The sequence below is a fragment of the Sminthopsis crassicaudata genome, chromosome 1, assembly GCF_048593235.1.
Source record: "Sminthopsis crassicaudata isolate SCR6 chromosome 1, ASM4859323v1, whole genome shotgun sequence".
Classification (NCBI taxonomy): domain Eukaryota; kingdom Metazoa; phylum Chordata; class Mammalia; order Dasyuromorphia; family Dasyuridae; genus Sminthopsis; species Sminthopsis crassicaudata.
The window spans coordinates 621,130,716-621,707,431 of record NC_133617.1 but is presented as its reverse complement, the minus strand read 5'-3'; the positions used below and the strand labels follow the sequence as shown (position 1 = coordinate 621,707,431).

The 576,716-nt window shown below is 35.3% G+C and overlaps 2 protein-coding genes, 2 long non-coding RNA genes and 1 pseudogene across 9 annotated transcripts; 2 read left to right on the top strand and 3 right to left on the bottom strand.

Annotated features, from left to right (window-relative positions):
- Positions 1-204,906: 204,906 nt before the first annotated feature.
- LOC141551228 (uncharacterized) lies at positions 204,907-265,447 on the bottom strand. The gene is made up of 4 exons (XR_012484805.1): positions 265,160-265,447; positions 225,831-226,072; positions 215,918-215,991; positions 204,907-208,222 (listed from the first exon to the last, which is right to left on the bottom strand). It is a non-coding gene; the product is annotated as an uncharacterized LOC141551228 (long non-coding RNA).
- A 69,387-nt stretch (positions 265,448-334,834) lies between these two features.
- On the bottom strand, positions 334,835-375,491 carry LOC141551227 (uncharacterized). 2 transcript variants are annotated; one of them, XR_012484803.1, is made up of 3 exons: positions 375,074-375,252; positions 361,709-361,774; positions 334,835-337,699 (listed from the first exon to the last, which is right to left on the bottom strand). It is a non-coding gene; the product is annotated as an uncharacterized LOC141551227 (long non-coding RNA). The 2 variants fall into 2 exon arrangements; XR_012484804.1 differs by lacking the exon at positions 361,709-361,774 and having other exon boundaries at positions 375,074-375,491.
- Positions 375,077-443,016, top strand: OSMR (oncostatin M receptor). The gene is made up of 18 exons (XM_074282622.1): positions 375,077-375,241; positions 390,618-390,705; positions 396,869-397,041; positions 406,846-407,017; positions 408,857-409,132; positions 412,660-412,792; positions 413,782-413,933; positions 416,794-416,936; positions 417,408-417,549; positions 421,202-421,278; positions 424,799-425,021; positions 430,516-430,701; positions 432,373-432,477; positions 433,856-434,035; positions 435,751-435,918; positions 440,894-440,975; positions 441,256-441,328; positions 442,170-443,016. Exons 2-18 carry the CDS (start codon positions 390,633-390,635, stop codon positions 442,719-442,721), a joined length of 2,910 nt encoding a protein of 969 aa, XP_074138723.1. The 5' UTR covers positions 375,077-375,241; positions 390,618-390,632; the 3' UTR covers positions 442,722-443,016.
- On the top strand, positions 409,706-410,173 carry LOC141551226 (small ubiquitin-related modifier 2 pseudogene; annotated as a pseudogene).
- A 2,786-nt stretch (positions 443,017-445,802) lies between the features above and the next one.
- Positions 445,803-575,389, bottom strand: RICTOR (RPTOR independent companion of MTOR complex 2). Of its 5 annotated transcripts, none has more exons than XM_074282616.1 (39): positions 575,349-575,389; positions 574,451-574,498; positions 523,627-523,724; positions 513,249-513,313; positions 512,747-512,878; positions 511,770-511,833; positions 503,522-503,648; positions 500,085-500,254; positions 497,904-497,971; positions 496,157-496,224; positions 494,579-494,661; positions 492,707-492,794; positions 489,342-489,432; positions 489,166-489,232; positions 487,945-488,025; positions 485,805-485,905; positions 484,657-484,822; positions 484,266-484,367; positions 484,059-484,105; positions 480,512-480,647; positions 475,361-475,560; positions 474,987-475,113; positions 474,059-474,223; positions 473,816-473,892; positions 473,109-473,187; positions 471,552-471,661; positions 471,240-471,321; positions 470,070-470,162; positions 469,592-469,698; positions 466,700-466,929; positions 464,259-465,270; positions 463,896-463,967; positions 456,010-456,187; positions 454,957-455,041; positions 454,391-454,624; positions 452,782-452,934; positions 451,849-451,972; positions 451,194-451,332; positions 445,803-450,403 (listed from the first exon to the last, which is right to left on the bottom strand). In XM_074282616.1, exons 3-39 carry the CDS (start codon positions 523,660-523,662, stop codon positions 450,329-450,331), a joined length of 5,034 nt encoding a protein of 1,677 aa, XP_074138717.1. In that variant the 5' UTR covers positions 523,663-523,724; positions 574,451-574,498; positions 575,349-575,389; the 3' UTR covers positions 445,803-450,328. The 5 variants fall into 5 exon arrangements, with proteins under 5 accessions (XP_074138717.1, XP_074138718.1, XP_074138720.1 ...); XM_074282617.1 differs by having other exon boundaries at positions 454,960-455,041; positions 575,349-575,388; XM_074282619.1 differs by lacking the exon at positions 575,349-575,389 and adding an exon at positions 574,679-574,763.
- Positions 575,390-576,716: the final 1,327 nt, after the last annotated feature.

The following is a 576,716-nucleotide window of genomic DNA, read 5'->3' as shown; positions in this document are numbered from 1 at the left end:
TGCAATTGAGAATTGTGATAAACTAGAATTGTTCTAGGATTGTGACAAGTGCAATTGAGAATTGTGATAAGCTAGAATTGTTCTAGAATTGTGAAAAGTGCAATAGAGAATTGTGATAAGCTAGAATTGTTCTAGGAGTGTAAAAAGTGCAACAGAAAATTGTAAGAAACTAGAATTGGTCTAGAACTGTGATAAATGTAACTAGAATTGTGACAACATACCTACTGATATTTGTTAACTAGAATTGTGATGTTTTACCTTGTTGACTTCCCACCTCAGTGTTGACATCCTACCTCATTGGCATCCAATCTCTTTGGCCTATTATCTCGAGTATGACTTTGATGAATGGGTTGAACATTTGGGCCACTGTTGAGCCTGGTTCTCATTGTCATACTTCTGTTTACTGATCTGCTGTTTTGTACCTCTTTGGGCATAACACTCTGTCATCTCATGGACCAAGTGAACTATAGCTGGTGCTAAAAGTTTAGCTTGGTGAGATGTGCGGTTCCCGCAAAACAAGAGAAAGGGAATTGTAAGGGCCCTTTAAATGGGCGGACACAGTGCATCGGGATTGAGGCCCAGAAATTTCTGTGGATATTAGGACTGCCCTTGGGCGGGATCCTGGCCATATTGAGATAGCTTCGTAATGGGTGACTCTCTCGCTGATTGGCTGTGTGTGTGACCTCACAGGCCCTATATAAGCCCACTGCAGGCAGCAACTGGCCTCTTTAACCTCCTGCTGTTCACCCTGGCTCCCCAGCTGGGTGGCCAAGCCAAGATGGGTAGCCGAAAGAGGTAAGGGTTTTGGTAGTGAACACATGGGTCTTCTGACCAGGTGTTCACTCGGGAACCAACAAGTCAGGGCATCAGCTAGGGCATTATGTGAGTAGGTATAATAAAGGCTTTTAAGATTACACGTGGTTGTTCTTGAGTGCGCTACCGGTTACTAAGCTATAGATTCAAGAGATTGTGGCCAGAGACCTTAGAAGGCCTCAGAGGAGGCGAGCCGGGTAGAGCTCACACTGCAAAGGACAGTGGTCAAAGGTGCTCTGGTGGGTCTAGGACAGACTAGTAATTGTAACTGCCAGGAGAGCACGTTACACACTTTAAACAAACTGATATATGAGATTGGATTTTTTAGTTAAAAATGATTTTTATCAGCATAGACAATTAAATAGAAAATTCTTTTAGAAATCATATGGAGATAGTCAGTGACAAAGTCAGAGTCTGAACCTGAAGTGGGGACAGGGCTTAAGGGTGCAGTAGGGCTTGTTAAGAAATCAGATAGCTGGATGGGTTGTAAAACATTGCCTGAACAGTATGATCTAAGGCCAGATATAGTGGGTTGCTATTGCTGCTGCTGCTATTACTAATGCTGCTGCTGCCACTGCTATTTCTATTACCACTGCAATTACTATTACTACTATCACTACTACTGCTAGTACTATTATTGCTACTCACCACCACCAACAATAATATGTGAAATTAATGCAGTTATTTAAGGTTTATAAAGTGATTTCCAAATATCTTGATTTGTCCTCACAACAACTCTGTGATATAGGTGCTATTATTATTCTCATTTATAGATGAGGAAATTTAGGCAGACAGAGATTAAGTAATTTGCCCAGGATTCTACAGCTATTAAGTATCTAAGGTTTGACTTCCAGTCTTTCTGATTCCAGGTCCAAATCTCTATCCACTGTATCACCTACATATTATGGTTATTGTTCATTTTTCATCTTCAAAAAGGACAAATGATATCACAAGGGTGACATCTTGACTTGCACATAAATTGGATATAAGTGAGGTAGAACTGATCAAAGTCATCAGCCTTACTGTCTCTTCCAGAGTCATCCCTCATATCCAGTGGCAGGACAAAGATCAAGATGACTAGTGATGGCCCAAGGTAAAGTGGATGACCTTGGCCTTTCTAAATTAAGGTCTTTCCAAGGTCTTAATTTGTCTGAACCCGTGACAGTGACTAAGGACTAAGTAAGAGTTGAGACAAAATATAACTCAATTTACCATCACAAAAATATCAATCTGGGAGGGGAGGACCCTCAGAAATTCTGTCCAAAAATATAAAGAGGTAAAATTGGAAAGATTTGGCACCTGTTGGACTATAGGAAAGTGGGGTCAGGTCGTACATCAAAGATGGCTTAAGGATTTGAGTCTAGGGATGCGGAAGAGGTTGATGAAGTCATTAATAGAAATAGGGAATTTGTAAGAAGGTACAAACTTGGAAGAATCAGTCTCCTCATCAGCTCCAAGGTCTCTCCCAGCTTTTACTTTCAAATACTTTGATCTAGAATAAAGTATCTCTAGTACTGAAAATTTCTTTTTTTAATAGTTTTTTTTTTAATAGCTTTTTATTTACAAGATATATGCATGGGTAATTTTTATCACTGACAATTGCAAAACCTTTTGTTCCAATTTTTTTCCTCCTTCCCCCCATCCCTCCCCCAGATGGCAGATAGACCAATACATGTTAAATGTTAAAATAGTACCAAAAATTTCTCAAGAAATCCCTGTTCAAACCACAGGGAATTCCTGCATTCTACAGAACACAGTTTGGAATATACTGATGCTCTAAAAAGTCTTGAAGGAGAGGTTTAGTTTATTAAAATCTATCTGCAACCACAGTGGATCTCTGGCTCCAAAATGAATGAGTTCAGCAGACTTGGGTTCAAACCCTGCCATGATATAAATTGGTCTAGTGATACTGGTTGTCTCTGAGCTCTGTGGTGTCCCAGGTCATTCTCTAAGAACACAGGGTTGGCACATGCTTATCTGAGGGAAGTTCTCTCTGCCAATTAAATCACAAGACCTGGCTAGGAGAAAAATAAATAAATCATTGAAATGTGGCAGACAAAAAAGACTGCTTCTGAAATGGTCTTAAGGTGTGAGTGAAGAAAAAGAATATAATTGCACAGGGGATGACAATAAAGAAGGGACCAGTCTGAGAAAAAAAAAAAAATGGTAAGTTTTATTTAGTTAAGTCTTCCCAAAGTATTTCCATATTCAGCGTTTCATTTTCCTCCTCACAAGAACTTTTTAAGGGAAGGAAAGCAAACATTCTTGTTGTGCCCAACTTTGTAAAACACATGTGCCTAGATCATACAACTTAGAAATGATGCATCCAAGACTCTGATCTCCTGACATTGAGCCTAACCACCTACTGCCACGTTGCCTCTGGACATACAACAATCAAGGGGAAAGTTTGGGATGATCTAGCAAAGCTGTACATACAGATGCCATCTCTCCTCTGAGATCAGATGGCATAGCAGGCAGCAGGAATTTACTAAATGCTTACAATGTGCCAGGCACTTCTCTGAGCACAAAGATATAAATATAAGCAAAAGATTCTCCTTGCCCTTAAGGAGCCTGGGGAAGACAACACATAAATGGAAGAGACAAAGACACACACATAGAGTGAGAGAAACAGAGACACAGAGAAAGAGAAAGAGAGATAGATGGAGAGAAAAGGGAGAGAACAAAGAAAGGAGAAAGAGGGAGAGAGACAAAGAAAGGAGAAAGAGAAACAGAAAGAAAAGCAGAGAAGTGGAAGTGAAGGAGACACAGAAAGAGACAGAAACACAGAGAGAAATAGAGAGAGAGAGAGAGAGAGAGAGAGAGAGAGAGAGAAAATATGGTAACCTGGGGCATGATGAAATTCAGAAGCAGAAGCATAGTTGGGAAGGTAATAAAAGATGGCTGACCTTAGTCTCCACCCAAAATGAAGGCCTTGGAAAAAACTCAGCAGTGCAAGAGGCATTTAAAATTGGGGGGGGGGAGGGGAGTAACAATACACCCATTAAAAGAAGTTTTGGGTTCATAAAATAGTTGAATTATACTAGTCAAGGCCAGGCAGGAGCGGAAATGACCATAGAAAAATCATGGCTGTAAAGGTAAGAACAGGAAACACTCTCAGTTGAGTGGGATGATAAAAAGATTTGAAAGAGATTCTGTAGAAAGGGTGAGAAGAGAGAATATAGTAAATAGGGTATCATGAGAACTAAGGTCAGACAAGATATTCAGAAGAGTGAAGCTGCAGTAAATGATCTTTGGTTTTAGTTTAGTTGGAGAAGATTGGATTCAGATTCTGCCTCTAACACATTTTGGTATATGACCCTGCAGAGAAGAGACTAATGCAAATTCCCAGCAGTTTCCTTATCCAGGAGTTCCCCATGTCAGTGGATCAATATCAGGTCAGATCTCAATCCTTATTTGGAAGTCGGCACAGATTCCATTCAATTCAATAAACATTTACTAAGTTTATGATAAGCACTGTACTAGGCCATGGGGGATACAGAGACAAAAATGAAACATTCTTTGCTCTTTGTTCACAGAAAAGTAAATACTAAATATTTCAAACTGAATACAAAGTTACTTTGGAGGATGGGAGTCAGCAACTACAGGAATAAATAAAGGTCTCCTGTATGAGATGGTATTTAAACTAAACTTTGAAGAAAACTCAGAATTCTATGAAGTCTAGGGCAGGAAGAAGTGTATTGCAGGCATAAGGAATTGCTTGTGCAAAGCCAGGGAGATGGGAAATGGAATGAGACTAAATATAATTTCTATAGAGTAAAATATACAGAAGTTGAATTGGAAAATATTTTGAGATCCGTCTATAATGAAATTCAGGCCAAGAAACTTTGGAGCTTATTCCAAGTGTTTAGAGATTTAAAAAAGAGAGATAAATGGCACAGTAACTGGTAACTGGTAGTTCAACTGGCTTTTTGTTGGTATCTTAAAAAATCTTTTGATCACGGCATGAATAAAAGAAACTATTGTTGGGGGGCAGGGAACCAATGAAGTAATTAGAAATTAGTGTACTAAAGTATAACAGAAGGTGCTATCAATTGTAATTGGAGGAAAGAAATGAAATTCCAGTTGTAATACCATCGCTGTCTATCAATTAATAAGATATCTGGAATTGTGTTAAGATTATGGGGGTGCAGGGAGATAAGGGGGAAGGAGCTGCCCTAGAGTTTACATTTTGAATTGGGGAGCTGTATATACAGGTATATGGAGTGCACACAAGATAATTTCAGCGGGAGGAGTAGGGCTGTGTAGAGTTCCAACAACCATAAGAATTAGAAGAATAAAAAAGTCTCTTTTTGGAGGTATTTTAACAGAGCCTTGAAGAAAGCTGGGGATTCCAAGATACAGGGGTAAAAAGAAAGAGCTTCCCTTCTAGTCTTGAAAAATTTGGCAACAGTAAAAAAGGCATCAAATGTGCCACCATGATTTAATTCTTTATATAAAATTAAAGCACATTCATCTCATTACCTCTCTCCTAGATTATTGCAAAACCTTTCTAATTAATACCCAAATCTCTTATTACTCCAGTCTGACTTCTAAATATTGCTACCAGAGTTCATTTTCCTGAAGCATAAATCTGACTATGTGACTCTCTACTTAATCTACTCATTGGCTTTCTATTGCTTCCAGGATAAAAAAGAAACTCTTGTATTTAGGTTTTAAAGCCTTTCACAATCTGATCCCCAACTCATCTTTCTAAATCATTGGATGTAATGACCGCGTAAGTACCCTGGATATCTTAGAGTCAGCGGGAGTCAGGATAAGCAAAAGTTTTTATTCTTGGTCTTTTGGGGGGTCTAGACAGGGGATTAGATATAGGAATCTCCACAACTCCTTTCTCTCTCCACAGCCAAAGAAGGATCCCGCTAGTCTTATCTTATTCCACCCTCAGATCTCTCTCACACTTCTCTGTCCCACCCACAGATCCAGCCAGCACAGAATATGTTAATAGAGTATTATCCAAATGGTAATTAGCCTCAAGTGCTTGGCTATTCAGATGCATCTCCGTTTCAGCCCTTTACAACTGGAACTCACTCTCCCTCCTGTACTCTAATCTCCAATCCAGCTAGCCTTTTCTCCCTGCTCTACTCCATCTGCATCCTCAAGGCTTTGCAATAACCATCCCACATGCTGGTAGTTTGTGATCTCTTCCTCTCTGTTTGATAGTGCCTTTCTCTCTGTTGCTGCCTCCCTCAGTGCTCTGTCTCTTCTGTCTCTCAGTACATTAGTCTTTCTCTGCCTCTGTCTCTCTTCCTTCCTCCTCCCTTTCTCTTTTATCTTTTTCTTTCTATCTTTCTGTCACACATGACATTGTTGGTTCTTTCATTAGAGTAAAGGCTCTTTGCAAGGAATGCATCATTCATTGTACTTATATTCCTAGCACCCAGCACAGTGCCTGTCCCATTGGATTGTTGTTTAATTAACAATGATGAAGGAACATTTTAATGAAGGTGGCACAGGTCAGTATCCTAGCCCAAAAAAGGCATATCAATTGACACAATGGAATAGACTTTTCCTAAAGTCCTTTATTTTGAATTTTTTCTGATTTTCCCTGTTATTTTTTTCACAATACTTAGTTGCTTCTTTAATGAATATCCCAGATCACACACAAAGGCCTCCCAGAGAAGAACTGGGTCTTAATTAAAAAACATGTCTGAGAAATGAATATTCCAACAATGAATGGAATGCACCAGCTGTGCACAACTTGAAACTCCTGGGAAAACAAAGATATGTCCTGTATTGCATGGCTCAAGGAACTAGTAATGGGAACCTTTCACTTCCAGGTCAGTGATTTAAATCCCATGCAAATCAGGAGTTAGAGACCGATGTGAAAAGGTCTCAGACCCAAACTTTCAATAAGAAAATGGTTCTGAGTGGGATCTGGAGGCAGTTAGATTACTCAATGATTAGAACACTGGATCTGAAATCAGGAAGTCAGTCAGAAAGACTTGAGTTCAAATTCAGTCTCAAGCACTTATTAAATGTGTGACTCCAAACAAATAACTTAACTTTGGTTTGCTTTAAACCACTAGAGAAAGAAATGGCAAGCTACTCCAATATTCTTGCCAAGAAAACTACAAGGATAATATGGTCCATGGGATCGGGAAGAATTGGACACAAATGAACAACAATAAAATCTGAGTAGAATTACATGCTCATACTAGCAGATGGCTTAAGGAATGAATAGAGGAGGAATTTGACTCTGTAGCCTACTCTTGGGGGTAACTGACAATTGGACAGGACCATGGCACAATAGAAACATTTCTTTTGTTTGAATGGCAGCTCCTCAAAATTAGGAATTGTTTCATTCATTGTATTTGTATTGTTGGTGTCTAGCACAATGTCTGGTATACAGTAGTTGCTTAATACATGCTTATTGATTTATTTATTAATTGTTGCTTCAGTGTGTGATTGTTTAGTCATTTTCAGTTTCAACAAACTCTTTGTGACCCCATTTGGGGTCTTCTTGGGACTGGAGTGCTTTGCCATTTCCTTCTCCAGCTCACTTGGCAGATGAGGCAGGGTTAAGTGACTTGCCCAGTGTCACACAGCTTGTATGAGTCTGAGGCCAGATTTGGTTTAGGTCTTTTGGACTTCAGGACCAACAATCTATGTACCATGGTGCTACCCAGATGCTGACCATGTTACTTTTCTACCACATATTCATCCTTGCATCTTATTGTCTATCAAGTAAAATTCAGACTCTCTTACTTAGTTTCTAAGACCCTCTCCAATCTAGGTTTTCAACCCTATTTCTTCCTACTCCATTCCACAAAGTCAAACTGGACCTTTTTTGTGTTTGTATGTTCAGCATTATAGAACAGTAGCTTATACACAGTAGATGCTTAATAAATGTTTACTAAATTTGTATTTCATTAACTGCTTTCTGTCCCATAAAAATCAAATTTTTTTTTTTTTTTTTTTTTTGGTATGCCTGGTATAATCTCCTTACTCTTTTTTTCATCTGGTGAATTTGCCATTCAAACTTTAAAGCCCAATTTAAAATATCACCTTTTTTAATGAAACCTTCTCTGATCATCTTTCCCCTTAGACTTAGCTGATATTTATCTGTAATATGTATTGCACTTCTCAGTGTTGGAGTATTTTATATACCAGAATTGTACATTCCTAGAGGGCAGAAACACGTTTGTCTAAATTTTACATACCCCTTAATACTTACGAAATTGATCTGTAAGTAATGATTATTTAATAAATGTGTGTTGAATGAATGAATGGACCACATTCCTCCAAGTAAGTGAACATAAAAACTAGATTTGCAAAATTCTTCCTTTTAAACCACATAATTGTCAGTCTTTTATGTCTTGTTATATATGCTTCACAGAATTAAGTCATGTTCTTTTTTTATTTCAAAAGATACTTTTAAAATAAAAATTCCCAGCAAATAGAGAAATGTTGCTAGTTATCTATAATCTTATATATTGTATGTTCTCCAAATGTTTCTTTCACATCACACGCAAAAGGCAGGATTTTGCTTCTGCGTAGTAATAATCTGGTACAGAAAGAGTCTACTTTGTGATACTTTATGTTGCAGAGAGAAATGCCTTCCCCTTCCCTTTTGTTACAAAATCCCAGTTTAAATTTTAAAAACTAAAAAGAAAAATTACAATGAAACAAAAAAACCCCATTCAAATATTCAGGAGCTGGACAAATGTTATTTTGGGGAGGCTATCTGGAACAGGATGTAACCATCATCAGCCAGAGGAAATTCAGTTGAGAGAAATTTTTGATAAATATTTTGTGTGCTGTATAGATCAAAGGAAACCATTTATTGAAGGAAGGGATGGAAGTATTTGATGAGGTTCTTTAGCAGAATCCCCAGTAAACAGGATAAGCCCTATCAATGAAGGCTTCAGTGTAAGTCAGGCCAGCAGGCCAGGGGAACAATGGAGAAACAAGAAGAGGGGGTGGTGAGGAAAGAGTATAGGGTTTGACAAGATTTTCTGCCAAGAGAATGGCCGGTAAACAAGATTACTTGTAATGAGATTATCAACCTAGGAACTTAAGGTTCAGGCTGGAGATTTAAATGTTGCATAAGGAAAAGACACAGGAACATTTTGTAGAGTGAGAGAATTACTTAGCAAAGGCATTTGAGACACAGCTACTCTAATATCTTTTTCAACCCCTTATTTTGTGTCCTCCCTCCGCAACCCTGAAAAAAATTGAAAATTTGTTTAATTTCTTTTGGAAGTAAAAATTCATTCCTCATGGAACCTGGCTCTTTAAACCTAATTCAAAATGTAATTTTAGCTAACTGCCTTCAAGTGTCACCTGCTTCATCCATATAACAGTAATAAATAAAGCAGGATTTTCTGAAATTCTATTCATAAGAACATGTCATCTAATCGAAGGAAATTGAGGCCCAGGGAGACAAAATTGTACTAAAATCTAAGTGTCTACTGTGTGCCAAGCATTGTACTAATATTAGTGGTTAAAAAAGACAAAAACAAAACTTTGGGCTAAATGACTGGTCTAAGGTCACATCTAGTCCAAGGACATTTTCAAGGATAGGATTTCAGCTGAAGTCCTAGGACTCCAGATATGGTGCTTCTCCCAACCCCTAAATTTTAAAAAAAATCTATTTAATGATCCCTATTTTTAATATATATGCTGTTCTACCTTGCCAATGACAAATTTAATGTCTTAATGGGTTATATTATAATGGAAGGATAAAACCCTTATTATAAATAAGGGTTGTACAAAAAGGTAATTTGATGATACAGATCACCTAGGAGGAGCTAAGTGGTATAGTGGGTAGAACACTGTGTCTAAAACAGAAAGACTCATTTTTTCCTGAGTTTTTATCTAGTCTTAGCCATTTACTAGCAGTGTGGTCCTGTGTGCCACAGTTTCCTCATCTGTAAAATGATCTGGAGAAGGAAATGGAAAAATCACTTTAATGTTTTTGCCAACTCCCCCAAACCCCCCAAAACAAACAAACAAACAAAAAAAACCCAAATGGGATCATGAAAAGTTGGCCATGACTGAAATAACAATCAACATCAGTACATAAGACAAGTTTTCAATGAAGTGACTTCTGAGTTGAGCCTTACAGAAAGATAAAGTTTCTGAAAGGTAAGGGAAAAGAGTAAATTCTAGTCATCCTCCCTCCCTAATTCATTCTGGACTCTGCTCGAGGTTCCCAAAAGCTTTGCCTTTAGGTTGCTAGTAACCAGGTCATTTTTTTTTTTTTTTAATCATATCTCAAGCTATTGCTTGATTGTTCCCTATGTTTTCCAGCTCCTCTCTATATGGTATCTTACCCTTTAAAAATGTAAGCTCTTTGAAGAAAGAAAGAAGGAAACAAGAAACAAATGAGATAGTATTTGAGATGAATATTTTTCCCTCACAATAATCCTGGGAAGGACCTGCTCTTTTTTTTATTCCATTTTACAATTGAGCAAACTGGGGCAGACAGAGGATATGTCCAGGGTCACACAGCTTGTGTCTAAGCCAGTATCTGAAGAAAGATCTTTTTGATTCCAAGGTCTAACACTTTTGTCCATTGCTCGAAAGAGAACAGCTAGGTGTTTCTTATGTGTATATGTAACTTCAATGCTTAGCGCAGTACCTAATATGCAGGAAGGCTAGATATTGTTCCATCCATCCATCCATCCATTCATCTATCTATCTATCTATCTATCTGTACACTGAGGTGCCATCTCAAGTTTGCCTGGTATATACAGTGGATAAAGGAAAGTGGTATGGAAAGAGACCAAAAAGGTAAACTGGGATCAGATTGTGGACTGTCTTAAATGCCAGCACATGAGGAGTTGGTAGAACCTTAAGGCAGCTACAACAAGGCCTTTCCCCCAGGGCAAGAATCTGCTTCCCAGTGTGGGAATTGTCTTCTGGTTGCTAACACAAGATCTTTACTGTCCTAAGGAATAAGGATCCTGATGGACAGTGTGGAGCTGGGAGCAAGATGATGAAAGGGAGGGCAGGGCAAGTTTGACTGTCTCTTATAGTATTTTATGTATCTTCCAGAGAGGGTGTTGGGATAACTTCAGGATTTGGGGAGGAAGTTGCCTTTCTTTTTGTGTGTGTCCCTAGAAGTTATCACAGTCTTCACAGACAGTAGTTAGTTGAATGACAACTGATTATCTTGGACATTGGAAGGTTTAAGAGAGCTTTCTTGAGTCATATCCAAGGATAGAGGCTCAGCTTCAAGAGAAATATCACAGTTCAGAAGATGAGGGGCCTTCCCTCATTACTTGAATTATGCTTGGGCATTTATTTAAGTGTGAAAAAAGAGAAAGCAAAGAGCTTTATATACGGTACTTGAACTCTGGCATGGCCAAATACTGGGATAAGAGGTCATTCTCAGTAGCAAAAACTGTCCTATCGGGCTCCACCTTGCAACATCTCATGTTGTCAGGAAGAGGAAGCAGCTGGATTATGATGAGAAGTGCCCCTATCTTCTCCAACTCTTCACTGAAACAAAGGGGGATACCCATCATGTGAGAGTGGTGACAGAAGACTAGGGCAGAGTAACTTAGAACATCCACTCTGGCTAGAGTGGAAGACCCACTGATCACACTTAACAGGGCTGCTTCTTCTTGAAATATTGCTCTCACTAATTTTTTCAAACTTTTTTCCATGCCTGTAGAACCAGCTTGAAAGTGTCATGGACTCCCATGTGGGGAATGAAAAAGAGTACTTTTGGTCACTTGTACCTTTCCTGGGACAGGAGCTAGGCTGAAGGAGAACAAAATGCTTCCCTAGGCCTAAACCTCTTGGCAGGGTTTTTGTTAAGGGAGGGGGGGGTAGAAGAAGGGAGAATATTTTGAGTGGGTAAAACAGAGTGAGGAACTAGCCCTTTTGGTCCTGTTAAAGGACTATTCTTTTCTGAAGATGTCTCTCCTTTCTCCATCCTAGGGACTTTTCTTTAGTGGGAACAAGATACTCAAATTTGCTAGAGTTTGGAGGTGAAAAGGTGAGCTTGGGACTAGTACATGACAAGAAATACCAAGGCTCCTCCCTGATTAGCTATTGGTCTTGAGTCATGAGATTGGGAATGTTTTCTCTAAAAAGGCCCTCTTCTTCCCTCCTCTGAATTATCCTTCAAAGGAGGCCAAATTTCAGTAACCTGGCTTACAAAAAGCTAAACTGGGATTCTGGATTAATGTTACCTACACGTTAATTAATGTTAAGTCAGTGACCAACTTTGACTTCAAAAGACTAGTGGTGAATCATGCTTCTCTCTTAACAGAGATATACATTATCAGTCATAGTTAACTGGTTGGTTTATTTGGACTAATTATTTTCCTTTATTATAATGAAAGCTTCTACAGATGTGGGAGTGCTTTAGAAAGTGACAGCAATGCTTTTTAATAGTATCAATAAAATATTTTTAAAAGAAGTTCTTTTTAAAAATTATTATTTTTTGTTTTTATGTGACCTAAATTCCCTTTGTATTTCCATGCTTGTTTCTTTCCAGAAAGCCATGCCTTCTAACAAACAACAACAAATGTAGATAATTAAAAAGAGAAAAATATCAGCAAAAATAAACTGACATTTAAAAAAAAATCTGATGCCATATAAAATGTTTCATACCTGTGGACCTGTCTCTCTATAAAGAAGCCAGATGATTTGCTCCTCATAACTCTTCTTTGGGGCTAAGTTTGGTTGTGATCATTTTGCAAAAATGAAGTATGTTAAAATCAAGTGCCAGTGTCTGTTTTCTTTTCTGTACAAAGAAGAGGCCAGACAAGATCACTTTGAGCTCTTATAGTCTATGTCTGTGGGAATCTGGTTTCATTTGAACTATTCCATCTCAGATTCAATTTCACTATGAACTTAATGAGCTTTCTTATAATAGTCATTTTCATTTCTGGTTCCTCAGTTTTCTGAAAAATCAAAAAGTTTAATTAGATGATCCCTAAAGTCTCTTCCTGGTTCTACCCTGATACTTTGAAGATAGATTGAAGATGAAAACAGCAAATGATTGTTGAGGCAATCTCCCAGAAGAGATAGAAGGGAAAGGTATCAAGCACAGGCTTTGTTCCTTCACCTGCATAAAAACATTTGAGAGTGCTGTGTTGCAGAGAATAGCACTGCTGTATTGTAGAGAATAGCACAAGAAAGATTTAGGTGAAAGTGAATTTAGGGGAAGGCTAAAGAGAAGACTGATAGCAGAGGTGACAGAGCCACAATAAAATAAAACCACATCCTGTGGGAGCTGGCTAATGAGAGAAGAAAAGAGACTATTAACCCCTGATCTGTCACAGAACTGTTATAAAGACTGGGATGGTAAGCCTTGCAATATGTTTAATAGGGAAATAGCAGTAACTTCAGAAAAAAAACGGGTTCCATTTTGGGAATATTGGTAACCTGGGGCAAAGTCTTATTTTCCTATATGCTCATTCCTTTGGGATCAAGGGTGAAAGTAGAGGAGTTAACCTTGGCAAGGGGAAAAGCCAAGAGAGATCAGAGCAAAACAGAACTTGGTTAATCACATACAGAGGTATGGATTAGGAGAGATTAGGGAGAGTATGATAGATCACTATTTTCTCTAAAGTAGGAGGCAAATTTTTTAAGTCTTATATTCAGATGACAGAGTAAGAGGAATGGAATAGGTATTGCAGGAAACTTCATAGTCAATCAGGGCAATAAAATTATTGAAATGCTCTAGTAAGGGACAAATGGAGATTAATTAGAAAGAATTTGATTTGACTGCAATGAGCACAGTAATAGCATAGAAAGTTATAGTGGGGATGACTTTAGTTAAACATTGGCAGGGCTTAAAAGTCAGTGTGCTGTGAGAGAGAAAAAAAGAGTGGGAAATAGTGCATGGTTAAACAGGTTCACTGTGGGGAAGTTAAAATGGTGAGGTGAGTCCAAATAATAAAGAAACAAAGAACTTAAAAGGTTACGGCATTTGACCAGGGTCACAGTACGTGACAGAGTAAGGATTTCAATCCAGGCCCTTTGTCCCTAAATCTAGTGCTCTTTCCATTGTGCCATACTTATATTCTCCATTGCCCTTTATGCAATTTTTGGAACTTTTTCAATGCTTTGAAACTAGACAGCAATTATTGCTCATTTGAAGCTATATCCAAAGGTCTATCAAACTGTGTATACTTTTTGATCCAGCAGTCTCATTACTAGGTCTGTATCCCTAAGAGATCATAAGAAAAGGAAAAGGACCCACATGTGCTAAAATGTTTGTGGCAGTCCTTTTTGTTGTGGCAAAGAACTGGAAATTGAATGGCTGTCCATGAATTGGGGAATGACTGAATAAGTTTATGAATGTTATGGAATATAAGAAATGATGAGCAGCTGATTTCAGAAAAGCCTGGTAAGACTTCCATGAACTGATGCTGAGTGAAGTGAGCAGAACCAAGAGATCATTGTTTAGAGTAACAACAACATTATGTGATGATCAATTATAAAAGACTTGGCTCTTTTCAATAATGAAGTGATTCAAGGCAATTCTGCATCCAGAGAGAGAACTATGGCGACTGAGTAGAAATCAAAGCATAGTATTTTCACCTTTTTCTTGTTGTTTGCTTGCTTGTTTTTTGTTTTTTTTCTTTCTTGTGATTTTTTTTTCCTATTTGATCTGATTTTCTTTTTTTTCTTTTCTTTTCTTTTTTTTTTTTTTTTTTTTTGGCACAACATGATGAACATGGAAATATATTTAGAAATGCATATGTTAACCTAAATTGGATTGCTAGCTTTTTGGGGAAGAAGGGAGGAAGGAGAGAGGGAGAAAAATTTGGAACACAAGGTTTTGCAAAGGTAAATACTGAAAACTATCTTTGTATATATTTGGGAAAAAACCCTATCTTTCCAGCTTCATTACTATGCCTATATATTACTTCCCTTTACACTACACTCTAGTGTACACTACAATCTAGTAAAATTAGTCTTCCTATTCTTCCTCACATAAGATATTCTATCTCCAGTCTCTATGCCCTTGTGTGACCCCCTTTCATGCCTGAAATGAATATTTTCACCTCTACCGCTTAAAATCTCAATTTTTTTTCAAAATGCAGCTCTTTCTTCAATTTCTTCTACATGAGACCTTTTCCATCACCCTAAGTGCTAGTGTACCCCTATCCAAATATCTACCTTGTATTTATGTTTTATGTACTAAGATATGTATCTGTTATCTTCCTATAGAATGTAAGCACCTTGAAGGTAGGAGTTGTTTCATTTTTGTCTCTGTATCCCTAGAGCCTCTGACATATAGTTGCTTAATAAATTTGTATTGACTGATCACATGGAAAATGCTAATGTTAAAAAGATGGACTTTTAAGCCATTCCCAAGTACATAAGTAGTCAAAGAAAATTTAAAAAAAATTCTCAGAACTCCACAATATTTTTTTTATTAATTTTATAATTATAACATATTTTGACAGAAAATATGCATAGGTAATTTTTTACAACATTATCCCTTGTACTCCTTTCTGTTCCGAGTTTTTCCCCTCCTTCCCTCCACCCCCTCCCCTAGATGGTGGGCATTCCCATACATATTAAATATCTTATAGTATATCCTAGGTACAATATATATGTGCAGAATTGAATTTTGTTGTTGTTGTTGCAAAGGAAGAATTGGATTCAGAAGGTAAAAATAACCTGGGGAGAAAAACAAAAAATGCTAACATTTTACACTCATTTCCCAGTGTTCCTTCTCTGGGTGTAGCTGATTCTGTCCATCATTGATCAATTGGAATTGGATTAGCTCTTCTATATGTTGAAGATATCCACTTTTATCAGAATACATCATCATACAGTATCATTGTTGAAGTGTATAATGATCTTTTAGTTCTGCTCATTTCACTCAGCATCAGTTGATGTAAGTCTCTCCAAGCCTCTCTGTATTCATCCTGTTGGTCATTTCTTACAGAACAATAATATTCCATAACATTCATATACCATAATTTACCCAACCATTCTCCAGTTGGTGGGCATCTGTTCATTTTCCAGTTTCTAGCCACTACAAAAAGAGCTACCACAAACATTTTGGCACATTCAGGTCCCTTTCCCTTCTCTAGTATTTCCTTGGGATATAAGCCCAGTAGTAGTATGGCTGGATCAAAGGGTATGCACAGTTTGATAACTTTTTGGGCATAGTTCCAAATTGCTCTCCAGAATGGTTGGATTCTTTCACAACTCCACCAACAATGCATCAGTGTCCCAGTTTTCCCACATCCCCTCCAACATTCATCATTATTTGTTCCTGTCATCTTAGCCAATCTGACAGGTGTGTAATGGTATCTCAGAGTTGTCTTAATTTGTATTTCTCTGATCAATAGTGATTTGGAACACTTTCATATGAGTGGAAATAGTTTCAATTTTATCATCTGAAAATTGTCTGTTCATATCCTTTGACCATTTTTCAATTGGAGAATGGCTTGATTTCTTTTAAATTAGAGTCAATTTTCTGTATATTTTGGAGATGAGGCCTTTATCAGAATGTTTAACTGTAAAAATGTTTTCCCAATTTGTTACTTCCCTTCTAAAAGCTTCTTAATTTGATGTAATCAAAATTTTCTATTTTGTGATCAATAATGATCTCTAGTTCTCCTTTGGTCACAAATTCCTTCCTCCTCCACAAGTCTGAGAGGTAAACTATCCTATGTTCCTCTAATTTATTTATGATCTCATTCTTTATATCTAAATCATGGACCCATTTTGATCTTATCTTAGTATGTGGTGTTAAGTGTGAGTCCATGCCTAGTCACGATATTAACAACCTCATGAAAGAATACTCCAAATCATAAATAAGAAAAATGCAAATAAAAACAACCTTGATGTTTTAATCACATTACCAGAATTTTGGCAATGACAAAAAGATAGGAAATAGTCAAAATTTTGAGGGATTTTAGAAAGACAAGAACAATAATGAATTTTGGGGTCCTGAACTAGTCTAGCCATTCTGGAAAACAATTTGGAATTTTGTTAAGAAAGTCACTAAAGAAAAATAAAGTCACAAAGAAATCAACTGTTAAGAATATATCCCATGGAATTCAATGAAAAAAAGAAAGTTGTATTATTTCAATTGTACACTATTTCAAAGTCCGATTCTTTTTGTACAGCAAAATAACTGTTTGGACATGTATACATATATTGTATTTAATTTATACTTTCCATGTTTAACATGTATTGGCCAATCTGGTGGGGGGAGAGGAGAGGAAAAATTAGAACAAAAGGTTTGGCAATTGTCAATGTTATAAAATTACCCATGCATATATCTGGTAAATAAAAACTATTAAAATAATAAAAAAAAAAGAAAGTTGCCATTTACAGCAAAATAATTATGATGACATTTCTGATAGGAGCAAGATACTAGAAATTTAGCCATTGCTAAATAAATTACAATACACTATGATATGAAATAGAATATTGCTGTGTTTTCAGAAATAAAGAATATGATGAATATAGAGAGGAATGGAAAGACTTGTATGAATTGATGCAGAATGAAGTAAGCAGAATCAGGAAAACTACATGTATAATGACAGAACTCATTTTCCTTATTCCAAATGCTTTGCCCTTTAAAGTTTTTCTATTACTGTTAAGTGCACCTTTAGTTCTATTGCTAAATTAAGTCTTAAATGAGGAGATATATAACAATTCTACCTTTAATCCCCTTAAATAATAGGCCTGAATATATTGATTTTTATCATTCTATAGAGTACTCTCTTACCCCCTCTTCCCCTTTGACATTAGAAGTAAATAGGGTAGAATTATACAGTGGCACTTAACCTGTAAACCATGAACTTTTCCTTTAATAAATCAGTTGTTTTAAAACCATTCTTTTCTTTTTATATTTTGAGTTCCAGATTCTCTCCTTCTCTTCCCACACCCCTTACAATTTCTGAGAAGGCAAACAATATCAATTATATGTGTCAAATCATGCAAAACATTTCCATATTATCCATATCATACAACAAAGCAAAAAAAAAAAAAAAAAAAAAAAAAAAGAAAGAAAGAAAGAAAGAAACTGTACTTGTTTACACTTAGAGTTCATTAGTTCTCTCTCTGGAGATAGATAACATTTTTTCATCATGAGTCCTTTGAAATTATCTTGGAGCACTGTGTAAGGATAGCCAAGTCTTTCACAATATATTATTATTACACAATAGTGTATTGCTGTTACTGTGAGCAATGGTTTTCTAGTTCTTCTCACTTCACTTTGCATCAGTCAATAGAGATCTTGTCATGTTTTTCTGAAACCATCACTTTGCCATTTCTTATAGCAAATAGTAATCCATCACAATAACATGCCACAAGTTGTTCAGTTGTTCCCCAATCAATAATCATTCCCTCAGTTTCCAATTCTTTGTCAACACAAAAAGAGTTGCTACAAATATCTTTGTATATATGTCTTTTTCTTCTGATCTCTTTGAGATACAAACTTACTAGTGACTTTGCTGGAACATTATGGTATACATAGTTTTATACCCCTTTGGACAAAGTTCCAGGTTGTTTGTAGTGATTGTAATAGTTGACTACTCCACCAACAATTCATTAATATACTTATTTTGGGGCAGCTAGGTGGCACACTGGATAGAGCACCAAGAGGGCCCGAATTCAAATGTGGTCTTAGACACTTAACACTTCCTAAATGTGTGACCCTGTGACACTTAACCCCAGCCTCAGGGGGGGAAAAAATTATATATATATATATATATATATATATATATATATATATATATATTTATTTATTTATTTTCCATTATCCCTTCAGCATTTGTCATTTCAAATAGGTGTATCTTAGAGTTGTTTTAATTTGCTTTTGTCTAATCAATAGTTGTAACGTGCTGTTGTCTCCAGAAGCTGCCGATCGCTTTCTTGGAGGAGATCTTGCCGTGTCAACTCAAATCTCTGGGACAGATTCTTCTTCCTGTAGAGAACCGTTGTCTCCAGACAGTTTCCGTTAACTGTCATCCAGAGAAGTGACTTCCCTTCCTGCAGAGAGCCGCGTCAAGCCTGGTCTAAAGCAGAGACTCTGACTTTATTCCTCCCGAGCTGCCCTCTTTATCCTCCCAGAGAATGGGTGTGGGATAATGCAAGGGCTTCTGGGAAGAACCACTTGCTCCTCCCAAGCACGCAAGCTCTTCCCCAGGAATTCACAAGTCAAACTACCAGGAAAGGCCAGAACTAGAAAATTTTCAAGTACCGACTTAGCAGTTCGTAAGAACCTAATATCTCATTATCTCATTAGCACTTAGTAAGAACCTAACAAATAGTAATTTAGAGCATTTTCCCATATGACTAGAGATGGCTTTAATTTCTTTTTCTGAAAACTTTTATTCATATCTTTTGACCACTTATCAATTTGGGAATATATCTTATTTTATAAATTTAATACATAGTTCCTTACATATTTGAGAAAGAAGGATTTTATCAGAAAAAGTTTTTTGCTATAAACTTTTTTGATATTACTTTACTATCTGTGGTACATTTTAGCAAATGTAGTTTCTCTGATTATGTCTTTTAATAGGCTTATTTTTGCTTCTGTTTTGTCTGAGATCATGATTGCTATCCTTGCCTTTAAAAAATATTCAGCTAAAGCATAATAGATTCTGTACAAGCCCTTCATTTTTACTCTATTTTTCTATTTCAATTGTATTTCATATATACAAAATATTGTTCGATTCTGGTTTCTAGTCCATTCTATCTGATTTTGCTTTATTGGTTAGTTCATCCCATCCCACAGTTATGCTTACTGTGTATTTCTGTCCATCTTATTTATTTCTCTTTATCCTTTCCTGTCTCTGTCTCTGCCTCTCTGTCATTCTCTCTCTCTCTCTAGTCACTCCTTAAAAGGCTGTTTTACTTTTGACCACTGATTCCCTTAATCAACCCTCCTTTTTATTACAGGTCCTCTACCCATATTTTTTGTTCTTCATGTTTCTCTATTGAGTAAAAGATTTTTATGCCCAATTGAATTTGTCAAGATATTCATCCCTCTTTGAACCAATTCTGATGACAATGAAGTTCAAGCATTGCCTGCCCTTGCTATTTTCCCCTTCACTAAAAAAATTCTTCCTTGCCAGCTTCTTTTTTGTGAGAAAAATTTCCCCATTATACCTCTCATTTCCCTTTCCCCCCAGTCCATTCCTCTTTCTCACTCCTACATTTTGTTTTTGGAAATCATTTCGAGATAATTGAGTTATACTCATACCCTCTCTTTAAGTATATTCCTTCTTACTAAGCTAATAAAGTTCTAAGGAGTTTCATATATCATATTCCCACATAGGAATATGAATGGTTTAATGTTATTGAGCCTTTTATGATTACTTTTTTGTTTACCTTTTCATGATTCTCTTGAGATAATTGATTTGTGATTCTCTTAAGAGAAACTACTATTTGAATATCAAATTTTCTATTCAGCTCTGATTTTTTTTATCAGGAATATTTGGAAGTCATCTGTTTCATTAAATATTCATTTTTCTCCCTGAAGGATTATACTCAGTATTGCTAGATAAGTTATTCTTGGTTGCAATCCTAGCTTCTTTGCCTTCATAGATATTATATTCTAAGTTCCCTTCTTTTTTTAATGTGGAAATTGTCAAATCTTATGTGATTTTGACTGTGGCTCTATGATATTTGAATTATTCCTTTCTGGCCATTTGCAATATTTTTCCTGGACCTAGGAGCTATGGAATTTGGCTATAATATTCCTGGGAGTTTTCATTTTGGGGTGGATTTTTTTCAATTTTTATTTTACCCTCTGTTTTTAAGACATCAAAACTAATTTTTCCCCTGAGGCAATTGGGATTAAATGACTTGCCCAGGGTAGACAACTAGGAAGCATGAAGTATCTGAGGCCAGATTTGACCTCAGGTCTCCTGACTTCAGGGATTGTGCTCTATCCACTACACCATTTAACTGCCCCTAGCCCAGTAATTCTTAATCATCTCTATTAGATCTGTTTTCCAGGTCAGTTATTTTTCCAATGAGATATTTGACATTTTCTTCCATTTTTCATTCTTCTTGCTTCGTTTTGTGTTTGTTGAAGTCTCTGAGAGTCATTAGCTTCCAATAGCCTAATTTTAATTTTTAAGGAATGATTTTCTTCAGTGAACTTTTGAATTTTTTTTTCCCATTGGCCAATTGTGTTTTTGAATCAGTGAGCTTTTGTGTCTCTTTTACCAAGCTGTTAGTTTTCTTTTCATAATTTTCTTGCATCTCTCTCAATTCTTTTCCTAATTTTTTTTTCCTCTACCATTTTTATCTCTTTAAGTCTTCCAGGAATTCTTGTCTACCTCAAATTGAAGAGCATTTTTCTTTGAGGTTTTGCTTGCAGTTATTTTCACATTGTATTCTTCTGTTTATGTCTTTCTTTCCTGCCATTATAGTTACTTTTTTTTTTTTTTTTGTATTAAAGTATTAAAGTGATAAAAGAGCCACCTGCCAGTGGGTGCTGGAGGTCTAATTCAGACCTGTAGAATGGATCTCTTCATGTGAGAGGAGGATGATGATACAAGGAGACTGAGAGGCAGTCTCTCCTCTTCCCTCTTGCCTCCAATTTATTTCATTCCTAATCCAACAAGGAACATTTTCGAAGGCTGCTTTGCAACTCTTTCAAGTGTTATGATCTAAAGCTCTTGGAGAATTGACCTACCCCTTGCCTTAAGCATGGTCCTTAACATTAAAGTTCTTTGTTTCTATTGTTATTTGTTCATTTTCTCAACCTATTTCTTCATTTTGAACTTATGCTAAAGTTGAGCTCTAATCGGGAGGGAGATACTATGTCAAGCTTCAGGATCTTTCATGCTGCTGATTTCAGAACTACTTTTGGAGATCTCCAAGTTTTCAATTCTTCCAAAATTGTGTAATCCTAGGAGAGGTATGGTCACTGCTCTCCTGGTCTGTGCTCTGGTCTCAGTAAGGGCCCCCACTCCCCTGCAACTGCAAATATTAGTAGCTTTGTTGACTCTAGAATTATAAACAAGTCACTTGCTGTCTTGTGATCACAAGTGCTATACTCCTTTTGGCCCTGAAACTGTGATCAGGGCTCTTGCTCCCTTGTGATCGATCAATCATATATTCTCCTTTCTATCCTGGAACTGTGACTCAGAACTATTTATTGGCAATAGAGTTGCTAACCAGGATTAGCCTGGAGTTCACTGCTACCTCTTTCTGGCCAATTATCCAACTCCCTACCTTCTCTGTTCTGAGAGCCCCCAAAGCTGCTGCTATTTATTGCTGTTGCTACTCTCAAGACTATTTCCAAGGTCTTTGTCCTTATGCCCACCCTGGTATTACAAACCTCTTCTATGTACCTCCTAAATTGTCTTAGTGTGGATAAATGTTTCTCTCTGACTTCTTTGTTAGTTTTGCCACTTTAAAATTTTATTTGAGGCATTATATTAAAATTGTTTGGAGGGGAATGCTGGGAGAGTTTGGCTAGGTCAAGACCTATACCTTGCCATTTTGGTTTTGCAAAGGGGTTGGATCATTGTATTTCAATATAATTACTTTCTTTTGTAATTCTATTTTATGCATTTAAAAAATATGATTCTGAGAAGGTCTCCATAGACTTCCCTGGGCAACTAAACGGGTCTATGACTGTGAAAACTTTAAGAACTCCTGGCAAAATGGTCAGGGAGGGCACCAAACTAAAAGTCAGGAAGACTAATTTTATTATTGCATATTTTTGTTTATTCTCTACATATCATATACCAGACTCTTATCAGAGATATTTGGTGCAGATATTTTCCCAATTAATAGCTAAACTTCTTTTATCCTTTTTTCCCCCTGAGACAATTGGGGTTAAGTGACTTGCCCAGGGTCATATAGCTAGGAAATGTTAAGTGTCTGAGACCAGATTTGAACTCAGGTCCTCCTGACTTCAGAGTTGATGCTCTACCCACTGGGCAACATAGCTGCCTCTAACTTCTTTGATTTTGTTTGGGTAAATATTTCTAAAATCATGTAACCATTTATTTTATGTTTTGTGATCATTTCCATCCCATGTTTGTTTAAGAATTTCCTTCTAGCTACACTTGTGAAAAGTTCTTTCTCTTTTAATTCCTTTAATGTTATGAATGTCTATATCCAGGTTACATATCTATTTTGAGTGTCCATATTTGGATTACATATCTATTATTGGCTTATGGTATAAAATGTTGGTCTAAAACTAATTCTACACAACTGTTTTCCTTTTTTATTCTAAGAGTTCTTGTCAAATAGGAACTTAATTGAGCCATTAGTTAATAGTTATTAATAAGTGATTAAGGCTCTCAAATTAACTAGGTTATTAACTTTGTGTCTAATTCTTCCTTATATAGTTTGTTTTACTGATTGAGTTTTCTGATTTTTAACTTATATGAGGTAAGTTTTGGTATTTAATCCTTTATCATATAATGTGAGGTTTGAAAAGAACAATTAACCCTTCCCAGTCTACCCCTCCCCCCATTATTTTCCTTGAGATTCTAAACTTTTTTTCTTCCAATTGCATTTTTTCCCAGTTTCTTTTTTTCTAACTCTATAAAGAACTCCTTGATAACGTTGCTGTTTAGGATTTTTTTTTTTAACTATAAGTGTCATCTTTTTTTTTGAGAATGTAAGTGAATTAACTTTGATTGATAGAGAAGGTATGCATACATGCCTGCATCAATAACCACTGGCTGGCCTGTCTCAAAGATATGAGACACCCTGATATAAGATATACTACAGAAAAGGCCAAGATGGAATGTCCACCTGCTCACTGCACTCACTATAATTAAAAGCAAGAGGTCTTAAACTTTTTATGTGTCATTGCTCCCTTTGGCAGTCTGGTGAAACTTATGGAGTCCATCTCAGAATAATAATTTTATATGCATAAAGTAAAATGTGAAAGTTGAATTATATTGAAATATAATTATAAATTTTTTAAAAAAGTAAATAGTTTAAGAATCTGCTTTAGAGTTCATAGACAGGATCAATCAGGTATGAATTAAAATTTAAAATACAGGAAATGAATAGACTCAGGCAAAACAGATATCATTTTGCCTCATAGCCTCTTAAGTGCTCAGGAGAGCAAAGGGGTGAAAGTTTCTGGAAAAGCTTCTCATAATACAGCTAAAGCTAATAGAGTAAGTCCCCATCTCTTTGAGAACAGGGCTGAAGTCAGCCTTGTGGTGAGTCAAATTCTTCCTCCTCTTTGCTCCCTCAACAAAGACTTAAATGTCTCAGTGCATAGACCTTGTAGTGAAGATAAGAGACGATATCTGGCTTGCTTGCTAATCACTTTCCTAGAATACTAAAAGTTGAGGAAAACTGATAGATAGAGCTGTATGCATGCCCAGGGAAGTTATTTTGCTGCAATCTTTCCATCATCTGACAAAAATTATCTTCTAAGATAGGGTTGGGGAACACAAGCCTTATAATGCCCTTGAAATCATTTGGTCTGGTCCTCTCAAAATAACTGCAGGTGATGATGAGCTGAAAGCTTGGTCCAACAATGTTCCACTGCTTGAGCTCTATAAGTTGATAATTTTGTATGGCCTGCTAATGATGTTATAAATATTCAAATGGCCCTTGTCAGAAAAAAAAAAAAAAGGTTCCCCACCTTCTTTCTCTATCCCTCGAAGGAAAACTCACACCAAAAAGATCCCAGATCCTTGAAAAGTCAAAGAAGCTGTTCCATTGTAAGGCCATCTTGAAGATAAGTTGACCTGATGGCCTGAAATAGTTAAAGTACCTCCCTAAACAACTGATTTACAGTCAAGGAGTGACTTAGCACTGGAAGAAATACAATTCTCCATCTAATTTATAAGCACAAGGGTTTTATAAACCTCAAAAAACACTTGATGAGCACTCATAGTCACACCCACCTCTTTTGAATGGAAGTGTATCAAGTGGACAAAAGCTTTAAAAATTACAAACAAAATAATGGTAGGAACACTTTAATCTGTGCAGCATTTTCCTCCTCAAGAACTCACTACATTATCCAGACATTGAGCCCCAGGCTACCATTAGGATAATAGAATCATAGAATTTTAGAGTTGTAGAACATCAATAAAAATCTCTGTCATTTTACTTTTGAGGAAACTGCTTTCCCATGGGACCTAAAACATTTTACTTTCTGACTTTTATTATCTTTACCACTTTGAGAGGTGTGAAAACACTTCAGTTGTTTTAGTTTGCATTTTTCTTATTATTAGTGATTTGTAGCAATCTTTCATAAGGTTGCTAATAGTTTACTTCTTCTCTTGAATCTGTTCATATAATTTGACTGCACATCTATTGAGGAATAACTTTCCATCATGTGTCAATTCCATATATACTTATATATCAGACTCAAAAATATCTGACAATTTTTTCTAGTCGATTGTTTATTTTAGTTACATTGGTTTTTTTTTTAACACTAAAACTTCTAAATTTCATGCAACTGAAATTGTCTATTTTTTCCTATTATCTTTTATTTGTTTAACACACTGTTGATAGAGCTATAAATTCATCCAACCATTTTGGAAAACCATTTGGAACCATTTGAAAAAGGTCACTAAATTGTTCAAACCTTTTTACCTAGCAATCCCTACTCCTATATCTAATGCCAAGAGGTCAATGGCATAAAGAAAACATCTATATATAACAATTATTCATAGGAGTATTTTTTGTGTGTGTGTGTGTGTTTGTGGACATGACTATCAGTGCTCAACAAGTAGGGAAGAGCTGAATAAATTGTGGTATATGACTGTAATGAAAACTTTCTGGACTGAAAGAATAATAAACATGAAGAATTCAGAGAAGTGTGAAAGAGTTGTAAGGACTGACACAGAATGTAATACACAGAATCAAGAAAACATATAAAACCATGAGCATAATCAGGGAAAGAAAAGTAACACTTAAAGACAATAAAATTAGAACTGGGACAGCTAGGTGGTGCAATGGATAGAATACCAGCCTTGAAGTCAAGAGGATTGGAGTTCAAATCTGAACTCAAACACTTAACACTTCCTAGCTGTGTGACCCTGGGCAAGTCATTTAACCCCAATTGCCTCAGCAAAAAAAAAGAAAGAAATTAGAACTGAAATCAATGACCTGACCAATTCTGACTCTAGAAGAATAATAATGAAGCATTCCTTTCCATTTTGTGTTTAAAAGATAGGTTCAAAATGATGTATAAATTATCAGTTGTTGTCATTGTGTCTGTTTTGTTTAATCTAAGGTAGCAAATTGGTATAGTTGATAGAACTTTGGGTCTGAAATCAGAACACAAGTACAAATCTGGCCTCAGACATTTACTAACAGTTTAACTTTAGACAAGTCACAATTTTTGTATACCTCAGTTTCCTCAACTGAAAAACAGGGATTGCAATAGCTCTTACTTTTCAGAGTTGTGAGAATCAAATGAAATAATATTTATAAAACACTTAGCATAGTATCTTTTGCATAGTAGCTGCTTAATAAATGTTTGTTTAGTTGTACATCTTTGTCACCAGAGAAGATTCTTCTAGAGTGGAGTGGGGGAGAGGGAATGAATGGATATTGGAAAATAACAGCACTGTGAAGAAAAGTGCCAATAAAACACTTTATAGAAAGAAACTTCATTAAAAATGCATATATTCTTTCTTTTATTTGATATTTCATATTTCCATAATGCTTAAAATTTGATTCCTCAAAGGTTAGGGTTAATTACAGCTTTTAAAATTCTCATTAATGAAATACAATTGTTCTATAATAAATACAGAATTTAGGGATTCAGAGAAATTTGGGAAGATAAATGAAATAATGCATATCAAAATAATCAGCATCAGGAGAAAAGTAATATTAATGTCTAGCATTTATATAATAAAGTTTTTCAAAGCCCTTTAACATGTTATTTCATTTTATCTTTAAAAAAACTCAGTGAAATAGATGCCATTATTATCCTCATTTTACAGATGATGAAATTGAACTGCAGAAAGGTAAAGTGATCTGCCCAGATTTATTTGCTCAGCATCTGAGATCACATTTGAACTCAGGTCTTCCTGACTCCAGATCTATCTTTCTATATACTACGTCACCATGACTACAATAAGGTAAAATTTTACCTTATTTTTTATAACGAATTTCAAGCTCTGCCCCAGAGAACTGATGATAAAACTTGCATTCTTCTTTTAGAAGAGAGAAAGGAACTAAAGTGTGGAATGTTTTAGCTACCTATGTCTTTTGTTTTGCTTCTATGTTTTTTTCCCCTTAACTGTATTGGGCTCAGGGTACACAATTGTAAGGGAAAATGTAACATGTGAAAACAAAATGTATCAGCATATGAATGAATGAAAAGGCATTTATTAGGCACTTATGTGCCAGAACCAATGCTCATAAGAAGCTCACACTAATGTGAGAGAAAGACAACACATATAAGAGAACTCAGTTGCAGGGAACATACAAAGCCCTCAAAATCTTAAGGGTTCATCAGAACTGTGGATAGAAAGGCCTAGAGATCCCTGGAGTACAATGGTGGATAAGATAGTTGTACTCTGGGGGATCTAAAGTGTAGAATGGTCAGTCATATTTTAAGTCTCCATAGGCTTTCTGCCTTCTGGCAGAAAAGATGTTAAGAAGTTCTTTTTGTAGTGGCAAGGAATTGGAAATTGATTGGATACCCATCAGTTGGGAAATGGCTGAATAAATTATGGCATATGAATGCAATGCTATATTATTGTTCTATAAGAAATGATAATCGGGCTTATTTCAGAAAACCCTGGAACGACTTACATGAAGTGATGCTGAGTGAAGTAAGCAGAACCAGGAGACCATTGTACACAGCAACAGAAAGATTATGTGATGATTAACTGTGAGGGACTTGGCTCTTATCAGCAATGTGGTGATTCAAGGCAATTCCAACAAACCTGGGATGGAAAATGCCATCCACATCCACATAGAGAACTGTGAAGATTGAATGTGGTTCAAAGCATATTTTCATTTCTCTTTTTTGTTTGCTTTTTCTTTCCTATCATTTTTCTCTTTTGGTTTGATTTTGCTTGCACAACATGACAAATATGGAAATATGTTTAAAAGGATGGTACATGTTTAACATATATCAAATAGCTTATTGCCTTGGGGAGGGAGGAGGTATAGGAGAAAGAAAAATTTGGAACACAAAATCTATTTTTTAAAATAGTTTTTATTTACCAGATATATGCATGGGTAATTTTACAACATTGACAATTGCCAAACCTTTTGTTTTAATTTTTCCCCTCCTTCCCCCCCTCCCCAGATGGCAGGTTGACCAATACATGTTAAATATGTTAAAGTATAAATTAAATACAATATATGTATACATGTCCAAACAGTTGTTTTGCTGTACAAAAAGAATAGGACTTTGAAATAGTGTACAATTAGCCTGTGAAGGAAATAAAAAATGCAGGCAGACAAAAATAGAGGGATTGGGAATTCTATGTAGTGGTTCATAGTCATCTCCTAGAGTTCTTTCACTGGGTGTAGCTGGTTCAGTTCATTACTGCTTTGTTGGAACTGATTTTGTTCCTCTCATTGTTGAAGAGAGCCATGCCCATCAGAATTGATCATCACATAGTATTGTTGAAGTATACAATGATCTCCTGGTCCTGCTCATTTCACTCAGCATCAGTTCATGTAAGTCTCTCCAGATCTTTCTGAAATCATCCTATTGGTCATTTCTTACAGAACAATAATATTCCATTATATTAATATACCACAAGTTATTCAGCCATTTTCCAATTGATGGGCATCCACTCAGTTTCCAGTTTCTGGCTACAAAGAGGGCTGCCACAAACATTCTTGCACATACAGGTCCCTTTCCTTTCTTTAAGATCTCTTTGGGATATAAGCCTAGTAGTAATACTGCTGGATCAAAGAGTATACACAGTTGGATAACTTTTTGAGCATTGTATAACACAAAATCTTACAAAAATTAATATTGGAAACTATTTTCATGTATTTGGAAAAATATCATATCATTTAAGAAAAAAAAAAAGCAAACAGCAAAACTCCAAAAAGATAAGATACTATTTTTGTGTATTTGGAAAAATAAAATACCATTTAAGAAAAAAAAAAAAGCAAATAGGCAAAAAACCAATAAGATAAGATGCTAAGTTTTAGTGGTCCTCCATCTCATTTGAGACATTGTAATTGATGACTCCCAACCCATCCAAATTGCATGAAAAATCCTGTTGCTCTTTGTAGCATCTTGGGCAGCTGAGTTCTGAAGAGAGGCAAAGGGAAGGAAGAGAACCTGATTTGCATGATCTTTTATGGGATGGGTTCTCTAATTCTATTTACATTTCCCCAAGAAGTAGAGCACATTATATCTCCACTTTATAGATGAGAAAACAGAGACTCAAAAACAGTGACTCAGCAGCTAAACAAAGAGAGAACTACTCCAGTCAGCACCTGGATCCCAGCCTAAGATTCTGCCAGCTAGACAATGCTGTCTGTGTCAAGATCCCAATATGAAAGACATGTTCTTCATGCTTATCTCTAAGCTTAAAAAAAAAAAAAAAAAGTTTTGCATTTTTTTTTCTGTTTGCTTTTTTAACCTTCAGTTTCAAAAGCCTTTAAAAAAAAAAAAAGAAAAGAAAAGAAAAAGAAAAAATGTAAATGAAAACCGAGCTGTTCTAAAAAGCAGTCTGGTCGCAACCTGATATTTATACTGGAAAGTAACCAGCTCAACTTTGCTGTGTGGTTCTGTAAACAAATTTTAGCCATTTTCCTAATGACAACTAGTTCATTCCCTTTCAGTACTTGAAGCTGACTAATTATTAGTACGTTTCCTAGTCTAATGCAAGGAAGCTAGTAACATAGAGTGGCTACATAAGTCAGCAAAGGGGCAAGAATGTCTCTTTTATGCAGTTTTTTGAAGTCACTGAACATAGACCATGGACTTAAAGTTGGATAAGACATAAATGTCTCATAGAACCCTTTCATCCTTATATACTTGAGAAACATATGTTTTACAATTGAAGTTATGTTCCAGAAATATTTCCTTAGGTTAATATTAAGTAATTGCATGCATCACATAGCCCAAAGTTTTTAATGAGATTTTTTTTTTCCCTAGTAGTCTTTGAGCTCAAAAAAAATCTCTTCCTAGTTTCACAGGTCTAGAGCCAGAAAGAATCTCAGGGCCTATCTAGTTCAAACTCTTCATTTTGGATGGGGACACTGAGATCTTAGGGAGGTCACACAGGTGGTAAATCACCTGGGGTTATTAACTCAGGTCCCATGACTAAGTTCCGGGCTCTTTATACTGTGAAGAGCTCTCTCCTTTCCAAACCAAAGACTTTAAACAGAAGTCTATTTGACAAAATGCTGAAAAACTGTATTCTGTACACCTGAACAGTGAATTATTTGCAACAACTTTGGAAAACATTCCTGTGTATTTTTTGTTTGTTTGTTTTGTTTTGTTTTTTTACCCAATGGATCCACTCTACTTATATAAAACACATTATGTAACCCTTCTCCTCCTGGCTGGCCAGGTTGTAAGTGCTGCCACAGGGACTGGTGGAGGGGGGTGGGGAGGGCACCTGTGTCTGCCAAGCAGACTTTTTTGCCCAGAGGTCACTGAAACTGTGACATTTGAATTTGATTTTGAGAATTCTGGGAGAGATAGAATTGTTATTACTGGTCAGCTTTGGGGTGGAAGGAGGTAAAGCGTGTTAAAAGAAATCTGTCCTGTTCTGGGCACCTCCTGTTGAACCCCTCCCTCCCACCCCCAAGACTGTGCTGGCTAGTTGCCCATGCAGACATTGAAAAGCTGCCATTGAAGGGATGGCTCGAGACTACCAGGAGCTAACTACGCAGGCTGGAGAGACAAAACACACACTGCTGGAAGCTTTCCCCTCCCTTCTCCCTTCCAGGTGAAAGAGGAATCCTCTTAACAGTCCCCCATTCCCTGTCAATTTTTTAATTACCTCTTTCTGTCTTTTTCTCCCAACTCAGGAGGAAAAGATTTAAGAGAAAGAAGCTTCTTCCTTTTCCAGTTGCAGTGCTCAGGCAGCCTAGATGCAGACCAATTGTCCCCCCACCCCCAATTGCTCACTGTCTTTTTTACTGCTACTAATGATGGTTGTGGTCCCTTTAAGACTAGTCCTTTCAGGTTGATTTATTCCTTTCTGATTCCCAATCCTTCCTAGCTGATCAATTCAAGAAGATTCACAAATCCTGGTCAAAAGCACCCCTTTGCAAAGATTGCAACCATTCCCATTAAGATCAGGGTGAAACAAGGTTGTCCACTATCACCATTACTATTCAATATTGTATTAGAAATGCTAGCTTTGGCAATAACAGTGCAGAAAGAGATTAAAGGAATTAGAGTAGGTAATGAGGAAACTAAATTATCACTCTTTGCTGATGATATGATGGTATGCGTAGAGAACCCCAAAGATTCAACTAAAAAATTATTAGAAATAATCCACACCTTTAGCAAAGTTGCAGGATACAAAATAAGTCCACATAAATCATCAGCATTCTTATATGTCACTAACAAAATCCAACAGTTAGAGCTACAGAGAGAAATTCCATTTAAAGTAACTACTGATAGTATAAAATAATTTAAGAATCTATCTGCCAAGGGAAAATCAGAAACTATATGAGCAAAACTACAAAACACTTTCCACATAAATTAAGCCTGATCTAACCAATTGGAAAAATATTAAATGCTCTTGGATAGGGTGAGCAAATATAATAAAGATGATAATACTACCTGAACTAATCTATTTATTTAGTGCTATGCCAATCAGACTCCCAAAATACTATTTTAATGACCTAGAAAAAATAACAACAAAGTTCATATGGAAAAACAAAAGGTCAAGAATTTCAAGGGAATTAATGAAAAAAAAAATCAAATGAAGGTGGCCTAACTATACCAGATCTAAAATTATATTATAAAGCAGTGCTTACCAAAACCATTTGGTATTGGCTAAGAAATAGACTAGTTGATCAGTGGAATAGGTTAGGTCCAAAGGACAAAATTATCAATAACTCTAATAACCTAGTGTTTGATAAACCCAAGGACCCCAGCCTTTGGGATAAGAACTCAATGTTTGACAAAAATTGCTGGGAAAATTGGAAATTAATATGGCAGAAACTAGGCATTGACCCACACTTAACACCGTACACCAAGGTCAGGTCAAAATGGGTTCATGACCTAGGAATAAAGAATGAGATTATAAATAAATTAGAGGAACATAGGATAGTTTACCTCTCAGACCTGTGGAAGAGGAATGAATTTATGTCCAAAGAAAAATTAGAGATCATTATTGATCACAAAATAGAAAACTTTGATTATATCCAATTGAAAAGTTTTTGTACAAACAAAACTAATGCAGATAAGATTAGAAGGGAAACAATAAACTGGGAAAACATTTTTACAGTCAAAGGTTCAGATAAAGGCCTCATTTCCAAAATATATAGAGAATTGACTCTAATATATGAGAAATCAAGCCAATCTCTAATTGATAAATGGTCAAAGGATATGAACAGACAATTCTCACATAAAGAAATTGAAACTATTTCTAGTCATATGAAAAGATGCTCCAAATCATGATTAATCAGAGAAATGCAAATTAAGACAACTCTGACCTATCAGATTGGCTAGAATGACAGGGAAAGATAATGTGGAATGTTGGAGGGGATGTGGGAAAACAGGGACACTGATACATTGTTGGTGGAACTGTGACTACATCCAGCCATTCTGGAGAGCAATTAGGAACTATGCTCAAAAAGTTATCAAACTGTGCATATCCTTTGACCCAGCAGTGTTGCTACTGGGTTTGTATCCCAAAGAGATCTTAAAGAAGGGAAAGGGACCTGTATGTGCAAGAATGTTTGTGGCAGCCCTCTTTGTGGTGGCCAGAAACTGGAAACTACTTGAATGCCCATCAGTTGGAGATTGGCTGAATAAATTGTGGTATATGAATATTATGGAATATTATTGTTCTGTAAGAAATGACCAACAGGATGATTTCAGAAAGGCCTGGAGAGACTTACATGAACTGATGCTGAGTGAAATGAGCAAGACCAGGAAATCGTTGTATATTTCAACAACAATACTATATGATGATCAATTCCGATGGATGAGGCCCTCTCCAACAATGTGATGAACCAAATCAGTTCCTATAGAACAGTAATGAACTGAACCAGCTACACCCAGCGAAAGAATTCTGGGAGATGACTATGAACCACTACATAGAATTTCCATTCCCTCTAATTTTGTCCACCTGCATTTTGGATTTCCTTCACAGGCTAAATGTACACTATTTCAAAGTCCAATTCTTTTTGTTCAGCAAAACAACTGTTTGGTCATATATACACATATTGTATTTAATTTATACTCTAACATATTTAACATGTATTGGTCGACCTGCCATCTGGGGGAGGGGGAGTGGAAAGGAGGGGAAAAATTAGAACAAAAGCTTTGGCAGTTGTCAATGTTGTAAAATTACCCATGCAAATAGCTGGTAAATAAAAACTATTAATAAAAAAAAAAAAGCACCCCTTTGAATTCCAATAGGAGATATCAAGACTCTCACCACCCCCATGGGATCTGAGCCAACTTGGGCTGTCCCAGTCCCCATTCTAATGATCTGCTCAGGTTTCCAACTCTCTGCCCACTGATTCTCGTGCCCTCTTCTCTTTACCTAACACCTTTTACTAACTAGACTTTAACCTTACTTCCAAACTCCATAATAAACCTCTTTTATTAGGTTTTCGGGCCTGTAAATTCCTTTACAGAGGACTCTGTGCCACCAGTAGACCTCATTTAATTCTGTATCCTTGCGCTGAAGCCAAAGGGTTGCAGGGGAGCTCCATTTGATTCCCTATACCCCGAACCTGCCACTAGACCTCAATTAACCCTAATTTTATTTACTTATCCCAATTCTAGATCTCATCACTACCAATGATTCCTTTTGAACTAAATTAAAATGTGGTAGCTAAAAATTCCTAACTACCTTGAATTAATGACTAGGGCTTAGAGAAAACTTTCCTTCAATGAGACAGGAAAAACTATTCCTTTTCATGGAGAACTGAAAGGAGATGTAAGGAGAAAGGCCCCTAATATTATACCAGGACTGAGAATAAAATTATACCATGCCCATCCTCTAGACAATGGATTCTTAACTTAGTGCTCACCAGACAGGATTCACAATGTCTGTAAACTTGGGTAGAGGGGAAAATTACATCTTAATTTTCATTAACCTTTAGTTTTCTTTATAGCTCAATTTATTTTATATACTTAAAATATGTAATTATGAGAAGGGATTTGTAGGATTCCCCAGAGTGCCAAAGAAGGTAATGGATACAAAAAAGGTTAGGAGCCTTTGTCCTATATCCATACATATAAGAAGTCCTCAGTAGATGGTAATCATATTAAAAAAAAAAAAAGCCTACCTTAAATGAGGGGTGAGGGGTGAGAATATTGGCATTAGAGCTATTGGGGATGTAAATGCCTTTCAGTGTAGTTTATTGTTATTAGTCAGTGGCTCAGAATTCTCTGAGAACCAAATTTCTTTCTAAACATGTGTAGGCATTTTATAGCTGAGGGTTCCTTTGCACATGGGCCCTAGCTTTTCTACTAGTATTCTTTTAAGTTTTAGCAAGTACTGTTCCTTTTGTCTGAAGAAGTGCCTTTTTGGCCTTAGTTCACAATAAATTATGGAAGTGATAAGAGTGAAACCAGGCAGCCCAATAGGTAAAATCACCAACAAAACTTTACATCCTCTGGAGAAGAACTCCTTTCTTATACAGACTTAAAAGAGTTACAGTCTCTGGAGAACTCCTTTGTTATACAAACTTCTCCATATCCTCTGGAAGCAGAAAAGCCTTTCAGATACAAATCCTGTTCTATTATTCTGTTTTTGCATAAAATAAAGTTTTCAGATTATGTTTCTTTATTATTTCTCTCTGGAAGCTGATATTGCCTGCCAAGACATCTTGGTGTTTATTTCTAATCAATAAAGCCTTTTCTTGTCACAGCTTTGAGTAGGTGAATTCTTTCACCGAAGACCAGAAAGAACCTATAGACCCCATCTCTGCCATACCCTCATCAGAAGGACATGATAATTCATAGAATTATATAAGTAATTATATCTGGTAACTATGTTCTGCTTTGGGGCAGAAAAATATAAATATAATCTCTATTTTCAAAAATTGAAGAGAATCATGGAATTCAACAAGGATTTATTAATTATATCTACTACCCATGCCCTAGAAATACAAAGACAAAAGCAAGAAGTTTATGTTCAACCAAAAGGAGGAAATATCAAATATGTAGAAAATTACTTATAAAATATATACAAAGTTATTTCTAGGAATCTGGTTGAAGCCATAGCACAGCAAACTGTCAAACCCTTCATGGTGATAAAGGCTAATGTGAAGTAGTCTACTGTGAAATTGATGTGAATTTTAATCCTTAAAGAAGAGTTGGAGATCATCTCAGATCAATCATTATTCAAAGTATAAAAGTAATGCCATTGTTTAAAAATTATAGAAACCATATAGTTTTGGAATTCGAAGGGAAGATAAAATTTATAACCAGAAGGGATTATTTAAGTATATTTTAATCCAACACTTATTGTTCATCTGAACAATCTCTTCATGACACCATTTGGGTTTTTCTTGGTAAAGGTACTGGATTAGTTTTCTCTTTGTTTCTTCAGCTCATTTCACAGTTGAGGAACTGAGGTAGATAAGGTTAAGTGACTTGCCCAGGATCACACAGTAAATGTCTGAGACTGGATTTGAATTCAGGAAAATGAGTCTTCCTGATTTAATGCTTGTCAATCTATCCACTTTGCCATACCAGTCCAGCAGTCTTACTTAAGAGAGAAAAATTGACTGCATAAGACCATAGGACTAATCAATAATGCCCTGAAATAAGAACTCAATCATCAGAGTCCTGATTCAGTGCCCTTTCCAGAGTCCTGATTCAGTGCCCTTTCCACAACTTCTCACTGTCTTCCTTAAGATTCTTTTGCCTCCCAAGCATTACCAATTTCTAGAATAAATCATTAGAAGGAAGAGAGAGAAAATCAAAAACCAAATATTTCCCTTCTATCTAAACGTTCTGGTTATGCTATTTACTTATAGGCAAGAAAATTGGCATCTTCCTCCAGAAAAAGAGAAAATATTCTCAAAGTAAACATTTTTAGGCAGCTGTGGCTCCTGAAAACAATACATATATTATCATAAATTATAAACATTGCATCAGATTCTACCTAGCTGTGCCTAGAACTTTCCTCTATTTTCATACTGTGGTACTTTCACAAATAGATTAATCTCCAATAAACCTTAGAATAACTTTGTATTTATCAAAAGAATCAAATCTCACTTGAATTCTCAAAGATTTGGAGGGAGCACAAATGAATGGCATATAAAAAGCTATAGATTGCTCATAGTTCCAAGTTTGGGAGTTCTGGAGCAGAGATTAGTTGAGAAAAGGCCAGATTAAAAGAATGAGAGGAGACAGTTTCAGCAAGAGCTGGAATTCAGGCCCCTAACTGCCTCAAGATATGTACAAACAAGTATAAATAGGAAGTAATAAAAGAAAAAAGGCATTCAAATTAAAGAGGCTGTTTTCCAAGGCTAATTCTTTGTTATTTTGAATTTCAAAGTCAGGAGACTTGAAAGAGAGAGAGACACAGAGAGAGACAGAGATGGAGAAACAAAGACAGAGATAGAGACAGAGAGAGAGAGAGAGAGAGAGAGAGAGAGAGAGAGAGAGAGAGAGAGAGAGAGAGAGAGAGAGAGAGAGAGAGAGAGAGAGAGACATAGAGAGAGAAGATTAAAAAAAAAAAAACAACAACAACAAGGAAAAATAGAGCAGGACAATCAATTACTTATACTTAATTTATCCCCTCACTATTTCAGGAGTCAGATCTTGTCTCTGATGTCTATACTACCTGTGTGATCATGAGGCACTTACTCAAATTCTTTGGGTTTCAGTTTCTCCATCTCTACAAATAGAAGACTGGACTAGTTGACTTCTGACTACCCTCCCTGACTCTAGATTTATGATACTACCAAAGCCCTGGGATGGAGTCAAATTTCCCTTTAGTTTTTTCTTTTTTCTTTTTTTTTTTTTTTCCTTTAACAAGATGGGGCTGAACTAAATGACTTCTAAGGTTGTTCTACTTCTGAAACCTAAAATCCACAGCTTTGGTGGGGGGATAACTCTGCTTTTTTTGTTGTTTTTGTTCAGGCAAAATAGAAAGAAGTATGTTTCATGAGAAGAGATTATTGGGAATCTATGAATAGATTTCAGGGGATCTGTGAATTTGGATGTATAACAAATTTATATCTATTTCCATTGTTTAACTGAAATTTAGCATTTTCTTCACTTATTAAAAAATAATCTATTATTATGAATAAATCCGTAGACTTCATCAAGCTATCAAAGGGGATGATGACACCAAAACATTTAAGAATCCCTCTCTTAGGTCATGACTACAAGAACTGTGGTGTCATCATCTGGTGATATTGCAAATTCAATTCTTTAAAAAAAATTTTTTTTATTTTTTGACTAGCAATTCCTCTTCCCCCACAACACAGAGAACTGTCTGTTCTCTCCCAGAATGGCCAGACCCATAACCCTGATTAAAATGCCTGAATAGATGACAGGTTAATGTGACCCTACAATTCTGTCAAGGGGGCTGCAGGAGATATAAGGAGAAGAATAGGAGAAGCAGCCAGAAACTACTGCTCAAAGACTAATCAAGAGAAATTTGTTGTATCTACCAGCAACTTATATTCCTGAGCCCATCTAACAACAGTGAATTAAAAGTTGCAGATTCCATTGGTGCTAGTGCTCAGGTCTGGGGCAAGGTTACCTGAAAGTCACAAAGGATGCATGACTAGGAATAGGAAATCAGGATCACCATTGTCCTTTAACATTCCCTTGAACCATCCAGCCTTGTGCTAGTGAACAGAGTTTGGAATTCTATTAAAAAGAAACCCTTTCTGAAGCTTCTAGAATTTCATTATTTGCATGCAGCCACCCTGGTTGGCGCAAGGTTAAGAGGCAGCCAGTTGTTATTGCTTTGTTTGTCATTCATTTATATTAAAAGTGAAATGTCAAGTTCACACAGGGTAAAGAAAGGAGTCTTTATAAACACGCAAATAAATACAATTTGGCAATAGCCAAAACTACCCAAGTTAAAAAAAAAAAAAACCTTCCTAGTCCTAGTCCAAACTTGGCGATTCTTTCCTCTATTTGCACCTCTAACTGGATAATACTATTGTTGATTTAAAGTTGATTTAAAAAGACATGCAGTTGAACCTCCTCATTTTATAGATACAGAAGCTAAAGGTCATAATGATAAGTGACTTACCCAGGATCATACAGGCAGTAAAAATGGTGGAGCTGAGGTTATAACCTTGGTCCTCTAAATTTAAATCCAGAGTTTTGTCTACTGCACTACACTGTGGAAATTTGTAACAGCTCCAACAAAACAAAATTAAAGTTATGTTTTCAAGGGCAAGAAGAAAAGTAGAAACTCCTCACTGAATTGACTTAATTGGCTTAATGTAGAGTCACACTGTAAAATGTAGCCTTTTCCCCCTTGCCCCTCATTCCATCTGCATTTGAATTTTCTGGTGTTTTAGTTCATTCATACTGAAATTAAACCAGCCAAAACACCAAATAGATCTCCATCTTGTTTTTTATGCTGTGTAGGTACAACTAAAAAGAACTTTAATAATCCTTTCATTTCAAAAGCTAATGTCTTTGTTTATCTGAGTAGACATATTTCAGAAAGGGGGAAAATTCCTAGCAACTCCTACCCCTCATGAAGCTTTCTTGAGGAGGTCAACTACAATGGTCACACACCCAAATCCCAGAAGATGACAGATGTAAAACAGTCTTTCTAAAGTGCATTTGGGTTGCTTTTGTCTGAAGGGTGGGAGGCGGGAAGTGAAAACCTGGCATAACTGACGATCTCTAAGGAGGCGTAGACCCACATCAAGACAAAAAAACTGGAGCTCAGCCTGGTACAGTCGTGTCCCAACACAGTGAGTCTTGAAACTGGCACAACAGGTTTGGTGCTCACTTTGATCTGCTGGCATAAAACTCAGGATTTCCATTGTGATAGAATCTCATGGGAATCCTAAATTGTGGCCATGTATTTGACATGGGAATTCACTTTTTGCTGACATGGGAGGGAATGGAATTGGGCATCTTGTATTTCAACCACTGGACCTTGCATAAAGCTAGCATTGGAGCCTGCAAAGTACATAAATAGTAATATTTATACAGTGTTTATGTGCCAAACCTTTCACTAAGCTCTTTACAATTATCTCATTTGATCCTCATGACAACCTTGGCAAGTAGGTGCTCAATCTCCCTTTTACAAATGAGGAAACTAAGACTAACAGAGGTTATGTGACTTGCTTAGGAACACCTAGGCTAGATATTAACTCCACTCTTACTGACTCTAGACCCAGTTCTATTTCCTCTTAATAAATGTTTATTGCATTGAATTGACTTAAGATAGACGGTATAGGTAACAATGTAAAGGTGAGGGAAAATCCACAAAGGTGAAAAGGAGGAATTCTCCAGTAACATAGAAGATAGCACAATGGAAAGAATAATCCAAAAAAAGTTGTTTACAAGAGATATTCTTGAAATATGTTCATTTTTGACAACATGCAAGATCCATACCGAGTATTTTAAAAATATTAGAAAGCATAGGAATAAATGGATTTTTCTTTAATATGATAAATGTTGTCTAAAACCAAGAACTATCATTAAGTGTAATAGGAATAAACTAGAGGCCTTTCCAGTAAGATCAAGGGGTAAAGTATAATGTCCATTATTACCATTACTATTTGATATAATACTAGGAATACTACCAGTAACAAAAAGGAATTGAGGGAATAAAAATAGGCAAAGAAGAAATAAAATTCTTGGGTTTTTTGCAAATGATATGATAGTTTACAAAAAGAACTATAAGTGAGTTAACTAAAAATTGAAACAATAACTTTAGGAAATTTGTAGGGCATAAAATAAATCTACATAAATGACTGGTATTTCTCTATGTTACCAATACAATCTAGCAGGAAAAGATAGACATATTATTTTAAATAAATATTGAATATAAAAAATAACTAGGGATATCCTGCTAAGCTACATACCAGAATTAGATCAATAAAACTATAAAACACTCTGACTGGAGATAAAGAAAACCTTTTAAAATTAGAGAAATGTTAGTTATTTTTGAGTAGACTAAGCCAATATTAGGAAAATGACAATAGTACCTAAATTAATTTACTCACTCAGTGAAACGCCAAACTATCAAAGAAATACTTGATAGGAATTGGAAAAATACAACATTTTTCTGTAGGGACAAAAGGTAAAAAATCTCAAGAGAAAAAATGAAAAAGAGTGAGAAGGAAGAGGGCCTAGCAATACCAGATTTCAAAGTATAGTATAAAGCAATAGTTATCAAAATCATTTGTTACTTGTTTAAAAAAATTAAGAGTGGATCACTGAACCACATTAGGATGCAAAAAGAGAGAACTAAATACAGTGGCCCAATATTTGAAAAACCCAGAGATCACAGATATAGGAGTAAAAATATTCTACTAAAACTTCCAGAAAAGCCTGTAGAATCTAAATGCAAATCAACATTTTATACCACATACTATCAGATCCAAATGGACACATGATTTAGATATAAAAGGAAATATTAGAAATAAATTAGAGAAACATGGGAGTATATATCTTTCAGATTTATAGATAGAGAAAACCTAGCATGACTAAAATATGGGTTGCAAAAGATCATAGAAAATAGAGAATTCTGATTACATAAAATGTAAAGCATTTTGCACAAAGAAAGCCAACATAGCTAAATTTAGAAAGGAAACAGATAACTAAGGGGTAAAAAATCTTTGTACTAAGTTTCTCTGATAAGGATCTCTCCAAGATACATAAAGAACTGATTAAAATTTATTAGGGTTATTCTGCAACTGATAAATTGTCAAAAGATATGGGCAGGCAGTTCTAAGAAAGAAATATAAGTTGTAGCTACATTTTAAAAAACGCTCCAAATCATTAACAAGTATAGAAATACAGATTAAAATAACTCTGAGATTCTACCTTGTACCCATCAGCTTGGCTAAAATGACAAAAAAAAATGACAAATATTGGCAGGATTATGGAAGATTACACATAATAATGTACTACTATAGAACTGTGAATTGCAAGTCATTCTCCATTTGATAAATGGTCAAAGGATATGAACAAGCACTTTTCAGATGAAGAAATTAAAACCATTTCCAATCATATAAAATGGTGCTCTAAATCATTATTGCTCAGAGAAATGCAAATTAAAACAACTCTGATATACTACTGCACACCTCTCAGATTGACTAAGATGACAGGAAAAGATAATGACGAATGTTGGAGGGGATGTGGGAAAAAACTGGGACACTGATACATTGTTGGTGCAGTTGTGAACTGATTCAACCATTCTGGAGAGCAGTTTGGAACTATGCCCAAAGTTCTATCAAACTGTGCACACCCTTTGATCCAACTGTATTTCTACTGGGCTTATACCCCAAAGAGATCTTAAAGGAGGGAAAAGGACCCATATGTGCAAAAATGTTTGTGGCAGCCCTCTTTGTAGTGGCAAGAAACTGGAAACTGAATGGATATCCATCAGTTGGAGATTGGCTAAACAAGTTATGGTACATGAATGTTATGGAATATTATTGTTCTGTAAGAAAGACCAGCAGGATGATTTCAGAGAGGCCTGGAGAGATTTACATGAACTGATGCTAAGTGAAGTGAGCAGAAACAGGAGATCATTGTACATGGCAACAACAAGATTATGTAAGGATCAATTCTAATGGACATGGCTCTCATCAATAATAAGGTGATTTAGATGAGTTCCAATGGTCTTGTTATAAAAAAAAAGCCATCTGCATCCAGAGAGAAGGTAGTGGGAACTGAATGTGAATCACAGCATAAGATTTTCATTCTTTTGGTTATTGTTTGCTTGCATTTTGTTTTTTTCCCCTTTTTGAACTGATTTTTCTTATGCAGCATGATATTTGTGGAAATATATATATAGGAATTGCACATAGTTAACATATATTAGATCATTTGCCAACTGGAGGAGGAGGTGGGGGGAAAGAAGGGAAAAAAATTCAAACGCAGTTTTTGTAGGGATGAATGTTGAAAATTATCCATGTATATATTTTGAAAATAAAAAGTTTTAATTGACAAAAAACTGTGAATTAGTGTATCCATTCTGAAAAACTACTTGGAAGTATGATAAAAAAGTTACTAAACTATACATATTCTTTGGTCTAGCAATACAATATATAGATCTATACTTCAAAGAGATCAAAGAAAAGCACAAAAAAGTGAGATCTTAAGACAGTAGGATGAGACATATTTTTTGACATGACCAATATGGGAGTTTGTTTTGCTTGACTAAGTATATATATATATATTTTTTTCCCTGAGGCTGGGGTTAAGTGACTTGTCCAGGGTCACATAGCTAGGAAGTGTTAAGTGTCTGAGTTCAAATTAGAACTTGGGTCCTCCTGAATTCAAGGCTGGTGCTCTAGCCTTTTTTCTCAGTATGTGGAGTGGAAGTAGGAAGGAAAGAAAATAATATCTGTTAATTGAAAAAAAAATTAAATGTAATCTTAAAGAATCACATAAAGTTACAATAAGATGCTGAAGGAAAAAAAAAATCTGTATTCTAGTTGAACAACAAGTCATTCCTCACAACAGACTATACCTATAAAAGAGGGCAAGATTGAGGGAGCTGATTTTATTTTCTTTTTTTCCCATATTAGTCATGCTAATTTGCACCAGACATAGTTATCCAATAGAAAACATTGTACTCAGTAGGGTTCTGAGATAGTATAAGTAGCTCACAGGAATGGGACCCTTGACAGCATAGAAGAGAGCTAGTTATGGATTCAAGAAATAATTAGACATAATTGGCACAAAGTTATTGTTCCAAGGGCTCCTATTTGTAATTATTGTTTCTATTATGCTGTCTTAGCTAATGCCTTTATTTTGACCTAATTTGTGTATATAGGATGCCTATTAAGTTTTCTTGACTCTAGGCCCAATTCTTTATCCATTGTACCAACAGCTACCTCTAATATCACTGAAAAAAAAAAGCCTAATAGAAAATCTACTACAATAGTCTAAGTAGGTAGCTATAATATAAAAACAAAAGAAATGATGAGATATTTAACCAAATTAGAATTGATGGGACTTCTAAAGTAATTGAATATAAGGTCAAAAATAACATGAAGATGTTACTGAAAGACAATAAAGATAATAGGAAGAACTAATTGAGTGAGAAAAACAGCCAATTTATTCGGAGCTAGAAGTGATGATAAAGTATTCAGGAAGAATTGCTTATAGAATTTGTAAGTTGAATGGGAGTCAGCTGCCATCTATCTTATATACTAGAAAAGGCATAGGACAAAAGCTCAGAAAAGCTATGAAGGCTATAGATCACAGAGACATCTTTATTAGATGTAGTCATTGAAATGATGGGAGTGAATTAAATTGTCAAGAAATAGGGTATAGAAAGAAAAGAAAAGGTTTGAAAGAGGACATTGGATAAAGCTCACCTGAAAGGTTGGAGATATAATGAGCCAGTAATGGAGTGAGAGGAAAGATAGAAGTGGAGAATCAAAAAGGCATGGTCTCTAAATTAAAAATATCTTCACAGTAGTTCTCTCAACACCTGGTCTCTTGCGTTCATCCCCTTGTCTTCATTCTCTGAACTTTCACTTTATTTAATTCCCTTATCACCCTTTCTTGGATTTCTGTAATAACTTATTAATCATCCTCCTTGCTTCTATTCTTTGTCCTTACCAATGTCTCTTCCATAAAACTGCCAAAATAAGCACATATCACAGATCTCACAGTCACTCCATTTTCAATAATCTTCAGTGTTTCTCAGTATCTCCAAAATAGAATCAAAGAATCTCTTAATTAGAAAAGAAATTCAAGGTCATCTAATGCAACCCATGGCAATACTTTATTATCTCCATGATAAAATATAATCTCCTCATCTCAAAGTTAAAGGTCTTTTTATAATCTGACTCCAGTTTGTCTTTCTACGTATATTTCATTTTGTTCCTTGACTGGCAATGCTACTTCCAGACAAGCTAAACTATTATTAACTGCTTCCTAAACTTAATATTCCACCTGTCGACTTTGTATATTTGTTGTCATTTCCCTTGCCTGGATTACTCTTGATTAACATTTCTACTATGAATATTTTTTCCTTAAGGCTTAGTTTGGAAATTATCTCCTCCAAGAAGCCTCCCTATTCCCCAGCTACCAATAGTCTCTCCCCATCAAATGACCTTAAAGTTTACTAATTGTCTGAATATGTGATATATTCTTGGTAAAGCCTAAGCTTCTTGAAGGCAAGAACTGCTTCATTTTTGTCTTAGTTTTCCCTCAGCACCACAGTATTTTCATGCATCAAGCTTGAAAATTTATTGATTCAAATTGTATCTGTAAAATTTGTTAGACTAAATGATCTCCAAGATACCCTCACCTCCATCCCACTCCACACCCATCTCTAAATCTATGATATTATCTATGACAAGTCCACATCCCAGGAAGAGACATGTAAATAAAGAATGATTCATGAACTCCATCCACATATGAAATTTTACATGCACATATAGATTCTATGGAACTGTCAAACTAATGGCTATGAACTTAGTTCAGATCAATACCAATATTAGGAAATGTGGTTAGAATTTTCCAGATGTCAGAAACACGACATGAGTGGTGTGAGATGTGCATAACAAGCACCTACTATTAGCTTCTTCTGATATTGGAAAATTATACACGTTCAACACATGACATGAAATTTCATTGCATGCCCATAGAGACCCTCAGCTCAGTGCAGAAATTAGCAAGTCGTATCATCACAGTGTTCAAGAATTAGTTGAAATAGACATTAAAAATGATAGAATCATAAATCTGGAACTGAAAAGGCTCAAAGAAGTCATCCAGTTTAATTTTATAGATTAGGAAACTAAGATGCAGAAATGTTGAATGACTTATTTGCCCAAGGTCAAGGAAGTAGTAAGTGTAAGAAAAGACAAGATTCAAATGAAAGTCTTGTGACTCCACATACAAGACTAATTCTCTCTTTCTCCCTTTCTCCTCTCCCTTTCTCCCTTTCTCCTTCTCTCCCTCTCTCTTTCCTTACCTACTCCCCCTCTCTTTCTCTGAGTTTCTGTCTCTTTCTCTCAGTCTTTCTCAGTCTCTCATTCTCTCTCTCCCTCTCTCATTCTCTCTCTCTCTCTCTCTCTCTCTCTCTCTCTCTCTCTCTCTCTCTCTCTCTCTCTCTCTCTCTCTCTCTCTCTCTCTGTCTCTCTCTCTGTGTCTCTCTCTCTCTCTCTCTGTCTCTCTCTCTCTTTCTCTCTCTCTCTCTCTCTCAGTCTCTCTCTTTCTCTCTCAGTCTCTCTCTCTCTCTCTCACTTTCTGTTTCTCTCTCTCTCTCTCTTTTTTAATTTGTCTCAGTCTCTGTTTTCGTCTGTCTGTCTCTCCCCTTTCTTCCTTCCCTTCCTCCCTCTCTGTTCCCCCCCCTTTTTTTTTTTTTTACAAAGGAGGAAAACAAAAAGAGATTAAATAAATGATCTAATGTCACATCTGGCTAGGGGCAAAGCAGTTCTCTACTCTTTCAATTATTCCATATATATATACATATTTCAATTATTCCTTCATATATAAAATGAGAAGGATGAAATAAATGACTTTTAAGTTCCCTTTGAGATAGGACATTTTAGAACCTTATAATCCTTAATTTTCTTTGGCTACAAATAAAACCTTGGGATTCTTGCTAGGGAGATGAGAATTCTACCCCTGAACAACTAGTATTGTCTATTCTTTTCCTTCTTTGCAATGGGAGAAAGTGACGAGAGTAGTAATGAATGTTCAATGTCCATGTATATGTATATGTATGGAAAGGAAGCCTAACTTGTTCAGGAAAGTTTATCAACAATCATGGTTGGAGCTACCCTGCGGCAATATTCCTCTGAACCTCAGGCTCCAGTAGACGGGAGTGAAAAGGAACAGTTAGGAAGAGTGAGAAGGAATACTTTCTTGAGCACACATAGCTGTACACACTGTTTTCCCTAGCATATACCCTGTAACACCAGAAAGCATCTTGTAGTTTACCTTTACCATATCTTTGCCATCATCAGTTGCCATCTACTGGCTTAAAAGATCCATAGATACCCAGTAATCTATAGACTTCAACCTTCACTTCCTAGTCAAGATTACAATCTATCTTCATGAGTTTCAGATAATTTTCTTGCATTTCGGATACTATTTTCATCTGCTAGGGTTCTGTTTACATGTAGTTAAATAATCAGACTGGTTTGCCATGCCACTGGACAAAACCAGTTCATCTGGTTTTCTGTTGGGCATCTCCTGACTGACATAAATCAGCACACAAGCAGTATGGTGTTAGATTATCTTCTTTAATGAGGTGGCTTTATAAATGACATTGGCTGATTTGATTATGCCTAACTCTTTACAGTTTCCTTTGTTCTATTTTTTAAGGCATTTTTGTTAATTTGAGTGTTAAAGTGATTTGTGCTAGCAGCAATCCTTTATTGTTAAATGTTGCTGGATAACTTCCTCTCGGGGTCAAGGTGCAACAAGAGATACCTTGGCCATAATTTGCTTTCTTTTACATTTCCTGTTGCAGCTCTTCTCCTATCAAAGGTGTCGTTTTTACTACTTTAACTTTTAATCATATTTAATTATAGCCACTTCTTGGGCTGGCCTATTTAGTGCATGCTCCAAAAGCATGTTAAATAAAGCATGATTTTCCTGGAAAGGCTGTTCCTCATTAACCAGGATAGAGAGGAAATGTTCCTGCCAAAGTTCTGAGAGCCACTGTATCAAAAGAAAGGATAGGCAGTTTTCACCATACTTGTGTAACCCTGAGAGTTCATTAAGAACCTCAGGCTTCCCAGGAGGTAGGAACTCCAATGCAGCCTAACCTCTATGATAATACATATGATGAAACAATCCTTTGAAATTTGCAAAGCACTTTCTTCATAGCAAGCCTGTGATGTAGGTAATGAAAATATAGTTTTTGTTAAATTGTCTTGATTTGTTGCATCAATTTCACTGTCTTTTATAATGAAGACATTGGCTTATATGTTGCAGGGATAAGAAAGAGTTCTACTCTTTTCCAGCCTAATTTATACTAAGATGAACAAGGGAGACAAGGATTATTATCCCCATTTTGCAGATGAGTTAAGTAAGAACAAGATATGCAACTTGCCCAAAGTGAGCACTCTAGTAAGTGCCAGGGATGATATTTGAATTAAGATTTCTCTTGATTCCAATGCCAATACACTTTCTACTAGCGTTTAGTGGATTTGATGGGTACATGTCAATAGCATCAAATAGGATTTTCCTTTCTAGTAGAAAAAAAGTCATGATAAATACTTAAAAGAATTAGAATATACTGCTAGAACCAAGAGATTGGGGTGCTATATCCTCTCTCTCAAGGGACCCTCTGCTCTGGATCCAGCCTCCCAGAGAAAACTTTATTTAAAGCTTATGTTTGCCTCCTGGTGATCTATCCAAAGTGGAGAGTAAAAAATACTCAAAGTTATTATTTTGTTGTTTGTCCTTTATTCTTGAAGAGGACCAAGGACATCACTTAGGGTGATGTCTTGACTTGATATGAATTGGATTTGAATGAAGTAGAATTGCGCAAAGTCATCATGCTTACTCCTCCAGAGTTATCTAATTCCAGTGACAAAAGTCTAAATGACTAAAAATGGCCCGGGACATTGCCTCAGAAAAACTGAGGCATAAAGACCTTAATTTAGAAAATGTTATGAATTAGGTAAGAGACAGTTATTTGTTTACTGCACAAAAATTAAATACCACAAAAGACTAATAAATCAGTACCGACAGTTTTAAAATAGAATACAGTAATTTATAACAACTGTTACACTCTTCTGACTTTGACAAACATAAAAACAGTTTGTGGAACTTCTAAATAGATACTTTATATTATACCTAGCCTCTGCACTGTCCAAATGATTCCCCCTTAGATTCATGTCTTCCAGCTTCTATGACTGACTGTCTTAACTGATATGTGTTATTTGTTTGACAATTCTCTCAGGATGGAGGGAAAGGCAACAGTCTTCTTTCCCTATCCCTCTGGGGATAAACTCGAATAGACCTGATATGATCTACAACTTAGGAGAGCAAAGAGCAATGAAAGACAGGTCTCTCTCTTTTGAAGATTCATTTAGCCAATGGTTCTCCCTTCTTAGTGGTGGATAAGATGGCTGCTTCACAATCCCTAAAGGGTCCAAGTTCTTTAGTACTGTCTGAAAGCTATTCAGACAGCTCTGTGTTTTCCTTATTTCCATTACTTTCATGTATTTAAAATTTTTTTTGTGAGGTTTACATTAGAATATTGTGAAATGTTATCCCCTAAAGACTGACTTCCGCTACTCATAAAGATAAGTATGAAATACTTAGCAGAACATTCACATTGCAGTGCCAGTAATATTAACTCTTTAAGCATCTCTAGCTAACCTCAGAATCACAGAAAATTAAGAGCTGGAAAAATCTGAATGAGGAGCTAGCTAATCTAATTCATTCATATTACAGATGAAGAAACTGAGTTCTGAGAGGCTAATTGAGCTGCCAATGTCATACAATAGATCAGGGCCAAATCAAAAACTAGAATCTGGGTTTTCCAATTCCTAAGAGCCAGTGTTCTTATCAGTAAACAATTCAATATGTATGCTTATCACAGATATTTCCTCCTCTACAAAGAAAGACCTTTTTAAACTACAAGGAAAAGTCATATTTAATGCTATTTAATGAACTTCTATTTCCACTAACTCACTGTGTAAAGAGTATTAGCATTAGAGCCAGGAGAGCCCGGAGTTTGAGTGACATTTGCCAGCTATGTACTTTGTTCAATTTTTTTCACCTCTCTTGATTAGGTAAGTTTCTTTACCTATAAAGGGAAATAATTGTTTAATTTAGCCATCTGGACATTCTATAGGTACAAGGAAACTCAAAGTCAATGTTATTTTATTCCCATATTTCATGAATCAGTTACTCCATTAAAAAGGGCAGAGTACAAGTGAAGTGACAAACTAAGTCAAGCTAATTAAAATACAGCTGACTTCTCTAGTGTGGAAGCCCACATCAGGGTCTTCAGTTTGGTTAATGAGTTTTGTGGAAGTTCCCACAAGCAAAAATACTGTTTGCTTCCAGGAATAGCACCCTGTGCCATGCTTTCTTGCAGCTAATCCTAAATTAAGAAGCATTAAATTAAACCCAGAAATCCATTTTTCTTTAACTAAGAAAGTAAACCAAGATCACGATGATTTTCTAGGGTTCTTTTAAAAGGCAGAAGATACAATTTTTATCCCTCTGATAGAGAAGCAGCCCTCAGCTGGCTCCTGAAGGGCTTCTGGAATTTGGCTACAGAAGTCACTATATTTATTATAAGGAGATTAATTAGAAAGAAAGTCTACAGACATATTCTTTCTCAAGGTCTGAACCTTTTCTCTGGAAGCAATATTCAAAGATGGATACTCATTAAGAAATGCACTAATTCATCTATTCTTCAAATTTTTTCTGCCTTTACTCCACCATCTTGGTTCCACTTCTCTCTTTAAATATTTCCTAAATACCCATTATACACAAGGCTTATATATTACTAGCAACATATTAATAGATAACTAAATTAAAGATGTATGCAAAATAAATGCATAGTGATAGGGTGGGAGATTAATAGCTGGGGAAATCAGGAAAGTCCTCTTGAAGGAGATGGCAACTAATCTCCCTTGTGAAGGGAACTAGAAGTTTTAAGAGATGGATGTGAGAAGGGAAATATGGAGGACAGTCTATGCAAGATGGAAAAGAAAGGAAGGAAGGAAGGAAGAAAGGAAAGAAGGAAGGAAAGAGGACTCGTTAAGTTCCTACTATATGATATTCACTATGCTAAATACTTTACAAATATTATCTAATTTAATCCTCTGAACAACTATACAAGGTAATACTATTATTATCCTCATTTTGTAATAGAAGAAGGTGACTTAAGTTAAATGACTTGCCCAGAGTCACACAGCTAGTACATGCTGAAAGCTAAATTTGAACTCAGGCCTTCCTGAATCCAGATCTAGGATTTTATCCACAGCACTACCTAACTAACTCTGTGGAAGGAGACGAAAATGCAGTATTATATATGGGAAAGAGTAAATAGGGTAGATTGACTAGATGAGGGCTTCTTAAACTTTTTCCACTCATGACCTTTTTTCACCTGAGAAATTTTTATATGATCCCAGGTATAGAGGTATATAAGTAGATATGCAAATCAAATATTTACTAATAACAAAATCATAATTTAGTGACCCCCACATTCAGTTATGTGACTCCATATGGGGTCACAAGCCATAGTTTAAGAAGCTTCAAGGTAGATCAGTGGTTTATTAAAATATGGTCATAAAACCTCTGGGGAAGGAGTCAAAGCATGAGACCTTTTCAGGGGTATGCAAAATCATAACTATTTTTCATAATAATACTGACATTATTTGCCTATTGAAACTCTTCCCTTTTTCAACTATCTATTTGTGTGAGGCTTGATTTTTTTTCATATACTTTAACCAAAACAACATAGCACAACAGATGGAATGCAGAAGCAGATATGAGAATCTAGCAATATTATATTGTCAGACAGTAAAGAGATTTGCAAAAAATTATTTTGCATTTTTCTGATCAATATAATTGTTTTTTCATAAAATATGTTACTTTATAGTTAGTGGATTACTTGAGTGAATTAATAAATATTTTTTATCAGTTTTAATTTTTAAAATAACCCACTTAAACAAAAGCTTTTTGGGATTCTTAGTAAATTTTAAGAATGTAAAAGGGTTCTCAGACCAAAAAGTTTGAAAAACATTGGGCTAGTGCATAGATTACACAATTTGTGAGTAAAAAAAAAAGAAAAGTTGGAACTAGACTGTGAAGTGCTTTCAATGTCAAATGGAGGTGCATACATTTGATCCTAAAGATATCAAGGCATCATAGAAGCTTCCTAACTAGAGGAGTGATGTAATCAGATGTTCACTTTAAGAATATCAATTTAGTAGCAAATATTGGCAAGATGGAAGACTGATGGTAAGGAGATCAGTGGGGAGGATAGTACAACAGTCCAGGGAAGAGATATTAGGCTGGAGTAAGGTAGCTATGGTATGACTAGAAAGAAGAGAATACATTGAAAAATATTAAGGCAATATATAAAAAAAAGAAAAGACTAAGTAATTGACAAATGTGGAGAGTAAGAAGAGGATTGAGTGAAAGTGAAAAGTCAAGGATAACCCTAAGATTTTGATCATGGGTTTTAGAATAAATTCTATGACTGGAATAATGGTGGTGCTTTTTAATGGAAATTGAGAAGTTAGGAGGGGGAGTACTTTGAAGGATATACTCATTGTAGAGATGAGAAACCTAAGGCTCAGAGATGTTAAAAGTGATTTGCCCAAAGTCATTGTTGTTTAGTTGTTTTGGTCTTATCCAAATAGTTAGGGTCCTATTTTGGGGTTCTCTTGGCAAAGATACTGGAGTGGTTTGGCATTTCTTTCTCCAGCTCATTTTAAAGATGAGGAACTGGCTTGCCCAGGATCACATAGCTAGTAAGTGTCTGAGGCTAGGTTTGAATTCAAAAATGTCTTCCTGATTCCAAGTCTAGTGTCCTAAGCACTGCAGTACCTGTCTGCCCAAGGTCATTCAGCAAAAAAGTTTCAGAACTGGAACTTGAAAACATACTTTTTGATTTCAAATATACTTTGTTTTCCTTGACATCATACTAAAGAAGTGACATAAATGTTGACAGCAAGAAGAAACTAAGGTAGGTCAAAAGATATGGGCCAATCCTCCCTGATGATTATCAGCACCTGAATAATCAAGAATTAATTATGCTTGAAGTAACAGTGCTGTTGATATCTCTATAGAGGAAAACAGATTAGGGACTGACTTGCTGTCCCTTCCCACACTGAGGATGCAGCTGCAGGCCCTCACTTTGGCTTTTATCACAGCTTAAACAAATATTTATGCAACATGTACTAAAACTAGCTCATTTGCTGCTTTCATGAATGTCATGTAACCTCTAAGAACAATGTGACTATTCTTCTTTAAGTCCTTCCGCTTGGCAAGTTAATAATGCTCATCACCTGGTGTGTGGAGAGAGAATACAGTCCAACCATTAGAAGTTATATAGTAGAATGGTTGATGATGACGGAGAAGTCAAGAAATGCAAAGAATGCATCTCTAGGAGAATCATGATCCAGGATATGACGGAAATCATTGATATGCTATCTAGTGCTAAAGCAGATTTGTTTCCAACAGAACAAGGTGGGAAATGTTTTAAACTTATCAATCAACAAATATTTATTACTCTAAAGCTAGAATGTTTATCTCCTTGGTGTCATGGGTGCCTGGCAGAGGTCTTGAACCTTTTTGGAGATTTTTTTGTAAATTCATAAAATACTTAATATTAAAATAAAAGAGATCAATTATATTGAAATACAGTTATCAAAATATTGGGTTCAGATTATAGAATCTGATTGCTGTTGTTGTTTGTTCTTCCTTCTCAGAGATGACCATGACATCAGGGAGACTGATGTCAAAGGAACTGGATTGAAGTAAGGGAAAGCTGTGCAAAGTCACAAGTCTTATTTTCCCGGTCCAATGGCCAAATATAGATCAGGATGATGAGAGATGGCACTTGATACAGAGGGAAACCTTGACCTTTCTAAAGTAAGATTTTTACTTACTTTACTTACTTACCAATTGGTGATTAAGGCTGCGTAAAAAATGAGGTAGAGAACGACCTCTTTTACCTTGTCAAATGTTTGTGTGTATGTATATACACATCTACACATGTGTGTATATATGTGTATGTATATGTACAATCAAATATAACCACTGTATGTATGTACATATACATGTATACATATATAAAACATACATATATACATAAATCTGGAAGGGAAAGACTTGCTAGGTTTCTGGCCATAATATAAACATCTGGTATTTACATTTATTTTGGGCCAATCAAAGACCAACCAATGGCCAAATGGGGTTTGACCTGGGACCTATTGTTGGTGAAGCATCAAGAGTCAGAGTAATTTGGTTTAAAACATGGTCCTTAAGAAAGAAATCTAGCCCACAAAGATATATTGGCAGGTTTCAGTAATAAAAATTTACATTCTTTTGGGCAGAGTACTGGCAAGTAAGGGCATGACACATACTATGTGGGCAGAAAGAAGGGAAGGGAAAGAAAAAAGCAAAGCAAAGCAAAGCAAAATGAGGCAAAGAGGAAGAAGGAAGCAAAGAACTAATAGGCAGATGACAACAGAAGATGACTGCTACCATTGCTATTACCTCAATCTCCATCCAAAGGATTCCAGTAGTTGCCCAGGGTCACACAGTTAGGAAGTGTTCAATGTCTGAGGCTAGATTTGAACTCAGGTCCTCCTGACTTCAGGGCTGGCTCTCTATCCACTACACCACCTAGCTAACTAACCCTCTGGTAGTTTTCACCTCCTCAAACACAGCCAGGCAAAAAAAAAAAAAAAAAAAAAAAAAAAAAAAAAAACAAACAAAAAACCCAAGGTCTAATCATTGGACCTTTTAAGTGCATGCTCTTTCCTGACGCAGAAGCCTTTCCTCATCTTCTGATAAGCAGACCAAAAATAATAACTGAATGCCTGCATGAAAATAAGTATGCTGCCCATGTTAAAAAAGACTCTTTTTGTCCTCTTACAGACAGAAGGAAATATGAAAGGGGAAGGCAATAGTAGCTATGAATTCTGAGAAAGACTTCTTGCATAATATGGGATTTAAACTGAGTTTTGGAGGAACTAAGAGTCAGAGAGAATAGAGCATCGTAAGAGTGAGGGACAGACAATGCAAAGTCATGAAAATGAAATGGAGTGTTATGTTGGAGGAACTGCAAGTTAGTCTATGTTGCTAAAACATAGATATTACTAGAAAGGTGGGAAGGAGTCAAATAATGAGAAACTTTGAATGTCAAACAAAGGAAATTATATTTTATTTGATCCTGGAGGTTATAGAGAGTCATTAGAATTTATTGAGTGGAATAGATGGGAGGGATATGGTCAGACCTGTAGTTTTAAATACACACACACACACACACACACACACACACATATATGTGGTGTGAAGAAAGAAATAAGATCTGGCAACAAACTGGATAAATGTAGTGAATAAAAGTGAGGAAGGAAAGATAAAACTGAAGTTTTGAGGTTGAGTTACTGAAAAAGTTACTCAGAAAAAATCCTACCCTGAGACATTTCCTAGCAAACTGTCTGACTATATCACTTAAAGCCTGTTTGCATTTTCTTCTGTAAAATATGAATTGTTAATATTAATGTATACCTCCCAAGAATGAAAAAATTGCTAAGTGCTTTGAAAACCTTAAAGTGACATATAAATACTACATTGTCTACCAATACTCACAAACCTATCTGCAGTGTTTTATAAACCTAATACCAATTTTTTTTAATAAACCTGCTAATATCAACTGAGAGGCATCTTTCTGCCATCACTAAATTTGTCTCTCAGCTGTTTCATTTGCATCTGATCTTATCATTGGCATTGATACTGGAGTGTTTTTTCATTTCCTTCTCTAGTCCATTTTTACAGATGAGGAGACTGAGGCAAATAGAGTTAAGTGACTTTCTAAGGTCACATAGCTAGGAAGTGTCTGAGACAAGATTTGAATTAAGGAAGATGAATCACTAAATTGGTTCACAAAGTTCTTTACTTCTGTTTGACCACACCTGTTTCTCTTATCCCTTATAGGCCCTACAGAGTCCCAAATTCCTGATAATCCACACCTGAAAGAATGATGGCTTAATCCCATAGTCATATAAAAAATGCACCTGCAACATATGCCAAACTCAATATTAGAACACTGTATAATCCTTGATTAAATGTTCAGGAACAGTAACTCATAAGGGAACCCATCTATTCATTCTTATAGTGAATGCCATTCAGTGAATGGGCACTCTACTAGATTTAATAAGTGGAAACATCCAGTCTTGTCTGGTATGCCTGTGGGAGTTAGGTAAGGATAGCTCTTTGAGAATAAGCACAATTTCAAGTTATGGCTTCACAAAACAAAGGTGAAGCATCTTTCTCATTTCTTGGGAGAGAGGTGGTGGGTGGACTGCAGCTCTGGAAGGAAGAATATGTTTGATATGGATAGACATGGACATGGACAATATTTTAGTTTGTTTTAGTTAACTTCATTGATTAAAGAGAGAATTTTATTATAGAACATGTCTTTGGGAAGTAGCAAGAAAAGGAAAAAAAAATCATTAAAGCATTTTAAAAGGAAAAAAAAGAAAAGTCATGATTCTGTAAGCAAGGGATCCACACATTATCTGCCTTTCAGAGCCCAGAGTTCTCAAGAGACTAAAACACACTAGTTCATGTTACCTCAGTACAACATTCTATTTGTTTCTACATGCATGTCTTATCTCTCTAACAAGATAACAAGACTATCAGAATAGAATGAAGATATTTTCTTTAATTTCTTTATTTTTCTCCATTTTTGTCTGTTTTCTTTTACAATATAACATAGGCAAATGTACTTTTCATGACTACACATGTATAAATGATGTCAAATTTCTTTTTTCAATAAGAGGGAAAGGGAAGAAGAGAGATAATTTGAAACTCAAAATTTGACTAAAATGTTAAAATTGGTTTTATATGCAATTTGGAAAAATAAGATATCAAATTAAAATTTGAAAAAGACTAACAAAATCAGGAAACACACACACACACACACACATATATATATACATATATGTTCTAATTTTAATCCTTCTTTTCTTTTCTTCTTTTAATCCTTCTTCATGGTTTAGTGTTAAATAAATACTGGATATGCAATAAATAACTGTTTGAAGGTATAAATGTCCTTTGCATTGAATTTATTTTCACATGTTGCCAGAGTCCACGTTGACAAAGGAATTTCCTGAATGTTTTGTGCCAGCATTTAAAAATAAGTTGTGAGTGGCCTGGATTCTGACACTTCCTCCAGGGAGAATGCCTCAGGTAGAGTCAGGAAAAGAGTATATTCCCAAAGAGCCAAATTCCATTGCTGAACTCCTAGTAGATCTCATTAACCAACTCTCAAAGGATTCCCTTTTAATTCCCATGGTTGACTTTTTTCTTGTTTGCAGGAATGTGTGGTTTTAAAATAAATCAGGAACCTATTTATACATATAGGACCAAACTGGGAACATAGCAGACCACCCCAAGATGAAAGTATTTGGAAAGTCTATCATGTGTCAAACCAGATTATCCCAGGGTTTTATTTAATCTCTGTAATTTGTTGGACTTTTTTCTGTCTCTTGGGGATAGCCACATACCTTTTAGGCAATGAAGCAAGAAAAGGAGAACGAACCTTGATTAGGTTTGAATGAGCAGGGCTTTGTGCCTGAATATTGGCATTCAATAGGCATGCTTCTTCTTTTTGGTAGTCTCCTTGTCCTATGCTTCAGAGAAGTATTCTCCATCTTATTCTTCTCTTCACCTTATTTTATCTCCAAGCCACTTCTCCCCTGGGGTTCACTCTCTTGCCTGCTATTTTTACCTCCTCCTAGGGGTAGGATCAGGATAAATCATCCTGTTTCAGTGGTATAACTGTACTCTTTAGGTGTTGCATCCTCTGTAATGATGTGACTGTACCCAAATGTAGCAGACCACTCTGGGGATCAAAGTGGATGATAGGTGGTAAAAATGGATAAGGCACCAGACTTGGCATCAGAAAGATCTGATTTCAAATTGTGCCTTAGATATTTAGTAAATGTCAGCCTCAATTTCCTTATGTGTAAAATTGAAATAAACAATAATACCTATCTCATTTGATTATTGTGAAGACCAAATGAAAGAATGTATTCAAAGTGCTTTGTAAAAACCAAAAGTAATAATAAATATTAGCTATTGTGCCCTGTATATTCTCCTGCTCATAGGGAAAAGTCTGGCATCTCCACCAGAAGACAATATCTTAATATCACTTTATATATGGTACTAATCTCAGTGTCCAGCTCAGAATTCCTAATTATGGCCTCAAAAGAAATCTCTTTCTACCCTCTTCTTGGGATGTATTCCTGCCTTTGTCAAAACAGTCTATGGCTACCATCATAATCATAAAACCATAGTCTTAGAGATGGAAAAGTCTTTTGAAGTCATCTGGTTAACCTTCTCCCCTTTATTAGGTTAAGATACATTTAGGTGAAGTTATCCTGGGACAGTGGTCCTAAAATACCTGCACCTCTATGACCACTAGTTCTTCTTCTCTAACCCCCATAGCCAACTAGCAGCTGAAGAGATGTTCAAGCCAGCTTGCTTAGAACAATAAAGTTTTCTGAGGAAGATAAACAAGGGTGGGGTGGGGGAGAGTTATGTACCAGGTGACTCAAATTATTACTACTATCTATTTTCCCTAAGACTCAGGTAAAAATAGGCCAAGACTCTTATATCAAGAGTCTTGGGAATGACATCCTTTCTCTACCACTATTCCAGACATTGACTCTTCTCCCAGTCTGACTCCCACAATCATTATGAAGAAAAATGAAGGGACCCAATATCCTTGCTATAACACAAAACCAGCCACTCAATGATAACCTGCCAACAATAGGTATACCCAAGAGCCTAGAAATAACCCTCCCACTCAGCCTGGAGAGCATTACCTTGCTTCTAGCTTAGACCTTGAAGCTATCATCTAGGGGAACAAATTTTGTGGAGATGAGCTATTGAAGAACAAAAAAAAAGAAAGTTCTTGTTATCAAAGTCCTTGGAACTAAAAAAAATTGGTTTTGTAAGCCTTAAAGTACCATATAAAGAATAGCAATGATGCTAATGATAATGGTAATGCTGTTGCTGCTGCTACTATTAATGGTGTTTTTTTTTTTTTTTAACACAAACAACATTAAGGAAGATGCATTACTTTGCTACTGTACCCTAATCACTACTATCCCTTTTCATCTGACTTGCAGCTGAAATCTCTCATATGTTTCCCTCCTACCCCTATATAATGTGAACTTCTTAAAAGAAAAAAATTGTCTCACTTTTTTATTTGTATTCCTAGTGCTTATAAAATGCTTTGCAAACAGTGATTAACAAATCATTTTTTATTCATTTACAAGAATGAGTCGAAGTTAGGTGACTTGTTGAAGTTGACACAGATCACAAGGCATTTTGGTTCATATATCCTGCCATCCTTTGGCAGTCCAGTGAAATCTATGGACCCTTTTACAGGATGATATTCATAACTGAAGGAAATGCTAAATTTCAATTAGAAATTAGTGAAAGCAAAATGTAATTTTTTCTGATCCAGTTTGATAGACCTTCTGAAAATTATGTACAACATATTGGATATCCAAGGCTAAGAATCCTCCATTAGATTATCCTATGTCTGTTTCCTTTGTCTCCAGAGTTCATTCCCAGTTCTCTAGACTTTCTTTATCATGAGAAAATACTTCATCCTAGAAGTTTACTCAATTTCTGAACTTCACACACTGGAAGTATCCTCTATATCTTTCTGGTTGCTTCCTCTCTTTATTTTTAAAGAGAAGCTCAGGCCAGTCATGTCTTCACTCTTCTTTAGGATGCACTCCTGATTCTAGACTTTTTCCACTGTGCCCCTGCACAGAATATCTTCATCCACCACCTACTTCCCAAATCCCTACATTTCAGTTCCTTTTTATGTGTTATAATTCCATTAAACCAAATGAGATAACATCTGTAAAAAGTGGTAAGTATAGGCACTATATAAATACATTTTGCCTTCAACTTCCCTTGTTATTAGAATGTAAATTTCATGAGATCAGGCATTATCTTTTTTTTTTTAATTTTTTATTTTATTTTATAATTATAACATTTTTTTGACAGTACATATGCATGGGTAATTTTTTACAACATTATCCCTTGCACTTACTTCTATTCAGATTTTTTCCCTTCCTCCCCCAACCCCCTCCCCCAGATGGCAAGCAGTCTTATATATGTTAAATATATTACAGTATAATTTAGATACAATATATGTGTTTAGAACCGAATTTTTTGTTGCACAGGAAGATTTGGATTCAGAAGGTAAAAATAACAGTTTACATTCATTTCCCAGTGTTCCTTTTCTGGATGTAGCTGGTTCTGTCCATCATTAATCAATTGGAATTGGATTAGTTCTTCTCTATGTTGAAGAAATCCACTTCCATCAGCATATATCCTCGTACAGTATCATTGTTGAAGTGTATAATGATCTTCTGGTTCTGCTCGTTTCACTCAGCATCAGTTGATGTAAGTCTCTCCAAGCCTCTCTGTATTTCTCCTGTTGGTCATTTCTTATAGAACAATAATATTCCATAACATTCATATACCATAGTTTACCCAACCATTCTCCAATTGATGGACATCCATTCATCTTCCAGCTTCTAGCCACTATGAAAAGGGCTGCCACAAACATTTTGGCACATACAGGACCCTTTCCCTTCTCTAGTAGTTCCTTGGGGTATAAGCCCAGTAGTAGTATGGCTGGGTCAAAGGGTATGCACATTTTGATAACTTTTTGGGCATAATTCCAGATTGCTCTCCAGAATGGTTGGATTCTTTCACAACTCCACCAACAATGCATCAGTGTCCCAGTTTTCCCACAGCCCCTCCAACATTCATCATTATTTGTTCCTGTCATCTTAGCCAATCTGACAGGTGTGTAATGATACCTCAGAGTTGTCTTAATTTGCATTTCTCTGATCAATAGTGATTTGGAACACTCTTTCATTTGAGTGGAAATAGTTTTAATTTCATCATCTGAAAATTGTCTGTTCATATCCTTTGACCATTTATCAATTGGAGAATAGCTTGATTTCTTATAAATTAAAGTCAATTCTCTGTATATTTTGGAGATGAGGCCTTTATCAGAACCTTTAACTGTAAAAATTTTTTCCTAATTTGTTACTTCCCTTCTAATCTTGTTTGCATTAGTTTTGTTTGTGCAGAAACTTTTTAATTTGGTGTAATCAAAATGTTCTATTTTGTGATCAATAATGGTCTCTAGTTCTCCCTTGGACACAAACTCCTTCCTCCTCCACAAGTCTGAGAGGTAAACCATCCCATGTTCCTCCAATTTATTTATGATTTCGTTCTTTATGCCTAAATCTTGGACCCATTTTGATCTAATCTTAGTATGTGGTGTTAAATGTGGGTCCATGCCTAGTTTCTGCCATACTAATTTCCAGTTTTCCCAGCAGTTTTTGTCAAATAATGAATTCTTATCCCAAAATTTGGGATCTTTGGGTTTGTCAAAGATTAGATTGCTATTTTTATTCACTATCTTGTCCTGTGAACCTAACCTATGCCACTGATCAACTAGTCTATTTCTTAGCCAATACCAAATGGTTTTGGTGACTGTTGCTTTATAATATAGCTTTAAATCAGGTACACTTAGACCACCTTCCTCTGACTTTTTTTTCATTAGTTCCCTTGCAATTCTCGACCTTTTATTCTTCCATATGAATTTTGTTGTTATTTTTTCTAGGTCATTAAAATAGTTTCTTGGGAGTCTGATTGGTATAGCACTAAATAAATAGATTAGTTTGGGGAGTATTGTCATCTTTATTATATTCGCTCGGCCTATCCAAGAACATTGAATGTCTTTCCAATTATTTAAATCTGACTTTATTTTTGTGGCAAGTGTTTTGTAATTTTGCTCATATAATTCCTGACTCTCCTTTGGTAGATATATTCCCAAATATTTGATACTATCGACTGTTATTTTGAATGGAATTTCTCTTTGTATCTCTTGCTGTTGGATTGTGTTGGTAATGTATAAAAATCCTGAGGATTTATGTGGATTTATTTTGTATCCTGCAACTTTGCTAAAATTCTGAATTATTTCTAATAGCTTTTTAGCAGAGTCTTTGGGGTTCTCTAAGTATACCATCATGTCATCTGCGAAAAGTGACAATTTGATTTCTTCATTTCCTACTCTAATTCCTTGGATCTCTTTCTCGGCTCTTATTGCCAAGGCTAGAGTTTCTAGTACTATATTGAATAGTAATGGTGATAGTGGGCAACCTTGTTTCACTCCTGATCTTACAGGGAAAGGTTCTAGTTTATCACCATTACATATGATGTTTACTGAAGGTTTTAAATATATGCTCCTTATTATTTTAAGGAATAGTCCATTTATTCCTATACTCTCAAGCATTTTTAGTAGGAATGGATGTTGGATTTTATCAAATGCCTTTTCTGCATCTATTGAGATGATCATATGGTTTTTATTAATTTGATTATTAATATGGTCAATTATACTAATAGTTTTCCTAATATTAAACCAGCCCTGCATTCCTGGTATAAATCCCACTTGGTCATAGTGTATTATCCTGGGGATGATTTTCTGAAGTCTATTTGCTAATATCTTATTTAAGATTTTAGCATCAATATTCATTAAGGAAATTGGTCTATAGTTTTCTTTCTCAGTTTTCGATCTACCTGGTTTAGGTATCAGTACCATGTCTGTGTCATAGAAGGAATTTGGTAGGACTCCTTCAATCCCTATTTTTTCAAATAGTTTACATAGCATTGGAGTTAGTTGTTCTTTAAATGTTTGGTAGAATTCACCTGTAAATCCATCTGGTCCTGGGGACTTTTTCTTAGGAAGTTGGTTAATAGCTTGGTCTATTTCTTTTTCTGAGATGGGACTATTTAGACTACTTACTTCTTCCTCTGTTAATCTGGGCAAGCTATATTTTTGAAGGTATTCTTCCATTTCATTTAAGTTATCGAATTTATCGGCATAAAGTTGAGCAAAGTAGCTCCTAACTATTGTTCTAATTTCCTCTTCATTAGTGGTGAGTTCACCCTTTTCATTTTCAAGACTATCAATTTGCTTTTTCTCTTTCCTTTTTTTAATCAGGTTTACTAAGGGTTTGTCTATTTTGTTGGTTTTTTCATAAAACCAACTCTTAGTTTTATTAATTAATTCGATAGTTTTTTTACTTTCAATTTTATTAATCTCACCTTTTATTTTTTGAATTTCAAGTTTTGTGTTTGTCTGGGGGTTTTTAATTTGTTCCTTTTCTAGCAATTTTAGTTGTAAACCCAATTCGTTGGCCCTCTCTTTCTCTATTTTATGCAGGTAGGCCTGTAGAGATATAAAACTTCCCCTAATTACTGCTTTGGCTGTATCCCACACATTTTGGTATGATGTCTCATTATTGTCATTTTCTTGGGTGAAGTTATTAATTATGTCTATGATTTGCTGTTTTACCCAATCATTCTTTAGTATAAGATTATTTAGTTTCCAATTATTTTTTGGTCTATTTTCCCCTGGCTTTTTATTAAATGTTATTTTGATTGCATTATGGTCTGAAAAGGATGCATTTACTATTTCTGCCTTACTGCATTTGATTTTGAGGTTTTTATGCCCTAGTATATGATCAATTTTTGTATAGGTTCCATGAACTGCTGAGAAGAAAGTATATTCCTTTCTGTCTCCATTTAGCTTTCGCCAAAGATCTATCATATCAAACTTTTCTAGTATTCTATTTACCTCTTTGACTTCTTTCTTATTTATTTTGTGGTTTGATTTATCTAATTCTGATAGTGCAAGGTTGAGATCTCCCACTATTATAGTTTTGCTATCTATTTCCTCTTGCAGCTCTCTTAATTTCTCTTTTAAGAATTTAGATGCTGCACCACTTGGTGCATACATGTTTAATATTGATACTGCTTCACTATTGATGCTTCCCTTTAGCAGGATATAATGCCCTTCCTTATCTCTTTTAATTAGATCAATTTTTGTTTTTGCTTGATCTGAGATGAGGATGGCTACTCCTGCTTTTTTGGTTTTGCCTGAAGCATAATAGATTCTGCTCCACCCTTTTACTTTTAGTTTGAATGTCTCATCCTGTTTCAGGTGTGTTTCCTGTAAACAACATATAGTAGGATTCTGACTTTTAATCCAGTCTGCTAACTGCTTCCTCTTTATGAGGCAGTTTGCCCCATTCACATTTATGGTTAGAAGGACTAATTCTATATTGCTTGCCATCCTATTAACCCCTGCTTATGCTTTTCCCCTTTCCTTCCCTTTTACCCTCCTATCCAGTATTAAACTGGTAAACACCACTTGCTTTTCACAGCCCTCCCTTTTTAGGATCCCTCCCCCACCTTAAAGATCCTCCCCTTATTTTACCCCTTTTCCTCGAAATTACTGTATTCCCTTCCCCTTAGCTTACTCCTTCCCTTTCACTTTTCAATGAAGTGGAAGAAGTTTCACCATAAATCGAATATGTCTATTGATACACGCTATGTTCATCTCCCCCCTTTCTTTCTCTCAGATATAATAGGTTACCTTTGCCTCTTCATGAGATGTAGTACCACCACTTTATACTTTTTTATGATATAATCTCCTTTCCACCTCTAGTTTCTAAGACAAATTGTACATATGTTCTTTACATATTTTTTTGACAGAAGTATAGTTCTCAAGATTTCTTTTTACCTTTTTTAGAAGTCTCTTGAGTTCTGTATTTGAAGATCAAACCTCTTATATAGGTCTGGTTTTTTCATCAAAAATAGATGGAATTCATTTATTTCGTTAAATGTCCATCTTCTTCCCTGGAAAACGATGCTCATTCTTGCTGGGTAAGTTATTCTTGGCTGCATACCAAGTTCCTTAGCCTTTCGGAATATCATGTTCCAGGCCCTGCGTTCTTTTAATGTGGATGCTGCTAGATCCTGTGTTATCCTTATTGTGGATCCTCCATATCTGAATTGTTTTTTTCTAGCAGCTTCCAATATCTTTTCCTTTGTCTGATGGTTCTTGAACTTGGCCACTATATTTCTTGGCGTTTTGATTTTAGGGTCCCTTTCAGTAGGTGATCGATGAATTTTCTCAATGTCTATTTTACCCTCTGTTTCCAAAACGTCTGGGCAGTTCTCTTTGATAATTTCCTCGAAAATGGTGTCCAAGCTCTTTTTTTCCTCCCATTTTTCAGGGAGTCCGATTATTCTCAAATTGTCTCTCCTGGATCTGTTTTCCAGGTCTGTTGTCTTTCTGGTAAGGTACTTGACAGTCTTTTCAATTGTTTCATTTCTCTGGTTTTGCTTGACTCCCTCTTGGTTTCTCCTTGAGTCATTCATTTCTACTTGTTCCAGTCTAATTTTCAATGATGTATTTTCTTCACTCACTTTTTTTATATCTCTTTGTAATTGTCCAATTGAGTTTTTATCTTCTATGGAATTTTTTTCCATTTTATCCATTTTATTTTTTAGAGAGCTGATTTCTTTTTCCAGCTCTCTAATCCTGTTTTTCTTGGAGTTGTTTACCTTTTCCAGCTCACTAATCTTGTTTCTCAATGATTTGATTTCTTTATCCATTCTGTCTTTGAATGCATGGGATGACTTCTCCAGGCTCTCTTGCCAAGCTTCCCTTTCCTTTTCCCATTTCTCTTCCAGCTCTCTTGTGAGAGCCTCTTTGATTTCCTCTATGAGGTTCTTTTGTATTGAGGAGCAGCTTATATCCCTCCCAGGGGATACATCTGGGGACATTCTGTTCCTAGTCTCCTCAGCATTTGAAGTCTGCTCCCTCTCCACACAGAAGCTGTAAATGGTTAGAGCCCTTTTGAATTTTTTGTTCATTTTGTCAGAGTAGGAATCAAAGAAAACAAACTGACAAGAGAAACAATTGGTCTGTTTTGCGGGGGATAGGGCTGGATGTTATTAATGGGCTTCCTCTACAGACTGGGGGTAGGGCAGCAGAGAGCCACTAACAGAACAGCAATGACTGTACTGAGTCTGAGCTCTGAGGCTCTGAGAACGCACCGAGTCAGTCCAGGTGGGGGTTGGGGGTGGCCGGGCTCTGAGAGACGCTGGCTTTCTGGGGTTTTAATCTTCACCTCCGGTGTTTACACCCTCTCTGCTGCTCCTGGCTTGCTGCCAAGACGGAGCATCCACACTGGGGCAAAAGCCCTTTCGCAGAAACTGCCGAGATCACACCCCTCCCCCTCAGGTCTGAGCTGTGTGAGCTGCCTGTCTTGCTCTGGCTGGCTGCCCTCAGTCTGCGCCCAGTCTGATTGACCCTCCCCCGAACAAACACAGACCTTTTCTGGCGACTTTCAAGGATGTCTTCTCTTGGTGATAATTTGTGGATTTCTTTCTGGGTCAAGCATTAAGTCAGAGGCTTGTCATGAAGTAAGTTCTGAGAGAAAACGAGGAGCTCAAGCAGCTGTCTGCCTCCACGCCGCCATCTTGGCCGGAAGTCCAGGCATTATCTTTTGTTGTTGTTGTGTCTGCATTCCTAGAGCTTAATACGGTGCCTAGTAAACTTAAAAAATACTTAATAAATGTTGAGATCTTTTGAAGTTCTTGATTTTAAAAAAATATTGATATCTCTTGCTTTTTATATGACCTTTACTTTCAAATATATCCCTTTCCATTTTCTTATCTATGATAGAGTTCTAGTGACAGCCAGAGAGTTGTGGAAATCTCCTTTTGGTCAGAGGTAGAGGTACAGAGGTGAAAGAATTCAAGAACCCAAAGAATTTGAGGTGGCAAAAATGGAATTTTATTGTTGGATGAGAAATCAACTTTGCTAAGAGATTGACTTCATAGTGGCAAAGTCCTAGTAGGGAAATGGAGTCTGGCACTGAGAAGAGAATGTTTTCTCAGCGAGCAGGGTCCTGCCAGGCAGCTCTACCAAGGGTCAATGCATAATCCTGCTTTGGACATTCTACAAAGAAGTGAATTTAAAATTGCACTTTGATAGGGAATCTTGAGGTTCTGGTTTCAGGTTGAAAAGAAAGCCAAACTCCCCAGGCTTAGATCTCCAATTGAATGGGAAATCACTTTTGAAGGCTTCTGGAATTTAGAATTTCCTGAAAAATAGGGTGATTTGCCTTAGAAAAGGCCAGCCAAGAGGATATGCTCTTTAGACTCTCTGGAGTCTGGGGAGATATGCTTCCCAAGAGGGTCTGAGACTTGAATCTCCCTTCTTTACAGACCAAAGGGTACATAATTTTAGAGTGTTGATTTTACAGATTAAAGGGAATATGATTTCTCACCTCTTACATCTAGAGAGCCCTATTTTATAACTAAGAATAAAAAAAGGGAAAAACATTCAGCAAAATTAGCCAAATCATCAGTTAAGACTGACATTATATGCAATGTGCAAATACATAGTCCCCTGCCTTTGCAAAAAAGGATCAGAGGTACATTTCAATCTTCTTTCCTTTGGGGACAAGTTTGATAATTATAATTGTACAATATATTCAGGAGATTGCTCTGTGTATGGGTGTGCATGTGTGTGTATATGCCTGTATCTGTATCTGTATCCATGCTATTCTAAGCATTTGCTGACACTGTCCCTGATTCCTGGAATGTCCTCCCATGTCTCCTGATGAAATCCATCCTCCTCTTGAAAATCCATTTAAAATATCTCTTCTATGAAACATTCCTTGATTCTCTCGTCAGTAACAACCTTTCCTCCTGATCTAACATAGCACTTTCTGTGTAGTTCTCTGAGTTCTTGGTTATTAGTTATTTGTGTATATCATCTCTCCTACTGGGATTGCAAACTTCATGAGGGCAGGAACTTCTATCATTTGTAAATTTTGAACCTCCTCCATTGACTAGCAATGACTGCTTCCTTTGGATTAAGTTCTCAAATACTTGTTGAATTGAATCTCTAAAATAAATAAATAAAGCAATCAAATCTTGCCATTTGCTCTATTCCTGCATCTTCATAGATAGAGGGCATATGTTATTTGCTCAACACTCTAAACCTCAGCTAGTGAAGATCCCATCTCAATGCCAACTTAAAGAAAAAAAATCTGACATCTTAGAAACTATGATGGTATCAAAGTATTGAGGCCTGCTGCTTATCTATAATTTAGGCTTCTAGATTTTCAAAGAAATGTTGATATAGGGGAAATAAAACAAATTGTCTTTGGATTAAAACCAAAGTTTTAGATCTGTCAAAAGTACATGACTATTTCCAGAATTTCTTAAAATTAAAGTCAGTAATTTTTGAATTCTTATTCACATATATACATACATGTATACAGATATGCATGCATGTATGCACACATACACATGCACACATTAGAGAGTCCTTCTCCATAGATTCAGGAGTCTGACTCTTCCCTCTAACCAAAGGCACATCCTCTGAGGCTTCACAAAAGGAAAAGGACCTTTTCTCTCCTTTAAAGGACCTTGCATGGTCTTGGAGGAAGAAAGAGAGCAGTTCCCAAGTCAATGGTCAGGACCTGAGGTTGCCTCTATGGAAATTCAGAGATGAGCACAAGTATCTTCTGTTACTTTGGGGGAATTGCTGAGTTTCCTCCTGTAGCTTTCTCAAAGCCTTCTTGTTTCAATGTAACTAGGGTGGTTACTATGTATCCATCATGCCACTGAGACCTGGAATCAGCTCACAGCTCTGAGGCTAAGTATGGCGCTCCCCTCTGGGACTTCAGGGGCCAGGAGGAGAGGAAAAAGGCAGGGAACAAGCCAGTGGCTCTCTCACTCTGCTCTGAGAATCAGAGCTCATTTTGTGGTACTCTCCTAAACTCTCCAGCTGTAGGAATTATAACTCATTACTGAGGTCAGAAGGTCAATTTTAGCAAGTTATGCAACTCCAGTTCCCTATTTCAACTGAATTATTTCCTTCAAACTCTAGTTTCCATAGCTGGAGGATTAAAAAAAAAGATATGTAGAACTAGCTACCATCTAAGACCTTTTCTGCCAGTTCAACATCCTCTTACCCAATGACTTACATGCACTCTAAGCTTATCTCTTTCTAGGATACCAGAATCATAGTTATTATAGAAAAATAAGATGGAAGCAGAAAGATAAGGTCTCTCCTCCCTATCTCTTCCCCTCTTCCCTTTTCTGTTTAATTTCTGCTTTAAAAAACCAGATGGGATAAGACAAGGAACAAAGATATCTGAGGGAAGAAATTGAACATGAGAATCAGGGTCATATGTTATATGTTTCTTCATTATTTTTTATTCACTTAAAGAGAATCAGAAGGAGTACAGGAGGCCCTAAGGGCATGAAAATTAAATGTGGCAGCTGAAATTGGCATTTGCAGCAACACACCCCAAGTAAGCTGGCATCCCTTGATGCATAACACTGAAAAGGAACTGAAGCTGCTCCAACTAAATTGTAAAGAAAACATGGGGGGGGTGAGGTAGGGTGGGGGGTTCTGGGTAAAAGAAAACAAACAATTTCTTTTTTCCTCTTAGCCAAACTTGCATTTTAGCTCTCCAACCAAACAGAAAAGAAGAGGTTGTTTGTCTGTTTGTTTAAACAAACATTTAATGTCAATCTTCAAGACTTTCTGTTTCTACTTTCTGTGTATCTCTATTTCTTTGTGTATCTCTATCTTACCTCCTCCCTTTTCTCTATCCTTTGTCCCCGTCTTTATCTCTCCATGTCTGTTCTTTTGTCTCTGCTGCTGACTCTGCTTTTATCTCTTTCTTCTCTCTGTCTCTGTCTCTGTCTGTCCATCTCAATCTCTCTCGCTGTTATTTTCTGTCTCTGTCTCTTTTCCTCCCTTCTACCTTTTCTTCCTTTGAGTCTATCTCTCTGACTCTTAGACTATGTGAAATTTTGTTTGTGATTTTGTACAAGAGCAGCAGAAATCTTGTTTATAACTATGTTAAAGCATAATGGAGTTAGTGCTATGGTGCAAATTAGGCTTAAATGTTTATTGCAGTAAGGATTCCTTTCTTCCCTCTCCCTCCAGGGTGGTCATGCTACACAAAAAAGAATATTGTGGAAGGAAAGGGTGTTTTGTTTTGTTTTTATCCACACAGTCTTAATGGGTCTAGTCTTAGGATGTGGTGCGTGAAGATTTTAGACTAGAGATGAGGTAGAAAATAGTAAGACAGTGATGAGAAAAAGAGGGTGCCTGGGATAGACCTAACATACTTTAGGAGAGAGTTAAAGTAGTTCTGAATCATTCTTAGTGGAAAGAGATGGCCCAAATCTGCTGGGACTACTTTGTCCACTTTGGTATAGGCTAAATCCGAACCAAGTTGTATGAGTAAGAAGCATAGAGTGTTGAGGGAATAGTTCTTTTTTTACTGCCTTCTTTTCCATGTTTGTTTTATGATACTAGATTTGCATGAAGTCTATAATATTCAACAAAACTCCTTTACTTAAAAAAAAAAAAAACATCAAGGTGTCTCTGCCCAACTGGTTCCTGCTTTCCTGCCAGCCCAGACCTGTTATTTCCTGATGTTATTTTTGTGCCAAGTCTTAATTGTTTGCCGCCTCTCTCTTCCAACAGCTTGATATTTTTCACCCTTCCTCTTTGGGTTATATATGGTAACTCTGGAAGATCCATTCATCCTTAGGGTCCTAGAAAGCCACCCCAGATTTTAGGCCCATATTTTTTCCATACCATAGATCACAATCCCCCAACAATGTTTTTACTTTGACTGATCAGCCAGAGGAAGAACTTACTTCAAAGAAAGGGGATTTAATGAAATAATAGCATAATAATAAAAGTAACAATAGAATTCTTATATGTATCAGAAACTCACTCTCATGTATAAATACATAAAACCTCAGTTATAAGTGAGGTATGTACACTGAGGAATTAGTTTGACTGGGGTACACAAGGAAGGACAATTCATACCACTGATGATGGATAGGGATGATATCTTCTAGTGATTTTATAATATTTTTCATTCTTCTGAGTCTATTTTCTTCTGGACATCACTCTCCATAGTTCCCTGATGGATGTATCTTCTCTGATGTAGCTAGTTCTTCAGTTATCTTCAAGGTTACCAAATACTCTATCAACCATCTATTAGGAATGCTGTGGTTAGTAAGGCTGTCCCTAGCAAGGAGGAACTCCAGCACATCTCTCTAATAAGCAGTTCACCCTAATAAGCTCTTTCATCCCTTTCTTAAATCTTGATCATAATCTTCAGTGAAATTTTTGCCTTCAGGGCCACTTACCACCTATTTCATTTTGATGAGACCACACTGTGCTTCATAAACTTCCCTCAGAGAAGAATGAGATACAACCTTTTAAGCCATGTGACTAGGAGCCTTTTTCAATCAACCAAGCTATACCACAAAGTAGCAGATGTGCAAGCTAAAATTATGTCTACTGTTCCAATATCTCCATTTTCTCTCAGGTCTATTCTCATTTAAATTGTGATCCAAAATTAATTTTAGTTCTCATTCTTATTCTATTTTCTTCACTGGAGGTATTCCCCAAGTATTACAAAGGTTTTACTTCCTCAAAAGGAAAAGGAACTGAGGGAAACAATAATGAAGAAACTACTTTTAATTTTCCTCAATAATGCTTCTCCATTCTATCAAAAGAAGTGGGTCAAGTAAAGGAGAAATCCTATCTCTAGTCAGCCAGTACTCTTGATCCCTCTCTGCAACCACTCACAAATCCAGATACTCTACATTCTTGCTGACATTTTCCTCTTATCAATCCATTTCTCTATAAAACTTACTTTCCCCAGACCTCTAAGTTCTGATATTTTATTAGGAAGAGACAAACTAATTCAAAATAAGACTTTTTAAAAACCTCATTATTATATTCTATGAATCCATTTCTGATTTTATATCCATTTTAGTAACTACCTTACATACTCTCTAAAAGGTTTGGCTACATACATAGCCATCTTCTCCTGTAAATAAAGCTAACTCTGCCCACTTTTAATTACTTGCTATTTTCTTGAAATCCTAAATCATTAAAAAAAAGTTTATCTTTATTTCTTTGAAGCTTCTGAAAGCCTTATGTACTTCATTCATTTTGAAAGTAGTCCAAAATTTCCCTCACATTCTCATAAAGAGTAAAACAGGCTAGAATTTATGTTTGTTTGTAGTGATATCTTTCATGGAAGTGATAATTTAGGAACACTCAGGATCATTCAATAAAAGTCCTGAAAAGAAACTTTGTTCATTGAAATAACACTTTGTAAGATTCCACTTTCTGTAATATACAATGATATGGGATGATAGGAGATAGAGAAATATATAAGATATGATTATTGCTTTCACAGAGTTAACAATCCTGTGGGAAATACAGAGGTCAGTTGGTCCAATTCCTTGTCTTCAAACACAGAATATTCTTTCCTCTTTTCTCATAACTAATTTCAAACACTCAGTACTATAATTGTGACCACTAATTTTGTTACATCTAAATTCAAGTTCTCTAGACCTAATATGACTGAACTAGAACAGAGCTGACCCATTCATTTAGGGCTTCTTAACAACTGGGTGGAATGATCACATAATTACTGTGACCACAGAGTACAGGATCAATGAAGAAGATAGTTGAAACAAGCAAAGTTTCTGTACCATGAAGTGGCTTTCTGCTAACTACAGACATGACTTAGCCTAGACAACCATTTCTATGTAGGAGAAAGAAGTGATGGGTTATAAGTGAAAATAACACAGTCCTGGAAACTGAGACACCTAAATTCTAACTGTGTGTGTATTACTAACTAGTGGCATAATACACATAATGAACCTTTCTAACTCTCTTTTTTTTTTCATCTCTAAAATTGGAGCTAGTATAGAGCAGTGGGCCTAGAGTAAGGCATATCTGGATTCAAATTTTGCCAGAGATACTTATTAGCTGTGAGAACTTGGGCAAATCACTTTATCTTAATCCACTGGAGAAAAAAATTGGCAAACCATTCCAGTATTTTTGCCAAGAAAACATCAAGGACAATAGGGTTCATAAGATCACAAAGAGGCAGACACAACCAAAAGACTGAACAACAACAAAAATAAGAGGAATGATGATGAGAAACAACATGATGTAGTCAACAGAAAGCCAGCTTCAAAGGAAGGAAGATCCAGGTCTTCTGCAGATACATATTGGTTGTATGACCTTCAGGAAATCACTTAATCTTTAAGCATATAACTCTCTAAGACTTAAAATTGTTAGAATTCTTACAAGGTGCTAAGTCACTGGAATGAATAGAGACAATAATTATCTAATTTAGCATGGTACCTAACAGTTCTCTAATTCAGTAATATACTTACTAGAATTCCACGAGATTCACACCTTTAAGAGAGCATACTTTTAAGGAGCTCCCACAAGTGCAGGAAGAACCCAGAAGCCCACTCCCTTGGAGGCAGAGTTCATTCCAGCTTCCACCTTTGTGCTGGCTGGAGACATTGGGAGGACTTCCGGAGATTCAGAGTCAGGATTCAGTCAAGGAGATTCACAAAGTGGGCAGAACAAAAGAAGACAGAGAAGTGGTGGCAGACTTATCTGTGGAGAACACTGAAACCAAGATCTGCAAGGCCTCCAGAAAAATAGCCGAACCCCAAGTGAAGGAGATAAAATTTGGAAAGAGACAGTAAAGGATTTGGACTCCTGGCTGCATTTGGGATTATTGAACTGAACTGAAACTAAGGCTGCCTCCAGAAGCTCCCCAAGAAACCTGTTCAAGAGAACGATTATATTTTAGAGAAGAGAATATTACATACAATTACAAATTTTTTTCCAATCTTTGAATTGTTGCATGAGGAGAAAGAGTTTCCTCCCCTATGATCCCAATACCAATATGAGGTTATCAATAAAATGTCTGTACAAAGATACCCTTACTACTACCTCTATCTACCAGAGAAACAGTGAGACATAATAGATAGAAGGCATGCCTTTGGTCAAAAGGACTTGGATACAAGCCTAGCCCTTAATATATACTATCAAGATGATCATGGACAAATCAAATCACTTAAACTTTAGTGTGGCCCCAGGCAGCTCTCTAAAATTGGAAATCCACTTGCAATGGATTTCTCAGTCTGTACATTGGAAGTTGTTGGAGTAGCTACAGTGATGGCATCATTGGGATTAAACCAAAACAATAGCAACAATGAAGTCCATTTATTTCACAGAACCACAGAAAAGTGCTTTGTAAATCTTTAAATGCTATATAAATGTGAATTATTATTAGGTTTATTTTCAGAGAAAGCCTGGGATAGTAGAGAGCCACCCTTGGAACCAGGAGTCTAAGGTTCAAATCCTTGCTACAACTAACATATGCTGGTTATAGAACGCTGAGTAAGATACTTCATCTCTCAATGTTCTAAGCCAAAGTGTCAAACATGCAGCAAGGAATGGAGTGCAAAGCTCCTGAGCCCAAACTAGATTAAAATATAATTAGGAAATCTTCCTAAAAGTAATAAAAATATAGTAAAACATATATAATGTTAATGCCTGTTTTTAATAAGTGAACATGCCTCTGTTATTGTTCAGTCACATTTGACTGTAACCCCATTTGGAATTTTCTTGACACAGATACTGGAATGTTTTTTCCATTTACTTCTTCAGATCATTTTACAGAAAGAGGAAACTGAGGCAAACAGGGTAAAATGGTTTGCCCAGGTCACATAGCTAGTAAATGTCTGATGCTGAATTTAAACTCTGAAAGATGGGTCTTCCTGACTCCAGGCCCAGCATTCTATCCAATGGGCCACCTAGCTGTCCCTGTAGGGATTCTTATGTTCAGTTTAATTTCCCCCATTTCTGTTTGGGCTTGATTCCACTGCTTTAGACAATTCTAAGATTATAAATTGCAGAAAGTAAAGGAATGTTTCTTCATCAGGAATTACCCATACCAATGAAATCCTAATCCCCAGTTCCTATCCTCTATTTTGAGTATAATTCTAGATTTTAATGATTCTTTTGTAAGAAGACAATTGGGATTAGCCAAAGAGGGTTTTCTTTTTTGAGCATTTCCAGCATACCGTGCCTGATGCCAACCCATGTTGGGCAGGGAGATCTTAGTGAGTTTACTTCCCAGCATGTGGGTTCTTCCCTCACCTTCAGATTATTCATAGACCTCCATGACTGCTTCTTGTTTCCTTATTGTATAAAGATGAAAATTATTTTTTATTAGCTATGGAACTGAAAATGTGTGTTCATACAATAGTCTCTTGTAGAGAAATTTGAACTTATTCACTTTTGCTAGTCATGAGGTATAGGTGACTTGGTTCAGAGGGCTAGGGGCATGAATGTTTCTTACACCAGGCAATGAGTGCATGACAAGGTTCTATCTGCATGTGTTTTCTTTCCTTTGGTTCAGGTTCTTGTGAGATACTGAAGCCATCAGAGTTCTGTTGAGAGAAGTCCTGGACACATTGGTTTGGCCACAATTTTACCTAGAAAGGAGCTAGCCACTTTGAAGGGGAATTGAAACCATTCAGCCTAGCACTGAATCTATTTATCATGTAAGACACTGTGTAGTGTAGGCAAAAAAAATAACTTGTCCATTAGCTATCTCACAAACAGAAATTAACTCAGAGGGGTCAATATTTAGAATTCTTCATTTTAAATTGAGTCCACTGTTCTCAGTGAAAGTTTAAAGGGGAAATCTTCCTCTGTTTGTACCTACTTTTCCAGTTTTGGGTAGAGTTAGTTATACTTTGGTTCCTGCTATATGGTTGGAAGGTAGGTAGTGCAGTGGATACAGTACTAGATTTTTGAATCCCTGAGTTCAAATCCATTCTTATGTATTTACTAGCTGTGAGCTTTGGACATTTCACTTAACCTCTGTTTAGCTCAGTTTCCTAAGCTATAAAATGGAAATAATAATAATAATAGCACCTAGCTTCCAGGATTGTTGTAAGGATTAAATGAGGTTTCAATTGTAAAGCACTAGATACATTGTCGGTACTATAAAAATGCTAGTCATTATTACTATTTCTTCAGTAAATATCCTTCTATAAAAGTTAAATGATATTCATTCTCAGCTAGAATCTGTCAACAAGCAAATGATATTGAAACAATAATTATGGGTGATGTTTTGGAGAGGAAAGCAGACCCATTTGAAAAGAGCTTGATCCAATAGCATTAGAAAAACTATTCATAGAATTCTAGGGCCATAGTCTTACTCTGGGAACTTGACCTCTCCCCATTACTAGTGTCAGTAGCTCTTAAATGGAGATGGTATGGCAAGGACTAGAGGGTGGGAGGAAATCAGGGCATCTAAAACTCTGCCATTCAAGCGTTTTGTGGAGGAGGACTGCATATAAAGATATAGAAATAAATCTTTCCCTTCTACTATCAACTCCAAAGGGAGAAAATGTTATCACTTAACTTCTATTCTCTCTCTTTCATAAAATAGTCACATTACTTTTATTCTTGACAATGTCAGTAGTATATAGAGCATTATTGGTATGATTATTGTAAAAGGATGCCTATTAGTGCCCACTGAAGGAAGGAAAGAAGGAAAATGAAATTAGTATAAAAGAAATCACAAGAAAAAGGACAAAAAAAACCCTAATATAATCACTGATGCACAGAATACCAACATAAACTAACAAAAACATAGAAGCCATATGAAAATATCTTGCATCCATTTGTTGCTCAAACTACCTGATTCAAAGTGAAACACACATGCCTATATCACTAAGTCCAAATAGAGTTATTGATCTAGTATTGAAATGGACCTAAGTGATCCTCTAGCCCAAATCCCTCATTTCAATTATAAGGAAATTGAGGCACTGAAAAGTGAAATGATAGCCCAAAGCAGAGCTGGGATTTGAACCTAGAACATTTTTTTTTCTATTATACTATCTTGACATAATACTAATCCAGAACCAAATTAGTCAATAGGAATGGAGGAACTAAATCTGTCTTCCTATCTTGTAGACTAGAAGAGAGAAGGGAAGAGGAAGAGAGGGGCTGGCCCACAACACCCTAGTGGTCCAAAGGAGGCAGTGACAACTAAAAATAGAAGCCAAAGCTTTGACTCCAAGGCGCCTGTTCTAACCACTAGACCACACCACATCCCCTTGACTGAGGGCTGCCCTTTTACCCAAGACTGTAATTCATTTCCATGACTACCAGAATGACTGAAGCAAACACATTCCTTTTAATAATGGCTATATTTATTTTGATGATAGAAAATCAATACCTCTGGTTTGCAGAGAAGTATAAGCTTGCTCCAGAAGCAGTAGACATATGCCCAACAGAGTTTGGCAAGAGTATGAACATGTGATTAGATTTTGATTTACACTCTAAACAGGGAACTTTAACTCTGCTACCAATTATCTACATGACCTTGGATCCTAGCGCAAGACCACTGAACCTTAGTTTCTTCATCTATAAAATAAGAAAATTGAATAAGATGTTCTCTAAGCTTCTTCCTAGTTCTTTCTTTTGCCTGTACCAACAGAAGGAATTAGCCATTCCACAGCTGCCAAAGCTGAATGTCACATAAGTGGGAGGTTTTGCTTCCTACCTATGTGCCTGAGAAAACAAATGACTAATCTCTCAGTGTCTGACTTTGAGCTCAGATGACCTCGACAGAAACACAGCATCTTACACCAGCTTTGAAAATAGACTTGAGTGTGACCCAGACAAATCATCTTACCTTTCTGAGCCTCAATTTTACTTCCTGATTATAAAGTAGGAATGATACTCTTTATGCTATATAACAGGACTGTTAGGAGCTAAATGTATATACATGTAACCTATTAACATAATAGAAAATTTAGTTCAATTGGAATTTTAAAAGGAGCAATTTTGAACAAATTCCTAAAATAATCTGGGACAATTTAGATGGGTTACTACAATTTTGTTTGTTTGTGGGAGGAAAGAAAAACTTTGGTTTTTTTCCTCATGCATTCTTGGAAAACATTGTTGCCATAGCCATGTTACCATAAATAGGTTAATTTCTGACCGATCATCCTTCTGAGATTCTCTCAAGACATTTCCCATGAATAAAATCTCTGCCAACTTGCCACTCTAACTGACGCCCCCCCAAAATGAGATGGTTGGAAGTGGCTTGAAGCTGAAACCAAGGAAGGGAAGCCAGGAAGATGAAGAAGAAATGAACAAAATCAAAACCAGAAACTGATTCTTAGAATTGTGATTTATGGGTATTCTTTCTTGGTAATATTTTTGAAAACAGTTGTCCCTTTGAAAACAGTTCTATTCTGTTGTCTACCACAATTGTTAACCAAATTGCTTAATGAAAACTTGTCCTAGGGAAGCATAGTGGAAAGAGAATAGGATTCAGGGTATGAAGACCAGGATTCAGGTGGTAATTCCAACACTTTTAAGCTATAGGCTCACAGATATAAGGCTGGAAGGGACCTTAGAGGTTATCTCTTTCAATCCTATCATTCATCAGAGACTTTTATAGCATGTTGTGAGACTCATTTTCCTCATATGTAAGATATTAATAATGATATTTTTACCTCTATCACAAGGTTTTTATGCTTTGTAGGCTGAAGGACAGATGAATGGATGTATAATTAGATTAGATAGATAGATTGATGGATGGGTAGAAGATAGCAAGAGAGAAGAGACAGATAGACAAGACAGGTTTAGATAGATAAATAAACATAGACAGACAGATAGATAGGTAGATGGATATATAAACATAGAACAGAACAGAGAAATCAGGCATAGACAAGACAAATAGATTTAGATAAATAGATAAACATAGACAGACTAGCAGACAAATAGATAGATAGATAAACAAAGATAGACAGACAGAACATAATAGATTCTAACACTTTCCATCCATAGGCTCACAGATGTAGGCCTAGAAGGGACCTTAGAGGTTATCACTTTCAATCTCATCATTTATAAGAGACTTATAACATGTTGTGAGATTCATTTTCCTCATCTGTAAGATGTGAATGATGATATTTTTACCTCTATCACAAGGTTTTAGAGTGTTGTAGGGTGCAGGACATAGATGGATGGATTAATAATTAGATTAGAAAGATGGATAGGTAGGAAATAGTGAGAGAGAAGAGACAGAAAGACAAGAAAAATAGATTTAGATAGATAAATAAACATAGACAGACAAACAGGTAGATGGATATATAAATAGATAGAACAGAATAGAAAAATCAGACATAGACAAGACAGATTTAGATAAATAGATATACAGATAGATAGGTAAACATAGTTAGCAGACACACAGAACAGAATACTTTCCAGCCATAGGCTCCCAGATGTAGGACTGGAAGGAGCCATAAAATTATCACTTTCAATCCCATCATTCATCAGAAACTTATAGAGTGTTGGTGTGATTCACTTTCCTGATCTGTAAGATGTGAATAATGATATTTTTTACTTCTATCACAAGGTTTTTGGGCTTTGTAAGTGGATAGATGGATGGATGGATAATTAGATTAGATAGATATATGGATGAGTAAAGATAGCAAGAGAGAAGAGATAGACAGATAGACAGTAATGTCCAGACTAGCTCTCTAAGAACCTCAAGATCAGGCTGAGCCCTTGGTCTTAGTGGAGGAGTGAAGGAGGCAGGAGATTCACAAGGATAGATGAAGTCCCAAATCTTCTCTGTGCCTATGGCTGAGAGACTCATTCCCAATCTTCCTAGCCTTTAAATACTTAGATATGATTATATTACTACAGCACAATGAGCATGCACCATTACATCACCATATCACATTAAGTATATATTAAAAGAATCATTATCTCACACTGAGTAAGTGCTTAACTATAAGCACCTGCTGTCCTCCATTCAAGTATACCTTTTCAGAGTTCTGGCCCTATACAAGACAAATAGATTCAGATAGATAAGTAAATATGGAGGGACAGACAGATAGGTAGATGGATATGTAAACATAAACAGAACAGAGAAATCAGGCATAGACAAGACAAATAGATTTAGATAAATAGATAAATATAGACAGACCAATAGACAGATAGATAAACATAGATAGACAGAACAGAGAGATCAAACAGATAGACAAGACAAGTAGATTTACATAGAAATATAAGCATAATAGACAGACAGAACATTTATTAAGTACTCACCATCTGCCCTGGCATTCCACTTTTACAAGAAGCTTTTGCCTATCCTCCTTAATGTTAGTGTCTTCCTTCTGATATTATTTCAATTTTATCCTGTACAGATTTTGTTTATACATAGTTGTTTATATGTTAATTCTCCTTTTCATATCCCCACCCACCCACCCAATTAGATTGTGAGCTCCTTGAAAGCAGGGACTGTTTTTGCTTTTCACAGCTAAGTATTAGGTATTTAATAGTAGATATTTAATAAATACTTGTTGACATATTTTTTAAAATTGGTTTTGATTTTAATTATCAGATACTCTATTAAATTCCACCCTCAAGGGGAAAAGAAGATAGTTCCTATTTTCGAGAAAATTATTTCCTAACAGAGAAAAACAAATATAAAGTTAAGGATATCCATGAAGGAGCAAGTTCCACTGGATAGGTAGACCAGTTAAAAGAGTGATTTGTGCCAGGAGTAGGATGAACAGCATAGTTGGGCCCTTAAAAAATGGTGAGTCAGATTAGAGACTCCCAATCAATGAGCTGGCCTCAGGGTGGAATCATATAGAAATGAGCAAGGTAACCTAAGAAACCTTAAAACATAGTGGAAATATGAATTGCTACAAGTTATCACTTGATTGTGTACTAAAGATAAAACAATTTTATGGACATCCAGGGACAGATTATTAAGATTCTTGAAAAGCTAGAAGATACAGAATGCATGAAAAAAATTACTGACATTACTGTGCAGATGGTGAGGACTACTACATGCTTCTGGTTGTGAATTACATGGCTCTGGGGCTGTCAAACTCAGGAATATTGAAGGGCTTTTAAAATGAGATCCAATGTCACTTAAAAGAATTGGACTTAATGTGTTCCAATTTTCAATTTCACAAGTTTTGATTCATATGAGAAAAACTAAGTAGATCATAAATTCCAGCTTTTAGACTATGGAGTACTTACAGCTGAATAGATAGTCCAAAGAACTGGTTCATCAGTATCTATTCAGTTCAATTGCTATCTTTTGACAGGAAGATACACACATACTTTCCTATGATATGGATATATCTAAATGGGAATATGTGATACAAATCTGTCTGTTATATAGTTATCCAGATATATAAGAGACAGAGATAGATGAATAAATGGATAGATAGATAAATGTAATATTCATCTTTAAAATATAATGTTCTCTGGGAGCAGATTTCTTGGGGGGCTTCTGGGATCAGCCTTAGTTTCAGTTCAGTGTAATAATCACCTCAAATGCAGCCAGAAGTTAAAAATCCAAATCCTTTATTTTCTCTTTCAAAGTCTTGAATCTTTTCCTGGGGCCTAGTTAGCGTTAATAGAAGCCTATCTCTCTCCTTGGTTCTGAGAGCTCTTGCGGCTAATCTTTTGTCTCTGCCAGCTTCAGCCTGTCTTCCCAATATCTTCAGCCGGCACAAAGGTGGAAGTTGGAAGAAATCTGGCTCTGCCTCTGAGAGAGTGAGCTTGTGGGCTTCTGTGGGCTGGTGGGAGCTCCTCCTTATATATGCTCTCTTAAAGGTGTGAACTCTAATAAGTGCTAAGTACATAATCATTGTCTCTATCAATTCCAGTGACTTAGTACTTTGTTTCAAGTTCTGGCCCATAACATCTCCCGCTTTTTTTTGATTTAGAACATAAGGTGGTCATGACCTCCCTGACTTCTCAAGAAGGTGAGAACCCTCAAAAAGAAGAGGATCACACCTTCAAAAAAGGGAGTGAAAACACCATAAAAAGAGGAGGTGATCACACGCTCCCTCACATCTCAGGAAGGGAGATGAAAACATCAAAGGAAATGGGAAATCAAATCAGATTAGCGGATTTCTGAAGGGGCTCACTTGAAACAGTATGGGAAACAGTTATGTTACTAGTAATATAACACAGGTTAGAAGTGATGTAACAAATAACATGAATCAACACAAGAAATTATACATGTCCATAAGTCCTAGAAATAGTACAAAAGGAATCCATTGTCCATTAGTTCATGTGCCAGGAATCCAATAATTCCTACAAGTTTTGAAGTCCTGCAATAGTCTCATCTTGTATTAGGGAATCCAATGATTCCTGATGGCTTTCAAATCCTACAACAGTCTTTATCAACAATTTTTCATCTCAAGGAATTCAATGATTTCTGCTGGTTTTCAAGGCCTGTAGGACTTATCTTGTGTTAAGGAATCCAATGATTGCTGCAGATTTTTTTCCTTAGATCTTCTCCTTTGTTTCTAGATTTTTCTCTTTTTATAACTCTGTCTGATGGACAAGGAGAATACGGCTTGTTGACATCCATATGATTCCTTCTCCATCTGCAGAAATATAAGCAAACCCTTTCTCCCAAACAGTTAACCTATCTGATCCCTTCTATTTACCACTTTCTAAATCTGTCTTCATCATCTGGAGTTGTTTGCACTGGACACTGCCCTGTTGGTTTAAAAATCCTGTATTCTCCCCAGTTGTAATCCCTTCCTGCTATCTGCTTTTTGGATGACTGATCATATAATTCCTTTCTGCCATGTGATTACTGGGGCCCTAGAGTCGGGCCTTGCCTCTCATTTCCCTGTCAATCTACATTCTGAGGCCCAGTGCAAGCCCTTGTAACATTTTGGACATAGGGTTTTAGGTCTTCTCTCACCCTGTCTTTTCACTCTATCTCCATATTTACATTGGGCACTCAAATGTCCTATCTTTCCACACTGAAAACATCTACGAGTTTCTCTAGAAGTCTCTTGCCAAGAGGGACCCTGTCTTTTTATGTTCATCATAATCTGGGTATAATAAGCATTTGTGCCCACTGTGGCACAGCGTCTCATGATCTCCTCTAAAGGAGCATCTTTGTGTAGTCCCAATATGATTCTTTTGCAAATCTCATTGGCATTTTCCTTAGCTACATTTTCTCCAATGCAGCTGTTTGCAAACATCCCACAACATCTGCAAAGGGTTCATTGGGACTTTGCTCTGTTTTTTTTGAAGACTTTACTTTCATCTTTTTCTGGGAGAGAACCCCAAGCTTTTGTTGCAGTAGCAGTGATCTGTTCATAAACTGTTGTGGGGTAATTAATCTGTTCTGAATTCTGTCCATACTGATCTTCACCTGCTAGTTGGTCAAAAGTGATTTGTACATTAACTCATGTTTGCCTATTGCATCTGGCTTGAATCCTACATAATTCATGATATTCTGAAAGCCACAACAAGTTTTGTCCAGGTTCTAAACATGTCTTTGCTATAGATTTCCAATCACTGGGGATTAGGATTTCATAAGACAAATTATCTAGTAACATCTTAACATAAGATGATATAGGCCCATAAAAAGTGCAACCTTTTTTCAAATCCTTAATTTTTTCCAAATCAAAAGGAGTGTATCTTCTCCTTTTTTGACCTGAAGAGTCAAACTCTTCAATCATAGGGTATGCATTTATAAAATCAGATACATCCTGAACTTCATTTTTTGCCTTGACCAGTGCTTTTTGTAATCTTGTCATAGGCTGCTTAATAGGTGATTCTGTTTGTATCATTGCCTATCCTCCTCCTCCTTCTCCCTCCACCCATGAAGGGTTAATTGAGGGGGATACTCCATTCTTATCTGATTCTTCCATCATTTTCACCTAGTTTAGTTGGCACCTCCCCCTCCTGCTCTTTCTTCTTTTTCCTTATTCTATAACATATCATTTCCTAAAGCCACTTGTAATAAATTATATGTACTGTGTGTCTTTGAAAATTGAGTCAGGATCATTTTTATTGTAGCACTGACAAAGTTACTCTCCTGTTAATTTCCATTCCTCTAGATCCAATTCTTTTTCCATAGAAAACCAAGGAGATGTATATACTGTACAGTTTCTAAAAGTTCAGTGATTTGCTCCCAAATTATAATCAATCCTTGGCTTTTCATAATCCTGACAATGCTCTCTAAACATTTTCCTTGAAGAGGAACAGAAGGCTTTTTCTAAATATCTGGCCCAAACTTAACAAAGTTTCCTTGTTGTACTCACCCTAATTTCTGGGTTAGAGAGACTTTTCCACTGAAATCAGGATCAGAGAATTTCCCACTGAAATTAGGATCATGTCAGGCCCATGTTTGGGTGCCAAAATTCTTCTCTAAAATAGCCTAGTTAGCTTTAATAGAGGCCTAGCTCTCTCCTTGTCTTGAGAGCTCTTGCCGCTAGTCCTTTGCCTCCACCAGCTTCAGCCTCTTGTCCTTCCAATATCTCCAGCCAGCACAAAGGTAGAAGTTGGAATGAATCTGACTCTGCCTCTGAGAGAGTGGGCTTGTGGACTTCTGTGGACTTATGAGAGCTCCTCCTTATACATGCTCTCTTAAAGGTGTGAAGTCTAATAAGTACTAAATATATAATCATTGTCTCTATCAATTCCAGTGACTTAGCACCTTGTTTCAAGTTCTGGCCCATAACAGATAAATAGATAAAGATAGATAGAAAGATAGATGATAGAGTCAAACAGATTTCTTGGGGAGATATTATACATGGACAATGAGTTAGGCTTAGAACTGAATAGGAAGAAAAAAATCAAGTTGGATCATACTTGGGAAACCATGAAAAACTTTCAATGAGCTCAAGCTTTTCCCTTAAAACAAGTCCCATTATTTTAGTCACAATGTTCTTTTGATAATGCTATATGATTGTAAATAATGCAATGCCACAATCTCTGGGAATCTGAATTGTTGGTGACTCACAGGAACAGGCATATAGTGGGAGTCAATAAGCTGTAGTATATTACTATGCACACAAAGATCAGTATAAAAGTTTTCATGAATGATGAAAAAGGGTGTGGGATGATCACAGAATGAGAATGAGAAGACAATTATATAAAAGAGAGGTAAGCTACATGGATTTCAATCTTTCTATTGAAAGTAGTATTAATGTTAATCCATGGCCAATTCTTCAGTGTGTCAATTAATGCTAATGAACATGCACAGATAGCCTATGCTCATAGCAAGGAAAAATGGGCTTTGTATTTCTATAATCTTCACTATAGTATTTCTATAGTGAGAGCACCAAAAGGACAGAGCAAGAGGTACTTTCAGAATAGAAATGGGGAATATTCTATGCCACTATTCTTCATCAATTCCTTCTTTGGGGACACACTGTTATTTATTTATTTATTCATTTGCTTGTTCCCCAATTTATTTATTTATTTATTGTAAAGGGCTAGAACTGAGCAATGCACTTGGATAATGAAGCACGTGAGACTAATTGCCAATTGGACGGTTCCCTATTAACTTGTTTATGGTTGACCCTCCCCAGCTGTTCTGTGCTGACTTGATTGGTGAGACAAAGAGAGGGAAGTGACTTGTGTGGGAGGAGTAAGAGAAACTTGGGTGGTGGAACTCACACTCACTTGCACTCGTGACCTGGCGTTGGAGGCGACGGTAAAGATCTAGAATAAAGACATTTAGTGATCCTGACTCCTGCTGATTTCTGGAAAGATAGAGTTCCAGCAATTTATTTACCTATCTATCTATCCATTTATTTATTTATTTATTTACTTATATTAATTTTATATTTATAACATTTTTTGACAGTACATATGCATAGGTAATTTTTTACATTATCCCTTGTACTCCTTTCTGTTCCGAATTTTTCCCCTCCTTCCCTCCACCCCCTCCCCTAGATGGCAGGCATTCTCATACATTTTAAATATCTTATAGTATATCCTAGGTACAATATATATGTGCAGAACCGAATTTTGTTGTTGTTGTTGTTGCAAAGGAAAAATTGTATTCGGAAGGTAAAAATAATCTGGGGAGAAAAACAAAAAATGCTAACAGTTTACACTCATTTCCCAGTGTTCCTTCTGTGGGTGTAGCTGATTCTGTCCATCCTTGATCAATTGGAATTGGATTAGCTCTTCTCTATGTTGAAGATATCCACTTCCATCAGAATACATCCTCATACAGTATCATTGTTGAAGTGTATAATGATCTTTTAGTTCTGCTCATTTCACTCAGCATCAGTTGATGTAAGTCTCTCCAAGCCTCTCTGTATTCATCCTGTTGGTTATTTCTTACAGAACAATAATATTCCATAACATTCATATACCATAATTTACCCAACTATTCTCCAATTGATAGACATCCATTCATTTTCCAGTTTCTAGCCACTACAAAAAGGGCTACCACAAACATTTTGGCACATACAGGTCCCTTTCCCTTCTTTAGTATTTCCTTGGGATATAAGCCCAATAACAGCAATGCTGGGTCAAAGGGTATGCACAGTTTGATAACTTTTTGGGAATAGTTTCAAATTGCTCTCCAGAATGGTTGGATTCTTTCACAACTCCACCAACAATGAATCAGTGTCCCAGTTTTTCCACATCCCCTCCAACATTCATCATTATTTGTTCCTGTCATCTTAGCCAATCTGACAGGTGTGTAGTGGTATCTCAGAGTTGTCTTAATCTGCATTTCTCTGATCAGTAGTGATTTGGAACACTCTTTCATATGAGTGGAAATAGTTTCAATTTTATCATCTGAAAATTGTCTGTTCATATCCTTTGACCATTTATCAATTGGAGAATGGCTTGATTTCTTATAAATTAAAGTCAATTCTCTGTATATTTTAGAGATGAGGCCTTTATCAGAACCTTTAACTGTAAAAATGTTTCCCAATTTGTTACTTCCTTTCTAATCTTGTTTGCATTAGTTTTGTTTGAAAAAAGCTTCTTAATTTGATGTAATCAAAATTTTCTATTTTGTGATCAATAATGATCTTTAGTTCTCCTTTGGTCACAAATTCCTTCCTCCTCCACAAGTCTGAGAGGTAAACTATCCTATGTTCCTCTAATTTATTTATGATCTCGTTCTTTATGCCTAAATCATAGACCCATTTTGATCTTATTTTAGTATTGGTGTTAAGTGTGGGTCCATGCCTAGTTTCTGCCGTACTAATTTCCAGTTTTCCCAGCAGTTTTTGTCAAATAATGAATTCTTATCCCAAAATTTGGGATCTTTGGGTTTGTCAAACACTAGATTGCTATTTTTATTCACTATCTGTGAACCTAACCTATGCCACTGATCAACTAGTCTATATCCTAGCCAATACCAAATGGTTTTGGTGACTGCTGCTTTATAATATAGTTCTAGATCAGGTACAGGTAAGCCATCTTCATTTGATTTTTTTTTAATTACTTCCATTGAAATTCTCGATCTTTTGTTCTTCCATATGAATTTTGTTGTTATTTTTTGTAGGTCATTAAAATAGTTTCTTGGGAGTCTGATTGGTATAGCACTAAATAAATAGATTAGTTTAGGGAGTGTTGTCATCTTGATTATATTTGCTTGCCCCATCCAAGAGCACTTAATGTCTTTCCAATTATTTAAATCTGACTTTATTTTTGTGGCAAATGTTTTGTAATTTTACTCATATAGCTCCTGACTTTCCTTTGGTAGATATATTCCCAAATATTTTATACTATCGACAGTTGTTTTGAATAGAATTTCTCTTTGTATCTCTTGCTGTTGGATTGTGTTGGTAATGTATAAAAATGCTGAGGGTTTATGTAGATTTATTTTGTATCCTGCAACTTTGCTAAAGTTCTGAATTATTTCTAATAGCTTTTTAGCAGTCTTTGGGGTTGTCTAAGTATACCATCATGTCATCTGCAAAGAGTGATAGCTTGATTTCCTCCTTACCTACTCTAATTCCTTGAATCTCTTTCTCGGCTCTTATTGCCGAAGTTAGTGTTTCTAGTACAATATTGAATAGTAATGGTGATAGTGGGCAACCTTGTTTCACTCCTGATCTTATTGGGAAAGGTTCCAGTTTATTGCCATTACATATTATGTTTACTGATGGTTTTAAATATATGCTCCTTATTATTTTATGGAATAGCCCATTTATTCCTATACCCTCAAGTGTTTTCAGTAGGAATGGATGTTGGATTTTATCAAATGCTTTTTCTGCATTTCTTGAGATGATCATATGATTTTTGTTAATTTGGTTATTGATATAGTTGATTATGCTAATAGTTTTCCTAATATTGAACTAGCCCTGCATTCCTGGTATAAATCCCACTTGGTCATAGTTTATTATCCTGGGGATGATGTTCTGTAGTCTTTTTGCTAATATTTTATTTAAGATTTTAGCATTAATATTCATTAGGGAGATTGCTCTATAATTTTCTTTCTCTGTTTTCAGCTTACCTGGTTTAGGTATCAATACCATGTCTGTGTCATAAAAGGAATTTGTTAGGACTCCTTCAATCTCTATTTTTTCAAATAGTTATATAGCATTGGAGTTAGTTGTTCTTTAAATGTTTGGTAGAATTCACATGTAAATCCATCTGGTCCTGGGGATTTTTTTCTTAGGGAATTGGTTAATAGCTTGTTCTATTTCTTTTTCTGAAATGGGACTATTTAGACTATTTACTTCTTCCTCTGTTAATCTGGGCAAGCTATATTTTTGAAGGCATTCTTCCATTTCATTTAAGTTATTGAATTTATCGGCATAAAGTTGGGCAAAGTAGTTCCTAATTATTGTTCTAATTTCCTCTTCTTTAGTGGTGAGTTCTCCCTTTTCATTTTTAAGACTATCAATTTGTTTTTCCTCTTTCCTTTTTTAAATCAGATTTACTAAGGGTTTGTCTATTTTGTTGGTTTTTTCATAGAACCAACTCTTAGTTTTATTAATTAATTCAATAGTTTTTTTTTTACTTTCAATTTTATTAATCTCACCTTTTATTTTTAGAATTTCAAGTTTCATGTTTGTCTGGGGGTTTTTAATTTGTTCCTTTTCTAGCATTTTTAGTTGTAAGCCCAGTTCATTGACCTTCTCTTTCTCTATTTTATGCAAGTAGGCCTCTAGAGATATAAAACTTCCCCTTATTACTGCTTTGGCTGTATCCCACACATTTTGGTATGGTGTCTCATTATTGTCATTTTCTTGGGGGAAGTTATTAATTATGTCTATAATTTGCTGTTTCACCCAATCATTCTTTAGTATGAGATTATTTAGTTTCCAATTATTTTTTGGTCTATTTTCCCCTAGCTTTTTATTGAATGTAATTTTAATTGCATTGTGGTCTGAAAAGGATGCATTTACTATTTCTGCCTTACTGCATTTGATTTTAAGGTTTTTATGTCCTAGTATATGATCAATTTTTGTATAGGTTCCATGAACTGCTGAGAAGAAAGTGTATTCCTTTCTGTCTCCATTAACTTTCACCAAAGATCTATCATACCAAACTTTTCTAGTATTCTATTTACATCATTGACTTATTTCTTATTTATTTTGTGGTTTGATTTATCTAATTCTGAGAGTGCAAGGTTGAGATCTCCCACTATTATAGTTTTGCTGTCTATTTCTTCTTGCAGCTCTCTTAATTTCTCTTTTAAGAATTTAGATGCTGCACCACTTGGTGTGTATATGTTTGTTTAATATTGATAGTGCTTCATTATCTATGCTACCATTTAGCAAGATATAATACCCTTCCTTATCTCTTTTAATTAGATCAATTTTTGTTTTTGCTTGATCTGAGATGAGGATGGCTACCCCTGCTTTTTTGGTTTCACCTGAAGCATAGTAGATTCTGCTCCACCCTTTTACTTTTATTCTGAATCTATCACCCTGTTTCAGGTGTGCTTCCTGTAAACAACATATAGTAGGATTCTGACTTTTAATCCAGTCTGCTAACTGCTTCCTCTTTATGGGGGAGTTTACCCCATAGACATTTATGGTTAGAATAACTAATTCTATATTGCTTGCCATCCTGTTAACCCCTGCTTATGCTTTTCTCCTTTCCTTCCCTCTTACCCCCCCTCCCCAGTATTAAACTTGTGAGCACCACTTGCTTTTCACAGCCCTCCCTTTTTAGTATCCCTCCCTCACCTTAAAATTCCTCCCCCTATTTTACCCTTTTTCCTCACAATTTCTGTATTCCCTTCCCCTTAGCTTAATCTTTCCCACCCACTTTTCAATGAAGTAGAAGAAGTTTCACCATAAATCGAATATGTCAATTGATACACACTATGTTCATTTCCCTCCTTTCTTTCTCTCAGATATAATAGGTTACCTTTGCCTCTTCATGACCCTTTTTTATGATATAATTTCCTTTCTACCTCTGGTTTCTAGGACAAATTATACATGTGTTCTTTACATATCTTTATGGCAGAAATATAGTTCTCAAGATTTCTTTTTACCTTTTTAGAAATCTCTTGAGTTCTGTATTTGAAGATCAAACATTTTGTGTAGATCTGGTTTTTTCATCGAGAATAGATGGAATTCTTTTATTTCATTTCATGTCCATTTTCTTCCCTGGAAAAGGATGCTCATTTTTGCTGGGTAAGTTATTCTTGGCTGCATACCAAGTTCCTTAGCCTTTTGGAATATCATATTCCAGGCCCTTCGTTCCTTTAATGTGGACACTGGTAGATCCTAGGTTATCCTTATTGTGGTTCCTCCATATCTGAATTGCTTTTTTCTAGCAGCTTCCAATATTTCTTCCTTCGTCTGATGGTTCTTGAACTTGGCCACTATATTTCTTGGCGTTTTGATTTTAGGGTCCCTTTCAGTAGGTGATCGATGAATTTTTTCAATGTCTATTTTACCCTCTGTTTCTAAAACGTCTGGGCAGTTCTCTTTGATAATTTCCTGGAAAATAGTGTCGAGGCTCTTTTTTTCCTCACATTTTTCAGGGAGTCTGATTATTCTCAAATTGTCTCTCCTGGATCTGTTTTCCAGGTCTGTTGTCTTTCCAATAAGGTACTTAACATTCTTTTCAATTGTTTTGTTTTTCTGGTTTTGCTTGACTACTTCTTGGTTTCTCCTTGAGTCATTCATTTCTACTTGTTCGAGTCTAATTTTCAATGATGTATTTTCTTCACTTACTTTTTTAATATCTTTTTGTAATTGTCCAATTGAGTTTTTTTCTTCTATGGAATTTTTTTCCATTTCATCAATTTTATTTTTTAGAGAGCTGTTTTTCTTTTTCCAACTCACTAATTTTATTTCTCAATGATTTGTTTTCTTTATCCACTCTGTCTTTAAATGCCTGGGATGACTTCTCCAGACTCTCTTGCCAAGCTTCCCTTTCCTTTTCCCATTTCTCTTCTAGCTCTCTTGTGAGAGCCTTTTTGATTTCCTCTATGAGAGTCTTGTATGTTGAGGATTAGATCATATCCCCCTTAGGGGATTCCTCGGGAGACAGTCTGCTTTTAGTCTCCTCAGAGTTTGAAGTCTGCTCTCTGTCCATACAGAAGCTGTCAATGGTTAGAGTACTTTTAAATTTTTTGTTCATTTTGTCAGAGCTGAATCAAAGAAAACAAATTGACAAAAGAAACAATTGGTCTGTTTCTGGGCAGGGGGATGGGGCTGAATGGTGTTACCAGGCTTCCTCTACAGACTACGGGAGATAGCAGTGAGGCACTAGCAGGACAGCGATGGTTGTGCTTTGTCTGCCCTCTGAGTTTCTAAGAATGCACTGTCACTCCATGTGGGGTGGGGGTAGCCAGTCCCAAGAGACACTAGCTTTCCGGGGGTTTTATTCTTTACCTCTGGTGTTTATACCTCTGCTGCTCCTGGCTTGATGCCAATATGGAGTATCTGCTCTGGGATAAAAGTCTTTTCACAGAAACAGAAGAAATTGCACCACTCCCTGCCTCACTCTTGCTGCCTGCCCTTAGTCTGTGCCCAGTCTGTTTGACCCCTCCCCCGAGCAAACACAGACCTTTTCTGGTGAATTTTAAGGATGTCTTCTGTTGGTGATTATTTGTGGGTTTCTTTTCTGGTCAAGCATTAATTCCAAGGCTTGTCATGAAGTAAGTGCTGAGAGAAAATGTGGAGCTCAAGCAGCTGTGTGCCTCCTCATCACCATCTTTGGGGACACATTGTACAAACAAAATGTATGCATGTCTTAGATGTCAATCTGGACTATAAACATAATTTTAAGGGAACTTAGAAATCATCTAGTCCATCCCCATTTTATGGAGAAGGAAATTGAATTGACACTAACCCTATTTGGGTTAGTGTCTTGCCCAGAACCACTCAATTATTAGGTAGAGACCTCAAATTCAGTCTTCTAATTTCAAGCTCAATACTTTTCTAATTGTGAAATCTAGTCTCTTTCTTACTGACATCAGTCATAATTTCTTATCCCAGAAATTATAGAATCTCTAAGGAAGAGAAGGTACCTCAGCCATCCATTCTTTTGGTCTAATCCATGCTAGAATGTCTTTTTTTTATTACATACCACCCAAATGATCATCTAGTTCAGGGTTTCTTATATATTTTTTTCACTTGTGACCCTTTCTTGCCCAAGAAATTCTTAAGTGCCCTACATAGGTATATAAAATAGGTATGTAAATAAAACATTTAATGATTAAAATCAAACAGTTTATGAAACTTTGATCTAGTCTTTGCTTACAGATCTCTAATAAAGAGCCATTCACAATTACCTCAAGCAGTTTGTTATACTTTCAAATAACTCTAATTATTACAACAAACAATTAAATCTATAACCAAATTTATTTTCTTCCCATGTATTCCACTATTTCACCGATTTTGTTCCCTTCATTTTTTGAAAACTATAATAACATTTTCCCTTTTCCCAGTCCTATAATAAATACTTCCTCCATTCTCAAGTCTATAGTTGCCAAGAAATTACACATACCACTTCTTTTTAGCACCCTGAACTGCCATTTGTCTGAGTGAAGTAACTTGAATTCATGAAAAACTGTTTTTTTTTCTACCTTCCTACTTACTGAAGAGTTTCAACTATTAGTAATTTTTATTCTATTCTTTCCAATCCAAACATCCTTCTTCTTGGAAAGCAAGAAAATGGAAGCAAGAGTTAAATCCAGATATTTCAGTCTTCAAGCCCCTCACTCTCTCCATTATTTCATGCTGAGATAGAGAACAATTAGTCACCATCTTCTGCAGTAAATTTTCATGTACCTGAAGATAGTTATTAAGGTTACCTTTTTACCCTGGGCTAAATAACCATTGGAGTTTCTTATCTTTTCTTTCTTTTTTGGTTTTGTTCATTAATATTCTGCTTTTTGCTCAGAAAGAAATGGCTGACATAAGTACCTTGTTCAACCTTTGTCATTATTAGGCCACACCTATAAAACCCCAAGCACAAAGAGAACAAGACTATTTGATATTCAATATTTTTTTGCAGATGACAATGTCTACCTGTATCCATGGACATTTATTTGAAGAATTTTAAACACAGCAGGCACACCTGTTAACCCTCTACCTTTCAGCCATCTCCCTGACAGCCAATTGAATATTCTTAGACAAATAAATCTTTCAGTAAATAACAACCATGAGGCCCTCATGCTTATCTTGTCTAAACAATGAACATAAATGACTTTTCTAATTTTCTGATTGTTGAAGATCCTTTCACAGGTGTTTCTGTGCACAGAAAAGCATTATCAGGCACTTACATGCCACAAACAATGCTGGGAATGTTGGAAAGGTTATTCTGGCCCAGGAGTCATACTGGACAAGAACAATATGTGTAATGAATATGTCAGTCCTGGACTAATCAAGCACACTCAGTAAGTTTTCCCAGTGAAATCCAGACTTCCTTTGTATGCAATGAATGTAACACTGGATTATATGTCATTCCAAACAGCTTCTTCCAGCCATTCTTATGTTAGTTTTGAGGTCTACTTGGTCCAGTAGAAAGAGAAGGAGTCAGAAGACTTAGTTTAAATCTTGCCTTAGATGTATAAGTTCTTTGGACAATTAAGCAACTAACTTTACTTTGTGAGCCTCAGTTTCCTCATCTGCAAAGTAAGAGGATTACAATCTGTGGTTTCAGAGGTTCCTTCCATCTCTAGCTCTTTGTCCTCATGATCTAACTGGTGAGACCATGGAAAGAACTCTGAATTTGGATTTTGAGGAAATGGATTCAAATCCCAGCTCTGCTACTTATTATGTGAATTATCTTAGATAAATTACTCATCTCTCTGAGCCTCAGTTTCCACAGTTGTATAATTAAAATATTGGACTAGATGACCTCCAAGGTTCATGCTAATTCCAAGTCTGTGATCATATGATCCTCTCTAACTAGTAATAATTACTCTTTCCAATTTGATATTATTATTATTGATTAACTGACATTTGAATAGCACTTTCTACACATTACTTAATTTTACCATCATCTTAATGATGTTTGTGAGGTAAGTACTAAAATTGAGAGGGCAGAGAAGCTATGTGATTTGCTAAATGGTCCTATATACGTACATACATATATGCATACATATATATATATATACATACATACATACTCTTAAACAATGGAGTTTAGCTCTTTTAGGTTCAAAACTGGGTCTCTTGTCTTCAATGCCTCATTTAATAAGGAATAAGAAGGTGATACTTAGAAAAGATGCATTTAGGTCTCTTTAGGTTGAAATCTTCCTGTTCTAGACAGAAGAAAAAAGGTTGCTGATCTTTCGCTAAGGATGCAGGTATACTTTTTGAGATAGATGTATTCCTGAAAAATGATGTTTTAGAATACTAGATGCATTAGAATTGAAAGGATTCTAATGATTAGAATTGAAAGGAGACTTAGAAACCACCTAGTCCAGCAACCTCATTTTGCAGAGAGGGAAATTGAGGTACACAGGTAAAATGGTTGGCAGATGAACACATCAATATGAAATCATAGGGATAGGACTCAATCTAATGCCTTCCAACTTCATCAGTCTTTGCCCCACTACATCATTTTAATATTTCTCCAAGGAACCTGGAGATTTTATATATAGCCCTTTTTTTTGGCCTTGCTTTTGACCCTCCCTCTCTGTCCCCTTTCCTTCTCTCCCTTCCTTCTTTTCCCAAGGATACAGACTTTCTGGTCCTTATTTTATTTCCCTCCCACTCTTATGGATGTGAATGGCCATATTATCTGGAAGGACTATGATTTATTATAATCCACATAATAAGGCACCAGCAGATATTCTACATTCTATATCTGCTGTTGTATTCCTTGTTTCTCTCAGACAGATCCCTGAAATTCAGTGGTTGTAATTTACCTTTTGCTTGATCAATCATGCAAACCAGAGATACTTTTTAGTTCTTTCATCTACGAGCAACTTGTTGGCAATGGCAGTAATAGCCCCTAGGGCTTGTCAGAAATAGAAATACTGGAAATAATCATGACTTACCGTTGCTGCCCTGAAGTCTTTGAGCTGGGCCAAGAAGGAACTTCATTTGAAAAGAGTATCACCTTTAGGAATCCCAAAATTCCATTCTCCATTCTTTTGTTTCATTTAAAGGGAGACCATCCAAACTATATATTTATTCTCTTAGAATCTTTACTAAAAGATGTGATGGAGGATTAGAGTACTTCAGTGGTAAGTGCACATTGGCCCATGGCTGAAGTATAATCATATCCTTTTTTTTTTTGACCTTTTTTCTAAAAAAGATTATGGATTAAGATTAATTGGATGAATTAGTGTGATCATTCTTATTTTTGAGGACTGTAATGGATTAAGAAAATCAATAACTATTTATTAAGTAGCAATTATTTGAACCTAGGCCCTCTGAGCTAGCACTGGGGTAGATATTGTGAGGGATGGAAAAAAAGCATGACATGGAACCTGTTCCTTGGGAATTTATTATCTAATTATAGAAACATGAAACAATAAGAATTATTCAAGCATGTAATTAAATGTCCAATGATGTGGCATAGACTCAAAGTGCTTTTAGTTACTAGGAAAAGGGTAAGATCTGTGAGTGCAAAAATAGATAGGAAAAACTATCTAAAGGAGAAAGAACTATAAGACAGTGTAGGATAATAAAAAAACACTGGATTTGGAATCAGAGGGCCTATTATTAACTAGCTGTGTGATCACTGGCAAGTCACTTAATCTTTCTGGGTTCAATTTTCTCATCTGTAAAATAAGAGTGTTAGCTTAGATAACATCTAAAGTCTCTTCCAACTTTATGATCCCATGATTTGAAGGCTGGCTAGGGTTTGCCTAAGTAGAGATTTGAGAAGAGGGAATCCTAGGGAGGGAGAGGACATGAGAAGCGTCTTTGATTCTGATATCCCCTTGAAGTCTTTGAGACTTGCTTTCATTTAATACTAAATTTAGGAAAGGAGATCCTCAGGGAGAAAGTGGAGCTTAATATAACATTCTCAAAAATGATTTTTTAAGTCTTTTTTTTTTTTAAATGTATGTAATGGCAAAGTCACATTCAGCTGGAACTTTGAAATGAGGTAGTAGTTTGTACACTGTGAGTTCTATAAAATCAAGCTTCAAACTCCCTCCCCCATTAAAAAAAATTCAGCATAGAATTTTATGATAAAGATACTAATAAATTGAAATTGGCTGGTCCTCCACTGAGAACAAAGAGGGGCCTTCACACCGAGAGGGCTGGGTCACCCACTCCAGCCCTTCCCCACCTTCCATCCTCCTGCAAGTCAGCTGTCTAGCTTCCTCTCTTTCAACTCTGCACAATTTCTGCCATTGAGTTACAGGAAATTTCTTTCTGAAAAGCCATTTGTCGACATATCCTAATGTAATGCACTTGAACATTTCCCTCTGTGGATCGATAAGGGCAGCACTCACTGCAGGCATATCAAAGGCAGGGCCCGGCTCTTGTTCACACTGCTATTATTTAACTAGCAGAGGCCGGGCAGCCTCAACACAAAGCCGGGGGCTGAGCTGGGTTCCTGCTTTTGTCTGCCCCTGCGCTTTGCGCCTTGCTCCACCCATGGTCTCTACGCCATCCCAAGAGATTCAGAGCCCTTTAGCATTGTTGCTGTCTAGTTCTACAAGATTGCAACTGAGATCAATGGAATCACATTGAAATTAGTGTGTTGGCAATTAGCAAAGAATAAGTTATTCTAGGAGGATATAAAATCCACGTGGGACCCTGGTTCCCTAGCCACACCTATGCCCTACAGCCCATTTGATTCTGCCAGGAGAGGGCAGGTTATTCCTAACGGATTTCCACAGTGATGATCAGAATTCTTATTTTTAAAGAAAGAAGAAAAGATTTTACAATAAGACAACGTTATGTGACCCACTGAGCCGCCAAGGGGGTGGGGGCTAATGTCTCTTTCCACTTCTATAGCAACCTGAATTGCAAGCAGATGGCAAAGTTCATTTTCTCAATTCCAATAAACATTAGCCAAAGTTTGTTCCAGTTTCCATTTCTGAGTCTCTACTCAGTGGACAAAAGCCACAGCCTTCCCTCTGGAGATCAGCATTCTTGGGCAGTCTCACCAAGCAGGAGGTCGAGGTTAGGTAGAGGTCTGAGGGCAGGGGGTATTAGCTAGCTGGGGAACAAAATGGTAGATGAAGCCCTGATCCTGATGCCATATTAAAGTTATTGGGACAGATTGTAACAATGGTGAATTCATTAAAAATGCTGCAGGAAAACAAATCTAAAACATTAAAAATATATATTCTTGATGTATTTTCTTGAAAATGTATGATGCTAAAGTAAAATACAGGAGGAGCTTGATTGTATTGGAGGTATGAGCAAGGAGTGGAGGGCCAGGGGAGGGGAGGGCAGGGAGAGATATAGCAGGTTTGATCAAGGACAAAGTCATGGCTCAGGTCCACACAGCACTGCCATAAGTGCTTAGAGTTCACCTTCAGAGGGTACTTAATAAATGCTAAAGGCCCATAAATCTCTAAAAGCAACAACATCCTCTGTAGTACAGCTTAGAGGAAATTGTTCTCATCTATAACCTTTTGATTCTTTAGGAAAAGTTGAAGAAAGATGTGCATTCCAATCTCCAGAAAAACAGGGTCATCCAGATGTCCTGTAACTGAAGGGAGCATTCACAATAGCCTTTTGGTGGTGGAATTTTGATATAGCCCTGAAGTCTTAATTGTTATCACTATGTTTTGCTGACATACATAATCATAGGGCTGGAAGAGGTCATTTAGCCCAACTCTTTGCCTTTTAGACTGGAGGTCAGGAATTTTACTGAAAACTGTGGGCTTACTCCATGGGGAATGGAAGAGGGGAGTGGAATAGTAACAGCTGTCCCCAGCAAAAGGAACTCAGAGGCAGAGGCACAATCAGGGACATTCCAGGTATTAAAAGGTAATGAACATAGATGGTTTAAAGAACATGAGGGAAAGCAGAATCACAACCTCATGAGATTGTGAAATATAGAAGCTGAAAAAGGACCCCTGTGGCTCTCAAATCCAACCTCCTCATTTTACATGCACGAGCCTACATAGATGATTTTCAGGCAAATTAACTGACTTACCCAAGACAGTAAGAATTAGATGTGAGATTTAAGGATTAGAGATCAGGTTTTTGCTTCTCCCTCCTTACCACTAAATACAAATTCCTTGCGTCTTTAAGTGTCTTCTATTAATATGTCAATCAAAATTAATAAGCCGGACACCCTAAGACTCAATGGTGGTGGATAGAAGAGATAATATCTATAACCATAATGACAAAAGTTGGACAATTAATCTGTGGACAGGAAAGCAGTAGCTGCTATGAGTAGATCAGGTTTCCAAGGCCACTGTTTCTACCATGGCCTTCAAAATGCACATAGAACTATGTTGTTAGGAGAGCTCACATAGCTCTCCTAACAACTCTCCTATGTAGTACAGCAGCATAACTCTAGAGATCTGGTCATTGGGGTATTCCTTCTTTATCTTTGTTTCAAGAGTCTTGAGAATTGGGCTGAACTATATACAGATTGTGGAGGTAATCAGGCACAACATATGTTAAAGACAGCAATGAGTTCTGATGACAAGGGTAGTTACAAAGTTGCTCTTAATCATCATAGTCCTCCTATTCTCTAGGGAATGATTATGTTGGAAATTCTGGGACCCTGACACTGACATTAGTATAGCTAAGAATGTTCAGGTTAGCTCCCTGATCTGAAGAGACCAGTCCCATTCTGTGGACATGTGATACTGAAATAACAACAATTTCTTATTGGTAATTTGAAGATAATCAGTGAGTCAGGAGAAATCTGAGGTAGAACCTATGGTCCTCATGCCCGATATTTATATTATTTCAAGGAACAATACTCAACAAGTACCCAGGGGACTTTTTCTACAAGGAAACTAGATAATTCCTTTTGAGGAGACCCTAGATATGAATCTTACCTAAATTTCTTTGTAGTTACTTAAGACTAGGGGCAATGAGCCAAAAAGATATCACAATGACAATAGTTAGCTTATATGTAGTACTTTAATGTTTGCAAAGTATTTTATAAATTAATATCTTATTTGATCTTTACCACAACCCTCAGAGGTAGGAACTGTAATTATCTTCATTTTATGGATGAGGAAACTGAGGCAAGCAGCAGTTAAGTAATTTGCCCAGGGGAGGGGAGGGCAGGGAGAGATATAGCAGGTCTGATCAAGGACAAAGTCATGGCTCAGGTCCAGACATGGAAATGCCTGCAACCAGATTTTGAACTCAGATCTTATTGGCTCCATGTCCAATATTCTATACATTGCATCATCTAGCTGACAAGAAAAGTCTGATCTCTCCCCCTTCTCCTTTTAGGGGGCAAACCTCCCCCCCATAATGAACTTGATCATTGTGAATCCAAACCCAGAGCTCCTTATGGGAGATATCTTAGAATCATAGATTTAAGGAGGGAAGGGAACTTCGAGTCTGAATTGTCTAACACTTTGTACAGATGAGTCACCAAAAATGGAAGAAAATTTCTCTATGCCACAAAGATAAGTGAGCAACAGACAAATTTGAATCTGGGCTCTCAGACTCAAAATATCCTTGCACGAGAAGAAAAAATAAAAGTTAAATAAATACTTGTAAAAATATGTTGTTAAAAATGTTTTGTATTGTTTTGTTGTTATTGTTAAAGCATGCTTACTGTCAAACTAACTGTAGTCAGGTCAGAATTATAGAGACCTAAAACTCCTACTGAACAGGGTCATTGTTTTCAATGAGGTGGAACCAAATATCTGGCAGTGTATATATATATATATATATGTGCAGCAACCAACTAGAGGGAGAAGACTTAGTAATGCCAGAGGAGGGAATCCTGGTGGCACATGTAGCAAAGACTTCTCAGTTGATTAAATTGGAGAGAGTGTTCACTAGGGACCAAAGAATGAAAAAGACCAGCAAGGAAAATCCCTAATTGACTCTCAGACCTCAGGAGTTTATATTCCCTGAACCTTATCAGGGAAGCGGAGTATGTGAATTTGGAGAAAGATTAACCTTAAATGAGATGTTACAGCTGAAGGGAAGCCTCTGGGAGAAGAGTTGATTGGCAAGAAATCATTCTAGTGCCTTAATAGTCGCTAAGTTTGAGGTGGTCACCATGACCACCAAAAGGGTAGTGTTTTAACCACAATGGCTCAGGCAGCAAAATTTCTCCACTAATTGGGACTCGGGTCAATGGCCCTTTCCTGAACTCAGCTGACCAGGATAAAGCTTCACATCTTCCCAAATAACAGCTGGAGCTATGCAATCAAATTATCCTGGAAGAGGGTTTGGCTGATATGCTATGAAAAATGAAATCATATTCCAATAGAAGGAATCTTCTTGAAGGCAGTGTCTTTTTACCTTTGTCTTTGTATTTCTCAAATCTAGCCCCATGCCTGAGCATAATGGTACATAATAGATGAATAACTAAATGAATGCTTAATGAATGAATAGATGGATAAATATATCTAAATATAAATATATGTCATCTACTATGTTCCAGGAACTTTTCTAAGTGTTTTGTAAATATTATCTCATTCGATTCTCACAACCGTGGCAGATGAGTGCTATTATTTTCCTCATTTTACAGATAAGGAAACAGGCAAATAGATTTGGTGACTAGATCATCCACCTTGGAAGCATATTGAGGCCTGATTTGAATTCAGGTCTTCCTGACTTAGGATCTAATGCTGTAGCCACTTAATAAATACTTGTCAAATTAAACTAACTTGCAGCAGACAATATCAGTTACAGTGTTTTATAAAGGTGAGATGAAGTCCTTCAGTTGGACAAAGCTTTTAAGATTCAAGTCTCTGCCCTTCAGAAAGAAGTCATTCAAAGAAAGGAAGATGTGGAAATCGGCAATTTTTTCATCCAACAGAAGCCTAATAGCCCAAAGAGGAAAGAGGGAGCCCTTGAGGCCATCATTAAATCTAATCATTTTTTCAAAAGAAATTTCAGAAGGAAGGACCATGAGTAGAAAATGTTGAGCATGGGTGCTTTGAGACATGTGGTATTTGCCTTTAGTTATACAGGACAGCCATTGTTGCCTCTGGGGAAGAAGGTTGGAAAGATCTTGGCAACCACAAGGCACATCAATGAACAGAGGAAGGATGTCTGTGCCCTTGCTGGTGTGAGCCAATTCCACCCCAGGTACATTTTAAGGAAGCTGAATCACACACCATCTCCCTCTGAAGGGACTTAGGGAAGGCAAATCTTAGAGAAGGGACACTGTTGCCACAATTAGGGGACAATTTCAATTGATCTTTAGAGCAAGAGAAGGTAATAGCTATGGCCAATGGTCCCAATGAGGCTTATTGTCCTTTTCCTCTTTGAATCCAGTGGCAGCCAGCTCATAAAAGCAGCAACAGTGCAAACGTCTGAGCCAGCGTTCATACTGCAGATCTGACTATTGTGTGTAGAAAAAGAACCAGGTGTTCTAGAGGTGTGATGATTTCACTTATGTGTTTCTCCTTGTCTTCAGCATTGTGTGTGCCTTCTCTGGAAAGTCACATGCAATGGACTGTATTTCAAGTTCACAAGGTTAGTATTAAACATATTTTGGACAACTTTCCCTGAACCTTTCCCTACTGTTTAAAGATGTGATTTCCAAACTTTTTTGATTGGGATCCTCTCAGTTAAAAAAAAAAAAAAAAAAAAAAAAAAAAAGCACAAATTCTGCACATATGACTTTACTTATTTATAATAAATTACAAGCACATTCTCCTACATTGACAATTATGTTTACTATTAAAGATACAGTCAAAATATTTAAAGAATGAGATAATGATAAAATAATATCCTATAGTCAATAGGGAGACACTAGCATTTAATGATTAGGTGAGAAGAATGGTCAGGAGAAGGACTAGAAACAGGAAGTAAAAATTGGAAGGCTATTGCAATACTCTGAGTAAGGGCCTGGATTAGAGTAGTGGCTACATAAATAGAGAGAAGTGAACTAAGAATATAATAACAAGATTTAGCAACTGATTACATATGGGGAGTGAAAGACAGTGAAGAGATGAGAGGGCAATTAAAATCTATCCCACTTCAGCTCATCCTATGCATCTCACTCTTTGCAACATTACTGGCCACTGCCATAGAGTAAAGAGCCTGGCACTGTAGGAACTGGGGTCAAGGGACCATTGGGTTTGGTGTAGAGCTCAGAGTGGAGAATTTTTGTCTGCATACCTGCTGCTGTTATCTCCATGTCTGGGGCAGCTATGTAGAAGGCTATTAGTGAAGGCTAAGTGGACAATTTTGAAGGGAATAGCTCAGATGTGTTGGGGGCTACTCCATGATTACCTCCTGGGAGGATGTAAGATACAATCCATTTTCCCACCCTCCATTTGTTTGATCACACACTTGTTGGTGTCAAACCACAGCCTCCTACTTTAGAGAGCAGGGCAGGTCTGTATCAGATGTTGTGGAATCTGACAGTCAGATTATAGGACCATGATAAGGGGCAGCTGGGCAGTATCAGAGAACACGAGCCCTAGACCTAGAATCAGAAAGACCTGAGTTATTATTATTAGCATTAAAAGGAAGTGGTTGTTGAATAGCTGATTTATTCAGAATTGCTGTCCAATGTAGGACGTAGGACTATAAATTAGTGCTGGAAGGGACTTTAAGAGATCATTCCATCATAGGACCATAGATTAATATATTTATTTATTTGGTGAGACAATCAAGATTACATGACTTGTCATGGTCCATATAACTAGTAAATATATATATATATATATATATATATATATATATATATATATATATATGCCTGGATTTGAACTCAGATCCTCCTGACTCCAGAGCCTGTACTCTGTTCACATGCCAGCCACTTGCCCCAATCATAGATTTAAAGGTGGCTTTTGAGGCTGTCTAGAAAAACCCTAATAAGTGGGTGTCAGTTAGAGAAACTGACACCCAGTAAGATGAAATGAGTTATGTTGTTTCTGTTGTGTCCAAGTCTTTATGACTCCATTTGGGGGTTTCTTGGCAAAGATATTTGAGTAGTTTGTATTTCCTTCTTCAGCTCGTTTTATACATGAAGAAATGGAGGCAAATGGGGTGAAATGACTTATCTAAAGTCATACAGCTAGAAATTGTCTGAGGCCACATTTGTACTCAGGTCTTCCTGATTTCAGGCCTGGCACTTTACTACACTACCTAACTGCTCTTAAGTGATTTATACAAGGTGATAAAATAATAATATACAAACAAATAAATAAAAATAAATATCCATAACAAATCAATAATTAAAATTAAATTATGAATCTCCACTGTCTGGACTCAAATGCAGATCCTCTGACTCTGAATCCAGCATTGGTTCCACTTTGCCACTCTGCTTCTCTTGAGAGCTATCTTCAAGCACCTAAAGGCATTGTAGTTTTCCAGCTGGGAGGGACCTTAAAGACTATAGTTCAATGGATCTTAAATCTGATGGAATTTAGACTGGCAATTGTAGATCTATGCATAAATCTCTCGAAGATCCTCTCTAGACATCATGATATCTCACAACAAAGAATAATATGGTGTTGTGAGCAAAAAAATGTTTGAGAACTTCTGATTTAGTCTAACCACTGCATTTTATAGGTGAGGTCCCTGAGACCCACAGAGACATTAAGTGACTTCTTCAGTATCATGCAGCAAAATAATGACATAACCAAAACTGGAATCCAATTCTCCAGAATTGCCCTTTTCTTGTTAGATTATATCAAGATTATATCGCATTATAGGTGGTCTCACCAACACTTGATGGTCCATACTTTTGTGCTAAAGGGCCCCCATGTGAGGATTGCTCGCATTCTTCACCTTTACCTTCTGGCTTCTCCAGCTTCCTTCAAGATTCAATTCAAATGGTGGTTCTTATCTTCCTCTTAAACCCCTTCCCCTTGAAATATCTTACTTTAGGGATTATCTTTTATTTTTATTTTTAAAAGATTTTTATTTTCAAAACATATGCATGGATAGTTTTCAATATTCACTCTTGCAAAACCTTGTATTCCAAATTTTTTCTCCCTCCTTTCCCTCCCCACTTCTTCCCTTAGAAGGTAAGTAATCCAATATATGTTAAATGTGCAATTCTTCTATAATGTTTCCACAATTATCATGCTATACAAGAAAAATCAGATCAAAAAGGAAAAAAAAAGAAATAAAACAATAAACAACCAAACAACAACAAAAAAGTGAAAATACTATGTTGTGATCCACACTCAGGCTCTTCAGTCCTGTCTTTGGATGCAGATAATTCTTTCCATCACCAATCCACTGGAACTGACCTGGATTACCTCATTATTGAAAAGAGTCATATCAGAATTGATCATCGTATAATATTGCTGTTGCCGTGTACAATGATCTTTTGGCTCTACTCACTTCACTTAGCAGCAATTTATGCAAGTCTGTCTCCAGGCTTTTCTGAAATCATCCTTTAGAAATGAGACCTTTATCAGAACCCTTGACTATAAATTTCCCCCAGTTTACTGCTTTCCTTCTAATCTTGTCTGTATTGGTTTTATTTGTACAAAAACTTTTAAATTAATGTAATCAAAATTATTCATTTTGCATTCCATAATGTACTCTAGTTCTTCTTTTGCCACAAATTCCTTCCTTCTCCATAGATCTTAGAGGTAAAGTATGGGATTATCTTTCATTTATACTGCCTATAATCTTTTTTCTTATTATAGTTTTTATTTACAAGATATATACGTGGGTCATTTTTTAGCATTGACAATTATAAAACCTTTTATTCTAATTTTACCCTTCCTTCCTCCCACCCCTCCCCAGAGGCAGGTAGACCAATACATGTTAAATATGTTAAAGTACATGTTAAATACAATATATGTATACATGTCCATACAGTTATTTTGCTGCACAAGAAGAATCGGACTTTGAAATAGTGTACAATTAGCCTGTGAAAGAAATCAGAAATGCAGGTGGACAAAAAAGAGGAATTGGGAATTATATGTAGCGATTCACACTCATCTCCCAGAGTTCTTTTGCTGGGTGTAGCTGGTTCAATTCATTACTGTTCTATTGGAACTGATTTGTTTCATCTCAGTGTTGAAGAGGGCCACGGCCATCAGAAATGATCATTATATAGTATTGTTGTTGAAGTATACAATGATCTCCTGGCCCTGCTCATTTCACTCAGCATCAGTTCAGGAAAATCCCTCCAGGCTTTTCTGAAATCATGCTGCTGGCCATTTGTTACAGAATAATAATATTCCATAACATTCATATACCACAATTTATTCATTCATTCTCCAATTGATGGGAATCCACTCAGTTTCCAGTTTCTGACCACTACAAAGAAAGCTGCCACAAACATTCTTGCACATATAGGTCCCTTTCCCTTCTTTAAAATCTCTTTGGATATAAGCCCAGTAGTAACACTACTGGATCAAAGGATATGCACAGTTTGAGAACTTTTTGCGCATAGTTCCAAATCACTCTCCAGAATGGCTGGATGTATTCACCAATAATGTATCAGTGTCCCTGTTTTCCCACATCCCCTCCAACATTCCGCATTTTCTTTCCCTGTCATTCTAGCCAATCTGACAGGTATGTAGTGGTATCTCAGAGTTGTCTTAATTTACTGCATATAATCTTAAAAGGCCTGTTATCATACCTGTTGCCTCCTCCACAGGGAATGAGAAATCCTTAATGGCAAAGACTACATGTTTTCCTTTCTTTGTATCTCAGTCTTTACTCAATACAATGTCTATCACATTGTTGTTGCTGTTCATCTTTCATTCTTGAAGAGAACCAATGATATCATAGGATGATGTTTAACTTGCCAATGAATTGGATTTAAATAGGGAAGAGTTGCATAGTCATCAGCTTCATTCTATCTTCCATAGCCACTGAACTTCCATAGTTCAGTGATGTAACAAAAGTCAAGACAATGGAAGTGGTTTGGATACAGTGAATGATCTTGGTTACTTTGCTATCTCACCAAGTTCTATGTACTCCAGAGAATTTACTTTAGCCACTTTCAAGGCTCTTGGAACAAATTGTTTCTATCTATCCATTCCACCAGGGAAAGTCTTCACATTCTTGCAGATATTCTCCCAATTCATTGACTGGTTTGAGGCCTGTCAATCATCCTCAACTTTGTTCAGCCTGTCTACTGAGATAATTTACCAGGATATGGTCACTGTACATGCTACACTTTCCTGGAGCCACAGGTGAGAGTTGGGTGCCAGAGTCATTATCAATGGTAGAAGAGTAGCCCTGAAAAGCTTAGCAAGCCCTCAACTAGAGGTTCTAATCCATAAGAGATCAATAAATGCTTGTTGACTGACAAAGAGCTCTTTGTATTGTGCCATAGTAACCTGACAATGAATAGCTTGTTCAGGAGAGAAGACAGAGCACTGACAGTTTTGTCCAGAGTCAACCCAGTTGATACATATACCTATTTTCAAACTTTCCACACCATACTATTAAAGATCAACTTTACAACTTGAGACAAGTATGCCATTGGTGACCAGTCTCTAGAGCAGAAGGACCATACTCAGATCAGAATAGATCTTCAGAAGTTTTTGTGAATCTCTCTCAACCTTTCTGGAAATTTATCCTTCTTTGTATTTCCTTATTGGCCAGCAGACCTTGCTCTGTACTATACAGTTTGCAAGAGCAATAACTCCAAAATCAGAAGACTTATACAAATCCTTCCTGGATACTTATGCAATCTTGCTTTGGTATTTTCAACTTTGTTAGTCTTGGTTTCCTCATTTGCAAAATATATGTATTGGAGCAAAAGAATCTCTTAAGTTTCTCTTCCCATTCCAAACCCTACATGTGTTCTCCATAATTGTGTTTTTTGGAGAGCCACCTTAGTAGTTTACATTTAGTTTTATACATGCATCATCTTAATTGGTTCTCAGAATAGCCTTGGAATGTAGGTGCTGTTATTATCCCAGCACCAGATTCACTGTCAAGTAAAGATATAATTTTGTGATGCCATTGGTTCTTTGAAAATGAAGGGGAAAGAAGGAAAGAAAGAAAGAAAGAAAGAAAGAAAGAAAGAAAGAAAGAAAGAAAGAAAGAAAGAAAGAAAGAAAGAAAGAAAGAAAGAAAGAAAGAAAGAAAGAAAGAAGGAAGGAAGGAAGGAAGGAAGGAAGGAAGGAAGGAAGGAAGGAAGGAAGGAAGGAAGGAAGGAAGGAAAGAAAGAAAGAAAGAAAGAAAGAAAGAAAGAAAGAAAGAAAGAAAGAAAGAAAGAAAGAAAGAAAGAAAGAAAGGAAGGAAGGAAGGAAGGAAGGAAGGAAGGAAGGAAGGAAGGAAGGAAGGAAGGAAGGAAGGAAGGAAGGAAGGAAGGAAAATGAAAAGAATGGAAAGGAAAGAAATAAAGAAAAAGAAAGGAAAGAAGGAAGAGAAGGGAAGGGAGGAAAGAGAGGGAGGGAGGTAGGAAGGAAGAAAATGAAGAATGAACAACAACAATTCAGCACTTAGAAGACTTAAAAGTATAGAGATCCCCAAGCATTACAATATCAGAATCAGTAAAAAGGGAGAAAGGAATATTACAAATTATTAGGACCCAGAGTGAGTGATTGGAAAGCTTTGATTCTGGGACTAGGTTTGGTGGTAACTGATGAGTGACCTTGGAAAAAATAACCTACCCTTGCCACCTCAGTTTCAGTGAAACTGGAAAAAATGTCCAGCTTCCCAGGTGTGTTTTGAGGATTAATTATTGTTTATGTGGCCTTGTGAGAGAGAGAGTTATAAAAGGCCCCACAATTCTCATATTAATCTGTGGGCTGTTACAGATTACCATCCAGCCAGATCTGTTGATGAGGAAACATCAGCATTTCTGTGCCTCCCATGACAAAAGAGCTTGGTCCTCTCTCTTGTACACCCTACCCCATCCTCCCATTGAGCCTGCTTTTGTTTCCTATCCCCTCCAGTTCCTGACTGTATTCATCCAGCTGAAAATTTATCTCCTCTTTTTTGGGGGGCTCCTTATTTCTTGTGGTCTCCAACAAGGCACCACAGACAGAAATCAGGCAGCATAAGAATTTTACCATTCACATTGAAAGGAGAAAGGGGGACTTTTCTCCATGCCCACAAATTACAGACAAGCAACAGCAGAAAATCTGAAGAAACCAAACACACCACCTCCAAAATTACCCTCCAGGGTTGGGGATGTGTGGAACAGGAGTTAAGCAAAATAGACTCTTCTTTTTCCTTCTCTCAGCTTGTGTGTGTGTGTGTGTGTGTGTGTGTGTGTGTGTGTGCATGTGTGTGTGTGTTTTATTTATGAAACTAAACACAGAAATTCCAGGCATCTCCCCTAAACAAAAGAACCACTAATGTTTGCTTCTGGTCAATACATAAAACTTGGTGAAGGCCAGGAATTGGTCATATTTACAATGAAACCTCCAATAAATCAGAGCCCAGATGTAGCAAGACTTAAAAAATCTATCTTAATACATGGCCTATCACATTAATTACAACCCAAGTTACTATAACTAGAAAAAATGTTGAAGAGATTTCTTTTCCTATACACGAGGAGAAACTTCCTCTGAAGAGGATAAAAGAGAATAAAGATGAAATGTTCATGCCATGTAATATTCCCATTGACCTCCTGTTCTAAAGTTTGGCTGAAGTGACCTGACCTCCCAAGAATCTCTGCTTTGAATTATCTTGCCTTGACATTGTTATCAGCCATAAACAGACCTTGTTCTCCTTGAAAGTGCCTCCAATTGTTTCACTGGCTCCGGCTCCCTAAATCAACACTGTGGAGAGAAAAAAAAACAAACCACTTTAGGACTCCATTATAAATGTTCTTCTACCTGCCAAAAATGGAAAACTATAAATAGGGGGCCCTGAAGAATGGTTGTTCAAAAATATTTAACATTGAGAAAACAAGCGGAAAAGAGTGGATATTTTGCAAAGGCAGGGGGTCAATTTTCCTGTGAAATTTCTCTGGCTATAAAGGAAGCAAGGAAAACACACCTCCATGATGAGAATATCACTCCTTCATCTCTAAGAAAGACTTTATGTTGCTTTTAGGGAGCAAGTTTTAAATTTTGATATAGTACTTCTAAGGGTAGAGTGCCTGTTGCTTTAATTTTTCCTCATATTGTCCTAGTGAGAAAGTTCAATGTTAGTAACTCTTTTGTGAACTTGAGGAAATAGCCCCTAAGACATAGCAGGCCTGCCAAGACCTTACACATTGGATCAGAGCCAGAAATAGAATGTATATTTACATGCATATTATCAATTGAGTTAATATTTGTAAAACAAAAATCTTAGTCTTTTACTTATATTTATACAGTGCGTGGTACATAGTTGGTTCTTAATAAAAATTTAAATTCCTTCCTCCTTTCTTTCATTTCTTCTTTCTTTTGTCTTTTCATTCTTTCTTTTTTTCTTCTTTTCTTTCTTTCATCTATTCTTGACTTCTTTCTTTTTTCCTTCCTTCCTCACTCCCTTCCTCCTTCTCTTCTTTCATTCCCTCCTTCCTTCTTTTCCCTTCCTTCCTTTTTTCCCTCCTTCCTTCTTTTTCCCTCCTCTGTTCCTTCTTCTTTCCTTCCCTCCTTTCCTTCCTTCCTCCCTCCTTTCTTTCCTCCTTCCCTTCCTCCCTCCCTCCCTTCCTTCCTCCCTCCCTTCCTTCCTCCCTTCCTTTCTTCCTCCCTTCCTTCCTCCCTCCCTCCCTTCCTTCCTTCCTTCCATATATATATATGTATACATACATACACACAATACCTATACACCTACGAATAGGAGCATATTTTATGAGGTGGTGAGGGAGCTAAATCTGTAATTTCACTAGTATAGGAAATTTGTACTATGGAATACTTCCTACATGAAGGGTGAATTGCAACTCATCTACAGTTTATAATCTGAGACTGTCTAAAGCACTGAGAGATAAAATGATTTGCCAATGGTTACTTAACTAAAATGTGTCAGAGGCATGTCAGTAACTCAAATCTTTCTGACTCTGAGGTCCATCTTCTATCTACCATTCCTGTCCTGTAGATTCCCTAATGTTCACTTAATTTTCTTAAGGCTTTCTTCATCACTAATGCCACTTTACCTGCCTCATTCTTCAGGATTCAATTCTGTTACATGAGTTCACAGATTCCATTTTTCTTATCATGTTGTGTCTGTAATTTCTAAATTTATTATCTCCTAGATTGAATGGAACTGGAAATTCTCCTAGGAAGTGCACAGCAAAATTATTATCATAGATAAATATAGTTCCTCAAGATATGTAAAATGTTTTCACAGCATTGTAAAACTCTTGTTTTTAAAAGGCCCTTTCTGTAGAAATCTGAAATCAAGGTGCCATAAATTGTTCCATGCTAGAACAGCCTTTCCACAGTTCTCAGTTGGAACACTAAGTTCTTAGTGGCCTGAGTAACCCTATCTGAAATTGGTTGTTTGGTTCATATCTTGGGTGGGTTGGTTTACTATCCCTTGGTTATAACATTTCTTCTTGGTTTCTAGTTCCTGGATGACTTCAGAGTCATGTGTCCAGGAGCCAAGTAGACCATGGGCTAGAACTTAATGTGACTCTTGATACTTTCAGATTCAGAACCTTCCCTTTCAAGCTGCCTTACTTCTAAACAACCAAATGAGCTTTTGGGGACCATCAAGAGTGGGGAAAGTCTGATGGCTGTTAATGAAAATGAATGTTATCACTTTTCTGAACACTTTAAAATATAGGGGGCCACTCGAAATTGGTCCCATATAATTTATTTAAATTAAATATTCTTTTCATTTTATAGATCTGATTATTGACACCACATTTCAATGTGTGGGGGAAAAACATTTTAAATAATTGATATATTTCATTTACTCTGTACTTCAATGGATCTGTGATGTCAACAAAGAAATTCCTTTTAACAAAAGTGATTCAGTCCATATATCCTGCCCTTCCTGGACCCCTCTTGCCCATGTTTGCCCAATAAATTCACTCACACATATAATGGACTACAGGTTCTTCTCCTGATTTTCTTTTGTTATCACAGTGGAGCACATGGTATTGTCCTCATTCTCACCACATGGCCCCCGCACCTTCCATCCCCATTATACATTTTCTATAACTTTCTTTATTCTACAGCTTTTTAAAAAATATATATTTCTTCCATTCTTTGCTTATTGTGTACTGCAGCCTGATCCCATTCACTGTCTGCCTTTCTCTTGCCCTCTAAATGATACTCTTTCTAATTCTTCAGAGAATAGTGTTTCATGATTCAAAATCATATAACAACTGCAGAATATTGATATTACAAAGGCGAGTCTTTGTTCAAAAGAGAAGTTTGGAGTCATTCAGAGAGCTTTTTAATTTTCTCAGAAAGGAAAGTTTTCTGTAGAGAGTTGAAGATATATATCTGAAACCAAGAAAATAGATCAAGCTAAGAGAGTGAGTGAGTTTGCCAGGGAAAAGAGAACAGAAAGGGAAAGGAAAAAGGCCAAGGAGGGGTCCTTTGAGAAAAACTATAATGAAGGCTCAGAAATAGATTGAAGAGTTAGGGAAGAATAAAGAAGAAGAATCACTGGTAAGATAGAAGGAGAACCAGGAGAGCATGGTGCTTTGGAAATTTAAGGAGGAGAGAGTATTACTTTGCTATTCATAATATCCTATATTTACACCTTATCTAAGTGTTAACATTCTCTTTTCTCTCTTTTTGGTTGTAATCTCAATTCTATCCCCTCCCATATCTTAGGCCAGAAATACTTTATTTCTCTCTTTTTGCTGGCTCTTTTCCATGTGTCTACAAATATGCCCAAGTCTTCCAAATACTAAAAAAAACAAAAAAAAAACAAAAAAAACAAAAAAAAAAAAAACAAAAAACAACTTCTTGACCTTTCTATCCTATTCAGCTACAGTACTTTCTCTTTCTACTTCCTACACTTCTCCATTAGGTAATGAACTCTTTGAGAGCAGGGACAATTTTTTTGCCTTTCCTGGTATTCCTAGCACTATGCCTGTATATAATAGGTGTTTAATTAATGTTTATTGATGACTTAAATTCTTATAAAAATATTTTCTGTAGGTCACCTCTCAACTCTTTTCTCAACACTCTCCAAATCTGTCTCCTATCTTTTCTGAAAGGCCATCAAGAACCTCTCAATTGCAAAATTCAATGGTCTTTTTGTAGTTCTTACTGAGTTTCACACCATTGACTACTCTTTTTTTCTAGATACTTTCTGCTCACTTACTTGCTTAGTTCTCCTCCTACTTATTGAGCTACTCCTTCCCTGGCTCTTCCTAATTCCCGAAAGTAGAATTTTTTCCCCCAAGCATTTATCCTTATCTCTCTTCCTCTCTCTGAACTTTGATTTCTTCAAATATAAACTAAGGGGTTTCATGAATTTTAACTAAATCTGGATTCTCATCCCAATTGAGTGTGTTCTCCAAAATCACCCTGGTTTTCCACTATATTGAATTAAATTATCAAAGAAAAAATTCCCATTTTTGTTTCTCTTCTTTTCCCACATGCCACAGCTCCTCAATAGGTAATAAAGAAAGGAAAGGACATATCTAAAAACACTTTACTGTAGAAACAATGTGCCATAGTAGAAAGACACTTTAGAATTCGAGAAGACCTAAGTTAAAATCCCACTTTAAACATTTAACCTCTTAGTAACCTAGGCTGCACTTTAAGAATACAAGTTTCAAAGAAGTATTTACTGCTTTGGTAGGAAAAGTTTATTTATTTGAGTTCCCCATATTAAAAAAAAATCAGAGTTTTAGATCCCTTCCCCTTAAATGTAGCAGAAATGAGTTAAAAACTTCTTTTTAAAGAGGTCAATGATGAGAAAAAAATTTTTTTACTTTAGTTTCCTGGCTATTCTATAGTAGGAATTTGCTGTAGAGAAGCAAATCTTGAGTACATTTGATTATAAATAATTTGGCTTATTGCTTTAAGGATGAATGAGTTTATTGTTCTTTAGAACTCTTTTCACTTCTAAAATACATGATCTTGGCTTTTCTATAGGATACTCTCATGTAAGAACCAAATGTTGTCTGGTTAACAAAGTTAAGGTTCTTTGGAGAAGCATCATGGACAATGGAAAGAGTCCACTGGCTTTAGAGACAGAGAACCTTGCCTCTTAATTCCAGTGTCTTCACTCTGTTAATTATCTCCTATTTATCTTGTATATAACTTGTTTTATGTATGTCTATGTGCATGTTGTCTTTTCCATTAGAGTGTAAACTTCTTGAGGACAGGGATTGTCTTTTGCTTATTGTATCCTAGTCAGTGCTTACTACAGTGTCTGATACATAGCAGGGATTTAATAGATATTTATTAATTGATTGATTGATCTTAGCATTGTCACATACTACCTGTGTGACCTAAGGCAATTTAACTTCTCTCTGCTTCAGTTTACTCATTGTAAAATGGTGAAGGAACTTTAAATCTCTGATCCCATCTAGAGAATATAGGAAATAATAAATTCCAATAGCCTCTGAATCAAGAAGATCTGAGATCAGCTCCTGACTTTCCAATATATTGATGAGATGACCTTGGCAAATCACACTATCTCAGTTCCTCCCCTCATCCCTACCCTCCCACCTCCAAATGAGGCAACGCTCAAATATTTAAAATTTATATAACATCATCTTGTTTGGGGTTACTTCCAATGATGTGGATTGCAATCTATCTACCAGTACAAGGGGCTTCTTAGTTGTCTACCCAGCATCCTTCATACTCTCAATATGACCAGTCCATCCTTTCTTTTTGTCACATAATTTCTTGATGATATCCTTTACTCCTGTTCTTCTTTGGAGTTCCTCATTGTTTACATGCTACAGTTCCTTTTACCTATTACCTCTCTCTCCATTACTTTCCATGAGATAATTATGTTTGGTTCTTCAGAGTTTCAGTTTCATCACCTTCTAATAAAACTGGTAAAATGTACAAGTACTAAAAAGATGGGTCTTTGATTTTATGGGAGATTTGAGGTTTAAAAAAAAGTAAAATAAAATAGTTTTGCAATTTCCTAGTCAGAAATGGCATCCACTCTCCTCCCTTTTGAACTCTAATCCTAGATAACTGTCCATTTATATAGTCTGTCCTTCAATATCCCAAGGAGATAGGTGTTACTTCTCTTAAGAACTTGATTCTGAGGGGAAAAGTACAGTTTGTCCAAAATCACACTGCTGGATAAATTCTTTAGAGTGTCCATCCAAATGCATGTTGAAATCTGAACAAAAAGCATTCTTCATTCTCTTGCTTTTTCTTGAGTTTAGATTATGTCTCCAAGCCCTTGCTAGAAGTTTAACACATGGTCCTTGCCCTCAGTAACTAATCAATCTAATTCAGTTTTGTTCAACAAATTAAGTAATTAAAAAATTACCAAGGACAAGCTCTTTGGGTCTAAAAATTACCAATAAGTTGCTATCTGCATGGGAGAAGTTTTCCCATAGGGGATTTCCTACATTGATGAAATCAGGGGTCTGTAACAAAGAAACAACAAAAGCCCTAAAATTAAATTAAAAATTTTCTTTATATTAAGTCTTTAGCTCTAGGATAGGAGTGGAAAGATCAGTAACTATGGAGACAGAAAGAAAAGAAATAAGGATTACTGGCTCTCTTGTGCAAGAGGTCATAGAGACACAGACATACTTCTTATTGCACATAATGCATATTATCCCATACACTAAAATTAGTTTTTTAACTGAACGCCTTTGGACTCCAGATAAAGTGACATTTAGGAAATCCCATGTTCAGTAAACCTGGGAATGAGCTTGGCTGCCTAACATGCAACAAAGTTCATTAGCTCTTGGGAGCTGAGGCTCCAGATAAGGATACCCTGGCAGGCAAGCTCCATCCTTTTTGGCTCATGCAGAAGGGGGCCTGGGGAAGTTCACTGCAATGATGCATTACTGAACCCTGCCCTCAATTTATCTGGAATAGGTTCACGCAGGTCACTGGTCAGCCCAAAAAGCAAAGCTGAGGCTGGGAGAGAGAGAAGGGTTCTCTCCCACAGCCCCTGCTCAAGGACACTCTGTTGCATGTCCAAGGATGAATTACCCAAAAGGCTAAGGAGGCAGTAATCCCAGTGCCCCCAAGACTGATGCATCCCAGGGAGCCTCTCCTTGTTACAAATTACATTCTAAATAATGAAGTCCCTTAAAAGGGCCCCTCAAAGTAATGTTGCCCCAGAGTAGCGCCTGTTCTCAATCAACCTCTGAGAAATATCCACAGACTAAAATTCTTAAAGCTGAGGACATAGAAAAAGAATTATCTTGATGTTGGAAGCAAATCTTCTGTGGCCATAAGTTAATATTCTGAATAGATAATGGTATCTTCTCTTAAAAACTTAATTCTGAAGGAAGAAAGTTTGTTTTGTTCAATTATGACATGATATCTGCATACACATCAAAAGGGAGGCTCTCTTTTGCTTGAGGGTCTCATGGCATATTCCCAGATAAAACCATTTAATAAAGATTAAAATTATAGCAGAAGTATAACCATTTTAATCACCAGCTGGGATATAACAGCCCCAAGTAGGCTGGGAATGGGATGTGAGGGGAAGAGAAGTAGTGGGCCAGGAAATCAGTCAATTAACAAGTACTTAACTGAATTTATACTTTGTCTTCAACATTTTCCTAGAAGTATAACACATGCTCCTGCCTTTGAGGACTATACAATTAAATTCACTTTTATTCAACAAATGTTTGAGGAATTATGGGGCAAAACACTGTGTTGGTTTCTGCAGACTATATAGAGAATGAATTAGTCAATAGACCTCTGCTTCTTAAAATGATGATGATAATAGTAGATAACATTTATACACATGTTTATTGTTTTATGTTATTATTTATGTTATTATTGTTATTATGTTTATGTATCAGACATTGTGCTAAGCATTTTATGTTATTATCTCATTTGATTCTCACAGCAATTTTGCAAGGTAGATAGTATTATTATTATCCCCATTTTACAAATGAGGACACTGAGATAAAGGGTTAGTGACTAGCCTCAGAGTCACACAACTAGTAAGTGTCTGAGGACAGATTTGAATTCAGCTCTTGCTTTCAGGCCCAATGCCTTATCCACAGTACCACTGAAAATCCCTAATCTCCTTAAATACTCAGTGCAAACATCATTTTCTATGTAAGGTGATACCTAATTCCTTAAATTAGGACTTTTCACTTTCAAATCACTTTGTAGCAATTTCCTATATAGCAATCATAGCTAGATTTCTCTTAATAGATTTTGAAAGTACCTCAATGCTGGTTGACTCAGGAGACTACCTGGAACATTAATATAGTTTCCTGATGTCCTAAATTCAAAATAAACATCTCTTTTCTCAGACTTCTCACTGTCTGACTAACATACCCAAATACAGAGATCATGATAATTTGCTGTCTATGGGCAGCTAGGTGATGCATGGGGTAGAATGCTATGAGTAGAATCAGAAAGATAATTTCTTGAGTTCAAATGTGGACCCAGATACTTATTAGCTGACACTAAAATCATTTAATCTTGTTTTCCTTATTTTCCTCATCTGTACAAAGAGCTGGAGAAATAAATAGTAAATCATTCCAGTTCTTTGCCAAGAAAACTTCACCTAAGGCTCTTGACCTTGAATATTACCTTCTTTTTTAAAAATTACTTTTTTATGTTTTAAATATTTGCATTTTCCCCAGTTACATGTAAAACAAAGGCTCATGTAAAGTTATACAAAACATTTCCATAAAAGTCATGTTACAAAGGAAAACATAGATCTCCCCCACTCAAAAATAAAAATTCTCAAGAAAAAAGGGAAAGTGATACTTTATAAAATATAAGATACTTCATATACGTGAGCTGTAATCTAATTATTTGACTCTTTAAGTGTACCTGGAATTAGGATAGGCAGGAGAGAGAGAGATAAGAGAGGAGAGCCACATGAGTTAAGGGCACAGAGGAAGGAATATTCAAGGCCAAGAGCTTTAGGTGGAACCTAATGTAGCACAACATTTTGGAATTAGCATCTTACTGAAGAGGTGTGGTTCAGTTTCTTACCAGATCCAGGAATTTCTTCAACATAGAGTGATCCTCCTCATCTACCTGAATGTTTCTAGTAACAGACCACTCTTTACCTCCATTCCTGGACTGCTCTACTGTTAGCAAACAGTAGAAACTCCTTAGAAACTCCCCACCCCCACCCCAAACACACATACGCATACTGAATTTAGAAGTGGACATGGCTGAGGATGGGCAGCCATGGACGACTTATAACCTCTCTCATTGGGGGAAGTGACCACATGAATGAGAACAAAGAGCCATATAAACATTGAAAAATGTCTCTGAAATTCAATGAGTTTGGAAAAATCCCTTAATTTTTTCATCTGCAATTTTTTTCACTTTTTTGTATACTATTGCTTAGATGCACTGAGTGCTTTTTAACTTAGTTTTGCTATAAAAGAAGGAGTCTGAGTAGAAGGTCTAAGACCCTATTTCTTATTTCTGACATTTTATGAGTCTGACTCATCTTTCTGAACTCAGAATTCCTCTAGTACAAACATTTGAGCATAACTTAACTATGGAGCCTTGGACAAGCCTCTTAATATCTCTAAATATCAGTTTCCCTATCATAAAATGGGGAATCTTAATACTTGTAATATTCTATTTAATTTACAGAGCTGCAACAGAGAAAATAAACTTTAATGCACCATATGATTGAGGATTGTTGTTATTGTCACCATCTTGAATATCTTCCCTAATACCACTTTATTTTTGTAGAATATTTCCTTCAATTACATGTTAAAAACAACTTTAAAATACTTTTTAAAAAAAGTTTTGAGCTCCAAATTCTTTCCTCCCATCCTCCTCTTCCCTTTGTCTAAGGGACAGTAAGCTACAGCCCCACTGCCTTTCTTTTATCCTATTCTTAGAGCAGATTACTGTCCTACACTTTCTGACTTCCTGCAGTTACCATAGAATTGTGTGATGGGGCATTTATATTTCAATAGTTCTCAGGTTTTGCACCTCCTGGTACTTTGGCTCTCTTGCCAAGTATGTACCTGGTTGAGGGTACAATCTTATCCGGTTCAGATTAGGTCTTTTCTCAGCACTACTGTTCCAGGATTCTCATTTCTCTTGGCAATAGCCCAGCTAAGATAAGGCCCAGCTCCATAACATCTTAATTTGGTAGGTGCTGTGCTCACTGCCTAAACCTTAACAGTGGAAGATATTGTGTGTTTTACACTAGCTATGGATTGTAGTCTCCTACCTGAGCTCACATGGATTTCCACAGAGCATCCTTATCCCATGCTGCCTGAAAGTTAAAAAGAATATTTTCCTAAGAGATGACTAGAAGAACTGCCCTTTTGATCTTCTTCTGAGATCATGTGGATGTCATCCTTAGGCTGCCAAGGTTGGGTCTGGAGAGGAATCAATTCTCTACCCCTGGCAGCTCAATGTTTATAAGAATTCCTTTGGCCACAACCAGCCTCAGAAGTTCATATGGACACCTTGAGTTATATAATAACAGCAACAACAAATCCCTTTACCTTTGAAGAATGCTTTGCAAATCACAAATTATACCCACAAATATTATCTAAGTTTGTATGGTTTCAGGGACACTAGGAAGACCAGTATAGTTCAATGGAAAGAATATAGTACTTAGAGTCAAAGACCTTGGTATAAATTCCAAAAATGTCATTTATTCTGTGTGACATTGGGCAATTCCCTTAACCTCCCTGGGCCTTAGCTTTCCCTTTTGCAAAATGAGAAGAGTGCACCAAAATCCCTCTAACATCTCCTCTAGCTCTATGATCCTTTCTTTCCCATTTTCTGGTTGCCTCACCCCTGTCACAAATAATCTTAAACATTCACTGTTGCCTGAAATGCTACTCATAAGACTCAAGATTTGATCTTTGTTGATATATTAAAATACTTTCAATGATAAGAAACACTACTTTAGTGGGAAAGATAACACTGAGATGATATACTAAGCTTCTGTGAAAGATAGCATTTAGAAAATTCAGAGAAGATGGTTGAATAGGCAGAAAACTTTCAGCTTTCTAAATTTTCCCACAGAAAAAGAGAGAAGGTTGCCTCAGAGTAAATGGAGAACAGCAGAAATAAAAAAAAAAAAGTCATATTAAAGCAGTTGTTATCCTAAGAAGACCAAGTAAAGACCTGATCTTCAGGGGCAGAGGTTCAGTTTGAGTGAAAAGCCTCCAGACCAATTTTGCTATAACAACAAACAACAAACTTTGTTGGGGAGCTAAAGTTGGAAGGCTGCCTCACTCTTAGAAGCTTTCATCTCATGGACAGTGGGGAGGTCTGATGTTGGAGTAGGAGAAGATTAATGGACCTTCCACTGTTGAGGGTTGCCAAGCAGAGCTATGTTGACCAGTCCCTTCCCAGGGTGGGCTGCTGCTGTCTAAGAGAAGGAGCTACCAGGCACCTGGTAAGTGCAATAGCAGAAGGGTGGCAGGGGACTCTGCTGGTTATGGGTACCATCAGGAAAGCAGAATCAGTTCCAGGTTTCAGTGCCAGGGAAGAGAAGGATTGCTTTAGTTTGCAGCCACCAGAGGGACTTCAGGGAGTGAGATCGTAGGCAGGAAAACATGAAGGGATGGGAGGTATGATGGGGAGGACTCTAGCCCTAGTTTAGAAGTGGAGAGGAGAACCCAAGGTTGAGTCCTGGGACTGAGCACAGAAAATAACAGTAACAGGGATCTAAGGCTTGGGGCATAATTCCCCATACCTCAGAGACTTGACCAAACTAATAGCTGCTGAAAAAAAATAAAAATAAATAAAAATGAGAAACAAAGGAGAAAAACCCCAAAGATAGATAGTTACTATGGGGATAGAAAAGATCAGGGTTCATATTCAGAGGAAAATAGAGCCATTTCTTTTTCAATGAGAAATGTCAAATAGTACCAAGATCAAAAAGAGCTCTTAGAAGAACTAAAAAAAGGACTTTAAAAATTAAATAAGAGAGATCAAGGGAAAAAAAAAAGGAAAAAAGAGCAATGCAAGAAAATCAAGAACATTTTGAAAAGAAAGTCAACCAACTTCAAAAAGAGAACCAAGAACTTAAGGAAGAAAATAATTCCTTGAAAACTCAAATTGGGCAGAAGGAAACTAATGATATTTATAAGACACAAAGAAATAATAAAACAAAATCAAAAGAATGAAAAATAAAAGACAATATGAAACATTTTATCAGAAAACAACTGATCAGGAGAACAGATAAAGGAGAAATAATATGACAATAGTTGATTATGATTATAAATTATGAATTATTGTGATTAAAAATTAATTATGATTATGATTAAATTATTATTATTATGATAAAAATAATCTTGATACAATATAATGAGAAATTATCAAGGAAAATTGCTCTGAAGTTCTAGTACAAGAAGGCAAAGCAAAAATAGAAAAAATCCACTGATCACCACCTAAAAGAGCACCCAGAAGGAAAACTTACCAGTTTAAGGAAAAAATATTAGAAACAACAAGAAATAAATTTTAAATATTGTGGAGCTACAATAAAGATTACACAAGATGTAGTAACTATTACATTTAAGGGCCATAAGTTTTAAAATATTTTTTCAGTAGAACAAAAGATCTGGGGTTACAACCAAAAGTAACTTACCCAGAAAAGATAAGTATAATCCTGAATGAAGAAAAACAATACTTAACAAAATGAAAGATTTTCAGGTTTTTGTAACAAAAATAGCAAAACTTGAGGGAAAATTTGACAAATAAATCCAGGAGAAATATAAATGTTAAAAACTAATTGTAAGGGACTCAATAAGGTCAAATCCTTTGCATATATGATCAGTTCTTTTAGGACTGTCATTTTTATTTGGGTGTTTTGAAAGAAAGTCTTGGGCTAAAGGACTATATAACTCTGTATACACTTTGATCCAGCAGTGTCACTATTGGGTCCATATCCCAAAAAGATAATTATAAAAAAGGTGAAAGGATCCACACATACAAAAATGTTTGTAGCAGCTCTTTCTGTAGTGGCAAAGAATTGGACATTGAGTGGATGTACACTCATTGGCTGAATAAATTATAGTATATGAATGTAATTGAATATTATTATTCTTTAGGAAATAAAGAACAGGCAGATTTCAGAAAAGCCTGGAAAAACATACATGAACCAATGCTGAATGAAGTAAACAAAAGCAGGGGAACGTTGCACACAGTAATAAGCTTTTTGTAATGATCAACTGTGACAGATTTCGTTCTCAGCAATACAATGTTGTTGCTTTTAAGGAATGTTATAAAAATGAGAGATACTCACAAACAAAATAAAGAGCAGGAGTAGAATTTATTACGAAATATTGCATTTAAATTATCACAGGCATTTATACCTTAGTATGAAAGAATTCACCAGAGCCATGCCAAGAATCAGGAATTAATAGTAGAGAAAATGAAAGAAATATTGAAAATATGAATGGACACTTAGGTGAAAGGCAAGGTATTCTCAGGGAGGTATAAAGAAATATAAAATAAGGACTAGTCTGGTTTATCTAGTACCATTGAATGTCCTATGAACAGGTTTAGTTTTAGGATTCAGAGATGAAAGGGACCTGAAAGATGTAAGGTTTCCTTTTATCTGTTATAAATATCTGTAGATGAATATATAGTCTCATTCATTCAAAAGAAGCTCCTTGAGAGCATCTATTATATTTTTTCTTTATATTTACAGCATTCAATTAAACTCTTGACTTCTATTAGATACTTAGAAATATTTGTTGATGTTGGAGATAATCTAAAACCCTCATTTTACAGGTGAGGAAACTGAGGTCCACAGAGGTTAAATTGCCCATCCTAGAGTACTCAGAGAACAAAAAAGCAGAGATGAGATTCAGATACCTTGCTTCTAAATCAGTGTTTTTCCCTATTGCACTACTATCTCTCCTGTCATTCATTGTGGGATATTCAAGTCTGAATATATTTATCCTGGAGAAGAGAAGACCTGGCAAGGGAGGGATAACATAATTGTTATTATTCAGTAATTTTCAGGCATTTCCAATTCTTTGTGACTCCATTTAGCATTATCTTGGCTAAGACTTGGGAGTGGTTTGCCATTTTCTTTTCCAGCTCATTTTATGGATGAGAAAATGAGACAAACAGGGTTGGTTACATTTGATTACAAATGGCTTCTTCTTCTTCTTCTTCTTCTTCTTCTTCTTCTTCTTCTTCTTCTTCTTCTTCTTCTTCTTCTTCTTCTTCTTCTTCTTCTTCTTCTTCTTCTTCTTCTTCTTCTTCTTCTTCTTCTTCTTCTTCTTCTTCTTCTTCTTCTTCTTTCTTCCTTCCCTCCTTCTTCTTTCTTCTTTTTCCTTTACTATTTTTCCTTCTTCTTCCTTCCTTCTTTTTCTTCCTTCTTCCTTTCTTTTTCTTCTTTTTCTCCACTTCTTCCTCCTCCTTTTTTTCTCTTCCTCCTCTTTCTTCTCCTCTTCCTCCTGCTCTTCCTCTTCCTCTCTCTATTTCTTCTTCTTTTATCACTCTTAATCTATTCAGCTAGATGGTGCAGTGGATAGAGCACCAGGAAGAACTGGATTTAAATATGACCTCAAACACTTACTAGCTATTTAACATCAGATTTTATTTGTTCTGTGACATTAAGCAAGACAATCCTCTTTGCCTCAATTTCCTCATCTATAAAATGAGATGCTAAAAAGAAATTGCAAACCACTCCAGTATTTTTACTAAGAAAACCCCAAATAGGGTCACAAAGAGTTGAACAAGACTGAAACAACTGAATAACATCAACAATTACTCCATGACACCACAACTTCTTCCCCTCCTAATAAAAAAATACAAAATTTAAGCCATAACTCATAATAAATAAAGCACAATCAAGAAAAAAAATCATGCATTAGCTAAGTCTGAAAATGTATGTTTTATACTATACCTCTAATCCTTCATCATTGTTAGTGTTTCATTATTAGTTTTAGGGATTTCTGATTGGTCATTGTATTGATCAAAATTCTTAAGTCTTTCAGTTATTTTCATTTATAATATGGTGATTATATAAATAATTCCCCTCGTTCTGCTTACTTCATTCTTCATCAGTTTACATAAATCTTCCCAGATTTCTCTCAATTAGTTCCCTTTGTCACTTCTTATAGAGAAATAATATCTCATAATTTGTTTTATTCTGTATTGTATACTTTTTTTGTTTCCATATTCTTTATTTCTTTTAACATCAACAAAATTGATGTTATAAATATTTTTGGATATGTGAATATTTTCCCTGCATCATGAACCTCTTTAATAACATGTATCTAGTAGTGCTAACACTGGATCAAAAGGTAGAGACACTTTAGTAACTTTTTATAGATAATTCAAAGTTTCTTTCCAGAAAAGGTAGTCTAATATATAGTATCACCAATATTTTTTTAATATTCTAATCCATCTGCAGTCTCTTCAACAACTGTCACTTCCCCATTTTTTATCATCTTTGTAAATCTGAGTGTGAAACAGAATTACACAATTGTTTTGATATTAATTTTTTTTGCTATTAGTGATTTGGAGCCTTTTTTCAAATTGTTGATATTTTGCTTTCTGTGTATTGAAAACCCTATTGTTTGATACAAAACTTATTTTACAAAGAAAAAAATGGCATTATGAGTCTTGGAAGTCTTGGAAAAAATCAAAAAGGATTTTAAAAATCAAATAAAAGACGTAGAAGAAAAATTGGGAAAAGAAATGACAGTTAAGCCAGAGAATTGTGAAAAAAAAGAGTCAACAGCTTGGAAAAGGAAGCACAAAAATTGACTGAAGAAAACAACTCCTTCAAAAATAGAATTGTCTAAAAGGGAAAAAAATCTACGGAATAAAATAACTCTTTTTAAAAGTAAAATTGGCCAAATGGAAAAAGAAGAAATGAAGCTAATTGAAAAAAAATTCTTTAAAAATTAGAATTCGATAAGTGATAACTCTATGAGATGTCAAGAATCAGTCAAATAAAATCAAAAGAATGAAAAATAGAATTAAATGTAAAATGCCTCATTGGAAAAAAAAACTGACTTAGAAAATAGACTCAGAAAAATTAATTTAAGAATTATTGGACTACCTGAAAGCCATGATCAAAAAAAAAAAAAAAAAACCTGGACAGCATCTTTCAAGAAATTGTCAAGGAAAACATCTCATATTCTATAACTGGAGAATAAAATAATCATTGAAAGAATCCACCAATCACCTCCTCAGAGAGTTCCCAAAATGAAAACTTCAAGCAGCCAGAAAGAAATAATTTAAATATCAAGAATTCCCAGTCAGAATTACAAAGGACTTAGCAGCTTCTACATTAAAAAATCAGAAGACTTGGAATATGATATTCCAGAAAGCAAAAGAGTCTGGACTATAATAAAAAATCACCTACCTGAAAAAAATTGAACATAATCTTTTAGGAGAAAAGATGGATATTCAATGAAATAGGAGACTCTAAAACTGTTTTGATGAAAAGATCAGAACTGAATAGAAAATTTGATATTCAAATACTATACTCGAGAAAATCATAAAAATGTAAACAGGAAAGAAAAAACCATGGTATTCAATAATGTTAAGCCATTTATATTCCTACATAGAAAATTGGTACTTGAATCTCTTGAGAACTGAATCTCTATTAGGACAGTGAGAAGGAATATACATAGAGGGTGTGTATATAAGTTGACTTTAAAGTAATAGTTTTTTAAAAATTAAGGGGCAAAGAAAGCATTGTACTAAGAGGAAAAAGAAATAAGGTGGGATAAATTATAACACCTGAAGAGGTATTAAAGAACTATTCCAATAAAGAGAAAGAAAGGAGGGGGTGATCATTGTTTGAACCTTGTCTTTGGTTAAAAGAGGGAATAACATACACACTCAGCTGAATAGAGAAATCTATCTTTTCTTATAAGGAAACAGAAGAGGAAAGGGGTCTAAAAGAAGGGAAGGCAGACTGGAGGGATTATGGTCAGAAACAAAATCTGTGAAAGAGTACAGGATGAAAGGAGAGAGAAAAATATAAAAAAGGGAAAAAGAGGATGGAGGGAAATACACAATAAACATGACTGTGAATTGGATAGGCCAAACTAATAAAATAAAAAATGACAATTCTATCTAGATTAATTTCCTTATTCAGTGCCATACCAATCATCCTATCTAAAATGTTTTATAAAGTTAGAAAAAAGTAATAACAAAACTTATCTGGAAGGACAAAAGGTCAAGAATATCAAGGAAATTAATGAAAAAAAAATGCAAAGTAAGGTGGCCTTGCTGTACCAGACTTAAAACTATGTTATAAAGAAATAGCTATCAAACTTATTTGATACTGGATAAGAAATAAAGTGGTGGATCAATGGAATAGATTGGGTACACATAGTAGTAAATGACTATAGTAACAACCTACTGTTTGATAAACTCAAAGACTCTAGCATATGGAGAAAACTGAAAAATGCTTTGGCAGAAACTAGGCATAGACCAATACCTCACAACCTGTACTCAGATAGGGTTGAAATGGGTACATGATTTAGACAAAGAGTGATACCCTAAGCAAATTAGGAGAGCAAAGAATAATTTACAAGGAAGATCTATGGAGAAGGGAAGAATTTATGACCAAAGGATAGAGAACATTGTGAAATGCAAAATTGATTGTTCTAATTATATTAAATTAAAAAGGTTTTACACAAACCAAAACCAATGCAACTAAGATTAGAAGGAAAAAAGAAATTTGGGAAACAATTTTTATAGCTTGTGTTCCTGATAAAGATCTCATTTCTAATATAGAGAAATGAGTCATATTTAAGAATACAAGTCATTCCCCAACTGATAAATTGTCAAAAGCTATGAATAGACAGTTTTCAGATGAAAAAAATTAAAGCTATCTATAGTCATATGAAAAAATGTTCTAAATCACTATTGATAAAAGAAATGCAAATTATAATAATTCTAAGGTGCCTACTTAATACCTATGAGATTGGCTATTATAACAGAAAAAGAAAATGAGAATTGTTGGGGAAAATGTGGGAAAATTGGAACACTGATGCATTGTTGATGGAGTTGTGAATTGATCTAACCATTCTGGAGAGCAATTTGGGACTGTGCCCCAAAAGTTATAAAATTGTGCATATCCTTTTATTCAGTAATACTATTACTAGGTCTCTCAAAGAGATACTGAAAAAGAGAAAAGGACCCACATGTACCAAAATATTTATAATAGCTCTTTTTGTGATGGCAAAATATTGGAAATAAAGGACATCACCATCATTTGGGCAATAGCTAAAAAGTTGTGGTACATGAATGTAATGGAATATTATTTTTCTATGAGAAATGATGAGGTTCAGAAAAACCTGGAAAAACTTACAAGGACAGATGCTAAGTGAAGTGAACCAAACCAGGAGGACATTGTATACAGTAACAGCAACATTGTACGATGATCTTCTTTGATAAACTTAGCTTTTCTCAGCAATACAGCAAAGACAATTCAATAGACTATGATGGAAAATGCTGTCCACATCCAGAGAAAGAACTATCAAAGCATACTATTTTCACTTTTTTTTTCTTTCTCATAGTTATTTCCTTTTGGTCTGATTTTTCTTTTACAACATAATTAATGTGGAAGTATGTTTAATATGATCGTACATGTATAACCTATATTAGATTGCTTGCTATCTTGGGGAGGAGAGAAAGAAGGGAGGAAAAATTTGGAACTCAAAATATTACAAAAATGAATGCTGCAAAAGATATTTACATGTAAATGGGAAAAATGCTACTAAGAAAAAATAATGTTTATACTCCCTAGTAAAGTAAAAATCCCTAGTAATCACCCTTTCTGAAAGGTCACTTGCTATGAGCTCATAAATATAAAAATTGCAAGGATTTGTACAAGTTCATGACATTCTGGACTTCAAAAACAAAAATCTTGGATTTTCCTAGAAAGATTCCCTGGCCTTCACTAGCTCAGGCATAGACAGGGTCCTCTTAAAAGAGACTTCCCAGGTCCTGTTCAATGTCCTTATTTTCCTCCAATTGAACTTATCCCCATTTTCTTCTTGTTAATAATGGTTGTTTCCAGACTTGCTGTATAATCTAATGCATATGGTCCTTTCTCTAGGGACACGTCATTGCCCTTTACATACTTTTTCCACATTGTTTGCCAAAAAAAAGCTAAGCAGTACTCTGCTCTCAGTTGATCACTCAGTCTTCTTGCCTGGGTTCAGTCTGGAAGTTCTCCACATACATAGAATGCATATGACTCATTATGTTATTTAGAAGAACTTGATAACAAAATTGGAAATTTGGGTTATAAAGGGCTGAAACTCTTAAAAAGTGTACTTGAATCAGACAGCCGAGTACTTAAGGCTAATTACCTGTTGGACAATAACTCTAATAGCATGTGTTTGGAATTTCTCTTCTCACAGTTGATGCTAGCTCAATGCTTGGGGTTAAGAGAATTGTAGGTAAGGATTAGGGGGTGGAATGGGAGAGGTGAGAGAACTTCACTTGGCCTCAGGAGGATGAGGAGAAAAGTGTGGAGATTTGTGGAGATTCTGGACTCTAGAATCAAGGAAGGATCCTTGGCAAAACTCCTGGCAGTTTTGTCCATCTTCTTTATGTCTCCCCCTAAAGATTAAAGACTTTTGCTTATCCTGACTCTGGCTGATTCTGAGGCCTCCAGGAAGCTAGCCTGGACTTTACATTGGGCTCTAGAGCATCCTGTATCTACCACTTAATATCCTAGTGACCTTGGACAAGCCAATTGTTCTCTCTGAGTCTCAGTTTTCTCTCTTGTAAAATGGGATTAGATAAATGGATGGATAGATAATTTATTAAGCATTATATGTCAGATACAGTATAATATGCCAAACATGCAGGTAGAATGAAGCAAAATAGTCCCTAAATCCTCAAAGAGCTTATATTCTAAAGGGAGAAGACAACAAGTAAAGGGGATCTGGTAAAGGACAGAAGAAGGGTGATTTGATAGTGTTTGTCACAAAATGGCATGGAGGTTATCTTTGGGACAAAATAAAGCTCACAAATCAGAATTTATGTTCCAGAAACATATTCCAAGGTTCTTTCAGGGGGAAATGGAAATAAAAGTCCAAGAATAGACAACCTGTTTTTTTTTTTTTTTGTTTGTTTGTTTGTTTGTTTGTTTCGTTTTAAATAATAAGATGACATTTGTTTCAAAGAAAAGATTGGGGTAATTAAAAGAATTTCTACAAAAAATCCAACTCTCCCTCCATCTACTGTCCTATTTTCAGCCCAACTCATTGTCCACTCACAATGACTTTTGGACAAAGTTCTTTACCTCCCTGGTCTCAGTTTCCTTATCTTTTAAATAAGGGTATTGGACTAGAGGATCTCTGAGGTACTTTACAGCACTAAATCTATCAGACTGTCATATTATGTAATGATGGTCCTAGGAATATAAAATAAAAAACAGATCAGTTTCTGTTCTCAGAGAGCATACACTAAAATAAGTATGAAAATACTTAGTATAGGGTATATGATATACACAATTGAATATGATAATATTTCACCGAATTCCACAAATATTTACATGTCTTCTCTGTGCTTTATATATGAATACTCCATCTAAAGGCTGAACTGAAGCACAGTCTATAGCGAGGGAGAACAGTGGCCATATTGAGGAACAATGTCTCTGAATATTTCTATCTATTCTATTTGAGTATTTCTAAGACTGCTGGTAAGAGAGAATTTTTCTTGATCTTGTGTCCTTAGTTAATGAAGCCTTTCCACAAGTTGAAAGACATGAAGTTATGGGGTTTAGTTTTTATAATAAAAAATTTTAAACAGGATTTGTGTGTCTCCTTCAAAGCTAGGCACTTTAGAAAGTTATGCATTTATATTAGTGATGCTTCCAGGGCTTGGAATCTGCTTGGGGCTCTGCTTAGGAGTGGCCCTTCTAGCCAATTTATAAGTAATAACAGGATAGCTTCATTTTACCCTATTATCTAAGTGTCTTTTTGAACGAGAGCAGTATTACCCATTATCAACTGCCCACCTTTTGGTTCCCAGTAAATTATGGCTGTTTCCATAAATAAAATTCCAACAAGGATAGTTAATATTATGCATCTAGTTCAAGCTAATAGCATGATGCCTGGCATAACTTGAGTGTGCTTAAAATGTTTAATCTATCTAGAATCCATAATTTGTTTTAAGAATATTTTGAAAATTATATTTCAATAAACTTGATTTCTTTTATGTAATTGCTATAGCTAGCATTCATATCATGCTTTAAAGCTTAGAAAGCACTTTACAAATATTACAATATTTGATTTTCAACAATCTGGGGAGATAGATGCTGTTAAAATACTCATTTTATAAATGAGGAAACTGAAGCATATAAAGATTAAGTAACTAGTCCATAGCTAGTAAATATCCAAGGCTGGATTTGAACTTAGGTCTAATACTCTATCCATTTTTTTCCATCCAGATGGTAGTCCTATGTCTTTTATTTTGTACATTTAAATATGTTCTAAGTAGTCCACAGACTTAACTAAACTGCCAAACAATCTAATTATAGAGAAAAAAGGCTTAAGAACCTCTGATTTTGTCCACCCTCCTCATTTTACAAATGAAGGAAATGGAACTCAGGAAGATTATATAACATCTCAAAAAATAGATATTTGTCACAAACTAGATTGAGAAGGCAGTTCCTATAAAAGAAGTCATCAAAATGTTCTCAAAAACAACAGACAGATAAGAATAGAAGTTATGGAATGGGAAAAGTAAGTAAATACATATCATTGAGAGAAGTCTAATAGTTAAGATATATAGAGAAGTGACATAAACATATAAAACCAAGAACCATTGTTCAGTTGATAAATGGTCAAAGGATATGAGCAATTTTTTTCCTCACAACCTCCTCACCCTCTACCTTAGAACTTGATAACATTTGTATAGGTGGAAGAGTATGATGAAAAAAAATTGGAAGATATTTGGGGAAAAAATAACTAGGAGGACAATGGGATGCTGGAAAGAGATTATTTTCCACAATGTTTTGGGCTCATTTGATTTCTTTTTCAATTACATACCTGATTGCTCTTTTAGGCTTGGAAGTCATATTTGGTTATCCATATTTTCACCCCTTTCAAATAGGCAAGAGAGACAAAATCAGGAACAGTCAATATGTCAATAAGTCAGCAAGCATCTATTAAGAGCTGACCTTGTGCCAGGACCTAAGAGAAGGAAGGCACACTGATGCACTGCTGGTACAGCTATAAATTGGTTCAACTGTTTTGGATTTCAAATTGGAATAATTCAAGAAAGGTATCTAAATTCATCATAGTTTTTGATCTGGCAACTCCTCTCCTAAGCAGCTTATACTCCAAAAGACCTTAAAGAGAAAAGCAAAAGTAAATTAAATATATACACCTGTATTATATGTATATACACACATATGCTATTATTGTGTCATTTCAGTTGTGCCAATTCTTTATGACACCATTTGGATTTGTTTCGTTTTTTGCAAAGATACTGGAATGGTTTGCCATTTTCTTCTCTAGTTCATTTTATGGATATGGAAACTAAGGCAAACAGGGTTAAGTGGCTTGCCTAGGGGTCACCAGCTAGTAAATGTCTGAGACCATATTTGAATTTAGAAGGATGAGACTTTCTGGCTCCAAGCCTGTGCTCCATCCATTGTGCCATTTAGCTGCCCAGATGTGTGTACATGTATGTATATGTACACACATGTACACACATGCATATACATGTGTCAAAATATTCATGGCAACTTTCTTTCTGTGATGTCCAAAAGTTGGAAACAAAGTAAATACACATTAATTGAGAAACATCTTAAAAGAGTCGATGGAATATGAATATAATAGATTATTATTGTACATTAAGAAATGAAAAATAAGAATTCAGAGAACATGATAAAAATTTATGTAAACTGATAGAGTAAAATAAGCAATACTATGAAGAAAGAATTATATGCAATGACTATAATAATGTATACATAGATATCACTAAAAATCATTATGAGAAATTGGGGGGGAGGAAATAGTCTGCAAGAATCTATCATATATATTTTTTAAATACATTTTTCTTGGCACAAAAACAAAGGACTGTTCATCAGATGTAGGCCACTGTATTGAATTCATTTTTTGCTTAACTTTTTCCATTTACCATTTAGATTGTTTAAATTTTAAGTTTAAAATGTATGATTTTAATCGGGGTCAATTTGTATGTAGAGGAAGAATATTTCTGCAAATTATTAATTTTTTAAAAAGGCATTGAAAAAACTGAAAAAAGAAAAAAAAAGAGTCACCTTATTATCTGAGAGCTAAGTTCCAGAATGGTGAATTGACTAAAATGATGCAGCTGATTAGAAGCAAAAATAGATTCTATTATGTTTTTTTTTAATCAATTATATTTCTTCATAAGAATATCATACAATATTTAATTTCAAATATTAAAGTTTTTTATTTCTAAAATATATGCATGGATAATTTTTCAATATTGACCTTTGCAAAATCCTGCATTCCAAATCCCACCCTCTTCCCTGTATCCCTTCCCATAGATGGCAAATAATCCAATATACATTGAACATGTTAAAATATATGTTAAATCCATCATATATGTATATGCATATGTACATATTTATACAATTAGCATGTTATGCAATAAAAATCAAATCAAAAAGGAAAAAATGAGAAAGAAAATAAAATGAAAACAAACAACAACAAAAAAGAGTGAAAATACTATATTGTGATCCACACTCAGTTCCCACGGTCCTCTCTCTGGATGCAGATGGCTCTCTTCATCACAAGTTCATTGAAATTGGCCTTAATCATCTCATCGTTGAACTTCTCAGAACTGGTCTTTGTAAAATCTTGCTGTTGTGATGTATAATGATCTCTGGGTTCTGCTCATTTCACTCATCATCAGTTCATGTAAGTCTCTCCAAGCCTCTCTGAAATCATCCTGCTGATCACTTCTTATAGAAAATTAATATTCCATAACATTCATTTACATAACTTATTCAGCCATTCTCCAACTGATGGGCATTCGCTCAGTTTTCAATTCCTTGTCACTACATAAAGGGCTGCCACAAACATTCTTGTACATATAGGTCCCTTTCCCTCCTTTAAGATAGTTTTGTGATTTAAGCCAGTAGGAATACTGATGGATCAAAGGGTATGTGTAGTTTGAAAGCCCTTTGGGCATAGTTCCAAATTGCTCCCCAGAATGGCTGGATCTATTCACAGTTCCACCAACAATGTATCAGTGTCCAAATTTTTGCACATCCCCTCCAACATTTGCTGCTATCTTTTCCTATTATCTTAGTCATCTGAGAGGTATACAGTGGTACCTCAGAGGGATATCAAATATCTTGAATTTCCTAACAGGAAAGCAAGTTCAGCACACACTTTCACATTATTACTAGTCTTAGAAAAAATGTGTAAAGAGTAGCACTATTCATTAACTTGATACTTTTCTCCCACATTATATATTAGAGGAATAGTGATTTTATCTCTATATACACTTTCAAGAAAGACCAAGTATATTAATAAGACAATGTGACTAGACTACTTGGGATTTTATAGAAAAAAAGGTGCTACAGTAATGCCAAATAATATTTGTTATTAAACAGTAATCAAAATATAGTCAAGTATAAAATGTAATAGTAGAGCCATGAATTTTCTTTTGTTAAAGGACTGAAGGCTAAAACTCAAAAGATTTATGTCAGCTGCAAGCCTGTTTAATACATTTCCTTACTGACATTTTGGCTCAACCTTGTGGAGTTTTCTCAATAGATGATACTTTTTAAGCAGAAATTGTCTTTTGGTTTGTTTTTTTTTGCTGGACAGCTACCCTATTTGGAATTCATTTACTTGATCAGATTGTGCCAGATTCTCCCAGCACATATGCTATTCCCTAGTTGGAAATTAGGTTCTTTCAAAAGCTGTATTAACTCCTTAAGACCACCAGGGTACCATTCAGTTCATGGAGGCAGTCATTTCCTTGGGATGGAGGATTTGGATCACTAAGTGCTAAAATATAGCCAGCAAACAAGTTTATAGGAAAAGTCCATTAATTGAGGACCCAATACAGCCAAAGAATCCTGAGAAATGTGTGGCTTTGGGGATTTAGAAGGAACAAAACAATCTTAGCAAATTTGCTAATGTTTTTTGGATTGAATTTTTAAAAATAGAGAATGACAGAAAACAAATTAGACTCCCCATGTTGGGGTTTCAAAATCCATTTGATGTAGCATTACAATTTCTTGGCTGATTAATTCAAGCTAGGTCACATATTTGAAGGCAAGATACTGATGTGGTTCTTATCCATAAAACTCACACCTTTCCTCCAGAGGTTTGTGGGAGCTTCCTAAAGAGGCTTGGATAAGTGCTTTTTTTCTGTGTTTAAGATCAGACCACTTTAACCAAGATGCTGAAAAGTAAATTGAATGCCCCTGATGAAATTCTGATAATAACAACAGTTTGAAATTCCATCACAGAACAACTAAGTACTTAGATTTGAATTCACTTTAGGTGTTCCAAGTTTTTTTTCAAATTGCATAAGGACAAATGAAATCATTGAGTCCAGTTGTCATTAAAAGTCCATGATTTTCGTATTTATTCTTATCCACTAACTCCAATCACCACCAAATACACTTCCAAATAGAAGCTCCCCCTTAAAACAAATATGTATATTTGAGCAAAAGAAATCAGTATGTTAGCCTTATCAGAGAATGCATGGATCAGTCTGTATTTCTAGGCTATTGACCCTTTGGCATGAGTTCGCTATCCTAATGTTCTCTTCTTTAAATTATAATTGTTCTCTTTGGAGCAGGTTTGTTGGGGAGCTTCTGGAGGCAGCCTTAGTTTCAGTTCAATTTAATCACCTCAAATGCAGCCAGGAGTTAAAAGTCCAGATTCTTTATTGTGTCCTTCAAAGTCTTGAGTCTTTGGGCCGGATTACCTTTCTTAGAGGCCTATCTCTCCTTGGTTCCGAGAGCTCTCTCTGAATGTCTCCGGATCTAAAGGTTTATCTTTCAGCCTCCAGCCTGCTTCATCCTCTCATCCTCTCAATGTCTCCAGCCATCACAAAGGTGGAAGTTGGAATGAATCTTGATTCCTCTTCCCAGAGAGTATAGTTGTGGGTTTCTGACCTCTAACTTGTGAAGTCCAAGAGTGGGCTTGTCCTCTTTTTATATATGCTCTCTTAAAGGTGTGATGTCTAATATGTGAACTCCTTTAAAGGTGTGAACTAAATACATAAGGATTATAGCACCTTGTTTCAAGTTCTGGCCCATAACACCTTATCAGTCAGCTAAAGTCACAAATGATCACTACTTTGATCAGAGATCTAAAATTGGTGCTGAACTTCCAATAAACTGTACATAAAAGTAGTGTATAATTTCTTCTTAGTGTAATGAAATTGTGCTGATTGACAATTGTTAAGCTCACAATAAAAAGAACATTTTTAAAGTCCATGCTTCAGACCTGAGTCTAAGAAAATATACATAAAGGAAACCTATAGTAAAATTAAAACAGAGCTGATCATCTTTTTTCCCCACAGAGGTAAGAACTATAAAATAACCCCTTTCAAGGGTATGATTGCCATTTGAAAGCTATTGCTATCTCATTGTGATAACTTCCTATTTTAAATAGTTATTCTTGCTAATTAGATATAAAGTTCTCTCTCTGTCTGCTGTGTCTGTCATGTCTGTTTGTCTGTCTCTATCTCTGTCTCTGTCTCTCTATCTCTCTCCCTGCTGAAGCTCTCTTGTAAATATTGGCAATAGTTTTTTAATTTACCATACTGCAGTGGAGAACCAGTTGCCTTGTCCTAAAGATGGCTCTAAGATAAGAGCGTGCTTTGTTATAGTAGCACTCTTGTGGAGAATTTGCCTAGGAGCCTGTAGCTACGTCTTCTGTCAGCAAGCTAGGTAGAAAAGTGGATAGAGTTCTGGGTCTGGAGTCAAGAAAACCCATCTTCATGATACTTGGCTATGTGACACTGGAAAAGTCACTTAACTCTTTTTGCCTCAGTTTTCTCATCTGTAAAATAGCCGAACAAGGAAATGGCAAACTGCTTCAGTATTTCTGCCAAGAAAACCTCAAATGGAGTCACAGAGAATCAGACAAGATTGAAATAACTAAATCTAGGATCTTTTCCCATAGCAACATATTTATAATAAGTGAATCATAATAATAATATAAATATTGAGGGACAAGCAGAGAATGTTCATTACAGGATAGAGAGGACACATACAAATACATGATGGAACATACACACATGCTTCTTGACAGCTGCCCATAATCTGCAGTGACTTAAAGGACAATAGGTGTCAGGCAGGCTAGAAATGTTCATGCTGTGAAAGTGTTAACAAACTGTGATGAATCTACTGCAATCTATGATGGCAGGAGAAAGAACTGAATCCTCATAGTCTCGATCCAAGTGATTTAATTATGTCTATGCTATATGATACAGCAAGAAAGTCTCTGTGCACAATCATTGCAGTTAAACAATGTGATATCAATATGTCATGTATTAAATTTTGTCAAAATCAGAGGGTTTAACAGCTGTCAATTTAAGAAATTACTAAATGATCTTGATGCTGCGTAGGTGATCTTGTTTGTCACTGTGAAGTATGGTGGTTAAGGCATGGGAACATGCTCATGAGGTTGTATGAACTATGGCATGAAGTCAAGGAGTTCATGGAGATGAAGGGAAAAACCTGTCTGGGAACTCAATGATAGCAAATGGCTGTGTGGTCTAGCATATGGTGGTTGTTGCCAAGTTCCTCTCAGAGCTGAACATCAAGCAAACTGCAGATCCCAACCAGCTTCTCAGCTCCCTACTTTTTCTTTTCTTTTTTTTTAAATAGTGTTTTATTTTTCCAAATACATGCAAAGATAATTTTCAATATTCACTTCTGTAAAACAAAATTTTCTCCCTCTCTTCCCTTTCTCCCTTCCCAAGGATAACAGGCAATCCTATAAAGGTTAACCATGTGCAATTCTTCTAAACATATTTCCATATTACTCATGCTGCATACAAAAAAATCAGATCAAATGGGAAAAAATAAGAGGAAAAAAACAAAGAAGTGAAAATACTATGCTTTGATCCACATTCAGTCTCCATAGTTTTCTCTGGATGTGGATGGCACTTTTCATCATATCTATTGAAATTGCCTTACTCACTTCATTGTTGAGAAGAGCCAAGTCCGGCACAGTTTATCATCACATGATGCTGTTGTTATTGTGTACAGTATTCTGCTGGTTGTGCTCAATTCACTCAGCATCAGTTCATATAAGTCTTTCCAGGCTTTTCTGAAAGCAACCTGCTCATTGTTTCTTACAGAACAATAATATTTCATTACATTCATATGCCATGACTTATTCAGCTACTCTCTAACTGACAGGCGTTCCCTCAATTTCTAATTCCTTGGCACTACAAAAAAAGTTATCTCTTACTTTTAAATGGGAAATCATTTAATGCTAAGTTAAGGCTGTGAAAAGTTCAACTCAAAAGGAATAATATGGTGCATTTCTCACTCTGAAAAAAACCTTCTATAGCACTTGAATATGCTGATAAATATGCAAAATTAATTAAGGCATTTAATAAAAAATTCAGGGACATGAAAAAAAAATGCAACCATTCTATGTGGAACCATCTGATGTGCCAGATAACCTACAGCATGAAATCATTCAACTGCAAAATGATGATGAGTTGATGAATTTCTCACTTTGAGGATACATGCATAGAAATATGCACCTGTGTCTGGAACTATTCATAGCTGCAAGCAGTTCTTTTCAAAACTTACCATCACAAAATGAACTATGCTCTGAGCTGACTAATGCAAAATTAGAGTAGCAGGTGGGAGTAGCAACATCATAAACTCAGCTTATATCAAATGGCTTAACCAAGAGAAGCATTTCTAGCCATTGCACAAAAGATGAATTAATTAAATGTTTGGCCAAATATAGCAGGCTAATTTTTAAGTTGATAATTTTGTATGACCCATAAATTATAATGGAAATATCCAAATGGTCCTTAGTAGAATAAAGTCCCCCACTCCTATGTGTTAGAGGATCATTTTGCAGAATTATACTAATTTTTCTAACAGTTACAAATGTAGGCAGATAAAAAGCTAGGCAAAAACTGTTTCCTCTGCTATTATAGGTCAGGGAATGCGAGCAATAATGATAAAAGAAGAGAAAGAAATTAAAGGTATGAAGATGGGCAAAGAGGGGGCACAGAATTATGTGATTTGTCTCTTTTCAACAATGAAGTGATTCAAGACAATTTCAATTTGCTGATGACATGATGGTTTATTTAGAAAATCCTAGGAAATCAGATAATAAGAAAAATTGATTGTTTAAAAGAAAAACTGTTCCATCACATAATGTGCATGTGCATGTGTGTCCGTATGTGTGTATCTAGATGTTCATATTCAATCCAACTTGAAGGTGTAAGCCTGACCTAATGACCTAACCCACCCCATTCCCCCCCCCCCCCCAAGTTACTTCTCTGGGTTAGGAAAAATAGGACTTTGACTCAGTGGAAATGAGTAGAATTGGCCTAGTCCCTGAGGTTTCAGAGGAGATTGGAAGTCCCAAGGCAGCATTAGAAATTTACCAGACAAGTGATATGTTTCTGAGAAATACTGTTCTAATCCAGGACTTTGATACTAATTCATTCTCATTGGGAAAACCAATCTGAATGAATGAAAAGTCTGAAATAAAAGTTTTATTCTATGAATGAAACATCCACCCATACACACCCTTTTCTCTTCCTCCTCATCTTCCTTTTTTCACTATTGGTTTTATATCCTTTTTCTACAAAGTTATTCATTTCCCTATCTTAAAACAAACAAGGAAATAAAAGCCCTCTTCCATTTTATTCATATTATTCTCTCAAGCTATTTTCCTCTTGGTTTTTTACCTTCAGACTTTAAGAGAGAGTAGTCTACACTCAGCTGCCTCCACTTCCATACGACTCATTCATTCCTTAATTTCCTGCCATCAGATTTATCTCTCTACCACTCTGTTAAGAATTGCTCTCTCCAAGGTTCTCAACCAACCTCCTAATTGCCTAATCTAATAGACTCTTTTCAGTCCTAATCTTCCTTGACCTCTCTACAGCATTTGGCTCAGTTACTATTTTCCTGGCTCCTCCTGATTCTTTCTTCTTCTATCTCTCATCATTATCACATCTTCCTCCTGGCTCTCAATGTCGTCCAAAGATCTGCCTCCAAAACACTTCTCTTTTCTCTATATCTTCCACCTTGGTAGTTTCATGTCTCACTTCCATGCAAATGGAACTGCCAATACTTCACACTCAACATTTCTGAAAATAACCTTCATCTTTCTACTGAAACCTGTCCTTCTTCTCCACTTCCCCTTTCTGTTAAAGACACTATCATTTCCTCTGTCACCTAAACTTATCACCTGAGAGTTATTTTTATTTCCCCTTTCCTTACCTCTCATTCCCACATATTCAATATTTTCATATTCTAATCTCTGATCAAAGTGAACTATAAGCTATTTTTCTGATTCTATCCTGTCATTTTCTACTTAAGTAGATAAATATAAAATAAACATTTATTAAGCACTTACCACATGCCAGGCACTATGCTAAAGGTTTGGAATACAAAAAATAAAAAGAAAGATCATTCCTGCCTTCAAAGAGCTTTCAGTCTAATGGGGGAAAGACAATACACAACAGGAGGCAAGTTGGGGAAGGAGAAAATCAGAGCTTCTTATTCCATGGAATTGAAGCCAGGCATAATAGTAGGTGCAAAGTGAATTGAGCTTGAAGTCCAGTTTCTGTTCTCTATGCAGGAAGGCATTGGGAGGAGTTTGGTGGTCCTCCCTCCAATCAGAGGATTGAGAAGTCTAAGGGAAGTGGTATTAAGACTTCAGTTAGTATCCTGGTGATGAGATTGGAAGTGATGAGTTTATCCTCAGAGGGGCATCTTTTTTCATGGAGTTGAAAGCAGCTAGAGCAGAAAATGCAAAGTGGAGTAATATAATGGCCAGACAGTATTTACTGTATCAGGCACTCTGTTAAGTGCTAAAGATGCAAATATGAGCAAACAAGATAGTCTTTATCCTCAAGAAACTTATATTTAATGGGAGAAGACAACACATAATGGAGAAAAGGAAGAAGGGAAATCTAGCTAGAGAAGAAAATAAACCACTTAAATATCTATCAAGAAAACCCCAAAATAGAATAAAAAGATTTGGACATAACTGAAAAATGATTTAAATATCACCCTTCCATTTTAACTCAGACAGCAGGTATTATATTGTTTTTTATTATTTGTGAAGAGAATGTTGTGTAATGGATTAGATTTGATTATTGGTTCTGCTACTTACTAAAATGAGAGCTTAGGCAAGTCACTTTAACATTTCTAAGTTTTAGTTTCCTTAATTGTGACTTAGAGAGAATTTATAATGAAACTAATTAACTGTGTAAAAATTTGCAAATATTAAACTGCTATATGACTGTGATCTTCTATGGTTATTGAACTGCATAGGGACTTGCAAATAAATAATATGGCTTTAATAAATATCATTTAAATTAAATTGAAACTTCATCCATGGTCTTTTTTTCTTCATTAAGGTGCAATATGTCATATAGAAAGAATTTTCTGAGCAAAGGCAAAGAAGTTCAAAAAAGTTGTAAAGCAACACTCCAATCAAAATTGAGATTATCTTGTAGGAATGAAGCTACTAAAGCAAATGAATATGGTAAATTCCATTAATATAGCAATTTTCAGTATAGGTGTGATGTGATCAGAGTTAGAATGGCTCAATAAGGAAAAAGATGGGGATATTTTACTAACAGGATAATTGATCAGTGCTAAAGGAACTAAACTATTATTAGTATAGTGAAACCAAACTGTATTGAGGAGTTTAATTCCTTAAAATCTTGCTCTTTTCATATCTGTATATCTAGCTATTTTAGTAGGTGGCTTTAAAACTTTATTTTATCAAAGCACAATTGAACAAAACACTAACTAGTCTTGATTTTAATTCATCATATGGATTTAACTTTTTGATATGATAGGCACCACCTTCCTAGTTGAGCCAGTTTATCCTTACTATAAATCAAGTACCTGAGAGAAAATATAATATCTCTACTCAGTATTGGCCTTTCAAACCCAAACCTATCATGACAGCAGACATGACAATCTCACACACAAAAACTGGAAATTATAGCAGTGCGTTGTCACAAAAGCTCAACATCTCAGAGTCTGTAGATTGGATAAATTGTAACCAGAGCTAGAATGGCTCAAAATGAAAAAGGATAGGAATGCATCTTATTAACAAAGTGATGAATCAGTTTTGAAAGAACTTCTATTTTTCAAATTGTTCTAATGTTTCTTGTTGTCCTCTGGAATAATTTTTTGCTTGTTCCGTTCTAATATTCAAGAAGTTTACTACTTGGGTAAGACTTTTCACCTTCTGCTCAAAGTTATTTATTTTTCTCTCATTTTTTCTCTTCCAGACATCATTTCATTTTTTACTTCTTATTTTATTTCTTGTAGGTCTTCTTATAGTCTTTGTGACCAAATTCCCCACCCCACCTCTTTTTTCTTCAGGGGCTTTGATTATTATGGAGTTATTCTTTTCTTTTGGATTTACATCTTTAGTATTTTTGACCCATATTATTTCTTTATTGTGTCTGGTATTTTCTTCTAACTCTTGCTTCAGTTCCTGGCTTAGTATTTCATGTCAGAGACAAGTTCCTTTGCCATCTCCATTATAGAGTCCCTGTTTAGTACTGTTTTCCTTTGGGATTGTTGAGATATCTAGATGTGGTGGTGTTACCTCTCAGCCTGCTTTTTTCACAAACGAGCAAGATGCTGGTATCATGTGCTGAGTTGTTATTTTTTAATTTTAAACTTTTTAAATTTAAAATTTTCTTTTTATTATGAATTTGACAATAACTAACACTAATATATAGCTTCATGGAGATAGCTTTATGATGCTAGCTCATTTTCTCTAAGGAATTACCATCTTCTACTCCTAATGAATTTCAATTTCTATGCAGTTCTAATCCCTACTCTTAGAAGTGGTCAGAATTTTTTGTGATATACCCTTCAGTTTAGGGTTATGAGACATTTCAGCTCTTTTATGAGTTAGATTTATAGCCACACCTAGCCAATCAGCTAACCAATAAGTCAGCAATAGCTGTTGGATTGAAGCTATCCTTTAAACTCCTTTGCTTCTGCTTCAGAGACAACATTGCAAGAATGAAAACAACATTCCTTTCTATTCAAATGATATATCTATCAGTCAGCAGTGAACATAGCCTTGGAGTTTTAAATTTTAAAAGTTTTGGGGGTTCAGGAAGATAGGGGAGATTGTTCCTGGAAGTCTTGTTACATTCAAGTTTTTTCCTCTAACTGTATATTTTTTTTTAAATTTCAGTTGTACATGTACACTTATTTTTAATGCATTTCCATATGAGTCATGTTGGAAGAGAAAAATCAGAACAAAAGGGGAAAGCCATAAGAAAAAAAAAAAAAAAACAGAAGAAAAAAAAAAATGGCAATAGTATGCTTCAATCTACATTCAATCTCCATAGATTTCTCTCTAGATGTGGATGACATTTTCCAATGTAAAGTTTCTTGGGATTGCCTTGGATCACTGAACTGCTAAGAAGAGTTAAGTATATCATAGTTGACCATCACACAATCTTGCTGTTGCTGGGTATGCTGTTTTCCTGATTTTGCTTGTTCACTCAGCAACAATTCATGTAAATTTTTACAAGCTTTTCTAAAATTATTTCTTAAAGAACAATAATATTCCATTGCTTTCATATACCATAGCTTATTCAGCCATTCCTCAAATGATGGGCATCCACTCATTTTCCAATTCTTTGCCACCACAAAAAGAGCTGCTACAAATATTTTTGCATATGTGGATCTTTCCCCAATTTTATGATTTCTTTGGGATACAGACTCAATAGTGGCACTAAGGGCTCAAAGGGTACATACAGTTTTATAACACTTTGGACATAGTTTGAAATTGTTCTACAAAATGGTTGAATCATTTCACAACTTCACCAAAAAAGCATTGGTGTCCCTGTTTTCCCATATCCTTTCTAATATTTATCATTATCTTTTCCTGTCATCTTAGTTAATCTGATAGGTGTGAGGTGGAACCTCAGAATTGTTTTAATTTGCATTCTCTATCAATAGTGATTTAGAGCATTTTTTCATGTGACTTCTATAATTGTATTTTTTAAATGCTTCACCAACATTGAAATGATTCAGCTTGGAGTCCTATCCACCATCATTCAGTGGTTCATTTTGTATCTTCCTGATCCATGTAGGCCTTTAAGATGTAGTGCTTTTTTTTCCTGAAAGTTTGGGAGTTCATATTGAGAATCTATTCTAGGTAAGGCATGTATTTTGAAAAGTAAAAAACAATTAATATTTTTAAAAAGAAAGTGAAAGGCATATACATACAGCATTTCCCTGAGCAATAGGGAAAGAGTCAAATACAAAACATTATAGGAATAAACAATTTATCTCAGATACCTGCTACTATCAATTCCTTCTGCTACCTTTATATGATTTATATTTTTTATTTTATTTTTCATTGAGTCACATCACTGGAATTAGGAATAATATTTTCCATATTATTTACAAAGATTAATGATTGATTATCTTCATGAGATATCTCTGAATAAAGATCATTGAATTCTTACATATATTATTGCACATTGCATATTTTGCACATTATTAAGGATTTTAAAGCAAAGGAAAAGATTATAAATAATATTATTAATAAAAAAGCAATCAAGATTCAGTAATTTTTTTACCCAAATACCTGCTTTATGATCTCTAAAATCTTCACAAAAACTGGACTATGAAGTCAACATGAATTTTTCTTCTCCCACAACACATATTAAATGATAAATCAATACTGTAAAAGAAAGGTTAAACTAATTCCCAGATCTAAAATACTATTATCAAATAAAATATCACTAACCAAAAAAAAAATGGTCTTTTGAAATTTAAAATGCAGGAGATCTATGACCCATCAAGTACAGTGGAAGAACATTGTGACCAAACTGAAGCCAGAAGGATTTTTAATAATTAAGTTCACCGATTGCTACTTGATATATTTCTTTTTGAACTTTTTGTGAAATTCTGACCAGATTGTACTGTTTACAAGTTCCTTTTCTTTCATCCACTCATCTATATTTCTTAAAGACAATGTCATTATCCCACCTTCTCTTTGCTTCAAAGATGACCTGAGGCTGAGATGGGCCAATGAGATTAAGGAGAGGATTTTACTTAGAATATTTTAGAATTAGAATATTTTTCATTGAAGATTCTAAGGATTTTTTTGGTCTTGATCCTGTTTCTTCCAAGTTGCTGTTCAACTTTCAATCTTTCAATTTCAACTTTCAATCTAAAAAAATTTTACAGATCTGCCCATAGAATTATGGTACCATCATCATCTTCTAACTCAAAACCCTCATCAATTCCATGATCTGTATACAGGTTTGCTTAAGGAATTATCTAACTGAGGTTTCTTAGACACAGCCAATAATGTTGTGGGCTCTTCAGTTGGATGATCTTTTTCTTCTGTTGAAGCAACTCTTTCTTTTTCATCCAGTTCTCTCCTGAAATTACAGTTGTTAATTTCCTTGGAGTAATTTGTCAATGTGAGAAGGTAGATTTCTGCATGATTATTGCTTAGAAAACTGACTCAACTGACTCAAATAATCTTCCACTTTTCTTCTTCCACCTTTTGCAGATAACAAATGTAGTCTTTGATATTTTTGCAATGTAAATATATAGCTTAAAAAAGCACTATGCCCTTTCAGATACCCTGGATGTTAGTTGCCTTAGCTCCCTACATTTTCCCTTGATAATATCCAACAAATTCCATTGGTTTTTTTTTTTTTAATCTAGCTAACATTAACAAACCATCCCATCTTTCATCTCAATCCTTTGGACATCAATGACTACCAACCAGTCAGGCTGGCCTTTGGATTTTATTTTCTCTCCTCTCATCTTCGGCCTAAGTTCCACCTTTTTCCAATAAGGATGACCCTTGACTACTCCCCCATCCCCATTTCCTTAATTCCTGGCAAGTGTAGATCCTGTCTTAGGCAACACTTAATATTGTGTAAGTCTCCAAGCAGATGGCTTACAGCTGTTGTTATGGCTGGCTGCCATATTCCCATGATCCCAACAGGGGGCTCCAGAGGCCATGTAGCTACAATGGTCATTGTCCCAAATTTCCTAACCACTAATCACCCTGTGGGGAGCACCAGAGTTCACTGGAGGATACATATTTCCGACTGAGGCAGTGCATGGAAGAAGTGGAACTTTGGCCTCTGATAGCACTTGGGGTCTCCAGAAATGTGTTGGGCCTAAGACCCCCTCCCCCACTGCATTTCATCTCTAAGAATTCTTCATAGATCAAAGTAGACTTTGTGGTGTCTATGTAGGACTATAGGCTGCCTCCTGGGCCTCCTTAGTTCACAGAAAATAGCTCTCCAAGAGACCACATGCTTTGGAGAACTTCCTGCTAACCTGGGTAATTAGTTACTTCAATGAAACAACAACAAAAAAAAAAAATGGTAGCATCTCTTCGATAGTGACTTAAATGCCAAGCACTGAAATATGTGAGTAGGGAAACACTGCAGTATGCTTAGTCTAAATACAATCTGCTTTCTTCTCTTTCCAGGAGTCCTATGAAGCATTCAGTGGGTCAGAGAGCCCAAATTAGCCATTGTGTGGGACTAAGGGAAGGTCACCTTCCTGATCTCTCTTTTACATAACACAACCAGAACTTCCTGAGATGATACCATGGAAAGAACACTGACTTTGGAGTCACTAATTCCATGTGTGACTTCAGGCAAGTTAAAAATCTTCTTAGTGTCTTTCTTTATTCATAAAATAAGAAGACTGGACTCAATAGCCTCTAAGGTCCTTTCTAGCTCTACAATCCTCAGAATGAGGACTTTGGGAGCAGGGTTAACATGGTGGAGGATGAGAAATTTCCTGCACATTGAGTAATATATCTGTCTCTAGGAGCTTTCATCCCAACCGAGTGGACCTGGCCAGATCTGGAAGCTGTATAGGAGTTCCAAGGAAAGAAATGGAAGAGTTTCCATTCTGCCCAAACCCATCAGCTAGTTAGAAGCAAGGATCTTTGGTTCTCCCTCTACCACAGAGAAGGGATGTCTGCTCTGTATGATTACACCAGGAAGGCAGTATAAGGGGACTGTTTGACATGTGTCAATCACAGGAATAAGAAGGAAAGAAGGTATTTTCAAAAATTTAAAGGGTATCATACAGAAGCCAGATTAGACTTGTTCTTCTTGGCCTCAGAGGGCATTACTAAGAGAACTGAATGAAGATTGCAGTGAATCAGAAAGAAAGTTATTTTAGGGTTGAGCGACTTTGTTCATGGTCATACAGCTAATAAATGATGTCACACTGGAACTCTTGATACCAGGACCAACATTCCACTATACCCCAAGATTTGATACAAGGAAAATTTCCTTTTAATTAAGGATTAGAGTGAAGTGTGTCATTTTAGGGCATAGTGAGTTATTCTTAATTAGAGATCTTCAGATAAAGTCTAGACATCATCTGACCTGTCAGTTATAGAAAGGATTCTTATATAAGTTTGGATTGGTCTTTGATGTACTAGCCAATTCTGAGATTCTTTAACAGTGGTGCTAAACTCAATTATTAGAGACCATTAAACTTTATATAAGGATTCTTGTGAGTTTCATATTGCTTTGGAAAAACAAATATTAATATTACCAATTCTATTGTATTTTTATTTACTTTGTTAATTATTTTCCAATTGCATTTAGTCTAGCTGGATAGCAGTTATGGTCCACAGGAGCTGCATGTTCCTACTCTATAATACTTGAGAAGAAGCTATCAGACATAGCTACCCATTCTTAACCTCTGCAACAGATGTTGTTGGAAATGGGCAAAAAGGGGTTATGGGTCAATTTGCCTTCCATCACCAAAGGAGTAAGCATGTGGCCTGTTCTCTAGAACTATCCTCTTCACTCCACATCCCAAGGATGTAACATTGATCTTTGCTATAATAGAATTATCTCAATTCTAGACCCTTGTCTTCAAGTCCTCACCAACACCAGCTAAGAAAGATGAATAGAAGAAATATTTTTGTAGGAGTTTTTTTTCAATTCTCAAGGGATCACTTTTGTGTCTAGTGGACTGTCTATGGGGCTGAACAGAGAGAACATTTTATGATGTCAATTGATAGAGATCTGGTTTTTGGATTATACTTTCTCTCCTTCCATCATCAGCCTAATTTTATCCCAGCCCTGATAGGGGATTACCCTTCATTTTTCCCTATTGCTCTTCCCTCTTCCCTAAAGATTTCTCTAATTACTGGCATGTGCTTGTACTGCCTTAGGCAGTACATGATTAATAGTCCTAAATTTTAAAACACAAACACAACAAAAACCTCCACTCTGTCTTCGATTAAGAAATGAAGAAGAGAGGAGATGGCTCTGTCTTTAATAAATGCTTGGTGATTTTAATAGTAGATGAGGAATGCTATGATGGAGTAGAAAGAGGGAAAAGGAGAAATTATAAGGTAAGTTTACAAGAGAGACAATCTGTTATAAGTGAAGAAACATTGAATTTTTAATTTAAATTAAATGGATTCATGCCTCAGATCTACCACTTATTGATAAAGAATTTGGGGCATATAATTTACCTCCTCTAAATCTCAGTTTCTTTAAAAAGGAAAGGACTGAGCTAAAAGATCTTTAAGGTCAATCAGCATGAATTTATCAAGCACTTACTATGTGCCATGGACTATGATAGGCTCTGGGAATGCAAAGACAAAACTAAAACTGATCCTTCCCTCAAAGAATTTACATTTTATTGGAAATAGCTAGACATTTCATTCTGGTTCTGTCTATGATCTCTTTAGTACAATTAAACAATTTTTAAAAAATATTTCTACATTTCAGATACTTTCCCTGTCCTCAAGGACTCTACAATTTAATACAGAATCCCAACAGCTGGTTCTTGACTTTCAGCAACAAGATGATAATTACATTCCCAAGTAAATTTCTAATTTAGGCAATGCCAAAACAGTAGCTGGACAATGAACTAGAGGATAACTCCTGTATGTTGGCCATTTAAATATTATGCCTCAGTTTCCCTGGTGACAGCCTCCCCTTCCTGGCCATTAGAACTGAGATAATTAGGGCTGTGAAGCTCTCTGACATTCCAGCGTCATAAAACTCCAGATGGTTTATCTCAGATATTTAGATGGGATTCTCTATCTTTCTGGCTCAGACTTACTGTCTCTTAGCTTCTTCACTCCCAATTTATCAGAACATATGATCCTTTCTTCTTCACTCCCAACCTGTCAGAATTAAAAAAAGTTATGGTCCTTTCCTGGAACTTCCACCCAACCAGTACTCTGCCCCTTTGACTTTGTTTCCCTGATCGCTGGAGCCCTATAAAGTCTCTGAAATTACTCACTTGTGGTTGGATGCTTTGAGACAAGAGTCCCATCCCATTGGATGGCTATGCTATGGCTAGTATGTCCACCGATCCAAACTCTCCACTATTAAAATATTAAAACCCTCTAATCTCTGTCTTTCCTCAGTTTCTCCATCATTACACAAAAACAGTGGTAACAGCACTGAATTTGAGGTCAGAGAGCCCAAGATCAAGTGCTAGCTTTATCATTTTTGTGACTCCCAAACTAAACTTTTCACCTTTCTGGATTTCAGTCTCATCATTTTAAATTGAAAGCTACTCAAGGGCAGGGATTGAGTTTTGCCTCTTTTTGTATTTCTAATACTTAAATTCTTGGCACATAGTAGGTACTTACCAAGTGTTTTTTTAAACTGAATTGATAAAATAAGGAAACTGAACTAAATTACCTCTAAAATCTGTTCTAACTCAAAATCCAGTGCCCTTTTGAACTGAAATTAATTTGTTAAGAGTTCATTTTAGTTCAGCCTGAAAGCATTATTAGCACTGTCATTTATAGATAGGAAGTGCAAGGGAAGTGGGATGCTTAATGCTCTGTTTTGTATACTAAGAAAGCAAAACCTCTAGCCCTGGACTCCTTTTCAAATAGAGGCTAATTATTGTGAACTTCAATGAACACATGGAAATCAAGAAAGGATCACAGGTCACCTCAATTTCAACTGTACATGATTCTCTTCAGCGTTTGAACAACAATGTAATAGAGCAGAAGGAGCATTGGATTTAATAATAACAGCAGTTATTATGATTTACAAATATCTCATTTGTTCTTCATAACAATCATATAAAGCAAAAATTGCCATCTTTTTTTTTTTTACAGATAAGGAAAATAAAACTGAGAGCAGTGAAGTAATATGCACAGAATCACCATCTAGTAATGTCTGAAGCAAGATACTTCATGGATTAATTAATTCATGGATTCCTGAGTCTAGATGAAGCACTCTATCCACTGTGCCACCCACCTACCTTTTCAAGCTCAGGCTCTTGTTATGCTGCTTACTAATTCTGTGTCCTTGATCCAACTGACTTAGCCTCTCTGAACTAAAATAGATTAAAGTGAAAGGGCTTCACTAAAGTCACTCTAAAGTCCTTTCCAATTTTAAAATGTTATGAAATGACTATGATTGTGTGCAGATTTGAATATCATAATGATATCATAAATGCTACATATATATACACATATATACATTTGAAATGATGCTTAGACTGTTTATGACATAAAGCAGCATAGTATTGTCTTTTATTCAGAAAAAAATCACCATCTTATATTCAAGACCTGAAAAAAAAGTTAATCCTCACATTCATCATACATCTGAATGGCACCATTGTACTCAGATGGTTAGGAATGAATAAAATGAGGAAATAGTATTACACAGGTGGTGATCTACTTCAGAGGAATCAAACGTGGTCCACAGCACTCCTGAACCAGATTAAAACGTAATTGGGAAATATTTAACAAAATTTTAAAATACAATATATTATAGAAAATACATTTTAAAGCTAAATCAATAGGTAGCCCATAGAGATCAGTCTCTGAGTCTCAAACTAATGATCTGTTTCATAGTACCTATGCTATTTTTAAGAATACAATGTGTACTTGATAAGTGTTATTTGTGAAATGAAGGAATGACTTAAACTATCCCATCACACCAGCACAAAATCTGTCAATCAAATATACCCATTATCTATATCTTTATCTTTTCTTTTTCTTTCTTTTTTCTTCCTTTTCTTCCTTCCTTCCTTCCTTTCTTCCTTTCTTTTTTTCTTTCTATTCATTCTGGGAAAGATAGACTTTGAAGCACAAAGAGGTAATTACAAAGGTTAAGGGGCATTTGTCCCTAAAATCTAAATGTAGCTTTTGGCTCACGATCCCTAATACTTTTGGCTCAAGAAATCTGGACTTGATCCTGAGGGCTGACTCAGAAAGGTCATTTTCTTTCTTTGGTTTATTATGGTCCCACCTGCAGTTTATTCCAGGGCAATTTCTAGATATAACTTCCTCACCCCTCAGATAAAATACAAACTCTTCAGCTCTGCATTTCATATGTTCATAATTAGACTCCCATGTATCTTTTTGGTTTAAATCTATGTGATTTTCCTCCAACTCTATTCTATGAGAAAACTAGATCACTAGATGTTTCCCAAAGTCAATGTTCTATCATTCATTATTGGTTGTTAGACTGCTAGGTAATATACTCAGAGCAGGAAGTTTTTGAATTTAAATATGGCCTTAGATAACTTACAAAATGTATGGTAAGCTTAAGCAAGTCACTTAACTTCTGTCTGCATCAGTTTCTACAACTATAAAATGGGAATAAAAACAGCACTTATCTCCCAGGAGTTGTTGTGAGGATCAAGTGAGGTGTGGTGCAGACCATCCTGTTCTTCATATTCTGAAGGCTGGGTAAGTTACTTTTCATCATTCTGCATGGGTTTTTTGGTACCCTTAAGAGGATTGGGGATTGGGGAGTCCAATGTCTAGGCATTCTGCCATAGGCTGCAGCCTCTGTTGATGGAGTTCCTTCAAATGTAAAGGGTTGTCCTAAATACTCCTTTTTCATTTAGCATGGTATCCATGCTATAGGTATATGGATGAATGCTCAGGAAGACAGGACACACAGGAAAGAATGCCTGAAGAGAGAACTTGTTTCATCCCAATAGTTTTAAAGACACTAGCAGCCAAATATAGGAGACTGCCTCTATCTATATGGTAGGGAATAAGGTAACTTCCATATTAGATGATCTTGATGTTCTCCTTAAGAGTGCCTCTGAGTTAGGTAGACTGGGTATGTCCAAACAAGCCAAATTTACAGAAACAATGTCTGTAAAATGCTTAGGCCACAGTGCCTGGTGCATAATAAGTATATAATAAATGCTTATTTCTTTCTTTCCTCTCCATTCCCCTATCTTCAGGGTCAGATAATGGGCTCTCTCCTCATCTCAGAGAGACTTTTTTTTTCAGGATGCTTAGCTATCTTCAAGACTCAGCCATAGTCTTCTATGAAGCTCTCCCTGATTACCCCAACATTTAAGATTCTTTCTGTCTTCAATTTTTGTGAGGACTATAATTTTTCCCTTACTTTTCATTTCTTGCTTTGTATCACACTTGTTTGTATATAGATTGTATTTCATACCTCTGTAAAAATTTACTCTCCTTCAGACAAGTTCATTTTTTATTTATAATACAATACCAAGCACATAGTATGTGTTTAATAAATATTGTTTGAATTCATTGAATAAGAGAATCAGCAAAATGGCATTCTGGGCAGAACTTGTGGTCCAGGAATGTGCAAACATCTGGTATGTTAAGCATCCTAAACTGGATTTCGGAAGGATTATAGTATCTGATCTCCATTTAGATTGGAGTCAAAAGACCTACAACATGGTCTTGTCTATACCCAAAAACATATGCTTGCCTTTGGATAGACTACTTTGTTTTTCTGAAAAGATGAAAATTTTATCAGTTTCCTAATTTAGAAAGTGAGTAGGTTGGTGTGGATTACCACTGTGGTTCTTCTAGTTCTGTATCTTTCTTTCTATAATTGTTATATAAGCAGCAAAGAAATACAGTGGACAGAGTACTGGGTCAAGAATAAGGAAGAACAGAATTCAGATCTAGCCTCAGACATTTAACTAGTTCAGTCAAGTCACTTAACTTCTATCTGTTAGAACACGGGGATTCCTCATTCAGTCTTTTTTGAGGATCAAATGAGATATTTGTAGAGTATGCAGCACCTTATCTAGTACCTGTTAGGTGCTATATAAATGTTTATTCCCTTCCTTTCTTTGTTGCTATAAGAAACATATCTAAGATCCTTAATGGCATTACCATTTTTTGATTTAGTTTTTTGACATCTACTTAGTAATCAATTATATAGGGGACCCTTTGTTCTAAAAAACCCCAGGCTATAATTGCCACATTCAAATGCACTGTCCTATCCTTCTGGAGCACATTGCTGAAAAGAATGATAAATCTAGATTAGGGTTAAAATTGTGTGGCTATAGGAGAACTCCCACTGCATCAGGAAATAAATGGTAGTGTTGGAACAGCCTCCATTCCTGGCTTCTGCTGAGTGTCTGATCTTGTCTGTGGTTTCTTTGGTGTCTATGGCCTGTCACAGAAGTCATGAATCATTTAGGAGATCCCCAGCCTTGAATTTCTTAACATAGTATTGTGACTGTAGCACAAAACAGGATATGTGGTCATCTTTAAGGTATCATTTCAGTTTTTCATCTTCCATTTCAATGAGGCAAGTTCAGGGATGTTTCTTTCACATCTAATTGCACATTGTCTGTTTTCTACTCTCATCCTAAACCAATTCTACTCAAATATTTTGAGAATAAAGTCTGTTCTACATCCAATAAATGTATTGTTACCTCAGAAGCTTGCAAAAGAATTAAGTACCATATTCTACAAATGGAACAGGGATACAACTCCTTTCCCCTTTCAAATGTTTAAAATGTAGGACTAAATCAATGAAACATTAGAGAAGGCAGGAAATTGTATATGGTATATATTTCTCTAAATTTCTAATTTTTCTTCTATCCTTGAGAAGACTTCCCAGTCAAGAATTTAAAAGGGGAGGAGAGAGTTGAACACAGAGCATCTATTGCTGGCCACCAAGAAGGTTCAGACATGATATTCAGATTAATTTTGAGTGTGGCCCACACCTCTACAATATAGGACCAGCTTTCCTGTGAAGAACTGGTGTTTTGGAAGAAAACAGATAGTAACATCTCCGTAATGGTAATTTGTGAAAATCATTTTGGAAGAAATGAAGTATTACTTCCCACTTCCCAATGGTTTACTTTGTGACAATGTCAGACTCTGATTTAGACCCCAGAAGTACAACAGTCAGTGCTCTCCTCTACCCCTCCCCATCCTTCCATGGCTTTCAAATACTGATGCATTTGGAATTTCTCCCAGACCTCCAGGGAGCAATGAGGGTGGTCAGGATTGGTGGGAATCAAATGAACTAAATTCTCCATGAAGTATTTTTTTCTTTCCAAAATCAAAGTATTTATATGTGTTCTTTCTTTAAAAAACAAGTTTTATTGATGTGTTTTGTTTTTACATTGAAAACATTTACAGATTACTCCTGAAAGAGTTTTCTTAAAACAAAGTAAAGCAAAATTAATAACACAATGACTTCATCTGAAAATGCATGCAACATTTCACATTTGTAGGATAATCACTCTCTCTCACACATACATACACCTTTCTGATAAATATGTTGTTTTTTATTAACAGGAATCTATTTTATTTCCTTCTCAATCCTAACCTCATTGAAGAAAAAAATAAATGAAAAATCTCAAAATTTTGTAGCATCAATGCATAGTTAAGGAAAATAAATTCCCTCCACTGCTGTATACAAAATGTATCTCATTGTATACCCTAAATTCTTTAAATGTACTGAGTGCTTCATTATCAGATTTATGGAATCACAACAGTCATTATATTAGTCACGGATCTTATAGCTTTTAAAGTTATTTTATATTATATAAAATGTTATTCTGGTTCTGCTCATTTTACTCTTCATTATTTTATAAAAATCCTCACAATTGTTCATTTTTATTATGCTACAGTGTAAATCTTTCTTCTAGTTCTGCTTACTTCACTCTGCATCAGTTCATTTAAATTTCCCACGTCTTTTTTGAAATTATCAGTTTCTTCATTTCTAAGAGCAAAATGGTACTTCATTACATTCATATATCACAGTTTATTCAACCATTTCTCAGTTATTAGACATTCTCTTATTTTTTAGTTTTTGTTACTACAAAAGAAGGTGGTATTAGTATTTTAAAACATAAAGGACTTTCCTCTCTTTTTTCATTCTTTGAAATATAGGACTAGTAGTGATCTTTCTGAGTCAAAGTCATTCTTCCTTAACTTTTTTGTACATAATTCCAAATTGCTTAATTGTTTTCTTTTCCCCAAAATATTTCATTTTTTCAAATTACATGTAAGATTTTTAACATTTGGATTTTTTTTCAATTTTGAGCTCCAAATTCTCTCCATTCCTTTCTCATTGAGAAGGCAATCAATTTGAAACAGGTTATAAATGTGCAATCATAAATGCTGGAGAGGATGTGGGAAAACTGGGACATTAATACATTGTTGGTGGAATTGCGAACTGATCCAACCATTCTGGAGAGCAGTTTGGAACTATGCTCAAAAAGTTATCAAACTGTGCATACCCTTTGATCCAGCAGTGTTTCCACTGGGCTTATATACTGCTATGGGAGCTGTGGAGTGATATGAGAGCCACCTGCTAGTGGCTGCTGGGGATCTAATTCTGACCAGCAGAATAGATCCCTTCATGTGAGAAGATGATAAAGATATAAGGAGACTGAGAGGCAGTGGGAATTCTCTGACTTCTCTCCTCTTCCCAATTGCCTCCAATTTAGTCCATTCCCAATTCACAAGCAACATCTACGTTAGTAAAGCCTGCTCTGTAATTCCTTCAAGTGTGTTATAATTCACATAATTTCTGCAGAACTGGCCCACTCCTTCATTATAGTACTTAATAATATTCCAAGGAAATTGTAAAGGAGGGAAAGGGACTCACATGTGCAAAAATGTTTTTGGCAGTTCTTTTTGTAGTGGCAAGAAACTGGAAACTGAGTGGATGCCTATCAGTTGGAGAAAGGCTGAACAAGTTATGATATATGAATGTTATGGAATAGTATTGTTCTAGAAGAAAGGATCAGCAGGATGATTTCAGAAAGGCCTGGGGAGACTTACAAGAACTGATGCTAAGTGAAATGAGCAAAACCAGGAGATCATTGTACATGGCAATAGCAAGATTATATGATGATCAGTTCAGATAGATATGGCTTTTCTCAACAATGAGATGATTCAGGTCAGATCCAATGATCCTATGATGATGAGAGCCATCTACACCCAGAGAGAGGACTGTGGGAACTGAATGAGGATCACAACATAGCAATTTCACTTCTTTTGTTGTAATTTGCTTGAATTTTATTTTCTTTTTTGATCTGATTTTTCTTGTGCAGCAAGATAATTGTATAACTATGTATGCCTATATTGGATTTACATACAAAAAATAAATGTGCAATCATGCAATATGTATTTCCATGTTATTCATTTTGTGAAAGAAAACATATACCAAAAAACAAAGCAAAACAAGAATAATGAAGAAAATTTAAAACAAAGTGTTCTTCAATCTGAACTCAAACTCTATTAGTCCTTTCTCTGGATTTGGGTAGCATTTTTCATCATGAGTCATTCACAGTTGATAATCATACAATATTGTTTCACTACGTACAATTTTCTTCTAGTTCAGTTAGCTTTACTTTGTATCAGTCATGTAAGTTTTTCCAGGTTTTTCTGAAAACATCCTTATTACTTCTTTTAGCTCAATGTTATTCTACCATATGATATATTACAAGTTGGTCAGATAATCCCCAATCAATGGATATATCATCAATTTCCAATATTTGCCATCACAAAAAAGCTTCTTTTTAAAATTAATTAAAGCATTTTCTTTGTAAAACATATGCATGGGAATTTTTCAACATTGACTCTTGCAAAACTTTCTGTTCTAAATTTTCCCCTCCTTCCCCCCACCCCTCCCCTAGATGGTAGATAGTCTAACATATGTCAAAAATGTTAAAATATATGTTAAATCCAATATATGTATACACATTTATATAGTTATCTTTCTGCACAAGAAAAATCAGATCAAAAAGGGAAAAAATCTGAGAAAGAAGACAAAATGCAAGCAAACAACAGAAAGAGTGAAAATGCTATGTTATGGTCCACACTCAGTTCCCACAGTCCTCTCTCTGGGTAAAAATGGCTCTCTTCATCACTAAACAATTGGAACTGGTTTGAATCATCTCATTGTTGAAAAGACCCACGTCCATAAGAATTGATCATCATATAGTTTTGTTGTTGCCATGTATAATGATATCCTGGTTCTATTCATTTCACTTAGCATTAGTTCATGTAAGTCTCTCCAGGCCTCTCTGAAATCATCCTGTTTGTCATTTCTTACAGAACAATACTATTCCATAACATTAATATACGATAATTTATTCAGTCATTCTCCAATTGTTGGGCATCCATTCAGTTTCCAGTTTCTTGCCAGGGCTGCCACAAATAGCTTTGCATATATGGGTCCCTTTCCTTCCTTTAAGATCTCTTTGGGATATAAGTCCAGTAAAAATACTGCTGGGTCAAGGGATATGCACAGTTTGATAACTTTTTGAGCATAGTTCCAAATTGCTCTCCACAGTTCCACCAACAATGTATCAGCATCCCAGTTTTCCCACATCCTTTCCAAAATTCATCATTATCTTTTCCTGTCATCTTAGCCAATGTGAGAGGTATGTAATGGCATCTCCCAGTAGTCTTAATTTGCATTTCTTTGATCAATAATGATTTGGAGCACCTTTTCATATGACTAGAAATAGTTTCAATTTCTTCATCTGAAAATTGTATATTCATACTCTTTGACCATTTATCAATCGACAAAAATAGCTTCTATAAATATTTTTGTAAGAATAAGTTCTTTTCCTTAAAAAAAAACTCTTTGGGACACAGACTGAGTAAGAGTATTGCTGGATTAAAGGGTATGCACAGTTTTGTAGCCCTTTGGGTATATTTCTAAACTGTTCTCCAGAATTATTGCATTAGTTCACAATTCTACCAAGAGGGCATTAGGATCCTAGTTTTCCTACATTGTTAACAACTTTTATCATTTTCCCTTTCAGTCATGTTAGCCAATCTGATAGTTGTATGATGGTACCTCACAATAGTTTTAATGTGCATTTCTTTAATCTCTAATGATTTACAGCATTTTAAAAATATGACTATAGATAGCTTTAATTTCTTTGTTTGGAAATTGCATTTTCATGTTCTTGAGCCATTTATCAGTTGCACAATGACTTGTATTCTTATAAATTTAACTCAATTCTCTATATATTTGAGAAATGATGCCTTTATCAGGGAAACATACTGTAAAAATTTCCTCCCAGTTTTTTGCTTTCCTTCCAATTTTGGCTGTGCTGATTTTATTTGCATGAAAACTTCTTAAATTTAGTGTAATAAAAATTTATTTATTTTATATCCTGTAATGACCTCTATCTCTTCTTGGTAATAAATTCTTCTTTTCTCCATAGATGTGACAGGTAAACTATTCCATGCTCTTCTAATTTATTTATGTGTTTTGACTTTATTTTTTAATATGATGTGAGCTGTTTCTACAAAATTGGTTTCCAGTTTTTTTTAGTAGTTTTTAATCAAATAGTAGATTCTTTTCCCCAAAGTGACGAGGGTGAAAGGACCCCAAAACTCTGAAACTCCTTGAAGGACAAATTCTCTTGAATCCTGCCACTGCTGGGGACTCTGCCTGAGAACAAACAGCTTCATTCTGTGGTGTGGATGGGGAAAGTTAAGCTCAGAGCTGGAGATACTAACCCTATTCAATGGAAAATCTTATATTCGATTCCAACTCCACTTACCAATTTCATTGGAAGGGAGAGCAGGCTTTGGAATGTAGCCAAAGACTTCCTTATAAAAACAGCAATTAAAAACTCATTTCTTTGCAGAGGACCTGATATGCCATGCTAGGCTATGCCATGCTATGCCAAGGAAACCTCTGCCTGCTGGGATAATATTCTCTTCCAGCACTACCCTCACTTTACCTCCCTCATCTATTTCCCTAATAAGACTTTATGCCTCTCTGTCAGGATTTCTCTACTAGAAAGTGTACTTCCCAATGCCTATAATAAACCTTTTTTTTTTTTTTTTTTTTATCAATCTAGCTTTTCAGGTTTGTAAATTCTTTTACAGAGAATCTCTGCACTGCCAGAAGGGGGTTAACCAAACTCCCTAACCTTGCATCAAATCCCAAGACTGTATAGGGGAGCCAAAGCTCTCCATTTGGTTCCCTGAACTCTGAACCTGCCACTAGACATTATCATTTAATTCACTGACCACCAGAAACTCTAATTTCATTTTGGTTCCCTAAATCTAGACCTCATCTTTTGGTTCCCTGACAAAAGGGAACCCCAAAACCTAAACCTCATCAAAAGCTTGTACCTTTGGTTTTATCAAACACTAGATTCACTGTGGTCATTTATTACTTTGTATTAGGTACCTAATCTTCTCTCTTGATTCATCACTCTATTCTTTCACCTAGTACCAAATCATTTGGATAGTTATTGCTTTGCAATAGTTTGGAATCTGGTATTGATGTAAATTGTGTCCCCTTTAATCTTTGAGAGGGGCCCTAAAGCTGTGTCCCCTTTAATCTGTGAGAAAATGGTGATTTGGGGTCTCAAGCTCTCTTCTGGAGGGGCACAGCCTTCTGTCCATAAGGACAACTTCCAATTAAGTGATCTCATTTAATTAGAAATCTCAAACCATGGCATAGTTGACATGGAGTGGCTCAAACTCCCAGTTAAGTGATCTCATTCATTTGGAAATCTCATAGTCAATAGTCCTCTATTGAGTAGCTCAAACTGCTCCCCAGCCCCCAGGCCAAGGTATATCCTATTTAGTAACCAAGGGTTGGTCAGACTTATCTTTGCAGAAGTCCTAACAGGATTTTTGCCCACTGCTGAGGATATTTCCTTCTCAGTGTAACCCATCTTTGCTATAATCTTTACTCCACAAGAAGTCTGTCATCCTAGCAAGCTGGCTACTTAGTGTGAATAAATCCCATTCTCTGCCACAAACCTCATGCCTGTATTCATTGGGGTTTGTGAATTCTTTTGCAAAGCCTGCCACTAGCCAAGAGGATTGTTGTTAGGGGATTTCTTTCTCTCTATTCTCACACCTCATCATTTGCATCTCATCAGTATGGTTAGTCCTTAACATTTTAAAATTGATTCACTCAATATTCTTGGCTTTTTGTTCTTTTTCTAACTCTATAGATTTTTTTTTTTTGATTGTTTGATTGGCATGGCCCTGAATAAATAAATTAATTTAGGTAGAATTTTCATTTTATTATATCAGTTTGCCTATTCTTATACAATTAATATTTTCCCACTTGTTCATATATGACTTTATTTGTGTGAAATTGTTTTATAATTGTGTTCATATAGTTTTGGGGTTTATTTTGGTGGGTAGATTTCTAAATATTTTATGTTGTCTATAGTTATTTTAAATGGAATTTCTCTTTCTATCTCTTGATGCTGCTCTTTTTTAGACATGATATAGACATGATGATGATTTATGTGGGTTATCTTAAACCCTATTATTTTGATAAAGTTGATAATTATTTCCACTCTATTTTTAATAGATTCTCTAAGTATATCATCATATAATCTGCAAAGAATAATAGTTTTGTTTCATCATTGCCTCTTCTAATTCTTTCAATTTATTTTTCTTCTCTTATTGCTATAGTTCATATTTCTAATACAATATTAAATAATAGTGGTAATAATAAGCATTTTAGCTTCACCTCTGATTTTATTGGGAAAAGTTCTAGTTTATCTCCCTGGTGGATAATGCTTGCAAATAGTTTTTGACAGATAATGTTTATCATTTTAAGGAAAGTTCCAATTATTATTATGCTTTCTAATGTTTTTAACATGAATGCATGTTGTATTTTGTCAAAAGATTTTTTTGCTTCTATTGACATAATCATAAAATTCTGTGGCTTTTTTATTAATATTATATTGATATTGATACTCAAATAATGAGTAAGTACTGCATGCTTGCTACAAATCCTAGCTGGTCAAAGTAAATGATCCTGATGATATATTGCTGTAAATTCCTTGCTAGTGTTTTATTTTATTTAAATTTTTTACATCAATATTCATTAGGGAAATTGGTCTATAGTTTTTTTTTTCTGTGTTTTTACTGTTCCTGGTTTACATATTATCATTATATTTATATCATAAAAGGAATTTGAAAAACTCCTTTTTGTGTCTTTTTTTGAATAGTTTATATAATATTAAAATTAATTCTTCTTTAAATGTTTGGTATAATTTACTTGTGAATCCATCTGGTCCTGGAAATTTTTTTTAGGAAACTCATTGATGGCTTATTTATTTTCTTTTTCTAACATCAGGTTCCTTAAGTATTCCATTTTCTATTAATTTGGACAATTTATATTTTTATTAGTATTCATCCATTTCACTTAGATTATTAAATTTATTGGCATATAATTGAGCAAAATATTTCCTAATAATTGCTTTAATTTGTTCTTCTTGGTATGAGTTCATCCTTTTCATCTTTAATACTGGTAATCTGGTTCTCTTTTTTCCTTTTCTAAGTCAAATTAGCCAATGGTTTATCTATTTTATTAATTATTTCATAAAACAAGATCTTAGATTTTACTATTTATTCATTCAATGATTTTCTTACTTCCTATTTTATCAATTTCTCCTTTGATTTTCAGGATTTCCAATTTGGTGTTTAATTGGGGAGTTTAAATTTGTTTTATCCTCTATTTTTAAAATTTTCTGCCCAATTTATTAATCTGATCTTTGTTTCATTAATATATGCATTCATCGACATAAATTTTCTCCTAAGGACTGCTTTGGCAACAGCCCACAAAAATTTGATATGTTGCTTTTATTATTCTCATTTTCTTTAATGAAATTGCTGGTCTTTCTCTGATTTATTCTTTGATCCACTCATTCTTTACGATTAGATTATTTAGTTTCAAGTTAATTTTTAATCTCTCTTCATCCCTTTACTAAATATAATTTTTATTCCAGTATGAGCTGGAAAGGATGCATTTAATATTTCTGTTTTTTTCCAGAATTTAGTTGTGAAGTTTTAATGCCTTAGTGCATAATCAAGTCTTGTGTAAGTGCCATGTACAACGAGAAAAGAGCATATTTCTTGCTATTCTCATTTAATTTTTTCAGAGGTCTTTCATATTTAACTTTCCTAAAATTCTTTTCATCTCTTTAGCTTCATTATTGTTTATTTTTTGGTTAAATTTATCTAATTCTGAGAGCAAAAAGTTGAGTCTTTCCCACCCAGACTATAGTTTTATTGCCTATTTCATTCTGTAAATCATTTAATTTTTCCTTTAAGAATTTGGATTTTATATTATTTGGAACATATATGTTTCATATTGATATTATGTCATTGTGTCTTATGCCTGTTAGCAAAATGTCATTTCTCTGTTTTCTTTTTTAATTATATTTATTTTTGCTTTATCTGAAATCATGATTACCACCCCTGCTTTAAAAAAAAAATTTAGCTGAAGAATAATAGATTATTTTTCAGTCTCTTATTTTTATTCTGTTTTCTCTTTGCTTCAAATATGTTTCTTGTAAACAAAATTTTATAGGATTCTAGTTTTTAATAAACTCAGCTAAATTATGGATGAGTTCATGTCACTCACCTTCACAGTTATTGTTTCCCTTCATCCTATTTCCCCCCTGTTTATCCTTCTCTCTATCTCTCCTTTCACCTTGTACATCCTCAAAGGAGTTTTGCTTCTGAATACTGCCTTTCACAATCCATCATCCCTCCTGTCAACCCCATCTTTTCTTATTCTATAAAAGTAAAATTAACTTTTATACCCAAATGAGTGTGGATATTATTTCCTCTGAACCAATTACAATGATATTAAGGTTCAAGCATTTCCTGCCACCACTCCTTATCTTCGCTTCCATTGTAAAAGTTTTTTGTGCCTTTTTTTTGTGTGAGGTAATTTACCCCATTCTACCTCCCCCATCTTCTTTTTCCTTCCTAAATTATATTTTTTGAGAATATCTCATAGTCAACTCATACTCATGTTACTGTCAATGTAAACTCCTTCTAACTGCCCTAATAATGATAACGTTTCTTAGGAATTACTATTTTCACTTTTCTATATAGGAATATAATCTGTTTAACCATATGAAGCCTCTTATGATTTTTTTTTCACGTTTACTTTTTTATGCTTCTCTGGAATCTTGTATTTTGAAAGTCAGATTTTCTCTTCACCTTTGGTCTTTGTTTTAATATGGAAATGTTTCACATGAATGCACATGTATAACTGATAATAGATTGCTGACCATCTCTGGTGAGCAGTGGAAGGGCAGAGCAGTGAGAGAAGAAGGGATGGAATTGAAAAATCACATTTTTTTTAATGTTAAAAATTAACTTAACATGTAATTGGGGGAAATAAAATACTTTTTAAAAAGAATACTTGAAAGTCCTGAATTTCATTAAACATCCATTTTCCCCTCTGAAGAATTATGCTATATTTTTCTGAGTATATCATTTTTAGTTATAATTCTAGTTCTTTTGCCTTCCAGAATATCATATTCTAAGCTCTCCAGTCCTTTGATTGTTATCCTGGCTGTGACTTTTTGCTATTTGAATTGTTTCTTTCTGGCTACTTATGATATTTTCACTTTATCCTGGGAGCTCTGGAATTGGACTATAATATTCCTGTGAGTTTTCATTTGGAGATCTCTTTCGGGAATGATTTATGGATTCTTTTCATTTCTATTTTACCCTCTGGTTCTAGGATATCAGAAAAGTTTTCCTTTATAATATCTTAAAATACAATATCTAGCTCTTTTGTAAAAAAAAAAATTCTTAAATTATCTATCTTCAATTTATTTTCCAGTTCAGTTGGGGTTTTTAATGAAATATTTAACATTCTTCTACTTTTCTCATTCTTTTGGCTTTGTTTTATTATTTCTTGAAATCACATGGAGTCATTATCTTCCAATTGTACAATTTTACTAAGGAGGGTGTGTTACTACTTTCCTGGACTGTGCTCTGGTTTATAAGAAACCACACACACTTTTTTCTGCCCTGGAATTGAGACCAGAGTCCCCGCTTCTGCTGGTGTTTTTCTTTATCCTGAGACTGAAACCCAGAACCATATATGGGCAATGCAACAGAATCCTGCTCCCAGTGCTAGCAAAAAGTCTTCTGTAATCTCCTTACTATCAGTTATCTAATCTTAGGGTTTGTAGGCTGAGAGCTCTGGAAATCACTGTTGCTGATTAAGTTAGCCTCTAGTGCTTCCTGTTAGCTTTCTGGGCACAGCCTAGGTTGGTGTGGTATGTACTGGACTATACTCCACACTTATCACACTTTCCTGCTGAACTTTCAAGTTGTCTTAGGCTGGAAAATTTGCTTCCCTCATGCTTTTGTTGGTTCTGCTACTTCAAAATTCATTTTGAGGTGGAGGATAATTGGGGAGAGCTCAGGAGAAATTGAGAGTTCCACCCCCAATGGTTTAATTTCCATTAAACCTAAACATTGTTTTTTGATTTTGATTATTTCCCTCTGAATCAGTTCATATGAGTCTTCTCTTGCTTTTCGAAATTCTTCATATTCATTGTTTTTTTTTTTTAATAACAGTAATATTCCATTGTAAGTTTGTGCCATGATTTGTTGGTTCCTACTGTGTTTCTAATGCTTTGCTACTATAAGAGGTTCAACTATGAAAGTTTTTGCATAAATGGGATCTTTTCTTTTGCTCTTGACTCCCTCAGGACATATGCCTAACAACAGAATCTCTATGTCAAAAGGAACGAACATTTTAGCTACTTTTTAGAATAATTCTAAAATGTTTTTCAAATAGGTTAGAACAATTCACAGTTCCTTCAATAATGTGTGCACATGTCTATTTTCCTGTAGTCTCTCCAATACTTACTATTTCGACTTTTTTAGTCAGTTTTGCCAATTTGATAAATACAATATGAAACTCAGAGTTGGTTTTATCTGCACTTCTCTATGATTGCTGATTTTAGCAATCTTACATATGTCTATTAATAGTTTTCAATTCTTATGAGAATTGTTTCTTCATCTCTTTGACTATTTGTTCATTGGAGAATGATCATTGGTCAAATATTTGCATTATTTTCCAGTGTATCTCGGAAAACAGGTGTTTATAATACTATAGATACTTGATCAAATATTTTCCTAATTAAGTTTCCCTTCTCATTCTAGATGCACTGAGGTTTTGTGCAAAAATTTTCAATTTCATCTATTTGAAATGGCATATTTCATCTTTTGTGACCTTCCTTATCTCTTATGTGGCTAAAAATCTGCTTCAGCCATTATTGTAAAAGATACCTCCCTCTATTTTCCTCTTTTTTTTTTTTCTCATAATTCAACCTGTTATATTTAAGCTGTTTAAGTATTTGGAATTTTTTATGGTACAGAATGTAAGATAATAGCCTAAATCTACTTTGTCAAACTATTTTCTTGTTTTATCAACAATTCCTGCCAAATAGGACAATCCATTCCAAATTGTGTTCTCAGTTTATCAAACCTAAATTGTTGAATGTATTCTTATTCTTTTTTTAAATTAATTTTTTCAATTAACAAACACTTGCCTTCTTTTCTTTCCACTTTCTTCCCCTTTCCCCAGGGGAAAAAGTGAAATAAAACTCATGCAAAAAAATATGCACAAACAGAATACATTCTCATGGTAGTCAAATCCAAAACTGTGGGTTTCATTCCACATATTTAAATCCATTTTCTCTCTATTAAGAGGTGGGCAATATTTTAAATACTTGGTTCTCTGCAATCTTGGTTCATCAATATGTTTATAAGAGTTTAAAATTGTTTTCATATTGTACAGTATAACTTGTTCTTCTGATTCTTTCTATTCTCTTAAATCTATCTCAGTTCAAAGTAAGGGTCAAGTAATGCCCATTCCCCCTACTGTTTCCTCATTTAATAGACTTCAAATTGTGTCACCCATTATATATATACTATATATGTATATTATATATATATGTCCTTCTTTTCTTGTGAAGGATAGTCTCTTCTCCCTTTCTGTTTAAAAAAGTTATCAGAAAGTTTTTAAAATTACTTCTGGGGGCAGCTAGGTGGCACAGTGGATAGAGCACCAGTCCTAAAGTCAGGAGGACCTGAGTTCAAATTTGACCTCAAACACTTAACACTTCCTGGCTGTGTGACCCTGGGCAAGTCACTTAACCCCCAATTGCCTCATCAAAACAAACAAACAAATAAATAAATAATAAACTAATAAATGATTTTTTAAAAAATCACTTCTAAGACCTTTTTTTATTTGACTCTTTGACACCTGTTAACTTCAGTGTTTTTGTGAGATACTTATATCAACTCTTTCTTTCCATTAGAATGTACACATTACATCGTTATAAAATCCTTTCTTATTCTTGAGTTGAATTTACATTTGCTTGGTTCTATTTACTCTTGTGTTTATATTTCAAAGTTTCTACTAAGTTCAAGCCTTTTCATCAGGAATGCTTGGAAGTCCTCTATTTCATTAAAAATTAATCTTCCTCACCCCTACAGAATTACATTCAATTTTACTGGGAAAATTATTTTTGGCTATACACTTATATATTTCTTGCCTTTTGGTGCTCATATTCTGTATTATCTTGTTCTTTATACTTATAACTGCTAAATCTTGTATAATCCTCACTATGGTTTCTTGATACTTAAACTTTTTCATTCTGGAATCTTGCACTTTTTCTTCTTTGATTTGAAAGCCCAGTATTTTGGCTATGATATTCCTAGAAGTTTTCATTTGTGAGTTTCTTTTAGGAGGTAATAGATTCTTTAATTTTCACTTTTCCCTCAGGATATAAGAGGTTTTTTTTTTTTTTTTTTTTTTTTAATGCTTTCTCAGAGTACTTACTTATCCAGGATCATTTTTTTCTGGTCATGGCTTTTGTGTGATTCTTGAATTATTCTTAAAGTGATTCTAAAATAATTTCTCCTTGATCTGTTTTCTAGGTTAGTTTTTTAATACAGGATAATTTTACATTTTCATGTTTTTTAAAAATCTTTTTATTTTATTTTAATATCACTTATTGTCTTATGGAATCTTGATCCAGTCTAATTTTGAGGGATTCTGTTACCTGGGTGGGTAACTTGGGTTTTCTGACATTTATATTGTCATTAATTCTTTTTCCAAGTCCCTCTATTTTTTTCTCAAATTCTTACTTCTATTATCCTCATTTCATTTATAATACAATTTTAATTGTATTTTTATATTTATTTTTTAAAATTCAAGAATTTTAAATTCTTGCATCATTTCTTTTAAAAATTTTAACTAATTATTTGATGTTTCCCTTGTAGGAATTTTGGAGTTTTTCTCTTATTCTTGATTTTTGTTTTATTAGATAAATAGTCTTATGGCCTTATTAGAGCTCTTTGTCATTTTATTTAATTATTCTTCTAGCATTTTGTTGTGCGCAACTCAACTGGCCTAACTAGGAGCTCTAATTACTGACTCTGAGTTTCTGAACCTTCTAAGAGAAAGTTTCTATTTGGGTGAAAGACGGTATGCTAAATCATCTCTGGGCACTCATGCACTGGAATTCTAGATACTGCATCTATGCTGAGCTCATGTTCTAGGACCAAAGCCCAAACTAAGGATGAGTACAAGATCAGCTCCAGGTATCTCTATGCTGCTGTCCTATCTCAGAGTTCTAATAAGTCTGTGATCCCAATCTACCCTTGTTATACAGCCCCTTCTCTGGTCACTTGCCCATAGAGTGAATTTGTGATCTTGGGCTGGAAAGATGATGCTTGTGGTTTCTTCTTCAATTTCCCATTCACAGTTCTGTCATATTTTCTTGCATAATTGTTGAAGTAGTTGTGGCACAGGACATTGGGGGTAAAGTGAGAACTGAAATGTATCTCTTTCTCTTATCCTGCCATTGGCTGGTTCCTCTAATTCTCATGTTACTTTTTTTTGTTTTTATTTTTTTAACCAATTCTTAATAGTTTTGATAATTATTATTTTACAATACATTTTGAGGTCTGGAAGTGCTATTACTGCCCCTTTATTCCTACATTTTTCTGATTGTCTTAGAGATTCCAGACCTGTTATTCCTCCATGTTAATTTGGTAATTACTTTGTCTAGTTCTATAAAATATTTTGCTAGTTTGATTGATATGGCACTAACCCTGCAAAGTAATTTAGATAGTGCTATGGTTTTTGTTTATATTAGCATGGGACAAACATGAGCAATAAACATAATTCTTAATTTCTTAAAATAGTGTTGCATAATTATATTTATGTCTTGGCCAGATCTTTGTTATTGATTTTCAAATATTTTATGAATTTTAAAAATTATTTTGAATATTTCATTTCTTGGATTTTGGTATGATTACATAGAAATACTGATATTTTATGTATTTATTTTGTACACTACTATTTTACTGAGGTGATTGTCTTGATTAGTTTTTTGCTGATTATCTGGATGTCAAAGGAGGGGGTGGTGTCTTTGTATTGTTAGGGAAATCTTTTTGTTTCTCCATTGAAAATAATACAAACTTTTGATTTAAGGTATTTTTAAGAATATGAAAAAATGTCTTTTTTATGCCCTTGTTTTTCTGTTGTTGTTTTGGCATAAATGAATTTTGTACTTTGTCAAATGCTTTGCATTTATTAATTGAATAATGTGCCTTGGGACATTTTGGTTTTGTTTTTAATAAGATTAATTATATAAACTCTTTTCCTATTATTTAACCAAATGTATATCTTTGATATAAATCTAACTTGGCCATAATGAGTGATTTTCTGGATACTATTTGTATTTTATAGCAATATAACTATATGATCTTTTTGTTAGGATTTTATTTACAATCTTTTTTTTTTCTTTTTCTTTCTTTTCTTTTTTTTTCTTTTTTTTTTTTTTTTCTGAAGCAATTGAGGTTAAATGATTTGCCCAGGGTCACACAGCGGGGAAATGTTAAGTGTTTGAGTCCACATTTGAACTCAGGTCCTCCTGACTTCAGGGCTGGTGCTCTATCTACTGCACCACCTAGCCACCCCTATTAAAAAATTTCCTACCAATTTCTAGTTCTCTTTTTTTACTTTTTTAAAATCTGATTTAGATGTTGGGTCATTTTGATTTTATAATTTTGTTGACATATTTTCTTTCTCAACTTGAAAGTATTGGGGCAGTTTGATGGTATAGTGGATGGAGCACCAGCCTAGGAATCGGGAAGATGAATTCAAATCCAGCCTCAGTCATTTCACAGTTACTAGCTGTGTGACCCTGGGCAAGTTACTTAACCCTAATTGTCTAACCAAAAAAAGAGGGAGAGAATAATTTGTTTAACATATTTAAGTTCTATAATGCTATTCATAAGGTTTTTAACTTGTGCCAAGTCTATTTTCTTATTTTGTAGATTCAGATTTCCTCTATATCTGCTACAGAATAGATTTTTCTGAGCTTTTGGAATTGCTTAGGTTTTCAAAAATAAGTATACCATCTTACAGATCACATAATTACACTTGCAGTTGTAGAAGTCACTCATCCAATATTTATTGAGTGGTGACTATATACATAATGGTGCACAGCATTGTCCAAAAGATCTAGTAAAATATCTCTATAACTGATTTTACAAATTAAAGCTGAAGATAAGACAGGATATCTACCTTTATCTCTGTTTCTAAGCTTCTTTATATCTTTGTGATTGTATTTATCTGTATCTAACTTATATCTTTGTTTGCATATATACATATATGTTTATATCTCTATTTCTATGTTTATGCCTATGTCTACATCTATGATTATATCTAACTCATCTAATATCTATATCTATTACCTATATCATAGGATAGAGCCTATAACATAAGAGAGTTCATGGGTAATATAAATAAATCTATATCTATATTCCTATATATATATGTATATGTAGTCCATGTCTGTGTCTTCATATTAATATTACTCTATGTCTATATATCTATTTTTATCTCTAAATTTCTACCTGTGTCTATATCTCTGTATGTCTGTATCTTTATCCTTCTCTTGCTATCTCTGTCTCTATCTCTATCCATCTACTTATTTATACATATGAAATTAGACATAGGATCATAAGTTTAGAACTGGAAGGGACATTTGAGATAACAGTACAAACATCCCTGCTATTTTACAGATGAGAAAATTGAGATCCAATAATTCTAAGTCATTTCTCTAACATAAAAAGGCTATAAATAGAGGCTGCACTTGAATCCAGGTCTCATGATTTCAGATACAGTTCTCCTTCCACTGTACCCTGCTGTAAGATTTGTAATAAAATCCTCCTCTAATGCCTTAGTCAGAGCAATGTCTTAAAGGCATAATAGAATAAATAGAATTCTGGCAGCTACCACCAAGATAAAATGCCTTGAAGTATGAGCTCATGGACAGGAGCTGCTTATGGTCATGGATACCTAAGTTAGGGGGATTCTTTTTCAGAAAGTTGGACACAATGTGACAATTTTTGTTCATAGAAACTCATGAACATTTTCTACTAAGTTATAGAGAAGTTCCATCTAAGTCAGAGAGAATATCCATATCATTGAAATTACAGATATTTTGAATTACTTATTGACAATGATATTACTAGCCTGGTCAACATAAAATAAAATAATTTTTCCCTTTGTCATTGTTCCAAGGTGTTAATGCCTAAGAAATACTCTTCTCTAAACAGGCACATTCCCTTTATAAACATCATAAAAGCTTATAACATTACAGGACTCATGGGCAGTGTAGCCAGGTGATTAGAATGTTAAAACCACAGGCCAGGGCTCTTGGGATGGGTGGAGTAAAGCAAGATCAAGTTGCAGCAAATAGTTTGATGGTCAGTGCTTTTGTATCAAATACAGTACTTCATACAAACTGTCTGGTCTCAGCTTTGTAGCAGGGAACAAAAATGGTGCCAGCATAATTTTAGTTAGATCTAAATTATAGACCTGAATTTTCTGCTTTGCATACAGCTCTGAAAATAAGAATCTAAAATATGTGCTTTCTGATTTCTGGTCAGAAATGGGGGTAACTACTTTTATAAAAAAAAAAAGGGGTCAATGTTGTAGCCATAAGAAAGGCTAATCTGGGCAGTCAAATCTGATGGAAATTTTCTGCAACTCATTCTCGATAGATCTTTCATACTTCACTGTGTTGCTCAAGGTAGAGATTTCTCCCTCACAGAGTCAAAAAATTCAGATACAAATTCAAAGATGAGCCACTATATTGAGATATCTCTCTGCATACAAATTCTGTATAATAGTTGAATCTATGTCATGATTATGTTGTTGCTGTTCAGTTGTGCCCAATTCTTCATGATCATATCATATAATATTATCCATAGAGTTTTCTTGGCAAAGACACTGGAATGGTTTGTCATTTCCTTCTCCAAATCATTTTATAGATAAAGAAACTGAGGCAAATGGGGTTACATAGTTAGTGTCTAGGCTAGATTTCCTGACTGTAGGCCCAGGATTTTATCCACTGAGCTAGCTAGCTGTCTCCTTGCCACAAGTTTATTCTTGACTCAATTATGTCATCCTGGTTCAAGTTTAAAACAAAAAAAAACCTGTTTCCTCTGAGTATTGCTCCCAAGAATCATTTCTTTCTTATTCTACATGCCCTTTCTCTAAATCCTAATCCTTGATTTCTTGGGACCATTGAGGCCCAGATACTAGTTCTCCTTTCTAGTCTAGTCCATGCCTCTTCCCTCTATCTTCTCCTCTCCTCAGCACTCTGCTTCTAGAATAAGGTTTAGCTATTTTCTTCTGCTCATCTTTCATCTCTTGAGTAATAAATATTTTCTTTTAAATTTTTTTCTAGTAAATTTATTTATTTTTGATAAATATTACTTTGTGAATCATGTTGAGAGAGAAAAAAAATCAGAGCAAAAGGGAAAAACCATGGGAGAGGGAAAAAAAGAAAAAAGAAGTGAACTTAGCATGTGTTGATTTATTTTCAGTTTACTTGGCTCTTTTTCTGGATGCAGTTGATATTTTCTGTCCAAAGTCTATTGGTATTGTTTTGAATCATTGAACTACCCAGAAGAATTAGATCTTTCATAGCTGATCATCACACATTCTTGCTGTTACACAATGTATTCCTGGTCTACTTGTTTCATTTAATATCAGTTCATGTAAATCTTTCCAGGCTTTTCTATAATCAGCTTGTTCATCATTTTTGGAACAATAATATTCCATTATCTTCATGTACCACAATTTGTTCAGCTATTGAGAAGCACTTTTTTGATTAAAATTCAGGTCTGTTCTTTCTGGCTTCTTCGGGCTGAGCCCTCTGCCATTTTTTAAAACCAACTTATGTGACATCACTTGGCTTCTACTCTAGGAATCCTGCTTTCTCTCATCTCTCAAAGGGCCAGCTCTTGATCTTTGGTATTGCATTAGCACATACCAGATATGCTATTACCAGCTCTCTAGTTTTTTTTGTTTTGTTTTGTTTTTTTCACAAGCTCTTTCAAGGACTTGATTTCCCCCCCCCCCAACACACACACCCTTGGACTTCTTTTTTGATTTAATTCAATTTAAATCATCAAAAATGCTTGTGATTATTTATACTTATTATAAAATGCTTACTACATACTGAAGCGGATTGTGGTTCCTTTAAGAAACTAGTCCTTTCAGATCGATTTATTCCTTTCTGATTCTAGCTGATACATTATCAATTCAAGAATATAGGACCTTTGATTCACAAATCCTGGTCAAAAGCATCGTTTTGAATTCTAATAAGAGATCTGGGCTTGTCCCAGCCCCCACTGGTTCTGAGCCAACTGGGCTCTCACAACCCCCATTGGATCTGAGCCAATTTGGTACTTCACCCTTTAGCCCCTTTAGCTAAATCTCTCATTAAAAAGAGCCAAGCTGGAGTCCTCTCTTTTCAGAGGATTGAAACATGCCAGAATTGTGTACTGGCACCAAGGACTCTCTGCCCACTGGAGTACTGTTTCCGGTGCCCTCTTCTATTTACTTAACACCTTTTACTAACTAGATTTTAGCCTTACTTCCAAACCCCATAATAAACCTCTTCTATCAATCTAGGTTTTTGGGTCTGTAAATTCCTGAGGAGCTCATATGCTAGAGGAGATACAACATGCAAAAAATTCCAATGGGGAGACAACATGCAAAACACTATGTAAATGTAAAATGAATATATTATAGATGAAAAGGGAAGGCAGTGAGTAGGGAAGAAAGGAGAAAGAGAGATTGGGAAAAGTCTCCTGCATGTTTTTAACCACTTTTAATTCTTCTTTGAGGATATTATTAGATCACCTGAAAGTATCCATTTTCAAAGAATCAGAATTCTTATTTGCATGCTAAGGATCCCTCATTTAATTCCTAGTGCCTTTCTAAAACAACCTTTACAATATTGAAGATTCCACATTGACACTTTAACAAACCTTTTGGCTTCCTATATTAGCCCCATAATCATTTTGTAGGTTGAAATTTGTTTCAATTTCTCCTCTCAGTCACAGCTCAGTGCAGAAGATGAGGTGGAGTAATGTCCTAAACTGATCCTACAAGGTACCTCTGATTATTCTCCCCCCCACAGCTCCCTCTCCCCCCCATTTCAGGGAACTAGATTCACTCTGCAATGGATAGACATAGAGCCATGCTTTGAAGACCATGGGAAAAAACCAATCAACATATGAGTCATCAGGGAAAAAAATTCCACACTTTTCTCCAAGGTTTCTAACCTACAAATCTTACCCTTTCTTATTTAACTTGGACTGGAAACATGATAGGCCCCAAGAAATGATTTTAGGGAAAAGGGGGAGGTAGCTGAGGTTGGAGATATATCATCCATATTCAGGGTCACTTCTCCTTTATCTCCTATGAACAAGATGTGTGTTTGTATGCATGTATGTATAGTAATAGAGACATAATTTCCAGAATGAGGAGATATTAATCCCTCTTTGCTTTGTCCTGTTCACATGTAGAAGACTGTATTTACTTTGTATATAGCATTTTGGGAAGAACATTGACAGACCAGAAGAAATCCAAAGGAGGGCAACTAAAAGATATGAAAACATAAGAGATTATGAACCATTAAGTGTTTACTATGTGACAATCACTGTGCTGTATATGGTATATTGAATGAAAGGCAAAAGCAACATCTGCTCTTGAGGAACTCGAATTCTAACTGTAAAGGAACAAAAGAAACAGAAATTTAAGCCGGAAAAGAAAAAAAACTTAGTGGTGACATGGTAGCTGTCTTCAAATATTTGAAGATGTGTATTATAAAGAAAAATTAGGTTTGTTTTGCTTGGTCCTAGTGAGCAAAGCTAGGAATTATGGGTGAAATATATGGAAAAGATTTAGGGTCAATGTTAAAAAAAAATATACTGAATACTGAAGCCTGTCAATTAGAGCCACACACAAATGGAATGTGCTGCCTTGGAAGCAAAGAATTTATAGAATCATGGACTTAAAGCTGGGAAGACATTAAAGATTAGCAGGTTTCAATACCCATTTTATAGATGAAATCTGGAGAGTTTAAGGGTCATGCTAAAAGTCATATAGCCAGTAAGCAGTAGAGTTCTAATTAATCTAGGTACTCAGTGATTCCCAATTCTGGGTTCTTTTCATAACACAAAACTGCTTGGGAATTTCAAATACTTTGTTAGCTATTTACTTGCTACTTTATGCTAGAGACAATATTTCTTTTCAAGTGCTTTTTAATGATAGGATTTCAAAGACCTTTCTGAAATTCTGGCTTATGTAATACTTAGAGCATATTTTCATATGTATGCATGTGTGAGTATATGTAGATAGATAGATAGCTAGATAGAGATAGATATTCAAATGTATGCTCTTTTATAGAATAGATACCTTTCTGAAAAGTGATACAATAAAACAGCTTTGTGAAAATCAAATCATTTTCCCATTGATACATTACAAATTAAAAAATACAATAACTTTATTTCTGTTTTCTATCTAGTAACCTATCATACTTAGAATTTCAGTTTCTTTACATACAACTGTCCTTAAGTACAGGTGTCAATAAAAAAAAAAAAAAAAAAAAAAAAAACAACTTAAATGTTGTGGGATTGCCACAATTCAGAATTTTTTGCTAGTACATTTCTTCCTTTCCCTTCACCCACTCCATTTATTCTTTTTATAAGTTTGTATTTTCACATACACTATTGGATTTTTAGGTTTCTAGGCTCCTCTAAGTGCAGTATGGTTTTAAGAAATGATCTTCAATGAATAACCATTTCCTGAATCTAGTTCTATCAATGAGAAGGAAACTACTTGCTCATATTTTGGAAATGCATTAAACACTTTCAGGACTTTAAAATGTCATTCAGTCTATAACCAATAACTTTTTAGGTAAAAGGGAAGACTTGTAAAACTCTGATCCTATTCCCTTTTTGACCTAGAAAGAGAAAGCCCAGAAGCTATGGGAGTTCTTTTTCCACCCCATTTGAAGAATACAGTTTTCATTCTTCTGACCAGGGAAATTGCTTGGGGAAATTTTTTTTTCCACTAAGAGAATGGAGGAGTAATAGACATCTCTACCAGTCATGACTAGGAGAAGAAAAAAGGTACCTCAGAGACCAGGAGCAGTGGATAGGTGACAAAGAGTACACGGGAGATACCAGTAGGAACACCAAAGCTGCCTGCACCAAAGCTTCGTGCCCCCCATCCCTCTTTACCTCATTACCCTTACAGAGAAAGTGAGCCCTGAGATGTGGGTCACTGAAACCAAAAAAGATTATATATACTCTTCCCTGTTTTTTATCTATCCATTGGCACAATCATTGAGATGCTTCTTGACAGCAGTAGTTTTTCACAATTTTGTGAGAGTAACCATCAAAAGTCTAGAAGAACTTTTGCCCTGTGACAATTCTCCGCTTGTAGCCAGATGACAAATACTTCTGTCTTCTCAGGGTTGATACTTCACGCCAAGAGTGTAAGCATGTGAAACAGATACTTCAATACCAGCACTTATTGAGTGACAGCTTCAGATCAATGATTTCTAGCCAAATTAGTCAGAAGTTTTCTATCAAGCTTTTCTATCATCTTTCCAAACATGATGTAACCATCTATTTACTTGAAAACTCCTAGGAAATTCCAATTTTTCATAAGGGGCTGAAAAGTATCTGAAGCTACAAAAATACTTGGCACATATACCCAAAACGAAAGAGCTCCAAGGGACAGATGAAGGTTCTTTGTCTTATCATCCTCTGCTAGGGGAATCTGATAGTATATATAGCTCAGGTGAAACCCAAGTACCCCTGGCCACTCAATAGACATTGAAGAGATTCTGGAATTCATGTATCTTTCTTAGTTCTTATATTCAAGGTCACTCTCACACATCCTAATTTATACCAGTCTTCTTCCAAACTGCCTATAGGTGAATCATAAGGATTGTGGGACTATGATGACTCTCTCTGTGTGTGTCTCTATCTCTCTCTATCTCTGTCTCTGTCTCTCTCTTTCTTTGTCTCTGTCTTTCCCTCTTCATCCCCTCTCTCCCAGTGAAGATGTCAGCTCAGGTTCTCTGACTCCAAATCAGAAGTTTTCCTCTAAGAATGAGGTTGGAAGCTCTCATACCTCCTATGGGGGAAACAGCTGAGGAAAGAAATGGTTTCTATCCTTTCTTCTTACTTTCCCTCCTTCCTCCCTTCCTTTTCTTCTTTCCTTTCTTCCATCCTTTTCTTCCTCTCTTCCTTTTTCCTTTTTGTTCTTCCTTCCTCTCTTTCCTCCTTCATTACTTTTTTTCTTTCATTTTTCTTTCTTTCTTTTCTCCTTTTTCCTCTCTTCCTTCTTCCACCTTTCCTTCTCTCCTTTCTCCATTCCTGCCTTTCTTTTCCCCTTCTTTCCTTTCTGTTTTTATTTCCTTTTTTCTTTCTTTCACTTTCCTTTCCTTTCTTTTTTCCTTTTTTCTCTTCTCCTGTGTTTCTTTACTTCCTTCCTTTTTTCCTTTCATCTTTTCTTCTTTCCCCTTCCTAGTCTTCTTTCCTTCTGTCCTTCCTTTCCTTTTTCCTTCCTCCCTTTTTTCTTCCCTTCTTTCCATCTTTCCTTCCTTCCTTCCCACTTTCCTTCTTCCCTTTCTCCCTCCTTCCTTCTTTCCTTCCTTTCCAATTTTCTGTCTTTTTTTTCCTGCAAAGAAAATGGAGAAATTTTTTTTTTTCTGAGTTCCTGGCTATGCAAAGTGGAAGGACAAATGAAGAGCAGTATCAAAGATGGGGAGAAATAAGCAACTGTCAGGAAATAATGGCTGAAGTGATTTTCAAGCAAAGAGAAGAAATTTCTTTGTACCAAAGTTTGCCTTGTCTCACTTTAACTTCAGAGAAAGGCATAAGTCCATGTTTTCCTTTATTGAAGCTTTAAAGCATTCCTTTCCCAAGCTGTACTTGTGGAAGGTAGAAGTGATGAGATTAGGGTTCCTGATGGTCAGGGAATTAAATGATGAGGCAGGTTTGGGGTTCAGGGAACCAAATGAAGAGGTTTGGCTCTCCTAAATGCCCTTAGGATTCGGCATAAGGTAGGGAGTTGTGGGAACCCTCTTCTGGCGGCACAGAGGTCCTTCATAAAGGAATTTACTAACCCAAAAAGCTAGACTGGTAAAAAGAAGTTTATTATTGGCATTGGGAAGTCAGCCTTTGCTATGTATGAATAGAAAGACTGAATTCCTTGGTGTCAAGGTCCCAGCAGAGAAGTAAAGTTTTTAGTGGAGAAATCTTGACAGAGAGGTATAAAGTATTGTTAGGGAAATAGGTGAGGGAGTTAAGAGAGGGAATATCATTTCAGTGGGCAGAGGTTGCTGCTATGCCAGAGATGGCATATTAGGTCCTCTGCAAGGACTGAGCCCCAAGTTGCCATTTTTATAAGGAAATCTGAGACAGAAGTTTCAATGAAATTCCCTCAATACTATCACTGCCCCCAGGCCTAGATGAGACCACTTACTGGGAGTGTTTTGAGCCAACAATACTAGTCAATAGAAATCTAGATGTCCAGCTAATGAGATTACTTCAACTAGTCTCACCAAGATAAACCATGGTTCCTTGGGGCAGGTCTCACAAAGGCAGAGTTCAAGGAGAATTTCTCCTTGAAGGAATTTTCAGAGAGTTTTGGGTCCCCCCTTCAGTTTCAGGTTCCCCTTGTCAGAAGGACAAGGGAAAATGGTACTCATTTATAAAAATGATCTTATATAGAATGTCCCAAAAGTATAGCTTTCTAACTACTTAAAAGTGAATTAAACTTTAGGGACAACCTGTATTGTTTCCATTATCTTACTGTTTATTTCTGTCTTAAATAAATGTTTAATTGCTTCAATTCTGTTCCTTATTTGGGTCTGCTCACATGGTGAACTGGCCAAAATTAACTACAAAAGTTTTTGGCTTTTCAACCAAGATAGGTAAATTACTATCAAAACTCTCAAGAATTTGAAGTTTTGATTCCAAGAATCCAGAAGCAACAGGGACCATGGGTTATATGTAGTTTACCTCTTTCAGTAGCCCAGGAATCTCTAAGAGTTGATTTTCTTCCACAAATGCAGGGATAAAACAGACACCTGCTACATCAAAACAATCCATCTATTTTAACTACTTATAAATAATATCTCTACAATTTCTCAATCATCCAACTACAATTCAACTTGAAGAGAGAAACTTGCCTTTATTAAATAATTAAGAATCATAAAAACAATTACATCTATCTCATGTAAAGACAACAGAAATAGTCCCACTGGGTTGACTAGGACTAATGGGAAAATATTGAAAGCAGTTTAAAACACATGCATGCAAATTATGCTTGAGATAAGAATGCCAAGTCAGCATCACTGATTTCCTCAGATCTTTTCAGGGGGCTGGTGGCAGGAAATTTGAAAAAACAAAATTTACCATAATCTCCCCACAGGATCAAACAAAAACCACAGTGGGCTCCCATTTACCACTACTCCCTGTGATCACATCCTTACATATTTTAGTTAGGCTGTGAAATCAGTGAGTGAAAAGGAACTTCTTAGAAGCAAAAGTGAGAAAAGATCGAATTACCTTTCCTTTCTCCTCCTCTTCCTCTTCCCCCCTCCCCTCCTTGGCTCCCCATGTCCCCTTCTCCTGCCTCCTGCAGAAAGGGAACTGGGAGGAAGGGAGTGTTGGGAAGAAGGTGGAGATCAAAAACTTATAACCTTTTGTGTTAATTAACATTTTGGCTCCTCTTTACTGCCTAAGAGCCAGAGACAAAAAAGATAAATAAATTGGTAATGTAAATTCAAGGAGGATAGCTTCCAGGAGTCTGCCTGCTGTTGCATACCCTACCCCCACTCTTACTTGAATCCTCCAGCCAATAATTACAACCAAATATCACCTCAGAGGACAAGGGCTTGGCTCTGAGACATAATTCTCTTGAACAACATTAAGTCCAAACAAGAACAATTCAGTTCCTAGCAGATTATATTCCACCTGCAAGAATGTGAAAGCTCAAGAGTTGTTTTTATTTTTTTTTAGCACAGAACAAAACCTTTAGGGAAAGATTTCATGAACAGTCATGTCTCACACCTTTGCACATTTATAGATTATAGATCTAGAACTGCGATAGCCCTTAGAGGTTAGTCTAACCCCTTCCTTTTACAGATGTGGAAAATGACACCCAAAGAGCGGAAATTCCTTATTCAAGGTCATATATATATATATATATATATATATATATATATATATATATACACATATATAGTACAGGGTAGAGAAACAAACCTTCTTTATAGTACACTTTTGGTGCCCTCACACCTCTGTGTTTTCTGTCCAAAGCCTATCTAATCTTGAGGGTCCAATTCAAGCTCCATCTTGTCATTTTTGGGCCTTAGTTTAGGCTTCAGTTCATATTTCTATTGCAAGGAATACACTTAGCCTGAGTTTGGAATATATGTGATATATTTAAGGGACAGGACAGAGATCAGTGCAGGTAAAAAAAGGTTTGAAGGTATAAATCATGGGTCATAGGATTGGAAAGACAGGAAGGGACTGGACTGTGCACAGTGTTGAAATTCAATTAACATTTGCTAACAATTTTTAAAACTTTCTTGCCTCCATACCTTCATTCACATTTCCCCCTAATGTCTTCTTCCACATCTGTGGATCACTCTAACCCTATTCCTGCCTATCTTCCAAGGTCCAGCTTCAATCCTACTTCATCCATAAGGCTTTGCCAGTAACTCCAGACTACTTTCTTTGTGGCTTATGTCACTGATTGTACCATTTATTATCTTTTTTTTCCTCAATTAAAAAAATTTTGTCAAGTTAACAATCATAAGCAAAAACATTTTAATGCACAAAGAATCAGAAAGTAACCTATATAAAATCTCTCTTTGAACCTCTCTTATGTGCTATTTTTTTTCTCTGAGGCAATTAAGGTTAAGTGACTTGCCCAGGATCATACAACTAGGAAATATTAGTGTCTGAGGTCAGATTTGAACTCAGGTCCTCCTGACTGTTATCTAGCTGCCTCTGTGTTATTTGTTTTTTAAAGACAAGCACATACAATGTATGTACATACACACACACACACATACATATATATTATACATGAAATTTAGCAAGGTGGTAGTAATAAAACTGCTACATATACTCCTCTGCATTTTTTGGTTCTTTCTGCACATTTAAAAAGTTTTCTCTTGATTTATGTATTTGTGTATCTATCATTACCCATAACCTCCTATCCCATACAATCTAGGAGAAGCTTTCCCATGTAATAAATACATAAAGTTCAGGCTATCTCAAGCCATTGTCCATGTCTAAGAATGCATCTCATTTTGCATCTCACTTTCCCTCTCTCAGGAAGCTGTATTTCACTATTAGTCTTTTGAAATTCTAATTGTTCATTGTTTTGATTCAAGTTTTAAAGTCTTCTAAGTTGCTTTCCTTCACATTATTGCTAGTGTTATTTGTAAATAGTCCTGGCTCTGTACATTTTACTCTTCATCAGTTTGTACAAGTCTTACTGTGATGTACTTTTAAAAAAATCCACTGTATTTTAAGGTAATATTTCATTACATTCACATACTAGTATCACCTCTCTCATCAGATTACAGAATTACTGGGCTGAGAAAGACTGTCACTAGGATCCCTTTTAAAGTAAGATATTCTATCCTTCTATCAACCCATTAGAACACTCTAGAAAGCTCTAAACTGTGCAAGAAACACTTAAAAACCCATTGGCCAGGAAATTTTTTTTCCATCAGGAAGAGTCTATGTCTAATTTCACTTTAGCTCCTGCCCCATCATGATCTTGGCTTCTCCAAACTTAACCTAGTCTATCATTTACATATATCTGTTCCATCTTCCGCTCAGCTTTAGTTCCTATCTGTTATGGTCCTTGAAGCTGAACACTTATCTCTGGTGGTGGAATGGGCTTCTGATCACACTCATCACTCTCACCTCTCTTTTAGACTTTTTAAAGTTAAATTTTGCTTTTATTTAACAAAATGCATTTTCTCTTCTTCCCATCTTTCCCCTCCAAATGAGAATAAAACAAAATTCTTGTAATAAATATGTATAGTCAAAATAAATTCTATCACTGATGTTTGAATATACATTTATGCACATATACATATACATATACACATATATGGACAGAGAAAGAGATAGAAGTAGAGATGGAAATAGCATGCTGAACCTTAAGTCAATAACCTTTCCTGCAGGAAGCAGTAGCATGCTTCATCACTGATCTTCTGAAATGGCAATTGGCCAGAGCTTTTAAGTCTTTCAAAGTTTTCTTTACAATCTTGTTTTTGCATAAATTGTTCTCCTGGTTCTGCTCACTTTACTCTCTATCAGTCCCTATAAATCTTTTCAGATGTCTCTGAAGTCCTCTGAATACTGGGCCATCTAGCTGCTATGATTCTGTTGCTCTATAATATATAATTTTCAGTAATATTTCAGTCATGTCCACCTCTTCATGACCCCATTTGGGCTTTTCTTGGCAAAGACATTGGAGTAGTTTGCCATTTCCTTTTCCAGTTCATTTGGCAGATGAAGAAACTGAGGCAGAATTAAGTGACTTGCTCAGTGATACACAGCTAGTAAATGTCTGAGGTCAGATTTGAACTCATGAAGAAGAATCTTTCTGAATCTAAACTATGCACTTTATCTACTGCACCACATAGCTGATATTGGACATGTCCAAAAAGTTCAAATTCCCTTGGAGACCACCTGATAGGTGACTATGAGTTCATAATTTTTAAATTTTATCGTTTACTAATAATTTGTATTTAAATTATTTTTCCTTGCTTATCCAAAGCAAAAAGTGAACATTTTTGACATTCTTATTAAATTTATTTTTAATTTTCCACATTAACTTTTATAAGATTTTTGTTTCCATTTTTTTTCTTCCTCCCTTCCTCCCTCCCCAAAAAGACAAGCAATCTGTTATAGATTATATATGTATAATTATATTAATCATATTTCCATATTAGTCATATCATGAAAGAAGAATCAGAACAAAAGGGAAAATCCATGAGAGAAGAAAAAAAGTGAAAATAGTGAGCGTTGGTCTTCATTCAGACTTCATAGTACTTTCTCTGGACATGGGTAGCATTTTCCATCATGAGTCTTTTGGAGTTGTCTTAGGTCATTGTATTTCAGGGAAGAACTAAGTCTATCAAAGTTGATCATCACATGATGTTGCTGTTATTTTGTTAAAAAAAAAAAAAACATTTTTAATAGTGTTTGGAAGTTATCCACTCAGATGTTTCTAGTTAATTAGGCATTTTGTTTAAAAAAAATTACACTTCCCAACATCTCAAGGAATCTCAAATTTAAAAAAAAAAATTAAATAAGGATATTTTTTCAATTTCTTTTTTGATGGATCAGAGACTCCACTAGGGTGATAATTCCTCCCCACAATACAGATTGCCAGCTCCAAAATGTTTTCTCATTTGGAATAATTTCCCCCCCTTTTTTTTTTCATTAATTGCCCAGAGAAGATCCACATTCTGGAAGTCTTCATCTAGTTCTTTTTAGATATTTCATGGAAACCAGGGTGGTGCCATTTGGGCAATTCATCTACTGGGTCTTACTCTCCCTCTATTACTGACCTACCTCTGTTTCTAGCTCTATATTTTCTTGATAATATCTCTTAATTTCTAAGACATATCATTGTGGCAGTTCATTAGAGCCTACCTGAACCTATCATACAGTTTTCATTACTTTTGAGTAACCTGCAATTTTTATTCTTTTGAGATGGAACCAACTCTAAACTCATACCTCCTTGGTATCCCCTACCACTGGGGCATTTCCCTCTTTCTGAATGTAAAGGGGGGAGAGACAACAGTGGAGGATTCTTCCTAGATCCTCCGTTTTGGAGGGGGCTTAGGACTACATCTGACTGCAGGATCTCAACATGCTCCAGTACCTGCTACTACCCCCTTACCCCAGCTTCTTTTTCTGTGAAAAAAGAATGAGTATTCCTGAATAAAGAATGTAAGTTTAACTTTTGAAATTTGGAAAAGAAATATATTAAATAAGCTAAAATTAAATAAGTTAAGTAATTATAAATTGCATAGTTGAAAGAGATCTTATGAAGAAAGTACTGATTCTAAAGATCAAAAACTTAGGTTCAGAATTGCTATCATGCTTGCTACTAATATGTCTAGTTAAGTCATGTACTTTCCCAACCTCTATTTCTTTATCTGTAAAATGAGGGGGCTGGACTCAATGACCTTTGAGTCCCTTCTACTTATAAATTTATGAACATATGCTCTCTAGTCATATCAAGGGAAACTTCACATTTTGTAAAAGGTTATTGAATATAGTCATGTTTTCCTTTGGAAAAAAAAACAACAAACAAACAACATTCACATTGTGTTGTCCCTGTTATATCCTTCTTTTGTGATTTTTCATTAACTAGGAGAAATCAATTGATCAGGAGTGTCTTAACCAACTCCAAAATGTACACATGTATATTTCTGGTCATTTCCCTTCTTTACTCAAAATCCTCCGGGCTTTCCTGTTGCATACTAAAGTTCAAATTCTTCTCCCTGGCATTCAGGGCCTTTTCCGATCAGAACTATCCTGAATTTCCATATTACTTGTATTATTGTCCACCATGCATATCAACCAAACTGGACTCAGTCTTTGGTCTTTTTCAACATATCCTGAAATTTCCTGCCTCTATGACTTTTTTTAATGATACCTATCTATACCTTTTCTTTATTTTGTCTGGTAAATTGTGAATTACTGTGTAAAACAGTTACCTGTGTATGCCTAAATGGTCTATTAGACTGAAAGTTGCATTTATTTTCCAAGGAAATACATTTTTAAACTTTAAAGTGAAATATGCACTTCAGCTACTATTTTCTAAAAAAAAAAAAAAAAGAATTTTTTTAGGGTATAAACTAATAAACTCTCTTCTTTACTGTTCCCCTCCCTCCTCACATCAAGTGACTTTATCCCAGATACAACAATTTCTAGTAATAGCTCTCATATCTTACTTCTTTCCTGACTTTGTTCCTGGCTCTTTGGAAAGCCACAAGAGCAAAATTTTGACCCAAGAGATGTCTCTAGGGTATACTTTAACAAGATCAGCAACAGTGGGCATCTGAGCAGCCTTTTAAGAATCATACATTTTTACCTTCTGATGTGAGGAAGAGACTAGGAATGATACACTAAAACTTGTCTGCTTCACCTAGTCCTGGCCTGCTTACTGAGGCAGGCAGGAACTTACTCTGATGAAAATACACACACACACACCCATATACACATACACACACTAATGCACAAAAATGTTTGCCAAGTTAATTTCATTCACCATCTGTACATGGAATATGTGTATATTTATAAATAACACAGAATCCAATAGACCTGAAGGATGAATAGCTTTTATTGAGTTACCACAAGAGTTACCACATCCAAATACTAGTCTTGAGCAAAACAAGACTAGCTTACCAAGGTCAGAGCTGGATATATGTTGTTCTAGAAGATCCACAATGAAGGAGAACGCATCCTGCTAGAACATATCTTGCAATTAAAATCCAGTCAACAAGCCTACCAAAAGTAACAAATAATGAATTCATGACAATCCAATTGTGACCAACATTATCAGTTCATATGTTCCCACCACTTTGTTTGATGAAGTAAAATAAAAACTTTATGAAGACCTGGCCTTCATCATCAATATGCAAGAGAAGACAAACTTATAAATCTTATAAATTAAATTATAAGTTTAATGCAAGAATAACAAAGACTACCAAGAAATGACAAGGAGTCATTGGGAGGAATGGAGTTGGAAACAGCAACAACAGTAGTCACTTACCTGAAGACTTATAATGTCATGATCCTCCCTATCACCAACAATCTTTCGTTTACCTAAATTCAATAAAACTTCATGGATACACACTCATAGCAAACAAACATTGTTATTTAATAGACTATGTTGTTATAAGGAAAAAAGACAGGATAAGAAAGTAATAAAGACAATGTGTGGGGCAGAGTGCTGGACTGACTATAAACTTAACTTCTCCAAACTAAATTTTTTTTTCACCAGAAGTGGTGGCCCCAGGGAAAGATGACTATCAGAAGACTTAACAACAAGAAGTTAGTTTCTAACTTGGAAGGAAAGCTGAGCCAACACACAATTGGCAACAATGAAGCAGAAAAGGAGTGGACAGCTTTCAGAGATTTGGTATATTGGGGCCAAAACACTTGCAAGCATCAAAATTGGTTTAATGAAAATGATAGGGAAATTTAGACTATACTAGAAACAAGAACACACAAGCTTTAGCAGCAAGGTAATCTATCCATCTCTAAAACAGCACTTAATTCTATCAAAAGTAAAGTACAAGTGAAACTTAAGAGAAATGCAGGATTTTTGGTTCAGTAAGAAGTCAGATGAAATTCAGTTTTATACTGATAGTAACAATCCAAAGTACTTTTACATTGCTCTGAAGGCTATTTGTGGGCCAATAGAGTGAAGCAGAGCTTTGTGCTTGCTCCCATGATTTTTTGCATGATGTTATCAGCAATATTGTGAAGCTTTCAATGAGGATATCTTGCTGGAACTAGCTCAGTGTTTGGGAGGCTCCAAAGGAAAGTGTGGGAAAGAAGAAGTCCTGGGCTGCCTATCACACTGAAGGTCTGCAAAGCTGGTGTAAGGCTATGAATCCTACACTGTCTCCCATTGTCATGCCAGGAAACTGAATCACCTCCACTAGAATTGTCTTAGGAAGAATTTGAAGATCACCTAACAAGATAAGGTACTTGACACTGAAGTCGTTTCTTGAGCTAAACTGCCAAACATTAAATTCTACTACAGAGAGCACAACTCCAATGGGCTGGCCACACTATTTGAATGCCAAACATATGCTAGCCTAAAAGACTATTTCATGGAGAACCCCACATGGTGTGCCTGTAACAAAGAAAGTGCTATGTTGCAATAGCTCAAAAGAAATGTGAGATGTATAAATTTAGAAACATCTCTACTTCATAATGTTCACATGGGCCATTTGTGTTTGACCAGTGATATAGCCTTCTGAGCACACATTGGTCTGATCTGGACATTGGACTTGGACTTCAGCATAGTGATGTCATTTTGATCCTCTTACAGAAGAAAGAATAGTAAAAACCAACCAACCATATCTAGTGACATTTATACCTCAAAAATCAGTCAGTACTATGAAGTAAGGTTTGATATCTATTTTTGTTGAATTTTGGACTTCAGAAAGTGATGGAGAAAATGTAAATAATGCAGATTAAACTACAAGCATGTTATGTGTATAATTATTTCCCCAGAAAGAAATATTTAACATTTACCAGCACGTAGATGCCTTTAACTCTTTTCCATTTCATGAGTTCTTATCCAAGACTACCATTTCAGGAAGTATCTATGCCTTCCATATTTACTCTTTCTTAGTTCCCTTCCTGCCTCTCCATTCTTCCACCTTAGACTTCAGTACATAAGTATCCTTCCTTCTTTTCACCTTAGCCTTCCAGCTTCCTTTTGGATGATGTCTTTCCTGGTTAGAAAAAAAGCTGTGGAAGAACATGCATGCCTTTTTTTTTGCTTGTATTTGCATCATAATTAGATTAGTAAACACTTTAAAAAGTGCTCTCTTGGTCTGTTTCTCTGTCTCTTTATTTGTCTCCTTCTAACACCTTAAGTCCCATAAATTATATAGAAAGGTAGCAAAAGAAACATGCAAGTGTTAATTACATACAGTATGTGATTTTTTCTTTTCTATAAGTATATAAGTCTGGTGTACCATTCCTTAGTCTATAGGTTTTTTTTTTTAATTCATCATTCTGTCAAAAAGGGATGGGTACTAGAATTTAAAAAAAATGAGAGGAAAACTTGTATTTAAACCTCTCCATTTGCTCCTTGATTTTTTATTCTTCTTGACTATCTTTCTTTTTTAATCACACATATTAAGATCCCCTTTTTCAATTCATGTGCCTAGTTAATCAAGGAAACACTCAGAATGTAGTCACACATCTGTCACTTTTCCACTTATGTTTCAGAAGTGGAAATTGAAACCTGGAGTGGGTTAAGTGGTTTGCCCAGAACCATTTAGAGAAAGGGCTCCCCATTAAAACTAGCTCTCTCATCTCCCATCCTTTCAGTGGTATTGTCTTTCTCCTGCAAAGCTTCTCCTGATGCAAGTCAGTGAGAATCAGGATGCCTTTACATTGTTCTCTTCACCAGTATTGCTGTGAAATGACGTACTGGGCTGTCTCTGTCATGCTTCCATTTGCCGTAAATTTCCTTAAAAAAAAAAAAAAAAAAAAACACAGCCACTTACAATCATGTTCAATGGCCCCTGCATTAAAAATGAGAAAAATATGGAAACGTGCATTAAAATATTCTGAAATAAATGGCTTTTTTATTACATAAAAGCTCTCATGTGTCTCAAAGGTACTGAGAATAGAATAATTTATGGTAAATGAGATTATTATTGCTGGGAAAAGGTCTATTTTAATGCCAGTTTTCTCAGGGATAAACCAAACCCGAACAGTCCACTGGGGGTGTTCACAAATGTGGAAGACAAATCCTTAAAAGCTTTAAGGGGATGATAAGTGGGAAAGATGTGCTGAGGCAGCACTGCTCTGATGTAACGTGTAGGGAGGCATTCTGTTTATTCTTATCTCCAGAGGGTTAGCTGTAGTATCCAGAAAGAAATTAAAATGACTAGTCTGCAACCAAGATGAAGAAAGAGTTCCGAGGAACTGAATTTCAGAGCAGGGAACTAAGATACCCTGCACTCAGTGTCCCGAGACAGCTACATTGGCCAGTGTCCGGCGTCAGAATCATACTAGACCAAACACACATCGGTTGTTGTAGAGACAGAGTTCCCACCAAAATAAAGGGAAGCAGGCTGCAGGGGTTGAGTTCAGGGAAAGCTCTTCAGCATCTGGACCCCTCCAGCCTTCTTATACCTTACTCCCTCTCCACAAGCATGTAGGGTATATCCACAGACCATACTCTTATTGTTTTCTCACATGTGACACTTCATTTCCCATTCCAATTTTGCCTTTGTATTTAGTCATTATCTTCATGCCAGGAAGATTCACTTACCTCTTTTTTTTATCTTGGTTTTCTTTAAGGAAGGAAGGAAACAAAAATATCTTAAGACCTACTATTTGACAGACTTCAATGAATAATGTTTGGATGATTGTTTAGACTTAAGAAAATAATGGGCAAAAATAATAATGTAGATTATTAATACTATATGCTTCTATCTTGTTTTGTTAATTGTGTAGACTTAAAGGGATGGGGCAGTTGGGTGGCTCAGTGGATTGGAATCAAGAAGACTCATTTACCTGAATTCAAATCTGGTTTCAGACACTTACAAATTTGGTGACCCTGGGCAAGTCACTTAATGCTGTTTGCCTCAGTTTCCTCATCTGTAAAATATGTTGGAGAAGGAAATGGCAAATGGTGCCAGTATGTTTGCTAAGAAAACTCCAAATGGACTCACAAAGAGTCAGACGTGACTGAATTGACTGAAAAACAAAATGTGTGCCAGATATTGTACTAAACAAATATTATCTCATTTGATCCTCACAATAACCCTGAAAAGGGTTATTAAAGATTGATTGAGCTGCCCAAGGTCCCACAACTAGTAAGTGTCTGGGATCAAATTTGAATTCAACTCAAATGCTATGGTCTGTAGGAGGCTTTTCCCATTCTCCTACACACACACACACACACACACACACACACACGCTTATGCGCTTATACTTATGTGTATACATATATGTATATATTATGCATATATTTATACATGTACTTATATATGTATATGTTATGTATGCATGTGTATATTATACAGATATACTTATATGTATACTTATAAATGTATATAGATTATGCATGCATTATATACATATTTAGATATATACTAATACTTATGTATGTGTATATTATATATGTATGTGTATATGTTATACATATATTTATATATGTATACTTATATATGTATATATTATGCATATATGTGTTATACATATATATTTATATGTGTGCTTATGTTGTATATATTATATACGAATGTGTATACATTATATATTTATATGTGCACTTATATGTCTATATAAATTATGTATGCATGTATACATTGTTTATACATGTAATATTATGCATATATATGTATATGTGTATATGCACACATGTATATTTATGCACATGTTGTCTTCCTCACTACTAAGTAAACTTCTGGAGGGCAGGAATTATCTTTTGCCTTTCTTTGTATCTCCAGTGCTTAATACAGAGTCTGGGATATAGTAACACTTAATACTTATTATGAAACATGGCTGGGGAAGAAAGCATTTAGCATTTACATGTGCCAAACATAGATGATCAATTTGCAAAGGATCAGAGCACAATTAAATCTCCTTCACTTTAATACTCTACTGAGCCTTATTTGATCTTCCTTGAATTACTCAGGAGACACTTTAATCTCTTTCAGAGCCTCTGAATCATCATTATGACCCTTAACTATCAGTGTGTTTCTTGTATCTGTGTGAAAATACTTGTGAATGGTGACTTCTGAGGAGGAGACTGCTGAAAAAATCAACTGCCCTAATCATAGTGAATAATCTTAGAATAAGAATCCACCTGCTAGCTCAGGATAGACAATAACAGTAATATTTGGAGGACATGTGGTTATGTGTGAGACATGTCTATCTATACGAGTTACTTAAATGTGTCTCCCAAAAACCTCTGGCACAAGCCTGACTCCTTTTGCAGGGACACAGAATTGTCTTATATTACAATTAGAAGTTATGTCTCCTGAAAATAAAGAAGTAGAAACAACAAGATTACGGGATAACCAACTCAGATGGATGTGGATCTTTTCAGCAATGAGGTGATTCAGGCCAATCTAATAAACTTGTGATGGAGAGAGCCATTTGAACCCAGAAAGAGGACTGTGAGGACTGAATGAGGATCCAACATAGTATTTTCATCTTTGTTTTTGTTGTCTGCTTGTTTTTTGTTTTCTTTCTCATTTTTTCCCTTTTGATCTGATGTTTCTTGTTCAGCATGATAAATGTTTAGAAAAATTGCACATGTTTAACATATATTGGATTACTTGTTATCTAAGGGAGGGAGGAGAGGTAGAATGAGGGGAAAAAATTTGGAACACAAGGTTTTTTGCAAGAGTGAAAGTTGAAATTATCTTTGCGTGTATTTTATTTGATTATTTAAGCTTTTTATTTACAAAACATATGCATGGATAATTTTTCAACATTGACCCTTACAAAGCGTTCTGTTCCAAATTATCCCCTCCTTCCCCCCACTCCCACTCCTAGATGGCAGGTAGTCCAATACATGTTAATTAAATATGTTAAAATATAGGTTAAATCCACTATGTATATAAATATTTATCTTTGCATGTATCTTAAAAAAACAAAAAGCTATTAGTATTAAAAAAAAAAAAAGTAGAGCAGAGACACAGAATTGCTTCAACATTCTAGTTAGGAGTTATGTCTCCTGAAAATGAAGAAGCAGAGTCAATCCTAATTACATATTAATAGTTCATACTTTATAATAACCATTTGCTTTTAGAGTTTATAAAACACCTCCCTCAACTCAGTACTGTGAGATAGAGTGCACAAGTCTGAAGATTATCATTTCACAGATGAAGAAAGGGTGAGCCAGAGAGGTTAAATAGTTTTCCAAAAGTCATATGATCAAGAAATAGAAAACCTGAGAATTCAGAGGCAGCTGTATGGTACAGTGGATAGAATGCTGGATCTGTACTCAGGAGGACCTAACTTCAAATTTGATCTCAACTTAATATCTCTGTGACCCTGGGCAAGCAAGGCATTTAGCTAATCTGCCTCCATTTCCTCATCTATAAAATGGGGATGATAATAACACCCACTTCCCAGGGTCTGGGTAAGGATTAAACAAAATTAAAGGATGATTAAATTTGCTAAATAAAAGAGGATTTGTTAAGTGCTTAGCACTATGGCTAGCACATAGCATGTGCTTCATAAATTTTTATTTCCTTGCTTTGAGTTCTTTCAGTCATGTGTGACTTTTGTGTGACTTTTCATTACCCTATTTGGGATTTTCTTGATAAAGATACTAAAGTGATTTTCTATTTCCAGCTTATTTTACAGATGAGGAAATTGAGGTAAACAGAATTAAGTAATTTACCTAGGGTCACACAGCTAATAAGTGTCTGAGGCTAGATTTGAACTCGTGAAAATGACTTCTTGGTTCCAAGTCAAGTAGTCTATCCACTGTTCCAATAGCTGCCCTTAGTTAAACTGACTTGAAATTATATTGCTGACATAACCTCTAACTAGAGAGAATAGATTCAATTTGCTGCATTTACAGATGATTTTTATTACATGATACAATTCACTAACAGAATTTTTCTACCATTAAATTAATTCCTTCCCTTTTCCCATCCCCTTTGTCCTCCTTTCCTGCTCTACCCTTGAAATCTGATCTTTGATCAAGATGTTAGTCAGAGGTAGGTCATTATCACTACAAAGAAAAGCAAGTAAAGCTATTTTTACATTAAAGATAAAAAACATTGAGGAGAAAAGAGAAGGAAGGATTAATGAGCTGGAGTATTAACATTTTCTCTATCACTTTCTTAATTCTAGACAATTTCTGAGTTCCAGTGTCTTCATGAATAAGGCTAATAATACTTATAATTAAGATTGTTGTAAAGAAAGTGCCTTGCAATCCTTAAAACATTATGGACGTGTGTTTATAAGATCTAGGACTAGAAGAGGCTTAGAAAACACATAGTTCAAATGAGGAACCAGCAACCTGATGACCAATATAGTGTATTGCAGAAAGAATAGGGATTTGGAGTCAGAAAGTGGGATTCAAAGTCTTTCTCTACAACTTACTCCCTGTAAGTAATGACAAGCAGGGGGAAAAAAGGGCAAATATGTTAAATTTTCTGAGCCACAGTATTATCACCTATAAAATGAGGACATTGGACTAGTTAACTTTAAAATTTTTAATATATTTATTTTGTTACTTTTGAAAGTTCCAAACTGTCTCTGTCCTCTCCCCCCATACACTAGAAAAGGACATCATTAGGCATAGATATGTGTGTATATGTATATGTACATATGTAGGCATGTATATACACACATATATGCAAGTGTGTAGCTATATGTACACATACACATATAGCTACATATGTGTGTAGCTATGTTTATGTGTGTATATAAATCTGTAAAACCATACTATGCTACTCTATTGATTCTCTCTCTGGAGATGGATAGTATTTTCCTTCATAGGCCCTTTGTAGTTGATTTCAGTATTTATAATACTCAAAATAACTTAGTCATTCACAGTATTCTTCAAATAATGCTGTTACTTTAGTCAACATTCTCTTGATTCTCTTCATTTCACTCTTCATTATTTCATGCAAGTCTTTCTGTGCTTTTTTGAAATCAACCTGCTCATCATTTCTTTTTAAAATAGTATTTTATTTTCCCAAATACATGCAAAGATACTTTTCAACATTCAGCTTCATAAAACCTTATGTTTTATGTTCAAAACCAATCTATTGTCCATTGCTTCATATATCAGGGAAGCCAATGATCCCTGCAAGTTTTTGAAGTCCTGCAACAGTTTTATCATGTCTCAGAGAATCCAAATATTTCTGAGGGTTTTCAAATCCAACAATTTTTGTTGTCCATGCATCAATTGCCATAACTGCCATGCTCTTTCAGTAGTGGGCACAATCAGCAATGGAACTACCTGATGTTTCTTGGGTCTTCTTCTTCATTTCAAGGATCTGCTCCATCTCTCTCTGATGGACAAGGTGAATACTCATTGGCACCCATATGATTCCTTCTCCATCTGTACAGATACAAGCAAATCCTCTCCCCCAAGCAGTTAACCTGTCTGGTCCCTTCCTCTACTTTCTGTATCTCTCCACATCACCTAGTGATTATCTGAAGATAGTGGAGTTGCTTGCACTGGACACTGCCCTTCTGGTGGGTTAAAAAACCTGTCTACTGGAGCCAGTGCATCTTTGTCAAAAATCAAAAAGTTAATTGTATAAAGAGCTAAATTTAGAAGTTCTCTAGGATTACCTGTGGCTCCCCCTTTCTTTTGTTTTTGGAGGAGCGTCTTAATGTTTCTGTTTCTCCTTTCTACTATTGCCTGTCCTTGAGAATTAAAGGGTATGCCAGTGGTGTGTAAAATCTTATACTGTGCACAAAAGTGTGCTAAATGTTTAAAAGTATATGCAGGTCCATTATTTATTTTTATTGCTTGTGGCACACCCATACTTGCAAATGCTTGTATAAGGAATTCAGTGACCACTCAGGCTGTCTTTTTTGCTGCTGGTATTGCAAAAGTGAATCTTAAAAAGGTATCTACCACAACATGGATAAAAGACAGACAACCAAAAGATTTATAATGGATCACATCCATTTGCCAAATTTCATTGGGTCTCAAACCATGAGGATTCTTTCCTGGAGGGAGTGTAGGAATGTGGAAAGGAAGGCAAGCTGAACAGGCTTTTACTATGCTCCTAGCTTCCTCTCTTGTTATTCCAAATTGTAAACATAAAGCTCGAACAGCCTGATTATATTTAGAATGAGATTCTTGGACTTCCTGAAATAATGGAGTATTGGCCAATATGGTTAGAAGGCTATCTGCCTTTGAATTACCATCAAAAATAGGACCTGGAATTCCACTATGAGAGTGGACATGCAAGATATAAATCTTACTTGGATGCTTTCTCACTTGCTCTTGAAGTTCCTTAAAGAGCTGATATATATTGGAAGCTACAAATTTTATTTGGGCTGTGGCAATTCTTTGTACCACATTTGGGCATAGTTTTAAATTGCTCTTCAGAATGGTTGGATCATTTCACATGTCCAACAATATTCTATTTGTGTCCCAGTTTCCCCACATCCCTTCCATCATTTATCATTATCTTTTCCTATCATCCTCTGCTCATTTTTCTTATAGTATAATATTCTATCACAATTATATATAATATTCAACCATTGCCCAATTGATGGGTATCCTCTCAATTTCTAGTTCTTTGTCCCCACAAAGAGAACTACTATAAATATTTTAGAATATATAGGTTCTTTTTCTTTGTCTCTAATTCTTTTGGGAAACAGATCTAGTAGTGCTATTGCTGGATCAAAGGGTATAGGCAGTTTTATAACTTAGGGCATAGCTCCAGATTACTCTCCAAGTATGTAACCTTTAAGATTCCTTCCAGTTTAAATCCTATTGCTGACAGGGGTGTACTGAAACAGCTCAAAACATGTTGTGAAAAATAAGTGTTAAATTTTTAGTATAAGCATTTACACCTCAGAAATTATTAACTACAAACCAGAGATTGACATATTTTTATTATTTTTTTATTATATATTTTTATAATATTATCCCTTGTATTCATTTTTCCAAATTATCCCCCCTCCCTCTACTCCCTCCCCCTGATAACAGGCAATCCCATACATTTTACATGTGTTACAATATAACCTAGATACAATACATGTGTGTAAATACCATTTTCTTGTTGCACAATAAGCATTAGATTCTGAAGGTACATGTAACCTGGGCAGACAGACATTAGTGCTAACAATTTACATTCACTTCCCAGTGTTTCTTCTCTGGGTGTAGTTATTTCTGTCCATCATTGATCAACTGGAAGTGAGTTGGATATTCTTTATGTTGAAGATTTCCACTTCCTTCAGAATACATCCTCATACAGTATTGTTGTTGAAGTGTATAGTGATCTTCTGGTTCTGCTCATTTCACTCAGCATCAGTTGATGTAAGTCTCTCCAAGCCTCTCTGTATTCCTCCTGCTGCTCATTTCTTACAGAGCAATAATATTCCATAACCTTCATATACCACAGTTTACCAACCATTCTCCAACTGATGGACATCCATGCATCTTCCAGTTTCTAGCCACTACAAAAAGGGCTGCCACAAACATTTTGGCACATATATGTCTCTTTCTGCTCTTTAGTATTTCTTTGGGATATAAGCCCAGTAGTAGTACTGCTGGGTCAAAGGGTATGCACAGTTTGATAACTTTTTGGGCATAGTTCCAAATTGCTCTCCAGAATGGTTGGATTCTTTCACAATTCCACCAACAATGATCAGTGTCCCAGTTTTCCCACATCCCCTCCAACATTCATCATTATTTGTTCCTGTCATCTTAGCCAATCTGACAGGTGTGTAGTGGTATCTCAGAGTTGTCTTAATTTGCATTTCTCTGATCAGTAGTGATTTGGAACACTCTTTCATATGAGTAGAAATAGTTTTAATTTCATCATCTGAGAATTGTCTGTTCATATCCTTTGACCATTTATCAATTGGAGAATGGTTTGGTTTCTTATAAATTAGGGTCAGTTCTCGATATATTTTGGAAATGAGACCTTTGTCAGAACCTTTACTTTTAAAAATATTTTCCCAATTTGTTACTTCCCTTCTAATCTTATTTGCATTAGTATTGTTTGTACAGAAACTTTTTAGTTTGATGTAATCAAAATCTTCTATTTTGTGATCAATAATGATCTCTAGTTCTCCTCTGGTCATACATTCCTTCCTCCTCCACAGGTCTGAGAGGTAGACTATTCTCTGTTCCTCTAATCTATTTATGATCTCATTCTTTATGCCTAAATCATGGACCTATTTTGATCTTATCTTGGTATATGGTGTTAAGTGTGGATCCATATCTAATTTCTGCCATATTAATTTCCAGTTTTCCCAACAGTTTTTTCCAAATAATGAATTTTTATCCCTAATGTTGGTATCTTTGGGTTTGGAGATTGACATATTTTTGTTGATAATTTAAATTTAATAAAGCAATGGAGAAAATTTTAATGATGCAGATTATTATCATTATTTTTAAAATGTGAGAACTTGGACCTAGGATGATGATTTTAGAAAACAAAATCATACTTGTAGTCCTTCAGCAGAAGAAAAAAGACAAAAAAAAAAACCATCTATGAGCAACAAAAATGATGAAAAATGGAAAATTTTCAGACACTGCTCTTTCTTCCACCTTCGACCCTATACCTCTAGCAGTAGCAGTCTTGCCCCTCCCCATCCCAGAGAGTGATTTCTATCTGTCTCTTCTCCTCCTCCTCAGTCTATACACACATTCACTCACCCAAGTGAAGGGATTGATTCATTATGCCTGGATGACTGTGTTTTGTGGCATTTTCCTTGGTGCAATAAGTTTTTGTTTCAGCTCTGACCCAAGATCATACACCTAATGAACGGCAAAGCTGGAACTCAAACCGAGGTCTTCCAACCCCAATTCTGATTCTTTTTCTTTTCTAGGAGAACTTCCTTAAAAATTTACAATGAATCCAAGTTGTCTCTTGTTGTTATTCAGTCATGCCTGAGTATTTGTGACCCCATTTGGGTTTTGTTGGCAAAAATAATGGAATGGTTTGCCATTTCCTTCTCCTGCTCATTTCACAGATGAGGAAACTGAGGCAAACAGAACTAAGTGACTTACCCAGGGTCACACAGCTACTATGCATCTGAGGCCAGATTTGAACTCAGGAAGATGATTCTTCCTGACTCTAGGCCTGGTACTTTATCTACTGCATTATCTAAATACCACCAATTGTCTCATACATCAATATAAAAATCTCATAATGGATTTATAGGATTTTTTCCCCTTTAGGTGGTGGATCAGCAATGGCTTACATCAAGGAGAAACTGAGTTTTGAGATGGGTGGGTTCACATAAATGGCACTTGTGGTAGATTGTTCTATTTAATGGAAAACAGTATTCATGAAAAATTTCATCATTTTAATAATATTTAGTATGTGGAAAGCTTAATGGCATTAACAACTCTCTAAGCTCCAAACTTACTTTCTCTCCCACCTGTTCAGTGGCTGTTACTCTGAGCCTCCTACAGTTTCAGCTCAGTGTCTGTGTGGCCCTGTCTCTCTAAGTGGGGGCCTTCCCCTGGAAAAGATTCTGCCCCTTTCCACAGATGGGAATGCAGCAAGCACCCTGGCTGTGATTCAGTCAAACCATAGTCTCCAGATTGGAAAATGAAGGCAAACCAGAAAAACAATTTTTTCACATTCTTTTGTGTATCTCTTTCCCTCCCCCTCACACCCTCTTGGGAGTCCCTTCTTCAGTGACCTCGGCAAAAACCTCAAATGCACTGGAAAACATAACAATTTAGCCCATAATGAGAGTTTAGAATTAAAGAAGAAAATTCCTGTGAGAGAATCATCACCATCCTCCCACACCTAAGATTAACAAACCTTTGCTCTAAAATAGAGCACTGTCTTCTATTTCAAATTACAGAATTATCAAGACAAAAAACATAAGAAATTGAAAGAGAGAGACCAATAAAAAAGAAAAATCCTACTCATTTCCTGCCAATAGGCAGGGAGCTCTTTCAGTCACTTAACAGTAATTTTATTTTTGCTTTATTATATTTTCTCTGAAAACCTTCACCTAACTAGGCACAGCAGAGATAGAAAAAATTGAGAACTTGTTTTTCTTTTATTAATTAACTAATACAGAACACATACCTTCTTCCAAGTCCCCAGTGGCTTTGTATTTTTGCTAAGGAAAATGCCTCTAAGTCTCTGAGTTATGGTGGAGGAATTTAATGGAGGAATTCCACTTTGGATATGTTCAGTTCAGTAAGTGATACGTGGTGGTTTTTTTTTTTCTTTTTCTTTTCAGAACCATAATTAGTGATTTTGGCTCCTAGAAGAGCAGCACAAAAAATTCCCTCAACCCAACTTCAATTTATAATGGAAAAGTTGATAGAAGAAAAAACAAAGGCATGTTCAGTTGAAAAAGAGAGGGAATTTGTTACTTCAGTGGCTCTATGTACATGTACAAAGATGCACATGTAAATGTACAAATGGGTATATCGTGTTGCTTCCTATTGAAGTATTCTCTCTAAGTAAGTTCTGTGCTCAGTTGTTTGTAATTACCAAAATAATGTTCAGTATTTTCACCCTCTGAATGTAGGTGCTCTGAGGCAAAGTCCAAGATAACCATCTTAGTAATTTAGTGCCTAAGAGGGCCTTGATAAGACCTGTGCTCCATCTGCAAGAATCAAAGGAAACAATGTGCATTCTCTCTCTTTGTCTCTCTGTCTCTCTCTCCTTCTGTCTTTGTCTGTGTCTTTGTCTCTCTGTCTCCCCCTCTGTTCCTCCTTCCCTCCCTCCCTCCCTCCCTCATACACACACACACACACACACACAAAATTTGATCCTGAGAATCTTATATCTTATCCTAGAGACAATAAGCTTATTAAATAGAGAAAGAATCAAGGTCAAATCTCTACATTAAGAGTATCCATTTGGTAGCTATGTGGAGAATATATATAAAAAAGAGGAATCTGGAGGCTACAGTCCAGGCAAGATGTGATAAAGACCTGAATTAGAGGGGTATATATATGAGCAGAGAAAAGAAAGAGGATATAACAATTTGTGACAAAAGAACTCTATGATCAGAGTTTAGAGTTGGGAGGAATTTTAATGATGATCATCTAATAATTCTTGTCCTATATCCTTGTTTTATAGATGAGGAAACTAAGGCCTAACTTTAATCTTAATTTAAGGGTTAAAAGGCTCAAGATCACATAAGTACCCCATAGAAAAGCTGGGAACAAAGCAAATCTCCAAAGTCAATGCCTGCATTTCTGCATCATTCCCTTCTCTTAGAACTGCAAGCACTTACCAGTATATATAAAAGTAACTCTTTCTATGGGATAATTATAATGATAGGGTTCTGGGCAACCACTCCCTATGGAAAGAAGGCATCTGGGACATGTGTCATCAAAGCAATGGATGGATAAAATTGTAACTTGAGCAGGGAAAGACTTAATCAGTCATTAAACTCAGAATGTGTCAGTCGTCCCAGTTCTGCAAATGAAGAACACAGCTCCAAGGGATGATGGCTTCTTTCAGTGAGGGAGACTTTGAGGTTGTTAATTTACATGGCTTCCAAGGATGCTAATCCTAGAATAGCAGGGGAGAGAACTAAGCTTTACCATGATGGTAAAATCCCTGTTAGCAACAGTGTAGTAACTATAGAAATAGTGCTGACTTATATTTCTGTGATGATTTAAGGTTTGTAAAGGTCTTACTCACAAGAGCCCAGAGAAGTTTGAAAAATTAGCAAAACAAAGATTGGAATGAGCAACTTTCTTAAATTCAAAGACATAGTGAGACTCAGATCAAGAGTCTGAATCTAGGTCTTCTGCCTTTCTGCTATGGTCCAGCACTCTTTGTACTTTGCTACATAATACTAATGGCTAACATTTATATAGCCCTTACCATGTGCCAGGCTCAGTGCTAAGGATTTAACAGATATCTCATTTAGTCCTCACAATAACCCTGGGAAGTAGATGCTATTATTATCTCTTTCACAGATGAGGCAGACAGAAATTAAAGTGACTTGCCTAGCTCACACAGCTAGTAAATATATGAATCTAGATTGGAACTCAGGTTTTATCCTGATTTTAGATCTGATGCTCTATCCACTGCACCACCCAGCTGTTACTGAAAATGATCAAGGAACTTTCCTTCATATATACCTGCTACACAGAGCTGTTTCTCACAAATGAAATGTTGCTGAGAGAGGAAGCAGCAGAAATGGGGGATATTGGCCAAGGGGAAAACTCCCCAATTGTATCTAATTTATGCTCAAATCTCCCTCAGTGTGATTTGAAAACATGAGGGGGTCAATAAGAAGCTGGGTTGTGAAATGAGTTGAACCATGTGAATTCAAACTCTCTCTCTCTCTCTCTCTCTCTCTCTCTCTCTCTCTCTGTATCTCCCTGTCTCTCTCTCTCTCTCTCTCTCTCTCTCTCTCTCTCTCTCTCTCTGTATCTCCCTGTCTCTCTCTCTCTCTCTCTCTCTCTCTCTCTCTCTCTCTCTCTCTCTCTCTCTCCCTGTCTCTCTCTCTCTCTCTCTCTCTCTCTCTCTCTCTCTCTCTCTCTCTCTCTCTCTGTATCTCCCTGTCTCTCTCTCTCTCTCTCTCTCTCTCTCCTCTCTCTCTCTCTCTCTCTCTCTCTCTGTCTCTCGCTCTCTGTCTCTGTATCTCTCTGTCTCTGTTTCTCTCTGTTTCTCCCTCCCTCCCTCCCTCTCTCTCTCTCTCTCTCTCTCTCTCTCTCTCTCTCTCTCTCTCTCTCTCTCGCTCTCGCTCTCTCTCGCTCTCTGTCTCTGTATCTCTCTCTGTTTCTCTCTGTTTCTCTCCGTTCTCTCTCTCTCTCTCTCTCTCTCTCTCTCTCTCTCTCTCTCTCTCTCTCTCTGTCTCTCTCTCTGTCTCTCTGTCTCTGTCTCTGTCTCTCTCTGTCTCTGTTTCTCTCTGTTTCTCCCTCCCTCCCTCCCTCTCTCTCTCTCTCTCTCTCTCTCTCTCTCTCTCTCTCTCTCTCTCTCTCTCTCTCTCTCTCTCTCTCTCTCTCTCCCCCTCTCTTCTTCCCTCCCTTTCTCTCTTTCTCTAATGTTTTATTTCAGTGGTCCCTATCTCCACTTTCTGACTCCTAGCTCTCCTTGTCCCACTCTCCCTCCTCTTGCAGTGCAGAAACCTTTTAAGTGTAGCCTCTTCTCTTGTCAGACTTTGCCATCACCCTTGTCCAGGTCATCATCACCTCATGTCTGATTATTACAATAGCCTTTGAATTAATCTCCCTGTTCCAAGTCTTTCCCCACTCCAATCCTTCCTTTACTCAATTCTGTTCCTAAAGTACAGATCTAACTCTGTCATCCCCTTATTCAATAAACTCTAGTGACTATCAGCTCCAAAAATCAAATATAAAATCCTCTTTTTGGCAGTCAAAACCTTTAATAACATGCTTCCTTTCTATATTTCCAGTTTTCTTTAATCTTACTTCTCTACCATATAGACTCTGTGACATTGGCCTCCTTGATGTTCCTTATATACAATATTCCATCTTTAGATACCCAGGCACTTTAACTAGCTGTTCCTCATGCCTACGATTCTCTTCCTTTCATTTCTGTCTCCTGCTTTCCTTGTCTAAAATCCCACCTTTTACAAGAAACTATTCCCAATCTCTTCATTTAACCATTCTGGAGAGTAATGTGGAACTATGCTCAAAGGATGAACAAATTGTTCATATCCTTTGATCCAGCTGTGTCTCAACCGGGTCTGTAAACTAAGGAAATCATAAATCAGAGGAAAGGGCCCATATGTGCTAAAATATTAGTGGCAGCTCTTTTAGGAATGGCAAGAAACTGGAAATTGAGTGGATTCCCATCAGTTGAAGAATAGATGAACAAGATATACTATATGAATATTATGAAATATTGTGGTTCCAAAATTATTTACAGGATGATTTCAGAAAGATCTGGAGCAGGGGTTCTCAAACTACGGCCCATGGGCCAGATGTGGCCAACTGAGGACGTTTATGTGCCCACCAGTTATGGCAAATGGGCTGAGGGGCAGAGACAGAGTGTGAGTTTTTGTTTTTACTATAGTCTGGCCCTCCAACAGTCTGAGGGACAGTGAACTGGACCCCTATTTAAAAAGTTTGAGGACCACTGGTCTGGAGAGACTTGCACAAACTGATGTTAAATAGAACCAAGAGAACATTGTACATAGAAATAACAAGATTATGTGATGACCAACTGTGATGGACTTGGCTATTTTCAACTGTGAGGTGATTCAGGTCAGTGCCAAAGGTCCAGTGATGGAGAGTGCCATCTGCACCCTGAGACAGAACTGTGGGGACTGAACATGGATCACTACATAGTATTTTTCACTTTTTAATGTTGTTTGCTTCCATTTTGTTTTTTCTCATTTTTTTCCTTTTTGATCTGATTTGACTTGTGCAGCATGATAATTGTGGAAATGTGTAGAAGAATTGCACTTTTAACATATATTGGATTACTTGCTCTCTAGGGGAGAGGATGGGGGAAAGGAATCTAGTAATCCCAACAGGTAGTTATCAACTTGTGTTCCAAATTTATACTCCCTTCTCTGCATAATCCACTGGATTGTGGTCCCCCAATTTACTTCTAAAACAGTAATGACCATTTTTATAATCTTATAATTTTCTTTGGGATTTTAACTTCCCCCTTTCAATTTATTTGTAACTATCAGCAGCCAATGCCCTTAGAAAACCTTAAAAGGAATTATGCATTTATTTTAGGGACTTTTAGAACAACAGACTAGCACAGAAGTTAAAAACTATTTCTTCCTACTAGAGGTCTAAGTAAGTGGGATGCAAGATTAAAGGAAGAAGGGTAGAAAAGTTCTCAAAGGGAGCTGGTCAGTTGATAATTCAGCTAGGGATTTGCAGGTGGAAGGAAATGGACAGGCAGATCTGGCCAGGATCAAGAAGTATCTCTAGGGATTCACTACTGGAAAGATACCAGCCCAGCTGGAGGAAATAATACTCTAGGATGGACAGAAACTAGTTTGCTCATTTATTTTCTTAATTTTGCCAGACAATCAATGAGACAGTCCAGTGGCTGGGTTGGGTGGATTAAGGGCCAGTCTAGAAATTAGAATGACCTCAGTTCAAGACCTACTTGTGAAAGCTACTAACTGTGTGACCTTGGGCAAGACATTTAACTTCTGAATACCCTCTGGGACAATATAAATTTTAAGTGAGCTGCCTATCTGCATTGATAAATTCACATCAGGACTGACAATAATGTTAGCAATTATCATTAACATGCATAATTTGCAAAATATTTTAATGATTTCATGTCAATTCCATTCACATTGTATCTTTTTATACAATTTTCAGGAATGATCTTTATTTCAAAAATCTTTGAACATTCTGTTAATATATTTAAGTGGAAATATTATTTCTAGAGTTTTTAAGTTAAATATAATAATAATAATAATAATGTAAATATAATAAATATAATAATAATAATAAAGTCTTAATTGTCAAAAATCTCACTGCTTCGTGTTTGTCTGTTCTTTTATTCCTTTTTTTTGTAGATCCTAGATATCTTACTCTAGTACAACATTCTATTTCTAAAAATTTTATACTAATCTATCAGTAAGAGATATGTTTTAAACTCTTAAATACCAAAAGAGGTCAAACAGAAGCCAGTACATGTACATTTAAGATGTATTTGAGACCTGAAGTTTGATCCCAGATATTTTTGTATCAAGAATCAGAATGAGGTTTTATGGAAAAGATACTGAATATCATCCATGATATCTTTGACTCTCTCTGATTTCTAATACCACACTGTAAAGCAGAGGGAGAAACAGATAGGCAGTGAGCTCTGACATATCAAGAGACTGAACAAATTGTATTTTTTCAACCTTAACTTCAAATGAATGTACTTCTCAAGCCTAGTAGTTTAATTCTAATGATGAAAAATTCACTGTGTTGATTTGGTCTGTTTGTACCCCTGCATTTGGGAAACTGAAGATTTTCACCTTTACTATCCCCTGTCCACAAAAGAACTGACAATGTAATTATCACTTCATATCATTATATTCTAAGAGTATAATCAGATAATCTTAAACATCTTTTATCCTATAACATTCTTTATAATTAAGGATTTGCTATATATTGCATTTTCATTGGTAATTTTATTACAAAAAACAAGATTAATTTTGTATAATAATTTAATGTCTGTAGTCATAACCATTAATGGAACTTTTTTATTTTTTAATATATTTTTAAATTTTATGATTTTCAGCTAAATTCTAAGCTTTTTTTAATTGTCCAAAGCAAACCAAGTTCTGTGTAATTCTTAAGGGAAAGGCATTTTTAAAGGAACAGTGGAACATAAGAGAAAAGTTTCTTAATAGTATCTTTCATTCTGAAATCATGCATAGTATTTCATTAATAATAAATATATTTACTTTAAAAATACATGAATTTGAATATCAAAGGATGAAACACTGGAAAACAAAACTTTCTGCAATGTCCCAAAGCTGATGGGCTCTAGGGTATATCAGGACTCATTCCTCAGCTCATTCAGCAACTTCATGTAACAACTTTTGTTGTACTTCATAAAGTAGGAAAATTGTAGTCACCTCCAGGAAGGCACAACCAGTCAATGTGACCACAGAACCTGGAGGCAGCTGTGTATTTTCTCTGTTTAAGCTGACCAGAACAGGACAGGGTACACAGGAAATACTGAAGATGCATTGAGGGTTTGCCCAGGTGTTGAGCTAACCTTGCTACACGAAGCCCAAAAGACTTGGTAGTGTTTGACTTTTGGCCTCTTCAGATTATGGTGGTCTCTTTTTCTTCTGTTATAGGTTCATTAATGGTTGATATCCCTGGAACTATTTAGAAATAATTCTGAGCCAGCATGACTGGTATATAAAGGTTCATTGTCTTCCTGAGCATGTTTCTGAAACATGACAGGTTACTTTCCAAGAGCTGTCAAGCCTAATCATGACTAACAGTTTCTATAATACTATGTATTATTAAATCCAGTTAAAGAAATTTAACATCATGTGTTTTTTTAAACTACTTATGCTGATCAAAGATGAGGATTTCAGTTGAGAGGAAGATTTGGGAAGCAAAGTGCTAGTTAAGGAAATAGAATATGAGAATTAAATTTGGAATTAGGAGCTATGGCTTAAAATATATATAAGGAACTTCCTGGGAGATCTGCTATTCCATGATCCTATAAATTCCTGTTAAGTAGGGAAATTGCCTATCTCAGAAAGGGTTTGTATTCATAAAACATTCACAAATGTTCCAGAAGAAGGGATTTTTCCTTTATTTTTTAATAATATTCTAGTGATAATGATATTTATAAAACTTATACTTGCTTTGAAAATAAACAATAACAATAAATGACAATCCCTTATGATAATATTTCTAAAACACTTAATAATTTTCTAATATTAATGATGTTTGTAAAACTTAAATTTGGCTACATCTCTATTTTTAAATGTTAATCTAGTTGATCTTTAAGGAAATTGAGCAATAAACTAAATGAATTACCAAGATCTACCATCCCAACAATAATATTATCCAAAATATATTATTTCCCTTCCAATAACCTGAATAGACATGGATATAGATAGACAAAAAGATAGATGTTAGATAGATAGATGGATAGATAGATAGATGGATAGATAGATAGATAGATAGATAGATAGATAGATAGATAGATAGATAGATGGATAGATAGATAGATGGATAGATAGATGGATGGATAGATAGATAGATAGATAGATAGATAGATAGATAGATAGATAGATAGATGGATAGATAGATAGATAGATGGATAGATAGATAGATAGATGATATATAGATAGATGGGTGGATGAATGGATGAAAGAGAAGAGGCAGCTAAGTCTAGAGCTAGGCCTAGAAGGAAAAAGACTTGAGTCCAGATATGACCTCAGATATTTAAAGATAGTTAAGTAACCTGTATGTATCAGAAGCAGAACATGAAGGCAAGTCTTCCTGGTTCTAAGTGTGCTCTACCTACTATGCCATAAATATCTATGTTAGTAATGGCATTGACTGAGTCTCATTTAAATATCTGTGTTTAATTTTAAATAACTCCTCCCCCCAATCACGCTTGTTTAACAGAAAGTTTGTACTGATTTCTGGGATGCTGATTTTGGTAGCTCCTTATATCTCAAATGAATATGCATATAAATCAACAAGAATTTCACGAATGCTACTCCCTATGGGGCCAAGTATCAGAGAGAGGGGAAGGGGACAAATATTTATAAGGCACCTACCATGGGCCAGGTACTGTTAACCACTTCACAAATTTTATCTCCTTTGATCCTTCCAAAATCCTTTGAGATAGGTACTATTATTATTCTTTTATGGTTGGAGAACAATTCCCTGACTTGGTGGTTCTCCTGGTAAAGTGGATAGACCTTTAAGATATACATTTCTTCAAATTGCCCCATTTAATATCTCTAATATATGATGCCCTTATTAATAAGTGCCAATGATTGTGTGTGGAATTTTATGCAAATAATTTTGTATTTCTGAGTTTCAATTTTCTCACACAAAAAGGTGGCAGTTTTTCAAAAAGATACTAGGGAATATTTGAAAGTAGGGAGAAAAATGGCTGCCAGGACAAGGGCATCCCATGAGCCACATCCATGCAGCAAGTGTATTCTTCCCACTTCTTCTATGCCAGATTTAAGAGTGATATACATGAACTCTGAGGCTCTGGGAAACCTTTACTCTTTTGCTGTCAGGAAGGTTCCAGCTAGGAGCTGCTAGAAGGAGTCAAGGATTTCCAAGACCCCTCCCCCCAAAAGAAAGGAAGGCTTGAGCCAAAATATGAAGTGCTTGAAGAAGATACATTTGATATCTTCTATGTCTAGCTGCTGCATTGAGGGGAATCCACAAAGCTTTCTGAAATGTCCTCTAGTTTCCTGGTAGAGACATGCAAGGAAGGAGGAGGGAGGGGTATGTTTCAAGTCAGTGGTTTGTTTTTTTTTTACTTTGGAAGTATTTTCCATCAATATTCTTCTGGTATTTACTTTGCACATGTTCCTTAAAACTGAGAAGAGCAGAACCTGTTAGCCTTAGTGAAAAATAAGCCATCCTTGGCAAAATCCTGGAACATATTATTAAGGAATGACTAGTGAACCACAAAAAAAAAAAAAAAAAAAAAAAAGTTAGCCAAGAACAGAGTATGCCAGACTACCCTTGATTTTCTTTTTCTTTCTTTCTTTCTTTCTTTCTTTCTTTCTTTCTTTCTTTCTTTCTTTCTTTCTTTCTTTCTTTCTTTCTTTCTTTCTTTCTTTCTTTCTTTCTTTCTTTCTTTCTTTCTTTCTTTCTTTCTTTCTTTCTTTCTTTCTTTCTTTCTTTCTTTCTTTCTTTCTTTCTTTCTTTCTTTCTTTCTTTCTTTCTTTCTTTCTTTTCCTTCCTTCCTTCCTTCTTCCTCCTTCTTTCTTCATTCCACTGAATGCATGGTCAAACTGGAGTCATCCAATCAAGACTTTGTCTTGCCACTGGACTTGGATGATTGTCTAAGAGTCAGTGACTTTGTGCAACTCTATCTCTATCTTAAATCCAATTAATTCACAAGTCAAGACATAACCCCATGATGTCATTGTTCCTCTTCAGAAATAAAGGACAAACAATAAGATTAAGTATCTGAGACTATAAATTGTAAAGAAGGTTGTAACCTGCACTGTTAAAGGGAATTTTCTCATCTGAGAATTCACTATATCAATGTCTTTGCCCTACACACTGCTATTTATTTATTTCTTACAAAATATATAGTGGGAACTATGTCTTTAGATTCCTAGTTTAATATCTTTATGCTCTTTTGCCATGACTCTCTAAACATTGCAATGAATACATTGGTAGCAGGGATCATAGCTGTTTAACTTACTGGAATGATGCTTTGGGTGTTCATTTACCTGATTTCTCTTTAATTTCTATTGCTAATTTTGCTTTTACATCACATTAATTTCCAAACATGCCTCTCTCTACTTCCCTATTTTTGTAACAAAGATTAAAAAAGAAAAAACAAAACAAAACAAAGTCAATGAGCAAAATCTATCAATGCATGTGTACTTTATAAGGTTCCTATATAGTACAGTTTCATAGTTTAGTTAAATATTGAGCATAATACTTCTTGACCTATTCTTCAGATCCCAGTTTTGGGGGGAACAATATACAAAAAAATCTCAATGCAGGCAGAGGGATTCTTTAATAAAATTAGAATAAATTAGAAACAAATAAATTAGAAAAAAAATAATTTCCCTCATTCTTTTTAAATTAAATTTTATTGACATTTTTGTTTTCACATCATCTACATTTCCCAATATGTCTCTTCCTTCTCTCCCTTCCAAAGAGTAAACCCTTATAACAAAAGATAAGAATAGAAAAACAGTTCAACAAAATTAACCAAAAAACTCTGACATTATATTCAATATTCCATAGTCACAGTCTCGAACTTCTTTGAAGAAATGCACCCTTTTTTCACACTTGAAATACCACTTATGATCTCCAAACATACATACATACATACATACACACACACATGCAAGCATATTATGTTTCTTTTTATGTAACTGTTCAATCCCAGAGTAACAAAACAGGAGATATGATTAATGTATGGCTGCCATAACAAAATACTGTATTGTTGAAGGAGTTGCATACTATTACTTTACCAATGACTGTTGCTCTTCTCTGTACTCCGTATAAATAATCCTGACCCTGGACTGTGGTTACCATCACCTTCTGATATTTATCTAATCCTGAGATTTGGTTACCCTGTACTATGAATTCTGGCTTTAATAGAATCTTGTTTACTTTTCTGGATTAGGAGTCCCAAGAAAAGTTCTCTCTCTGGGAGACTATTAAACACCTCTAATAACTGAGAAATATCATCCCCATATTCCTAATTGAATATGGATCTGAAAGTAGGAGTTTTAAAAATGCCTCAGGCAGGTCGTCTATTTAAAATACTCATTTTACAGTTTAGGAAACTGAGGCCAAGAGAAATTACGGTACTTTCCAAGGTTACAAAAGTAGTAAATGTTCTCTAACTCCAAATTCAGCATGTTTCCTACCTGTACTACAAAGCTTCTCAGAAATAATTCCAGTTTGTTTATCACTTTACAATTTGCAAACTGCTTTCCTCACCCTGTGAGTTAAGTAGTAATTGTTATATCCAGTTTACAGATGAAGAAGCTGAAGACTCTTAGGGATAAGATAACTTTCTCAAGATTGATTGAATAGTAGATGAGCTGGGATTTGAATACTTGTTTTCTGAATCTTAAATCCAATGTATTTTTCTATTATACTTGCTCACCTCTCTCTAAATTTGGCCTAATGCAACCCTGCCCCCAACTTGTCATAACTTCAGTTAAATTGTGACTCATGGTATTACCAATAGCTATGTAAGCCTTTAGAGTGCTCCATTTCTCCTCCATAATCCAGTGATGATGTAACTGGACTGTCCCACGGGACAGTACAAGGACTCATTTGTTATCTACAAATTGCTTAGAAATTCATGCTTGCTACCCATCTCTTGGAAGAGAAGTGACAGACTAGAGATGTACAGAATGAGATAGACATTTTCAAACATGACCAGTGTGTCAATTTGTTTGACTACACACACACACACACACACACACACACACACACACACACACACACACACACACAGAGCTCATTTTATAGATGAAAAAACTGAAGCAGACAGGGTGAAGTGACTCCCCCAGGATCACACAACTATTAAATATCTGAGGCCAGACTTGAACGTAGGAACCTGAGTTGTCCTGACTCTATCCATTCTTTTTAAAATTTTATCCCAGCATTCTATACATTCTTTTTAAGACAAGCTTAAATTTAGTATAAAATAACAAACCAAGCTAAACATAACCTCAATTCACAATGTCTTTTTTTGTTGTTGTTCTTTGAATACTGGTACATGGATAGCATGCTGGCCTAGACTCAGAAAGATTCATCTTCATGAGTTCAAATCCAGCCTCAGACACTTACTAGTTGTGTGATCCCATTTGCCTCAGTTCCTTGTCAGTAAAATGAGCTGGAAAAAGGAAATAACCAGTCACTCCAATCTTAATCCTTTTTGCCTCAGTTTCCTCATCTGTAAAACAAGCTGGAGAAGGAAATGGCAAACTAATTCAGTATCTTTACCAAAACAATAAACAACAACAAAAGCCCAAATGGCATCACAAAGAGTCAGATAAAAATAACCAAAATGATTGAACAACAACAAAAACACTGAAATGTTCGTATTTGTTGATGTGTATTATATTGATGAGAAAAAAAATCAATGATGGTGATAAAGATCAATACCAAACATAATCATTATCATCATCCAACCGACTCACTCCACTTCTGGGGAACAAAATACTTTCAAATGCAAAAATTCTGTTCCTCTATGTTAAAGTATATCTAATCTAATAAGCATCTCTGACAAAAAAATAAGTCTTTTCAGCATATGAACTTATTGTCCCCCTTAGAGAGATTAGCAAAGGACTCATCTTTGAAGCTCCAGTGCCATGGAGATGTGCTACAAAATGAAACAATGAATCCTTGGAGAACCTTCTTCGGATCTAACTTTAGTCTTTTGCAGATCCCTTTTCCCTAAAGACTCTGGGCAGCTAGGGATGGGGAACCAAGGTGATTCTGTTTGTTTGTTTCCATGGGAAGGGCTGATTATATACATCTCTGTATGCTTCTTATTTTGGAGAATTTTAAAGCCATATACTGGAAAAGTGCCTCCATTATGTCTTCCCATCTTGAGAAACCTGGATACTCAGTTTCTGGAAGAGTTGTGATGATAAGTAATAGATGTGCCTGGAAAAAAATCCAGAGAGACATTCTGTAATTGGTTCTGCTAGCTATAAAGTTAGAAAAAGGCTTTTATATTGGCTCCATGGTTGGAACTGGGAGTGCCTTCAGAATTCACCAGGAAGATAGACTTTGGCCATTTTTGTTGCTTTGAGCCTTCTCCTTTCTAAGGTTAACATTTGATTTGATTAAACATTCCTCTGCTTCTGAATTTATTCTTTTTCATCTTAGAAGAAGTGATTGGAGATTGCGACCTTGTGAGCTCTGAAAGATTAGGAGAGAGAACTTCCAGATGTCCTGGTCCCAGGGTCTAGGCTTTGGAACCTGCTCAGCATCGATGTCTTGAGGAGTGAGGAATGACCTTTGGGACGCACCCCAGTGGTAAATGAGATGAAAACTCATCCATTAGTTATGTCATATCTGGACACAAATGAGCGGATGAGAACAATTTGTTCCAATGGCCATAAAGGCGGTTGAAGCAGGTGTTGTGGAGAGCTTAGAGTTCAGTCACACATTGAAGATACCAAAGTCATCCACTATATCCTGGGTCATTGCCAGTCATCCTGGCTTTTGATTTGCCACTGAACTTCAATGACTCTGGAAAAAAAGCTGATGACTTTGTGCAGTTCTTCCTCACTTAAATCCAGTTCATACAGGAGTCCAGACATTATTCTGTGACGTCACTGGTCCTCTTCAAAAACAAAAGACAAATAACAAGATATTTGGACTTGAACTTGGTGGAATTAATTCTATGTAGGAATTGAACTAAGGATAAGTCCAGTCCCTCCAGAGATCAAGGTGGGAAAAGGAAAGAGTTCTCTAACAGTTTATTATTATTATTACTATAATCAAATTAAATATCCCTTTGTAAAAGCTAAGTAATATTAAGTTGTTAAATGGAATTATAATCTACTCATTGGTGACTAATAGGGAAATGTGAGATCAAGTCTATGACACCCTCTAAAGAGATACCACCAAACCCCGCCTCCCCGAGGGTACCCCCTACAAACCTATGGAGGAGATGCAGTGCATGCATTGCTCTGCTCTATCTCTGAGATACTGGGCCCAGAGTACAGTATACTTTATGCAGGGAAGTACCACCCAAAATGCTGTGATTTTGATCTTTACCCTTTGCAATACTTTTCCTTTCAACTCCATTCTTTAGGGTTTTGTAATATGTCAATGTTGTCTTTTACCCTCCCTCTTCTCCTCAACAGCAGAGGGTCTAAATCTGGACAACTAGAATAAGCATATCCTTCCTATGTTAATTACAGAGAGGGAGAATTTTAATACTATGCATTGTTGTTCCAGGCGGTTTGAAGGGTACAGAAACTGCAGGATGGCCCAGGGTCAAGTTAAACAAATAAGTGGTCAGTATGTTCTAATTAATAGCATCTTTGGCCTGCATCAGCCCCACTATGCACCTGAATTTACAACCCTTCAATATTCAGCAGCCTCAAATTATAAATGGGCTATATTCCAAAAGCTAATTTGTTGAGTTAGTTGATTTAGGTCCCCACCATAAGTGCATCTGATCTTATCTAAGCTTGTAAGTCAATTGTTTAGCACCTGGAAAACATTTTCCCATAGAAACAACATTGAAGGTAATTAGAAATGATGGTTAGGATCCAGGGCTAGGCCACATAATGGAGCCAAACACTAGTCATTTGCAATGAATAATATTTGCAACTATTTTTGCAGATCAGTAACTAAAACAAAAAAGACAATAATATTAAACAAGAAAGAGGTTTTAAAAACTTTATCTGGGATCTTAATTCTTCATTTAAAAAGAGGTTTAATCAAAGGTCAAGGAGACTTTTATGGAGATTTTAAAGGCTACCCTGAATACTTTCAAGTTTTAAAAAGTAAGCATTAGCATTAGCTCGTTATTCTCACTTAATTTTGCTTCAAAACATGTAGGATTTTTCTTTTCCTAATTCAAATGGATTATCCTAATGCTTATCAATCTGATTAGAGATATATTTTGGTTCATAGTAGAGGACATTTCTTTATTATAAGGAAATGATTCAAGGGAGCAAGAAAAGGGGGAGATGATTGCTTTCATGGAGAATAGAAAAGAGAGAAAAATGTAAGTGTTGTAGAAAAAAATAAAAGCTATCATTAAAAACTTATTTTAGAAAGAAAAAGAACAACTTTATGACTTATTGGCCGCAGTTTTCTTAACTATAAAATGAGAATATTAGTTTAAGATTCCTATAAATTTTATGTCCTTTGATGGGAGATGTCTACCCAAAGCATGTGAAGATCTACCCCACTAGAATGAGTAGATTGGAACAATTTGTTCCAAAGGCCTTGAAAATAGGGTTAAAATAGGGACTGTGAAGCTCTTAGAGTTTGGTCAAACATCAAAGACACCAAACACATCTACTGCGTCCTTGGGCCATTGCCAATTATCTTGACTTTTGTCTTGCCACTGGACTTCAATGATTCTGGAAGGGAGAGTAAGTCTAATGGCTTTGTGCAACTCTGCTTTACTTAAATCCAATTCACACACAAGTCAAGACATTCCATGATGTCACTGGTCCTCTCTAAAAATGAAATACAAAACCCAACAAAACAACTTTTCTGATCCTATGTCTTCCTGATAGGAAAGGAAGGAGATGGTAGAGAAGAGACTGTAGATTTAACAGCTCCCTGTGTCAACCATTAGGTGGACTATGTCCCCTCAATGCATTGACATATTTTTTCCCTGAGGCTAGGCTTAAGTGACTTGCCCAGGGTCACACAGCTAGGAACTGTTAAGTGTCTGAGACCAGATTTGAACTCAGGTCCTCCTGAATTCAAGGCTGATGCTCTATCCATTGCGCCACCTAGCTGCCCCCTGCATTGACATTTGAGAGATCAGGAATGTGCAACCGTGTGATGGGAAAGAAAGGGAACAAAGTTCCTCACTGAACAAGTGCTCCTAAAAAGGAATACAAGCCTTTCAATGTAAACCCTACAGTCAAATAATTGAATGGTTGCATTTGTTAGGCATTTATAGTGTACTCTGTAATACCTTGGGTACAATAGTAGAATACAAAAGAATAAAAATATATCATTATTTCTATTGAGGATATTGCACTATAGTGGGGGAAGCAAGGTTCATGTGGGTTTACCAACTGAGGGAGTATAATTGACAGAGGACAAAACTTGAAATGGAAGATTTGAATTCATGTCCTAAAATTAAATCCCATTCACTTGTATATTATAGCATCACCTCCCTGATACAACAAACAACAACATACTGACTGTGTAACCTTGGATAAGCTCAGGATGGTTAGAACTCTATGAAGCTCCTCCATTATCTTATATACTTAGTTGTCCAGTTGTGTGCAACTAGATATTGGAGTGGCTTGCTATTTCCTTCTCCAGCTCATTTTATGGATGAGGAAACTGAGGCAAACAGAGCCCAGGGTCACACTGATAGTAAATGTCTGAGACCATATTTAAACTCATGAAGATCAGTCTTCCTGACTGTGGGCTCACCATTCTATCTACTGCACCATCTAGTTGCCCCTATTTCCTATGTAAGACAGGGCTAATAATAATTGTCCTACTCTATCTGCCAAGGGAAAATCAGGAACTATATGGGCAAAACTACAAAAAACTTTCCACAGAAATAAAGTCAGATCTAAACAATTGGAAAAATATAATAAAGATGCCAATACTACCTAAACTAATCTATTTATTTAGCGCTAATCAGACTCCTAAATCAGACTCCCAAAAAACTATTTTAATGACCTAGAAAAAATAACAACAAAGTTCATATGGAAAAACAAAAGGTCAGGAATCTCAAGGGAATTAATGGGAAAAAAAAATCAAATGAAGGTGGCTTAGCTGTACCCAGATCTAAAATTATATTATAAAGCAGCAGTTACCAAAACCATTTGGTATTGGTAAAAAATAGACTAGTTGATCAGTGGAATAGATAAGGTTCAAAGGACAAAATAGTCAATAACTTTAGTAATCTAAGGTTTGACAAACCCAAAGACCCCAGCTTTTGGGATAAAATCTCACTGTTTGACAAAAACTGCTGGGAAAATTGGAAATTAAATATGGCAGAAACTAGGCATTGACCCACATTTAACAACATACACCAAGATAAAATCAAAATGGGTTCATGACCTAGGCATAAAGAATGAGATTATAGCCATATGAAAAAATGCTCCAAATCATTATTAATCAGAGAAATGCAAATTAAGACAACTCTGAAATACCACTATACACCTGTCAGATTGGCTAAAATGACAGGGAAAGATAATGCGGAATGTTGGAGGGGATGTAGGAAAACTGGGACACTGATACATTGTTGGTGGGATTGTGAATACATCTAACCATTCTGGAGAGCAATTTGGAACTATGTTCAAAAAGTTATCAAACTGTGAATACCCTTTGATCCAGCAGTGTTACTACTGAGCTTATGTCCCAAAGAGATTTTAAAGAAGGGAAAGGGACCTGTATGTGCAAGAATGTTTGTGGCAGCCCTCTTTGTAGTGGCCAGAAACTGGAAACTAAGTGGATGCCCATTAATTGGAGATTGGCTGAACAAATTGTGGTATATGAATGTTATGGAATATTATTATTCTGTAAGGAATGACCAGCAGGATGATTTCAGAAAGGCCAGGAGAGACTTATGTGAACTGATGCCTACATGAAGTGAGCAGAAGCAGATCATTGTACACAGAAACAACAATACTATATGATGATCAATTCTGATGGACGAGGCCCTCTTCAACAATGAGATGAACCAAATCAGTTCCAATAGAGCAGTAATGAACTGAACCAGCTACACCCAGCGAAAGAACTTTGGGAGATAACTATGAACCACTACATAGGATTCCTAATCCCTCTATTTTTGTCTGCCTGCATTTTTGATTTCCTTCACAGGCTAAATGTATACTATTTCAAAGTCTGATTCTTCTTGTGCAGCAAAATAACTGTATGGACATATATACATATATTGTATTTAACATATACTTTAACATATTTAACATGTGTTGATCTGCCTGCCTTCTGGGGGAGGGGGTGGGGAGAAGGAGGGGAAAAGTTGGAACAAAAGGTTTTGCAATGGTCAATGCTGAAAAATTACCCATGCATATGTCTTGTAAATAAAAAGCTATAATAAAAAAAATAATAATTGTCCTACCCACTTCAAATGATTATTGTGAAGAGCAAATGATATAATATATATGAGAGTGCTTTGAGACTATCAAACATTATACAAATGTAAATTATTAAGAACACCATAACCATCATCATTATTCATACCAGTGATATGACAAAGTGCTAAACTGTGCCTTTCTGAATTAGGGTGCAATTGAGAGCAGAGAAAGATCATTTTTATGGAAGAATAATGAGAGATCCTAGTGTTTCAAGGGACCTCAAGAGATCATCTAACTCAACTTCCTTCCTTTTGGAGAGAAAAAGTATTTAAAAAATGACTTTTGAGGAAGATATTGAGGGAATGGTGTGATCTAAATTAATGAAAAAGAGAAGAAAGAAGGCTCTTTAGATGAGAGGGAAACATGAGCAAAAGTGTATGCAGATACAAATGTTTATAATCGTTTGGACAATTGCCAACTTTGAGCAGAGGGTGTTCACAGGGAAGCAGTCACATCATTAAATTTGAATAGGTTGGGGGAATTGAGAAAGTCTTAAATAATGGGCTGAAGCATTTAGATTTAATCCAATAAACAATTGTTTCCACTTTTCAAAGAAGACCAATAAACCAGACAAACAAACAAATAAACCAGAAAGCTCTTATAATTTTTTTTGAGGCCCTTGGGGTTAAGTCACTTGCCCAGGGTCACACAGTTAGTAAGGCCAGATTTGAATTCAGTAGTGGCTTTGGTAAGCGATTACATAAGAAAAGAAGTCAAAGATGATATCAGGTTTTAATGATGGTGATATCATCAAAAACAACCGGAGAAATTGGAGAAATGAGTCTGTTTTAGATTTTGAGTTTTAACTGAAAATAGGATATTTCAGTAGAGATAAACTTATAACTTGGACCTTGCTTCAACAATTCCCTTCCTCTCATTCTTAACTCTCAGAATCCTACTTATCCATTCTTTCAAGACCTATGAATTGCTTAGGACAAAATAATATATCAACATACAACAATTTTTACAATTTTTTATGTCATCAAAAAACTTTTAATGTGCTATGTCCTCCTTTGCTGCAATCACTTGTTTTTCAAGATTTGACAAAGAGCTCACAAAATTTTGACCCAATTTTTTATCATCAAACTACATTTTTATTCCATTATTTATTAAGCATATCTTTGAAGTACAATCAATTTGTCCAAATATAGCTTAGATTACAGCTCAAATGGGATTTAATCCAAAAGAATTCTCAGGCTACTAAAATATATTTATCACCATATCTTAGAAAACATTTATCAACTTTTTATTACATATAACATGGAACAAGATTATATTGCCATATTCCATTCGCATTTGCCAATTTCTGTAATTCTAGAATGATTCCACTTGCTTCTGAGTGCATCAATATATATATTAGAATCTATCATTGCCTCAAAACTTTTAGGCCCACTGGAAAATATCAAAAAATTTTGGAGATACATGTTTTGCAGTCTGAGGAGGTTGGATAAATCTTACAGGTTCACTTAGACTTCAATGGTGGTTTTAGAGATTTTTAAATAAAAAAGTGAGTTATGTCAGGAAAAATTACCTTTTCCAATATTTACTATTCTACTCTTTGCATTGTCTTGTGCATAACAAACTTTTTTCCCTTTCATGACAACTGTTAGCAGCTATTTTTTCTTATTCTTTTTATCCCAAGGAATAAATAATATCCTTCCAATAACTAGGTGCCTTTTAATGACTGGTTCCTTTCTGAGAATTTGGCATCAATAAAGTCAGTTCTTGTTAATATTTTGTTTTTGGTTTTGCACATTAGTAAAACTGATTCTATTGTGATCTTAAATGATCCTTAAAATGCTTAACTTCCCCACAGCTGCTAAAATATTTCTAATATTCATTGAAATGCTTTCCCTTTTAAGAACTACTGTAACTTGTACCCATTTCATTGGAATGGAATAAATGTTTAGAAAATAAAAGTTAAAACCACAACAAAAGGACTAAATTCAATCCTTAAATAACAGAGAATTACCTAAATGTGGAGAAACCAGCTCAATCCAGCTTCATCTGGCCAAGCTCAGATGTTCTGGGTCACCTTGGTATAAGGTTCTTTACCTTTTTTGTGTCATCAATCCCTTTGGCAGCCAAATGGAGCTTATGAATGCTATCTAAGAATAATGCTTAAATGCGTAAAACAAAATCATAGCACTTCTCCAGCTCATTTTACAAATGGGAAATTGAGGCAAATAGATTTAAGTGATTCACTAGGAAGGGTCTGAAGTCAGACTCCGCGTCTGACACTTTATCTACTACAACATCTAGGTGCTAGTACACTAACTCCTTCATGAAGCTTTTCTTGATTATCCAAGTTGAAAACAACCTGTCCCTCTACATATTTCTCATAGCATTTAGTATAAACCATTCCCTTTTCTTTATCCATTTAGTGTCAAATTTATTTAGATTATAAATACCCTGAGGAAAAGAGCTATCACTTTTTAAAAAATATTTTGCATCCATAGTGTTTGAATACAGCAGGTACAAGTGTGTACCTTCCAGTGCATATACCTATATTCATAGGATTGAATGGAACAGGATCAGTTCTTATGATCTAGTCCCTACCTCCTTTCCGTGCCTTTCATTGTCTACCAAGAATATTAATTACAGCAAATTTCCAAATATTTATTAAATGAATTAATGAAGGATTTGAAGGCATTTCAGAGGGGAAATGAGTTGTGACTGGAGATTGATGGAACCATCCCTTTCCCAAAGACCCTCTCAGACAGTTATATTGTCCCTAAGTCCAGATGCTTTCTCGATGCTTTATACCTTATCCCATATCAATCATTGTATATCAAGATTTTGGGAGACCAAAAGTTTTGGGAAATCCCCACTTTCATTCCTCAGGAAAGTTTGGAAATAAAGCCCCACATGTTTTCTGGTGGCCAGGAAATTATTGCCCCTCACTCCCAAAGAATGAATCTAAAACACTTGGGAAGGACTGGTTCATTTAGAGGGATTTACACATCCACAGCTGTTGGCCTGTCTTGAATTTGGGGGAATGTTGCTGGGGATTAGTAAGGGATATATTGAGATCAACGCCCACTCCCTCATCTTGAAGCAAGGCTCAGATTTGGCTCTCTCTCTTCCTTGTGTGAGAAAGCTTGGGCTAAGTTCTATGCTACTGGCTTGGTTTCCCATGAAAAGATGAAATGTTTTCTCGAATTTCCATTAACATTCAGTTTTATTTTCCTCTTCCCCTCTCGCCACAAAACACTTCTTACCTTTTTCTGTGTTTTGCTGGATAGAAGAACTTTTCCATAGGGAAGAAATTGAGGAAATAAACTTGCAAGATGCCCTGGCACAGAGGTAAACACAGTAAACATTTGTTTGAGTGACTGTACAGCAGAAATTAGTTTATAAAGCTTTAGAGAGTTTCCCATGATTTAGAGCGGAAAAATCTTAGGTCACTAGACCTAGTCCATTTCTTTAATTTTACAACTGAGGAAACCAAAATTTAGGACAAAAACTAGTGACCTCTCATGGACCTTTTTATTTTAAGATTCTGAGAGATAATAAACGAGTCTTGTGGTACCTTGCACTATGTACACTCTAAGACTTTCTAATAACTATTGCTTGATGCGATACAATTTATTGACACAAATAATTCAATCTAAGCACCAAAATCTAGATGATGTTCAATGAATATCTTTTCTAATGAACTGATATGCAAATGTAGCCATTTAACTCCATATACAATTAAGGAATATGATCTGATGGCTATAAATTGCATTGAATTATAATCTAGATGAAATCTTTTCCTTTAATATACATACTCTATATTATGGCCAAAGGAACCTGACAGCATTTGCCCACTCAGGACAACTCTCCCACATTCTCCCTCTGGTTTTGGGAATGCCCTCTGAATCACATCTATCTCAGAGAATTTCTTACTTCCTTCAAAGCCCAGCTCAGGTACTGCTTCCTATGTGGAATCTTCTGATTCTCTCCCTCCATAAATTATCTTGCATAGCCTTTATGCTTATTTGCTTCTGCCCAAGTTGAATCAGTCCAGTAGAATGTAAACTCTTTGAGGGCAGAATTTATTTGTTCCCTGAGTTGATTGAATTGAATTTATCTGTTGGTATCAATCCCTATGAGTATGCCAGTGGAAGGACACTAGGGAGCATAAATTGGGATATTTTGCCTCTAGAAGAGATATTGTATATTTGAAAATCTTATTAAGAAACCAGCTGTCAGGAGGAATACAGAGAGGCTTGGAGAGACTTACATCAACTGATGCTGAGTGAAATGAATAGAACCAGAAGATCTCTGTACACTTCAATGCTGTATGAAGATGTATTCTGATGGAAGTGGAAATCTTCAACATAAAGAAGATCCAACTCACTTCCAGTTGATCAATGATGGACAGAAACAACTACACCCAGAGAAGGAACACTGGGAAGTGAATGTAAATTGTTAGCACTACTGTCTATCTACCCAGGTTACTTATACCTTCGGAAGCTAATAATTAATGTGCATCAAGAAAATGGTATTTACACACACATATATTGTATCTAGGTTTTATTGTAACACACGTAAAATGTATGGGATTACCTGCCATGGGGGGAGGGAGTGGAAGGAGGGGGGGATAATTTAGAAAAATGAATACAAGGGATAATATTATTTTAAAAAATATTCATGCATATATACTGTGAAAAAAAATTCTAAATAAATAAATTAATTAAAAAAAAAAAAAAGAAGAAGAAGAAATCAGCTGTAACTACCCTCAGGCTGGTAAATGTTTTTTTCTTCCTCCCAAGTCATTTCAGAGCTCACAACATAGAGCCTAAGGGATCCCTGAGCAGTAGTACCAGCTGTCCCAGTCCCTTTTGCTTTGGCAATAATCACCCTTGTTTCCCAATGCCCCCTCCTCATTTCCCTTTCCATGGAAATACCATAGAGACAATTGTTTATAGTCATTTTTCTTCTTTCCTCTACTCAGAACTTCCTCCAGCTTCTCTTTGGCTTAGATTTCAACCATCCCATTGGTGAAACACTGACATCGCCCCTTTCCTCATACATCAGCCATGTGAAACCCATGCCAGGAGGATGGCAAGGGACAGAAGAGCAGAGAACTTTTCCATTGAGACAGCTGCTAAGGCAACCCATCCGACTTTCCCTTCCCCAAACTGGGCCCAAATCTCTCTGGAGAACTCCAGTGCCCTGAATTATTCATCAGCTCTACTAAGAGTCTGCTCTTTGACAGCAGTGGATTTAAAAGTTCTTAAAATTCAGAAGTAAAGTTTCTGCTGTTCTCTGGAGAGCTATAGCCAGAAGTTATCAAATTGCATTTTGCATAAAACAGAAAAGTGGCTTACTCTACTTCCCCTTCAGGGCCAGAGTTGCCGAATTCTCTCCTTAATCCAAGGGCTGGACTGAGTGCACTGGCCTTCCCAGATGCTCCCAGATGCTGTGGATGCAGCTGTGTTTTTTGGTATTCAGATCTACATTTAGGGAGACTTGCAAACTAGTTGGGACATAGCTAGCAATTTCTTATGGTTGGAGTGAGGAAAATGGGATGTGTTATTCATGAACTTTACTGGAAAACAGGTTCCCAAGTGACTGTAATTCTGTCCTTCAGAATTTCTCTGACCCCTCTCATCTTTAAGAACAGGGAAGAGAGATAGCTTTGATAGGGTATAGCTTCTAGGAGAAATACAGCCCTAATCCTGAGGTCCCCTGACCTTAAAGTGCTATTGTTCTTATAATCTGTCAATGATTCTAAAGTCTTCTAGCTATAATATAGTCCTAGCAATTTTGCAGGCTTTCAGATACTGTTGGTCTGTGATAACAGGGTTTCTGAGACAAATGGTAAGGTGCATAGGAGATCACTTCTTAGTTCTACCTCTGGGCCATAAAATCAACATATCAGTGACATGAAGAACCAGATCTCTGTCTTTTCCTATAAAATTGTCTTCTTCCTGGTTCTTTGCTAAATCCTTTCTGAACTTGACCTGCTTCAATTGGTGTTACAATTACAACAAATTTTGCCCCTTGACTTGGAGATTGGTTCAAGCCCACAAATTCTTTTGAGACAACTTCACAACACAGTCTGCAATCCCAACTTTTCAGGGTCCCTTCTGAACCTCAATAGTTTTATCAGTGATAAAAGATGTGGGTCCAGTGGCCAAAAGATGAGTAGAAATCAAGACTTTTCCAGCTCGCCAACCATGAGTTTGCAAACCGCGTTCAGAAAAGGCAAAATCGAAATCACCTGCAGAGTATACTGAGACAACAGCCTGCTCATTTGGGATAGACCCACTTAGCATAGAGGTTCCTGACCTAGACAATTAATTTCAGAGGCTGAGCTGGGCTTGAGGATAGACTAACAAATTCTTTTACCATTTACCCCAAACTAGGTAGTTTTTTTTCCACTTTTTCTTTCTTGGCAACCTTATTGTTTTTTAATTTTAATTTAATTTTCAGTTTCAGATTTTCTCTCTCATTCCCATGCATTAAGAAGGCAAGAAATACAAAACCTATTACAAATATGAAGTCATGCAAAATAAATTCCCCATTAGGCATATTCTGAAGAGGAAACAAAGAGAAAATATATACTCTGATCTGTACTCTGAGTCTGGAGGTAGTTAGAATTTTTTATAATGAGTCCTTTAGGATTATCATGAGCCATTTGTATTGATCAATGATCATTTGTACTGATCAGTTTTCCACAATTAATTGTTTACAATAAAGCTGTCACTGTGTAGATAAATCTCTTAGTTCTGCTTATTTCATTTTGCATCAGTTCAAGTCTTTCCACTTCTTTCTAAAACCATTCTCTCCACCACTTCTTACAGTACCACAGCATTCTATCACATTCATATATCATAATTTGTTCAGCTATTCTTCAATAGAAGGCATCTTCTCAATTTTTTCTACCTCAAAAAAAGAGATACTATAAATATTTTGTACATATTGGTCCTTTTCCTTTTTATTTCATCTTTTAGGGTACCGATCTAGTTGCTGTTTTGATGGGTCAAAGGGTATGGGCAGTTTAATGGCTTTTGGGCCATAGTTCCAAAGCACTTTCCAGAATGAATAATTCTAAATCTTGAGTGATCCTGGCTGTAACTCCATAGTATTTAGTTTTTAAGTATTAAATATTTAATAGTATTTAAATTATTTTTTGTCTACTTTTAGTATCTTTTCCTTGAACTGGGACTTCTGGATTTTGACTATAATATTACTGGAAGTTTTCTTTATGATATTTATTTCAGGAGATGAACAGTGGATTTATTTTTTGATTTCTACTTTTTTTCTATTCTAAGATAACTGGATGATTTATAATTTTTTTTGAAATATACTATCTAGAGGCTTCTTTATTTATGAATTTCAGGTAGTCCAATGATTCTTAAATTATCTCTTTCTAATCTGTTTTCCAGGTCAGTTTTCTTTTTCCTCTGAGATGTTTTACATTTTCTTCTATTTTTTTCAGAGTTTTTAAACATTTTGTTTTATTATTTCCTGATGTTACATAGAATTATTACTTTTCACTTGGCCAATTCTACTTTAAATTTTTTTTATTTTATTCTGGACTTTATAACATAGTAGAATGGGGGGGATAATTGCACATGAAACTGCAAATCTATTGGATAAAACTAGGGGAAAAGTGGGGCTCTAATTCACTGTTGATGGAACAATTGAACTGATCCAACCATTTTGGATAATAATCTAGAATTATGCCCAAAGAGTTATCTGCCTTTGATTTAGCAATAACACCATTAGGTCCATTTCCAAAGATTAGGGGACAAAATAAAAGAATGTATATGTCCTAAAATATTTATACCAGTTCTCGTTGTCATGGTGAAGAACTGGAAATTCAGGGGATGCCTGTCTATTGGGGAATGGCAAAACAAATCATGGTATATGAATATTATTGAAATGATGAGTTTAATGATCTTATAAAAACATAGTCTTGCACAAAATAATTAAGAGTAAAAGGAACAAACCCAAGAGAACATTCTATGTAGTAATAGCAATATTGTTTTAAGAATAACTTGGACCAATTAAATCATTTTGACTATTTTAAGTAACCAAAATAACTTAAAAAGAGCTATGAAAGAAGATGCTGCCTGCATCCAATTCTGCTTTTTAAGAGTTATTTTCTTCAGTATTTTTTTAATCCTTTTTACCATTTTATCAATTCTGGGTTTTAAAGAGTTATTGTCTTTAATATTTTTATACTTCTTTTTACCAAACTGTTAATTCCCTTTTTACACTTTTCTTTATACCTCTCATTTTGTTTCCAAATTTATTCTCTTCTTCTCTCATTTGATTTTTAAAATATTTTTATTATTTTCATTATCTCTTTCTAGTAACCAATTTATGTTTTTATTCAAAGCTTTGCTTATAGATGTTTTCAAGTCAATATCTTCTTTTACCTATTTTGAACTCTCTTGTCAACATTTTGATTTTTTGTTTATTTGCTCATTTTCTAACTTATTTCCTAATTTAGGACTTTATGTTATCCAATATATGTTGAGTCCTATTCATCTCTGAGAAGGATGACTGATTTGTATTTTATATATTTTATGTCTTTCTGTATTTCTGTATTTTATGTCTTTCTCCTGTTTTCACAATTCTTTCTGAAGCCCTCTAAGTTTTCAATGCTTCCAAAGTGGTGTGATCTTGGAGAGGTCTATTCACTTCCCTCTTGGTTTGGTCTTTAAATTTTTCACCTAGTTTGGTTCTATTGACGTGTGTGTGTGTGTGTGTGTGTGTGGTCAAATTTCCATAGACTGCTGCTGTACTCAGTTACAGTTAACTTGCTGGGAATTTTTACAGGTTCAGAGTGACCGAATTACTGGCTCCTCTGGTTTTGGTCTCCTCTCCTGATCTATTCCACTAGAGCTTTATCTGTAGGGCTAATGGCTAGAAATGAGTTTCCAATATGTTCTTGGGCTCAGAGCCAAACAATTATATTTCTTCTTGCTTCTCACATGGTTAGGACAGAGACTTCAAGACCTCAATCAAGGCTTTCCTTTCTGCCCTGGAACTGTAAACCAGAACTGCATTATAGTTAACAAAGCTACTAGAAGGTACCCATTCCTGCACTCAGTGGTAGTCCTGAGGTCTCCAGGATCTCTTTCTGCTCAGGTTTCCAGTTCCCTTATTATTCCTGGATGCCCTGAGCTGCTACCTGCCACTACCACTGATGCCAGTTGCTTTCTGCCTACCACTTATATGTTGTTGCTGTCTTGCCACATAATTCAGATGTCTCTGGAGAAGCAAGTAAAGCTGATTACTGTTCACAGTTCTGTCTCACTGAAATCCAATTCACTTGCAAGTAAAGACATCAGCCTCTTGATATCTTTGAGAACAAAGGGAAAACAACAATAATACTATGTTCCTGACCATCCCCAAAGCCCTGTCTACATAACTCTTTTTCTGTCTCCCTAAGCTGTCCTGGGCTAGAAGAATGCCTTATTGTTAACTTTTCATGATTTTCTCATTCACACTTTGGCTTGGTGCATTTTCTGTGGAATTGTGGAGGGGATGTTTTGGGAAAGCCTGATGAAAATTCTAGCTCTCATTCCACCATCTTGATTCTGTCTCCACAACCCTATTCTTAATATTTCATTCCTTGAAGTCAAGGACTATTTCTTGACTCTTTTTGTATTCTCAGAATTTAGCACAGTGCCTGGTACATAATGGACACTTAATAAATATTTATTCATTATTGACTATTTATTGACTAAGCAAATACTTGCTTAATATCTATTATGAACCACACACTGCTTTGTGTTAAGAATAGAGACCAAAGACTGAGACAATCTTTTCCCTAAAGGATTGTCTGAATGATATCCTTTTCTCTTATGAATAAAACCTAGAAAAAATACAGAGGTGGTCTGGCAGCAAGATGAGAATGAAAAAAAAAGGTAAGAATGTTAAACTGAGCATCAAGATACTGTGGTAACAACAAACGAATGGGGAAAGAGATTCTGAAATAGGGCATGGGAGATCTCTGAGCCATATCTAAGGAAGAGGGTAAGGAAAGGAAAGAAATAAGCATTTAGTAAGTACCTACTATGGAACAGGTATTGTGGTAGGCAATTTACTATTTGAATTTGAATTTGAATTTTATTTCACTGAATCTTTGAGCTGCCTTGAATTGTATTATCATCCCCATCTTATAGATGAGAAGAAGACAAAGGTTCAGTGACTTGCCCAGCTTCACATAGCTATTGGGTTCCTGGGACCACATTTGAATTCAGGTTTTCCTGACTCCAGCCCAGTGCTTTCATCTGCTGTGTCACCTAGCTTCTTTCTTCGAAGGAGGAAAGAAATTCTCCCACTCTCCAAGTCATCAATCTTCTCGAACCCAAGTTCAGGAATCTTTAATAGGTCTCTAGCAGCCATTTCAGGCAATTTGAAGAATATGTCTGAAGGAATAACACCTTGAAGATAGTATCTGTAGTACATTTGACTGCACAACTCAAAATACTAGATTTGCATTCAGGAGACTTAGATTCATATTATATGTATAGTAATCACTATGTGTCTCTAAACAAATTATATAATTACATATAATATATATATTATATATAATTCTGATTATATGATTCTGGGGTAAATAAGACTTCAGGTCTTTGATAGCTAGGTGGGCTATAGAGAGGGTCTTTAACAGGAGAGAGCCTGAATTACTATATGAAAGTGGAAGACCCCTAAAACAAGCAGGGAGAGAGATAGTGACAGGATTATTTTGTCCATGAAGCCCCTTTTATTATCCATTAGTGGGCCTATGTTCCTGTGGGCCCTAGTTTAAATTCTTGTTAAAAATTATCATGACCCTACAGTTACTATATTCAATCAGCAGGCCAAACTACAGATGTCAATTCCTAAGGTTATTTCTCTCCTATAAAAAACACTCCTTAAGCTGCTTACTAAGTATCACAATTGCAGGTTTCTTTCATCAATTTACTTCTTTCAAATTGATTAAAAACTCAAGACATTGATTCTATAGGATATTCTTATCTTATAATAACATTAGAGCAATCATTTCATTAATCACTTTGATTGGTATGGGGTGATTAATTAAAACAAGAAGTCTACCATCCTTCCTTGTAAAATGGATGGTAATCATAAAACAATTTCTCTCACAGGTACTGAGAAAAACACAGGATTTAAGGTACCATAAAAGTGTGAGATATTATGATGGAAGAGGACTGAGAAAATTACTCCTTATCTCCTTACCCTTCACCCCCACAAATATCAACAGAAGGCCTAGATTGTCAGATGAGCTGGTAAAGTAGGAAGCTCTCAAAATGTGGATTTGAAATAGAATGGATCTATGGCAGAAGGGATCTGTGAGTAGGTCCTATTGATGTGATCTATGATGTGGGGTTTGGCACCAAAAGTTGAGGTTCAGTCATGTGAAAAATTCACAATGGCCATTCTCTTTGGCAAAAGGTAAATTTATTTAGACAAAATGAAGGGATACAATAGACACTGGGAATGGTAAATATGAAATAGAGTAGGAGTACATATGAAAGACAATTACCCATGGGGAGTACCCCATGAAATTGGGGAATGCCCTTACCTGCTAGGCTAAATCCTGAAAACACCCTAAAAAAGTTAGTTGTAAGAAGGAGAAATGTCATTGGGAAGCATAGTGGAGTTGTTGAAGTTGGGAAGGGGGACCCCAAGAATTTGGGAAGGGGTCCTAAACTGATGTCACAAGATATCTCAAAAGAATTTGCAGGCTTGAACCCATTTCCTTGTCAAGAGACAAAGTTTATTTGTAATTGTAATGCTATTACAAGCAGGCTAAGTTCCAAAAGAATTTAGCAAGGGATCTGAAAGGAGATAGATATTTTTAATACAAAATTGGATCAGAGCTTCATGTAACTTTTTTGCTAATTTTATTTAGTACAAATGGGATGGCATCCAAGGCAGGAATGGTGACATTTGGATATATGGTCTTTGCAAATAATGCATCAGATCATATATGTGGGCTGCCTTGGGGATGCTGAGAGCACACCCAACAATTTTGAATGTCCTCACTGCCCACGGAGTTCCCTAGTCTAGCTAAAGACTAAGGGGTTATCTCCCCACTGGCAGGGCCCACAGAATGATACCAGGAAAGCTGGAGAGAAACTATAAATCCTAAACAGGCTTATTTCTCAGGGCTAATGATCTTGCTTACCCTGATGGTTTCCAGAAAACTGGCAAGCTTACAAATTAAAGGGAGTTGACAGAAACCCCAGGAAAGGGGCTGAGTTTGCTGTTGCCCACCCCAAATATTCTTAGTGTTTTAATGGACTTTGAAGGGGGAAAATTGTTGCACACCTCATTCTTGGAGAGGAACTGAAAAGGCTTAACATGATGACAATAATTCCAATTAACTTAGTTAACAATTTAGAATTTTCCTAAGTGATGGCCAATAAATAAGTTTCCCTTTTGTTTTAGAGAGAAAACAAGACATTTCTTAAAATTGAGATAGAATAGATTTTAAATTGACTAAAATTTAGTTAATGGAATTCCCTAGAAATGTCCTAGACAAACTAAATTGCAATTTGGTTATTTTCAAATTCAGTCAAATTATTTCTCTTTTGTAAGCCAGGGAAAGGGTTAAAGTACCAGTACTGACAGGGCCCTCAGAAGTTCTGACTTTAAATAACTCAAAAGCAGGCTTTAGCCAGACTTAGCAAACTGCTTTTCTGTTTTCCTAAAGTTCCTAAACTCTTCTGTTAACACTATCAGTGCAAATAGATTATTATTTACATATCCTTTTAAAGGGCTTTTATTGGAGCTCCTTTAAAATTGCTTTTACTATCTCAAACAAATCTCCAAAATACTTTCTTTATACATACATAGAAACCATTCATCTATTGGTCCCATCTAAATAAAAATTCCATAAATTTATCAAATATAAAGCAATTGTATCCAATAACGCAGCAGTTAACATTCATATAGCACATTTTATGCTAAGCATTTTTGTAATCATGTGATCTTTACAACAACTATCATTTCTCTTTACAAATCAGAAAACTAGGCAGAGATAAAATAATTTGCCATAAAATATATAGCTAACATATATATATATATATATATATATATATATATATATATATATATGTATATATATATATGTATATATATATACACAATTGAGATAGAGAATGGAATGCTTACCAAATGCAGAGACTGATTGGCTTTTTCACCCCACATTGCCATCCTGGGTGTTGCCAGGGATACCTGAATTCTTCCCAGGCTGTTCCTGGACAGAACCTGCTGAAAGCTGGGGTGCCAGGATATCCCTTTGATGGTAGTTTCAGGTCTCAGGAAATGCTACCATGGAGCCTCACCCCCACACCCCAAAGCTGGGTTGAGGAGGTGTTTCCGCAAGATTGTGTGAGGTCCCCATGGCTTTGCTTCTACAGGTGAGGCAGAATTTTGAGTTTTAATCTGATCTGAGATGAGAAGGGTTAGCAAAGGGACTTGGGCTGTGTTGATCTTGTTAGAAATCCCCACAATTGAGATACCCTCAGGACCATTGGTCCCTTAATACCTTCTGGGAGTGTTTTCCCAAAGGAGCAGAAGGAAAACTCTGGGCAAGTTAGTCAAAGAAGGATTAGTAAAAAGTTACTATTGACCGGGTTTGTTTTTTACCTTTTTCTTTTCTTCCAGAATGGGATAAATTCCTGGAATTATTCCCAATGTTTCAGGAATTTTTCTTGAAATGTTAAAATGAATAATTGCCAAACTTCTTAATCATTGCTTTCAAAATTTTAAGAATCTGCTAAGATGTTATTTTAATTTTAATTAGCTAATTTTTTTGTGTAACTCCCAGCTTGACCAAAGTTGAAGTCCACAGACTAGAAAAAGAAAGTTTTTCTAGTATTCTAACTACAACGTAGAGCTTTTGTTTTGTTTTGTTTGTTTGTTTTTCTTGCTTGGTTGAATTTTAAATCTTTCTAGTAACAAAATCTAGCTCACAGGACAAACATGACACAGACATTCTGCATACAGACACAGCCACAGACAAAATGACATGAAAGAGAACTGTCCCATCTTTGCCAAAAGCCATAAAATTTTGTCAAAAGCATTCCTATAACACTTCTGTCTTCTCTGGAGTCCCAGAGATTAACTTTGCTGAAAATTGCAAGAATTTTTCAGTCTGGGTATCTCCACTCAAGGATAACTTGCTGATCGTGGAGCTTATGATGATCTAGACAAGCCTTCTCCCAGTGACTTGGGGTGTCCTAGCTATAGGATTGTGGGAGAAAAAAAATAAGGGGTTTACCTTGACAAGGAGGGAATCATGCTGGGGGAGCCCAGACTCTCCCCATACTGGATCACCAAATATTGAGGTTGGGAAAGGGGGACCCTAAGAATTTGGAGTCTCAGACAAGTATCACCAGGTATCTCAAAAGAATTTTCAAACTTGAACCCATTTCTTTGTCAAGAGGCAAAGTTTATTTGTAATTGTAATGCTATTACAAGTGGGTTAAGTTCCAAAAGAAATTAGCATGAGATCTGAGAGAAGGAGATAGATTTATACAAAATTGGATAAGAGTTTCATGTTACTTTTTTGCTAATTTTATGACTTTCCGTAGGTTTGAGAGGTGGTCTCAGGAACTTGGTCATTACTGACCAACAGATTAAATTGACAGTAATGTTTGTAGGACTGTGCTAAGGCCAGAAAACTGAAATCATTGACAGACATTATTAGAATGAGGTCAGAGAACTTCAGGATCACTAATATATCTTCCCTAAAATCTAAGGGAAGAAATATTTTAACATTTCACAATTATTGACAGACAGCAATCATTGACAGACAAGAGGGAAAGGAAAGGGGGAACCCCATTTCTCAGTACATAGATAATCCCATGAGGCCCAGTGTCCCCTGTAAAATGAATTTACAGGCCCGAAAACCTAGATTGATAAATAAAAGGTTTATTGTAGAAATTTGGAAGTAAAGCTCAGTTAGAAAGATGCCAGGGCCAGAGGTGGCCGCTGGGCGGGCAGGGACCCTTACATGGCTGGAAGGATACCATGGGTTGGCTGGGAGGGCTCCTGCCAAGAGGGTGTTCTGGCTCACCTCTTTTATACCCAAAAGATGATGGGCGGTACCCCTAAATTCTCAGCGGGCTTTTCAGTTAGCTCAGATCAGGTGAAGGCTGTTAGAAGCTGAGCTGATAGAGGGGCTGGGCCCGGATATTCAAAGGGTGCCTTTGACCAGGATTTGTGAATCAAGGTCAGTCATGGGTTGGGCAATTAGAAAGGAATCTTCAAGGGACCCCAACTCTCATCACTCTTAGGTCAAAAGAGCTTCAGAGTCACTGCTGTCTCCCCTTGGAGCCATGGCATGGCCCACAAGTAGATATTACAGGGAAAATTTAACCTCAGGGACATGACTGGGATTTCTGACAAAGTATGACAAGGTGAGACTGCTGGAGACCTCTATAGAGAGTGGGTCTCAGGAGTCTGACATAACTGGAATTTCAGAGTGGATCACTTCCTCAAAGGGTGGGACCATGGAGCTAAATTGATCTCTATCAGTGCCTTCTGCCTGCTTATCCCAAAGATCAATTCCTCTACTAACCACACCTCACACTGAAGACCCCATGGTCTTCTCTGTTCCTTTATGGGTCTAGGGGCAGGTTGTTGCTCTGGGTATTCATACCCACAAGACCAAGGATGGAGTTGGTTGGGCACACACATAGCAGGTGCTCAACACATACTGTTTAATAGAATGGCTCCTGAATCTACCCTGCCTGCCCTACCACTAGAACAGAAAATCAAGAAAGAATTCCTATGACTAATGTCAGCTCCATTCTCAGAGCCAAGTTTTAAGTTGTGTTGGGCCATTTTAAAGGAACAGGAAGTCATGGAAATTAAATACTGATCTTTGTAAAACCATACTTGAATTATTCAGTGGTTGATTACCTAATGCTTCAATGATCCAGGCTCTTCTAGGGTTTTCACCTCCCTTCAGTGGGCCACTTCCAATTTGGGGGTCTGGTCATTGTTGGTCCGGAGCCTCTCTGGAGAACTCATTCTGGGGGCTGGGCTCAGAAGTGCATTAAAGGTGTGAAAAGGAGAGGGGTGTGCTGATGAACTCCTAAAGTGCTGGAGGAAGCTAGAGCCAGTGAACTGAGTCTAGTGCATTTAAGAGTGAGTAGCCCGAGGCCTTTCCCCTCAGCTGCATGGAGCTAATGCCAATGTTGGGGGAGGCATTTCCCTCCAGCAGAGTCTGACTCAAAAGACAGCCAGCAATCCTGCTTCCTCCAACTCAGAAAAGAAACCCAAAAGACTCAGCTGTGTTCCAGAGGTCCCATGCTGAGACTCAGTATTGTCCAGGAATTAAATTTATGATATCCATGTGATGAATGAGCCTTTAGCACGCCTTTACTATTCCCTAGATTACAGAAACACAGAATTTTGGAGTTGGGAAAGAACTCATTGGCCACTCAGTTCAATCCACACCATAAAAAGGAATATGTACTATAGCATATCCCACAAGTGGTCAATCAGATTGCTAGGTGGCCTCCAATGACAGGGCATCCAGGACCCCTTGAGGCACCCAATTTCACTTTGAGGCAGTTCTGACTGTTGGGTTTTGGTTTTCCTGACATTAAATCTAAATTTGTAGGTTTTGCTCCTGAGCCGATAAACCAGAGAAGATAGATGGATTAGTCAGCTCTTGATCCTTATTCTCTCCTACAGTGTTAAGTTAATAAACCAACCCATGAAGGGGAACAAAGAAAATGACATCTTCTATCCTTAAAGTAAGGGGAAAAGATGGCCTGGGAATCTTGTGTATCTTGTGTTGTGTTTCTTTGTCAATATTTCCTTGCTCTGGTTGACTGTCCATTCTCTAAACTCTCATCTGATACTTCCAAAATTCTTGGATCGGTATGAGATGACCACAAAAACAATCAGAGACTCTCAGAGTAAGAAAAAGTAAAAAAGGGATTTACTATGATCTTGTGAGAAAGGGCATCTCCTATGTGACAAGGTGTTCGTCAAAAAGGAGTGCAAAGTAAAAACTGTAAAAACAAGATTAAATACTCTGAAACAGAAGCCCCCACCCCAGACTGGCCTTTTCTCTCATTGTTTGGAGAAGTACAGCCTTTTATTCTTTCTAATCCCAGAAATCTAACTCAGAAACAAAAAAATACAAGTCAACAATAATAAACTTTTAATTTAGATTTCCCTAGAAACTGCTATACAAGTAGATGTCCTTGGATAAGAGAATTCAAAACCATTGTCACCCTTAATAAAATTACTTAAATGATGGTGAGAAACAGGAGGGGAAAGACACCTGCAACTTTCAGCTGTAGTTCTATTTGTTATTATAAATTCTCAAGTCACAATTCAAGTATAGTTTCAGGCTATATTCCCACCAGAGGTCTTCAATCATTTCATTCCACACAGATCCAAAGAATAGCTGACATTTCTAGAGCACTTTACATATACTATCTCATCAAAATTTTAGAAAACAAATGTTAAAAAATTTTACATATGATTGAATAAAACAAAATATTGCATATGCTGGCTCATATGATCCTCAGCAGATCTATTATCATTATGCTTATGTTACCTGTTTATGCTCATTCCTAGAGAAGGAAACCGGGAAACATGAAATGGTTTCCTCAGAATCACAGTGTCTGAGTCAATTGGAACTTTAATTTTTCTGACTAGAAGCCCAGCCCTCTATCCACGTTGTCCCCCAAGTGCTTCATGTAACTGAAACAACTGCTTCAGATTTTATTCCCTGAATGGGCAGACCAAGGAGGCTATTTTACCCTCCAAACAGAAACTGTCATCATTTTTTGTCTCATGAGGATGCCTCTAGTCCCCTTCTAGGCAGAAGTATAGGAAAGTCACAGTGAACAGACTGTCTATATATTCTTCTCCAACCTCCCCTTGGTGCATCTAGGCAGGCCCTAAATCATCTCCTTGGGCTGCTTTCTTGCTGCCAGCTCAGCCCTAAGAGTAAACCAGCTCACACACAGACGGGCCTTGTTGGGACCAGCCACGCCATATAAATTTTCTGGTGGAGCAGCGGGTAGCTGACCCTGGCTGGGACGGGGCTTTTTCTTAAGCCCACAGCACCTCCATGCCTCAAGGGGAAGCTGGCTTTTCTGAAACTCGGCTTTCTGAGTGTGTGCTGCCATGAGAAAAGACAAAAGGAGGAGAGGAGAGGGACGGAAGAAGAGGGCACATGTGCCCTGATGGGTAAGAATGAGATCATGGAAACGGATGATGTTGGGCCGTGAGTCACTCACCACCCAAAGAATGATTTAGAGGTTGGTAGATAATGGGGGCTTGATGAGACAATGATGGTAATATAAATATAACTATAATTTAATATATGATTTACATAATTATATATAAATATATTTATAATAAAACATATATAAATATAAATATAATTTATATAAATATAAGCATCTTCGATTAATTTCCAAGTAACCTGAGACAATGAACAATGTCATAATCTATAAGGTGTACATAATTCTTAATGTGCCTTTTAACATGCCATCTTTTACTTTAAATTACAGCCTTATCCAGATTTTCACATCTAAGGAAGGCTAATTAGCCATTCCATCACTGAGTCCTGCCCCTGACTCTTATTTCTTTTGTAGGTAGGACTTCTCACCAGATTGCAACGGCTGACAGTTCAGATGTCCAGCCTCAGAATCTGAGGGCATCTTAGGATGGGAGGCTGGAGGAATCCAGCCCTGATGCTTTAAAGTCCCAACTGGGTTAGGTATGCCAAGAGTAGCAAAAGGAGAACCAAGAACAAACTCGCTGGCATGGAAGCACTCGTTACCACAAGGGTCCTAAGCATGATTCCTGAAAAGACAAATTAACCTCTGAGTCCTTCTACTTACCCTCAGATGCTACTATTTCAACTTAGGGCTCCTTTCTCCTGCTCTGCAAAGAGCCCCCCCAACTGTTTCTCCTCCTTCCCCACCCAGTCCCAATTTATCTGGGATAGTAGAGCATAGGCAACTCAAACAGTTAGCCCCAACAGTAGATGGCCTGTCCAGGGAACAGTGACATGACAAACCAGTGCTTTTCAAAGTGTAGTCCAGAGAATCTTGGGAGTCTCTAAAGCTCTTTCACAGGGTCTACAAATTCAAACTTAATTTTTATTTAATATGATAAATATTTATAAATATAACCCATAAGCAAAAACTCTTGGACAGATCCTCCATGATTTTTAATAGTATAAAGATACTAAGAATAAAAGTTTGAGAATCACTGATCTAAACTGTGGAGAGAGAGGGAGAGGAGAAAGGGTTGTGTGAAAATGGGATTGGAAGACCTGCATCTGGGAATCTAAAGGCAGAAGGAGGGAAGGATGTAGCCCAATGCATACTCAGGCAAAAGAGAAAAGGGAAGGAGCTTGGGGAAAAGCCAATATTGGGGCTCCACTTAGAACAAGGAGAGCTAGGAATAAAAGTCTTTCAAAGTCTGTTTACCTGCAGCATGCTGTTGCTGTTATCATGTGAATTGTCCTGCTTTTCTGGACTAAACACATTTGTTACAAGGATGTGCTTAGGCTGAGGCGGGGGGGAACAGGTTGGTGGGTAGTAATAGATATATGCAAATAAATAAAATGCATTAATAATATCAATAAAATATTAAATACACAAAAAAACAAGATATAGAAAGGGATACAAATAGATTCGTTTTCTTACCACTTTGCTAAATCATATTGTATATGTATATTTATTTATAAATATGTATACAGAAATATACATATATGCATATAAATACATAAATACACACATACATATGTATGTATAAGATTTAGCAAAATAAGAAAATTGCTTTCTTTACATATATATATATATATACTTGCACACCTATACATACATACATATGCATATAAACATATATACATATATATGTCTGCTAGAAACTAAACAAAAATAATTCAAAATTTTTCTATAATCCTTTTTTTAATTCTAATGAAATATGTCTATGAATGGTTAACTTCACCAATAAAGAAAGTTTGAAAAGAAAAAAAAGAGTTAGAAAGAAGGAAGTGGGGCTGAAGTGGAAGCCCAATCCTCAGTCTCCTGACAAGTCTAGAATGGAAATGGAGTAGCTACCATGGCCCCTAAGATGTCTTTTAAAAGAACAGGGAACCATCTGGAAAACGATTCCTTGGACATAAACCCATTGATTCAGACTTGTAGCCTTTTCTAACACCTCTCAAACGACCAAATCTGCTTTGTTTACTAGACTTTGGGGTAGCCAGAGGGGAATTTCAGGGCAAGTGAGGATGGCCTCTCTGCTTGTCCCTGTCCCAATGTCTCCTTAGCTGTTTTATTAATTTCTCAAATGCTATTTGGAGAAAAACATCTCCTTCTGCAATTAGAGATAAAGTATTTAAAATGCAAATAGCTGGCAGAGGTGAATAGGGACTCTGTTCCTGTGCCAATCAGCAAAGGTAGACAATATTCACCTTCCCACTTCGGGAGAGGAGGGGGAGGAGGAGGAGAAGGCCTGTGGCTAGAAAACAGGCTGGTTCTGAAACAGAGGGGTTACCACCAAGGAGAGGTGGGGAAAGCTGGTAGGATTACCGAAAAGGAAGGCTGAGGACCCAAAATAAACTTCTACAACTTCATAATTTTTCCTGGGGCCTAAGCTGTTTACTTTCTACTCTTTTCACACTGTAACTTTGCAGGAACCCTGCCAAGCCTGATTAGCCAAGACCTTTTTTGAGGTCACATTTTACTTTGCTCCTAAGGCATTATATCCCACCACCATATACCCTAATCTCTCCTGTCCCTGCATTTCATATAATGTAGTAGCCATTATATTTAATTATTCCATTAGTCATTTATCTAAGTAATGTTAAATGTCAGTGCAGAAAACTCCATTTGCAAATTATAAATCTATCCTTGAATTAGTGCTAAAAATCAAAAGCCTTTAACTGTTTTCTGCTTGCTCTAATGATAAATGATCAGCAATTCATTTTTCTACAAGATCTGTTATTCCATTGGTATTAGGAATTCCAAATAGTATGTAATGATAATCATGATGATAAATTTTTTTTACTTAGAACTTTAAGGTTTACAAAACATTTTGCATAGGTCATCTCACATAATATTAACAACAATTCTTGAAGTAAGAACTACTTTTATACATTTTACATTTTACAGATGAGGAAACTGAGCAGGAGGAAGATAGTAAATTGCCCAGGGTGTCACAGTGACAAACTTTGGAGGAGGATTTGGTCCCAGATCAGCTTCTCTCCAGATCTATCCAACTTTTTATCAAGAACTGTTCTGAAACTCAAAGTCTTAGATAGTTACCTGGGGGAACTGAAGGTGACACCATAACCACCACTAATATTTGTAGAATGCCTACTATGTGCCAGGCACTATGCTAAGTGCTTTATAAATATGATCTCATTTGATCCTTACTACAACCCTGGATGGTATTCCCACTTTACAATTGAAGAAACTGAGGCAAATAGGAGGTAAGTGAATTGACTAAGATCACATAATCAATGTATGTCAGCTGTGGGACTTGAAGTCAGGTCTTCCTGATTCTGAGGTTAGACGTTCGGACATTGCACCATACAGCCTTTCAAATTTCATGCATCAAATTTCAACCTAGATATCTAGACATATGTATGTGTCCATATGTATATATTTATATGTACATATGTATGCATATGTGTATAAATATATCCACCCTTAATGTAGCATTCTAGAGGGGGGAGGGAAAAAAGGGGGGAAAAAGAATCAAGTAAAAAGTATACAGTAGAGAATAAAAGAAAGCCTAAAAGGAAGCAAAGATAGACAGCTCTGAACACAACGTATAGTATTTATTATATGGGCTTTCTTAAAATGGAAATTTATTGTCTCATATTTAGAATCTTTTCAAGTTCTGCTGTGCACATAATTTTTTTTTTATTTTGAAGTTTTAAAAATTTCAAGCAAGTACTTACTGGACTAGTGTGTGGTACGGTGGAAGAACATGTACTGGCTAGAAATTAATAAACAAAACTCTAGTGCTTGTTTCTCTATTAACATATTGTATGACCTCAGGCAAATCATTTAATTCCTTTCTGACTTAGTTTCCTCACAAATAAAATGGAAAGATTGGACTCTTATTTCCTCCCTAAAGTTATTTCCAGATCTAAATTCTTTGGGATTCTATTGTCCAAAATGCATCTTTATGACTTTTAAACACAGTCGCTCAAACTACACTAACACAGTTTTACTGTGGAAAAAAATCCTAAAAAACCAACATTAATGAAGAGATAAGAATCCTCTGCATTTCATGTATTATTTATGTGTAAATGGCACCTCTCCTACTACTTGAAAAGTTAATTTCCTTAAGTAGTTTAAATGTCTCTCCTGAAATTTTATTTGTTATCATTAATTGCCCATACAAAGGCATTTTTCTTTTAGTATACAGGAAAGCTTTAGCCTGTTCTTTGTTCAAATCATCACAAATTCCTAATTCATAGAGTCTGGATCGATAACATTTCATTTCACTGGGTTTTTATTACATCATAAAAAGAAATGCTGTTTCATTTATGATTCAGAATGGCCATTAGTCACTAAGTTCCCATCAGTGACCTCCAGGGTGCATGGGTGTGAACCAATCCTATAACCTATGCAAATGAGCATCTTCTAATTGCTTCTGCATCAATTACTCATTTCCCAGAAAAGCAGTGATTTTTCTTATTTCCATGGGCACCCGTGTATTTACCTCCCATATCCTTAGATTCCCCATACTCTTGTACCTAGAGAACATATAGGTTTTGCTGTTAAGCACAGACAAAATAATTAATAATAATAATAGTTTCTTGGGAAAAGGGATAAATTTTGAGTCAGTCATTGCTGTTCAGTTCTGTATGATCCTATTTGGGGTTTTCTTGGTTAAGATACTAGACTGGCTTGTCATTTCCTTCCCAAGCTTATTTTACAGATGAGGAAACTAAGGCAGAGAGGGTGAAGTGATTCACCCAGGATCATACAATTAGTGTCTGATCTAACTCCAGGCCCAGTACTCTGTCCAATGTACCTGCCAAATCAGATCTAGATTTGATTCTTTGTGGCAGCTTACATAATATTTATTTTGGACAATTAACTTCACTTTCTGAGTCTCAGCTTGTTCATCTAAAATAGGAGGAGAGGAGATTGCTAAAGTCCTTTCACTTTCTATTTATTTGTTTTTATTGCTCTAAAGACTTTTTAAAGGAACTATCCTATGCCAGGACTGGAATCAGAAAGACTCATCCTTCTGAGTTCAAATCTGACCTCAGACACTTATTAGCTGTGTGACCCTAGAAAAAGCATTTAACCCTGTTTGCCTGAATTTCCTCATCTATAAAACGAGTTGTAAAAGGAAATGGAAAGCCACTCTTGTATCTTTGCCAAGAAAACTACAAAGAGTCAGCCATGACTGAAAATGTTTGAACAACACATATAATACTTAGAAATTGCCAGTTTTTTAGGTCCATTATTCCATTCGAGACTCACAAAAGCCCTGAGAGTTATATACAGTGGTTATTATTAGCTTCATTTTATAAATGAAGAAAATTGAGGCTTAAACTTGCCCAGAACCACATAGCAAATAAATATCAAAAGATTTGAACTCATGTCCTTGCTGACTCAAAACCAGCATTCTATCCATTGCACCACAAATGAAACTGCACTGCAGTCAGCCGATTCAAGGCACCATTATGCCTTTGTTTCTCACGTGCTGCCAATGTTAAGCAAGAATACAGTCCCCACCTATATCCTGGTTTAGAGGAAAGGGCATTAGATCAAGAGTGTCCAGCTCTCAGTCAGGTAGTGTGACTCAGAAGCTGCCTGGCCTTGGGCAAATGCCTTAAACTCTATGGCCTGCGTGTCCTTCAGCTATAAAATGAGGGGGTTGGACTCAGTGACCTCCAAGACCCTGTTTAATTTTGACAATCTTCAGTTCTAACTTTCAAAAGACAAAAAAAATCAGAATAAACTCAACATTGGCAGCCAGAGGAATACTCTGGGACTTTCCACAACTAGAACTTTGGCTGCTGCCCAAAGGATATTAAAAGATCTTTGAGAACACAAGGATCCCAGGCTCATGGCCTTTGTCACCTTCCCACCCTCCATGGGAGAAATGTCTCCATTCCCCTGAAGTTCTATTTTTAAAAGGAACTCGAAGTTATTAGGACCATTTGGGGCTCCGAATTATTAAGGAATCCTCCCTAATGAAATTTTTGCTTATTTTGGGTGCCAGCCCCATGAATTCATTGGAATAGGAAGCTCCAGGTGAGACACTCCCTCTGCTGATGAAAAGCCTGCAGTTCTGCTCCTTACTTCTACTGGTAAGGAATTAACTCACAGAACCCCGAGCATGAGAGTCTGGACCAGGCATCTCAGTAGCAGACCTTGACCCCCACGTCTCAGCGGTTCCAATTCTCAACACCCTAAGGCACTGTTTCACTCTCTACTCTCATAGGACCATAAATTCAAAGCCTAAAGGATCATTGGATACAAACCTCACATTTTAGAGATGAGAACTAAGAGAAGCTAAGTAATTTGCCTAGCAACATACAGCTAGTAAGTATCTGAAGCAGGATTTGAATTTGAGTCTTCCGATTCAAAACTCATTCTTTCTTCATTACTCCAACTTCTTGTTCATCATTTCAGTCATATTCCATTCTTTGTGACCCTATTTGGAGTCGTCTTTGCAAAGACACTAGACTGGTTTGCCATTTTCTTCTCCAGCCCATTTTATAGATGAGGAACCTAAGGCAAACAAGGTTAAGTGATTTGCTCAGGGTATCTGAAGTCTGAGGGTAATTCAGGAAGATGAGTCTTCTAGACTTCAGATTCAGAGCTCTATCCACTTCTCTGCCTAGCTACCCCTAAATCATCATCATCATCATCCTCAGTGGCAGCAGTAATGAGAAAATCTATTATAACAAAAGTTATCAGAGTATTGAAAACTGAATGAGGAAATATGAATCATGAGGGAACAAGATGGAGTACATTTAATCCATCCCTGGTGCTACTGGACTACAGATAATTTCTTTGAACCTATGGAGAATTCTTTTATCCCCATTTTACAGATGAAGAAAATGTGACAAAAAGGGGCAAGGTCACACTCCTAATCAGTGCCAGTGACCATAACCTTCTGCTCTTCCAGAGAAGAGGCCGGGTTATGGCATGGGACATCTCTATGGGCACCAAATGTCCCCGTTGCCTTCCCTGTAAGCTGTGCATCTATCTGTTTCTGAATCCCCAGCCCAGAAAACCGAATTCCAGGCTCTGGCACTCTATCCATTGTACTATCTGCCTCTACATATAGCATAGATCAGCACAGTGATAGAGTGCTGAGCCTAAAATCATCTTCCTGAGTTGAAATCTGCTCTTAGAAGCTTACTAGCTATATGACCCTGGGCAAGACACTTCATCCTGGGTGCCTCAGTTTCCCTAACTGTAAAATGCCCTGGAAACAGATATAGCAAAACACTCCAGTATCTTTACCCAGAAAACCTCAAATGGGATCACAAAGAGTCAGATGCAACTGAACAACAAATGCTAATACTCTTAGTACAAACCTTTTTCCAGTCATTTTCTCAGTTCATGAAACAGCAAATATTCAGAGCTTCAATTGCAAGAAACAAGATTCAAGTCAGATAGGAAAACAAGCTTCTGTTTGTAGGGCAGTGGGCTCTGTGTTTCTAAGATGGAAACTTTTTTATGTAGGTTTTAAGAAATTAAGAGATCTCCATGTGGCTCGGATTGTTTAGGAGTACAGTTACTTAGCTGGAAGTATAGAGATTGGAAAGGGAAAGGATATTGAAGGAAGCATCTAAACCAGTAAACCAATAGGCAAATGCATATCAAACACTTAGAAGCTCAGGGCTGGGCTCAAAGATACTAAAGTCAATAACCTCTCTGTAGTCCAAGTTTGTGGTCTTATTAGGAGCAAAAAATCACTTAAGGCATTTTTGAGAAAAGCTTTAAAAGGCAGTAACTGCCTACAAAGACCAGTACCTGTGGGCATTAAAACAAAATAATGATGCTTTTGAATTCTTAATTTTTGGTTTTATATTCATCTACGTAGCTATTCATCACAACTTCTAGGTAAGAGGGGGATTGTTGTTTTTGTTCATTAGTATATGACTCTTTGTGACCTCATTTGGGGTTTTCTTGGCAGATATATTGAAGTGGTTTGCCATTTATTTTTCCAGTTCATTTTATAGATGAGGAACTGAGGCAACCAAGTTTAAGTAACTTGCCTGGGTCACACAGCTAGTAAATGTCTGAGGTTGGATTTGAACTTCCTGGTCTGGCATTCTAACCACTATACCACCTAATTGCCTTCCGTGGGAAAAGGGAGAGATTTTCATATCTAGTTGCTTTCTTGCTGATTAAAAAGAAAAACATAATCTAGACATTGTTGTCCCTGTCAACAGTGTCAAGGCAGAACATCATAAAATTTTAGGATTGATGTGAACATTTCTACAAGTCAGGCTGAATGTTTTGGAGAATGTATTGGCTTTGGAGTCAAAAGGACTTGGGTTGAAACCCCAGATCAACCATTTACTACCTGTGACATTAGGTCCCTTAAATTTTCTGAACCTTATTCCCTCATAACCTTATTCCCTCATCAGTAAAATAAGTGGATTAGACTAACGGCCTCTAAGATCCGTTCCAGTCCTAAATCTTTACTTGCAGGTGTCATGGCTACATGCCCCTAAAACTTTGCACAAAGTTATGTTATTCATGGAACCATATATAATGATCTTTTCCATGGCTATTTGTAAAAATAGGATGCTTGCCCAGATCTCTGGGATGATTTAAAAGCAGTTTCTCTAGCAAAAAGAACTATTGAACTTGAAGGCCCTTTCTAGATCAAGATTTATGAGCCTACGACCCCACATGTCTTCTCACAATCTCTTCTCACAATCTTTTGCAAAATATGATGCCCACATAATTTCCCAATACACTTCTCTAGTTAAACCCAGAGCTTGCTCAAAAATTTCTAGGGGGTCTGGTCTCCACTGCCTCCACAGCTGGGCATTCTAAGTTTTCCAAAATCCGGATACATCATGTCCATTCTAGTGTCATCTCCAGGCACTCTAGACTCCACCCAAATTAGAAAACTCACTTTACCTCAATCCCTTCCTATTCTCTTCATCTTCATCACGCTGTCCCTTGACTTTTTTTTATCCCTGACTATTAGGCACTTAGGTACCCAAGTGAATAAAGTACTAGGTCTGAAGTTGGGAAGACTAATTTTTCTCAGGTTAAATCTAGCCTCAGCCCTGAGTTATCTGTGTGTCTCTAAGCAAGTCTCTTAACTCTATTTGTCTCAGTTTCCCCATCTGTAAAAGGAACTGCAATAGGAAATAGCAAAACACTTCAGTATTTTTGCCAAGAAAATCCTAAATAGGGTCACAAAGAGTTGAATGGGACAGGACAACAACATTGAAATTTCTCCCTTTCTGCCAGCCAGCACAGGTATCATTTCCCCATATACATATACATACAACCAGCACAAGTAAACACACACACACACACACACACACACACACACACACACACCCCTTTATCTTGCCCTGATCTATTCTTACCTAATGAAGGAAGAACCTTTCCCTTTGGAAATCCTTACACCACCTTGACTTCTCATTTGCACTTATCTTATTCCAATTTGTATTATTACATGCATGTTCATATCATATTCCCTTTATTAGCTTAAACTCCTTGAGGGCAGAAGGGTTATCTTATTACACCTTTGGAATTTCTGGCACCAGGTATTGCACACAGTAGGCCCTTAACCAATGATTGCTAAATTGCATTGAATTAGGGATGTGATCTCTGCCTAGATAACATCTCAGAATCAGAGCTGATAGTAATCTCAGAAGCTATTAAGGTCAACTTCCTTTTATAAATGAAGAAATTGAGGACAAAATAGTGAATTGACTCCCCAAAGTCACAAAAACAGCAAGTGGCAGAGCAGAAATTGGAAAAAAAAAAGTTTTAATTCCAGAGCTCTTTCTGTCCATTCCAAGCTTGCTCCTTCCCTAAGTTTTCAAATTGTATGTAAATTATCTTTTCTCTTAGTAAATAAGAGGTGTTATTCCTATTTTTAAAAAATAGGGGACAGGAATTCAATTCTTGGAACTCTTTAATTCTACCACAGTGTGAGTCATTTACTAATAAATAAATTAAAATGATAGTGCAGGGATGTTAGCTCCCAGGATGCATTACCTTCCATAAGATGATTAATACAGTTCTGGGCACAGAGGCAGCACTAAGTAAATATAAAAATAGAAATTAAATCCCATAATTATGAAAAAAAACTTTCTAGGGCAGTTAGGTAGTACAGTGGATAGAACACTGGCCCTAGAAGAGTCAGGAAGATCTGAGTTCAAATTTAGACCCAGGTACTTACTATCTGTGACCCTGGACAAGTCACCTAACCCTGATTGCCTCAGAAAAAGAAAACAAAGAAAAAGACTCTCTATTTCTCTTCACAAATATACTAGTATACATACATATATATATATATATACATATATACATATATATGCATACATATATATATGCATATATATGTATATATATATATTTTTTTTTTCAATTCCTGGTTCTCCCTTCAGAGTCAAAATGCCAGCAACAGACTTTTTGCTTTTTTTGTATTTTTTCCTCCTCAAAAAAAGCCTGCATGAGTCACTGTGACTATAAAACTATACTGCTGAACTCTGATAATGACATGATTTTTAATGGGAACAATGTCATCCGTTCCCAGACCTATATTTCTCATTCAGTCACAGATTGGCCATCCAAGGCCAGTGCTTGCAGCAAGTACCAAACCCAACCTCAGACTAACATCATGCCCAAGAGACTTTAATAAGTCTGACTCCCTTTCTGCCCTTGGCAAAGTTCAGCCAAGGTGATCTCCAGGACACACAACAGACAAAACTCCTCCCTCTTCTCCTCCTCTTGGACTTTCTGCTCAAATTGCTTTCTTCTGAGTTGAGAAGGCTCTGCATTTTTCTTGGAAGCTGTGCAATTTTTCCTGGCAGCCCTTGGTGTTAACTTCCATGTGCTTGGTTTATTGGCCACACCTTTTTCCAGTGTTACCTGCCTTGGTTTGCACATGAGCGTGGGTCCATACTAAAATAGGAGTTCATGGGGTCCTGTTGCTAAAGTGAGGCTCCTGCTTCCCTTTGACCATAGGGAAACAGACTGAGGAGGAAGAGAAAGTGGGCTCAATAAGAAAGACTGTGTGTTTAGTAGAAAGACTATTTTATGTAATCTTCCCCTAAATTTACAATTATCTCTTCTACATCCTGATTTTCCCATCACAGTTTTGATATATCTGTGATCAGTATAAGAAATTAAGTGGGAACTTTTTACTACTTTTGTAGAAACAATAAGTGAAGGCTAGCAGATAATACAAAAAAAGTTTAGAAATTTAAAAAATATATATATAGTATAATATTAAATAGCTATGACCAAATACTTAACCCAAATTTTACAATAATTTGGGTTACAATAAATTTACCAAAGAGAAAAAATTCAGACTTCTCTGGTATGATGAGAGGACCAAAATTTTTATGTGGATTTTCTAGATCACAGGGGCAACATGCTTCTAACCCCTGAGATGTGGAAAGGAATTATTAATTGTACCTTTAGAATAGGGCCTCTTACTCTGGAGTATGTAAACTTGTTTTCTTTTTAAAAATATTTTAATAATTATTTCAATATATAATATATATTTCATAATTCTACACATTTTTGATGCATTAAATTTTTTTTCTGAAAAGGGATTCATGTATATCAACCAAAGGAGATTGGATCACAAAAAAGATTAAGAACCTCTGTTTCAGGTAATCATAATTTACATTTTTACCTTTCAATAATGTCAATGATACTTTACACATCAATGGTGCTTTATCCTTTGAAAAGCGTTTTTCATATACATCTATACATCATATACAACATGAGCTAAAATCAGGAGGTGAGTAATCCTTGCATCATTTCCCCCACTTTGGAAATAAGGAAACTGAGGCACTAATAATTTACCCAGGATTACATAATTTATGTTGGAAGCAGAACTAGAATCAAAATCTCCTGATCCCTGCTCAGGCTTTTATCTATACAACTTTCTTTATTCTTATACAAATGCAAGAATACTATGTAATATTGCCTTTGGATTTGACCTTTAGAAAATATTTTATAAAGGATGAGCTTGCTCAGAAAACAATTTGCATACTGTTAGTGAGAGTAAGGAGAGCAAAGGCTTCTGTGGAATCTCTAATAAATTGTCTAAATTTCTCCCTTACTCAGTTTCCTTCTCTGTAAAATGTAGTTAGGATTTCTATCTGACACAACTGCAAATGAAAACTTTAAGATCCAATGCTATAACTCTGCTTGTGGTAATCAGGGAGAAACCTATCCAGTGATTCCACTAGTTCAATTTAGGGTCCTCCTTTACTGGACCAGACCATGAGAAATTGGCTTTTGGGTAAAATGCACATCAAAGTAGAAGTTGGTTTGGCCAAAGATATATAATCCACAGCCCACTATAGTCACTCTGGGCCAGGGAATGGGGGAAACTGACAAAGCATCAGGAAAAGTAGTGGTTCATCTTTCTTTTTGTGCTCTGAAGTCAAGCATCCCTGAAGCCACATCTATGTGACAGCTAGCCAATGCTCTGGAGACTTTCCTAATTAAAGCGGAAACCATCTTTCCCATATAGAATTTGACTTTGAAGTTGCTTTCCTCTATGTTCTATTGCCATGTATATAAACAGTCTAAAATTTAGAAATGCCATAGCCAATTTGTAGAGAACACTGGGATCCTAGCAGACATCCCCTGGAATTCTTGTATAAAGTGAGTGGACAAAGAGCTTCATTATCACCCAAGAAGACCCTGAAAAGTAGGCACTTTAACAGTCAAGAATGTTGCTCAGCTACATACACACACACACACACACACACACACACACACACACACACACACATACACACACACACACACACTGCTTTCTCAGATACCTGAAAATGAGGCTTTCTCAAACTCTCAACTTGATTTGCACCTATTCCTGTTCTTGTCCCTATTCTTACCCATATGCTCATGGGTTAGAGATTGGATTCCCAACAGTATTTGTTTCAGCTAATTAACTATTAGGATCGTCCCCAAGGTGATTTCAAGGTCCAGGATGGCTCATTCTGTATATCCTCCTCTTCATCCCTCCCTGAATTTTTATTCAAGTGAAATCTTCAGAGATTACTGAGAGGTAGTATGGTATTGTGAAAAGAGTCTTGGATATGTGATTAGAGTACATGGGTTCAATTCTTGACAATGGTGGTTCACAGCCAAATAAATCTACAACAGTTTAAAGAGAGTACACTAAGAACAAAGTGAGAGGTAAGAGATAGCATGCAGTACAAACCTTGAAGGAAGCTTGAAAATTTTAATGGGCAGAGATAAAAAGGTTGTATATTAAAATCACAAAGCACTGATTGTGGTGCAGCTAAATGGGTGCAGTGGATAGAGCCCTGGACCTAGATTCAGAAAAATCTGAGTTCAAATGTTCCCTCAGATACTTACTATTTGTATAATCCTGAGCAAGTCACTTAAATTCTGTCTCAATTTCCTCAACTGTAAAATGGGATTTATAGTACCATCTATTTCCCAGGGTTGTGGGAAGCTCTTTAAGCATTTCACACATGGCAGGTTCATTAATATTTTCCTTCCTTCCTTCTTTCCTCCCTTGTTTTCTTCCTCCCTTCTTCCTTCCTTTCTTTTTCTTTCTTTCTTTCCTTCTTGCTTTCCTCCCTTTCTTCCTTCTTTCTTTCTGTCTTTTCTTCCTTCTTTACTTTATCCTTCCTCTCTTTCTTCCTTACTTCCTTTGCAAAAACACAGAGAAAGAATGCTTCGTGTAAAGAACATTAAAAAGGAAAATTTGGCAGAAATATAGAGTAGGTGAAATAAATAATATGAAATAAATCTTGAGGTGATACAAAATAGATACTTGAAGGCAGAAGGGTATTTGTGGAAGAAAGGATAGTCAACCAATCAGTCAGCTCCTAGTATATAAACTATATACAAAGTGTGGTGATAAAATACTGATGATGATTTCCATGAATCACACCAAATAACCAAGTTTCTAGTCATACCCATGCATTCGTCTTGGGTTCTTTTTTAACACCTCCTTTGTCTCTGAGGATCTCACCAATCATTCCAATTGCAATAATATAGAGCTCCAAAGCCCAGAGCTCCAAGTGATTCCCCAATTTGAGCCATCCTTTGAAGATATCTGTGCACAAATTTACACAGATAAAGGTTATAGCCTGGGTTAGTGGAAGTAGTAGCAAGAAGAATTTTTGCAGAAATAAAAAATATCTACTAATTTTTTTTCTGAGAAAAATGACTACAGGTCATTTACATATCCTCTTATATATGTTTGAGGATAAATTATTTGGTTTTGCTCACCTGTTTCTTTTTCTTGTTCTTTTAACAAATCAAGATTCATGGAGGAGGGAGAAGAGAAAGAGGAGTTATTGGAAATGACTGATATGTACAAATCAAAGACATCAATAAAACTTTTAGAATTTAAATATGAGATTGACCTTCAAGGTGAATTCTAGAAGTCAAGCTACTCTAGTGAGCCCATCATCAGTAACACTGTGTTCATGAAGACACTGGAGCAAGAAATATGGGATGATGGCAGCAGTATGAGAAAGAGACAGGCAAAGCTCCAATTTCCTACTATAGAATTGAGCTAATGTGGGTATTAATAAGCTTTCTTTCTTAGGGTTGGTGTTTGAGAGAGTGCACATGCACAAATCAGGAGTTTCAATTCTTTATGAATTCATTTTAAAAATTGCCTTTGGGATAAAAAAACAACCCTCCATCTGGTCTGTGTTAGGTATCTAAATCCCAACACTGCCAAGCTTTGGGTGTTTAAATGCTTATAAAGCCTTTTGTAAAAATGGCTCCAGTCTACCTTCCAAGTCTTACTATACATTACTCCTCTTCGCTTCTTACACATGATGCTCCATTTAAGGACTCTAAGTTTTGTTTATGCAAAGTTGTTCCCCATATTTCTTCCTTTCTTCCTCTTAGAATTACTAATTTCTTTCAAAAAACAGGTCAAGCTCCTAATTACTAGAGTTGAAGGAGACTTTGTTGAATTGAATTTGACTCTTGCAAATAGAATCATAAGATTTCAAAAGTGGGAATGATCTGACTTTGAAATCAAAAGATTTGGGTAGACATTTGTATTTTGGAACATAATTGTCCACTATATAGAATGTAAATCCATCTCTATCTAATTTTTACTCATTGCTTCCACTTCTGCACTTCAAGCTCTCCTTCCTCTCTGTTAAGTAACATCTAACTTCTTTAAAGTCTCGTCCAACTCCAAATACCAAAATATTATGTGGAAGAATCATTGTTATCACCATTTTTTTGCTTGAGGAAATCAAAACTTTTTTTCTGTTCCTTTTAGAAACATATATCTACAGATGTAAAGAACCTCAGGGACCATCCAGTCTAGTTGCCTCATTTTAAAGATGAGCAAACTGAGGCCTGTGGAGACCAAGTATCTTGCCAAGAATTTATAGGTAGTAAGTAGTTGCTGTTGAGTAGCTTTTCAGCTTCATGACCCATTTGGACAAATGATCGTTTTCAGGCATGTTTGACTCTTCATAATTCTTTTCTTGGCAAGAATACTAGAGTGGTATGCCATTCTTTTCTACAGCCCATTTTATAGGTGTGGAAACTGAGGCAAACAGAGTTAAGTGGCCTGTTCAATGTCACACACTTGGAATACTTCTGAAGCCAGTTTGGAACTCAGGAAGATGAATCTTCTAGGCCAGGTACTCTATACATTATAGTACCACCTAGTAAACATCAGATGTGGGATTTGAACTGGGTTTTTTTTTACATTAAAGTTAGTCCTCTTTCCTCTGTACTTCAGATGTGTATGATTTAGTGCTGAAAGGATCATGAGATCATAGATCAGGAATTGGAAGAGACCTTAGAAGCCATCCAACACCCTCCTTTTATAAATGAGAAATGGAAAGGCTCACAAAATTAAAAAATAATCATTTAGGTCCTGTGAGGGATCATCTAGATATCACAACTTACTAATCAATCAATTAGCAAGTATTTATTAAGCACCTAATAAATGCCAAACAATGTGCTAGACACTCAGGTTACAGGTTGAAAGAACAAAACAATCCTTACTCATAGTCTATATCCTAATGGAAGAGATAACTCAGGAATATAGACAACATAAATATAAAGTGAAAAACAAATATATACAAGCAGTTAAATACAAGGTAGTTTGGGAGAGAAGGCCCTAATAGTTGGGAGAATCAGAAAGACCTTCAGGAAGTGCTTTGTGAAAGTCTGAGAGTCTGAGGTTCTATCTCAAACCTCAGACTGAAACAGTTATGAAACAAAAGTGACAAATGTTGGCTGGGCTGTGGGAAATGGACTTAGTGATGTGTTCTTAATGGAATTGTGAACTGGTTCAACCATTCTGGAAATCTACTTGTAACTACATCCCACCCATTCCCAAAAGTTATCATAATGTGCATATGCTTTGCCCCAGTGCTACCACTAGTACAGCTATATCCCCCCCCCCCGCAAAATTATAGAAGTTCATTTCTTAGTGGCAAAAAAACTGGAAATTAAAGGGGTGCTCATTAACTAGGAAATGATTAGGCAAATTTTGGTATGTGAATGTAATGGAATTCTATTACACTTTGTTATTTGTCCTTTGTTCTCAAGAAAGACCAACAATATTATGAGGCTGATGTCTTGACTTGTGAGTAAATTGGATCTAAGTAAGGCAGATCTATGCAGAGAAATCAGCCTCACTCCTCCAGTGTTCTTAAGACATTATGAAAGAGATGGTTTGGGAAAATTTATAAGACTACAAGTCTTAATAACTGTCAAAAACTCTGAGAGTCTTAAGAATTCTGATCAATACAATGATCAGTGATGATTCCTAAGGAACCGTGATGAAAAATGACACTCACCTCTTGAGAAAGAAATGATAGAATCAGAATGAAAAGACACATTATTTATTTTGGAAAATATGGGAATTTGTTTTATTTTGCTAAATATATTTGTTATAAAGGTTTTATTTTTTTCTAATCCTTATGTTTTAGTTTATTGGGAAGCTAATTAGTCACATAGCAAAACATTGAAGAAAGGGACCCAGAACAGGAGAATTTTGATCAGGAGATGCAAAAGCTCAAAGATTCTGAAAAGAGGGGATGGGGAATCATAAAGAGAAAAACAGGTTTAGGTAGGGAATCATGAGGGAAGCTTTGGACAAATGAAATGTTGGATGTCAAGGACAGAATTTGGATAAATCTTCATAATGCAGATGAAGATCAAAAGAGGACATAGAAAGGACTTAGAAACAATCTTTATCCATTAACTAGTAGGGCCAGCCCTTTCTATGAATATCATAGCCCCAGGATCTATTGCCATCAATGCTATGAGTTTTCTAAATTAGCTGCCTTAGTTTGAGGAACTGTTGTCTAGTTGACCCCATCATTTATCAGATTGCCCATTTGCCAGCTCCCAGGCTGTCACCACAGTTATTGGGGGGGTGTGCAGAGAAACTGAGCTGGGAACTCCTGCAGTCCTGACTTAAATGCCCATTTTTGTTCCTTAATAGCTATGTACCTTTGGGCAAAAAAAAAAAAAAAAAAAAAAATGAACTTTCGACTTCAGTTTCCTTATTTGTAAAATAAAAAGATCTCCTCTCTTCCAGCCCTAAAACCCTTCCATTCCAGCACCTTAGAATAGACTGTAATGGAAATTGACAGGGTCTGCACCAGGCAGCATTGGTCTCTCCCTCTGCCCGGAATCCCAGGCTCTAACCAGAAACAGAATGCTGACAAATGAAAAAAAGATGTATTTGCTGGCAGCCAGTCTATGCAGCACAAAGACAAGCCAAGCCTGCGCTCCCACAGGAAGTTTTGAACCCACTTTCTAATTCTCAGTTTAGCTATCATCAACTCTGCCCCGATCCAATTTTGTGTTTTTACTTTTCTAAGTTTAAATCTGGCTTCTTCTTTCATGTTCTTTGAGTCTGTCCTGAAACTCTCACTGTTTGCTTTGACTTTCATATTTCCCTTGGGGTTCCCAAGCTTTAATTGCTTTTTTGGGGGAAGAACTCTTTTCAAAGCTGTCAAGCTTTGACTAGCAGCCTGTATATGATTAGTCTTATCAATTTTACTTTAAATATTTATTACTCTCACTGGAGATCTGAACATACAGATAGTTGGCAGCCATAGGAGACACACCTTAGGGGAAACCCAGGACTCCTGGTTATTTCTTAGGAGGGGAACTGCAGATGAAGATCAAAGGAGAGGAGGTGTGTCATTACAGGGAGGGGAGAGAAGAATGCAGGATCAGAAAGATGGAGGGTGGGGAGAGAGAGAGAGGGAGGGAAGAGGGAATAAGAGTAGAAGGGAAGAACAAGGGAAGGAGAAACACAGAGAGAGGCAGAGACAGAGGCACAAAGACAGTGATAATGAGAGGCAAAGGGACAGAGTCAGAGAGACAAAGAGAGAGAAAGAGACAGAGGCACACAGAGAGCTTGACAGTGAGAGACAGACACTGTCAGAGAGATGGAGACAGAGACAGACAGAAAAAGAGACAGACATACAGAGAGACACAGAGACAGAGACAGAGAAACAGAAAGGCAAAGATAGAGACAAAAAATAGGAAGAGACAGAGAGAAAGACAAGAGACAGAAACACAGAGAAATATATGAGTCGGGAGACAAAGAAGGAGGAGGAAAAGAGGAGGAAAGGGAGAGGGCAGAGCATATGCATGGCAGTAAGGAAACAAGAGAACAAGAGTAGCAGCTACTCCTATTCCCGGTTTTGTGGCTGCTGTCTATGTAGTTAAGTGGATTTTTCATGACTCCAATTAACTGGTTTGCCTGTCTAAAATAATGAAAACTGAATTGCAGGCATACATCTACTTTCTTTTCTGCTATATAATAGCACATTCTGCACACACTAGCCAGTCAATGTGTTTGATAACATCCAGCTGTTCAATTACCTAAGCATCTAAGGGAATACATAGGAACAACAATGAAGTCCATGGTGCTACCCAAATTGGTTGCAGTTTCCTTCTCTGGTAAAGGAAAGCTGGAATAGGTGCTCTGAAACATCCCTTGCAGCTTAAACCTCTGATTCTATAATCCTTTCCCTCTTGGAGGATTACAAGCATGTTCATCAATTAAATACATCCATTTATATGTAATTTACTTTATGAAATTATCAGAATCAAAGCATTCAAATGATGCACTCCTCACAAGCCATGCCCATGACTCTTGCCTGAAACAACTAAACTAAAAATGGTTCCATTGGGGGAGGGAGGTTGTCAGAATGATGGGTTGTGATACCAAGGTTAGCTTGTCAGGAATCAATCTAATTCTGTTGCTATCATTCTGGCCGCCTTAAAGAAAGATTGGATTACACAAAGATACGGGCAACTTTCTGGCAATTGGCCTGCCTAGGGTCAGACTAATGAACCATATAGCTCTGGCCTCATTTAACCCTAGGACAGGATATGAATTTAAATTTCCTGCATTCAAATATTTTTTTCTTTGCAAGCTGTTATGCATCAAGTACCATATCTCGAATCATCCTTATTAACTCTAAATATTTAAAAATTACCATCTTCCTGCATAGAAGTTAGCTAGAAGATTTAAATAGTTTATGATGATATACACTTTTATTCCCTTGAGCTCAAATATTAAATATTGTGCAGGCTTTTTTTTCCCTCAAAAGACATTTCCTCAATGTCTTCTTAGGTTTAGCAACTGATCATTCCTTATCAATAACAATTAGAACCACTCTGTTTCTAAGGATTCAAGATGAAAGTACTTTTATCAGCCCCCTTTAGGGGAGGCAAGGACTCATTTGCTTGGGTGGTATGCTGATATATAACATTTTAATGATAAGAAGTGGAAAAACAGACCATTTGAGGACCTGTCCCTATTTCTGGAATGCAATCCCCACCAGAGTACCCTTCCAGACTTTCTATCTTTAATTACCCCAGTTAATATTTATTATTATTAATGATAAAAGCTAGTATTTATTTATGTAGCACTTCACATCTTGCACCTTGCAAATATTTCATTTCATCCTTGTAAAAATCCCAGGAGCTAAGTGCTTTTGCAGGTGAAAAAACTGAGCCAGTAAGTCACACAGTTCCACAGTTAAGAAGTGTCTAAGGAAATATGTGAGCTCAGGTCTTGTGGATCCCACATTCAGCACTCTCTTTGCTATACCACCAAGTTGTTTTAGAGTTTGACAAGCTAGTTTTTTGGAGGTAAGACTGATCAGGTATGTAGGCATTGGATTATCCTGGGGGAAGCTCAGAGCTGATGAAGAGTATATACTTTATGTGAGAATGAGTGACATCATTGAATAAAATTGCATCATACTGAAGAGTGACACTGTTAGCAAATGACTGAGTCCTAAAGATTCTGACTTGATATTCCCTTAGTAATTTCAGGTTTCTTCAAGGTTCCCTGACCACTGGTCTATGGTTGATATATGGAGCAAAAGTATAATTTTTACTTTTACTAGAGAGGTGGAGAAAAAGGTTTAACAGTAGAAGATGAATTGGGTTCCTTCTTCCAAGATGAACTTGCCAGGCAGACTGTGAAGATAGATGTCTTTCATGATCATTTGACTAAGTGTCCTCACCTAAATTTACTAATCCTATTGCTAAACCCAGATGAGCATTAAGAGCCTGGTCAAGATAAAACTTTCCAGCTGGGTTCAGTAGATTTTGTTGGAATCAGGGAACTAGGATTATAGATCAGAAGATTATAGATTTACAGATGGAAGAAATCTTAGAGACTATCAAACTGAGCTCTATTATTTTTAAGATTAGGAAATTAAAGTCCAGAAAGGATAATTAAGTTAACATTCCTATGGACAGTAAATGGCAGAATTGAATTTTGAACTGCAGTCAAATCCAATGTACTTAGGCTATTTAAAGTTGAGATTAGGGAGATGGTGGCTACTGATGGCTTCTCAAATGGAACATCCAAAGTATTGAACTTTCACAATATCTAAGACTCAAAGGACCATGAAGAAAAATCAGTCATAAACTTCTGAGGTAGAATGGTGGAAATTCCCAAGCATGGATTGCCTGCTCTTCTTTTTCATAATCTCCTAAAATCAAGGGTGTTTGACAGCTTCTTGGAGAGTTGAAAAGCAGCAGCTTGAGGATATAGTACTGAGCTTTATGATCCAGCCTTGACTCCAATCCACCAGAACTGAGATGACAGTAAATCCCTATGACAAAGCACTCACTATGCCAAAGATCCAGGGAGATTGAGGGTCAGGGTGAATCACAGAGATTTACTCCACTAAAGTATGTAAAGAGCTCTGTAAATCTGGAAGCATATAAGTGTCAGCTATTATTATTGGCATTTCTGGCATCATTCTCCAAATCAACATCATCTTCATCCTCATTATTAACAGAGAGTAAGAGAGACTCAAATTCAAGTTGTAACAGCCACATATTAGTTATATTCCTTTGCCCAAGTTACTTAACTTTTCAGTGCTCCAGGCAACTCTCTGAGACTATAACATGTGCATAAATCAATTAATGCATAATGCTGACCCTGTGACAGATATTGGATTAGATGCTAGGCAAGAATGACAGTCTCTTCCCTCAAGAAGCTTCTATTCTATAGGGGAAGACAACAAATACACATTAAAATATATTAATATGTGCCTTTCATTGACACTGGGGAAAATAGGGAGAATTTATACCAATCAATTATAAGTATGGATCCTTTCTCCCTTCTCCACTCCAATATTATTACAACAAAAAACTTCCTTACCACAGCATGAAAAGTCTAGGTTGTGCTCTTTATGTTCCCCTCTAATCACCTCCTCACCCCACATTTCCCCACCTCATGCCAAAATTATCCCAATGATTTCTGCTATACCTGGGCTCTCAGCATTTTACTTATTTTCCAAAATGAAAATTTTATAGGTTGATTTTCCCCAGCTTCAGTCCCCAGCTAGAGGAGGAAGGAAGTAAAAAAAAGCTCTAAGCCAATACTGTGAATATTGATTAAATGTTCTAAAGCCAAGGAGGAAGCAAAAGACTCTTGGTGACTAAAACTTTCAGCTGTCCAAACAGTAAATCTACCCTGCCATTTTTCACTATATCTCCCCCACAACTATCAGGGACCAAAGTTTAGGCATCTTAACTATGTCATTAATTTTAGTTATGTTCTTAACACAGAATGACTACTGTCTAAAGGGACATGGGTGACAGACAGTGTTTAGGCAAGTCCAATTAAGCTTCCTCTGTTTGGAGAACCTTAGGAAGATAAATAAATCATCCACGTTTTCATAATGGAAACCATTATTTAGCAAAGGAGCTATCTTTCTCAGGAAGGCAGCAATGATTCATGTCAAGAGGAAGGGTATGGGAAGATGCTCATATTGTACCTGAGGGAGCACTACTATTGTATGGAAATGGGGGTCTTGTGCCAATGGTGGTGGGCACACTACCTAGCATGCTTGTTCTTGACCTTCATTCAAGATCATTTAGTTGAAGCTGTAAATAGAAAAGTTTTCCTTTTTCATTTTAAAAGTATTTTTTTTTTTTTTTTGTACAGCCTGTACTGTTAAAGACTAAAAAGAAAAAGATTTTCTAGAGTACTAGCCTGGCATCAGGTAGACTTGAGTTAAAATCCACCCTCAGACACTCAATGATTCTGTGACCCTGAGCAAGTTAACTTATTCTTGGTTTGCCTCAGTTTACTTAATTGTAAAATAGTAATAAAAGTGGAACCTACCTCGGAGGATTGTTGTGAGGATCAAATGAGATAATAATTGTAAAGTACTTAGCACAGCACTTGATACACTTAATAAATCTTTCCTTCCTTTTTCCCTCTTTCCTTCTTTCCTTCATTCTTCCCTCCCTTCTTTGCTTCTCTCCCTCTTTTCTTCCTTCTTTTATCTCCTCCTTCCTTCCTAAATTCCTTCTTTCCTCCTTTCATGTCTTCCTTCTTTTCTTCCTTACTTTCTTTTCTTTCTACTTGCTTTTCTTCTTCCCTCTTTCCTTCCTCCTTTGTGTTATACCTTCCCTCTTTTCTTTCCTTTTTCATTCCCTCCTTCCTTCCCTGCTTCTCTCCTTTCTTTCTCTTTTTCTCCTTCATTTCTTTCCTTTTCTCTCTCTTTCCTTTCTTCTTTTCCTTCTTCTCTCCCTCCTTTTCCTCTTCCTTCCCTCTTTTCCTAAATTATTTCCTTCTTTCATATCTTCTTTCCTTCTTTTCTCTTTCCCTTCTTTCCATCATTCCCACCTCTCCCTATTTGCTTCTCTTCTTTCCGCTTTCCTTTCTTTTTTGCTTCCCTCCTGCTCTCCTCTCCATTTCCCCTCCTTTCCTCCTTCTCTACCCTCTTTCATTCCTCCCTTTCTCCTTCCTTCCTTCTTTCCCTACTAAGGGTGGTATAGGTAGAGTTGTGACCAGTGTCTCAGGAGTTTGTCATTCTAGAACCAGCACCTTTCTTCCCTTCTCGAATGACTTCAGAGAAAGCATTCTGTTTCTTTCCAGGTTTTGCCTTCTTATCAGGAGGACCTACTTATAATAAATACAACATGGTGAAGAAAACAAAACAAAACAAACAAACAAAAAACCAAGAGAGGGAAGATACAAATCACTGACCCATTTTCTCACTTTGGCAACAAAAGGACATGGAGACACAGGGAAGAGGGACACACTGTAGATAGAGACTGTAGCTCTATAAGACAAAGTGGGGGGTTAAAAAAAAAGCATGCTGAGTTTGAATCCTTACTCTGCTCCTTACTATCTCTTTGACTTAGGAAAGGTCATTCCATATCTCCAGGTCTCAGCTTCTCCATCAAATAAAGGGGTTAGGTTGGATGGCCTCTGAACTTCCTTTCCACTTCTAGCTCATATCCAGTTGTTGGGAAACAAATCCTTTCATTCATTTTGATGCAGTTTCAACTATAAAAACAGGTTAATAATAGTACTTAATTCCCAGGATTGCTTTGATAACAAAATGGTTTTTAAAAATTGTAAAGCACTACAATAATGCCTTGCACATATCAAGTATTTAAGGAATGCTTATTTCATTTGAAGTGAGAAAAGTTGAAAGGAGAAGAATGAATGGAAAAATGGGAAAATATGAGGTTGGGAAAGATGGAGGTGGGGGAGGTAAGGGAAGAAGAGGGAGGGAGGAAAGGGAGAGGGAAAGGATTGCTCATCTGTTCCCTTGAAGAGCTCACCACAAACAAAAAGGCATCCAGGATCTCCAGCTCTGAATTGTTCCTCTTCACAGTAGGATTTGGGGTGATACATAAATGATGTTTTATACCCCCAGTTCTCATTCACCTCCCATTTACTACTTTCTGAGACTACGTTTCATTTATTTTGTATCTTTGTACCTAATTGTTTGCATGCCAGCTTCTCTAATAGAATATGAGCTCTAATAAAGCAGGGACCATATTTTGGCCTTTGATTATATCTCCAATATTTAGCACATTACCTGGTACATAATAAACTTGTTGATTGACAATACAATCCTCTCTACTGCAAATGGTACATCCCTCTATCCTCCTGGAACGAATAGTCCTCAACCTGAAATATTCCTGGATGCTGAGATTTCCCTTCCCAAGTCTGTCACCTTGAATGGAGAAAACAAAGATCCACTGGAGAGTATCGGAGGTTAGTGAAGTTCTCTGTGGTTTGTGCAAAGTATTTGAGTTTCCAGGTTCATTTCAGGAGAAGCATCTTCTATACTGTCCTTAGTTTCAGGCCAGTACAGTTTCCAAGCTGTATCCTTTTGCCAGGCCTTGAGTTTGATTAGCCACTGATGCTTCCTGTTTCCCCAAAGACAAATTGAATACACAGACTCTGTTATTAGGAACTGCCCTTCAACTGTCACACAGGGAGATTATATAATATATATTAACTCCTTTAATCTTTCTCCTTCTATTGCTTAATCATCTTTATTGCTTTTCTTTGGATAGCCTCCAGTTTATCTTCGGATGTAACAAAAGCAGAATGTCCTGTTCCCAGAGCATCTTCTCAGAAATATAAAGAAAGGATGATCATTTAGGTGTTGCTTGAAGTGGCCAGTTAGCTCACTTAGATCCCAATGCTAATAAAAAGCCAAGGTTGGGTGTTTCATTCCAACACTGATCAGCTGTCAGCACCTTGGGCAGTGACATCCAGCAAGTATATTGTCAGATTGGGTTCATACCCCACTCTCTTAGAACTTCTGATAACATAACTATGGCTCTGCCCTTCCACCATTAAAACAAAGGTAGTTACAACTATTTAAATGGAAATATCTGTATAATAAGTTGTTTTCCCCTGCCTTTAAGCAAAGATTACTAGACCATTTTTGCTGGAAGCAGCAACCAGACTCCTGTCTTCATGGGAATTAGTCTTATTTTTTTCCCTAACAGCAGTGGAAACCATAACTAGACTTGGTTAATTCAAGAAACTAAAGGCTCGGGCATTACTTTTTGGTCTTATGAAGAGAAAACAGCTGCAAGGAATTCTTGGTGCTCTCTAACCTTGTCAGATTCTATGGAGAGTACCAGAATATTTATGAAGATATATTTATGAACAACTAGAAGAGCTAGTTGTTAAATATCCAGTGTAAGCCTGTATACCTCAGAAATCTGCAAATGCTACAAATCAGGGCTTTATTTATTGTTTTGTTGTTTGTCTTAATTTAATAAAGTGATGGGAAAAGCATTAATAATGCAAATTAAACTTAAAATTATGAATTTTATTTTCAGATAGTCAGTTGTTAAACATTTACTAGGACACTACTGAGTAAAAGATATTGGAGTTTCTAGATTCTTGGCTAGTAATCTATGATGGGCAACTCAGTCAAGGGAGATTTGCTCACTGGAATTTACTTGTGGTATCCTTACTGTGTATCTCTGTGGATTATCTTTCTGCTACAGCTAAACACATCTTTTTGTGTATGATCTTTGTCAAATTACTTTGTCTCTCTGCATTTCAATTTACTCGTCTGTAAAAGAAAAGGTTTAAATATGTAATCTCTAAAGTTGTTAATGTTGAATGACCTACAAGTGTCTCATTGCATTCTAACACTGAAGATAATCAGGAGACTGGTTTAAATCAAGTCCATCCCAGAATACATTGCCCAAGGATTCCTCTATTAGATACCATTTGGATCAGAAGACTTCTGAGGTCCCATCCAACTCAGAGATTCTGTGATTCTATAAAGGCAGGAGACTGGAAAAACGGAGAGCTTGAGAACAAAATTTTGCCACACTTTCCCCCACACTAACCAGACAACTTGGATATATGGTCAATAGAGCAGAAAGGAAGAATAGCTCAGTAGGTTATCAAAACTAGAAGAAAATATTTCTTAAGACCATTTGACAACTTTTCCCTGTTTCCATACTTAACATGTAAACTTTTGATTTTCATTCAGTTTCTTAAGTGGATTTCCCTAAGGAGAAGAGAATGGACAGGTTAGCCAGAGTGAATATCTGGTCCATTTGGCAATTATAGTTCTCACTGAAAATTAATAAATTGGAATCATGGTTATTATATCCATTTTCTATGAGTGTATTTTAGAGTGAATCAAACCTCCCGAGCCTCATCACCCCTAAGTGAAATGATAAAATTAAGTTTTGGCAACTCCAGAGTGGATAGAACTACAAAGACTATCTTAATCCAATCAGATCAGAGACATAATCAATTAATCAAAATAAGCTTTTATTATGGGCCTACTATATGTCTGGAACTGTTCTAAGTGCTGAACATACAAAGACAATATTGATATAGGTCTCACTCTCAAGGAGCTTACATTACACTTAGGTAGCAAATTGGCACAGTAGATAGAGTGCTGGGGCCTGCAGTCAGGAAGACCTGAGTGCAAATCCTGCCTTTGGCACTGGCTAGTTGTATGACCTTGGCCAAGTCACTTAACCTTGTTGGTCTCAGTTTCCTCAACTGTAAAATGGGTGTAATAATAATATCTACCTGCCAGGGATATTGTGAGTATTCAGTGTCTGGCATTTAGTAAGTCTTTAATAAATGCTTGTTTTCTTCTTTTTTCCAATCAAAATGTAGTACTCTAGAAGACCCAAGTCAGAACTGAAGTAACCTTTCACTGACCAGAAAAGTCTGACCTTCTCTTTACCACACTTCTCATCTTTAATGACTAGAATTTATTTGTGATAACTCCAGGATAATTTCTACAAGGAAGCCACGTGGTGTAGAAGAGAGCACTGGTTTAGGTATGAACACTTTGTTCATATTCTGCCTGTCTGTCATTACATGACAGCTATCAGACCAGCTAAATGGTACATTAGGGAACTAGGTTTAGAATTAGGCAGACTCATCCTTATGAAGTCAAATCAAACCTTAGACATCTACTAGCTGTGTAACTCTGGGCAAAGCACTTAGCTCTGTTTACCTCAGTTTCTTTGAGCTAAATAAAGAAATGGCCAATCACTCCAATGTTTTTGCCAAGGACATGACCCAAAGGGGGTCCTGAAGAGTCATATATGACTGAAACAACTCAAGAACATGGGAACATGGAGAAATCACTCACTGAATCTCAATTTCCTCATTTCTGCACTAGAGATTATAATAATATTGCTGGTACTTCTCTCACAGGTTGTAATGAGAGTTAAATATGAAAGGCATGATATTATGTAAATGTCACTGATTCATTGATAAATGAATGAAAAAGCATTGATAGTAGACCCTACATGCCAGGTTCGGTGTTTAGTATTGGGGACACAAATCTCTATAAAGATGACACATATAGAAATGTGGATAAATGATTTTGTGATGAAGAGAGCCATCTACAATCAGAGAGAGAACTATGGGAACTGAGCATTTTCACTCTTTTTGTTGTTGTATGCTTCCATTTTATTTTATCTTTTTTTTCCCCTTTTTGATCTGATCTTTTATGCAACAAAATAACTATAAATATATAGGCATATATTGGATTTAACATATATTTTTACCATGTTTAACATATATTGGATTACTTGCCATCTAGGAGAGGGGATGGAGTGAAGGGGATGGGAAATTGGAACACAAGGTGTTGTAAGAGTCAATGTTGGAAAAATTATCCATGCGTATGTTTTGAAAATAAAAAGCTTTAATAATAAAAAAAAGAAATGTGGGTAGCCAAGAAAATGTATCACAGAATTACAGGTGAGTGGAGTCACATGGCAATTCTGAACCAAAGCACATAGTGATTATAGATCAACTATTTTTTATGCTCATGAACTATTATAATTGTAAGAAACTTTAGAGGTCACATAATTAAACCCTTTCTTTTACAGATGAGTACATTGAAATGTAGAGAGGTGAAGTAATTTGAAAAAGATCATACACCTTGTGTGGCAGAATGAGCATTCAAACTCAAGGCTTCTTAATACCAGGTTCTGTTTCCATTAAGTTCATTCCAATAAACAAGAGTTTAATGGTACTGAAGAATATGCATTCTACATTTGCAGAAATAGAAAACTGAACTTTTGTCTCCATATGAAACCTTGTTTTGAAAATCTTGTTATATCCTAATAATTACAAATTGAACTACACTAGTGAGAGACATTGTGAGAGATGTGCTGGAACATTAAAAAATAAACAATTCTAAAAGAATTAAGGACACTGATCAACTTAATTATCAATAGTAATTCTAGAGGATTGTCCACCTCCTGGCAGGCAGATGATGAATAGGCAAAATAGGCACACACACACACATACACACACACACACACACACACACACACACACACACACACACATACACACACACAAAGCATTTTTGGAAATGGCCAATGTGGAATTTGTTTTGCTTAACTGTGGCCCTTCCTTCTTTCATTTCATTTCTTTTCCCTTCCATCCTTCATTCCTCCCTCACTTCTTTCCCTTCTTCTCTGCTTCTTTCCTTCCCTCCCTTCCTTTTCCTCTCTTACTCCCTTTCTTCATTCTTTCCTTCTTTCCTCCCTTCTTCCCTATTTTCTTCTCTCTCTTCTTAGCTCATTTCCTTTATTCTATCCTTCCCTGCTTCCTTCCTTTCCTCACTCCATTTTTTCCTTCTCATTTCCTTCTTCCTTTCTCTCTCCTTTCTTCTTTCCTTCTTCTTTCCTTCTTTTTTCTAATCCTTTCTCCCTTTTCTTCCTCCTTACTTCTCTTCCTTCCTTCCTAGTAAGTGCTTTTTAGTTGTTTTAGTCACATCCAACTCTTTGTAAGTTCATTTGGGGTTTTCTTGGCAAAGAAACGAGTGGTTTTCAATTTCCTTTTCTAACTTATTTTACAGATGAAGAAACTGAGGCAAAGAGGGTTAAATGATTTGCCCAGATACACACAGTTAGTAAATTTCTGAGGTCATATTTGAATTCAAGAAAAAGAATCTTCCTTACTCCAGGCCCAGTACTCTGTCCACCAGGCCATCCAGCTATCAGTTCCCAGTAAGTAGAGTGCAGCAAAATTAAGAAAGCAGAGGAGGATTCTGAGAGGATGGTGGAATAGGTTGGTAAATTTCAAGGTCTCCAGAGTTCCCCAACAAATAGAACAAACTTGTGTCTCAGGGTGAACATAGACTGGTGAAAAAATCAAGAAAACTTGAGGCAGAACAGGGATGCTCCAAGTACAACCCAAGAAGATGTGAAGAAAGACCCAGGGCTGGGACTAACCCCTGTGAAGTACAAACATCTCAGCAGAAACACCAACTGGAGAGCTCTAGAGTGAGCTGGATGTAGCTGAAGGCTCAGCAGGAATCACAGAAACTTTCACCTTCTAGATTGTTTGTGGAGTTGGGTTCTGAGTCTGGGAAGATTGAAAGAACCTCAACTGATCAGGAACACCAGACCCAGCTGTGCTACAGGGATGCGACCCTGAGTGAGAAGGAGCTAGAGCTCCCAGGAGAGCAGAAACAGTGGGGCAGGGACATTGCTGCCTGTCAACGCTTGCAGGAGGGGGGAGCTCTTGGTTTGGGGTTCTAGATCAGAGGGAAGAGCTCAAGTGAAGCTAGAAGCTTCATCCATTGCCCAATCCCACAATTAGAAGTGCGATTACACTTACACTTACACTAAACCTCTTGTTTAAAAAAAAAAATGAACTGACAAAGAAGAAAGAATCCCAAACTTACTATGCAGACAGAGATTCATCTTCAGAGGAGGATACTGAAGTAAAAAAAAAAAAAAAAAGCTTCTACTCCGAAGAGTACTATAAAATGGCTCCCTGTCTGGAGAGAATTTATAGAAGAATTCAAAAAAGAATTTAAAAATCAAATGAGAGATATTGAGGAAAAAATAAAAAATAAAAACAATCCAGGAAAATAACTCTATGAAAAGTAAAATTGGGCAAGGGGAAAGCAGTGAAACTATAAGAGACCAAGAAATAATATAACAGATTATAAAGAATAAAAAGCAACAAAATGTAATAAATACTTGATAAATCTTTAAAATTAATTTTTAAAATAAAAACAAGTATTTGTTCAAGAAAAAAGGCTTTAAAGTACATAAAAGGAGACCTGAAATCTAATCCTGCTTGTAATCCCAACTAGCTCTGTGTGCTTGAAAAAATAAATCACTGACATTCTAGATTTTGATTTCCTTCTCTAAAAGATGAAGAATAAACTTCTAACATCTCTTCCAACTTCAATACACCACTGGCAATTTCTTATTGGTCAAAAGTTTGTGGCCTTTCATTTACAAATTAGCATAATTATTTCTCAATTTTAAAAAAAAATTGTTACATGTCAAAACTAAAATTAGAATTTCTTTTCTTCAGCTTCTTCCCAATCACCCAGTTCACACAGAGTAAGAAATAAAGTCAGAGCTCAGATTTTCATGTGAATGGGTGTTTTAAGACAAAGATAGAAGAAATTCCCAGAGTGTGGTCTCAGCAGTCACCTAGTCTACTCTGCCTCTTCTTCACTTGAAAACTGCCAAACAACAATTACAGCAATCACAGTTACCTGAAGTAAGATTATACTAAAAAAAGAAAAATGAGGTGGAGGAGGAGAAGGAAAAGGAGGAGGAAAAAGAGAAGTAAGAGGAGGAGAAAAAGGAAGAAGAGAAGCCAGTCCCTTTCATGACATAGTGTAGAAAGCTATTCCCTAAAAATCACTTTAAAATAGCTTAATCTGAACAGCTGATTGGTTGAAGAATGACCATCCATGTTCTCCAGAAAATCCTTCATATCTTTTGACTACTGACTGAGCTATACTCAATCAAAACTATAATCACTGCTGTGATTTGCACAATTCTAATGCCTCTTTCACTGAAACAATCTCTGTGCCAGAGATAATGGGGAAAGATGAAAGAAAAAAATCCTCATATGATAGAGAAGTTTTCATCAGTTTCTTCTTCATTCAAAATTCTGAACAGCTACTTGCAATGAGCAAAATTGTCTGGATTCTCCATTTGCTGTTTCACAATATATCTGGACTACTAATCCACTTAGTTACCACTAATAAAACACAAAACTAAATCCTGCTCTCCTGGCTGCTTATTCAATTTAATTTCTGCTATATCACTTTGTAAGCAAGTCCTACCTTATAGAAGTAATGGCTTTCCATCCCTCCCTACCTCACCCCCAACCCCTGCTCCAGAAGCCCTTCAAAATTGTTTTACCTCTAGTAACTAGGTGAATCACAAATTAATCATGAAACACATATGAAGGAAGACACTATCTACATTCAGAGAAAGAGCTGAAAGAAATATGTATTGAATAAGTTATATGTGTGTGAAATTGATGTGGTGCAGCCCTTAGAAAGGAGATAACCATAACCCTAAGGTCACCTGGGCTTGGGAATGATATATTTAGAAATGATATATTTCTTCCCCAAGGCTATCTTGCTTCAGTTTACTCTTTATGACTAAGATGTCCAGCCCACAAATATTGCTGACTGTCAGATAACACCCTGTTGATCAGAGATAACTGGGTTTTTGAAACTAATAAGCCACAATAATGAAGTACTTAAAATTAAGGCAGGTGCAAAACAAAATTGGGTGATGTCCACTTAACCAAGTGAAGTTTTAGTTTTAAAAACACCTCTCCAGAAGGCTCCCCACCCACAACTCTGCCAAGAGAAATATGGGCACTACACCTGTGCACAAAGTAAGAACAGACCACTTCTCAACTCCACTTCTGAGACATAAAAGTAACATATTAGTGACATGAAGCACCTGGTTTCTCTAACTTTTCCCTATAAATTTACCTTCTTGCTCCTGGTGTTTTGCTAACTTCTTTGCTAACATGCTTTAATTGGCATTACAATTATAATAAACTTTATCTCGACTTGGAGATGGGTCTGACCCTACAAATTCTTTTAAAACACTTTGTGGCACCCAACATTCTGGATGTCTTCCTTGAACCCCAATACAATTGTCTTTTTTTTTCTATTTTACTATGTTATGAAAATACATGTTTTATGTTTAGAATCAAATAAATTTAAAAAAAATAAAAAAATTTAGCCTAAAATTTTTTAATTCCCTGAAATCTGCCTTCAATCACATCAATTGTAATCAAACCACTATGCTTATATCATCCTGGGTAGACTTCCTGGAAAAATCTTTCCTTTTACAATCTATGGTGATGTGAAGGTTTGTTTATAAAGATGAGAAAGTTAGGGACCTTGTGATACAATGAGTTAAGCGCTAGCAATCAAAATAAATTGAAAACAAGGGAGGAGGAAGGAAGGAAGGGTCAGACTCCAGGATAGCACTTGTAAAGGGGTGGTTGGCATTGGGAAAGAGAAAGGTGATTCTTTGATAGGATTTTGAGCAAAGAAAGAAAGAAGAGGGGAAAATGCAGACAATTTTTTTTTTTTTGTAAAATGAGATCAGAGGTTATTGTCCTCAGTTCTATAAACTCATTAGGTTTCTTTCAAAAAAACCACTACATTTTGATAAAATTGGTTTCCATTGTAATACTACATATCTTATTTTAAGCATTTAGAAACATGACTCTGAGAAGCAGGTCAAAGCTTCACCAGATGGCTGGAGGCATCCATGATATAAAAAAAGGTCAAGAATGTCTGTACTAGGTGATCCTGAAAGTTTCTTCCTACTCTAAATCCTACAGTGATTACATCTTTACAGACCATTCAAAAACCTTGACAACTTTATAAAAGGATTCTGTAGACAGGCCCTCAAAAGTGTTATAAATGTTTATTAGTTATTTGTCCTTCCTTCTAGAAGATGACCTTGATGTCAGGGAGGTAATGTCATAACTTGCAAGTGAATTAGAATTAAGTAACCCAGGACTATGGAAAGTCTCCAATCTCACTCTCTTCTCCAGAGCCATCTGGATCCAGTGGCAAGATATAGAACAAGATGACTGGAGATGTCCCTGGATGAAATGGGAGATCTTGGCCTTTTAAAGCTAAGGTCTTCAACAAGTCTCAGTTTGACTAAGGCAACACCCATTCACTGATTAAGGGTAAGGGGAAAAATGAGGCAAAGAGTGGGTTTTTTTTTTTTAACCTAATCAACCCTTTCCCCCAAAAAGAAAAAACAACAAAAAACAAACAAAAAATCAAAAACCAGTCTGGGAGGAGAAGACCTTCAAGGTTTCTGGTCAAAACAGAAACAAACAATTGCTATATATACTTACTTTAAGCCATCAGAACCAAAAAAAAAAAAAAAAAAAGATCAGATGAGATTTGGGCTAGGATCTACTGTTGGCCAATCAAGGAAAGCCAGAGTGATTTAAGTTTGTCATGTCCCTTAAAAAAGGAATCTAGGCCATAAACCTCAAAATATCTTGCAAGATTCCAGATATCAAAGATCAAAATTTATATTACTTTGGGCAGAGAATTAATTATCTTCCTGATGTCACTGTCTTCTTTGAGAATGAAGGACATGATGTGTGAGTTGTAAGAGCTGCTCCATTATGGACTAAACTGGCTAGTTCTAGTTGGGCAGCACAGCCCCCTTCCTCCTTCCTTCCCTTTCTTCTATTCTTCCTTCCTACTTCTCTCACCTCTCTACCTCCTTCCCTTTTTGCTTCCTCCTGTTAATCATCCCTTCCTCCTTCCCTTCTTTATTTTTCTTCCCTCCCTTCCTCCCTTCCTCCCTTCCTCCCTTCCTCCCTTTCTCTCCTTCCTTCCTTCCTTCCTTCCTTCCTTCCTTCCTTCCTTCCTTCCTTCCTTCCTTCCTTCCTTCCTTCCTTCCTTCCTTCCTTCCTTCCTTCCTTCCTTCCTTCCTTCCTTCTCTCATCTCCCTCTTTCCATATAGGGTATCATATGATAATATAGTCCCAACACAAATGCTGACAAAGAGATCTTGGGCCAAACCAAGATCCCTGGTTAAAAAGGAAACAAGGCCCCTTGTCAGCTCTCCAATCCAGGAGGCCTACCCAACAATGCAGGACAGAAACATTCATCCAGAATTCCAATAAAGAAGATTCTTCCTTCATTTAGAAATTCTAGCCAACTGTTGTTTTTCAAGGCTCACCTTTGTAAAAGGTCATCAGAACTTGTTGGGTTGCCCATCAGACTCTTCTTCCCTTTGCACCTTTTAGCCTACAGAAAAGCAGCACAGCTATCTGACACATGGTCTTCAGTCCAATCCTATATTTTATCAAATTTTTCAGCTGGCTTGACAAGAACCCCCAGAGATTATGTGCTTTACCCCAGGTTACAGAATGAGTCAGTTGCTCAGCTATGTTGTAAAAAGTTGGATTTATTCTGGTTTCCAGGACTTCTCTCTAACCATCAGACCACATGGTTTCTTTTCTGCTATAAGATAGGTCTGTCTGCAGAGAAATGGGATTAAGTCATTAAAGAGTGGTTTCTGAAGTCTGCAGAAGCAAACGGCAACAATGGCCATTTCTACATTACATTTTGAGAATGCTATTTGTTTTGGCAGCCCAGCCCTTTATTACACATTCCTGCCACTTAATTGTCCTTGCAAAGATAAACATGAAACCTTCCTTAGTAAGGCTGGAAGCTGCAGAAGCAGCCAACTTCTTTCTCAGTGTGGGAGTAAACTCTATACATTTAGCAGCAGGCTAAAAGACGTCCCCTTCTTTGCTGGCTCATTTTTTCCTGCACTTCTGCACCCATCCCTGTGAAATTCTTAAAGGAAAAAGAATTCCAGAACTATTGTAAGTCTTTGACTCTCTCTTCCCATTTCCTCTGACATTCAAGAAGATTTGGTTCATGGAAGCTAAAGGACCAATATTTTTTCTTCTTCACAAGTAACACCAAAAGTTTTCTTTTTCCTATTACCATTGCAGTGCTAAATAGAGTCATGGGTCTATAGATTTGGAACTGGAGATCAACCAGTCCAGGCCTCTTAACCCTTTTCTGTGTGTATCATAGATTGGTAGTCTAATAATGGCTTAGGAATTAGGAATTAGGAGTGCTTAGTGTTTAGTTGGCAGAGTAGCTAGTGTTGGGTCTGCAGTCTGTAATACTCATCTTTATAAGTTCAAATGCAGCCTCAAACACTTACCAGCTGTGTGATCCTGGGCAAGTCACTTAAACCTGTTTGCCTCAGTTTCCCCATCTGTAAAATTAGATGAGAGAAGGAAATGGCAAGCCACTGAAGTATTATTGCAAAACAAAACAAAACAAAACAAAACAAAACAAAAAACAACCCAAATGGGGTCATGAAGAGTCAGACCTAAATAACAACAAAGGCAAAGAATTACAAAGAAAACCAATAATAGTGAAAATAGAGAGGTAATTGTTTTTATGGACTCCTGAAATCTATCCATGGACTCCTCCTTTTTGCTCCCTAGATGAACATCTTGTTCAACACTCATTTTTCTCATGAGGGAGCCAAGGGCTATGAAGGTAAAGTCATTTGTCTAAGATAGCAGAATCCAGGATTCAAGCCCAGATAACTAGACTTCCAAGTTAAAGTTCTTCCTATTTGACTCAATTTTATCAGTTGATAACACTAACAAACACTAATTATAATGATCTGGAAAGTTATATCATCTTGTGGTCTTCACCTTCCTTACTATAGAACGAGGGTATAATAAAGGCCCCAAGCAAATTATCACGACCAGAAATGTATGCTCACAGAATGATTGAATCTTTGATGCTGGGAAAAACTTCAGTGGCTATTTAGACCAATTACCATCCTCCACAATATACCCAGCTAATGTCATCTAGCTTCTGCATGGAGATAGACCCCCATTCTCTGAAGCTTTTCCATTCTACTTTTGTTAAGAAATGATCCCCTGAATGGAGCCAATCAGCCCTTCCTAGTTCTTTCCTCTGGGGCCAAGCAGAAACAAGCAAATCCCTATTTCACTTGGTAGAATATCAAATAATTGAAGACAGCTAATATACCATGTCTACTCCTCTTACCTCAGTCTTCTCTTACTCATTCAGTGCAATTTAGCTCAATTCAATCGATTTATTAAATGTTACTATGTGTAAAGCACTGAGCTAGGTGCCAAGAGTGATATGGAGATAAATAAACCAAAGCACCTGATCTGCAGGAGCTTTCAGTGTTTACTGACAATATATAAGAAGCTTTCAGGGAATAGGAGGGACATAAGAATGCCTGATTAGTTTATAACCTGTTTTGTTCTTTTCAAGCTTTCATTGTTTTCATTTCCTTGGATCTTCCCAAGAATCCTATGAGCAGAATCAGTAATAATGTAGAGAAATTGAGTCACAATAAGGTTTATTAGCTCTTCTGAAGACAGCCTTTACTATTTATTAAGTGCCCTTTCCACCATACTCCACTTCATCTAGAAAGCAAAAACCTATATGAAGAAAACAGACAGGATGTAGTGAGTTTTGTGGAATGAGAAGAGCCAAAAGCAACCCAGTTTTGTTACTATCACATGCTGGTCTATAAGCCTAATGAAAAGATAGGGAGCTATTTTTCAGTCATTACCAGTAAGATGAAAGTTATTCCCCAAATGCAAAGTTAATTCAAGGATTATTATTGCTGTTTAAAAAGGAACCCTGATAAATTCAGCAGACTGTTTTACTAAAAGAAACCGACAAGAGCTTAAACATATTAGAAATCCATTTTTCCATGATTCAGATCTAGATTCATGTACCATTATGTTTACCTTCTCCTTACATAGGAGAGGATCATAGGATTTAGAGCTAGTTGGAATTTTGGAGATTAATTATTAACAAGTATTTTTAAACCCTCTACTATAAGTGTTCAGTGCATGGGACACAAAGGAAAAATGAAATAATCCTAATCCTACATCCAGAAAACATGCACTCCATTATGGGGGGAGGAGATAAAATGCTCATATAAGTAGAGCAAAATTTATATAAACCATGAATGAAATCTGCCTGTAGAAAAAAGAAACTAGGGGAGAGAGATAGATCTTGACTACCAATCTTGCTCCTCAGTTCTTTTTTTGAAAAAGAAGTTATGGGAAAAGGGGATTCAAGACTTGGGCAAACAGCAGAGGGATATCAAAGAGCTGGAAAATATACCAGAAAAAAGGAAATAATCTGGGAGAGAAGCTATCAGAAAATCAGGACATCCTGCACAGTCCCATAGGCATGGAGTGATAATACCTAAAACCCTTTGCTCTGGGGGCACTGAGCTGGTCTTAAAAACAGATCAATGTAAGGACTTCTTCCTAACAAAGCAATTTTTCCTCTTCACATTTGGCTGGATGTGTTAGATTGACTATTATTTATCTGTTGCTTCAATTTAGAATTTACTTGATATAAAACCCTATTGTCTGACAAAAATGCTAAGGTATGTGTGTGTTTTTATTTAAGACTTACAAATAGAGAGAGGATAAGAAGAGAGAATTCATTATTTTGGTGCAGAGGTTGTTAATCTGAGATCTATAAACTTCTTTAAAATATATACATACACACATATGTGTGTATATAATATATGCATAAAATATGTGGGTATACACACACATATATTATATATACATATATACATATATACATATATACATATATATATATATATATATATATACAGAGAGAGAGAGAATATTCCATTTCAATTAACTGGGTTTTTTTGTAATCCTTTGTATTTTAAGTTATTTTATTTTAAAAACATGATTCTGAGAAGTGGTCTCTAGGCTTCAAATTACTGTTAAAGGTCTATTACATATACACATCTGCACATGCACATGCATACACATACACATACTAAGAATTTCTCTCCTAGGGAGATAAAACTTTGATGATTTGGGGTGATCTGGGGGCTTATAGCTATATGGACAGTGAGAGAGTGATTTTATACTAAACATGGTATATGAATTTAATAATTAAATCCTCCTAGAAATAAATTATAAGTTGACAAAAGTGGAAAGCTTCAAGGTTAGGAAACATAGGGTAAGCTTCATTTCACTTGCAGAACACTAGCTACCATTTTTGATGGGGAGGACATACCTCTGAGAGAGGAGAGAGCTTTTAAAAAAGGAAAGCCATATCTCCGCCCCCACCCCCAAGTCATTTGAATTCAACCTGACTTATTAACTAGCACCACCTGCTTTCTACAAAGGGTATTTTTCAAAAGAGAGGGTTGTGAGAAGATCTATCTGCTGTGGGGATTAAGAAAGGCTGATACTGTGTAAGGAAGAATGTTTGAGCTGGTCTTTGAACAAAGTTAGGGATTCTAAGAGATGAAAGTGAGAAAGGATTATATTCTAGACATGTGGAGACAGTTTGTGCAAAGACAAAGAAACCAGAGATAGAATCACATGTACCAGGGATGGCAAGTAGGTCAGGTTGGCTCCACCAAGGGGAGTAATGAGTGTAATAAGATTTTTATGAACATCCAAATCATGTAAATGGAGGAATCCATATGGGAGATGTTGGGTACCCACTTCTGAATAGTAAGGATTAGAGCCAAAATTCTGACCCAGTTCTTCCAATTAGAAACTCAATGGCATTTAAAGTATAATATTAGCTGATTAACCTATACAGTATAGCAATTGTGTTCATCCTATTTCAAGGCTTTTTTTTTTTTTTTTTTTGAGAAATTGGGATAATGTTTGTAAAGTAGTTTGCAAACCTTCAAGCAAAATATAAATATAAATATTATTGTTTAGGTTTGACTTAAATTTGAAAAAGACTATGATTTTTAAGGCAATTAGATGGCTTATTAGATAGAGTATTGGGCTTGGAATTAAGAAGACCTGAATTCAAATGTGGCCTCAGATACTCACTAGCTGTGTGATCCCAGGAAATCACTTAACCTCATTTTGCCTTAATCCACTCCAATATCTTTGTCAAGAAAATTCCATGTGGAGCCTTGAAGTTGGACATGAGAAAATGTCAGATATTATTAAACAGCAACAATATTTCCAAATGTATTCAAAAGAAAGGAGAATGTATTTAAAGAGCAAATGACACAAGCCTTTTTTTTTTAATGGGAAACAATGTTACTTGTTATTCAATTAATTAGAATAACCAGGGACCATAGACATAATATGTTTTAGCATCTACTATAATATTTAATCTATTCAAATATCCCTGAAATAGAACAAATATTATATTTAATTTGCATCTGCCTATTGAATGTCCTGATTTTTAATAATTTTTTTCCTGATGATGATAATGTCTTTTTGTTGATTAAATTTTAAAAATAATCCTCATAATCTCCCTCTCCATGGCATTGGACTCCTTTTCTGTGAAATGAAAATATTGAACTAGACCTCTAAGGGTCCTTATACTTCTAAATCTATGTTGCTATCATTAATATTTCTGTCTTATAAATGGAAACTGGAAGCCCCAGAAAGTTAAGTGACTTATTCAAACCAATGGAAAAGTCAATATTGAATCCCAAGCCTCTGGACTTAAAATTCCATTTCCTTTTCAAAACAGTGAATGGCTCTTCCACCTTGGTTTTGCTTATTGACCTTCAGAAGCAAGTACAGTGTGGGAGTTATGCTAGAACTTACAATCTGCCGGTGACTGACTATGACAGTCAAGTACAAGATAGAGTTGATAGAATTTCTTCCTATCTATGTATCTCTGTTTTACAGCAAGATAATTTTTTTTAAATCAAAGAGACATATCCAAAGTTATGGAGAAGTGGATTTAAGTTTGACCAAATGGTTTTAGCCTGTATTTCATAGGCCTAATGTTCAATTTCAAATGCCTTTGGGTTCAAATTCACTCACTAAAGAAGACAAAGAAAGCTGTCAAGCAAAACTTATAACTGACTGATAGAGCTATGTGCCACTTAGTGCATCCTGATATTATTATTTTGTCTTTCTACCTTGGCTGTAACATAAGCAAGGAAGTAAGTTCTCCACCCAGGCTTATAATAATAAATAAAATTAGTCCAAAACAAGGAACAGAATTCTTTTTCCTTTGGAGCTTCCCGTGGAAAGACTCAGTGAAACAATATAAGCCTGAGAGGTAGGTTGGGATGAGTCCGGAAGTTTTTCAACATACCATCTCATTGAATTACTGGGTTTTCAAGGGGGTTTTTGAAAGGGAAAAAAATGGAAGAGCCCTATAAATGGTGACTGGCAAGCCAAAGAGGGGGTGGAATCCAAGGACAAAGTGTCCCATTTCTTCCAAGGATTCTTTGTTCCACAGGATTTTAGTCCTGGAATATTCAGCTCATAAAATCAATGAGGGGGGAAAACCCTAGCTACTTGTCCAGATCTGCTTTTATTTTAATGACCTATGCTTTTAGACATTAATCTTTTTCCAACTTTCCGCTTGCTGATTAATTTTCTGTTGACTCTCAAGTAACTGAAGATGTTTTGGAACAAGCAGGAATAACTGTGATGCAAGTGGATCTGAATAACAGAATAGGTTCAGTTAGGAATAGGTTACAGTGGCTATAGCTACAGTGATTCTCACCTAAATTGGGACCTGGTTCTCTCCAGAATGAATTCTTTTGTGAACAGATTTGACATAAAGTGACTCTTCTCATTTTATTCAATAGAACATAAGCTCCTTGAGGCCTGGAAATGATTTTTTGGGGGATATTTTTATTCCCAGTACCTAACATAGAGCCTGGCATATAGATGATGTTTAATAAATGCTTGTTGATTGATTCATGCTCCCTGAGTCCTCTTGAAAAACTATGCAAACAAAGAAGTCACCTAGGTCCAGCCCTAGACACAAGAGTAATTGTCTTCAATTCACAAGTTTCCCTTTCTTTAACCTTTCTTCATATGTTCTTTCTTCTTCTTTCCTCTCTCTCTTGTTCCCTTTGTCACCAACACCATCCCCCATCAACTTTACATGTCTAGTTTTGGTCTCATCATGACTTTTCCCAAAACTTATTCTACCTTCCAGGAATGTTGTGAGTATTCAAACACTCAGTCACTAAACCTTATTTACCCCAGTTTCCTCAACTGCAAAATGAGCTGGAGAAGGAAATGGCAAACCATTCCAATATCTTTGCCAGGAAAATCCCACAAAAGGTTGAACACAACTGAAAGAACTGAACAACAAATATATGGTTGATTCATAGTACTGTAAATTGTCTGGTCTTAGATGAATTTTGGAGGTCTTCTGGGAATGACATACTAGAAAGGGCACACTGTTTTGTATGCCTAATTTAAGACATCAAAATACCAAAGTTCTCCAAATTCTAACTTCCAAAGAACCAAGTCTTTCTGTATGCCTACCCAAGCAGTTCCTAGGATAATGTGAACACTCTATAAATATTTCACTAAGAAATTTAGAAACAAAGTAACAATGATCTTGAACTGTAGCTATGGCTCCTTATCTGTCCATGCAGCCCTTGAAGCAAGGCTAACTTTAGAATATGTGTGGGAGTCCAGAAACATCTGTTAGGAAGTTTCTGGGATTAGCATTCTTCTAATTTTGTGTGCATGGATGATCTGCTTCTTTACCTGGATTTCTTAAGTCTTTTCTCTAGTGAATGTATCATGGGGTTCTTGCTCTTGAAGTAGGATCTCAATTTTCTGCTAGTCAATCTAACATTGCATCCTTAGAGGGGACAATGAGCTAGATGCACTACCTACTTCTTCCCTGCTGGGAGATATCTATCAATCAAGGAAAAGTCATTGATTGACTTTTCAATAAGTATATAAACCACCTTATTTCTAGATGCTTGCGGGGATTTAAAAAAAAAAGTATCATACAATGTTCATAGACACTTTATACTTTAAATATAATCACCTGAATGTTTTGTTGTTGTTCAGTCATTTTTCAATTACATTCACCTCTTCAAGACTCCATTTAGGGTTTTCCTGGTAAAGGAAAACTTTGCCATTTCCTTCTTTAGCTCATTTTACAGATGAGAAAATGAGACAAATAGACTTAAGTGACTTGTCCAGGGCTTCATGGCTAGTAAGTGTCTGAGGCCAGGTTTGAGCTAATGGAGATGTCTACCTGATTCCAGGATCAGCATTCTATGCTCTGTGCCACTATAGACAAATACTAAAGTGCTAAACTGTGGAGAACTCACTAGGAAGTCCTCAGTTAACTCTACATATACTCTAACCTATCCTTCCTACATTCCCTTCCAACACATTCTTAGAATTATGTTATGGAACAGCCTGTTTATTTTGATGTCATTCATCCATTTGTTCAATTCAATTCAACAAATATTGATTAAGCCCTAGGAATAGAAGTGCCCAGTCATCATCCAAAGGTGCAGTCCCTCAGTCATCATCCAGAGAGGCAATCTCTATAAAGATGAGGTTTGGCAAGTGTTTTTGAAATCCTGCAGAACCTGTCATCTCTGCAGTCACAGTGACCAAAAACACAGAAAAGCAAGTTCTCTATACCAAACCTTGGTCCCATCGAATGGTTCAACACCAGAAATATCAGTTTTATCAGTAAAAATGACATCAAAGAAGATGCATTATCATCTGCTTTAAAAATGCATCTTATGGATTATGATACTTTTCTTCTGACTTGGCAACATAAACTTCCTAAAATGTGTGGTCTCCCCTTTTAGAATGGAACTCCTTGATAGGATGGACTGTCTAATATTTTGCTTGTATCTCCAGTGCTTTGCACACAGTAAGAGCTTAATAAATGCTTTTTTTATTTATCCTACTGCATACAAAGCCCTAGCATAAGTATTAAGAATAATGCAAGATTTAAATTACCTTTCTCCAGTTTGTAGGCCTATGACATACACTGAGAAAAAGAATAATTGACATCCATATAGTACTTTAAAGTTTGCAAAGGATATTAGACATGGGAGCCTTGTTCTTAGAATACATTCACTGGGCTCTGCCTGCTATAATCCCCTTTATGGACTTCAGAACATATCCAGGTATTCTATGACTGTTTTCTGCCTATATGCTATAAGGTTGAGAAAAGGGATTTTTCCCTTAAGCTTCTGATAGTGAATTAAGAATGCTTACAAAAGGCATTAACACCATTATTTATTCTTTTTTGCTACCTAGTTTTCAAGGAGGAAGAGGAATATGTTCTAAGTCTCTGAGAAGGGAGAGAATCCTCTAGCTCTGTCTTCCTCTTCAGGGCACCAACATATAATCATAAGCATGGCACTGATTTTTTTTTCTGTAACTGTTTCTGTCCTTTCATAAAGTCAAAGTACTTTTTCTTTGTATGGTGCATAAAAGGTATGGTAGTGAAAATCTATGCCTGAGGCCAGCACTGATATATGAAAAGGATTCTAGGGGACCCAGCCCAGCAATGGATCAACCTGGCAACTGAAATACCCCCACTGGGTCTTAAAAGCAAGGATCTTGTTCTATTCATCAGCTGTCCTTCATTTGGAAGTGAATTTGGTGGAACAGTGTTTTGTTTTTTTTTTTTTTACTAACTGCTTTAAGTTTGGACCCACTTTTCCCAGAGACCATGATAGAATAAGGGACAATTTGTTCCTAGGTAATGGGGAAAATGTTTATACTTCTGTTCTTCCTATATCTTCTTTTTTTTAATAGTATTTTATTTTTCCAAATACATGTAAAGATAGTTTTCAACATTTGCCTTTTAAAACTTTGTGTTTCCTTTCTTATCTCCTTCCTGTTCAAGACAACACTTGTGTATCTTTTCAATAAAACCCCTTTGTAGAAGCTAATTGTTGCTATTTTGCTAAATGAATCTGGATGCTAATTATTGAAATGAGATAATAAATATAGCTGGAGATTGATAGTGAGAGAAAATGTGTTATAAACTCAAACTGAAATAGTTGTTGGGAGATCATTAAAGCAGCACCTCAGGGGTATCCTTAGAATGTTGAGGGTGAAATGTAGCTAGCTTTTCTTTGGAGAACTTGGTTCAATGAATGGAAGTTTTGACAAGGATGCCGCAAAGATTATAAAGAACACACATACATTCTTAATTACAGAGTATAAACAAAAACAAGCAAAGAAACAAAAAAAAAAAATTGAAATTGAAATTTTTTTAAAAAATCATACCTTTGAGTGATAAGGAAAAATTCTTATGTCCAAAGTCTTTGGAATTGTCAAAAGGTTCCTCATCAGAAATGGATGTGATTTTGTCCATGGAAATGACACAAAAGAAGAAATGTTGCCATCTGTTTTACCACTGTCCCCTCAGGACCATGGGACTTTTCTATCTGAAACCTCCTATATGTTTTGTCTTCCCCTTTAGAATGTGAGTTTTTTGAGATTTTCAGCTGGTATCTCTAAGGCTTATCATAGAGCTTCAAATATATAAAGCACTTAATAAATGCTTTACTCATTTGTTCAAGGACCTTAACTTCTCTGGGATTCTGTTTCTTCATCTATAGGAGTTGTTTTCTGAGATCTCTTCCTGCCTCATACTTATTATCCTATTATCTCATGTGGTCTTCATATCAACTCTGTGAGGTAAGTGCAATTGGGGTCATTCTCCCAATTTTAAGGATGAGGAAACTGAGGGTGAGAGGAGTGAAGTGAAAGAGGGAAGGCCCTATTGTGAGAGGCCTGAAGAGGTAAAGGTCTGGAGGCATCAGAAGCAATTTCCTCATGGAAATGAGATTTTCCCATTGAGGAGATCTTAAAGATTTTAGAGAAGGGCCCAGAAGAGTCATCCTTTATAATCTATATTGCCACCACACCTAGAAGCAGATACTTCCCTTCTTTCACCCACTCACCCCTGTCTCTTTTCAACTTCTTTTATGATTTGCCTTCCATTAGAATATAAGCTCATTGAGGGCAGGAACTATCTTACATTTTGCTTGTATTTGTAATCCTAGTGCTTAGCACAGTGCCATGCACAGAGCAAGCCTTTAATAAATATTTATTGAGGATCTTTGAGTTGGGCTGAGAAAGGGTACCACTAGCCATAGTGAAGAGGATGGGAAAGGGGGAGTATTTGACCAAAGCATAGAATATGTAGAGGGAAATATTTTGAGATAAGGCTGGAAATATGCAGAGGTCTGGGCTGAGTGCTATGTGCTGACTGTGTCTTGTCTTTCCTGTTAGACAGCCAGCAACTTGAGGTCAAGGATAGTGGCTTCTCTGTAGTGGCTAATTCTGAGCGCCAAGTCCAAAGCTATGTTCCCTGTGCTCACTCAGTAAATATAGCAAAATCCTGTTTTTATGGAATCAAACAAAAACAAATCATTCCAAATACACACACACACACACACACACACACACACACACACACACACACACACAGATTTTCTTCGCCAAAGACAAAATTTGCTTATTTTCTGTAAGAATTTTGTTTTTAAAATTTTTCTATAGAAGATAAGATATAAATAATGAGGCATGGTGAATCCCTTTTTGTCTACTGGAATATATTCTAAATCCCATAAATTAGCAAAAAAGGAGTAGAAACATTGATCTAAAAGGGACCTAGCAGACTATGCAATGTAACATTTCATTTTACAAGTAAAGACACTGTTTCCCAAAGATGGGAATGACTTACCTGACCAAAGGCAGATGCAGGATTAGAACCTTAGTATTTGTTTGTTTTGAGGGAAGGGTAATAGAGATTAAATGCCTTGTCCAGGATCATACAGCTAGTGTCTGAGGTTGAATTTGAACTCAGGTTCTTCTGACTCTGGGACCAGCATTTTAGACACTGTGCCATCTTGCTGCCCCTAAAGTATCATTATCTTAGCTCAAGTGACTTTTCATCTCTTTTGCGTCTCTGACACATAAAAACCCAACTGAAGACTTTTAGGTTCATTGCAACCTGTTACTTTCATAAAACAACAGCAATCTCCAGACACTCATATTCCTGTAACAATGTCTGCCCTGGCCCCCACTGCCTAAATGACCAGGGTATTGCCTTTTGGCCATTCCCTAGGGTTCTCCATGCCCCTTGAGGGATGGTTTGGGCTGTCCAAGCTCTCTGTCAATAACCTCAGCCCCCATCAATGGTGCTCTCCCAAATGAAAGTCAGTCTCTTGTACCTGTAGTCTGTTTAACTACCAATAATCAGATTAGCTTTTGCAAAAAACTATTTACTTCAAAGATTTAAAAATGATATACAACAACACATGAGAGAGACATAATCTTCCTCCCAATATTATTTCATACTTAAAGAGAGGAGAAGAATAAATGAATATTGATGATGATGACAGTTGGAACTTACATAGCTTTTACTATATGCTTGCCCCTTTGCAATTAGTATCATGTTTGATCCTCTCAACAACCTTGGGAGACAGGTTATATTATTATTCCCATTTTACAAGTGAAGAAACTGAGGCAGGCTTTTATTAAATTACTTGCTCATGATCATAGAGATCATAACTGATGTTCTTGGATCAGTATAGTTACTATACAGCATAATCCCATATTCCAAGTATAAGCCCCACTTGGACTCATGTCCCAGGCACTATGACTTCTCAGACCTTCCTGTGGGGTTTGACTGTATGCAGCATTCTGTGTGGAATCCCACTTCAAAATCATCATGGCTTGAGCCTGGTCTTGGAAGGACTGCCACATGTGTGTAGTAATAATGGAGAAGTGCAAACAATACAGAAAAGAAACAAATACCAAGCCAATTTCTCTGAATCCTATAGGAAATTAAAAGAGGGCAAAGAAGGCATCCATTTGGCCAGGTTTGGTTCATGGCACCTGTACAATGGGTGAGCTGTGTGGGATCATTACCCTCAACACAATCGAAAAAGAACACAGGCAAAAAAATAAAAAAATAAAAAATATATCTAGAGAGAGAGAGTTCCCATTTGGCAGTTTAAAAGAGACCACCTGTTCTGGTTGTTTTAGGTTGTTTTAGGTTGTTGTTCAGTTGTTTTAATTAGGTTCAATTCTTTGTGACCACATTTGCATTTTCTTAGCAAAGATACTAGTTTGTCATTTCATTCTCACACATTTTATAGATGAGGAAACTCAGGAAAAAAGGGTAAAGTGATTTGTTAAGAAATGTCTGAGATCAGATTTGACTCAAGACTTTTTGACTCCAAGCCTGGTTCTCTATCCACTGAACCATCTAGATGCCCTTTTCTGCTCAGTTCTGGTTGTATAATTAATAAAAGGAAGCTTCTCTCACCTATATAGTAGGAGAATGCAGGGAAATAGGAGTACCTTCATATCAGACAATATGGGTGTAGTCCAAGACCCCTTTTATATACAGATGGGATTTCATGATACTTGTTGGATGCCCGAATGACTATACTTAACCTCAAATAATATATAGAACTCTTCTCAGAGAAACATAGAAACCCAAAATTGGCAGAGCCTTCAGAACTCAATCCAGACCTAAGCAAGAATTCCTACAAAACATCCTTGAGAAGTAAGTAATCATTCAACTTCCACTTGAAGACCTGCAGTAATAGAGAATTTACTAATCCCCAAGAGAACTTTCACGCTTCCATTTATCCAGGAAGATGATAGCCAAATATCCATTCAGACACAAAGTCAGATTTTCCTATATCATTCTAGATACTCTAGAATGGTTAAAGATGCCCCTGAAAATAATTGTGATTACTCCTGCCCAAATCCTAAATCTTTAGGTATGTGGATACTACAAAAATCCTGAATTTATGCACAGGGACAATGCTGTTTCTTATCTTATCCTGGTGTATAAATCTTATTACCTCTCCTATCTCAGGATGTTCAAAAAAACTAACAAATGCAACTTAGTCATTAATGCTTTTTTGCCAATTGTGATCAATTCAATTGTATTTAAAAGTTGAATGATAACAGGATAATTGAAAGTCTTAAAATATCAGAAAGAATGCTGAAACAAGTTAAAGGATCTGAGTTCAAATCCCAATTTTTCTCATCACTGTTTTACATAGAAAATCAGTCTGCCTCTCTGTGATTGTTTTTGTGATTATTTTAATAATATTATTAAACTAAAAGAGTTCTAAGTTCCCTTCCATCTCAAAATGTATAATGTTTTCAAAAGCAATGTAAAACTCACTAGTGAATATTGCTATCAAGTAATTATAAATAAATAATTTTTTAAATTTATTTTATATAAAAAAAATATAATATAAATAAAATCTATGCAAGGAAACTACAAAAATTTGTCCTCAAAATAATTCACTCTGTTCAAATTAGTGTGAATACCATGGATGCAAGAATGGTTCAGTAATAGAAAAATTATTTGTATAAAGAAACATATAAACAATGAAGATAACAAAAAACCCACATGCTTATTTCAATAGATGAGGAGGAAAACCCTTTGACAAAACAGAGGAGTTATTTATGTTAACAATTTTAAAAAGTATCATAGGCCCTTCTTGATTTAAAATATTTTTTCATCACATTAAAAAAGGGCCTATGATACATTGTTCACAATGGAAAAACATTGTAAAATTTCCCAGTATAAACATGGTGACTAGAGGGACTAGTGGATTGGAGTTTTTTCCAATAGACATAATAGAACTCAATTAATAAGCTTATTGGGAAAATTAAATGAGATACTATTATAAAATGCTATATAAATGTTAGGGGCAGCAAGATGGCACAATGGAGAGAGCATCAGCATCAGGAAGAACTCAGTTCAGATTTGCTCTCATTTATACTTGGTAACAGTGTGACTTTGGGCAAGTCATTTAACCCTCATTGCCTTGCAAAAACAAAAAGAAAATGCTATATAAATGTTAGCTGCTGTTGTTGTTATAATATAAATGTTGAACTCTGAGTAATAGAAAAATCAATGAAGGTCCTTGAGAAGAGGTCATGAAACATATCTGGGCTACAGGTGGATCAGCTAGAGTACAGGTAGGACAGAAACTATTCTCTATATATTATTAGGTCTATGTATCTCAACATTATTGCTTTATTATTCTTTGTGACAAAAGAAATCTCCATCTGGAGAGAGAAAGGAAATGACAGTGACTTGAGAGTATGGATTATTTCATTTTTGTGTCCTCAGTCTTTGGCTATAGCAGATGTTTTAAAAATGCTTGCTAGTTGGTTGATATGAAGAAAACAGAAAAGCAATTTGGTCGTATCTTTTAACTAGTGGCAAACTGTAATGGCAAATTCAGAATAATGTCAAAGAAATTTTTTAGTGCTACTACAGTAATCTCCACTCTTCCCCAGATTCCCGATCTTTGCTCCATACCTCCACCCCTCCCTGTACTATCACATCCTCTCCATTCCCCATCTGAGCCAATCAGAATCTCGTCAAACCTCAAAGTGAACCTGGAGGTCTGGTTTCCTGCTCCCTGGGGGGTATCAACTTCAAGCTGTTGGCTCACAGATTGTTGGTGCATTTCTTGACCAATCACTTTATTGTTTCAGGCTATCATGTTATTATTTGTTCTCCACCCTTTCTTCCTGTCTCCTTTTTTTTTTTCCTCTTTCCTGTAAATGGGAACCCTATCTTAGGAACATTAATTAGCTGTCCTGTTGTTTTATCAGAATTCTAGGGATAAGAATGAATCATAGGGAGACAATTTAAGCACAGTGTTTACTATATTTGACAGGGCAGATAGAGCCCCTTTGTCTGACTGTTGCTCTGTCTGTCCCGGAGTGTGGATTTGCTTCCATCTGAAAAAATAAACAACTTGTTCTATTTGTTCCTAAGACTTTAGTAAAGCAATGAAACTCACTGAGGGTGTGTGTGTGTGTGTGTGTGTGTGTGTGTGTGTGTGTGTGTGTGCATTTAAGAGGGAAGTGGAGAATCTGAACTTGGACATCATTGTGGGGATAATTCCTAGTGTGGAAATTCCTTCCATAGATGCAAATTAGTAGTTGGTCAGTATATGATGACCTTAGAGTTGTTTGGGAAATCTGGTCATCTATACTTGTGTCAAATAAGAGGAGAAATGTATAGAAAGCTGTTATCTTTAAATTAATTTTCAAGAATGAGTGAGTCTAGTACTAGTTTTAGGACAGAGGACCAAGAACTTGTCTTAGAGGTTATGTTCTCTCTGGATTTTGTGCTATGTATTTGTGAAGTTTAAAAGTCAGAGGGAGGAGATTGAGCAGGATTTCATCTGCACCAAGGTGGTATAGTACATAAAAAAGCTGGACCTGAAGTTAGGAAGACCAGAGTTCAAAACCAAGATGAAACACTTCCTAACTATGCGACCCTAAGCAAGTCACTTAATCTCAGCCTTAACAATAATAATAACATCTATCAAACAGACTTGTTGCAATGAATATTTGTAAAATACTTATCACAGTGCCTGGCACTCAGTAGGCATGTAATAAATGCTTATTCCCTTCCCCAAATCCAGGTAATAATGAATTATGCTAGATTCAGTCTCTCCCTATATAAATCAGCCATGCAAATTTCAAACCAGAGTCAGAAATGAATTCAAGCCTAAATAAATCAACCTCTTGATAGGTCATAATTTAATTAAAAATTGAAAATATGACTCATGGCACTTAAGTTTACTAATGTTTACTGCCAAAAGATGCATCATCTCAATGACAGTGGTAAATTCCTCTAAGGGCATCTGCAAGATTGGAATAGGTATAGAAATTAACATGTACATTTAAAGGGTTTCCCGTAATTGTTAAGATTAATGCCTTCAGGACAGTGATGGGGAAGCAATCTCTAAACACATCAGCAGAAAAACAGGCAGACAAAATCTTTGGTCAAATGAAAGGGTGACATTTCCTTTATTCTCTTGTTCTGATTCATTTAATTGGTTAAAATATCTTTTTTTTTTGCTCTCTCTCCCTTCATTCTTTAGCTTTTCAGCTTTCATTCCTACAAGCCATTTGTTTATCTTCATGCATTTTTAGGGAAATCTATTCTAGCTTTCCATGTCTATGAGATCTTCACCTAACATATATCAGTTATTTGCTTAACCCATTAGGCTCTTTCCTCTGTCACCTACCTGCATGACTTTTGTTGCACCTTAAAATGGCTGAAGTAATGCACCTCTATTAAATTATTATTAATTAATAAAACAACAACAAAATTAATGATAGTAATTATGGCCATCATTTCTATAAGATTTTAAAGTTTGCACAGTATTTCACAAAACTATCTCATTTGATTAATAAAATAACCCTAGACTTTCACCTCTCCCAACAAATTGACAAAGAGGATAAAAAATAACAATATTCAACAGAAATCCTGGCATACAAATACACTGTTGGTAGAACTGCAAATTGGTCAAACTATCTTCAAAGTCAATTAGAAATTACACTAAAAAAGTGATTAAAGTATCCATAATCAGAGATCCCCCTTGCAAGGTTATATCTCAAAGAGGTCAAAAAGAAAAAGAAAACTCCCTTAATTATACCAAATCTTCATAACAAAACTTTTGGTAGAAATGAAGTATAGGGGAATAGTAAGTATCCATCAATTGGGAAAAAATTAAACAATTTATAGAATATGAATGTAATGCAATATTAGTGTATTCAAAACTTGACACATAGTACTGCTTAATAAATGCTTATTTTTTAATAACAACAAATATTGAAAATTCAGAATAACATGATAAACTTTCATGAGCATCTGTTGGATGGTGTGGTAAGCAGAACCAGGAAAACAAAATACATGATGATTACAATAATGTCAATGGAATGGAAAGATTTTTTTAAAAAGATGTAACTGAATATTGTGTAATTATATCATTGATTAAGTAAATAAAATGTAATTAAATCATCAACAAACTTAGCCTTGGTGAAAAATGGTGGGGGAGAGGAGTGAAATTAAACCTTGCTTACCTCTTTGTAGAGGTAAAGGAACATGGTGAAGAAATGGCCTAGCACATATAGTTGACATTTTTGTTTGGTTTTGCTATGTTTTTCTATTCCCTTTTTAATCTTTTAATAATAGATACTTTATTGGAGAGATAAGGGACAGAATATTAAAAAATTGAAATGATGTGAACACAAAAGATATGAATCAATGACTGGATGAACAAAACCTCACTTATTCATCTCATTTGAGCTTTATAACCTTGTAGCTCTAGAGCTCAAAACTTTGTCTTCACACATAACAAACTCTATCTTGGGGACTGACCCCAAAATTTACTCACTCTTTTGTCTAAATTGTCTCCAACCAGAGCTTTCTCCAGAAAATCTCAGTTTAAATAACAAGGTCTCTGGCTCTTTGAGTGAACATACAAGCACTCACAGTAACAAATGCCTTTACCAGGTACAGAGCAGCCTATTCTTCCTCTTACAGATAATATAAAAAAGGGAAGGACTAATAGGAGACTATAAAAGCCAACTAGGCAGCACCATAGTACACAGAACACTGGGCCTGGAGAAGAAAAGACCTGAGTTCAAATCCAGACTCAGACATTTATTAGATGTGTGACTCTGGAAAGAGCCCTTAACCCTGTTTGTCTTAATTCATTGGAGAAGAAAATGGCAAATCATTGCAGTAAATTTTCCATGAAAACCTTCTGGATGGCATGGTTACAAAGAGATATGACTGAACAATGATAATAACAACATAAAAGAAAGAAGAAAACAATAAGAGACATACAAGAGCTTATAAGCAATCAATAAAATTCTCTTCCCTTTTCAGTGGGTCCAGGGGCAAACTGGTAAATATTTGACAACCAGATAAGGAAGTAAAGAGGATATATCCCTCAACAAACTTCAGACTAAATTTGTTATTATTAACATTTTCCTAAGTCTAAAACAAAATTCTTAATTTTTTTCTATCCGTGACCCTTTTTTACCTGAGAAACTTTTACATAACCCCAGGTATATAGATGTGTAAATAGGTATACAAATTGAACATTTTCTGATAATAAATCATAAAAAATTATTTTAAAATAAATTATTATTAATTTAATTTATTTATTTTAAATTATAATTATAATTGTAAAGTATTATTAATTTAAATAAAATTATTAATTTTAATAAATTATTTTTAAATAAATAAAGCAATTATTTGGTATAAATATAATTTTATCATTTATTAAAGATGAAATAAGATAGATGTGTCTGTTTTTTTCAGAGTTGATCAAAATTTTGATATTTCACAACTACCACATTCAATCAGGGTCTTAACCCACAGTTTAAAAAGTTTTGTTCTAGGCAATCAACAAAAAAATAAATCAAGATCTGATTTTCAGGGTTTGCTAATTTCCAAGGTATAAATTCTCACACTGAAAATATAACATTTGACTCTCCTAAGTCATCATACTTCTGAACAGATATCAATTTTCCATAAGCACCGGTGAATGATTTGGGTTCCCTTTGTTAGTAACCTGAACCAAAGTTGTCAGTGAATCCTTCTTTCCCACAAAGATATATGTAGTTACCCTTAACCTCATAGCATCACTTTGTGGTTTGAATTCTCTTCAGAAGAAAAACATACTTAGGGGTTGTTAACACCCTAAGATTGGGTGAGTTCCTTTCTCTTGGATTCACCTGGAAGGGAAACACATTTGGCTGCAAATCAGGCAACTTATTCCCTTTCTACTGAATTTGCACTGTCCAACTGACAATGATATACAGCAAAATATAGGATGCAAGTCCCTTGCTCCTTCAAATTATGATTTTTGATTGCTTGCTGCTGCTTTGTCCAGTGCCTGGAACCATGTGAATAGTCCTCTTCCCATTCCTTGAAGCATATTTCTCAGGAAATTTTTATTTTCTGATTAGAAGACCAGATTCTCAAATGCTAAAACTTGAAGATTACATATAGAGCTCCCACTAAGCCTAGTGATGCCCAGGAAATTTCTCTCTCTAGCTGGAAGACTGGAGGGTGGGATCTGCCTGTAAAACCCATCTCCACCTTGTTCCCACTCTTGCAGCCAGGAGGAAGGTGCAAGCTTGACATTATCCAGCTACTTTCCTTTCAGTGTAAATACATAGCTACTTTTGCCATGAATCTTTTCAAAGTCACCATTATTGCTTCTTGTGTTTGATGGAGAATGGAGTGTGAGAGAAGTACCCCTACCCTGATCATGTTTTCAAGCTTTCTTCAGAAGAAAGGTCTAAGGGAAAAGGGGCTGCCCAGTATGTTTACCCCCATCTACAAGCTGATACAAAAGAGTTATTCCTCCATAAGAGTTTGTCTTCCCAAGAATCTAATCAATCCTTCTTGATACAACACCTACCATTGAAATTCATCATCCAAGAGGTACCTACCTAATAGAAAAACCAAACCAATAAATTCATTTTAGGGTCAATGCCAATCATAGATTTAACTAGATACCTTCAGTTTTGTCAACCAAATGACAATATTCTTTAATTGGAGCCTTGATCACAACTTGATACCAACTATCATATAAGCTGATCAAGAAGATCAAAAGGATCAAGAACTCTCCCTGCCCTGCCTTGCCCTGAGGCTTAAGTCAACAAAGATGAAATTATGTGTCTCTCTTTAATAGTAATAGCTGGCATTCAACAGATAAGGAAACTGAATGTTAAAGGTCCTCATTATTATGAATGATTCCTATGAAGTTGCTGCAAGTATTTGAATTACACTACTTGAAGTTATAGTTATATATATATATATATAAAATGGTCATATATATATAAATTTGTATACAGTAACACTTCAGGATATTCATTATTTGTATTAATGGGAACTTACCTTTGGTCCAATATACCATACTCTGGCAGCTTAGAACCCAAGGTCCCTGACTGCTTAAGAATCTCAATAACAACAAAATAATTACTTATATTTAAGGAGAATTTAAGATTTGCATTATCTCATTTGATCCTCACAGTAACATTAAGAGTGATACTAAACATTTGTTAAGCACCTACCTTTGTACCAAGCAAGCTGGGGAAATGATGAGAAGGACAATCTTTGCCCACAAAAAAACTTACCTTCAAACAGAGGAAGGACATGAATTATAAATCCCTTTAAAGTTCACGTAACTATAACAGAGCAGGGGAAAATCTTGATATTTGGGATGGATCTGGTCCATGCATCTGGTCCATGGTTTCAAATAATAGGATTGATGGGAAAATTGTAGGCACTGCTGAGATTCACCCTAGAAAAAAGCATCAACGAGGTAAATAAGTTTTGTCTCTGGTCCTCTCCTCTTCCTGTCTTCCCCTCCTCCTCTTGTTCAACAGTCCCTTCTCTGATAGTGCCTTCTTGCCTTTTATTTTCTTGTTCCCTGAGCTCATTCCATATTCTGGCCTTGTTTTTCCCTGTACTTCTTTCTCATCAATAGGTTTCTGTTCAATGTATCTCCATCTCTCAAGTAAGATTCCCATGGAAAAAACACTGAAGTTTACAAGACCTGATTTTAAATCCTAGTTCTGACACTCACTGAATGAGCAAGTCCCTTGCCCTCTGTGGGCATCTCTGTAAAATAAAGTTGGAATAAATTAATTCCAAGGTCCCTTTCCATTCTTATAATCCTTGAATCCAATTTGGATAAAAGCCACTAATACCCAATAGAACAAATAGAAATCTCAGTTGGCGATATAAACTGTTTTTAATCAGGATAGCCTTTGTGGTTTCAATATATAACAAGTTGGTGTGACTTCTCTTAATATGTCCATTGCTGAAATTTAAGGATGCTGACAGAGAATTGTCTTAGCAGCTTATTCTAAACTCTTCTTTTGGTTGGTAGAGCTGGAGAGTATCCCAAGAAAACAGTGCCAAGGAAGTATTTATAAGCCTCTGGAAGACAAGGGCAGGACCAGGTTTCTCATAGGAAGTACAAGGGCTAAAATTTCTTTTTGGCCCCACCCTTACTCAGGGGAACCTCCAATGTGAGCTGTTACAAGGGGAATTATTATACACTTAGACTAGCCAACCTCTCCCTCCCTCTTTAGGATGAGCCTGGGTGTGCCTCTGTCCTAAAATAAGGTGGAAAGAACATGGGTCTTAAAAATTCTAAAATGATAGTATTCAGTGCTGGAAAATCTTGGAAATTACACATCTTACTCCATCATTTTATAGAACCGGGATTCAAATATAATGGTTCTTTCTCTATATCCAGTGCTTTCTACTTCATCAAACTGTCTAATTTGGAGTTCTATCAGAGCCTCAGTTTTCTCATCTTTAAAATGGGAATATTCTACCTATTCCCACAAGTTTATCACAGTGGAAATTACTTTGCAAGGTTTAAAATGCTATAGGAATGTGTCTTATTATGTCTTCTTTGGAATGCAAATTTGGCTACTTATTCTGGAAACTAATAGGGCTAGGAGTGCTGAAGGGACATACCCAAACCAGGCTTATGTTGAAAGGAGAGCCTCCTCAAGCTATAATCATAAGGAAACCTGGCACTTGTGATTACATGCCTGTAACCCACCAAGAATTTCCCCTCTAGGATAAAACAGCCAAAGAGAGCAACCTTTACCTTCAGTGCCAGCTCTGAACTATCTCTGAAGGAATCATGGTACCCAATCCCTTTAAGGAAGAAGTGCAGGAAATTCAGCTTCCAAAATGAAACAAGCCGGACCTTTTGCCCACAGATCTCAGCTACCATCGCTAGCTCCAGTCAGATCCTGCAAATTTCTGGGACAGACCTGCCAAAGTCAAGGGTGTAGTCCCTTGAAATTGCTGCTGTTGATGCCTTGGAGCCTTGAATCCAGTGGAGATGAAGTCTGAGCGCTCTGGAAGAAGCTATGGGAGTCAGCTAATGTATGAGCCTACAGCACCATCTAGCACAACTAGGTGGGATTTCCGTCCATAGTTTTGGATTTCTTAATTGTAACAGAGAAGGGGTTTCCAGTTCATTCACAAAGTTCTGAGAAAGGGAATCTGGCTCAAAATCTTTGTTGTTCATGACTAGAAATAGCTATTCGAGTGAAGGGGCGTTTCAAGTCTACTTCTAATGGAAGAATTTGGCCTCAGGGTCAGTTCTAGCAGAAGCTTTGGGTGTAAGAGCTTAGCTCTCTAAGCTTGAAGTTTTGCCTTTTGTCTGTGACTTACTCATTTTGCAGACTTATATGGGAAGAGCTAACTTTTAACTAGGGATTTAGATAATGAAATATTCAAAAGGGTGAATGACATCCCCTCCTTACCCTGTAACACTCTATACTCCTTCTGAAGGAGGCTCCTTCCTGCTTCATCCCTCTCTTCTACTTTCTCACTCCCCCTTCTTTCTTGTTCATTTACATTGGCTGCTTCTTGTCCTTACCTCCCTGAGATGCCACTGGAAAGCTTTCAATTATTATTTTTTTTTTTAAGCATCAGAAGCTCCCCAATGGCAAAGATACTAAGCCAAAGTATTAGAGGCTGCCAGGCTGCCCAAAAGTAGAGTAAGGAAGATCTGAGTTTAAATCCTACCTCAGATAATTTAAGATTTTTTTACTTCTTGGGAAAATCACTTAACCCTTCTCAGTCTCATTGTCCTTATCTTTAAAACAGAGGAGGTAATAATAATACCTGCCTCATAAGAGTTGCTAGGAACAAATGAGATCACTCAATACAAAGCAATTTGTAAACTTTTAGGTGTTTACAAAATCTACAAAGTCAAAGAAGGTCATTATGATTCTCATTAGAGCCATTTTTATGCACAAAATAGCTTACAGTAAATGTTACTTAATGGGCTCCAGCTACTTTGATGGAAACTTCTATATGGCAAGGAATTGGGGGGAGGGGAGGGAGAAGAAAGGATGTAGCATGAGGAAGACATGAGGTGGTATGTGGCTACTGGCCACTCTATCTTGAAAGAGGCAACCAGGAGAGGAGCCACAATATGATGCTTAGTTTTAAATAATTATTTTTGGTAACCATATGCTGAACACAGTAGTTTCTTCCCCCCCCCCCTCTTTTTTTTTAAATTAAAGCTTTTTATTTTCTTTTGCTTTTAAATTTTTTTTTATTTATTTATATTTTCTGAGGCAATTGGGGTTAAGTGACTTGCCCAGGGTCACACAGCTAGGAAGTATTAAGTGTCTGAGATCTGATTTGAATTCAGATCTTCCTGACTTCAGGGCTGGTACTCTATCCACTGTGTTACCTAGCTACCCCAAAGCTTTTTTATTTTCAAAATATAAAAATGTATAATTTTCAACATACACCCTTACAAACTTTGTGTTCTAATTTTTTCCCTCCCTTCCCCTCTTCTTCTCCCCTAGATGGCAAGTGATCCAATATATGTTAAACATGTGCAATTCTTCTATATATATTTCCACAAATATCAAAAGTCAGATCAAAAAGGGGAAAAAATGAGAAAGAAAACAAAATATAAGCAAACAACAATGAAATGAATGAAAATACTATGTTGTGGTCCACATTCAGTTCCCACAAATCTCTCTTTGGGTGCAGATGGCTCTCTTCATCACAAGACCATTGGAACTGGCCTGAATCATCTCACTGTTGAGGAGAGCTGTGTGTGTCCATCAGAATTGATCTTTGTATAATCTTGCTTTTATTATGTATAATGATCTTCTGGTAGTTTCAACCTGCTAAGAGCTAAGTGTTCTGGAATCTCAGTGGCCTGAGACAAAGCCCTGACTAACCTGCCTTCACTCCCTATGTAGGCAGGAAAGGTCTACCCTAGAGGTTAGATGTAGCAAGCTCACAAGGAACTGAAGACAGAAAGCATACCTCCGAGTGTACTCAGAAACTATGCTCCCAGCCATCTTCCCACTTGGGAGCTACAGGATCCCCTTTTACAAGTAATCATATCAGCCTTAGCAGTGACCCAGAGTTCCCTACAAGAAGAAGGAAGGTCTATTTTCAGACATCAGGAAGTGAAAATAGCCTTCACGTTGAAGTGAGGGTGAGAATGGAGGTGATGGGGCATCTATTTCCACAAGAATTTCATAAATACCTCCCAGGAAAGAAGCAATTAAAGATAAAAGCAAGGTTGCATGCCTCCATCTGCACAAACAAAGCTTCTTGGAAAATGTACAAATGCATGTCCATATTTGAATTTTCCTACTTGTTCATTTAATAGATTAATACATCCCTAAATAATTAATATTGATCAAAAAAGTTCTGAGTAAATGTTGTCCCAATTATTGCACCTCAAAGATGTTTTAGAGCTTGAGTTTAGGACTATTAAGAATTAAGTCAGTTATTTAGACCAGAAACAATGGCACTTTGGCTCCTTTACTTTGCCATGAAAACTTTCAAGAACTCAAGGCTACTTTGTATAGGGAATAAGTCTCTGGACTCTGAGAGACATGCAGATAAATGCCAAACTTCAGGAGAGCAGACCCTGATCTTTCTGTAAAGAGGTCCAACAAATTTACAGAAACAGACATGGAATACATCAAACTCTCTTTTCTCTTCCTTCCTCTTTGTAACCACATTGCTCAAAGATCCTGAAGAATAGATGTGGGAGAGGAAATGACTTATCAGACACCTGTAACATTTGTCCCAGAATACCCCTTGGGAAATGAAGAAAGCTGGTAAAATAGCATTGACACATGTCAAAGATGAACTTGGCCTATAAAAAGAAAGGAAGCTGGAAAGTCAATTTTGGTGCTTCTTTTCTCCCCACCCCTCTCAACACAACTATCATAAATTAATCTGATATAGATCTCCCATCTCAAGTCACCCTAACCCCTCTCCCTGACTTGATCAGCTCTAAAATATATCCTTCAACAAATAGAATTTAGAAACCTAAATTTTGTGCATAAGCTCTCTTTTTCCTTTGTATTGTAGACACAAATTGATTTGCCATAAAAATCACTAATTTATGGCTTCTTAAATTTTTTCCACTCACAATCCTTTTTCGCCCAAGAAATTTTTATCCAACCTTGGGTATACTGGTATATAAAATAGGTATCCAAATCAAATATTTACTGATAATAAATCATAATTTCATAACCTCACATTTGGTTATGTGATCCTAAAATTAGATTTAGAGGAGTATTTGCTCCTGAATATAGGAAGCAAAATGAATGAGAAAACATCAATTATCTTTCATTTTACAGAGAATCTTAAGAGACTTAAGATAGTGTACTACATAGCGAAAGAGAGAGAAAAAGAGAATGCTCATAGGATGAAAACCAAGCTAGAAAAAAATTAGCACTTATTAGTCTCTATCTCTGGGTTTACTCTTTAAAAAAAATTTAAATGTTAAAGGAAACCAGTACTTATTAAACTTCTTATGTGACAGGTACTGTACTAAGACTTTTTACAAATATTATCTGAGTTTATTCTCACAACAGACTAGAGTCAGAGGGCTTATAATTATAATATTCTGATTCTACAGTTGAGGAAACTGAGGCAGTGAAAAGTTAAATGACTTGCCAAAGATTATGCAAAGTTTCTGTGGCTGGATTTGAACTCCAAGTCCAGCTTCTTCTATCTTCTATGCCATCTTTGTATATATTTTGTGTTTTTGTTTTCCTCCTATCCTAAGTTCTAAATTATCTCTGCTAATCTACCACCAACTTATCTGCTGAATTGTCCAGATTTATTACCATGAAGAAGCACTTCAAGCATTATCATGGACCCTCTAGCATCCTTTTCACATCCTACTTTCCACCCTCCTTTACAATCCTAATATTTAAAGTATATCAAAAGAGAAAATGTTTAGATTTATTTAGCTCTTCTTCCACAAAGGTCTTATGTGATGCCTCATTGTGATACATAGGATCCCGAGATCTCAACCACTATATACATATGTGTGTGTGTGTATTATATGTATACTTTTGTTACCATGTTACCTGGTTCTGCTCATTTTGACCCTTCCTATTAGAAATAGTGAGGTGCAGTGACAGAGTTCTGGATATGGAGTCAGAAAAACCTGAGTTCAAATTCAGCTTCAGATACGGACCAGTTCCATGACTTTAGGCAAATCCCTTAACCTCTGTTTTAGTTTGCTCATCTGTAAAATGGGGATTATAATAATATCTACCTCCAGGGTTGTTATGAGGATCAAATGTTATGAGGATCATTTGTGAAGTGCTTAGCGTAGTATGTGACACACAGTGGGTGTTTAATAACTGCATTTTCTGCCTTCCAAATTGGAACTTTTGAGCCTATGGCAATACTTATGTTCCTGGAATTCTAATAATAGCCTTGTTAAATCTAAAGAGCATGAAAAGACTCTGGTCCAGTCCTGTTTCTGACGCTCATTACTTGTGTGACATTGGATAAATCATTTCATTTCCCTAATCCTCAGTTTCTCCCTATGTAAAGTGATGGATTGGTCTTGACAGACTTGGGTGTGTTTTCTAACTCTACATCAATAATCTCTGGATACCAGGTGATATATTCTTTCAGCCCAGAAATTCACAAAGTACAACTGTTCAAGTTTGGAAGAGGTTGTGATTTGCCTGGGAAGAAAGCACAAAGCACAAGTATTTGAATATTGAAGAAAGTATTAAATTATTGTTGAGCATAATTAAAGTACTTTATGTGTATTGCTCTATGAACACACACCTCAGCAACCATTGTCTCTATTGGCCCTCATCTCAAATTTTGTGTGTGATTCATTTTTGTGATTTCATTTATATAGTGACTCTCAGGTAGAAAACCAATGCAGACCTGCAGTTTACAACCTCAGAGTATCCCAGAGTCACTTGGCCTGGAGGTGTGTGAATGTGGGACTGTCATTCAGGTGTTTCTACTCTACAGCCAGCTCTCTATCTCATTACCACAGTGTCAATCTGGTAATTACTTATTTCTGGGATATTAATAATCATTTATATTCCAATTCCATTATTTTAAAAGATCCCTGATTTATCTTCTGCTATGGGTAAAATTTTCTGCTCCAAACAATTTTCCCCCTAAATCAAACTTCAGAAGGCAAGGTACATGAATCAACATTTCAGGACAATTAAATTGGGGAGAAAAGGGATAGAAACCCAGAGACATAGAAAGACCACTCTGCCTTGGGGGATGGCGTTGAGTTTGTCCAGGATATGATATCATCCAATAGCTTCTGATTTTAACAAATTATTCTCTCTAATCCAATGCCAAGCTCTTTGTTTCTACCCTGCTGAATAAATATAAATACTATTAGGACCCTCTGAATTTCAGGACCCTGAAGCAAAGCCCTGGGCACTCTGCCTAGCTACAACTTTGTTCATCAGTTTTTGCCAAGGCTGTTTGCAGGTGGATATCTCTTAGGTAAAAGGGAGGGAATGAGTTGTTTCCTTAAAGTATTGGATAGTGGTTATAAGGCACCAGCCAAAAGCCACTCTTTCTCAATAAGGCATTTCCTTTAATAAAGAATGAACAACATTTTGACTTACTCAAAAGTTTCATGGCTAATGAGTTTATGAAAATTCACTGGGGGTAGAGGATTTCAAGTTCAATCTGTGGTAAGTCTGGAGTAAGCAGGTGGTCTTTCTACAATAATTGCCTTCAAGAGCCTTAAGAAATGACTCAGAATTATCCATTGCTTTTTTGTTGCAGAAATATAACAACCACCATATTCTGCCAGACCAAATATGAACTCTTGTCCAAACCTCAGATTTTCCTAGCTGAAACTCCATGCCAAAGCCTCTTTCTTTGCTCTTGTAGGACAGCTGCTAAAGCTAATAATAAAAGGGATCTTTTAAAAATCTATATTAGGGCAATAGGAGGAAAAAAGTGATAGGATCCCAGCTTGGAAGGAATGGGATCATGGTAATAGTCGATGGAAAGAAGGAGCTCTTCAAATTCTATTTTGCTCCTGTTTTCTCTACAAAGGAGGATGAAATAAGGATTAGGAAGAATAAAATAGAAAAAATATTTAAGAGGTCATTTAAATGCCAAGACAAGTGAGAAGACAGCAAGAAAGCAATTGGTTGCTCTTAGGGAATTCAAAATGTCTATCCCAGACTTAATACATCCCACTTTTTTGGAATAATCTTTTAAAAGTATAACCTTTTAAAAATCACAGAGGGTGAGAGAAAGCTATCATAAGACAAAGAAACACCGATGTTCCCATTTTGAAAAAAAGGGAAAGAAGAGATTCTTCAAACTGAAAATAAATGATTTGACTTCAATTCATTTTATAATGCTAGCTAGCATATATTAATAAATGAATGGTTTTTGAACACTTAGAAAAATAAACTGTAATCACTATAAGCCATTTCTAGTACTGGAATAGATCTTAAAAATCATCTGGCCCAACTTCGTCATTCATTTCAATAAGTGATTACCTATTACATTCAAGTTTCTATACTAGGGATTACTCCAGAGATTCTTATTGCCTTTTTTGTATGGACCCTCTTGGCATTCTGGTGAAGCTCATAGACAGCTTCTCAGAATCATATTTTAAATGCCTAAAATAAAATACACAAGACTACAAAAGAAAATCAAAGTAAAGATGTAAATATAATTTTTTGCCATGCAAATTCACAGAACCCCTGAAATTTATCCATGGGTCTCAGCTTAAGAACTTCTTCATTGAGAGATATAAAAATGAAAAATAAAATAGTACCTACTTTCAGAGAATTATGAGGGAAAAATGCAAGACATGCACAAATATGCATCATCTCACATAAAATGTTGCAGAGAAAAAGCAAAGAACCAACAAGGTCCTTTAAGGAAAGTGGAAGAACAAGAGGATATTTTCAGCCAGATGATGAAGAAGGGCTTCTTTTAGGAGGTGGCATCTGAGCTAAACCTTGAGAAAGCGATAGACTTTAATACTCAAAAATCAGGAGGGCATTGCAGGGATAGTGAATGGCCTATACAACAGCAAGCAGACAAGAAGCAGCAGGATAACTGGGGAATGAAACTAATTTTTTTTCAAAAATTAAGCCCAGTTTAGCTTCACTGAAGAATGAGCAAATTAAGATTTTAAAAAGGCATTTTGGAGGCAAATTTCAGAAGAACCTATATGTCAGGCTAAGAAGGCTACATTCTATTCTAGAACCAATGGGGACTCACAGGATAGCAATGGGGTAAATTTCATAGGCATACAACAATAAGATCAGAACAATAGTTTTGTAGACCTTCATTTTGGTAGTAGGTCTAATACCTCTTCTCTCCTACATTTTCCTTCAAAGCCCCCTAAATACTGAGCTGCTCTAATAATACTTGCGGCAACCTCATTATCAGTTTGTACATCCCTGGAAGGTATACTGCCAAGGAAAATGAACTTATCCACACTATTCAAAACTTCTCCATTTGCCATGACCAGTGCTTCCATATATGAATGATGTAGTTCTGTCTGATGGAGCATCTGTGTTTTCTATGTATTAATTATTAGGCCAAAATTAACACAAGAGAAGAGAATCGATCCATACTTTGTTGCATCTCAGCTTCAGAGAACTGAATCCCTTGCGTTTGAATTGCTTTAGGAAGATTCTGAAGCTCACCTGGCAGGATAAGAGACCAGCCACTGAAGTCCTTTTTGAAACTAAACTGTTAAGCATTCACTATTCTACTGCAGAGAGCACAACTCTGTTGGCCACATTGTTCAAATGCCAAACATTCACTTGCCCTAAAAGACTATTTTGTGGAGAACTCACACATGTCAAGTGCTCACAACAAGGTGAGAAAAAGCAATAAAAGAGCTTTCTCAAGATCTTTCTTAAGAGATTTAGAATTAATTGTATGAATTAATTCTACAGAAACTGAAGAACAGGAAACTGAAACAGGACTGCCCACCATGGCATGCACTCATCAGAGAAGGTGCTGTGCTCTATGAGCAAAGCAGAATTAAATTAGTCCAGGAGAAATAAAAGATGCATAAAGTTAGAGAATCCATCCCATATATTCATATGGACTACGAGTGACCAATCTGTGACAGAGCATTCTGAGGTCGTATTGGTCTGATCAGCCACAACTCGACTCTAACACACTGATATAATTTTTAGTCTTCTTTATGAACGAAGGACAACTACCACCACAGAGTCAAATGTGTGCATTAGTAAGATTATTTTAGTACCTGGACAAAATGTAGAGGGAAAAAAACCACAAGATTGTAATTGGTAGAATAGTGATGCCATTCACAGAAATACAGAAGTTTAGAGGAAGAAGAAGGTTTAGGGAAGGTGAGTTACATTTTGAATATCAGGTGTTGCTGGGACATGTAAATGTTTTGTATAATAAGTGGCTGAGATTGGATATCTAGAATTGGGAGTCATCTGCAGAGAAGCTATAGTTGAATCTATACTAATATATAAGATCCCTAAGAGGGAGTATGGAAAGAAAAAAAAAAGTTAACTGAAGACAGACCTTTGAAAATATTGATGATGGAAGCAGAAGAGTGACTGGGAATTCTGAAGTACACTCTGAATCTGCTGACTTACTGGTTTTAGCTCTATGGAATAAGATGTATGATTCTGGGTACTCCCTCATTCTCCCTTCCCACTTTTCTACTTCCTTTTGGGTGTTGTCTTCCCCCTCCCCACGGGATCATAAGCTACTTCAAGACAGAAACTGTCTTTCTTTTTAGTAATTGTATTCCCAGCACTTAACACAGTGCTTGACACAGAGTGAACACTAAATAAATGTTTTATTGAATTGCACTAGATATAAATAGTAAATGGAAGAACTGGGATTCAAACTCAGTTCTTTGTATTCCAAATGCAACATTAATTCTACTCTGCCAAGGTGCTTTTCCTGTCTACAAAAAAAATATTTTTTTTCTTCCAGCTCCTGCCAAAAACATTGCCCAATTTGTTAGCACAACCTCTGACTCATCCTTTCTTCTCAATGTATTCTTGAAATAAATGTAATCACATCTAGCCATACATTTTATGCTTCTTTATTTTCTTTCTCTTATTTAGTTGCTAACTCCTTAAGCACTAGGATCTTGTCAGTCCTTCATTATTTACTCCCAAGCAATGAAAAACTGTTACATATATTGGAATAACTAAATACATTATCGATGGGTTGTTCTTATCTTTGGACAAAAAAATAACTGTGAAGAACCTATTCTGAATTACATCAGTGCTCTTAATGTTATTGCCAAACATAACATTGGTATAACTGAATTTTGTGCTATTAACTAGTAGAACACAGGTCCCAACTTTTGAACCTTATAAGTGAATTTGATCCATTATTGCCAAGTCAATTCCCTATCAGAAGCCTAAGCTACAAAAGTACTAACAGACTGATTTTTAGGACATAACTAATAAATGTCTTTTTCTGAAGGTTGGGTGTCAGTAAGAACTTACCAGAAGCTCTTTGGAACATGATGAGTAATGCCAGTGAGAGAGAATCATTTTCTGTAGAAGACATGAGATAAACATTACATCAGTAGATGAAGACTTTTGAAAGCTTAGCTAAAGAATTGAAACTTTCAGTTGATGGGGAGAAGAGAAAAACATGGAAAGAGTGCTGCAGTTAAATAGGAATAACTTCAAGAGAGAAGATCATTGATTTAGAACTGTAGTCTCTAAGTAGGGTTTCTGAAACCCTGAAAGATCATAGTATGACCTTGGGGGAAACTGACAGGATCTACTGATTAGGAGTGTAGAAAGATGGATCATATTCCACTCCTCTTCCCTCTAAAACCACTCCAGGAATTGTCTAACATAGTCATCTATTACTGTCCAACATTAGGTCCATGCACAATTTCTTATTCAAATTCTCAAACCCCGCCCTCAAATTCTGCCCCTGAGTCAGCCCTTCAGGACAGTTATAACCTGACCTTGGTCCTTAGAGAGTAAGCTCTACATTCTGAGACAATGGCCATTGATTGTGTAAGACCTTCTTCTTCTTCTTCTCCTTCTTCTTCTTCTTCTTCTTCTTCTTCTTCTTCTTCTTCTTCTTCTTCTTCTTCTTCTTCTTCTTCTTCTTCTTCTTCTTCTTCTTCTTCTTCTTCTTCTTCTTCTTCTTCTTCTTCTTCTCCTTCTTCTCCTTCTTCTCCTTCTTCTCCTTCTTCTCCTTCTCCTTCTCCTTCTCCTTCTCCTCCTCCTTCTCCTTCTCCTCCTCCTCCTCCTCCTCCTCCTCCTCCTCCTCCTCTTCTTCCTCCTCCTCCTCCTCCTCCTCTTCTTCCTCCTCCTCCTCCTCCTCCTCCTCCTCCTCCTCCTCCTCCTCCTCCTCCTCCTCCTCCTCCTCCTCCTCCTCCTCCTCCTCCTCCTCCTCCTCTTCCTCCTCCTCCTCCTCCTCCTCCTCCTCCTCCTCCTTCTTCTTCTTCTTCTTCTTCTTCTTCTTCTTCTTCTTCTTCTTCTTCTTCTTCTTCTTCTTCTTCTTCTTCTTCTTCTTCTTCTTCTTCTTCTTCTTCTTCTTCTTCTTCTTCTTCTTCTTCTTCTCTTCTTTTTTGCTGAGGCAATGGGGTTAAGTGACTTGCCCAGGGTCACACAGCCAGGAAATGTTAAGTGTCTGAGATCATATTTGAATCGAGGTCCTCCTGACTTCAGGGTTGGTACTCTATCCACTGCACCACTTAGTTGCCCTCTGCTCCTTTTTTTTTAAATTTATTTTTCCAATTTAATTTTTAAAAATTGACTTCTAAATTCTCTTCCCCTTTCATCCTTCCAACCTTTTTTCTTTTTCTATCTTTCTTCTTCTTCCTTCTTTCTTCTTCTTTCTCCTTCCTTTTTCTTCTTTCTTTTTCATCTTCTTTTTTCTTCTCCTCATTTCTTCTTTCTTCACAGAGTAAGGTGCTCAGGATGAGCAGGTATGGATGGGTTTCAATTTACATTGAAAATTCCACTATATTATCTTTCCTTTAATCCCAACCCTTTCTTCAACTTACTTTGTACCATTCTCCGAGTTGTCTAAGTTCAAAACTTCTCTATTACATCCTTGATATCACTTATACTCATCTTACATGGTTGCAATTGCCAAATGTTATCACTTCTATATCTATAACGTCCCCTAAATAAATCTCCTTCTTTCCGCTTATCCAGGTTCTTATTATCTCTCCCCAGGACTGTTGCAATTGTTTCCTATTTAGCCTCCCCACCTCAAGTCATTTCAATTATAGTTCCATATACCTGCCAAAAGGATTTCTCTAAACTTCAGGTGTGGCCATGACATTCCCCTATGCAAAAAACTTTGATGGTTCCCCATTACTTCTGGGATCACTTAAATTTATTTGGCATTAAAGTCCTTCACATCCAGGCCCCAAGCTAACTTTCTAGACCTATTGTATATCACTCCCTTTCTGCATTCTACAATCTGTCCACACTGACTTTCCTACTGCTTCTCACACTCATATACCAAACTAAAACAAAACAAAGCAAAACCTAACTAAAATGCACAAACAAAAATGTGAAACTTAAGGCATTATACCATCCATTAAGCAGAAGAATGTAAAGGAAGACAAATTGATATACAATGAAAACTTTTTGCTAGTTTGAAATTAGAGGCAATTCCCTTTTGTTATTGTTTTTACATTGTGTGTAGTGAATAAATGTACTCAGAAAAATGTGACTCCTTCTACCTCTCAGACCTGTGGAGGAGGAAGGAATTTATGACCAGAGGAGAACTAGAGATCATTATTGATCACAAAATAGAAGATTTTGATTACATCAAACTAAAAAGTTTCTGTACAAACAATACTAATGCAAACAAGATTAGAAGGGAAGTAACAAACTGGGAAAATATTTTTTCTGATAAAGGTCTCATTTCCAAAATATATAGAGAATTTATCCTAATTTATAAGAAATCAAACCATTCTCCAATTGATAAATGGTCAAAGGATATGAATAGACAATTCTCAGATAATGCAATTGAAACTATATCCACTCATATGAAAGAGTGTTCCAAATCACTACTGATCAGAGAAATGCAAATTAAGACAACTCTGAGATATCACTACACACTGTCAGATTGGCTAAGATGACAGGAACAAATAATGATGAATGTTGGAGGGGATGTGGGAAAACTGGGACACTAATACATTGTTGGTGGAGTTGTGAAAGAATCCAGCCATTCTGGAGAGCAATCTGGAACTATGCCCAAAAAGTTATCAAAATGTGCATACCCTTTGACCCAGCATTGCTGCTATTGGGCTTATATCCCAAAGAAATACTAAAGAGGGGAAAGAGACCTGTATGTGCCAAAATGTTTGTGGCAGCTCTTTTCATAGTGGCTAGAAACTGGAAGATGAATGGATGTCCATCAATTGGAGAATGGTTGGGTAAATTATGATATATGAAGGTTATGGAATATTATTTTTCTGTAAGAAATGACCAGCAGGAGGAATACAGAGAGGTTTGGAGAGACTTAAATCAACTGTTGCTGAGTGAAATGAGCAGAACCAGAAGATCACTGTACACTTCAACAACAATACTGTATGAAGATGTATTCTGATGGAAGTGTATATCTTCAACATAAAGAAGATCCAACTCACTTCCAGCTGATCAATGATGGACAGAAACAACTATACCCAGAGAAGGAACACTGGGAAGTGAATGTAAACTGTTAGCCCTACTGTCTGTCTACCCAGGTTACTTATACCTTTGGAATCCAATACTTAACGTGCAACAAGAAAATTGGATTACACACATATATTGTATCTAGGTTATACTGTAACTCATGTAAAATGTATAGGATTGCCTGTCATCGGGGGGAGGGAGGGGAAAATTTGGAAAAATGAATACAAGAGATAATGTTATAAAAATTACTCATGCATATATGTCAAAAATTTATAATTATAAAATTAATTAAAAAAATGTGACTCCTGATGACGTACCGTTCATGAGACAACTAGCTGATACAGTTGTTGTGGAGCCACTTTAGTACTCTATATACATTTCACCTAGTGGTGAATATGGTGCCTGGCCTGAAGTCAGGAACTCAACTCTATGAGTTCAAATCTGGCCTCAGACACTTACTAGCAGTGTGATGCTGGGCAAGTCATTTAGCCTCAATACCTCATCTGTAAAATGAGCTGGAGAAGGAAATGATAAACCATTCCTATGTCTTTGCCAAAAATAAATACACATACACACACACACACACACACACACACACACACACACATACACACACACACACACACTCCCCAATGGGGTCACAGAGAGTTGGATATGATTGAAAAATAATCACAAAGGTGATACAGTGGATAGAATATTGGACCTGATCTGAATTCAAATTCAGTAGCAAACACTTATTAGCTATGAGAATGTGGACAAGTCACATAAGCTTTATCTGTCTCAGTTTCCTTGTCTGTAAAATAGGAATAACTACAGCACCTACCTAATAGCACCAATTTCTAGGGCTGTTGTAACAACAACAAAAAAATAAGATGATATTTGTTCATTATTATTATGTTCATTGACCATTATAACTAATCATTTAATAGTTGTGTATCTTCCAATAAATTTTTTTTTAGTTCACTTGTTTGGCTACCATATTGATCAAATTAATTGAATAACTTATTACTAACAAATAATTGTTATTTACAAGTCTTCCCTAATTCCCAGGAGATAGATACATTGGTATTTTTCTAAACTAATAAAATATAATTGCCCACAATGCTCTCAAAAGAAAAAAAAAGTTTAAAATCACTAGTTAAAATATTTTTGAATGTTAAACATTGCTTTTTTCTTTAATCGTATCTAATTTTATATTTATCTTATCTTAGGCATATGTTATTATCTTTATTTTATGGATGAGGGAACGGAGGCAGATAAAGGTTACATGATTTGTCCAACTATTGACAGGTGTCCCATGGCTATTGAATGTGTGAGGCTGAATTTGAACTCAGGTCTTCCTGGCTCCCAGTCCTATATTCTATTGTGTCTCCTAGTTCCCTCATAAAAGCCTGTCAGCAGGGCTTAGATTTCTTTGTGTATAGGCATTCACCATGAACAATTTTAATTTCTATTTGATGTCTGCTTTAAATGTATATGATATGTTTGAATAACAATACATTAATATGATGTATATTAAACAAATATCCATTTTTGTTTGTTGAATTTTTTTCATAATTGCTCAATAATTATTAACTAGTAAAGGTGAATGATCAAAATTTCTAAAGCTTGGTGGGATATTAGAGATCACTAGGTTCAATGTTCTCATTTTTCAGATATGGAAACAGACCTAGAAAGAAAAATGAGATTGCCCAAGGTTAAAGAGGGAACAAGAGATACTGCAGAAGTGGAAGCAACAGAATTTTGTTCCAGATTTTAGGAGGGGAAGGTAGAAGAGGAAGACCCAGAATCTGTACCATTCTTATAAAGAAGTGGGTTCCCAGCTCCCTAACATTTTTTGTAGAGTCAAGATTTGTACTGAATATATCTGACTCCAAATCGAGCATTTTGTCCAGGAATAGCATTTTGAATGCTCTAAAATTGATAAGATTTTATCTTTAGAAGAATTGCACATGTTTAACCTATATTGAATTACTTGCTATCTAGAGGAGAAGAGAAGGGTAGAGGAAAGGGGAAACACAAGGTTTTGCAAGGGTGAATGTTGAAAACTATCTTTGTATGTATTTTGAAAAATAAAAAGCTATTATAAAATTATGATAAAATGGTTAATATTTTGAAGTAGAAGGGGGAGTATTTTCTTTAGAGATATCAGAATGAGTAAGGTCAGTGACAGGAGTGTGAAACGTATGTTTAAGACACAAAAAACAATCTAGTCTGACTGAAGTGTTAGGCAAATGTCATAGTATTAAGAAAAGAGACTACAATGTAGCTTGAGGGTGTTTATAGAAGCATTTTAAAAGCCAGAGGAGTCAAATTTGACTGAAATAGGAAAATTTTCTATCTGAAAATAGATTCACAAAGCCCCTGAAGCTTGGAACAAAGCACCCAAATCTTAGAAGCAGATCCCTACTTTAACAGAGTTAAAAAATCAAGAAATAGGCTCAGTAAATGAGCAAATAACAGGAAAAAATTCTGAACATAGGAAGGCATTATGGCGACAAGGAAGATCAAAACACACACTTAGTAGATAACAAAGTCATATCTCCTCTAAATAGATATTTAGATATCACATCTAAAATCTTCAAAAAATATGGATTGGTCTCAGGCCATGGGCAAGGGTATGGACCTTGCTGAGAGGGAGCACAGAGGCTACCTCAATCTTTGGTGCACAATAATTTTTAACCCTTGTTGCAGAAACGCCCTTGTTAAGCAAGGAGCAGTGATGTGTGTCATGGGAATGGGCAGTCTGAGGATCACAATGTAGTTGCTCATGAGCAGGGATGCCTTAACAGGGCTTCTCTCCTGTGAATTTGTTGCTAGATTGTTGAATCAGCTCTCTCCTCCCATTGGCAGATACCATGCATACGCAAAGCCCACGAGCTGCTTCTCAGAATGGTGACTAGGGATTGCCTATTGTTTATGCGCTGATCACACCTGCAAAAATGTATCCCAACAAGGCTGTACTACACATAATAAACTGGAGCTCTTTTCACACTCTATGAGTGTCCCTCCTCATTCATCAGGCCTCTGAAATCAAAGAGTTCATATGCTTTGAGCTTTTAAAGACCACTGCAAAAGCTATGGAAGGGTTCAAAAGGATTTTGAAAACCAAGGATGAGAAATAGAGGAAAAATGGAAAAAGAAATGAGAATGATGATAGAAAATCATGAACAATGTCAACAGCTTGGTAAAAGAGACACCAAAAAAAAAAAAAATAGAAGAAAACAATACCTTAAAAAACAGACTAGGATAAAAGTAAAGTAAGTACAAAAAGCCAGTGAGGAGAAGAATGCCTTGAAAACCAAACAGGATTGATCCAATGGAAAAAAGAGGAAAAATTCATTGAAGAAAAAAGCTCCTTTTAAAATAGAATTGGCCAAATGAAACAGGAAGTCCAAAAGCTCATTGAAGAAAATAATTCCTTAAAAATAAAAAAAAAAATGAACAAATGGAAGCTAATAACTTTATGAAAAATCAAGGAAAAATAAAACAAAACCAAAAGAATGAAAAAAAGAGAAGATAATGTAAAATATCTAATTAGAAAAACAACTGACCTAGAAAATAGTTTCAGGAGAGATTATGTCAAAATTATATGTCTAGACGTTATCTTTTAAAAAATAATCAAGGAAAACTACTCTGATAATCTAGAACTAGAGGGTAAAAAAGAAACTGAAAGAATACACTGTTCACCTGCTAAAAAAGATCCCAAGATGAAAACTCCTAAAAATATTATAGTCAAATTCCAGAACTCCCAGGTCAAGGAGAAAATATTGCTAACAGCCACAAAGAAGCAATTCAAAAATCCTGGAGCTACAATCAAGATAACACCAAACTTAGCAACTTCTATATTAAAGAATCAGAAGGCACAGAATATGATATTCTGTAGAGCAAAGGAGGCTAGGATTTCAATCAAGAATCACCTACCCAGCAAAACTGAGTATAATCCTTCAGGGGGAAAAATTGATATTCAATAAAATAGAAGACTTTCAAGCATTTCAAGATCTTTTTTTTTTAGAAAAAATTAGAACTGAATAAAAATTTTGACTTTCAAATATAAGACTCAAGAGAAGCATGAAATGGTAGATAGGAAAGGGAAATCATAAGGGGCTTAATAAAATTGAACCCCTTAAATTCCAACATGGGAAGGTGATACTTGTAACTCATAAGAACTTCTCATTATTGAGGTAGTTAAAAAGAACATATATATATATATATACACACACACACACAGAGGGTCTATATATAGAGAGGTGAGTTGAATACGAAAGGATGATATATAAAAATAAAATTAAGGGATGAAAGAGGAATGCATTTGGAGAAAGGGAAAGGGTGAGGTTGAATGGGAGTAAATTATCTGACATAAGAGACTAGAAAAAGCTTTTACAATAGAGGGGAAGATAAGAGAAATGGAAAGGAGGGAGTAAACCTTACTCTCATCAGAATTGGCTCAAAGAGGAAACAACAAACATACTCAATTGGGTAAAAAAATTCCTCCCTTACAGAAAAGTAGGAAGAGAAAGGAATAAGAGAAGGTCTGGGGTGATAAACTACCTATGCCCATTAACCCAGCAATATCACTACTAAGTGATAATTATTTTTTAAAAAGGAAAAGAACCTAAATGTTCATAGCAGCTCCTTTTGTGGTGTCAAATAATTGAAAATTGCAGGGATGTTCATTAATTGGGAAATGGCTAAACAAGTTGTGCTATATGATTGTGATGGAATGCTACAGTGCTATAAGAAATGATAAATTCAATGATTTTAGAAAAACATAGAAGGACTTGCATAAAATAACATAGAATGAATAAGCAGAACCAAGAGAACATTGTAGGTAGTAAAAACAATATTGTTTTAAGAATGATTTTGAGCAATTAAGTTATTTTGAATATTATAAATATCCAAATTAATATAAAGGATATTTGAAGAGTGGACACATACAGAAAGACGTTATCTGCTTTCATAGAAAGAACTGATAAATAGAAGGGTGTAAAGAGGAAAAAAAAAGAAATTTACATGATAATTTTGTTGTATGTTTGAAATGAATAACAAGTTGTATATAGTAGATTTGCAATTTCACATACAATCATCTTTTTTATTTCACTGTTATGAAAATGCTTGTTTTATTCCATAAATTTAAAATAAAAATTTTTTTTTTACTAATAATGTTAAAGGTTATATATTTAGCATGTTTCTCACTTTAGAAATTCTGATAAACCACAATTTTTTTTTCTAGGTCAGAACATCAGTTTTCTTGTGTTTCTCCTAATTTGTGGTTTCATTTTATCACTATAAATGTTAAATAACAATAGGGCTCTGTTCCTTCAATAATTAAGCCAAAGCCTTTAAGCTGAGCCGGGAAAGGAAAGGTCACAAACATTCAAAGCTTGCCTTGAATTGGCTTCCAATTTCACTCCCTACTTGGAGTGTGATACTAGGGGAATCATCCTTTGTGTTTCTTGTAATATATGAGGCAATGTATGAGGGGCTACAGGTGATTTTGCTTTCTCTCCTGGTGGTTCTGAGAGGTTTGAGAGTTAGAATTGGGTAATAGATGTGCCGAAGATGTTGTGTGTGAGTGTGGAAAGGGGGATTTAAAGGGAAGCTTTTTGGAACACTCCTACTCCTGACAGAAACTCATCCTCCTTCACACTTTGAGTTTCACATATCCAAAGTGAAATTTGGGGCTCACCTCTTTGTGCCAGAGTTTCTGCTTCAAATATTGACATTTGAGCTTGGTTTCTTCAAGTGGTACCTAAATTCAGAGATTCAGAGATTTATGTGTTGCCACTTTGGCTGTCCTCACCACCCAATATTCCCTAGTCACTGCTTCCCTGCAAATCTTAGAACCCACATGGAATTTTATGACTTTGTTGATTTTTAATACTCTTTTAGAAGGAAGTATAGACAAGTGGCTCTGTAGGGAGACAGAGAAAGTGGTCTCTACTAAGAGAAAAGGCAAAGTAGAGCAGTGTAGAATGAACTCCTTCCCCAGCTATGAGCCTCATTTTTTCAACAACTCTTTCTAGATTAGAACTGAATAATTTCAGGATTAAAATCACAGAATTTTAGACAGAGTTGGGATCTTAGAGATCATCTAGTCCTTTTGTTCTTAACCTTAACATATAATGGCTATATTCTCCTCAGGGTTGTTCTTTGTCCTTCATTCTCAAATAAGACTGATGACTTCTGGAGAGTGATATCTTACTTTGCAAGTGAATTGCATTTAAATATGGCAGAAGTGTATAAAGTTGTCAATCTCTCTCTCTCCTCCAGATTCATTGGAATATTTTTTATTTAAAAATTTTTTTCCACAGTATATATGCATGAGTAATTTTTTAATAATATTATCCCTTGTATTCATTTTTCCAAATTATCCCCCCCTCCCTCCACTCCCTCTCTCCGATGACAGGCAATCCCATACATTTTACATGTGTTTCAATATAACCTAGATACAATATATGTGTGTAAATACCATTTTCTTGATGCACATTAAGTATTAGATTCCGAAGGTATAAGTAACCTGGGTAGATAGACAGTAGTGCTAACAATTTACATTCACTTCCCAGTATTCCTTCTCTGGGTGTAATTATTTCTGTCCATCATTGATCAACTGGAAGTGAGTTGGATCTTCTTTATGTTGAAGATATCCACTTCCATCAGAATACCTCTTCATACAGCATTGAAGTGTACAGCGATCTTCTGGTTCTGCTCATTTCACTCAGCATCAGTTGATGTAAGTCTCTCCAGGCCTCTCTGTATTCCTCCTGCTGGTCATTTCTTACAGAGCAATAATATTCCATAACCTTCATATATCATAATTTACCCAACCATCCTCCAATTCTTGGACATCCATTCATCTTCCAGTTTCTAGCCACTACAAAAAGGGCTGCCACAAACATTTTGGCACATACAGGTCCCTTTCCACTCTTTAGTATTTCTTTGGGATACAATCCCAATAACAGCAATGCTGGGTCAAAGGATATGCACAGTTTGATAACTTTTTGGGCATAGTTCCAAATTGCTCTCCAGAATGGCTGGATTCTTTCACAACTCCACCAACAATGCATCAGTGTCCCAGTTTTCCCACATCCCCTCCAACATTCATCATTATTTGTTCCTGTCATCTTAGCCAATCTGACAGGTGTGTAGTGGTATCTCAGAGTTGTCTGTCTTAATTTGCATTTCTCTGATCAGTAGTGATTTGGAACACTTTTTCATATGAGTGGATATAGTTTCAATTTCTTCATCTGAGAATTGTCTGTTCATATCCTTTGACCATTTATCAATTGGAGAATGGTTTGATGTCTTATAAATTAGGGTCAGTTCTCTATATATTTTGGAAATGAGACCTTTGTCAGAACCTTTAACTTTAAAAATATTTTCCCAATTTGTTACTTCCCTTCTAATCTTGTTTACATTAGTATTGTTTGTACAGAAACTTTTTAGTTTGATGTAATCAAAATCTTCTATTTTGTGATCAATAATGATCTCTAGTTCTCCTCTGGTCATAAATTCCTTCCTCCTCCACAGGTCTGAGAGGTAGACTATTCTTTGTTCCTCTAATCTATTTATGATCTCGTTCTTTATGCCTAAATCGTGGACCCATTTTGATCTTTTCTTGGTATATGGTGTTAAGTGTGGATCCATATCTAATTTCTGCCATATAATTTCCAGTTTTCCCCAACAGTTTTTTCCAAATAATGAATTTTTATCCCTAATGTTGGTATCTTTGGGTTTGTCAAAGATTAGATTGCTATAGATGTACCGTTTTTTGTCCTTTGTATCTAATCTGTTCCACTGATCTACTGGTCTATTTCTTAGCCAATACCAAATGGTTTTGGTGACTGTTGCTATATAATATAGCTTTAGATCAGGTACACTTAGACCACCTTCCTCTGACTTTTTTTTCCATTAGTTCCCATGCAATTCTCAACCTTTTGTTCTTCCATATGAATTTTGTTGTTATTTTTTCTAGGTCATTAAAATAGTTTCTTGGGAGTCTGATTGGTATAGCACTAAATAAATAGATTAGTTTGGGGAGTATTGTCATCTTTATTATATTCTCTCAGCCTATCCAAGAGCACTGAATATCTTTCCTCATTGGAATTATTTTTACAAGTCAAAATGAATGGTGATGGTTCCTGATGTAGTGGGAAATCTTGGTCTTTCTAAACTAAGGTCTTTCCCAGGTCTCAATTTGTCTGAGGCAACACTTATTCAGTAATTAAAGACTAGGTAAGAAGTGAGGCAAAAGACAAAAGGCAAAAGAAGAGGCAAAAAAAATTACCTTCAGAAAAGAAAAAATCTGGGAGGGGAGACTGTCAGAGTTTTTGGTGAGGACAAAAACAAAGTAGGAAGAATGACATAACCAAAGAAGAGTTAAAATCATAAAATATGAAAACTGCAAGGGATGTTAGAAGTCATTTACTCCAGAAGAGGAAAAGGAGGTTAAACAGTAGAGAGATGACGTTGTGGATGGGGTGCTAGTCTTGAAGTCAAGATAACCTGTGAAAAATATTAGTTGTGCAACTCTGAGTCATGGACTCTGTTGTCAAGAATCTGTTAAGTCTACAGAGTCCTTCTTGGAATAACACTTTTAAATGCCCAAAGTATAATACATAGGATTTATGCTGGCCAAGTATATTTCAACTCACTTATCAAAAAAAAAATTAAGTTCATTGACCCCAGGTTAAAAACTCTTAAATTTTATCATTCAATAGTCTATAAAAGGCTTCCATTTTATAATGGAAACAACAGTGTTCCAAAATTGAAAAAAAAATTTTCAGGTAGCAAGTGGCAGATCAACTCAAACCTCAGGTAATTTTGTAAGGGCTAAAATTAATAAGGTTGGCTAAACTTTTTAAAAATTAATTTTATAATTATAACATTTTTTACATTATCCCTTGTACTCCCTTCTGTTCCGAATGTTCCCCTACTTCCCTCCACCCCTTCCCCTAGATGGCAGGGATTCCCATACATATTAAATATGTTATAGTATGCCTACGTACAATATATATGTGCAGAACCGAATTTTGTTGTTGTTGCTGCAAAGGAAAAATTGGATTCGGAAGGTAAAAATAATCTGGGAAGAGAAACAAAACAAAACAATGCTCTCAGTTTACACTCATTTCCCAGTGTTCCTTTTCTGGGTGTAGCTGATTCTGTCCATCATTGATCAATTGGAATTGGATTAGCTCTTCTTTATGTTGAAGATATCCACTTCCATCAGAATACATTCTCATACAGTGGTGTTGTTGAAGTGTATAATGATTTCCTGGTTCTTCTCATTTCACTCACCATCAGTTGATGTAAGTCTCTCCAAGCCTCTCTGTATTCCTCCTGCTGGTCATTTCTTACAGAGGAATAATATTCCATAACATTCATATACCATAATTTACCCAACCATTCTCCAATTGATGGACATCCATTCATCTTCCAGTTTCTAGCCACTACAAAAAGGGCTACCACAAATATTTTGGCACATACAGGTCCCTTTCCCCTCTTTAATATTTCCTTGGGACATAAGCCCAGTAGTAGCACTGCTGGATCAAAGGGTATGCACAGTTTGATAACTTTTTGGGCATAGTTCCAAATTGCTCTCCAGAATGGCTGGATTCTTTCACAACTCCACCAACAATGCATCAGTGTCCCAGTTTTCCCACATCCCCTCCAACATTAATCATTATTTGTTCCTGTCATCTTAGCCAATCTGACAGGTGTGTAGTGGTATCTCAGAGTTGTCTTAATTTGCATTTCTCTGATCAATAGTGATTTGGAACACTCTTTCATATGAGTAGAAATAGTTTTAATTTCATCATCTAAGAATTGTCTGTTTATATCCTTTGACCATTTATCAATTGGAGAATGGCTTGATTTCTTATAAATTAAAGTCAATTCTCTGTATATTTTGGAGATGAGGCCTGGTTGGCTAAACTTAAGTTAATAAGGCTAAAGTTAATAAGCTGATCCCTGGGAGTGAGGATGTGACTGCCACAGTGGGATTTCATTTTTTACTTGACATGGTGCTAACAGTGAGGTCTGATCAGGGCCTAGTTTTCCTTTGATTTCCCTGTCCCAGAAAATGTGCAGGAGTTAAGAAGTGCTGTGAGGGGCAAGAAAGATCATGAATGTAAAGTATTTGCAAACCTTTAAGGATTATCCAAATGTCAGTTATCATCCTCATCATCCATCAGTTATTCTGTTTGATTTAGACTCTGTGGAACTTCAGGTCTCCCTCAAGATAAGCTGATCCCTTGAAATCTCATCACCATGCATATTGGCTCAGTTTTTGGTACTCAACACTCCTCAGAACCCTCAGTTGCCTTTTTCTTCTGATTGTAGGGCTGGAGGGTAAAGGAACAAAACCTTCCTTTATAGAAGGCTCCAATTTTTTCAGATAACTATTTTTCAGAAGTACCTCTGCTTGATTTTGATTGTGGGAAATATCAAGTCCCTATATCAAATACCTCTTGGTGGATCTTCTTTATCTGCTTCCTTTAAAATTTTTTAAAATTTCAACTTTTAATTTTTTAAATTTATGAAATAAAACAAGCATTTCCATGACATAATATAATAAAAATGATGATCACACATAAAACTGCAAATCTATTATATACAACTTGTTATCCTTTTTTTTTTCTTTTTTCTGAGGCTGGGGTTAAGTGACTTGCCCAAGGTCACACAGCTAGGAAGTGTTAAGTGTTTGAGACCAGATTTGAACTCGGGTCCTCCTGAATTCAGGGCTGGTGCTCTATCCACTACACCACCTAGCTGCCCCTTGTTATCCCTTTTAAATATATAATAAAGTTTTGTGTAAATTCCTCCCCCCTTTTTTCTTCCCTCCCCCAAAATGTTCAGTTTTGTATATTGTCTTCTCCCATTAGATTGTAATCTTGAGGACAGGGACTGTCTTTATATCCTTAATCTCTTAGCACCACTCTGACACATAGTAAGCACTTAATAAATATTTATTGGATTCTTATTCTTATTATTTCTATTATTATCTGCCCTCTGGTAACAACTTCATTCCTAGAACTCTCCATGGCACTCCTAGTGAGCTCTAGCAGTGTTTGCAGAGCAATAGAGGGGTGTGCTGGTCAATGTCTTACAACTGGGATCTTTCCCTCCACCTCAAAACAAAAAACAAAACTATGACACACTTTTAAATTTAATCTGCATCATTAACACATTCTTAAGTCTAGACAACCAGACAAACTGAGCCCTGATTTATAGTGATTACTGACTTCTAAGGTGTAAATGTTCACATTAAAAATTTAACAATCATCTCTTACACACACTGGTTAAAGTTGGCTCCAGCACAGTCTTTGGGGAGAGTCTCCTCTGACTCTGCAGGGATGTTTCAGAAAACCTCAGAGAGCCCACTTCATTTTATACTGAATAAAAGCCCTCTGTACAACATCCATCCTTGAATGCTCATACAGCCTTTGCTTAAAAACTTCTAGCAGGAAACTGGGGATTTCTCAAGAAAACCAAGTAACTTTGGAATAGTTCTAATCAATGGTGTGCTATATAGCTACCTCATACCAGTGTATGAGAACCAATTCATGAATTTTTTAGTGTGAACACTTAAAATCTCAGAAATCAGCAAATGCTACAAAACAGGGCTTAATTTATTTTTGTTGGTTGTCTAGACTAAAAAAGGTGATGAAAGAAAATAGTTGCAAGTATATAATGAATACATTTTTAGTACATACTGTTAACAATTACTAGCACATTCTGACTCTGATTGTTAGCAAAATTTACCTATTGCCAAGCCTAAATCTACCTTCCTGCAATTTCTACCCATTTCCCCTACTGCAAGAATAAAATGTACAGCCTTGTAAGGCACTACTTACTTAGCTATTCCTATTCATTATAATTACTAGCGTTTTGTTTAGAAGGCTGTGTGAAGCAGAAAAAAAGAACATTAAATTTAGAGCCAGAAGACCCATATTTAAATAGTACTTCTGCTATTTAACACCTGAATGACCTTGGATAAGATACTTACCACTTTGAGCCTCAGTTTCCTCACCTATAAAATGGGAGAGATGGACTAGATGGCCTCTGAGAGGTTCCTACTGGCTATAAACCTATGATTCAGAACTATGGTTTTTTAAAGGATACATTAAATAAAGAACCAGGTGAGCAGTTGAGAAAATTTCACAAAATTTCTTGGCAATGTATTAAATTGCAATATTTTAGTGGCAGATATAATTTTAAAAATAAATCGTAGTGGGTAACACCCTGCCTGACACTTTGAAGGACTGATGTGGGGATTCAAAGCATTAAGGGCTGGGAATGTGTATACCAATGATTGCATTGCCATTACCCACTATGATTTATTTCTGCAATTATGTCACCAAGAAAATTTGCTCCAGAAGAGCCCAGTGCTTCCACTCGCAAACCACCAGCTAGATCAGAGTGTTGAAACAAAAATCAGAATTCAGGGTTCCCTGCACAGAAATGAGGGAATTGCCACATCTCTCCTCAAGGTGGCACAGTCTGAGCAAACAGAACTTCACAAAGCCCTGGTTTTGCCTACAATCTTTCTATTCCCCATCTTTACCTCGTGTTATCAGGAGCATGCATTTCCGGGGACCTTTCCTTTTCGGTCCAGACAGGTCTGACTAGACTAGGTCCTCACTTATAGGATGCAATAATAACGGTAATAATTAACACTTATTTACATAATGCTTTATGGTTTGCAAAGTAGTTGATATCTATGACCTCATTTAATTCTCAATATCAGTCTGTGATCTAGGTGCTATTATTATCCTTGCTGTACAAATGAGTAACTAAGGCTGTCATCCTTTATTCCTTGCTATTGCTCACCTCACATAATCTAACTCTGTCACCAAATCTTGTTAATTCTACTTTCACAATATCTTACATATACATTTCCACCCAGGCAGCTACAACTGGAGAGCAGGTCTTCCTGGCTTCTCACAAGGATTATTGCAATAGCCTTCTGATTGGTGACCTTACCACAAATCCATGCAACTCTATTTTCCCCTAAGCTAAGGTTTAGCTCTGACTATTTCTCTTTCTCAGTCTCTAGCTGTCTCTATCTGTATCTCTGTGTGTCCCTATCTCTCTGTCTCTCTATCTCTGTCTCTGTCTCTGTTTCTTTTTCTCTCTGTCTCTCTCTGTCTCTCTGTCTCTCTGTCTCTCTGTCTCTCTGTCTCTCTCTCTCTCTCTCTCTCTCACACACACACACACACACACACACACACACACACACTGGTTCCTCATTACCTTCCCACAAATAGAAAACCCCCATTTGACATGTAAGATCCTTCCTAGCCTGTCCTCTTCCTATTTTTCCAGTATCATTGGTGTCCTTCTTTGCTATCTACAATGCACTGGCTTCCTCCATGTTCCTATCCTTCTCCCTTGGTTGTTTCCATGCATACCTCCCCTTGGCCTTCTTCAAGGCTCAGCCCAAAGAGTACTTTCTGTGAGAGGTCTTCCTCCTGATATTCCAAACCCTTTTCAACCTAGACTACCTTTTCAATCTTCTTTCACCTTATTCCCCCACCTCATATACTCTGCAATCCAGTCACCGGCCTCATTGTTGTGCTTCACGTGAGACCCTCCAAATCCAGATGCTATATTTTCATTGACTGTCTATCTTATCTCTGCCTCCTGGCTTCTTCCTTCAAGTCCTGGCTCAAATTCCACTTTCTAAAAGAAGCCTTTTTTAATCTTCCTTTCATTATCTCCAATTTATCCAATTTATACTAGGAGTTTAATAAATGCTTACTGACTAATTAGTACCTTCCCTCTGATACTACTTTCCATTCTCACTTGTATATCCCTTGTATGTCCATAGCCACTTGTCTATTGTCTGCCCCATTATAATATGAACTTCTTGATGACAGGTACTATATTTTGCCTTTCTTTGTATTTCCAATGCCTGGCATATAGTAAATGCTTAATAAACATTTGTTGACTGATTGAGTAGAGGTAGGATTTAAACTCAGATATATGTGAATTATAAGTCCTGTGTTTTTTCATTATACTTTACTGCTTCCCCAATTTATATCATGGTATAATTAATCAAGTTGGCTGATTGCTCAAAAAGGAAGCAACTAATATCTGGAGAAATGGGACACAGAATAGGTCAGCTTTGTCAGGGAAGAGACAGTAGAAATTAATTGAAATTATTTTAGTTCAACAAATATTTATCAGATATCTATAATATTCAAGACATTATGCTACTATGTTGTATTGTGCATTTGTATGCATGTGTGTGTGTGTGTGTGTGTGTGTATTTGAGGGAAAGAGGAAGAGGTCTGGAGTCCTAAAAAATTTAAATATTAACTTTGAAAGACTTAAGATCTCTGATTTATGAAGTAGCCAACCATATCCAGAGACTTGAAGATGTAATATACTTCCCAAGTCTTGATGGCTATAATGGACTAGAAGTAAAGGCAAATATTTTTTAGACATAGCCAATGTGTGAATCTGTTTTGCTTGGTTTTGCTTAATGATCAAGGGAAGAATGGTAGTGATGCTATTTTTTAGTTAAGAAAAGGAATGGAAGGAAGGAGGGGTGATCATAGTAGATTATAAGATAACAAAATAAAGAATAAAAATATGAACAAATCAAAGCATTCAGAGCAGAAAGAAATTCAAGGGGAAACACAAGAAAAAAAGGATGAAAACAAAACATGTTACATATATTAGGACCATAGGATTTAAAGTTGAAAGGATCATAAAAACCATTAAGCCCAACACTTCCCCCCTCCCCAGCCCACCATCTCCATAGATGTTAAAACTGAAACTAAGAGAAGTTATATGCTTTGCCCAGACCTACATACAACCTAGTATATGATTGAGACAACATTTGAACTTAGGCCTTTGTGACTCTGAATTTTAAACTTTCTCCATTATAACATAAATTATATACTTGTGGAGGAAAAAAAAAGTTGCACTTAATGGATATTTTTGTTTTCTAATACAAACCCTTTTTTTTTTCTTTTTGCTCCTATTTGATCATGGGGTAATGTTCAGATTTGGAAGGATTTGTCAAGTTCAGAATAACAAAAAAATTTTGAATAATTTTTTTAAAATTTAGGTATTGACAACAAAGTAACTGAAAAAAATATATTGATTGTGCAAAAAGGAGAGGAAATTGGTATAGGGCCTACACATACAAAGTTTGAGAGAAAATAGTTCCTATCTCAAAAAGTTTCTCTTCTTTTACTGAAAAAAGGGAAAGGCATAGCCTTGAGGCAACAGCCAGGTAGCCAGGTAGGCACTGGGTTGTTAAGGATTTGGGAGTACCCAAAGAATTTAAAAGACATTCAGTCAAAAAGTATTTATGAAGTACTTAGTATTAGACATTGCTAAGTGATGAAAGCAAGAGGAGATGGGAAACTGTAAAGACACTCTTAATCTCTTCCCAATTTTATCTAGGTTCAGTTTGTGACCAAAAGTTTTGGGAGAAAACAGAAAAGAACAGTTCTTTAAAAAAAAAAAATTCACATGACAGGAAAAATATAGACATTGCTAAGTGATGAAAGCAAGAGGAGATGGGAAACTGTAAAGACACTCTTAATCTCTTCCCAATTTTATCTAGGTTCAGTTTGTGACCAAAAGTTTTGGGAGAAAACAGAAAAGAACAGTTCTTTAAAAAAAAAAAATTCACATGACAGGAAAAATATAGACATTGCTAAGTGATGAAAGCAAGAGGAGATGGGAAACTGTAAAGACACTCTTAATCTCTTCCCAATTTTATCTAGGTTCAGTTTGTGACCAAAAGTTTTGGGAGAAAACAGGAAAGAACAGTTCTTTAAAAAAAAAATTTCATATGATAGGAAAAATATAAACAGCAAAGACTGATTTCCACAACTATCAGTTACCAGTGATAAATAGTCAGCCATTTTTTACTGACAACTGTTAATCATATTTCCAGAAAATGAGCTTGCTTTTTTTCAAGCCACCACATGCGAGTTGCTGATGAAGTAGTTGTTGGTGTTGGAAAAGGCAGCTTTGTATGTGTGTCTTTGTATTTTAGGGTGGGGAACTCAGTATTCTTTACAAGTTCTAGCCATAACTAATGAAGTAAGTAGTAAAGTCTACTCATTGTACAAGTAAAAGGGAAAGTTGGTTGGAGAGGAATATTTTAAGGCTCAAAGGAAAACCAGTCATTGAATTGGAATCTTGAACAAGTTCAGAACTTGAGAACTTGAAGAAAGAAAAGCTCATTCAGAAGTTGAAGGGTGGGGGTAGAAATTACTGTAACATGCTGGAAGCTTTTGAGAACATGAGGTTCTTGACTTTGAACTGATTAAAACAGTATTAGAAAAACCTGATTTTTGTGAAGCAGACTTACATAAGTGATAGTGGAACTTCTGAAGTCCCAAAAATGGTTTGTATATTCAAGTCCTATTTTTTAAGGTGTTAGTTTCTTAGAGTTGTTTCAGGCAATTTTCTCAGACTACAAAACATAAATGAATTAGCAGTCAGGTAGTAGAGGAAGTTTCATACTGGGAGTTCTTGCCAAAGCAATCATGTGTCAGAACCAATTGATCTTTACAAAGTACTTTACAATTTATAAAGGGCTTCCTATGTATTTTGTAATTTGATCCTAATGCCAATTGTTTGAGATAGGTAGAGAAAGTGTAGTCTCCATTTTGCAGATAAGGAATCTGATCCTTAGGTCAATCATGCCAAACTTCATGTAGGAATTCAAGCAAGTTTCTGAATCTTTCTTTTTTCTTATCTATTGCTGACTTTCATAAGAAAACAAATATGAAAACACCATTCAGAAATTATAGAAGTGGATAAACTGACAGTTGAGCAGATCTGAGAACACCTTTGAACTACATTTATTTAAAATTACTATGAACAAACAATGTCACCTAGAGGGAATTGTTGCAAGGGTGCAACATCTTAGAAGAGGGTTAGTACATTTTTAAGTTTTCTTATCAAATTAGTCAGTCCTTAAAGTAAATGATTCAGGATTTTCATTGGAAAGTCAAATACTAAAGCTGAAGTTTAAATACTTTGATTACATTATGAGAAGATGGGACTCATTAAAAAAAGTCACTGATATTGGGAAAGATTTAAAGCGAAAGAAAAAGGGGATGCCAAACTGAAGCACACAAAGTTTTCTTGATAATTGCAAAGACCAATTTACAACACATACTAAGTTATCTGAGTTTTCTCTTTAACAGTTGGAGAGGAGATGGAAGTTTTGCTTGATTTAAATTAGGAGATAAGAATTGAGACAATTTCAAGGGCTTTTTTTTGGAGGGGGGGGATAGATTAAATGAAATGATCTTTATGCTATGAATTGGCCTTTCTTTACCAGCTGTTAGATGACTTCCCTTGAAGGGGTGAAGAAAACAAGATTAAGAGTGCCCTTTCCTGGCATTTGTTAAAGGTCCAATATTTTAAGGTACTTGAAGTACATCATAGTTTTAAAGGTCATTTGGTCCCATCTCATTTTACATATGGAGAACTTGAGGCTCAAAGTAGTAAAGTGATTTGTCCTGTGCCACACAGAGAACCTAAATTCTCTAACTCCTAACTCAGGACTGTAATGCCTCAGTCTCTGCCTCAGTTTCCCTGAATTGTTCTGCCTCAGTCTTCCTGGTAGCAAATTCCCCTTCCTGGTCATTAGAACTGAGCTAATTAAGGGCTAGGAGCTCTGGCCATTAGTATTCCAAAGAGTCATAAAACTCCAGATGGCTTATTTCAAATACGTAGAAACTTTGAGAGGAGTCCCATCCACCCAGCTGGGGGTTGGCCATGGATCCTGTTTGGCTGCCAGTCTAGACTCTCCACTATTAAAATATTAAAAACCTCTAATCTCTATCTTGTCTCAGTTTCTCTGGCACTACAAGACTTTTTCCAATGTATCACAGCTGATTCTTTCCTTTTGCCCACTGACAGCTGTTCCATTCTATGTTCCATTCAGCATAATTTGTTGAAGAGGAATCTCACTTCTTAGATCTGCTTCACAGATATTCCAGGTAATTTGGGAGGAGAACAGTATCTGTCAGCTTTTCTTCATGAATCAGAGGCTATAATAATCTGATAACTATGAGGGAAGTAAAGTGATTCTGTTAAGGATCATATGAAAAGAAAAAAATAGTTTACTAGGAAATTATTTAATTAAGGTTATATCTGTGTGACCTTTGCCAAATGGGTTTTAGGTGGAGAAGGAACCAGCATGTGCCCAATAAGTTCAGAAGCAATAAGGCAGGGAAGCTTCTGGCTGTGGGCATTTAAAAGAGGGTGAAGTTCTTGATTTTGGATCATGATTACACTAACAACAAATGAGCAGGCAAAGGAGAAAGAACTCAACATAGGAAGTTATTATGGGAATAGGGAAGACCAAGGTATTTTTAAAAAGCTCCTCCTACTCCAAAAGCTATCTGTCCAAAAATAATTTAGATAAAGAACTCCAAAAAGACTTTTAAAATCAAATGAGAGAGATTGAAGTAAAACAGAAGGAAGAAGGAGGAGGAACAGGAGGAGGAAAAGAAGAAAAATGCAAAAAGAAAGTCAACCAACTAGAAAAAGAGATCCAAAGTATAGAGTTTTATAAAAGAAAATGACTCTGAAAATTAGAATTGGTCATGGAAAGCCAGTGAGGTTTTAAGAGATCAATAAATAATAAAACAAAATATAAAGAATGAAAAGATAGAAGAGAATGGGAGACATCTTATAAGAAAAATGACCAATCTAGAGAACAAATCAAGAAGAAAAATAATAAGAATAATTGGTCTACCTGAAAGCTATGACCAAAAAAAGAACCTATATACAATAATACAAGAAATATCAAAAATATTGACCTAATGTGATAGAACAAGAGGAGAAATTTAAAAAGCAACAACCTTTTGAAGCAGATAATACAAGTGTTATTAGTTCTTTACTGATTTTACAACTAAATTGTCAAAAATCACCACAAGAAGCGCCAGAAACAGGATTTGAACCCCAGGATTTGTACTCACTCCTGCACTCTTTTCAGAGTCTAGTAAAGCTATGTACTAAGAAGGAAGCATGGAGAATAAAATAAGGCAGAAGGTGCGTGGCTGCTCTTCAGGAGTTCATAGTCTAATTATGAGGAAAATGTTTGTGCACGGGTTTAATAATCCAAATAGCTGATCAGGGGAAATCACAGGTCAGGGTGAAAAGAAAAGGCTGGGGGTGGGGAGAAGTGTAGATTTGTACCTTGACTTGGTAGGATAAAAAGAAGCAGCATTTTATAGGTTAGGGGAATGGTGTTTTGTAGAGTGATGGGAAGTGCCCTGGTTTTAAAGTCAGCAAGTTTGGGATCCAGTCTCAGTTGAAACATTTATTCCCTATGTGATCTTAAAGAAGTCAATGCATTTTTCTGAACCTCAGTTTCCATACTTGTAAAATCAATAAGAAATTAATAATACGTGTACTATCTGCCTCCTAAGATTGTTATGTTATAAACTTTAAAATTATATAAAAACATGAGTTATCTTTCAAGGCGAACAAAAGCATGATAATGGAAATGATAACATATTTTCTGGAGTGAGGGGAAGGAGAGAAGACTGGTGGATTTATTTTGGGGAAATATAGCAATGAGACTGGAAAGGTAGCTTGGGGCTGGACTATGGAGGATTTTCCTTGATACCAACTTTGCCCACTTAACCAAGCCAACCAGTGAGATGTCCTTCAACCTTCTCTCATTTACAGAAAATAATTCCATTGTTTTATATTTTCTTAACTTTTATTTTACTGATATTGCTTATTTCACAGGTAGCAGACTTTCCTTGAAATGCTGTTCTTTCTCTAGGCACTCCCACCAAAGAATATACTTTTCAATGAGGCTGCTCCTACTTCAAGACTCCCACCCCAGACTTGGATGGGTCATCCCTTCAGCTTTATTCTATTTCCCTGCTGCTTCCCAGTTTTCATGCTGCTGACCACAATCCAACTTTTGATAGCAGGAAGTTGCTTTTATTCCTGTCAATGCAATAATAATGCCAAATCCCACGGGAAATGAATGAAACAGAGAATGAGTAGAAAGATTAATGTTCTGGGTCAGGCCTGATTTAGGCCTGATCATTCAGACTGGGTACTAAAACAAAATGACATACTAGTATATTTTCTAATGTTTAATGATGTTTACTTAACAATATTCCAGAAAATGTATTTATCAAGAATGCAACATTGGTTCAAGGTGGACATAGTTCTTCTTAAGAGGTGTCTAGTTAGGAGGGTATGTTGATTTTCACACTAGTGAGGAGTTCAAGCCCAAGGGGTTCAGACTACTAATAAGGAAGGATTTTTATATTTAAGTAACTGGTCTTAGTTGCCTGAATGTATGAAGTCTTGGGGATGGATTGATCCTTTTTTAAGGAAAACCCAGCCTAATGTACAAGGCAGGGAGCTTGCTAGATAATCCCTTTCCACAAGCACTTAGTTGAAATGGTGGGGGAAAAAAATAAAGTACGGAGAAAGAAAGGAAAGTGAATGGGTTTGGAACCAAAGATTGGTCAAGAAGATTGAAAACCACCCTTTAGAGAGTATTGTATTCTTTGCCTTTAAAAGATGTGTTCTTCCACTAAAGAATTGTTTCCTTTGTCTCTTTTCATCTGTCATGTGTAGGAGAACCAGATGAGCTCTATCAGCCTGTGACTCTAAAAAAAGAGGAGAAATGAAGGGAGAAAAATTGGTTATGAATTGTAATGGAGAAGAATCATGGACAAGTAAAGGAAACATGATTCTAATAGGCATTAGTTCTCAACCCTTTAATTGTTAGCATGTCACAACTGGTTCCATTTGTCTTCTCTCTCCCTCTCATTGCAAATCAGATGATCTATTGTAGTAAATTTAGCTTTAGGTAGTTCTAAAAAAAATTTTTTTTAGCCTTTACATGTATTAATTTCTATTTTATATCCCACTATCATACTGAAAAACAATATTTCTGGTCTCCTTTGACTTCCAGGTGTTCTCCTGTACTCTTGGTGCTCTGCAGAATTCTCCTATCTTTTATCATTATAGGTTTTTCCCTCCTTGTTGTTGTTTCTATAGAACATCTTCCTATTTTGATCAAATGACTTGCCTAATTGGTTAAAGTAATTCTGATGGCCTTTTGAAAATCATAAAGGAGATGCTTTACATTTACAGAATGGAAATTTGGAAGTATGCCTAACAGTAAATGCCTCTCAGATCTAGTAAATCGAAAAATGGAACGATCTCTTACATTAAGAACAATTTTTTTTTATATTTTATACTCAAGAAAGAGCATTAAAACAGTATAAACTTCCTGTATTATAAAGTGACAATGACAGTGAATTGTACAATAACTATCTTAAGGAAAACACATTTCTCTTCTTAATATATAAAAAGGTTCTAAGTGGCTTGGTAAGGAGGAGTCTTTTATTATATAATGACATTTTGGATACATTAGTATTTGTCCTACAGCAAAAATCGCTCTCCAGATTTTGAAATTCTTTGGATTTTAGCACTGAGCTCATTGATGCTACTTACAGAATTTTGTACTTCAATTCTAAATATCTTTATTATTAATAATATTTATATGATATAATATTTATAATTTGCTTTAAGATTTGAAAACCGCTTTATATGCAATCTTTTTTGATTATCACAATAACTCCATAAGGTAGCTATTAATTATTCCCCTATTATAGATGAGAAAAATAAAGCTAAGAAAAATGACCAGCCCAAGACTATCCAGTATTCACAAATGCAAAGCTCTATCCATTGTGCCTTTCAGTTAGACAACAAACATTTAAGGGCCAAAGATGAGCCAGGTATCTTGCTAAGTACTGAAGATACAAAAAAGAAGCAAAAGGCTTTTGTAAAGCAGTTTAAAATATAAAAAAATTCCTAGCTAGGAAAAGATGTAAGAGTTTGACTTCATAAAGAATAAGTTATAAGTTATGCCAAACTAATTTCATTTCCTTTTTTGACCTTTTGATCTTTTTTGAGTCATTACATGGTAGATGATAGGAATGGCATGCACAGTTTCTCTAAATTTTACAAATGCTATTGACAAAGTCTCTCATGATATTATTGTACAGGCAATAGAGAGATCAAGGTGAAACCTTAATAATCCATCCCATGTAGGGATTCTGCTCTTTTCTTGCCACAGTCCCTCTAACATTGGCTTTTTCTGCCTGTCATTTCATATTATTTTAAACAAAGCTTGAATGACTTTAAACAAAGCTTGAATGACTGTTTTTGCTATTAATACTCCTTTACTGTGTTATTTGGTTAATATCTGTGATCCTGCAGAGAAATAAAATCACATCTTCTCACTGATTTCATCTTTTCCTCAGGCAAGAGACATGACAGTATAATGGAAAGAGCATTAATTTTGATAATTAGGATTTGGATTTAAGACATAATTCTGCTGCTAATTATCTGAGTGAATTTGGACAAATCACTTAACCTTTCTAGACCCTAGTATCTAAATCTAGAAAATGAAAGGGTTGGGCTAAATAACTTTAATGTCCTCAAAAGTTTTAATATTCCCTTCGCAGAGCTATCTGTTCAATTAAGTTCTCAAGGAAAATGCAGATTGAATCCTCAAAAAAAAAAAAAAAACCTACTACCCCAGTTCAAAAGTATTTTCTGAATCTATAGCTTATGAGTCCCAACCAATGAGATTCTTTAATAGTCAAGACAGTAGATACAATGAGCTCAAAGCAAAGTCATTTATTAAGATGGCAAAGTAATAATGATAGCTACAAAAATCCCTCTTTTCCATTCTTTTCCTTTTCTTAAAACTAGAATATTTTCTTTGATAGCTACAAGGAAAGAGTAGATACAAACTAAGAATAGTGTTAAGTGAAGTAAAGAAATAGGCATACAAGTGGCTTGGGCAATTCATACCTAGTACTATTGGATTTTGATGTCTATTATCTTCTTGAGGCATCCTCATACTGCTTTTCCCTGCCCTTGTTACAGCATCTTTTCTGAGATGGTCAATTATGTAGCCTCTATGAGTCTGATCCTTCAGGTCAGACCACTTTTCTCTTGAATCATAATTGGCTTTTTTTCCCTCTAGTTCCAAAAATCTTCCTGATCCTTGAAACAGCTCCCCACCCCCAAGTCTCTGTATCTGTCTCTTTCTGCTCCCTTAAATATATATATATCTCCTACTAGGATAATAGTTGTCCTGCTGAATGCCATGGTCAATGTGTGTGTGTGTGTGTGTGTGTGTGTGTGTGTGTGTGTGTGTGTGTGTGTGTGTAGAAATCCTCTCTCCCTAGCTGACTTCTGATAAAGGTTTAGGGTCATACTATTATACAAAAGCTGTTTCCTGCCTCAACTTTGCACTGATTTCCTGGATTGACAGGCTTAACCTTTTGAAGGCTACCAGTACTATGGTCAGGTCTATCTTCCCATTGTTTTCCAATTCTGTCATGAAAATATTCTCACACTTCACAAAAGGATTATGGGACATGGTTTTATCTTTGCACTTTAATTTTAACCTATTAACCACTTATCTGTTACTGTGCCTCTCTATTTTATAGTTTCATCATTGGTTGAGGGTGGGGAAGAGAGAACAGGGCAAAAATCAGTTGATTAGCGACCACTCCTAAAAACTTTATTTTTTAAAATACACCTTTTTGAATTTTAAAAGTGAATATTCTATGTAGTTGGAAAAATTCTGATTCTACAGTCAGGCAACTTGGTGACAAAATCTAACCAAAAGCTAAGTGATTATGGGCAAGTCATTTGTTCTCGTTTTATAAGCTACAAAATAGACATAAGGATAATTGTACCATCCGCATAGCAGGTTTGTTGAGAGGAAAATGAATGGTAAACCTTGAGAGTTATATAAATGTGAATTATTATTATTAGTTTTTTCCTCAAGCCTTTCCTACTTGAATTTCCAACTCTAATAATTCACACCACTCTTTTCTACACAAAATATATTTGTACTATTGTAAATTTAGCATATATTTTATTTGTTATATGGGTTTGTTTTGAATGGCTTTTTGCAATTGGATCTTAGGTTCTTCTTAAAATTAAGGTCCACATTTAAAAAAAAACACTGATAAACCTTTATTTTTTTTTGTTTTATCTTGACAGCTATGGCAATTGCATTAGTTGATGCAATTTTTTTTTGGCAATTTTACTATAATTAATTGTCCTATTTGGGCAATTATAGTTTATAAGCATTTTAAGCATATATATTGTAATATAAGCATATTTATGTTATAATAAATTTAAGCATGTATTATGATTTTACTTTGAAATAAAAATTTCATTCTACTATCTATTTTCTTTGTCCTGGGTAATTAAAAAATTGATATTCTTAAATGGAATTTTTAATATTTTAGTGTTAAAAATAAAAAATATTCGAACACACAAACAAGAACAAAAATGATTATTCATAAGTTTTTTAAAATGTATAAACTTACTTTACTAAAATTTTTAAAAATGTTGTTCCATGTAATATTATATTCTCTTTTGAACTTCCCTTCCTTTTCCATATATTTCTCCAGCTTTTGTTGTTAATATGGATGGATGGATGGATGGATATTGTTTTATTGATTCTACTTCCTTCACTCCATATCACTCCATATATGTTTCTATATATTTTTTCTCTTCTGACTATTGGTTATATTTTTATGACTCAATGATATTCTATTGCACAATTGTGTCACAATTTATTCAGCAGTTCCCAAATTACTTGAATTCATGAGCTTTTCCAAGTTTTTTTTTCTATTATAATGTTTCTAGGAATAGCTTTATACATTTCTTTAATCAGTAACATCCCTTGGGAGCAATGGGTCAAAAAGTATGAAGAGTTTTATATAGTTCTTATTAAATAATGCCACATTGTTTTCCAAAAAGATTTCAGCAATTCACAGTTTTGCCAACAAAGCATTAATGTTCCTGTTTTTCTGTTGCCTTTAGTTACAAATCATTTTATGGTATACAGGCCCAGCAACTGTCATGAATTAACTTTTAAAATTTTCTACATTGAAAGCTAGAAATTATATGCCATAATCTATCATTTTGGGTACCTACCACAATGATCCAAGTAAAAGGAAACAAGAACCTGTAATAGGTGGTTGATAATAGATTGTTACAATAAGAAATATTTACAAATTATCCCATGCCAACTCTTCTTAACTTCATAGAACTGCATTGAAAATTAGGATGAAATGTGTTGTCTGTCACAAAGAGGTGTGATATTTGTCACCAGGCAGCTGAGTGTGATTGTTCAGTCATTTCAGTTGTATATAATTCTTCATGACCCTATTTTGGCACTTTTTGGCAGAGACACAGAGTGTCTTGGCAGAGTGATTTGCCATTTCCTTCTCCAACTCATTTTACAGAGGAGAAAACTGAGGCATGTAGGGTTAAATGATTCATCTGGATCACACAGCTAGTTTGTGAATAATATTAGATTTGAACTCATGAAGAAGAGTCTTCCTGATTCCAAGACCAGTAATCAATATATTATACCTCCTAGTTTCAGGGAGTATATTACAAAAAAGATCTGTACTCAGAAGATCTGGATTCAAGTTTAACATCTGCTATAACTGAATACATTCTCTTGAGCAAATGGTTTCTCTTTGAGCCTTGGTTTCCTCACGTATGAAACAAAAGGTTGGCATAATTTAGCATTAAGTAATTTTAAGATAAACAGTTATGGGACAGCTAAGAGAGAATATTTTATGACTTTAAGATTCTCAGAATAGAATCAGCACAATCAGCAGACCAGCACAAACCTTGGAAATGTTTGCCATAAACAAATGTGAAAGGCTAAGTATGCAGTTAGGGGAAAAATTGAATTTTTTCCCCATAACCTTTCTCTCCTTCCCAATACTCAATTGCATGAAAGAATAAAAGAGTTTTGCGATTGAGAAAATGGAGCTGACTTCTGAGGTCCTTCAGGTTCACATTTATGCTCCTAATTCCAAATTTCAAGTGTTCTTGGAAGTTTGCTGAAACAGCAACCTCTAAATCAAGTGTGTTCTTAAAGTTTTTTTGTCATGGACCTTTTGGGCAGTCTTTTGAAGCTTAATGACCTCTTCTCAGAATTATGCTTTGAAGTGCATAAACTAAAATACATAGAACTACAAAGAAAATCATTTATATTGAAATTGAGAAAAGATTGCAAAAGAAACAATTAAAATGTTCCCATCCAAATTCGTGGATCCTTTGAAATCTAGCCATATTTCTGAACTCTAAGTTAGACTTCTTACTCTAAATGAATAGCATCTGAGAAGAATTTAGCATTTGGTTGTCTTAGGCAATTTGATGCACACTGCATAAGATGGAATCTATTTTATAAAATTTGAAGTTGATTCAGTATTTTCTCAGAAGGAAACAAGATTTTTTTTAACAGTGGGTTGATATGATAAAGGATAAAAGACCCCCTAGAAATATATTGTAATGGCCCAGGTGAGTGCTGAGGGCTGTACTATAGGGAAGTCATTGGGAACCAAAAAAGAGATGTTGTAAAGAAAGAAATGACATGATTTGGATAATTGATTAGATTTCAGAAGTGAGGAAGAAGGAAAACTCAAAGATAGACATAAACTTGGAAGGCCATAAACATGGAAGAAATAGTGAAAAGATTATGCCACAGACAGAAAGAATAAAGACAGTAAGATGAACAAGTTTAGAATGAAAGAAAATAAGCTCTCTTTTTTGTATATGTTTAACTTTGAGGTGCAGAAGGCTATTTTATGTACAGTACAGATATCTTGTAGAGTTTGAGATGGAAGAATCATGGAATCTCAGAGCTAGTAGGGACCTCTGTATTCTGTTAGCTCAAACCTATAATTGCACTGGATTCCTTAGGGCAAATGTTGATCAAGCTTTTTCCTTGAAAATCTCCAGGGACCAGGAATCTACTGCCTCCTAATGTTAATCTAGCTTCACTGACAAAGAGATCTTAATTATTTTTTCTTTACATTGGACTATAATCTTCTACTTTGTATCTTTAAGCTACTATTCCCAGATTATCAATGATTTCCTCATTTGTAATTCTGATGATCTTCTTGGTCCTCATTCTTCCTGACCACCCTCTTCTCCTGGATATTCACCCTTCTCTAAGCTTTTACAACATTATCCTCTTCTGGTCCTCCTCCTATTTTCTGATCACTCTCTGTCTTCTTTGCTGGATCATCATCCATAACATGCTCTTTAATTATGGGTGTCTCCCAAGATTCTGCCCTAGGTTCTCATCTTCTTTCTCATTAACTTCAATAGATTCAATTTATCAGTTCTATTCTGATGATTCCTGGATTTGTACACATAATTTCAGTCTCTCTACTGAACTTTAATACTGTACCACTAATTACTCATTAGATATTTCATACTGGACTTTCAGACTGGAAAAGTCTAGAGACTTTTCAAACTCAACATATCCCAAACTGAATTTATTATCTTTGCCCCTCAAGCCAATTCCTCTTTCTGTTAAAGGGATCAGTACTCCATCAGTCTTTTGGGTTCCTGATGTTTGTGTCAGGGGTGTGCTGAAGCTAGCTTAAACCTTGTTAAATTCTCAGTATATGCATTTATACCTCAGAAACTGGAAAACACTGTAAATAAGGGCTTGATTTATTGTTTTGCTAATTGCTTCAACTTTTAAAAGTTATGGGGAAATGTTGATAATAAAGATTGAACTTGTTTATGTCATGTGTACATTTTTTTTTCAATAAGCTCATTGTTAACCATTTACCAGAAAAGTCTTGGGAAAGAAAGAGGGGAGGAAAAAAGGAAAGGGGGGAAGAGAAGAGAACAGGACAGGACAGGACAGGAGAGTAATTCTAGTATTACAGAAGGCATGATAGCCAAAGTATAAAGGGCTAAGGAAAGAATAGATAATAAGGAAGTGATATTTTTATAAAAAGAAGATTAACAGAGAAGATTAAAAAGAAAAAAAGAGACCCCCATGTGCAAAAATGTTTGCAGCAGCTCTTTTTGTAGTAACAAAGAATTGGAAAATGAGTAGATGTTCATCAATTGGGGAATGGCTGAATAAGCTGTGGCATATGAAGGTAATGGAATATTATTTTTCTATAAAAATTATGCACAAATTGATTTTGGAAAGGTCTGGGAAGATTTACATGAAATGATGCTGAATGAAACAGGAATAATTATGCACAATAACAGCAAGAATGTGCGATGATCAACTATGAGAGACTTGGTTCTTCTCATTAGTTCAGTGATCCAAAGCAATCCCAATAGACTTTGGACAGAAAATGTCAACTACATTAAGAAAAAGTATGGAAAATAAATGTAAATCAACACATGCTATATTCATTTCTTTTTGTTTATTTGTTTGTTTTCTCTCCCATGGTTTTCCATTTGGTTTTGATTTTTCTCTCCCAACATGATTCATAAAGCAATATGTGTTAAAAATTAATTTATTAATTTTTTAAAAAGTGGATTAGAGATACCTGTGCATGATTGATTTTAAGCAGAAATAAACAAAGAAGAGACCATAAATGCTTGGAAGAACAGAGATGGCTGCTGGACCAAGATTCTAGAAAAGATTAAGAGTGCCAATAGAGGCGTTACCTTTAGTGTGGAGGAGGAATGTCTTTTCTGGAATAAGAGGGAAGAAGGGAAAAGGGGGTTATGATGCTAAAAATCTGTGATGATTAGAGGAGAGGTTCTGAGAGAGCTGAGAAATTGGCCTCAGTTTACTTAATAGTTTAGGAGGCTAGATCATTACATAAGTCTGTGGATTAAGACCTAAATTGAAAGGAAGATGACAGGAGAAAAAAATCTTGAATAGATGCAGTCATAAGTGAAATAGAACGGCATAATAGATAGCATGGTGGATTTAAAGGAAAGAAGATGTGACTTCTGAATCTGACTCAGACATCTTATCTGTATGATCTTGAGCAAGTAATTTAAACTTTCTCAGCTTCAATTTCCTCATCTATCAAATATGAAGAACAATAATACCTTCATTGTAAGATTGTGAAGATCAATTTAGATAAAATATTTAAAGTGCTAATTCAACCATTAAAACAAGGCTGGGAATGGAAATAAGTGAAATCAGAGTGGTAGAGATGCCTTGGGACAACAGAAGTGAATCAGAGAATGGAAGAGGTAAAAGGAGAGAGTGTTATGATGGGAAATTTTATTTTTTATATATTTTATTAAAGCTTTTTATTTACATGGGTAATTTATATGTATGGGTAACTTTTCAACATTGCAAAACTTTTTGTTTCAAATTATCCCCTCTTTCCCCTGCCCCCTCCTTTAGGTGGCAGGTAGTCCAATACATGTTAAATATGTTAAATCCAATATATGTATGCATATTTATCTACATACAGTTATCTTGCTGCACAAGAAAAATCCAGTCAAGAAGGAAAAAAACTGAGAAAGAAAACAAAATGCAAGCAATCAACAATAGAGAGAGTGAGAATGCTATGTTGTGGTCCACACTCAGTTCCCACAATCCTCTCTCTGGGTGTAGCTAATTCTCTTCATTACTGAATAACTGGAACTGGTTTGAATAATTTCATTGTTGAAGAGATCCATGTCATGATGGGAAAATTTCATTTCCAAGTTCTAAAACTTAGAAGTGGAGCAATTGTGTGGAACCAAGATAGCATGTGACAAAAGTTGTGTTTGGGGGAAGGATGTGAGAGAGAAGCCATGGGAGTTGATGTATATGAGAAATTAAGAAGTCAGATTTATGTTAACATGAATATTGAAACTTCTGAGTCTAGAAGGACAAAGATGGAGAGAAGAGGAAGATTACTTAATCAGCTACTAAAGTCACTGAGAAAATTGAGTAATTGGGCTAGAGGTCAATAGATAAAGAGAATAAATACGAGAAGTCATGACTGGTAATAGTAGTGCCTTGTTATAGACAGATCCTATCAAAGTCTTCCTGTTCCCTGGCCCACTCCATATATTCACTTGCCAGTCATATAATTAACAATGATCTGTAACTCCATGCATATAATAAATAGGCGCTCTTTGTCCTTCAGATCACTTCTTTCTGCTGACCTTAAAGTATAAAAATTACTCTAGACATTGTAGGAAGATGCTTTCCCCCTTCTACCATTCTGACTGGGCCATTAGCCATCAATTCATAATATCCTAGGCAAGCCTGTGTCTATGATGGGACCACTTTGCATTTGTGTGGGGAGGGTTTCTTTGTTACACAAATTTATGAGATCTCTAAAGGCAGCTATCATTTTCCCATTCTTGGACATCTGTTCAGCAGGATATTGAACTCATCACTGGCCAGAGGGAGATGGGGGGGTGAAGGGTGGGAATTATAATATAGCTATCATTATCTGAGAAGTTGTAGTGAAAACAGCAAGAGGAATACTGGGAGAAGCAAAGAGTCACTCACAGAGAAGGTGAATTTGGGGAAGAAGGATCCACTTGGGGGTTGAGAAGGTTATACTTAGTAGAGATGAAATGTAAAATGAGTGATGAGTATTCTTGTGGCAAGGTAGCCCCTGGAAAGAGTGAAATCATTCTGTGATAATTTATTATTTATCATTCTTTTTCATCTGTTCTCCAGATCAGTTGTTTTCTTATGAAATGCTACATATTCTCTTCTAGTTTTTCATTCTTTATATTTTGTTTATTGTTTCTTGGCTCCTTATAATTTTACTGGCTTCCCCTTGCCCAATTCTAATTTTCAAGGAGTCATTTTCTTCTTTAAGATTCTGGGTCTCCTTTTCCAATTGGTTGGTTTTCCTTTTATAACCCTCTTGTTTTTCTTGGATTGTTCTTGGATTTTGATGTTGTTGTTTTAAATTTTTACTCAATATTTCTCCTTTGGTTTTTAAAGTCTTTTTTAAATTCTTCTATGAATTCTTTTGGGGCAGATGAACATTTGCCATTACTCTTTGGGGTAGGAGAGATTGGTTCTTGGTTATTATTTTTTCCTCCATGATACTCCTCTGAAAAGGAACGATGATTTTTTCTATTCCCATAGTAACTTTTTTTGTGGTGGGATTCTTTCTCCTTTGCCTGCTCATCAAAAAAAAAAAAAATGTAGCAACTTATTATTGTAATCACCTCTAGTCCTCACATGCCTCTAGACTTAGCTCTCCCCTCTGGTCTAGAACCAAACCAAGAACTTTTTCTTATAAGTGCCCACAGCCAGCAGCATTCCCATCTCACTGCTTCTACACTCATGTAAGCTAGTTTATTCTCACCCAGGACCAAGTCTTGGCAACACAACTGGTCTGGTGTCCCTAATCAGTAAAGGTTCCTTCAGTCTTTCCCCATCCAAACTCCAGATGCTCCACCCTCTCCAGGAGGTGAAAATTTCTGTGGCTAGACCTGAGCTAACCCCATGGCTTGCTGCTTGCTATTTTTGCAGTCCTGGGATTTTTCTTTAGATCTCTGATTGTCCATGGAGGATCACTGGCTCAACTCTTGCTTATTTTTACCACTTTACATTTGCCCTGAGGTGCTATTTTGTCTTATTTGTGGGAGAAATTTGGAGATCCTGGAACTTTCTGACCTACTCCAGTATCTTCCCAGAATCCTTCTCTATTTCAGAATTCTAGAGTAAATTACTTAATAGTTTATTATATTTGACTCACTTCTAGGATTTCCCCTCAAAAAAGGAGTACTCCATGCACAATTTAGAGGCAATACAGGACAGTTATTAATTACTCCACATTCACAAAAAAAAGTGTTTAAAACAAAAAAGAAGCCTCATAGGCATTCATCAACAAAAGAATAATATAATTATACATAATTGCCCTTATTTCTCCTTTAGGGGGTTTAAACAAAATATTGAAAACATAAGGCTACTAGTATGTCTATTAAATAAGTATTTCACTGTGAAAACAATTCTCTCAAGGTTCATGTCTTCTGACAAACATGAATAGAAGTTGGTCTCATTCCCTATAGATGGTCAACTCTTCTGAGAAATGCTGTAGTAATCATTATCTCCCATGATGTAGCCAACACTGACTGAAGCATCTGAAAGATTCCAAGATAGTCACTCCTGACAACTCCAGATGTCAGAGTCACTGTTCAGGCCCCTACACTAGGCTCACATGATTTGTAAGAAAGGATCAGGGCAAATCCTTTCAGCTAAAGGACCAAGCTCTAAGGACTCAGTGTGTGACAACATGTGGCACCAGAAAGTGTCAAATTTCAAATGCAACACAGCATGTATGATACTGGAAGGGGGTTCAGTTCCAGCCATTAACCATGGGGTGTTCTCTATTCACAATCAGTATGGGAAGGGAAGCATTCTCTGATTATACCTGTTGTACTGGTAAAACTCAAGAGTAAAAAAATTCTGTATTCAAAAAAAGTGATCCAAGCAATGAAATTGAACATTGGATTTGCCGCTAAATTAATCCAATATGGGGCTTCTTAATCTAAGGTTGATTGATAAATTTCATGGAGTCTATGAACTAGAAACAGGAAAGACTAAACTAAGTTTAACATTTCCACTAATGACTTAAGAGCATTATTCTGGGAAGGCATCCAGAGGTTTCACTAACTTGCCAAAGAGGGTCCATGAGTCAAAAAAAATTTAAGAACTCCTATCTAATGCAATGCTTTCTACAATGTCAACAAGTCCCTCTTCTTATCTCTCTTTAATTACCTAAACTTCTTTCTCTTTAGAAGTCATCCTTGCTTTTGGTTTTGAAAATCTTTTTAAATTTTTTTCCTTATAATCATATCTGTAGCCTCTGTGACCAACCAAACTGTGATATGTACATATCTGTATTTTATCTGGGAAAGTTTTGTTCTGCATGTTCTACTCTGATAATCTTGCTTAACCCTATAGCTATCTCTAGTTCTTTTTGTAGGGATCTTCTTTTTATTCTGAAGCCTTTTGCTGGCTCAGAGTGAGGGAAAAGGAGGAGGAAGAAAAAATCAGCCATTTTTCACTCTGAAGCCAAGTAGACTCAACTGGTTGTTTACAAGTTTCATCCCTCCTGCCATAGTATCAGAAACTGGATCTGAAATGAGGTCTTCTAGGAATCTTTCTTCCCCCACAGAACTTTTCCAGGACTGGAGGATTGTAGATATGAAACACTGTATAAAGCAACAAACTTTTTTCACATATTAGTTTATTTTGCTGAACCTTTTTTTTTTTTTCTTTATTACATGAGATGGTTCCTGACGTGAAGACAGAGATACAAATTGGGAAATATGGGTAATAGTAAAACAAAAGATATCAATCAAAATTTATGTAAAACAAGTAATGCAGTCTTCTAGTTCTAGTGACCACCTACCTACTCTAAATGTGCATGAGCTCTAGCATTCTACCTCTTTTATCTCAATTCAACATTTTAAAAAATACCTACTATATGCTAAGCACTTGACTAGCCATATGAAAAACAAGCAAAATGGGTTACTCCTCAATAAGCTGTTAATCTAATGGGAGGTGGCAAGATGTTTACCAGAAAATAATATAAACACCTTTAATGCAAGGAGAATATAAGAGCCACAAAATATATATAAAGATTTATAAAGAAGGAAATTTCATCTTAGAATTTAGGGGATCAGAGAAGACTGCATGTCAAAAGTAGATTTGAACTGATCCTTGAAGAACTGAAGTCATGAATAGAAATAAAGGAGTCATAATGGGAGCTGATTTCAAGAAAGAATTGTAAAGTCTGGTGATGACCTTGAGTTTGAGGTATGGACAAAATTCCAGGTGATGCTGAACAATGGGGAGATGGAAATGTGGGAATGGATTTTAAGGGTGTGGTCAAGGCTGGAGGAGATGTAAATTTAGAAATCTATTACATAAAAGGGAAAATTGAAGCTACATAACTAAAGGGAGGTTATATATGGAGATATAGGAGAACATAACCAAAGATAACTCTTGAGAGAATCCCCACTGTTAAGTATAAAAGATGGAAAAGGAACCAGAAAATGAGACAGAAGAAGAGGAATCTAAAAAATAGGAGAACGAGACAGTGTATTTCTAGAGAAATTGAAGAAAGAGAATTTAAATAACAGGTAATACTCAATAATATCAAAAGCTACAGAGAAGTTGAGGAAGTAAAAGTAGAGAAAAAGTGATTAAGTTTAGTGATAGGTACAATCTTAGTTATTCTGAATAAAGGGATAAAGGGGGAGGGTAGTTGTCTCATTCTTTCTCACTTTCTTTGATATCTCTAAAATGGAAGTCTTATTTTCCTACAATTTTTTTTCTGACTTTCCAAAATAGTCGGAATGGGTAGCATAGTACATTGGTAACAGTGTTAGATTTGGAGGTAATGAACCTTGATTTAAATCTTGGTTTTTGTCACTGGAGATGACCTTAGGCAAAATACATTACTTCTCTGGATCTCAATATCCTCATCTGCAAAAGGAATTGGTTGCACTAGGTAATTTTTTAAGGTTCCCTACCAGCTTGAAATTTATGATCCCATGACTTTTCTCTTCTCTAAACTTCTACACTATTTGTTTTTCTAATTTAGCACTTGTACAGGATGTTCCAAATCAAGTTTTAAGCTTGAATTAATATTAATTTAAGCAGTACTAAATTTTGATAGCTTAAAAAATAAACTAAAAATTTTTGGGAATTTCCAACATATTGCTTTTTATTATTGGGTATCTTTTCAAAAGTATGTATAACAGCTTTTTAACCAGAAACTCTACCCTTACTTTTCCTTCTCCCCAAATCATTTATACATTCTCCAAAATAGTTTTCCTAATGTCCATCATGTAGAACTTTCAGTTATTCCTTATTGCCTATAATCAGAGCTGTGATAGAGCCAGCTTGAATCAGCTTGAGGCCAGAGTGACCAATTTTAAAATTTTCAGTGTGAACATTTATTCCATCACCCTTTCACCCCATCCTCCCCCAAAACCACAAAACACTATAAAACAGGGCTGGATTTATTGTTTATTGAGAAACTGATGGAGAAAATGTTAATAATATAAACCAATCTTAAAGTGTGCTATGTGTACATTTTTTTTCTTAACAGCTGGATATTAAACATTTACTGGCATCCCTCTGGTTGTAAGATAAAACACAAATTTCCTAATCTGCTATTCAAGATCCTCTACAATTGTGAGGTCCTGTAAAATCTGGCCTCAACTCATTTCCCCAAATTTAAGCCTCTCTAATTCCCTTTACAACTTTATATTCCATTCAAAATGAACTGTTAGTTAATCCCTGATCCCAGTTTGACCTAAAATGGTATCATTTAGGATCATTTTTATGCAGTAGCACAAGTCATATCCTATATCTTGAAAAGACATCCTTTTCATCAATACTTTAAAAATGTTTTCTTCTTTTAAGGACCAGAACAGATGCCATTTCTTCTATAAATCTTGTATGACATCTCAACTAAAGTGTTATCTCCATTCTTAAATTTTCTCCAAGTACTTTGTGCAGATCACTCCAGATGGTAAAAGATAATAAAGAGTATTAACATATAAAAGAGTAAAAAGCAGTGAAAGGAAACACTATTTTTTATAAGCTTGGCAAGAGACCAAACTAAGCAAAATAATTCCAAGAGTTTTTAGGATGAAACAAGAAGGACTACGGATGAAAAATTGGAAAGATATATAAGACTTTTTATTAAAAACTTTTTTCACCATTCTTGATGGTGAAGCTATCACATTATGACTATAGTATTACAGTCCTACATATGCTGGTACAGGAAATATAAATGACATTGAAAGAAGCAAAGAAAACAAAATTTGAACTCACCAAATGCACACAAAGGAGATCTGTGAAGACACAACTGTGAGGGCATTGAAGGATCAATTTTAAGGCATATACAGAACAATAAGGTGTCTATCTTTGACTCAACAATCTTACTCTTGGTCATGTACCCCAAGGAAGGCAAAGATAAAAAGAAATGCCCCAAATGTACTAAGATAATCATAATTAGGAGCAAAGTATTGGAAACAAAGCAAATGTGCATCAATTAAATAGTAGTTGAATTGTTGTTCATCCTTTATTTTCAAAGAGAATCGATAACATCAGAAGGGTGATATCTTGACTTGCAAGAGAATTGGGTTAAGTGAAACAGGGATGTACAAGGTCATCGGCCTCATTCTTTCTTCTAGAGTCATCTGCAGAAGCTGAGCAAATTATAATAACAGAAAGTTGTTGCTACTGTTGTTCAGTTTTATCTGACTCTGAGACTTCATTTGGGGTTTTCTTGGCAAAGAAACTGGAATAGTTTGCCATTTTTTTCTGCAGCTCATTTTACAGATGAGAAAATTGAGGGGAAAAGGGTTCAGTGACTTGCCCAGGGTCATGCAGCTACTAAGTATCTGATGCCAAATTTGAATTCATAGAGATAAATCTTCCTGATAAAGGAGATGAGGAATTCAGAGAAACACAGAAAAATCTGTATGAATTGATAGTTAAGAAAATTGAAAACAGAAAACAGTATGCACAATGGCTACAAAAATATTACAGCTCCAAAATGCTACTGGACTCAATTAAAAGGCAAATAACCAATTTTAAGTCCAAAGAACAGATGATAAAACATATTTCTCTCCTTTCAAGGTGTTGAGTAGGAGTAAACGAGTGAAAAAGGAGAGAGGAAGTCAGACAGAAGGGGACCATGAGTTGTTGGGTCTAATGTCAAGATAGATTTGTTGGTTTCATTAACTGTTTTTCTTGGTTACAGGATTACAAGACAAAGTTAACCAGATAATGACTGGCGTTAAAAAACACAAAAGAATAAATTAGACAAACAAAATCTTCCTCTTTGATGTTTCTTCATATTTTCTCTTTGTGTAAGTGAATGTGTGTGTTTTGTGCTTTAGAGTATGAATAAACACTTGTCCCTGGCTCTGTTTCCCACTGTTTGCTTTATTCCTTTTTTTTGCTTTAAGATTATGGAAATTACCTGTACTTACTATTTAAGGGACTAATATATAATAATATTCAGTAATGGAAACAATAAATGATATTCTAACATGACTGGAAGATACAGGATGCAATTAAGAATGTGGAAAACAAAAACAGAAATGTGATTGATTTTGGGACGTCTAAATTTCAATGGAGATGAAATGTATTTAAGTATAACTAGGATTTAAAAAAAGGATAATGTTCTCTAAAATAAAAGTTAGACCCCAGCATTTGACCCAAAGCTAAAAGATTAAATCCTGATATTTCTAGTCCTGATTTGATTACTTTCTTTTATCTTATGTTATTATAACTATAGATAACCAACCTAGTACACACTTATAATCTTTGCTACAGGAGAAGCTGAAGCTGGTGCGTTTGAGCTTGGGAGTTTTGAGATATGGTAGGAGAATTAAAATTGATCAGGTGTCTACACTGGCACCAATACACTAGTAAGACCCTGGAAGCAGCAGGGACTTTTAAAAGAGAGGTGAACTGGCCTTTGTTGGAAATAGAGAAACTTTCATGCTGATCATCTTCATAATAGTAATAATAATAACTGACATTTATATGCTGCTCACCATAAGCCAGGAACTGTAATTATTGTAATTATTATCTTCTCTGAAATAGGCATTATTATTATTACAACCATTTTATAGTTGAAGAAACTGAGGCAGACACAGGTGAAATAACTTGTCCAGGAACACACAGTAAGTGTTTGAGACCAGTGTTTAACTCAGATCTTCTTAATTCCAGGCTTGGAGCTCAATCCACTGGACTACCATGTTTGACTTTGGGCCTATCCCCATCAAAGTAGAAGATAGTTCTTCATGATCTTAGTTGGGCTTCTGAAAAATTCTCTTCCATATGATGATCATGGATTCACCTACAGGACAAAGGTGACAAAATTGGATTATGGTCCAAATCTATAATTCATTCTTCTGAACTGGTGGCCAGCATACTATAGGTACAATGAACAGGAACATTCACTTTGGGACTTTTGTCCAGAAATTTACATAGGAGAACATTTTAATATCTTGTACCTTTGAGACTGACCAGTTAGACAATTGCCCAAGGTAAATATAGATCCTCACATGTTCCATCAAGGCTTCTCCTATTGAGACAAAATAGCTCTGATTCCTTCAATTGATCTTTTCATGGCATGTTCTTAAATCCCTGCTCCATCCTAATCATGTCTCTCACTCTGGTTGCTATACTTCTATAGAGCAAGTCTAAGATGGTTCTTCTGGGTTACTTGGGTAACCACTTTACACTGAGAATTCACAGTGCAGCTCACTAAAATCTCATAAAGACTTTCTAGTTCATGTGTTTAGGCTATTTAATCTTGTGTTTTGCGATTTTTACATTGCACTTCTTTTACTGACAAATACCTTGTCAGAGGGGAGATACCCTTTCTCCAGAGATCATAATAACCCCCTTTTTACTTTTTCTTACTCTGAGAGATTCTGATTATTTTTGTAGTCGATACTGTCCCATACAATATCATTAGTTCCATCTTGTTCTACCTTGTTTAGGACATTGCAGGAGTCCTGTGCTAAACTGTGATCACCACACTGGACACACTAGAATGTATGTAAAACAGGAAGGTAAGGAGGATGTAAGAGGGGGCAGGGGAAATGTATGTGTGTGAAGGGGTTGTTAATTGGGTTGCTGCATTGCTCATTTATATTATGTGTGTCCACATGGATCTGTCCAGAGGTGGCTTATAGGAAGGAAAGAATAAACATCTTATTCTTCACCTCCCTCTATTCTTCACTGATAGTGAGTTTTATTTCTGCAAGGAGAGGAAGCAGGAATTTGGGACTAGAGGCTAGTAACTCTACTTCCTCAGAGAGGGAATACTTAAATAAAATCATATTTTATCTGCTTTCTTAAATATCATTAGTCTAGGAGAAATAATTTTCAGGCTAAAGCTATTCTCTAATTGCTATATTCAAGCTTTACCAAGCATTATATCCCAGGTTATACTTCCTACAAGAACCATGAGCACATCTATCAAATAACAAATAAACATTTATCTAAACAGATAACAAATAGAAATCAGAGAAAGTATACATATGAGACCATATAGCAAAAAACACAGAGTGAAAGCTTTCATTTTTTGGAGCAAGATAACTCATCTTAACCAACAAAAGTGTCTCAGATTTCATCCAAGGGAAATTCCCTGGAGTCTCTAATGTAGCGGACTAAAGATAGGAACATGATAGAGATTGCCAACTTTCCTACGTGTTGACCTTTGCCCAATATTTTGCTCTTCATGCACCTTAAGAGAGGTTGGAATCACATGTTTTTTTCAATGCTGGAAGTCATAAGAGCAAATATCTGGTCTCTCTTAGCTCTCACCAATTCTGTCTGTTCCTCATGCAGGTTTAGAGTGTTGGCTGAATAATCAATTTCCACCAAAGAAAAGAGTGTTCCGTAAAAATTGGAGTGCTGAGCTTGAGCTCATCTTCAAATTCTACATTATGTTCCCCACCCACCATCACTTTTCAGTTTCTTTTTGTGTGTTGTCTTTCCCATTAGTTTTAAAGTTCTTAAGGACAGAGATTGTTTTTATTTGTATTCCCAGCTCTTAAGAGTGCCTGCCACATAGCAGTAATTTAATAAATGTTTAGTGACTATTGACTTCAATATGTCCAATGTAGGAAGGAGTCTTATAAGTTTGATAGGTCTGGAGATACTGAGTTATTCAGAGCTGACTGACAGCACTAGAGTCGGTTTCTGTACTAGAGGGGATGATCACCAACATGAAGAATAGCTCAATCCTTGGACTTAGAATTGTTTGGACAGTGCAGAGCTGAGGTGAAATGTAAACTGCCTATTTTAAGTCTAAACTTCCTAGGAGAGTATAACAGCCCTTGTATAATTCTATTTGTTTTAAGTTTTTTATTTTGTTTTGCCAACACATACTTGTGAATCTCTTCTATTAATCATTTTGATTGTATGGATGAAAAAATAGCTGTCTAATTCTTTTCACTCTCCAGTTTGGGGAGACCTTAGACATGAGTCAAATCTAAATTTAAAGTAATTTTCCCTAGGATGCTCATGTGGGGGCAAAAAGAACTAACGAGTAGGAGAAAGGAACTAAATGTTCTCTTAGCAGCCTTGTTCCTTTAGGAAAGAACCTAGTTTGTATGTAAGGCTCCAGAACCCTTTTTTTGAAAACAGATTAAATGCCCCAGCCCTTTCTATTTTTTATGTTTGTCATTTTTATTTCAGTTTTTCAGATCTTCCTTCCTTCCTTTCTTTTTTTCTTTCCCTTCTTTTTCTCCTTTCTACTTACTCTTTCTTTCTTTCTTTCTTCCTTCCTTCCTTCCTTTTTTTCTTTCTTTCTTTCTTTCTTTCTTCCTTCCTTCCTTCCTTTTTCTTTCTTTCTTTCTTTCTTTCTTTCTTTCTTTCTTTCTTTCTTTCTTTCTTTCTTTCTTTCTTTCTTTCTTTCTTTCTTTCTTTCTTTCTTCCTTCCTTCCTTCCTTCCTTCCTTCCTTCCTTCCTTCCTTCCTTCCTTCCTTCCTTCTTTCTTTCTTTCTTTCTTTCTTTCTTTCTTTCTTTCTTTCTTTCTTTCTTTCTTTCTTTCTTTCTTTCTTTCTTTCTTTCTTTCTTTCTTTCTTTCTTTCTTTCTTTCTTTCTTTCTTTCTTTCTTTCTATCTTTTCTCCTCCTCCTCCTCCTCCTCCTCCTCCTCCTCCTCCTCCTCCTCCTCCTCCTCCTCCTCCTCCTCCTCCTCCTCCTCCTTCTTCTTCTTCTTCTTCTTCTTCTTCTTCTTCTTCTTCTTCTTCTTCTTCTTCTTCTTCTTCTTCTTCTTCTTCTTCTTCTTCTTCTTCTATAAGCACTCTGGCTTCACTCAGGACAGCTTTATGTCATATTATGAGAAAGATTGTGACTGAAAAAGTCCCTGACTTAAGAAGAGGACACTGTCTCTGTCACAACAGCTATGCAACCAATATAGAAAAACAAAACACAGCTATGGTTTTAACCAGCTGGCAGGAGTCTGTATCCCTTCAGACATGTATCCTTTTATCTTCCCCTATTGATTTCCATAAAATTTCATTGCTCTTTGCTGTTTACATATTCATATTCAATATAATATCAGTGATGCTAATGCTAGGGACTCTCTGATTTTTCTTCCAGATGAACCTTTGATCTGAATATCAATAAAATCTGGAGACAAGTATCTATGCATCATTGATGCAGCAGTACCTAATCAATAGATTTTGAGTTTACCCACTGGCATTCCCAGATGTAACCAACAAAGTTGGATCAGAATCAGTTTTCTAGCTCAATCACTCTCTGGCCTGCATAAGATAGATTTTCTGTAGGGAGACTTATGGGTACAAATAATCAACTGACTGGTAGAGTTGTGGTTCTATCTATAAATGGCAGAATTAGGTTGGTGTTTTGTGCATTTGTTTCATTGTCTATCATTTATAATAACTATGCTGTCTTGGCTGTCCTTCCTATTTATATCTGGTCTGGTCTGACATAATTCTCAAGTGATCAGAAAGGACTCCTATCACTAATGATATAAATCTGACAAAAACTTAGATTCTGATCAATGAATCTCATGGGATCCCTCAAGTTTTGGTAATTCTTTTAAAATTCCAATAATTCTAGTTTATGGAAATTGTTAAATTTACATCTATTATAGGATCTAGTTAGTCTAAACCTGTGAGAGACAACCCTTTGGATTATTTTCTGGCTAATTGAAAGAAAATTCCTTTCAAATTAGCCAGATTAGCCAAGCCAATTAGCCAAGAATCTAGTCTGTCTAAAAACCAGTTTCAGTATCTTTGAAAAATATCTACATGGAGTTAACTTCTAAAACTAAACATCTTTAATTCTAGGAATGCTTTATTGGTTTTGAGCCCTCTTGTATGTTTATGTTGTCTGTTGGGACCAATAACCTTATCAAATCATTTACTAATATTTTGACAGATTTGGACAGATCCAGGGGGGAAAAATGCTCTGTTTGCCAAAATTCTGCCTGAAAATGGTCTTTATTATGTAAATTACAGGAACATGTCCATATGACAGTAAGGATAAAAAGAAATCATTTCCTCATGAGATCCCTCCCATCTATTAACTATTTTCTACCTTCTGTTGTTCTGGAGGCTACTGCTTTTTCCTGGCTTTGCTTCCTCCCTTTTTTGCAACTTACCACCCTCAACATTCCAATTTGTTTCTTCTCCTATTTTCTTGCTCAATCTTCCAGCAATAACCAACCATTTCTTCCCACATAATCATCCCCCAAACCAAACTATATATCTACTAATTCCTAGTCCCTTACAAGTTTTAGGGTAAGAATTTTACTGGATATACTGATATTGCTCATCTTCATGAAATCCTGGGTATCTCTGGCAGGTAGAAAGGTAATGCCATATTTGTAACATATAGCCTTTTTTGCCCTAACTTTATAAACTGGCAGAATAAACTCCTAAACTTTGACACGACACAGAAATCAATCATTGTTACTTCTGCATAATCTTTAACACTCCTAACCCCATTATTTCTGCTGCTATTCAACTATTATAAAGCCTAAGGTTTATGACAATGCTGAATGATTAAGAAACAATTCTGAAAGAGTTCAGATTGGTCCTGATCATCAGATTATGCAATCCCTCAATGGGACACAGAGTTGGTTGGATTATTGGATATTAGTAGTGATAATGTATTCAACAATTCAAAAGGTATTATAAAGCAAATATGAAAGAACTTAAGAAATGTGGTGAGAAGATGAATTGCAATAAGATTTTTTAAAAGTTAGCAGGAGATCATGGGAAACTTTCAGACTGGTGTCTAGATTCTTTCAATCGTGTCTGAAGGACAATCTAAATTAGGACACATAATATCCTAACACCAAATTGTATAAATAGACCCTCTCATCAATGAGCAGTTTTCTCTTGTTATCTGGTGGCCTTGTTTTGAGGCAGCTAGGTGCAGTGGATAGAATGCCAGGTCTGGAGTAAGGAAAACTTATCTTCCTGAATTCAAATCTTGAATCAGACACTTAGTATTTATACAATCCTGAATAAGTCACTTAACCATGTTTCTTTCAGTTTCCTCTTTTGTAAAATGAACTAAAGAAGGAAATGGCAAACTATTCCAGTATATGATAAAAAAAAACACCCAACTAAGAAACTGTTATGATTTGTTGGATAGGATGAATTGAATACCAGTTTACATTGTAGCCCTAAGGGAATTCAAGTATGTTTCACAATAGGTACTAGAAGATTCAATTATGCCTTCTAATCTGACTACACCTCCTAAATTAATTTCAGTCAATAGCACTCTATAGGGGACTAAAGAAGGAGAAGTGGGAATGCTTAAATCAACAGCTCCAGTCAAAAATCACTATCAAGGCAAATTTGCATCCCCAGTACATACTACAACATCCCCTGTTCTAAGAGACAATGCAGGAGTTGTAATCCACTTTTGCATTATTTGTGAAACTGAGAATCTTAATAACTTGTTAATCTCCATGTAACATCTAATATTACCCATAAATAAATCAAAGCCTAGTTTGAATGGAAAATAAGTCTATTAGTTTGTTCAGGATTTTAGGACATTAAACTGTTACATCATCTCTCATAATTTTGTGGTCTCTAATGTTCTCACTCTAAATCTCAATCCAAGTTGAATGCAAAATTAGTTGAATCCTAGTTGTTACTGCCTTGTGCAGGACATTTTTCTCAACCCTTGTCCCTGAAGACAGTATTTCTTTGCTTTTGCTTGGACAGATCCTAACTCTCCCACTTGGTTGTGATGGAATATATCTTCTAGGAGAGACAATAGTAAGGAGGTTCCCCTAATCTTGAGGTGCTTCTGTTCTAACAATCTGTCAATGATTCTAAAGTCTTCTGGCTTTAGAATCAGCGATACCAACATCCCTGCCCCACTCCCTCTTCCTCCCTCCCCACCTTAAAATACTATTGTTCTAACAATCTGTCCATTGATGATTGTAAAAGTCCTCTGCCCTAAGAATATAATATTTCTTCCTTTAGACTTTAGGAAAGATATGTTAGTGAACCCGAGACTCCCTAACCTTAGAGTGTCATAATAATATATGACAATCTTGTCTGTCAATGATTCTAAAATCTGGCTTTAGGATTGTTAGGATTACTAAGTGAGAACTGAGGTTGTCTGGATAGTGACAAGGTGAGAATTCAGGTTGGACAATTACAAGGTGAGAACTCAGGTTGACTTGATAGAAGGAGCAAGCCCATTGGCTGAAGTGGTTCTTCCCAGAAGCCCTTGCATTATCCCACGCCCATTCTCTGGGAGGATAAAAAGCAACAGTGGGCCTGGAAAGATCGGCCTGGAGAAGGATAAGAGCTGGAGGAGATTCAGAGCCAGGATTCAAGAAAGAGACTCTGCATTACATCAGCCCTGACGGGGCTCTCTGCAGGAAGGGAAGTCACCTCTAAGGACAAGAGTTAACAGCAATTGCCTGAAGACAACGGTTCACTACAGGAAGAAGAATCTGTCTGAAAGATTTGAGTAGACACAGCATATCTCTTCCCAGAGAGCGATCCGGCAGCTTCTAGAGACGACAGCTCATTACAATTGGCGCCCAACATGGGGCAATGACTTTAACTTATCCTGACAAGAGGAGCTAGACCAGACCTTCGCAATTTGGTGCCCGAACAGGGACAGACACGGTCCTGATTTCAGTGGAAAAGCCTCCCATCCAGATCTCAGTCTCTCTGACCCAGAACCGTGAGTAACAAGGAAACTTCGTTAAAGATTAAGTGAGCGTGCTAATAGATAAATAAGGAACTTAACTTGTTAAGAGCTAAACCAGGAATCTCTTATAGTGAAATGGGGCAAACACCTTCTGTTCAAGGAAAATGTTTAGAGAGCATCATCAAGATTATGAAAAGCCAAGGATTGATTATAATTTTAGAGGAGATTACTGAACTTTTAAGAACTGTGAAGGTCATATGTCCTTCTTTTTCTCTGGAAAAAGAATTGGATCCAGATGAGTGGAAATTAGTAGGAGAGCAATTAGGTGAACACTACAATTGCCTTTGTGACATTTTGCCCTTTGGTTCCAGACCAAACTCAGTTTCCAAAGATACAATTCATACCTACAATTTAATCCAAAAGGCTTTAAAAAATGTTATTCTAAAGGAAGAGATGAAGGAGCAAAATGGGGAGATGTCAACTAAACTAGGTGAAAAGGATGAATCAGATAACAATGAAGTTAAGTACAATTCTGAGCAACAGCAACAGGAGCACCTCCCATCTCCTCCCTCAATTAACCCTTCAGGGGTGGAGCAAGAAGGAGGAGAGGAAGAGGCAGAAACACAAACAGAATTGCCTGTGAAGCAGCCTAAGCCTATGACAAGATTAGAAAAAGCATTGGTTAAAGCTAAGAGAGAAAGACAGGATATAAGTGATTTTATACATGCATATCCTGTGATTGAAAATATTGACTCTGTAGGTCAAAAAAGGAGAAGATATGCACCTTTAGATTTGAATAAAATTAAAGATTTGAAAAAAGGTTGTACCCTTTATGGGGCTACATCAGCTTATGTTAAAATGTTACTAGATGGTTTGTCTTATGAAGTCCTAACCCCAAATGATTGGAAATCCATAGCAAGGATATGCCTGGAACCTGGAGAAAATTTATTATGGCTTTCGGAATTTCATGAATTATGTAAAATTCAAGTCAGATGCAATTTGGAAATAGGAGTTAACACACAATTCACTTTTGAGCACTTGGCTGGTGAAGGTCGGTATGGAGAGAATTCAGAACAGACTGATTATACCATGACAATATATGAACAAATTGCTAAGGCTGCAATAAAAGCTTGGGGTGTCCTTCCTGGACAGAAAGATCGTGGAGAGGCTTTCACTAAAATACAGCAAGGTCCCAATGAACCTTTTGCAGATTTTGTGGGACGTTTGCAAACTGCTGTCAGAAGAACTATTGGAGAAAATTCAGCTACAGAAATAATGACCAGACATCTGGCTAAGGAAAATGCCAATGAGATTTGCAAAAGAATTATATGGGGATTAGACAAAGATGCTCCTTTAGAGGAGATCATAAGACGCTGTGCTACAGTGGGAACAAATGCTTTTTACACCCGGACAATGATGAATGTGGAAAGACAGGGTCCCTCCTGGCAAGGGCCTTCTAGAGAAACTCGGCAATGTTTTCAATGTGGAAAAATTGGGCATCTAAGAGCTCAGTGTAGGTATGGAGATACAGTGAGAAGACAGGGTGAAAGAAGACCTAAAACCCCATGTCCAAAATGCAACAGAGGACTCCATTGGGCATCAGAGTGTAGAATAATTCAGGGAAATAGGATGAGGGGCCCAGGTCCAGGGCCCCAGGCAAAAAAGACTTGGGGCATGATGGCAGCTGATGTTACACCCAAAGAACCTTTAGAAGGCCAGGACTCTGATTTAATCAACCAGCAGAAAAGCAATCACATGGCAGAAAGGGATTACCTGATAAGTGAGCCAAAAGGCAATCAGATTGTAAAAATGGATTACACTTGGGGAGAATACAGGCCTTTTAAACCAACAGGGCTGTGTCCAGTGCAAACAACTCCAATGTAATTGCCAGATGATGAGAAGAGATTTAGAAAGTGGTAAATAGAAGAAAATTAGATAGGTTAACTGCCTGGGAGAGAGGGTTTGCTAGTATTTTAACAGACAGAAGAAAACAGATGAAGAAGGAATCAGATGGGTGCCAACGAGTCATATTCGCCTTGTCCATCAGAGAGAGACAGAAAAAGAGAAAGACCTCAAAATAAAGGAGAAGATCTAAGAAACATCTGACACTGAAAGAGCATGGATAATAAGAAGACTGTTAAAGAACTTTAAAACCAGCAGGAATCATTGGACTTCCTCACACGAGATGAGACTAATGGACAATGGACTTATGGACATTTATAAATTTTCAATTTATGATTATGTTATATACTTCTAGCATGTGTTACGTTACTATGTTACTATGTGCTTATGTAATTTATGTAATTATCTGTAATACTTCCCATATTGATGGATTTATGTTTCAAGGTCATTTATGTAATTATCTGTAATACTTCCCATATTGATGGATTTATGTTTCAAGGTCATGACTGTCCTATGTTCTAAATCAAAAGAAAGGGGGAGATGTTAGGATTACTAAGTGAGAACTGAGGTTGTCTGGATAGTGACAAGGTGAGAATTCAGGTTGGACAATTACAAGGTGAGAACTCAGGTTGACTTGATAGAAGGAGCAAGCCCATTGGCTGAAGTGGTTCTTCCCAGAAGCCCTTGCATTATCCCACGCCCATTCTCTGGGAGGATAAAAAGCAACAGTGGGCCTGGAAAGATCGGCCTGGAGAAGGATAAGAGCTGGAGGAGATTCAGAGCCAGGATTCAAGAAAGAGACTCTGCATTACATCAGCCCTGACGGGGCTCTCTGCAGGAAGGGAAGTCACCTCTAAGGACAAGAGTTAACAGCAACTGCCTGAAGACAACGGTTCACTACAGGAAGAAGAATCTGTCTGAAAGATTTGAGTAGACACAGCATATCTCTTCCCAGAGAGCGATCCGGCAGCTTCTAGAGACGACAGCTCGTTACAAGGATAGTCCTAGATCTGCTGGTGAGTGATAACCAAATTCCTGAGACCACTCCTCAGTTCTATCTCTAGGTCATAAAATTAGCATATCAATGGCATTAATTGGATAAATTTGTCTCCTTTCTCTTGGTCTTTTGCTAAATTCTTTTGGAACTTAGCCCGTTTCAATTGGCATTGCAATTATAATAAATTTTTGCCCCTTGACTTGGATATGGGTTCAAGCCTACAAATTATTTTGAAACATCTCATGACATCAGTCTGTGACCCCAACCTTTTGGAGTCCCTTCTGAACCTCAAAATTTGATGGCCCAGTGCAGGGAAAATCTGGCTCCTGTTGGTTTGATTCCCTTTTTGTCAAGATAAGCCCCCATTTTTCCTCCTTCAGTCCTATAGCTGGGACATCCCAAGCAACTGGGAGAAAGAAGGCTCTGTTTGCTAACTCCTCTCATCTCAGAAATAGATTAAGAAAAGAGAATACTAAAGTACTGTAGGGAAACTCAAATTCTGCCTCACCTATAGAAACAGGGGAAGCAGCAATAGCTGTGGGAGCCCCACACAATCTTGACTAAATACCTCCCCAATCCAGTTTGAAGGAATGGAGATGGAGTGAGAGTCAGGTACCATAATCAGCATTCCCTGAGCCCTGGCACCTGAAACTATCATCAGAGGGAGATTCTGGTACTAATCACTCCTGTCTTAATTAAGCAGGTTCTGTCCAGGAACTGCCTGGGAAGAATCCGGGTACCCCTACTACCAACCAGCATGGCAGTGTAAGATGAGAAAGCCAATCATTCTTGGCATTTGGTAAGCCCATCATTCTCTGTTTCAATTGTGGATATGTATTAATTATGTAATTTATGGTAAATTATTTTATCTCTGCCTAGTTTTCTGATTTGTAAAGAGAAATAGTAATGGTTGTGAAGATCACATGATTGCAAAAGTGCTTAGCATAAACATGCTATACAAATGTTAACTGTTTTATTAAATATAGTTGTTTCATATTTGATAACTTTATGGGTTTTTAGATGTGACCAATACACAATCTCAATTTTGAGATAAATGATTTCTATGTGTATGTAAAATAATTTGTTATTTGTGATATGAGAGTAAAAGCAATTTTAAAGGAGTTCTAATTAAAGCCCTCTAAAGGGATATGTAAGTTGCAATTTTTTTGCACTGATAGTGTTAACAGAAGATTTATGAGTTAAGAAATTTTAGGAAAACAGAAGTTTGCTACTTCTTTAAAGACTCTGACAACAAACAGCCTGCTTTTGAGTTATTTAGAGTCAGATTTCTGAGGACCCTATTAGTAAAAACTGGTACCTTAGCCCTTTTCCTGGTTCACAAAAGAGAAATGCTTTGTGTGAATTGGAAAATGATCAAATGACAATTCAGTTTGTCTAAAACATTTAATTAGAATTTAGGGAATCTCACTAAGTAAGGTTGTCAATTTTAAAATCTCTTCTATCTGTTTTAAGAATTGTCTTGTTTTCTCCCTAAAAAGATAAACTTATTTAAGGGAAGACTATGTGGCTATTAGGAAAATTCTTAAATTGTTAACTAAGTTTTTTGGAGTTATTGTTATCATAGTAAACCTAAAATTGGTAATTACTATATATAAAAAAAGAGGGATGAGGTGAGAGCCTCATCAATTCACCTCCAAGTAGGAAATATACAGCACTTTTTTTCCCTTCACAGAGTGGGGAGAGGTATCAAAGGGCATGGACTGTGGTCCATGGAAACACTAAGAATAATTGAGGTGGGCAACAACAACATCAGCCCTTTCCCAGGGGTCTCTGTCAACTCCTCTTAATTTGTAAGCTTTCCAATTTTTTTAAACCATCAGGGTAAGCAAGGTCATCAGCCTTGAGAAAAAAGCATGTTTTAGGATTTATGGTTCCTAAACAAGGAATGTGTTTACTAAGAATCTATAAATTTGTTTAATGATTGATCCTTTGCACCAGGATAAGTTTAAACATATTAAACATGTTAAATGAAATCTCATGTGTATAAGTCCTGGTAAACTTTTAAAAATAAACTATCTAGCCCTAAGCTGCAATTAGTAGAATTTGTTATTAGAGATAAAATCTCTTCGGATTGTAACTGATATTCTTTTGAGTTTTGAATTTGATTGCCTGATCATTGTCAGTAACCCACCATTCCAGAGAAATGTCTTAAGTTAATCAGAGGAATACCTTCCTGAACTATTATAGGTGGACATCTTATCTGAGCAAGAGTTGGGAGAACAACATTAGCCTCTGTGCAAGGTGGGATTCTTCTGACTCAGTTTCCCAGTACTGTTTCTTTTTCCCACCTGGTTATTCCTGGGTCTGGCTATGAGGTGGAATTGTTATTACATGATTGATTGTTATAGAACTAAAAATGTTTTATCCTGTCATGTATGTGCTCTCAAGCTGAAGCCTGAAGGACCTGTTTTGATGCTATTGTAATCATGACCCAGCTTTTTCCTCTTGTAGCAAATTTCTATAATCAAAGCAAATGGTCAGTAAAAGCCATGAGCCCTGTACAAGTATCCCAGGGGACACAATAATGGTTTTCTCTCTTAGATCTTAAAGATGCTTTCTTTTGCATACCATTGCAAGAAGACTCACAATTTCTTTTTGTCCTTAAAGGGGCAAATCCAGGGGTAACATGGGCAATTGTGTCCATAACATGGAGGTGACTCAGGACTTTCATGACAGCTTCTACATATTTAGATAGGTACTGGTTGTCCAGGATGTAAATGATGTCTTGATCTATAGACCAACCTGAGAGGTTTCTCCCACTTCAGGCATAAAAACCCTAAACCTCCAGGCCTCCCCACCCCAGGGCTATGAAGTTTTTTTTTTGTCTAAAGGATCATATTGCCTATCAGTCTATTAAATATTTGGACCATGTAACTAATTACCACCACCTTTTGCTCACAGTGGAGAGAAAGCAATCCTCAAAGAAACAGCTGTACACTTCCCTGGACCTGGCTGGATTTTGTATACCTAACTTTGGATATTGTCAGGGCCCTCTGATTTTATTCCTAGTCCTGACACAATTCCCCTGAAATGGGGGTTTTTAAGGTTTTTTAAGACCCTGAAAGCTAAACCAATCTATGCCCTAGCCTTAGCCCTACCTAAAGCTTTTTATTCTGTATGAAAGACAAGACCAGGTCATACTAGACTCAGTCCCTGGGATTCTATTCTAGATCCCTTGCTTACTTCTCAAAGAAACTTATGTCCTAACTTAGAGCAATGGCTACCACAGCCCTTATTCTAGGAATTGGAGTTCCACCTTCCCACCAGGTTCAAAGCATTTTTGCCCTCACAGAATTTTAGAATTGGGGAAAGGAATGACAGTGAATATCTATATTGACTCCAAATATGCTTTTCATATTTTGCATCTCATGGGGCTATATAAAAGAAAGGAGACTTTTGAAAGGAAAAAAATATTCTTCTATTAAGTATGCAAGGGAAATTCTACAATTATTAGAAGCTGTCCATGGGCCTAGAGAGGTTTCTGTATGTTTTGTAAAGGACACCAGAAGGGAGATTCACTTCAGGCCAAGGCAAACAGGAAGCAGCACAGGTGGCTGAATCTGCAAGCCTGTTACTTTCGGCAAACAGGCTTGCAGATTTGGACATGTGCGCTACTGCCTGTTTGTCTCTGACCATGGCACCTTTAATTCCCAGCTCCCCAACTCCCACACTCTTTCATAGCTCCCAGAAACAAGCCCTTGCTAGAGAAAGGGGATACACCCTTTTCCCTTCTGGCTTGTTTCAAAAACCTCCAGACCAAGTTCCAACCCCAGAGGCCAGTTCTCCTTGGTCTAAACCAAGCTCCTCACTTGGGAAAAAATGCTCTGCAAACCCTTGTGAAACTTATTTTCACTGTTCACAAGCAAGGAGTCTGTCAGTTCTGCCCACTTTGTGCCCAAGAAAATCCTGAAAGGGCTGTTAAACCCCCCATCCTGCAGCCTATCTGGAGGAAGGGTACATATTAGGAAAGGATGGAAAGATAGATTTTACACATGCTCCCTCTCAGGGACTTCAAGCTGCTTTTGGTTTCTGTTGACACCTTTATTAGGTTAAAGCTTTCCCTTCTAAGACTGAAAAGGCTCAGAAGTTTTTGCTAAAGGGGATCAAATCAATTTAAGATTATTATCTCCACTTTGCAAATCATTCCTCTCTAACCAATGCTTAATGCCTTTTAAATACTATAATGCTTGCACTCCTTTCACTGTGCATAATGCTACTATTCTACCCAATATCCCTACTCCTTTGAGGAGACAAAAGTAGTGATATGGGGAAAATGTTCTTTGGTATTCATCCTAGGAAAAGCTGTCTGGATGAAAGACATTCATGATAGCCTTGTCTATTCCCCCAGTTTTCCATGGGATGGGTTTCCTGGTTACTGTCCCTAATAACCCTCATACTAATTTCACTTTTAATTATTCTTTTTTTGCTCATATTTGGCTCATGCATTTTTAGCCTACTTGTGAGATTTGTTTCCTCCACACTCCAAGCTATGAACTTCCAACTATTTGTTCATCTGAATACCATCAGCTAATGGATTCTGACATTCAGCATCGCCCTAAATGCTGCTGCCACCATTTTCAAGTTACATGCTTCCTCTCCTCAGTCTGGACCCTACTAGGGAAGGACAGCTCTATACCCCCTATTAGCATGAAGCAGCTCCAGAAAATGATATCTCCAACCCAAAATGAATTTGGGGTTCAAATGCTTGAAAGGGGAAAATAATGGAATATAGTTTCTAGGGGAGACAGCAGTATAAGAGATCCCCCTAAACTTAAGGTGCTTCTGTTATAACAACCTGTCAATGATTTTAATATCTTATGGCTTTAAAATCAGTAATCCCAAGATCCGCCCCCCCCCCCCCACCTTAGAGTGCTGTTGTTCTAACAATCTGTATGTTAATGATTGTAAAAGTCTTTTGGCCTAGGAATATAATATTTCTTTCCTCAGACTTTAGGAAAGATATATTATGAGCCTGAGACTCTCTAATCTTACAGTGTTACTGTTCTGACAATCTATTTGTCAATGATTCTAAAGTCTTCTGGCCTTAGGATAGTCCTAGATCTGCTAGTAAGTGATAACCAAATTCCTGATACCACTCCTCAGTTTTGTTTCTAGACCATAAAATTATTATATCAATGACGTGAAGAACTGGATAAATTTGTCTCCTTGCTCCTGGTTCCTTGTTAAATTCTTTTGCAACTTAGCCCCCTTCAATGGGTATTATAATTACAATAAACTTTGCCCCTTGACTTGGATATGGGTTCAAGCCTGCAAATTATTTTGAGACATATAACGACACCAGTTTGTGACCCCAATCTTTTGGGACCCCTTCTGAACCTCAACAGTTGGGGCCTCCCAATTTAAATGGTCCAGGTTCACATGAGGCTTTGCTGAATCCTCCACTATATTTCTCAATTTCTGCATCAGAATATTTAGGATGTGGCCCTACAATTCTCCACATTATTTCAATACATTGATGACCTTCTAGCATCACCAACTCATGCAGCATGTGTACAAGAAACTTTCATTTTATTCATAGCTTTATCAGTGAAAGAATACAAAATCTCTCTTTTCAAACTTCAGTTTTGTCAGCCACAGGTTGAATATTTTAACACTATTTTAAGGGAAGGATGTCTGAAACTTGCCTTTAAATGTATTTAGGCTTTTTTGAAAATGCCAAAACCTACTGGAAAAGTGCAGATCAGTATTCCCTTTGGATGCAGCTTGTTTCAGCCAATAGTGGATACCAGCTGGGGTGAATTTGTCCTCCCTTTTGTAATTCTCATTGCTGAAGACTGAATAACATTAAATAGACAAAGAGCTTAAGTATTTCTGTCATTTTAAAAGTTTCCTACTCTCTGTTTCCATCTTTGGCCTTCCAGACTACAAAGATTTTATTATTATTTGTTTATGAATACAAAGGTGTGGCCTCAAGAGGTCTGTATCAATACTCTATCCCCTAGCTACTATACAATCTAGCTGAATACTGTTCTTTGAAAAGCTATGGGATGTCTTTGGGAAATTGCTGCAGCTGCTTTAGTTGAAAAGGTTCCATATGATGGACACCAAAAAAAAAAAAAAAAGGTTATCCTGTGATTTTTTACTTTGAAGTAATAAAAAACTTTGCCCTAACACTCTTTAATTGGTGCCCAAAGAACGGAATTAGTAGTCCTTCCTAGAGGTTATTCCTTGGCTAAAGGCTCTTTTGCTAGCATTTATATTGATTCTATAATTTTGGAATTTATCATGCTTTTATGGAACAACTTTGGGAACAGTTTTCTAACCCCTAATTGCTTTTAGGTCTTCACTTTTCTGATTCATTGATAGTTTGTTGTTTCTTGAAGCTATTTTTTTGTCATGATCTTTATGTCCATAAAAGGAGAGAGAGATACTGTATCAAAAGGGAATGCAATATTATAGATCCTGCTGCCAGAGTAGCTGCCCTTCAAACATTACCCTGTTCCATCAACCCTGAATCAGTTATCCCTAACCTTGTCTTTCTTCAATTCCACAGATATCCCCTCTGAACTTACTTTTTTGGACTAAAGTTATTGAGCAGATGTATCTTTCCCCTCATTTGTTGATGTTCAGATAGTTTGGCAATCACAGAGTATCCCAGCAATGATACTTCATGCAAACCTCTATTGGACACTTTCCACCTTCCAGTCTCTGTAGCAACCTTAATCAGTCCTTCTTCTTACCCCTTACTCACTGACAGCCCATCTATAAAACTTCCATCATCAGATGATGAAGGTTGTCTCTAAAATGCCTGTTTGAGATTATTGTGGGAAGTGGCCCAGTCATTGAAGAGTATTGTTGATTATGTATGATAATCTCACTAACCACAAGAGAGGAACCTCTATGGTTGGCCTATCCTTAATGATAGGGGGGCTGGCTAGTGTTAATTCTAAACTCAGAAATTTGACTACTTAACAATCATACTTCCTACATTGTTATTAGAAAAGTGGAGGGCTCCTTGTACAGATTCCTCTTTGGAAACAAGATTTCACTGGGGTATCCATAGCAATCAAGAGTAGTCTTTGTAAGGGGAAACTTTTTGCCAATGGAACCCTGGAAATGCTGTGGGACATTATGATGAATTGCATAAATATCCCCCTCCCACACTCTAACCGACAACCGTTCCAGACAGACATGTTGTGTTTTGGGTATGTGGGCATAGAGCAATGACTTACCTGACTATGCAATATGGGGAATAACCACACCTGACATTCATAGAGTTACATACCTAACACTTCTATGAAGACCAGTCTAGAACTGATGTTCAGTTATATTATCCAGAACCTTACCTTAAAGGGTTCTTCCTTCATTATGAAGCAAGATTAACATCCTTCATGTTGCTGTTCAATTATTTCAATAATGTCTGACTCTTTGTGGCTCTATTTGATGCTTTATTGGCAAAGACACTGGTGTAGTTTGCCATTTCCTTCTCTAGCTCATTTCACAGATGAGTAAACTAAGATTAGCAGGGTTAAATTACTTGCTCAGAGTCACAAAGCTAGGAAGAATCTGATTATGGATCTGAACTCAGATCTTCCTGAAACAAGACTTAGTACAATAAGCTCTATTCACTGAGCTACCAGCTATATCGTATTCAGTCATTTCAATCAGGTCCAGTCCTTCATGATCCCATTTACCCTACTGATCCTTCAACTTACTGATCTTTATTGAGATTCATGAATGAATCCATCAGCAATATTGAATTATTATTAACAGAACTGACTGGTTAGACAATTAAGATTGCTAATGAAACATATGACCATTAAATATTTATTAGCCAGCCAAGGAAGTGTCTGTACCTTCACTGGGGCTGAATACTGCACCGTTTCATCTGATCAGACTTTGAATATTACCCACCATCTAAACAGAATTGAAACATTAGTATCAGAATTTTTGTTTTTCAGTTGTATCCAACTTTTCTTGATCCCCTTTGGAGTTTTCTTGGTAAAAACACTGGGGTGGCTTACCATTTCCTTCTCTGGCTTATTCTATAGATAAGGAAGCTAAAACAAATAGGGTTAAATCACTTGTCCAGGGTCATACAGTTAGTGTCTGAGATCAGATTTCAACTTAGGTCTTCTTGACTTTAGACCCAACACTCTATTAACTTCATCACCTAGTCATCCCCAGGATCAGAATTGGAATAAAATAAGCATGAAGGAAAAATTCACTGGGACATATAGGTTTTGTTGCCAGGATTAGAATGGATTAAGGAAGCATTGAAAACTCTGTTCCTCATGATGTTAATAATACATATTGTATTAATTTTATTCTGCTATTATTTACAATGTTTCCCAATCTTTGCCTTTGGAAATCTCTTCCAAAAAATATAGGATGGTATCCCAAGAAGTAATTCATAAAACATATAAGAATACCATGTATAAAGGGTTGAAACAGAGATGCATTTGAATAGCCAAGCACTTGAGGCTAATTACCAAATGGACAATACTCTATTAACATATGCTTGGAGAATGGTCCGGCCCAAATATTCTGTGCTGGCTTGATCTATGGGTGTAGACAGAGAAGTGTGAGAGGGATCAGAGGGTGGAGTAAGACAAGAGGGAATGACTTTTTGGCAGTGGAGAGAGAGAAAGGAGGTGAGGGGATTCCTGTGTCCATTCCTCTCACTTCAACCAAAAATAAAGATCAAAGATTTTTGCTGATCCTGACTCTGGCTGATTCTAAGGTATCCAGGGTACTAACTCAGTCTTCACATTTGGTGCCCAAGGTGTGGGCTAAGGACTCTACTTTCACTGAAGAAGTCCTTGGTGACCAGGAAATTAGGTGAGTATTTTAATAGACAAACAGGGAACTTACTTTGTTAAGAGCTAAACTAGTAACCTAGTAAACTAGTAACTAGCTGAAATGGGGCAGGTGTTAGGAAAAGATTCTCCCCCCTCCCCAGTCCCATCCCTGCCCCCAAAAGGCACTATAGAAAGCATGTTTAAGCTGTTTGAGGGACAAGGCTTAATTTAACTTGGGAACAGATTGCTAGATTCTTGGGTACATTAGGACGCACATCCCCTTGGTTCTTAGAGGAAGAAGAAATAAATATAGATCATTAGAAAACTAGTAGGAGAACAACTATGTAAATACTACAATGAAAAAGATCCTCATTCAATTTCCACAGAAGTATTCTATATATATACATCATAATACAATTGGCCTTAAAAAATCCTGCAAGTTATAGAAAAAGGAAAAGTTTTAGAAACAGCCAGATGAGGAAGTGTGAGGAAAAAGAGGAAGACAAAGAACAGTGTAATGACCATATCACCAGATGGCATGGGAACTTAAATGAGGTTCAAGGGCATGGTGATTCTCTCTCTCATGAGGCAACCCTGCCTACAGAGCAGATTATTGACATGCCCCCATCAACTCCACCTTCTGGGATGGAGGAAGGAGGAGTAGTGGGAGGGGCAGTGACACCACCAGCACCTCCCCCTCAGCAATCACCCCTCCTATGAGTAGATTGCAAAAGGCAGTACTTAAAGCCACAGAGGAAGGGAATGCTATAGCTGAGTTGAAACTACAAATATATCCTAAGATTCAACAGTTTAATTCTTCAGGTCAAGAAAGTAGAAGATACACTCCTTTTGATCTAGAAATCCTCAAAGACCTGAAAAAGGCTTGCACTCTTTATGGGGCTACATCAGCTTATGTTAAGATGTTATTACAGAATTTGTCTTATGAAGTCTTAACCCCTAGGGACTGGAAATCTATAGCAAGGGTATGCTTAGAACCTGGACAAAACTTATTGTGGCTTTCTGAATATAGTGAGCTCTGTAGGATATGAGCCCAGCCAAATAGTCAAAGTGGAGTTAATACTTCAATCACCTGTGACCAAATAACAGGTGTAGGTTCTTATGCAGACATTTCAGTACAGATTAATTACTCCATAGCAGCATATGAGCAAATTGCTGTTGCTGCTGTTGCTATAAAAGTATGGGCTTCTCCCCCCATTAAAAATGACAAGGGTGAGACATTCACAAAAATTGCACAAGGACTAAATGAACCCTTTGCTAATTTTGTGGGACATTTGCAGACAGCTATCATATGGACTAATGGTGAAAATGCAATAACAGACATTTTGATAAGGCAACTTATTAAAGAAAATGCTAATGAAATTTGCAGAAGGATTATACTAGGACTATGCAAGGATGCTCCTTTAGAGAAGATCATAAGATGCTGTGCCACAGTGGGCACAAATATCTTTTTTTAGCCAGGCTATGATGCAGACTTCCCAACATCCCAACATGGGAAGACAGGGTCCCTTTTGGCAAGGGACTTCCACAAAGACTTGTCAATGCTTTCAATGTGGTTAAGTAGGGCATCTGAAAGCTCAATGTTGGCATAGAGACAGAGTGATAAAACAGGGTGGGAGAACAAGACCCAATGCCCCATGTCCAAAATGCAACAGAGGCTTCCATTGGGCATCAGAATGTAGACTGATTCAGGGGAACAGGAGGAGGGGCCCAGCTCCAGGGGCCAAGACAAAAAATACCTGGGGCATGATGGCAGCCAATGCTACACCCAGAGAGTGCCTAGAAGTCCAGAACCCAGACATGACCAATCAGCCAGGAAGCCATCTGATGGGAGAAAGGGATTACAACTGGGGAGAATAGAGTTGTATGCAGCTGGGACAACTGAGATACCCCTTGCAGGGGTGAAATCTGTTCCAACCTATGGATCCCTTGCTTCCAGGCACAGTAGGCTAGATCATTTCACCTCCTGAGAGTACTTACAAAACAGTGTCCATCCATACACTGATGTGGGAAACTGGGGGATGTGTAGATAATATCCCAATCATTAATACAGGTAGACAATGTGTGACTTATCAACCAGGAGAAGTAGTAGCATCAGGTTTACTGATACAGACTCCTAATAAACAAACTGGTGATAGTCGCCCAGATTCTGACTCCAAGCAACAAAATCCAGGAATATACTAGACAGCAGCTATAACAGCTGACCGACCTATGCTCACCATCTATATAAATGTCATACCATTAGAAGATTTGGTAGACACTGGTGCAGATCGTGCAGTCATTAGAGGTGCCAACTGGCCCATTCACTGGCCAAAGATTAAGACAGAAACCTACATGTCTGGCATAGGAGGATCAATAGCAGCTGAAGTATAAAATATGAAGTTTGAAATGGATATTTGAAGGTGAAACAGAAGTTTTTAGTCCTTTTATAGTTGCAAAAATCCCCATCAATCTGTGGGGAAGAGACATTTTACAACAATTAGGATTACAAATGAGTACTTCAGTTTTTTTTTTTTTTTTTTTTAATTTTTTTTTATTATATATATATATATTTTATAATATTATCCCTTGTATTCATTTTTCCAAATTACCCCCCCTCCCTCATTCCCTCCCCCCGACGACAGGCAATACCATACATTTTACATGTGTTACAATATAGTCTAAGTACAATACATGTGTGTGAATATCATTTTCTTGTTGCACAATAAACATTAGAATCCGAAGGTACATGCAACCTGGGCAGACAGATATTAGTGCTAACAATTTACATTCCCCTCCCAGTGTTTCTTCTCTGGGTGTATCTACCTCTGTCCATCATTGATCAACTGGAAGTGAGTTGGATCTTCTTTATGTTGAAGATTTCCACTTCCATCAGAATACATCCTCATACAGTATCGTTGTTGAAGTGTACAGTGATCTTCTGGTTCTGCTCATTTCACTCAGCATCAGTTGATTTAAGTCTCTCCAACCCTCTCTGTATTCCTCCTGCTGGTCATTTCTTACTGAGCAATAATATTCCATAACTTTCATATACCACAATTTACCCAACCATTCTCCAACTGATGGACATCCATTCATCTTCCAGTTTCTAGCTACAACAAAAAGAGCTGCCACAAACATTTTGGCACATATATGTCTCTTTCCGCTCTTTAGTATTTCTTTGGGATATAATCCCAGTAGTAGCGCTGCTGGGTCAAAGGGTATGCACAGTTTGATAACTTTTTGGGCATAATTCCAGATTGCTCTCCAGAATGGCTGGATTCTTTCACAACTCCACCAGCAATGTATTAGTGTCCCAATTTCCCCACATCCCCTCCAACATTTGTCATTATTTGTTCCTGTCATCTTAGCCAATCTGACAGGTGTGTAGTGGTATCTCAGAGTGGTCTTAATTTGCATTTCTCTGATCAGTAGTGATTTGGAACACTCTTTCATGTGAGTGGATATAGTTTCAATTTCTTCCTCTGAGAATTGTCTGTTCATATCCTTTGACCATTTATCAATTGGACAATGGTTTGGTTTCTTATAAATTATGGTCAGTTCTCTATATATTTTGGAAATGAGACCTTTGTCAGAACCTTTGTTTTTAAAAATATTTTCCCAATTTGTTACTTCCCTTCTAATCTTGTTTGCATTAGTATTATTTGTACAGAAACTTTTTAGTTTGATGTAATCAAAATCTTCTATTTTGTGATCAATAATGATCTCTAGTTCTCCTCTGGTCATAAATTCCTTCCTCCTCCACAAGTCTGAGAGGTAGATTATCCTCTGTTCCTCTAATCTATTTATTATCTCCCTCTTTATGCCTAAATCATGGACCCATTTTGATCTTATCTTGGTATATGGTGTTAAGTGTGGATCCAAATCTAATTTCTGCCATACTAATTTCCAGTTTTCCCAACAGTTTTTTCCGAATAATGAATTTTTATCCCTAATGTTGGAATCTTTGGGTTTGTCAAAGATTAGATTGCTATAGATGTACCCTTTTTTGTCCTTTGTATCTAATCTGTTCCACTGATCTACCGGTCTATTTCTTAGCCAATACCAAATGGTTTTGGTGACTGCTGCTATATAATATAGCTTTAGATCAGGTACACTTAGACCACCTTCCTCTGAGTTTTTTTTCATTAGTTCCCTTGCAATTCTTGACCTTTTATTCTTCCATATGAATTTTGTTGTTATTTTTTCTAGGTCATTAAAATAGTTTCTTGGGAGTCTGATTGGTATAGCACTAAATAAATAGATTAGTTTGGGGAGTATTGTCATCTTTATTATATTCGCTCGGCCTATCCAAGAGCACTGAATGTCTTTCCAATTATTTAAATCTGATTTTATTTTTGTGGCAAGTGTTTTGTAATTTTTCTCATATAATTCCTGACTTTTCTTTGGTAGATGGATTCCCAAATATTTTATACTATCAATATTTGTTTGGAATGGAATTTCTCTTTGTATCTCTTGCTGTTGCATTTTGTTAGTGATATATAAAAATGCCGAGGATTTATGTGGATTTATTTTGTATCCTGCCACTTTGCTGAAATTTTGAATTATTTCTAGTAGCTTTTTAGCAGAGTCTTTGGGGTTCTCTAAGTATACCATCATGTCATCTGCAAAAAGTGATAGTTTAATTTCCTCATTTCCTACTCTAATTCCTTGAATCTCTTTCTCGGCTCTTATTGCCGAGGCTAGCGTTTCTAGTACTATATTGAATAGTAATGGTGATAGTGGGAGTACTTCAGTTTTTTAAGCAGGGCTGCTGTTGAAGGCCTGCCAACACTTTCAACTGTTCCTATCCAATGGAAAACTGATACACCAGTGTGGATAGAACAATGGCCCTTAGGTAGCTATAAAATTCAGGCCTTATTAGCTATTGTACAGGAGCAACTTGACCAAGGACACTTGCAACCTTCTCTAAGTCCTTAATTCCCCAATATTTGTTGTAAGAAAGAAATCTGGAAAATGGAGGATGTTGACTAATTTAAGAAAGATAAATGAACAGATGGAAACTATAGGAACTCTTCAACCTGGACTTCCATCTCCTACTCAGTTGCCTAGAGAATGGCCTCTTTGGGTTATAGACATTAAGGATTGTTTCTATTCTATCCCTCTAGATAAGGAGGATATGAAAAGATTTGCCTTTTCAGTGCCTGGCGTTAACTTAGCTGACCTTATAAAAGATTTTTTTTTTTTGCCACAGGGAATGAAAAACAGCCCTACTATGTGTCAAATGTATGTTGCTGCTGTTCTTACTTCAGTAAGAAAAGCATTTCCAAAAGTAATGTTATTACATTACATGGATAATATATTGGGATGTGCACTTGAGGAACAAATGTTAGAAGCATGTCTACAAAAGACCATAGAAGCACTAAGGAATTATAAATTGCACATAGCTCCAGAAGAAATTCAAAGACATGATCCTTTTCAATATTTAGGATATGAAGTATTACTTAAGGTGCTTACAGTACAAAAACACTCCTTAAGAACAGAGAAGCTAAATACCTTAAATGACTTCCAGAAATTGATAGGAGATATCCAATGGATGCATCCAGTGTTAGGCTTGACTACCTATCAAATGCAAAAACATTATATGACATTTTAAGAGGATACAGTGCTTTAAACTCACCATGCCAGCTTACCAAAAAAGCTCAAGAGGCTTTGAGAGAAGTTGAATTGGCTTTATCCAATGTGGTTGAAAGAGTCACTCAAAAAACCTTGGAAATATCAGTTTTTGCTACACAAGAGGTGCCCACAGCAGTCCTTCATCAAGGAGACGGTGTGATAGAGTGGGTGAGCCTCCCAGCATAACCAGAACAAAGCCTTACTCCTTACCCAGTGCTTGTGGCTAGAATTTTATTAAAGGCCACTAAGTGAGCAGTATAATTATCTGGGATAAGACCTGACAAGATATATACCTTTTATATTAATGCATAAATTAATGTGTGTTTTAAAACCATCCCAGAGTGGCAAATTTTATTAGCCATGGCTCCAAATTTTACACATAGGTCTCCGTTACAGATAACCAGACTATTACATAATTGGCAATGGATTCTTGAAGAAAAGGTTTCTAAAGTTCCTCTTAAAGGACCAACTATCTGTACAGATGCATGCAAACAAAATATTTGCGCTGTATACTCTTATGACTTAACTATAGAGTAGTCAGAACTCCTTTTCAGTCCACTCAGCAGAATGAATTTTATGCAATCATTCTAGCTCTTACTTATTATTCAAAAGATATAAATATAATATCTGGTTCAGCCTATTTAGTAGGTATGGTACAAAGAATTGCCACAGCCCAAATAAAATTTGTAGCCTCCAATATATATAAGAGCTGATATATATATATATATATATATATATATATATATATATATATATATATATATATATATATATATATCTTTAAGGAACTTCAAGAGCAAGTGAGAAAGCATCAAGGTAAGATTTATAGCTTGTATGTCCTCTCCCATAGTGGACTTCCAGGTCCTATTTTTGATGGTAATTCAAAGGCAGATAGCCTTCTAACTATGTTGGCCAATATTCCTTTATTTCAAGAAGCCCAAAAATCTTACTTTAAATATTATCAGGCTGCCTGAGCTTTACATTTACAATTTGGAATAACAAGAGAGGAAGCTAGGAGCATAGTAAAAGCCTGTCCAACTTGCCTTCCTTTCCATGCTCCTACACTCCCTCCAGGGAAGAACCTTCATGGTTTGAGACCTAATGAAATTTGGCAAATGGATGTGACCCACTATAAATCTTTTGGTTGTCTGTCTTTCATCTGTGTTCAAAATCCTCAGGAATCATTGGATTCTCTGAGACATGATAAGACTGTTGTAGGACTTGAAAACCCTCAGGAATCATTGAATTCTCTGAGAAATAATAAGACTATTGCAGGACTTCAAAATCTGCAGGAATCATTGGATTCTCTGAGAAATAATAAGACTGTTGCAGGACTTCAAAATCTGCAGGAATCATTGGATTCCCTAACATATAAAAAGACTGTTGCAGGACTTCAAAAATTTGTGGGGATCATTGGATTCCCTGAAACGTGAAGCAATGGACAATAGATTGGTATTGGACTATCTCTTGGCTGCTGAAGAAGGCGTATGTGTGACTGATGTTTACATACTCTTCTTCTAGGACTTCTGGAAATCTTTTACAACACCACATTGATGTATATTGTTTGTTATATCACTACTTGCATGTACAATTCATATTTGTTACACCACATTGAGCCTGCACTGACTGTGGAAAGAGTCATCACTAATAGCATGTGTGTTATTGCTACGTGCTTGTGTAATACCTCCCATGCTGATGGGTTTGTGCATACCTGTTTCTAATAAGACCCTTCATCCCAGAAACCCGCTAGCAATCCCCACTTCCTTTTGGTTCTTTTTACCTCCCTTCCTGAGAAGTTGGGGAGGGCGTGATCACCTCCTTTTTGAGGTTCTCACCTCCCTGAGAAGTCAGGGATGGTGTGACCACTTGTGTTCTAAAACAAAAGAAAGTGGGAGATGGAAAGGGCTGAAATGGAGATGTATTTGAATAGCCAAGCACTTGAGTCTAATTACCAATTGGACAATACTCTATTAACATATGCTTGGAGAATGGCCCTGTCCAACTATTCTGTCTTGGCTCAATCTGTGGGTGTAGACAGAGAAGTGTGAGAGGGATCAGAGGGTGGAGTAAGACAAGAGGGAATGACTTTTTGGCAGTGGAGAGAGAGAAAGGAGGTGAGGGGATTCCTGTGTCCATTCCTCTCACTTCAGCCAAGAATAAAGATCAAGGATTTTTGCTGATCCTGACTCTGGCTGATTCTAAGGTATCCGGTACTAACTCAGTCATCACAACCATGGGTGTAATCTAATACCAAAATGAGAGGCTGTGATAAGAAAAAGTCTGTGATGTGAAAGAAACTTTGACTCAGAGTCCTTGTCACAGCTATGATAAGAACAGGGCACAACCTCTGTCACAGTGACTGAGCAGTGAAGGTTGAGAAGCAAACCACAGCTCTTGTTCTGACCATCTGGCAGAGGTCTTTATCTTCTTCTTTCAGATAAATGTGCACACACACATATACATATTTAAATATCTATAACACATATATTTGCATGTGTATGTCTATCTCTTGATTTCTGTAAAATTTCATTTCTCTATGTAGATTATATATTTACATGCTTTAAGGTTGTTGATGGGGCTCTCTAATTTTTTATGAGAGAGTTTTCTGAAACACTCACACTTCATCTCTTCCAGTTCCTGTGACAACTTTAATCAACCCTTATTCCCACCCCTTATCCACTGAAACCCTATCAGTAGAACCTCCATCATCAGAAGATGAAGGCTGGCTTTTAAATCTCTATTTGAGATTATTGTGGGAAGTGGCCCCCATCATTTAAGAGAACTCTTGAGTGTGTACTGTGTTCCTACTAACCAAAGGGAGGAATCTTTATGATTGCTTAATGATAGAAGCAATAGCTAGTGATAATCCTAAATCCTGGAATTTAACCACTTACAATCGCACTTTCTACATTGCCATTAGAGGAGAAGTGAAGGGCTCTTTGTGTTGACTCCTCTCTGAAAAAAAAGGATTTTACTGGGTTACCTTTGCTGAGTATAGACCAGATTAATTGAGCTTGGCCCCGCATGGGGAGATCTTTGCCAATAAAACCCTGGGAAATTATGAAAAATAACATAAATAGCCCCCTCTAATCTTATCTAGCAGCAATATCATATTTTACATGAATTTTGTGAAGATCAATGTTATGCAGAAACTGTCTTAATTAATACAATTTCACTCTCCCCAGAATTCAGAGTGGTGAATGTGTGCATCCAAGATAAAGGAAGGAGGAAATGTTTGTCCTTTTTTAAATTACTATATCTTTAAAAAAAAAAAAAAAGCTAATTGATGTTAATTGTTTGAATGATGGTTAATGATAGGAAAAACATACTGAAATGAGGGCTTGAATTAATAGCAGTATAGAAGGGAGTGTGATAAGTTCATCCAAAGGTCCATTGACTAAGTGTTGCTACCAATCACTGGATCAATAATGAATAGATAGTTATTAAACTGTCATGTGTCCTAAGAGTATCTATCAATATGCTTCTTCCTTTTTCCTTTTTCTTTTTTTTCCCCCATTTTTCCCTCAAATTTATTTTATTTGAAGAAACAGAATAAGAAAACAGAAAAACAGAAAATGAATACCAAAGCAAAACAAAACAAAAAAAAGAGTTTAGCATACCTTAACCACAACATCCAGAAAGAATCCACCCTGCACTTGTTCCTGTGCTTGAAGGGAGGTATCTAAAATTCCTCAAGTTTCTTTCATGATTTTGACTAATTTCACTGCACTTTTCTTTCAATAAAGTTGTTGCATCCCCCCCACCAAATTTTGTCACATTTTGGACACATTATCATGTGTCCAGTGTCACATCAGAGAGGATTCAAAACATAATTTTATTTGCATTCAGTGAATTTATGACCAAATGAGACAGAAAGCATTACAGGATGTAAAATGGATAATCTAGATTACATCAAATTAAAAGACTTTTACACAAACAGAACCAGTGCTGCCAAGATTATAAGGAAATCAGGAAACTGGAGGAAAAATTTTTATAGGAAATTTTTCTGAAAAATGCCTCATTTCTCAATTAGGTAGAGAACTGAGTCAATTTTATGAGAATATAAATCATTCCCAACTGATAGTCAAATGATATGAGCAGGAAGTTTTCAAACAAAGCTCTCTGTATAAAATTACATAAAAATGCTCTAAATCATTCTTGATTAGAGAAATGAAAATGAAAACAACTCTGAGGTATCACCTTGTACCTATCAAATTAGCTAATATTATAGAAAAGAGTCAAAAAATGTTGGAGGTGATGTGAAAAAATCAGGACTGTTCTATAGTAGTGAGTTAGAGAATATCACAGTCACAGAAGACTCAAAGCTGAAGGGGATACAAAAAGCATGAAATCACATATTAAACCAATGATGACGAATGGTATGGTAGATATCATTAAGGATGTCAGTATCTGGAAAGAACATGGTTGGTAGAACTGTGAACTAATCCAATCATTCTGGAGAACAATTTGGAACTATGTCCAAAGGGCAATCAAACTGTATTGTTCCTGTATTGTTATTTGACCAGCAATGCTATTTGTAAGAAAATATTTATAGCAGCTATTTTTATTTTGGCAAAGAATTCAAAAAGGAAGAGGTACCCATTAATTGGGGAATAGTTGAACAAGTTGTGGTAGAGGATTATACTATTGTGCTTTAAAAGATAATGAACAGGAGGGTTTCTGAAAAATCTAGAAAGACATATATGAACTGATACAAAGTGAAGAGAGCAGATCCAGGAAAACATTTTACACAATAACAGCAATATTTTAAAGATTATCAACTGTATAAGACTTAAACACTCTGTTTAAAAACAATGATCTAAGACAATTCTAAAGAACCCATAATGAAAAATGCTATCCATCTCTAGAGAGAGAACTGATTAACTCTGAATGCAGATTGAAGCATATTTTTAAAAACTTCATTGCTATTTTATTTTGCTTGGGTTTTCTTTTTGCAATATGGCTAATAAAAAATATGTTTTGCATGACCACATCTAGAGTCAAAATTAATTTGCTTGACTTTTTCAAGGAGGAGGGATTGACAGAAATGGGAGAATTTGGAACTAAATTTTTTTTTTGAAATTAATGTTAATTTTTTTTTACCAGTAATTAAGAAATACCTAATGAAATAAATAATAATATATTTTAAAAACGGTTGGCTAAGTAATCCACATAGGAAAAAAAACTATAATATTATTATTTATTCTGGACAAGCACTGAAAATTGACAATCTGAAGGCTAGAATTGAATAGAAGGAAGTCATGTGGGTCTCATTTGGAAAATGGTGTATCACTATCAATAATCCTATGCTATTCCCTGCTAAAGGAATATTTTTCAACACCAATATTTTCTAGTGCTGTTCTATAGTAGTGAGTTAGAGAATATCACAGTCACAGAAGACTCAAAGCTGAAGGGGATACAAAAAGCAATGAAATCACATATTAAACCAATGATGACAAATGGTATGGTAGATATCATTAAGGATGTCAGTATCTGGAAAGAACATGGTTCATTAATGTAGTGAGCACTGGGAAAAGGAAAAGACAGCAATAATCTAACCTCAGTAGCCACAAAATGTTAAAAACAAAATAAAACCCTAACTAGGGATATTTTACATGTGGTCCATGAATATTGGATGGGGGGAGGGGTGTTACATCTTTATTTCTGTAACATCTAACTAAAATTTAGCATGTCTTTCAATTATGAATATGTGCAAGAAAAAAATTCTTCTATGAAGAGGTCCATAGGTTTCATCAGATTGCCAAAGGAGTCCATGACAGAAAAGAGGTTGTTAAAGACCCCATGTGGAAGGAGGGATCCTGCACATTGGACAATATGTCCACTCTAAATGGAAGAACATGAATAAGAATATCCTTAGACAAGAAAACATACATAGATTGTATTTTTGTCATAGATTACATGGGAGAGAGTATATGTTTTATTGACATCACAGACACATCAAAATGTATTGCTTAAGAAAACTCCAAATGCCAACAAGTCTTAAATTAAATCACTATAGAGATTTATTTAAGGTATTTTGTGGAACCATATTACTATCTTAGGAATACTCCCAACCCCCTACACACACACTTTTTGCCTAGTTTGACAATATACAAGCAAGTATTTGTTGAGCATCTATAGTAGTGTTAAAACAAGAAAGTACACAGCTATTATTTCTGTTTCCTCCAAAGATCTTACTTTTTGTTTAGAGGTCAAGATAGCTTCTTGGTTCTAAAAAATCATAAGGATTGTGTTAAATAATTGAATTGTTAAACTGAGAAAAGAATGAATAACACTACAGAATTCTTTAACTTCCTGGTTATTATCAGATACCACATAGATGCCAGACATGTCCCAACACACAATTTCACAACAGCCTCCTCCCAACTGCCAAGAAAAATTGAGCTTTGGGGATTTTGGCTTTATGTGATTGCTCCTCCTCCTGCACAAGGATAATGTATAATATGTGCAAATGCAATTGAGATGAAATGTCTTGAAACAAATAATAATTATAGTAATAAGGGAAATAAAAAATACACTGATTCTTTTCTTAAAACAGTGCATCTCTAATTTTTGTTGGAGATTATCAGGAAAACAAAAATTATTAGAAATTTCTATAGCTGAAAATGTTTTGAAATATATCTTTTTACAGAAAGCAACTAGATTGCTGACTAGGAAGTTAGCATCAGAGTCAAGGACACCTAGACACAGCTCTTGCCTTTTGACACAAACTTGGAACCTAGAGCAGGTGACAACTTTCCAGCCAACTCCCTAATGTTATAAATTGAAGAGCAATTTTATACAGAAGAAAGATAGCATGAAAAAAGAAATGAAGACAGGAGATGACAAATTATGATGAGGGATGGAGAGTAGTCCAATTTTATTGAAGTTCAGAATAAGAGAAAGGAAGCAGCAGAATGAGTCAAAATTGATATGTTGATAAAAATTTGTGAATGCTTGAATTCCAGTCAGGTATTTGGGCTTTATTTTTTTGAATGGATGAAAAACATTATTATTTAAAACATATTATTATGTAATTATATGTTATGTTAAATGTAATATTACAAAAACCTAAATAATTACTACTTTGCTATAATTCCACTCATTGATCCAGATCTACTCTTTGGAACCACACAAAATAGTCAATTTAATCTCTTCCCCATGATAGCCTTTCAAATATTTGGGGGGAAAAAAGTGGTGAAACCCTCTCTCAACTGCTTTTTTTTTCTTTTGAAAGCATTTGGGGTTAAATAATTTGCCCAGGGTCAGTAAATGTCTGAGATCAAATTTGAACTCAGACACTCCTGATTCCAGAATCAATGTTTCACCCACTGTTCCACCTTAGTATCCCTCAACTGTTTCTTGAATAATACAGCTTTCAAACCCCTCACCATCCTTATTATCTAATTCTCATGACACTCTTGCTCATCAATGTCCTTTTTAAATTATCTTAATTGATTAATTAATATTTCCCCCAGTTACATTCAAAATATTTTTATATTTGTTTTTTAAGATTTTTGAGTTCTAAATTCCCTCCCTTATCCCCACCCACAATTGAGAAAACACATGTGAAGTTACACAAAATAATTCCATAAAAATCAAGTTGTGAAAAAAAATATTGATCTTTCATCCTAATAAAAATAAAAACCCTCAGGAAAAATTAAGTTAAAAAGAAAGAGAGAAATAGAGAATGATTCAATCTGTATTCAAACATAATCAGTTCCTTCTCTGGGGTTGGAGAAGATTTTTCATTATAAGTCCTTCAGACTAGTTGTGAATATCCCAGAACATTGCTATCACTTTATATACAATATATTTCACTTTTTTCATGGAGGACTTTTCATCCTTTTCAGTTTTGTTTTGTTTTTTTCCCCTGAGAGCATCCTGCTCATCATTTCCCAGAGAGCTACACTATTCCATCACAAACATGTGTCACACTTTCTTAAGCCATTCCCCAATTGATGGGCATCCTCTCAATTTCTAATTTTTTTGGTCTTGAGAAGAGAGTTGCTATGAATATTTTTTGTATATATAGGTCATTTTCTGTTTTTTTCCCTTTTCTGTATTTTCTAAATCTCTTTTAGTATTCATGCCTAGTAGTGGTGTTGTTAGGTCAAAGGACATGTATGAATTTGCAGTCCTTTGGGGACAGATCATATCTTTTGAATGTCTCTTATTTTTTATAAATTTGACTCAGTTCCCTTTATTTTTGAGCAATGAAGTCTTATCAGAGAAACTTGCATGAATTTTTTTCCTACAATTACTATTGCTGATTGTATTTCTTCCCATTTATTCTTCCCTCTCTTATGTTGGCCCTCCTCAAAAGTGTTTTGCTATTGAGTACTCTCTTCCCAATGTCCACTCTTATATCACTCTCTCTCTCTTTCCATATCCCATTCCCCTCCAATTTTTCTGCAGGGTAAGATAGATTTCTATACCCCTATTGATTATGTATTCTTTTTCCTATTTAAGCCAATTTTCATGAGGGTAAGATTCACTCACTCACCATCTCCTCCTCTTCTTCCCCTCCATTGTAAAAGCTTTTTTTTTTTTTTTTTTTTTTTTTTTTGCCTCTTTTTTATGGCAGATAACTTGAATCATTTCACTTCTCCCTTTCACTTTCTCCCAATACATTCCTCTCTTATCCCTTAATTTCATCATTAAAAAAAGATATCCTTTCATATTTATCTCATACCTCTGTCTATATATACTCATTTAAAGTGCCATAATAATGAGAATATTCTAATGAGCCATATGTATCATCCTGTATTGGGGCTTTATTAAGAAGGAAGTAAAGAATTAAGGAGTGACAGAGATTTTTAAGCAAGTCATTTGCATAATCAGAAGAAAATTAATCTGCCAGAAATGATTGAGATGTACTGGGATAGTGACAAACTGAAGGTGGGGTCATTGCTTAAAAAGCTATTACATTAATAAGTGAGAGGTAATAGGAATATGAACTACAAGTATGGAAAAGGCAGATGTTTTAAGCATTTGATCAACAGAAACAGAATTGATTGAATTCAGAAAAGGGAATAATGGAAAAAGAGGGGCCAAAAATGACTGTAGTTTGTAAGTATAGGTAATTCGGAGGACCGTTACCAAAAATCTAGAAGTGAGGAACAGCAAGTTTTGGAAGGAAATGTTGAGTCCAGTTTTAACCATGTTAAGTTTGAAGTAAATATGTCAGGTAGACAGTTGGAAGTGTGGAAATGGGATTCCTATGCATGGAGTGGGGAGGCAATGGAAATAAGAGATTTCCAAGAGATCCAGTACTGTTGGTGGTGGTAGTGGGTGGTGGTGCTTGCTCGCCCTTCATTCAAAGAGAACCAATGACAACATAAGGGAGATGCTTATGAATGCTTGAAAATTATATTTAAGTAAGGCAGAGCTTTGAAAAGTCAGCAGCCTCACTTTCACCTCAAGTTATTTAATTTCAGTGGCAAGACAAAAATCAAGACAACTGGTGATAGTCCAGGTGACTTTGACCAGTCTAAATTAGGTCTGAATTTGTCTGAAGCAGTTCCTACTCAGTGACTGGGGTCTAGGTAAGAACTGAGACAAGACGGCCCAAAAGAAAAAGGAGAAAATATAACTCAGATTTCATACTTAGTGGAAACCCACACTTAGATTCAAACAATCAATTGCTTAAGTACAGAATAAGAAAGGTTATGGCACATAACTGTTCATTTCAAAAACACTAGGGATAAATCACTACTGATTAGAGAAATGCAAATTAAAACAACTCTGAGGCTAAGATAACAGAAAAAGATAATGATAAATGTTGGAGAGGATGTGGAAAAACTGAGACATTAATGCATTGTTGGTAGAATTGTAAAATGATTCTCTGGAGAACAATTTGGAACTATGCTCAAAGAGCTATAGTACTTTAACCCAGTAGTGTCTCTACTGGGTATGTATATCAGAGAAATCATAAATGAGAGAAAAGGAACCACATATGCAAAAATGTTTGTAGCAGCTCTTTCTGTGATAGCAAAGAATTGGAAAAGGAGTACATGCCAAAGTACATGCCCATCATTTGGGGAATGGATGAACAAGTTGTGGTACATGAAAATAATGTTCTTTAAAAAATGATGAACAAACTGATTATAGAAAGGCCTGTAAATATTTATATGAACTGATGCTGAGGAAACAAGTAGAACCAGGAATAAATTGTACACAATATGCGATGATCAACTATGAAAGATTTGGTTCTTCTCAGTAGTTCAATGGTCCAAAGAAATCCCAAAAGGCTTTGGACAGAAAATGCCATCTGCATCTAGAAAAAGAACTAAGGAGGCTGAATGTAAATCAACACATGCTATGCTCACTTCTTTTTTCTGTTTTTTTCTCTCTCCGATGATTTTTCCCTTCTGTTCTGATTTTTCTCTCCCAATGTGATTCATAAAACAATGTGTATTAAAAATTAATTAATTCATTATAATAAAAAAAGAAAAGGAAAAGCTAAAAAAAAAGAATTTAAAGATATCACCTCTCTAGTATTGTAACTCTTCTATCTACATCTTTATTTGTCCTCTTTTAGATATCAAATAAATTTGCTGAGATCACTGTTCTACTCAAAAAAAAAAAAAAAGGAAAAAAAAAAAAGAAAAAGACTAGAGAAATATATTCAATTTCAAAATTCGTTTTGAGTTAACAGCATGATGTGGCAGCCAAAAACGTTTTGTCAAAATAGTGTGTTAAGAGAGGAATATTGTTCTTAAGTTTTCTCTCCTAGTTCTGCTCACTTCACTTTGCATCAGTTCAGGTAAATCTTCCCTGACTTTTTCTGAAATCAGCTGGCTCATCATTTCTTATAATAAAATAGTATTGTATTCAATCATATACCACAACTTATTCAGTCATTCCTTATTAATGGCCATTCCTTCAGTTTCCCATTTTTTGCCACCATGAAAAAAGTAGCTATAAATTTGGGGGGTAGGTAATATTATTATATTTATTTGTAGAATGAGAAAACTGAGGCAGATACTGCTCAAACAATAAACAGAGTCACATAGTAAGTTATTAGGTAGGATTTGAATTCAGGTCTTCTTGACTCCAGGTCTAACATTCTATCTACTAACCACCTGGGAGATGAGGGAAGGCCTGGAGAGCCCAAGTCTTTTTAGGGATCATAGAATTTCAGAGCAGAAAATTAACCTTACAAGCTATGTATCAATAGGAATTCCCTTGACAATATGCTCCTAGGATAATTCAATCTTTATTTAAGAGGAGATTCCTGTTCAGTTACTACTGAATCCAAAACAGTTTTTGAGGGACCTTCCAGATAAGGTTCTCAGATTCTGTGAAATGTTTGAGACATAGAAACAAGAGGACAATTGTTTCATAAAAGCTTGAGAAATGGAAGCTTCAAATACTTTTACATATAACATATAGCAAAGTTTCCAAAGTATAAAATACATAACCCTTAAGTGTTTACGGAGTATCTGGCAAAGTGTTGTGCTTTAAAGAGCTCCTCTAAGATGATTTCTGAAATGGCTGTAATATGAACATACATAAAGATTGCATTATTCTCCTGAAGGAACATTTCAAGTTGGCTATTCAACCGGTATTATTGTGAGAAAGTGTTTTGTACATCTTCAAGCACCATGGCAATATTATTATAGTAGGTGGAAATGGATTTGGAGAGATTCTTCTTGTCTTTTCTTTTTCTTTCTTTCTTTTCTTTTTTTTTTTTTTTTTTTTTTTTTTTTCTTTTTTTCTTTTTTTTTTTTTTGTAAGATCTTTAAGTCTGATCCTGTTCTTAAGTCCTCTTTGACTCTTAAGATTTGGAGTTAATGCTCATCCCCACAGGCATGGAAATATGGCATAGTTGTGAACTGAAGGTAGGTGGGAAGGTGGGGCTGAAAAAGATTCCAGAAAACAAGAGAAGAGAATACTCAGAAGAGACTATGTAAGACTCCTTTCCCCAGAGGTCTGAGGGATGTTCACAATTAGGGAGAAAAACAAATTCTAGCAGTTAATATGAATCCAAGTCAATGTTATTCCCTCTAAAGGAATCTTAAACTATCAATAAAGGTAATTAGGTCAGTTGAGAATCTGGCCTATCATTTAGATATAATTGGCAGAAGGAACATTCGAACTAATTGAAACCAGGAACTAGAAGTGTATTGCTTATTCTCAGATGTCCCATTTGCTTAGCCTGCCACAAATATGCCATTTAACTATTCTGAGCCTCGGTTTCCTCATAAATAACTTGAGGGAGTTAGACTAGATGAACTCTATTAACTTTCTTCACACTACTGAACCTTTTAGACGAATGTCCCTAAACTATCATTCTACCTTAATGAAATTTGACTTTTCATTTCTTGAAATCGCACATAGCTGAGCAAAGCGATCCCTGAGATACAGAACAGTGGAATTTCTGTACGTGTGGGCTATTTCTAGCAACTTATCCAAACACATTACTCATAATCCTAATTTAGGACAAGAAATCCTTCTAGTGGGCTTCCTTAGCGACTGAAGATAATGACTGGGAATTCTAAAATCCATGTCTCTTCTCTTTCCCATCTCTTTCTCTTCTTACTGCTTAAAAGAAAGGAGTCCTGTTTATCCATAGGAGCACGTTTCTGTTTGAATTCTGTTAAGGGATTTCTGAAGTTTGAGTTTCTGTCAGAATTTGCGATTCAAATCGTGATGAGGCAACTCGTACAAAGACAACCAGAGGAGGTCTAAGAGGTATTTATCCTGTCTTTTTTAGATCCATTCCAGTCTTTAGAGTTATAGGGAAGGAGCTGGGGCAGGCAGAGAAGGACCCAAGAGTCGGGGAGGGTGGAGGATGGGAGTCAGTTATTAGCTCAAACTGTGAAAGCATTACTTTCTCAGGAGCCTAGAAGTCTTAGGTTTTAATTTTTCTTTCTCTTCTTCCTTCTCCTATCACGCACACCACCCATTTTTTTTTCCCCTTTTGCCAGCCTTTCTTTCCCACTATCTTTCGCCGGAATGGAAAACCCTAGAGGATAAATGCGCTTTCTGGATTAGGGCCATTCCTCCCAACTGTTCCCTGGAAGAGTGAAAGCGACCGAATTCCTTTGGGTTTCCAGGAGTACCAAGGGTCTGGAGCGAGACGGGAAATTGCAAAAGTCCTCCCTCCTCTCTCCTCTTCCTATTCCCTCCCTTAACCCCCGCCCTCACACCGCCCCCCCATCACCTCCCCGACTTTTCCAGTAACTCCAGCCCCCGCCCCGGCCCTAAGCTTCTGACTGATTCATAACCCAGACTCACAGTAGTGTGGGCTAGGGCAGCTTCCCAGAGCAAGCCTCTGGCCGTGCTATCTTGGCGCTTTCCACTGTCCGCTCCACTTGCTTCCTCCGGGAGACTACGAGCGAGTCTCCCTCCCAAGGCGCCGCGGCATCTCTGCCCCTTTTAACAGCCGAGCTCCAGGACCGAGACGTAAGTGCTATACTACTGGGATTGCTTCCTGGTCCTGGGACAGCAAGTCTTCCTCCTCCTCCTGCTCCGCTGCCCTTTCTTTCATTTAATCTCAGTAGGACATCCCCCATTCTCCCGGCCGCAAGTCTGCTTCCCTTTCCCAGGTTGGGGCCTGTGGCTCTCAAGGAGCCAAAGTCGGGGAAAAGATGACAACTTTTAATACATTTACCACTTAGAGTCTGACTGTTATTAAAGAGTACAACAGACCCTAGCAACCCTTCCAGGTGCTTTTGTCTGTGCATTGTTTCTTCCAAAGTAAACTAAAGAGTTTCAAGTTACAACCTGTTTTCACTAAGGGAGCTCTCAGAATTGGAAGAAACCTCAGAAGTCAGGTACATGACGGATTAAGAATTTCTGCTAAACATACCTGAGGAGAGGCCATCTAACCTTGGCTTGTGTTTTTCATTGGATGAGAATTCAAGGAAGAATTAACGATTGTAATTTATACTTTCATTTTGGAACCTCAGCTCATTATTCCTACTCAGAGCTGAGAAGGATCTTAGGGGTGCATCTAGAGCTAACCCTCCCATTTTACACGCGTGGAAGTTGAGGTTCACAAAAGTTCACATAGTTGGCCCAGGGATTACAAAGAGAATAAAGAGAATTGGGACCTCACTCCAAATGCAGCGATCTTTGCACTTTTTCTGCTTAGTCTTTTTCCCCTGTGGGACTTTTTGAAGTGCAGATGTCAAAATGATTTTTGTTTTGCTGTTGAGTTGTTTTTCAGTCTTTCTTGTCCGACTCTTGTTTGACCCCATTTGGGACTTTCTTGATAAAGATATAACCCTGTAGAAGTTCAATTATCAGAAACTACACCCCAGTTTCAATCTCTGCATTGACATCCATCCTTTCCCGTGCCTTCTGGGAAAGATCAGAAACTTGCAGATAGAATCCTAGATCCTTTGGAATGGAAGGGAAGGTTATATATAAAATTCCCTCATTAAAGATGAAGAAACTACTACTTTAAATGCTACTGTATTGCATATTCACAACATGAACTATGGTTCATATTAGTTTCTACTTTATTCATTTTGGATGCTTCAGTGTTTATCTGGAGAGGAATCTTTACTATGTGTGTTCCAAAGAGCACTTTCCACCTTGCTTGGATATCATACAAAGGCTGTCTATTCTCTTTCCCTCTCCCTCATTTCCCTCCCTTCCTTCCCCCCCCTCTGTGTGTGTGTGTGTGTGTCTTGTCTCTGTCTCTGTTTCTTTTTCTCTCTAGAATTAAATGTGAATTTTAAATTTGCATTATATGTGTATATATGTAATTGTGAATTTCTTATATGTAGCAAGGTTTTCATATGAAAATAGATTACATTTTATCAATTTTCTTTTGAGATTTAATCAACCCTTCCCTTGCCACTCTCCCTAGTGGATTCCAAATTCCCAGACTTTGGAGCAGCCTTTGAAGGCATCATCATTACATTTCTAACCTTGAAAGTATTGTGTGACTACTTTAATTTGGGAACAGCTGACCTAGAAACCTATTAGACTAGATAGTCTTATTTACTTCCCTAATTTTGATAGGTTCTACCAATAAAATCACTTAATCTTTTTCTCTTTTGCTCAAGTTGTACATATAAAGCTGATGGATCCAGCATCCAAAGCTGTTTGGTTTTGTTTCTTGTTTGTTTGCTTTTAGCAAAATCAGAACACTATAACACTACCTAAAAAATACATTTGATAACTTGAGTTGTTGGTTTGTTCTTCTAATCACTTTCTTCTTGGAGCTCATCAAATTCAATTCAAATTAATTTAATTGAACAAGTTTTATAATATGAACTCCATAAATATTAGGTTCTTCTAGTAGAAGTCAATTAGTCAATAAATATTTAAGTACTAAATTTCAGATACTGGGATTAAGTGCTAAGGATATAAAGAAAAGCTAAAAAACAATTTCTGCCTTCAAAGAGCTTACAATCTAAAGGGAGAAACAATATGCAGACAAATATATACAAGCAAGCTATATACAAGATAAAAAGGAAATAATTAATGGAAGGAATATACTAGAATTAAGAAGATGGAGAAGGCTTCTTAATAAAAGGTAGAATTTTAATTGGGCCTTAAAAGAAACTAGGAGGCAGAGATGAGGAGGGAAAATGCTCCAGGAATGGGAAATAGATAGAAGAGGATCATGTTTGTGGAACTGTAGGGAAGCCAGTGTCTCTAGCTGAACAGTAAGGTGTAAAATACTGGAAAGCTAAAGCTTTGAAGAGCTTCGAATGCCAAACAGGGTTTTGTAATTGATCCCGGAGATGATAAGATGCCAATGGATTTTATTTGAGGGAGAGGGATGATGGTCAGACCCAGGAAAATCACTTTGGTGGTTGAATTCTGGAGTGAGAGGAGATTTAAAATATAATCTAACCAATCCAAAGGTTATTGCAGTAGTCCAGGCTTGAGGAGATGGAAGGTAGTGACAGTGAATGGAAGAGAAGGAAACAATCCAGCCCCACCATAAGCCTACATTCCACTGGGGCAAAACAACATAAATACAAAATATATACAAAGTCATTTAGTTTGGTGAGTGTATGAATAGTAACCACCAGCGATCAAAAATTTAAGCAATAATCTGAAGCTTTACAGAGGTTAGTGAGTCTATTTCAGTAGGAGAGGCAGATAGAAGTGTCAGAGAGGCTAGTGATACAGGCCACAGAATATAATTAATCGCTAGCTCTCAATCCACTGACCTGGATTCAACTTCTGCTTCTTGTGTTCACTGTGTGATCCTGGTAAAATCACTTAACTTCCCTTAGGGTCTGTTTCTTCATGTGAAAAATGAGAATGTTAGTCTCTGTAACGCCTTCCTGTGGTTGATCTTTGATCTCTGCTGTATGATTAAAAACCAAAAACAAACAAACAAAAATTTATAGCAATATAAAGTAAATAGAAGTGTTTAACAACTGACTCTGGGGGAGAGCTGTTTACAAAACATGCTTATAATTTTGACCTGTATTATTAACATTTCCTCCACTTTTAAAGTCATGATAATAATAATATCCAATAAACCATAGTCTACAATATAATGTTTACTGATTTCTGAGGTATAAATACTCAAATTGAACATTTAATAATTGGCTTTCACAAGTCTTTGGGAGCTAGTTTTAGCTTTCCCTTGCTATAGAATCTTTTGTATTTCATATTATATGTTTTATTTTTGTTTGTCCTTTAATCACAACCCAGTTATCCTCATTTCATCATTATGTATTTATTTTTTCATTTTTCATTTTTCATATAAGAACTTTTGAATCCAGACATGTGACCACTGAAGATAAGGGTCAGCTGTCTATTTCTTCTCACTTTTTTCTATCATTGTATTGGGCTGTCTCTTCATCTGGTCTCCTTATCTGGCAATACTCTATACTTCTTTAAAATGACAGGGGTGGAAGCAGTCACTTTCACAGGAATGGCAGTAAAGGGTTAGGGGAGGAAAGTAATTGTTAAGACTAGTGCATCTCTAACATTTCCTACTGAGTCTACAGAGATAACCAAAAGTATTTGAATTCCATTTACGATACGTGCCAGCTGGGTGAAACTACCCAATTCATGTAGTCTTTCTGTCCTTTAGTTTTCTTATCTGTAAAACCGGGATCTAGAATGCCTACTTTGTAGTATATGTAAAGCACTTTGTAAAATTGAAATTTTAATTTAAATGTATTTAAATTTATTTAATGTCAACTGCAATTATTTTTGGTTCCTATGTTGTTGTTGATAATGTTTCCAGGCTTTTGTGTTTGTCCAGTGATTCTCTTTTCATGGGTAAGGGAGAAAATGGAGAAAGATTACGATTATTTTGTAAGGGAACTTAGTGATAATTTGATTTGACAAAGAGAAAGATTGGAAGATCTTTGCCTTATGAAAACATGGCTAGAGGTGTCTTGACTACAAAGAGAAGGAAGTACAAGTTCTGGCTTTCTCCCTTCTTTACAGGAATTGTAAGCCTGGGCTTATCTCTTCCCAGTAGAAGGAAGTGTTTCCTAGTATTAAAACCTTTTATCATGGGGAAAATGTATGTTGAAACTATAAACTTGTTCCAAGTCATACCACAGGAACAAATTTCTACCAGTGCCAATTTTTTTTTTTTTTTTTTTTTTGTCATTCACTAGTATTAGCTGAATATTCCATTGTCACAACAGGGTGATGAAGAGAGAATATGATTTCTTTCCCACTTCTTAGTGATTGTTTTTTTTTTCATATTTTTTCATTTTAATGAAAAGGGAGTTGTTGAGATAAGTCAAGAAAACTTTTCTACCCCACTAACAGTGATAGAAGCCTTGTTACTTAAATTCAATTTCAATCAATGTTGATTTAGTTTCAATCAACTTGTTAGTAATAGACTCTAGTAAACTCAGTTAAAAAAAAAAAAAGTCCTGAAGCTGGAGTGATATATATTACACAGGAATCCTGTTCAACTAGTTTGAGGAAAGTGTGTCATGTCACAAAGGTCTTCTATAGAGGTGTCAGACTCATAGATTAAAAAGAATTGGGAAATGTTTAACAAAATAAAAATACAGTACAATGTAGATAATGCCAATTTATGATTTTCTGAGTCAATAGGCAGGGCTCTCTTTCTGTTGGGTTTGAGCACCACTGTGAGATAGAAAACTAGTTAATACTCAAAATAATTGCAGGGATTGGAATAAGGGTGCCATTCTAGCAAAACCTCCAAAGAGAAACCATATATGAGGGAGCCCTGGCTTTGGCTTTGACCCAGGTTTCATTCCCTGGATCGAGAAGGATCTGTAAACTTCAAAAGGTCCAACAGATTTTTGGACTACTTCAGTGTCCTAGTGGCCTGTTTGGGTCAGCTGTTGGCAATGTCTAACACAGGCACCAAAGATAGACCATGTACCACTCTCCAAAGAAGCCTACAAAGAAGCTAGCCCAAGAAGCTAAAGGAAAAAGCATTTCTCATCACTAGGAGCTAGCTGTTATTGGTATTAGTATTATTTATGTTCTTGTTCATTTCTCAGGCTTAGACTGATCTCTGTCACTAACTGTTATGGTTCTAGAAGTGGTATCTTTTTGGCACTATGGCACTGTCTTTCTCTGTTTGGTTCACAAACTATCCCTTTTTTCCCTCTTCACCTATCAGCTCAGGTTGAGTGTTCTTTTGCATTCCCTGTAAGGGTCACCATGCCCCATTTTCAGTAATTCAGTAATTCATTAGAACATGAATTGACATGTAAAAGATGTCTTGATCTGGGTGATTCATTATTACAAATTACATTATACAAATAAAGAACTAAATATATTATGCACAACATTTTTTATTATTCAAAATTAATTTATTGATTATTACTGTCACTAAGAAACATAAGAAAAAAGCTAATGTCCTCTTGTATTCTGTAATTTACCTAAAAATATAAGCCCTTCAAAAATTCCTTATAAATTAAGGCTTCAGAAAGTGATTGAAATCTGATTGCCAAACCTCTCAGAGGATGAGGGAATACTTAATAGAGATGAAGTGATGATAATTAAAGAGAAATTTTTTGCAGATAAATAATTAGCATTAACTTAAAAGAAAAAGCAGTAAGAGGTTCAAGAAACAGCTACAAATATTAATAGGCTTCCCTGAACCTTAGAGTTGAACATTACAACATAGTAGAATTAGAGGTCCAAGTCAGGATTTTTCTCAGGGAAGTTTCCATGTTCTCTGGAAAAGAAACATATAAAAGCAATAAAGCTTTACAGCAGTGGCGAGTGCCTGAGGTAGAGAAAAGAGCTAGATATTTTTAGGAAGTCTTAAAGGTTTAACACTTAGAATCAGCCAAAGTTATAAAAGTTTAAATTACTCAGCAAGAATGACAGACAAGAAAAGTGTTTTTGGCAATAATATTGGTGTTGACAGGACACCTTAATTGAGTACTTTGATTAAGTTTAAATTTAGAGTCAAGAACCTCCAAATTTGAATCCTTCCTCAGATGCGTCCTACCTATGTGATTCTGGACAAGTCACTTGGCTTCTCTAAATCTTGGTTTTCTCACTTGTAAAATGGGGATGGTAATAGCATCTATCTTAGAGGATTATTGTGTGGAACAAATAAGATAATATATGTAAAGCACTTTGTAAACATTGAAGTACACTAAATGTATACCAATTTCATTCATAACTATCCAATTAAAGGAAGAGAGACCCTTAAAGTTTGTATTTGAAAGACTAATAGGGAGAAGAACAGTAAAACCTAAGGGAATATGCAACTCAAGTGGAGCAAGTGAACAGGGCAATAGTATCTTCCCAAGGCAAAAGGAGATACCTATTGTTTGTTATTCAGTCATGAATACTTTTCATAACCCCGTTTGGGGATTTTCTTGGTAGAGATTCTCTAGTGGTTTGCCATTTCCTTCTCCAGTTCATTTTACAGATGAAAAAACGGAGGCACACTAAGGCCATAAAAAGGCCTTGTCCAAGTCCTGCCAAAAAAGAATGGGGAAAAAAAGAATTGTAAAAAATCAACTCAGTTCAGTTTCAACATATCAACATTTAAATGTTCAGAGTTTTTTTGTATGGATCAAGATTTCAGGTGTGAAACAGATAACCCACTAATGTATATTTTATTTTTATCGGTGCTAAGTTGGCTAATACTTGGCAGAGATGGATAACAGCATTGATGAATTATGAATTCAGGGTTGGCCAAGAAAGACCAATCTGGATGGATACCCAAATTATATTGTTACCCATAAAAAATGAGAGCTATTTGTGATTCTCAGGGAGTTGATTTGTAATCATGTATAAGTATAACTGAGATTTTGGGAATACCTATTATCTGAAGGTATAGCCTTAGTGTGTGTATGTGTGTGTGTGTGTATGGGAGTGTGAGTATATGAGTCCATATATATATATATATATATATATATATATATATATTTATATATTTATATGTATATATATGTATATATATATATGGAGAAAAAAAAAGATAAGTAGATAGTTATCTTTTCATATCAAGCAAGCTGTCTTTATCTCCCTTATATTTAGATGATTGGCAATGACAAATGCATGATGATGGAAGAGCTGAAATAATACAAACAATAAAGCAGAGTGTTGACTCTTAAGTGATATACCTGGGTCACATAGCAAGTGTCTGAGGCAGGATTTGAATTCAGCTCTCTCTGACTCAATATCAAATTACCTCATTGCCTAGTTAGGAAGGTTTTCCTGACATCAAATGGAAATGTGGCTCTTTGTAATTTCTCTATGTTTTTCTTGATTCTGTTCCCTGGGGCCAAATAGAACTAATTTTCTTCCTGACATTCTTTTAAATATTTGAAGACAGCTCTTTTTTCCCCAAAAATATTGTCATCCCCAGGCTAAATAGCTCCATTTCCTTCAAATGGTTGTTATATGACATGAATTAAAGATCGTTTACTTTCCTGTTGTACAGAGTTTAGAGAGGAGATATTATTTATAGACAACAGCAGTTTGGCCGGAATTTACATAAAGAAGAATAATTTGCAGTATTCCTGGAAAGAGACATTAGAATCAGATTGTGAACGAATTTAAATGCCAAAGAGAGGAGTTAATATTCTAACCTAGAAGCAGTAGCGAGCACTGAAACTTTATGAGTAGGGGAGTGACTTGGTCAGATCTGAGGTTAAGGAAATCTCTTTGGCATTCACTATTGTACTAAAAATACTAGATGCAGAAATAAGATAAGAAAAAGATATTGAAGGAATAAGCATAAGCAACAAGCAAACAAGACTATTATTCTTTGCAGATGAGTAAAGAAAACTAATCAAAATGGTAAGTATTTCAGTGATATAAAATAAACCCATCTGGATCAACATCAGCATTTCTGTATACATATAACTAACAAAAGCCAGCAGGAAGGGAAAGAAAGAGAAAATCCATTTAAAATAACTACAGACAGTAGAAAATATATGGGAGTCTATCTACCAAGACTACAAAATGCTTTTCACATATCAAGATGTATCTGAATAACTGGAGAAATATAAATTATTCATAAGTAGACCACAATAGACATTATAGTGCTGCCTAATTTAATTTACTTACTCAATATCATACTAATTAAATTACCAAATAATTCCTTTGTAAAACTGGGAAATTCTTATAAAATTCATCTAGAGAAATAGAATATCAAGGGTATCAATGAAAAAAATTGGGAAGGAAAGGTTACTAGCAATAGCAGATTTCAAATTGCAAAGCTGCAATTGTGAAAACAACTTAGTACTAGTTAAGAAAGAAAGGTTGAAATGAGACAATTCAGACTAGTTCCAATGATCTAATGAAAAGAGCCATTTACAACCAGAAAGAGGACTGTGGGAACTGAGTGTGGACCACAACATAATATTTTCATTCTTTTTATTGTTGTTTGCTTACATTTTGCTTTTTTTCTCATGTTTTTCCTTTTTGATCTGATTTTTTCTTGTGCACCATGATGTTTGTGGAAATACATATAGAAGAATTGCACATGCTTAACATATATTGGATTATTTTCTGTCTAGGGGAGTGGATAGAGGGAAGGGAGGGAAAAAATTTGGAACAATTTAGAAAATTTAGAAGATTTTGTAACAATGAATGTTGAAAATTATCCATGCATATGTTCTGAAAATAAAAAGATTTAATAAAAAATATTAACTGCTCATAGAAAAGCCAAGCTAATGTAATAAAAATAACATTTCTAAAAAACATTTTTTAAAAAGAAAGAAAGAAAGATTGATTAGTGGAACAGATTGCGCACACAGCTTTTCAGGAGCAAATGAACACAATAATTTGTGTTGATAAACCCAGAGATCCCACCTATTGGGGCAAGATATCATTATTTGACAGAAACTATTGGGAAAACTGGGAAATAATCTGTCAGAAACTAGGCATTGAGCAACGTCTCACAGTGTAAACTAGATAAGCTGAAAATGAATACATGATTTAGAAATAAAGGGTGGTATCACAAACCAATTAGTGGAGCACGGGAGAAAGAACCTTTCAGATTTTGAGTGATGGATTAAAATGATGGTGGTTTGATCACCTGGCCTGTGATATCACCAGTGCCATGCTGAGTTAGTTAGATTGCCATGTCTTCCCTGTATGTGATAGTTGGTGGGGATGTCTGTCTTCTATTCTACAAGTTTCGTCTCTGAACAATGGCTATGAAGGTTGCCTCTGATGCAGAGATGGTAGTCTGGGATTGGGGTGCTGACACTTCCAGGCTTTCTGTATCTATCTCCCTGATGTTGGCAAGTGGTCAGCAGTCATTGCTCAAGGTAATTAGGAAGGTGGGTAGTTAGGAAAGTGGCCCTTCCTCCAGTAGGATTTCTCTGTTCCACAGTAGCTAATGGGGCTGAGCTGGAAACAGTCTGGTGGATTCAGAAAGACTAGTTGGGAGACTATTATAGTAGTCCAGGTGATTTGTTGATAAATACCTAAACTAGGATTGTTGTGTGAGGTCGAGGAAAGATACAAAGGATGTTGAGACAGAATTGACAAGATTTATCAAATAATTAAATATTAATGGTTGTGATGAGAAAGTGTGAGAGCATAGAGTTATCAAATCAATTCAATTAATCTCAACAGGTTTTTTTCAATGCCTTCTAGATGAGCATGTTAAGCACTGGAGATTAAAAAATAAAGTGAAAGACTGTTCACACAGAGGATCAGGAATGAGCTCCTCTAAGTACCTGAGTTGTATTTAGGAAGTAGTCAATATTTTATGAGATAACAATTAAAAGGGAGAACACTCCAAACTTGGGTTGTAGCCATATAATATAAGGATAGACTAGACAGATTGTGAAAAGTCAGAGGAATTTGTGTTTTATTTAAAAAAAAGAACAGAGAACCACTGAAATTTCTTGAGAATGAGAGTGACCTAATGGGATCTATGTTGAAGAATAGCCAACCTGGGTGAATAGCAGGATGGTGATACAAATAACATAACTAGGGAAATTAAGAGGTGAAGTGGATTTAGGGGGAAAGATGAGAAAGAGAGAAGATGGGAGGTGGAGAGAAGGAAAGGAGAGAAGAGGAAAGGAGTAGGGAAGCAGGAAAGGGAAGAAAAGGGCCAGAGAAACTGAGGCTTCAAGGTGAATTGCATTAATCAGGGATAAGTTCTACTAAGATAGGCCAAATCAAAAGCATATGTCCTCAGAGAATAGCCCTGTTCTTTGGAGTAGCATAATTTTAATGTATCAATGCTGTGTCATTGAATTGGTTTTGAAAAGTTTCATACCACACCTATTTTTTTGGAAGTAAGTGATTATCATCATTATATTCCTCATGGGAATGAATTCAGGAAATTTGGGAGGAAAAACATCTATTAGGACTAAATGCAAAGTAATGGGGATTTAGAAAAATGCATTTTAAAATGTTATTACTCTTTTGTATTTGTTCTATAGATTATGCCTGGAGCTTTGTTTTTCATTAATTTTAATATATTATAATTAATTATATATGATATATGTGATTAATATTAAATTTAACATCTTCTGGAATTTTTGTTTCTTTTATTTTTCCTTAATGTTAGTATATTTTTTATTCTTTTTTTGAGGGGGAGGGTATCTTTTATCATTACTCATTAAATTTCCACTTCCCCTTGCCTCCACAAAGTTCTCAATTATAAAAAACAAATAGAATCAAGCATAACAAATCCACATATCGACTATATTTAAAAATCAAAGTTTAATTTTATACTTCTAATCCATCTCCTCTTCCAGAAGATGAGAAGCATGATTCTGTCTTATGGTGATGTGATTGGTCACTATGCTACATAATACGTATTAGATCTGCCCTTTCCCTTTCCCTGGGACTTCTTCGGAGCCTATTCTATGTAGTGTTATCATTGCTTCAGAGCATATGTACAACTTAGTGACTTCTTGAGTATAATTCCAAACTGTTTTCCAAATGTCTGAACTATTTCAGAGCTTCACCAATCATGCCTCAGTATTCTTACCCCCTCCCATCTCTCCAATAATTGCTATGTTTATATCTGCCTGTCTGATGGGTATAGGGTGGAAACTTAGAATTACTTTAATTTTAATTTATATCATTATTGGTGATTTGAAGGATATTTTCAAATAATTGATAGCTAGCATTTCTTCATAATGAGCCTCTAGGCACATAATCTAAACTTCTGTTGGGAGTGACAATTTCCAGTCCTCCCAGGACAACTGCCTATTTTTCCCTTCAGGGTTCTTTCATTATATAGCCCTATGGGCAAGTCTAAATAGGTCACATCTCAGGGCTGATTCCTTAATAGATTCAGTTATTATTTCTCCCGTTTCCTCTGACCTCTGCTATGGACTATCTGCTGAGGACATCTCTGATGGCTCTTCCAATCTTTCAAGCTTACAAGGCCATAATCTAGTCTATTTCAATGGATATTGATTCCTAGGCAACATTAGTTTTTCTGGTGTGAGAACTTTCCAAGACTTTTTCTGAGCTACTCATCCTCTTTTCATGTCTACTTGTCATTTAACTCTCTCTCATTGGGGCTCCAAGAAACTGTAGCATTTGTAGCGGCCACACCCAGTAAAACTAACTCGGCAGATGGGCTAAATCAGGTTGTAGGTGGGAGTATGTCTTCCCAACACATGAAGGCTTCCTCCAGTGTAATGGACCAATAAGAACAATTCTTCCAGTGACTATGAAGATAGCTGAAACAGGTTCTGTTAAGTGCTTAGAGACTGGTCATGCATTGAAGATGCCAAGGTCATCCACTGCCATCAACAGTCATCTTGACTTTAAGATTGATGCCTTTATGGAATTTTGACTCATTTATATACAATTCATCCTGGAGTCCAGACATCACCCATGATATCATGGGTCCTCTTAGAAAAAGAAGCAATTGATATTCAACTAAAATTTTTAAAAAGAGCAAAATCAAAGAAATAACAACCATGTACTCAGGGACACATGGTAGCCAGGTGGGAGATAAGGCAGCTTTGCTCCTCTCTCATCTGGAACCTTCCAACAGTTCTCCTCACTGGAAATCCACTAGGGAAAAAAATGAGAAATCAGCTTGAATTTTTTGTACGCATAATAAATTCTGTATGAACACCAGGTAAAAGATTTTACCACATGTGATACTTACACATGCTCAAAGTTGGGGGAAGGGATTGTCCATTACAAATCCATGGAAGCAGGGTCACTAGGCAGGAACCAGATGATGTATTTCTTGTGCTTCAAGGACTACCATCAATCATCACTTTTTCATTTGAAAATTGTTCATATCCATTGACTTTTTACTTACCTATTGGGATGACACTTCTTTATACACACACATATACACACACATAGTAATTCCCTATATGTTTTTAATATTAGACTTTTGACAGAGATATTTGCTGCAAAGATTTTTTTCTCAGTCAACTTCACCTCCAACTACACTGATTTTGCTTGGGCAAAAGCATTTCAAAATTTTACATAATTGGAATTAGCCATTTAATCTATAATTATCTCTATCTCATGCTTAGCTAAGAATCCTCCCCCTATTTATGGTTATGAAAAGTATCCCCTTCCCTTCCTGCAGTCTCCTTATTGAGACTAAGCTTATGTGATGTGACACTTTTGAGGACACTTAAGTCTCAGGAGTTTCTGCTCTGTGCCTAGAAATGGGAGGAAACAAAAAAAATAGAGTATGCAGGCAGTAGCTAGAGGTAAAGAACTCCCTCTTACCATATCCTTCTCCTGCAAATCACATGACTGCTCTAGGGTTAGAAAGAATGGAGAAATTCTGAAGAAAGGATTAATCTTACTTTTATAAACCATGGGTAAAGGCTTCTAATAAGATTTAATAATACCCTCTTACTCTTAGTTGTTATTTATCTCTCTGCCTATCACATGGAACCATGTATGGCTTAGTACTATCTAGAACCAGCTCCCAAGACATGATTGTTAAATTTTCAATAGGAGCATTTATACTTCAGAAGTTGGCAAACTACAAATCAGGGCTTGATTTGTTATTTTATTGATTGTCCAGACTTAAGAGAGTGATAGAGAAAATGTTAATAATGCATATTAAGCTTAAAAAGAGTGTCAGGTTTACATGTTTTTTTTGGGTTTTTTGTTTTGTTTTGTTTTGTTTGAGAGCTAGCTGTTAAACATTTACCAGGATACTCTTGCACAGTGCTCATCAGAGAGGAATTCTCTGCTTTCTCTCAGCAAGATGCCAATCTGTCAAAGGTACATGACCTATAATCTCATCAAGGGAAGTTATCAGTTAATTAGGGGCTCCTCTTGCACTAATAAATATAAGATCTATACCAAATAAATACAAAGCAATTGGAAATAGGACCTAACAACTAGGAATATTAGGAAAGAGCTCTTACAGAGCTGACCCTTGAACTGAGCTTTGAAGAATGCTAAGGGTCCCAAGATCTGGAAGTGATTCTCACTAAGTGGGAAAGCGGAATACAGGTCCTGGAATCAGAAGGTATTCTTAGAAATCATTGGCTATAAAGTACTCCTCTCCCCATTTCCTAACTCCCCCAACTTTATCTTAAAAGACAAGAAACTAGGAATAACACAGTGTAGTAGAAACAGAAGTGGACTTATAGCCAGGAGACCTGGGTTTGAATATTGTTCTACCACTTACTAGTTCTTTACATCTAAAGACTTCAGTCTCCTGTCTGCAGAATGGAAGAGTTGAATTTGATGACCTACAAGGTCCCTTTTAGATGGAACATCTAAAGTCTGTAATCTGTCTAAAATATAGAAAGTGGTCTTAAAGAATGGAAACCCTTGTTTTTTAATAAACAATGCTTATTTATATAGATAATATCCTGAGGCATGGAGGGGGAAAAAAGCCTTTTAACTTAGCCTTTAACTTAGCCTTTTAAAAGCTGTTGATTTTACATTTAATTTTTTTGAGGTTATTCTCCAACCCTTTCACATCAGTCAGTTGATAAGAGTCTAATAAGCACCTATTACATGCTAGACACGTTGTCTAGTGTTGGGATACAAAGAAAAACATTGTAATGGGGAAAAGAAAATGCAAACCACTATGTACAAACAAGCTATATCCAGGATAAAATGAAGAGTCAACAGTAGGCTGGCACTAGTGTTAGGAGAAATCAACAAAAGTTTCTTTTGGAAGGTAGGATTTTAGCTGGGTCTGGAAGAAAATTAGGGAGGCATAGGTTAGTGAAAATGCTTTAGAGGTGAAGTTAGTCATATCGCTTGATTGAAGAATTTGATGAGAGAGAAGGATGAAAGAAGACTGTTAAGAGTTCTCTCTATAGTAGCAAAGAATTGGAAAATGAAAAGATGCTCACCAACTAAGGAGAGGCTGAACAAGTTATGGTATATGAATGTGATAGAATAATCTTGTGCTATAAGAGAGGAAAAAGGTGATGGCTTCAGAAAAACTGGGGAAGACTTGTTTGAACTGATGCAAAGTGAAGTGAGTAGAACAAGGAGAGCAATTTATTTGATAATGATATTATAAAGACAATCAACCCTTAAAGACTTAGAAATTGTGTTCAACAAAATGACCAATCATAATTCTAAGGGACTCATGATGAAACAAACTATTTATCACTAGATAGAGAAGGGATGAATTCAGAGTGCAAGTTGAAGTACCTCTCCTCTTCTCTCCCTCCCTTTCTTCCTTAGTTTCTCCCTTCCTCCTTCTCTTCCTTCGTTCCTTCCTTCTTTCCTTCCTTCATTCATTTGTTTGTTCCATCCTTCCTTCCTTCCTTCCCTCTCTCTCCCTTGCTCCTCTCCCTCTTTTTCTCTGCTTCTCTTTCTCCTTGCATAATACAAGAATTATTTTTTGTTTTTTAAAAAAATGCTTGTGTGTGTGTGTATGTGTGTGTGTGTGTGTGTGTGTGTGAGAGAGAGAGAGAGAGAGAGAGAGAGAGAGAGAGAGAGAGAGAGAGAGAGAGAGAGAGAGAGAGAGAGAGAGAGAGAGAATAGGAAATAATAAGCTGATTTTTTTCCCCAAAAAGCTGCAAAAATAAGAAAGGAGCAGGTTATGAAGAGGTTTTAATGACAAATAGGATTTTATATTTGATCTTAGAGGTATATGGAAGCCACTAGAGTTTCAAAATCTAAAATACTCCTTTTGCCTCTTTTTAAATTATTTCCCTTCACCAGCTTTGACTCTTTTAGGACAAAAAGGTCAAGGGGGTCAGTGTAGCATGTGGGAAGACTACTGATTCTGGAGCTAGACAACTAGGATTAAAATCCCACTTCTACTCAGGTTTGGGGCTTGTCAGAACATCCCTGCCCCCCCTCCGATTTCCTTATCTGTGGAATGAGGAGGTTGGATTAGATGGTCTGTAAGGTCCCTTCTAAATATGTAATCCTACAAATATGCCTCTACTTTTATCCTTTCCACTAAAAAATTTTTTCCTTTTTTTTCAAAATTTGTCTTTTTCAGGTAGAAAAATAACCAATGGCTCTCTTCCTGACTCTTTGGACAGTATTTCTGTTGGCACTGACGCATTTTAGTACATGTAAAAGTACAGGTAAGGACATGAAATGAAGATTTAACTTTAAAAAATGAGAAAGATACTGAGATTAAAAGGCAAATATAGGAAATTTGGTACCTAATGCAGATTGTTTATTGATAATTTTTTTTTTAATTCTGTCACATTATTTTTGTTGGCTTTAGAAAGTCTGAGATCATTATGGTTCACTTTCGAAATTCTCTCATGAGGATGGACAGATTCTATCACTGTTTGCTTCACCATGAATCCATCTGCTTCGTACTTCTTTCTATTCAATGATGTAATTCTATTGAGTTGCAACTTTTTTCATATGTTACTCATTAGTATTGTCAGTAATCATAATTATTGTCCTTAGAGGTAATGTTTGTAAAGAGCTTTATGTTTGTATGAAAAGTGTAAATAGATGATAGATAGATTTACATACACACACACATACACAGAGAGAGGGAGGGAGAGGAAGAGAGAGACAGAGAGAGAGAGAGAGAGAGAGAGAGAGAGAGAGAGAGAGAGAGAGAGAGAGAGAGAGAGAGAGAGAGAGAGAGAGAGAGAGAGAGAATGGAGGGAGGGAGGGAAGAAAAGAAGAGAGGGTGGGATGGAAGGAAGGAGGGAAAGAAGAAAGAAGGAAAAGAAGAAAGAAAGAAGAGAGGGAGGGAAAAGGAAATAAAAGAGGGAGAAGGAGGGAAAGAAGGAGGGAGAGAGGGGGAGAGGAAGAGACAGAGAGAGAGAAATGGAGGGAGGAAGGAGGAAAAGAAGAGAAGGAGGAATGAAAGGAAGGAGGGAAAGAAGAAAGAAGAGAGGGAGGTAAAAGGGAAATAAAAGAGGGAGAGGGAGAGAAAGAAGGAGGGAGAGAAGAAGAGAGGGACAGGGAGGGAGGGAGAGAAGAAAGAAGGGAGGGAGAGGGAGGGAGAGAGATCATCGTATTTTATCCTCACCATTCTAGGAGTTAAGATAAATAGTACAAATGGCATCAAAGTAAATTAGTTTTAGAGCTGGGAGAAATCTTAGAGTTCATTTAGTCCCATTCTTTTTTTTTTATTTCATTTTCCCTCAACCTCTTTATTTTCCTTTTTTAATTGATGCACTTCCAATTTTATTGACGCGTTTCATTTTTACATGACATTTACAGATTTCCTCACAATTCATGAGAGCTCGCTTGTAATAAATTAAAAATCATAAATAACACTAATAAAAATAGCTTTATCTGGAAATGCATGTAACATTTCAAATCTGCACCACTCCCCCAATTTCTCCATAAAAAAGGAAATGAACAGAATTTTTCCTCCTCCTATTTTGTATTCCATTGAAGATGAAAACATCATATAACAAATATACATACTTAAACAAAACAAATTCCTTTAGTGACTAAACACAAACATACACATATACATATACATAAATGTGGGTCTCACCCTGTACCCTAAATCTAACACCTTTATATAAGGGATAGTATGTGTCATTGTTAGTTCTCTGGAATCAGGAATGGACAGTGTGTTGAAAAGAGTTTTTACGGCTTTCAAAGTCATCTTTTACAATGTTGTTACATAGATTTCATTTTTCATACTTATATTTAAAATCCTCAGAATTGCTCATTTTCCTTGTATTGGAATTATAAATAATTCTTCTAGTTGTGTGTGCTACACTTTGCATCCCTTCACTTAAGTCTTTCCAAATCCTTTTAAAATCATATTTTCCCTCATTTTTTTACAGCATAATTTCACAGAGGACAAAACTAGGCCCAGTGAGGTATATAGTAAGTTGTCTAAGGTTACATTCTTTCCCCTGTAGCAATTCTCATACCCATTTTATGGATGAGGAAACTAACAATTAAGGAAGTGAAATTGAAGTATAAAGAAAGGCACCATATGAAGTGATAATATGGAGTAGAAATCAAAAGCAAATTTGGAAGCTGTGAAGCCTGAGATCGTTGCTAATCCATCCATCCTGACTCCAACCTCTGAGCCTAGCTTGATTAGCAGATTTTTAGACAACTAAACTACTTCCTGGACCTTGCCCTAGTGTAATGTTTTCTGGTCAGTTTTCTTGGGGTCTCTGGCGACAGCCTGCTTTTCAGTTCAGTAAGCACCAGGACACATCTCTTTCAAAGTCTTGTCTCCTTTCCTGGGGGCCCGGTTAGCTTTCTTAAAGGCCTTTGGGAGTCTTGGTTTCAGTGGGGGAAACAGGATGTCAGCCACCAGGAGCCTGACTGAAGGTGGAATGAGTCTCATTCAGTCCTTGCTGGCTGTTATATACTCCATTATCATAGGTGTGAATCTTGTGGAACTAAGTACTAAATACATGTACTGAACTAGAGAACTATTAAGCACCATGCTAAACTAGATAACCATTGTCTTGACTATCAATTCCACTGACTTAACACCTTGTAAGAATCCTTGTTTCAAGTTACAGAGTTCTGGCCCATAACACCTTAGTTCTTTCTCTTCCAAGAGACTTTAAAAGTCACACCCCAAAAAAAAAATCACATAGCTTAAGTAATTAAGATTCTGCCTTGCTTTGTCAGTTTTGGTTGAGCCCGTGAGCTATTTCACATAATAAGTGGCAAACCTTTGTTACCTGTGATATATGTCTGACTTGATTGGTTCATGTTGAATGAATTATCATGTTCTCCCAAATCTGACTCAGAGCATGGGAGCATTGAAACGATTTCCTACCTCTGATCACATAGGCTTGGAAGGGGCCAATTATCATCAAGTCTAGCAGTTTCCAATACAGAAGATTCTGAAAAAAAGAAAGGGAAGTTGGGAGAGGAAGGGTGTAGGGCTAAGGTGGACAGGTGAAAGGGGAAAATGTTGGGGGGGGAGGAGAAGAGAGAGGGAAGATGAATAGAACCAAGAGAGTTTGTTAAACAAACAAAAAAAAAAATGGGTCCAGGAAATCTTATGTTAGACTGTAACAGCATCCAAATAGTAATTGTGATCATCTATATCTTTACTGAAGTTATTACTATCTAGTTTCCAATTCCTGAATGTAGCTGAAAAGTTCATATAAGAACTTTCTTGAATGGTTTTGATACTTGAAACATTCAAGACGATTACATATTAGACAATGCTAATGATCAGCTGTTAACATACATGTACAGCACTGCCCTGGCCATATATGCTATGAGCAGCTGTGAACATAGGAATCTAATCCAGGGTCCAGCCTGGGTATCTGTATGATAATGTTATTGGGGGAGAGAATGATTACTCCATATTTGAGGGGTGGAGTTGATTGAGTGTATCTCCTTTTTCAAACTCTCCCCAACTACTTAACATTTTTTCCTTAATAAGTTTATTATATTTTAGTTTATTTCTGATTGACCTGTGCAAATCATTCAATCATAAAACTATTAAAATACAAAAAGTATAATTTTCTGAACCCAGCCCATCTTTAGATAAGCTCTAGAACATAATTTTTATTTATTTTTATTTTTTTATTTTTGAGATGTCACCCTTTCCCTGCCCTCCCCCTACTAGAAATTTTCAGCTTCAGTAACAATTAATACCTTCTATTCTGGGGGATCCTAAGTGGAAAGCCAATTAGATGCTTCTGCTAGAGACCCCACGTGTTTTTATTATCCTCTTGTCTTCATTATGTCTTCCTTCCATTAGCACTTAAAATGGGTATTTTCTCAGGACCAAATGATGAAATGTATTTATTCTAGAATACCTTCTTTCTTAATATGCCCTTCTTAATTAATGCTTGCTGAATGAAAGACACTATGGAGAATGAAATGGGGTTGAGCCCTCAAATCTAGTAGTTCCTGAGACATCCCAGGGTTCAGCCCCTTGCCAGGAAGTCATTTTATTCTGTAGGCTTGCAAATACTTGTCCGCTAGCCTCTGATAAGCTTTAGGAGAAACTTGAGCACCACAATATTCTGGCTCTATTTTTCACTGGTCACGCTGACCATGAAACTCTGAGGGCAGGGGAAATGTGGTTCTTTGCTATTGCACAGGGGAAGAGTGTCTTTATTTTTGTAGAGAGGTCACCACTTGAATTTTAATTGCAGTTTTGGTAGACAATTTTTTTTTGGCATGATGCCTGGGTTTTGTGAGAGGATGAGTGCTAGAATGTGGACTTAGCCAAAAAATTAGAGACTTCTTCCCAGTGAAAGCTCTCCTTTATATTAACCAATCTCTTTCTTCAGCACCAATCACAAGTCTGAGGATTCACAACTATTTGTCTGACTGAAGATTTTAATAGGATAAAAGCACTTGGCTAAAAACATTAAGTTGGTGTTTATGATCAGATCATTGAAGTTTGTATAAGCTGCTTTTATAAAAATCATTAGCCTATCCAGTTACTGGTTTTCTTTAGGAAAAGAAAACTTTTCTTTCAGGGTAATATATAACTGTACTACGGCATCTTGACTGATGTAGCTGTAAGGTCTTAAGGAATATTTATGATCATGTTATTTTATAAGAAATTTTTTTAATTTTTGCATTGCTTGGTGTTGGACACATAACCTTGAAATAAATCTGATTGCTCAATGATTCAAAACAATTCCAAAAGATTCCAAAAGCATGGAAAATGCTGTCCTCATCCAGAAGATGAACTGTGGAGTCTGAATAGAGATTTTTAAAAAGTGTTTTCAATATTTGTTTTTTCTTTCTCATGGTTTTTCCCTTTTGTTCTTTTGGTTCTTTCATAACATGACTAATGTGGAAATATGGTTGAGATGATTGCACATGTATAACCTTTATCAGATTGCTTGCTGTCTTGGGAAGAGTAGAGGGAGGAAAAGGAGGGAGAAAATTTTGAAACTCAAAATTTTACAAAAATGAATGTTGAAGATTATCTTTATATGTGATTGGAAAAAATAAAATACAATTTAGTGAAAAATAAAATACTTTTTAAAAAAAGTAGTAGTAAAAAAGATAAATTTAATTGTTTTTTTCTCCTTTTTTGAAAGTTTCAGTGCATTGTTTCCTTGGTAGCCTTAAGCTGCAAGTACAGTCCAATAAATTTGTAAAGAAGAAAACAAGAAGAAAATACTAAATTTGTAAACAAGAAAACAAGTAAAATATTTTAAATAACTTTTACAAATGAGGTTTAACACAATATACACTAAATAGGCTGGACTTAGAAGTTTCAGTTCAAATTTATTATACATACCATCAGTCACTGTTCCCTCCCATTTTTTCAATTTCCTTTCATATATTGTCTTCCTTCATTAAATTGCAAGCTCCTTAAGGTCAGGGACTTCCTTTCCTTTTTTTGTATTTCTAGGACTCAGCACAGTATCTTACAGTGTTTCCCAAACTTTTGACATATGTGTACCCCTTCTATAATTTTCGTAACGCTGAGTACCCCTCGTTCTAAAAGGATGTATTTTAATAACAATCAAAATATATTTATTTTTTCTTTTTTTGGTACATACACAAAATAATAATAAATGAAAAATAAAATTATTCATATAAATCCATGCCAGAAGGTTTGTCACATGCGGAAGAAGAGCAATAGTTGGAATTGGCTTCAGACAGATTCTTGAAAAATAAACATAAGGAGTGTACTTTAACATCTTTCTGGTTACAAATGCAACATGTGTATCCTGTTTTAACAGAAAAAGTTCGGAAATACAGCTTGCCTTTTCCAACTACATATTTATGTGAAGCTGCTTTTTCAGCATTTGTAGACATTAAATAAAAAAAAACCAGATTATTGGACGCATCTCAAATTAAAATTAACAATCAGGGAACGAAATTATGATGATCTGTTATCTTAGCACAAACAATTTCATCCTTCTATATAAAAATAATCAAAATCAGTGGGACTTACTAAAGCACATAACAAACCTTTCCTATAATAAAAATTGCACAAAAGCTAAAAATACAGAGGCGCCTGGAGAAGCCACTAACTATTAATGAAGTAAGTTGTCTTTGTAACAAATTTCGGTATATTCACACCGTGTCACACCACCTCACAAGATTGTCTTGACTTGACTCATGAAAATGTAGAATTAGGTGCAGCTAAGCATGGTGCAGTGCATTTCCCCACCAAACTCTGGTGCAATGCGTACCCCTACCAAACTCTTCCCATACCCCTGGGGGTACATATACCACACTTTGGGAAACACTCAATAAATATTTAATGATCAACTGATTGACTTACAATTTAAATTATGCAGCTATTTATATATGCCCGACTAATGATATTTTCCATAATTCAATTCTGTCTTTCAGGATCATCTGATTATTTAGTATTTCCTACTGAATCTATTAATGTTTTTATCCGTTCTAATGATCAGTGCTTGGATATAGAATGGACTGTAAAACCACATGCTTATACTTTGAATTTAAAAATGATTTTCCAAATAGATATCAGAAGAACTACATTTTCCAACACTGTTGAGAATGTAAGTATTTTTAAATGGTATTTTTTCTCTCCTGGGGGGAGGAGAAACACTCTGATATGTTTTGTACAATTTACATTAATGTTGACATTCTCACTATAAATGAAACCATAGGAATGAAGGAAGTTTCAGCTAAATGAAAGGATGACTCACAGAATCTCTTGACAAAAAAAAAAGTGAAAGAGTTGGCAGATTTTGTCTTCTCTTATAATACTTAAAGACAAGAACTGTCTTTTAGATGCTTGATTATTTTCTCTTGCAGTGCTCATCACCAGTATTTGTTTCAAACAAACAAACCAAAAAACCTAAATAGTAGGAAGGGAATTGCATTTTAAATATCAACATCTGTTGCAGGTAATAAAGAAATAGAGGAATTCCATTAAGAACTTTAAAAGGGTGGTTCAGATAAAGTCAACATGTGCGTTGTTAAGAGATGCTTTCATGGATAAGGGAAAAGATCTTTGGGAAAATACAGAGAAGAGGAAAAGATAGTAGGACAAACATTGTCTTGATTTTTATAAAAAAAAGGTAGAGCTTGTAAGTTATGAGCCTATGAGCTTGACTTCTGTTATGGTAAAATTCTTGAACACTCAAAGTTCTATAAGGCAAAAAGGCATAGGTAGTTGTTATGGGCCAGAACTTGAAACAAGGTGCTAATGCTTATATACTTAGTTCTCACCTTTAAAGGAGTTCACACGTTAATTCACACATTCACATTTTTAGAGAGCATATATAAGCTAGAAGCCTCAACTAGGATGGACTTCAGGAGATTCACAAGTCAGAAGCCCATAAGCCCACTCACTTAGAGGAGGAGTCAGATTCATTCCAACTTCCATCTCTGTGCTGGCTGGAGACATTGGGAGGACAAGGGGCTGAAGCTGGCAGAGACAAAGGAGTAGTGGCAAGAGCTCTTGGAACCAAGAAGAGAAATAGACCTCTAAGAAAGCTAACCAGGCCCAAGGAAAAGATTCAAGACTTTGAAGGAGAAAATAAAGGATTTGGACTTTAACTTCTGGTTGAATTTAAGGTGATTATTGAACTGAACTGAAACAAAGGCTACCTCCAGAACCTCCCCAAGAAACCTTCTCATAGAGAACAAATATATTTTAAAGAAGAACAGTACATTTTGGTGCCTGAACGTGGGACCAAGAACCTTCCAGACAAAGAAACTTTGTTAAAGGGCTAAACTAGTGCTTCAGTTAAAATGGGACAGATGTTTAGAAAACAGCCTGCTTTTCCAGTTTAAGGAAAATGTGTCGAAAACTTGGTCAGACTGATAAAAAATCAAGGTTTATTTGTAATCTGGAAGGAGATCACTTAACTTTTAAAAACTATACAGTACACATCTCTTTGGTTCTCTAAGGAAAAAAAATTGAATCCAGTAGTAGGAGAGCAACTAGGTGAATACTACAATTCCAATCCAAACTCAATTTCCAAAGATATACTTCATACATACAATTTAATACAACTGGCTTTAAGAAATTATATAAGTGTTAGACTAAGGAAAAAGAAGAAAGAGTAGGAGGGAGAAGATCCAACTGAACTAGGTGAAAAGGATGAAGAATCAAATAAGAATGGAGTTAAGTACAATTTTGAGTGTAAAGCTTCACATCAGGAGAAATTAGATTATTCCCAGAGCTTATCCCCTCAATTAACCCTTTATGGGTGGAGGGAGAAGAAAGAGAGGGAGAGGCAGTGACACAAACAGAATCACCTATTAAGCAGCCTGTGACAAGATTACAAAAAGCACTGGTCAAGACAAAAAATGAAGGACAGGATGTATCTGATTTTATAAATGCATACCCTGTGATTGAAGAGCTTGATTCTTCAGGTCAAAAAGGAGAAGATACATTCCTTTTAAGCTGGAAAATGTTAAGGATTTGAAAAAAGATTGCCCTCTTTATGGGGCTACATCATCTTGTGTTAAAATGTTACTAGATAATTTGTCTTGTGAAATCTTAACCCCGAGTGATTGAAAATCCATAGCAAGGACATGTTTAGAACCTGGACAAAACTTTTTGTGGCTTTCAGAATAACATGAATTATGTAGGATTCAAGCCAGACGCAATAGGCAAACAGGAGCTAATGTACAAGTCACTTTTGACCAATAGCAAGTGATAGTCAGTATGGAGAGAATTTAGCACAGATTAATTACCCCATAACAGTTTATGAACAGATCATTGCTGCTGCAACAAAAGCTTGGGGTTCTCTCCCAGAAAAAGATGAAGGTAAAGCCTTCACAAAAATAGAGCAAGGTCCCAATGAACCCTTTGTAGATTTTGTGGGACATTTGCAAATAGTTGTCACAAGAATCATTGGAGAAAATGTAGCTACAGAAATAATGACAAGACATCTGGCTAAGGAAAATGCCAATGAGGTTTGCAAAATAATCATATGGGGACTATACAAAGATGCTCCTTTAGAGGAGATCTTAAGACACTGTGCCATAGTGGGCACAAATGCTTATTATATCCAAACTATGATGAACATAGGAAGACAAGATCCCTCTTGGCAAGGGACTTCTGGAGAAACCCATTGATGTTTTCAGTGTGGAAAAGTTGGACATCTAAGAGCTCAGTGTAGATATGGAGATAGAGTGAAAATACAGGCTGAGAGAAGACCTAAAACCCTATGTCCAAAATGCCACAAGGGCTTCCACTGGGCCTCAGAATGTAGATTGACCCAAGAAAATGAGAGGCAGAGCCCAGCCCCAAGATATCATACAAAAGACAGGTGGGGCATGATGGCAGCTGAGTTTACACCCAGAGAGTCTTTAGAACGTCAGGACCCTGATGTGATCTATCAGCCAAAAAACAATCACATGGCAGGAATGGATTACATGGTTTATCAGCCAAAAAGCAATCAAATAGGAGAAAGGTATTACAAGGGAGAATACAGGCTTTTTTTTAACCCAACAGAAGGGCAGTGCTCAGTGCTAACAGTTCAGATGTAATTGCTAGATGATAAGGAGAGATTTAGAAAGTGGTAAATAGAAGGGACTAAATAGGTTAACTGCCTTGGAGAGAGGGTTTGCTTGTATTTTTACAGACAAGGAAGGAAACAGATGGAGAAGGAAACAGATAGGTGGCAATGAGCACCTGGAGAGAACAGAAAAGGAGAAAAACCTCAAAACAAGGAAGATCTAAGAAACATCTGACACTGAAAGAACATGGCTGATAATGAGACTGTTACAGGACTTAAAAACCAGCAGGAATCATTGGATTTCCTAACACAAAAGAAGACTGTTGCAGGACTTCAAAACTTGCAGGAATTATTGGATTCCCTACACATATGAAGTAATAGACAATGGATTCCTTTTGGACTATTTCTAGGACTTATGGACGTATGTAATTCCTCATGTTGATTCATGTTATTTGTTACAACACTATGAGCCTGTGTTATGTTACTATGTGCTTATGTAATTTATGTAATACCTCCCATATAGATGGATTTATGTATACCTGTTTCAAGTCAGCTCCTTCAGAAACCCGCTAATCTGATTTGATTTCCCATTTTCTTTGGTGTTTTCAGATCCCTTCCTGAGAAGTCAGGGAGGGTCTGACCCCCTCCTTTTTTTTTTTTTTTTTTCTTTTCTGAGGCTGGGGCTAAGTGACTTGCCCAGGGTCACACAGCTAGGAAGTGTTAAGTGTCCAAGACCAGATTTGAACTCGGATCCTCCTGAATGCAGAGCTGGTGCTCTATTCACTGCGCCACCTAGCTGCCCCTCTTCTTTTTATGGTGTTTTCACTCCTTTTTTGAGCAATCAGGGAAAGCATGATCACCTTTTTGGGGGTTCTCACCTCCTTGAGAAGTTAGGGAGGTCATGATCATGTTTTGTTCTAAATCAAAAGAAAGCAGATGTTATAGGCCAGAACTTGAAACAAGGTACTAATGCTTATGTACTTAGTTCTCACCTTTAAAGGAGTTCACACATTAGTTCACATATTCACACCTTTAGAGAGCATATATAAGCTAGAAGCCTCAACTAGGATGGACTTCGGGAGATTCACAAGTCAGAAGCCCATAAGCCCACTCACTTAGAGGAGGAGTCAGACTCATTCCAATTTCCACATTTGTGCTGGCTGGAGACATTGGGAGGACAAGGGGCTGAAGCTGGCAGAGACAAAGGAGTAGTGGCAAGAGCTCTTGGAACCAAGAAGAGAAATAGATCTCTAAGAAAGCTAACCAGGCCCAAGGAAAAGATTCAAGACTTTGAAAGAGAAAATAAAGGATTTGGACTTTAACTCCTGGCTGAATTTAAGGTGATTATCTAACTGAACTGAAACAAAGGCTACCTCCAGAACCTCCCCAAGAAACCTTCTCACAGAGAACAATATATTTTAAAGAAGAACAGTACAGGTAGTGAATATTTAAAAGAAGAAGAAGAAGAAGAAGAAGAAGAAGAAGAAGAAGAAGAAGAAGAAGAAGAAGAAGAAGAAGAAGAAGAAGAAGAAGAAGAAGAAGAAGAAGAAGAAGAAGAAGATGAAGAAGAAGAAGAAGAGATCACAGAGATCTAGCATGTCAGTACTAATAACAAATTGTGACTTAATTTGCTTTTTTATGGCATAATTAACTGGCAGAATTGGGGATGCAATAGATATTATTTATTTATCTAAAATTCAGCAAAATATTTGAAAGGAATTTATATATCTTATTGAGAATGAAGAAAGATATAGATTCAGTGGTAGTTCAGTTAACTGGGCTTAAAATTGATTGAATTGATTCAAGTCAATATGCATTTAAGTATCCATTATGTGCCAGGCACAATGTTAAATGCCAAAAACATAAAGAACAGGAAAAGAAAAGACTGTTGAAATAATACAGACTAGGGGAAGGGTTAGAGCTGGCACCATAGTGATGGACATCATTCTAATGGTCCTTCTTTGGACATGCCCTTATTAAATCTTACACCTTCTGACTTTAGGTCTAAGTGAAATTGGATAGTATCTCAACCCACATGCTGGCCCTTCAGAAATCATCACTTCTATACATTCATCATAATACAACAGAAAAGTTTCTGAAATTCTGAAACTGAATTTTAATGAATTTAATAATTTAGGTATATAAAAGAATCTTGCATATAAAGAAGTGCTATGGCAAATTCTTTTAATTTACCTGTCTTGTAAATCCTAATTTATTTATCATATTTCCTTCAAGTGAGCTACACTTGATCTTGACTTAATCTCAGTGCAGGAAGGATTTTTGATGAAATTTGGGCAAATTTAATTTCCTAGAAATTGAATGCTTTTTTTCTCAGCCTTTATTTTGTCATCAGTAAATAATCATGAATCAACTCCTACAGAGAAATTTTTTTCAAATTACTAGATGAGATGCTAAAGCACTTACCTGTTTACTTTCTGAATTTATTCCTTGGAAAATATAGGCATTAAAATAGATTTTATTTTAAAAAATAGATTTTATGTCAGAGAGTGATTTGGGATTGCTAAAAAGCACTATGCAATTTCCCAGATGTGACCCAGCCCAATTTCTCCTATTATCTAATTCTGGCCTAAGTCATTGTCCCTTTATAGATATATAAGTAACCTAAATTATTCTCATTAAATATTTAAAAATATTTTAAAAACTATCTTATTGTTTGAAATAAAGGGAAGAAATGATTTAGTAAACCAGGATTATCCATTTGATTAATTCAAGCTGTCTTCTAACATTCTTCCTAAGTTACATAGACAATGCTGTGATACAAGAAATGTTCTACTTTCATAGTTGATTTGATAGCAATAAGCTCTCCATACTTCCATTTCCACATTATTACTTTCAGCAAATCTCATTATTTTAAAGCTGGAAGTGGCCTTGGTGGCCATCTATTGCAATCCTAAAAAAAAAAAATCTCTACTACAACATATCTAGTAAGTAGTTATATAGCCCCTGCTTAGGAACCTCTAATAAAATGGAATCCACTACCTTTCCATTCCTCTTTTAGACAAAATTAACCGTTGGAAAGTTTTTCCATAGGTCATTTCTAAATTTTTTCCCTTTGCAACTTTCATCCCTCACTCCTGAGTCTGCTCTAGGGAGCAAACAGAACAAACTTAAATCCTTTTTCTGCAGAACAGTCCATCAAATATTTAAACATGGCTATTTTGTCCCCTATCCATAATTTTCTTTCCTCTGAAAAAATGTTTCTGGTTTCTTCTCACCAATCTTTATGTGAAATGGATTCAAATCCCTTCACAATTCAGGTTGCTTTTTTTCCCCCCAGAAACTCTTTAGCTTATTGATTTTGTTCCTAAATTGTAGGATCCTTTATTTATTATGCTATTATTGTTGAGTGTTTTCTAGAGCTGAGAATTCAGGACTAATACAAGATCTCATTACTATATTCTTCCGAAGTTTATTTCCATGAAGAGAAGTTGTCATGTATTCTGATTTTCAAAAACAAATTTTTCAGACTATGTATCCTACATAGGCAGCAGCATGACTTTGTGGATAGAGAACAGGCTTTGAGTATGAATAGGTCTTACTTATAGACAAGTTGTGATCTGTATTGATGGAGGAGATTCTATCCTAGTAGTTCTTTTATTTCAAAGTCACAGATTCTTTTGTGTTTTATTTTCTTTTGCGTTTTTTTTTTTTATATGAAGGTTGACTTCCTTGGATCCTGTCACTTTGATATCTTGGATTCATTCTAAGACATTAGTTTTAATGAAATGTATCTAAAACCCTTTATTATTATAGTACAACCACAATTATTTTCTAAAATATCCTACTCTTTGATATTCACATAATTGTAAATTAAAATTAGGAGAAGCAGGACCCATATGAAATCATTACTTTTACAGCAATTAAGGGGTTCTACCCATACAGGAAGGCACTTGCACTGTGGGATGATCAAATAGGCAGCTACTGCCACAAATAACCCTAATGGGTTCTCTCCCATTCTGAAGCAATGAACGGATAGCAGATAAAATCAGGAAAAAGTCATATCTCTGTGCTAGTGTTCTTTTTGTTTTTGTTTTTTTAATTCATTTTATTCCTTTTTAAAATGTTATTTTTCAACTAACAAATATTTGTTTTTTTCTCCTCATATCCTTCCCACTATAGCTTAAAAGAAATAAAAAACAAAGCCCTTATAACAAATATGCATAGTCAAGCAAAATTATTTCCTACACTGTCCATGTCCAAAAATAAATGTCGCATACTGAATCTTAAGTTTATTATCAATCTTTCAGAAGGCAAGTAACCTGCTTTGTGTTGGTTTTTTAAAATGCCTGTTGGCTATTACACTGATCAGAATTCTTAAGTCTTTCAAGGTTGTTTGTCTTTACAATGGTGTTGTTGTAGTATAAATTGTTAGCCTGATTCTACTCATATTATTCTGTATCAATTCATACAAATCTTTTCTGGCAAGTAAATCCAATAAACTTAAATTGAGGTACATACACTGAACAAAATCCATTTATTAACAGTGATACTTATAACTGTTAGCAAAGTGAGTCAGAATGGCCATCACAGTATGGCCAGCAGCCCCAGTGAGAACAGGGAGATCCTTTTTATTAACATATAGGAATGAGAGTGGGGAGGGTCTGGGTAGTTGGAAAACATTATTATTGGTTACATGTTAGGTTCTTACTAAGTGCTAATGGGATAATGAGATATTAGGTTCTTACTAAGTGCTAAGTCGGTACTTAACAATTCTCTAGTTCCGGCCTTTAAGGGGAGTTTTACCCCATTTGAACTTCTGGGAAGGAGCTTACATGTTTAAGAGGAGCAAGTTCATTGGTTGAAGTATTCCTCCCACAAGCCCCTGAGTTATTCCATGCCCATTCTCTGGGAGGATAAAAGAAGAAGTTAGAGTCTGGAAAGTCAGTTCTGGATTGGGTCAAGGAGAAGACGTCCGTTGGATTTGCAAGTCTAGCAATCCCATACTTTTGGAGAGGAAGAGGAGTCTACTTTAGGACAGAGTCTGGCCATGAGATTGAGTTGAGACAGCAGATCTCCTCCCAGAGAACGATTGGCAGTTTCTGGAGACAACAGGAACTTTACAGTTACACTAAGAAAAATAGGTTGGCATTCAGATGTGACAAATCACACTCCTCTCTGACATGTTCATTGTTTTATGAGACCTATTCCTCTTATAATTTTTGTTAGGACTTCTGATGTAGGCTATACATGCACAATCTTTTACACATATTTCCATGACTTAAAATCAAATTTGGACTAAGAAAGATGACATTTCTGAGTTTAGGCAGAAACTAACAATTATAAAAATTAATATAACATTAAATCAATTATGTTACAAAATCAATACATTGAAAATCATTAGTAATATAAATTTTTATCTTTTCACACCCAGGTTTCTCTGAAACCATTCCTTTTATTATTTCTTGCAGCCCCAAAGTATTCTATTACATTCTTATACTACCATTTGTTTAGCCATTCCCCAACTGATGAGCATTCCTCTTAGTTTCCTGTTCTTTGCCCCTACAAAAAAGAACTTCTAGACTGATTTCAGAAATCCTGGAAAGACTTACATGAACTGATGCTAAGTGAGGTGAGTAGAACCAGAAAAAAAAAAACACTGTACATAGTAACAGCAAGATAATGTGGTGATCAACTATGACAGACTTAGTTCTTCTGAGCAATTCGGTGATCCACAACATTTCCAATAGACTTAGAAAGGAAAATGCTATCTTTATCCAGAGAAAGAAATATGGAGACTAAATGCAGATTATACTATTTTCATCATTTTTTTGTTTTTTTTTTCTTTCTCATTATTTTCCCCTTTTGTTCTGATTTTTCTTTTTACAATATGACTAATATGGAAATATGTTTAAAAGATTGTATACAGTATGGCTTATATCAGGTTGCTTGCTATCTTGGGGAGGGGGAGGTCAGGAAGGGAAAAAGAAAAATATTTGGAAGTCAAAATTGGATGTTGAAAACTATAGTTATATCTTTACTAATTGGAAAAAGTAAAATGTTGTTAAGTAGTGGTGGAGGTGAGAACTGCTATAAATATTTTGGTACATAAGCTTCTTTTTTTTCTCTCTCTCTTGACTCTCAAAGGTGTGTAGACTTAGTAACAATATCACTGGCTCAAAGGGTATATAGTTTAATAATTCCTAATAGTGCCTATTCTCTACTATGCTAAGTTATGAGAATAAAAAAAAATTAGCACAAGGTAGTCCCAGCTCTTAAGTAGCTCATAATCTCACAAGGAAGACAACATTCAGACAACAATGTGTGTATGAATATATGCAGTATGTATGTATATGTGTATATATGTATGTGGCTGTGTCAGATGTACTGTTGAAATGACTTATACCTTGATCTATTCTGTAATCTGTCAAAGATCCCTACCATGAAATTTCATACTTCATGTACTGGGAGATGATAACTCTCACAAATTCATCAAACATCTATGTCCTGTATAGTACTTTCTTAGATTCTTAAGCATACCTATGTTAGAAAGACAATCAGCAACCACAGGATTCTTATTGTTAACAAATTGGAATGGATTTAGAATGAGATGGCTTAAATTGTTTTTTTAACCTGTCACAATATTCTTATAGCTTGGATTGGCTGACATCCTCTTAGTGTCAATCTTGGATTTGTTATTTCTCTCAGCTCTGAATTTTTCATCCTCACAATCAAGAAGGGAGCTAGTCAGTTCTCTTCATTTGCTAAGATGATCGGCAAAAGCTTTTATATGTATTTTCCAATCCAACAGTATTTTGTGGTAGTTAAGGTATTTAGTCATCCATTATAGATCTTTTTATTCCAGCTTAGCTTTGGTTCAGGAGTCTACTGGTTTTGACATTCATTCTCTATTTCTTTACTTTTCAGAAAAATTATACCACAACTTTGATACCTAATGAAACTCTGCAATGGTGTTGGCATTCGGCACTGCCTTTAGAATGTACTTCCCATTTTGTAAGAATCAGAAGTATGGTGGATGATGAAAGATTCCCAGAGTTTAAGATTTGGAGTTCCTGGAGCTCATGGGTAAAATCCGAAGGTAAGAAGAAAAAGACTTTTAAAACATGGTCTCGATATTAAATGATCCATTGCCAGATGAGTGTTCAAACTAGTAACTCTAGAGGTTTCCATGAATCAAAGATTTAGAGCTAGAAGGGACCTCTTTTTTTTTTTTTTTTTTTTTTTTTTTTTTTTTTTTTTTGGACAAGGGAACTGAGGACAACGGAAAAGTAATTGATTTGTCCAAGTTCACACATTTAGGAAACATAAAAAGTACAATGTGAACCCAATTAGTCACTTAAGCCCTCTAATCCTCAGTTACCTCATGAAGTTGTTAGTAAAACACTTTATAAGCTGTAAAGTACCACATAAAGTGGATTGTTAGCTTTGATATTTCTGTTTTAATTTTTTTGCCATTATTACTATTCTTTCTGTGCTGTTAGTAAGAAGGCTCCAAAAGCTTACCTATGTTCATATTTTCACCCACCATTAAAATCATTTCTTTAGATTATGATAATTTATTTCTAGGTGAACTAAAACTCCATCAGGATTAGTTTATCAAAAGAACTCATTTCAGAAAATAGGATCTTTAAGGAATAGAAGTCCAGTCATATACATATTGAAAGGACAATGTGTATGGAGTTTTTGAAAAACTCTGATAAATAGGATAATTGTCTAGAAGTACAGGAAACTTAGTCAGGAGCAGGCTGGAGAGAGGGCTTGAGCAGCATGAAGATATCAGTTTCTGATTATCTAGAACCACAGACATGCTTAACTTTATTCTCACTTTCCTAGAGCCCAGCCCTGCACAGTTTCATAGCCACAGTAGAAACTTGAGATTTTTTTCGTGATTTTAATGGCACTAGTATAATTAATGCAATTATGTAATAGCTTTCATAACTTGGTTTTCCAGGTTTTTTTCCCTTTAAACAATTTAAATAAACAGCATCTTTTCCCCTAAAGAGTAACTTGCTTCTTATAAATAAAAAATAGCTGGACTAGTAAGGAAATGATAGTTTTAGGTTGCTATGTAGTTTTTTGAGGAATATTTAATTAATGAGGGGAATGATCATATAGTTTCAAAATCTTTTTAAAAAAATTATGGTTTTTCATTTGTCTTTTTCCCAACCTCTATTTCTTTGCAGAGGTGTGTTGTTCATGGGTATAGAACAGAATATATATTACATATATATCACATTTTTGATACATCAAGTAATAATTTTGCTAATTCCTTCTCCTTCCCCAAAAATCCTTTTTTGCAAAGTGTAGTTCTTTGACAAGGAAAAAGGAGAGGAATACAGTGGGAAATCTAGGTGATGATGTAACAACAAAAGATAAAATAAACATCTATTAAAAGTTATACTAAACTTATTTGACCCAAATAAATTGATATTTTAAAGCTATGGGATACTGGGACTTCTTTTAAAGTATTGTACTGAAATGCCCCTACAGCTATAGCTTCAAGTTATCTTAATCCAACTCTTCTTGCTTCAGTGATGTGCCTTTAAAAATAGTGAACACCAACTTCTCCAGATTTCTTCAGGGATTCTGGCAGGCTGGATTATAGTTGGATGCTTGGTGCTGCTTGCTATCTCATCTCCATGACATGTATTAAAGCATCAAAACCAGACTTGGGATCTCAGATGGTTTGGGTTTGAGTCCTGGCTCTGACATTTTACTAGTGGTAATGTTGGGCAAGTTATTTTTCCTCTCTGAGTCTCATACTGAAAATGGAAGTAATAATTTGTACTTCCTACCCCACAGGGTGGTTGTGGGGACAACATCTGTATAGAGTTCTAGAAAGAAATGTGGGACTATCATTGTTATTACACAAAAATGTGCATGAAATTCTGACTTGATTTTTTGTTGTGTCTTGTAGGGAAGGACTCCTCAGGCCAATATCACATTTTTCCTGTTGATAAAATATATGTTGAAGAAGATTCCAGTGTCACCTTTTGCTGCATTTCCAAGACAGATAATGAGAAAGTAGACTTTTTATATGAAGGAAAATTAAGTCAGGGAACAAAACTGAGCCCTCGTATGACAATGTTTGAAGTGAATAATGTTTCCTTTGTTAGAAGGCAAGGATCAAATGCCATCTGTAACTTTCATTCTCCCAAATCAGAAATTGTAGGAGTTGTCCTATATATAGCAGGTAAGGACTTAGACTTTAATTGATTTCTTTTTCTCCTGAGGCAATTGGGGTTAAGTGACTTGCCTGGGGTCACAAGCTAGGACATGTTGAGTGTCTGACTCCAGTCCTCCAGACTTCAGGGCAGGTACTCTATCTACTATTCCACCTATCTGCCTCTTTTTAATGAAATGTATTTATTACCTCTATTTTCCAAAGAGAAAAGCATGTATGTGTGTGTGTATCTGTATATACATATGCACACACCTATATTATATGTGTATGTCACATCATCCATATGAAGAACTCACTCGTGGTTGAGCAAACTTGTATGTCCATCCCTCCCCAGCTTTCAAGGCAAAATCAGAATATGTTATAAAGTCCAGAGGTACCACATTCCAATTCTTAATGATTTTCTTTAGCTGATAAAAACATTAACATCCTTATATAGAAACCCACAGAAAATAAACTAAGTGAACTTAATCTTAAGAAATGCTTACTTCCTCCTCCTTCTTCCCTTCCTCTTCTTCGTTCTTCTCCTCCTCTTCCACACCATCACTACCGTCATCTTCCTCTTTCTCTTTCTCCTGCTTCAGTTGAAGCAATCCATCCTGATGCCTCTTTTGTGGAGTGGTGACTGAGGATACTTCTGGACTTGACATGACCAATGAAAAGTCTAAGAAAAAAGTCAAGACTGAAAACAATGACCACATTAATTTGAAGATGGCAGGGCAAGTTGAATCAATGTGCAATTTAAAATTAAGAGACACGTGCCATTTAGTAAATTACTGAAAACCTATTGTGAATGACAGGTTTTGTCAATGAGGAAGATCAAATTCCAATTTGATACACAACCAATCAATGAAACCAATCAACTGCACAATTGGAAATGGAGGATAAAGATACAATTAATGTATTCCAGCTTCAGACAGGGGGCATTTACTAAAAAGACAACCTTCAACTCTTCTCCAGAACTGTGCTCCCAAGGAAAACAATATATTCATAATTAGAAAACCAAGATTTGGTTCATCCACGTCCTGCAGTATTGTTTTCTCTCTTCTTTGATTCCTTTCCCCTATTCTTTTATTGTATGTAAAGTAACTGGTGTATGTGCACAGGCATAATGCATATTTTTAAAAACTAAATGGCCAAAGGTATGTTTTGGTAAACATCAAATGGAGAGAGGGAGGGAAAAACAAACTGATTCTGTGAAAATATCCCTTTCATTCAACTTTTATCTTTATATTCCAGTAAGCTATTTTGTTCTCACTGTTTAACAACAACAAAAAAGACTCACCAAAAAAATCCTTGCATACCTTATTTGAATGAATAATTTCAATGTTTTTCTTTTATCATTCAGTTATTATACCAATTCTTTCCTTTCAATAAAGATCCTGTCCCCACCTTCACTAGCCAATATGAGTAAAAGAATTGGGGCTGAAGTTGGGTCTTCAGGACTATCTTCCCCCAGAACCATATGATATGCAAAGCTTGATGAGAGGGCTGGGAAGGTATGACTTGGAGGAGGGTCCAGAATTTACTCAGAGTCTTTCCTGGAAGGAGAGGAAGAAAGAGAATGCTTTCTATATTTGATCTGTTTATACATTTTCTCATCTTTTCTCAGTTTCTTGTCTTTCACTATGTCTGCTTCCACTGTTCCTGGAAGAATAGAATTCATAGAAAGTACATCAAAGCTAGGAAGTAGATAGCATGAGTACTCTGGCTGCTGCCCAAGCTCAAGAGCATTACTAGGAAGATAAACTGAATTCCCTGAGAAACTCCCTGGTGAATTATGGAAGGCATAAGAGGATATATAGGATTGGTTAATGTTGGTTGGACAGAATTAGTTCCCTTAAGGTTCCTAGAGGTATATGGAAACCTCAAGAGAGTATATCCTTGGCTGCCCTGCCTTGAGTGTCTGACATGCTCCTGCTATCCTGTTGCTGATCTACTCCCATGACCAGAATCCTTCTTCCCCCACCCCTCTTTCCAGTACTACTTCCTAGTCCCATCCCTTTATACACCTTTATACTTTAAAAACACTAAGGGAAATGAACTGGTTTGACATCATTTTGAACAATATTCCATGAAAATTTTCATTTCAAACTTCATATTTGTTTCTTTCCTATTAGACACACTAAAAAATTCTGTGTTGGTTTTAGACATATTATCAATCTATCATTAACATCTGTTGCTCATGGCTATCCTAACACATTTTTTATTGTTCTGTTCCTTCATTCTGCTATTCCATGCTGGAAGACTTTCATCTCCTAGGACCCACATGTGGCTTTATGTTGGGTTGCTGGGCTACATTCAACATTTATAACTCTTCCTCACCTGATAAGGGACTGTTATCAGCCCTGGGGTTATGTGTTTCCTGGAACAGGTGAGGAAATGTGCCTCACCATCACAATTGAAAAAAAAACCTAGATTTCCAGGGAACCTAACATAAGGTAAAGTCCAAATTTGTCCTTTGTCCTTGGTTTCTCACTGACATTACCTAGACTCTTAACAAAATCACTCTGACTCTTAACAATTCATGTGCATATGTATGTACATGTTTTATATATACACATATATATCCATAAATACAGATGTGTATATATATATATGTGTGTGTGTATATATACATATGTATATGTGTAAATACATATATATATATATATATACACAGAAGTCCATAGAAATATGTATAGAGAGACAGAGAGACAGAGATAGAGACAGAGACAGAGACAGAGAAATAGATTAAATCACTGAAGAATCATAAAGTTCTCTTTCAAAGTTTCATAGTTTATGGAGGTAGCATGTGTTGTTTTGGGATTTCACCAAGGTTAGATTCCATCATACTAGAACGATTAAAAACATGCCTGCTTTCTGGCAACCAGCCTAGCCAAATAGAGAGAGATCTGTCATCAGTGAGCTGGCTACTTAACGATGAATTTTTTGGTCATGGTAGAGAATGAAAGGAAGGAAAAAAACATAGTATTTTTATTATTAAATGTATAATTATATACTAATTATATAATATGTTTATTAATATATACTTATATATCTACAACACAAATATATATTGTTATAATATTAATTGCCTAATAACTATTCACTTACCAAATACAATGCCTGTATGATCTCATTTGCACTTCATATGAGGTAGATAGGACAGATGATATCTTCCCTTTTACAGAGGACAAAACTGAGGGCTAGAGAAATTAAATTATGTGCCCATGAGCATGTACCTATGAGAGCACAGAGCTAGGACTTATGATTTCAGATCTAGTGACTTTCTATTGCTTCTTGTCACAGCTTAGGATAGTCATCCCTATTTTCTACCCAGAGAATTGTTATAGGAATATGATAGCGATTGGACCTGGAAGGGCAGGTGACCTGAATGCTATCAAATCACCCTGAATTCCAAGGAGCTGATCTATTGTTATTCAATTTCAGGGAAACTTAGTGCCTAGATCTGTAGATACTGTATCATTACTAACACAGTGTTTATATTCCCTGTGTTTAAACTTCATTTTATCAACAGCTTTTGTTTGTGCTCATAGGAGAACTAGAAGAGCCCAAGAATTTTTCTTGTCAAACTCGGGATTTACAGACCTTGAACTGTACATGGGATCCAGGAAGAGATATATTATTGCCAGAGGATCTTATTCCAACCAACTACAGTTTGTTTGAATGGCAAGTCATGTCTTTGGTTGAAGTTTGGTAGTATTCTAGCTTTCCCTATACAGGATGCAGAGTTAAGCTGAAAGCTTCCCTGAGATATTACAGAAAGCTGAAACAAATATGCCAAACTGCCAGCTTCTGAAGGGTTACTGGTTTGTTCTGGCAAAGTTTATTAAAAATTTTGCTAAATCGAATGTAGCCCAACAACCAAACATAAAGAAAAGCTGCAAATCCAAGGGAGAATCCAATCTAATTCACAACTTGGGTCTACCTAATTTCCCACTTTTCTTATACTGGCGTGATGTTTATAATTAATTCTAGAACCCTTTAAAATCTATGAAGTACTTTGTAATTATGTCTCATTTGATTCTCAAAAGAATCTTGTGGGATTAGTACCACACGCTTCTCCATTTTGCTAATGATAAAAACAGAATTGTAGAAATTAAGTCATTTTCCCAAAGTCACAGTTGTGTGATCTGGAACTCAAATCCAGGTCTTCTTATTCCAAGTCTGGTGATCTTTGTGAAAGTTACAAAATTCTTTGGCCAATAGAAATTAATGGAAGTTCTAAAAAACCACAAAGAAGAAATGGGAGCACCTTATTGTAAAATAACTATTATTCCTATTATGCTTTAAGATTTATAAGCTGCTTTACAATGATCTTATTTGATCCTCACAACAGCCAAGTGCTATTATTATCCTTGTTTTACAGAAGAGGATACTGAGACAGAGGTTAAGAGATTTAAATCCAGGCCTTCCTGACTCCAGGCTCAGTGCTCTATCTAGTGTACGACATCATGGTTTTTTGTAAAAAATATAAAATTTACCCAAAAATTGTTTAAAATTTTATTTTTATTCTCCATAATTTTCAGTGGGGAAACAACTGGACATCAGCCCTTGTTCAATTTGGAACATTCTGGATGTGCTCCTTAGGCAGGAACAGGTCTGCTTCAACCAAAATTATATTATTGTAATTATTTTTTTGTTTGTTTGTTTTAAAGGTTTTCCCAGAAAAAAGTCAGCTGCGTTCATAGAAATTGGTGTATTTGGCAACTAACCTCTGACATACAGGACATGTATAACTTCACACTGACAGCTGAAAATAAACTAAGAAAAAGAAGAGTGGACATTCTCTTTAATGTAACTCAACAAGGTAAAAATATGAATACAGCAAAGTCAACTGTATAATTTCTCTCTTCAAATCTTTATCCAACATGTAACATGTGCTTGCTCACACTCTTACTTTATTGTATACAAACACATACATATACATAGATACATACACATTCACACACACATATACCCATGTACTCATATAATACACACATGTATACAATGCACACACATATACACATGTACAATACCCAATGGCATGCATAGTATATATACCTATGAACATACACATATAATGCATACATGTAAACAAGGCATATCTATGAATACATGTATGTGTATGCAGACACATACATACACATTCCTATACACATACATTCATGGACATATACACAATACATATTCAAGTGCATATACATGTATCTACATGTACACATATATAGAAATATGCATGTATAGTCATATACCTACAAAATACACAGATGCACAACTATACACACATATATATGCCATGCAACTATACACATTACATATAATACATATGCACACATGTACACAGAGGCATCTATATATGTAATACATATAAACACTTATACATATATATACTACATATGTATATATATATATATATACACATAAATAATATATATAAGCATACACATATCTAAATATAGGCATATATACATACATACAAACAAAGATGCTGACATATGAACACATACATATACAGTCATATACCTATATACATAGATATGCACAATACATGTTTATGCACACATGTACCTATATATACATACATATACACACTGTATATATAATACACTTAAATACACACATATATACATATTGCACACAATGTACCATGCACATATACACAAATCTATATATGCACATGTATAAACATATACACAGGACACACATATAATACATATAAGCACACATGTATATATATACACACCCATGCATATACACACATATACATGCATTTATATTCACAAATAGATTTCTTTACATACACACACACACACACACACACACACATTCATTTCTTCAGGATCTAAGGTACAGCGAAAGAGGCACTGACGCTACCATCAGAGGGTCACAGACAATGAGGGAACTCTGGGTGAAGTATAAGACTCTTCAGCCCAGAGGGAACCTGCTAACAATGTCAGGTTCAGTTCCCAGTCTCCCCTAAGGACTGTAGGCCTTCCTGAGAAGTCAAGGGGCAGTGATAAATGTTGTGATTGAAGCATAGTGATACCAGGTCAAAGTGATACCAGGTGGCAATTACACACAATAACAAGTTGTTTATGTGGTTCCACATACGCAATATATGCTTAGCTCATGCCCAGTGTTGTCTTGGTTATAAGAGGGTATTAGGGCACATTAAAGGGTAAGACCTTGGAATAAACAGACTCCATATTTCCACCATCCTCGGGAGTCTTGCCTCATCACTCCTCCACTAAGATGGTATGTTTTGCTATCCCAACTTGAGGGTCTGGAAAACAGGACACAACAAGAGGACCTATTTTTTCATCTATTCTGTTCTGTTTCTTATGTGATTCTGGACAAATCATTTAATTTTTCTGGATTACTCTTCATTCCCTCAAATGTAAAATGAGAAAGAGGTTTGAACTAGATCTTTGAGATGTCTTCCAGCTCTAGTGCTATGAATGATTCTATGATAAGGTTTCTCTTAAATCAAGTTTTAATGTTAGCAATCCTCCATTACTTAATAACATTTTCTTCTCACTGGAGAATTAGAAGCAACAATCCTCCCCTACTTACAATCTTCTCTTCCTGCTCAGTTATCATATTATTTTGATTTGCCAAATGACTTCCCTATATGCATTGTACCTTAATCATGTCATAGTTATTATAGAAAATGTTTTTTAGGGAGAAGGGAAGATGTTTTCCTAAAAGAAGATATTACATACCTAGTGTCATTTTCTTATTTTGGATGGAGATATTTGATTAGTTTTTATGCTAAAATAACCAAAAGTTAAGTCAGTCAAGTCAAGAAATATTTGCTGAATACTTTGTGCTAGGAACAGCTATAATTAATAATTTAGAGGATTTTTTAAATATGGCAATTAATATCTTCAATTTTTTCCTCTGAAAATTGCTTGTTTATATCCTTTGACTATCCAATTAGAGAATGGCTCTTTTTCTTGTAAATTTGATTTAGTTCTTTATAAATAAAACCTTTGTCAGATAAACTTGTAAAGATTTTTTTATCCAAATTTTCTGCTTTTCTTTTAGCAGCATTGATTTTGTTTGTGCAAAATCTGTCTAATTGTATGTAATCGAAATTACCTATTTTGCCTCCCATGAACCTTTCTAGCTCTTGTTTGGTCATTAATCCTTCCCCTTTCCATTGATCTGACAGATAATTTTTTTTTCATGTTTCTCTAATCTAATCTAATATATTGGTCACCTTCATGTCCAAATCATCTACCCATTTTGAGCTTATATTGGTCTCCATATGAGATACTGGTCTCTATCTAATTTCTGTCATATTATTTTCTAGTTTTCTCAAGAATTTTTATTGAATAGAGAATTCTTGCCCCAATAGTTAAAATCTTTGTGTTTATCACCATTAACTTATTTTGCTCATTTATTTGCTTCTGAAAAATTGTATGTCTAATATATTCCACTGATCAGTCCCTTTCAGTCCCTTTATTTCTTACCCAGGATCAAATTGTTTTGATGATTACAGCTTTGTCCTATAGTATGGTACTGCAAGATCCTATTCGTTCTGATTTTTCTTAAGATGACTTTCTAGCCACTATGACAAATGAATGGTTTAATCTACTTTTACCAGAATTAGTAAGAATTTGAGTTTTTTATTTAAAGAACACATTTTTATTTATATTCATTTTTTTTTACTTTCTTAACAGTTCAACCAAAGCTTGTTGGTGAAATATCTATTAAACATGCAAGTGGAACAGAGGCAACACTGAAATGGAAAATTATTCCCAATCAAAAAAGACTCAGTTTTTTGTGTCAGATTGAAGTCTATCATGATGGAAAAGTAATACAGGTAAAAACAAATGGTCCTTGGCTTATGGAATTGAACTGTTGAAAGTTAATTAGATTTTTCTTTTTGACTTCTGTCATCAAAGGGCATATGATGTGTTGTTTGGGATCTCCACTGAAAAGTCTGTGAAATTAATTTCTCATTGTTGAGAGATTTCAGTTCAAATCAGGATAGGTCTGGCCAGAGTTAACTGGGAATTTTGTGTCAAGGTCATGGATCAGAAAATGTCTGTGGGCCAAAGGGAATAAAAGACACTTCATTTCTTTACACATGAAAAGGGCAAGATATTGATCTATGGGGGAAAGATTGAGATTTTGGAAACTTTGGGAGATGGTGAAGACAAGGTGAAGGGGAAACTCACTCCAAGATGACATCTGGAAGCTTTCTATTATAATAATGATGATGCCTGTGGCTGTGGGAAGCTGAATATTTATCACAGAAGTTCTGTTTATCATTTCTTCTTTGATTCTCCAGTACAACACTTCCAACTCTCAATTCACTTTAAGAGAACTACGACCTTATACAGCATATTCAACAAGAGTACGTTGCTGCACTGCCAACCACTTTTGGAAATGGAGTGAGTGGAAAAGCAAAAACTTCATCACAAAAGAAGTTGGTAAGTTTGATCCATAGCATGCAACTCCAAGACATTTGTTGGTTGAGACTTGTCTGCAAGCTCATGGTACTACCTAAAACTTAAATAATGAGAGGAAATCATCAGGGTTTTGTGTTCTAGTTGACATATTTCTAGAAACATTTCCTGTATCAAATACATAATTTTTTAAACTTGGAGGGGGGAGGAAGGTGTTATTGTATGGACCTGTAATTCCATTGGAATCTCCCAATAAGAAAATCTCTTCAATCAATTCAGATCTATTAATTCAGAGCTATTGAAAATGGGGATAGCAAAGTGAACTGTATGATCTTTCTCTTCAAATCTTTACCAATATGTAATATGTTCGCACTCTATGTCTCTCTCTGTCCTCCTCCCCTCTCTGTCTTTTTTAATGTCTCCCTCCTTCTCTCTCTCCTTCCCTCTTTCTCTCCATCCTTCCTGTCTCCCTCTCTCCTTCCTCACCCTCTCTTCCTCAAGCTCTCTCTGTCTTTATGTCTCTCTGTGGTTGTGCCTATCCATCTGTCTCTGCCACTTTCTGTTGCGGAAAGATGCCTGTGGCTGTGAGAAGTTGAATCATAACCTGGGTCACATAGTCAGCATGTGTCAGGCCGGCCTTGGCTCTGTGGATGGTTCTCTAGGCATTATGCAAAGTGAATTATTAATTCATCTTTATATAATATTTTGAAGCTTACAAAACTTTTTCCTTATAACAGAGAGAAGCAGCATGACATTCTACCCAAAATAATCATAGAATCAAAGATTTTAGAGCTTGATCTTGATCTTAGCCTCTCAGATAAGGCAGAGTATTACCATTTTACATATGTGGCTTAGAAAAAGTAATTAGTGATTTACTTAAGGTCATGCAGCTTAGTCTGTACCCTAAAGGAGAAGCAAATCTTGAAAATCCTTTCTCCTAGTGCCATGTATTAGAAACATTGACAGAAAAAAAAATATTTTTTCAGGCTGATAGATCTCTTGATTTTCTGCACAGGATATCACTTTATGAGAGGATCCAAATCAGTTCCAATTGATCAGTAATGAACAGAACTAGCTACACCCAGCAAAAGAACACTGGGAAATGAGTGTGGACCACAACGTAGCATTTACACTCTTTCTGTTATTGTTGGCTTGCATTTTTGTTTTTCTTCCCAGGTTATTTTTACATTCTTTCTAAACCCAATTTTTCTTGTGCAGCAAGATAACTGTATAAATATGTATTAGCATATATTTTAACATATTTAATATGTATGAGACTACCTGCCATCTAGGGGAGGGGATGATGAGAAGGAAGGGAAAAGTTGGAACAGAACTTTTTGTAAGGGTCATTATTGAAAAATTACTCATGCATATGTTTTGTCAATAAAAAGTTATAATAAAAAGAGATCATTTTATTTTTTATTAATTTTATAATTATAAAATTTTTGACAGTATATATGCATGAGTAATTTTTTAATAACATTATCCCTTGTATTCATTTTCCCAAATTTTCCCCTTCTTCCTTCTACTCCCTCCCCTAGAGGACAGGCAATCCCATACATTTTACATGTGTTACAGTATAACCTAGATATAATATATGTGTGTAAATCCAATTTTTTGTTGCATATTAAGTATTGAATTCCAAAGGTGTAAGTAACCTGGGTAGATAGACAGTAGTGCTAACAGTTTACATTCAATTCCCAGTGTTCCTTCCCTAGGTGTAGTTTCTGTCCATCATTGATCAACTGGAAGTGAGTTGGATCTTCTTTATGTTGAAGATTTCCACTTCCATCAGAATATATCTTCATACAATATTGTTGTTGAAGTGTATAGTGATCTTCTGGTTCTGCTCATTTCACACAGCATCAGTTGATGTAAGTCTCTCCAAGCCTCTCTGTATTCATCCTGCTGGTCATTTCTTACAGAACAATAATATTCCATAACCTTCATATACCATAATTTACCCAACCATTCTCCAATTGATGGACATCTATTCATCTTCCAGTTTCTAGCCACTACAAAAAGAGCTGCCACAAACATTTTGGCACATACAGGTCCCTTTCCCCTCTTTAGTATTTCTTTGGAATATAAGCCCAGTAGTAGCACTGCTGGGTCAAAGGGTATTCACAGTTTGATAACTTTTTGGGCATAGTTCCAAATTGCTCTCCAGAATGGCCGGATTCTTTCACAACTCCACCAACAATGCATTAGTGTCCCAGTTTTCCCACATTCCCTCCAACATTCATCATTATTTGTTCCTGTCATGTTAGCCAATCTGGCAGGTGTGTAATGATATCTCAGAGTTGTCTTAATTTACATTTCTTTGATCAGTAGTGATTTGGAACACAAGAGATCATTTTATTAAAAGATTATTGAGCCATTTACAAAGTATTAAGCAAAATGAAGAACTTATAATTGAATCTTTTTTTCTCTCATTGAATTTTTTTAAAAAATTAAATGGACATATTTCATTTTTGTTTCTAGTTACTTTATAGATGTATGCTCTGAGGGTTATAACTTCAAAAGTGAAACTCAAATTGAAGGTTTTGTTTGGGGTTACAAGAATTGATTTCTCATGTTTTTAAGTGGTTAGCCACAGATAAATTAGTTTTTCTTTTTTAATACCAATTTAACTGGGAATTTTGTGCAATTTGGACAAGGATTCAGATAACAAGAGAGGGAGACTTTTCATCTCTGACCCCTCCTGGCTCACCATCTTTCAGGCCAATATGTACCTTTTGTACTTTTAGAAATCAGGCAAAAGAACAATGTGGCTTCCTACCCTTGGAAATTCTGGAATCAAAGGAATTTATCTGGCTTACTTTCTGTAGATTATCCTATTCAACAAATGTAATTTCATTCAATAAATATTAAGAATCTACTGTGATCAAAGCATTGTGCAGGGCTCTAGAAACATAAAAGCAACAACAAAGCAGTTCCTACTTGTAATTATGGAGTTTACATACTTTCTTCTAAAGAAAAAAAAATATTTTTACCTCACTCTCTTTCCAGATATATATGCCCTCTTATCCCATCACTTCTCCCTCTACTCCAATTGAATCCTTTCTCATACAAATATATATATATATATATATTTCTGCCCTCCTCCCTCTCTTTGAGGAGAAGGAAGTGTTTAGGATGCTAGGACCATTATTGGTTTTCCATTCACTCAAGAGTTCATCTTTTTCTAGTAATTTTTTTTCATTTTCATTGTTATAGTAAATATTTATATTCTCCCATTCTCCCATTTCTTCTTATTTCACTATCTTACTTGATACACATCTTCCCCTGTTTCTATGAATTTTATATATTTGTTCATTCTCATTGCACATTTAATATTTCATTACAGTCATTTTCTCTACATTGTTTTGACATTGCCTAATGTCAAAAGTCAGTTGAGGTTATATAGTATAAATTTATATAGTTATATAGTATAGTTACAATACTATATAGTTATATAGTATAGTATAGTTATATAGAATAAATTTTAATGAATTCATTTGGAATGTTGTTTATTTTCCCTTCCTCCTTCAGTGTTCAGCGACACACATAGATGAGCAGAGAAATTGGTTGGTAAGAGGTTGGGCAAAAGTTTCTTTTCTGAGCTGGAGACAACCTGAATGTCTTGCTATGTGTTCTTGGCATGGCCTGAAACCTTTTCTTTGGTTCATTTTAGTGCCCTCAGGGGCTCTCGATGTCTGGAGAATTGTGGAACCAATTTCAATGGGATATAATGTGAAAATATTCTGGAAGGTGAGTAGTTTTGAATTCAGGTTTCCAAATGCTTTCTGGATAGCTTCCCCATAACTACTCTAAGATTCGCTTATCTGAAATTTATTTCATCATTTCTCCCCAAAACCCATTCCTTTTCCCAACCTTCCTATTTGTTATTAAAAGCATCCCCATTTCCCCCCAAGTGTTTGTAACTCCAGTGACTTCTTTGACTTCCCACTTCATCTTCACCCCTGCAACATTCAATCACTTACCAAATTCTGTTTCCTCAGTATGCCTCACATTTGTTCCCTCCTTACTATTTTCACTGCTTCTACTCTAATAATCCTCCTAATATGCCTGGACTGTTGCAATAGTTTCCTAACAGTTCTCTCATCTTAGTTATTTCTCTCCTTCAAGTCATCCTAGATTAAGCTTCCAGATGCCCAGTTTTGATTATTTCATTTTCCCAATTCATTGTGATCCAGGGGAAAGAGTGCAGAATGTGGGACAGATGTCCTGGGGTCAAATCTCAGCTCTGTTCCTTACTACCTTTATGATCTTGGGCAGCTCATTTTTCCTTTGTGAGCCTTAGTTACACATTCACAAAATGAAGGCTTTGGACCAGATGATCTCTAACATCTCCTCCACCTCTAGATCTGTGATCCTATTAATGATATTTCCTTGCTAAAAGCAGCATATTAAAAGTTTTTTTTTATTTTAATATGATTTTAGATTTAAATATCTATATTTTATTTGTAAGGACAGGATATTTAAAGATATGTTGGGGATAAGAAGATCAAAGAAGGTTAACATTATTGTTTAGAGTAGATGAAATGATAATAGACAGTGAAAAAAGACAAAACCATTCAATAATGATTTCTTTGTCAAGGAGGATCACCAGAAAGGAAAGATAAATGAAGAGATAGGAGGACATAACTAAACTGCTTTCAATGAGTTTAAATCATTCAGTTCATATAAACTACATACCAGAGTTCTGAAAGAAATGGGAGATATGGTAGTTGAATTATGATTGGTAGTCTTTGAAAAATCTTGGAAGAGGGAGAGAATGGAAAAGGTGATGTTGTTGTTGTTGTTTTTAAAAGAGAGAAAGGGAAGAAATATTTACAATATTGGCAAGTGAACTTGATTTTAAATGCTGGCAAAATTAAATAAAAGTAGAATTTGTGAGCATTTAGAAAGGGTAACAGTAATCAGTAAGAGTCAGAATATCATTTTTCCCCTTCCAAATACAAGTTGAAGGATAGAATAAGATAGAAAAGAATAAGTCCATAGCACAGAAGAATAATGATTAATTATCAGAAGAATATTATACAGAGAACAAAGCAAAACCTTATTTATCTTTTGTTTTAAATAATGTATATTGCTTTCATTGAAAACAGGGATGGCTGTCAATGAGTGAATATGTATTCAAATTGTTGTGTGAATTTTCGAAATGTATTGTGAATTTACAAAAAAATCCAAACAGCTAAGTCAGTATGTTGCTGAAAAGGCAAAAATAAGTCAGACAGTTTTAAGGTGGGTCTCTCATTCAAACTCATTCATGATTATCCTTTATGAGAAAAGAGATATACTTTATGAATCTGGAACAGAGAAATCCAATCCAAGATTATCTAAATGTCCATCTTTATTCTTTTTAATAATATTTTACTTTCCCCAATTACATGTTAAAATAATTTTTAACATTTTAAAAATAGTTTTGAATTCCAAATTGTATCCTTCTCTTCTCTTCTTTCTTCCCTCCTCCCCCTTCCCTGAGACAGTAAGCAATCTAATATAGGATATACTTATGCAATTATATGAAACATTTCTGTATTCAAACATAAAAAAAGAAAGAAAGAAAGTGAAAATAGTTTATTTTTGTCTGTATTCAGACTATCAATTCTTTCTCTGGAGGCAAATAGTTTGTTTCAACATGAATCATTTGGGATTGTCTTAGATCATTATATTGCTGAGTATAGCTAACTCATTCACAATTCTTTATAGTATAATATTGTTGTTATTGTATACAATGTGTTCCTGATTCTGCTCATTTCACTTTGCTTCAGTTCATATAAGTCTTTCCAGATTTTTCTAAAATCATTTTTCTTGCCATTTCTTGTAGCACAATAATATTTCATCACAATCATATACCACAGTCTGTTCAGCCATTCTCCTCTTGTTTAAGTATATCCTTTCCTTTAAAAAAAATCTCTTTGAGATCTAAACCTAGCAGTGATATTGTTGTATCAAAGGGTATGCAGAGTTTTATAGCCCTTTAGACATAGCTCCCATATTGCACTCCAGAATGGATGGATCAGTTTGCAACTCCAACAGTGCATTAGTGTCCCAGTTTTCTCAACATTTTCTCCAAAATTTATTATTTTCCTTTTTTGTCATAGTAGTCTGATAAGTATAAAATGGTACTTCAAAGTTGTTTTAATTTTCATTTCTCTAATAAGTGTTATTTTAGAAGGTTTTTTCATATAACTATAGATAGTTGTGATTTCTTTGTACAAAAACTGCCTGTTCATATCTTTTGACTATTTGTCAGCTGGGGAATAATTTGTATTCTTATAAATTTGACTCAGTTCTCTACAAATTTAAAAAATGAGATCTTCATCAGAAATACTTGCTGCAAAAAAATTTTCCCCACTTTTCTGCTCTCCCAATTTTGGTTACATTTGGTTTTGTTTGTGCAAAAACTTTTTAATTTTATATAATCAAAATTTCTCCTTTATATTTCATAATAATATCTATCGCTTATTTGGTCCTAAATTCTTATCTTATTCATAAATCTAACAGGTATACTATTCCATGCTCTTCTGATTTGTTTATATGTCACCTTTCATATGTATAAATCGTATGCCTATTTTGATCTTATTTTGGTATATGATATGAGATGTTAGTCCATACCTCGTTTCTGCCATACTGGTCTCTAGTTTTTCCAGAAAGTTTTCCAGTGTATTCAGAAAAATTAAGTATTATATTGATCTAGAAAAAAGAATAATTCCTTGATTCCAAGTCCAGTGCTCCCAGTTCTGTTTTTTACTTGACTGCTCATTCTCAGATCAAAATAAGTAACTTATGATTAGTTTAGAAAATTGTGCTCTCAATATTCACAATAACCATGACAATGTAAATAGAAAGAACAACAAAAGAGCAAAATTAAACACTATGACTGAGTTAGACCATGGAATACAGGTGAGAGAATATAACTTTATTCATTGCAGAGATGGGCAATGATGGATATGGAGTATTGTATTGCATGTACTGCCAGGTTCTGTCAATATATTGATTAGTTTTGCTATACTTATTCTTTTCCCTATTTAAAAAAAAACATTGTTTATAAGATATACTTGCTAGGTAGATAGGAGAAGATAGTTTCAAAAACAAATGCAAAATAAAAACAGAAGTATCAATGAAAATCATAATCACACACATATGTATGTATATATATGATCTGGAAATATTAGAAATCTCTAAGGAGGAAAAAAAATTTAGATGGTATGGCCTATAGAGTGAAGACCATTTTAAAATGTTTCTCAATATTTCTTTTCAGCCTCTACCAACATTTCAAGCTAATGGAAAAATCCAAAATTATAGCATAGTTATGAAAACACTGGGGGAAGTACATAGGGAGGAAAATTTCTTTTCTGAATCAGACAGTAATAGCACCGAAAAAATTATTGACCAACAGTCCTATGAGATTAGTGTTGCAGCCTTCAATAGTATTGGATCTTCTACCCCTTCGGTCATTGTGGTCTCTGGAGATACTGAAAACAGTAAGTAACCTAACATAGTAAGAACCTAACATATATCTCACAGGAAATGATGATACTAATCTCTAAATATCTTTTGATTTTTACATAAAATGTTCTTTCAAACTTAAGAGGTAAAAGAAACTGTTGTTAGTTGCTTCTCTAACAACAACAACAAAAAAGTTGTTAATTGCTTCTTATCTCGGGGGAACTTTTTATGGATAGCAGGTTCAATTTTAATTCCATTTGGAAACCATACAGAGCATTGTGTAAAGGCCCCAGAATGTAATAGCACAAAGTCTTTGCCCTCAAAAAATTTTTACTTTAGTAAAACATATACATATACAAACAAATATGTATAGCAACTCTCATATTTACTGCCAATACTCTCCCTCCTCTTCTTCCTCCCACCACCATCAGGCTTCATCACTGACTTCACTGTAGCTCTTTTCCCTTCAACCTCCATCAAACATGCTGATCAAAGTTGGAATAGGGGGAGAGGGCAACTTTAAATCACTAGCCTTGGGATCCTTGCAGATAACTATACCTACAAATACTATAGCTCATGAGCTATATATACATATATATATATATATATATATATATACCACTGGAGAGTGGTATATTTCCTGTTTAAAAAAATGTAGTCATAAGTACTCAATTAACCTTTATCAAAACATTTGTTGAAAATGAAAAGACATAACATTTATATAATCTTGTGCCTATAACCCCAGTCCCATTTTTCCATCTGTGACTTAGTGTCCTTGGGGAGAGTGGGGACACATTAAAAACATCAGCATAGTAAAGCACATATGTAAGAAATATATCTACCCAGCATAATTTAAAATTATGAAATTGTAAACTTCAGTATCCACTTTTGATCTTGGGAACTGTCCATAAAAGTTCCTCAGTGGGTGTGGTTTCAGCATGAAACAGATAGTTCCACTGTTGAGCTGGACTTAACTTACAAATTGATCCACTGGGCTATTTCTCTGATATTCTAAATTTGGGCTGTTCCTTAATAGCTGCTGTAGTGTCTGCCACTTCCAGTTTCAAACTTAGGTGATATATTTTGCTGAAATAGTATTATAATACTAGAATATATTCTTTTAGGAAAAGGTAGTGGCCCTTACCTTATGGTTTGACAAAATCCTCCTCATTTCTGTGCCTTCGACAAAATACTTCTCTTCTCAGCAATAGTAGGTAGAAAATAAGGAAAGTATCTTCTGTTCTTCACTTCTCAGCAGATGACAATAAAGTAGAAAAATTAAGCATTTATTGGGTGATTACAAAGTGCCAGGAACTGTACTTTAAAATAGCTTACAAATACAAGGGTGGAAAAAAGACCTTACTTTTAAGGAACTTATAATGATGAAAGACAATACATAAAAGAGATCTGGGAAGGGGAAGGTTCATATACAAGTGAAATGGAGAAGTCTAGAAACATGGTTGGTCTAGTGTTTTCTGAAATGATGATTCTGGGCAAGAAAGAACTTATCAATCAGAAGGAGGAGTCTAGGGGAAGAGACCTCACCATGATATGAAGACTATGGATTTAGGAGGAAAAAAGTCCAAAGGATTAGGAGGGTTAGGAGCAGAAAAAAGAGTAAACATGCATAGCCTGAACATTTCCTGAAAGAGAGAACATTAGCCTTGCTTTGGTCAAATGGAATCTACCTGGCCCTAAATGACAGTGTGAAGAGATAGTTACAACAATTCTTTGATAGATTCTAAAGTCTGTTGTTTGATTGTTGTTTTTTGGTTTTTTTTAATCTTTCTATCTCCCTAGTTTATCAATTGGGTTTCTTATGCCCAAAATCTCAATAGATATGTTATAATTAATAATCAAATTTTCATTTTCTGATTTTTGTCTTCAGAGCCAAGCACAACAAATCTAATCCTTCAAAAGGGCCCACTGTTGATTTTTTTTTAATGGGAAATTAATTCTGGCTCTGTCTTCAATCCTTGTAGCTTGAAGAAAACCCAATTATAAAACTTCCTCATCACATAACACCAGTCCCTCAATCACTCATAGTCAGAAGGAAGCTCACCAAACCATCACATTTTGGATTAGCAATAGCAAGAAATATTACATGTGTTCAAATGACTGAGCCCGTCAGTGCCTCATTGTTTATTACATTATAACTAAGGGGTTATAAAGATGCCTTCTGGTTCTTTGAAGTTTTAGAGCTATTAAATCCAGCCTTGGGTGCTTTTTAGCTGTGTGATCTTGAGCAAGTCACTTAACTGATATTTGTCAATTTTTCTCCAATAAAAAATAAGAGTTAGTTAATTAGAGTTAGGAAGGGTTGTTGAGAGGGTCAAATGGGATAATATTTGTAAAATACTTAGCACAGTGCCTGGTACATAAAAGTTTTATATAACTGCTAGCTCACTATCTGTATACATTTATAATCTTCATATATAAACATATAGCTTCAAATATAGACATATCACAGTAGTCTCTAATTCACCGTACTACCTATACATTAATTTGTAAGATGGCATATAGATATCTGTTGCCATAAATATCATTTCTGTCCTTCTTCCTAGTTGTCTTTTGTGAATAACCAGATATAGCTGTTGTTCTTCTTTCCATGTCATGCCTTTCCTACCTGGCTTGGTAACTTTCCCCTTTCAGTTTGAAGCCCCTCCCGATCGGATTAGCAAATCTCTCTGGCAGGTATGTTCTCACCCCCAAAGTCTATATTCTTGTATTTTAAACCATGGTCCAGAATACCTCATCCTCTCCTTCACTGCTATCCTGAGGTAACTGTGAGGGTTATAAATTTATATATTTATACCAGAAGGATCCTTGAACTAATCTTGTTGGAGTCAACTAAATAGAACACTGGCCCTGGAGTTAAGAGGTCCTGAGTTCAAATTTAGCCTCAAACACTTAACACTTATTGGCTCTCGGCAACCCTCGGCAAATCAATCATGAAGAAGAAGAAGGAGAAAGAGAGGAAGGAGAAAGGAAAGAGAGAAGGGAGGTTTTACACACAAGACCCAGAGAGGTTAAGTGATCTTCTATTAGTCAGTCAATATTTATTAAGTACATATATATGTGTGTGTGTGTGTGTGTGTGTGTGTGTGTGTGTGTATGAAATATGAAGATTGGTAGAGGGCCACAGATAGTGGGGGAACTCTGGGTAAGATATAAGACATTTCAAACCAGAGAGAACCTGCTAATTATGTCTGGTTCTACTCCCCATCTCCCCCAAGATCTCTCAGCCTTCCTGAGAAGTCAGGGGGTGGTGACAACCTGTGTTGTGATTCCACCAGGTGGAAGTGATACCAGGTGGCAAACTACATACAACAGCAGGTAGTTTATGTGGTCCCATGTGCGCAGTATATACTTAGTGCATGTGCAGTATTGCTTTGGTTACATAAGGGTATTAGGGTATATAAGGGTGAAAGAACTTGGAATAAATGGACTCCATATTTTAACCATCCTTGAGAGTCTCACCTCATCATTCCTTCACTAAAATGGTATGTTTTTTCACCCCAGCATAGGGACTCTAGAAAGCACAGTATGTCTTGTCACCCTAACTTGGGGACTCTAGAAAGCAGGACACAGCAAAGATTAGGAAATGATTAAGAGAGGGAAACCACTAGTTAAGAGAAATTGAGATGATTTCCTAGAAGATGAAGTTTTAGATAGGACTTTTGGAAAACAGTGGTAGAAATGAAGATCTTTCCCCAAGATCATCATTATTATCATCATCTCCACATTGTATCATCTTCATTAATATAGAAATTTGAAGTTTGTAAAACACTTTACAAAGGTCTCTTTTTACTTCACATAATCCTGAGAGATGTGTGGTTATTATCACCATTTTACAGATGAGGAAATTAAAGATAGGAAATTACATGACTTGCCCAGAGTCATAAAGCTAATACGTGTCTAAGGCTTAATTTGAATTCATCTCTTTCTGATTCCAGGTTCAGAGCTCTATCTTCCATTAACTTCCCACACTCCTCACACAGTTAGGAAGGAGAGAGCTGGCATTCAGCCTCAGCTACTTTTTTTTATTATAACTTTTTATTGACAGAACATGCATGGATAGTTTTTCAACATTGTCCTTTGCAATCACTTCTGTTCCAATTTTTCCTTTCCTTCCCTCCACTCCCTCCCCCACATGGCAGGCAGTCTCATAAATGTTAAATATGTTAAAGTATATCTTAAATACAATATATGTGTACATATTTATACAGTTCCCTTGTTGCACAAGAAAAATCATATTTAGAAAGATTAAAAATAACTTGGGAAGAAAAACAAAATGCAAGCAGTCCACATTTATTTCCCAGTGTTCTTTCTCTGGGATAGATCAGTTCATCACTGATCAACTGGAACTCAATTGGATCTTCTCATTGCCGAAGATATCTACTTCCATTAGAATATATCCTCATACAGTATTGCTGTTGAAGTGTATAATGATCTTCTGGTTCTGCTCATTTCACTCAGCATCAGTTGATGTAAGTCTCTCCAAGCCTCTCTGTATTCGTCCTGCTGGTCATTTCTTACAGAACAATAATATTCCATAACATTCATATAACACAATTTACCCATCCATTCTCCAATTGATGGGCATCCATTCAATTTCCAGTTTATAGCCACTACAAAAAGCAGCCTCAGATACTTTAATTCCAAATCCACTCTTTTCACTACATCTTCCAAGTCACTAGTTCACTTCCCAAACTTTCCTCTCTTCTGAACTCCATCTGCAGTTGTAGAAGTGAAAAGGGATATCTGAAGATCTCTAATGACTCTCTATGGGTAAGCCATTCAGTAAGAGATAGAAGTACCCAAAAGTTGAGGGAGTCATTCATTACTAAGCCTCTTAATATACCCTGCCCACAATACAACTCTATACTGGGGCCTATGTCTACATTAGAAACACCTCTTCTTTCTTACATGTTCCTAGAGCTTTTTAGGCAAATTACTTTACCTCTCTAGGTCTCAATGCCTCATCTTTTTCCCTTTACTTTAGCCCCATCACATTTTACTTTATTGTTGTGCTAGAATTTGTTGTTATCATCATCATTCACTCATGTCTGATTCTTTGTGAAACCATTTGGAGTCATTTATTTCTCCAGCTCATTTTTTACAGAGGAGGAAACTGAATCAAACAAGGTTAAGTGACTTGCCAAGGATCACACTGTTTGTGAGAGTTGGAGGCCAAATTTGAGTTCAAAAATAGGAATCTTTGTGAATCCAGGCCCAGGGCTCTGTCCACTGTGCCACCCGCCTGCTCCCATTTTATCTTATATTGTGCATTTTTTTGTATACATGAAATGTGTTTTCCTATTCCCACTGTATTTATAAGCTTGAAGGGAAAGACAAATTTTCCATCTTTGTATCCCCACTACCTGACTCAGTGCTTTACATAAAATTAACACTGAATGTTTGTCAAATTGAGTATTTCTGTTTGAAGATGAAATTATATTTTAAAATTTCATTTTTCTGGAGGCTAAAATGTATAGTTCATTTAAATCAAGCAATGTTTTCTTCAAGATGCACAAAACATAAAAGAAGAGAGAGTTAATGGCACAACAGATGGAATATTTCTGTCTTGGAAACCTGACCCAACAAAAGCTGAAGGCTATGTTGTAGATTGGTGTAACTATCCCCAGAATGGAGACTGTGATTTCCAGTGGAAAAAATTTGGTTCCAATACCACCAGTGCAATCATCAGATCTGGTAAGGGCAACCTTCAGGTTAATTAATGTCTGACTAGATGAAGTACCTTCCCTTGCTAAGCTCATTAGACCAGAATTTCTGAACTGCCTTCCAGGCACCTTGGTTTGGCTTCAGCTCCCCAAGTAAAGTGAATGATGAGAGTTTGCTGTTCACTATATCTTACTTTAGGAAATTGCATATGATTTCACTTCTCTGAAAGTGGATCTCTCATTGGAAACACTTGGACTGAATCTTGGGCTTTGTTTCTACAGAGCCCCATGAGATTCTTCAGGTAGAACATAGTATATGTGGCTCCTATTTAAAACACACTTAATTCTTTATAATGAGGTGATGTTTATCTATATAGGTTTAAGGGGGGTACTGGTGTTGCTATTGTCCTACTTTAAGTATATTATTTTGAATTGCCTCCTTGGAATGGGAGTCATATTAGGTTGTAAATTCTTCAATATGACCCATTTAATATATATGAGTATCTGGCATTTGATTTCTGTAAATCTGACAAAAAATTGTCTTGTGTCAACTCTAAATCTATTCCTTCCTTCCTTCCTTCCTTCCTTCTTTCCCATAGGGAGATGAGGTAGCACACAAGATTATTTCATAAGTGCATTAGAGTTACAAAAACAAAATGCCCTGTGTTGAGGGAATGGAGTGGTAAACAACTGAAGGATCAAGGGTTTTTTTTCCTGGAGTAGGTTTTGAAGGATGGGTCAGAACTTAATAGGAAGAAGGGAGAAAATTCCAGGCAAAGGCAGAATCAGGAAAAAAAATCAATTAGGGAGGGATTATTTGCTTTATAAAATAATCCAACAAAGAATGAATTAAAACAGAAAATTATTTTAGTGTATTTTAACTATGATTCTGCTTCCAAGAGAATCTCATTACACAACTTTTTTAGGAACATTTATTGTTTAAAACAAGATACATATATAATATTCTCTTGTTATAAGTGCTTTGCACTTACTTGGGATTGATTTCACATTAATTTTCATAATGCCTTCTCACTTCCAGCTCCATGAACACAATGTGTGGAAACTTATTCTAAAGGCTAGTGGGACAGATGGGGAAAAAAAAAAAAAAAAAAACTTAGCATATGCCCTCAAGGGAGGGGGAGGGATACCTGTGTGTGTGTGTGTGTGTGTGTGTGTGTGTGTGTGTGTGTGTGTGTGTGTGTGTGTATGAGAGAGAGAGAGAGAGAGAGAGAGAGAGAGAGAGAGAGAGAGAGAGAGAGAGAGAGAGAGAGAGAGAGAGAGAGAGAGAGAGAGAGAGAGAGAGAGAGAGAGAGAGAGAGAGAGAGAGAGAGAGAGAGAGAGAGAGAGAATAGAGACAGAGAAACAGAGAAAGACAGGGACAGAGATAGAGACACAGAGAGATCTGTGCCCTGTGCCCTGTGCTAAGCAGCCTGATGCAAAAGGCTTGGTACTTGGATAAGATATTCCTCTGGTCCAGGAGAAGGTATGAAGGAAGGCATAGTTACCTTGGAAATGGAGGCCTGAAAGCATATCTAGAGAAAGGACACTGAAAGAGGTAGACCACAAAATATGAAAACTGCATGCTTTACCAAAAATGGACTAAAATACCCTAAACTAAACTAAAATAAATATCTCTAATAATTTTTTAGTAATAATGAAAATGCTATGACTGTCATTAATAAGTCTCTCTCTGCATCCACAGCTGCTTTTCAGCCTGGAGTGAGATATAACTTTAGAATTTATGGACTGTCCACAAAACATGAAGCTTATTTACTAAAGAAAAAAACAGGATACACTCAGGAGCTAGGTAAGTTAATAGTTTTTGTGTGGTTAACATATTCAGAATGGACCATCTGGAAATGAAAGATTTCAACCTTTAAACCATCCTTGTCTCATTTTCCCCTCAACCCAATAGCATTATTTTTCAAAGTGTTGCCAGTTCATATTGGTAAAATCCTGTCATGGGCCCACATTTTACAGCTACTAAAACCAGCAATGTTAACTGGTTACATTAATTTCATAGGACAGTTAGGTGGTACAGTGAAAATGGAGCCCAGAATCTGGAATCAGGAAGATAAATACAAAACCAGCCTCAGATAATTAGTAACTGTGTTACTAGACAAGTCACTCATCTGTAAATTGCGGATGATAGTACAGCATTTATAGGTGGCTAGTTGGTACAGTGGATAGAGCACTGGGCTTGGAGTCAGGAAGACTTGAGTTCATATCTACTCCCAGACACTTACTTAGAAATATAACCCTGGGTTACTTCACTCTATTTGCCTCAGTTTACTCATCTATAAAATGAGCTGGACAACGAAGTGTAATCAATTCAGTTTTGTTTTGCCAAAAAAATTCCAAATGGGATCATGAAGAGTAGAATATAACTGAAGAAACTGAGCAACAACAATCACTGCCAGACAAAAAAAGACTCTCATCTTTTTCACATCCATTATCTAATTTCATACTGTTACTACCCAAAATATCCTTTCCCTCCTATATGAGCAACATTACCTCCACAAAACAACATGATATAGTGAGGAAAACGCTAGACTTGAGGTTATTAAGTTGATGTGGTTACCAACTAAAGGATCAGGGAGCCATTCCTGGAGTAGACAATTACTTCATTTTCCTGTCTGTAAAATGAAGAGGTTGGACCAGAAGAAGAATCTCTTAAGGAGCCTCTTCTATCTCTAAATCCGATTTCTAAGTACACTGTTGATTCCTCTTCTCTACAGCTGCCTCTCACTTATTTTTGGCATAGATTCATACATATACATGCATCAAGGTCTAGTTGATTGTAGAAACAGTGTAATAGATAGATTTCTGAAACAAAAGCATCGACAAGACTTGGTTTCAAATCCTGACTCAGATACTTATTAGCTGCAAAACTGTGGCCAAGTCATTTCACCTCTTTCAGCCTCTTGCTTCATTGGTAAAGTGGAGGTAAATAACACAATTTCACAAGAAAGAATGTACATATAGGAATTAACAACATTTGAAATATTATTTATTTTAATTTTGTTTAAATTTCATTAAATTTGTTCATGTAAGATTTTATTTATTTAATTTCATTTTGTTTACAATTTCAGTTTTATTCATTTAAGATGAGTAGAATGAAAGCATTCTGGAAATTAAAAACAAAAAGAAAGAAACTTTTCTCCCCAACCAATTTCTTTTCCTAGCACTTGATTGCAAACCAGTTGTGACTGTTGAGAATTTGGCTTCTACTTCATTGACCTTGAATTGGAAGGATAATTGTACTGATGAACCCCAGTATGGCTTCTTTAATGGGTACCATATTTATATGAAACCTGAAGTGGGAGGGTCCTGTGACCAAGAGACAGAAAAGCAAAATTTTTCAGGTAACACTTACTTAGACATGGAAAAGTTATCTCTTCATTTTTAAATATATGAAAGATATTTATCTATTTAGAATGTGATTTTTGACAGGTACATTGGGTAGTTTGTCTTTGTTCTTGTGTAATTCAAGTAAATTGTCTTTACAATGTCTTACAATGTTTCTGCTTATTTCATTCTGTATACTTTGTATACCTTCCCCACTTTTCTCTGAAACCATCCTGCACATCACTTCTTACATGCAATAACATTCCATTAACATACTTTGTTCGGTTGTAATCCAACTGAGAGACACTAAGTTTCCAGTTCTTTGCCACCAGCTGCTTTAACCATGATTTCAGAGATCATGATGACAAAGATACAACAGATTCAACATGCAGAATGAAAAATCAATTTTTGGACATAGGATTTCTTTTTTTTTTTTTTTTTGCTTAACTATGCATATTGATTATAAAGTTGTTTTTAATGGGGGAGGAGAAAATGAATTCTTGTTAATTGAAAAAAATACAAAGGATAAAAAAAACACTGTTAAGTTATAGTGTAAACAAAGTTACACTGAGGATGTTAAATTTATTTCAAAAAAAACCCAACTAGTTTCTACTTTTAGCACCACTTGAGCATTATCTCCATATGCACCCAAATAAGGTAGTAGTAAGTGAATCTCATCTACTCACTAAAGCAGATCAAAGCAAGAATGATGATGATCTTATTAATGGGGAAGTAAAGAGGGAAAGTATACAAATCCCTGGTAGTCCCTTTTGTGAAATTAATAAAAATCCTGTCAAAAAAATGTATGTCTAAAGTAAAAACTATTTTAGCTCTTCAGACTCCTTCCTATTCCCAGAATCATATTGGATACACTAAACTCATTCTTTTTTTTTTTTTTTTTTCTCCTGGGAATGATAATAACCCTTGATTGAGAGAGTTGTTGTGAGGATCAAAAGAGATATTTGTAAAAAACAAACAAACAAACAAACAAGCAAACAAAAAACAAACAAAAAACCCAAACCAAATCAAAACAGAAAACAAACAAATAAAAAACCCTACTTAACACAGTAGGGCAGCTAGAAAATGAAGTAGATTGAGTGCCTGGTCTGAAATCAGGAAGACTTAGGTACTAGTTGTGTGACTTTGGACAAGTCACTTAACCCTTTTTGCCTCAGTTTCCCCATCTGTAAAATCAGCTGGAGAAGGAAGTGGCAAACCACTTTGGTATTATCAAGAAAATTCCAAAATGGGGTCATGAAGAGTCAGACTTGCTTGAAAATTATTGAATAACAACAAACCTTTACATGGTGTTTATCACAAAGGAAGCAATATATAAATTCTGATTCCTTTCCCTTCTCTTCTATGTGCAAAATTTCTGAATCTGCCAGATGCTCGTATGTGTGTGTGTATGTGTCTGTCTGTCTGTCTGTCTGTTTGTTATATCATTTGCCTGAAATAATAAAAATCTGACCTGTGATAGGGAGTTAGAGAGAAATGGTGAAAGAATGACTTTTAGGAAAATCCTAAGGGAAATATAGATTTTTTAAATGAAAAAAAAATTGAAACACATGTGAGATTATTAACTGCCTAAGCCATTCATTCAAATCATGATAAACAATGTACAAGTTAACTCTTATCTCCCATGTTTTTTTTTACAAAATAATTTTTAATTGATGTCTTCTGTTTTCTCCTTAGTTTATAGAGAACTGATAATTTTCTTTTCTTTTTCAAGATAATATAATAGTCTGTAAATACACAGTTCCAGATACAAAACAAAAGACTTTCAATGTGAAAAAATTACAGCCAAATTCAACATACAACTTTGAAGTTAAAGCTTACACAGGCGGTGGAGACAGCCTTGGAAGTTTTATAAAGGTCACAACTGGAACCCCTGAAAAAAGTGAGTTAGAAAAATCAAAAACCCAGTAAAGAAGGGACTTGGTCCTTTCTCTGATTATTCCTCAGTACTTGCTATGGATTTCTCCTTTGCCTTCATCAGTTCTTTCCTTTTGATGAGGTTTAGAATTGGGGTAACTAAATGAAATTAGGGTTAATTGAGGTCTAGATGCAGGTTCGGGGTACAGGGAGTCAAATGGAGCTCCCCTGCAACCCCTTTGGATTTGGCGCAAGGATACAGAGTTAAATGAGGTCTAGTAGTGGCGCAAGAGTCCCCTGTAAAGGAATTTGCAGACCCGAAAACCTACATTGATAAAAGAGGTTTATTATGGGGTTTGGAAGTAAAGGTAAAGTCTAGTTAGTAAAAGGTATTAGGTAAAGAGAAGAGGGCACCAGAAACAGTATTTCAGTGGGCAGAGAGTTGGCATATTTCAGCAATCTGCAAAGAGAGGACTCCATCTTGGCTCTTTAATAAGGAGAGATTTAGCTAAAGGGGCCTATGAGTGGAGTCCCAAATTGGTTCCTTGCTGGGTTTCAGCTAGGGCTAGAATTTTCTAGGTGGGAGTTGGGAAACCTGAGCAGATCATTAGAATGGGGGCTGGGACAGCCCAAATTGGTTCAAATCCTATGGGGGCTGGGAGAGCCCAGATCTCCTATTGGAACTCAAAGGGGTGCTTTTGACCAGGATTTGTGAATCAAGGGTCCTAGCTTCTTGAATTGATCAGCTAGGAGAGGCTGGGAATCAGAAAGGAATAAATCAATCTGAAAGGAATAGTCTTAAAGGGATCACAACCCGCATCACTTTGAATCATCCTTTTTGGGTATGTGTTGTTCCTCTGCCTTATTCAACCCCATTTCCTCTCTTTTCCTCCTCTTTCTCTAACGTTTCTTCTTCTTCCTCCACCTCTGCCTCCTTATAATATATACTCCTACATAGCAGAAACTATTTTTTTGGGTTTTGTTGTCTTTTTTTGTTTGTTTGTTTATTTATTTTTGTATCCCTAGCCTTAAGCATAGTATCTTGAAATGAGTTAGGAGCTTAAATATTCATTGAAGTTAATTTCCATTTAACATTCAACTCTTCATTCAGCAAACATTTTTAGACACTAAGTACAAGTCACTGGGAATACAAAGCTGAAAAATTATACAATCTTTGCCCTTAAAGAATTTATAATCTAGAACAATCCAACATACATGGAAATATATATATATATATATATATATATTTTTTTGTTAACATCTCTCCATATTTTTTTTATATTTTAATAGTTTTTATTTACCAGATATATACATGGGTAATTTTACAACATTGACAATTGCCAAACCTTTTGTTCTAATTTTCCCCCTTCTTCCCCCCCCCCCCCCCCGCCCCAGATGGCAGGTTGACCAATACACGTTAAATATGTTAAAGTATAAATTAAATACAATATATGTATACATGTCCAAACAGTTGTTTTGCTGTACAAAAATAATTGGACTTTGAAATAGTGTACAATTAGCCTGTGAAAGAAATCCAAAATGTAGGTGGACAAAATTAGAGGGATTGGGAATTCCATGTAGTGGTTCATAGTCATCTCCCAGAGTTCTTTGGTTGGGTGTAGCTGGTTCAGTTCATTATTGCTCTATTGGAACTGATTTGGTTCATCTCATTGTTGACAATCGCCACATCCATCAGAATTGATCATCATAACAATATTGTTGTTGAAGTATACAATGATCTCCTGGTCTTACTCACCTCACTCAGCATCAGCTCATGTAAGTCTCTCCAGGTCTTTCTGAAATCATCCTGTTGGTCATTTCTTACAGAACGATAATATTCCATAATATTCATATACTACAATTTATTCAGCCATTCTCTAACTGATGGGCATCCACGTAGTTTCCAGTTTCTGGCCACCACAAAGAGGGCTGTCACAAACATTCTTGCACATACAGGTCCCTTTCCCTTCTTTAAGATCTCTTTGGCATATAAGCCCAATAGTAACACTACTGGGTCAAAGAGTATGCACAGTTTGATAACTTTTTGAGCATAGTTCCAAATTGCTCTCCAGAATGGCTGGATGAATTCACAATTCCACTAACAATGTATCAGTGTACCAGTTTTCCCACATCCCCTCCAACATTCTGCATTATCTTTCCCTGTCATCTAGCCAATCTGACAGGTGTGTAGTGGTATTTCAGAGTTGTCTTAATTTGCATTTCTCTGATTAATAATGACTTGGAGCATCTTTTCATATGACTAGAAATAGTTTCAATTTCTTCATCTGAGAATTGTCTGTTTGTATCCTTTGACCATTTATCAATTGGAGATTGGCTTGATTTCTTATAAATTAGAGTCAATCCTCTATATATTTTGGAAATAAGGCCTTTATCGGAAACTTTGACCGTAAAAATGTTTTCCCAGTTTATTGTTTCCCTTCTAATCTTATCTGCATTAGTTTTGTTTGTACAAAAACTTTTCAATTTGATATAATCAAAGTTTTCTACTTTGTGATCAATAATGATCTCTAGTACTTCTTTGGACATAAATTCATTCCTCTTCCATAGGTCTGAGAGGCAAACCATCCTATGTTCCTCTAATTTATTTATAATCTCATTTTTTATTCCTATGACATGAACCCATTTTGACCTGACCTTGGTGTACGGTGTTAAATGTAGGTCAATGCCTAGTTTCTGCCATATTAATTTCCAATTTTCCCCACAATTTTTGTCAAGCATTGAGTTCTTATCCCAAAGGCTGGGGTCTTTGGGTTTGTCAAACACTAGATTATTAAAGCTATTGATTATTTTGTGCTTTGGACCTAACCTATTCCACTGATCAACTAGTCTATTTCTTAGCCAATACCAAATGGTTTTGGTAAGCACTGCTTTATAATATAATTTTAGATCTGGTACAGCTAGGCCACCTTCATTTGATTTTATTTTCATTAATTCCCTTGAAATTTTTGACCTTTTGTTTTTCCATATGAACTTTGTTGTTTTTTTTTTTTCTAGGTCATTAAAATAGTTTTTTGGTAGTCTGATTGGTATAGTGCTAAATAAATAGATTAGTTTAGGTAGTATTGTCATTTTTATTATATTTGCTCACCCTATCCAAGAGCATTTAATATTTTTCCAATTGGTTAGATCAGACAATTTGTGTTCAAAGTGTTTTGTAGTTTTGCTCATATAGTTTCTGATTTTCCCTTGGCAGATAGATTCCTAAATATTTTATACTATAGGTAATTACTTTAAATGGAATTTCTCTTTGTAACTCTGTTGGATTTTGTTAGTGACATACAAGAATACTGATGATTTATGTGGGTTTATTTTGTATCCTGCAACTTTGCTAAAGGTGTGGATTATTTCTAATAGCTTTTTAGTAGAATCTTTGGGGTTCTCTAAGTATACCATCATATCATCAGCAAAGAGTGATAATTTGATTTCCTCATTACCTACTCTAATTCCTTTAATCTCTTTCTCCACTCTTATTGCCAAAGCTAGCATTTCTAATACAATATTGAATAGTAATGATGATAGTGGACAACCTTATTTCGCCCCTGATTTTAATGGGAATGGTTGCAATCTTTCATGGAAATATATTTCAAGGAAGAGTGTGTAAAGAAGGTCAAAATGGCTCAAAAAATAGAACGGATCATAGAAAGCTTGACAGAGGAGGTGAGATGTGCAGTGGGCCTTGAAAGAAGAGAAAGATTTCCTCATGGGAAGATAGGGCTGTAAGGTCAGTGAGGGTGATGTGGAGAAGGGATATGGGTGTGTGTGTGCCGGGAATTTTCTTCCAGGCATGAAAAAGGGGAATAAGAATAGGGGATAGATTAAGCAGAGAGAATTGAAAGAAGGCACAATAAAAACAGGTAAGCATTTTTTATAAATCTCCATGCAAATTGCCAGTGACATAAGGAAAAAAAACCAAAAAACCACTTGTCTAGAATCTGGCAAATTGAATAAGAAAATGGGTAGAGGGTTATCTGTCCACTTGTCTGATAACTGGGTCATTGAATATGAATAATTTGCTTACTTTTCTAGGATGATTTTAAATTATTTTCTAGAACAAATTAATCAAACTGCAGTTTTATTAAGTATATTAATGTGCTGATCTTTCTATAGTCTTTCCAACACTCTTACTGTCTCTCTTCCCATTTTTTTCTAATTTAAGTGACTATTTAATTTTCATTTTTCTTATTATTAACAATTTGGTATATTTTAAAAAATATAGCTACCCAGGGTTTATATGTATATTATATTGTTCATATCCTTTTGATGGGGGTTGAGGTCCCTTTAAGATTCCTTTCTAATTGCCCAAACCATGGCTGACCTTGATTCACAAATCCTGGTCAAAGGCGCCCTTTGAATATCGGGGCCCAGCCCCACTATCAGCTCAGCTTCCAACAGCCCTCACCTGATCTGAGCTAACTGAAAAGCCCTATCCCCCAAGAACTTGGGGGGTACCGCCCATTATCTTCTAGGTATAAAAGGAGCCGGGAGCGCTCTCTTTGCAGGAGCCCTCCCAGCCATCATATGGTATCCTTCCAGCTATGTAAGGGTTCCTGCCCGCCCAGTGGCCATCTCTGGCCCTGGTGTCTTTCTAACTGAGCTTTACTTCCAATTTCTACAATAAACCTTTTATTTATCAGTCTAGGTTTTCGGGCCTGTAAATTCATTTACAGGGGACACTGCGCCTCATGGGATTATCTTACTATCTATGCGCCGAGACATGGGGTTCCCCCTTTCCTTTCCCTCATTACTTTGACTTCTTATCTCTCTATTGAATAAAGTGTTTGGTGTTTTTTTTAAAGGTAATGTGTAAGAATATCAATACTGATTAAAGAAAATATTGGAAAGGGAAAAAATTAAATTTCTGCCATGGATAAAATCTGAGGATTAATAAACTTTATTTTCCACATGCAGATTTATTTTTAATATTGAGCTTATATTAGAAGTGAAAGTTATTCATTGAAAAATTATTCTTCTTTCTTCAGCCAATTTAATAATGACTATACTATTTCCAATGGCCTTCTTTTCTCTGCTGCTCATCATTGGATTGAACTTGAAAATTCAGTGGTAAGTGTTATGAAACTTTTAGATAGAGCAGTATGCCTTATTAAAACTAGAAAAACTCAGTTAGAATTCAATTGAAAATCACTGAATTTTTTAGGAGGAAAAAACAGAAGAGGAAAGAGAGAAAGAAAGCCATAGACCAGATTATTCAATTAAGTTGTTAGTACTATTTTTAGTGTATGTGAATTAAGAGAAAAAGATAACTTTTTTTGTTTAAAATTATTTGACATGGAAATGTTTTTATAATATTGATAATTTAATGTCACTTTTACTGTTGTTCTAGGGTGAAGGAGAAGTGCTTCCCTGATATTCCAGATCCTTACAAGAGCAGTGTCTTGTCACTGCTGAAATTCAAGGTGAAAAACAGTGGAAAAGTACTATATTGTGAATGTGGAGGAAGGGAGCTTAGCAATACCAGATACTGCAAAACAGTAATCATATCAAAACAATTTTATGTAGGCCAAGAAATAGAGGGGGGGGGGGAAATCAGTGGAATAGTTAGATATATGATTTACAGATGAGCAAATGAATCTAGTGATTTATAAAACAAAGATTAAGTTTTGGGATAGGACCGTCCTATTCAACAAAAACTACTAGGAAAACTGGGAAGCAGATTAAAAGGAATTACCTTATAAATCAACATGTTTACCAAAAAAAGCTCTAAATGGGGAGCTAGATTAGACATAAAGGGTGATATCATAGATAATTGTGAGAAAAAGGAAATTAACTGTTAGGGCTATCTATGGGTAGGGACAATTCATGACTTAACAAAATATATACACACATATATAATTATACACATTTCCATTCTGAAATATATCATGTTATACATATATCCATATATGCACATATATACTTGCATGTATGTATACATACATATATTTAACATGACCAATGCAAAATTAGTTTTATTTTATCATCATATATTTATAATAGGTTTTTAAAAAAAATTTCTCAAAGGAAAGGGGGAGAAAGCAAATGTTTGTTAATTGAAAAAAATTAAGAAATATTTAAAAATAGACTTTTGAGGGGACAAATGTCAAGAATAGGGTAAAAAGGGACTGTCCATCTTTACTCCCAAATAGGAAACTAAAAATGAACAGTTTAAAATAGTTTGAATTCTTTGCTTTTAAACCATCATCTTCAGAACTCATTTGCCTTCTTTAGCAGTTATTTTCTTGATTTTTTTTACCTCAGGGAAATATTCACCAGGCTACACTGAACACCACTGACTGTATTCCTGATGCCATTGAAGTTGTGAACAAGCCAGAAATAAGTAAAATACAGGGATCGAGGACATTACTTATGGGAAATGAGATCACCAAACCTGCCTATCTCTACCTCCTTCCAACAGGAAAAGATTCCTTGGACTCTCAAACCTTCATCTGTTTTGAGAACTTCACTTATCGTCAAGAAGCATCTGACTCTGATTCTTCTAGACAAATTCAGATGATACCCACTGACCCAACAAGGTCTATGGGGCCTGCTGAGCATTTACTAAATGTAGAAAAGGACTACATTGGATCATTGGATAATATTCCTGCTGGAGAAGCCAGTTTGAATTATGTATCCCAGTTGGCTCCAACCATGTCTGGAGACAAAGGCAGTACTTCATCTAATCTTGAGCCAGCACACTGCTCAGAATATAAAATGCAAATGGTGATGTCCACAGGCCCTCTGTCCCTTCTTCCAGAAGATGACAGACCCATCTCAGTTACCTCTTTAGATCAGCTTGAAAAACCATGCTAACCAGTATACAAGTTTTATACCTTCATGCTCCATGATACTAAGAGTTTCAAATTCTCAGTGCTTATGGGCTAAAAGCATGTTTGTTCCTGAAATCATCATTGTCAGACACAGGGGCCTAGGACTGCATGCAAAAAGACTCCAATAGGGCCATGGAAATCCTGTTAGGCTTTATGGCCAAAGGCACATTTTGCACATTCTTCTGCTTACCTTGGAAAAAAAGGCTAGAAACAGTATACAAGGGAGCTTATTTACTATGCTGCCTCTTTATATAATAAAACTAATTTTTAAATAGGTACATTATCTTTCTCTCAATTTTTAAAAAGGTAGATTTTAAGACTGCCATTTCGTAACTTTCAAACCTCCTAGAGAAACTGTTTCCACTGAGTGAGCCCTACGTACACTTAGTACTCTAGAAACAAAAGGATTATACTTGTATATAAATTGAAGGCAAAATATTTTAGCAAATACAGCTTGGTGGGCATTCATTCTGGATAGGTACTTTGGGAATAGATCTTGAGGAATCTTGGAATTGATGTTTTGGAACATGTACTAAAGTGATCTGAAGATGATGGTGTGGCTTCATGTACATCTGAAGGGAATGAAAAGTGACTATAACAAGCTGTAGGACATTGACACTTTCTACCCTCAGAGGCCCTTCTACTTTCTTTCAATGATTTGGTTTTATTTTTTCCTGCTGAGATTTTTTTTTTTTGTTTTTGTTTTTTCCCCCTAAAATATGTCATTCTTCATCACTAGCTATCCTTTTCCCATCAAGAATATCTCATTATGAGATAATTTGCCTTATATTTCTTCCCCCTTTTCCTCTCCCAAGTGTATCTTGCTTCTCTCTTAACATTTCCTTCTTTAAGATCATCAAGCCTTAATAGAACTATTTCCCGGGCTTGTCTAATTGGACTCCTTTTAGGCTCCATAAAAGATCATCATGTATAATTTTCTTGTATCTGAATCTGAGTAGTTTATCATTTAGTCCTTTATCATTGTTCATTGATGTTCATTTTAAATGTTTCTCATCAAGAATGCTTAGAAGGCCTCTATTTCATTGAAGATCCATTTCTCCCCTATAAAATTATACTTATTTTTGCTGATTATTATTCTTGATTGTAAGCCCATATCCTCTTCCTTCTGAAATATTGTGTTCCAAGTTTTCCACTTCTTCATAGTGCTGATAGATAAATAATGTGTGATCCAGACTGCTTGGTACTTGAATTACTTCTTCCAGCTGCTTGCAACATTTTTTTAATTTGCACTAAAGGCTTTTCATTTTGGTTATGATGTTTCCCATGTATTTTCACTTTGAGGTTTTTTTCAGGAGAAGGTGGATTCTTCCAATTTCTACTTTGTCCTCTGGTTTTAAGAGATCTGGACAATTTTAAGTTTCTTAAAATAGAATGGCTAATCCTTTAGTCATGGCATTGAAAAGCCAATAATTCTTGTTTTGGGGATAAGATTCTTTATATTAATTCTTTTAGTATTTCCCCCCAACTTTTTGTCTTTAAATATTTCTTGTTGCCTCATGAAATCACTGCCTTCAGTTTGAGTTTTTAGAGTTTGTTGTTTGGGAAAGGTTTTGTAATTCTTATGTCAAGTTGTCAATAGTTTTCCAACTCTTTCTTCCATAATTCTTATTTCCTCCAATTTTTTCAAGTAATTCCCTTTATCTATACAAAGATTTATCTTCAAGCTCTTGCTTCACATTTTTTCTAGGAATTCTAGTTGAACTTGAGCTGTATTTTTTCGGACACATTGCTTAAGGATGTTCTGGAGTCGTTTTTTTCTGCATTTGGATGTTGAGAATCCATGTTACCAAAAATAGCTAGTTATGGTGGGATTCTTTTGTTTTTCCATTCTTCCTGACTTCAGACTTGATAATGGGGCTGAGCTTGGCCACATTTCTGAAGGGAAGCTGATCCTATTGCTTTCTTGATATATTGTATATTGTTATTCCAACTTTCAGTGCTCCCCAAGTGGCCTGATTACAGATGTCTGATTGTCAACCCTTTGGTCTGAACCCTGCAAGCAGGTTTGTATCTGTGCAAAAGTAAACTTCCAGACTTTGCCCATTTTAATGCCAGCTGGAAAGCTCTGTTGACTCAGAGCAGCAGAATTGTAGGCCTCCCTTTAATCTAGGATTTTCCATTTTTCTTCCACAGGCTAGGCTGAATACTGCTAGAAGATTTCATGTCTCCTAGTAAACTACACTTTTTTTGTATAAAAAAAATACCCTTTCTTCTTTTAATGTGATTTTCAAAAGTCTAGCTACATTATCATTATTTTTCATGCAAAGTGGAATCTTAATTGCAACATACTTCCAACTTTGTGTTGGAATTCAATATAAAAATGATTTGATCCATAGAAGTTTGCTTCATGGTAAACTTTTCTCATATATATTCTGAGGCAACAAGCCAGTACTGGAACAGTATTGAAATGTTAAATCACCAGCCTCCCTTTCCCCAAATTCCCCAAATTGTTAAATCAAACTATTTATACATAATCACAAAACTAATTCTTCTATTAAAATTTTTATGTTTGGATTTACACTATAAAATTAAAACATAAGTTATGCTATAAAGTTGTTACAATTAGCCTTAACAAATAATAATTGTAATATTTTATTGATCAAAATGAGTTGAATCCCAGGCAGTTTTTCTTGTAATATTTTCACCAAAAAAGCCATCCAAGAACAAAAGGGAATGATATCATTTTCCAAAGGAAAAACACACCAGGAATATTACTTGTTTTTAAGAGTGCTGCTCTATCTAAAAGGTGAAGTTCCTGTAGGTACCATGCCCTGTGATCACACATATCTAGGAAAGACTGAGTTTTTTTCAAAATTATTACCAAAAAAAAAAAAAAAAAAAGCTTTCAGGAGAAAAATGCTAAATGTTAAACTACATGTTACTGATATTTATCACTGATGTAGATCTCAATTTGTGGATTGGGAAAAAAATACTTTTGCCTGGTAGTAATTGTTTAAGAAGCATTATGATCCAATTCAATTCCTTTAAGTTATACCTATAGCTATATATTTCCATTTCTTAAATTAAAAGAAAACAGTACCACTTTAAAAATTTTAAGTACATTTTATTAACAACATATCCCTTTGATAAGATTACGTTTCAGGAGGCTTTTAATGCCCAGAGACATAAACTGTACACACTATACAAAAACCACCAAAAAAAAATCAAGGTGGGCAAAACCATTTGGGAACAAACCTTTTTGTTTAAATTATACACAGCTCAATGAAATATTCTTACAGAAAATATATAAATACTTTTTCTTTCTATGTTACAGGTATACAATATAAATCAGATTTCAATGTCTGTTCAGTGACCTACAAACACTAGAACCTCCAAATATGTAGCAGCGTATTACTAAATTAAAAAACAAGAAAAAAGAAAAGAAAAACCGCATGGGGAGGGAGAATAAGTTTGAGATTTTCACAATCCCTTCCCACTCTTTAAAACAATTAATTTACACCAATCTTTTACAATACAGCTTTAGGGTTACTGACAGACCAGTATTGCAACATTTTTTCAACTACATAGATGAAATGTTTTCCTTCCCTCCCCTTCCCCAGACTTTGCATTGTGCTAAATCAACCTATTCAGTGGCAAAATTGCAAGTTAAACTTTTTGGCATAAATTACATTTCTCAAATTAAATAGGTATTTTACAAAGGAAGTCAAGCAAAATGTGCAATTTATGCATGCTGTGGCATAGCTATCGATCTATCTACTTTATAAAAATAGTTCAAAGGAAAAAAAGTCCATGTTTCACAAACACACCTACTGTGAATGGATAGAACTCCCTGGAAACCAGGAATTTAAAAACAAAGGAAATTATTTGCGGCAATGTTTAAGTGTTCCAATTATTTGTTTTCATAAGCCTATTTGATTTCTCTGGTATGTACTAATAAGGAAACGTCACAGTAGTGAAATCAAAGTGTTTAATTAACAATGCATTTTGTATATATGGAAAGATGGGAGTGAAGTTCATATGACTGGAGATCTAACTTACATCATGGAAGATCTTTTCAATAACAAATATTCTCTCATTCCAAAAGGCTAATTCTCATTAAAATTTCTCTCATACAATTGATTTAAGAAATTCACTTTTTCCATGTTCATGTAATAACAGATTGTGCATCTAAAACAGAATTGGAAGCATTCAATACTACACTTTATCTCTCAGGGAAAAACCTTTTCCAAGGAAGTTTCCTAAGGCTATTCTTAAAGCAGGCTAATTTACAAAGCTTTTCTTATATAAATTAGCATGCAACAACTGCAGTTCGGTTAGATTAAAACAAAAGAAAACAAAAAAAAAAAAAAAAAAAAAAAAAAAAAGAAGTGTTAAATCTGTATTTATTGCTTAATGATAAGTGTGTGCTTTAAGGTATGCAAAATGTATCTTTTGAATGTTACTGAACAAAATTTTGCATTAAGTAGCAATAGATAATTCTACATAAGCTTCCCCATCATAGTTGAAGACTTTGCTATTATTACCATGCCCTGAAAAATTAGTCAAGCTCTGATTAAAGAGATGTAAATAAAGCTTTTGCTTGTAAATAATTGATCCGTTTATCTGATATACACACCTTTCTTTCTGAGGGTATTTTATTTAATAGTGCATAAGTGGCCTACAAATCTATTTTTTTAAATGCATATATTCTTTTTATCTTAGAGAATTTTACTGCACAAACAATATTTATAAGAACTTTGGGGGTGGAGACTGGAGATGCCTCTTGTATCCACCTAAACATAAATAGATAACAAAAATGTCAATGTTAAGATCTTTCAGATTATTATGAAAGCTCTGTATCTGATTTCCTTATTTATAACTATCTAAATCGGATCTAGTTACAAAAAGTTGATTAATTGCTCTTGAAACAAATTTTGCAATTGGAAATGACAATTCACTTTACAATATTAGAAATTCACAGTTTATAACCAGCACAACTGTCAAAATTCCTCCCAATTTTTTCAACAATTCTATTAGTGAGAGCAATACAATTTTATCTGGACTAAAATTTATTCTAAAAATTCCATATCTTGAAAAACTACAGTACTGACATTATTGTTGTAATCTATATTCTGGTAATATCTACTAATAAATGATTTTCTCAAATATTTTTTATTACCACTGACACCACTCCTAAACTTTTCAACTATGATTTTATTTTTTTAAACATCTACATTAAGCACTTGGCATAAGCATTTTCCATCATAAAAGGCTACCTTTGATATCAGTTCTCAAAGAATATTAAAAGCCCACCAATGAATCCAAATGTTAACCAAAGAGCACAATGATTTTTCTAAGAACAGACAGTTTATTTCCTTAGAACCTCAATGATAACCAGAGAACTACATGGTTTTCTCCAAACTAAATGCTATAAATAAAAATGACAAAGTTTATATTTCTTATAGAATACTGGTCAAAAACTGTTCAGATCACTAAATTATGCTTTAACTTCTGGGAAGAAAAAACAAACATGAGTTAATGGTTTAATTCATGAGGGCTTAAACCACAAATTTTATAGTCTATTCTAACTGAGGTAGTTTGAAACTACTGTCTAAAGCATAAGAATCCCATTTTGGGGAGGATCACTACATTATTTCCTTTGGAGTTTTTTAACCACTATTTGGTCTAACATTTCTGACAATTGGTTCTTTGGAGAATTAAATTTAATCTTTCAAGCCCAAAGACCAAGTCAACAGGCAAGTTTTTAAGTACTGTCAAAAATATTACAGAAACTCTTCGGGCTAATGATAAATGAAAAGTTGGCCAAATTATTTCTGCTTTTCCTTCGATTGGATTTTATGAGAGAAACTCAAGCCAAATTCTAGAAGAAGCAGTTGTAATCCTGCAGCTTTTCTGCTCTGATGTAAGTTGCTATACAGTGCACATAAAAACAATTCATTGAAGTGCAGTCCAAGAAGTGTTATGTAGTGAGATGAAGTGCTTCATCCCAACAAAACTTTCAGTGCCAGTAAATAAAATAGTTGTCCAACTGGGAAATTATAGGTGGGATTTACTTTCTAGTTCAAAGGGCTATTTACATACATCTCAAAGAAAAAATTGCTTAAAATCAAGATCTTCAATATATGGGGCCATGAATTAATGTCACAACTGTCAAAACTGACAGTAATTTTAAAAAATGATAAAACTGAATGGTCTTCAAAAAAAGTGTTCTAATTCAGTCCAGCTGGATTTTTTTTTTAATATAACATATGTATGTATATGTATGTGTGTGTGTGTATATATACATATATATATGTATATATATACACACATATATAAAACGATAATTCCTTTCAATCACAAGCATTCTAATGAAGATTTTCGTGCTAGTTTATATACAAATTTGCATATATGTAGTTAATTCCTGTAAAGATTTCCAGGTATCTTTAGATACATTAAAAAGTTTTTTTTTTTAAAAGGAAAAAAAAAAACCCTGCCCTCATCAACTTAGCAACATCACTAAGAATGTAATAGTCAATCGCTTTATTCTTAACTCATCTATCACTGCATTTAATTTGTGCAAAAAAATTTCAAAAAGAATACTGGTATAAAAATTAAAGTACTGCTGCTTCAAAATTTGGTATTTAAGGCTTTTCACTACAATTTTTATCATAAGTCTCATTTATTAAAGCAACATTTAAGGAAATATGGCTCTGCTTTTCCCATGGAATGTGGAAATATTCTACAAACCCAGTCTTCTCACAAGATTCAAATAATTTTCTTACATTTTTACACTGAAGTCAAATGTCAATAAATAATACTTGTTCAATTTCCCACTGAGAAAAATGGCATGTTAAGAATATGAAAATGAACAGAAATATGTAAAGACCAAATGACTTTATTTCAACTTAATTAAAATTATCTTGATTTAATTGGGAATTGTAGTGAAAAACCTTAACTGGTTCATATAACCTATAATAATACATTGCAACGAAATCTGAGAGACTGAAAATCAAAATAACCACTTGCAATTATAGTAATATTAAAATAAGTTAAAAGTCCCAGGTCTCTGAGGCTCTTCTTTCAGTCTGAGGTTACAAACCTCTCAAGTAGTGTTATAAACATTAAGAAAAATGAAGAAGGTCCAAAGTTAACTCCCAAATACCAGCTGTTACAGCACATCCCAGTGTGGAAGATGTGGCCTTTAGAATTGTGGATTCCTGGTATATATGAGTTAATTAACAAACAAGGCATCTTTCTATTTACTCTAAGAAGAATTCAGAATCAACCTGTAAAAGGGTGCTTCTTCATATTATCTTATTATTGTTCAACTCTCATTATGTTTTTAAAAATTAAAAAAAAAATCTGTATAGGTGTTCAGTGCTTGGCTCTCGCATACATTTGGTTGGTAAATTTAATTCATAAAACTGGTAATGAATGACATCCCCAAAAGACATATTTGGGGAGAAAAGTTTCTGCTGGGGAAAAAGAATATGCAGTTCATACTGTTCATGTACCAGGAACTACTGGAACAAGCTATAGGAGATACTCCTGTCTTTGTTGTCCAGTCAGTGAGGTTTTTCTGAGGATTTCAGGAAGTCCAAAGATATACACCATATTAAGATGAGGTCAGGATTCAGCTGATGTATCAATTATAGGTTGCTTTGGTGGAGTTGATAAGACAGCCTCTGCTTCTTCATGCATCTAGAAACAAAATAATAAACCATTAATAATTTCTGGTGTAATTGCCAGACAGGGAATTTTTATATTGGGGGGAGCCTTAAGGGTCCCACATGTAGAAGGAAAATGATGCAATGACAGCTGATATACATTTTTAAGCACCTGATGTGAGAAAAAAAGTCTAATAACCCCTGTGATACATATATCCTAGGCATTACTGATACATTCAAAAGGTCCCTAGGTCTTTTTACCTTAGAACAGTGCATATCAAAAAGGCTCTAGTTCCTTTCGTCCTCCTGAGTGTAAACAGTGGTACCTCACCTGTCATTCTCTGGACAGAAAAGTTAAAACTATTTATCATGTGTGATGTTTTGCCTCTTAGGGACCAAAACCACTAGCTGAAAAATTGTGAGGATGGTGACACTGATTAACAGATGTACTTTTTGTGCATACTACTGATGATTTGTATTATTATCAATAAACCTTACAAGCTTTGTTTCTATTCCTTGAGATCAAATAGTGGACTACCAGCTTTCATGTTTGCATCTAGAAAGAAAGTGAAAAAAAAATCCCTATTTTCAGTACTTCCCCAAATTACTTTGTATTTATTTATCTATTAATAAACTATATCCCTTCCCCCAAATATAAGTTCCCTGAGAATAAGAACTATTTTGTTTTGGTCTTTGCCCAGTTTTTAGCACTGTATTTTACAACAGTGGGTAATTAATAAATGCCCACAGTTTATTTAATTGAACATTTAAGAACTTTTGTTCATTGTTAGCATTGATAAAGTACAACTTCTATTTCTCCTTACTTGTAAAAACTGTACATCTTGAAATAACTCCTGTATGAATCTGCGAGATGGCAGTCGAAAAGTACAGTGTGATAACAAATAGGATACCTCAGAGTAGAGGCATATGTCATCAAATGCTTGAGGAAACTTCTCTTTAATTCTAAAATGAAAGAAAAGATTTGTTAAATGATAAAAATGTCAATTTATCATGACACCTTTTAAAATAAGTAGTTCCTAATTATAAAGAATTTTTCAAAGACATATACCTGTCATTGATTAAATACTGACTGTGATTAATTTTTTAAATGAATTAATTTTAACAGAAAAAGAGACCTCTCAGATTTTTTTTTAATGAGGAAAAAAATTACATTCAAACTTAGCATTGTTCTTAAGCCACTTTAGTTAGCTTCTTAAGTAGACTTCAACATCCTAAAAGAAAAAATTAAAGATGCTGATGTAACATCTTTGAATTTCCAACTTTTCATGCGGCATGATGTGATTTTGCCTTGGATAAAAGTTTTCTAAAAGTTTTGCAAACAAGTGGAAGGAGAGTTAAATTTAATCTATCAAGAATTTTGTAAAGCAATTAAAATTTTTTATTACAGTACCCCATTTCTTCTTGAAGACAGAAAAAATGTAAAAGCAGAATATTAGAAGTGAATTTTAATTTACTCACGTCAAAAGTCCTGTTTCATGACCTTTAGTTCCTACTGAACTACTCAAATTGATAACTAATCTTAGCACTTCTTTTCGAAGCAGTATACGGCACATCGGTGTATCATCTGGAATTGACTTGACTCCTGAAATTAAAATTATTTTTTTAAGGGTAAAGTTTAATGTATTTTCCACTTTTGGGAAAAGCTATTATAAGTCACAGTTGTATTCAGAATCATTTAATTGCCTCAGAGTGTTTCTTAATAGTAGTAAATTCCACAAAATCAATTAATATTCATATGGCACAAAAACCTTTATAATTATGCAACCCCCCCCCCAAAAAAAAGAGTGAAAATATAATACCTGCAAAAGTTTGGTATACTCATCAACTATTCAAACATTTAAATGTCTATCATGTGAAAAGCACCACCAGATTTTTTTTTAAATTGATAATTCTTGATTTCAAAGAGAAATGCTAATATACAAAAAAGAGTTTTAAATGATAAGCTCATGAAAGCATCAGAACCAAGAAGCAATGAAGTCTTTTAAAACTAGGAAATAATATAGTTAGCTTTCTATTTTAGGAAGATTATTTTGACTATTATATGAAGAATGGATGAAGTAGAGAAAGACTAAAGATAGTGAGAGCAGTTAGTTTATTATAAATATTACAAGAGATCTTTGAACCAGTGTGATATAGCAAGAAGAGACTGAATACAAAACATCTTACAGATGTAGAATCAACTGGACATGTCAAGTGATCAGATGTAGGGAAGAGTTACCTCAAAGGAATAACCATAAAGTAACTTAAGTAACTCACAAAACCTGACATCAAGAATGAAGACAGATTAAAAATTTTGCATAGAACTTCTCATACAAATGCTGTATATAATTATTTATTAAAATATAAAGTTGCTTTAATGCTTTTTTTCTCCTCACAGCTCTGCAAACTTACCTAGTACCAGTTCTGTACTCTTGGTGCTACTGGCTGAACCCTGGGATACAGCATCACTGCATCCTGAAATCCCAGAAAACTTTGAAGAAACGACATCGAGGTGATTGTGGATGCTCTGCCCACACCAATCAGAATATGGGATGTCTGAAAAGTCTGAAGAAAACAAACTACTTATTTAATTGAAGAAACTTTAGGATTTAGTCACGAAATCAAATGATAATCCTTCATAGCTAATTTACACAGGAAATTTATCTTTTCAATAAAATTATTTCTAAGAGTCGGGCTTGCTTTTAGTTCTTTACATTTTTTAATAAAACACACTCTGCTAAAGATCTGAAGAGCAAATGTAGATGACATAACTTACTTATTGAAACTTATTTCTCAAATATTAAGATGTTTAATAATTTACAAATTCCATTTCATGAGAAATACACTTTAAGACAACTGGTATAAAGGTTTTGCAAAAGTGAATGTTGAAAACTATCTTTGGATGTATTTGGAAAAATAAAATACTCTTAATTTAAAAGAAAAAAAGACAATTGGTATAAATGTGAGCTAAATGAACTGAGGGAGTATCAGTTTTTTTATATATACATTATTGCACTACATATGCATTTTCCTGAGCTATTATTTGATTGGAGACAAACTTTCTCTGCTCCCCCCTCCCCAATAAAAATCAATTAAAAGCCATGAATATCATTTATCCATTTCCTACTATCAACAAGGCACTTAGGAAATGAGAGGCCTTATGGAGTAGTAGATAATTAGCATAAGATCTAGGAAAATCTGGATTTCATTATGATCCCCTTTCTAAAACTAAATACTTCAGAAAGTTGCTTTGTCACACCCTCCCACCTCTTATAGAAAAGGACATTTTAAAATGAGAGCTTCCTACACAATGAAATCATAAGTTAAAACAAAACCAAACCAAACTCATACAAGACAATGTGTTGTTAGCTAGGAACACAAAGATGAATAAAAGGCATAGTTCTTGATCTAAAGCAGCTTATAATTGAATGAAGGAAAAAAGAGAGAAACATAAATATTCAAAAGGTGAATATTAGAACATTAAGTGACATATAATTTACATACCAATTATCTCTTAAAAATTTTAACCAAATCCAAATTTTGAAAAGTAAGCTGTTTCATCATGGATGTATATTAAAATGCTCTATGACTGCATATCTAACTTTTCACTACATGGTAGCCATGAACACTTTAGTTTTAAGTTCTACCTTACTTTCTGGGACTACCTCCAAATGGCTTCTGAGACTATTCAATCACTATATAGAGTGTTAAGATTTGAAAACAGAGCTTTCATTTCCCATATGTAAACTAAAGATCTTGCTGAATTTTATTAGGCTATCCTTTATGAAATGATTCCCTTTCTTCCTTAGTTCTGTTGTGAATTACAAGACTAACACAAATTTTTGAGTTTACAGTAAAATTAAGAGGGAGTTAAAAAGCTATGGGATGCCACCATTTAAAAGTAATGTGATTTATTGAATTATGAAAGAAAAAAATCATTCAAAAACTTGTACCTATTTCATGTCTTAGAGAAAAAGAGTTTACTTCAGAGAGCTCCCTTAACCTGAACAGAAATACTAACCTGTGTGAGTATAGGTTGAGTCCACTTGGTTATTGTGCTGGTAACCCAGAATCTGGATACAGACACAATAAAGACAATTATCATCTGTGTGCTCCTGTAGTCCCGTGTCTTCTGTATTTTCTAAAAACTGAGAAGCATCTGAATGGCTTGTATTCATTATTTCGGTGAGACTAATCTGCTGTCGGAGCATCTGAAATGGACTTTTTATAAGATCTCCAGTATCAGATGGAAGACCTACTCAGAGGCAAAAATAAAACACAATGAAAAAATGACATGAGAACTAAAAAATATTTTGATATAAGAAAAAACTTCTTTCCAAGTATCAATATTTCCAAGGCATTTCAAGTATTACTTTTTAAAGAAGGAAACTGACTTGTTTGCTTCAACATATTTGTTTGCAAAACTCTGGGAATAAGCATTTATAAATTTGAAATTAAGGTAACATAAAAAGAAAAACTCCTAGAATTATTAAAAGCTTATCCCTTCAAAAAATGTACATTTAAAACATGTGATTATAAATTATAACATATCTATCAAAAGTTATAAATAGAATAAATAATACTTATTACCTCCTGAATCAGATAGTACTCTCACAACACGATCATCACATGGAGGTACAGTTTTCTTCTGAAAATAAGGAATATCCTTTACCTAAAATTTTGAAATAAAATCTTAGGAACTGTCTCCAGAAAGAAAGTAACTTCTTAAAACAAATGATACTTTAAAAAGTTGCTTATTAGCACACAAATCTACAATTTAAATGAATATCATTCATAAATATAGCTTTTCAAAGATAAAAGGGACCTCTCCACTGTCATTTAGTTTTAACTACTATACTGCAAAATTTCCCTCAACTTCATATATGAAAACTGGCCAACAAGCTTCTATTTGAATAGCTCTTTAATTCCCAAAGTATCCTATTCCAAGCAAGAATAGATCTAATGGGTAAGATTATAGTGTTAAAATTGCAAAGTATTTCAGAGAACATCAAATTCAATTTCCTCACTTTCCAGAACTTGAGTTCCAGAGAGACAAAGGTATTTGACTAAGTGATCGAGGCTATAAGGTGCAGATCAAAAATGCTAATTCTGGTCCTCTCACATCCAGATGCTATGTTCTTTCTGGGTGTCATTCTACTTCCTCTATTCATAAAGCTGACAAGAGCAACCAAAATTCTTACATTCTACAAATTCTGATTGGCTACTGGGAAAAAAAATTATGCCTATCTAATATGAGAAGGTTCAGGTAAGATGATGGGATTCATGGCACTTGTGAAATCCTTAACCCAGTGTTATCCAAAGAGGCACTGGGAACTTCTGGATGTCTTAATAAAAAATAAATAAATAAACAAACAAACACATAACCCCCTTCTCCAACACAGTAAAGAATTTATATCAGACTAAAAAGCAGTAAGAATACAAAAGGAAAAAGAATATGTTATGGTTTGAGAGGATAAGGAAAAAGATATCCTAGAGGCACAGTGAAAGTATATTATTACATAGTAAGACAACTTCTACCTGAAAATTTCTTTCATCATGTAACTTAAAATGACAATTACAAAAAAATTAATATTGCTCTGAGTGCTATTTAAGGGGGAAAAAACACATTTATGAATGTACCTGGAATATTTCGTTGATGTCCACGGGAAGAGCAAGTCCAATGTAATCATCTGAGCTACCATAAGTAGCATTGGACACCATGGACCTAACTGAGGAGGAGCGTTGCAGTGTATTTTGATTAATAGGACTTAACAGATCTTCTTTATCTAATGAAGCATAACTTAAAGCTTTCATGAACCTAAAATACCATGAAGAATAAAAAAACACTGAATTAGTCTATTTATCATCTTAAATACACAAAGGAATTTGTACTTTTGCCTAAGTTTAACAAAAGATTTAAGAGGAAATGTAAAAATCTATCAAACTACTTGAGGTAGTTAAACAACACTAGATATTTCTAGTGTTTTATTTTTATGGATTAGCTACTTTATAATATGCTTATTTATAGTATTATTAGTATTTATTAAATATCCCAATAAGCTACCTAAAATAGCCTTAAGTGAAATCAAAAGATAGGTAATCATACTTCATGGCAATAAAGTTTTTACAAGTGAAGAGAACTAGATAATTCCCAGCTGCCAAATACTATTTTTACCTTTAATTCTTGAAACCTCTCAAAAGTCAGAATTGTAGTCTGGAGCCACACATCACTAGCACATAAAACAAAGTAATTTAAGAGACTACTTGGGGGTTCATAGATCTAAGGATACCTTTACCAATAACTGTACAAAACACAATATTTATGAACAATAAGAACAATAACTTTCTAATAACTATTACTGCTATGCCACTTTAAGGTTTTCAAAGTTTTACAAACATCATCCTAGCCTCACAACAATTTTGAGAAGTAGTATTATTCCCATTTTTTCAATAAAGTAATTGAAACAGACAAAGGTTGAATCATTTGCTCAGGATCATTCAACTATTAAGTGTTTTGAATCTGGATTTCTCAGGTCTTCTTTACACTAGGCCTAGTGCTCTATTCACTGAATTACCTGCTGTCTTAAAATCTTTTAATTATTTTCTCACAAAATTTCTAGTATAGTAGAAGTCAACTAAAATCTTTCATGATTTATATAATAAATAATACTATTAAAAGCCCTATTCAATAAACATATATTAACAACCAACTATATGAAAGATACCATAACAGGAGCTAAGAATAAATGAGCAAACTTTAAAAACAGTCCTTACTCTCAAAGAGCTTACAGTCTAATAGAGGCAAATGATGTCTGCAAAGACAAGTCTGAGTAAAGTTGCCTAGAACCTCAAAATATGAAAAGATCTTCCAATCTCAATGATCTTCCACCTAATTCAACCTACATCCAAATAATATTCTTTACCACATATACAATAAATCTTCTTGGATACAAATACCAATGGAAAGAAAGCAAAATTAAAGCAATTGGTTATGTTTTTTTCTGCCTTTCCAAGGGGCTCAAAAACCTAACACTGAGTTTATTTTGCAACATCATTATAGCTCATTTATATAGCACTTTACATTGTTGACACAGTTTTAGATTTTCATAACAACTCAGAAATAGTATTATTCCAATTTCACAAACGGAAAACAGAGGCTGAGATGTAACATGACTTGTGCAAAATCTACTATGTGCAAAATAGCAGAACTAGGACTTAAATCTAAAGTTTTCTGAATCAAGGAATGAGAAGATGCTTTCTCTTACCCCACTCTAATCTCTAAATCAAGGTTTTTTAAAATTTCTTCCACACATGACCCCTTTTAGCCCAAGAAATTTTTATGTGACCCCGGGTATATAGGTATATAAAACAGGTATACAAATCAAATATTTACTAATAATAAAGCAAAAAATTATTTCAGAACAATTCTTTGGTTTACACAATTTTTTTTTACCACTTATTAAAGATTAAAGCAAATTTGCATACTAATGAGACAGATAGAATTATTTATTTTTACATAAAAAAATCAAGTCTTAACAGACTATTTGATACCTTTAACTGTTGCCAAATTTTTTGTGATTCCCATAATTAGTTATGTGACCCTCTATGGGGTTATGAGTTTAGTTTAAGAAGCTTTTCTCTAGTTTATTTCTTACTCTGATACTTCAAAAGATCATTGATTTCAACTAATTGGATACTCCCCTCCATTTATCTCAAAATAAGTTGGATTAACCAGAATATTGTATTAGCTGGTGGCCAACATTCTATCACTTATTTAGGCTAATAAACTAGGACAATGCTCAAATTTGGTGGGATCAGAACTTCTGATCTACTGGTAGTCTCCAAAATACAGTATTCACTTTCATGCCACAATGAAGCACTGGAATGAGACAAACAATTTTACTTATTTTACTATTACAGGCATCTATGATTTTATCTAACAATGCAGATTAAACCCTTCCATGCCTTAGTAAAAAAGCAACTGAGACAGAGAAAAATTCAAACAGGTACTCTGGGAGAATATATATATATACTCTTAGTTGGGTGAATCCACGACAGCTACATAGAGGGGCTGGCATCTGAGGTAAGCCTTCAAGGAAGATAAGAAAACTGCAAGGCAAAGAGGAGGACAAATTACATTAAAGGGTTGGCACTATGGTTTACAAGAATTTATGTAGGCGTTAAGTTCAAGAAGAACTAGAAGATTAGTTTGTTGGAATGTAGAATAGACAGGGAATATATATAAAATAAAACTGGATAAGTAGGTAAGAAAAACTAGAAAGTGAAGGACCTTTAGTACGAAGCTAGAGATTTCATCCCCCCCGTAGATTTAACAAGTTAGTGATCATTTTTTTTTTAAATGGGAAGATAACTAAGGGTTGGCAAGGCTTCATCAAAAACAAGTCTTGCCAGACTTACCTTTTTTTTTTTTTGAGAGGTTTGTTAAACTGTCAGAACAGGGAATTGTAGATAAACTACTTTCATTTTTATAAAGCATTTGATAAAGTACTGTATGCTATTTTTGTAGGTAAAAATAGGAAAATATTACAATTAGGAAGACTAAGAACTAAATGGCTTACACCAAAAAGTACATACCCAAGATCACATAAAATTTTCTTGGGCTAAAAAGGATAATGAGTGGAAAAAGTTTAAATAGCCCTAGCCTAGAGGTTAGAGTAGGGAAAGAGAAAAGACTTTTCTTGATGTCAGAAGATATGTAGTTTTAATTCCTTGTTCTGTGGTTTATAAGTGGCACAAGTCATGTTACCTCTTCTCAATAAAGGTCCAACAAAAGTTGAGGCTCGAAACTTTCCTTCCTGTGGTCTGTAGTGCCTCATTATATTGTATGACATTTTTTAATCAATGATTTAGATAAAGATAGAATTGGCATGCTTATAAAATTTGCAGGTGATGCAAAATGGCAGAGAGGGACTACTTACACAATTCATGTGAGATCAAACACTCAAATATTTTGATAGATTAGAATATTGGGCTGCATCTAGTGAGATGAAAGTTAATAAATCTTACATTTGGGTTTAAAAGATTAGATTTCACAAATACAATATGAGGAGTGTGTGACTGGATAGCAATTAGTTGGGAAAAAATGTGGGAGATTATAAGTGGTCTACTAAGCTTAATTATGAGGCAACTATGTGATATGGCAGAAAGGGAAGGGAAAAGGAAGGGAGGGAGGGAAGAAGGAAAAAAATATATACTGAGAGGCATACTATCTAGGATTAAGGAGTGAAAGTCTTACTATATTCTACCGTGATCATCATTGAACTTCATTCATTTTTAGGAAAAACACTAAGTGACAAAATACATAAAGAATACATAACCAAGATGGCAAAATGGCTACTCCATGAAGCTGTTAAAGAAATAGGGAAGGTCTGGCTTAAAGAAGGAAACAGGGAGAATTGGATAGGAAAAAGTGAATTTGATTATTTTCAAGAATCTTTTCAAAATTTTTTTTCAATATTTTCAAAAAACAAATTACCATTTATATATAATACTGTAAAGGTTTGCAAAATGCTTTACAAGCATCTCATTCCCATTCTGTAGATAATGAAACAGAGGCAGACAGAAGTTGTGTAATTTGCTCAGGTCACATGGCTAGCATCTGAGAATGGATCTGATCTTGGGTATTCCTGACTCAAGGTCCTGTGCCATATAGTTGGTATAATTTATAATTTGTCACCTTTAGTGAACTGTACATTCATACCCCTTGCGCATTTACCTATTAGGAACTAAAAGATGCCTTTGTAACATTTTAACAGTTCTTCTTATACTTTAGATGTCAAAATTAATCTGTCATACTTATAGTCTTATTTCAATCTATTATTTTCCTTTGATAATTATTATGTAGAATGCCTTTTCTTTTAAAATAAGCACATTTACATTGTTTCTAATGATTTCTTCTATTTAACAGAGTAAAGTTCTTCATTTCCCCTACAAAACTAACACATTATTCCATTTTCTCCCATTTTTGATATATTTTCATTCAGATGAAATTCATTGAGCTAGGAATTATGAATCAAAATCCATTTTTTACTATACTACAGATTTGCTTAAAAAACAACTTCTCCCTGGTTATTTTAATAGGTTTATCAACATCAAAATTATATATACATACTTGGTTGGATGTCTATTATCTTTATTCTGTTAACATATTCTCCTTTTTTTTGATGCTTATCACTTTGTAACAATTTTAATTCTAGAAGTTCAAATCCACTTTCATCAAAAACCAATTTTTTTCCTATACCATATGTATGTCATTTAAATAACTAAATTAATTTAGGAAACAGGATCCTTTCATCCAACTCATTTAAACATTACATCCTTACAATTATTTACATCTTCCTTCATTTAAATCATTATAGTTTTACAATAAACTCATAAATGTCATATATATGTATATACTAACATGTATATATGTGTGTGTGTATATATATATACACACATACACACACACATATGTATACACACACAAGTTAATTGGCTGAGTATCTGATGATTTTTGTTGCCAATATAGTTTTTTAAATATTATGTCTTCTTGATCTTTATTTCTAGTATGTAAGAAGAAGCCTAATTTTTGTAGATTAATCTTGTATCTAGAAACCTTTCTTCATTCATCTACTGCTTTCAACTTATAATTAATTTTCAACCAACTAATAATCAGCTAATTTAAGACTGCATTTAATATGACAGTACCATATACTGTTCTCTTATACTGTCCCTTTGTGAATGTCCTTTTGTTTTTCTGATATTTGAATTTTCTAGATATTCCATCAAGAAACCTGCAAATAATAATTTGACCTATTTTCAATCAATATAATTCACCTATTGTCTTTTTATTGTTTTATTCTGCTTAACAATCAGTACTCCTGATACGATAGTATAGAGAAATGGTGAATGTGAGGAACATTTATAAGAATATTTCTACTATATATCATATAGGCTATTAACTTTAAGATAGATGATTTGCAATGGATTGAGATAAAATCCTTCCATTCTTATTCCTTTTAATGTTTTTTGATACAAATTAATGTTGGGAAAGTCTTTCCCCACTTTGAACATATTGCAAAATTTTTAGTTTATTTATATATTGTAACATTGATTTCCCAATGTTAAAATAAAGTTGCACACCTGATATAAATTATATTTGGCTTGATTAATTTTTCCCACTTTAGAATACTTTTAAAATGTATAATTTTCATTGATTTCATTAATTTAATTTTAATTAAAAATTAATTTTATTAAGGATTTTAAAAATATATTGCTGTACTATTAGTACTAAAAATTTTTTTAAAGTATTTTTGTACTTACAAATCAGGGAAAGGAATCTATAATTATTTTATGTTATCTTTGCCAAGTTTAAAATAAACATTATGAATTTCTTATGAGAAGTAGAATCATACAGTAGATAAAATAAAAGCTTTCAAATCAGTAAGACATGGTTCAAATTGCTACATGTAATAGAGTGGCTGATTTTCTTAACTTTTGAATGCTTCAGCCAATTTTTCAACACCCTAAATTAGATCTAGGTATAAGGAAATGCATAAGATTTCCTTAAACCAATAAAATCACAAGTCTAGAGCTCTTTCCCTACCCACATCAAAATATATGTATTTCACAAAAGGTATTTATTGTATTAATCCTTATTTTATAGTTGAGAAAAAACAAGGCAAACAGTGCTTGAGTGACCTGCCTAGTCACCTTGCTAATAACTGTCTGAGGATACATTTGAATTCAAAACTTGATTCCAAGCCTAGGAATACTTGCCTATTATGAATACATACCTATTATGTCATCTAGCTGCTTCTTTCTTTATATCTAAGCATTATTTCTTCCTGGAAAGTATTAAAGAATTCATTTTGAAATTGTCTGGACCAGGTATCTCCTTTTTACTATAGTTTTGTCCCTTTGCTTGTATTTTTTGCCGTAAGTTAAATCACTTACATTTTGCTCTCCTTTTACTGATGCAGTCATTTGATAGTATAACTCTAGTTCTAAGGATTATTTTAGCTATATATCATAGATTTTAAAATATGGTATTATTGTTATTATGTTTTAAATATTTTAATTTTTTTTCATTAATCAACTATGGGGTTATGGTAGATGAAGTCTCCCTATTTCACTCAGGCTAAATTTAGTACAAAAGCCATTCAAAGGTCTAATCCAAGTACTGACTAGTATGGGAGCTTTCGTTTGTCCATTCTTAGGCTGCCTGGTGGCACCCTGTCCTGGGTTTCCCACATTGGTATAGGGCTTATTACAAATATCTACTAGACTTTAGCCCTACTGCAATGATGTACCAAACTTATTATCTAATTAGAGAGATGCACCACCATCTCCAGCCACTTCTAATTTTATTTTAAGGATTTATTTTATTAATTAATTAATTTTATGAATGGAAAATGCCCAGAATCCTGATATGAGAGATGATAAAGAGATAAAATGAAAAACTCTTATTTATGCAAAATTATTTAGTGAATGAATTTTGTGACACCTATTTTGGCTACTCAAAGATCTTTTTCACTTAGCTTCTAGCATTAAGTTCTATATAAATACAAGGTATGTCACAATTACTAATATTTGAACAGTGCCTTAAAGCTTATAAAATATTTTCACCTAACTAATAACTTTCCACACTCACATACTTAACTGTGTTAAAAAACAAAGTTTTCTTAGACTCTATAGTCTTTTCACTTTTGTGATACTGCTTATCTAATTATGGAGCTGGCCTTATTGAAAGTGAACTACTTGGTATTAAAGGAGGAAAATTACCAAAAACAAAGCAAAACTAGTGATGTCAATATCAGAATCAGACACGTTTCAGTAAAAAATATAAAGCTATATAGAAAAGGGTTTACAATTAAAAACCATTTGATTCCCCAAACAAAAAAGCAGCCAGAGCCAAAGACATCATGTTAAATTTAAAGTAACATTTATTAAGCATTTATTATGTGTAAGTCACAGTGGTAGGTCTGAGGATAAAAAGGCAAAAATAAAAAAGTCTATGATTTCAAGAACCTAACAGCCCACGGGCAGGAATATAGTATATAAAAACATATGTATAATACAAGGAGGAGGTAAAGGGAACAAAAGTGAGTTCGGATAAAAATGTTCTAAAAAGAGGCAAAGAAAACTAACAGCAGGGGGGGAAAATCAGGAAAAGTTCCCAGAAAAAAGTAAAGCCTGAAGTATCATTGTGGAGGAAGACAAAGAATATGAAATTCTTCTGAGTGTGTGTATGTGTCTGTGTATAATTAAATTCTAATTAAGACACTTCAGTTCATTTCAACTAACTTGATGTAAAGGCTGAGTATTATCAATATCCTAAATTTATTCTTAAGAAGAATATAATACAAAGAGAAGGGGCAATTTCTTCAATTTTCATTGTTTCTACTAAATAACTACAGCTGCTTAAAACAAATGGAAAATACTACTAATATTCTTACTGAAACACTTTTTTTTTTTTTTTTTTTTTAAAGAGGTCAACTTTTTGGGCCTTAAAATTGACCTACCTGAAAAGGTTGTTTGTTATTGTAGGTCTTAAGCTCCTGATTCCCCCGACATGCTTCTTTTTAAAATCGATCCTTGCAGAAGCGAGAAATAAATAAAAAAAAAAAAAAGCTTGTGACTTGTGTGTCCTAGCAAAGCATGTATGTTTATTTTCAGGGCCTACAAGGAGTTTCTCTCCCCCCCCTTGCAGCTGCAAGAATCAATTTCAAATCATATCAGACAATCAGGAGCTTATAACCTATCACAATAAATAATTAATAATTCATTTATGGGCCTAAGTAGATATAAAACCTTTCCAAACAACAAACTATAGTTTAAATACCTTAACCTGAACTATAATTGTTAACTTAAAAATGTTTTCTTACCTGCTTGGTGTTAACCTTGAATCCAGGCTACCAGTCTTCATGGTAATGGTGTCAGTAAAAAGCACATCTTTAGCTGGAGATGCCAAAGCTTCAGAGTGAGATAAAGATGGATGCATTCTTTGCTGTTGTAATCTTTTCAATGTAGCATAACCAAAGGCATCTCTAGAACTTGTATAGCTAAAGTTATAATCTGCTAGACTTTTGATTGTAGCAACAGAAGGGGCTTTAAGGGACTGTGCTCTACGAGGAAGTGTATGAGAAGAACCTGGTGGCACCAGGGACACAGAGTTTGATTTTGAAAGAGGCAGATGGTTGGACTGTGGTGTCGAACAGTGGCTTGTTTTAACAGTTTTAGTACTTACCACTGTACTCAAACTTCCACAGTCTGTGTCCATTGTTGTAGCATCCACACCTACGGTCTCTCTTGAAGGACTTGAACTCATTGAGCTTATACCACTTGTTGTAGTATCTGTATTGAAACTTTGGCTACGTATCTTCATATGTGAACTTGTAGAGTTGTCAACAACTAATCTTTCTCTGCTTGTGTTTTCCCTATGATTTTCTGTACCAAGACTTTTTGTAAATTTTAGATCATTTTCTCCAATACTAGGTGTGCTACCCGCATCTTCAATCTGCTTTGTTCCAACAAAAGAAGTTTCTAATCTTAATGTTTTCTGAACTTTGGAAATGGATGAGAAATCATCACTATGATTAAAGTCAATACTGGATGGCTCTGTAACTGTTCGATTTCGCCTAATGCCAGATTTATTTTCAGATGTCAGTTTGCCCCCTTTTGGATCACTGCTACTACGATGTTTTTTATTAGGTAGAGTAAGGGAATTTAAGATGCGATTTTTCACAAGTCTACTAGAGGCAAAAAAGGGGAATGGATTTTTATCCTTTATGGGTCCAGTGCGATCATAAAATGTTTGCTCTGCATCCTCATTGATATCAAGGAAAAATGTACTAGTAGAGCTGCTGCCAAATCGGTCGTCCTCCATAATAAACATACCTAAAATGAAAAGTTACATATTATTAAATACATCTAAAAATTAAAAATATTCACGCTGTAAATTTTAGTGATCTAAAAGGCTGGTGTGCCTCATGAAGCATTCACAATAGTTAGTAATGCTTCTGTATATCAATAATATTTTCATGAGACAAGATGACACTAAGGAGGGGCAGATCATACAAAACATAACACACACAAGAGCTGGAACCAGAACTAGATTTTTCTAATCCTATGCTTAGAAAACACACAGATCATAAAAAGAATAGAAGATTGATGATTGAGGGATCTGTGCCATGTGTGAACCTTCAGCAAACTTGCACATTGTAAATTTTAACATTAGTGCCACTCAGGAATTTGTAGCTAAATTGTAGATGTGAGCTTTACTTAGTTCTAATTACACTTTACTCCCTAGACTAATAGCAATTGCCATAATACATAAAGTCCATCTGTTCTGTGGGTGGAAGTAGGAAATAACACACAGAGGGGGAAAACAACAACAAAATAATGTGCCAAAAAAGCAGAAGCTAGAAAGGTATTCAAAACAGCATTATATCCTATAATGCTTCACCCATTAAGTCCAAAGCAGTAGCAACCAAGTAAAGGAAAAGATGTGAAAGGGGAGTGAAAATAATAATTGATGCTAAATTCCTATGGTGTATAGGCACAATATTTAAAAAGCCTTACTCCATGATAATCAAGATTCTACAATTTACTCCTGAAACAATAATGGTGGGGAATATGCAGACAGATTTTCACATGGACTTTGGATAAAAACCTATGAAATGAATTCCTTGAACACCTTCCTTTGTGCTCAAATAACCCTGACTTGCAGGTAACTTAAAGAATTCATTTCTTATTATTCTCTATGCCCAAGTTCTCAACTTGAAATAAAGCTAAGGTTAAAAGCAAAGTATATTATGATTTAAGAAGAAGGGAAAGGAAAATGGGGTATGCGCTTTTTTGGGAAATGCTATTACATAATTCTGGAGGAATTTGAAGTTATTTCCAGAGTAATGAGAAAATGTCTGGTTATTGTGTTTGCATTAGAGTAGGGTTTTTTGGTGTCATGAAATCCAATAGTTTCATAAGATACTTTATAAGATACTTTCTCAGAATAATATTTTTAATGGATTAAACAAAATACATACCATTATGAAGCAACCAATTGTGTTGAAATATAGTTATTTTTTAAATGTTTTAAATTCATGGACTACATGCTAAAAACCCCAGTTCTATAGTAAAGGGCTGTGAAATCTTTAATAGGATGTTGCTGCTAAATAAGAGATTACATATCTCAGAAAGATTATACTAGTTGCCTTAAAATGAAAATATTTTCATGATTAAGAACAAAATTATATCATAAGAGTTTTAAATTTTGCATGCAAATGATAATTTTAACTTTATTTAATTGAACCATAATGATGCTTACTTGATGGTGCAGATTCACTTTCACTATTATGTCTAGAACTGGTGGACTCAGAATTCAGACTTAGAGTGCTTGGAATAGAAGAAAGTTCATTGCAGAGTTGCTCCATGTCATCTGGAACTACTGGCCATGGTTGTTTTCGACTGTGTCTCACAGCATCCCAATTATGATATTTTAGAATATCACATCCTTGTTTAGTTTTGGCTATCAGACCAAGCACATAGACACAGGTTCTGTATAGATTGTGATGCAAAAATATGAAATAGTTTTTTAGAACCAATAATTTAAATGAAAAAGGTATTTTCCATAAATAAACAATTACTCTGCTGTTTGTTAAAAAGCCATAGGACATAAAAGTCCTGAAAAGTCATGAAATAAGCTATATTTTAGAGCTACTTGAATTTTACTTCTTCTATTTTGACTTATGTGATTATGTGAGGAAAAAGGAAAATGTTTCCTGAATCATTGCATCCCTGGGTACATGCATGTGTGTGCACGCACGTGTATGTGTATGCACATGCATGCCTGCTTTTGCTATCACCATAAAGATTTTCTAGTTCTAAAATCCTTTTAGAGATTTGAACTATAGTTGAAGATGATCAAGGGAAAAGTAAAGTTAAAGATGTATGCAAATAGTACAAAAAAAAAAAAATCAAACTACTCAAAAATTACAAATGGTTGGTACTATCTAAAGCTACTTTCATCTTGAATCCTGGATAGGAATAGGTCCAGGCACTAAGAATATGTGAGAGAAATCTCTCTTTAAATTTTAAGACTCTTGTTTAATCTCTCTTGTCTTCCCCCTAACAAGTTATGTCTCAGCACCTCTTCTAGAAGAACTATCACCAACCATCACTACAATATTCTTAACATACTTATCCCCAATATTCATGAGATAACAAGGATTCAAATGTGTGTATCACAGGTATTAGAGTTATACTGTTTATTACCTAAGGTCACATAATTCTTCTATTAAAAATACACTGAAAATATAATTTCATAAATAAAATTTATATTAAAGGGGTAGCTAGATGGTGCAGTAGATAGAGCAACAGCCCTGAAGTCAGGAAGACAAATCTGACCTTAGACATTTAACACTTTTTAGCTGTGTGACCCTGGGCAAGTCACTTAACCCCAATTGCCTCAGCAAAACAAAATAAAAAAAAAGGAAAAAGAAATTTTATATTAAAGCTACTTAAATCAATAAATAGGTAGATGTATTTTTATATAAATAAAAATAAAACAATATTTTATATAATAAAATTATATATAATATATGTGACAAATATAAAATAATTTTAAAATATATTATTTTATAATACACAAAAACAGATCCACCAAAAATGACTTGAGATGAAAAAATAAGGAATAAAAAAATTAGTATCTCCTAAACAAGCGAGATTTCATTTCTTACATAAAAAAATCACAAACATATTTATTTAAAATATACTCACATATACATAACTTAAATGACTCTTCATAAATATATTCTACTTTGGAGATGACTGCTTTAGAGGCCAGTTAATAACTCTGTTCTATTGGAATGACAAATGTATGAAGTGAAGTGAAATAAGGCTAGAAAGTTAGTCTAAAGTTATGTTATATAGGGCCTTCATATACCAAGCAACAAAGTTTTTACCCTAGAAGACCGATTTAATGAATCACTACTGAACATGGCAGGATAAGTTCCTTTATTGATCCAATAAGCATTTATTAAGCACTTATTATATGCCAGCGATGTCATTTTAGTCATCTTTGAAAATGAAGGGCAACAACAACAATTATATGCCAGGCACTATTCTAAGTGCTTGAGATACAAAATAGTCACTACTGTTAAAGAAATGTCAAAGATGGAGGGTGAGGAATTTAGGGGGAAGAAAAGGAACAGGAAAGGGACAGCACACAACACATACATAGATAAATGAATAAAAGATATACCTAAACACATAGAATGAATTTAAAGTTGAGGGGCAAAGAGGATAGAATAGTACTGGGGGAATAAGAATGAGTCTTGAAAAAGAAGTACTTTAAGAAGTGGAAGAAAAATATATTCTAAGTACGAGCAAAACTTTTATTAAAGTATAATGTCTAAAGATGGAACATCACATAAGAGGAGAATGATCAATATGGCTGAAACTATAGAACATGTAAAGGCAAGTAATGAATGATAAAAATGAGAAAAGAGATTTGAGACAAGCTATTGAAATAATGTATTTTTAAAAATAATAAGAGGGTAGTTGTGGGAATGGAGAGAATGGGATTAAACAGAACTGGTGGAAACAGAATTGACAAAACCAAGCAAATAATTGATATGAGGCATAAGAAAAGATGAAGATGATGGATTAACTGCTAAATTGTAAACCAAGGTGACCAGAAAGACTAGAAGTCCTTTATGATATTATGGTCAAACCTGTATTGACCATAGTTCAATCTTTCTTTTACTTGGAAAGATTATTTTTTTTTTATCTGTGTAAAAAATGAATTGGACTAGGAAGAGACCAAAATGGAAGTAAATTTGTGATTTCTCTTAAGCAAGTTTCTTTAATTATCTGACGTCAATTTGTTAAGATTTACAGTAATTCTTAGGAATCAAGAGACAGAAAAAACCTATTCCCTGTGAGACCTGAAGCAAGCCATTTCACTTCACTAGGTCTCAGTTTCCTCATCAATAAACAAGTAAGTTAGAATAAATATTTTCTAATGAAAGTCATAATCTAAACTGTGATCTTTTTATCACAAATGATTTATAAGACAGAAAGTTACTTCATAGTCAACATTTCAATTACAGTAGTTATGAAATTATGGGTCAAATATTTTTGAGGTTTATTATCTAATGATCAAAGTATTTTATGCTAAAGAAACGCAAAAACTGCTGTTAAAAAAAAAAATACACACCCTCTAATGGAGAGAACCTCACAATGCTGTGCTAATGCCATTATATCTGGAATCACATTCTCTTCCTGAAGCAAGTTAAGACCCCAGTTTGATGAGCCGATATTACCCTAGAATTAAAATAAATAAATAAATTCCTTTACTATTCGATAGGATTACAAAACAGAAAGATATAAAATAAACCCTTTTATATAAGATAAGTGCAACAAACTCCTGATGACAAAGGAATTAAAACAAACATAAAAACGTTTTTCCCAGGCACAACCAAAGTCTTCAAAAAAGATTACTGTGAAAAGGTCTGCTTTTCAGAATGAATATAATACTTAAATTAGTAGAGACAGTTTGTCTTGAAAAAAATTAAGCCTGATAACAGAAATTCCACTGACAATTATAAGACAACATACTATTAAATGAAAAAGGTAAAGAATTTAGAAAATGGCAAAGCTATCACATATTTATCACATACTAATTAAGTACTAACCAAGGCCCAAAGGGCTGCTTTCAGCTGCTTTACTCCTTCCCACTTATCCAACATTGGTGAACGAATCGTGTAACTGAGATCTGGAACAACACTCTAGATAAGGAAGTAAGGAAAAACATTTAACAATATATTTGATTTCCTTTATTGCCATTAACTCCTGATTTTAAATTATGAGCTAATTACATGAACAATATTAACAAAAAATAAGTTTTTCAAATTCCAAATATCCAAGTTAAAAGCTTGTAGTTTTATGAATTCTTTTTAATTTGTAGTGGCCTTTTTCACAACTACCTCACAAATTCCTCTTATTTTCAACCCATTCTCTTCCCTTTTCTTGTGTTGTCTCTTTGTGGCCTAGTATTTCAAAACAGCCTTGTTATGCATGCATGCTATCATATATTTTACTATTAATCTATAAAGCACAAACAATCATCTAAACAGAGGTTGGCCTAGCCATGAAAGAAGTCACATGTGCCTAACTCTATATACTCATATAAATTTATGTATACACATAAACACATACACATATATGATAAATTTCTTCACAATATACTCTTTTATTTCTGTTTTGTTCTTAAATTTAGGCAAGGTATTTATCTTGTAAAGACTGACAATTACTATTATAATAAGTATATACATAATATGCCTATACATGTATATACACATGTGCATGCATACACATCTAAAGGGATGCAGGGGGAATTTGTAGGGGTAGGACAATGGACAGGATTAGGCCTTGGAATCAAGAAAATACACTCTACTTTCAGAGACTATTTGGCTGTATCATCCTGGGAAAATTTAACTATTTAATTAAGAGTTCCCAGGAAACACTTCAAGATTATATGAGAGAATAGAAAAGATGCCTGTATTGGCAGAAGGAATTACTCAGGGATTCTGTATATTCCAGTGAAAACTCAGAACCTAGCTTTATCAGTATCCATTACTATATCTATATTAAGACTGAGATAAGTATATTGCAAACAGTGAAATGTAGAAATGTGTTAAAACCCAGATTGCCAATGTTTTCTATCAATCATGAAAGACCTAATTATACCACTGAATTTATTGCTACTTTATGTTCTTTTCTAAATACATCTTCACAAATTCATGTTTTAAAATTCAACCATGCTCCATAAACTAATCTAAAAGGTAATTAAAATTGTACTGTACCTCCAACAAATGACAGCCTGTTTTGTGATGCACCAGTTGTCCATAAAGGTGTATGGGCAGGTAGACATGTGGTCGCTGTAATCTAGTATAACAAAAATGTTTTGATGAAACCTATGTGATCCATTCTAAATATGCTCTAATTAAAAATATTACTGATATTATTAGTCAAAGAAAATCAGACATTTGCTTAATGATTTTTACATTTAATACACAATTAAACAAGATTAGATAGGTAGAAATATAATCAGAACAAAATTTAGCTTATTACTGTTTAAATTTAGTTATTGATGCATGAATTATTTCTATAACTACCTTTGGTTACTTCGACGAACATAATTATCACCATCCACTGGTTTGCGATAGGTTGTAAGTGCTTCATTAAGCTGTTCCTCAATTAATTCAACATATTTTGAATTGTATTCCTAAAAGATAACACAGTATTAATATTCCACAATGTCAACAGGAAAAACTACAGGAAGTCAAGTACTTAAAACATTTGAAAAGTTCATACAGGGGCAGCTAGGTAGTGCAGTGGATAGACCAGCCTTGAATTCAGGAGGACCCGAGTTCAAATAAGGTCTCAGACACTTAACACTTCCTAGCTGTGTGACCCTGGGCAAGTCACTTAACCAGCGGGGGGGGGGGGGGGGGGAATTCATACAAATACGTAGATTTCCCATTTGTTCATCATTTTTAAGTGCCTATATGTTTCTGTGGGCTGCTCATTTGTTAAATTTCTAAAGGGAGCACAGCAAAAGTAAATTAACTAACCCTAGAAGAAATCCAAAATTTAAAAAATTTCTTCAATCTGCTGCACAAAAATCTCTATCCTATTTTTCATGCCTAAGTAAAAATTTTTTTATCATAAGAGCCTTATGTAAATTTTTATCCTGAAGTAAATTTTGTCAACATTGCTATTATTTGCTTTATTGGGTTTCTCACTTCCTTAGTTTAAAGGAGGTATTTATGTATTTTTGGCATAAAACAGCCATAGAATGCTATAGAATGTAAAACCCATTAAAAAAAAACCTCTAGAGGTTTGGAGAGACTTACATGAACTGATGCTGAGTGAAATGAGCAGAACCAGAAGATCACTAGACACTTCAACAACAATACTGTATAAAGATATATTCTGATTGAAGTGGATATCTTCAAAATAAAGAAGAGCCAACTCACTTCCAGTTGATCAATAATGGACAGAAACAACTACACCCAGAGAAGGAACATTGGGAATTGAATGTAAACTGTTAGCACTACTGTCTTTCTACCCAGGTTACTTATACCTTCAGAATCCAATTCTTAAAGTGCAACAAGAAAAATGGATTTACACACATATATTGTATCTAGGTTATACTATAACACATTTAATATATATGGGATTGCCTGTCATCTAGGGCAAGGAGTAGAGGGAGGAAGGGAAAAATTTGGAAAAATGACTACAAGGGATAATGTTATTTAAAAAAAAAATTACTCATGCATATGTACTGTCAAAAATTTTTTATAATTATAAAATTAATAAAAAATATAAAAAAGAAAAAAAAAAACCTCTAGAATATAATGATTTTAATATTCAATAAGACATGAGGAAATTTTTATGAGGAATGTCTACATCCCTGCTGACTAAAAAGAACAAGAAAAAGTATCTCTATAAGAACATGTATTTTTGCACCTCATTCAGAAAACTGGAATTATGGAAATTTAATATCAATTCCACAGATAAGTAGAAAATATCAAATTTATTGTGGCATGAAATGCAATGTTAATAGGAACACATGACACATTGTTTAAAGCCTTCTAACCATATCAAATTTGTAACTTTCTACCTCCAAAATTCTAAACCTTTTATTTTCTGATTTAATTAATCATTACCTTTTGCCATTTTTCCATTTGCTTTGTTACATAACCTCTCTCATTTAGATAGGAAAACCCCTTCGGAATGGATAGAAATCTATAAAATAAAAGAAATTAAAAATTGAATACCCAGAATTTGTAAAGTGCTACTTTTGAGAAATATATCTTCCATAAGTAAGAAACTGAGGATTCTTCCATTTGTACATTACCTTTAATCATAAGATACTTTAAAAATTCTTTACAAACAGATAAATGAAACTATAGTCATAGTATTAACAGTTGGAATTAACCTTGGAAGTTAATTAATTAAATCATGTAATTTTCCAGATGAGGAAATTGAAATTTAAATCATCTAAAAGCATACAGGTACAGCCATAAAACCAAATTTCCTACCTAGAATTCTACTCAGTACAATCTAACAAAATCTTTTCTGATAAATGAGACTACATAGTAAGAAAAAGAAAAATAAAATATAAGAAAGTAAAAATAAAAAAGGAGTACATGAAAATACAAAGTATTTTAAAACTAAAGAGTCTAAATTCTTGAAATATATTCTCTTTGCAAACTATGGAGAACTACTTGCTAAGGAAAATATAATTTTCCAAATAGTCTTATTATGCACATTCTATAAGGACTAATGTAGTTGATGAAAGTGAAAAAAGCAAACCAATAAACACACAAAAAAATCCATATCGAAGAAAATAAAACTTTTGCTTAATATTTACCTAAGAAGGAGAAGCAGACCTTTGTCTCCAAGATGAGATAAAGCTGGTTTCATCTGGATGAGAGCATGAAGATTGGCCTAAAAAGAAACAGACAAATTATCAATTGGTCAAAAACTCCAATTACCAATAATCAATCATTCATGCAAATTGAGAAATAAATTTAGTTATAGTCTCATTATTTTAAAAGTGAATTTTTTTTTAAACTCACACTCAAGTATTTCATAACTAAAAGAAAATATTCACCTTGTCTTCACATGCTTCATCTAAGATATCAAGAGCTTCAGAGGAAATAGTTTTATTTTTATCATGAAGTTGAGTCACTAGTAATTCAATGCCCCAGTTACTGAAGAACTCTACATTAGCTCTTAATAGTACCCTTAAATGTTTTGTTGCATACAGCCTACAGCCCTGTAAAAAAAAAAAAGGGGGGGGGGGAATGAGAAATTTGTCAAATATGCTTGTCTTTCTTTAAAGAATCTGACTTTTCATATCATTTTAACAAGAAGTAACCTTATCCCTTTGTCACCATGCTCATCTCCTACACTGAAATATTTTTGTTGTGGCATAAAATACAATGCTAATTATAGGAATCATGTCAAGACAAAAAAGCCACACACAAAAAAGTGTCAAGAATGATTATCATTTCTGTTAAGAAGATATTTTATTGTCCATATCATGTGTCAAATGAAGTAAATGAAGACCTCTTTGGCTTCATCCAGGTATAATAGTAAATGCTGAATATACAAAGTAAAAAAAAGAAGTCCATGTGCTGAGGGAACTTAAGATCTTATTCAATGACAAATTGTGTGTAAACACACACAAATACAAAATAATTTGGGGAGGGAGGGCACTAGGAGTTAAATCAGAAAAAGAAACTTCTTGTAGAAGGAAGCACTTGAGCTGAGTTAGAATTTTTAAAAGGCAGAAGAGGGGAACGAGTACATTCTAGACATAGAGGCCAGCTATTGAAAAGAGAAGAAAATAGGAGTTGAAGTATTCATTGCATAACGGGAACTATAGTACAGATGGTTCAGATGCGTTAGAAGTATGAAAAGAAATGTACAAGTTACTAAGGTTACCACAGCTACTAACCAGTATTTCCAAATAATTTTAAATTTAATGTTTTAGGCTGTTCATAAAATGTATGTTTCTTTGCTAAGTTAACACTCACATCAGTAGCTGCAGTTAGGATTTTGGAAAGGATAACTCTGGCCAATCCATCTCTGCTATAGTCCAAACTTGAAACTGTCAGTTTCAATAAGTGATCTTGGTTCTTCAAGGAACAAAGATTAAGAAGACTAGGGACAAAGTAAGAAAAATAAAGATGTTAGAATTGATTTTGTATATTAAACAGAGTAATGCACAACAGGAAACTGAAATGTCAAAAAAATCATTATTTCTGTTTAATTTTTTGTATTTTTTAAATGTTTAAGTGACCAGATGTACATTTTAACCAAACACAAAAGCAAAAGTTTTTTTTTTTTTTTAAACTTAGAATAAAAAACAAGTTGGACTATATGAAAAAATAAACTGCAGGATACTTACCACTGAAATACACTGCATTTTTCTAGCATTTTAACTCCATGCGGATGACAGGAAAGTGTTCCAATAAATAAAAAGTAGTGTTGACTAAGAGTACTCAATAAACCATTGTTCTGCAGGCTTCGTTCAGGTTTCATTCCAGATGAGGAACTAAGCCATTGAACAATGTCTTTTACTAGTTCTTCTAAGTATCCTTGCCCATCCTAAAGAAAATAGAAATAATAAAAAGGGAAAAGATTAGTAAGGCTCTTTGATACTAAATTCATCTTAGTACAAAAAAAAAAAATCATCAGGAAATTGGGGAGCATGAAGAAATAAACTAGGAAGAGAAAGTGGGAGAGGTCAAAACAGATGAAAAAAATCAAGAAAGCCTAAGTGACCAAAAAAATTGGATATTAGCAAGGAGAAATGAGAATAAAAGTTTTTATAGCACTTATCATGTGCCATAAACTGTACAAAGGACTTTTTACAAATATTATTTCACTGGATCCTCACAACAACAATAGGAGATAATTGTGCATATTCCATCATCCCCATCATTCAGATTATTATTACTATAGTTGATTACTATTTTTATCTCCATTTCCGAGAAAACTAAATCAAACAGGTTAAGTGATTTTCATTGGGTCACACAGTAAGTGTCTAAAACTGGATTTGAACTCAGGTCTTCTTGACTCTAGGCTCACAATAATATTCACAGAGCCACTAAGCTGCTTATACTATTTAGCAAATATACTGACTGCTATACTCAAGTGCAAACAATTAGTTACTAAAAAAATAAAACAACTATGTCATATTTTTAATCTATGTATATTCTGAACACATAAGTAAATATTCCTAATAAAATGTGCATAGAAAAACTCAAAAAACAAAACAAAACAAAAAACAAGTTTATGTCCGGTATCAAATCAAATATACTGCTGATTCACAAATTAGGGAAAGAAACATTAGTTCAAGCACTAATATTCTAAAACTAATTTTTGTCTTGGAAACTGTAAGTCTTTCTGTGAAATAGTAAAATGTTAATAAACACAGTTTCCTTCAATTATAATGTTAAGTTATTCAATGGAAAGCAAGAGCCAATTTTATGTAACTGATCCATAACACTTTCCTAATTGTGTACCACTAACAATGTGCATATTTGACTTAAAGAAATATGTAATAAACTCTATTTTCTTACCTGGCAAATAAAAAAGTTTTATTACAATCAAAATGTTATTGTGATTTTTTCATTTATCATTCTAGGACTATTAAAAAAAAATAGATCTCAGTCCATTTAAATCCAATTTGCTGTATTAATAACATTATTCTTAGTCAAGAAATATTAAGCTTACATAGTGCACTAAGACTTATTGAGAACTTTTAATACATTTTGTGCAACATAGAACTAAGAATTTTACTTACCAAAAAATTACTATCGAAAAATAATCTTTTAACAAATTTTATCAATAATATCAATCAGATTTGGTATATAAAAGACCATACTAATCTGAATTTATGAAGCTTTGTCTGGTATTTGTTGGCATGTATTGTATTTTAGGCATTGCTAAACCATCTGCTTCACTATCTTCCAGGTCAACAAAGAGTCATTAAGTGCCTACCATCCACCAGTAACTAGCTAAAAGAATAGAAAGATAGGCAAACCCCTCCCCCCCCAAAAAACCTAAAGCAGTATTTTGTGCTTTCAAGGTCACAGTTCAATAAAGGAAGACAACATGCAAATAACTGTATAAACAGGATAAAAGAGAGCTAATAAACAGAGGAAATGCATTTTTCAAAAGGAGGATTCAAGAAAGGCTTCTTGCACAAGGGTGAGATATTTGCTGGGCCTTAAAGAAAGCCAAGAAATTAGAGATGAGGGAAAAGCATTCCAGACTTGGGAGTAAGGCCTATCACTAAAAATGCCCAGAATCAGAAAATTGAGTATCTTAGGCATGGAACAACAAATATGCCAATGTTATCTGGATTACAAAACATATAGTTGGGGGAGTAAGATGTAAAGAGACAGGTTTTAAATACCAAAAGAGGATTTTTGGTTTGATCCTGGAAATAAAAAGTGCTATTAGAGCTAAATGAATGACATAGCCAGTCCTATGATCTAGGAAAAGCAATTGACATTTTAATGGAGGATGGACTGGAGTAGGGAGAAACTTGAAGAAGGGAGACCAAACAGGCTAATGCAATAGTTCAGATGTGAGGCCTGCATCAGGGTGTTTACAGTGTCAAAGGAGAGTAAAGACAAAAAAATGTTCTGAAGATAGCTTCAAAAAGACTTGGCAAAAGATTGGGTGAGGAAGTCAAGAATAACACTTAAAATGGGTGACAGGGAAGATGGAGATATACTCCACAGCAAAAGGGAGATTAAGAAGAGAGGAAGGTTTATGGAGAAGAATAAGGTATTCAACATGTTCAGTAATATGGCTATAGGATATTCACTTTAACATATCCAACAGGCAGTCAGAAATGTAAGTCCAGACATCAGAAGAGAGGTTGGGGTAAATAAATAGATTTGAGCAACAGATACAAAAAAAATTAGAGGAAGATGTGAATAAGGCCCAGGCCAAAGCCTCAGGGTACACTTGCAGTTAATGAGTATTAGCAGGAATGAAGGAGTAGAAGGCATCTAAGTGATGGAAGATTTCTTTTTTTTCAGTCAGTGAAAAAGCAAGGAGTTCAGCTGAGCACCTCATGAGAAGAACAAGATCATTGCCAGTACATGAGTATATATGCAGAAGTTTGCCTTAGGCAGGACAAAAATTGCCTCTTCATGCGAGAAAGTGGTAAAGAAAGAACATCCAATAAAAGAGATGAGAAGGAACAGTTAGACATGCAGGAAAACCGGGAGAAAACAATGTTATAAAAACCTAGAGAAGGAAGAGTATCAAGAAGAAGTAGATGATAAACAGTATCGAAGGCTACAGATAATCCAGGATAAGGACTAAAAAAACTATGGCATCATTGGTGAGTAGAAAGAGCAGTCACAGTTCAATGATGACAAGACACCAGACTGCAGAAATTTAGAAAGAGACTGAAAGGAAATGGAGGCACCAATTACAGTTGGCCTTCCTATGTAAGCTGTTTAGCCATGAATGAGAAGAAATAATACATATCTAGAGGAGATGGGTTGAATAAGTTTTGAGGATGGGGAAACTTGGGAGTACTTCCTGATACTAGGGAAACATAGTGAGATTAAAGGTTAATAAAGAGTATGGATGATAGAAAGATAGATTAGATAAGTTTGTACAGATTGAGGGGTTTTCCCTGGCAAAGAGAAAGATTACCTCTTTATGTGAGAACAGAGTGGCTAAAATGCATCTAAGTGATGTGAGATAAGGAGAGAAGAGGGAGCGCCCAAAAAATTGATTCAAATTTTTGAAAGAAATGAGGCAAAATTTTCAGCTGAAAGGATGGGAAAAGGAGCCATGGGGGACTGAAGAATTAGAATGCTTGAAAGAGCCACTGTGAAAAGTAGGGCAGTGAATTGATAATGAAGGAACAGTAAGACTATTTCACAGCACTGAAGGGTCAGTTAAGATTATGTAATATAAATCTGTGGTTGAACCAGTGAGGAGAGTTTCATGATTTTTTCCATCTTTGCTTAGCAGCAAATGTTTAAGAGAAAAGATGGTGAATGGTGAAGGTGAACCAAGGTTAAGAGCTGGCAGGGCATACTATAATAAGGGGGCCAAGAACTCAAGGACACAGTATAGAGAAATAAGAAAACTTCAAAGTTTATATATATGGTGAAAAATACTTGTGGATGATAAGATCATTTCTGACCATTTCTGCATGTAGCTAAGGTTGGGTAGAGGAGGTCATGAAAGAAGTAGAAGACAAAGGTACTTGAGCAAGTATCATGCAAACAGGATAAATATGGATAGAATGAACCTTAAATGAGAACCTAGAAGCCTAAGTGGGGAAGCAAGGACTCTTCCAACTCTCTCTGTGCTATAAGTGAATGAGTTTGGGGGAGAGAGAGAAGCTGAAAGTATAACCTGTGTTGGAATAAGTGGCCCAGTCTCAGTGCAAGAATATAGAAAGAATGAAAAAAGAAAATTTTTAAGACAAAAGCAAGTTTGTTCTCATGAAGCAGACATTGAAGAAAGCACAGTGGAAGAGGTGGGAAGCTTTAGAAGAGTACATGGGGGGGAGGGTTACTTAGTTAAAGGAAAAGGGAATAAAAAAGCCAGGTATTAAGGGACAGAGAATGGAGTGAGGATGGAAATGCTATTTAGAATTATGGGCATAGGGTAGGTATGTTTAGCATTGGGAATTGAGTTCTTGTATAATCCTAGAGGTTCAGTCTCTGGGTGGAGGACTCCCAGGGTATGTGCAGCTAGAAGCTGAGGGAAGAGGAGGAAAGGATTAGATGACTGGTGAAGGTGGAGCTACAAGGAACTACAGAGATTGCTGAGAGGGATCAATGATCAGTACAAGATGGCTAGAATACTAAGAAGCTACCTTCCCAGGCAGGCATTCACTTTATGGGAAAGATTCATGCTTAGGTTAAATACTCCAAAACTAAAAACAATCCCTGACCAAAAGGAGTTAATATTTAAGTGGGAAGAAGAAACGTCATTTCCATTTCTAATCAAGAATGAAAATATTATTTACTACATAAAAAAATTTTATTTTACAGTTGTGCAGTATTACTGAAAAGAGAAAGAAATCAGAGTGCCAGAGGTGAATCCAGTAGGTAACTATCTTTTCGATGAGAGTTGGTGGGGAATCTACATTATCTCTGTCAACATGTACAGTTAATAAAACTTTCTCTACTCCTGCCTTTAGATTGTTTTCCTGGCTTCTGGTTATATGGAAAGACAAGCAGGAATGAAAAATAATAAAGGAAGCAAGGTGATGGAAGATATTTCATGGAGGCTAAGTACTAGAAAATTCTTCACAGGCTCCAGATTTCAAAGCAAGTTAAAGTTGGCAAACTGAATGCTATAGCCACAGAATCTAGCCATTGTACAAAATCTCGTAGATATCGTCAGACTTTGGTTTACATGGAAAACAGAAATTTTTATAGCTTTTATTTTTATAATATTCCCTAAACTTGATTCTGAATAACTATATTAAAACCAATGTTTTCCTTATTCTTGCAAAGCATAATTATTTGATCTGATGACTACTGATAAGAAAGATATTTCTCACCTCTTCAGACTCAAGAAGAAATTCTGTAAACTGGCAACCCACAACTGTGAGTTGCTTGGCCTTGGCAAAATCCAGATCCAAATTGGCATATAGTTTGCTGCTGGGCTTGTAAAAATAGAGTAATCGTCGTACAAACCTAAGATTAAGATTAGAAAGTTAGTATTTTCTCACAATGGAATAATCACTCTAAATCTAAAATAATTTGTAGTACACATAAAAGGCCCTATTGATAGAAGGCATGAGACCAAATCCTATTTTTCACTACTTACTGGGGAAAATCATTGAATTCTCTTAGCTTACTGCTTTTCGTTCACTGTAGAGGGTGGAGAGCAGGACTTGACCAGGGATTTCCAAATTATAGCCATGAGGGCCAAATCTGGCCTGCCTCCTATTTTGTACGGCCCATGAACTAAAAATGGATCATTATGAATAAAATCTTGAGAAGGAAATACAATGGATCAATATTTCTATTTTACTAAGATACCTTTTGGTATAATTCCTAAAAAGTAATTTATAAAATCAGGCACCCCAGTGACCAATCACTAACCTTTACATGAAGATCTGAAAAAGAGGGAAAATTTAGCAAAGAAATCAATTCTACTCTACTCTTGGATATAGAGCTATTATTATGTATTATTGGGAATTTTTTCCTTATATCAAGCCTAAAAAGTCTCCCTAAAATTTTTAACCAATATTAGTTTTGCCATCTGAGACTATTTAAAATAAGTTAAGACACTCTTTCATAAAATAATCCCTTTAAATACTTAAGGATAGTCATCACCTGTTCCTTGAAATATTTTTTAAATTAAATAAAGATACTCACTTTTTTCAAATGTACTTTATAAAGTTTCAGCACCTTCTTGATTACCCTACCACAGACAATTCTTAGCTCATAAATATAAATATACAACATCTTTTCTAATTTATAGCACTCAAAATTGACCAAATAGTCTAGAAAGAATCTTCAATTAGGGCAACATAAGATTGAATTCATTTTGGGAACTGTCAAATCAAACTGTGCTCACAGTACACTACCTCCCTACTTTTATATCCCTTTTGCCTTTATGATCCTCATTTTGTATTAGTGAAAATGATTTTCTGAACCCAACTGTAAAGAGATTTATCCCTAATTCATCAGATAAATATCAGCTCACCATTTTAAAGTCTGTCAATATTTTTTAAAATCCTTACTGTTGGCAATAACAGTTATTCCTATGAGCTTTTGTTGTCCAGCTGCAATTTGATGGATGCAACATCTATTTATTTATCCAAGTTATTGATAAAAATGCTAAGCAGCATAGTTCATTCTAAATCAGAATTGGGGTATGTTTAGGTCTTTAAAGACCTGCAAAATCATTTGATCTTGACCCTGGCAAGGCAACTACAGGCACAACCCCTACTGCTTGAGTTCTTTAAGTTGACAATTTTTTTTTTTTATGGCCCATGAATGATGTCTTAAATACCTAAATGATCCTGGCACCATAAAGGTTCCCACGCCTGCTCTAACCAGTAGTACGGTAACCTAAGAATTTTATGACAAAACACACGAAAGAAACTACAAAGTTGAAAAGTACTTGGCTAGGAAAAAAAACAGGCGTTATAAAATAGTGAATGAGGCTAGATAGATGAGGGAGCAAGTTATTGGGTGTCTTAGATGTCAATCTTCCTGTCTAGTATAAAAGATGTTTTTTCTATAATTCTTCAAAGCATGTCATGTGTAATACTAAGCAAGTTTCAAAATTCTGATTTCTTAGCTTCCATGGTTAACAAATTAGCAAAAAACAAAACAAAAGAAGTGAATTTGAAATAATTCAATTTGATGATTACTACAGTTTATTTTATCAAGGATAAGCATAAAGGTCATAATGCTTGATTAAGAGTCATTAAGACCTGAGTTCGCAACCCATCTCTGACACTCATCATCTGTGTGACCCTGGGAAAATCACTTAATCTTAGGCAACTTCTTAGAGCCTTATCTAAATCATAGAGGTTGTGACACTCACTGATAAGAATTTCAACACTGAGAATTCTCTACTCAAAAAAATCACAGATGTTTAAAATATTTTGTTAATACTACAAACTATTAGTCTTTGCATTCCCATCTTGTTGTCAGCTTGTCATCAAATGTCACTTTTTTGCTACAGAAAAGAGAACAGTGTCTTACGTTTATAGGACAAGATTCTGAATGGAAATGTGTGTATGTGTGCTTTGAGTATGTAAAAAAAATTTTAAATCATTGTTTTGTCAGTACAATATTATTACACATATTTCAGATTTAACTATCATCAGAACCACAGGGAGTGTTTGTTAAGTGAAGTAATAGATAAATAAAGCTAGCAGTCAAGGAGAGTCAAGTACCATTGCTCCCTCTGACACTTCCTATTCATGTTACCCTGTCAAAGCCACTATACCTCTCTCAAACCCTCACTTGTAGAAAGAAAATAATACCAGCACCTATCTTCTAGAGAATAAATAAGATTTGCAAATTTTAAAGTACTATAAATATTAATTCATATTATTTTTATTAGTATTAACCAAAAATGTCAATGACATGGATGTCTCATATATATCAATCATTATAATCATTAAAACTTGGTAGAAAATCTAAATTATTAAAAAATGTGTTTTTCTATGAAAGAAAATCTTACAAATATTAAATTTTCCCTATCCCAAAATGGCTTAAATTAACCAAATTTCAGCATTTCTCATGAGAAAAATTGTATGTACTGTCAATGGAATGATTTAGATGAGGGGCTACTAACCTCTGTCCTGAGCATCTAAGACTGCACACAATTACTAGGCTTGCTCTTTAGGAAATAAGGAGATTTGCTCTTGGGCTTAAGGGAAGGGAAGAAGGATAGAGAAAAGGACGGGATGGTTAAGGATTGCCTACAAATCACTTAAGGGGAGAATAAAATGAAGTTTCTGAGGCAGGTTAAAAACCATCACCAACTTTGGTAGTATATAGAGGAAATCAGGCTGAAAATAATCTAGCAAATCATTATAAAAATTAATAACAGACACTGAGTGCCTGTTATCATTGTGTCATGCCAGTCTACAATACTCTGTCAATGTTTGTCAGTATGAAAAACTCAGAATTAGTGAATTATTAAACTGATTAATCTGTAGTAAAACTGAAATCAAAATTATATATTTTCAAAAGATAAGAAATCTCCTGAATTTTAAAAGTTTACATGAAGCATACATACCATAACCTATTTATGAACTTAAAAACAAACAAAAAAAGCCCAACCCACTATGTCCAAATTAATGAATTTATCTATTCTAATTAAAATATTATTTTTATCAGTGTGGAGAACCTCCACATAATGATGCTACAAAAAAGACTTGTCTGTAAATTAGTTTTAGAGAGTTGCCTGGAGCATTCAGACATTGACTTGCCCATGGCCACAAAGACCTAAAAACTTCCTAATATTAAAATTAAAAAAAAAAAATGAATATAAGTTGCATATGATACTCAATGATTAATTTTAACAACTATATGGTAATATTTCCTAAATAGTGAATTTATGTAATTCTTACATACCTGTGTAACTGTTCATCCTTATAGTTTCTTAGATTTATATTTGGCCACTAGAAAAAAGATAATCGATTATGTAGAAACTGTCTTTCAAACCAGCAATCCCTAAATATTTATGGAGGCATTAAAAACCAACAATCAAAAATAGGATGTGAAGCAATAAGAATTATGTACTTAAACCCATTTCATCAAATCACAAAATACTTGTCCTACCTTAAGAATGGTGCCTATGAGATTCCAATTCCATTCAAGATTCTCCTTATGATGAAGCACTTGGCTGTCTCTAAGATTAGTCATGAGAGCTTCCTCTGTGTCCTAATCCATTATAAAGAAAATGGGAAGAGAAATTATTTTGCAGCAAATTAATTAGATAGACATAAAATTAAAAACCAAATTTGCAATGCAAAACCAAAAAAGTTTATCGTTTAAGAATATAAATCAATAATAAATATCAAAATGGTATCTAAAACTATTAAAGTTGAAAATAACATTAAGAAAATGAGAAATAAGAAAATTAAAATATTTTAAAAATAAAATTATATGTCATTTGAATCAAGAAACACCAGAAGTCAAAATCACTTAAATTTAGGCTTCACATAAATACCTTCAAAACAAAAATATCTTTCTGAACTCGGAGGTATTGATCCCTTTTTTGGTGTGATGCCATCGCTTTCTGAACAATGTGATCTAAATGAAGACTATAAGGTTTAGGCCCTCGTTTCTTCATCTCATGAAAGCGTTTTAAGCAGTTCAGAGCAGCACTGGCTCGTCTAATAAAAGAAAAAAAATCTGTAGTTATTACTATGACAAAGCATAAATTTAGTTAAAGTTGTTACTATGGCAAATCAGACTATAGCTTATAGAATTCTAATGCAAGAAATAGTTAATTTAAAAATTATAGGGCCACATTTTACTTTGTATTTCTATTAAAAAGTCACTAATGTTAATTCTACAGATTTTTCCAAACAAGTAATGCAATTGGGCTACAAAATTTATTAGCAATCTTGATTCTGTCTCACACTTTCAGTCCTAAAAATGTAGAATAGTCTTGGAAGAGTACAAGGTGGTAAATGTGGAACTAAACAAGAAAGCAGACATAAAAGTGCAGCCAAAGCACAGTCATTTAAATTTTTAAAATATGGATGAGGAAAGGACAAATGAAGCTAAATTGAAATGACTCTCTAATTCCCTATGGCGAATCTATACCAAACCAACAAAAAGCCCACCTTCCCCCTTTTAACCTTAGCTCTCTTTCTCTCCTCCTGGTCCAAGTTTTAAGCATTACAACTGCAGTGATAGTACAACTTTATTTTTTAATTTTTTCTCAGTTTTGCAAACTTTGTCTATGCCTAGTTCAGTACTGAGAATTTAGAAAGCTGTGTGTATCTATAATACAATTTTGGTTTCATGTTTCCAATGTTTAAAATAATATATTTTAAAAAAATCAAATTCTCCACTACTATTTTTTTTTTGAAATTATGATTGTTGAAAATAAATTCTTTTTTTTTTTTTCTGCCAAGAATGACTCCTAAACAACTCATGGCAAGAGTAATAAAGAATCCTGATATGATTTTACTGTCATATCAACTGTATAATCAACAAGAGAAATACTATATGTTTTTGTATGTTGTTAAGGATTTTTCTTATATCCACTAAAAATTTTCATAAATACCATATTTGTGAACTTAAAATAATATAATAAAATGTACACGTGCTAAGTATCTTTAAAGGTCTTGTATAGCTAATACTTACAGTCTTTTCTCTTTAGGGATGTCAAAGGATGCTGCCATATTCATTAGCGTTGGTAAACAGTGCAAATGATGGCTATGTGAATGAGGAAGGATTGTATTTGCCTAAAAACAAATACCACATGAATATACCATAAATCCCTAAATTCTGAAATGCTGATTTCAATTCTTAAATGATCTGTAACTCTATCAGTGTGGGGGTAATTCCCTCTACTAATGCAGACTACAACTCCTCTATACCTTAAAATAATCTTTTATTATCTGTTGTAGCTGAAAAATAAAATTACCTTGCAGCCAGGCCTATAGAGAAAAGTTTCTACAAAACCATTGAGGTTATTTTTCAAACAACAGACATAGTCAGGTAAGAAGCACCTGTATCTGAAACTTTTCCAGCTTGGAAAGACCCGCCAAAGTTGTGCTCAAGAATCCAAGGTCACTTCCATGTCAAGATGAGATATCTTGAGTAGGATTTCAGTGGAGGATATATGTATATACAAATATGCATATGGAAAATATATTTATACCTAAATTACATCAAATAAATCATGTATAGCTCAATATTTATAGGTCTTATTCAATGTAGTTTTAAAAGTGACATTCAATTGAATTCAAATTTTTTATCTTCTTTAAAAACTTCTTACCTGAGTATGTGTGAGTCTGATATCATTGGGCCTAACTTATTCTAAGTCATACTCTCAAATTAAAATTTTAAACAATTCTTACAGTTTAAATAGAAATCTGAATATACATTTAATGAGAATTTGATTTGGCTTGTCTTTTGGAAAGACAATATTGGTATACCCACTGGGGAAATAAGACAAAATAATAAAAGTTTAAGGGTATATTCTTACTATAAGGAAGTCTTAGGGTCAGGTTTCAAATCTAAGTCAGACTTCAAAGCCTGTGGCTCCTTAGTGAAGTAGCAAAAATATGTAATCAATATTATAGGGGGTAAAGGAAGTCAAAATGAATTCTTTAGTTGTTCATTAATTTGCAATTACTCATATTTCACTTGCCAATATATTACAAAAAGATTATTGGACTATTTTATCTTCACCCATAAAGTATGCCTTTTTTTTTTGGCTTTTACCCATCCCTTCCAGGTATACTAATCTTATTTATTTTTACCCTTTCCCTCCCCTATTATCTTGGTTACTTTGAGTAAGTTCTATTAGTTTGTCACCTTTGTATCCTGAACATTTAACAGACAACTTACATAGTATATGTTAAATAAACTACTGTTGACTTTAAATGTCAGTCTGTTAAACTAAATTTAAATTCTAATACCAGACCATCAATAGTGGAGAGAATCAGTCTTCATGGGAGAAATAGTTTACATAAAATAGTTCCCCAGTTCAGATGTTGCTGACACAGCAAGAAAGGCAAACAAAAATTCTCCCAAACATAGACTATACATACATTTCTAGTAAAACAAGATAATTTTGTATGAATTTCTTTACACACAGTAGTAATCTGACCACAAGAGTTTTCTGCTACATATCCAACTAGGTAACAGCTACATGTGGTTTATTGGCTTTGGGAGTGGGAAGTTAGGAGAAAATTAAAGATTTGAATGGCTATGATATTGAATGGCTATGGAATATCAATCTATAAAATGAGTATAAGACTAACATCCAAATGTTTGTTAATCTAAAAAGCATGGACCATAATAATTTGTGAATTATTGGTGCAAGTCACCAATGCAGCATGTAACTCTGATTTCAAAGAATGTTTTTGAGAGCTGTTAAAGCTGAAAAATCCAACACTTTGCAGTCAATGATGACCCTCTCTGAATTTATGTAACGAAGTGCTCTGAAGGCAAACAAATCTAAAAGTCTGTCCCTGATCCCACTCTTGCAGGGGGGTTTTCCAGCTTGGTAGTCTCTGCCAAAATTTATGCTCTGCTGGCATTGTGTTTGAGAACCCAGGGATACCTCCACGATAAAAGAAGAAATAAGAAAGACTTCAGTTAAGCATATGTAGTGTGTAGGTTACTACACACTGACATAAGTATCAAGAGACATGTCCAAGAAAGATGCCCCTCCCTCCAATAATTCTAAGGAAAATTCATTCTAAATACAGCTATTCATAAAGTCATAAACTTAATTAAATAATATACTGAATTCATAAGACACTAAACTTACCATATGCAAAAGTTCTCCTAACAGGATTGTAGCTCTAATTGAAACATGGTCATCACTGCTTGTTATTACTTCAACCAAACCCTTTGGGGGGGAAAAAAAATGCTGTAATATCTCAGGCTAATTTTATCATAATTTGATGGTACATAATCTTAATTGGTCTTTTTAATCACTCTTGAGAAATACTTCTCTCATATTCTTACTGGCCCTCATTAAGTCGCAGGCAGCACATTTCATCAGTATAAACCCAGAGAAATTTTTTTAAGGCAAACATATTGAACAAAGCAATTATTTTTATTTAAAAGTTAAAGAACTAAATTTTAACTTAACTTAAAAAAAAGAATAACTAAACATTCTAATAAAAATATGAGATTTAAAATGAAATACAAGTTATAGGAGAACTGACTGTAGGGCTTCAAGCCTTTAATTTTTGTTACTCCAGTCCAAAAAAGTTATCAGACTATAGAATCATTCTGTGTAAATATGACCATATTATTACTCATTTTAAATTTCAAACTCTTTTGCTATGATTCAAGATCCTCACTATTTAATACCATTAGGTATTTTCATTATTTTCTTATACATATGTCAATTACTAAATCAAACTATTTCATAAGAAGTCCTACACTTTGCATCTTTTGTATTCTTTCATTTAGAATATCTTCCTTCTCAGTTCCTCTGTACCCCTTTACAATTTTTACATTCTTTTACAGTTCATCTCAAATGCACTCCTTCACAAAACTTATCTTGATTTCCTATGATGATTTCTCACCTTCTTGGACTTCACAGGGTAATTTGTTTGCAATTCCTTATGATGTTATTAAGGAAAATTCTGTATTATTTGTGTTTTGCAGACACCTACCAACACTATTAGTTCTTTGAAGGTAGGATTGCATATCTTATCTAGCACAGTGTGATATACAAAATAAGTATTTAATGAATGTGTGTTAAATTGAATTAATTTTTATGTCATTTATAGAGTTCTTTAAGGTAAATTAGCTCATTTGATACTTCCTTATTACAATTTTATGAATTAAACTAACAAAGAATTATTTTATTCTCACTATCTAGAAAACAAAAACCAGTCTTTTCACTCCTAATCCAGTGTTCTAATATTGGCTCTTATTTTTATACATTAAGTAAATTTTGCTGTTTTGAAGAAATCATCTTAAAAAAAAAAAAAAAATTAAATCCTGAAATATTATTTGTAATAGTTTTACTTACTTCTAAAAGTCCATTAGTAATGAAAGCAGAAAGTACCAGTGCCAAATAATTATCCATGAGGTCTGGTCTAGAAACAAATTAACACAAAAAAAATTTAAATGGATTTTCATTATTATTGTTTTAGGGAAAAACACTAATTTTAATAAAAACAACAATCTCCTGTCACTAAATTCTACCTGGATCTGGCTCGATGGGGAAGAATAGTTTTAGCTTCAGCTGCTACAAAGCCATCTGAAAGTCTCCAACAATCTTGGAATCTACTTGGATCTAAAAACAATGAAAATCAATTAAGAATAAAGAAATGTACCAACTATAGCTTTTTAAAAAAAACCCAAAAACAAAGAAAAAGGACCACCACCAAACATCCTTACTTTTGGTAATGTTCTATTGTACTCAAAAGAAATCTGGAAGATTATCAGACAAAAAGTCTGAGTCAGAGAACAGCTAAAAAAATCCATATATATATATATACATACATACATACATACATATTATATATTTTTAAGAAGTGATATATATATATATCACTTCTTAAAAACAGACATTTAATACTTAAATTAAAAAAATTACAATGGATATGTGTTTAGATAAATATTGATTATTTAGAGTTTAATAATACAGTTTGAGAACTGTGAACTTAGATCTCTTGTGTTCCTCCACTGTCTCCTTTAATCAGGATTTCATAATTAGAAAGTACCTTAGATAATATCAATTTTAAATCCTATCTTCAGGACAAAATCCTTTTATAGAATTCACCTAAAGGTTACTAAGTATCTGCCTGAATATCTTAATTGCTTAGAATTCTACCTCACAAAGCAGGCCATACCTTTTGGGGGATGGTATTAATTGTTAGGAAGCTCTTCTTTATATTAAACTTAAATATCTCTCTCTCTCTGTAATTTGTGGTAAGACACTGTGTTGCCCTTTCAAGTAAAATAAAATGAAGCAAAGTATCTTTTTTCTATTTAAAAAGTGCTGTAATGTTTAATCTTCTCACTTATGCCTACCTGCTTCTCCAGCTTCCTGCAAGTATAAACTAAATTCCACCTTATCCAGGAAGCTTTTCCTGATACCTTAATGCATTCCCTCAGTTAACTATTTCTCCTTTAGTCTGCAGATAGCTTGTTTGTACCAAGTTGTTTACATATTGTCTTCCTATTATCAGACTGTGAGCCCACAGAGAGCAAAGGCTATCTTTTTCTTAGTACTTAGCACAGAATCAAGCACTTAAATGATACTTGTTTCATTCTAAATTCTCTCAAAGCTAAATATTCAGTTTTTTTCAATAAGATAGGATATAACACATAAATAACATTGTTTCCAAGTTTTTCTCTCCAGAGAGTACATGTAGAAAGCTGGGCACACTATGATTTGTTAAATTCCCTAATAAAGATAGTATTCAGAACAGAAAACAACTAATTTAGAAATACTACTACAAAGTATTCCAAGACTAAATGAATTTGCTGTGTGACCCTGGGCAAGTCACTTAACCCCAGCCTCAAGGAAAAAAAAAAAAAAAAAGACTAAATGAATTTAACCTAAAAGCCAGATGGCATTGTTTCCTTATGTAAACTAAAAGTTTACATAAGGAAACTGTATGTATAAACTATGTAAGCTTGTAGTTACCTACAAGTAGTTACCTACCTGTGTGTGTGTGTGTGTGTGTGTGTGTGTGTATGTGTGTGAGCATGTGTTCATTTTAAAAAAAAATTAAGCTATTTTTTAAAATTTTATTTTCAATTCCAAATTTTCGCCTTTTCTCCCTGATCTTACTCATTGAAAAAAAAAGGATAAACAAACAAAAAAAAAATCAACTCAAATATGTATAGTTTTGCTCTTCAGATATTTTACCTCACCTCAAATAAATACAAGAGAAAATGAAGAAGAAAATGTTTCAATCTGCACTGGCTTCAATTGCTCTGTCTAGAGGAAAGTAGCTTTCTCCACAAGTCCTTTAGAATTGTGGCTGGTCAGTGAACTGATTAGTTACTAAAGTCTTTTAAAGTTGATTATCTTTACAATATTGTTACTGCATAAGTTGTTTTCCTGGTTCTACTCACTTTAATTCTGCATCAGTTCATCTAAGTATTCTTTGTTTTCCTCAAATCAAATCCTTTATCAATTCAGCATAATGGTATTTCATCATATTAACCTACAATAAGTTTTTTAGCCATTCCCCAATTGAGAATGCTTTCACTGTTTAATTATGTACGCCTTCACAAAAAAAGATGCCACAAATAGTTTTATACACATGGATCTTTTACTTTCTACTTTCTTTGATATCTTTGGATTATTAATCTTGTATCAAAGGGTCAAAGAATATGCACAACTTAATACATTTTGGGATATACTTCAAAATTACTTTCTTGGTCATTTTTCATATTAATTCTTTTCTAGCTACATCTTTCCCTATTTTGATTTATAAAATAGAAGTGGCAAGACTTGATTTTTATTTTCTTTATCTTTTTTCATTTCATAAATCAATTAAAACAAGTATGTTAAGGAAATATACAGAGAAAATTAAAATTCCTTAATCTCAGGTACTGATTGTGGTGCTATTAAAAATTTTTCTCTCTACAGTTTCTGGATTTATAGAAAAAACAAAAGTAATTAAGTAATTTAATTAATTAAGTAAAAAGTAATTAAGTTTTAAAATGAGTTACAGTTTTTCACTTCAATCTGATCATTCTTTCTCTTCCTAACTATAAAAAGGAATAAATCAGACATCATTATGTCCCCTCCCATCTGTGTGGGAAATAGTCATCCTCATAAACATGGGGTTAAACTAGGTTCTGGAAATCAATAATTAAGAGATCTTAAGTTTTTTTTGGCTACTAGGGAATTTTGAAGGGTACCCTAGCTATATCTGAAACAATTATAATTTAATATTAATTATGATAATACCATAAAGCAACTGCAATTTTTTTCATGTACAAATTTTGAAAGATTTCATACAAAACATTTAGATATTTAAGTAAAAATTTTAAGAATAGAATTTGTCTGTTTATCTGAGATGTGGTGTAATGAAAATAATAGAACAGATTATGATGTCTATTATTAGGAAGATTAATATTTTCTAAAGAAAAAGAATTTTAGTTATCCCTTCCACATTGTGATTTTTCCCATCACGATTTTGCTTTATCATGTGCCACTATTTAAATCTTAATTTTTTTAAAGATATGGTTTTGATATATCACATGGCAGCATAAGAAATTAAATGGGAGTTTTACAGAAGCTGCAGATGACATGCAAAATCCAATAGACAACATAGAAAAAGTTCAGTAACTTACAAATGCATAAAATGTATATTTAATATTGTGTAATACCAACTTATCTTTTTTATAATAATATTTTTAATACCACAACTCAGATTTCTTTCCTGATATTGAGGGTCTAAAAAATTTAAGTGTACTTTCCACATCAGGGAGGCATTGCACCCTACGATGTGGAAGGGATAACTGAACAATTATAAAACAACAGTTTCTAGCAGGATAAAGATGAGTCAATCAATCAATGACTACATCTTGTTCTCAATACCTACCTACACTGAGCAGTGCTTCAATGAACTCTTCAGTCACAACAGGTAGAGGCAGACGAAATATATCATAAAGAACTTCAAGTAGACCCCTCTGTAAGTATTAAAAGATAATCTCGTGATATAGACGGTAGGAATATTTTCCAGAAGAGGAAAATGAGGCTTAGAAGAGTTAAATTCCTTGCCCACTCACCCAGTTAGAAAGCATAAAACCTGGGACCCAAGACATCTGATTTCAAGTCTAATGCCCTCTCTCCAACACTATGTGTAAATCCTTATTTAACAAGAGATGTATATGTACCTTTGTTGATTTTTAAATCTCTGGGATATTCTTGCTAAAAGAAAATTATAAAAACCATTGGTCCTATATATAGTTTTTATTTGAGAAGAAAAGCAGAACAGTGAAACCAAAGGGAGAGGTGATAGTAGAAAAACTGCAATGATGCAATGAAGCTTACTCTTCTAATGTAGACCAAAACCTTTAGTACAACATCCAGTCTTAGGTGGTTTGGACACTGAGAATGATCTGATGATAAAAATAATGAGAAAACTACTGTGTCAAATATAGAACTTAATCCAAGACTTCCTTAAAGCCAAGATTACCTCTCTTTCTACTATGCGCTATATTCTCTTGAACTCACTCTTCCTTTCTATTTGCCTATATTCTTTTGCCTCAGTTTTTTTGTTCTTTACAGTTACTAACTCTATTTCTATTCATCTCCAACCCAACATGCTTTGCTCTTTCTTGCTTCAATCAAAAGAATAAGAAGGAAAACATATTTAAAATATTTACAAAATTTGTAAATAAAAAAATTGGGGGGGGGGAAAGCACTACAATCAAGACTTGTCTTTTCCTTGCTCTAAAAATTTCTTATCATTTTAGAAATCCATCTGAGGGTTCTGACAGGTTAAGTAATTGTCTATCTTCTTATAGAGCTGGAATGAACCAGTGGCAAAAACATTCACTGAGTGCTCCCAAATGCCTCTTATTATGTTTATGTGTGTCCTATGATTTGAGTGTGCCTTGTAATTCAGTATATTTTTACTAATCTTAATTAAAAAAAAAAAAATCAGAAATACTAATAGTATTTTTGATAATGGCACTTTCCAATAGGACATTTTTCTTTAAAGGAATAAACAAGCAAATAAAACTGGATGGAACAGTGAATAAAGTGCCAGACTTGTAATCAAGAAGATCTGAGTTCAAATCAGGCCTTAGACCCTAGGTGTGACCCTGGGCATTTTTATTTAACCCTGTTTGCCCCAATTTTTTTTCTTATCTGTAAAACTGAGCTAGAGAAGGAAATGACAAATCACTCCTGTATCTTTGCCAAGAAAACCCAAAATGGGTCATAAAGAGATGGACATGACAAAAAAAATAACAACAAATGTGTTGATACATGTGACAAAATACTAACCGTATATATAGGAGTACAAAATGTATAAACACCAAACCATAGGACCTTAGCAGTGGGAAGGGCCTAAGCAATGACCTAGTTCTATCCTATCTTTTTAAAAGATGAGGAAAATAGGTCTATCAGGGTCATTTGCTTTCTCAGGATCATGTAACTAGTAAATAAAACCTAAAACTGGAAAACAGCTATCCTGATTTCCACCCTTTTGTTTTCTACTACACTAAAACGTATAAGAAATACTATCCTTATTTTCAGAGTCTCTATTTTGACTGAAGGGGGGTACAAGGAACCATGTATTTGGATTTAGAATCCAAAGACTTGAGTTTATATATCCTACCTGTCTTTTAATACAGGTTGGCCTTTAGCAGGAGCTCAGAAAAGAGCTTTTGTTTCCCTATCTGTCAAGAAGAGAGGTGTGGCTAAAATGTCAAGAAAAAACAACCACTCAAAGCATGTTACCTACCCGTATTTCCATATTTGGTATACAAAGTACCCCAATTAGAGACTGGATCCCAGAGTTGCCAGGCTTACATAAACTAATTATACCTGTAAGAAAAGAAACATTAATACCTACTGCAATCAAATACTTCAATAAACAAGAAAGATCTGTAAAAATTTAGCTATAGTCAAAATTTAAATATCATAGTAGTATAAATTAACATTTTTTCAGTGATTACAAATAACTTCTGTATTGAATAAGATTATAAAATTATTTTAATTTTCTTATTGTTTTCAAACTCAAATATATACAGATATAGATATATATGTTAAATGCTTAATTATTATGGTCACTGTTAAACGATTTTCTGAGGGAATAAAAATCACAAAGAGAACAGAAAGCTCCTCTCCTTTCTTTTTAAGTGTACTTTTATTTATTTTTGTTTAGTAATTCTCAATTAAATTTTTAACTTTTTAAAATAGAAGAAACAGAAAATATCAATAAAAACCTATCACCAGAGTACCCTATGTAATCTTAAAGGACCCTTAAGTGTCTCAGTCATCATATAACACATATTATTTGTAAGAGCAAAAAAAAAAAAAAAAAAAAAAAAAAAAAGTAAGCATAATTGATCAGTACATTGAAAAAGTCTGAAAACATGCAATATCTAAGACCTGTGGACCTTCCACCTCCCAAAGGGTAGAGTTCAGGGAGTTCTCCTATTTCTTTATTAAAGTCCCACTTGATCTTAATACTTTTCTTACATCTACTTTTGACTTTTTGGTCTCATTGTTCTTTTCATTTTCATTTCTGTTAACTTCACTTTGCATCTATTTAAATAGATCTTTCCATGCTTTACAGTATTCATCACATATAAAATTTCTTACAGCACAGTAAGATTCTATTACTTTACTGGGAGTAATATTCTATTACTTTGCTTACTGCCACAATTTGCTTAGCCATTCACTAATTGATGGGCATCTACTTTATTTCCAATTCTTAACTGACACAAAAATTGCTGCTATAAATATTTTGAATGTCTAGAGATTTTTTTCTTATCAATGGCTTCCTTGGGGTATACATATATTAATAGAATCTCTGGTTTAAAGGACATGGACATTTTAGTAACTTTATTTGTTTATGATTATATTCCAAACTGCTTTCCAAAATGGTTATACCATTTCACAGCTCCACCAACAATGTATTATTATTTTGCCTAAATTTCTACAACCCTTCCAATATAGTTGTCATTTTTGCACGTGAAGGGAAACCTTAGAGATTGTTTTGATTTGTGAATACTTTTCATTTCCTTTATTGAGATTGTCTTTTTATATATATTGTTTAAGTAACTCCTATCATTGAAATCTGATTTGAAGATTTTCCCCCCATTCATTCACTTTCATGCTTGACCTAATTGCCACCAGTCTCCTTTTAATAGACCCAAAATATTAATGCTATCTAGAATCTGAATGAGAAAATTAAGCTCAGCACTTGTCTTTAAATGGGGAAGGAAATGAGGGAGTCATATGTAACAAGAAGATTCTAAAATTTGATAAGGAATTTTTAAGTCATAATTCTTGAGGGGAGAGAGAAGGAACTTACCTGCCCATGATCGGAATGTTGCTACTATTCCCATTTTACTAGCTAGGAACCGTGCTTCTCGGTCTTCTCTATTAAGAAACAGAATATTTAGGAATCAAGTGGTGAAAATGGTAAAGTTTAAAGCTTCTGAGTATGACACACAGAAATATATATATATATATATATTTATTTTTTTTTTGGGGGGGGGGAAGGTACCCAGACTTGTGATTCCATCAGTCTCCTCTGTAGATTTATCTTCCATACAGTACTCTCTTTATGTAGAGTACTTATGATTCTGTTCTGGGCTCTCCTTTTTATCAAGGTGATCTTATCACGTCTTATTGATTCAGTGATCATCTGTATGAAAACTACAATCTGCTGCCAAAATCTAAATATCTGTAGAATATCTCTCTTTTGAAACTGATTCCCATAACACCAATTTCTAGATATTTCACAGGCATCACAAACTCAACTTATATAAACTTACCTTTTTCATTTCTCTATTTCTGTTGAAGGTACCACCAGTTGTCTGGTCACCCAGATTCCCTACTTAGGGATCATTCTCAACTTTTTCTTTCCCCTTTGCCCCTCATATCTAACCAGTTGCCAAGTTTTATTGATTCTACTTTTTTAACATTTCCTGAATCCATCACTTTTTTTCTCTCCTTCCACAACTATCCTATTCCTCAACCCTCATCACCCGCCTTCTAGAATTCATAGCTTCCTAATAAGTATTTCTGCATAGTCTATCTCCACTCCAATCCATTCTCGTGGTGCTATGTTCGTTTACCTCACTTTTACTACTTGAACCTGAGAGCTCCATTCCAAGCTCAACTCATGCTTGCTCCAAAAAAAGCTTATTCCCAGGCTGTCAGTCAATTTTCACCCAGTGACAGGGTACATATATATTGCATGTATCTGTGAACATGTTGCATCCCTCCAGTAATATTTAAGTGCCCTGATGGTGGTGATTTTTTCACTTTTGTATTGCTATCATATTTTGTTGAAAAGAAACTCATTTTGAGAAAATTAACATACTCTCTCTCATCTTTAAAGAGTTCCCAGAGAACTAAAAGGTTAAGGGGCTTGCTGAAGTCACACACGTCACTGATGACAGTCACTTTTACAGGAGGCCATTTCTGGTCCCCTGTACCTTCACCACAAGGTGACCTCATATATGCTTTGTACTGCTTTTGTACATTGTTCCATCCCTAGATGTAAAATAAGCTCTTTAAGGACAAGGACTGTTTCACTTTTGTCTTTGGATTTGCAGGGTCTAACAGTTCCTAGCACATAGTAAGTACATAATAAATGTCTGCTAATTAAGGGAGATATTTGAACCTAAGTCTTCCTGACTTGAAACAAATATTTACTCTGTTAAAGCAATCTTTATTTGCTTTCCCAACCCTGGTTTTTCTTTTACTCTCAATCCTTTATTTTTTAAAATAAATCATACAAATCAAATATGTAAAGTTATTCCCATTTTGCCCCATATTCATCAATAAAAAAAGAAACTAAGATTTATAATTCCTAAAGCTTTAATGCCCTCAATTAGAGATCTAATATTTGAATACCTTAATAACAATAACTTCATGTTACATTTCTATTTTAAAAAATTTAGTTTAAAAAGGGTACAGAGTCCATTATAAGACTTTTAAATTTCAGGAGAATCCAAAATATTCCTGACAATATGAACTTTGAAAATTTAAAAATAAAATAAAAAAACATGCTGTGAATTTTCAATTATTAGAAGATATCTAGTACTTACTTGAGCTGTCCTTCTGCTGTGTCTGGATTATGCCTATAGTGAAAATCTGTATATGGTGCTAAGATTCTCTAAAAATGAATAAGAGCATTTGTTATAGTCATATTATATTTATAACCAATAAGCTACATTCACTTTCACTTCTTCAATTATATTCCAAGAGAATTTGTTTAAATATTTAAACTAGGGCAATAGTAATAAGTTAAAGCCACTGCTAAACAAAGAATAATTCTGGGGGAAAATTTATTTTTTAAAAAAATTTTAAACTAGGACTTTTTTATTTAAAAGGGAACACAAAAAGTGTAGATAGCAACATTCAAGACAGGTTGAACAAAGAGAGAAATCCAGATAAAATGAATGTATATGCTAATCAAGTTTGTGTCTATCAAGATTAAAAATACACCTTCTACTGAAAGGAGACCAATGTTTTGAATAAAAGACTGAGTCAGTATTATTGAATTTTTAGGATCACAAAACTATTGATACAGATATAGAAGGAATATTCAGAGTCATGTAGTCTAAGATTTTTACTTTGTAAATGAGAAAACTGAGACTGAGTCAAGTGACTTAATAAAAAGTCATATAGGTAAATAAAAATAACAGGGCTAAGTTTTGAACCCAAATCTTTCCATTCAGATAAGGATATTCTTTCCACTTAGCACACTGGTTTTTTTTGAGGCTGGGATTAAGTGACTTGCCCAAGGTCACACAGCTAGGAAGTGTTAAGGGTCTGAGACCAGATTTGAACTCTGGTCCTCCTGAATTCAAGGCTGGTGCTCTATCCACTGTACCACCTAGCTGCCCTGGACACTGTTAATATGTAAGGAAAGAAGTGAATTTTTGTAGATAGTGAGAATCATCTATGTGTTAGGGTAAATTGTTCTAGTTTCAGTAGTGTTAAGAAATAAGAACTCATATCTACTCATTTTTATTTCCATGTTTTCCTCCCTTTGGAAGGGGACGAATTTACTATTTCTTTCTTCATTATCATTCTTCTCTACTTCAGATTCAAATGGTCTCATAAGAAGCTTCCCCTTCCCTCCCAAAATAGAAGCAAATCTATCCAAAGGTAAAAAAATTACTGTAAACTTAACACATTGATAACCTGTGGCCTAACTATGTACAAATAATTAAACAGCTTACTACCTATCCAATTTCAAAATTAAATCTTGTTCCAAATAAGATTTTTTTAAAATTTCACTTGTAAAACATCACAGATTTTAGTTTACAACCAGAGGATTCCTTTAAACAATGAATGCATAATTTGCTTTTTAAGGAGAATGGCTGTGATTCAGCATATAAGGTGGGGAATCAGAGGGCCTTGAGTTTAAATACTGGTTCTTCTACTTCCTGCATATAGAAAACTTGGGCTAGCAACAAACCAAGTCCTTTGTAGATCTAAATCTAGAATTTTGTAATCCTATTAATTCATGATAAAAAGCTAATAACTTCAGTTTCATAAACTCAAAAGAAATCAAAATATCCAAAGATATCCAATAGTCATGCTGAATTAACAAATTTAATATAATCAGGATATCAGATTAATCCAACAATATTGTCATATATAAGATCCTTCATTAGGGCTAGGGATCACCAGTGATTATTTGAAAATTGATCAACACTGTTGTTTTTATCATTTTAACCATCCTCTACTAATCAGTTAGTCACTCTTTGATTGTGCCTCTAATTTAAATTAAAGGATCTAGAATATAGTAAATGATAAAAATATGTATATACAAAAGTAAGCATCATAGTCTACTTTGTTTCACCTTTGCTTTAACCTTATCTACTTGAACTCAGGACTTAGAGTAAATACTCCACATAATTGAACTGTTTCAGATGAACTGGGAGAAAGCCTAGCTAAATTAATGAAAAACAAATACAGCTAATAAAAAATTTACTGCTTTAGCTGCTAACAAAGGATTTCATAATGGAAGTCTTCTTAATCTGCCTTAGTAAATTTATAAATGGGATTATTTAGTCCTTTTTTCATAGAAAGAATCATGTTAACCTTCAGATCAATACAAGTTGAAATGATATAAATTCCTAAGATGAAGACAAAATGAACAGGGTTTAATTATACAATAAATATTAGTGAGTATGACAAATTTCTGAAAAATTGTGTTCTGAAAAATTTCAAATTAACGTCAATGTAAAAAATTGAAAAAAAGGAAAATTGTGTACCTCTAATTCTACATCTGCTCGAACATACTGTCGGGTCTTTGGATGATTTAGAAGGTGCAAAACTGTAGTAATAAGGGCCTCATTTATTCGACTCAATTGGCAATCAATCACATTTTTTAGGATGGTACTTAGTCCACCTCGGAGAGCCACCACCTCCGGATTCTGAAGTGCTAAAGGAAAAGAAATAAAACTTTTAAGTAAAATAAAACATAAATTGTACTAGAAAAAAAAAACCTCTCAAGGTATGTAATTATAATTATACAGAGTATGTAAAACAAGATGGGTGATTTAAAAACAAAGACCTTTTTGCTTAGTGAAACTAAAGTGGATTGCACATAAATTTATAAAGATTATGTGAAACTTGTAAATTACAATTTGAATATTCAATAATAAAATTAATATTCATGTGAGACAACAAAAGACATTTTAGACAAAAATGGCAATTATTTTCCTTCAATACATGATCTAAGATTTAATAAATCATTACATATGAGGTGTGACTATAAAGTAATGCTAGTGATTTAACATACCAGAGGTTTGTTACAAATCAAAGAGGTTTTGTCCCCTTCAAAATCATTACCTTGGAAGGCTATACATTTATTCCAATGCTGCAGGCCACTGCTCAAAGCATTTTTAACTCCTCTTTTGGAATTGCCTTCAGAGCCTTCATCACATTCTTTTGAATATTTTCAATGGTGACAAATTTTCATCCTTTTGGGGTGGATTTGATTTTTGGAAACAGCCAAGAGTCACTTGGAGCCATGTCTGGTAAATAAGGTGGGTGGATTAAGCTGAGTAATACTTTTTGGGGGTCAAAATCTTTTGTCACAGAAAATTTGCTGTAAATCAGAATATAGTCATGGTGAAGAGGCCAATCACTGAGCCACAATTCACCCCTCATACACTGCAAAGAATTTGTGAAAAGTTTCAATATTTCTACATGAAACTTTCAATAACTGATGCTGTCATAATGAACAATGCTTTATAATATGTCTCAAGCATTTTCCAAAACGTAGTAATGTTTGTTCTAGGTTATATTACATTAGCCCTTCCATTGTTCTGTGAACTTCCACAGTAGGAACACATTTGTGAATAGAGGGAGTAAAAAGTATTCAGGTTAAGATGACTTAATTAAATATACCTTAGACACATTTATATTTGCACAGAAGGCAGCAAATTTTTAGAAATAACAGATAAAATATTTTAGCCACTTAATTCTAGTTCTGAGAGGGCAGAAGAGAAGAAGAAAAAGAAAAATCCATCCTGTTTTAAATTTCAATTTAATCTGGAGAAGCATGATATTAGAATACATAGTTCTGGAAAAATTACTCAAAAAAGGAAGAAACTTAGTTGCCTCTAGTTCTAATAACTTATGTAAGTGACCAAGTCTCAGCAATGCTTAGTCATCAATATGAATTTTAACAGAAAAAGAAAAAGAGACTGATGTACAAAATAAGCATTAAATCATACCTGTACTAATTCTATAAAATATTCAATTGACAAAGGATTATATAGGACCAGAGATCTAGAATTCAAAGAGATCGATGAACCAGTCCAACCAGTCTCTTTTTATAGTAGAGAAAACTTAAACTCAGCAAGGTTTGAATTTAAGTCATCTGACTCCCAAAATCAACTTTCTCTCTACTGTACCTCACAACCTCCTTAGATGCCCTTCAAAAGGAATACCATGTGAGTAAATATTAAATGATACCACTTAGAATTTATATCTTATTATACAACTTTCAATGGGATATCACACAGCTCATTTCATTCTATCCTTACGTGAACTCTTATGATGAAGGCAAGACAGTATAATCTACATTTTTTAATAAATGAAGAAATCCAGATTGAGAGTATATACTTTGACCCAGGAGACATAGATGATTTAGTAACAGTAATCAGGACTAATACCTAGATACTCTGGTCTTCTGCTTGAGATGACATTACCTCTTTAAAAAGTGATCAAGAGCATATAATTTCTATTGTAAAAAAAAAAAAGTTAATATTTTGAACTTTATGTCTAAAAATTATTTCTATGAATTAGTCAAACTCTCCTGATACTGATTAGAAAAGTTGGCATATCATTCCTTTCCCTCATGAAATATTGAGTCACAAATGATTTGTTATTCAAAAAAGTGGAGCTAAGGTTTATAGAAGCTCACATGTCATTAAAAGAACTATAAATAACAAATTGAGCAAATGGTTTTAGATAAAAGCCTAATAACATATAATCCATTTGTCAAAGTGGGTAAAATCAATATTTTCATATATGTGTGATCCTGTAATTTAGCATAACATATAGCAAGGCTATACAAGGCAAGCAATACACAGCAATGCAAAAAACCAAAATTTTCATTTATGGCTGATATGCTGACAATCTTGGATCTCAGGAAAATTGGTTATTTCCACAGTAGATTTTGATGCTTTGTTTCTGGGTCATACCAAAAAGACATATGATCAGCAGTTATTAACTTCCTTTAAAATAAGTTATTTTATTTAACTTTCCTTAAAAGAATAAAGTGAGTCCAATCTTGTAGCGCCTGTTGTCTTCCAAACTGAATGACACAATCTTCGCAGAAATTTTCCTTGTTTCCTGATGTGTGAATTTTTTTCTTCACTGAAATTTAGCTCTTCAGCCATAATTCTCACAGTTAAATCCTCAGTATCAATCAGGCTTTCTTGGGATTTTTTAACATTTTCATTTAATTCTGTGGGTTAACTGATGACCAAGTCAGGCATTATTATCATTATCTTCACTACTTTCTTTGAATATTTTGGGTGAGTCAAGAACTCTCTTGATCTTGATCTTATTTTATTTCAGGTTTTTTTTTGAAGTATCAAATGTCTTACAAAAATGTTAATGCCATACAAAATTTTACATTAATTCTTTGCTCTATACATATAATTAGCACTCATTATGTTCTTCACAACAAGCAGCTCAAGATCAATGGATTTTTGAAATGCTACTACTTCAAGATCAAACAAAAGTCCTTGTTGTGATAATTCCTTTTTTTTTTTACTTCCACTAGTAATACCACAAGCCACCTTCATTACTTTATAGTCACCCTTCATAAGACAATTCAAAGAACTAGTAATTTTCCCCCATTCCTTTAATCTTACTTTTCTGTTTCCTACTTTTATCAATTTATGGTATATTAAATATTATTAGTTTTCTCTTTTAACTTAGCCAACTAAGTGTTCATCATCAGATTGCAAGTCAACAGAATTTATTTAATATTGAAATTAGATACAAGCTTGGATATATTTACCAATATCTTATTTCAATAACTATTCTATTTCATCTATCACAGGCTCTTACCATTACTTTTTATATATTACTACTGCAATGACTAAAGAATTTATTTTTTAAATGACTGAGAAATATTAAATACTTCAGAAAGAATTACACATTTATTCTATTTGTAGATAATTCTTACCTAGTTCACAGATAATGGCAATACATGCTCGAACCATTCTATCTCTTTCCTGAAGGCCATCATTTCCAACGGCTATCAATGAGTTGGCAACAGAGCTGGGAAACAGGGAAGCATTCACAGTGATCATCTGCAAAGACGATAGAGGAAAGGGAGGGAAGAAAGTCAAAAAATGGAATTAATTCTTCATTAATATATTTTAAGATTTAAATAATAACACATTCAATTCTTATTGCAATCCTTCAAAAATGCATGTTAAGAGTATGTGTTCTTTTCTGTCTCAACAAGGACTTCAAAAAAAGATTAAAATGGTAATTTGTGAATGCTTTAACAAGATAGAACTGAACAGAATCTTTTCCTTAGAAAAACTGTCAAGTGTTCACTTCAAATTTTTTCTCTTTTCAAAAAGTATTTCTTCAGACCTACTATATGCCTAGCACTATGTTTGGTTTAAGTACATACATATACATAATATTTGTTTTTATAAATACTATTCATGGATAGACTACAGTAAGAAATTTTCCAAGATTATGTATTTAAGGGGATTTATTTTATACTGAGCATATTGTTATACAGCAGAAAATTCCCTTAACATAGTTTTGTAGGACTTACAGGTAAGATTTCCTTAGAGACAATTTAATATAATCTCATTTTTTTTAATAGATGATGAAATCAAAATCAGGATAGGTAAGGGAACTTGCTCAAGGTTATAGAGATGAGGTAGTATTTTGTTGATTCCCTTTTCTTCTTATCCACTAAAAACTGCTGCTTCTTATTTATGCTTTCTCCATTGTTAATTGTTCTGTTTCCACAAATTTAACTACCAGGCAGCATATAACATAATTTCTTTTAAATCAGATTTACCATCTATTGGATATTTCCTCCTAGATAGCTTACCAGCACCTTAAATAATGTCACCTATACTTCCTGTCACCCCCCAACCCAAATCCCAATCCCATTTGGATTCTCATTTTGTGTTAATGGGATAATCATCTTCACTGTTATTCAAGCTTGAAACATTGCTTTGACATCTCCCTTCTTTCCTGATTGAACTGCCATTCAATCAGTTGCTAAGGTCGATTGATTCTAACTCCATAATATTTCTTAAAACCATGTCCTATTTTGTTTCTACTGCCAAGACCTTAATTCAAGCTTTTTATTGTTTTTTTAAATCTCTTTTCTGGACTATTTCAGTAGTCTTCAAACTGAACACTTAGTAAAGTTTGTTTCTATGAAATCTATTCTACAAATTATTGCCAGAATGTTTTCTTAAAATAGATCTCTGACTAATAACCAACATAAAACTAGAGCTTAATGTAATCTAACTATATTAGTGTAGCCATTCAAAAAACTTCTGCACTTCTCTTCTTCTTTTACATCAATTCCTTTATCCTTTATGATTTTCTCATTCCCCATCTTTATTCTAATCTCTTAAGATTCTTAGCCTATTCCCTCCTTCCACATGAGAAAGCCTTATTAAACATTTTACTGAAAAAAAGCCAAGACCACTTCTTGTGAGTCCTGTTTTATCCATAATTTTACATTCCACTTAACTACACCACCTCATTTTCTATTCTCTTAATCTCAGGGTAAGAAGTAGCAATTATCCTTGAAAATGAAAACCTTTCTAATTGAACCAAGCACTGTCAGATTTCTTTTACCTTTTTAAAATCTGACTCAATCCTACCATTTCTGAAAGATAGTTTTCCACATCTCTTTCCTTTTACAGTCAAATTCCCGGGAGGGGGAAGGGGGGGCGGGAAACAACAGAAAGTGTATGTATGTATGTGTGTGTGTATATATACACACACACACACACACACACACACACACACACATCTTTCTTTATTATCTCCATTTTCCACTTATCAATATCTTCTATTCTTCAATAACTTGAAATCTGGATTACAATATTATCAATTAATTCAAGGTTACCAATGACCTATTAATTAGATTCCTAAGATTTTATTTCAGTCTTTATCCTCTTTGACCTTGCTGTAACATTTATGACCTTTTCTCAATCCTTGTTCTTCTTGACTTCTCTGAAAGTTTTGACAGTCTTGTCCTTAATATTCACTTCCTCTCTAGATTTTTTGAGAGACAGCTCTTTCCTGGTTTTCTTTCCTACGTCCTAGTTATATCTTAGTTTCCTTTAGTTGGATCACTTCATCTAAGTTTGACTCACTCATTAAGATGATGGGAGACAGTGAGACACAGTAAAATAAGCACTGAATTTAAAGTCAGAGGCCTTTGATTCAAATTCCAATTTCACAATTAACTGTGTAACCTTGGACAAGTCATTTAATTTTTCTGGGCCTTAGTTCTCTCCTGCAAAATTGGGGAGTTGGACAAGACATTTTGATTTTAAATCTACAGTCCTATATCTATTCAGAAATTTCTTGCTCCTCCTTTTTTTAAGTTTATTTCACTTGTCTATACCACTCTATAGGATTTGTTACTAAAAACTTAAGCCTCCATTCTTCCTTTTTTTCTGTAAAAGCACCCTACTATCACATCAAATCTTAGAGATTTTATATGATGTCCCCTCAAATACTGTGGCCTCCTAATTCCATCAATATCCTCAACTCCTGTGAACTACATCATTCCAACTCAGTTACTTGTCTGCTGATTTCTTCTTGTTCTCTATTGATATCATTATGATCTTTACAAAAAATCTCACCTGATCCTTCCATTTTTTTCTCAAACTTTTAAAAATTGATTTTTCTCTTTAACTACTTTCCCTTTCTTTGAGGTTCATACTATTCATGTCTACCATCCAATCAAAATTTTGGTAGCTGTTATTCAATAGACCCCAAGGTCCTTCTTTTTCCTCACTGAGTTTGCTCACTTGATCAATGCTAGAAGAATTTAACATATATATTATGGATTCTCTCTCAAAAACACTAACCACTCAGTTCTCCAACCTAGTTATCATGTCTGCTCTACCTTACTTCAGTCTCAGATATAAGTATTCAGTATAAGTATTCAGTCATACCCCTTGATCTTACCCACAAATATACCATTCATGTGCAGGAATTCTGAAATTCTCTTTTAGACCATAATATATTGAATTTTTCATCTCTCTGTCTATCTTCCCTTAGCTCACACTATTCTTCATCTGCATTGTGACCTCCAACCTCTTAATCTCTCCCTTCTCCTCATCATCTTCACTCTCTGGTGAAATATTTCAACTATACACAGTCCTCTCTCTTTAGTTCTAGCCCCCTTAACCTTTTTTCAATTATACCTAGGGTCTTAGCTTTGAATAATTCTCACCACTCGCCATCTCATTATTATACACATGCAGCTGAATGAAGGTGAAGAAAATAAAATATGAGTGGCTATACCATAAATTTATGTTATATAACCTCAAATGGGTTCTTAATGCTGCCAAGCAATCCTACTATACCTCCCTTATCAACTAAATAATCCATTCTCCACAATAGCTTTTTTTAAAAATTAAAGCTTTTTTATTTTCAAAACATATGCATGAATAATCTTTCAACATTGATTCTGGCAAAACCTTGTGTTCCAAATCCCCCCTTTTCCCTAGAAGTCAAATAATCCAATATATGTTAAACATATTTAAAAATGTATGTTAAATCTAATATATGTATACATTTTTCATACAATTATCTTGCACAAGAAAAATCAGATGAAAAGGGGAAAGAAAATGAGAAAGAAAATAAAATGCAAGCAAACAACAAAGAGTGAAAATGCTAGTTTGTGATCCACAAGCAGTTCCGCCAGTCATGTCTCTGGGTGTAGATGGTTCTCTTCATCACAAGATCATTGAGACTGGCCCGAATCATTTCATTGTTGAAAAGAGCCACATCCATCAGAATTGATCATTGTTGCCGTGTACAATTACCTCCTGGTTCTGCTTATTTCACTTAGCATCAGTTTATATAAGTCTCTCCAGGCCTCTTTGAAATCATACTGATTGTTTCTTATAGAACAATAATATTCCATAACATTCATATACTATAATTTATTCAGCTATTCCCCAGCTGATGGGCATTCACTCAGTTTCCATTTTGCTACTACAAAAAGGGCTACCACAAACACTTTTGCACATGTGGGTCTCTTTCTCTTCTTTAAGATCATTATTCCTTTTCTAAATCTTTTCATCCTTTCTCAAACTTCCTATGGCTCCTACTCTCTGCAATTCCTTCTTCTCATCTCCTATCATTCAGGTGTCTTCTGCTAACTCTCTCTTCTACCCATTTCACATTTGAAGTGGCTTTACTCTTTACCAAGGCTAATCTTAATCCTATTTCTTCAAGTGATCCCATTCCAGTTCCCATTCCAAAATTACCCATTCAAACATATCCATTATTATTTTCAATCTCTCTCTCCTACTGCTTACAAACATGCCCATGTCTCCCCTATCTTAAAACAAAAACAAGGAAACAAACCCATCTTTGACTCACACCAATATCTCTTTGTGCCTTTGCAGCTAAACTCAAAGGAGTCAGGTATCTCCACTTTCCCACCTGTCATTCTCTTCTCAACCCCTTACAATTTGGTTTCTGACCTTGTCATTTCACTGAAACTGTTCTCTACAAAGTTAGTTGCCACTATGTTGCCACATACAGTGACCTTTTCTAAATCTTCATTCTCCTAGACCTCTTTGTAGCCTTTGACACTGATATCATTTTTTCCCTCCTAGATATTCTCTTATCTCTAGGATTTCAAGTTACCATTTTCTTTGGGTTTTCCTCATACTTATTTGAACCCTTCTTTGTCCCTTTGCTAGATCCTCCTCCAGATCACAACCTCTAACCACAGGCATACCTCAGAGTTATGTTCCTTTTTTCCTTTTATACTACTTCATTCAGTGATTTTTATCAGCTTCCAGGGATTTAATTACCATCTCTATTCTGAGGACTCTCAAATCTACTGTTCTTGCTTCAATCTCTCAGCTGACCTGCAATCTTGAATTTCCAACTGTTTAACATTTTAAAATGGATGTCCAGTAGACACCATAAACTCAATGTACCCAAAACACATCTCATTATCTTTCTCCCTGAACCCTTTCTCACTCCTACCTTCTATGTAGAAGATAACACAATCCTCCTCACAGTCTTTCAGGCTCACACAATCTAGGAATCATCTTAGATTTCTCATATCTCTCATTTTCCACACCCAGGTCTCTCAATTCACCTTTGAAACATCTCTTAAATTCTCCCCCGTTGTCTTCTCTGTCCCTGCCACCATTCTAGTGCAACTTGAATTATTCAAAGACTTGATTATTGCAACAGTCTATTAGTGGATCTTCCTACCTCCAGCCTCTCCCTACTCCAATCCATTCATTCTCCATTAAACCATTAAAGTGATTTTTCATAAAACACAGATCCGATCACATCCCATATTCAAGAAGCTAGTGATTTTCTTTTGTCTCCAAGAGCAAATATAAAATGCTCTGCGTATCCTTCAAAGTCCTTCATGACTTGGGCACTTCCTACTTCTTATGATTCCCCAATATATACTCTCTGATACAGAGGCACTGGCCTCCTGTCTGTTCCATGAATAACAAACTCCATCTTTTGGCTCTGGGCATTCTTTCTTATTGGCCCCCATGACTTGAACACTCTCCCTACTCAGCTCCAATTTCTCTAGCTTCTATTAAGTTCCTGCTACAATCTGACTTTTTATAAGAAGTCTTTTCAGTTAATTATTTCTTATTTATCCTGTATATAATTTACTTTGTATATATCTGTTTTGTGTATTATCCAACTTCCTTCCCTGCCCCCATATTAGACTGCAAGCTCCTTAAGGAGAATGACTCTCTTTTGCTTCATATAACCAGGATTTATCATAGTGCCTGGGACATAGCATGCAGTTAATAAATTTTTTTTGATCGATTTTTAAACTCCTGAAATAATGCTCTCTCCTCTTTATTGCTTTCAGGTCCTCAGACTTCCAATCACACATACATTCTACAGATGATACATTCTACAGATGATACCTAAAAATACCTTAAATGCTAAATCTAAAGACTCTTTCTCAGTTCTCATCTTTTTTTGAATCTCAACAGCTTTTGACACAATTGATTTCTTCCTGCTCCTAGATACTCTATTCTACCTGTCTGAAAACTCAAGTCTCTTTTGCTGTTCTTCCAAGGCTCTTCTCTCTCTCCATTCTACCCTTCAATAATGTCATCTGTGAATATAGACAGTCCTCAAATTTGGACCTCATTTTTCTTTTTAGCTATCACCCAAAAGAATCCATTGCTTGTAGGACATGGTCACCTGTTCTTTCCATTTTTCATTCTTGATATGGCCTCACTTTGTCTCTCCATAATCCTAAACCTACCTTTGGCCATTCCAAATATAATTGCCATTTACCCTGGCATCTATGTTTCCCTCTCCAATTGTTCTTCCTGCCTTAACAGTTCTCTTGGCTCACCCATACAGCTGCTGTCTCCGCTCTTACTTGTGTGAATAAAGGAAAGGGATCTCCAACTCAACAATCCCCAAGTAAAGATCATCACTTTTGCCCTCTCCCCCTCCATTCTTCCCTTCCATACTTTTCTCTTGGACACTACACTCTTTCTGGTTGCCCACGGCTGTAACGTTAGAATCATCCCTAATCCTTCTTTCTCTATTAAAAACATCTTGTCTGTTGTTCCCCTGCTACAGTGTTTTTCACATCTCTCCATCTCTTGCTATATAGCCTTGTAATTTGGTCTCTCTGCTTTTAGTTTCTCTCCTCTCCAAAGCATTCTAAACAGTTGCCAAAATAATCTGCATTAAGTACAGATCAGATCATGTTACTCAATGAAAAAAACTTTCAATGGTTTCCTATTACCTCTTGGATCTAATGAAGTTCTCCAGCATGACAGACACAGTTTTTTATATTATCATACAATGTAGAGAACAAGTGTGGAAACTCCTATCACATTTTAGTATGAGAGAAAACTATTTCAATGAAAAACTCAGGAAGTAAAAATGCACCAACACTAATGCACTGTTTGGTGGAGTTGTGAACTGATCCAACCATTTTGTAGAGCAATCCAACTCCATGTATCCTTTGATCCAGAAATATGATTGCCAGGTCTGTATCTTAAAGAAATTCAAAAAAGGGAAAAGAACCTTTTTACACAAAAATGCAATTTTTTTGTAGTGAATAAATTAGAAATTGAGGAGATAACCCTCAATTGAGGAACAGCTGAACAAGTTGTGTCATATAATTATAATGAAATACTGTTGTGCTATAAGAAATGAAGAACAGTATGGTTTCAGAAAAGCCTAGAAAGGCTTACTTGAACTGATACAGAGTGAAGTGAACAGAACCAGGAGAACATTGTACATAGTAATATAAATGTTACATAATGAACAACTTAAACTGTTCTCAGCAATATAGCAATCTAAGGCAAAACCAGATGATCACATGATGAAAAATGCTATACACTTTCAGGGAAAGAATTAGTAGAATTTGAATAAACTGAAACATATTATTTTTTACTTCTTTCTTTTGTTTTCTTGCTTTATTCAAGTTTTGTTCCACAAAATGACTAACATGGAAATGTTTTATATGATTACAGATATAAAATCTGTATCAGTTTGCTTGTTATCTCAGGGAGAAGGAAGAAGATAGACAGAATATGGAACTCAAAACTTAAAAAACCAGTGCATGTTAAAATTTGTTTTTATAACTGATTTGGAAAAAATTTTTTTAAAAATTCTATATAAAAAAGAAGAGGGTATGATATGACTAGATGGATTGAGATAAATTTCTGATTTAGATTTATGATTTCATGATATTTTTATTAACAGATTAATATTGAAGATATATTTGTCACTAAAAATGCATTGTGGGGCAGCTAAGTGGTGCGGTGGATATAGCACCAGCCCTGAATTCAGGAGGACCTGAGTTCAAATCTGATCTCAGACACTTAACACTTCCTAGCTGTGTGACCCTGGGCAAGTCACTTAACCCTAGCCTGGGGGGGGGGGGGAATGCATTGTAAAATTAATGAACATTTAAATAAAGAAGCAGTAATTATAAAAAATATTCCTACCTTCATCAAAAATGGATGAGTAATTATCTCCAAACTACTCTATATCTAATATAAGACATATGAAACATACTTTCATTATTTCCTAAAAGGGATGTGAGCACTTTTAAGGCAAGGACTTTTTTGCCTTCCTATGTGTCCCCAAAGCTTAGCACATTGTCTGGTTCACAGTAAATGTTTAATAAATATTCTGTGTTGGGAAAAAATGCATCAAGACAGTTGTCATACCTTTCTGACTAATCGAAGTGCTTGCGTCCTCTCTACCTCGTTGCTCTGTTGTATGTCAATGCACCTATGCAGGATATTAATAAGCAAAATTCTGATTAGACAATATTCTCTTTTTGTATGCAAACTAGTTTTATAATGAGATTGCTATAAATACAATGTCAATATGGTATTTACTCAAAGGAAAAGAATATTTTTTAACTGTGCTTTTAGGTATCAAATATTTTCTTAATATTTAACTAGTTAATATTTATATCTCTAGTGAAAAATATTTATATTGAAATTTCTATTTTATTAAAAAAAAACAGAAAAAGACAAAAAAATTCATAGAAATACAATTACAGACAGAATACTGTTGGTGAAATGAAATTCTGTGTTAACAGAAACTTTTCTAAGCTGGCCCAACTTCAAGATCACAGAATGTTACATTTAAAATATTCTAAAAAATTAAAAAAAAAAAAAAACCCAATACTTTGTTTCCCTGAAGCAGTTTGCTTTAGAATATTAATGTGGACCAAGTCTAATGAAAGGGAGTATATATATCCTGGCCATTACAATTGTCTATCCCTATGTGATGCAATCCCCAAATTTTAATTTAGTTTATCTACCTTGACATAATTTGGAAAATCTTACTCAAATAAATTATTTGTTCAACCCAATTTCAGTTAAACTATTTTTACACATTTTAAAGCTTCTTATATGAAAGAAAATTGCTGACTTATAAAGATTATAAAATGTAAATAATCTAAAACCATATATATATATATATATATATATATATATATATAAACACACATTCTTATATGACAGTCTAAGTATATTTGCTGTATGTAAACATGTTTTTAAATTTTTTTTTTGTTATTTCAAATGAACAATTCATGGATTTTTAGAAATAAGAGATAATTTCTCTAAAAGTTTCTTTGTGTACAAATTCTATTGCTAAAGAAATACAAACAAAAAACACAACTGTAGAAAATTACCTAGCTATTAAATAATCCACTTTTAACTTTAGCACCTTCTGCAGAATACTTGAGTCTCGGATGAGATATCGAAGGGCTCGTAATCCTGCTGCTCGTACTTCTTTTGCTTCATTCAGTAAAGCTAATCGCAAACTGATGAAAACAAAACAAACAAACAAAAAAAAATCCCACATTTTTATCTATATTTAGCATATGTAAAATACCACAGTTGATACTTTGAATTAACTTTCATTTCTCATAATCTGGAAAATAAATTTTCAAATCTCAAAACTCCAAATATATTTCAAATATCAGATAAGATGCTTGATTTTTATACATAACCATAACCTATTATTGAATTTTATACCTCATCTAAAAGTATAAAATAAAATTATTTAATTTTCACAACTGTTTTTAATGAATTACACATCTTAATATGTTAAGCCTACAATGTCAGTACTTTAAAAATGCATAGGCTTCAAAATGTTTAATTATAATTCAGAAAAAGCTCCAAAGAACTTACCATATTATGATATGCTCATAATTAAAACCTAGCTTTTCTTCACTGTGGCCAATATTGCAAAGAAGCTGTCAAGAAAAAAAAATACTTTAAATATCAGGTCATATTCATACAGCATTTTAATCTTTATATTATACTTTCCTTAAAACAATCCAATAGGACCCTTTTCAAAGGTGATTAAATTGAGCTTCAGGAAATTCATGTCACTTTGTAAGAAATACACTGCTCTCTGTAAGAGAGCTATGTGAACTCAGGTCTTATAAATTCAATTCTCTGTGTCTCAGAGACACCCATAACAAAACATACAAAATAAAAAGTTAGTTGTATCTACATTCAGGATAAATACATAAAATTTAGGGAAATTCAATTGGTTTAAATTTAATCTATATATGGGTTCTAGTTTAATAATCTACAAAAGCCATATATTTTAATGCAATTAACATTTTTCATTGATAAAATTTTAGGAAAATAACGACTTTACTAATGTACCCTAATGTTCTCATAATTAAACTCTCATCATTACAAAAAAAATTTTTTCTAAGTTTTAATTTAATCTGAATTTTGTAGTATTTCATTAAATAAGAATTTCAAGTACCAACCAGAAGATCATTATACACTTCAACAATGATACTGTACGAGGATGTATGCTGATGGAAGTGGATTTCTTCAACATAGAGAAGAACTAATCCAATTCCAATTGATTAATGATGGACAGAACCAGCTACATCCAGAAAAGGAACACTGGGAAATGAATGTAAACTGTTATTTTTACCTTCTGAATCCAATTCTTCCTGTGCAACAAAAAATTCGGTTCTACACACATATATTGTATCTAAATTATACTGTAATATATTTAACATATATAAGACTGCTTGCCATCTGGGGGAGGGGGTTGGGGGAGGAAGGGAAAACATCTGAATAGAAGTAAGTGCAAGGGATAATGTTGTAAAAAATTACCCATGCATATGTACTGTCAAAAAATGTTATAATTATAAAATAAAATTAAAAAAAAAAAAAAAAAAGAATTTCAAGTACCTACTACATATGAAGCACATGAGACAGACAAAATACAAAAAGTTCACGCCCTCAAAAAACTTATATTCTTTTAACAATGATTATTTTATTTTGTAAGCACATAAGTTCCTTGAATTGTTACTAGTACCTTACTGCAACAGAATTAGAAGAAATTTATTTTATTCAATAACATTTATGAAATGTATTTGGTAAAGTATCATAATGATTTAATGCCAAAAAGTAATTTTTGCCTCTGTAAGTTCATAAATTGTAACAATACTAGATAATCTAACAATGGACACAATTATAACCTCTATATCAAGGTAAGAAAATGACTGAGGTGTCATTAGCAAAACAATCAGTAACTATAAGTTCACTATCATTTGTGAAGAATTTGAATATCTATTATTTGAGGACAAAGTAAAAGGGGACGGAGTACTGGGTTCAGAGTAGAAAGGCCCTGGTCCTTCATGATAATGAAGAATCAAATGTAATCTTATGAAGCATAATATAGTTTATGCTAAGAAGATAAATAGATATGGTGCATTTAAATGGCTGAGAAAATCAGAACCACATTCTAATTTTATGACTTGCAGAATTTTCCTTCATAAACTTCTTTCCAGATAAACCCCACATGGTAAAAAAGAAAAGTCTTTTTGACAGAATAAAATTTAGTGGAGATTACAGTTATAACTATGACAATACATATCACTCAACATCAAAAGAATCCATGAAATGTTATCAGATTTTCATCATAGGAAAATTTTTAGAAATTAAAATTATCTTCTAATTTTATAAGTAAGGTTTAGATGTTTCACAAGGTCAATATAGCCCATACTTTTTAGTTGACACTATTTAATTCTTTGTGAATGTGTGAATGAAACATGTCTTATAATCAGCCATGTAGAATTGTTTTTTTTTTTTTTTAATTCATTTTTCCAAATTATCCCCTCCCTCCCTCCACTCCCTCCCCCCAATGGCAGGTAATCCCATACATTTTACATGTGTTACAATATAACCTAGATGCAATATATGTGTGTAAATACCTTTTTCTTGTTGCACATTAATTATTAGCTTCCTAAGGTATAAGTAACCTGGGTAGATAGACAGTAGTGCTAACAATTTACATTCGCTTCCCAGTGTTCCTTCTCTGGGTACAGTTATTTCTGTCCATCATTGATCAACTGGAAGTGAGTTGGATCTTCTTTATGTTGAAGATTTCCACTTCCATCAGAATACATCCTCATACAGTATTGTTGTTGAAGTGTATAGTGATCTTCTGGTTCTGCTCATTTCACTCAGCATCAGTTGATTTAAGTCTCTCCAAGCCTCTCTGTATTCCTCCTGCTGGTCATTTCTTACAGAGCAATAATATTCCATAACCTTCATATACCACAATTTACCCAACCATTCTCCAATTGATGGACATCCATTCAACTTCCAGTTTCTAGCTACAACAAAAAGAGCTGCCACGAACATTTTGGCACATACAGGTCCCTTTCCACTCTTTAGTATTTCTTTGGGATATAATCCCAATAACAGCAATGCTGGGACAAAGGGTATGCACAGTTTGACAACTTTTTGGGCATAGTTCCAAATTGCTCTCCAGAATGGCTGGATTCTTTCACAACTCCACCAACAATGTATCAGTGTCCCAGTTTTCCCACATCCCCTCCAACATTCATCATTATTTGTTCCTGTCATTTTAGCCAATCTGACAGGTGTGTAGTGGTATCTCAGAGTTGTCTTAATTTGCATTTCTCTGATCAGTAGTGATTTGGAACACTTTTTCATACGAGTGGAAATGGTTTCAATTTCATCATCTGAGAATTGTCTGTTCATATCCCTTGACCATTTATCAATTGGAGAATGGTTTGGTTTCCTATACATCAGGGTCAGTTCTCTATATATTTTGGAAATGAGACCTTTGTCAGAACCTTTCCTTTTAAAAATATTTTCCCAATTTGTTACTTCCCTTCTAATCTTGTTTGCATTAGTATTGTTTGTACAGAAACTTTTTAGTTTGATGTAATCAAAATCTTCTATTTTGTGATCAATAATGATCTCTAATTCTCCTCTGGTCATAAATTCCTTCCTCCTCCACAGGTCTGAGAGGTAGACTATTCTCTGTTCCTCTAATCTATTTATGATCTCATTCTTTATGCCTAAATCATGGACCCATTTTGATCTTATCTTGGTATATGGTGTTAAGTGTGGGTCCATATCTAATTTCTGCCATACTAATTTCCAGTTTTCCCAACAGTTTCTTCCGAATAATGAATTTTTATCCCTAATGTTGGTATCTTTGGGTTTGTCAAAGATTAGATTGCTATAGATGTACCCTTTTTTGTCCTTTGTATCTAATCTGTTCCACTGATCTACCGGTCTATTTCTTAGCCAGTACCAAATGGTTTTGGTGACTGCTGCTATATAATATAGCTTTAGATCAGGTACACTTAGACCACCTTCCTCTGACTTTTTTTTCATTAGTTCCCTTGCAATTCTCGACCTTTTATTCTTCCATATGAATTTTGTTGTTATTTTTTCTAGGTCATTAAAATAGTTTCTTGGGAGTCTGATTGGTATAGCACTAAATAAATAGATTAGTTTGGGGAGTATTGTCATCTTTATTATATTCGCTCAGCCTATCCAAGAGCACTGAATGTCTTTCCAATTATTTAAATTTGACTTTATTTTTGTGGCAAGTGTTTTGTAATTTTTCTCATATAATTCCTGACTTTTCTTTGGTAGATGGATTCCCAAATACTTTATACTCTCAACATTTGTTTGGAATGGAATTTCTCTTTGTATCTCTTGCTTTTGCATTTTGTTGGTGATATATAAGAATGCTGAGGATTTATGTGGATTTATTTTGTATCCTGCCACTTTGCTAAAATTCTGAATTATTTCTAATAGCTTTTTAGTAGAGTCTTTGGGGTTCTCTAAGTATATCATCATGTCATCTGCAAAGAGTGATAAGTTTGATTTCCTCATTTCCTACTCTAATTCCTTGAATCTCTTTCTCGGCTCTTATTGACGAGGCTAGCGTTTCTAGTACTATATTGAATAGTAATGGTGATAGTGGGCAACCTTGTTTCACTCCTGATCTTACTGGGAAAGGTTGCAGTTTATTTCTATTGCATATTATGCTTACTGAAGGTCTTAAATATATGCTCCTGATTATTCTAAGGAATAATCCATTTATTCCTATACTCTCAAGAGTTTTTAGTAGGAATGGATGTTGGATTTTATCAAATGCTTTTTCTGCATCTATTGAGATGATCATATGGTTTTTATTAATTTGATTATTAATATGGTCAATTATACTAATAGTTTTCCTAATATTAAACCAGCCCTGCATTCCTGGTATGAATCCTACTTGATCATAGTGTATTATCCTGGGGATGATTTTCTGAAGTCTTTTTGCTAATATCTTATTTAAGATTTTAGCATCAATATTCATTAAGGAAATTGGTCTATAATTTTCTTTCTCAGTTTTCAATCGACCTGGTTTAGGTATCAGTACCATGTCTGTGTCATAAAAGGAGTTTGGTAGGACTCCTTCATCCCCTATTTTTTCAAATAGTTTACATAGCATTGGGGCTAATTGTTCTTTAAATGTTTGGTAGAATTCACATGTAAATCCATCTGGTCCAGGGGATTTTTTCCTGGGGAGTTGATTAATAGCTTGTTCTATTTCTTTTTCTGAAATGGGACTATTTAAGTAATTTATTTCCTCCTCTGTTAATCTAGGAAGCCTATATTTTTGGAGGAAGTCATCCATTTCACTTAAGTTATCAAATTTATTGGCATAAACTTGGGCAAAGTAACTCATTATTATTTCTTTAATTTCCTCTTCATTGGTGGAAAGATTCCCCCTTTTCATTTGTAAGACTAACAATTTGATTTTCCTCTTTCTTTTTTCTGATCAGATTTACCAAAGGTTTATTTATTTTATTGGCTTTTTCATAAAACCAACTCTTGGTTTTATTTATTAATTCAATAGTTTTTTTACTTTCAATATTATTGATTTCTCCTTTTAATTTTTGTATTTCAAGTTTAATATTTGGTTGGGGGTTTTTAATTTGGTCTTTTTCTAGCCTTTTAAGTTGCAAGCCCAATTCGTTAATCTTCTCTTTCTCTATTTTCTTCAAATAAGCCTCTAAAGATATAAAATTTCCCCTTATTACTGCTTTAGCTGCATCCCACAGATTTTGGTATGATGTCTCATCATTGTCATTATCTTGGGTGAAATTATTAATTGTTTCTATAATTTGCTCTTTCACCCAGTCATTCTTTAAGATGAGATTATTCAGTTTCCAATTACTTTTTGGTCTATTTATCCCTAACTTTTTACTGAATGTAGCTTTTATTGCATTGTGGTCTGAGAAGAAGGCATTTATTATTTCTGCCTTCCTACATTTAATTTTGAGATCTTTATGTCCTAATATATGGTCAATTTTTGTATAGGATCCATGAACTGTTGAGAAGAAAGTATATTCCTTTCTATTGCCATTCAGTTTTCTCCAAAGGTCTATCATATCTAGTTTTTCTAATGTTCTATTTACTTTTTTAATTTCTTTCTTGTTTGTTTTGTGGTTTGATTTGTCTAAATCTGAGAGTGCAACGTTGAGATCTCCCACTATTATAGTTTTACTGTCTATTTCTTCTTGCAACTCTCTTAACTTTTCCTTTAGAAAGTTAGATGCTATACCACTTGGTGCATATATGTTTAGTATCGATATGGCTTCATTATTTATGCTACCTTTCAGCAGGATATAGTTTTCTTCCTTATCTCTTTTAATTAGATCAACTTCTGCTTTTGCTTGATCTGAGATAAGGATAGCTACCCCTGCTTTTTTGGCTTTATCTGAAGCATAATAGATTCTGCTCCAACCTTTTACCTTTACTCTATATGTATCTAGCCATGTAGAATTGTTAAACTTCATGATGAATAAATTAAAGATTTAGAGACATTACGTTTTATATTGGAGTATAAATATTTGTCAGCAAAAGTTGATGGCTAGATGCTAGACATGAACAAGTGGAGTATAAAGTTTGTTTAAAATGTTTTGTTCCCCTTTCCCCTTCGTTATATCTACTCTCTTCTTTGGGGATATTTTTCTTTCCACAAAACAACAAAAAAAAATGGTAGCGACATTTTATCTGGAGAACCACAGTGCAGCTACACAGGATTAACAGTAATGATTAAATAAAAAAACAAAGATATTTTAATTTTTTTAGAACTTTTGTGGAATGTGAAAGGTCCTGGTTAACTGGAAATTATTCTACTACTAATTTTCAAAGAAAAGGAACATAACAAAGCAAAAGAAGTGTTAAATAAATTCAACTGAATTTTTATCTTAAGTAATTAAAAAGACAATTAAGAATTTTAACAACACCCCAGGATCTTAAATTAGAATAAGATGAACATCAAAAATTGTTGCACATGACAAGCAATTTTATGAGGAAAGACATTTTTCTGGAGTGAAGCATAAAAATAAGATTGGGATACAATGGTTTCCCTCTGTCATAAACTCACTTTAAATCTCTTAAAATATCTTTCAAATCTATTCAAATGTTATGTCTTGGAAAAAAAGATACTAATACGAACATTTTTTGTTTCTACAAGGCACTGAAATATAGATCTGTAGCAACTGTTTAATATGAACAGTACAAAAATCAATGAATATGAATTAAACAGTTATACCGAGCTCGAGCTTAAAATGAAAATTGAGAAGAAACAAATTTCTCAAAGAAAAGTGCAACTTAAGATGCAAAAAGAGAAAGTTAACTTCTCTAAATGACTCTGAATCATGGGATTTTATATATTCAAGGTAAGAAAACTAATCTCTTCCCCCCCCCCTCTTATTTCATTTGCTTGATATAGAGAAACCCTTCCTGTCATTAACAGAAAGCAAATATATAAAAGGACACACCTGTAATAAAGAAAAATTACCTTTTTTTTGGTAGGGAAAGGGGAAGTTGAAATAAATTTTTAGGAACTTAATTTTAAAAATTTATATTTGTAAATAATACCAAATTCTGCCTGTGTGTTTGATTTTAAAAGTTTGCTCCATATAAGATAGACTTTCTTTGCTGTTTATCATGTGCTACCTTTATGAAATTGTTAGGTACAGAAAATTTATGCTTGTAATATGGATTTCAATATAAGGTGCCTAGTGCCACCTGGTGGTAATATACCACAATCATAGGAAAGGTTTCTAAGTGAAAATACTCAAAATCTGAAATAAAAACAAAAACCAACTATTCTATTATTCAAATGCACTATGTGGGACATGTATATATGAACTTTGGTGTTTATTTACAAATTTCTTAGACAAGTGTAATTCTTTAAAATTGTGTCTGTACTATTTTAATAATCTTATAATGTCCTTTATGGCATGAGTTTTTAATATAAAAATTATTTAAAAATAAGATTCTTTTGGATGCACTTAAAATAAAAAAACAAGTGATTGAAATATTTCAAAGAAAATAGAATATGTTATTAAGTGAAAAGTTTCATAAAATTAAAAAATTTTTCTAATATACAGAATTTAAAATATTTTAATAGAGTATGAAAGACTGTTTCTATCAACAGTTACACATTACTTTATCTACAAAAATTAAGTCAGAAGACAGGTATGGGTGTGTGACACTCATGTGATTAAAGAATCAGATCATTAGATTCTTCTAGCTATACCTTAGAAGAAACCTTAATTCTTAAGATATTTTAACTGTAAAGATGAAGTATGTTAACTCCATTAACTAAATTTATACACAATAAAAGTGGAGATTTTCTCCACTTGTCATTTCTATTACTTATTTATATTAATGTGTGGGGGAAAAAAGTTAGCTAAAACAAATCTTAGTTTTAATATTATTTTTAAAATATAGAAATTCCCTACATAAAGTTGCTCCATTAAAAGCATCCCATTTATGCAATAACATACTTAATTCATTATCATAAAATCCTACTTTATTGTCAGAGATCCTTCCAATAATATCTTTCACCTAATTAACCCAAAAATCAGCCAAGCTCCCAGTCTTGATACCCAATTTAAACCCATTTCTCAAGTGAGTTGCTAAATACCATAGACATTTAAATATTTAAACAGTTCATTTATAAAAGGCATGTAACTAGCAGCCCTACTGCCAACAAATATGCATAAACCCAAAAGCTTCATTCACCTGGCTCTTTGTAAATTTCAAGGCAAAAGAAAACTGAGGGGAAAAAGATTCTCAAGTTAAAAAAAAAAAAGTTTTCTTTTAGTATGACTTCTACAAATCCAAACTCCTTTAAACTCTTTCTATGCACAATAGGGATAGAAGGAGCAAGGTGATGCTTTCACTCTCAAGCTCTAGTTAAAAGTTTCCTCTTCTCTCCAGATTGCAATAACATCCTCTTGTTGTGGGGAGACAGATTATAACTTCCAAGTTCTGGTTTTTAAACACACACACACACACACACACATACACACACACACACACGCATGCACATGTGCAGAAATATCCAGTCACCTGGGAAATATTTTTGTACGGTTCTAAATAAAAGTGAGACCAACTAAAGCAAAGTGAGACCAACCTATTGACTGTCAGAACTCTCTTTCTTGATATCATCTACTTTCAAGAGTGGAATTATCTCTATGCAGATGACTCCTGGATATATATATATATATATATATATATATATATATATATATATATATATATATATATATATATATATATATATATATATATATATATATATATATATATATATATATATATATATATATATATTTAGCTTTTTATGGCAAGCTGCCTACCAGACATTTCCAAGCACTGATCCAAAGGCAATTCAATCTTGACAATCTAAAAAAGAACTTATCTTCCCCCACCCCCTCAAAATCTACTTCACTTTGTAATTTCCCGATTTCTGTAAAAGGTACTAGTGTTTTAGTCACTCAGGTTTGTAACTTCTCCCTATAGTAAATTAGCTGCCACATCTCAAATCTACCATATTTCTCCCATCAGTTCTTTCCACTCACAGAGCCCAATCCAAGCTGACATCCAACATCCTGCAAAACAGTCTTCAGGTCTTCAAACTCCATCTTCAGTCTAAAGAATTACCCAAGCAATATTCCTAAAGTAAAGCCTGACTATTTCACTTTCCTGTTCAACAACTCCCTATTCCCTCTACCATCAAATATAAATTCTTTGGTTTGGCATATAAAGTCCTTTTAAACTGGCCCCAATTTACCTTTTATGACAAAATACACAGTACCTCCTTTTATAGACTTTATGTTCTAGTCAAATAGGTCTTAGACACAACATTCTATCTCCGAACTCAGTCTTTATGCTGAGCCTGCTCCACCAACTAGAGAACACTCATTCACTTCCACCTCTTAGAACCCCTAGTTTCCTAAAATAAAATGACACCTACTCCTCTGATCACTAGTATGTTGCCCCCTTAAAAATTATTTTGTATAGATTTTAGATATATGTATGTACATGTACAAAACACACTATAATATTCATTCTCTCTTCCGATTTCCACAAGAGAATATAAACTTAAAAGGTTTAAAGTTTGTTTTTGCGTATCTAACATCCAGCCTGTTGACACATAGAATGTACTTAATAATGCTTATTGGTTGACTGTTATAAGCCAGCTTCACAAATTTATAATACAGTATCCTGATTATTAAAACTACTTATTTTCTTGGCTTCCTGTATAAAATAATTATTTTCAAATGTGTGCTTTAAGATCTTGTCAATTTGGTAACAAATTGTTATGTGACATAGCAACTAAAGTCTCACTCACAAGACCTTGCTTTTAAAAATACCATATATGGAAGTTGAAGGAGATTGTGTGACTTCCCAGTGAATTTTGGTTAAATATATATATTTAGAAAGGTTTTACCTCTTCAAGTAATGCTAACTTCTCGACCCCCTAAATTCATTTTACTTTTCTTGGAGATTATCTCAAGTACCGGCCTAATAAGATCCCTTAAAGGATCTACATGGGTACTAGAATATGGTTTCTGGAACATTTGTATATTTGGCTTTACATTTTCCTAAGGTTTTTCAAAAATTATCCTGGATCACAAGATTTAGGGTAAAAAGACTAAGACCTATAGTTAGGCAAACCATTTCACTGTCAATCTAACAGAATTAGAGGCAGCCCAGCATTCTGAAATCACCAAGTTTCATTATCAATATTTAGCCTCTTTTTAAAATGTGATAGAGAGATGAAATTAAACAACTATTCCAACAACTCACTAATAGTTTTAAGATGGTCAATTAAAAAAAAAAAAAAAAGTTAGAAAATGTTTCATAAGTATTGCCAACAAATCAGACAAGGAACAAATTCCAAGGGTCTTACCTTAGTAAAGTTATTCAGATGGCCGAGCTTTCTCATATTTGACACTCCTTGTAATTTGGCCACATTTTGAAGAATCTCCCTTAAGTTATCATAAGGCTCTGTACAAAAAAAGAAGCAATTGAAAATAACTTTATACATTTTCCTAGTTACAAAACACAGTATTTTTATTATCTACAAAATAACTTCTATACAACATTTTCCTAATCACAAATCCTTTGAAATTCAACCAAAATGGTCTCCTCTCTGTTCCTCATATATGAGCTTCCATTTCTAATCTGTCTTTTATGCTAAAATGCCCTACCACATCATTAAGTTTTTTTCCTATCTTCAAATAACCAATTGCTACTGCTCTGCTTTGGAATTAACCATCTTATATTTAATTGCATTTTTCTTTATTTTTAATATATTTACATATGTACTTTTTGTGTCCTCTATTCAAATGCAAACACACTAAAAGTAGGGACTTTCATTTTTTGAACATCTGGAACATAGTAGGTGCTCAATGAATAGTGAAATGATACCTACACCTATACCACATTTTATCAAATCACTTTTCAATACATGGATAACCATTTTGCATTCAGTTCTTGGTAATCACAAAAAGTGCTGTGGCCAGCATTTTAACCTTTCTTTTTGTGACATACACCAAATAGTGAGATATCTAGGTCAAATGATGTGCAAAGGGTTGTACAACTAATTCACAATTCCAAACTGTTTTACAGAATGGCTAGATTCCTAGATCCACTATTTTATTACTGATTGTTTCTTTCTTTAGTCCTATCTGCCAACATTTTACAAGTATAAAGTAATAACCTCATAATTCTTTTAATTTGGATTTCTTTTGGATATTTGGAGAATTCTCCATATTGTTGTTTGTAATTGTAGTTTGTAGTTCTTTTAAAAACTGTTCATATTACCACTTATAACCATATAACTACTTATCCATGAGAAGAGGTCTATAGAAACTTTTTTTTTTTTTTTTGGTCAAAAGTCATTTGGATATTTATAACATGATTCCTGAATCATGCAAAATTATCTACTTATAGAACTTAAGCAGTGGGGAGTTGTTGTATCATCACTAACTGTGGTTGAATTCATAGCAAATGATTTCATAGGCTTTATACAGCCTGCTGGCCATGTTCCCCACCTCTGCACTAATACTCTATTAAATAAACAATTAACAAACTACTAGTATATGTTAGGCATTGTATTACATATAAAGACTATCATTCATGTAGGAAAATTTGAGGCAGAAAAAAAACAACTTTCTATAAGGATGGGATCAAGGAACTTCAGAGAGGTAATTCTAAGGAAATTTTCTATTTTCTCTTCTAGAAACTCTTGAACTCTTTAGATTTCTGCTCAAAATGTAGAAACCCAAGCTCTGTCATTGAAGTTTACAACAGTTAAATTACTAAAGCTTTAGATAATCACACTTTACGGGCATTACAGACATTCACTCTATTATTTACAAATGAATTCATAATAAATTTCATTTAAAACATAACTAATCGCTCCATAATTCATTTGGTATGTAACATCAGTTTTTTGATATGCTAAATCTTAACGTAAGGAGCATATGTAATCTAAGAAGGTGTACTGATTCTAAGTACAGAGTGATTACATCATGGTTTCTATAACCCTCTCTATTAATAACACAGTATCATGTATTACATAAAACAAAAACACAAACTAAAAAATGTTACTGACACAACTTGCAGATGATTTAATTACAAATATTTTCATTTCATATTTTACACTTTTTCTATTTTAGATAAACCATATAGCATTATTCCTTCCTATTTATTGATTCAATTTAAACCATCCTCAATCTGTCCCTCCCAAAATATTTGGCTTGTACAAAATAAGACTAAAACTACAGCCTAATTTATAATCAAATTTTTTGTATAATTGACAAGCAAAGTTGTTAATAATAACAATAGATCCCAGGAAATAGGAAGAAGGGAAGCATGTACTTCAGTATTTTTCCTAAAACAATCAACAGCCCATCGTGACAGCAAGCATTAGTTATTCATTGTGAGACAAGTCTTAGAGATTACATGTGTTTTTTAGATTATATAAAGATGTAAATGAACATTTGGTGGTAAAAATCTATCAGTGGTTGAAATATTTTAAATTTAAAAACAGCCACTCAGAACTATAGAGAAGCAGGAAGGAAATAATGGTACATACTTCCTAAATGCTATAAAGATTGAGGAGACAAGCAATAAAGGAGGCAATAAAAATGAACAAAATTTTAATTATTTAAAAAATTGGTCAAGTAATTAAAAGCAATATCAGTATAATACAATAATTTTGTATACTTATTGTTTTTAAAGATAGTTTATTTTGGGTGTTAGCCCATGCTATAGATATTCTCAAATAATACTGACAGCTTTCCTTAATTCTTGTGATTGTAATGATCATTTGAAGTCAATAAATTTAATAAACATACTTTTTATCGTAATGATTCCTAATCATTTTATGTGTAACATTGGCTTTAAAAAAAAAAAAAAGAAAAAAGAAAAGAATAAAAGGTGGCACAATGGATAAAGTGCTAAAATGCTGAAATAATGGAGACATGTTCTAATTGTATCACAGATACTTAAATAACTGGGGGACTCTGGGCAGTCACTTAACTTCTGTTTGGATCTCACGTTCCTTACTTGTAAAATGGAGATAAATAATACTTGCCTTCCAGAGTGGTTGTGAGGATCAAGAAATATATGTGTTTTATTGTTTGGTTCTTACTAAGTGCCAAGTCGGTACTTAACAATTCTCTAGTTCACACCTTTGGTTCAGGCCTTTAAGGGGAATTTACCCCTTTGAACTTCTGAGGAAGAGTTTACATATGAAAAGAAGTTTACACAACCTTTAAAAGGAGCAAGTTCATTGGTTGAAATAATTTTCCCATAAGCCCTTAAGTTCTCAAACGCCCATTCTCTGGGAGGATAAAAGAGACAACGTTGGGCCCAGAGAAGTGAGTCTACTCTAGGACAGAGTTGGGACAGCTCTCTGGAGGAAGAACAGTCTAGTCTGGAATTGAGTTGAGATCTCCTCCCGGAGAGCAATCAGCAGTTTCTGGAGATGACAGAACTTTACAATTTGGCACCCAATGTGGGACAAGGACTTTTGCTTATCCTGACAAGGACTTATTCTGAGCCCTTCAGAGGAGCCAGCCAGGACCTTCGCATTTTATAACCTTATAACACATTCATTCTCATTGTCATTTTCTCTCTCTCCCCACATATATATGATAGCTATTATAGTTGTTAATATTACCAAAATTGAAAGGAATGCAAATTAATTTTTTGAACTTTAACAACTGCTAATGTATCCCATCAATCAGGCTACCATCAAAAAGTCCAAGTGGATTTAAAGGTGAAGCAATATGATATGAGGAGGAAAAAGATTCAAGAGATGAGAACAGAGTAAAGTTACAATGGTTCATCAAATAGTAAAAAAAAAAAAAAAAAAAGGGGGGGGGGAGAAAGGGAGGTTATTGCAGAGGTGACAGTCTGAGAGAAAACTAAGGAGTATAGTATTGGTGATAGAGAAAGAACTTCAAAATGGCAATGGGAAGTAAGGAATATCCAACTTATGCATTTCAACTAGAGTTACTGATCAGGCAGAAATGAGCAAAAATGTATTTACTCAATGCTGGAAAGGGAGGCTGTGTCATCCAGGTGGGAACCAGGTCTTGGTGACAGGAAAAAGTAAGAAAGTTAACAATTTAAAATGATAGTAAGTTTGTAATTTAGAATAAGCATTCCAAAAAGCAGTTTTTGAGATGGTTAGCTTTAGAGTAGATCACTAGGAGGATGGTTAAGGGGAATGGTAGTAAGAGATTGGGCAGTGAGAAATAAAAAACATGATTTGAACAATGATAGCCAGGGTTCAGAATAACCATGATGGAGAGAACATAACTAGAATGGGGAGATCAGGATGGGAAGGGTGTAATTGGAGAGTTTATAAATCATTGAAAAAAGATTATATTGCACCTCTTGTCATACCAATTATCAGTTTTCATACTAGTTCATAATAAACAGTGTAGATGACTGACACAATACAAAGAAAATAAAAATGAAATGTGCTTTTTTTTTTCCTGAGGCAATTGGAATTTAATGATTTGCCCAGGGTCACACAGCTAGGAAGTATTAAGTGTCTGAAGCCAGATTTGAACTCAGGTCCTCCTGACTACAGGGCTGGTGCTCTATCCACTGCCCTATCCAGCTGCCCCTGTGCTCTTGTCTTTTGCTACAACTTTTTTTTTTTAGGATCTCTGTATTTTTTCATGGAAAGTATTTCTGAAATGTTGGTATCCAAGGAATTACCTTGTGACATCATATTGTCATACATGATAGTAAAATACATTAACACAAGAGTTTGAATAGTTACTTAGAATATAAAAGATAATTCTTACCAGTTCACATCACAAAATGCTGTATTATGTTTATGTACATCTTAAAAGTATTAGTATTTTAAACTTATGAAAATGTCAACATATCTTTTTCTAAAGTTTTTCAAATTAATCTATAATTTCTGTAAAACCTAAGACATTATATCAGATAACCTCTAACATCAACAGCTATAAGCAAACAATTTCTATAGGGAAAGTATATGGAATGTTAAATATCAGATTCTTGTCATGATCATAAATACACTAGGAAAAAATGGATTTTAAAATGGAGATTCTGTTTTAACCACAGTAAACATAACCATAATATTCCATATTCATGTAGCATAGAGAAAAAAAAAGAAGTGTAAAATAAGACAGTATGGAACTTAGCAAACTTGGGAGAACAAAGTGGAAAAAAAACACAGGAGAATCAGCCCCAGTATCACACAGATTCTGAATATTAGCTCAATGGAATACAAGAAGGGAAGCACCTCTTAATGTGAGACAGGTGAAAAAAGAAATAGTTATGTAATATGCGGGTGGGGGGGGGAAGGGAAGAAATACATGCAAGATATTTACATATTGTATTCTACTACAAAGTAAAGAATCACATTACCATTCTCCACCAACTGCAAAAGCAGTAGAATTTTTAGTCCTTTATTTTATCTCACACCTTTCCTCTACCAGGGGTTCTCAAACTACGGCCTGTGGGCCAGATGTGGGCCAGATGCGGCCCACTGAGGACGTTTATGCGGCCCACTGAGGACGTTTATGCGGCCCGCTGGGTTATGGCAAATGGGCTGAGGTGCGAGATAAGAGTGTGAGTATTTGTTTTTACTATAGTCCGGCCCTCCAACAGTCTGAGGGACAGTGAATTGGCCCCCTATTTAAAAAGTTTGAGGACCACTGCTCTAGGCTTTTGGATCTTTTTTGTAAATTGCTTTAATATAGTAATTTGGATACTCATATCAAATGTTATACATAATAAATAATAAACATAAATGTTTATGGTGGGAATGGGTTAGGCAAACTGAAAAATAATACTATTTGACAGAAGCAAAAGAAAAAAAAATAGAACTTACAGATGGTTCTTCCATACCATTCTCTCACTTAAGCTATTTAATAATTAATAGCAGATAGGAACTTAAGAAAGGACTTATTTATATTAGTCTATGTAGAGAACTGTGTACAAATTTACAAAACATGTTATCATAGGACGGACATCCATCAAGCCACAGAAAATAATTTTTTAATCACACAGTTCATTGTTTTTTGATGACACAATAGGATTTTCTAACAGTGAAACATCATTAGAAATACAGCACTGAAGCTTAAGGACATTTTTAGAAGATCATGAAATAACTATTGAAAACTATTACTTTAAGGAGCTTACAATCACTGGTTGTACTACAATTTCTATGTCTTAACCATTATATTTTACAACTGCATAACCATTAAGTTTCCACAGTTCCCTAATTAGGAGTCTATTAATACAAGTGGAAAAGGTTGTTCATATTTAAAGACAAAGGAACTCGACAAAATAACTCAGCAGCTGTGTTTTGGAATATTTAGCCTATGAGTTCTGGTGTACTTATATTAATACTACTATTTAAAAGCTTTTGGCATAATTTATATAGCAATTTTTGTCATTTAAATGCTTCTCTGAAGGGATGACGATGACAATCAACATTTATATAATACTCTAAGGTTTGTAAAATTCTTTATATACTTCATCTTAATTAAGCCCCACAACAACTTTCCAGAAAGGATTCCACAAGTGTCATTGATTATATTTCACAAAAGAAACTTTATGCTGCTGCTGCTGCTCAAATAATTATCTAGTTCAAATCTCTCTGCTCCCTCCAGTCTTACACCTCCAATTGTCTATTAGGTGTAACAGATTGATGTTTCCTAGAAGTCTTAAATACTAAGCATGCAACTGTCTTTCTCAAAAAATTCTCCCTCTTTCTGAACTTCTCCATTACTATTCAAGGATACCAACACCTCTCAATCACCCAGGCTCAAAACCTAGTTGTCACTGCCTTCTTTTACCTTTCAAATATCTGTTGCCAAGACCTCTCTGATTTTACCTTTTAAGTATATTTCTTATGTATCCCCTTCTCTCCTTTGACACTGCCACTATCCTAGACTACTTCTTCACTCTAATCTATATCCTCCATTCAGCATCCAAAGAGAAAATACTAAAGCTTGACAAATATCTTTTGCCTTTATTTCTATCTCCACCAGTATTTAGCAAAATGCCTCGAACAGACTGGTGTGTATGTGTGTGGGGAAGTGAAAGATAGTGAGAAATTGAGGAAGACATCTAAGTTTTGAGCTTGGATAACTGAGACAATGGTAGTACCCTCAATAAAAACAGGGAAGTTAGAAAGAGGAATGGGTTTTCAGGGGAATGGGGGGGAAATAATAAGTTCAAGTTTTGTACATGTTGAGTTTAAGATATCTATGGAACTCTCAGACTTGTGGAGGAGGAAGGAATTTATGACCAGAGGAGAACTAGAGATCATTATTGATCACAAAATAGAAGATTTTGATTACATCAAACTAAAAAGTTTCTGTACAAATAATACTAATGCAAACAAGATTAGAAGGGAAGTAACAAATTGGGAAAATATTTTTAAAAACAAAGGTTCTGACAAAGGTCTCATTTCCAAAATATATAGAGAACTGACCCTAATTTATAAGAAACCGAACCATTCTCCAATTGATAAATGGTCAAAGGATATGAACAGACAATTCTCAGAGGAAGAAATTGAAACTATATCCACTCACATGAAAGAGTGTTCCAAATCACTACTGATCAGAGAAATGCAAATTAAGACCACTCTGAGATACCACTACACACCTGTCAGATTGGCTAAGATGACAGGAACAAATAATGACAAATGTTGGAGGGGATGTGGGGAAACTGGGACACTAATACATTGCTGGTGGAGTTGTGAAAGAATCCAGCCATTCTGGAGAGCAATCTGGAATTATGCCCAAAAAGTTATCAAACTGTGCATACCCTTTGACCCAGCAGCGCTACTACTGGGATTATATCCCAAAGAAATACTAAAGAGCGGAAAGAGACATATATGTGCCAAAATGTTTGTGGCAGCTCTTTTTGTTGTAGCTAGAAACTGGAGGATGAATGGATGTCCATCAGTTGGAGAATGGTTGGGTAAATTGTGGTATATGAAGGTTATGGAATATTATTGCTCGGTAAGAAATGACCAGCAGGAGGAATATAGAGAGGCCTGGAGAGACTTAAATCAACTGATGCTGAGTGAAATGAGCAGAACCAGAAGATCACTGTACACTTCAACAACAATACTGTATGAGGATGTATTCTGATGGAAGTGGAAATCTTCAACATAAAGAAGATCCAACTCACTTCCAGTTGATCAATGATGGACAGAGGTAGCTGCACCCAGAGAAGAAACAATGGGAGGGGAATGAAAATTGTTAGCACTAATATCTGTCTGCCCAGGTTGCATGTACCTTCGGATTCTAATGTTTATTGTGCAACAAGAAAATGATATTCGCACACATGTATTGTACCTAGACTATATTGTAACACATGTAAAATGTATGGTATTGCCTGTCGTCGGGGGGAGGGAATAGAGGGAGGGGGGGTAAATTGGAAAAATGAATACAAGGGATAATATTATAAAATATATATATATATATATATAATAAAAAAAAAAAATATCTATGGAAGAATCTAGTTTAAGATGTCCAATGGAGATAGATCAAAAGTTAGGGTGAGATATCTTAATAGTCATCTGCATAGTGATGATAATTGAATCCATGGAAGTTGATGAGATCATTAAAAAATAAGAAAGAAAAAGAAAAAAGTATAGCTAGAAAAGAGAACTGAAGACAAAGCATTATGGAACACCCTCACAGCAACAAGAACTTTTAAACCAGGAAAGAAAAATGTCTTAAAAATTTAGAGAGAAGAGAGTATCAATGACAAAAGGGTGATTGACTGCAGTGATGTCAAAAAGTATGAGGTTAGAAAAAAGGCCATAAAGATTTAGCCATGAAGAGAACATTTAGAGAAAGTGCATTAATTGATTGATAAAAATCAGACACTAGAAAGCAGAAAAGTGAGAAGAGGGTGAAAGAAAAAGAAGTGGAGGTACCAATTGCTGGCTGTCTTCTTAAGGGATTTAGCCACAAAAGGTGAAGAGAAAGATAATAGATGATAGCAAGGATAAATAAATCAAGTGTTATTTGAGGATAAAAGGAAAGGAAGGCATGGGCGTGTTTACAAACAGAGAAGCAGATAAAATAGGGATGACAGAAGGGCCAATAGCTGGAAAAGATGAAATAGAATGATCACCTGTGCATGCAAAGGACTTTCCCTTAGCAAGAAGGGAAGCACCTCTTAATGTGAGACAGGTGAAAAAAGAAACAGTTAAGTAATATGGGGGGAAAAGGAAGAGGTACATGCAAGAGAATGGTTTCTTGGCAAATGGCTTCAATTTTTTCAGTAAAATCTAAGATAAGGTTCTATGAAAGGCTTGATTGAGGTGGGATGAAAAATTTGAAAAAGCAACTATTCTCAGTAGAATAATTAATCAATCAGGGGAATGTAAAAGAACTGCTTTTCGACAATGATACAGCAATGAAATTATGTAACATATTCATAGTGGAGGCAGTCAGCATGATTTCATGATTTATTAGTTACAACTTTGAAAGAAGTACCCACATCAATGAAAGCATTGATCCACTGAGATTAAGACATTTGGGTATCTTGGGAGGATAATATTTTATAAAATGATAGTTATAATACAATTTTTACAACAACAAATAATGAAAGAGGCATAGGTTTTAAAATTCTGGTACTTTCCTGAACAATAAGATAGCTCATACATAATTTATGGAATTAATACTTATGAACAGATCAAAGAAAAGAAAAGGGGAACTTACAGAGCAATTACACTAATAATATGTGCAGAATGAAACTAGAGGGCAAAAGGCTCAGTCAGTGTCATTTTAGCAAATAATGATTAGGGAATAGTTAACAACAACTTGAATTCCAATTTCCTTCAGTTCAAAACACACACACACACACAAAAAAAACAAACCAATGAAAAAAAGTTGTAAATTAATAGCATCAATTTGAACTGCTACTGGAATGAAGTATGGGATCAATGCAGAATAAAGTTTTACAACAAAAATACTAGTTAAAGATTAGACATTTTAAAAATAATTTTTATATTCTTATATAAGGACTATTATAGTTAGCTCAGCATAAATCAGGGAAATAAGGGGGAAAGAACTATAGAGGCCTCAAAGGACTACAATGTACCATCAAATAGCTATTTTGTGAAGCTGACAATTTAACTTCATAATTAAACATAATTAACTTCAATAATTAAATGGATAACTGAAACAAGTGACATTTCAAGCTAAAATTTTTAAACCCTCAGAACAAGTGAAAAATCAACATACTCGACACTACCACCTCATTTGTTTTTGAAAGTTTACAATTTTATCTCTCATTACAAAAGACTGTTAGTTAACTGAGCTACATTTCCATATTAAAAACAAAAATATGATATGAAATATTTCAAGAAAGGTGGTAAGAAATTATTTTCTCCTTGAAATTGGCAACACTCACTTGACATATCAAAATTAATTTAAAACAGTAATGCTCCATTTATGAAAATGAAGTATTTCAAAAGGCAGAACAAAAAGGTCAAATTAAATTATTTAATTTACACCATTTACACCTACCCATTCACTTTTATTTCACTTTTTGCAAAATATGTTTACATTTTACATGCCCTAACACATATTATCTGCTATAGGTTCTCTGTGAATGACTAATATGTGGGAAAAAGACAAAACCCAACAGTTTTAGTGGGATATCATTAGTGTACATTTAAAAAAGAGTAGGACCTGCAGAATTCTTCTGAAACACATATCCTACAAGACCCATGAATACATAAAAAATGTTTTCTATAGCCAAGTCCAATCTAGTCATATCTTTTGCATAATCCCTCCTTCAAGTCCAAGAGAGCTAAGCCAGGAGCTCTTTCAAGTGACATTTTTATTTTATTTTATTTTATTTAAATAAATTATCTAGGTGTAGGGGAAATCACTTAAATTCCCAAATCAGAATTTTAACTTTTTTATGCAAACTTCATATGAAATTTAAGCTCCTTTAGGAAAGGGATTATCTTTTGACCTTTTCTTGTCCTCAAAGCTTAGTACAATTTTTGACACATAAGAGGTACTTAATAAATGTTCAATATTACACAGGCAGGTAAGTGGAATAGCAGAGAAGAGATCTGGAATTTAGGAAGAGATTTCTCTTCCTGAGTTCAACTCTGGCCTTTTATTAGCGATGTGATCCTGGGCAAGTCACTTGACCTTGTTTGCCTTGGTTTTCTCATCTATAAGATAAGTTAGAGAAGGAAATGGCAAAACACACCATTATCTTCTCCAAGAAAGCCAAATGGGGTCACAGGGAGTCAGACATAATTGAAATGACTGAACATTACCAGCACACAGCACAGTGCCTCAAGCTCTTAATAAATGACTTCAGATGTATGTATGCATGAATAAAAACAACAGGTAGAGTTGTCTGACCCTACACTAAATGACTCCACACTAAAGATGATTTTCCTTCTTTTAAGTGTCAGCTCCTTTCAAGGATTCTAAATTATTGTTCAACTGTAACAACGAGTAAATCTGTTTTTTTTTTTTTTGGTTTTTGTTTTTGTTTTTGTTTTTGTTTTTTAAGAACTGAAGCAGAAGCTCACAACAAAGAATTCTACTTCTCGAGAGAGAACAGGTCAGAAAATTCCAAGGTCTCCAGATCTCTGCCACAAACAGCATCCCAGAGCAAACATAAAAGTGAAAAATTGTTGGGGAAGAACAGTGATCCTTGGATAATTACAGAAGACCTAAACAAAGACATAAGGATGAGATTTGGCCCATGCAAAGTATGATCAGCTCCCCTGAAACAGTGGGAGGTAACCACGGAGCTGGCTGGATTGGGAGGTGCCTTGACTCCAGCAGAAGGAATTTTCACATTCAGGACATTATGGTAAGTCTATCTATGTCTATGTCTGTGCAAAAGTTGGACCCCTGCTGATAAGGGACATTGGCCCAGCTGTGCTGCAGAAACATGGCCCTGGGTAAGAAGAAACCATCACATGTCCAATAATGCAGAACCAGTTGGGAAGGGATCTTAGAAGGATCTTAGAAGAGAGCTTTCCAAAAGTCAGAGGGGGAAATCAAGGGTCCCTGAGGCCAGAGGCACCATCCCCCCCTATACCTCAGGAACCTGTGTTATTACAATAACAAACTTGCTATTTAAAACAACAACAACAAAAAGAGCAGACAAAGGAGAAAAAAATCCTACCAGTGAAAATTACTATGGGAATAGAGAAGGCTGTGGTTTGTCTTCAGAGGAGCATACTGAAGCAAAAAAAAAAAACAAAACAACTCTCCTACCCCAAAGAATAATGTCAAATGGTCATTTGCCCAAAAAGAATTCACACAACTCAAAAAAGCTTTTAAAAAACCAAGTGAGAGAAACTGAGGAAAAATTAAGGAAATATATAAGAACATTAAGAAAAACAAGATTATGAAAAGAAGTCAACAGGTGATCCAGAATCATAAAAGAAGAAAAAAACTCCTTAAAAATTAGAATTGGGCAAGCAGAAGCCAGCAAAGACTAAGAAATAATAAAATAAAATGTGAGGTAGGAAATGATTTGATGGAGTAAGAAAAATATAAGAAGACATGGACTTAGGATGGCAAACAAGCATTTTACATAGATGCATATGTTATGTATATATGTATATAGATATCTATGTGTATATATATGTATATGCAAACATATACACATGTGTGTGTGTATATTTCCTCATTTCATGTAACCTTGGAGGGCAGGGAAGCAAATAAAATAAAATGTGTATAGCAGATGAATGGGATCATGTGAAGATTTCTCAAAAAATCTATGAGATAAGAGTAGATCAGACCCTAGGCCTAAGTTTCAGGAAGTTACATGACCCACAGGAAATAGCATTGCTGACTATTGGTCAATGGGTACTTCATTTTCAGTCATCTAATAAACCCAGTCTTTTGCTATTTAACCTATTCAACATTTCTGGCTTATGAGGCCAGGTACAATGTTGGGAGATGGGCGCTGAAAGGCTCTGTCTGCTCAGCTGCTGTGCTTGGACCTCTCCTTGCAAGGATTGAATAAATACTTCCTGTTTGTATGAGAAGATGTCTCAAAAAAGTCAATTTGGGTAAAGTCTAGCACTCCTCCTACATACACAATATGTAGTATTTATTATATAGGCTTTCTTAAAAGAGAAATTTATTGCTTTGTAATTTGTATCCTCATGTTCTGCTACATACAATTTTTTTCTATTTTGTATTTAAGTTTTAAAGAGAAACAAAAGAATTCTATTTCCTGTTCTTTGTATATTAAAATGTTTGTTAATAAAAATGTAATTTAATATGTTTGTTAATAAAAAATAATATGATTGTTAACAAAAAATAATTTTAAAAATCATATTCCCCCCCCCAATCAAAAGAGGAACCTAGATAACTATGGCAGCTTAATTTTATAAACAATTATAAGCCATCCTCTGACCTAAAGATAGCTAAAAAATAACCTTCCTCCTACTGTGGAGCTTTGTCAAAGTGGGAAAAACACTGAACAGGTGGAATGCAGATCTGTCAATACCTGGCTATTCGTCTTGCACAAATCATTTATTTAACCTATATGAGTCTTCAATTTCTTCATCTGTAAGAGTTTCCCTTGCCAAGGAAATCACCTCTTTATATGAGATAGGTGAAGATAATTATGTAAAATGAGGAAGGAATGAAATGGTTTGACTAAATTATCTTTAAGGTCACTTTCAACTCCAAAATGTATGAAATGGTAAAAACAAAACAAAACAAAAACATCACTTCTTTCTTTTTAGAAGAAAGGTGTGGGACTACAGGTACTTTTTGTCAAATACATTGTCTAAAATGAATGTCAAATGCACTTATCAACCCCTAACTTTTATCTGAGATTTCAAGGATAAGCTTTTGAAGTCGAGATCTGACCACCCAATTGTTTATAAAGAGCAGATACTGGAAATGACTAATGAAAAAACAAAAATTATCAATAAAAAATTTTGAAGCAAAAAATTAAAAGTTTTATGATTACAAGATTGCTTTTTAAATCATCAGTTCAATGAGCCTCAGATATATCACAGCCATTAACCAACATTACCCACCCTAAAGGCAAAGAAATTTAAATATATGACCATCAGCAAGAATATAGGCAAACCTTTGTTACTTTGACTCCATAAATAAACCAGGACCAGTGATTTCATAGTTACAAAGAGGAATTTCCCTCCAGTAATGCACATCTACAGCTGTTCTCTGAAGCATAGTCTGGGACTTTGCCTGGGACACAAAAGGGTTAAAATGACAAGGTAAGTCAAAAGTAAAATGTAAACCCAGGTCATCTGGATTAAGAGAGTACTTTTCTATCCATTTTCCCCACCTTCTTTCAGGAATAATAAAAATTATAAGTCAGCCAAAATCCTAAGATTTAGAGACTGTTAACAAGGTTCTCTGAGAAGCTGGACTTTATTTCTTCAGTTGTTTGAGTCACGTCTGACTCTGCGATCCCAGTTAGGGTTTTCTTAGCAAAGATACTAGAATGGTTTGCCATTTCCTTTTCCAGCTCAATTTACAGATGAAAAAACTAAGGCTAATGGTTAAACTAATGGTTAAGTGACTAACTCAGAGGCCAGATTTGAACTTAGGAAGACAAGTCTTCCTGAATCCAGGCCCCATGCTTTATCCACTGAACCACACAGCTCTCTGATTGAGCCCTAATACTATGTCACGTGTAGTTCTATATTGTAACTATTGACTTGGCAGGGCTGACATTTTGTTGCTTTCAATAATGCTTGGAATAAAGAGTCATTATCTACAATAATTGGAACTTCTATAGCAGAAATTGATAGTTATCTTTCTTTTGCAATGGGATTTTCCCAATTCTTATGGAAAGGAGGAAAGGGAAATTAATGAATGACCACTCAATAATGACATGAAGTTTATTCATTTTAAATACTTATGACCCAAGATTTTAGCAGGCATGGATATGAAAGGTCACAACCACACACCTCCAGATCACTCTTTATCCTTTTAAAATTTCGTTAGTTTTATAAAGGTAAAGGAAATAGACTGTCTGTGATAATCATGGGGGGTGGGGAAAGAGTCTCAATCATTGCTGGCAAGATTGTTGCCAGAGTTGTCCTATACCTAGAAAAAGGTCATCTACCTGAGAGCCAGTGTGGCTTCAGAAGAGGTGGAGAACAGTTGAAATATAGTGTTTACTGCCTAACAATTCCAGAAGAAATGACAGGAGCAGAATGGAAGTCTGTGTACAGCATTTGTAGATCTGACCAAGCTTTGATACTGTCAGTAGTGATGGCTTATGAGTTCTGGACAATGGTTAATACTCTGGAGCTTTCTCAGTCACCAATGGAGTGAAACAAAGCTGCGTGCTTGTTCCCATGTTTTTTAGCATGATGTTGTCAAATGCCTTCAATAAGGACAAACATGGAATCAAAATCAACTACCACACTGATGGTAAATTCTTCAACTTGAAAAGGTTTATTAAGCCAAAATTAAAATGGAGTGTTAGTGTCTGATTTTTTTTTTTGCAGATGATTGTGCATGTAATAAAGCCTCCAAAACTAAGATGCAATAAACTATAGATTGATCTCTGCTGTTTGTGATAAATTTGGCCAACACCAAATCAACACCAAAAAAACATAGGTCTTTCATCAGCCAGCAGGACACCATACATATGTGGGACCATCAGTTACATAAATGGTGAAGTTTTGAATGTTGTGGATAAGTTCATTTATCTTGCAATATACTTTCCAGGGATATCCACATTATAATAAGACTGACAGATGCATTGCCAGAACTAGCTCAGTGTTTGGGAGGCTCCAAAATAAAGTGTGGGAGAAGAGAGATGTTAGACTAACAAACTGAAGGTTACAAAGGCATAGTACTGCTTTTATTGCTGTATGCCTGTGAAACCTGGACAGTGTTCCAGTGCCATGCCAGGAAACTGAAATGCTTCCATTTGAATTGTCTTAGGAAGATTCTGAAGATCACCTGATAGGATAAGAGACCAGATACTAAGGTGCTTTCTTGAATTAAACTGCCAAGCATTCCAACTTCACCGCAGAGAGCACAAGTCCGCTGGACTGGCCACACTGTTGGAATGCCAAATATATGCATTGTATGACATGGGAGACACTGGAATAGGACTTCCCGGCATGGCATGCACTCATCCAAGAAAGTGCTGTGTTCTGTGCAAAGCAGAATGAAATCAGCCCAGAAAAAAAATGTAAGATGCACAAAATTAGAGAAGCCACCCCAAATGTTCATAGGGACTCTTTCTGTCCAATCTGTGGCACAACACTCCAAAATTATATTGGTCTGATCAGCCACAGTCACACACATTGTAACTTGACTCTAATATAGTGATATCATTTTGGTCCTCTTTGAGAATGAAGGACATAACAAATCAGCGAACCAACCAATTTCATTAGCTTTATATTTGGAACTTATAACTGAACACCCCAGACCACCCAGTTGGTTTTCTTCTATATGTAAAACCTTATAAGAAATATATAATACAAAGATCTTTTTAAACCACTTAATTCTTTTTTCTCATTCAAGGTGCTCTGATTCTGTGTGCCTCAAATTTGACAGCAAGTCACATTGACTGTTCCTCAATTGTTTTTCTCATGCCTGTCTCTTTTCACTGGTATCACCACCAACCTAATGAACTACTTCATACTTGTTCTTAACTGGTTTCTCTGATTTCATTGATTTTCACTTTCAATGAACTACTATCACGTTAATGTTCCCAAAAGAAAGCTTTCATTTTGAGCAGGACTAGGAGATCATTATATACTTCAACAACAATATTATGATGATCAATTCTGATGGACGTGGCCATCTTCAATAATGAGATGAACCAAATCAGTTCCAATAGAGCAGTAATGAATTGAACCAGTTACACCCAGCAAAAGAAATCTGGGAGATGACTATGAACTACTACTTAGAATTCCAAATCCCTCTATTTTTGTCCGCCTGCATTTTTGATTTCTTTCACAGGCTAATTGTACACTATTTCAAAGTCTGATTCTTTTTGTACAGCAAAATAACTGTTTGGACATGTATACATATATTGTAATTAATTTATATTTTAACATAATTAACATGTATTGGTCAACCTGCCACCTAGGGGAGGAGGTAGGGTGAAGGGGGGGGAAATTGGAACAAAAGGTTTGACAATTGTCAATGCTGTAAAATTACCCTTGCATATATCTGGTAAATAAAAAGCTATAATAAAAATGCGGTCCAAAAATCTAACCTATTAACTATGTGACCCTGGGCAAGTCACTTACCCTCCTTGTGCCTCTGTAAAACGAAGAGGTTGGACTGAAGTCCTCTAAGACTCATTCTGGAGCTAAACCCATGATCCTATGTAAATGTACAGTAGTAGTAGAAATGGGATATTATTTCAGTGGTTCTTAGAGGAATGTTCCTGATAAGATTAGAAATAAAATGGAAGGTGCATTGACTCTGAAGCCAGAGGACTTCAAAATTCTACCTCTAAAGCTATTTGTGTGACTTGTTATGTTACCTAAGCTCCCTAGGCCTCAGTTTCCATATCTGTAAAATTATGGAGTGGGGCTACCTAGTCCCAAGAAGTTCTTTCTAGATCTGTGATCCTATTCCTCTCAATGAGTATAATTATCATCTCAGTGATTAGTCATTTGCTGTAATTGCAAGTGTAAGGATGACTGGGTATTAAGATCTGCATTTTGGTGATAAAGATTTCCAATTGTGAATATAGGAAAAGAAATATAGAATTCATAGTGATAAAAAGCAAATGTGATGTCAATAGTAAAGGTCCAGTCTACATTCATATTACTAAATCAGTGGGTAAAATCACCTTGATTTTACATCATTCTGAAGTGACTCGGCAGTTTTAAAGAGAGCAATAATACAGTATTGTAGGAGAAAGGGACAAGGAGAGATAAGGATTAGTAGTCTAAAGTCAAGGGAACAAGAAATTTTAGGATAGCTCTTAATGATTCATTATAGTAGTTGGGAAGGGCCAAGAATGGCACAGGAAACCAAGTGAAGCCAGAGTCAAAAAAACAAATGGAAAAGGGTTAAGGCAAAAGGACTTAACAAAGATAAGAATGGAACACATGGAAAGTTAGGGTGTTGTGAAAAGAGAGGGAAAAAGTTAAAGATATTGTTATCATTCACAATAACAGTAATAATAACAACATGAAAGACTTAGTAACTGATCAATATGATTGATGATCTACCATAATTCCAAAGGTTCCAGAGTGATATAAAATACCAGCAACTTTTAAAAGATGAACTCAGGGTATAGACAGAAGTCCCTCCCCCCATTTCTTTACTTTTCATGCTTTGGGGAAAATGAAAAGGGAGAAGGGGAATATGGCTTATGAAGAAATGTTTTGCATAATTTCATATGTATAATGAGTATCATTTTTCTTGTCTTCTCAATAGGTGGGGAAGGAAATGGAGGGAAAGAACGAAACAAAAAAATAAAGAAAAACAATAATGATAATAATTTTATATGACATTTAATGTATGCAAATCCTTTACATATGTTATCTCCTTTGAGCCTCATAAAACAACTCTGGAGAGTAGGACTTATTATTAATCTCATTTTACCTATGAGGAAACTGAAGCATTCTTCTAGAGGCAATAGAGAATATGCATAAGATGGTGAGATTGTTTACTTATATTTGTGGATGATCTTAAACAAGAAGAAAGGGAAAGCTTGCCACAGATAACAGAAAACCAGTCTGGTATTCACAGAATAGAGAAGAATATCCTTAAAATAGTTTAAGAATAATAGATTGGGAGACCTCAATTCTAATCCAGTTTATGCTGTAATTAGCTGTTTAAATTTAGGTAAAGCATTAATTCCCTCTGGATCTCAGTTTCCTCATTTCTAAAATAAACTGAACTAGATGAGCTCTAAGGTTCTTCTGCTCTAAAACCCTATGGTTACGATCAGATATTAAAGAAGAAAATGGAAAAAAGAATCAGTGCTAAAGATATCAGTCTGACTTTCAGAATTTAAATGGAACTAATTATATCTATAATAGTAACAAGTCAAGGAACACTCACAGCGAATTCATAAGAGAGAAAAACACAAAAAAGGAAACAATCAAATGTACTACTAATAATTTTTAGGCACAACTTACTCATTTTGCTGGTAAAAATTAAGTAAAAACAACAAAATTCAACATTGGCAGAGCTTAGACTAAATCAATATGCATATTACTGTTGCAAAATAAAATGTGCAGTCTTATAGAAAGAAATCTAGACATGCAAAGAGACAAAACTAAGTCTTAATAATCCCATGATTAGAAACAGAAACTACCAAAATCAACTCAATTACTCAAGAGTCTGGGCACAGACAGGCATGTGGTGATTTGTCCAAATATACAATTAGCCACCCTCTCCCAAAATAATACAACAAGTGCAGGTTAAATACAGAAATATGGAAAGATCTAATAAAAATAAAACAATAAAAAGCAAGGGGAAAAAACAGGACAGGAATATCATACCTATTCTACTCACATTCATGAGACGCTTTAGAATAGGAAGACCAAAATTAAAGTCCACTTCTCACACTCACTAGCAGACCATGGGGCCATTTAGTACCCAAGTAGCTCAGCACACTAAGTAATGTAGAAATAACTGCCCGTCTTCCCTCTAGTTTTCACCCTAAGAGTATACCAATCAAGAAGTCAAAGGTCTAGCCAGACACAAAATTGAATGGTTCAAGAAAAAATTGTAGAGTTCATTATTGGCAAGGTGGCAATGCCATGTAAACTTTATCATAAAGTTGATTAAGTACAATTTAAAAAAAATAATTGAAGGCTCTGAAGCTGTTTTACCCAAACAGAAGAAAAAAGGTAAAGTTAGAGATAAAAGAAACACAAAAATAAGTAGGCTACCAAAGAGCTTTGATCCAAGAGGAAGAGGTTTAATCTGAAAAGCTTACATAAGACTTCCGGCCAAGACTGGGGAGAGGACACACACACCTATTTAAGCTTCGTCTTGCTCTCAGAAATTTTTTTTCATAACAAGGCCTCGGAATTAGTGCTTAACTGAAAAAACCCGCAAATAATTCCCAACAGAAGATATGCTAGACATTAGCCAGAAAAGGTCTGTTTTTGCTCTTGGAAAGGGACAGTTAGATCAGGCACAGACTGAAGGCAGACAGTGGCAGAACAACAAGACAGTGGGAGTACAGAAGGCAGCTCACACTGAGCAGATCTGAGGGGGGGAGGGGTATGATCACAGCCATTTCTTTGGGGAGAACTTTACCACAGTGTGGTTACTTTGACCTGGCAGCAAGACTATAGATCAGCAGAGAAGCTATAAACACAGGGGATGAAGACTTTCACTCCAAAAAGCTAAAGTTTCTTGGGACCTGTCCACACCCACCCCGAGTGACTCAGCAGCTCTCAGAACTCAGAGCTGCAGTGCAGCCATTGCTGTCCCGTTAGTGCCTTACTGCTGCCCCCTGCAGTATGTAAAGAAAGCTCCGTAATACCATCCAGCCCTCCCCATCATGCAAGACTGCATTTGGGTTTTTTATTAGTTTGTTTTCTTTGATTCTTCTTGGAAAAAATGAGCAAAAAATTAAAATGGACACTAATTATTGACAGCTTCTGTATGGAGAGACAGCAGACTTCAAACACTGAGGAGACTAAAAACAGATTGTCTCCAGATGAATCCCCAAAGGGGGATATGATTTGGTCCTCAACACACAAAACTCTCATAGTAGAAATTAAAAAGGCTCTCACGAGAAAGCTAGAAGCAAAATGGGAAAAGAAACGGGAAGCTTGGCAAGAGAGTCTGGATAAGTCATCCCATTCATTTAAAGATAAGGGTATATAAAGAAATCAAATCCTTGAAAAATAGAATTAGTGAGTTGGAAAAGAAAATAGCTCTCTAAAAAATAAAATGGGTGAAATGGGAAAAAATTTCATAGAACAAAACAACTCACTTAAAAACTCAATTGGACTTTGAATCAGCAGTGCTACTACTGGGCTTATATCCCAAAGAAATACTAAATAAGGGAAAGGGGCCTGTATGTACCAAAATGTTTGTGGCAGCTCTTTTTGTAGTAGCTAGAAACTGGAAATGAATCAATGCCCATCAACTGAAGAATGGTGCGTAAATTGTGATATATGAATGTTATGGAATATTATTGTTCTGTAAGAAATGACCAGCAGGATGAATACAGAGAGGCTTAGAGAAACTTACATGAACTGATGCTAAATGAAATGAGCAGAAGCAGGAGATCATTATACACTTCCACAACAATACTGTATGAGGATATACTCTGATGGAAGTGGATATCTTCAACAAAGAGAAGATCTAATTCAGTTCCAATTGATCAATGATAGACAGAATCAGTTACACTCAGAGAAGGAACATTGAGAAATGAAATGTGGACTACTTGTATTTTGGTTTTTCTTCCCAGGTTATTTTTACCTTCTGAATACAATTCTTCCTGTGCAACAAGAGAACTGTACAGTTCTGCACACATACATTGTATTTAGGATATACTTTAACATATTTAACATGTATAAGACTGCCTGCCATCTAGGGGAGGGGGTGGAGAAAGGGAAGGGAAAAGTCGGAACAGAAGTGAGTGCAAAGGATAATATTGTAAAAAAAATTACCCATTATTCTGTCAAGAAAAAGTTACTTTAAAAAAAACACAAAAACTTACATAAAGTGAACAGTGTGTGCCTGTATGTTAGGTGGGCAGGGGAAAGAGACCATGCATTTTTTTTAACAGGAACGCTAGGTGGTCCAAATGCCAATAAAAGAAGATCATTTTTACATTAGCTTTTTGGATCAATACTTTAATAATCCTGGTATCTAACTAATGTTGGTACTCATACTAGCTATGTAGATGAAAACACATCTATGACCATTCTTTTTATTCAAATATTATCAATATAGTCTCATCAAATCTTTGCAAGGGGTTGGACACTCACCTGCAGGATAATGTTCCTCATTTCTCCAGACACTGTTTGGATACTAATGGAAAACAAAGATGGTTTAACAATTATCCATCTCAACCTTCCTTTTTAATCATACATCTAAGATATCCTTAATGCCATTTCTTTATGTGGTCCTTGGTTGATAATGTGTTACAGACTACTCATGCCTATTATAGACATCTTTGGAGTAACCCACAATTTTAGTTCTCAACAACAATAATATTCAACAACTTATGGTCATATTGTATTACCAAAAGTACATAGTTGTTTAAGGAAAAAAAAAAAAAAAAAAAAAGAGCTTTTTTTTTTCAGGGAGATGCTTAACACCACTTTATGTAATTTCCCAAAGGCAATCTGCTTCTCTTACTTCCATTATCTATGTTTGGATATGCACATGATATACTGAACTCAATGGATAGCTCATTCAATTTCAAAGTCTGGACAATACATAGTATTTATATACTATATACTTAAGTTTTTCTGTGAGGATTTGCAGATCAAACTTTTTAGGAAACATAGGGTGCCTTAAGGAAATCACTTTAAAACACTGAGTTACTTTTAAATCATTTGGGGCTTGATGCAATCAATATAGTATCATCCAAAAACATGAGAGAGTATCTCATCATAGAGAATAAATCCCCTTACATTTGAACTGTGTATTATTATATAAATATACCAGAATAATGGAGAACATCTTTGGCATATTTTTCTCCTTTATTTATGCTTTGCTTGCTATTAATGACCAAACAGTTGAACAAACCTTTCTGTGAAAACTTTCAAGGAATCTTGTATAATTCTAGCTTATATATGGAAGAAACCTCACTTGGCAGAAAGTTCTAATAAGGCAGTATTGTGTTCTACCAAATCACATAATTGTTTATATGTAGGAAAAAAAAAAAAAGCAGTAAGAGCATGTTCAGTTGTGACTGTCCAGATGTACCCCACTGTAGTTTTACTTACACATCTTTATCTCATCTAATACAATCCCTTAATTATTCTTATAAAAACTCTGAAGAAATGGAATAGGAGGCTGTTAAATTATTAATAATTCTTCATTCACCTTTTTTTTAAGTTTAAAGTCCATCTTTTTTTTTTTTTTAAACATTAGTATTCTCTTCCCTTTTAAGAGTCCCAGTTCCTTAATTCTTTCAAAATTCTGCCAAAACAACAATGGTAACTAATTAAATTAGAAAAAAGGGAAGAGTCAAGGATGACTCACAAGTTATGGGTCTAGATACCCTAAATGGACATACATAATAAGTGTTGTATTAATGTTTGTTGACCAACAGAGCTAATATTCATTTCTTTATATACATTCTGGTAAAACTTTCATTATGTGACAATTAGTTTTGACATAATGATCCTTTCACTGTTCTGTACAATGTTAGCTTTTCTGAAGTTCTAGATGTTTGAATAAAAAGTAATTTAAACAAAGCTAGAATCTTTATAAAAGTGAATTAAGTTAGGGAGAAGAAAAGAATTGATTTTCATCCTTTTGACTATTTTATTTGAGAGAGAAAAGCAAAACTAAAGGGCAGAGGTTACTGCTTTTGTTCAAAACTCAAAATGGTTTTTTTTTTAAAAGGATTAAAAATAAAATTTTTTTGGAAAACAAACAAAAAACAAAAACTGTATTCTAAAGCATTGACCTCTGATGCTTTTCCCATCTTTGTTTTCTTTGATGTCATTTTTACTTCTTGGAATAGCAAATCTGAGATTCTGATGTCTAGCAAATCTGAGAGTCTAGATGTAGTAGGTTCACAGAAAATGATAATGAAGAGAGATTATCAAATTCTTTAGAGATCCTTTCTTTTAACCTGATTTTTCCTTCCCTACTTCTTGGTGTTTACAAAACAAAGATGCTCAAAATCTTCCTCTATTTTGTACAAAATAAAGGAGATAATAAATAGGAGGGAGACCACCAATAAACTTAAACATAAGGTAACAAACTACTCAGACAACTTGAATATGTATTTGGCATGTATTTGAGATATTTTTTAAAAGGTGGTAAAAAATTTGGTGATTTCTTTAATGTGTGGTGAGAAAAAAAAGAAGAGATAGTATGGTGGCTATATTATCTTTGTAGTAATGATGGGAAAAGATTATTTAGGAAAAATGAGAAGTTTAGTGTAATTATATAAACTTTGACATACTGCCAAGTCACTCAGAAATTATTGAAATTTTTTATTTTAGAAATAGATTTTTAGAACTTGTTGAATGAATAGGATATATGTGTGAGGAACATCTTAGGTGACCCAGCTATGCTGATTAAATAATTACATGTTTTTTTCATCTTAGCCAAAGTAGTAAGAAAAGGCTGGTTAGGTCAGGACTTCTACAAATAATCCACTAATTCCCTTGTTCTCTCTTACTTTTCATTTCCTATATAATTCCACCAAAAGTTTCTTTAAAATTTTATTCCCCCACTTTTATTTCTTCCTTTTTAGCAGCTTGCATCATAAATGGCTGTGCTTAATAGCCAGAAAATTTTATTTTTTCAGAAAAGATTTTTAAATTAACCTGTATACTTTCTTTTCTCCATCATTAGATTGTAAATACTAGAATAACAATGTATATAACTGAAAGAGTCCTTAGTTCTAAATCATTCAACAATTAAGGAACTGAAGCCCTGAGCCATTAAATAACTAGAAACAGTGACTTCCCTTAACATCACAAAAAAAGCTCTCTCTTCACATGAACTGTGGTTACCTTTTCCAAGGTTAAGATCTAACCCAAGAAGTTCCCAAGGTAGTACAGTAGATGGAGCACTAAACTGGCACCAAGATCAGTCCAAACCTGACCTTAATCTCTTAAATCATTTAACCTCAATTTTCCTGTTTTATCATCTGTAAAATGGTACCTCCCCTCCCTAAGAATGTTAAAGGATCAAATGAAAACACATTTGCAAAGTACTTAGCACACAGTCTGGCACACTATAAACTCTATTATTTAATCTCAATGATGTTGGGTCATTGAGGAGTAAAGCAAGCCTGATTTTCTAAATTATAAAGTATTTTTAAATAAATATAATTACCAAACATATAAGGTAACCCACATGAAATTTAACATTTTGTTGTGGAGCAGATGTCCTTAGAGAAAATATTTTAGTGAAAATATAAAAATAAGTGGAATGTTTCCTCATAATATAAAAAGAAACAAAATTCTTTTAAAAGAATAAAAGTACACTGAGCATGAATGATCAGTATATTCATGTAGATACACATTCCCAATGGTAAAAAAGCAATCCATCTGACTTGGCTCTTTTCAACAACGAGGTGATTCAAGGCAATTCCAATAGATTTATACTGGAAAGAGCCATCCATATCCAGAAAGAACTATGGAGACTGAATGTGAATTAAAATATAGTATTTTCATTTTTTTTGTTGATGGTGATTTGCTTGTTGCTTTTTTCTTATGCTTTTTTTCCCCCTTTTGATCTGATTTTTCTTACACAGCATGACAAATATGGAAATATGTTTAGAAGAATTGCATGCGTTTAACCTACATTGGATTGCTTGCTGTCTAGGAGAGGGAGAAGGAGAAAGCAGGGAAGAAAAATCTTTAAGGTTTTCATAGCTAAATGTTGAAAATTATCTTTGTATGTATTAGGAAAAATAAAAAGCTACTTAAAAAAAAAAAAAAAAAAAAAAAGGCAATCCATCTATGTATGATTCTTGCCCACGTCTGGTCCAACCTACTGAGAGACTCTTGTCCTTGTCTTCTTATAAATCATGAATAAATGCCTACTCAGTATGCTGTGGCTGTTTCTTTCAATCTCTTGACATCATAGGAATATCAACATAGGCTATCCATCTATTATCCTTCAGCATGGCTTCATGACAGGCACACCTTCTCTTTAACATCTCCTTACTGATACCTCTCTTACTCCTTCCTGAACATAATCAGCTATTTGTGATAATCTCTGGTCTATCTATACTCAATATATCTCTCCATTATGCTCTGCCCCTGTCATTCAACAGGTGAACCAAGAGTTTTGTTGCTTATAGACAGCAATAGACATCATTTGCAGTCAAAATGCAACACCACAAAACTATTAGCCTTAAAGAGAACTTTATTTCAAGGAGAATCTTAATAATAATTGAAAACTTTGTGTACTTTCCCATTTTTCTACAAATCAATCCAGTATCTATCTCCAAGGTCTGTCCAAGATATATTTTTTGATAATACCCTTATATGCTACCCATCCAACTACATACCATAGTTTAGACAACAGCATTCTTCATGTGCTTGGTTTTCCCTGTGTGGACAGTTAAATACAGAAACAGCACATCATTCACAGGATCTCCCTACACATAGACCCTCCTTTTTCAGGATTTTACTATAAACATCTTTCAAGACAATAGCAAATACCTTTGATAAGCATACATCTTACTTTTTATTATCTCTTTTGATTATTAATAATCGGGATTATTGAATGAAGTTAACTCTATTGTTTTATTTTTTAAGATATCTCATAGTTTAACCATAAGCATGAGAGAGACCCTTTGTTGACATTAAGGCTGCATTTTGTTCTATTTGATAATCTATTTTTTAATAGTTAAACAATAAGTACAAGGGAAACTTATATTCTCTGATTCTTTAAGTCAATTGTTTAACTTTAAAGATGTGATGAGCTATATGGTTATTATCAGAGAAAATCTGCTTATTCCTCTCACATTTTTCAAAAACATTTTTAATAAGTTAGTTATTCCTATAAAAAATTCAGAGAAATGAAAAAGCAATCGTGGATCAGTAGTTATTAATATAGTTTCTTCAACTTTAAAAACTAATTAGTAATAATGTCTGATCTTTCAGATACAAGTTTATCCCTCCAATGGACTAAAAATTGTAGCACCCCTAGAATATAACCTCCTCCATTTATATTTCAGCTGGTCCAGATGCTTTTTCTAATTTTTTGTGCCATTTCTATTTCCAAATGCATTATTGCAACAAAGAATATGAAGTTATGAGTAGTATAAATCATAGTTCCATTATCAGTGATAGAAGAAATAATTAAAGAAATCTTGACAGATCTTTTCTTTTTTACATGTCCTCCTTTCAATTTTATCCTTACTTTCATGATGATCCAAATTTAATTGAGTCTCACACCAAACTTCCCACAATTTTATTCCCTCCAAAATTCTTGGTATTTTATAAGGCAAAACAAATCATAATCTTCCACCACCCTCCAATATAAGATTTTGCAGGTGATTTTATATTTTGAACAGAATCACAGGATTTTTAGAGTTGGAAGGGACCTGATGGGACCAGAGTAACCTATGGCCAAAAAAGAAATGCCTACTAGAACATACAAAACAAGTGGTTATCAAGCCTCTGCTTGAAAGACCTCAAAATAGAGGGAAACCCAGAACCACTTGAGACAGCTCATTCAACTTCTGGACATATTTGTTAGGAAATTTTTCTTGACAGCAAACCTTAATTTACCTCTCCATTTCCTACTTTTGGTTCTGTCTTCTGAAGACACTTAAGAGTCAAGTCTAATTTCACCTCTGAGTGACAGCCCTTCAATCCTCAAAGAAAGGATTCTGGGAAAATGGTGCAGCAGGACATAAAATTGCAAGCTCTCCAGATTTCCTCCACCTCAGGATGAACATCAAGTAGTAAAAATAAACAAAAGTTGGGGTAGAACAGTAGTCCTCCTGGGACAACTGAAGATCTGAAGAAAGACACCAAGACCACAGTTTAGTTTGAGTGATGCATAAACATCTGCAGGTTTGCTCATCTGAAAAACAGCAAGCTTAAGCACAGGGGATAGCTGGCTTAGGAAGTAGTTTCTGCCTCAACCACAAAATTTTCACATTTTTTTTGGGGGGGGGGAAGATTAAATAATAGAAGGGCAAGGTAGTGGGTAGAAATAATGTAGAAGACTCAGGAGGGTTAGGGAATAGAGTGAGAAGAAGAATGAGGAAAATAGGAAAAGCTATAATAAACAAGTGATTATAGCTTAGAATGTGAATTGGTTTAATTCATCCCAAAAATGGAAACGTAAGATTAAAAACTATATTGTGTGTGTGTGTGCGCGTGCATGTGTGTGTGTGCGCGCTACGGCACAGGAAATGAGTTAGAAAAATATGGGAAAACAATGCAAATAGAAATAAGCATAGTATGGCCTTACATATATGCATGTAAACATATATGTGTGTATGTTATGGATATCTACGTACATATGTGTATATCCTTGCTTAAATAAATTGCATTCCTTGAGAGATGGGGAGGGCGGAACAAAAGGGGAAAAATATAAAGTAAAAAGGGCACAGAAGTTAGCAGAACTAGATATACAGTAACAAGATTATTTGATGACCAAATGTAATGAACTTGGCTCTTCCCAACAATGTGGTGATTCAAGGCAGTTCAATAAAACTTGGGATGGAAAATGCCAATCACATCCAGAGATCAAATATGGATCAAAGCATAGTATTTTCACCTTTTTGTTTGTTTTTTTCTTGTGTTTTCCAGGGGGAAAAAAGTGCATAGAAGGGAACAACAAAAACAACAACAAAAAACCCTACACGGAAGTAAAGATGAAGTTATAAACACGATGTATAGTATTTATTAAATAATATATATGTATTTATGTATATTATATATGTAGTATGTAATCCATATTTATTATATAAATGGCATATACATATATATTCTATTTCTTGAAATGGAAATTTAGTGCTTTATATTTTGAATCATCTCATGTGCTGCTATGCACATGGCAATTCTTTTTCCCTTTTCTTATTTTGTATTTCAGTTTTAATTAAAAAAAAAATTTGAAGATAGCAATTAAGTCAAGACAATTATTAAATGCTTGCTGTGTAACAGGCCCTCAAGCTAAAAGTTTAGCATATTTTCACTGCCTGCCTTTAAAAATCAAGTTCTATGTTGCAATTATTTCCCCAACGAGTAGTGCACAAGTCTCATGGGATCCTTTGAACAAGAACATTATAAAAATCTATCTCATTGTTACATTAAACCTTTATAAAAGTGGATTAGGATACAGAGAAATTACAATTGTATTTTTTAAAAAGGTAAAATCTAAATAGAATCTTTACAAATCATAATACAATAAGATTATAATCAATACTGGGATCACAAGATTCTATAATTTTAAAAAGATATTTATTAAGCAACTAGTAAATATGTCAGACATAATTACGTGTTAGGAATAAAATGTAAGAAAAAGGAAAGAGCCCCTGTCCTCATGGCAAAGAAAAAACGGAGGGAAAGTATTTGGGGGACATGGCAGAAAATTAATCTAGAAAACAGGAGGCGAAACTGGGTTAGAAAAAGTAATTTCAGCTATCTAAAGTGAAAGTGTACTGGTTTTGGGGATTACAAAAACCTAACCCCATATTTCCCATAGATTTAATATATCAACCTTTGTATTTCTGACTTCTACAAGTTTTCCAGGAATTTTACCCCCCACAAAAGTGATTAGCTGGATATATGTATTCAGGATAAATAGGAGATAACAAAAATTTTAGCCTTTTTTTTTCTTTCTCAAGTCAAATATTTTAAGATTTGCAAAACACTTTAAATACATTCTCTCATTTAATTCTGTGAGAGCTATTATACAGGCATTATCCCCATTTCACTGATTGAAAAATTTCAATAGAAAGAAGACTCTCAAAGACTGTTAAGTGAGAAAAAACCCAGTACTCTGGGACAGGTAAACTAAAATAAATTGTCAGGAAAGAGAAACCAGTATTAGCATTATACATTTTAAATGTCTCAGATGTCTGAGAAAACTTAAGTTTTTTTATAGCCTACCCATCCTACTATTACTACTCCTCCAATCCTTGATGGTATATACCTTCTTAGAATACCTTTAAAATGTCCTTCATTTTAAACCTCAAGCTCTCAAGCTCCTTCCATCTTCTAGCACTCAAACATTTGGGTTCCCCCACATTACACTACATTCTAACCATCCTCTCAAGCACTGGCTTCATTTCCTTTCATACCACTTCCCGGGACTCTCTATCTTCATCCTCTCTTACCCCCCCCCTCTAAAACACTCACAGGATGATCCTATAGAGCAGTGCTCCTCAAACTTTTTAAATAGGGGGCCAGTTCACTGTCCCTCAGACTGTTGGAGGGCCAGACTATAGTAAGAACAAAAACTCACACTCTGTCTCTACCCCTCAGCCCATTTGCCATAACCCCGTGGGCAGCATAAATGTCCTCAGCGGGTCACATATGGCCCTCGGGCCGTAGTTTGAGAACCCCTGCTACAGAGAATAGTTAGAATATTCACTTCCCACTACCCACTAATTCTTACTAGGGTATGATCACTGAACAACCTCTCCTTTTTTCAAGTTAACTATTAAAAACACATCACCTAAATCAGATTACAGTAACTACTGTCTGTTAGCATTCCAGTCACCCAAACTCTCTCAACAAATTCAGGACCTGGGGGCAGCTAGGTGGCGCAGTGGATAGAGCACCAGTCTTGAATTCAGGAGAACCTGAGTTCAAATCTGGTCTCAGACACTTAACACTTCCTAGCTGTGTGACCTTGGGCAAGTCACTTAACCCCAGCCTCAGAAAAAAATAAAAATTAAAATTAAAAAAAATAAGAAATTCAGGACCTAGGCTTACTATCTTCCCCAATATTCCATCTCTGACCTTTATACTAAAGGACTTCAATATTCATGCTTAATTGTTCCTTCAAACAGCCTAACCTCCTGAATCTCAATTTCCACAAGTTTCATGATATATTACTCCAATGAACTTCAGCCACACACAATGATGAGTCTTGCCCTACTTAGATCCTGTCATCATCCACAAACAACTCCTTTCTAAGACAATTCCCTTCAGTACTTGTGGCCAGTTGTATTGTCCAGGCCCTGCTATTACTATATACTGTGGGCAGCTCCTTCCCAACTGGAAGGTGCTCCTATTGAGCACCAATGTGCTGAGAGAGCCCTGAGCAGTGGAAGAAATGAGATCATAGCTTCCACCTCCACATCCAGCCTCCCACACTTAGCTAGTGGGGGTGGGGGAGAAGCGTATACAGGTGGTGGTTCCTCTCAGAAAGTGAAGATCAAAAAGGGAAATGCAACTGGGATGGCTTGTTTCTCCACAGCTGAAAGCCCCACTTGCTTGCTCCTTTGCACAATTGGGCAGAGAGACATGCTTAGGCTATAAACTGGAGATATACTCCTTATGAGAAAAATTCATTTTGTACTCATTTTCTCCACTTGTGCTTTCTGAAACCAATTAATAATAAGTAGCAAGATATCACTAACTCTTTTTGTAGTGGCAGAGAATTAGAATGTAATTGTGCTATAAGAAATGACAAGCTATTTAAAAAAAAAAAAAAAAAACACCAAAAAACAAAAAACCCTGAAAAAACTTGTATGAACTGATGAAAGTGGAGTAGAACCAGGAGAATATTGTACATAATAATAGAAATACTTTATTATGATCAACTGTGAATGACTTAGATAGCCTTAGCAGCACAATTCCAAAGGACTCATCATGATGAAAAATTCTATCCAACTCCTGACAATAAACTTATGGAATCTGAATGCAGACCAAAGCATACTATTTTTCACTTTCTGTTTTTTTGCAAGGTTTTTTTAGACTCTGGGACTGTATACTCACATTCAGACATGACTATGTGTCCACAACAGAAATATGTTCTGCAGGATGAACATATATAATCAATAATAAATTGCTTAATATCTCAGGGATATAGATAAAGGAAGGAGAGAGAAAATTTGAAACTCAAATTTTCTTAAAAAATGAATGTTAAAAAATATCTTTATGTGTAACTGAGGAAAAAATAAAAATTCTATTAAAAATATAAAGCATGCATATGGAAAAACAAAAGTTCAAGAATTTCAAGGGAATTAATGAAAAAAAAAAAATCAAGTGAAGGTGGCCTAGCTGTAGCAGATCTAAAATTATATTATAAAGCAGCATTTACCAACACCATTTGGTATTGGCTAAGAAAAAGACTAGTTAATTAGTGGAATAGGTTAGGTTCAAAGGACAAAACAGCCAGTAACGTTAATAATCTAGTGTTTGATAAACCCAAAGACCTCAGCTTTTGGGATAAGAACTCAATGTTTGACAAAAATTGCTGGGAAAATTGGAAATTAGTATGGCAGAAACTAGGCACTGACCCACACTTAACATCATACACCAAGGTCAGATCAAAATGGGTTCATGACCTAGGCATAAAGAATGAGATTATAAATAAATAAGAAGAACATAGGATAGTTTTACCTCTCAGATCTGTGGAAAAGGAAGGAATTTATGACCAAAGAAGAACTAGAGATCACTATTGATCACAAAATAGAAAATTTCGATTATATCAAATTGAAAAGTTTTTGTACAAACAAAACTAATGCAGACACGATTAGAAGGGAAACAATATACTGGGAAAATATTTTTACAGTCAAAGGTTCCATTTCCAAAATATATAGAGAATTGACTCTAATTTATAAGAAATCAAGCCATTCTCCAACTGATAAATGGTCAAAGGATATGAATTCTCAGACAATTCTCAAATGAAGAAATTGAAACTATTTCTAGCCATATGAAAAGATGCCCCAAGTCATTATTAATAAGAAATGCAAATTAAGACAACTCTGAGATACCACTACACACCTGTCAGATTGGTTAGAATGACAGGGAAAGATAATGCAGAATGCTGGAGGGGATGTGGGAAAACTGGGACACTGATACATTGTTAGTGGAATTGTGAATACATCCAGCCATTCTGGAGAGCAATTTGGAACTATGCTCAAAGTTATCAAACTATGCATACCCTTTGATCCAACAGTGTTACTGTACTACTGGGCTTATATCCCAAAGAGATTTTAAAGAAGGGAAAGGGACCTGTATGTGCAAGAATGTTTGTGCCTGCCCTCTTTGTAGTGGCCAGAAACTGGAAACTGAGTGGATGCCCAACATTTAGAGAATAGCTGAATAAATTGTGGTATATGAATATTATGAAATATTATTGTTCTGTAAGAAATGACCAGCAGGATCATTTCAGAAAAGTCTGGAGAGACTTACAGAGACTTACATGAACTGATGCTGAGTGAAAGGAGCAGGACCAGGAGGTCATTATATACTTTTCAACAACAGTACTACATGATGATCAAATCTGATGGACGTGGCCCTCTTCAACAATGAGATGAATCAAATCAGTTCCAATAGAGCAGTAATGAACTGAATCAGCTACACCCAGGGAAAGAACTCTGGGAGATGACTATGAACCACTACATGGAATTCCCAATCTCTCTATTTTTGTCTGCCTGCACTTTTTATTTCCTTCACAGGCTAATTATATACTATTTCAAAGTCCGATTCTTTTTGTACAGCAAAATAACCGTTTGGACTTATATACTTATATTGTATATAATTTGTATTTTAATATATGTAACACATATTGCTCAACCTGCCATCTGGGGGACAAGTGGGGGGAAGGAGTGGAAAAGTTGGAACAAAAGGTTTTGCAATTGTCAATGCTGAAAAATTACCTATGCATATATCTTGTAAATAAAAAGCTATAATTAAAAATATATATATATATAAAGCATCATTAAAAAGTTTAAACATATACACATTTTTTTAAGTTTGATAAAGTATCAAACATGAGTAGCCAGCAATGTCTAGAAGAATAAAACATCAGCAAGAAGAATAAAAAATAAATCACCCATGCTAACTATTATAATTAAGGCCTAAAAAATATTTATTCCAATAGTCACTAAACACAATAAAACAACACAACAACAAAAATCATGTAAAGTAAAATTATATCCATCATTACATTGCCTACATTTGTTTATTTAAACATCAATTAAGTCTGCTCCACTCACTACCCAATGTGGTTGGTCTCTGGAAAGTAATATCACAATGTCTCAGCTTCTTTATCTTTAAAAAGAAAGTAGGGGGGAAGCTAGGTGGTGCAGTGGATAGAGCACCAGCCCTGAAATCAGGAGTACCTGAGTTCAAATCTGGCCTCAGACATTTAACACGTCCAAGCTGTGTGACCCTGGACAAGTCACTTAACCCCAATTGCCTCTGACAAAAAAAAAAGTAGGATTACAAAACCTCTAATGTTCTTTCTAGCTATGAATCTACTACACAGATACAAAAGAATTATAATTTGAGGATTATAAAAAACTATAAATGAATGCAACTGTAATATTATTGTACTAAATTATGGGAGAAAAAGCAATACAACCATCTGGTAAAGTGAAAATAGTATAAATGTTCCATTCTGTAAAATCACAGTGTATATGATTGTTCCTATAAGGGATCTAGAAATTATTTGATATAACCCTTTCACTTGTCCACTGAACATAGAAAAAAAATTTAAACACAAGTATCCTTATATCCAGCTCAGTATTCTTTCTGTTATACCATACTGCCAAACAAGTCTAGCAGAATTTAAGGTTACAGCAACATTTCAAACCATTCACTACAGTAAGTTCCAAAAAGATATATTCTCCAAGATATAAAATGTCGTATTATAAATTAGAAACAAGAGATCCTTTTCCCAACCAAAAATGTGAGAACATTTTTTTTTAACAAAACCAGGATCACAGTATAACAAGAAAAAGAAAACAAAAACAGATTAATACAATTACATAAAATGAAAAGCTTTTGCACACTCAATGCAGTACGGATTAAAAAACAAAGTTAACTGAAAAAAAAAATAACTATGGGGAATATTTGCAGCAAACTTTCCTGATAAAGTAAGATTCAAGATATATAGTGAATTGATATAAATAAGAGCAATCCCCCATAGATAAATGTTCAAAGATTATGAAAAAATTTTTTTCAAAAGAAACAAAAGTTGTAAACAATTATATTCAAAAAAATGCTCCAAAATGACTGAAAAATTAAAATTAAATTAACTTTGAAGCTCCACTTTGTACTCATCAGATTGTAACATTTATTGAAAGATGAAAATGGCAATTGTTGGGAGGGATTATGAGAAGAATGCCACACTAATGCACTGTTGGTGAGCTGTGAATTTTTCCAACCATTTTGGAAAGCAATTTAAAATTCAGTGCTACTACCAAGCATATAGCCCAAAAAGAAAAAAAATTGAAGGAAAGAACTCTCTTGTAGTGGCGGTTGTTACTGTATTAAAGAAGTGGCCACTAAGTGGATGTCTTTTAACTGGGAACTATTTAAATAAATCATAGCACCTAAATGTAATAGAATATTGCTGTGTCATAAGAAATGATGGATTTAGAGAAACTTGTAAACATGTGCACAAACTTCTTTAATAGTAATATTGTAAGACTGATCAGTGCAATGACTGATTATAATTTCAGAAAATTAATGATGAAGCATGCTTGTCTTGGTGGAGAAGTGATGGACTAGAAGTGAAGAATAACACATTCATTTCCAAACACAGACAATGTGTTTGTTTATTTTGCTCAAGTATAATTACCCATTTTTATATAAGGGAAAGCTTCAATTTGAAGAAATAAAGGTAGTTAGTAGGTTATGATGGTGCAAAAAGGGAAGGAAGAAAAGAAAGAAAAAAATACCAACCATTAAAATATATACAGAAGAGAGCAGACTGAAGTTGAAAGAAGATACAAGATCAGGGCAGTTTATTCTACTCAGTTAAATGTAATAAATAATGTTTTAAATTGCATATAACAGAAATTTACAGTTTCATATATAAATACTTTATTTTCTTTGTATATTGAAATGTTTGTTGATATTAAGCATATAAAAAGAAAATAAGCTATTAAACAGTATGGGATGCTTTTCCAATAATGTATGTGTCTATTGTCTAATTTTTTCAAGAGACAGCTCTTAGAGAACATTTAGTAAAACAAATCCTTTTATTTTACAAATGAGAAAGCTCTTTTTCATATTTTGACAATTCAATTCAGCAAACACTTTTAAGGGACTATTTTGTGACAGGCACTGAGAACACAAAGATAAAAACTAAACACTCCCTGCTCTCAAGATTTTATTCTATTGGGGGAAATATTAAAAATAAAATATGAGGTATCTACAAACAGGGACAAAGCAAGAGAAGCTGATCCATATAAGCTTCTAAAGAAGTAGCACTTCAGTTTAACTCTGAAGGAAGACAAGATTATCTGATGCAGAGATGAGGGGAGGGAAGAAATACACTGCAAACATAGGAGATAACTTGTGCAAAGGCACATAAATGAACAATGAACTATCATGTAAAAAGAATGGAGAGCTCTATGTAACCACTCCTAAGTTCTACTTTGGCTAGAACATAGTCCTAGCGAATAACCACCTGTTAAGAGTCCAGGGGTTCTCAAACTATGCTGGCCGATGCCACCGCTGAAGACTTTTATGCCACCAGCCAGGTTGTGGCAAATGGGCTGAGGGGGTGGAGACAGACTGTGAGTTTTTGTTTTTACTATAGTCCGGCCCTCCAACAGTCTCAGGGACAGTGAACTGGCCTGCTATTTAAAAAGTTTGAGGACTACTGTTAGACCTTTAAGGTTTGGGATTGCCCGGCTACCTCAAAAAGCATAACTTGTACTAAAATCAATAAATCAATAAGGGTCAGCTCTGAAATCAGGAGGATCTGAGTTCAAATGTGACCTCAGGCACTTAACACTTCCTAGTGGTGTGACCCTGGGCTTAAAACTCAATTGCCACAGGAAAAGAAGAGGAGAGGGGAGGGGAAAGGAAAGGAGGGAAGGGGAGGAGATCAATAAGCAAAGTACCAGGAACTGTGTTAAACACTGGGAATACAAAAAAGAGGCAAAAGACAGCCTCTGCCCTCATGGAGCTCACAGGCTAATAGAGGAATTCACAATCCAAAGGTGGTAACTCAATTGTCCTTAATATTTATACATCACACTGAATTCCATTTAACGATCTCCCTTTCCAGAAAATACTCAAGCATATAGAAACAAAAAAAAAAAAAAAATGACATGAACAAGTCAGAACAACTGCTATAAATTTCATGCATCAAAGTTCTTCCATTAAAACAAAACAAAACAAAACAAACAAACAAACAAAAAAAACCCTATGTCTCAGGATCAGGGTTTCCTATGAAAATTTATTGTTATCCTAAATGCAACTTTAATAAACTTGGTTAAGAGGTTTTCCAATTGACAACAGATCTGAAAATGCAAATCAAAAGTAGGGAGAAGATGGCTATAGGCAAACAATGATAAAAGGGAGAAATTAGGTCAACAAGAAGGGCAGAAAAAATATAAAAAGCATATGGAGTTTTCAGTCCTTTTACCATGGGAGACAAACCACCAACTCATATTGAATGTAAATAGCAATCATTTCTGCTTGACCAGAAACCGTGAGGATCTTCCCCTCCTGGATTCATTCATTTAGATTTTTTTTGGACTAGGTAAAAGAGGAGACTGTTGCCTCAATGATTTCCTAGCCTTAATCACTGACTGGATATGGCTCTCAGTCAAACTGAGACCTATTGAAGACTTTGACTAATAAAGGCCGAGGTCTTCTATTTCATTCAGGGACATGTCCTGTTGTCTTCATCTACTGGATGAAGCCACTAGATCCAGATGGCTCTGGAAAGTGAGGCAGGTGATGTGCACAGTCCTCCTGCACTTCAGTCCAATTCACTTGCATGTCATGGCATCACCTCCCTAATGTCATGGTTCTATTTGACAAAAAGAACACAACTGCAAGTGAAAATTAAGGTTGCCAGGAGAAACATTAACAATCTCAGCAGACTGACAATATCACCCTGATGGCAGAAAGTGAAGAAGAATTAAGAAGCTTCTTGATTGGGGTGAAAGAGCAGAGTATAAAGCTGGCTTGAAACTCAACATTAAAAAAATTAAGATCATGGCAAATATAGGAGGAAGAAATAGAAGCAATGTCAAATTTTATATTCTTGGATTCAAAGATCACTGCAGGCATCATCTACCTGAAGCAATGAAATTAAAAAATGCATGCTTCTCAGGAGAAAAACTATGGCAAATCTGTATAATATACTAAAAAGCAAATACATGACAACAAAAGTCCATATAGTCAAAGCTATGGTTTTTCCTGTAGCAATATAAGATTTAACTGTGAGAGCTGCACTATCAGGAAAATTGACAATCAACACTTTCAAATTGTGGTGTTGAAGAAGACTTTTGAGAGTAACAAATGAGATGATATTTGTAAAGCCTACTATTGTCTGGTACTGGGGATATAGAGAGAGATGATCCCCAATTCCAAGATAAGAGGCTAACAACTATGTACAAACAAGATATAGACAAAAGAAATTGGAGATAACCACACAGAGAAGGGTTCAGAATTAAGGGGGAATGGGAAAAGCTTCCTAAAGAGATTTTAGCTGAGGCTTGACAGAAATCAGTAGACAGAAATGAAATAGAATAAATGAAATAGAATTCTAGGCATGGGGGGGAAGCCAGTTTTTAAACAACAAAGAATTCAGTGTCATAGAACTACAGAGTTGAAATATAAAGTATAAGATTGGAAAAGTGGAGGTTGAAGGAAGCTAGATTAACCAAGCTGTGAAAAACAAACAGAGGATTTAATTTGTAGATGATAGGAAAAATATTGGAGTTTATGGAGTAGGGAATAAACCATGTCAGACCAGAACCTTAGGAATATCACTTCGACAAACAAATGGAAGATAGAGGACTATTGAAACAGCCTGAAACTTAGGTTAGGAGAGCAGTGACAGTATCAAATAGAAAAGATATGTTAAGTTAGAAGCTGTAGGACTTGGCAGCAGATTAGATAGGGGATGAGGGTGGGGGGAATCCAGTGGGGAAAATAGTGAAGAGTCAAGTTAGCTAGGGTTATAAGCCAGGACAACTCTAAAGATGATGCTTTCAACAGTAAAGAATGTTAGAAAGAGTGGAGGACTTTGGGAGGAAAAGATAATGAATTTAGTTTTAGATATGCCAAGTTGAAGATGACTATAAGACATGTCAAACAGGCATCTGGAAAGGGAAGACAGCAGCAAGGCTGGCTAAGGAGGAACTTGGTGGAAAATGAATAAAGCGCTATATATACCTGCAGTCATGAAAGTATGAATTAAAATTTAGCCTCAGACACTACCTGTGTGGCTCTAAATTTAACCTGTTTGCCTGGGTTTCCTTATCTGTAAAATGAGGATAAAACTAGCACCTATCTCTTAGGGTTATTATAAGGATCAAATGAGATAATTGTAAAATGCTTGGCACAGTGCCTGGCACAATGAGTTTTATACAAATATGAGCTAGTAGTAGTCATTGTGGTAGCAGACCACAATGTAGTAGTAGCAGTACTAGTAATAGTAGTAGTAGTATTAGCAATAGTCTCAGTAGTAGTAGCAATAGTAGCAGTAGAAGAAAAAAAAAGAGGAGAAGGAAAGAGTGAAATAGAAACTGATGAGATCTCCAAGTGAAGTAGTATAGAGGAAGAAGAGAAAAGGGACTAGGGCATAGTCCTAGACTAAGGTTAGTTAGTAGGTGTGACTTAGATGAAGATCAAACAAAAGGACAAGAAATAGACAAATAGGTGGGAGAACCAAGAAAAAATGTCATGAAAACCTAAAGAGAAGAATTAAAAGGAGATGAGACTGACACTATCAAAGGACACAAAGAAGTCAAGGATGACTACCAAGAAAAGAGTATCAGATTTGGCGATTAAAAGATACCTGTTAGTAATTGTGGAAAGAACCACTGATGCCAAAATATAGAAAATGGATCAAGGAGAAAATATGAACACTTTTAATACTTCCTATTGCCTCCAAGAGCAAATATAGGACACTCTATTTGACATTCAAAGCCCTTTATGACTTAGTCCCTCTCCTACCTTTCCAGGCTTCTGACATCTTACTCACTCATCCATCCAGTAACATTGGCGTTCTGAAATAAGGTATTGCATCTATCAACTCTTAGTATCACACCTAGAATAATCCTCCATTGCCCAGATTACTGACTTTTTAAGAAATAATGGAAACCTTCCCCAATTATTCTTAATTCCAATGCCTCCTTAATTATTTCTCATTACATACATATGAAATCAAAATAAATTTTTATATTGGCCACACCTAAAAGAATTGATTTCATTCTGCACTGAGTTCTTCACTTGTCTATCAGGATGTAAAAAACATCATTAATCCTCTGGAAAAGTGGTTGGTCAGCACAAGAGTTTTCTATAACACTTATAAATCACAACTTGTTTATTGGTTCCTCGACTTATGGGGATTGCCATACTTTGCCAGCTCAAAAAATTAAAATATTTTTGCACATCCCTGTGAGATCTGTTTTGTTGTTTTTTGCTTAGGACTAATCGGTCACTCAATCTACCCTTCATCCTTACCCTTACTCCTTACCCTTCTTCTGCCTTTTTCCTCCAATTTTGTTGAGTGAAGAGTGAAATGGATTTTTGTACCCAAATTTGAGTATTTATTCCTCTTCCTTTTGATCAGTTCAGATGAGAGGTTTATGTCAGCCCTTCCTCCTTGTTTATTTAGATTACTTAATGCTATTTGATTATGAGTTCATTTCCCCTAATTTTCCTTTCCCCTTTGCTGCCTTCTGCCCTGCGTTTGTCTTCTGTCTTTCCATTCTTTTCTTAAGATCAACAAGACATAATAGAACTATTCTCAGGCCTTTTCTAATTGATTCCCTCTATGAAATCTGATAATGCTAAAGTTTAGAAGGAATTAGCCTCATCTCCCCATATTTGAATAAACAGTTCATCCTTGTTAAGTTTTTTACCTTCTTTTCACTTCAGTGTTTGACTTTCAAAGTTTATCTACAAGTTTAGACTTTTCATCAGGAATGCTATGTTCTATTACATTGAAAACCCATTTTCCCCCCCTTAGGATTACACCAAATTTTGCTGGGTAAGTTATTAACAATAACCTACATCTTTTTCCTTTTAAAATATTGTACTCTAAGTTCTCCATTACTTTACTGTGGTGGCTGCTAAATCATGAGTGATAACTATGGAATCTCAGTACTTGAATACTTTCTTTTGGGATGCTTGAAGTATTTTTTCTTTGACCTGAAGTTCTGGGTTTTTGTTATTACATTCCTGAAAGTTTTCATTTGGGAGTTTCTCTTTCTATTTCTACTTTAACTTCTAGTTCTAAATCTTTGAGAAGTTTTCTTTTAGAATTTCTTATAATAGAATGACTAGGTTTTTTTTGGTCTCTTGACTTTTTTTTCCCCTCACTAGTCTTGGTTCCAAGTCAGTTGTTTTTGCATGATACACTTCACATTTTCTTCTACTTTCCCCACAGCTTTTTGATTTTATTATTTCTTGTTGCCTCAAGAAGTCATTGACAATTGTATGGTGCACTTTTTCTTTTTTTCAGGCAGTTTGCTGTTTAGGCAAAGTTTTGTATTTCTTGTACCAAACTGTTAATTCTCCTTTCTAACTCTTGCATTCTCATTTCATTTACAAAAAAAAAAAAAAAAAAAAAAAAATTCTGAAAAAAAAATTCTGAAAGAAAATTCTGGGCAAGTCCTGTTGCTTCTGTCATGGAATTGAATACTGTCTTACTGCAAACTCTCAGAAACTGGATACTAATTTAAAAGCTTTCTGTGCTTCCAAAGGAGTCTGACCAAGACAAAGTATGATTTGCTATTGCTTCCTTCCTTCTACCAAGGCCTTGGATTTCTGAAAACAGGGTAAAGCCAGAAGAGATTTGGGACTAGAAAAAGCAAAGAATAGACTATTTGCATGTTTATCAATTGACTACATGCTAGAGTGAAATGTAAACTATTTTATTTACTAATACAACAGAAGTACAGATATCTTCCAGATAGGCTTTGTAATTTTCTTTGAAACATATGGATCTTTTTGTTTCTCCTCACATTCCTTCCCTTCAGATTAATGTTTCCAACTGTCTTTCATTAATGTAAGTTAGTGAAATTGATTGAAATTAATTTTAACAGGAAGATGAACTGTGGTTTTACATTATTTGTAGGTAATCCATATTTGTGTATATGTGTGTGTGTGTATACATTATACAGAGAGACAGACAACTGAAAGATAACAAACATTCAATAAATCTAGTATATAAAAGGGACTGTTGCTTGGGGCTAAAACATGTACAAATAAAAAAAATGGCACCTGCCTTCAAATTTACAATTTAGTAAGGGGAATAATGAAGGCACAGAAATAACATTAGATCATAAATGAACGTAAAGGAGAATTTTAAAAATTAGGAGATAAACAAGTACAGATCATCTCAAACTGGAAAAAGGTGAGAAGACTTCAAGGAGTACAAGCTGGTACATCAGTTTATGGACAAGAAGGGAGATTATGTCATTCCAGACTTTTAAAAAGGGAGTAGGAACAAAAGCCCAGATATGATCAAAAGTAGTCTAGTTTGGCTAGTGGGTAACATTCAATATAACACAATTAATACTTTTTAGATTCTTCACTATTTCACATTATCTGTGCCACTTCCCTTTTATGGTTAGGTAAAACCTGATTAAAGTCAAGTAAACAAGTATTTATTTAAGGGCTTACTATGCCAAATACTGTGTTAAGTAGACACAGGAAGTCTGTGTTGAAGACAACTCAGTTGAGAACACTGAAAGTCAAGACAAGCTCTAAAGTTTGGTGAATTTTCAATTCCTTTTATAACCTAAATTACCAGTTCCACATCGTTATATACTGAAAAATTACTACACCTAAAAGTATGTTATATTTTTGATGTGTTACTTAGTATTTTGAATATCACATTTTAAAAAGGCTTTTTTCAAATCTTAGATTTGAAATCAAACTTAAAATTTTAACAATTTACTGAAGAGTGTAGACTCTCTAGTATCTCTAATTTTCCAAGTGAAAGGTACTAAAACCTTATATTCACATGAACTAGTGTCAACATTGTCATTATACTTAACTATGATTTAAGAGAATTTTTATTAGTAGTTATATGTTAAAAATTAGCAAGTATTTGAGTGCTTGTTATGAACTCAGTACTGAATTTGATGTCATAATAATTATAGAAAAAGTATATAATATGTAGGAACACAGATTTAGAGTGTAAAGGATCTTTCCAAGTTATCTGTCTGTGTCCCTCCCTCAACCTCACTTGTACAGCTGAGGAAACTGAGACCAAAGAAGTAAAGTAACTTGCCCCCCAGGGTCACAGGTGAAGATCTTCTTACTTCAGAAATCCAGTTTGGAGCCTTCCAGTTGGAAAAATGAGGCTAACACACTTGAAACAGTGAATAATATATAACATTATTTGAGTGCTAGCTAATTTGGTAGTAGTCAGAGAAATGATCTTGAAGGAATAGGTAGGGATAAGAACATTCTAAATCACTAGAACAAATATAGCCAAAATGGGGGAAAACAAATAAGCAAAATATTACATATCTCTTTTCCTCTTTTAAATATATAAAATAAAAACCATTCGCAAATTTTATTATTTAAATCATTTTTATTGTCATTTTATAGCATCATAATTTTTCCCAATATTGTTGTTCTCTCAGTCGCAGAGAATTATCCCACATAACAAGTATTATTTTAGAAAAAGGAAAAAAAAAATCCAGCACAACTGGGTAATACATTGAAAAAGTCCAAAAACATATGTAAAGGATACTTGTTTGAGCTCTTACCTCCACAAAGGGGTAAGGGAAGGTGTGTTTTTATATTTATTCATTCAAATCACATTTGATCTTTAAAACTGTGTTATATTCACCTTGAATTTTTGGTATGTTTTTGTTTTCCATGTACATTGTGTTAGTTATTTTGCATATTATTTTATTGGCTTTGCTTACTTACTCTCCATTAGTCCATGTAACTCTTCCCAAGCATCTCTATTCATCACATATATCATTTCTTACAATACAGTAATATGCCATTATATGCATCTAGGGACTTTCTTCTTACTGATGACTTCCTTGGGGTATATGCCAAGTAATGGACCATCTGGTTTAAAGAGTATGGACAATTTAGTCGATTTATTTGCATAATGGCAGAATGCTTTCCAAAATGGTCACACAGTTCAACTAACATTATTAGTATACCTATAAGTACACATGACCTCCAACACTGAATACTGCCTTTTAAAAATTCTTCACCAGTTTGTAATATATGAGTTAACTAAAACTCAAATTTAAAGTGCTATGTCTTACACATTTTCACACACACACACACACGCACACACACACACACACACACACACACACACATATACTCACACACTTATAAAGACTGGCTTAAAAGGATCTAATGGAGTTATAAAAGCTTTCTCTTACCTTGCTTATGGTTCATAAAAAGTAATATAATCAGAAAATGATAAAGATGATTGTAATGATCACAGTAGAACTTATTCATCTGACAAATGAAAAAAGATGAAGGTCCACAGAAGTAATTTATTCAAATTACTACTTCTCAGGGAATTAGGAATGGAGATAAATTCTCCTGCCTTGAAGTCCAGTGCCCTTGTTCTTATACACCCCTGCCTCTTATTTCCTCTTTTAAATGATTCCCCACTCTTAACTTTTACAACTGTAGTGTTGTTTTTCTCTTCTATTCCTAAGTACTTTTTGCTTTTCTTTTGCTAAGTTCTTCTTTATTTACTTCTTTAAGCACACCTCTATGCTGATGTCTCTAAGCTCTATCTCTACGTATAAGTTGACTAACGTCTGCTCTTTAGTGCCCTATATCTCCAGTCAACTGAGTACTAACTGCAACATGAATGTTCCCATATCACCTAAAACTTAATACTATAGTGACTCAACATTAAAACATAGCCAGTTCTTTATAAGTCAATATATTCATTCCTAATAATCAATTATGCAAAATCAAGGAATAAAAAAACCAAAGAATTTATAATGAAAGAGGGGTTAAGAAATACAGCCCTCAAAAACTTCATCAGTAATGCATTTTTAAAAAGGGGGGAGGGGGCAGGACCAAATAAAAATAGCAACACAGTGATATACATGTTATATAGTTAAATACATAAATACTACATTAAAAAGTGGTGGCCTCAGTCTACTACTTAGCATGCTCCAAGGTTCTCACAGGGCAGGGACTAATAAAATTCAGTGACAAGAGGGGGTGGAACTCAACCATGGCTGGGGAGAGAAAAGATGAAAATGAATCAGCCCATGGCTCCCAGTATATCAGAGGATATTCAATAAATATGGTACTTCACCTTGAAAAAGACCTGAAGTATGTGTAGAATAGAAACCTGGAAGGTTTGCAGCTTGTGAATAATTATGAAATGGTGCAGTTTTTGGTTTTCTCATTTCTCACAGATAAAAATCTTACATAAGCAAACACAAAATTCAAGTTGTGCTCAAATTGTTCTTAACTGTATCGCTTGTGGGAACAGATTCATTTTTTTTAAAACAAGTGCTAGAGCAGAAAGCAGATTTTTTTTTTGGTAGTTCCTTAAAGTTGACAAAGTATTTCATTTATAGATATCTCATTGAACTACCCAGGGAGATAGTATTCCCATTTTACAAAGAAAGTAAAGCTCACTGAAATTAAATGATATGTCCATGATCAAATAGATAGTTAAGTGCTAAAGGCAGAATTCAAAACCTAGTTTTGGTTAACTATAAATCCAGAAAACCAATCTATTATCAAAGGTAGTAACAGTACAATGGAAAAAGTACTGGATTTGTAATGAAAAACCTCAGCTCAAATCCTACTAACTTTGAAACCTCAGGCAAGTCACTTAGTTTCACACCTACAAAATGGGACTGAGAAAAAGTGTGTGTATGTTGAACCATATTAACCTCTGAAGTCTTTTCTATCTTTATATCTATAATCCTAATATATTCCCTCTCAAAGATACAGCTTTTCCAATTTTTTTCATAATTGGCTCAGGCCTACAAATTTGGAATTATCTGCCTTTTTCTTTGCTTTACATCACTCCCCAAAGTCCAATGCCACCTTTCCATGTTCAATCTCATCAATCCTCCTTCTGCACTGCCTCTTAGTTTCAATACGGTTCATTTCCATACACCAGCCTAAGTCATTCTGTTAAATGTTTCATATTTTGGTTATTTTGATCATTTCTAAATGGCCTACATGCAGCTAATTATTCTCCAATTCTCATATACTATGAGGGTGTAGTCCCCACAGATATCGCTGTTTTTCAGAGAAATAAATACAAGTTAAATAATGAAGCAACACACAACAAGAAAAACAGAAAAAAAACACATAGTTATTATAAGATTGAGACCTGAAAGGAATCAAAGGAATGATCTGCTTATTTAACAGAAAAAGGAAGCCAAGACACAGAAGGCAGAAATGACTTAATCAAAGTCACCCAAGTAGGAAATAGCGGGGACAGAATTTTAATCCAGATCTTCCAACTCGAAATTCATTTCCCCTTTCTCTCAGAAGCAACCTTGGGTATCACATTTCAAAAGGACACTAAGAAGCAACAGCCTGCCCAAAAGAGAACAAGAAGAATCATAAGGAGACTTGAAATAATGATATACAAGTTGAAGAAAGTAGTAATATAGAATCTTTGGTGGACCATAATTTTTTCAATTATATGAAAGATTGCCATGTGGAAGCAAGATTGAAAATAACTAAGACAGATTTCAACTCTATAGATATAAAGAAAAACTTCCTAACAAATCAAGCATCTTCAAGTAAAATGGGTTATCTCTAAAGAAAACAGAGTTTCTTATCATCTAAAGGCTTCCTTTATCTGAGAGCAACAGAATACATTCTTTTTATAGTTTAGGTCTTTCCACAATTTTCCCTTTCTTATTTATTAACAATCAAATAATTAGAACTGATTTTATACATATATATACATATATATATATATATATGATTATAAAAGAGAAATGTGATCTAAAAAAATTTGTATTTCATTTTGTAATTTAGTTGATATTTACAGTTAAATAGAGATGTGTCTAATATGCTGGGAATTCACTGCAAACTAATACCATCATACTATAAGGGTTTGACTCAAGGATCTGAAGAGTAGCTTAGTGTTCCTATCCTATTCATTCATTACATGTCAGAACAAGAACATTTAGAGCACAAAAAAGCCAGGGCAGATTTTTGTTAACTCCTTTAGCAATCTGTGAAATCTATGGACCCTTTTCATAATAAAGTTTTTAAATAAACGAAAAGTTTAGGATTGCAAAGGAAACCAGTTATGTTGTAATACAGCTATTTATTTATTTTTTTTAATTTCATGGAACCCAGATTAAAACCTTTTCTTTTTTTCTGAGGCAATTAGGGTCACATAGCTAGGAAGTGTTAAGTGTCTGAGGCCAGATTTTAAACTCAGGTCCTCCTGTCTTCAGGGCTGGTGCTCTTATCTACTGCACCACCAAAACCTTTTCTAAAAAAGTTCAGGGACTCATCACTAAAGTTTGTCATCTGAAAAGCTCCCTGAAGTAGTAGTAGTAGTTACAGGATCTGGGTTTCAATGCATGAAAAATACAGGGAGAGATATTAAAACTATAAACAGATTTAATGCTGTATATACTAAATGCCTGGAAAGTCAACAAATTTAATCCATTTGAATGGCAAGATTTGACAATGAAGAGGTGAGAGATAGGAATTATGACACGATTTACACAGTATAGAGAACATTTCATGAAAATACCCACAAGGCTTGGAAAGTGATTTAGAGCAATGAGGTTAAGTCAACTTCCAAGCATCAGACAGTATGTGTCAGAAGCAGGATTTCAACCTAGCCAAATCTATCCACTTTGCAAATCAGCCTTTCAGATAAAGCAATATTACTAATACAAATAACTAACTAGAATAATACCTATTACAGACATTTAATGAATGTCAGCTTTAAGTAATTAACATTATTACTAATAAATGAGATGTACTATACTAATACTGGAGAAAGTAGTAGACAAAGTTAAAGCCAAGTTTTTTATCTCTTAAATGATTAAAACAATATTTTAATGGACTGCTCCCAAGTACTATTGACTTACTAATTTTTATATGCATCTTCAGTGTACACAAATTACAGTTTTCTGATTATATTCAAGGGGTAATATATTCCTGATATTCATATATGACAGGGTATCTAGTAGGAAGAGCAACTAATAGAAGATGTCAAAGTTAAGAGTGCTAGGCCTGGAGTAAGAAAGATTCATCTTACTGAGTGGAAATCCAGCTTCAGACACTTACTAGATAATAAGCAAGTCACTTATCCCTTTTTTGCCTCAGTTTCCTCATCTGTAAAATGAGCTGGAGAAGGAAACAGCATATCACTCCAGTATCTCCAAGAAAATCTAAAATGGGGGTCACAAAGGGTCAGACAAGACTGAACAATATCACCTGGAGGAAAGATTACTGAACTCAGAATTAGAAATGCCCGAGTTGGAAATCACCTCAGATACTTATGACCGTGATCAAGTAGCTTATATCCAGTAAGTCTAGACTTTCTCACAAGTAAAATGGGGATAACTATAGGATCCTATGGGATTCAAATGACATGTGTGTAAATCACTTTACAAACTTTAAAGAATAATATATGTTACTTATTTTCATATCTAACTGGCTAAAAAACTCAAATTTAACCTTAGTAACATAATTTCTTAATGTTAAGTATATAATAATTCAAATTCTTCCCCTTTTCCTTTTTAAATGTAATTTATATAATACTCATTTTACATAACACATATACTAAAATTTTTGTGTATTAAGAATATCATTAGCTATAATTTCTATTTTATAGAGGTAAATGATTTCAGTTAAAATATACAAATAACTGAAATTACAACATATTTGTTATAGCATTTAAAATGTTGGAGCTCCAACTTGATGTTTTTACAGAAGGCAATCCATTTCACATATAGCTGATTCATCTACCCAGACTGCCCTATTGTTCTGTTGACTCAGAAAGGAATGATTCAGGTCACTATTAATTTTCTTCAAATTGGGTCCACAAATCCTCTTTACCCAATGAAACAGTCATATCCAAATAATTCTTTGACTCATAGTTGAAAAAATATTTTCATTATAAAAGTGACAATAAATCTTATCAACCTGTTAAAGCTAAGTTCCTTTGTAATAATATTGCATTCTCACATTTTATATTGTTTTTTAAAAATTATTTTTCATTTATTCTTATGATTTACATTTTGTTCTAATTAAACTATCTATATAAAGTCCTTTAGGAGACAAATTATCTATTACTTATTTTGTATTATCCTCCATCGTAAAATAATCCCAACACAATACTATACACATACTGCAGGATGCTTACTTCTTCCCTACACACTTGGTCCTTTGTCCTATCTTCCCATTTGCCATCCTTTCTTCCCACAAACTTCCCCCATTTACCTCCTCTTCCCACTTTTCACTTCCTTTTATAATGTCTTATTGTCACTGGAATGTAAGCTCCTTGAGGACAAGGAACGTCTATTTTTGTTTATGTTTGTATTTTCCAGATACACATTAAGCATGTAGTAAATGTTTGCCAAGTAAACATGACAATAAGCATTTAATAAATGTTTGCTGGAAAAAAATATGTGTATGAAGTTTAAAAACCCAGGTCTGACCCGTAAGAAAACAAATCTCAATAAATCAAGCCTAATAAATGAGATTTGAACTTTCAATTCATAGATCACTTGTTGACTAGTCATATACCAAATATTCAGTCAATATCTCAGTAAACTCACTACAGTAAGCAAGCTGAATTTAAAGCACAAATTTCATTTGGAGTCTACCTAATTTACCTCTAAGAAAATCTGCTTCAGATATAAATCAAATTGCTAATAAACTACATCTGTCAAGACCAACATGCCAAATTTTAGTTTTGTAGGAACTAGATTTATTTTGTTAGACACGTTTTTAAGATGGAGGTAAAAAACATTTTTTTTATTATATATTTTCCCAGTTACTGAAATCCGGATGTTGTATACTTTCATTACATCCAGTAGAAGCCAAAAAAGTTTTGTAACTATTATAATGTCCAAAAAGTATCATTTTTCCACTTAAAAGACTAAATCGTTTTACTTCCCAAACTCTACTTCAAACTTACAATTCCTATGAATCCAAATTCTTACTCAAGAATAAACTATTAAATATAAAATAATTCTATTGTAGCTAGATTGCTACATGACAGCTCAGACTTATCACCATCAAGATTTAAAAAGAATATTAAAAATGTTTTTAAAAACTTGTTATACTTACTAGACTTTCAAGTCATAAACAGACTCAATGGCCAACAAGCAAGATGGAAGTATAGAATTTGCTTTGGATTTTTCTCAACATTAAAACAGCAAAGTTGAGACTAAAATTGTGTCTTTAGATAGTTCTGTAGTTTCTAAACTTCAAAATTTCTGGGCTTCGACAATTATGTAGAAACAACTACACTAGAGGGAAAACGTCTAAGTGAAACTGATCCTAGTCTGAACTAGCAGACCAAATCACACTTATCTCCCCCCTCCCCCCCTCCCCGTGCAAAAAAAAAAAAAAAAAAAAAAAAAGAAGAAGAAACGATGAGAAGAAAAATCGTTTCTACCAATCAGTAAATCTTAAAGCAGGGTGGTGAACACATTCCAGCACAGCCACCGGTGGAAGGAATGTCGGGCAATGTCTTTCAAAAATATAGCTGAGGTTTTTTACCAGTTCAGACGGTGTAAACAAACCTTTCTAGCGGCAGCCGACGGTAAACAATGAACCTGCAGCAGGGTGAGGGGGCGGTCTCCGCCAACTACACTCTCAGCGGCCCGGGAAAAGGAGAGGAGGGGGGGGTGTGTGGGAGGGGGATCCAGCTGTACCAGACACCTCGCAGTAACCAGCCGGTTCGGAGGCTCACCGCAGAAAAATATATCGATCCCCTTCACTTCCCCAGAGGGGGTGAATAAAAAAGCAATCACGAATTCTGCAAGTAGTTTGGGAGGGGGGGGGGGAGGGGGAGAGGCGGCAAGAGGGCAGGATGTGGTCGCTCTTCCCCTAGACATCCTCTTGCAACCTAAATAACAGCTTCTACTCCCCCCTGCCCAGGCCGCCCCCAGAATGGAGCTGCACAAGGTTCCAGGGGAGAGAGCGCATCATTTCCCCGCTCAAGTCCTCAAGAACTGAACAGTCCCAGAGTTGGTCTCCCCGCTCGCTGCCACCCACCGGGGCCGATGAGAAGGCTGACGGAGTGGGGACCGGCCGGGGAAGGTGTCCGGGCCGCAATACGGTGAGAAGCCGGGGCAGAGGCGTCCCAGAGAGAGGAATCGGAGAGAAGGGGGATGGGTCCCGCAGGGTAGTCCCAGGGCCCGAGTCCCGGCGGACCGTCCGCCCGCGGGTCGGACCCAGCACCCCACCCCTCCCCCCCCTTGGGCCCAAGCCCTGGGGCCGCGCGAGCCCGCCCCCGCCCCCCTCCCCCGTAAGTTACCTCGGGTGAGATCCAGCGGGACGTTCTCCTCGCCGCTGTCATTCCGCCCTGCGCGAAACACAGAGAGACCCAGTTAGGACTCGCAGGCCGGCGGCGGCCCCGGCCACAGCCGGAGCCCCGGGTGCAGTCTCGACATCCACCCCGCGGCCCCGGGGGTGAGAAGGAGAGAAACGACCCTGAAAGGGTGGAGCACGCAAAGCGGAGGGGAAAGGGGTGAGAGAGAGTTACCTCGTATCCTGAGGTGCTTCAGCGAGCGGCCGCGGACACTCGCCGCCATGTTGACGGGCTTCAGTCACAACACCGGAAACCTCGCCCAATCGCGCGAGAGCCCCCTTTCCCTCTCCCCCGCCCTCCGCTTCCTTTCCTTCTCCCTCCCCTCCCCTATCTCCCCACCCAGCTCTCGCCTGGCCTGGCCTCAGCATCCTCGCTCCTCCTCCTCTTTCTCCTCCTCCCTCCCTCTCTCCTTCCCTCCCTCCCTTAGCGCGAGCCAGACCGGGGGGCGGGGCCGAGGGGCTCGGAGCGGGAACCCCGGGGCTGTCGGACGCGCGTGCTGGTGGTAGCGGAGGCGAGGTTGGCCCAGAAAAGAGCTCCCACCCCACCCCCACTCAGGAGAGCGCTCGTTCGCGGGTTCTCCTTGAGGTGGATCTTACCCATTCTTCCCCAAATTCCTAAAGGGAATTCCCCGGGAGCCTCGCGGTGAAAGCAACCAACCTTGAGACCCCGGGATGATGTCGTCCACGCGGAAAGGACCCGGCGCGCCATTACGTGGGGCGAAGCCGCCCACTCGGGCCCGTAACGCCCCGTGTCCTCGCCACTTTTTGACCTTACACGGAAAGCTAACTCCACTCTTTTTATTTGTCCTTGAAGCACTGCCCGGGTTCCTTCCAGTCATACTCACCTGCCCGTAAAACATCCTCTTTTTGCCACGAAACAACTCCTCGGACTTCCCCATCCATCCATAAAGGAACTTCGACTTCCGCCCCTCATCCCGGACGATTTAAGGCGTGGCAAGAGGGAGGGGATGAAGGAGGGAACACAATCAAGTGGAAATGGGGGGGAAAGCCCCCCTTGCATTCATTGGGCCCTGGAAGGACATTCAGCATTCTCGGATTGTACTTTATCAGGGCAGCCCCATAGGGTTTCCTGAGTTAAGTTGTCTGTGAATAAAGATAAAGAGAAGACAGAACTTTTCTTAACAGTTTCTCTTTTGAGATTCTTAATAACAGTGAATTTTCGTGCCCATAATGGCCATCATGGCTTGTCCCCATCCTTTGATCAATATTAACCTATATTAGAGTTGGAGTATGTCACAAGAATTCTCTTGGACTTAAATAATAACTTGCTAGATGAATTACACTGAAATGACAGAATACGTTTTGTTTTTGTAATTCTAGACATTTTTAAAAATACATTTAAAAGTATTACTCTGAGAAATGGTCCATGGGCTTCATTGGAATAAAAACATTTTCAAATGTAAAGGAAAAAAAAGTTTTCTTTTAAAAAAGATGATTTGCTTCATTTAGGAAAAATGCCAGACTTTTTATACAGCTATGGAAAACTGGGAGAGAGAATATGACTTTTGGATACTCTAGTCTTAATATTATTTCTCATGAGATTAGCCTAATGTTGGAGATACCATAAAAGTAAGTAAAAAGGTGGATTTAAGACAATATAGTAATTAGAAATGATAGACATTCAAAAATATCCCCTGCCTGCAATGCTTTACCAATTCCAAGATTTGGACAAGTATGTTCCCAGGATGGACACCTTCCCAGAACTCTACCAATAGCTGGGAGCTGTAGGGTAGGAAGCAGGAAACTCCTTCCCCTCCCCATTCCCCTCAACTCTACTAATATATTTACTTTGTATGTATTTTTTATTCATGTACTGGGAAAATTGTACAAGGAAGACCTAGTTTTTAGGGCATACACTGCCAACTGCCAGTCTTGATGAAAGCTTAATGAGCCTAATTCTGAAAATCAATAAGTATTTTAAAGTATCTACTGAGAGCCTGGCATTGTGCTAATTACTGAGGATACAAGAAAGACTAAATAAAGACAGTACCTATCCTTGAGGAATTCACAATTTTATGGGGGAATACAATATGAAACAATATGCAATTTTTGTATAGGTTCCATGTACTGCTGAGAAAAAGGTCTCCGTACAATTTTCTCCAAAGATCTATCATGCCTAACTTTTTTTTTTATTAAAGCTTTTTATTTTCAAAACACTTGCATAATTTTTCATTGACCCTTGCAAAACCTTG

What these genes read in the sequence shown, in the direction of transcription:
- RICTOR (XM_074282619.1), bottom strand. Translation starts at nt 574,727, where the DNA reads ATGGCGGCGAGTGTCCGCGGCCGCTCGCTGAAGCACCTCAGGATACGA. An exon ending in ATCCCTAAAGAGAAAAGACT is followed by an intron (nt 484,823 to 485,804) that starts GTAAGTATTAGC and finishes TTCTTTTATTAG; the next exon opens with ACGAGCCAGTGCTGCTCTGA. An exon ending in GAGGTTCTCTCCATTAGAGG is followed by an intron (nt 466,930 to 469,591) that starts GTGTGTATTTTT and finishes CAATCTATACAG; the next exon opens with AACCTGTGTCTATGTGCTTG.
- OSMR (XM_074282622.1), top strand. Translation starts at nt 390,633, where the DNA reads ATGGCTCTCTTCCTGACTCTTTGGACAGTATTTCTGTTGGCACTGACG. An exon ending in AGGATACACTCAGGAGCTAG is followed by an intron (nt 432,478 to 433,855) that starts GTAAGTTAATAG and finishes TTCTTTTCCTAG; the next exon opens with CACTTGATTGCAAACCAGTT. An exon ending in AACTGGAACCCCTGAAAAAA is followed by an intron (nt 435,919 to 440,893) that starts GTGAGTTAGAAA and finishes TTCTTTCTTCAG; the next exon opens with CCAATTTAATAATGACTATA.